At 44.8% G+C, this 576,716-nt stretch overlaps 2 protein-coding genes across 3 annotated transcripts; both read right to left on the bottom strand.

Moving 5' to 3' along the window:
* Positions 1-630: 630 nt before the first annotated feature.
* Positions 631-72,440, bottom strand: LOC115477556 (aldo-keto reductase family 1 member C1 homolog). Of its 2 annotated transcripts, XM_030214504.1 has the most exons (10): positions 72,406-72,440; positions 68,708-68,843; positions 63,905-64,072; positions 55,865-55,981; positions 52,503-52,580; positions 41,139-41,261; positions 37,363-37,475; positions 12,085-12,250; positions 3,473-3,555; positions 631-2,073 (listed from the first exon to the last, which is right to left on the bottom strand). In XM_030214504.1, exons 2-10 carry the CDS (start codon positions 68,792-68,794, stop codon positions 2,031-2,033), a joined length of 978 nt encoding a protein of 325 aa, XP_030070364.1. In that variant the 5' UTR covers positions 68,795-68,843; positions 72,406-72,440; the 3' UTR covers positions 631-2,030. The 2 variants fall into 2 exon arrangements, with proteins under 2 accessions (XP_030070364.1, XP_030070365.1); XM_030214505.1 differs by lacking the exons at positions 52,503-52,580; positions 72,406-72,440 and having other exon boundaries at positions 68,708-68,988.
* Positions 72,441-95,931: 23,491 nt separating this feature from the next.
* Positions 95,932-565,090, bottom strand: BTBD11 (BTB domain containing 11). Its single transcript, XM_030214435.1, has 17 exons — positions 564,080-565,090; positions 263,401-263,550; positions 214,199-214,403; positions 183,750-183,902; positions 177,668-177,833; positions 171,527-171,616; positions 166,999-167,100; positions 153,989-154,082; positions 153,750-153,885; positions 148,877-149,097; positions 129,613-129,791; positions 122,194-122,299; positions 109,564-109,666; positions 106,216-106,297; positions 102,151-102,219; positions 100,713-100,826; positions 95,932-98,240 (listed from the first exon to the last, which is right to left on the bottom strand). The coding sequence occupies exons 1-17, from the start codon at positions 564,933-564,935 to the stop codon at positions 98,031-98,033; spliced, it is 3,036 nt and encodes a 1,011-aa protein (XP_030070295.1). The 5' UTR covers positions 564,936-565,090; the 3' UTR covers positions 95,932-98,030.
* Between the last annotated feature and the right edge of the window lie 11,626 nt (positions 565,091-576,716).

Below are 576,716 nucleotides of genomic sequence, written 5' to 3'. Positions count from 1 at the left end.
TCCACCCAAGGCCCATACGCAAGTGATCTACATAAGCAAGAGGCTGGACTCATATTATAGTTATTGAAGCCAGAATTTATTTGTGAGAAATATTTCTTCTACTTCTAATACTAGTTATTTCTCTAGCACAATATATTTATTTATTACATTTGTACCCCGCGCTTTCCCTCACATGGCAGGCTCAATGCGGCTTACACAGTAACAATGAATATACAATTTGTAGTGAACGTAATAATCATGGGGTTAACGGATAAGTAATTTGAACATTGGAGAATTAGGGGTAGAATTAAATTGAACATAGGAGGAATTAGGTGTAGAAGGAAATGGGTGTTAGGAGGTAGGTGAAAGAAGATGGAGAGGAAAAGATTAGGGATAGCAATAAGGGTTATGGAAAACATGGTAAATATAAACAATCGTTGGTAAGAATCATGTGGGTGCGCTTTAGTTAGTTGAATTGTTAGGGTAGGCTTTCTTAAATAGATGAGTCTTCAAAGCTTTTCTGAAGGGCAAAAGGCCGTTGATTGTTCGGATTGGTCTTGGAAGAGTGTTCCAAAGCTGGCTACCCAGAAAGGAAAAATTGGATGCATAGAAGGATTTGTACTTGATGCCTTTGCAGTTGGGAAGGTGTAAATTAAGGTAAGTACGGGAAGATATCAAACTGTTTCTGGTTGGGAGGTCGATAAGGGTATTCATGTAGGTTGGGGCTTCTCCATGTAGTATCTTGTAAATCATAGTATGAACTTTGAAATTAATTCTTTCTCTGATGAGGAGCCAGTGAAGCTTCTCTCTGAGAGGTGTTGCACTATCAAATCTTACCTTGCCGAAAATAAGTCTGGCTGCCATGTTTTGGGTGGTTTGGAGCTTCTTCAATATTGGAGACTTACATCCTAAAAAGACACTGTTGCAGTAATCAGCATGTGTGAGTACAGTGGATTGTACTAGGTTCCTGAAGGTGTTCAAGGGAAGATAAGAATGTTACAGTTTAAAGTTCTAAAGGATAACGGACATTTAAATTTGATGATATGTATTATGGGAAAAATGGCAACACTAATAATATGATGCTTGTCTAACTTCAGTAAAGTACCAGAAGGAAGAAATATTTCTTAGAATGAAAAGCTTAAGGACAAGAGAATATTACATGAAGTTAAAAGGAAGGAGGGAGGGAGGGAAACTGGCTTAAAAAAATGTGAGGAAATGCTTTTTTACCAAGGGTCACAAGCATTTGGAACAGATTTCTGATAGGGATGGTAGGAGACAAAATAGTGGAGGGCTTCAAGCAAGCATGGAAGAAACACAAAGCAGCTGTACTGTAGGGGGAGCGGAAGAAGTGAGGATGAAAGCTGGGATAAAAAAAAAAAAGACAACAGTTCTACCAAGATCTATGACATTATAGAGAAGCACAAATTTGAAAACTGGATGGACCAAGTGGTCCTTATCTGTTGATGCCCATGTTTCCAGGCAGGTTTTGCTTTACAACAGGGATTCTCAATCCAGTCCTCTGGACACACCAAGTCAATCAGGTATTCAGGATACTCACAATGAATATGCATGAGATATATTTGCCTACAATGGAGGTAGTGAATGCAAATTTAACTCATGCATATTCATTAGGGATATCTTGGTGTGTCCCAGACTGGTTTGAGAACCGCTGTTTTAGAATGATTGAAGTCTCTTATTAACTTTCAATTAGGAAAGACTAAGACATTTCATTATGATAAGACATTTCATTATGATAAAGCCAGCTTTGTATGTTATACTACTAAATTAATTCACAGAGCATTGACTCTGATATTGTTGGCCTGTATTGCTCAATTGGTTACTTAGTTCTGATTATTCTTTAAGCTCTTTACATTTTAGCATCTGCATGACTATCAGTTATGCAGAAAGGAATCCTGAAACCACCCCCTGCTATAAGCTACAAATCTGGTGAAAGAATGGGTTTCACAAGCCAAGCAAAACAATTCTCCAAATGAACTCTACTAGTATTCAGGAGATATGCAGCCCTTGCAAAACATCATGGAGGTGTCTCCTTAATATTCTTCATGAAATGGATACTCAGGGTGCTCTGAAAATCTGCAAAGAAGACATTAGAAAGTATGTTTTAAGGTTTCTTAGAGCTACTACTACTACTACTACAAATCATTTCTATAGTGCTACCTGTGTTATTGAAGATCATGAGCAACAGTGAATCACTCTTTTGGATTTTTCTGGTGCTGTTTCATCCCATTCCTTATCAATCTTTATCAATAGGACCTTTTTACTAAGCTGCGTAAGCGTCTATGCATGCCCAATGCATGCCAAAATGGAGTTACCACCCGGCTACCGCATGGCTCTTGAGGTAATGTCATTTTTTGCATGCTTCTGGTATGCGCGTCTGAAAAATAATTTGTATTTTCGGACGTGCGTATTGGATGTGCACCAAGTGGCATTTGATGCGCGTAGGTCATTACCGCCCGGTTACCGCGGTGTTTGTGTCTGATGATCTTAAGGTGGCCAAAAAGTTAGAAAAGGTGACAGTCAAAGCCAGAAGGAAGCTTGGGTGCATAATGAGACAGATGACTAGCAGGAAAAAAGAAGAGGTGATAGTGCCCTTGTATAATTCTCTGGTGAGGCCCCATTTAGAGTACTGCGTGCAGTTCTGGAGACCGCGCCTACGGAAAGATATAAACAGGATGGAGTCGAGCCAGAAGACAACTGCAAAATTGGTAAGCGGTCTTTGTCATAAAACATATAAGGACAGGCTTATGAACCTCAACATGTATACGCTGGAAGAGAGACGGAAGAGAGGGGTTATGATAGAGACGATTAAATACGATTAAATACCTCATTTGCATTAATGTACAGGAGGTGAGCCTTTTTCAAATGAGTAGAGGGCATAGGATGACGTTAAAAGAAATAGGCTTAGGAGGAATCTAAGAAAATGCTCTTTCACAGAAAGGGTGGTGGATGCATGGAATGGCCTCCCAGTGGAGGTCATAGAGACAAGAACTGTGGCAGATTTTAAGAAAGTGTGAGACAGGCACGTAGGATCTCTTAGGAAAAGGAGGAATTAATGGTTACTGAGGATGGGCTGTTTGCTCCTTATCTGCCATCATCTATATATATAAAAGGCACTTTGAAGCCTCAAGCCGGAAACATGAGGCGCCCGAGATATCCGGTTTGGCCTGCAGGCTCCAGTCACTGTAGCTCCGCCCTCGCGTCAAAACGCGATGACGTTGAGGGCGGGGCGGCCCTCGCAACCACGTCACTGAGGGACGAAGGGACGAAGAGGAGAGGTGTGCAACTCGGAACGGAGGCACAGAGGGGGTGTCTGCAACTCGGGAGGGAGGGAGGGAGGACGGGGGGGGGGGGGGGGGGGATTACCCTGCTAGCGCCCGTTTCATTTTTGCCAGAAACGGGCATTTCTTACTAGTGTTTCTATATTTCTACCCACTCTATTTTGAAGAAGAATAACTAATATGCATCTACTCACTGTTTAACCTCCCAATAGTGAAGATTCTTGTTTAAGCCATCAATCAGTTTCATGTCTTCCTCTGTCAGCTGAAAATCAAACACCTGCCAAAAAAAAAAGGGTTTAGTCATAAGGTATTTCTCCAGGCATCTTAAATGAACATGACACCAGTTGAGCAGCAATTTAAACTGGAATATAATCACAATTTTCTATCCCCTGGTGATATAAAACTTCCAGCTGTCCTTCTTGAGCTTCATTTAAGTAGTCATAGAACTGTAAAATGAGTAGGGTAGGATTTTAGCTCTAAAAAGTAAGCCAAAGTCTATCTAATATGAGGAGGAAATCGCCTCAAGAAAAAGCCCCTCCCAGAAACTTTTACATGGGATAAAGGCTATACTTTATCATCATGGGCGTTTCAATCAAACTAACTCCTCTTATTTTATGAAAAGTTTTTTTTAAAACATTTTCTGAAAATAGTTTTTCTAAATATTCAAAAAAGCCACTGTGCCAAATATACTGTATATAACAGTTCAACTTAACTTGGGCGAACTGTAGGCTTTCTCCTTTCTGACCGTGGTTTAACTGTGGTCAACGGTCCCGTTTCACATTTCGCTGCTTCAGGACCACAGCCATATAATCACCCGGTTCTTTATTAACATTTCAATCCGTTCATTCATGCCAACGGTAGCTGTGGTCCTGAAGCAGCGAAATGTGAAACGGGACCGTTGACCACAGTTAAACCACGGTCAGAAAGGAGAAAGCCTACAGTTCGCCCAAGTTAAGTTGAACTGTTATATACAGTATATTTGGCACAGTGGCTTTTTTGAATATTTAGAAAAACTATTTTCAGAAAATGTTTTAAAAAAAAACTTTTCATAAAATAAGAGGAGTTAGTTTGATTGAAACGCCCATGATGATAAAGTATAGCCTTTATCCCATGTAAAAGTTTCTGGGAGGGGCTTTTTCTTGAGGCGATTTCCTCCTCATATTAGATAGACTTTGGCTTACTTTTTAGAGCTGAGTTCTGTACTTATAAGGTTTGTTAAGAAGATTTGGAACCAGTATCCCTGTGGTTATATTTTTAGGGTAGGATTTTAGACATCATGGATGGAAGTCATAGGGATGAATAGAGTTGACATAATCCATTTGATCTCAAATAGATAAGATATTCTAAAAATTAAAAAAAAGTCATTCTCGGAAGGTGCGAAGACCTTTTTGAACAGGTAGAAAGGCACGTGGCACAGGTAGCATTTCAGAAAATGCTACCCTGGAGGATCTGGATTTCAGCTTTCTACCTAAGAGCCTAAATTTTGCTTCCAGAACCTCTCTCCCACATTTTCCTATGTCATTAGTACCCACATGTACCAAGACAGCCGTCTCCTCCCCAGCACTATATAAAATCCTATCTAGGTGACGCGTGAGGTCCGCCACCTTCGCACCAGGCAGGCAAGTCACCAGGCGATCCTCACGTCCACCAGCCACCCAGCTATCTATATGCCTAATGATCGAATCACCCAGTACAACAGCTGTCCTAACCTTTCCCTCCCGGGCAACATTTGGAGATATATCCTCGGTGCGAAAGGATAATACATCCCCTGGTGGGCAGGTCCTGGCTACAGGAGTACTTCCTACTTCACCAGGGTGATGCTCTCCTTCTAGGAGACCTCCCTCCTCCAAGGTAGCACAGGGGCTACCTGACTGGAGGTGGGACTTCTCTACAACATCCCTGTAGGTCTCCTCTATGTACCTCTCTGTCTCCCTCAGCTCCATCAAGTCTGCTACTCTAGCCTCAAGAGAACGTACACGTTCTCTGAGAGCTAGGAGCTCTTTGCATCGGGCACACACATATGACACCTCACCAATTGGGAGATAATCATACATGTGACACTCAATGCAAAAGACTTTCCTATGAAGAGAGGCTGAGAAGGCTAGGGCTTTTCAGCTTGGAGAAGAGACGGCTGAGGGGAGATATGATAGAAGTGTATAAAATAATGAGTGGAATGGATCGAGTGGATGTGAAGCGACTGTTCACGCTATCCAAAAATACTAGGACTAGAGGGCATGAGTTGAAGCTACAGTGTGGTAAATTTAAAACGAATCGGAGAAAATTTTTCTTCACCCAACGTGTAATTAGACTCTGGAATTCGTTGCCGGAGAACGTGGTACGGGCGGTTAGCTTGACGGAGTTTAAAAAGGGGTTAGATAGATTCCTAAAGGACAAGTCCATAGACCGCTATTAAATGGACTTGGAAAAATTCCGCATTTTTAGGTATAACTTGTCTGGAATGTTTTTACGTTTGGGGAGCGTGCCAGGTGCCCTTGACTTGGATTGGCCACTGTCGGTGACAGGATGCTGGGCTAGATGGACCTTTGGTCTTTCCCAGTATGGCACTACTTATGTACTTATGTAATGATATCACCCTTTGTAAACTTACAGGTCAATATTCAACTACAGCAGGTCAGCGGGTTTATTTTTAAAATTCCAGCTGTGGTGTTAAAAACACACATTTAATCCGCTTTCCAGATAGTTGGCAAAGCTGAATATAAATGCTGACATTGGCAGCTATTCATAAAGCAGCAATCAGGATCCTTTATAAGATGTTGCCTGGGCTGAGAAGGAAAGAAGGTGCCGATATGTCTTTCTAAAATTGCTCCTGAAAAGCAGCAGAAATGTAGCTTGGGCGCAGGTGTAAACTTTTGCATGCATAATATACACTAATGTGCATATTTTATAGGCAGACTAGGCATCTGCTTAAGGCAGCACAATATTTTTTGGGGGGGAAGGGAAGGGGGCAGCACTGACATGACAGTAGCAGTGTCTATAAAATATTCATCAGAGCTGGCATGGGGCCATGAGCATCTGCTCACGTTTAAGGCCTGCCAGCTCCTGCAGCCTTCCTCAAAACAGGAAGTTAGGAGGGGGCAGAACCTGACAGGCCTTGAGCCTGCACAGATGTTCAAGGCCACAAGCCAGCTGCAATCAATCTTCTACAGACTGATTACCGCACTGGCACTGTCCTGGAGAGGGTAAGGAAAGGAGGGGAACACAAACCGGTGAAGGGGGAAGATGGGAAAAGAAAGAGATGCTGGACACCAAGGGAGAGTGGGGAAGATAGGGAAGAAAAAATATGCTGGAAACAACAGGGGGAGAGATGAAGGTAAGTAAGGAGAGGCCAAAGAAAAATAAGTTCATAGCCACTACAATACTTTGGATATTGAGAAATGTTTACTGAATACTAAAAATTAATTATTGTAGCAGGGGCGTAGCCAGATTTTGGGTGGGCCTAGGCAAGAATTGGGTAGGCACCAAGTGTTTAAAGCCCCATTTATAGACTTCAGGGGTTAGTCCCTTTCTGAAATGGGGACTAAATGTGTTGATCTTGCCACACCTTCATCCCAACAAGCCACACCCAGGCCACTCCCCTTTTTCTATTTGCATGCACTTGGGTCTAATACATGCATTTTTCAAGCTTTGTAAAGTAGGGACTTAGACATTTATGCAAGATAAAATATTTACGTGCTAGTTTGTGCATGTATTAACCTGAAATAGGGCTTGTAAAATGAGGGCCATAGTAAATATGTTCATAAATATATATATGAAAATAGTTGCATTCTCACATCCCTAATAAAAACTACTAAACTGACCCTAATTCTTTCTCTGTAAACTAACAAATTTTCTTCCATTAATAGGAGTTAATAGGCTTAGGAGAAATCTAAGGAAATACTCTTTTATGGAAAGGGTGGTGGATGCATGGAATGGTCTCCCGGTGGACATCGTGGAGATGAAGACTGTGTCCAAATTTAAGAAAGCGTGAGACAGTCATGTGGGATCCCTTAGGAAAAGGAGGAGTTAGTGGCTACTGAGTATGGGCAAACTGGATGGGCCATTTGGCCCTTATCTGCTGCCATCCTGTTTCTATGTTTCTAATATTACGGCTTACAATGACAAACAAGATAATGAATAGTCCAGTAATAATACAAAGATATATGGTACTATTTTAAAAACGAGGAAAAGACCTCAAAACACCCAAATGCTTACTATGATTTCAGCGTCTTTCACTGGGGTTGTGGCATTCATCACTGTTCTGAAAAACCTCATAACATTTTATTTTTTATGTTGATAATTACTTTATTGTTTATTAGTTCTTTGTTAAAATAAGTTTTTCTTCATTTTTACTCTTTTTGGAGTCTTGTTATCTTGAAAGACAAGTATATAGTTGCTATTGCATTGTCAAAAGAGAGTGATTTTTGTGCCAAAATCAAAAACATAAAAATGAAGAAAACATTATTTTAACAAAGGACTAATAAACAATAAAGTAAATAAAGCAATTATCAACATAAAAAATAAAAATGCTATGAGGTTTTTCAGACCATTGATGAATGCCACAACCCCAGTGAAAGACGCCGAAATCATAGTAAGCATTTGGGTGTTTTGAGGTCTTTTCCTCATTTTTAAAATAGTACCATATATCTTTCTATATTACTGGACTCTTCATTATCTTGTTTGTAGTTTGATTTTTAGAGTCTCAGTTTGTTTTCTTTGTTTTTTGTTACTGAGCTTACAGTGACAGAGAAGTAAATTTACAATCACAATTCTGTCGTGGGATGTCCCAACTCTAGCTGTAAATTATCTCAATGGCTGATTTATTTTTCAATTGCATGATACCTGAATGTGAATGTGAAGAATGTGAAGAATGAGGCCCTTTCATTAAATGGAGCTAATTCGGTTAGCACGCGAGAAATGACTTACTGCATAACATTTATAAAGAGTTTTATGATAATTCCCCTGTTTCCATGCACTACATATGTGTTAATTACTTTAAAAATGTTTTCTGAGGGGGCATGGGGCAGAGAGTGAATGCGCCTCAGTTAACTGGATAGCATGTTCTGATTAGCGACCACTAACCGATTAATACAGGGTTAACATGGGAGCACTTAGGGGCCATTTTACTAAGCTGTGGTAACATGGGCCTACCGCATGGTAAAAGGGCAGTACTGCGGGACTACTACTACTACTTAGCATTTCTAAAGCGCTACTAGACGTACGCAGCACTGAGGCATCCCATGGTAGTTTGGGCAGCTGTGCGTGCTACTCTGAGGTGTGTCTGTGGGCGGAGAGTAGGCATGCCTGCGCGCTACCCGATTACCGCAGGAATAGCAGAGGACCCCTTAACGCCTCCTAAATAGGTGGTGGTAAGGGCTCCCGGTGGTAATGACCACACGCTAATGGGGAAATTAGCACAAGGTCATTTTTTTAAAAAGTCACCCGTGGCCATTTTTCTGCAGTGCTAGGAAGTGGCCAGAGCACGCGGCAAAGCCAGGCACTAACTGCAGCACACATAGGCGCCAACTCCATGGGTGCTGTGGGTGCTCAAGCACCCCCAATAATTAGGTAGTGGCACTTGGGCATAAATTCCCCCCCGCCCGGTCCTGCTCCCTGCACTGTCCCGACTCCCTGCCCTGCACTGCTGTGCTGTCCATCCGCTCCTACCTCCTTCAATGTTCCGGACTTCCGTCAGTGACTCTCCATGTCAGTGCAGTAACCACACTGCCTTCGGCGGTCGGAAGCTTTCCCTCTGGCTCTGTTATAGTTTTCTGTCCCGCATAGGCGGGATGATCATGCTGCAACAGAGGAGCTTCCGGAGTCGCCGTCGCTGAAGGTAGTGTGTGCTTACTTCAGTCAGTGTTTGCAAGTTGCTTAGTTACCGCCCAATTGAGGCAGTGGTGGGCCGGTGGCTCCGCGCGTGGGCATAGAGTGCCTGTCCTCCTGTCCCTCCCGGCTCCCGCTCCAGTCCCTGCAAGCACCATTCAGCTCCCTGCCCTGCACAGCTGTCCTTCATTGTTCCGGGCCTGCCGGCAGTGTCTCAGACAGTGCAGTAAGCACACTGCCTTCGGCGGCCCGGAAGCTTTCCCTCTGTTACAGTTTCCTGTTCCACATAGGCGGTATGCTGCAACAGAGGGAGAGCTTCCGGAGCGCTGAAGGTGTGTGCTTACCAGCGCGTTGACACTGCTGGCGGCCCGGAACATTGAAGATGGACAGAGAGCGAGCCAGAGAAGTAAAGGGAAAGGTGCCAACCCAGACAACGTTAAAAAGCTGAAGTCAAGAAGCAAGGTAACTTTTACGTTTTCCTCCTCTGTGCTGCTGTCGGGTGGGGTCAAGGTGGTTTGTTTTCAGGCCAAAAAGCACTTGTTGACTGTTTATAACTTTATTTATTTTAACGTAAGCTTTTAAATTCCAAAGTCTTATTCTGTCTGTCTGCGACTGCCGCTAAATTTAGTCTTGGTCTCAAAAAATCTGGCAGCTACTACTGCAGTGTTCATAGGGGGGAGGGGGGATGAGGGGGATGGGGGAACGGGGGAGGGGGTAGGGGGAGGAGGGAATGCACCACCTGTAAAAAAAAAAGAAAAAAAAGAAATTTCAGCACCCCCAATCGTTTTGAAAATTTGGCTCCTATGGCAGCACAGGCCACCTTTTAGCGCGTCTTAGTAAATGGACCCCTTATTTAGGAGGCAGTAAGTGCTTCCGCATTAATTTTTGTAGGTCTCATGTGCTAATGAGAACATCAGTGCAGGATCTGCCTATATATAACGCCCTAAAAACTGCTGTGATAAATCTGGGCTTGGCACTCGGGAAATCCCTGCATTAGCATCTGCTAGGCCAAGATTTTACCACTGTTTTGTAAATGAGCCTCCAGTGTGTTGCTTCTTTTGTCAAATAAAATCCTCCCGAAACTATTTTGGGAAGAGAAAACAAAAACAAAAGAATTTGTTTCATAAAGCAGGTGCAGGGGAATAAATTCAGTTCATACCTTGAAATGTTATGGATGACAACTTAACCCACTATGGTGGTTTTCTATTGAGGAGAGCCATACCAGAACTAAATCATGTCTGCCCAGGGTATTTACCTTTTGTATCCAGGTTACTCAAACCACATAGACATTCCATGCCCGATATTCAGCCGGAGGTGGTCAGCGTTTTGCTGACCCCCACCAGCATTATGTCTGAAAATTCAATGCCGGACTATGGGGGGGGGGGGGGTCTTTTACTAAAGCTTAGCTTGAGTTATCTGCAGCAGGACCCATAAGAATAAAATGGGCCCAGCTTCAGATAACTCAAACTAAGCTTTAGTAAAAGACCCCCTCTGTCTGGGCTGTGGCATTGAGTTTCTGTGCATATGGAGGTGGTGAAAGCACAGCCGGTTAAGTGCCAATTTTCAGTCAGCACTTAGGGCCCTTTTTACCAAGCTGCGGCAAAAGGGGGCTGGCGCTGGCATCAGTGTGTGTTCTACACATGTGCCAAGGCCCCTTTTTACCACAGCTGATAAAAGGAAAGTTTTGCCTTCCTGCAAGAAATGTCCAGGCGGCAAGTAAAGCACCTGCTGCACAGCCATTTCGGGGAGGAGCCCTTACCACCACCCATTGAAGTGGTGGTAAGGGCTCCCATGTTAACCCGGCAGTAACCGGGCAGCTTGCAGCACTGTCCGATTACCACCGGGTACACTCCGGCGCTACAAAAATAAATACATTTTTGTAGTGCCGGAAATGATGGCGCGCAAGGGGTAGGAAGGCGGTATTTCCTGTATAGCGAGCAGTAAGCCCGTGTTGGGCTTACTTCCGCTTAGTAAAAGGAGGCCTTAACTGGCTGTGTTGAACCACACAAAGATAGAACTGCATTTTATTTGGTCCTATTTATATGGTTTTCTTAGCCAGATAATTGCTGAAAATTGGCACTTAACCGGTTAAGTGCCGACTCCGCCACCAGAACGTCCACAAAATACAGGTTCTGGGCATTTTCATCGGCATTATCCAGTTCAGAAGCCATTGACAATTCTCAGTTAGCCCCGGACAGGTGATATACATGGCCAGGAACCTCTCCTGGCTGTTTAAATCATTTTGAATATTTATTTATTTATTTGTTTCATTTGAATCCCACATTTTCCCACCTATTTGCAGGCTCAGTGTGGCTTACATGGTACCACAACGGCGTTCGCCAGTTGCGGTATGAACAAATACAGGTGTTATTGTGGTAAAAGAAGGTTCGTGTTTGGTAGATACATTGGGGAAGTTAGGGAAGAGGGTTAAGGTAGACTCTTGAAGTAGGAGGTGCACTGAACAGTTTCCCAATAAAGGCAAATACCGAGGGTACTTAAGCCATGCAGAAATGATGGTTTTGCCAGAGTCTGAGTCGAGTCCGTGGAAAAAAGGCAAAACAGAAAGGTTTCATTGATGTTTATCCATTAGTTAGCCTTTATAAACTACAAGAGATCACAAAAAGAGGAAGACAGGTGACAATATCTGGAAAAGCTAACAGAAGTTGGTAGAGTAGTCAGGAAAGCAATGGTGCAAATGGAAGAAAACAATATTTATTTATTATTATTTATTTATTGCACTTGTATCCCACATTTTCCCATCTATTTGCAGGCTCAATGTGGCTTACAAAGACCTGTTATGGCATCGCCATTCCAGGGTATAGAATACAGTTGGTGTTACACAGAAGTCAAGGAAAACAAGAGGATCTGGTCAAGCAGTTATAGAAAGATACATTCTGAATAAAGGTGGATAGGTGATGTGTTATAGTTAGTTGTAGTTATCAAGCCCCCTCCTATTTTATATTCTCATAATCTCTAGCTTTACCTGAAAGTTTTCTTCAATTCGTTTGGGGGTGAAACTCTTCGCTATGGCAACAATACCACGCTGGATGATGTAGCGAATGGACACTTGAGCAGGAGATTTATTGTACTTCTCCGCAATCTTTGTTACTACTGGGTCATGAAGCACAGGAGGAATGCTATCATTTCGCCTTTGTTGAAAAAGAAAAACATTATGAATATGTCTTGAAATGAGTAGGTTATGGAACAGTTCACCATTTTATTTTGGGATAGCCTCAGTGTTCTATTCTGGGTCCCATCCTTTTCAATATATTCCTGGTCTCTTTGGCACTCTTGAGTCAATCCTTGGGCATTATTTTTTCCCATTTATGCCTATGATATTCAGTTACTTTCTGTAATGGATCTGATTTCTCCCAAAATGATTGCTTATATCTCATCAATGCTAGATAGAACTGTGGACCGGCTTGCCAGAAATAGGGTATAGTTAAATCCATCTAAAACTATTGTATTTTTATAAATGAACAATTCAATGCTCCAGCAAATTAAACATGTTTACCCACTCTCTAAACTCAGGGGTCCTTTTACTAAGCTGCAGTAAAAAGTGGCCTGCAGTAGTGTAGGCGCAGGTTATGGATGCGCACAGAATTATTTTTCAGCGCGCCTGTAAAAAAGGCCTCTTCCCCCCCCCCCCCAAAAAAATGGACGTGCAGCAAAATGAAAATTACCGCGTGTCCATTTTGGGTTTCAGACCTTACCACCAGCCATAGACCTAGCAGTAAAGAATTTGTGCGGTAATGACCTACGCGCGTCAAATGCCACTTGGCATGCATCTGCTATGCACGCCAGAAAATAAAACATATTTTTCAGACATGCATAGCAGATGCAGGCCAAAAATGAAATTACTACAAGAACCACATTGTAGTCAGTTGGTAAGTCCATTTTGGCGCTTGGGCGTGTGTAAACGCTTATGCGGCTTAGTAGAAGGGGCCCTCAATCTCCTACAGGCTACATAAGTACATAAGTATTGCCATACTGGGAAAGACCAAAGGTCTATCAAGCCCAGCATCCTGTTTCCAACAGTGGCCAATCCAGGTCACAAATACCTGGCAAGATCCCAAAAAAGTACAAAACATTTTATACTGCTTATCCCAGAAATAGTGGATTTTCTCAAGTCCATTTTAAAAATGGTCTATGGACTTTTCCTTTAGGAAGCCCGCCAAACCTCTTTTAAACTCCGCTAAGTTAACCGCCTTTACCACATTCTCTGGCAACGAATGCCAGAGTTTAATTACACGTTGAGTGAAGAAAGATTTGCTCTGAATCGTTTTAAATTTACTACTTTGTAGCTTCATTGCATGCCCCCTAGTCCTAGTATTTTTGAAAAGCATAAACAGACGCTTCATGTCTACCCGTTCAACGCCACTCATTATTTTATAGACCTCTATCATATCTCCCCTCAGCCGCCTTTTCTCCAAGCTGAAGAACCCCAGCCACTTTAGCCTTTCCTCATAGGGAAGTCGTCCCATCCCCTTTATCATTTTTGTCACCCTTCTCTGCACCTTTTCTAATTCCACTATATCTTTTTTGAGATGCGGCGACCGGAATTGAACACAATATTCGAGGTGCGGTGGCACCATGGAGCGATACAAAGGCCTTATAACATCTTCATTTTTGTTTTCCATTCCTTTCCTAATAATGCCTAACATTCTATTTGCTTTCTTAGCTGCAGCAGCACACTGAGCAGAAGGTTTGAACATATCATCAACGACGACACCTAGATCCCTTTCTTGGTCCGTGACTCCTAACGTGGAACCTTGCATGACGTAGCTATAATTTGGGTTCCTCTTTCCCACATGCATCACTTTGCATTTGCTCACATTTCTCTTAAACAGTGCTGCATCAAATTTCTACATAAGGGGCCCCTTTTACAAACCGCGTACGCGTCTACCTATGCCCAACGCACACCAAAATGGACTTACCGCCTGACTACCGCGTGGCTCTTGCGGTAATTTCATTTTTGCCATGTGTCTGCTGCGCGCATCTGAAAAATATTTTTTATTTTCTGGCGCATGTAGCAGATACACGCCAAGTGGCATTTCTCGTGCATAGGTCAATACCACACAAATTCTTTATTGCTAGATCTATGGCTGGTGGTAAGGTCTGAGACCCAATATGGACACGCAACAATTTTGATTTGCTGCACGTCTATTTTCGGGGGGGGGGGGGGGGGGAAGAGGCCTTTTTTACAGGCACGCTGAAAAATTATTCTGCACGCACCCATAACCCATGCCTACACTACCGCAGGCCATTTTTTACCGTGGCTTAGTAAAAGGACCCCTAATTAAATGACCTTCAATATGCTTTGCTCACTAATTTTCACAGTAAACATCATCTCATAATTTCATCATCAGTCCATGTAAGTGCCTCTGTTCTTACGTGTCATTTAAACAACAAACCCCCCCCCCCCCCCCCCCCCACACACACACACACACTTTTAAGTTCCTCTTAGTATACTCAAATATGGATTAAAATTGTTCTTTCCCTCTCCCTCTGCACAGACATCGGTTTCCTTCACATTACCATATATATATTATTTTGTAACATGATATTGTATATTTTTTATATCACTAGTTTCTGTTAATTTGTATGCACACAAGGAATAATATGTTTACATATGCATGTTATTTTACTTCTAATGATTTTTTTAAGGTATGTTATCTCCATGATTTTCTGTTATATCTCTATGTGCTTCCCCTAAAGCATATTATTCATATACTAGTAAAACAGGCCCGTTTATGACACAAATGAAACGGGCGCTAGCAAGGTTTTTCTCGGAGTGTGTATGTTTGAGAGAGTGTATGTGAGAGTGACTGTGTGTGAGAGAGAGAGAGTGAATGTGCGAGTGTGTGTGTGTGTGTGTGACAGAGAGTGAGACCGCTGGGTGCGAGTGTGTCTCCTCTGTCCCCTGCCCCCCCTCCAGCCACCCAGCAATTAACCTCTCTCCCCTGCTCCCCCTCCAGCCACCCAGTGATTCTCCTCTGTCCTCTGCCCCCCCTGTAGTCACCCAGCGATTCTCCTCTCTCCCCTACTCCCCCTCCAACCACCCAACAATTCTCCTCTCTCCCCTGCCCTCTCCAGCCACGCAGCGAGTTTCCTCTGTCCCCTGCTCCCCCTCCAGCCACCCAGTGATTCTCCTTTTTCCCTTGCCCCCCCAGCCACCCAGCGATTCTCCTCTCTCCCCTGCCCCCTCCAGCCACCCAGCGATTCTCCTATCTCCCCTGCCCCCCCCCCCCTCCAGCCACCCAGCGATTCTCCTCTCTCCCCTGCCCCCTCCAGCCACCCAGCGATTCTCCTATCTCCCCTGCCCCCCCTCCAGCCATCTTGCGATTCTCCTCTGTCCCTTGCCCCCCTCCAGCCACCCACCGATGCTCTTCTCTCCCCTTCCCCCTCTAGCCACCCAGCGATTCTCATCTCTCCCCTGCCCCCCTCCAGCCACCCAGCGATTCTCCTATCTCCCCTGCCCCCCCTCCAGCCACCCTGTGATTCTCCTCTCTCTCCTGCCCCCCCTCCAGGAACCCATCAAGTCTCCTCGCTCCCCTGCCACCTCTCCAGCCACCCATCAAGTCTCCTCGTTCCCCTGTTTACCTCCGTCGAAGCGGCCGCATCTTTGAAAGCCCTGCCCATTTGCAGCCTTCCCTTCGACTTCGTTCCCTCAGAGTCCCGCCTTCTGACATCATTTCCTCTTTCCGTGAGAGCAGGACTCTGAAGGAACAAACTGGAAGAGAAGGCTATAGACGTTGAGGTTGTGCCTCGTGCTGCTATCCTGTGGTTGGTCAGTGCTGTTTCTGACGAACCCGGAAGTTTGTGACATCAGTACAGGAGATGGATACAGCAGGAGCACAAACCCTTCAAAGCTTCACTGCAACGGAGTCAGCTTCAGAACGTTGGAGGTGCTTTTTATTATATAGGATGCTTCCATTTTTAATTCTTTTATATAAATATTTAAATATATGATTGTTTTTATATGTTTTGTTGATAGACCCCTGAGGCAGGCGTTGTTACGCTGAAACATGGCCCGTGTAGGGTCTTTTTTGAAAAAAAGGATTCCATTTATCTCAATATTGAAGGCCCAGCTGTGCTTTGTTCTTTTATCATTTAAACAACAAACATACCCTCCCCCCTTTTACACATGGACCGTGTTGGCATTACCACACTGACAGCCGCTAGCAAGGCTTTGTAAAAGAAGGGGATAGTCTTTTAATCTTCTAATATTCATCTTCAAAAAAAGTCTTATAGTAAATAAACAACTTATCTTCAAAAGAATTTCCACTGCCAACGTGATCATATTTCGAAAATCTGCTTCAGGACGTGGGAAAATCCTTCTGTCAAATTGCAGGCTCCTTTGGGCAACTTCATAAATGAGCATGAGGTCACCTGAAGGAGCCTGCAATTTGGCAAAAGCAGATTTTGAAAACATGTTCATGTAGAATTTTAGTGCAGAGCTAGTTGAGAGAGAGGTGTTAGCTTACAGGAGATTGAGTTATTATAACATGATGTTACTTGTCTACACCTACCTACTATTCATGGAATTCAAGTTCCATTAAAGGACTCAGTAAAGGTTTTTGGAATCAATTTGGACAGAAGCCATACATCTGACTTGCATATTTCTAGCACAATGAAAAGATCATTTGTCACCCTGAGACAACTCAAGTCAGTCTCTTTTAGGGCTTACCACTCGCTAAACAGAGAAGCAGCTGCAAGGGTCAAAAATTTACATCAGGCGTGGATGCTGTTCAAAAACACCATCCTGGAAGCCCAGGCCAAATATATTCCGCTTATTAAAAAAGGAGGACGGAAGACCAAACGACAGCCGGCGTGGTTAAAAAGTGAGGTGAAGGAAGCTATTAGAGCTAAAAGAAAATCCTTCAGAAAATGGAAGAAGGAACAGACTGAAAATAATGAGAAACCGCATAAGGAATATCAAGTCAAATGCAAAGCGCTGATAAGGAAGGCTAAGAGGGACTTCGAAAAAAAGATTGCGTTGGAGGCAAAAACACATAGTAAAATTTTTTTTTAGGTATATTGAAAAGCAAGAAGCCGGCAAAATAATCGGTTGGACCGCTAGATGACCAAGGAGTAAAAGGGGCGATCAGGGAAGACAAAGCCGTAACAGAGAGATTAAATGAATTCTTTGCTTCGGTCTTCACCGAGGAAGATTTGGGTGGGATACCGGTGCTGGAAATGGTATTCGAAGCTGACGAGTCGGAGAAACTTAATGAATTCTCTGTAAACCTGGAGAATGTAATGGGGCAGTTCTACAAACTGAAGAGTAGCAAATCTCCTGGACTGGATGGTATTCATCCCAGAGTACTGATAGAACTGAAAAATGAGCTTGCGGAGCTATTGTTATTAATATGTAATTTATCCTTAAAATCGAGCATGGTACCGGAAGATTGAAGGGTGGCCAATGTAATGCCGATTTTTTTAAAAAGGTTCCAGAGGAGATCTGGGAAATTATAGACCAGTGAGTCTGACGTCGGTGCCGGGCAAAATGGTAGAGACTATTATAAAGAACAAAATTACAGAGCATATTCAAAAGCATGGATTAATGAGACAAAGCCAACATGATTTAGTGAAGGGAAATCTTGCCTCACCAATCTACTACATTTCTTTGAAGGGGTGAACAAACATGTGGATAAAGGTGAGCCGGTTGATATTGTATATGTGGATTTCCAGAAGGCGTTTGACAAAGTACCTCATGAAAGACTCCAGAGGAAATTGGAGAGTCATGGGATAGGAGGTAGTGTTCTATTGTGGATTAAAAACTGGTTAAAAGTTAGAAAACAGAGAGTAGGGTTAAATGGTCAGTATTCTCAATGGAGAAGGGTAGTTAGTGGGGTTCCCCAGGGGTCTGTGCTGGGACCACTGCTTTTTAACATATTTTTAATTGACCTAGACATGGGAGTAACTAGTGAGGTAATTAAATTTCCTGATGACACAAAGTTATTCAAAGTCATTAAATCGCGGGAGGATTGTGAAAAATTACAAGAGGACCTTACGAGACTGGGAGACTGGGCATCTAAATGGCAGATGACATTTAATGTGAGCAAGTGCAAAGTGATGCATGTGGGAAAGAGGAACCCGAATTATAGCTACGTCATGCAAGGTTCCACGTTAGGAGTCACGGACCAAGAAAGGGATCTAGGTGTCGTCGTTGATGATACGTTGAAACCTTCTGCTCAGTGTGCTGCTGCAGCTAAGAAAGCAAATAAAATGTTAGGTATTATTAGGAAAGGAATGGAAAACAAAAATGAGGATGTTATAATGCCTTTGTATTGCTCCATGGTGCGACCGCACCTCGAATATTGTGTTCAATTCTGGTTGCCACATCTCAAAAAAGACATAGTGGAATTAGAAAAGGTGCAGAGAAGGACGACAAAAATGTTAAAGGGGATGGGACGAATTCCCTATGAGGAAAGGCTAAAACGACTAGGGCTCTTCAGCTTGGAGAAAAGGTGGCTGAGGGGATATATGATAGAGGTCTATAAAATAATGAGTGGAGTTGAACGGGTAGATGTGAAGTGTCTGTTTACGCTTTCCAAAAATACTACGACTAGGGGGCATGCAATGAAGCTACAATGTAGTAAATTTAAAACGAATCAGAGAAAATTTTTCTTCACTCAATGTGTAATATAACTCTGGAATTCTTTGCCAGAGAATGTGGTAAAGGCGCTTAGCTTAGCGGAGTTTAAAAAGGGGTTGGAGGGCTTCCTAAAGGAAAAGTCTATAGACCATTATTAAATGGACTTGGGGAAAATCCACTATTTCTGGGATAAGCAGGATAAAATGTTTTGTACTTTTTGGGGATCTTGCCAGGTATTTGTGACCTGGATTGGGCACTGTTGGAAACAGGATGCTGGGCTGGATGGACCTTTGGTCTTTCCCAGTATGGCAATATTTATGTACTTATGTACCACAGCAGCCCAGCAATACTTCCCACCCCTAGCATGCCATCATATCCGGTGTTACAAAAAATATTTATTTTTGTAGTGCTGGAGTGTACCCAGTGGTAATCGGGCAGTGCATACCACTGGATTAGTGTGGGAGTCCTTACTTCCACCTCAATGGGTGCGTGGCAAGTGCTTTACTTGCCGCACGGCCATTTTCTGCAGAAAAGAAAGGCTTCCCTTTTACCCGCTGCAGCTTGGTAAAAGGGGCCCTTGGTTAAAAGAGTTCTACTTCTCATTCATTCCCTTGTCATTTCTTATCTGGATTATTCCAACTCCTTATTTTAGGGACTGAAACTCTCTAGATCAGGAGATTGAAGCTAATAGAGAATATTTCTGTGAAATTGCTCATACTTGCTAATAAATATAATAAAGTCACCCTTCTTTTGATAAAAGAACATTGGCTCCTGATCTCCTTCCAGTTATCATTTAAGCTCTTTGTATTGTTCGTCATATTTTCTGTTCAGGATTACTTACATAACTTCACAGTTCACTTCTGTGTTACATACTTGTGCAATCTCTTTGCTCGTCTCAGCATAATCCACTTATTATTCCATCTCACCTGCACACATGTTTTGATTGCACAAGATGTTCATGCTTTAGCATTATTAGCACCATCTCTTTGGCAAGGTTTATCCCCTGTCATACGCTTGAAACTTCATTTAAAACATTTTAAACAGCCTTGAAGGCCAATTACTTTGGTTGGGCATTCCCTACTGGTTAGTCCTACTTTCTCATCTGTTCTGAGACTCTGGGTTGAACTTTATGGCGTTCTGTGCATGATCCCTATATATGCCACTGTTCTGTCTTGGTTACTCACTACCCCACCTCTCCATTTCCCCTGCAGTAGAGGAATAGCCTAATTGTGTGCGGTGGGATGAGATCCTGGGGAGCTGGGTTTGATTCCCACCACAGCTCCTTATGACCCTGGGCAAGTCACTGAGGGGCTATTTTACAAAGACACATTGAGGCATATTTTCAAAGCACTTTGGGAGGCTAAGTTCCATAGGTTTCTATGGAACTTTGGGAGGCTAAGTGCTTTGAAAATGAGCCTGTTAGGCACCTACTCGCATCAAATTGGCTACTGTGTGCCCCGGGCGGAAACACGTTGTAGAAAATATTTTCTATTTTCTACCACATGGCGCTTACCCAGCAGTTGATGCGCACAAGACGCCTACCGTCCAGTTAGCGCACGAGACCTTACTACTCAGTCAATAGGTGGCGGTAAGGTCTCAGGCCGAAAATGGACGCACGCCGGTTTTAATTTTGCCGCACATCCATTTTCAGGCACATTTTTTAAAAAATGCCTTTTTTTTCCAGGCGCGCTGAAGAAATGGACCAGCGCTCATCCAAAACATGTGCCTACGCCGGCGCAGGCCGCTTTTGGGCGTGCCTTAGTGAAAGGGCTCCTTAACCCTCCATTGCCCCAGGTACAAATAATAGATTGTGAGCCCATTTCGGACAGAAAGTACCTGTACGCTCTCCTCCGGATTATATATATTGCGCTTAGCGTTCTGTGCCGAAATCCAAGTGTATTCTATAACACACATAACTTAATTGGCTTAAAAAGCCAATCATCACTTAACAAGCAATAATGAGCACTAATTGTCAATAATTAAAATTTACGTGCAGAACTCGCTAAGTCTATTCTGTAACGCAGAGCGCCTAAATTCTAAAGCATGCAGCCAAAAAAGGGGAATGGCTAGGGGTGGGGAAGTGGGCACTCTGTGGGTGTTCCAAAATTTATGCACACTGTTATTTTTTTTTTTTAACATTTGTACCCCACACTTTCCCACTCATGGCAGGCTCAATGTGGCTTACATGGGGCAATGGAGGGTTAAGTGACTTGCTCAGAGTCACAAGGAGCTGCCTGTGCTTGAAGTGGGAATTGAACTCAGTTCCTCAGGACCAAAGTCCACCACCCTAACCATTAGGCCACTCCTGTTAGAGAACATGGCCCTCTGCGCCTAAATCTATGAGCCGGTATTTATACCAAGTAAAATGTGGCATAAATGGACATGAGCAAATTTTATTGCATGGAGAGGCACTCTGCGTATTCTATATACCGTGTGGAAATTTAAACCCATTGTATAAAATTTAGGCGTACTTTTAAAGAATACTCCTGGGTGTATTTTTTTTACCGTGTAGATTTTCCAGGCTCTATATATAGAATCTGGCCCTCTATGTATATGTGTAGGCTCAAGCAGTACATCAAATGTGTAAAATAAATATTTAATGTTCTTCACCGGCCCTTTATTCCCTTGACCATGTATATTAAAATTAGGATTGTAACCTGGGTTGCCTTATATAGTGTTCTCTTGAAAATTCGATTCCCATAGAAGTATAACTTTTTGTAAACAGCTTAGATTTTAATCTAAGATTTGTGGTATATCAAATAAAAGAGAATGATATGAAAGTGATATGTACTAATCAGTAATTCTGTCATAAAAACTAGATACCTCAGTTTAAACCCCTTAAAAACCAACGTAAATATTATTAAAAGAACCCTTGAAAATGTCCAAGTGCTCTTCAGGGACGTCCTTCTTTTTTTTGATTATGGGTCAAGGATGTCCAAGTGTTAGGCACGCCCAAGTCTCGCATTCGCTACGCCTCCGACACACCCCCTTGAACTTTGGCCGTCCCTGCGACGGAGTGCAGTTGGGGACGTCCAAAACCGGCTTACGATTATACCGATTATATCTCATAGATACAAAAAAATAAATTCTCAAGGAGAAGCTTAAAGTGTATATGCATAAATGATGCACAGACGTTGCACTTCCTATTTTTGTAAACAGCAGAAGGGGGCAAAATAGCATGTGCGCTTCTGAAATAGCAAAGGTATATATGTTGTTGTCCTCCCTAAACAGGTCCCAGGAATGTCCATTTTAGATAGAACATAGAAATAGGAATTGATACGTCCAGGTTGGGGCATGTATAATTCCAGTAGAATTATAGAAATCAATCTGCCGACATAGAGACTTTTCTAAAATGCATGCAAGAGTGCATGGGTATGTGCCTGGACCGGCAGTGGCAGCAGCCACAAGATACACATTGAAATATTACCCATGGAAGTTGGTATTTCACAATTTACACATTTAAATTACATGTATATGCCTGCCATTTTGCAAACCTATATGTATACATGCTGCTAATTAATAAAAGAGGCTGCAATCCTTAATTATTTTTATTTTGGAACCAAAAATAAGCAACAGGGGATTAAGAGGAACAAATCTCTTAATCCTTCCTGTAAAGGGCTGGACCAAACAAGTATTTTTTTTTTAAGAAACCTACAAAGGAGCAGCTGAAAATCCTGCCATTGATATACTGGGACATATGTATGCATTCCCTTTCTGAAATGGAGCATACATGGCGGGTCCATTTTAGTACTGCCCAAGTCCCGCTCAACCACACCCCCTTGCAATCTACAGGTAGTGCATGTTCACATGTGTTAACACCAGCTTTCTGAATCAGGTTTTACAGATGTATGTGACATAGACATGGTTTGGTGACATTTCATCACTGAGACCCTTCATCACCGTGAACGTTTCTTCACATGACACTTCATCGGGTATTCAAGCTAAATGTATTCAAATTATCTGCGCAGAAGATGGCAATGGAGTGGGTATGCCAGCACACACTCATGCCTGTTCTTTTGCGCCTAAATATGAACCTCACTAAAATCTTACACATAAAATTTTCATGTTGCTGGTGGCCCATCTAATCCTAACTTCCCCCCCCCAAGTGGCCACAGTCCTAACTCTGCTTCCCTTTCAATGCCTATAAGTGAATTGGAAGCGGGGGGGCACTGCCTGGGCCATGACAATTTGAATGCATTTAGCTTGAATACATTTTTATTTTGTTACATTTGTACCCCACACTTTCCCACTCATGGCAGGCTCAATGTGGCTTACATATTGTATACAGGTACTTATTTGTACCTGGGGCAATGGAGGGTTAAGTGACTTGCCTAGAGTCACAAGGAGCTGCCTGTGCCTGAAGTGGGAATTGAACTCAGTTCCTCAGGACCAAAGTCCACCACCCTAACCACTAGGCCACTCCACATGATGAAGTGCCACATGATGAAATGTCCTTGGTGATGAAGTGACGCAGTGATGAACTGTCAGGTGATGAAATGTCTGTGATGAAGTGTCTGGTGATGAAATGTCCATACACCTATAGATATGTAAGTCACAAATAGCGCTTTGAAATAAGGACCTTAATATGGCTGGACTGTGAAGGTCTTTATCTGCTGGCATCTACTATGTTACTAACCTGCTTATTTTCGAAAGAGAAGGCCGGCCATCTTCTGACACAAATCGGGAGATAGCCGGCCTTCTCCTAAACCTGGCCAAATCGGTATAATCGAAAGCCAATTTTGGCCAGCTTCAACTGCTTTCCGTCGCAAGGCCGGCCAAAGTTCAAGGGGGCGTGTCAGCAGGGTACCGAAGGCAGGACGGGGCGTGGTTAAGAGATGGTCAGCTTCAGCCGATAATGGAAAAAAGAAGGCCAGTTCTGACGAGCACTTGGCCGGCTTTATTTGGTCCATTTATTTTTAGAACCAAGCCTCAAAAAAGTGGCCCAACTGACCACCGAAGGGAATCGGGGATCACCTCCCCTTACTCCCCCAGTGGCGCTATGCACCTGGGATCAATTTGTGAAGTCCACTAAAGTGCCCCCTAGGGTGCCCGGTTGGTGTCCTGGCATGTGAGAGGGGACCAGTGCACTATAAATGCTGGCTTCTCCCACGACTAAATGGCTTGGATTTGGCCGGGTTTGAGATGGCCGCCATTAGTTTCCATTATCGGCGAAAACCAATGGTGGTCATCTCTAACGCCAGCGATCTCTAAGTGCGGCCCAAATGTTGAGATTTGATCGGCCCCCAACAGTATTATCGAAATGAAAGATGGCTGGCCATCTTGTTTCAATAATACGGTCGGGTATGCCGTTTTACGTGGCCGGCCTTAGAGATGGCCGCCCTTATAGATGGCCAGCCCCGTTCGATTATGTCCCTCCACGGTGCTTATTTTTGAAGCATATGGATGTCTCAAAATGCCCAAGTGGATAACCAAGTGCTTGAAACATCCAAATCCCAATTTTGCAAAGGCGGAAAAGTGCTGCCCAACATTGTAGTACATCCAAATATCGAGAGGGCGTGTTGTGGGTGTGTTTTAGATTGGACTAGGGAGGGCCCAAATACAGGATGTTCAACAGTGATAACCAAATCAGAAGAAATTTCCAAGTCTAAAAAGAAGGACATTCTTAGTTAGACCTGTTTCAAAAACATCTAGGTTGTAAACGGAGCTCTGACTGAGTAGCTGGCCACTGGAGGGATTAAGGCATGACACCTCTCCCTCTCCCCGAAAGTGAAACTGGAAAGGAATATCAGGCTCTATGACAGCTTCAGATATTACAGGCATCCGTTCACAGGACAAATCCCTCCTCTCAGTACCCTTCTCCACCACCGCCAACTCCAGGCTCCGCTCATTCTGCCTCGCCTCACCCTATGCCTGGAACAACCTTCCTGAGCCCTTACGCCAAGCCCCCTCCCTGCCCATCTTCAAGTCTTTGCTTAAAGCCCTCCTCTTCAATGCTGCTTTCTTACCTTTCAGGAAATCCAGACTGCCCCAATTTGACTGCCCCTATCGGATTGACTGTTCACTTGTCCTTTAGATTGTAAGCTCTTTGAGCAGGGACTGTCCTTTTATGTTAAATTGTACAGCGCTGCCTAACCCTAGTAGCGCTTTAGAAATGTTAAGTAGTAGTAGTAGAATAGACTAGCATGAAGATCTTAGTAGTAGTCTGGTGGTTAGTACTGTGAACTATAAACCAAGGGACCCAGGTTCAAATCTAATTTTAACTCTTTTATATATTTTTTAAATTGTGTGCCGTCCAGGAACCGAAAAACACACACTGTACCTGAATACCTGAATGTACATCACTTCAATAGCTTTCAGGCTTGCGGGTGTCCTATATCTTGAGGAACAGTAAATATTTTTCTGTTCCTGGAGAGCTCACAATTACAATATAAGGGGTCCTTTTACAAAGGCACGCTGAAAAATGGCCTGCGATAGTGTAGATGCGTGTTTTGGGCATGCACAGAATCATTTTTCAGCAATCCCGGGAAAAAAATGCCTTTTTAAAATTTTTGCCGAAAATGGACGTGCGGCAAAATGAAAATTGCCGCTCGTCCATTTTGGGTCTGAGACCTTACCACCAGCCATTGACCTAGCGGTAAAGACTCATGTGGTAACCAGGCAGTAATGACCTACGCGCATCCAATGCCACGTCCGATACGTGCGTCCAAAAATACAAAATATTTTTCAGATGCACGTATCAGATGTGCCACAAAAATGAAATTACCGCAAGAGCCACATGGTAGCCGGCGGTAACTCCATTTTGGCGCACGTTGGGCACGCGTAGACGCTTACGCAGCTTTGTAAAAGGGCCCTTAAAGAGTTACGGTGGGATTGAAGCTTGGTCCAGAGAACTGAAAAACAGCCAAACACAATCCAAAGGGTTGTGTGGAATGAATGTAAAGAATGAGGAAAGTGGGAAATACCCTCAGAAACCAAGGCTTCTGCCAAGGTCTAATCAACAAGACACTATTATCTATAAAAGACTTTGTGCCCGTGATCAAGTTTCTTTCATGGGGTAAATATTCCCTACTCCACTCGTTCAAAAATGCCCATATAGGAGCATCATGCAAAATTGCCCATAATAGAGCACAAATATTTTATACAAAAAAGCCCATAATAGAGCACAAATATTAACGATAACTGAGTAACAAAAACGGTTGTAAGAGAAGTTTAGTCAGCTTGAGACCGATGCCCCTGTCAGTATGATCCAACTGAGTGGTTCCTGATGAAGCCCTGTTATGGTGAAACGAATCGGGTCCCGTTGAAAATCAACAGTTGTACTGTGGGGTTGTCAAGCCAGCATTGATTAAGCTAAGTTGATGCATGCCATGCTGTAGCTTGAGCAGTTTTTGTTACTCAGTTATCTTTAATACTTGTGCTCTATTATGGGCTTTTTTGTATAAACAATTTGTGCTCTATTATGGGCAATTTTGCATGATGCTCCTATATGGGCATTTTTGAATGAGTGGAGTAGGGAATATTTACCCCATGAAAGAAACTTGATCACGGGCACAAAGTCTTTTATAGGAAATTAGTAAAAAAGGCCCGTTTCTGCCTGTGATGAAACGGGCCCTAGCGGGCACGGGACTCCCTTCCCCTCCCCTTACGCTAGTATCCCTTGTGGTGTAGAGGTACCTGTTTGCTCGGGGCAGGAAAGAAAGAGCCCCCTCTTTCCTGGCCGTAGCGCTTCTGCTAGCTGCCCTGCTGCATCCTGAGCGAGTCCGGCTCTCGGCATTGCAAAATGGCCACCGAGAGTTGAAGTCTCGCGAGGCTACTTCAACTCTCGGCGGCCATTTTGAAACGCCAAGAGCCCGACTCACAGAGGATGCATCAGGGCAGCTAGCAGCAGTGCTCAGGGCAGGAAAGCGGGGGCTCTTTCTTTCCTGCCCCGAGCGAACAGGTACCTCTAGACCACCAGGGATAGTAGCGTAAGGGGAGGGGAGGTGACAGGGGGGAGGGAAGGTGATGGGAGGGAAGAGGGGGCAACCAGGGGGGCGGGGTGCTAGTGTTAAAGGGGTGGGGTGATAGCGCGAAAGGGGCGGGGTGATGGGCACGTCCTCGGCGGCTGCGATTCGTTGGAAGGGGAGGAATAGGGAAACACTCCACCCCGTTTTGTTCATTTGCGTGGTTGTGTACATGTTCCGCCCTCGATGTCATCACGTGTGGCGCGAGGGCGGGGCATGGAGACATGGTGAGTGTTCTGGCTTCACCACCATGAACTTATGAACCGGTGTCTGAGTGCCTGCAGTGACATCAGTGTCCTCAGAACGTTGAGGGTGTGTTTTATTATAGTTGTTCTGTTCCCTGACAGCCTTGCACTAGTTCATAACGTGATCCTAAAATGTGAGTAATGTCTTTACTGTTATTCTCATTTCTAAGAACTTTCGCTGCTGCAGTCTCTCATTGTAAAGATATATGAGCAAGGCACTGTGGTTAATGTAGTTCACAGGCAGTGCAGCCACACTTGCTTGGTTGTGCAAGAGTTGTTACCACTGGTTGTAAGGCTGCCTGGACCTCCCCTCTCTCTCTCTGCCAAACTTGGCTCCTCTGTCTCCCTGCTACCATTTCCTGTTCAGCCTTACTATCTCTGTCCTAAGAGGTCAGCCAGGTATGACCTTTCCTTCCTATCTCTAGGACCACCCCTTGCCACCCGATGGCAAGCTCTGTTCCCATTGGCCTCTATCTGCACCCCCCCCCCCCGAGCCTGTAAAATGCCCCATCACCTCTTTGTCCTTTCAGCCATGAGGTATGCTAACACCATCCAGCCAGGGGCATGGAGATGACCCCATCTCGCTCTAGACAGCTCTGTCTGGCTGAAAATCCCTGTAACGAACCTGGATTTTTTACCCTTCCAAATGAGATATCGCACATTGCAGTCACCCAGCTTTGGACTATTTCTGCCTGTTCAACTATCTTCCCCTCCCCCTGCAACACAACTACCTCTCTTCAGATCTCCACCTCCCACAGCCTCCAGATTAAGAAGTCTCTGTATCCTGAACATCTATCTGTGAGTAAATTATCTGTGATTTATTCAATAAAAGAGACTTTATAAAATAATAGAGACTTCAGGTGATTGCTGCGCCAGGGTTATGCTCCATGATATTGGGGCTTCTAGTTACCAAGCCCCGAGAGTCATGACAGTAAAAAATCCAGGGGTTATAACTGAATAGCTGTGAGGAAAGTTTGGAGCAGGACAACTGTGCCTTTAAGAGAACAGAAGGGTCAAGTGTGTGGAAAAGAAAAGGAAAATCAGTAACTGCGCACTGCCTATGTTAATTGAAATGCATTTAAGTGAACTTGCAGCTAAAGAAAGCAACATTGGACTGTTTAAAGTTTAAAAGCATTTATCAGAAGAACTTAGTTGTGAAAAAGCAGTGGATTTGCAGAGTTTTCAAAACCAAAGCTTTGAAAAGACTGTGCTAGCAATGGGTCACATTCCAGAGAGCCATTAAGTCAAAAGCACTGTCCTATTGTCCTCTCCTGCTCGAGAGCAGCCCCCCCCCCCCCCTTTTCTGGGTCATCAGTAAATGAAGCCAGCAGCTAAAAGGTCAGAGAGAGAAGAAAAATGTTTTGTGTTGACAAACCTGTGAACGTTTAACCTTCAAGCAAGACATCAGAGTGAGCCAAAGAATGTGCAGCTAGCTCTTTGTTTGAATATCACACCTCTGTGATCACTAAAGACACTTGGAAGGTCCCCCTTCCCTCTCCCTCCAGCCTCAGAAATCTGAGCTCTGAAGGTCTTTGGGCAAGGAGGGCGGGAAGCAATCTGTTGCTAGGTTACTGCTTGAAGCCACATCCCTGACTCAGAGCTACTCTCTCCAGTCCCCCCTCCCTCCTCCTTTGCCCAGTAACATAACAGTGAAACTTGATCCAGTTGATTTCAACAGCTTGAAAGACAAACTGCTTCGTGCTGGGTAATCCTTACATCCCCAGCCCCCCTGCACACAAGAGTTAACTTTTCACTTAATAAAGACAGATAAGCAAACCAGTACACGATGGCAGAATTCAATGTCTCACAAATTGTACCGGAGGAAGCGTCCTCCGCGCCAGACACACAAGAGGCCAACGCGGATGTGATAGACACCCTCTCCCTCCAGTCCCAACAAGGGTTCCAGGGCAAAAGAGCTCGCAAGTTAACCCAAAGGGCCCTGGAAGCATATCAAGCGAAACAGGAAAGCTATACCAGGAAACTGAACAGACTCTGGAAAGAAGTGGAAGAAAGTTTACATCGCACTGCAAAGGCAGGGGCGGACAACGACGCCTGTCTGACGTCGATGAAGACCAACTATGCACGTTATTGGCAAAAGGCAGAAGAGTATTGCCAGTTCTTAAAGGAGACAAACACGGAGCAGAGTCTCGTGGAAAAGGAACTCCAAGAGACCACAGATCATGGCCGTTATACAGAGGTAGCCAAAGCCGAAGAGATAACAACAAATGCAACTGTAGAACCACAAGACAGCATCTCCGTGCGCTCTCACTCTTCCAAACATTCGTCCAAAAGCTCAAGATCCTCCAGGTCACTTACAACAAATCGCTCCAACCATTCTGTAGCTCCAGAAGACAGCATCTCCGTGCATTCTCACTCTTCCATACATTCATCCAAAAGCTCAAGATCCTCCAGGTCACACGCAACAAATCACTCCAACCAGTCGAAAATCAGCGAGGTGACCTCCCAAGTGAAGGCCCTCATTCAACAAGAAACCACCCTGAAGTTAAAACGAGTTGCGCTAGAGGCTGAGGAAGCACACAGAGAGGCTGAGGAAGCACACAGAAAGGCTGAGGAAGCACACAGAAAGGCCGAGGATGCTCGTAAAAAATCTGAGCTAGACATCATGATAGAAGCACTCCGGCGAAATAGAGAATTGGTCGAACTGGAGGCGAGAGCTAACGCCCGCGAAGATGCTGTGGGACAGCATGATGAGGTCGAGCGACTCAACCACCTCGGGTTTGAAGACCCTGCTCTAAGAACCGAAACTTACGTGTCAACGCACTCCCCACTGCCTGTCAGGACAGCGGAACGGCTCGATGTCGATGAGCCCTCAAACACGGAAGTACAGCACACCAAGGGAATCAAGCCTCACCGTACCAGCTTACACACTCGTACAAGCTTCGATGCACCGCCGCTGGCTTATGCCCTGGGAGCAGCCGATGAAAGGGATGTCCCACCCCAGCCACGGGCTCCAGTGCCATATGGCAGCCAGAGGCAAGGAGAGTCTGGGTCACCGTCTCTCGGAAGAGCGCCAGCTACACGCACTTCGTACAAACAAGAAATGGCAGGGTGGCCATATTCTGCACCTATTCCCACTGAGACCGAGACCAGCCAGCCTGCAATGGTTATGACTGACCAGCCCGGAACCTCAACCAGAGATGAACTAGTGAGATATCTGGCACGCAAGGATCTGGGGGGCTCAGGGCTTACCCAGTTCGACGGCCGTCCTGAGCGGTACAGAGCATGGAAATCAGACTTCAAGGACGCTATCGTGGACATGAGACTCACACCCAAGCAAGAGATGAACATGATGTTACATTGGCTGGGAAAGGGAACAGCCGCACGTGTGGAGGAGTTGAAGCATTCATACTTGAATAACCCATCTGAGGGGTTAAAAGAGATGTGGGGAAGACTCGAGGAGTATTACGGCAGCTCAGAAGCCATAGAAAATTCATTGTTCAATAGGTTGGACAGATTCCCAGCGGTATCCGGCAGAGACAACCTCAAATTGCAAGAGTTGGGAAACCTCCTTCATGAGCTGGAAGCAGTCAAGGCCGAGAACAGCTTTCCAAACCTCAGCCAGCTAGACACACCTCGAGGCACCAAGAGTATCCTGGGGAAGTTACCATATGACATAAGGGAGAAGTGGTCAGTAGTTGGCACACGTTACAAGGAAGAGAATCAGGGGAAATATCCCCCTTTCAACATTTTCGCAAAGTTCATAAGAGACATAGCCAAAAGGAGAAACGATCCATGGTTCATGGTTGAGCCATGTGAATCAAGCCAATCCCTGGAAGGGAAAACAGCCAAACTAGGCCGAAGACCCATATCTGTGCACAAGACAGGAGTGTCGCCCGCAACGTCTACACCGGCTGACCCCTCTCTCACCACAGAGAACATAGAGGATCCCAAAGAACCATGCCCTATACATGGGATGCCCCACTCACTCAGAAAGTGCCGAGAGTTCTTAAGGAAACCGTGGGAGGAACGTAGAGAACTTCTCACAAGGTACAGACTTTGCTACAGGTGCTGGGCTTCTTCAGACCATATCGCCAAGGACTGCAGAGCACGTAGCAAGTATACAGAACGCGGCAGTGGCCAGCAAAACAACACTTCACGCCCGGGTGATGCCGAACCACATCCCAACCCCGAAGCAAATCACGGCGAGGAGACTGGAGAGGTAGGGCCACAGGCACTCCAAGCCACGCCGAAGTGCCTGGCCAAAGTGTATCCCGAGGGACGGCCGGAGAAGGCAGTCAAAATGTATGTTATCATAGATGAGCAAAGCAACCGATCTCTTGCAAGGTCAGAGTTTTACGACCTGTTTGGAATCCAGCAGAGCTACTCCTCATATAGCATTAAAACGTGCGCAGGAGTCACACAAGTGTTGGGGAGAGTAGCAAGCGGCTACACGATAGAAGCAATAGATGGAAGCACCAAGTCAAAACTACCTGCACTAATGGAATGTGACCAGATACCAGATGACAAGGATGAGATTCCTACACCAGAGGTCGCGTGGAGTCACCCTCATCTGAGACCTATAGCCAACCAACTCACACCCTTGGATCCAGACGCTGAGATCCTACTCTTGCTGGGTCGTGACGCACCAGAACTCCTGGACATCCATGAATCACGCAGAGGCCCACGGGGTGCTCCCTACGTGCACCGTCTTGATCTGGGATGGACAATAGTGGGCGGCGTCTGCCTCAACCGGACGATAAGACCGAACATCCGTGCGCTCTCCACCAGTGTCTTAGAAGGTGGACGCGCCATGCTATTTGAATCGTGCGCCAATCACCTGACTACCAAAGAGGTTCACGAACACAAAGAACATAATGTCGTCTCACTCCGTAAAACCAGCTCCGCAGCAGGTTTAGGAGAACATCTGGGGAGCTTGGTGTTCCAGACCATTAAAGACGATGACAGACTCGCACTCTCTATAGAAGATAAAGAGTTCCTGAACATTATGGACAAAGGCCTAGAGAAAGATGAGTCAAACGGCTGGGTAGCGCCCCTTCCATTCCGTAAGCCCAGGGCCCGACTCCCAAACAACAGGAGTTACGCCTTCTCCCGACTCGCCTCGCTACAAAGGACCTTGAAGAGGAAACCAGAGATGAGACAACAGTTCACAGCCTTCATGCAAAACATGTTCACCAACGGCCACGCGGAGCTCGCCCCACCGTTGAAAGATAACGAGGAATGCTGGTACCTACCTATCTTCGGGGTATACCACCCACAGAAGCCACGACAAATCCGAATTGTGTTCGACTCTAGCGCCCAGTTCCAAGGGACTTCACTGAACAGCGTGCTGCTCACTGGGCCCGACCTAACCAACAGCCTACTGGGAATCTTAATCCGCTTCAGAAAAGAACCCATTGCCGTGATGGCTGACATCCAGCAAATGTTTTACTGCTTCACCGTCCACGAAGACCACAGGAATTACTTAAGGTTCCTGTGGTTCCATGACGACGACATCAACGGAGACATGGTGGAATACAGAATGCGGGTACATGTTTTCGGAAACAGCCCGTCACCAGCAGTGGCAGCCTACGGGCTCAGACGGACAGCACGTGAAGGAGAGAAGGAACACGGCGTTGATGCAAGGCTGTTCGTGGAGAGAGACTTCTACATGTACGACGGGTTGAAGTCCTTACCCACTGAAACAGAAGCCATCGACCTGCTGAAAAGGACACAGATGATGGTAGCGGGAGCTAATCTGAGACTCCACAAAATCGCATCCAACAGCGCCAATGTGATGAGAGCGTTCTCTCCAGCAGACCACGCTACGAACTTGAAGGATCTGGACCTAGGAGTGGACACCCCTCCTCTACAGCGCAGCCTCGGCCTAAGCTGGGACCTAAAAACAGACACCTTTACCTTCCGAGTCTGCACGCAAGAGAAGCCGTACACCCGACGAGGCATCTTGTCTACGGTGACTAGCCTGTATGACCCACTAGGATTCGTAGCACCAGTCACCATCCAAGGGAGGTCACTGCTTCGCGAACTCTCCTCAAGCTCAACTGAATGGGATGCCCCATTGCCGCCAGGAAAAAGGCAAGAGTGGGACACATGGAGAAACTCCCTAAAGACACTTGAAGAACTCCACATCCCACGGACATATGTCCCAGTGTCTCTCACGAACGCCCGCCGCAAGGAGTTTTGCGTCTTCTCTGATGCCTCGGAGAAAGCCATAACTGCAGTGGCGTACCTGAAGACCATAGATGCTTGCGATGCCATCCGTGCGGGATTCATCTTCGGCAAATCAAAGCTAGCTTCGCAATGTGGGCAGACCGTGCCACGCTTAGAACTTTGCGGAGCAGTCCTAGCAGTAGAAATAGCCGAACTGGTTGTAAGCGAGATGGATACCCACATAGACTCAGTCAAGTTCTACACAGACAGCAAGGTCGTACTCGGCTACATATACAACCAGAACAGAAGATTCCATGTATATGTGAGTAACCGAGTGGAACGCATCCGAAAATCCACCAGACCTAACCAATGGCATTACGTGTCAACCGACCACAACCCAGCGGACCATGCCACAAGGGCTGTCCCAGCAACGCACCTGATGCGAACGACTTGGTTGACAGGGCCAAAATTCCTCACGCAACCAAAAAGCGCCACTACAACTACCACAAACTCCTTTGAACTGGTGAACCCAGAAGATGATGTCGAAGTCCGTCCGATAGTCAAGGTTCTCGCCACGAGTGTCTCACCCAAGGACACCCCGGGAACGCACCGCTTCAACCGATTCTCACGGTGGGTGACGCTGAGAAGAGCCATAGCCCACCTTATCCACATCACGCGTTCTTTCCAGCAGAGCCCCGATAGAAGAACAGGCAAGTGTCATCACTGGCATCTCTGTTCCAAGCCCTTGGCTGTTGAAGAATTTGTCCGGGCAGAGAAGGTAGTCTTACGTTGGGTACAACAAGAAGCATACGCTGCAGAGTACATGTGCATCAGCAAAGGGAAGACGATCCCAAAGGACAGCCCCCTCTGGAAACTAGATCCCTTCAAGGATGAGGATGGATTGCTAAGGGTAGGCGGCCGCCTCACCCACGCCAAGATAGACAAGAGCGAAAGGAACCCTTTGATCACCCCAGGCCGGCACCCGGTATCCACCCTGCTCGTGCGCCATTACCACGAGCAGGTCAAGCACCAAGGTCGACACTTCACCGAGGGAGCAATCAGGGCCGCAGGAGTGTGGATCGTCGGAGCGAAGCAGTGCATCACTGCAACCATCCACAGATGCGTCAAGTGCCGAAAACTGCGAGGCAAACACCAAGACCAAAGAATGGCAGACCTGCCATCCGAAAGGCTGAGCACTGACCCACCATTCACCTATGTGGGACTGGATATCTTTGGACCTTGGCCAGTTGTCTCGAGACGAACCAGAGGAGGAAGTGCAAGCAGCAAACGATGGGCCGTTTTGTTCACGTGTATGAGCATACGCGCTGTCCACATCGAAGTCATAGAGTCGATGGACACTTCAAGCTTCATAAATGCTCTCAGGAGGTTCCTCTCAATCCTCGGCCCAGCCAAGCAGATTCGCTCTGATTGTGGATCTAACTTCATAAGTGCTTGCAAAGAGCTGAATATACATTCAGAGAAGATCAACGCACCAGCTATCGAAAAGTACCTGAACGATCACCACTGCACGTGGATATTCAACCTCCCCCCCATGCTTCGCATATGGGAGGAGTTTGGGAGCGCATGATTGGGATTGCTCGTCGCATTCTCGACTCTATGCTATCTGAAGCAGGGGCTAATCGCCTCACCCATGAGGTGCTGACCACACTTCTGGCAGAAGTATCTGCTATCATCAATGCGAGACCTCTGATCCCAGTGTCCTCAGATCCACAGTCGCCCTTGATCTTGACCCCAGCCACACTTTTAACGCAAAAGACAGGTGTGCCACCAAACCCGCCTGGGGATTTCGATGAGAAAGACCTATGCAGACGGCAATGGAGACAAGTCCAGAGTTTGGCCAATACCTTCTGGAGCCGCTGGAGACGAGAGTACCTCCCGACCCTACAGACCCACAGCAAATGGCAGATCAGCAAGGGCAACATCCGCGAAGGCGATATTGTCTTACTCAAAGCAACCAGGCCCAACGCAATGAGTGGCCCTTGGCGGTGGTTACCAGAGCCATCCCTAGCGAGGATGGAAATGTCAGAAAGGTCGAGGTCAGAACTGGGAAACAAGGAATAGCGAAGAATTTCTGTAGACCCATCGCTGAAGTCGTGCTCCTCGTACCACATGAAGAGGCGCGAGCACTGTGATCTGCCACCTCCTGTGAAGACCAGAGACTTGAAGGCTCTCTCTCTCTCTCTCTTGTGTTGTTGTTGTCTGTCTCTCGTTTCAGACCCTGTGCCTACCCGGCTCATTGAAAGTCCTGGACCCCGTTCCTGCCAAGCTCGTTCAAGTATTCTGAAACCTGTTCCAGCCAAGCCAAGCTTGTCAGTCCAGTCCTGCCTGGGAGGTTTGCCTCTTGCTGCTGTCCGACGACAATAGGCCAAGGACTCACGCTGTTCCAGAGTTTGTGACTGTCCGTTCAAGCTTGGTGTCACGACAGCCGATGGACAACCTGAATGTTAATAATGGACCTCGCATGCGATTGATTTAATAAATTGTGATAATGATGATGATATCTACCGATATCAGGCGAGGAGTGTTCTGTTCCCTGACAGCCTTGCACTAGTTCATAACGTGATCCTAAAATGTGAGTAATGTCTTTACTGTTATTCTCATTTCTAAGAACTTTCGCTGCTGCAGTCTCTCATTGTAAAGATATATGAGCAAGGCACTGTGGTTAATGTAGTTCACAGGCAGTGCAGCCACACTTGCTTGGTTGTGCAAGAGTTGTTACCACTGGTTGTAAGGCTGCCTGGACCTCCCCTCTCTCTCTCTGCCAAACTTAGCTCCTCTGTCTCCCTGCTACCATTTCCTGTTCAGCCTTACTATCTCTGTCCTAAGAGGTCAGCCAGGTATGACCTTCCCTTCCTATCTCTAGGACCACCCCTTGCCACCCGATGGCAAGCTCTGTTCCCATTGGCCTCTATCTGCACCCCCCCCCCCCCAAGCCTGTAAAAAGCCCCATCACCTCTTTGTCCTTTCAGCCATGAGGTATGCTAACACCATCCAGCCAGGGGCATGGAGATGACCCCATCTCGCTCCAGACAGCTCTGTCCGGCTGAAAATCCCTGTAACGAACCTGGATTTTTTACCCTGTAAATATCTCCTTCCAAATGAGATATCGCACATTGCAGTCACCCAGCTTTGGACTATTTCTGCCTGTTCAACTATCTTCCCCTTCCCCTGCAACACAACTACCTCTCTTCAGATCTCCACCTCCCACAGCCTCCAGATTAAGAAGTCTCTGTATCCTGAACATCTATCTGTGAGTAAATTATCTGTGATTTATTCAATAAAAGAGACTTTATAAAATAATAGAGACTTCAGGTGATTGCTGCGCCAGGGTTATGCTCCATGATATTGGGGCTTCTAGTTACCAAGCCCCGAGAGTCATGACAATAGTATATAGTGTCTTGTTGATTAGACCTTGGCAGAAGCCTTGGTTTCTGAGGGTATTTCCCACTTTCCTCATTTCTTTACATTCATTCCACACAACCCTTTGGATTGTGTTTGGCTGTTTTTCAGTTCTCTGGAGTATTAGATTACCTGCTTAGGATTAACAGCCCATACTGTTTTTTTCATCATAAGATTTGAAGCTTGGTCCCTTAGTTTAAAGTCCACTGCACTAACCACTATGCTGCTGTGCTCTGCAGGGATGTCTGTGTGGCCATTCTTCTAAGAATGCTGCCAAACAGACTTCCTTGTCCCTGCTTTGTTGTTGTTCATATGTTGGACGTTCCAGTTTGTAAAATAAGTGTTCATGCTGGACGTCCTTAGCACACGGACGTCCATCTCATGTACCTCCAAACAGGAAATCCTGATGTATTTCTTGTTGGAAAATATATGCGAGATGGATGTCCGTTTTGGACGTTATGAGCTGGATTACTCTATTTTGACTTGGAAGTCCTCTCAAAAAAGTCTCTTCATATAACTATGCATGGCTAAATTGTGCACTTTCGAATCCGCACAGAATGAGTAGTGTGACCAGCAAGGCTCACCCAAAGACAACAGGAAGACTTATGTATGTATAAGAATAAAGTTTTTTCACAGTGACTCCATCTTCCTGTTTGTCTTTGGGAGAGCCTTGCTGGTCACACTACTCATTGTGTGCGGACTTTTAAACTTGGTAGACCACAGTCTTCTGCCTCTGCAGCTTTCCTTCGTCTCTTGCACTTTTGAATCCAACATGCTTTTTCTAGCTGGACAAAGGAGGGTAATTTTCAGCCAAGCCTATTTGCCCAGCTAAATGGTTTTGAAAATTGATCTTTATGTGACTCAAGATGAAAAATCTACCACATTCCATGCTCCTTCCTTACCATTCCATATCTACGTTTATTGATCCCAGCACACTGTAACCCACAAGAACGATATCATTCATCTTGCAGAACTCCAGTAGTTTCTTTTGCGTCAGAAATGGATGACACTCAACCTGCAGAATTCAAAGTTAGAGATTTTACGCCAGGAAACTGCATTGTATGCAAAACGTTCTTATGCCATAGTACTTTCCATAAAGTGGCTAACAGGCGAGTGTCACAGGGCTGTCAAATGTTGTAGATCTGTATTTTGACAGCTATGATGTTCACTAAAAGTAATTTGTTAGAAGTCCCCACGTTCAGAACAGCCATAGGTGAAAGAAAAACATTTAGGTTAATAGGCCTATTTAAATGGAATAAACGTCCCATAAAACTGAAGCAGATCCCAACCCAACTTTCCTTTTGTAAAGGTTTAAAAACACGCTTATATGTGACATGACATGAGGGAAACCAGTTGTTGATAAATTTGGAAGCTATCATTTGATGATTATTTGTATTTTGGTTTTGGTGATACTATCTTTATATTTTAATAAGAGTGTATTATGTTATGGTATGATTGAGATGGAATAAGTTGTGAAGTTTAATTTTGAGTCAGTCATCTTTTTTGTGTGTGTATTACTGGGGTGATTTTATATTTCGATCTTTAGATTGGGTGGCAGAGCTGGTGGTGGGAGGCGGGGCTGGTGGTTGGGAGGTGGGGATAGTTCTGGGCAGACTTATAAGGTCTGTGCCAGAGCCGATGGTGGGAGGCGGGGATAGTGCTGGGCAGACTTATACGGTCTGTGCCCTGAAGAGCACAGGTACAAATCAAAGTAGGGTACACACAAAAAGTAGCACATATGAGTTGTCTTGTTGGGCAGACTGGATGGACCGTGCAGGTCTTTTTCTGCCGTCATCTACTATGTTACTATATGTTACTATGAACTTATCTTAACCCAATGGAAGCACATCCATTTCACTTTCACAGTTTCATCAGTTGAGCTATAGAATGAAAACTAAAATTGAGAAGAATCAGTTTAAGCTGGTAAAGTCTGTAATTTGTATTACACCTTTAAGGCAAGATTTATGACAAGTAGTCACTGAGTGGATTGTGGCAGGCAGCACGCTGTTGAGTGGAACAGTGGTTTTGGGTGAACTAATTCCTGAGGAAGCTATGAAAGTGAAACAGATGTTCCTCCATTGGGTTATGACAGGTTCATTACTTTATTTCACTTATTGATTGGCGCAGACCAGCAATTGAAATAAGTCCTTGCTTTGTTAAATTCATATGCTTCAGCTTAAAGTGATTGCTTTGTTGAACTATATGCTTGAGCTTAAAACTGCATGGAACTTTTTGGACCAATGAATGACAAAAATTTGATAGCCCTAAATGAACCCAGATTGTAGTATTAGTTTGGACATCTAAGGTCCTTTTTTCCGTTTTTAAATATATATATTAAAATATTTTTTAAAAAATTAAAGTATTATAATACAAATTGTGAGTTTTTTTTTAATTGGCCACAGTATTTTTGCTTTAGTAGATGGAGTTTGGTTCAATATTATCTTACACGTTTCTTTGGTAGGATCAACATCTGTCACTAATGGGAAAGCAATACCCTTAAGTATACTTCACATATGGTTGTGTTTACTTGTGATTTGGATTACAGAAATCTCACTACAATATATTTGAGTGACTACAATACTGGATCGTATGACTCTTGATGGAGGCAAAAAAAAAAAAAAAGAAAGAAAAAAGAAAAGCAGGCCAGAAACAGTCCTGGTCTTTTTTCCCCCTCCTGTCTACTTTTCCCATCCCTTCAAGTCACCCTTTTTCATAATCTCCTTTGACAAATTTCCTCTCCTTCCTCATCAGCTTTTCAAATATTTTATTGTTTTGCACCTACCTAAAATCTTAATTTCTATCTCCCCCATTCCACCTCTATGCCTTTAACACTCTAACTTCTACTCCCCTCCTAGCCTCAGTCTTCCTTTTTCTAACTTTTACTCCCCTCCTAGCCTCAGTCTTCCTTTTTTTTTTTTTGCCACCTACCAGCTTTCCAACTCCCACTTTCACCTACATGCCTACTACCCTCTCAGTGACCCCTGCATCTATCTTTCATCAACTCCTTCCCAAGCTCCAGCCCTCCTCTACCCTCCATCTCTCATCACACAACCCCTTGTCAGCTCCCACTTCCTATGTCTCTTTTTCCCTCCCTTCTACTGACCTGGCTCTCCGTACTGCTTTATTCTGCCACCTGAGCCTCACCTCCCCCTGCTAAGTGGTTCATATCAGCATTTTAAACTACGGTGAAAGGAAAAGAAAAGTATGGTCAATGGAGGGAACGGCTCTGAAGTACCATTCATGCTCTTGAAGGTGAGACTGTGCAGGAAGATGGAAGGGCATCACTTGTGCTTCAATGGCCCTATCACTGCAGCTCCTGCAGCATGGAAATGGATGCAACAATCCTCAGGTACAGCCTGGAGGAGGATGGCATTTCTTCTTTTCATTATCCCAGCAGGCCTATCAGCAAGCATGGCAAAAAGTGCTAGTGCTGCCTCCCTCCCCAAAGTTTGATGTGTTAGGTGACTGCCTGGTTTGCTTAATGGTGACTCTGGCCCTGTGTACCCTAAGGTAGAAGACAAAGAAAAAAAAAAGGTAACCTATAACTTTTCCTGTTTTATATTCTACATTTTAATAAATGTCTTCCTGCCTTGACTACTTAAAGACTTTCAGCAAACTGTAATGGCTCAAAACGAAACTTGGACTGGATTGTTGGATTGTGAGTTTTTGGAAGTGAAAGCAAGTGGCAGACTGCGGGCTCCTTTTACTAAGCGGTGGTAAGCCCAATGCGGGCTTGCCGCTCACTATTTAAGAAGTACCACTGGGCTAATGCAGCAGCCCAGCGGTACTTCCCCCACTACCATGCCGTCATTTCCGGCGCTACGCGAATTTCTAGTGCTGGATACTACCTGGCAGTAATCGGGCAGTGCCGCACGCTTGCTGGTTACCGCCAGGTTAGTGCAGGAGCCCTTACCACCACCTCAATGGGTAGTGGTAAGGGCTCCCCCCCCCCCACCCTGAAATGGCTGCACGGCAAGTGCTTTACTCGCTGCCCAGCCATTTCCTGAAGACAAGCGAGACTGGCCCTTTTACCAGCTGCGGTAAAAGGGGACCTCGGCGCACATGTAAAACACGCATCGACACCAACACAGGCCCCCTTTTGCTGCAGCTTGGTAAAAGGAGGCCTGAGTAATCCTAGGAACCAACAGCCTCCCAGTCTTAGCTGGTCTTGTCCCAGAGCCTTGAATACCATAAGACATTCCCTGTTACAACTTTTGTTCTATCTGGCACCAAATCCAGTAAGTACTCTTATGAACTCAGGCTTCTAGTAACTGCAATGCACTGCCAAAAAAGATTGATTATTGTGCAGATAATATGTTATATAAAAGGGCGGTGAAAATGTGGCTATTTAAGCAGGCATGTAAAGAGACAGAGGGGAACGACTATAGATTTGGAGCTGTTAGTAGTCGAGTCCTGGCAGGAACACTATTGTTTGGAAGAGTCGATGGGTAGGGAGGTTATAGGGTGCAGGTTGTAATTATTTTATGGCTTGTTTTATGGAAGAGTAATATTTTATTATTATTATTGTGGATATCTGCTATTGTAAATCATTTCAGGTTTGATTGATTTATTTATTGCCTCACTCAATGTAAAATAAATACTGAACTGCATCTCGCCAGCAAGTCTGCTGAACTTCTTTCTGGTTCCTTTAAGCCTTACCTACAGGTGTGGATTTTACCTGATTGCAGACCGGTTTGTACTTGAGGCCTGGTTTGTTGAGGATCATTTCCAGTTGTCTACGATTGAAATTGGAAACGCCAATGGACTTCACCAAGCCTGCATCTTTACATGCCTCCAGAGCCTGTTAAAGAGATCATTTCACATATAGTTAATCAGAAAGAATATAATTCCCGCAAGGACAAGATAGCATTCTAAAGCTTTATGTCATCCACTGCTGCCCTGGCAGTGAAATCAACTACACTGACTTTCTTGTTTTATAGCCTGATCTGAACACTGAATGTCCAAAACTACAATCTGATTGGCTCAGGAGGTTGCATTGGGATGACGTTTACTTGTAGTACCCAGAGAGAAGCACTGTTATAAAATAACAGACCTTTAAAATGAAATTAATTAAGGAAATTAACAAATTGATGTCCTAAATATAGTCATCTTTATGCACTCAGGACTTTAATCACCTTTGTGAATAGCTAAGTTACTGGGGCATGTGTGTTTTTCTCTGCATATACAGTTTTTCACATATTCTCAGATAAACAAAATGTATAATTTTAAGGGGCCCTTTTCCTTAAGGACAGTAAGCCCTTAACACGCAAGTAGTGCCTGTAAAAAGGCTATAACAGAAATGCCTGTCTGCGTGCTCTAACCTGCATGTTACTGATGTTTTAAAAATATTTGGGGGAGGGGGTGTGTCATGGATGAAGCATGGGAGTGGAAGCATTAATCAGCTAGTACATTATACTGAACATGCAGTAACTGGCTGAAGCAAAGTTACACGGGACCCTTATTTTCGAAAGTGATGGGCGCCCATATTTCGACCCAAATCGGGAGATGGGCGCCCATCTCGCAAAGGCGCCTAAATTGGTATAATCGAAAGCCGATTTTGGGCGTCTTCAACTGCACTCCATCACGGGAACAAACAAAGTTGATGGGGGCGTGTCGGAGGCGTGGTGAAGGCGTGACTGGGGCGTGTTTATTGGCCGAGGAGAGATGGGCGCCTTTGGCCGATAATCGAAAAAAAAAGGGCGGCAGAAGTGAGAATTTTGGTCGCTTTTGCTGGACCCTTTTTTTTCACGACCCAAGTCACGACCTCCCCTGACTCCCCCAGTGGTCACTAACCCCCTCCCTTTAAAAACTTTTTTTGACAGCCTGTATGCGAGCCTCAAATGTCATACCCAGCTCCCTGACAGCATTATGCAGGTCCCTTGGAGCAGTTGTTAGTGGGCGCAGTGGACGTCAGGCAGGCGGACCCAGGCCCATCCCCCCCACCTGTTCCACTTGTGCTGGTTAATGTTGAGCCCTCCAAACCACCCCAAAACCCACTGTACCCACATGTAGGTGTCCCCCTTCACCCCTTAGGGTTATGGTAATGGTGTAGACTTGTGGGCAGTGGGTTTTGGGGGGATTTGGGGGGCTCAGCACACAAGGGAAGGGTGCTATGCACCTGGGAGCTATTTTAAATTTCTTTTTTAATTTGTAAAAGTGCCCCCTAGGGTGCCCAGTTGGTGTCCTGGCATGTGAGGGGGACCAGTGCACTATGAATCCTGGCCCCTCCCACAACCCAATGCCTTGGATTTGTTCGTTTTTGAGCTGGGCGCCTTCGGTTTCCATTATCGCTGAAAACCGATAGCGCCCAGCTCAAAAACGCCCAAAGCCTAGGCATTTGCCCCGCACAACCCGTATTATCGAAAAAAGATGTGCGCCCATCTTTTTTTGAAAATACGGTTTGTCCCGCCCCTTTGCATGGCCGCCCACAGAGATGGGCGCCCACGGAGAAGGGCACCCACTTTTGATTATGCCCCTCTTAGTGCCTCCTAAATAGGCTACATAGGAGAGGCCCCTGTCCGTTTAAATCACTCATGCGGGGCTATCCTGAGATATTCAGTGGCACTTAATTGGCTAGTGCACCAGCTGTAAGGACTTCCAAAATTTGAGCATGCGTCCCTTTTGTTGTGCCAGTTGCGCTGGCTTCCTGTGGTGCACAGAATTAAGTTCAAATTGCAGTTGTTATTTTTAGAACCAAGCAATAGTAGAGAATGCCACAAAATCAAAACCAGCCAAAGGGTAATGTTGAAATGTCCTCTATTCAAAGCACACAGACAAAAAAGAGCGGGAAAGAGAAGGCAGCTCAATAGACAATGGGATCAAAAAGGTGTGTGAAAGTACTTTAATATATAAACGGGGAAAACAGTTCTTTTAAAATACACTTCTTCTTGTAGCTGTTTCATAAAGACTCGACACGGCACCGTGTTTCGGCGTAGGAGTGCCTGCTTCAGGAGTTTTGCAAAAAAAAAGTTTGTCCAATCGAATGGGACAAAACGGCTGCATTAATTTCCAAATGGTCTTTTAAAAGACCATTGTTTGAGAATGATGTTCAATGAGCCCCTCACATTAACTTGCAGGAAAAGAAAGTACACTTCTGCAGTGTACAAAAATTGCAAGGGGTTCATTGAATATCATTTTCAAACAACGGTCTTTTTAAAGACCATTTGGAAATTAATGCAGCCGTTTTATCCCATTCGATTGGACAAACCTTTTTTGCAAGACTCCTGAAGCAGGCACTCCTACGCCGAAACACGGTGCTGTGTCTTTATGCAACAGCTACAAAAAGAAGTCTATTTTAAATGAACTGTTTTATATATTAAAAGTACTTTCACACATCTTTTTGATCCCATTGTCTGTTGAGCCTTCTTCTGTTTCCCGCTCTTTTTTGTCTGTGTGCTGTATTCCCCATGGGATTCCTGTGTTCAGCCCAGTGGCGTTCCTAGGGGGGCTGGCACCCAGGGCGGACCACTGATGCGCCCCGCCCCCCCCCCCCCCTCGATGCAGCGCGGACCCCCCCCCCCCCCCGGCGAAAGGACCCCCCCGCCGGGTGCACACCGCCGGGGGGGGGTGCCGCACGCACCTGTCCTCCATTGTTCCATGCTTCTTCTCTGCCCCGGAACAGGAAGTAACCTGTTCCGGGGCAGAGAAGAAGCATGGAACAACGGAGGACAGGCACGCGCGGCACCCCCCCCCCCCCGGTGGCGTGCACCCGGGGCGGACCGCCCCTCCCCTAGGAACGCCACTGGTTCAGCCACTACATGGTTCCTTTATTGAAAGCACATAGAAAACAAAAAGAGCGGAAGAAAACCAAAATAGACCAGATCCACACCACAAAAGAGAAAGAGCACCAAAACGTTTATTAGGACCCTACACGGTCCGTGTTTCAGCCAACCGGCCTTCTTCAGGGGTCTAAAATCAAACAAAATAACAGATCAAAATATATACAAACTTACGCATATATAAATACAAATAAAACCAAATATAGAAATAAAACCATACAACTCAAATATATTAATAACACAAAAAACATGGTTAAAAACAAAGACAGCTAAAAACGAATCACAGATATATTGAAAAGTAATCACAAATTATTTCGAAGGGTCCTTATAAACCTTTTGGTGCTCTTACTCTTTTGTGGTGTGGATCTGGTCTATTTTGGTCCTTTATTGAAAGCACCAGTGACCAGAGTCCTCTACTGTTGTTTGGCTCTTTTGTCTTCACTTAGATGCACCTATCTGTTAGTTTATTTAGGACTTCATCAAGATTCTTCTTTTTACCTATGTAATACACTGCAATGAATATGCTATCTGGGCACCTGTGTTCAGCAAATGCTTGTGCACTTGCTATTCCGAATTCTTTTGAAGGATCCCCAGAAGAAGTGACGCTGGAACAGGTGCCAGTCAAGATCTGATTATGAGATAAGTGTCACTATAATTGCAGTAAGGCTGCTGTTGTTAAATTGGCATGCTAAACATAAGGCGGAAAGAGATGTACATAAGTATTGCCATACTGGGAAAGACCAAAGGTCCATGAAGCCCAGCATCCTGTTTCCAACAGTGGCCAATCCAGGTTACAAATACCTGGCAAGATCCCAAAAAAGTACAAAACATTTTATACTGCTTACCCCAGAAATAGTGGATTTTCCCCAAGCCCATTTAATAATGGTCTATGGACGTTTCCTTTAGGAAGCCAGCCAAACTTTTTTTAAACTCCGCTAAGCTAACCGCCTTTACCACATTCTCTGGCAACGAATTCCAGAGTTTAATTACACGTTGAGTGAAGAAACATTTTCTCCGATTCATTTTAAATTTACTACATTGTAGCTTCATTGCATGCCCCCTAGTCCTAGTATTTTTGGAAAGCGTAAACAGACACTTCACATCTACCCATTCAACTCCACTCATTATTTTATAGACTCCACTCATTATTTTGGCAAATGAGTTCTCTGCACGATTGATTAATTTGCACCGATTTAAAAAGTTATGAATACACAAATAAAAAGTAGAATTTTTGAAAAATAAAGAAAAATTAAAATAAAAAAAAAGAATGCTGGTTAGGGGAGGAGGTTTTTGACCTATGATTGCAATCGTCACTGAAAGTGAATTACCGACAGCTGTCACTGACAGAGTCGGATTAAAATCTTTGTGACTTCTGAGGCCTTTTCCTCCGGAGATTAGTAATTTTAGTTGGATCATCGAGTTCACTTTTTAGGTATCATTGGAAGCATTATTGTAAACAGCATTAGCCATTTTTTTTAGGTATTCCAAATTTAAGACATCTGCGCCTGAGTATTACAAAGACTGATACTTTTTCCATAGCTGGCCCTATTGAGTGGAATAAACTGCCTCTAGCGCTGAATTCACAGCAGACTGTCACATCCTTTAAATAGATGCTAAAAAAAAGCTATTTGCTAAATCAAGCTTAGGAACTGCCATGAGTCACCCGTGACTTATTGATGTTACTGCGTGTTTTGTGCTTATTGAGTTACCTTGAATGTATTTTTAACTGTGTATGATGATTTGTTACCCACCTTGGACAAAGGCGGTCTATAAATAATAAATCAGAAACATAGTACTGCTGAAAATTTCCCTAATTGCCTATGCTGAAAGCGGATAATTTGTGGGCAGTCTGGGATTAGAGTCAGAACTTATGCAGTTAATATTTATTTATTTTTATTTGTTTATTTGCTTGTTTGTTACATTTGTACCCCACATTTTCCCACCTATTTGCAGGCTCAATGTGGCTTACATGGTACCGGAGAGGTGTTGATAGACTCCGGAGTAAAACAAATACAAATAATGGTTATGGTAGGAAGGTTCATGTGGTAGGAACCTCATAAAGGAATATGTGGTGGGACCACATAGAGGAAAACAAGAACAGATGAGATTGTTTGGTGATCAATATGAACTGTGGTGTTGTAGTGTCGCGGAGTTCAGGCATTTATGTTGGGTCGTGGGGGGGGGGGGGGTAAGCCTTTTAAAACAGGTGGGATTTTAGTTTTTTCCTGAATTGGAGGTGGTCGTAAGTGGTTTTCACGGGTTTTGGTAGTGCATTCCATAGTTGTGTGCTGATGTAGGAAAAACTGGATGCGTAAGTTGATTTGTATTTTAGTCCTTTGCAGCTTGGGTAGTTGAGGTTTAGGTATTGTCGTGCTGATGCGGATGTGTTTCTGGTTGGTAGGTCGATCAAGTTCGCCATGTATCTCGGTGCTTCGCCATAAATGATCTTGTGAACCATAGTGCAGATTTTGAAGGCGATGTGTTCTTTGATTTGGAGCCAATGTAGTTTTCCGCAAAGAGGTGTTGGGCTTTCAAATCGTGTTTTTCCGAAGATGAGTCTTGCCGCCGTGTTTTGAGTGATCTGAAGTTTACCAATATTCAAGAGTTAACCGCCTAAGTTAACCAGATAAATAGACTTAACTGCCCAAGTTAACCGGATAAATGGGACAGTACAAATCACAGTCCTATCTTTATCCTGTGTAGATCATGCAGTTAAATGCTGAGTATTACATTAACCGAATAAGACATAGCCAACCGCACAAATCTGGTTATTCATTGCCAGTGTCCGGACATGGCCCAGCCAAAAAAATTGCTGACCTCTACTGGCTGAACATTTGGCCCTCTATTAATATGTTTTTGCTCCCATGAATTGCGATGCCTCACCCTTAAAAAAAGACTAGGTGTAACCGTGTAAGGTGAAGGTATTAAATTATTCATATTGACAACATCCCAAAATCATAAGAAGTGCATAAGTACATAAGTATTGCCATACTGGGAAAAGACCAAAGGTCCATCGAGCCCAGCATCCTGTCCCCGACAGCGGCCAATCCAGGTCAAGGGCACCTGGCAAGCTACCCAAACGTACAAACATTTTATACAAGTTATTCCCGAAATTGTGGATTTTTCCCAAGTCCATTTAGTAGCGGTCTATGGACTTGTCCTTTAGGAAACCGTCCAACCCCTTTTTAAATTCTGCCAAGCTAACCGCCTTCACTACGTTCTCCGGCAACGAATTCCAGAGTTTAATTACGCGTTGGGTGAAGAAAAAGTTTCTCTTATTTGTTTTAAATTTACTACACTGTAGTTTCATTGCATGCCCCCTAGTCCTAGTATTTTTGGAAAGCGTGAACAGACGCTTCACATCCACCTGTTCCACTCCACTCATTATTTTATATACCTCTATCATGTCTCCGCTCAGCCACCTCTTCTCCTAGCTGAAAAGCACTAGCCTCCTTAATCTTTCTTCATAGGGAAGTCGTCCCATCCCCGCTATCATTTTCGGCGTCCTTCGCTGCACCTTTTCCAGTTCTACTATATCTTTCTTGAGATGCGGCGACCAGAATTGAACACAATACTCAAGGTGCGGTCACACCATAGAGCGATACAACAGCATTATAACATCCTCACACCTGCTATCCATACCTTTCCTAATAATACCCAACATTCTATTCGCTTTCCGAGCCTCAGCACACACTGAGCAGAAGGTTTCAGTGTATTATCAACGACGACACCCAGATCTCTTTCTTGGTCCATAACTCCTAGCGTGGAACCTTGCATGACGTAGCTATAATTTGGGTTCTTTTTTCCCACATGCATCACCTTGCACTTGTTCACATTAAACGTCATCTGCCATTTGGCCGCCCAGTCTCCCAGTCTCGTAAGGTTCTTCTGTAATTTTTCACAATCCTCTCGCGAGTTAATGACTTTGAATAACTTTGTGTCATCAGCAAATTTAATTACCTCGCTGGTTACTCCCATCTCTAAATCATTTATAAATATATTAAAAAGCAGCGGTCCTAGCACAGACCCCTGAGGAACCCCACTAACTACCCTTCTCCATTGTGAATACTGCCCATTTAACCCCACTCTCTGTTTCCTATCCTTCAACCAGTTTTTAATCCACAATAGGACGTTTCTTCCTATCCCATGACCCTCCAATTTCCTCTGTAGCTGTTCATGAGGTACCTTATCAAACGCCTTTTGAAAATCCAGATACACAATATCAACCAGCTCCCCTTTGTCCACATGTTTGTTTACTCCTTCAAAGAATTGAAGTAAATTGATCAGGCAAGATTTCCCCACACTAAAGCTGTGCTGACTTGCTCTTAGTAATCCATGTCCTTGGATGTGCTCTGTAATTTTTTTTATGATAATAGCCTCTACCATTTTCCCCGGCACCAACGTCAGACTCACCGGTCTATAATTTCCAGGATCTCCCCTGGAACCTTTTAAAAAAATTGTTACATTGGCCACCCTCCAATCTTCCGGTACCATGCTCGATTTTAAGAATAAATTGCATATCACTAATAGTAGCTCCTCAAGCTCATTTTTCAGTTCTATCAGTACTCTAGCTTAATATAGCGGAGCCCCACATATCTTCACTTTCATTTTACATCTCTGAATCTTCCCAGATAGCTACAGGAGAATAACATGGGCACTTCCCAACTGAAGGGGAATTCATGCAATTAAAGATTTTAGTGATAGTGAAGATTTTTTATACAGTTTGGTTCACAGTTCCTCTAGCAGTTGTAGTTGTGTGATTTCAGGCATCAACCCTATGGTATCATTTACTGACCAAATCCAGCATCATAGCAGAAGCCATTCAAGAAGGAATGCGGATGGATGCCATCCTACAGCTTTAGCTTTGGAAATATAAGCTATTTCTGTGCATCTGGTCTGAATGATCCGTACACTACCAACAACTTCTATGCTGTTTCTGAAAGCATCAAACGTATTCGTTTACCGTTCCTTTCATTATCCACACTATGCAGGTCATGACTATTCACTGAAACCCGGTAGAGCCCTTAGGGACTTTTTTCTTCTCAAGTCTTCACTTATTGCCCAATATATTTATTTATTTATTTATTTGGATTTTGCTCACACCTTTTTCAGTAGTAGCTCAAGGTGAGTTACATTCGGGTACACTGGGTATTTCCCTGTCCCTGGAGGGCTCACAATCTAAATAGGTTAGTTGTATCCAAGAGTTACCTTGAAATTATGGTTTGCATCCTGCAATCATAGTTTTTAAAAATAAAAAAAGAAAGAAAAAAAATCACCTGCTCAACGACATTAGTCATATTCTGTCTTACTCATCTTATGGAAATTTAATCAAATGAGATAAAGGTGAGATTCTGATATGATTCTCTTTATGCCGATGCGTTAATGAAGCCATTGGCAATATTTCTGTTGACTGTAGTTCCCTTTTGGCTTTCCGTTGTTCAATACATTTCACTCTCATTCATTTCAGGAACTCAACATTCACAGCACTATCCTGTCAGCACTTATATGCATATCAACTTTTCCCCCTCTACACAGAACTAGATAGCCCTGTCTCTCGCTTCATGTTTAATTCTCATGGGTAGTTCATCAGGAAATCCATCAACCATCTACTCCAGCTACCACCAACCCGTTATTTGTCCCCTGATATTACAACCAATGCTCCTACCAGCTGGCATCAGGTCACCTCTCTTCCTATAAATATTCCTACACCCTAATGTTCCCCAGGGATCTATCCTTGCTCCACTTCTAGTTAATATCGTCATCTCTCCTCCGATCTTACTTATCCAGTCATGCAGATGTAGTCCGTATTGCTATGTGGATGACATTCAAATTCTGTACTCTTACTCCACGGACTCTAGGTTCTCTCTCACCTTAAACTCTTATCTTGAAAAGATTGCTACTTGGTTACCAGATCACAGGTTTCCTCTTAATGTTTCCAAAACCAAAGCAATGCATTTTCCAGCCCTTACTGCACAATTTTGTTGCCCCCCATTCTTTAAGGTTACACTATAGCTTAATCTGAGAAACTGCATATATTGGGAGTCATTTTTTATCCCAAACTTTCATTTAAACATCGTATCAATAAAACGATTCTGTCATCTTTTTTTCGCTCTACAATGCATTTGTTCGGTTAAATCTTATCTTCCCATCTCCAGCATCCTTCTTCTTTCTTTAGTCATTGCCCATCTGGATTATTCTCTGGTTTTACCACTGTCCTCACTATAGCGCCTACAGCTGGTGCACTCTACAGCCGTCAAACTTCTATATAATGCTTGGCAATTCAATCATGTCACACCACTTGTAAAACTAGAACACTGGCTACCTGTCTCTTACCGGATCACTTACAAACTGCTTATGGTGGTATACAAAGGTCTTCTATAAGTCAGCCCCGGATTACATTTCCATGCTGATTATTCTACACTCCTCTCCCCAACCCTTGCATTCATCCCAGAAGTCCCTTCTTTATGTTCCCCCTCCCTCCATTATATATCTCAATAGTACACAAACCACAGCCTTCACATATGTGGGCCCAAAACTTTGGAATGCTCTGCCCCCCATATCAAATCCAAACCTTCATATCCTACTTTTAAGGAACTCATCAAATCCTGGCTTTTTAATCAAGCTTTTCCTCCTGGACCTTAGGACTATACTATTTAACTATCTACCTCCCTTTCCTCTCTCCTCCTTTCACCTCTGAGCTTTTATTGTCAACCGCCTAGCTGCCATTTGGCGATCTGCGGTATATCAAATGTAATAAAATAAATAAATGTTACATTGTCAACACAATATCATGCCTTCATGTGTATTATTGACAGTATGTGTTGCTCTTCTTGTTGCCTATTCGCTCAGATACGCTTTCTCACGGTGCACCGCCATGACTGTTTTTCTGAAAAAGGACCATAAACAATCCTAATAGACACATATATACTTACGCATATAATTTTATTTATTTATTTTTTGTTACATTTGTACCCCGCACTTTCCCACTCATGGCAGGCTCAATGCGGCTTACATGGGGCAATGGAGGGTTAAGTGACTTGCCCAGAGTCACAAGGAGCTGCCTGTGCCTGAAGTGGGAATTGAACTCAGTTCCTCAGGACCAAAGTCCACCACCCTAACCACTAGGCCACTCCTCCACTGTTGCTGCTATTTGAGATTCTAGCAACATTCCATGTAGAAGTCGGCCCTTGCAGATCACCAATGTGGCCGCGCAGGCTTCTGCATGGAATGTTGCTAGTGGAATAGCAACATTCCATGTAGAATCTCCAATAGTAGCAACATTCCATGTAGAATCTCCAATAGTATCTATTTTATTTTTGTTACATTTGTACCCCGCGCTTTCCCACTCATGGCAGGCTCAGAGTCACAAGGAGCTGCCTGTGCCTGAAGTGGGAATCGAACTCAGTTCCTCAGGACCAAAGTCCACCACCCTAACCACTAGGCCACTCCTCCATAATCATAATCATAACAATATCATACCAGCAACAGCCATACACTAGTTCGATTTCTTCACTCAATGCTCATGCATTCAGCATGCCGTCTGTACTCACTACTTGTATATTTTCCATCTAGCCTTCTTTATGTCTTTTTCATCCTGTGCGCAGGTTATCTATTTTCCACTTCCATATGTGCTTACCTGAATCCCACTAACATTACAGGTTCAAAACCCCAGCAATCTTTCAATACTTTACAGTACAGTGGGCAGCCTTAATAGACAGAGGGCCGCATGAACATCAGTACTATCCCTAGCAGGCCACACACAGAAAATTAACAAATGTAGCATATAATGCAGGGCTGATGAAATGTATTTACAGTCTAGCAGTAGTGTAGCCAGAAGTCCATTTCTGGGGGGACCCAGGAGTGGACTGGGGGGGGGGGGCATGCATTTCCTTCCCATCCCCCCCCCAACACCACCACTATCACCACATTAAAATTCATACTTTTGTTGGTGGCGAGGCCCAAGCCTCGTCAGTCAAAGAGGTTCAGTGCCTAAGCCCTCCCATGCCACCTGAGCAGAAGGGAAGTCAGCGGCGCGCTTCCAGCTGCTGATCCCAGCACTCCCCAGACATGGTCTTTGGCTGCCAGGGCTTGGAAATCCCCACCAGCTATTACAACAAGTTCCACAATTTTGATGGGGCCTAAGCCCAAAGTGGTGGGTACCAGCCCCCCCCCCCCCCCCCCCCCATCCCCTGGCCCTACCATGGCTCCTCCAACTTAAAAGGAGTTGATGCCCCAAGATCTTTCATTTAAACAGTGTAGCTTACCTCCCATATAGCACAAAGGTCTGTTTTTCCAAAGATCAATCTTCCATTTTCATCCTTTGGGAATACGTTTTCTCCAAACTTTCAAAAAATTAAAATTAAAAAAAAAATTACTACAACACTTTTCAGTTCTGAACATTTATGTTTCTTGTTGTTCTATATAAGAGAGCATGGGTGGAATGCCGTCAGCATGGCTGAAAAGCATTAGAAGAATGGCCTAATTTGTATCTTGGATAGTGTTTGCGTAATAATAATAATAATAATAATAATAAAACTTCATTTATAACCCGCATATCTAACATATCTACTATAAGACATTTAAGGTGTGTGGATATTTATCATTAATGATGTAATGCTATATGGTAAGTGCCAAGATTTAGTCACCAAGAATGCACATAAATAACCTGAATAGCAGCATTGATATACATATGTTCATATATATGAGCACAATAAAACGAAGAGTTGGAACAGAATCAGGCTCTTCAAAACAGATCAGGAGGAGTGGCCTAGTGGTTAGGGTGTTGGACTTTGGTCCTGAGGAACTGAGTTCAATTCCCACTTCAGGCACAGGCAGCTCCTTGTGACTCTGGGCAAGTCACTTAACCCTCCATTGCCCCTCTCTCCCTGAGCCCTGCCCTCCCAATCCATGCCCATCCATGCTCCTCTGTCACCTGCTCCCTCCATTCATCCCTATCCAGCAATTCCCCTCTCTCCCTGTGCCCTGCCCTCCCAATCCATGCCCATCCATGCTCCTCTGTCCCCTGCCCCCTCCATTCATCCCTTTCCAGCAATTCCCCTCTCTCCCTGAGCCCTGCCCTCCCAATCCATGCCCATCCATTCTCCTCTGTCCCCTGCCGCCTCCATTCATCCTTTTCCAGCAAGTCCCCTCTCTCCCTTCCATGACCCCCCTCGCATCCATGCTTCTCTCTCTCCCATATCCCAGCCTGGCTCGCCCTCTTCTCCCCCCCCCTTTCGCATCCATGCTCCCCCCCTTCGCATCCATGCTGTCGTTTCTCCCCTGCCCTCCCGCTCCCATTGTTCAACTTTACTGCCCATTCTCTTCTCTCTCCCCTATTTCTATTTTTTTTTCTTCTTCTTTTTAAATTTACCTCCGTGGCGGTTCCAGCAGCGCAGCGTCAGGGAAGGAGGTGGCGCTCCCGACGTCTCCAGCCTTTCCTTCGCTGTGTTCCGCCTTCTTCTGACGTCAAGGATGACGTCAGAAGAAGGCGGAACACAGCGAAGGGAAGGCTGGAGACGTCGGGAGCGCTGCCTCCTTCCCTGACGCTGCGCTGCCGGATTTGTTTGTTTTTGTTTCCGCCCTCGACGTCATGACGTTTGATGCGAGGGCGGGGCAGAGACGGCTGGGTGGCTTCACACCACGAACGCCACGAACCCTACAGCCAGGGAGTGACGTCAGATGGCTTCAGAACGTTGTCCTCATTAGAACGTTCACGGTGCGTTTTATTATATTAGATATGCCCATATTCATGTAAATGCCAATATTCTAGCTATGTGCTTTTCTATAAAATGGCATCTCAATGCAGTGGGCATTTGAAGGAGGGCGTACACAATGGTGGATTCTGAGTAGAGCATGGGCAGCATGCACAGTTACACGTATAACTCATAAAACACTATCATTTACGCACGTTCTTTAGCATTACTACTACTACTACTACTTAACATTTCTAAAGCGCTACTAGGGTTACGCAGCGCTGTACAATCAAACATATAAACGGCAAGTGACCAACTCACCTGCAAATGCGCAGTAGAGTCACTCAGAACGCTAAGAGTGTAGGTCCAAGCCCCGCCTCCAGCAGCAGTACAGCCCAATAGGGAGGAGGGCTTGGACATGGGTGTGGAAATCGGAGGAGGAGGGAGCAGGGAGGGAAGGAGGGGGCGGAACTGAGGGAAACACACTGGGGGGGGGAGGGCAGGGGAGAGAGCAGGGTTGGTGGACCTGGGGGGGGGGGCATAGGAAAACAAAAAACTAGCCCGTTGTTACGGGCTTAACGGCTAGTTTAACATAAAAGGACAGGCCCTGCTCAAAGAGCTTACAATCTAAAGGACAAGTGAGTAGACGATAGGCATGAGCATTCTCCCCATCTTTATGGCTGGTGTATGTGGTTACACCTAAATTATAAGCATCCTTTTGCACTGTTATGCTAATATCCCATAAAGGGACATAGGTGCCTACTCTTTTTTATAGAGTAGGCTGTAAATAGATGCCTCTAGGTACCTAAATATAGATTGTCCTCCACATGTATCACCATGATGTTCGGCAGTGGTTCCCAAACCTGGTCCTGGAAGCACCCCACCCAGTCAGGTTTTCAGGATACCTACAATGAATATTTATGAGAGAGATTTGCATGCACTGCCTCCACTGCATGCAAATCTATCTCATGAATATTCATTGTAGATATACTGAAACCTGACTGGCTGGGGTGCCTCTAGGACCAGGTTTGGGAACCACTGTTGTAAGGGTTTTCTGACACGTAGGATTATGATAAAAGAGTTTTTCTCAGACCTGTGACTGATTTTTAGGGTTTTTTTTACAATATCCTGCTGTTTCAACTTGTATCTGAGGCCTTTCACTCTTCTTAACATGGTAGGTGCTTGATGACAACATGACCTTATAATATAATAAACTTATTTTCCCATTGTTTATTCACAGTTCCATTGCCATGCTATATACTAGATTGTTACTTGGCATAAGAAAAAACAATAGAAAAAATATATAGGGACCCATTTACTAAAGCGCACTGAAAAATGGCCTGCGCTAGTGTAGGCGCATATATTGGATGTGCGCAGGTCCATTTTTCTGCGTGCCTGCAAAAAGGCCTTTTTTGGCTGAAAATGGATGTGCGGCAGAATAAAAATTGGCAAACGTCCATTTTGGGCCTGAGACCTTACCGCCACCCATTGACTTAGCTGTAAGGTCTCACGTGTTAATCGGACGGTAATCATCAGCATGCGTACCCTGCTGGTTACCGCCCAGTTAGCACCACACAGTAGAAAATAAAAAATATTTTCTGCTGCGCGTATCGGACGCTTGTAAAAATTAGAATTACCGCCCGGGGCATGAGGTAACCGGGTGGTAGTTCTAATTTGACGCACATGGTAAGCACATAGGTGCCCCGTAGGTGCCTATGTGCCTTTGTAAAAGAGACCCTCAGAGAATAGAGAAAAAAAAAACCCAAAACACTCCTATGAAACATATAAAAATAAACAGTTTTCCCGACCCTTAAAATTTTTGATTAGTGCCTACATTTTTCTAAACATTTTTCCACTCCTGCATACAATATGCTACCCAATTTGACTTATCTAATTTGCATATTAGAGAAATTATCATATTTTCTAATGTGTACCTTTAAGGAAACAGGCCAGTGAATGAGGTACAAATTGATGTAGTTCAGCTGAAGAGCTTTCAGAGTTCTTTTCAGAATTGATTGAACAAACTCAGGTTTGTGAAAAGTATTCCATAGCTGAAAAAAAAACAAAGAAACAAAACACAAAACCCAAAGAATGAAAGACATTTCAGATTGTATTCAACTCTGGAAGAATTCAAATTTCAATCCAAATTTCAAATGATGAAAAACTCTGGAGTGAAGGGCATACAAGGAAGTTAAGAGGAAATAGGAGGAATCTAAGAAAATACTCTTTCACCGAAAGGGAGGTGGATGAGTGGAATGGCCTCCCGGTGGAGGTCGTGGAAACAAGGACTATGTCAGAATTTAAGAAAGCATGGGACAGGCATGTGGGATCTCTTAGGAAGAGGAGAGGTTGGGGGTTGCAGAGGATGGGCAGACCGATGGGCCATTTGACTTTTATCTGCTGTCATGTTCTATGTTTCCAGGTAATCCCATAACATACTTGTTACAAAAAGGGGGGGATGCATTACATCACACAGGCATACACTCCAGTGAGATGAGTTAATTGTAACTTATTACAAACTATATTTAGGAAGATCGATGGCTTAGGTCTCACATCTTGTTTACTAGGGATGGGCATTCGTTTACAACAATATGGGAAATATCAACAGAAAAACAGAGTAGGGTTAGCTAAAAGAAACGGTGAGCTGGAGATGCTTATAGCCAAGGTGATGTTGCTAAGTCCAAGAGATCAACTAAGCATAACTTCCAATAAAATTAAAGGGGCTCTTTAACGAAGCTACATTAGGCATTAATGCAGCTTAAAATGGTGTGCCGCAGGACATGCTCAGGCATCCTGCAGTAACTGACAAATTAGCGTGCGCTAATAGCATGCTAAAAAAATATTTTTAATTTTTTGAGGGGGTGTTTCAGAGGGGGCAGAGAGTGGGTATTACTGCACTAATCATTAGCACACCAACATTATCATGCACTAAATGGTTAGTACAGAAATACTGCATAAGGCTACAAAATGGGTGCCAGTAAGCGCTCATGCTGTAAAATCTTTCAATGGCCGCGTACTAATGGCAACATTAGCAATATGAATATACACAAAGGGAATTTCAGCAAAAATATAATGTAGTCAAACAAAATCTCAATAGCTGAAAATATAAAAAATTGACAGAAATAAATCTTATATTTTAGAAATGTTAATAGTGTATCTCACTCCATTTCGTCAAAACAAATTTGCATAGTTTGACAGGTGGCCATGCCCACTTTGGATCCCAGCAGTCAATCAGAACTGTGGACATGCCCAAGCCCTCCCACTCCCTTATAAACCCCGCCTACTCCCCACCTAACCAACACCCCTTTGATGGTGTCATTGGATGTGATGTTACAGCTCCACCTCTTTTGCATAAACCCATCTTTTACCCCACCTAATTTGCATAACTCTGCCCCAAATCCCATTTTTTGCATAACCCCACCCCAAACCCTGCCTCTTTTAGTGGCACCATAGGAAATGATGTCATAGCTAAGCCCCTTTTTACAAGATGGCAGCCATCATAGACCGCACTACATCACTTTCTGTTTCTACTGCTAGTTGCCATCTTGGATGGGGTCACAAAACCCCCAATAGCCGTGGAAGAAAGTGCGCAGCTTTGACTTTTTTTTCTCATAGGAAAGAAAAAAATAGGCATTTGTTTTCTTTTTTCTTATTATTTTTCTTTCAAAATGATATCTTGTGCTTATTTTTTAAGCTTGATAGACTCAGATCCTTCTATTTTTAAGAACAACAGACTGATTGGTGAATGACAGCCATTTTAGGTTTTAAAACAAAAGGATCAACCCTTCCTCCTCCTTCTCTTTACTTTTAAAGGCACATGTAATCAAGAAGCTAAGCTGCTTTAAGATTAATATGTACAAGAAATCATAGGGGAACTGGCTGCATTTTGAGGGAATCCTTCACTGTAATTGAGAAGCAGTTCTATGAGGATCTATAATGGTAGTAGTTGTTGCTCTGTCTCCATTCGTAACATCCAGCTCGCTGAAGAGAGAGGCTATTGGATAATTTATTACATTTCTCAGGCCAGCCTCTCCATTTCACTAGACATTTTTTGCTCCGACCCCCCCCCCCCCTTTTATTTCTAAACCTTTTTCAATATGGTAGACCCGGTCAGTGTCAAGATTGATTTTTAATAGTTCTTCAGGGTAAAAAGAACCTTCCACGTCTTCTGCGTCATAACCCTATATCTTGTAAACAGGCTTATTGACAAAAGGGTACAGGCTGGTAAAATTATAATAGTTTATTGTCTCACTCTGTTTATCCTGATAGTGCAGACACATGATGTTCATTCTGCCTCCAAAAAGGGCATCTCGTGGAACCAAAGGTTTGAGTAACGTTGCTCTACTCTACTCAGAAAGGCCACACATTCTCTATCTGTTTTAACCAAATTGTCCAACTCATGTTCCCAAATACTGATGATCTTAAACCTTTTCTCTTTTTGGTAATCTGCCTTGCACTGTGTTTTGTAATTGAGAAACCCAAAGGTGCTACCTGTCAGCAAGTTCTGTTTTTTTTAGAATCATAGCAGGTCGTATAGCCTTGGTAAAAGCATCCATTAAATTCAAAGGCAGTGCATTCACTGTTAACGATGGTATAACCCTAGTGAAAGTAGTCACCCACCTGCGTTTCACCACCCCTTAGAGCATGTCTGATTTTTGCCAACCCTTAGAGCATGTCTGATTTGTATGTGCTCTTTGTCCTCAATGTACATAAGCCAACGGATACTAATAGTTGAATATCTTTTGGTTTGCCGATGATAATCGTCGGCCAACAGCAGAGCTATGGTTACATAAGCACCAAACGTCTCGGAGACTTATAAAGAGGTATTACCACCTCCTTTTCCCCACTATCCATTCCTCTCCCTGTACACCCAAGCATCCTTCTGTTTTTTTGTCAATACCTCCCCCCCTCCTATTTTGTCATGTTAAGATCATCAGATATAATCATCCCCAGGTCCCACTCTTTTGTGAACAAAAGTATTTCCCCCCCTATATTGTTTTTTGTAATGGAGGTCTTACAAAAGAGAACAAGGAATCAATTGACAAGTGAATGCAAAGTTCATGAGGGAAGATATATAGAAGACATTTGGGCTAATGATTATGAGTGTCACCCAAACTATTAGAAAAAGGACAATCATGAGCAGAAGTTTTTTCTACACTGCCCTTTATACAACCAATATTCTTCTTACCTTATGACCGACTTTTTAGGCCAGCTACATGAGCTCTGAACCTTTGTAAACAGTCACCAGACAATTCCACTAATCCGTCTTCTCACAAGCAAAATATCATTCTAACAGGAATTTTGAATTAAGTAAAATACTATTCAGCGACTTCAGAATGATGGTTCTTTAAGTAGGGTGTTCAGAATGTAAAGAATGAACAGATTTCTACAGACCACGATGGAGGAGCACTGGCATGTTATATAGCCATGAAGCTGAAGTTCTAGGCAACAGTCTGTACAGACAATGTAGACCCCTGGTGGTAGTTACTGTAACTGCACATAAACCATTCAATAAATGAATGAATGAAGGCACTCCTTGATGCAAAAAGAAAAAATTGAAAGATAAAGAAGCAGTCAGCTATCTTGTGGGTTTAAATAGTTGAATTACTTTCCTAGATTTAACATACGGATCCCTGAAACATTTTGGTGGGATGATGAACTCTGTGTACCAAGTGTATGTACATGAGCCTAAACATGGCCATACACGTGGAATCTAGTTTAATGTATTGGAAGGGTCTATACAATTGTTATGGTTTGCCGCCCCACCCCCTGGTATTTCTTTTATGTCTACCTCCATAACCCTTTCTGTCATTTTCATAATTTCCTCTCTATACAGGGACATGGGCCACCCTCCCCCCTCCCCCCAGTTTTGATTTTTTTTAAACAAAACAATGATACATCGGTTACTACTGCCTTTTATTATGTTTTTATTCAACGACCGTAACCTGCGCAGCCGTGATCTACACTTTTGATGCTTTGTCTCTGTTCAACATGCCCCAAAGTCTGAAACAGATACAAACATATTGAGAACTACACATTTATTTGTAAAAGGAATCATGTTATCATGTTTTCTTTCGAGTATAATACAAATGGTTATAAACATGCCCCAAAGTCTGAAAAAGGTACAAACATGTTGAGAACTACACACTTTTGTAAAAGGAATCAAGTTTTCTTTTCGCGTCAGCTGAGGGATTTCATGCATAAAAAAGTGATTCCTGATTGGAAGAGGGGTGATCAGACCTTGTTAAAAATTTTTCGATTAGGAGTAGGGGAGGGCCTCATCTCTCATCTGTACAAAGCCCTTCTCTATAATAATCCTCCTTTTCGGGTTTATGAGAAGCGGTGGGAGGTTATCTTGGGCCATATTTTGGAGCCATAGCAGTGGAACGTTTTATATGTGCATTTGTTAAAGATTTCTATCGCTTCTAATTATGTGGAACATGGATATAAAATGTTGCTTCAATGGTACTATACCCCTGCCCACCTTCAATACATCTTTCAATGTGGATCTGGACAGTGATGGCGAGGTTGTGATATTAAAGAGATGTTTGCTCATATTTGGTGGGATTGTGCTAAAGCACAGAAATTTGGGGTTATTGTAGCCCAGTTTCTTGAGGAACTACTGCATGTTTCCATTCCATTGCGTATTCATACCTTTTTGCTAAATGGCCAGCCCAGTTGTTTGGATGATGATTCCTACTGCTTGGTGGCATCAGTTGTCACAGCAGCACGGATTTATCTGGCGTTGACTTGGAAGCAGTTGAAACTCCTGTCTAAGGAGCACCTATTGGCTGAGTTGAACTTTCTCTAGTTGATGTCTATATTGACTGCCATCAAAAATGCTTTGCGTCATTTCCAGGCGATTTAGCGGTCTTACTGACTCTGGAGGGGGCTTCCATGATGGGAGGTTTCTTCTGTGCACGTTTGGATGGTACCTTTTCTGGTGTTGTCCCATATCTTGCTGTACAAATAGGACAATGATCAGGGATAATACACAAAAGGGGAAAGGGAAATGGTCTTGATATACTACCTTTTTGAGGTCTTTACAACTACATTCAAAGTGGTTTACATATATTCAGGTACTTATTTTGTACCAGGGGCAATGGAGGGTTAAGTGGTTAAGTGGTTAAGTGACTTGCCCAGAGTCACAAGGAGCTGCAGTGGGAATTGAACTCAGTTCTCCACAAAGACCATTGCACTAACCACTAGGCTACTCCTCCCAACCCACTCACCCCATCCAAACCTGATTAGTGCTTTTCATCGCCGGGTAGAGGGTAAGCCTATCTCTGGACAGCCTTTAGTTGTTCGATTCATGAGAGGTTTGCTTTTGTCAAAGCTCCTTTTCAAACCTCCACCAGTGTCATGGGATCTCAACGTCATTCTCACTCAGCTGATGAAAGCTCCTTTTGAGCCACTGAATACCTGCCATCTGAAGTACTTGACCTGGAAGGTCATTTTCTTGGTGGCTGTTGTTGGGAGGGTTGAGGGCTGTTGTACTGTAATACCTTGGGATTTTTTGTACAACTGTCCTTCTTGTTGGCAATCTGCCTGTGTGCAGTATTCCTTAGCTTAATACCAATAAAAGCTTTTTCATACAAAACAAAGAACGAAAAAAAGAAAAGAAAATCGTCACTCAGCACTATTCTATAAAGGATACTCCCAGCTTTGGGCATGAGGATCTTATGCCTGTTGAAACCAGGTGTAAATGCTGCCATGAAAGTTGGGTGTACATCCCTAATATTCTTAACACTGTGTCAAAATTTGTGGACCTGACCAGTCCTTGCCTCTCCCACTGTCTTTATAGAATTTGCACTTAGGGCAAACCTGCACAGTAAAAAAATACACCTAGGTTTATTATTTATAGTATGCCTACGTTTTATAGAACAGGCTTAAATTTCCGTGCGGTATATAGAATTACACCGAGCACCTCTCCATGCGACCAAATTTGGTTGGGTCCATTTAGGTAAATTCGAGCTGCTAGGAACACCAGTATGGTGTATGGAGTGCCTGTTTGCAGTGATTCTGTTCACTCTGTCATTGTGGGTCCAATTTAATGCACGGCAAGAAAACAGAAGAACAGTAACTCTTATAGACACACAGAAGAAACAATCACAACAAGGGTGACAAAGGAACGGGCAGCAGACAATGTCCAAAATAACACCTTTATTGAAACATCCAGAGACTCGACACAAGTCATGTTTCAGCTCACAAAGGCCTTCCTCAGGAGTCTTTAGTTGGATGTATGTTGATATAAATGCTACGTCTAAAATGATACTGGTGATATTCGATATCTTGCTGCTTTCTTCCAATAAACACTCCGTTGAACGTTTGGAGTCTCAGGAGTTCAAATTTGAAATTTAATGCATTCATGGGTCCTTTAATGGGACTCATGCTCCTGCCTTCCTTGGAAGTATGACAGGGATTTGTTATACAATTCTTGTATTAACCATTTGATTCTGAATCAAAGACAGGCATTTTTGAAAAAGTCGTCTAAGTCAGAATTGAGACATCCTGCTCATAATGTAAAAAAAAAAAGGTCTATCTCACAGACAATTTCAGAAAAAACATCCATATTTTCTGTTCAAACATGGCTTTGAGATGGACATTTTGTGCTAAAAATGTCCAAAATGAATAGCCATTTTTCAAAATGAAATGGCCATTTATGAATGGCAAAAAAACAGGAATAGGGAGGTTTGTCTGGCATCATTTTGAGAAAAATAGCCATACAGACATCTAAGCAGAGCAGAGGGGTAGCCTAGTGGTTAGTGCAGTGGATGTTAAACCAAGAGATCCTGGTTCAAATTCCACTTTAACTCTTTCATTGTGTAATTAGGAGCCCTCCAGCAACAGAAAAATACCTACTGAGCTACTGTACCAGAATGTACACCACATCAATAGCCTTCAGGCTTACAGGTGGCTTATATATTTAGGTGCAGGCATATTTCTGTTTCGGGGGGGGGGGGGGCTCACAATTTAAAAACAAATTGAGTTAAAGTAGGACTTGAACCAGGATCCCTAGGTTTAAAGTCTACTGCACAAATCACCAGGCTACATCTCACACTCATATCCTGCTTTGGTCAGAATGCCTGTAATACCTGAGGGTGTCATAGAGCCTGGTATTCCTTTCTTGTTTCACTTTTAGGGGAGAGGTGAATTACGGAGGGGCCATGCCTTAATAATCCCTGCAGTGGCCCGCTGGTCAATCTGAGCATCTTTTTTTTTTTACTCTGGACGTGATTGAAACAGGTCTAACTTAGGACATCCTAAATGTAAGACGTGGACATTTCTTCCTGTTCAATTATAGCTGTTGAAAATCCTGTTTTTGAGCCCTCCCTAGTGCTACCCAAAACACACCTCCTACCCACCCCCAACACGCCCAATTGCTATTTAGATGAATTGCAGCATTGAACATTATTTTCTGCCTTTCTATAATTGCTGTTTTGACGTTTTTGGCAGATAGATGTTTTTTGGGGGCATTTTGAGAAATCTATGGGCTTTGGAAATGAGCACTGAAGTCTTCACCATGATTTTCTCTTGTTATTTTATTCCATAACATGCACCTATAAAACTCATTGACGGGCTAAAAAAGATTAAAAAATCTTTCAAACACATGAAAAGCAAAGAGGGTGTGATTGTGAGAATTTAGACCCGAATGTAACACTGTATAGCAGCCTGGAATAGGTCAATCTGAATATGACGCAATCTTTGGATAAATATAATTGATTGAGCTTTGTTATATTAGCTTATAATTTTATATATTTTCTCTCTTGGGTCAATTACATTCATTTGTGGTCGATAGTTGGATTATTTGTTTCTTAGAACTATGATTTTGTAATTAAAGATGGAATTATTGCATGTATCGTGTAATATTCAAGATTGATTGAATATTGTATAATTAAAAATTTGAAAATAAAAAAAAATCTTTCAAACACATGGCTTTTTAAAAAAGTAAAGATTTCAGAGTCAAATCTTACCTTCCCAGTGTAGAATAGGTCCTCCCTCTTTACTGTCCCATCTGCAATCTTCTCTTGAATAGCTGGTCCAATACTTTCTTCATTACCATAAACATACGCCCCATCTATATGTCGATAGCCAACTTTGATAGCCACCTTTATAGCTTCCTTCAACTGTTCTTTTGAATTCTATGAGAACATCACATTGAAAAGAGACCAATTAAGCTTGCTGTTTTAAGGATGGACTTTTGATTGAGTGGCACAGGTTTCAGTGATATCTGGTTATTAGAATCTGATTTGTCTGAAGACGGGTTTTTATTGATTTGGATAGTGTTGGGCAAACAGGTCTTACAGACCTGACACAAAACAAGGAGGGGAATCCTCGCGTACAGCAAAAGCAATGGAAACAAAAAGCGAGGACGAGCTGAACAGGAAATCAGGAAGTCTTTATTAATGGCTAAATAATGACCCGATGCAGGCTTTCATGCCGAAACACGGCCGTGTTGGGTCGTTATTTAGACTTCCTGATGATTAGGATGCAAACAGCAGTTTTCTGTGCAGCTTAGGGGAAACATTGGCATCTCCAAAGACATAAATTTAATGGAATACCAAATTCTAGTCTTATCTTACAGATAACTGTGTACCAAAAAGGTAGGAAAAAGAGATAGGATACTAGTTGACAACTGGTGAAATTCAGAGGAGGATTATGGTCAGTCATCATGCTCTTTTTAACACTCGGCACCCATTGCCCTCACCTGTTCCCTCCTCTGATCCATCCAATTTTCTCCCTACCCATTTCTGTTCCTCCCTACAGGCCATCTGACTCCTTACGACACTGCACCTTTCACTCCTTGTAGTGCCACAGTGTATCCAAATACAGTAAAGGTGCTTCAAAGGGAACATGTTCACAGCACAAAATGCCTGTGCACGAGTGCATGCGTGTGCACCCCAGCATCCAACGAAACACCATATTCCTTTTAAGTGTATTATATTTAGAGATTGCATTCATATTTTTTTTCAAATTTACTAGACTGAACATAATGCTCAAGACTGCCGTGATCATACTGCCATGATCATATATCAATTGTCAGATCATATAAAAGGATAAAAAGATTAGAAAAGCAAATGTATACCTTTCCAGCGCTGACTGCTTTTTCTTTGACATCTGTAGATGTCTTTGGAAACTGTCATTAATTTAGAAGAAACAGTCTTCTGAGATAGAACTATATACTAGTGAATTAACATATGAACCAGTTCAGCATAACAACAGTTATGCATATAAGTTATGCATAAACAAAGTTGGGCATATAAATACCTTAAGATCTACGTATAGGAATATTTTATTTATACATTCACAGGAATAGATTCCTTATAGAACTTTTACCATCTAAAAGTGTGTATGATCGGGGATTCAGAAATCTTGTCCTATCCTTATCAGGTTCTAATCCTGCTTGTCTTAGGGGGGAATTCATCCAACATGGGGTACCATCAAGACATGTTATTTTACTGTTAACCCTATCTCAAGGTCTCTTAGTGGTCATGGGATCATAAGAGCAGGAGTGATGCCCACTTGCTCCTGCCCTTTGCAGGTCCAGCCACAAAATGTCTACTGCAACCCCTAGTGGCAGTCTCATGGTACTCCATCCTGCATCCTTATATGGAAAGATGCACCCTATTGCTAGGCCCACGAGACTAACACTTGTGGTCACTGGCACCATTTTGGATAATGGTGCCCATTTGGCAGCAGCAAAGAGGGATCACTGCTGCCATGGACCATTAAATCACCACTGCTGACTCCCTTGCAGGTCCTGGGGGGGTTAGGAGTGGGGGACACTGGGTGGTGAGGTTTTACTGGTGGCAGGATTTATTGAAGGGACTTAGGTTGTTGGATCAAAGGTTTTGGCAGTTGTATTAGGGGATTCGTGATCTGATTGAAGGGTTGGGAATGTGATCAGGGGAGTTGACTGTTGGATCAGCTGATTTTATGGATGAAGGATGTTGGGGAGAAGGGAAGGGGAGGACACTCCACCACAATTTGTTTGTTGCTGCACCTCTAAACTAGCTTAATACATATAAGATTGGAATAAGTACTGCACCATTGATGGAAGAACTTGAACAACTGAAAATAGTTAATGCTGCAGGGCTGGATCGGATATATCCCAGAATATTGAGGGAACTCAGAGAAATCCTGGCAAGACCTCTTAAGAATTTATTTAATAGATCCTTGGAAATAGGAGAGGTGCTGCAGGATTGGTGATGATTGGATGTGACCTTCTTCATAAAAACAGGGAGAGGGAAAAAGTGGGACCACTACAGGCCAGTAAGCCTCACTTCAGTGGCTGGAAAACTAATGGAGATGCTGCTGAAGGAAAGGATAGAATCGTAAGGAGATAAACGTGATAGGGGGCAAAAGACTCATAAGCACAGTACAGAAGAGAGACCTTGGGGTGATAGTGTCTCACAATGTGACTAAGTGGAAGTCATAGCCAGAAGGATACTAGGCTGCACAGAGAGAAGTATAAGCAGCAGAAGAAAGGAGATGCTAATTCCCCCTATACAAATCATTAGGCCCCATTTGGAGTATTTTATTCAGTTTTAGAGGACATAGCTCGCTAAGAACATAAAAAGACGATGCGGTTCAGATAAAAGGGAAAAAATGGTATGGGATTTGCACCAAAAGACATATGAGAAGAGATTTGATGACAAGATATTAAGATACAAAGAGGACGTGAATTAAGGTTACAAAAATTATGAAAGAATTAAAAAATACATGAGAGGAACACAAATGATCCTGGCCAAACCCAAAAAGTTCAACATCAAGCCAAAACTTTAAAACATAAGTCAATAAAGTGGGATTATCCAGAAACAATTGTGAAATCAGCATGCATTCGAGCTAAATATAACCACAGAGAATCCTTTTTACATACAATGATGTAAAAAAAAACAGGAGAATCCAATTTACAAACCTATGTATTGAAATACACACGTGGTATAGCACAAGCCACTCGCATTATCAAACGACTCTAGAGGATTATACAAGGTTACCATTTAAGAATAGCATACACAAGAGGGAAAAACATCAGAAAAATTCTGCAAAATCGATTTTCATCTTTACACCAAACAGAACCAAAAGGTCACAACAGATGTGGAACCTGTATTTTTTTTTCCTTTGATGTTAACTCGTGAGAGGAGTTTGTATACGCCACTCTACCAGTCAAAAGGATTTCACGTCTGCAATAGTGTTTTTGCTGTTTTTTTCCTCAATGTGGACACTGTCAACAGTTTGCCGATGTTCTATATACTTGTTTGCCAGTGGAATCCACAATATAGCCCCTGAGACAACCCTTTTTGGGCGAAACACAGCCTGTGTCGGCGATGCAAAGAGATTGTTATTTGCACGAATAAAAGTCTATCAGGCTTATTTTCGAAAGAGAAGGGCGCCCATCTTCCGACACAAATTGGGAGATGGGCGTCCTTCTCTCAGGGTCACCCAAATCGGCATAATCGAAAGCTGATTTTGGGCATCCTCAACTGCTTCCTGTCGTGGGGACGACCAAAGTTCACGGGGGCGTGTTGGCACCGTAATGAAGGCGGGACTGAGGAGTGATTAAGAGATGGGCATCCTCGGCCGATAATGGAAAAAAGAAGGGTGTCCCTGACAAGCACTTGGGCGACTTTACTTGGCCCATTTTTTCTTGCGACCAAGCCTCAAAAAGGTACCTGAACTAACCAGATGACCACCGAAGGGAATCGGGGATGACCTCCCCTTACTCCCCTGTGGTCACCAACCCCCTCCCACCCTAAAAAATAAACTTAAAAAAAATGTTGACAGCCTCTGCCAGCCTCAAATGTCATACTCCATTTTGGCATGCGTTGGGCGCATGTAGACATTTATGCAGCTTAGTAAAAGGGCCCCTATATTACTATGTGTGAAATGAACCTAAAATGTCTGAAAATTAGAGAAAAAATAATCAAACTATTCCCTGTGCACATCCCTAGTACAAAAGTACCTACAGAGTTTGCATCTACATGAGCTACTGAAAATAGCCCCCATATATGAAATGTAATAAATAAATAAATCTTTTTGACTGTCCAGGACAATCCCAATAACAAATACACTTGTCTTGGTACAATTCAGCCTAATTGTTAACAACTTCTTCATAGGTGGTAAAATAGAGACGTTCAAAGCAAAACCTTCACAGAGGATTGTCACCACTCTGGCAAAACATCAGTGCCATGATCAACCTACACAGAGATATTTCCAAGATACCAAAGATGGTTAAAAGGTCATCTTTATTAATAAACTCTGCATTAAGTCAGCAAAGACATGATCTCTTCCAGTGATTTTTGGCTCAACCGTTTCAGTAGAAACTGGCAGAGTTTGCTATTCTGCAAATAAATATTAAGAGTCTGCTTTTGGAATACAGTGAGTTGAAAAACATCAGTCTCATGTTGCATTTCTTTGTACATCGTAATATGTTTGAACATGTCAAACAGCATTCTTTTCACAGCAATAGAGTTTGCCTGTATTACTCTTTTTGTTAACACCTGGCTCTGCAATATCTGGTAAAAGGAAGCAGATCTATTTTTTAACATAACCATTTCTATACGTATGCGATTCATCTTTCCCTTGTTAAGACAACTTACACCATAGGTCTACCACCGTAGCACAAAACAGAGTCGATTAGCTATATCTCAGAGCCAAAATGAGAAATAATACTGTATCTACTTGTCTTATACATTGACAAACCAAAAACATTGTTCTTTTTATCATTGCTTTACAAAAGAATTAAATAATTCTCATACAATAGAGCATGTACTTACATCATCTGGAGAATATGTGCCTAAAGCAATAATTGGCATTTTATGCCCATCGTTCAAGGTAATGCAGGAATCTTTACTGAGAGCCATTCTTCATCTGTACAGGCATGCGGGTAGCTTCTTGTACTGCTACTGTTCGCTATAGTTGCAAAACGAAGACAGAGGAAAGAAGAGATACAAAGTATATGGATCTACGAATTCCTTCTCAGTAACAAATTAGTTGGCACCACATGGTTTGGCATAGGAACAACCACCAGTAAGTAAGGACATATCGTAACAAATCTCTACTGTGTGCCCTGCTCTCTCTTTACCTCTGGCTTTTTGGATTAAAGACGGATTAAAGGTTGGTTGCAAAGAAAGAAAGAAAAAAAAGCTGATCTGCATGCATTTGCAGGGACTCTGATCGTTTTTCTTCTACATTAAGGGGTCCTTTTACCAAGCTGAGGTGAAAAGGGGGTCCGCAGTGGCATCGGCACGCAGGTTTGCCAGGCGCTGAGGCCCCCTTTTACTGCAGCAGGTAAAAGGCTTTTTTTTCCCCCAAAAGGGAAGTAAATGGTTGGAAGGAGGTAGTAGGGAGGGGGGGGGAGGGAGGGGGGAGAGGGGGGGATAACAAAGAGGAAAAATCAAAAGTAAATATCAGTGTTAATTGGTAGAACTGGAACTTGTATTGTAATAAGTGATGCAAACTTATGATTTGTATAGTTCTATTTGAAGTTTGATGTCAATAAACAGGATATTAAAAAAAAATCAGCACGTTGGTGTGTGGCTATTTACTCCTGGAGCCCTTATCGCCTCCTATTTAAGAGGCAGTGAGGGCTTCCGTGCTAACCTGGCAACTGATTACCAGTGTTCATAGTTCCAGAAATGCCACGCAGCAGAAGCCAGAACTACCGCCGGCTTCCTAAGCGAGCCTGGCGGTAGGGCTGATTTGCCATTGCTGTGGTAGCCCTACTATGACCTGATCAAAAGGATCCCCTAAATGAGTTACATTAGAAACAATCCCCAAATTATGAAAAGTTAATTAGTAAAATTAAAGCAAGCTGGTCTTTTGCAATGTAAATGGTGGGTTTTTAGAGTACCTTGTATACGTATGGGCTGCATGGCAATTAATGCACCCTAATTCGTTAGCACGCTTCAAATCCATTAGTGATCCTTAGTAAAAGGACTTACTAGCAACATAACAGCAAATAAAGATCTGTATGGTCCATCCAGTCTGCCCAATAAAATAAACTCATAGCATGTGTTAGAGTAATACCAAGCGTATTACATTTCATAAGAAATAAGTTACAAAGCAGTTGCATTTATAAGAAAAGGTAAGTCATTAAGGGGCCCTTTTACTGTGCTGAAAAAAATGGCCTGCTCTAGTGTAGGTGCATGTTTTGGGTGCGTGCGGATTCATTTTTCAGCGCGCCTGCAAAAAATGCTTTTTTTATTCTTGCCAAAAATGGGCGTGTGGCAAAAATCAAAACTGGCGCGCATCCATTTTGGGTCTGAGACCTTACCGCCAGCCATTGACCTAGCGGTAAAGTCTGACGCGGTATCCAGGCGGCAATGACCTACGCACGCCAAATGCCACTTGGCGAGCGTCCGATACTCGCATCTGAAAATAAAAATTATTTTTTTGGATGCGCGTATCAGAACTGCACCAAAAATTAAATTACAGCAAGACTCACGTGGTAGCTGGGCGGTCACTCCATTTCGGCACACATTTTGCACACATAGATGCTTACGTGGCTTAGTAAAAGGGCCCCTGAATTAAGTTAAGTGCATTCTGAATTCTTCAAGTGGTGCCCATGTTTTTTTGAAGTGAGAGAGTTGATGGGATTTAAAGGCAGCAGCTTCTTCATACTTTTTGATGACACAAAGGTGGCTCCACCATTCATGAATGTTGAGTTGTGAACTGTTTTTCCAATGGAGAATGATAATATGGGTGGCCAGAGCCGCCGTGATATCGAAGAGTCTGTGACATTGATCTTTAATCAGGAGATTAGGAGTGGATGATCTGAGAATTATTAAGTCATACGAGAGGTAATGAGGAGGGCAGATGGAGAAGATGATGTTTAACTTTTTCCATATCTGAGACCAAAATTCACGAACAAATGTGCATTCAAATAACAACCACTTGGTGCAGAGCAAGACCAACATGAGGAGGAAAGAGACAATCTATATTCTTTCGATCTGTCCTTGCCAAATTCAGGACACAGACCATAGAAGTCTGCACTGCACTGGCCTTTTCCCCCAATTATAGGAGTTATCGCCTAAGCACCATTGTTTTATTTTGCTTCCATTTTCTTTCCATATAGGAATCCTTTGTGTTTATCCCACATATATTTTACTTTTGTTACTGTTTTCATCTCCACTACCTTCCGCAGGAGGGCATTCCAGGCATCCACATCCTCTCCGTGAAAAAGTACTTCTTGATATTACTCCTAAGTCGACCACATCCCCTGCAACCTCAATTCATGTCCTCTACTTCTACCACCTTCCCATCTCCGAAAAAGGTTTGCTAGCATGTTAATACCTCTCAAATATTTAAATGTCCATATCATATCACCACTATCCCTCCTTTCCTCTAGGGTATACATATTCAGTTCCTCAAGTCATAAGTACATAAGTATTGCCATACTGGGAAAGACCAAAGGTCCATCGAGCCCAGCATCCTGTTTCCAACAGTGGCCAATCCAGGTTACAAATACCCGGCAAGATCCCAAAAATGTACAAAACATTTTATACTGCTTATCCCAGAAATAGTGGATTTTCCCCAGACCTTTTTAAAACTCCGCTAAGCTAACCACCTTTACCACATTCTCTGGCAACGAATTCCAGAGTTTAATTACATGTTGAGTGAAGAAATAATTTCTCTGATTTGTTTTAAATTTACTACATTGTAGCTTCATCGCATGCCCCCTAGTCCTAGTATTTTTGGAAAGCGTGAACAGATGCTTCACATCTACCCGTTCATTATTTTATAAACCTCTATCATATCTCCCCTCAGCCACCTTTTCTCCAAGCTGAAGAGCCCTAGCCTCTTTAACTTTTCCTCATAGGGAAGTCCTCACATCCCCTTTATCATTTTCGTCACCCTTCACTTCACCTTTTCTAATTCCACTATGTCTTTTTTGAGATGTGGCGACCAGAATTGAACACAATATCCGAGGTGCGATCGCACCATGGAGCGATACAAAGGCATTATAACATCCTCATTTTTGTTTTCCATTCCTTTCCTAATAATATCTAACATTCTATTTGCTTTCTTAGCCGCAGCAGCACACTGAGCAGAAGGTTTCAATGTATCATCAACGATGACACCTAGATCCCTTTCTTGGTCCGTGACTCCTAATGTGGAACCTTGCATGACGTAGCTATAATTCAGGGTTCCACGTTAGGAGGTGTCGTCGTTGATGATACGTTGAAACCTTCTCATAGTCTTCTGGTCCAAACCCCGTATCATTTTTGTTGTTTTTCTTTGAACCACTTCAAGTCTTTTTACATCCTTAGCGCATTACAGCCTCCAAAACTGAACACAATACTCTAAGTGGGGCATCACCAACAACATCTACAGTGGCATCACCTCTTTTCTTGTGCTAATTATACCCCATTCTATGCAGCCTAGCAACTTCTGGCTATGGCCGCCACCTTGAGATCCTCAGACACTATCATCTCAAAGTCCCTCTCTTGAGTTGTGCTTATCGGTTTCTCACCTCCAATCTAGTATGTCTCCTTTGGATTTCTGCATCAAACTGGATTTGATTCCCACTGCAGCTCCTTATAACTCCTTGTAACTCTGGGCAAGTCACTTAACCCTCCATTGCCTCAGGTACAAATAAGTACATGCATTTATATATGTAAACTGTTTTGATTGTAACCATAGAAAGGCAGTACATCAAGTCCCAGTCCCTTTCCCTCAGGGAACAGTGCTGAGGTCAATTATATTTAATATATGTGTGAGTGGCATTGCCGAAGGGTTAGGAGGAAAAGTTTGCCATTTTGCGGATGACACAAAGATTACAAACAGAGTGGAAACCCTGGAGGGAGTAGAAAACATGAGATGAGATTTATAGGAGTATTTACCTGTGATTTCACGTTTGCTGGTCGGGGGGCCTATACAAGCCTGAACCATGCTTTTATAGCAATATGGATTCTACAGCCTATGTGCTGAATACATCAGAAACCAGTTTTTCCACAAAGGAAAATTACTCAGCCCTGTGCAAACGAGTTCAGAATAATTGTTTTTGTGTGTGATTATCTGATATAAAAGTACCTATGATATATATTAGGAGTTTATTCTTCTAATATATCCCGACATCTACAGAAATTAGAAGAATGGTCCAAGAGATCTCAAAAATTGGAAGAATGGTCTAATGACTGGCAGTTAAAATTTATTGCAAAGAAGTGCAAAGTGGTGCACTTGGGATGCAGAAATCTAGGTACATCCACCAGGTCAAACTACATCTGAATGTAGACGTGATTTATAGAATACCGCTAGGCGTGTAAATCGGATGCACCTTGATTTTAGCCACCACATATAGAATCTAGCCCATATACCTGCATGAGGTTTTGACAATCAGCACTGCAGCAGTTTAATACCTTCATATTAATAACCAAGTTATTTTTACCTTTAATGTGCTGCTAGGTTCAAAAGCACATCAGTAGGTGGACAAGGTGTAGTAGAGCCCTGAAGATGCAGTGTGATCAATAAGCAGCTTCCCCTCCTTCCCCTTGGACCTGCCCCCTTAAAGGCACAGGCCATCCTGCTGACACAAGGCAGCCCTAGGCAAATACCTCCATAGGAGCCAACTTTTCAAAATGATTGGGGGTGCTGAATTTTTTTTTTTACAGGTGGTGCATTCCCCCCTCCCCTCCCCCTCATCCCCTCCTTGTCCCCCCTCCCCTGTCCCCCGTCCCCCCTCCCTCGTCCCCCCTCCAAGTTCCAGGTCCCCCTCCCTCCCAGTTCCAGTCCCTCCTCCCTCTCTCCCAGTTCCAGGCCCCCCCCTCCCTCCGAGTTCCAGGGTCCCCTCTCCCTCCCTCCCTCCCAGTTCCAGGGTCCGTCCTCCCTCCCAGTTCCAGGGTCCTCCCCACCTCCCAGTTCCAGTGTCCCTCTCCCTTCCTCCCAGTTCCAGGGTCCTCCATCCCAGTTCCAGTTCCAGGGTCCCCCCTCCCTCCCAGTTCCAGGCCCCCTCCCTCCAAATTTTAAAAGTCCCTTGCGGAAACAGGAAATGAGGGCGGCACCAGAGCTGAGAGAGAAGGGAAAACAACTAAGCACCGAGCCGAGCCTGCATGCTTTTTACCGCTGCTGCCGCCCTAACCCCGACGAGGTAAAATAGATGACTTTTAAAATTCGGAGGGAGGGGGCCTGGAACTCGAAGGGAGGGAGGGAACAAACTTCCGGTGGGTGAAATATTGGGGGTGCTCGAGCACCCACAACACCCACAGAGTCGGCGCCTATGAATACCTCTTCTGTCTAATGAGAAATCTGTGGTAGCAGGCCACAACACTAATGTCTCCCCTCAGGAATAAAAAACAAAGCAGATTACAAGAAAAGATTTTTAATTAACAAGACAGTTTTATTAACAGGTGAAATACATTTTATTTCTATTGCTGCTTTTTAAAATATTTTCTATAATAAAAGAAGATGTGTAGGCCACCTTCAAAAGGCAACCCAAAGGATCATTGGAAGAAGGCTGTTTCATGGACCGCAGTCCAAGAAACAATCCTAGAAAGGCTTGTAACCCTCTTGCAAATAGGGATGGGCTGATGTTTGCAATCATATGGGAAATGTTGACATATCACAGAAAGTGCAAAAACAAGAAAAAAATAGGAGGTAGACCAAATATAAACCAAACAGTGGGTTTATTAAAAAATAAAAACAGACTCGACGCAGTTCTGCGTTTTGACGCCTACGGTGCCTGCTTCAGGAGTCAATAAAATATTCTCAGCCAGTGACCGTGACAATAAAAATTGCCTAAGACATCAAAAAGGTACAGCACAAGCAGCGAAATAATCCACAAAAATGCCACCACTTACATTAATTGGTGGTTTTGCGGATTAGTTTGCTGCTTATGCTGCACCTTTTTGATGACTTAGCCAATGTTTATTGTCAATATCACTGGCTAAGAATATTTGATTGACTCCTGAAGCAGGCACCGTAGGCGTCAAAACGCAGAACTGCATTGAGTCTGTTTTTATTTTTTTTAATAAACCACTGTTTGGTTTATATTTGGTCTACCCCCTATCTTTTTTCTTGTTTTACACTTTTTTGTGGTTTGTCGTTAGGGGGTTACTTCTGCTTGTTTTAAATGCTGACATATCCCATATTGTTGCATGTCATAAACAAAGGAAAAACAAGCAGAAAAACAAAACATTTTGGAGGGGTTTTATTTTCTTTTGCCAATAGTAGTGCACAGCAATTTTTGCAAAGAGTTTGCACTCTTTTCCAGATGGCACGTGTATGCCTGAACCATCATGCATGTGCAAACCATCAAGAAAAGAAGGTGTGCTTTTGACAAATAGTGGGGTCCTTTTGCCAAACAGCGGTATAAGGGGTCCTGCGGTGATATCGATGCATGGGTGTGCGGCGCACCGAGGCTCCCTTTTACTGCCACCAGTAAAAGGCTTTTTTTTTCTTTTAAGGAAGGAAATGGCCATGTGGTAAGTTACATAAGTATTGCCATACTGGGACAGACCAAAGGTCCATCAAGCCCAGCATCCTGTTTTCAACAGTGGCCAATCCAGGTTACAAATACCTGGCAAGATTCCAAAAGAGTACAAAACATTTTTGCTGCTTATCCCAGAAATAAGCAGTGGATTTTCCCCCAAGTCTATTTAAATAATGCTCTATGGACTTTTCCTTTAGGAAGCCCTCCAAACTTTTTTTAAACCCCGCTAAGCTAACCGCCTTTATCACATTCTCTGGCAACGAATTTCAGAGTTTAATTACACGTTGAGTGAAGAAAGCTTTTCTCCAATTCATTTTAAATTGACTACTTTGTAGCTTCATCGCATGCCCCCTAGTCCTAGTATTTTTGGAAAGCGTAAACAGATGCTTCATGTCTACCCATTCCACTCCACTCATTATTTTATAGACCTCTATCATATCTCCCCTCAGACGTCTTTTCTCCAAGCTAAAGAGCCCTAGCCGCTTCAGCCTTTCCTCATAGGAAAGTTGATCCATCCCCTTTATCATTTTCGTCACCCTTCTCTGAACCTTTTCTAATTCCACTATATCTTTTTGGAGATGTAGTGACCAGAATTGAACACAATATTCGAGGTGTGGTCGCACCATGGAGCAATACAAAGGCATTATATCATCCTTGCCGTGTAGCCATTTCCTGGGGGAGCCCTTACTATTTAGGAGGCAGTAGGGTCTCCAGCGGTAGCCTGACAGTAACTGGGCAGTGATTACCACTGGTCGTGCCCCCGGAGCTAGAAAATTTTAAAATATTTTCTAGCTTCAGAATTGTCATGTGGCAGGAGTCAGAACTACCGCTGGACTCCCCTGGGAGCCCCGCAGTAGGGCCGAATCGACGTGCACTAAGCCCACGCTACCTCTTCTGCCCTTTTGCAAAAGGGCCCCAGTGTGCCCTGTTTGCAAATAGTGTACACTGTTGACAACAAAGCACCTGTAATGAACAAATGGACAGAAAAACAAACAACAACCAAAACGAACATTTGGAGAAGCAACATGAAAAATGACAGAAAACAAAAGGGTTTTTTTTTAGCTGTCCATCCTTACTTGCAAACATGGCATTTTATAATCACAGTATGTGTGTGTGTGTGCTGGAAGGGTTGTGGTGTGGGGGTTGTCCATGCCTTTGGCTTTATAACAATAAAAGCTAGGCAAAAAGAAAACTTTTGTACGCCTAAGAAATAAATAAGAAAAAAAGAAAAGCTGTTTGAGGATGGCCCTGCTCCCTAAAAATAAAATAATCAGAAACCTTGGACAGGCTGTATTATGTGAGTATAAATAGCAACAAACAAAGGTAAATAGTTTCTGTTTCAGTACAATAGAAACTAAAAACAGAGAACATTCATACTGCGCATATTTTGCTGCTAGCAATAAAAACAATTTATTGCTAATAACTGATAAAAAGGTCAGATTTCAATACTGTTCATAATAATATACAATCTGCATGAAAAACATAGCTGATAAGGTTTTTTTTTTCTTTTTTGCAAGCTGCAATATATTTTTCTCCTAAACAGTAGACATCAGAATTCATGCAAAGTATTTTAAAACAAAAGCACAAAAAAAGAACAGCAATTTGTTTGCATGTTATCAAAATGCTTCAGTACAAGAAACAGTAGGCTACAGAGATATATACACTTTTGTACATAACTGCAAACAACATATTTGTTGTTACATTTGTACCCCGTGCTTTCCCACTCATGGCAGGCTCAATGTGGCTTACATATTATATACAGGTACTTATAGTTGTACCTAGGGCAATGGAGGGTGAAGAGACTTGCCCAGAGTCACAAGGAGCTGCCCGTGCGTGCAGTGGGAATCGAACCCAGTTCCCCAGGACCAAAGTCCACCACACTAACCACTAGGCCACTCCTCCACTAGCAACATTCCATGTAGAAGGCTGCGCAGGCTTCTGTTTCTGTGAGTCTGACGTCCTGCACGTATGTGCAGGACGTCAGACTCACAGAAACAGAAGCCTGCGCGGCTGCAAGGGCAGGCTTCTACATGGAATGTTGCTAGTGGAATAGCAACATTAACATTCCATGTAGAATCTCCAATAGTATCTATTTTATTTTTGTTACATTTATTTTATTTTTGTTACGTTTATTTTTGTTACATTTATTTTATTTTTGTTACATTTTTCCCACTCATGGCAGGCTGAATGCGGCTTACATGGGGCAATGGAGGGTTAAGTGACTTGCCCAGAGTCACAAGGAGCTGCCTGTGCCTGAAGTGGGAATCGAACTCAGTTCCTCAGGACCAAAGTCCACCACCCTAACCACTAGGCCACTCCTCTGCTTTGAGATTTACATATAATAATACATACACACAGAACAGTCTGTTCAGGGTGCACATTGGTTAATCTCTGGTGTGTTCTCCTGCAGCGTTCTGTCTGTATAGAAAGTTGAAAGAACCAGGGGTTCCTAGATGTTCCTTCTAATGCACTTTTTGGAAGGGGAAGTCTTTCACTCAACTTAACTGTTTATTTAGTAGGCGAAGAATATTTAAGTTACAATTCATTGAGGGGGGCCCTTTTACTAAGCTACGGTAAAAGGGGGCCTGCGCTAGCGTCAGCACGTGTTTTTGACGTGCACTGCGGCCCCTTTTTAACGCAGCAGGTAAAAGGATGTTCGTTTTTGGCAAAACGAAATGGCCGTGCGGTACATGTGAACCACTTACCACACGGCCATTTTGGTGGGAAGCTCTTACCGGCGGTAAGGGCTTCTGCGCTAACCTGGTGGTAACCAGGCAGTGCACGGCGCTGCACGATTACCGCTGGTTAAGTTCCAGTGCTACAAAAATCTGATAACGTCCTGTAGCACTGGAAATGGTGCATGCTGGGGGTGGGAACTACCGCTGGGATCCTGGTGGGCTTGACATGTTTTAGTAAAATGGCTCCTCGATGTTAATACACTGGTTGGAGCACAGACCTGAAAAGCATGGGCATATAAGGTTAAGTTTAACCTGTGGCATTTATTGACCTTTACTTCTGAGCAAACCACTTGGGAGGGGGGGAGCAGAGGCGTAGCTAGGTGGGGTGCCAGGGGGCGACTGCTCCCCCAAAAGGAATTCCGACGGCACCTATTTTTCAGGCAGTCCATTGTGCCTACGCAGTGCGCGTATGTGCCAATACAGTCCATTCTCTGCTCTACTTGGCACCACAACCTGGCTATGCTTCTTGGGGGGGGGGGGGGGAGGTGTAATTTTCGAACAGCCTACACAGATTAGATATCAAATATTTGCAAAAATTACACCAGTTTTCAAAGTGAACCTATGTGCGTAACTTTTGTTTTGGAAATTCTCCTAATAAATTTACCTGCACATAATTACAACTGCGAAAACATGATATTTTTCAGGATATTTTATGTGCATAAATGTGAACCCCACCCCCAGGAATGGCTCTGTTTGTTGGGACAATGTAAGCAGGAAAGGCAAATATGCACATCCCTTGACTTGCATGTCTGCCTGACAATTCTGTAAAAGGCATTTCTCCAAGTGAAGCCCAGTTTTACCTATAGAAATGCCTTTGAAACTTACCCTAACAATACTTTTTTTTTTCTCTCTTATCACTGTGGTTCTCAAGTCTGTTTCTCAAGGCTAGAGCTGTTGAGCATCTCTTCAGAATAGGCCAGTGAAAGAATTCAATGAACCTGGAAAATTGCTGAAGATCCCTAAAACTGGGTTTGGTAAATATTTGGAAGAAAACAGTGAGATTTAAAAAAAAATTGCTTCAGAGCTGTCATTTTGAAAGCAAATTCTCAAAAGTTGTTGACCATTAGTGAAAAGCCAGTAGAACTGGGGTAAATCAAAATTTCTGTTGAATATGAAACAGGCAGAAAATTTGGTTCAAGTTCAATTCCAAATCATTTGTCTATTCCTTCTCAAGGTCTGTTTTAAATCTACAATGAAATTTTAGGAGATGTCTTCGTATAGATATGGTCTAAGACATAAGGGGCCCTTTTACTAAAGTGTATGACCCCCATATTCCATAATGGCCACCGAAATTTGCGCCAAATTTTGGACTTGATCCTGAGAGGTGGGAGCAACATAATTACTTAACGAGCAAATTGACACCAATTCTTGGCATTAGTACATAAGTACATAAGTAATGCCACACTAGGAAAGACCAAAGGGTCCATCGAGCCCAGCATCCTGTCCACGACAGCAGCCAATCCAGGCCAAGGGCACCTGGCAAGCTTCCCAAACATACAAACATTCTATACATGTTATTCCTGGAATTGTGGATTTTTCCCAAGTCCATTTAGTAGTAGTTTATGGACTTGTCCTTTAGGAAACCATCTAACTCCTTTTTAAACTCTGCTAAGCTAACCGCCTTCACCACATTCTCCGGCAACGAATTCCAGAGTTTAATTATGCGTTGGGTGAAGAAATATTTTCTCCGATTTGTTTTAAATTTACTACACTGTAGTTTCATCGCATGCCCCCTAGTCCTAGTATTTTTGGAAAGCATGAACAGATGCTTCACATCCACCTGTTCCATTCCACTCATTATTTTATATGCCTCTATTATGTCTCCCCTCAGCCGTCTGTTCTCCAAACTGAAAAGCCCTAGCCTCCTTAGTTTTTCTTCATAGGGAAGTCGTCCCATCCCCGCTATCATTTTAGTCGCCCTTCGCTGCACCTTTTCCAATTCTACTATATCTTTCTTGAGATGCGGCGACCAGAATTGAACACAATACTCAAGGTGCGGTCGCATCATGGAGCGATACAACGGCATTATAACATCCTCACACCTGTTTTCCATACCTTTCCTAATAATACCCAGCATTCTATTCGCTTTCTTAGCCGCAGCAGCACACTGAGCAGAAGGTTTCAGTGTGTTATCGACGACGACACCCAGATCCCTTTCTTGGTCCGTAACTCCTAACGTGGAACCTTGCATGACGTAGCTATAATTTGGGTTCTTTTTTCCCACATGCATCACCTTGCACTTGCTCACATTAAACGTCATCTGCCATTTAGCCGCCCAGTCTCCCAGTCTCGTAAGGTCCTTCTGTAATTTTTCACAATCCTGTCGCGAGTTAACAACTTTGAATAACTTTGTGTCATCAGCAAATTTAATTACCTCGCTAGTTACTCCCATCTCTAAATCATTTATAAATATATTAAAAAGCAGCGGTCCTGTAATAGTAATAGTAGCCGTTATTGGGGGTTAGCCATTGTCTTGGGCATCCCAGACAGTTGAGGTTTCTTTTTGTTAATTTTTTGGATCTTCTGTATGTTTTGAGTTGGAGTCAATATTAGAGCAAATGTATTTAATTGTATTTAGTTTCTAGTTGTATTTCTTTAGTACCTTTGTTTGTGTGAGTTTGCCTTCTTGCTTTCTCTCATTGGGATCCAAACGGACCTAGTACAGGTCAGGGGCGTTTTCATAATTTAGTCACGATGTTACAGAATTACAGGGTTGCATGCTCAACCTGCATGCCAGGATACATACCAGGTTACACTTGGTGTGTCCGCATGCCCAAGGTTGGTCACCGGAATCGGCACTAACCACTATTCTATAAAGGGTGCTTGGTGCAGAGCACCATTTATAGAATGTGATTCCAGTGCAGATCTTTCTGGCGCCTAAGTTTCAGTCACAGAAAAACAAAAACAACAAAAAAAAAAAGCTAAAAAATCTTCCACAAAAAACTGCAAGCACAAGGCAAAAAAGAGGGGGAAGCCACCAAAAATAATGAATTCCAAAGAAATACAATTTTTAATATTCCAAATTGTATACTCGTCAATAGTACATACAAGCAAAACCCAACATGGGCCGTGTTTCGGCACAGTGGCCTTCGTCAGGGGTCCTATCTGGCGCCACTATGTACACAGCTGTGTCTATGAACACACACCTCTGTTATGAGAGATACAGTATGCTCAATCCTAAAGCACTCCAAACACAGTGGTTACATTACAACACAAACGGTGTCCAAGTTACAAATGTTGGCCTAAGTTTCGATGCCATTTAACGTGCAGTTTACCATGTGGTAACTGCTAGTGCACAACCGCATTAATGGGTTTTGTGGTATTTTAGCATTTACCGCATGGTAAACCATGCGTTAAGTGCTTCTTGTGTTAGGGCGCAGGGTTTGAGCAGAGAATGACATTCCAGCATTTCCAGGTAGCATGCAGCAAATAACGCACAGAAACTGGCAATTTTGCAGTTAGTGAGGGTCCACTTACTGTCACCTAAATAGGACGTGTTAAGTGCTCCCAGCATAACCGTGAGCAGATACCACATGCTACTTGGCATTTTAACATAGGCCTCCAGTAGTTGCCACATTAATTCTTCAGCTACACAGTGACATAGTCAGGAATGTTTTAACAGGGGGTGCATCTCCCTCCCCCACCCTGTCCCCCTGTACCTTAAAATCACCTCCTCTCCAGTCTTCATCCGGGCAATGGCAGCGGCACTCATAGGCTGCCTGTGGCCTACATAGGGACTTTCTCTCTGAACCAGTTCAGAGAGAAAGTCCCGGTGCAGGCCGCAAGCTACCTGAACAAAGACTGGAGCAGAGGTGGTTTTAAGGCAAGGGCGTATGCCACACATGCACCCACTGCAGCCACATGAGGTAATTTCCTGCGTTGAGTTGTGGTAATTGTAAAACCTAACCTGCTTCAGTAAAAGGGCCTCTAAATTTATTGGCACGTGTTAGTTAACCAGAAAAAGAAAAGAAAAAAAACAAAACAAAACACCTAGAGAACCACACTTGAGAACTGTTGGGTTATCCCATATGTATGCATTCACTAAACTATCCTTCCACTTTTTCTGATGGTGTAGCGTGTTGAGGTGTCATCTTCTGGATAACTACTATTACTTTGTGAGCTGGATCGTATGAAACAACTTACAGAAGATATTGCCTTTGAAAGCTAATGAAGAAATGTATTAAGTTTCTCCAATAAAAAAGGTATCAACTTCTTTTCTTTTCATTGTTTTGTTTTATTTCTATGTATTACCTTTAAAACTGGACTAACATGGCTACCTCACCACTATGCACAACCAAATTCCACTCCATTCCGAAAGCGTACTGTATCGTTCCAATATTAAATGAATTTTTAAGGGGTCTGGGTTTTTTTCTTTTTTTTTTGAAAAATCAGGTCTTGTAATTTATTCCAGTTGCCTGAAGTCTTTTGCATTCATAAACTGCAGTTGCACCTCCAGCATGAAATTGGGCACAGAACTCAGGATCCAGGTTCCCGTTGAAATGCAGAACTCCTACGGGGAATATCTACAGTTGTTAGCTTCACATGTACTATAATGAGGAAGGACATGATTCTTCAAAAAGGTTTTTTTTATGGAGACAGAAGAGGTAGGACAGACAACCTGGAATAACAGAGAAAATTCCGAGTGTGAGGGAAGGTTTGGTATGCTTCGCTTTCAGGACTGTTGGGAAAAGCAGTAAGAGGGATAGGGGGATGGGGAAGGGGGTGGGGTCCAGTGCTTAGGCAGTCTGGCAACTTCTGATCGATTTGTAAGTGATACAGACGTTCAAATATTTGAACGGTATTAATCTGCAAAACAAACCTTTTCCAGAGATGGGAAGCTGGTAGAACTAGAGGACATGAATTGAGGTTGAGGGGGGGGGGGCAGAATCAGGAGTAATGACAGGAAGTATTTTTTCACGGAAAGGGTGGTGGAAACATGGTTGAACAGTTGCAACGATCAGATACAGTTTACAATGAAATATTCAGCGACTTCCATTCACTTTTTAGATGTTGATCTCACTATTCAAAATGGAAAAGTTTCAACTAAAGTATATGAGAAATCTACTGACAGAAATATGTTCTTACATTATGACGGCTGTCATCCCACACAATTGAAGAACAGTCTACCCATTTCACAAATGTTAAGAATTCGCAGAATCTGTTCCGATGAGAACATGTACAAAAAACAAGCAAAAAATTTAACAGTTAAATTATTGGAGAGAGGTTATCCAAAACACACTTCAAAGAAGGCATATAAAAGAGGACGATATAACGGGGAACTTCTAATATCGTGTGAGTACAAAAGAAAAATCTAATGATATGTGTACCATGGTTATGAAATATAATTCTTTAAGTCCTGAAATAACCAAGACAATGAAGAGTAGGTGGGAGATTATGCAAAGTAATCCCACATTCCAGTAAATCAATTTGCGAATAGCGTTTGCAAGAGGAAACAATTTAAAGGAAGAGTTAAGTCCAGCAACTTTGACAACACCAGCTGGAATACATTCAAAAATTAAGGGGCATTATAGATGCGATATGTGTCAAATTTGTAAAATAACTATACAGACTAAAATCTTTAAGGATATAAAGAATGATCGTGTGTATATCCTCTAACTCATTATACTAATTGCAAAACTGAATATGTTGTATACGTCATCCAATGTCCTCGCGACAAATTGTATGTGGGGATGACAACTAGAGCTTTTAAGATCAGGATGCTCGAACATAAATCCAACATCAATGGAAAAAACTTACAGGAACCATTAGTAGAGCATTGAAAAGAAACATTCTTTTGAAGATCTCAAAAGTTGTATTGTAGACAAGATAGAAGGAAGACACCAGAGAGGAGGCAAAAGGAAATTGCGAAGAAAAGAAGCCAAATGGACGTTTAAATTGAACACGTTAGAACCTAAGGGCCTCAATAGTAAAATAGATTGGCATGTATTTTATTAAGCAGACACAATAGACTTGTCTCTTTAAGATCAGCTGACGAAATCAATCTATTTAAAGGGTAATGATGGCTTGTGACGTGCAAGCGCCATTTTGCTGGTACAGCGATAACTGAAAGTAAGTGCTCTAACTTTGGAGAAACAAAGCTATAGCTATAATGGGTTTTGTAATCACAATTTTGTACTCTTTTGTAGATCTCTAGAAGCCACATAACAGCGCTTGTTCCTGAGGAAGCCACGTGGGTGAAACGGCGGCCCCGTCAGACTTTAAGTTAAGTGCTGTTAATGTTATCGGGCGCTGACATATATAGCCTATGTTATAAAATAGAAGGCAATACTTAAGAGATATAAATAAAAACAAGGGGTTTTTCCCAATGATAGAAGTTGAACAAAGGCACGGAACTGTTGCCATTGCAAACCTTCGGTTCATTTAAATCTATCAGGTTTCTGAAGGTTTTCTCCTTGATAAAAAAAAACACAAAAAAACTAAGAACACAAACCACCTCGAGAGGTTTTGATAAGCTTCTTATTATTGAAAAGTGTGATACAGGCCATGAATGGAGGACCAGTTCAATATGTATACTTTGGAAGACAGGCGGGAGAGGAGAGATAGGATAGAGACATTTAAATACCTACACAGTATAAATGCACAGGAGGTGACTCTCTTTCAATTGAAAGGAAGCTCTGGAACGAGGGGGACATAGGATAAAGGTGAAAGGGGATAGACTCAGAAGTAACCTGAGGAAATACTTTTTCACAGAAAGGGTGGTGAATTCGTGGAACGACCTCCCAGTGGAAGTGATAGAGATGAAAACAGTATCTGAATTCAAGAGAGCTTGGGACAAGTACATAGGATGTCTAAGGGAGTGATAGGGAGAGTAGATGGCACAGATAGGCAGACTGGATAGACCACAAGGTCTTTTTCTGCCTACATTTTTCTCTAGTTCTATGATTTTGGTAATTGTATGGGGCTTGGCAGGCACTGAACCCCAAGGGGTCGTTCACAGCTAGTAGCATGGTGTGAACTATGATCTAAACGATGGATTACCAGGTAGATTGGCAATCATTGGGCCACCTCACTATTAATATGGTGGGTGGTCATTCCTGCTTATTTGATCATTTTTTTTGTCAATTGGCTTGGGCTAGTATTGTTTGTTCTTGAATAAAACTGCGACCAAATGTAAGCTATATCCTGTCCCCTACATTCTCTATTTGCAAAGAGTGGGGGGGGGGGGGGGGCAAGTAAGGGACACTTCAGGGGCTGGGGAATGGGGGATCTGTGCTGGAAGGATAGGTCAGAAACCAACAGGTCACCGGAAGGATGGGTGCCAGGTACATTGGTTATAAAGATGGCTATAGTACAGAGTCCACTAAGATATGTATAAATATAGAATGTGGAAATATAAAATCTTTAGATACTGTCACTTGTCTTAATTTCCACTGATCAATGAATTAATGGTATTCAAACACAACATCGTTCTATACGTAAGAAGGAAAAAAGGCCTCACAGAGCTCCTAGATGTAACTATCTGTCGGAGCTAAAACGGATCTATAATGATCCTCTGTTCATCATTGGCCAAAACCTTCAACAATGTTTGGTAATCTGGTCTCTTTCACACACTGTATCTCAATCTGTAGATTAATGAAGATTCCTCTCACTATAGTACTCTAAAGAGCTACTCAACACGGTGTTACTCTGAATATATATAGTTCAAAAGAACACTTATCTTTTGAAACTGCTTGCACAAGGGTATTCAATGATTCCAACTCGTTCCTTCTCTCCCCTCGCCCCAAGCCAACGGTGGCCAGCGTTTTGTCTTGCTGCACCAGGGTCTTGGTGGCGGGACTGCTTTGGAACGGGTATTCACACTCCGTGAATTGTGTATGTGCCTAGCAGAGTCTACAGGTTTCTCTGCTTTCCCCCAAGTATTTGAAGTGACATGTACATCGAAAACTAGGACACAGTGATCAATAAGAGTATTTTATGCTTTGTTTGCAAATGAATATTTTTTTACACAAGCGCTCATGTGCCCTTGGCTTTATATCCCTATTTTTAAGCCACGCAAATGTGATAAATTTGACTTTTTTTGGGGGGGGGGGGGGGGGATGAACTCTAACAGCTTGCTCCAATTAAAGTTAATCTTGAGATTCACAGATGTGAAGAGCACAGTCTGCTGGGAAATCCATACAGATGATGGATGTGCCAGGCTCGGGTTTGTGCACAGCTTCCCCTTAGTGTGTCTCATAATTATTGGTACAGCATCAGAACCTTATAATTTGCAACTTTTAACCGAGAATACAGTTCAAACACTGTTCTTATTGCTTTCATTTTCACATATTCACATTTAATTTCAATGCACACATGCTAGTACCTAACCTGAGTACATAAAATTAGCTTTTTCTATTAGGATTACAGTGCATGTCTGGTTCACATGTAAAAATATTTATAGCACCACACAGTAAACTACGTTAATTTAGTTATGTCTTAGCAATAAAAGAAATGCAGACAAATGACATGTTTGTACAACCTTTATGATTTAACTTCAGGTAGGATGTGGCCATTATCATAATTGATGAATGATAGTGTGAAAGGTAGTGCGGAGAGTCATGGAAATACTAGCATGCCTAAGGGGAAGTTTAAGAATAGCCTCTGCTATCCTGAGGTGGGTAAGGGATAAATTCTGTGCCAAGAGTTTGTAGGTTCTGCTGCACATTTATCAGATTCTAAGCAATTATATGGCACATTCGGTATAAATTTGTACATTTTGTATTAGTTATAATGTACATTTTACTATACAGGGAGAAGGTAATTTTCACCAGCTATTTTTACTTGAGTAAATTGGCTGTCTGGAAATAGTCCACCCCTTTACCTGGGTAGAAGTATTTTCCCACAGTGTAATTTTACAAGTGGGAAAAAAAAGAAAGCAGGCTTTGGGTGGGGTTAAGTTGGAAGAAGCCAAAATGCAAATAGTTTTGCTTTTCCACAACTCCAGGTGTTATTTTTCATGACACCATCAGCTGCATTTCCCTTTGAAAAATGGTCCAGGTGTGTGAGAAAGAAGTGCCCCTTGAAGTGCCCATGGTTTTGAAAATTGCTCTTTATTAAAATGAAGAGTTTGGTGGAAAGTGGCAGGGGCACAAGGTAGGAAAATTTGGGGAATGAGAGGAGGAAGAGAAAGAGGGAGTCTTATGTGTGGAACTGGGGAATAACAGAGAGGGAGGAATGAGGACAGTACATGGGTGGAGGATGTGAGATGGTGAGAGTACTACTACTACTTATCATTTCTAAAGCGCTACTAGACGTACGCAGCGCTGTACACTTGAACACGAAGAGGCAGTCCCTGCTCGACAGAGCTTACAATCTAATTAGGACAGACAAACAGGACGAACAAGAGATAAGGGAATATTAAAGTGAGGATGATAAAATAAGGGTTCTAACAAGTGAATAAGGGTTAAAAGCAGCATCAAAAAGGTGGGCTTTTAGCCTAGATTTGAAGACGGCCAGAGATGGAGCTTGACGTACCAGCTCAGGAAGTCTATTCCAGGCATATGGTGCAGCAAAATAAAAGGAACGGAGTCTGGAGTTAGCAGTGGAGGAGAAGGGTGCAGAGAGGGAAGGGGAGCAGGAATATCGACTATAAGGAGGGAGAAAAAGAGCGGACTAGAGAAGAACCAGATTTGAGGGAAGATGTCCCTCCCTTGGCTCTAGTCCAATTGTTCCTTGAATTCCTTCCCCTTTTCCCTAGTCTTCTCTTCCCAGCTCCTCCCCCCCCACCCCACTCCACACAGTAATCTAAACTATTTTTCTAGCAGGAGATATGTTTGCAAAAAAAGCTTCAATGTGAGTGTCAAGATCATTGCTGGACAAAGTAGACGGCATAATTAGCAGGGAGGAGAGGGAGGAGAGGGAGGGAGTCTTTCTCCAATGCTGTCCTGAGGGGTTCCCCTTTTGATACGGTCAGCCTATCTGCTTAGGCACATTCTGAATAAGTTGTATAACTCAGTGGCGTAGCCAAGGGTGGGCTTGGGTGTGCCCAGGCCCACCCATTTTGGGCTCAGGCCCACCCAGTAGCAGCATATCTATGATGTGGCTGGCAGGGATTCCCCAAGCCCCACCAGCCGAAAACTCCCAACAACTGTCCCTCCCGCATACCTTGTAAATACCAGATGCCTGCAGTGAGCAGCGACTGATACATACTGCTCGCACCAGCCCCACAGCCTTCCCGCTGATGTATTCCTGCCTATGCGGAAACAGGAAGTTACATCAGAGGGAAGGCTGTGAGGCCAACATGAGCAGTGTGTATTAGCTGCTGCTCACTGTCGGTGAAAATCTGCTATTTAAAAGTTATGCAGGGGAGGGGCTGATGTTTGAAAGACCATATGGCATGCAGGTGAGAGAGGGAGAGACCAAATCACTTGCGGAGTACTTCTGCCCACCCATCTTGGGTCCAGGGCCACCCAAAATTGGGTGTCTGGCTACGCCCTTGGTATAACTAAAATAAAATCTACTCCCTCACACATTTTCTCTTTTCCTTGACCCATCCCCCAGCAACTCTCTCCAGAACATTCGCCTCCAGCTCTAATTTGAGCTACTCCCTTATCCCTATTCCCATCCAGACTCCCCCAGACAGCTTTCACTATACTGTCTCCACTTCCAAACCCTTCAAGCTGGCTCTGCTCCTGATTTTTAAATCCTCCTCTATTTGCTTTACATGCTTATTGGCAGTGCCAGCTCTGGAACTGCTAATCTGTTTTCTTCTGGCACTCAGCTATTCGAGCTGCCCAGAGCCCAACCTCCCACACTTTTCTCAGTCTTACAAGAATAGTAAAATAGGTGGAAGGTAGAAAACAGAGCGACCAATATGGATGTGGTGCCAGTAGGAATCTTCCAAATCCTTGGAAAGAGGAACGGGAAGAGTCAGAGAGCCATACTTAGGGGTCCTTTTACAAAGGCGCGCTGAAAAATGGCCTGCGGTAGTGTAGGTGCAGGTTTTGGGTGCATGCAGAATCATTTTTCAGCGCACCTGTAAAAAAAAAGCCTTTGGGGTTTTTTTTTTGCTGAAAATGGACGTGTGGCAAAATCAAAATTGCCATGCATCCATTTTGGATCTGAGACCTTACCGCCAGCCACCGACCTAGCAGTAAAGAATTTGGGCGGAAGTGACCTACACGCGTCTGTTCAAAGCCTAATTTGGACCCCAGACCCCAACAGTAGGAAAGTAGGAAGAGGTCTAATGCACTAATAACATTCACCTTCTCCTCCTTCAGGCCTGATCAGCATAGCAGATCAAGGCATGAGGTAAAATTGTCAGAGGCAACCTAGATGCAGAGGGAGAAGGGCATCCGCAAGCAAACGGTTGGTGGAAAGAGCCTGCCCAACCTGGCTCCTAATTCCCAAGATTCCACATGCGACTGAGAATTCCACAGTGAGGGGCCATTTTTGTGGCTTCTAGCATGGCTGAAGAGTTATGAGAAAACAAGGGTTCTAGATATAAGCAGCAAAAAAAGAATTTACTAATGCCTGCATATAGATCATAGGCAAGGCTTCATCTGCATTATTTTGTTCAATTAGGATAGAACAGAGTAGAATAAATTCAGAAGAGAATCAACGTAATGGTGTAGAATTGGAACCACAGATTTCCTTTTCCGGAGACGGGAAGGTGGTAGAACTAGAGGACATGAATTGAGGTTGAAGGGGGGCAGACTCAGGAGTAATGTCAGGAAGTATTTTTTCACGGAGAAGGTGGTGGATATGTGGAATGTCCTCTCACAGGAGGTGGTGATGAAAATGGTAATGGAATTCAAACGTGCATGGGATAAACACAAAGGAATCCTGTTTAGAAGGAATGGATCTATGGAATCTTAGTTGAGATTGAGTGGCGACGCTGGTATTTGGAGAGTAAAACTGGTGCAGGGCGGACTTCTACGGTCTGTGCCCTGATCGTGACTGAATAGATATGAATGGGCTGGAGTGTAAATTTTAAGGGGCTTCGACGGTAGCTTCAGAACTTTTAGTACAGGGACAAATCAAACTTGTGTATACATATAAAGTATCACATACCATGTAAAATGAGTTTATCTTGTTGGGCAGACTGGATGGACCGTTCAGGTCTTTATCTGCTGTCATTTACTACGTTACTCATGTTACATCTTGGAAGAGAGAAGGAAGAGTGAGGATAAAACTCAAAACGAATAAATAACACACAAAGGGCAAGCCTGGTCTAGTATAAATAAAGTTCCAGCACACTTGCCTCTCTCTCCTCCCTCCCTTCGTGCAGGCATGCTAGGCATACCTTTGCTGGCAGCCAATAAATGGACTGCCACCACTCCCAACATCTTGCTCTGAGCAGCATGCTGGAACTTCTCTCACATGCTGGAGAAGTCCCAGCCTGCTGCTCAGAGCTGGAAACATGGAGTGGGGAGCAGCAGCAGTCTATTTACTTGGCTGGTAGAGCTCAGCATCCCCACCAGCAAAGTAAAAGAGAATTCAGCAGGAGGCCCAAGCCCACATTTTGGGAGCCAGTTGTTAAAGTAGCCATGGAGGGCCCTACTTTAACAACCGGCTCCCAAAATTCTTAAAAACTTAACAACCGGCTCTTGCGAGCCTGTGAGAGCCTGCTCCAGCACACCACTGGCTTTTAGCCTAGATTTGAAGATGGCCAGAGATGGAGCTTGACTTACCAGCTCAGAAAGTCTATTCCAGGCATGTGGTGCAGCTAGTCTTAAAAGCCTTCATATCCTAAATATTCTGTAGTGAAATCAAGGTAATATTCAAAAACTATTTCTGTGGATAAAACTTCCTCTTTGAATATTATCCACCCTTGTTGTTGGTAAAATTACATGCATTGCTCAAAGCTGTATGTAATTGTACCCACCAGGGCTTTTTTGAGGGGGTACTTGGGGGGTACTGAGAACCACCACCTTTTCTATTGTCTGCTAAAATTGACCCATGGTCCCCAAGTTTTAATGAAAGAGTTCAGGCTCTACTCACCAATTCTGCCTTGTCATAGATTCTGTGATTGTTTGCAGGGGACCTGGCTATTGTGGGATGGGTCCCTCAGTTATCACCCCACCCCTGAAGGGTGGCCTGACATTTGAGTACTGGCACCTTTTTCACTAGAAAAAATGCACTGTTACCCTCACTTGTTTGGAAGGCCTTCCTAGGCCAATTTAGTTTGGGAAGAGGAAAATGTGTGCAGCTTTTGTTTTGTTAAAACTACCTGCATTGTTTTAGCCTGGGAAAAGCAGGCACAAATTGCTCCTGATTCATGGTTCTAATCCTCATTTGGTCACTGATGGGCTAGAATAAATCAACTTCTTTTCAATGTCCTTCACTTTGTCCAGCAAGTTTCCAGACCCACTGTAGCCACCACACTAGTGAAACTTAAAGTTGGACCATTATAGCAGGGAAACCCTTTCCCATGAAAACAGCAAAACGTCAGGTCAAAGTTCAAAGGGAAGGGGGCACTGCTAAATTCATAAGTGCCCCTATTCATGGATTCTGAGTGGCACTATATAGACAGTGCTCCTTGAAATCCATCTAACAGCTGCAGCATTATATGGACATTGCAAAGGTAGGGCTAGGGTGTAGTGATGATGGAATTCCCACAATATGGATTTCATTTAGGCAAGAAATAAAGCTATCCTAAATTAAACTGCACAGACTAGATTCTGTAACTGGTACCCAAATTTGTGTGCTGAGAAAAACATGAGTGCTTAGCACTGTTCTATAAACGGCGCTCCAAGTTAGACGCCGTTTATAGAATATTGCATAGTGCTGGGATCCGCACTCAACCTCTCCTATGGACACGCCCCCTTTTCAGTTACACACTAAAAGATTTGCGTACCAAGATGTGCGTGCAGACCTAAATGTTTGGCAACTAACATCAATAATCGACTGTTAGCACCTAATTACTAGCACTAATTGGCTCGTTATGCAATTAAATTGCCTATGCAAATTGGGCGCACACAGACAACTTTGAGAACCATACCCCACTACCTCTCCACTCTCATCTTGCGGCACCTTATGCCTGGAATAAATTTCCTGAGCCTGTACATCTTGCTCCATCTCTACCTATTTTCAAATCTATGCTGAAAACCCACCTTTACACTGCTGCTTTTGGCTCCTAGCCACTACTCATTTGCCTCCCCTTGTTCCTTCTCACCCAGTACTTGCCCTTATTGTCTTGTCTGTCTGTATTACTTTAGATTGTAAGCTCTATTGAGCAGGGACTGTCTCTCTGTGTCAGGTGTTCAGTGCTGCGTGCTTCTGGTAGCGCTATACAAATGCTAATAATAATATAGAATCCAGGGGATAGTGGCTGAACATCACCGCTCTACATACAGCTGGCAGCACCAATTGCCAGGGCCACCAAGAGGGGGGGGGGCAGGGAGCGGAGGGGGCAAAATTCCTCAAGCTCGTCTTCCGAGGGGGACCCAGCACCAGGATCTGTTTCTTTCCTCCTTCTGTCGGGACCCGGGTGATTGCATTAACGTGATAACCTGGTCCAGCACACAGGAGCAAGAGAGAGAGACAGACCCTAGCACTGAGCCCCCCCCCCCCCCCCGCCCCACGGGGAAGAGCAGACGCACTAATGCAGGAAGGTAGAAGGTGGGGGTAGTGGCGGCCTGAGTGAGGTGTGGGCAGTGGTGGCAGCTACAAGTGGGGGCGGGGGGGGGGCAGCTGCAACCCGACTGGGGGAAGTAGCGGCGGCAGCTGCGATGGCCCTGCTCCAGGCCCGGCTCTGTCTCTCGGCAGCCCTGACGATTGCCTCACGCGTATATTCAGTAACCATGGTCTATTTTTATAGTGCTGCTGAATATACATTTTTTTAAAATGCCATGGACAGTTTTTTAAAAAATGTGTCAGCTGTTGGCCTGATATGTGTTTAAAATTCAGACAAATGTGTTAAGCTAATTAAGGACTCTTACAGTTAGGTGCAGTTTATAGAATAGTGCTTAGCGCTGTGAACCGTGACTACATTTAGGTGTGACCGTTTACACCGATGAAAACTTGGTGTAAATTCCCAAACATAAATTAGGCGCGGATCCCGAAACTTTTCGGAATGTCTATGCCCCTCCCATTGGCAAACACCCTTTTCAGATCTGCACAGTAGAATTTACGCGCACCTCCTTATAGAATACGCCTAAAAAAGATGCACACGTAAATTCTAATTATTGACAATTAGTGCCAATAATTGCTTGCTATTGCCCAATTATTGACGCTGATTGGCTCCTTAATCAATTATGTTGCTTGCGCAAAGTGGACACGCATCCAAATTTAACGTGCAACTCAAAGCGCCACATACAGAATCCAAGGGTAAGGGGGTAATTCTCTACAGGTTGCCTAAAGTTAGGTGTTGGGATGCTGCGTGCCAAGCGCAAATTCTGAATCAGTAATTACACGTGTAATTCCTGTTATAGAATACTAGCGCAAGTCCGCAGTTACGCGCCTAACGGCTGCCAGGCATTTAACTACTAGTATCCTATAACATGTGCACGTAAGTGCTGAGCATGCCTCTGATCCATCTATGCCCCTCCCTGGTCCACACCACTTCGCAGTTGCACGCTACGGATTTTGCACACTCAAATTCTAGAATCCCAAGGACAGCTATATGCATAACTGCTAATAAGTGCCAAGTAGCACCAATTAATACCAATTATAGACAATAATTGGTTGTTAATGCCTACAAATACCTAATTTATTTATTTATTTATTACATTTGTACCCCGCGCTTTCCCACACAAGGCAGGCTCAATGCGGCTTATGTAGTAACAATATAAAGAATTACAAAGTCATAATATACAGTTTGTAGTAAACGCAGAATAATGGGGTTAACGGATAAGTAAATTGAACATAGAAGGAATTGGTTGCAGAAGGAAATGAGCATTGGGAGGTAGGCGTAGGAAGATGGAAAGGAATGGATAAGGGGTAGCAAAAAAGGATAATGGGAAACATGGTCAATGACAAAAACAATTGTCAATCAGAATCATGTGGTAATATTTGGGTAGGTTGAATCGTTAGGGTAGGCTATCTTGAAAAGATGGGTCTTCAGTGCTTTCCTGAAGGGCAAAAGGCCGTTAATGGTACGGATAGGTCTTCGTAGAGCATTCCAAAGCTGGCTACCTGAAAAGGAAAAATTGGATGCATAGAGGGATTTGTACTTAATACCTTTGCAGTTGGGGAGGTGTAGATTAAGGTAAGTACGGGAAGACGTCAAACTATTCCTGGTTGGAAGGTCGATAAGGTGATTCATGTAGGTGGGGGCTTCTCTGTGTAATATCTTGTAGATCATTGTGTGGACTTTAAAGTTAATTTTTTCTCTGATGGGGAGCCAGTGAAGCTTCTCTCGAAGAGGTGTTGCACTGTCGAATCTTGACTTGCCGAAAAGTATTAAATTATTATTATTATTATTTAATTATTAAATTAAGTTACACACCTAACTGGCACCATTCTGTAACTTGCGCACACAATATTGGACACGTAGAAGCCCTTTCACAGAGTGGTGGTATTACCGCTCGTACTTTTGGGGCTACAGCCGGCCCAACGCGGCTGCCGATGGCAGTCCCGCCCCGAGCATGCGCCATTTTGGGGGGGGGGGGGGGAAGAAAACCCATAGAAATGGCTTGTGTGGCAGTAATCGCTGCCAGGTTAGTGCTGGATTCCTTATCGCAACCTCAGTGGGTGGCGGTAAGGGCTCACCATTCCATGGCCATGTGGTAAGAGTTCGTTTACCACATGGCCATGTGTGCGGGGGGCCTTTTTTACCCACGGCGGTAAAAAGGGCCCTGGCGTGCAGGAAAAACGACCCCCACCACCAGCGCAGGCCCCTTTTTCCCACAGCTTGGTAAAAGGGCCCCTAAGTGCAAAATTGTGCATACAAGTTTCCACAATTAGGGGGTAGCTGAATAAGGGTCTGATTTATTAAGGCTTTCATTATTTTACAACTCTGTACCTTATTATTATTAATAGCATTTGTATAGCGCTACCAGACGCAAGCAGCACTGAACACCTGATACAAAGAGACAGTCCCTGCTCAAAAGAGCTTACAATCTAAATAATACAGACAGACAAGACAGTTACGGGTGACGGAAGTAATGGGAGCTAAAAAGCAGTAGTGAAAAGGTGGGTTTTCAGCATAGATTTGAAAACAGGTAGAGATGGAGCTAGACGTATATAGGTCTAGGAAGTCTATTCCAGCCATAAGGTGCCGCGAGAGAAAAGGAGTGAAGCCTGGAGTTAGCAGTGGAGGAGAAGGGGGACGACAAGAGAGATTTGTCCAGTGAGCGGAGTTCACAGGGAGGAATGTAGGGAGAGATGAGAGTGGAGAGGTAATGGGGGGCTGCAGTGTGGATGCATTTAAAGGTCAGTACAAGAAGTTTAAACTGAATGCGGAAGCGGACAGGGAGCCAGTGAAGTGACTTGAGAAGTGGGCTAGTGTAGGTATAACGATTCTGGCGGAAAATAAGTCATGCCGCAGAATTTTGGACGGATTGGAGAGGAGAGAGATGGCTTAGCGGAAGACCAGTGAGAAGTAAATTGCAATAGTCCAAGCGAGAGGTGACAAGGGTGTGGATAAGGGTTCTGGCAACGTATTCAGAAAGGAAGGGGCGAATTTTGCTAATATTGTAGATAAAGAAACGACAGGTTTTGGCGATCTGTTGAATATGAGCAGAGAAGGAGAGAGAAGAATCAAAGATGACTCCAAGGTTACGAGCCGAGGAGACAGGGAGGATGTGAGAGCCATTAACAGAGATAAAGAAAGGGGAAAGAGGGGAGGTGGGTTTAGGGTGGGTTTAGTACCTATGAGAAAAAGCTTAGTAAAACATGTTTCAAGGTGTATAGCACACAATGTATTATATAAATCATACCGTAAACTGTCTGGGACAGGGCCCACATATGTGTACATATGACATCATAGATCATGCTACATTTTCTGTCATGATTTTTCAGTTATCCTTTCTAACTTTCCCTTGTGTTACCTGCATTATTTTCCTTGTAACACACCTTACAAAAACACTGAAATTTACTTCTTATTTTCAAACCTGAGAAAACACAACAAATCAAAAAATGGGCACCTCTGAGAGCTGCTGTTGCATTAGCACAGCCGTTGGGCCTCTCTTCTCTAGCATATTCCGCACTCACTGAAAGGTAAGTCACTGTTAGCTAAATGGCCCTGACAATGTTTTATGACATATCTGACTTGACCAATTTCATTGTTCAGTTACCATGCTGTGGTTCTGGAGCTCAAGCAGTAGACCTGTTAGACAGTGCTACAGGTGATCTGTTAACACACACACACACACGTAGACTTCAAAATGATCCAGAGAGAATTTTCAGATCAAAGCTATAAAACAGCTTTATATAATGTTGATAATGCAAAACATGAATGGCCTGAGCATTCCAAAAGCACTGGACAAACAGCACCTGACATTTATATTCTGACAGTGTTCCAGGGTTACATTGCACTTCAAATTAAAGCTTCTAATAACCTATGTTTGGGGTTTAGTTTCAAAAGTGACATGCTGGTAAGAAAAAAAAAAACAATAATATAAATATATACACCAGTATAATTTTGTCACAAAAAAATGTATACATTCTTCTAATGTCTTCTACTGCATCACGTCAAATAATGCATGCAAAGGTATGGTCCAACAGCTGTCAGGAATATTGTGGCACTTAACAAATTTCTCTTAATAGCAATGCACAAGAAAATGAACAGAGCTAACAATTAACCTTCAGGTTAGGAAACCTATGTTGTTTCTTATAACAGTGGTATATCATTCCATGTTGCATGTATTAAAAAAAAAAATCAAACGAAAACCTCATTACTATAGTAAATTATTGTATGGCTTATATTACCACGATGGTGTATGCTCCGGTAGCAGTTCTGTGATGTAATTAAAAACAAAGACATCAGTTTCTACAATAACAAACATTTCTTTGGAAACAATCTTATTTTTAGCTCAGTGAATTCCGATGATCTGGACAAGTAACACTGTGTATTCTTGGCAAAATGAAGCACAAACATTGGATTTGACGGGTACCATGCAAATACAGGTTTGCTTCTGTTAGCATCAAGTCTCTATTGAGCATACCAATTTTTTTTTTACTCTCTCCTCAGCTATCAGTAAATGTTAGTGGCATCCCTTTGGAGTAACCACAGCCATTAAGGCAGATTACACCAGTTTTATTAAAAAAAACCCGACAAGTGAGACTTTTTATTAAGATGCGCTAAGAGCTTTAACAAGCGCCAACCATTAATGTGTGCTAAATGATAAGACGCCTATAGGAATACAATGGGACATCATATCATTAAGCACATGCCAATCATTAGTGCATGCTAAATCCTTTAGTGCACCTTAGTAAAAGGACCCCATTGTGAGGTGTTACGTGTAACTAGTAAAAAAATAAATCAAACTGATAATACAGATCGTTGAACGCAGGTGTGGAGATATTAAGCTTGAGAAATTTCTAACCTACAAGGCCTCCCTGTTTAAATGAAAAATTTGAAAAAGTTCCCATCCATAAAAATTTGCCAGACATGTTCTCGTATTTGTTGTAAATGTGGTACCAGTTCCTTACCTCAGATCAAACCTGCTAAACAATTAATGAATCATACATTTTGTATACTACAGCTGGTGATGAGATAATACAGCTCTTGGAGGTGTCTGATAGACTTAAGTCATTAATTCAGTTTAACTGCATGGTGTTCTGCTGTTTGATATCGGAGGTCTTGTTCATTGGGTACGCTTTCTGTCTTTTATCAACATTAACTTGAGTAACGTCTTCAAAATAAGAACCAAAGAGTGATTCTTGGAGCAAATGTCTAATCATCACATCTTTTTTTTCCATGAATGAGAACTGGTATAGCCCTACTGCTAATCTCTCCAATTGACAATATGACACTTCCAACCTACAGCAGGAAAACAGTATCTTCATTCAAGAAGAGGAAATACTTGTGAATGCTCGGATTTTATTTTACACGATGGACCCTTTTGAGGAAGACAAATGAATTGATTGAACCCTTGCTGCCAACGTCCTCTGTAAGTCCTTCAAGACATCTTGACCTGTTGTCTCACCATTCTTGTCATACAGAAGTTGCTTAAAGGCTTCATTGTCAATGAGGAGCATCATGCTTTTTAGAAAGTAACCCTCACAATAGGAGGATAGCTCGTTGACTCCAAGAATCTGCAAAAGTGAAACAAAAATTAAAATTATACTTCTGTCTCCTGGGATGAGATACTGAATTAGTTTTAGTAACAGAAAGGGCATGTCTTGGAGATTCAGGGGTCCTTTTACTAAGCTGTGGGAAAAATTTCTGGCGCACACTCGAGGTGGAATTACAGCGGGCCAGCAGTAGTTTCGAGTTAGCTTGCGGTAACCCTGTGTTGGGCTTACCGACGCTTTGCAAAAGGGCTCCTCAGTGAGTAGAGAAAACAGGATCACAATGGCCTAGACACCGAGAATTATACCAGCTAACATGAAAAATGAGGCATTCCTCGTGAACTAAAATATTTGTTTACATTTTGCTCATACCTTTTTCAGTGGTAGTGCAAGATGAGTTACATTCAGGTGCACTGGGTATTTCCCTGTCCCTGGAGGGCTCAGAGTCTAAGGGGTCCTTTCACTAAGCAGCGTTATAGGTGCGTTAATTTTAATGTGCATTAACCATGAACAAGCATTAACTATGTATGTGCCTACAATACATAGTTAATGCACCTTAGTAAACAGGGCCCTAAGTCTGTACCTGAGGCAACAGAAGGTTAAGTGACTTGCCCAACATCACAAGGAGCAGCAGCAGGATTTGAACCGAACACCTCTAGAGGTCAAGACTGGTGCTCTAACCACTAGACCACGCCTCCATTCCTATTAAGTGCTATCTGTTATTTAGGCACAGCCCACTTTCAGTGTGTAAAACTAGGTTTTATATGTAGAAAATGTTTCTAAAGTGATTATCTATACTTGAAGCAAAAACAACATCTAATGCCTAAAGAACTTTCATACAATAGACTTTTACAATGTCTCTGGTTAGAGGAACATAAAATGAAACTCAACCTAGAAAAATAAAGGGGATAATGTTCGAGAAAGAAGCTCCAGCATTAACATTTCATATTCAGATGACAGGATGCTCCATAAATTGGGTCTCCTCCTTAAAAATCTTAAGAGTATTTCCGGATCAAGAACTCTCTTTTAAGTCGCATATCTCATACTTCACTAAAATGATTTTTTATAGAAATGACTCATGATTCGATGGGTAAAATTTCTTTTTACTTCTGAAGCACTGAGAATAATAATCATTCCCACAGTATTGAGCAATATTGACTATTGCAATTCTCTACTGAAAGGAATTCGCATCACTTACATTCATCGTCTTCAGTTTCTCCAAAATCGGCTATTAAATTAATTGCTGGGTGTCCCTACTTTGTCCCGGGTGAACTCTGTTCCTCCTGAGAAATATGGATCTATATAGAGTACAGACTAACCTGAGGATTCTATTGCTACTAACAGGAGATTTGGTGAATCCTTTAATCTTTAGAGTTTGAAAGAGGAGGGGGTGATATCCCACATGGGATTTTTCATATAGCCCTGATCAAGGAGATTTGCTTTTGGATATCCCTGAACAAATGATAATATTTTGGCTTGTTTCAAGCTACTTCAAGATATTGTATTTGGAAGCACTAACAGTTTGATCTTCATTGATTTGGGAACATTTTTGTGCACTGTGACGGTGCTGTTATAAACTGTGCTTAGGGCTTTATGAGATTATCTTTAGTGTATTAGATTCCCTCACTTCAACTCCTTACTTTGACAGTGGATTTCAAAAGTAATTGTTTATAATAGTATGAATAAAAGTTTTGCACATTCTATAAATGTATTACCAGTAACAAAATTTTTTTAGTTATAGTTTATGGTTCTGGCATTTATATTTTTATATACCCCTGTATTTTTAGTTCTATATTTATTCTTACCATTGTGACAGATTGTCCAAACAGCTGTATATCAAGCAAACTAAACTAAACCTCTGAGATGTTTTAGATTAGTTGGTAATGAAAATGTGTGTATATATTATAATGGCTTATTTACAAGTGGAGGAGAAGCCTAATGGTTTGAACAAAGAGCCCAGGTTCAAACCACACAGCAGCTCCGTATGGCTATCATCAGGTCATTTAACCCTCCATGTCTCAGAAGAAGGCAATGGCAAACCACTCCTGTATCGTGCCAAAAAACCCAAAACCGAGTCCCTCATTGTGTGGTCCCTGGAGTTAGTTCCACTTAAGGGCACATCTGAATCTGGATATATAGATATAGATATATTCAAAGCAAGCTATCTTGCTTGATATTAATAATTGTGTTGTATTGTTATTTGTCTTATGTTTTATATTTTTGTTGTATGTTCACTTGTTATGATTGTTACTTTGTAAATTGCTGTGAAAAAACAGTACTGTTGGTAAGAGCATTACATACATTTTAAATGAGGATAATGGCGATATTCAGCCCCCTACATAACACTAGTCACTCATGAAAAGGATTTCGAAAATTGCAGACTTTCTCAGTAATGATCGAGGACAGCAGAGGGCTCAAATGAACAGTTCAGCAGTAACACATATGTATTATGCTATCACAGATTTTTGATATGTTTAGTAATTATTATTCTTTTACCCTGGCATGATTGTAAATGTCAACACAGTTCTCTGTTGTAATACTTTTCGCACAGATAATCTCACAGTGACGTTGTAAAGCTTCAAGATGGAAAAACTTCGCAGCAGACAAAAGCTAAAAACAGAAAAATCACATGACTGTTAGTATGGTTATGCACCGGTACTTGTAATTTTAAATCTTCTTGGAAGGCAGATTCATACAGAAATTTTGAAGTGCCATACAGAGCTACTGGTACGTGGACAGAAAGCTTTAGAACGTATCTGGGTATGACATCTAATACACTGTGCAACTGTTTTATATTAGTTATGTATGATCTGGTCTTGTATAATATCTTCTAATATGAAACCATCCTCACACACACCTCATGGCTAGAAAATATCTACTCAATCTTGTCAATATTGTAAAAAGTCAAGGAGGAAAAAGCCTCAGCAAGCCAGAACTTAGTTTTCAACTTTTGAATATAGTCACAATTAGGCTTTGAGGCAATCATCGGCATAAAAACCTCTCGTGTATCAATTTATTATACTATATTTAAAGAGTTTTCAGTTTAAGATTACTTATGTCCATATGCAGTGGCGAAGCTACGCGGGGCCAGGGGGCCTGGGCCCCCGTAGATTTGGCCCTGGACCCCCTGCCGACGACCCTCTCCTGCCGTCGCCTGCCTTTGCTGGCCGGGGACCCCAACCCCCGCCAGCCAAGGTCCTCTTCTTCCCGCAAAAGGCTTCCTTCTGTTTCTGACGTCCTACGTCAGACTCACAGAACGAAGCCTTGCAGATCAGCTGAGGTGGCAGTAAAGGCTCCCGTGTTTACCCAGCGGTTAACTGGGCAGCGTGCGGCTCTGCCCGATTGCCGCCAGGTACACTCTGGCACTACAAAAATAAATACAATTTTGTAGTGCAGGAAATGACGGCGTGCTAGGGGTGGGAAGTAACGCCAGGCTGCTGCAGTAGCCCGGCGGTACTTCCTGTATAGCGATCAGTAAATCTGCATTGGGCTTACTGCCGCTTAACAAAAGGAGCCCTTTGGTATCTATCCAGCAAGATTTGGAATATGGTACCTTTGCAAATCAGATCTATGTCTAATTATTTTCAATTTCGTAAGGAATTAAATAACTTTTTTTTTTGAATAATTAGTGAATTTTAATTTTGATATATGTTTTTTTTCTTATAGTGAATTAGCTACTTTGGTATCTGCTTTATGTTATCCCCTTTGATTCTACTCTATTCTGGTGCTTATATCCTGCTTATAAGCAGGATAAAAGCACCAGAATAGAAATTCCCAAATTCCCAATCACAACGATCATAAACGTTATTTCAGTTTAATTCACTCCTTCTTCATCCCTGCCAAAAGAATGACGTAGGCATATCCCAAGTTCACTTACTGACTCATGCACTAGGCTTCTCCCCAGTCACCTTTTAAAAATTCTTGTACGTCTTACCTCCATTATTTCATAGTTTTTAATGAGCAGCGACTCTGCGCCTCCAGAATAAAGATACTGCATCACCAACTAGAACAAAGCAAAAAACCTTATTTGGTTGTTGCAGAACACATTTCTTGCTATTTCGTGCAACAGGCGAAACCCCATCAGATCCACTAAGGGAGCAAAAGGCAGACATAATAAGAAGATAAAAAGTCTTTATTTAAAATCCAAAGCCTTTGGAGGAGAGGGAGGCCTGGGAGGAGAGGGAGGGTAGGGGGCCTGGAACTTGGAGGAGAGGGACGGAGGGGGGCCTGGAACTCGGAGGGAGCGGGTCTGGAACTCAGAGGAAGGGAGGGAGGGGGGCTGGAACGGAGGGAGAGGGGAGGAGGAGAGGAGGGAGGGGGAAGGAGGAGGGGGGGAATGCACCACCTGTAAAAAAAAAAAAAAAAATTTCGGCACCCCCAATCATTTTGAAAAGTTGGCTCCTATGTATTCTATAACTATGCGTATAAATTTTGGATTGGCCAAGATATGCCCATTTCCCCTCCCCTAGGCACGCCCCTCTTTGCCTGCACATGTTAGAAGGCGCACTAAACTGCAGAATGTGTTTAGCGAGTTTTGCGTGTAAATTCTAATTATTGCCAATTAGTGTTCATTATTGCTTGTTAAGAGCTGTTATCAACGCTGATTAGCTTGTTAAGTCAATTAAGTTACGCGTCTTGTTATAGAATATGCTTGGATTTCAGGGCGGATCTCTAGGCACGCTATATAGAATCCAGGGTAAACGCACAGCAAAGAATGTGCAGAGATTTCAAAATGGAAATCCTTGTATGTTGCCCTCCCTTCCCCCAGTCATGTCCCTGTTAAAAAAAAAATGTGTGTGTTGTGAAACCACATGTGTATTTTTAACAACCTCACATTACCCATGCATGGTTTGAAAATACACATATAGACCAATTCTGTGTTTTCTGACTGTCACTGAATGAATAATTGGCTTTGAATATTGATGCAATTAAAAATAGCCCATTACTTCTGTAATTTCACAAGATGGCATAGGAAGGAAAAATAGCCTTGTCCTTGACAAACTGTCATTTATTTGTGCCATTTCCTTCCCCCTAACTAAATGCATCCATAGGAAAAAAAATCTATGCATACCTTTAGCTGCCCAGAAGAGGGAAGTTTAGGCCAGCCTAGGTAAATTGCTATTTAAACAAGTAAATGGCTTTGAAAATTATCCTCATCATTTGTTCCTTGCTTTTCACATATAAATTAGATAGTGTAGTAGTTTAAAATACTTGATATACCACCTTTCTTATATAGCCAAAGTGGTTTACAATAAAAAATACAAATACATGTTGAAAAAACGCCATCAACATAAGAACAGCCATACTGTGTCAGACCAATGGTCCATCCAGCTCAATATGCTGTTTCCAACAGTGGCCAATCCAGGTCACAAGTACCTGGCAGAAACCCAAATAGTAGCAACATTCCATACTACCAATCCTGGGGCAAACAGTGGCTTCTCTGTGTCTGTCTCAATAGCAGACTATGGACTTTTTCTCCAGGTACTTGTCCAAACCTTTTTTAAACCCAGATACACTAACCACTGATACTACATCCTCAGACAGAGTTCCAGAGCTTAACTATTCATTAAATGAAAAAATATTTCCTCTTACTTGTTTTTAAAGTATTTCCATATAACTTCCTTGAGTGTCCCCTAGTCTTTGTACTTTTGGAAAGAGTAAAAATTTGATTCACTTCTACTCATTCTACACCACTCAGAATTTTGTAGACCTCAATCATACCTCCCTTCATCCATCTCTTTTCCAAGTCGAAGAGCCTAACCACCTCAGCCTTTTCTTATAGGAGAGGCGTTCCATCCCGTTTATCATTTTGGTCGGTAGTAGGATAGACACATTCATTGTAGAACAATCACCTTCCACACTTCCAAAATCCACAGAGTAACATGCCAATACGTACAGCTACCTAAGTCCAACTTTTCTCAGTGCTACTTAAAAGCTTTTTTTTTTAAATTACGTTTTTAATCCCCTCCTAAATGATTTGGGGAAGACTTCTATCCTTAGCTCTATGGGGAGTCAATTCCATAACATAGGAGCCTTCCAAAAAAGAAAAAAAAAAAAAAAGCACACTCATTGGTCACAGTTAGATGTGCCTGTTTATTACTTGGTACTTTAAGAAGCTGACCAGAGCCTGATCTCAACTCCTTATATGGGGTATAAAATTGAATTATAGGTGTCAAATAAGAAGGGACGCCTTTATATAGTATCTTCTGCACTAACATCAAAACTTTATACTCTGCCCGGTAATCTACTGGTAACCATATTCTCCTACCCCCCCCCCACCCAATAGCCTTAGAGCTGAGATCTGTAAAATTCTCAACCGCCTTTTCAAACTATATGGGAAACCCAACTGAATAATATTTCCATCATCCAATCTGGAACTTACCAGAGAATGTAATAACATATGCATGGTATCTACATCAATATAAGATCTTGCCAACCTAAGCATTTGTAATACAGCAAAACCTCCCCTTATCACCCTTGAAATCTGCTTTTCAAATCTAAGTTCAGAATCCAATATGATTCCTGAATACCTAACATAGCAGCCCTTTAACAGTGCGGTGGTAAGACCAACGCGGGCTTGTTGCTCGCCCTTTTGGGACTACCACTGGTCTAACGCGGCCGCTGGCGGTAGTCCCGTCCTGAGCACGTGCCATTTCTGGGGGAAAAGAAAACCCATGGAAATGGCAGTAATCAGGCATAGCCGCACGCCACACGGTTACCGCCGGATTAGCACCAGAGCCCTTATAATCACCTCAGTGGGTGGCGGTAAGGGCTCCCTGCTGCATGGCCATGTGGTAAGAGTTCACTTACGCATGGCCATGTGCACTGGGGGCTTTTTTTTAACCCATTGCGGTAAAAAGGGCCCTGGCATGCGGGAAAAACGGTCCCCTGCCGCCAGCGCAGGGCCCTTTATCCCGTAGCTTGGTAAAAGGGCCCCTAAATTTCCCAGAATAATCTAGCCACTGTAGTCTCGACATGCACCCAGGTTTGCTCTCTTTGAAGCGTTTAGCACTGAGGTTCCGTCTCAAGTTTAAAATAAATTCTTTTGACTGAATATAAAAAATTAGCACAGGATCATTAAGTGTGTATTTGCTGAAATTCTGTAGCCTTAAATATATCCCATTTGAGGATGAAGCGATGGGATTTGATACACTGCCTTTCTGTAGTTATAATCAAAGCAATTTACATATTATATACAGGCACCTAGGGCAGTGGAGAGGTAAGGGGTCCTTTTACCAAGCTACGGTAAAAGGGGGCCTGCACTGGCGTCAGTTCGTGTTTTTGACGTGCACTGAGGCCCCCTTTTACCGCAGCGTAAAAGGCTGTTTTCATATTTAAAGAAATGGCCGTACGACAAGTGAAGGACTTGCCGCATGGCCACATTGGGGGGGGGGGGGGGGGGAGCACTTACCGCCACCCACTGAAGTGGCGGTAAGGGCTCCCGTGCTAACCCGGCGGTAACTGGGCAGCCCACGGCACTGCCTGATTACTGCCGGGTAAACATCGGCGATACAAGAATAAAAAATGTTTCTACCGCCGGAAATGGCATGCGCTAGGGGTGGGAACTACCTCCGAGCTGCTGCGGTAGCCCAGCAGTACTTCCAATTTAGTGAGCGGTAAGCCCACGGTTGGAACTGAACCCAGTTCCACTGGTTTTCAGGCCACTGCAATAACCATTCAGCTACTCCTCCACAGTAATGTCTCAGAGGTACCCACCATGATTTCCTTCAATAACTGGTACAACTGTAGCATTTGTATAATCGTTGGGTCTCTCTTTCCAGTGAATGCTGCCAACATGACACCTCCAGTACTGGTCGGTCCAAGCAACTGAAGACAGGCCCAGGAGAGGAAGGCTTAGACATATCTTTTCATTTTTCGTAATCCAAAATCTCAAACCGGTTCTTCACAACTTAAAGACTGCTGTCAATACCAGATATCATATCACTTGCTTTCACATTCCTGTTTTGTAGAATCCTAATGACATATGTGAGGACGTTACCTGAAAAATGTTATACTTCACGTGGTTGATCTCAACGCAAGTGTTCTCGCCAGAAGGTTTATTGGACAACAGGGCTTTAAATCTATATAAAAAGAAGTTGTAGGTGATATCTTGTTACTGGACTAACTTAACACATTTCTGATTAACTTTCACAATCCATGTAGAAAACGAGGGGGGGCTGGTCTCTAAGAGAGACGAAGGGATTACAGAGCTTAGTAGTTGGTATGGATAGGCAGACTTGATACGCTATATAGTGCTGTCATTTATTATGTTTCTATAACTAGAAATAAAACAAAACATATTTAAAAGTGGACTAACATGGCTACCATACCACTTTACTCAATTATGAGTCTATGAAACTATCATGCAGAAAAAGCTGAACTAAAAGGCCGAAGTTGTATAACTGCATGTGGGATGACCTCACATTAGTCTCACAAATGTAGGGGTCATTTTATCACAGGGTACCTAAAACATTGAAAAAGGTGCTTATTTTAAAAAAGGTTGAAGTCATCAAAAAAGACTTCTCAACACCAACAAAATGGGGAAGCACTTAAAATGGAAAGCTCCATCTTAAGTGATATCTCCAGAGATATTGTCATCGGCCTCTTTTTTTATACTTGACTTCTACGGAAACATGCTCTAATGCTCTGAGAAATCAGTCAATCAGTATAGAGATGCATTTTAAATAAAACGTCCAAACCGGAATTGAGATGTCCAGGTAGGGTTATGTCAAATTCCGTTAGTATTTTAGACCAAGATCTGCTGCATAGAACCTGTTCTAAAATTCACACAGGAATGAATGCTTAAGTCCCGGTTATGTGCAGGGTGGGGATCCATTTTTACAAGCGTCAACGTCTAAATTTTCAACAGGCTAATATGGCAACATAAGCGTGTATACGTCAGCTAATTCAGAAACATGCACGTCTATGTTTTCTGAATCCGTCACAGCATTCTGATATCCTTTGCCAGTTATCACTTTCAGGGGAGATACAAACACTGGGGGATTAAGGGGGATTAAATAAAAATTAACAACAATTAGTAGAAAATATGGAGGTTTTTTGACCAGTGATAATACCGGAGTCTAAATAAGCTGGCACTTAGAAACTTTGATCTGCTACCAAGCGTAGACTGTAGAGGTCTTTTCCTCCATTCAATATAAAAACAATTGATTAAGGATTAAATCTAATATCAACACTGTGAAAGTGATTACTACTTGGAATTTCAGCTTGGTATTTGGGGATTAAGGGGGTAACCACCCCTAATCCCTACAGTGGAGCACTGCACAAAACAAGAACTTTCTCAAACCTAGACGTCCTTAGGAGCAGGTGTAAACCTCAATGTTCATGTCCGTGGACATAAATGTGCATCCCCCTTCTGAAATGGGGAATACGCCTGCATCTGCATGCACTTCCTTAGACCCACCCAAAACACACATTGACCGTGCCCCTTTGCCATGTACACATATTTGTATTTTGGATATACATATCCCAGCTTTCTAAAATTGGGATTTAGACTTGTATGCAATATACATTTCTAAATGCCCATTTCTGTGTGTCCAGAATGAAAACTGGGTTTCTAAAATGGCCGTCTTAATATGGCTGAGGCACTGGAAAACCATAAACCCGTAAAGTCTGCTGTTTTTGATTTCTTCTGCTTCCTCTCTGCATGACCTTGATCAAATATATTTACCTCCCTGTGCTTTAGATTGCTGAAGTGGATAATATTCCTCATTTTACTTCCATCTGTTGTGTTACAAAAAAGCAATGAAAAGGATTGCTGAACCATTCATTGTGGGATCCCCTGCACATTTCTCAAATGTTATGCTTAGAGAATGTTTTGAGATCCCGCTCAGACTGAAGATGCAATATGGAGTCAATTAATTATAAATGATTGTTTCCACTTGCATTGCACAGATAAAGTTTGTTCTGAATGTTCCACAGTTAATAAAGCATGAACATCCAGCACAAAACCTAAACAGCTTTCTTAAAATTCAGATTAATCTTGACATTAAGTCCATAAAACATGCAGAAACCTACTTTGTGGAAACGTAATGAGCACTTTATAAGTGCCTGTTCCCAGAGCAGTAAAACACTTTATTGTAAAATCTGTTAAATGGAAACTCATTATCTTGTGGTCTGTGACTCAGGATCCATTACTCCCCCCCAAAATCTTCTATTAGATTTTTCAAATGTATCTTTTTTTTTTCCAGATAATGGAAGTCTTCTTGGGATACTTCCATTAACCAAACAAACAAACAAACAAACAAAAAAAATCATTTTTCTGAAATGGAATCCATTCTGATCTATTCATATAAACATAGGGTTACCATTTTGTGTCCTCTGAAAAAGAGGACACATGTCACGCCCCCTACCCCGCCCCGCCACGCCTCATGCCCCGCCCCTGCCCCGCCCCCTTCAGGTCCGCGTTCCGCCCCTATTCCCCGCCCCCCCGTCACATAGTCCCCCCCCCATCACATACCCCCCCTCACTTACTATCTAGCCCTGGTGGTCTAGTAGCGTCTTCTCTTCGGGGCAGGAAAGAGCCCAATCTTTCCTGCCCGGAGCGCTGCCTGCCCTTGCCTGCTGCATCCTCCTCAGTATGGCTGGGGATTCAAAATGGCCACCGAGAGCTGAAGCGGCCTCGCGAGAGTTCAACTCTCGGCGGCCATTTTGAATCCCCAGCCAGACCGAGAAGGATGATAGACAGGGGAGGCAGCGCTCCGGGCAGGAAAGAGGGGGCTCTTTCCTGCCCCGAAGACGTCACTAGACCACCAGGGAACATGGTAAGGAAGGGGAGGGGACGGGAGACCAGACCCACGGCGCCGATCGCCCGCCCACACGGACGCGCCTGCCCGCACCCGCGCCCACGTTTGTCCAGAAATCCGGACAAATGTGGGCGCAGGCAAAATCCGCCGGACGCCCCGGACATGCCCTCAAAAAGAGGACATGTCCGGGGAAATCCGGACGTATGGTAACCCTATATAAACAGTGATCTACTCAAGGCTTAATTTTGGGGGAACAATCTGGAATGCAGCTCTGCTGCTTCCTTTCAGACTCCAGACCTGCAGGGGTGTTTGCTCTAGCTCCTCCCTTCCAAACAGCCTGCGGAGAAGAGAGGGGGTGAGCCTGAAGCAGAACAGTCACCCGAATCCAGCCCCTTTTCTCCTGTTATCTCTGCCCTTGGTAAGCCCCACTCACACCCTCAACAGGCTCCACAGTTCCACTTCCTATTTGCCCGGCTCTACTGTAATAAAGCGTAGCTCTATTGAATTAAGTCTTTGTAAAGCAGCTACAAATGTACAAACTCTTATGAAGATGAAAACTGAAGTTTTTTAAATCAATCATTTACCTCGGGGATGCTGTAAATAACAGCACTTTGTGTGCATAAAACGGCCTTCCTTCTACCAGAAACGTTACATCTGACATCTCTTTATTGTTGACAAAATGGAGATCTGGAATTTAAAAAAAAAAAGGAAGGACAATATAAAGACAAGATCATTAAATTCTAGACACGCAGATGGCTGCCATATTTTGATTGTATTTTCTTGCACGTTTTCTTCCAGTGACTTTTCAGATTTGCTCCCCATGCAAACTGAGTAAAAGAGACAAAAATAATGCATATACAGAAAATGCGATAAGTATTAGATCCTTAACTGTACTGGGCGCAAAAAATGTGGGCACTAAGCACCAACCCCGATTTTATATAGTGCGCCTAGAGATCCATGCCAAAATCCAGGCAGATTTTATAACAACGAGCAAAACAATTTGCTTAACAAGCTAATTAGCGTTGATAACTGCGCAATAAGCAATAATGAGCACTGAATAATGCACTGCAATAATTAGAATTTATGCGCACAACTCGCTAAGCGTACTCTATAATGCACTGCGCTTAACTTCTAATGCGCACAGACAAAAAGGCGCATGGTTATGGGCAGGGAAATGGGCATTTCGTGGGAGATTTGAAATTTGCGCGCATAATTATAGAATACAGCCCAGTGTGCCTAAATTTAAGTGCCGGGATTTATGTCACGTTTTCGCTAGTGTAAATGGATGTCCACAGTTTTTGGCACTAGGATATCAAGAAAGTGTATTCTATATACCGCGTCTAAATCTAAGCGCCACTAATTGAATACACTTAGGTGAAAATGTTTTCTGCGTGGATTTTTTAGGCGCCTTATACAGATTTCCCCCCTAATTCTGTAACTGCAATTGCATGTGAAGTTACCATTATAGAACAGGATGTACATCAACTTGCGCACACCTAGATTTAGGCGCGAGCACTTACGCCATGTTAAAGCTGGTTTAAATGCCGACACCTAAAATTGGCAGCTGTGCTCGTAAGTGATAGTATTCTGTCACTTAATGCACACATATTTAAGTCACGCCCCTGACCCACGAACTGACACGCCCCCTCTGTATTTGCTCCCTACAACATTTGGGCACTATGTGTATAGAATAGCTCCTAAGTGTAGTTCCCAAGGTAACTACAAATTACTGCCAATTAACGCCACTTCAGGGCTATTATTGGTGCTTAATGCCAATTGGCACCCAATTTAACAATTAAGGGGTCCTTTTACGAAGCGGCGGTAAGCCCAAAGTGGGCTTATTGCTCACTAAACTTGAAGTACTGCCAGGCTACCGCAGCAGCACGGCGGTAGTTCTCTCCTCCAGTGTGTGCCATTTTCGGCGTGCAAAAATATTTCAATTTTTGTAGCGCCGGTGTGTACCCGGCGATAATCAGGCAGTGCCACACGCCGCCCGGTTACTGCCAGATTAGCATGGGAGCCCTAACCGCCACCTCAATGAGTGGCAGTAAGCGCTCCCCCACAAAATGGCCATAGGGTAAGTGGTTCACTTGCCGCACGACCATTTCTTTAAGGAAAGGGAAACACCAAAAGGGGGCCTCGGCACACGTCAAAAACACACAGACGCTAGCACAGGCCCACTTTTGCCGCAGCTTCGTACAAAGAGTCCTAAGTTAGGTGTGGAATTGGCACTATTTGATGTGTAATTCATTTTTATTAGTTTAGGAGATATGCAACACTGAAAACAATCAAACGTAATGCCAACAGCCATTAAGATTTGAGTAATAACATTACTTACAATCCAAACATCAAAAACTATCCCTCCTGAACCCCAAAACCAAGCCAACCCCACCCAAATGATAATTAATCGGTCTATGGACAAGTCTGAACATTGTGTTTGATGAGAAGTAAATGGAAAAAAAATAATTAAGCAACCTACTCCTAGCCTGTGGAGTGTTTGCAGAAAGGGCTCCCATATGTGACAAAAATTAAACGTTTTAGATAAGGGATCTAAAAAATCGTGCACTCAGAGCCTGTCCATTCTCATCTGGTAAATCATTTAGGAGCCAGGGGCGTAGCCAGACCTCGGCAGGAAGGGAGTCTAGAGCCCAAGGTGGAGGGGGTATATTTTAGCCTGCCTCCCCCCAGCCGCTGACCCCTCCCCCGTCGACTCTCCCCCGCCACTCTCGACCCCGGCCGCCGCAAGGTACCTTTGCTGGCGGGGGTCCCCAACCCTCGCCAGCTGAAGTCTTCTTCTGCGCCGGTCTCCGGCGCGTTCGCTGATCCGTGCTGTGAGTCCTGACGTTCTGCATGTTCCTTTAAGTGAAACTGAGCACAAGCTGAAGAAGACTAAGGCTGGCAGGGGGTTGGGGACCCCTGCCAGCAAAGGTACCTTGTGGTGGCGGTGGTGGTGGGGGGATCAAAAGTGGAGGGGGCCAGGACTAAATCTGTGGGGGCCTATGCCCTCGTGGCCCCTGGTAGGAGCGCCAGTGTTGGTGCAAAGGTACCTCAAATAACCAGGAAAATAAAATAGTTTTAAGGGCCATGAGAATCACCACCCGTAGACAATCTCTGCTTCCTTCACTTACTGGCCTGTCAAATTCGTACTCATCAAACAACAAAGTCAGCAGGCAGCTAACTTTCACAGACCGTATGGTTTGAAATCCATATAGTAGGTCACTCCAAAACCACTGCACCACCAGACACGACCAAAACATATGTCCCAACAGGAATTGCACACTTCAGGCATTGTCCAGCCTTAGCCGACGATATGGGAAAAAGCATAACCTTAACACAAATTTGTATAACAGTTCACGGTGCTGAACGCCTGGAAATGGAAAGAGTACATCCCTGGAGTATCGAGGGTTGTAACTGAACAGTTCTGCAGTCCAATCGTCCACATCAGCAGTGGTATCTTTCAAATACCGATGATGAAAAGTTACTATTTTATAACTTGTGTGTCCTAATTTGTATACCAGGACAATGAAATATTTGGTCTTGCTGAACAGGACAGGATTCCAGGGCTCTGTCCTTTCCTGGTTCTCTTCCTACCTCTCCCTCCGCACCTTTAGTGTTCACTCTGGTGGATCCTCTTCTACTTCTATTCCTCTGCCTGTCGGCGTACCTCAGGGTTCTGTTCTTGGTCCCCTCCTCTTTTCTATCTACACTTCTTCCCTTGGTTCATTAATCTCATCCCATGGCTTTTCCTACCATCTCTATGCTGACGACTCCCAAATCTACCTTTCTACCCCTGATATCTCACCTTGCATCCAAACCAAAGTTTCAGCGTGCTTGTCTGACATTGCTGCCTGGATGTCTCAACGCCACCTGAAATTAAATATGACCAAAACCGAGCTTCTCATTTTCCTCCCCAAACCCACCTCCCCGCTCCCCCCGTTTTCTATTTCTGTTGATGGCGCTCTCATTCTCCCTGTCTCCTCAGCTCGAAACCTTGGGGTCATCTTTGACTCTTCTCTCTCCTTCTCTGCACATATCCAGCAGACCGCCAAGACCTGTCGTTTCTTTCTTTACAACATCCGTAAAATCCGCCCCTTTCTTTCCGAGCACTCTACCAAAACCCTCATCCACACCCTTGTCACCTCTCGTTTAGACTACTGCAATCTGCTTCTTGCTGGCCTCCCACTTAGTCACCTCTCCCCTCTCCAGTCGGTTCAAAACTCTGCTGCCCGTCTCATCTTCCGCCAGGGTCGCTTTACTCATACTACCCCTCTCCTCAAGACCCTTCACTGGCTCCCTATCCGTTTTTGCATCCTGTTCAAACTTCTTCTACTAACCTATAAATGTACTCACTCTGCTGCTCCACACTCGTCCTTCCCTACACCCCTTCCCGTGCACTCCGCTCCATGGATAAATCCTTCATATCTGTTCCCTTCTCCACTACTGCCTCCAGACTTCGCGCCTTCTGTCTCGCTGCACCCTACGCCTGGAATAAACTTCCTGAGCCCCTACGTCTTGCCCCATCCTTGGCCACCTTTAAATCTAGACTGAAAGCCCACCTCTTTAACATTGCTTTAGACTCGTAACCACTTGTAACCACTCGCCTCCACCTACCCTCCTCTCTTCCTTCCCGTTCACATTAATTGATTTGATTTGCTTACTTCATTTATTTTTTGTCTATTAGATTGTAAGCTCTTTGAGCAGGGACTGTCTTTCTTCTATGTTTGTGCAGCACTGCGTATGCCTTGTAGCGCTATAGAAATGCTAAATAGTAGTAGTAGTAGTAGTAACAGGACAACAAAAATTGAATCATCATTTGGGTGCAGTTTTAAGAGTAGCTTTAAATTTTACGAATGATAACTCTAATCCCATGTCAATGGGAATATTATTCCACGATGTGCGGGAAACAACGGAAAAGGAAGATATGCTCGCAGAATAGAAACAAATTTGGAGAAAACAGGAAACAGTCAAAAGATTTTGCTGAGAGAAGCATAAGGCTCGGACAGGGGAATATGGAATAAGATGCCTAAATAAGAAAAGTGGTAGGCTTTAATGTAGAATCTGAAATGTTAAAATATGAACTTTAAAAGTAATCTGTTTGGTAAAGAGTGTTTGGTATAAAGAAAAGATGTCATACTATCACTTACAGAAGAACAGCCATACTGGGTCAGAGCAATGGTCCATCTAGCCCAGTATCCTGTTTCCAACAGTGGGCAATCCAGGTCACAAGTACCTGGCAGAAACCCAAATAGTACCAACATTTCATGCTACCAATCCCGGGGCAAGCAGTGGCTTCCCCCATGTCCATCTCAATAAAAGACTATGGACTTTTCCTCTAGGAACTTGTCCAAACCTTTCTTAAACCCAGATTTGCTAACCACTCTTACCACATCCTCTGGCAGCGAGTTCCAGAGCCTAACTATTCCTTGAGTGAAAAAATATTTCCTCCTATTTGTTTTAAAAGTATTTCCATGTAATTTTATCGAGTGTCTCCTGGTCTTTGTACTTTTTCAAAGAGTGAAAAATCAATTCAATTCTAACCGTTCTACACCACTCAGGATTTTACAGACCTCAATCATATCGAGTGGAGTTCCGAAGTTGACTGCCACCTAGGGCAGATCGCTGCTGGGCCTCCCGGAGTATCACCCCCCGCCACATCACCTCCCCCCTGTTATGATTGTGGTCATAACCCCTCTCAAACTTACCTTTTTCCTGGTGGTCAGCTTAGCTGGCTTGTGTTTCTTTTGTCTGTCCTTTCTGAGCTAGCTCTCTCTCTCTGTGCTGGCAGCTTCCAGCAGCATGACTCTAATTGTTTCACTTTACTACAGCTGTGTGTGTGGACTGAGTTAGCTCTACCTCTCTTTGGGTGTACTGGCTTCAAGTGCTTCACGGTGCTGCATTGGTGTGGGTTGGGCCTCTGTGGGTTTCAGTGTGCTCTCTGTGTTTCAGTGTGCTGCCTGGGTCTAGGGAGTGTGACATCATCAGGGAGGGCCTTGATAAGGAAGTGGTGTTCTTTCCTTCAAGGCCTTTGCAACATTGGTGTTTGTGTGTGCTTTAGAACGTCTGCTGAAGGTCCCGGTTAGTGCTTAGTGTTGAGGAGCACTTTCTGCTTTGTTAGCTTCCCCTTTGGTGCTTAGGAAGCACCTTGCTAGTTTTGTGTCTAGCTTGCTAGGGTGGTGCTTAGGAAGCACCTTGTTAGTTTTGTATCTAGCTTGCCAGAGTAGTGCTTAGGAAGCAACTTGCTAGTTTTGTGTCTAGCTTGCTAGGGTAGTGCTTAGGAAGCACATTGTTAGTTTTGTATCTAGCTTGCCAGAGTAGTGCTTAGGAAGCTTGTTAGTTGTGTTTAGCTTGTTAGTATAGTGCTTAGGAAGCACCTGTTCTGCGTAGGTGTGTAGCTTCCCTGCTTTTCCTTTGTGGCTTCCCTGCTTTCCCTTGTAGTGCGTGGTAGCACTTCTGCTGTGTGTTTAGTGTTTAGTAGCACTGCTGTTGGTTCACTGTTAGGATCCTCTTGTTAGTTTAGTATTTGGAGCACTTCTGTTGCAAGCTTGTTCAAGGATCCTGGTCCCTGTGTTATCCGGTAAGTCCTGCCGGCCACTCGAACCCAAGGGCTCAACCCTTGGGGGATAGTGGCCAAGCGCAGGTGAAGCTGTACGGACCAGTCCAGTGTGCTCCAGTCCAGTTTTGTTCCAGTCCGGTGTGGGTTCCAGTCTGGTGCGCACCAGTCCAGTGTGTTCCGGTCCGGTGTGTGTTCCAGCCCTGTGTCTTCCAGTCCGAGGGATTGCAGTCCAGTGTTCCAGCCCTGTGTCCTCCAGTCCGTGTGTTCCGGCTCGCAGGGCGGTGCCTGCAGTCCCTGCCGGTGCCGGTGTGCTTGCCCAGCGTTGGTTGGTGGGTTTTGCCTGCTGCTGTCACTCCTCGTCAGCAGCCCAAGGGCTCATGTTTGCTCCAGAGCCCGGCCCAGCGGGCTCTGAACCTGAGAACCTGACACCCCCCATAAATGCATCGCTCTGAACTCCTGGGGGTGCAGGGAGCAGTCGCATGGCTGTCGGCTCCACCGGTTCCCTGCCCTGGCACAGGAAGTAACGTCAGAGGGAGCAGTGAACCTCCCTGCCCCGGAACAGGAAGTAAGGTCAGAGGGAGCAGGGAACCAGTGGAGCTGACAGCCACGCGGCTGCTCTCTGCATCCCCATGCAGCATGCACGCGGGGTGGACCACCTCCATCGCCCCACCCTTGGTAGGCCATTGATCATACCCCCCCCCCCCCTCAGCCGTCTCTTTTCCAAGCTGAAGAGCCCTAACCTCTTTAGCCTTTCCTGATATGGGAGGAGTTCCATCCCCTTTATCACTAAAAAAACATCAATGAAAAAGCTGGTTTAGAACCTTTACAATGAATGCATCACAGAGCTGCCAAATTACCCAGTTCCAGAAGGGAGATTTTATAACCAGTCAATGTTTTTAACTTATACCCCAAACTAGCATGTTATTTGTGGTCCCTCATTCTACCTATTGGAATGGAGGAGTAACCTAATGGTTAAAGTAGTCGGTGGAAATTCCACTGATATTCTTTGTGACCTTGGGGAAATCACTTAACTCTCCACTGATTTCTGAAGCCAGGATGCTGCTTCTTATGCCAGCTGGAGGTTTTGTTTTTGGTGGGGGGGGGCAGGGGATTTAGCTCATGCCCTTTCAGTAATAATTCAAAGCGACTTATATTCAGGTACAATAGGTATGATGAAATTTGAAATCCTGCCATTCATACAACACCTCCAGGTGGTTTACATTAAGAACAAATGAACACAATATATGAATACACACACAGAGACAGAAAGACAGGTATACACACAGCTTGTAGCTAATCGCTGCTGGTTTTGTTTCTTCAGTCATTACCCATGAATTTCTCATGCTTTCTCCATTACTCCTCCTACACTGCAGGTAGAAGGCAAAGTTGCTGTTCACAACTTCATCATGTTTTTCGGTAACACTTCATTGGGTTTTAGCTATAACTTGGCCCCAGTGTGGTGCACAGTGCGGTCTCCTCTTGGGCAGTTTAACCTTTTTATTTCTCCTCCTCCTGTTCTCTAACCCACTTTCAGCTGTCTTAACAGACACATAACCCACCTGTCCTGCTCCTCATCCTAAAGATGCCCCTAACCCATCCACTCCTTACTGCCTGTGCACCAGTGGCATAACCAGAAACTGCTCCCCAACCCCAACCCCTCCACTCCACCCCCCCCTTCACCTGCCCCACCTCCACCCCCCATCAAATTTAAAAAATGAATATCAGGGTTGGCAGGTTACTTCCTGTTCCGGGGCAGAGGGAGCATGGAACGAGCGAAGCCGACAGGCGCGCGGCACCCCCCCCCCCCCCCCCCCACCCCCCTCAGCAGGTAAAAATGCACCCGGGGGGGGGGGTGTCGTTTCACCGGGGGGGAGGTGTCGTTTCGCCGGGGGGGGGGGGGGGGCGCATCGATGATCCGCCCCGGGTGTCAGCCGCCCTAGGAACACCACTGTGAAGACATCCTCAGCCCAAACCCCTGCAGGGTGCTGGCATCGGTAGCTGGGAGCATGGCCACTGACTGCCACAGTGTTTTGAAGGCCAAGGTGTTCAAGCTGAGGATGGCTACAGCTGACGGAGCTTGGGGATCCCCACCAGCTACATCAATATTGCACACCACTGTTTGGAGGGCCTGAGCTGAAAGCAGACAGGCCCATGCCTGCTCAGGTCATAAGTACATAAGTATTGCCATACTGGGACAGACTGAAAGTCCATCAAGCCCAGCATCTTGTTTCCAACAGTGTCCAATCCAGGTCACAAGTACCTCGCAAGATCCCAAAACAGTACAATATGTTTTATGCTGGATTTTCCCCAAGTCCATTTTAATAATGGTCTATGGACTTTTCCATTAGGAAACCATCCAAACCGTTTTAAAACCCTGTTAAGCTAACTGCTTTTACTACATTCTCTGGCAACAAATTCCAGAATTTAATTACATGTTGCGTGAAGAAATATTTTCTCCGATTCATTTTAAATGTACTACTTTGTAGCTTCATTGCGTGCCCCCGGTCCTAGTATTTTTGGAAAGAGTAAACAAGCGATTCATAACTACCTGTTCCACTCCACTCATTATTTTATAGACTACGCCCCTGTTATGGAGTCCTACTCATTTCATCAGCTGTGCACCATGAATTTACTCCTTCTGGGCTGATATTGAGCCGGCAGTGGGCAGCGCAGTTAAAGCCCACTGCTAATGCTGAATCTGGAAATTCAATGTCACGACGTATTTGGCGAGCGGCATTGAATTTCCGGTTTCATTTTTGATTCCTGGAACTTAACCAGCTAAGCTGATATTCAGAGCTGACTTATTAAGTTCCTAAGACAGGACCGCTATTTATGCCGTCCTATTTAACTGCTAACCCAGCACTGAATATCAGCGCTAATTGGCAATATTATGTAATATAGCTGGTTAGACGCTATCTGCTGGATTCATGTGCCTAGCATTCTGCACTGAAATCTAAGTGTATTCCATAACAACGCACGTAACTTAATTGACTTAACAAGCTAATCAGCTCTGATAACATCATCTAACAAGCAATAATGAGCACTAATTGACAAGAATTAGAATTTATGCGCAGAACTTGCTAAGTGTATTCTGTAATGAACTGTGATCAAATTCTAATGCATGCAGTTATAAAGGCGCGTGGTTATGGGCGTGGACATGGGTGTTCCGTGAGCATTCCAAAATTTATGTGCGTAGTTATAGAATATGGCCCAGTGCAAGTAAATCTATGCGAAGGGATTTACGCTATGTTTTCGTTGGTGTAAATGGAGGCACGTAGTTTTAGACGCTGGGATATCAACTAAGCGTATTCTATATACTGAGCCTAGATTGTAAGCTCTGTCGAGCAGGGACTGTCTCTTCACGTTCAAGTGTACAGCGCTGCGTACGTCTAGCAGTGCTATAGAAACGATAAGTAGTAGTAGTAGTAAATCGAGCTTATAGAATATACTTAGCTGAAAATGTTTACTGTGTGGATTTTTTAGGCGTCTCATATAGAATCTGGACCTATGCGCTAATTGCAAATATTCAGAGGAGATAACCGGTTAGCTGGTTAAACACTATTTAAGTGGTCAGCAGCCATTGCTTACTGGTTAAACAGCACTGAATATTGGGGGGGCAACTCTCTACCTAGTCCTCTATTCTTTCTCCTTCTTTCTCTACCTAGTTCCCTTAGTCTTGGCTCATAAGCAGACTCCCCCACTCTTGGACTCCAGCTCCCTGTAAGTGAAGAAAGCAGAAATCCATGTGTTGTAGGAAGCTGGCTCAGTTATTGACTTTGAGGGGCATAATCGAAAGGGGCGCCCAAGTTTTCCTGAGGATATCCTCGCAGGACGTCCTGGCGAAGGGGCGGGGAAACCCATATTATCGAAACAAGATGGGCGTCCATCTTTCGTTTCGATAATACGGTCGGGGATGCCCAAATCGCGAAATTTAGGTCGACCTTAGAGATGGTCGACCTTAGAGATGGTTGTCCCCGATTTTCGCCGATAATGGAAACCGAGGACGCCCAACTCAGAAACGACCACATCCAAGCCATGTGGTCATGGGAGGAGCCAGCATTTGTAGTGCACTGGTCCCCCTCACATGCCAAGACGCCAACCAGGCACCCTAGGGGGCACTGCAGTGGACTTCAGAAATTGCTCCCAGGTGCATAACTCCCTTACCTTGTGTGCTGAGCCCCCCCAACCCCCCCCTAAAAAAAACCCCACTCCCCACAACTGTACACCACTACTATAGCCCTAAGGGGTGAAGGGGGGCACCTACATGTGGATACAGTGGGTTTCTGGTGGGTTTTGAAGGGTTCACATTTACCACCACAAGTGTAATAGCTGGGGGGGGGGGGGGGTGGTTGGGTCCGCCTGCCTGAAGTGCACTGCTCCAGGGACCTGCATACTGCTGTCATGGAGCTGGGTATGATATTTGAGGCTGGCATAGAGGCTGGCAAAAAATATTTAAAAAGTTGTTTTTGGGGTGGGAGGGGGTTGGTGACCACTAAGGGAGTAAGGGGAGGTCATCCCCGATTCCCTCCGGTGGTCATCTGGTCAGTTCAGACAACGTTTTGAGGATTGATTGTAACAAAAAATGGACCAAGTAAAGTCGCCCTAGTGCTTGTCAGGGACACCCTTCTTTTTTCCATTATCGGTCAAGGATGCCCATGTGCTAGGCATGCCCAAGTCCCGCCTTCGCTACGCTTCCGATACGCCCCCGTGAACTTTGGTCATCCCTGCGACGGAAAGCAGATGAGGACGCCCAAAATTGGCTTTTGATTATGCTGATTTGGGCGACTCTGGGAGAAGGAACCATAAATAAATAAATAAATAAATAAATAAATCTCCCGATTTGTGTTGAAAGATGGGCGCCCTTCTCTTTCGAAAATAAGCCTGTTTGGCTACCCCATGTGCCTGCCAAAGCTTCTCCACTGCTACTGCTTTCATCACTTAGACTGAATGAAATCCAGTGCTCAGTGTATACTCTCCCTGTCTAAATCTGGTCCTGCCCCAACAAACCTTTAATCCAGCCCCACTTTATCTGAATAACTTCTGGCTATACACTGACTTATGTGGCCACAATGTATCAATTCAGAGGGGCAGGAATTTGAAAGCAAAGGACTTACCTGAGCAACTTTGGAAGGTACACAGGAAGGGTTATCATATTTGACCTAAGGAAAAAGAGGACACATACCCCACCCCCTTTCATACACCTGACCCGCCCCATCATAACTTGCCCTGCCCGTCACACCCCACCTCACCTCGACACACCCACCCTTCCCCAACACACCCCCACCCTGCTCCCTGTCACTTTCACCCCCTCAAAGAAAGCCAGAGTCCCTCTCTCTCCTCCCATGTATATATCCTCCCCAATTTTCAGGCTTCCCTTCACTCACATTAGTTCATTCATTCATTCACAACCTCTCCCCTCCCCTCCTGTACCTTATTGTTGTGGTCTAGTGGTCTCTCTGGGGCAGGAAAAAGGCGCCCTCTATCCTGCCCGGGAGGCTGTAGATCTGTCTTGCTCCTGGTGCCAATTCAAAGTGGCTGCCGCGAGTTCAAGCAGTGACCTTGCAAGACTTCTGCGGAAGTCTCGCGACGCCACCGCTTGAACACTTGGAAGCCATTTTGAAGCAGCACCTGGAGCAAGACAGTCTGCAGCCGCACTGGATAGGAAAGAGGGGGCTCTTTCCTGCCCTGAAAAGGTCACTAGACCACCAGGGCACTACAATATGGTAAAGGAGGGGATGGGAGGATAGGACACCCTGAGGCCTACCTGCCTGTTCATTTGCAAATCTGGACAAATGGGCAGGTTGGGAAAACCCGCCTAGATGCCCGGCCGTGTCTTCAAAAAGAAGACATGTCCGGGTAAAACCAGATGTATGATAACCCTATACACAAGCAAATCACAGCCATTTATGCAATGGCAATAGCAGGTGCATGCTGGAGTCCCTAAGCACACTATGTAAAGCATATAACTTATAATATTCTATAAGTTACATGGGCATGTTGGAGACAGGCTCATGACCCCCCATGCTCTGCTCATCTATGCCTCTTGCAGCTATATGTTATGGCACATATGCACTACCATACAGAACAGCACCTGAATCTGAGTGCAGACCCCAAATCCGCACACAAACTAATTAGATGATGAGCCATTGTGAAGGGGTTTATAGAACTCTGCCTCTCACCCTTAAGAAAAGTTCCTCTCTAACTAGTCTGGGCCACCTTAAGAGCACTGACCCCACCCTGGGAGGAAATGAGGTGCGAGGGGTGGAGTCAATACCTGGGAGTTTAAAAGACAGGGCCAGGCTGAGGTTAAGGAGGCCCAGAGAAGGAAGAACTGAAGCATATGTCTACATTTTTACACAATACGTTTAGCTGCAGTAACCTGGCTGAGGTACGCCAACTTTTGCTTCTTGTTAAGCCTTGCAAGCCTTGTCGAGGTCTGGGGCCAGACCTGAGTCTTAGAAGACCGGAGAATATACAAGCTGTGTTTGGGGTGAGGCAGTCTAGTATTCAAAACCAGGGCCAGAACATGCCCTATAATGCCAAAAACTGCTTGCTGCATGTACAAAGCATACTTAATCCACATATGGTTGCCCCTATGAGAAACAATTATAGCAAAATGGCAAGTTTCCCCTCAGTCGGTCTGTAACAATGATGTACATACCTAGACGAGAAGTCTGTTTCCGTTTGATCTCTGTCAGCTTTGGGATAGGATACGGCCCATAGCACTGAGCGAAAATAACAGACAGCTGTTGACTTATAACTTCATTCTACAACAAATATGAATACAGGTTTTTGGTTAGAATGTGAAAGATAAGGAAGCAGAGGAAATTTCTCATGGGTTGTACAGTTTGTTAGGCTGAAATTAAGTACGTTCATCCACAGGAGGTGGGCTCCTTCTCCACAAATGACTCTATATTTAGTTTAATGGTAGAGTGACAGTAAATTCTGTTCTAAACATAAACATGAAACATAAGTTTCTGTGCCTTGGTCTGTCTTTTGTGTCTAATTGTGCTATTATTTTCCTCCAACCCATGCAAATGGATATTATTTAGCGTTTAAGTCCATTTTATAAAGGCAATATAGATTCTTATGGGGCTCATTTTCAAAGCACTTAGACTTACAAATTTCATAGGCTAGTATGGAGCTCATTTTTGAAAGAGAAAAACATCAAAGTGGCATAAAACAGGATTTGGACATTATTCTCACAGAAACATCCAAATCGGTATTTTCAAAACCTGTTTTTCAGATCTTTTTCTATGCTGTTTTTCTCCAGTATGTCCAAATCTCAAGGTGGTGTGTCAGGGCATGTTAAGGGCGGGATTCAGGTGTTCCTAAGACTTGGACATTTTTCAGTCATAATGGAACAAAACAAAATCGTCCAGGACTAAAACTAAGACGTTGTGAGCTAGACCTGTTTTTAAAAATGAATAAGGCACAAAAAAGTGCCTTAAATAGATGGTTCTGTGTAGCTTTAGGTGGAAAAAATGTCTGACTTGAGAGAGATAAAAACTGGAGGTTCACACGGCCATTAATAGGGAATATACAAAAATTGTCCATTTTAAACTGGCAGTAAAAATGGCCTTAGCGCGTGAGAATGACCCATGTAAGGATGTGCTAAAGTCACTTTTTACCGCAGTTTGGTAAAAAGACTCCCATGAAACTTATTCCCCCCAATATTCAGCAACTGGGTCTCATAGGTTTTTTATGCTTAGATATTCAGTGCCGGGCTGAATCTGGATATTGGCACTGAATGTCCGAATGTATTAAGACAGGTAATCTTTTACTAAACTGTGTTAAGGGCTAATGAGAACTTAACTGAGATAAAAGCATTAACACTTTTTGTGGTTATTTGCCTGCCAGAATGCATAGTAACATAGTAAATGACGGCAGATGAAGACCTGTACGATCCATCTAGTCTGCCCAACAAGATAAACTCATTTTACATGTTATGTGATACATATGTATACCCGAATTTGATTTGTCCTTGCCATTATCAGGGCACAGACCGTAGAAGTCTGCCCAGTACTGTTCTTGGTTGGAAGGTCAAAAAAAGCAGATCAATCAAAGAAAATAGTTTATTGAATGGCAACCAAATAAACAAATGGGCTGATTTGTTTATTTGGTTGTCATTCAATAAACTATTTTCTTTGATTGATCTGCTTTTTTTGTCCTTCCATCTTGGAGTTTGCAGATCGTTTGCCTTGCTGTTTTCTCAGTACTGTTCTTGTACTAATTTCTGAAGCTAATGTCGAAGCCCCTTAAAATTTACACTCCAGCCCATCCCTATCTATTCAGTCACGATCAGGGCGTAGACTGTAGAAGTTTGCCCAGCTCCCATTTTGTTTCCCAATTACAGGCATCGCCACTCAATCTCCGCTAAGATTCCATTGAACCATTCCTTCTAAACAGTATTCCTTTGTGCTTATCCCACGCATGTTTGAACTCCATTACCGTTTTCATCTCCACCACCTCCCGAGGGAGGACATTCCACATCAGGGGCGTAGCTACGGGTGGGCCTGGGTGGGCCCAGGCCCACCCAGTTTAGCCTCAGGCCCGCCCACCCAGAAGCAGATCCTTACCCACTCCCACCCCTGCCGCCGCAGCGCTTCATTTAATGCTGTTGGCGCTGCTGTTGCAGTCTCCCACCCTCGTGGCGTTGATGTCAGCGCCATAGCGAAGTATAAGCGCCACCGCGGGGGTGGGAGACTGTGCAACAGCAGCGCCGACAGCATTAAATGAAGCGCTGCGGCAGGGGTGGGAGAGGGTGAGCAGGAAGTCAGTGGGGTACTGGCCCAGGAAGGGGAGGCTGGGAGGGGAGGGGCCTGAAGGGAACAGAAGGGTGCTGGACTTGCCAGGGGGGGAGGGTTGGAGGGAAGGGAGAGAGGTTTTGGATTTGCAGAGGGGAGGTTGGAGGGAAGGGGAGAGGTTTTGGATTTGCAGAGGGGAGGTTGGAAGGAAGGGGAGAGGTTTTGGATTTGCAGAGGGGAGGTTGGAAGGAAGGGGAGAGGTTTTGGATTTGCAGAGGGGAGGTTGGAGGGAAGGGGAGAGGTTTTGGATTTGCAGAGGGGAGGTAGGAGGGAGGGGGAGAGGTTTGGGATTTGCAGAGGGAAGGTTGGAAGGAAGGGGAGAGGTTGCAGGAGAAAGAGCCAGATGCATAAGGGGAAGGAAAGAGGAAGAGAAGCTGGTTGGGAGGTGGGATCAGAGAGGAGAGGGACACATTGGTGTGGAGGAGGGAGAAAGGGGACATAGGGAAGTATACAGATACAGAAGGGAGATGATGGGCATTAGGTGGGAGCATGGGGACAGGGACACAAATGTGAGATGCTGTATGGGGATGGCACATAGGGGTAATGCCTTACAAGGGGGGGAACGGGGCTATGGAATAGAGATAAAATGCTGGAGAGGAGGGTATATAGACACGGGGGGGGGGGGAGAGAGATACCAGACAAGAGGGAGAATAGGAACACAGAAGGGATATGCTGGGAATGGGGTGCATAGGTGCACAGAAGAATGATAATGGATGAGGGGATATGAACACAGGGGAGATACTGGACAAGGAAATATAGGAAAACAGAGATGGGAGATGGATGATGGACATGGAGAAAGAAGAAATGTCAAATAGGAGACCCTGGCAAGTGAGTTAAGAGAAGACAGAGGGAAGCAGAAACCAGAGAGTGGGACCAATATGATTTGAGAAAAAATGACCAGACAACAAAAAGGTATAAAAAATTATTTTATTTTCAATGTTGTGAATATAATATGTTGGATTTGGAATGTACATCTTGCCAAAGTTGCCTGTAGCCACTGAAGCCTGCACTGCAACCTTCATTGAAGTTATGGGGAGTGGGGTAGGAACAGAGCATGGGTGCATCAGGTTGCTGTTTTTTCTCTTTCAAAAAAGTTGGCAACTCTAGTGCCCACCCATCCAACCTGTTGGCCCACCCAAAAATTGCCTTCTGGCTACGCCACTGTTCCACATATCTACCACCCTCTCTGTGAAAAAATACTTCCTGACATTAGTCCTGAGTCTGCCCCCCTTCAACTTCAATTCATGTCCTCTAGTTCTACCGCCTTCCCGTCTCTGGAAAAGGTTCATTTGCAGATTAAGACCTTTCAAATATTTGAACGTCTGTATCATATCACCCCTGTTTCTCCTTTCCTCCAGAGTATACATGTTCAGGTCAGCAAGTCTCTCCTCATACGTCTTGTAACGCGAATCCCATACCATTCTTGTAGCTTTTCTTTGCACCGCTTCCAGTCTTTTTACATCTTTAGCAAGATATGGCCTCCAAAACTGAACACAATACTCCAAGTGGGGCCTCACCAATGACTTGTAGAGGGGCATCAACACCTCTTTTCTTCTGCTGGTTATGCCCCTCTCTATGCAGCCTAGCATCCTTATGGCCACGGCCCGCCTTGTCGCATTGCTTCTTCACCTTCAGATCCTCTGACACCAACACCCCAAGGTCTCTCTCCTGAGTCGAGCTTACTAATCTCTCCCCTCCAATCTGGTATCTCTCTTTTGGGTTTTTGCACCCCAAGTGCATCACTCTACATTTCTTGGCATTAAATTTTAACTGTACGTAAAAATGTACTCAGAGCAAACTCATATATCAGAAACAAGAAACTAATTATACTCTCATTGAATACTCATAGGAGTTCTAATAATGTGCTCAGTCCTTGCCTATTCCAGCCATTATATCCCCCAAGGGAATATGTGGCAGTGTCACAGATGGAACCATCATAGCACATTAATTGTTCAGCCTCCAAAACATTGTATGTACATACAGTATAACGTAATCCAGCTTAAGTTTTCCAGAAATACTACAAGCATATATGATTGATATTCAAATAAGACCACACTTACTTAATACATGTATGCGTACACACTATAAATGTTCACATGATTCCTTATAATAGTTATTACAAATGGAGATTTACGGAACTGTGCCTAGATCACTTGCTAACCATAGACAACTGCTAATAAGCGACTCCATGCACTAATTATGCATTATTTATTTATTTTATAATTATGAGTCAATATATGGCCAAAATCTATACAAAGTGGGATGAGATTAAAGTTGTGCCAGGGAGGGGCCCGAGTTATCTGCATAGCAGTAATATTCAGACAACATTCAGCTAACTTGAGCATATAAAGTTAAGACCATATATTCAGCAGTATGACCTGGTTAAATAGATGCATGAAGATGTACAGATAACTTCCATCTTTATGCGGTTGCCATCCTAATGAAAATTGACCCCACTGTGTTTTTCTACTTCAGAACTGAATAACTGCTAAATACTGAGGAAAACTGGAAGTATAGACTGTTTTTCTGCACCATTCACATTTTTTTTCTGCTCTGTTGCTGATTCATGCTTGCTTTTACTGTAAACCTCCTCTAATTTGGAGCCCACCCTTGACGTACGGTCTTTTTTTGAGTGGAAGTAATCCCTTGTCTCACTTGATCAGGGACTTGGAGTGGAGGAGTAGCCTATTTTATTTATTTAAAATATTTATAAATCGCTCTATCCAATCACCCTAGGCAGTGTACAACACAGAAATGTACATAATCATTAGCACCGAGACAGCACATATCAAAAAAACAAACAACATAGCAACTAACATTGTACAGTGAACAGCCCCCTACATCACAACTCCAAACACCTGAGTAAAAAAAGAGTGATTTCAGTACTTCCTGAACTGCACAATATTTTAAAAGTCTTTTTTAGGGTGGGAGGGGGTTGGTGACCACTGGGGGAGTAAGGGGAGGTGATCCCCAATTCCCTCCGGTGGTCATCTGGCCAGTTTGGGCACCTTTTTGAGGCTTGGTCGTAACAAAAAATGGACCAAGTAAAGTTGTCCAAGTGCTCGTCAGGGACGCCCTTCTTTTTTCCATTATCGGTCGAGGACGCCCACGTGTTAGGCACGCCCCAGACCTACCTTCGACATGCCCCCGTGAACTTTGGTCATCGCCGCGATGGAAAGCAGTTGAGGACGCCCAAAATCGGCTGTCGATTATGATGATTTGGGCGACACTGGGAGAAGGACGCCCATCTCCTGATTTGTGTCGAAAGATGGGCGCCCTTCTCTTTTGAAAATAAGCCTGAAAGTGGCTCTTAACCAGTTAGTGATGCTAAATATCCACTGTTGGGGAGATGGTGGATGAGATTTGATATACCGCCTTTCTGTGGTTACAATCAAAGCTGTTTACATATTACATTCAGGTACTTATTTTGTACCTGGGGCAATGTTATTGTGTATTGTGTTGACATAATATGCCATAATTTGTATTGTTTGAATATTTTTACTGCTATAATTGTCTATTGTTTATGCTTGACTTATTCTTGCTGTACACTGTCTTGAGTGAATTCCTTCAAAAAGGTGGTATATAAATCCTAATAATACTGCTAAGCTGAAACTAGAAGCATATACATGAATATTCAGTAGCTGCTATCAATGAGCTTTTTAAAATGCTGGCTATGGTGGTGAAAAAATATCTGAATATTCAGCACCACTATCTGGATACTGGTTGGCACTGAGGGCTCCTTTTTGCCAAGCTGCGGTAAAAGGGGGCCGGCGCATGTTTTACATGTGCATCGAGGTCCCCTTTTACCAGAGCTGGTAAAAGCGAAGGTCTCGCTTTCCTGCAGTAAATGGCCGGACGGCAAGTAAAGCACTTGCCGTGTGGCCATTTTGGGGTTAGGAGCCCTTACTGCCACCCCATTGAGGGCTCCAGCGCTAACTCGGCAGTAACTGGGCAGCGGCGGAAATGACAGCACGGTAGGGGTGGGAAGTACCACCGAGTGGCTGCGGTAGCCTGGCGGTACTTACCGCCCCTTAGTAAAAGGAGCCCTGAACATCTGGATAAGGTGATCAGTACCAGAACTTATCTTGACTGTGGCAATATGCGCTCTGCTGTCTGGATACCTTAGGGCAGTCTCCTATCTGCTCCAAGTCATACGGATAAGTTATCTTGGTCGCAAACTGCATATTACCTCTATCCGGATAGTTTCAGGACTGCCCTGGCCCCACCCCAGTACTATCTGCATAGTGCAGAGGAGGTCTGTAAGGATATTCAGAAGCTCTATCCAGATAGTGCCTCGGACTATCCTGGTTAGCAGCACTTATCTAAATAATAGGTGCTGTTATCCGGAAAAATATTTTTTGGTTATTGACCCGATATAGTACGGTGCATGCTAATTGAAATGGAACAGAAATAAAAAAACACAAAAGGAAACAAACAGGGAAAAAAACATGAGATTAAAATATTTTCCCTGCACCCTGTTCATTGAGATGGGCTATGCACACTAGATAAATCCAAGTTTTTATCAACAGCAGTGGCGTACCAAGGGGGGGGGGCGGTGGGGGCGGTCCGCCCCGGGTGCATGCCGCTGGGGGGTGCCGTGGTGCGTGCCTGCTGTGAGAGTTTGTTAACTTCTCTTGTTCGCTGCAGCTCCCTCTGCCCCGGAACAGGTTACTTCCTGTTCCGGGGCAGAGGGAGCTGCAGCGAACGAGCAAAGTTAGTAAACTTGCAGCAGGTGCACGCTGCGGCACCCCCCACCCCCCCCCCCCCCCCGGCGGCATGCACCCGGGGGGGGGGGCTTTCGCTGGGGGGGGGTCCGTGCTGCATCGGGGGGGGGGGGGTGCTGCACCCGGGGGGCGGGGCGCCGCCTCGGGTGTCCGCCCCCCTAGGAACGCCACTGATCAACAGTGAAACACGCTAAGGAACCTGTTTACTAAAGTTTAGCATGAGCTAGTGGAATTAGAGCTTGAAATATGCTAAGAAGCCCATCCTATACTTATGGGTTTCTCAGCATTTAGTACATGCTAATGGAGGGCTGATAAGAGAGTTATATGTACTGAATGCAGTGCTGAAAACAGCTACCCTGGCAAATTGGTCCAGTGGTTTGCAGTGGTTCTGATCCTCCCATGTGTCCTCTATATGTGTCAACTTTAACCCGGAAGACAGCCCTGGATGAAAAAAAAATCAGCATAACAAACCCATGTAAACATTTTTACTGATACAGCAAAGCTACGGAAGTTGGTGTCAAACTGAATAAGAAAGAGGGAGTACAGTACCTTACTTGCCCTCAATATTTCAAACATCAGGGGCAATCCTTGAGTAATGAGCTCCTCGGTATACTGTTCTTCTTGAATAGTTTTAAATTCTTTTAACAAGCATTGGATCAGAGGTCTTCTGTGTTGCTGAAAGGAAACTCGCAAGGATTCAAACCAAGTGTGCAGAGTCCATGGAACACCTAGAAAAACAGAAGAATCTTTATGTCTAATTTATGGTGAGTTTGATTCCTGAAGCCAACTCTGAATGAGGTAGACCTTACAGTGTATTAAAGAATGGAAATATGACATTGCTTTGGCTAAGAAAATGTATTGTTCCAAAAAGATTCTTGGGTACAAATGACTCATGAGCATTGTTTCTAATTATTCATTCCTTATTTTCTGATCCTTTTATAAAGATTGTGACCAATTTTCTCCAACTGCTCATGATTTTGCCAGCTATTTTGAAGACAAGATATCCTCTATTAGGTCTCATTTAGTTGCTTTTAATTCTTCGTTACAATCTGAAGCAATGGTTTCAGTTAGGACCTGCGATATTATGGCAGATTGTGTTTGGTTTAAATTTTCTTCAATAGCCCTTGACGTTCTGTCACAAAACGCCTAGCTACCCACCTGGGGCTACCCCACGGCCACTTAGAGGGTCTATCCCCAGCACAGCTCAGCTCCGCCTGCACTTGCTGCTTGTGCTCTACACTAGCACCCTCCTACCACCGAATGGGTCACAACCACCTCTGGACGAGACTCCCGCTCTCAAATTATCCCCAGAGATTTCTAAGTTACTGGAGGCCACACTTCCAGCGGTCCCACAATTCCCAGAAAGCACTCACAGACCCAACACACAAACCACCAGGATTCTATATCACTCCAGACAAGCAGAGGCAATAAACTAAAAGGAATGTTTATTGTCTGAAAAACTGAACAGTGAAACAGAAAAAGTGCAGTCAGCAGAATAATAACAGGTAATTGAAATATGGATCAGGACATAAACTGTTCATAGAGCCTCAGCGAAGAGGTCCTACTCTTTTCTTCCTGGCTAAGACTGGAGCAAAAGCAGAAGCGGAGCCAGGCTGACGACGCGGGGGGAGCGAGAGTGGACATCTGCTGGCGCACATTTTCAATGCAACACATTGAGAAAAAAATAGGCCAAGAGCTGCCAGAACTCCATTTGGGGGAGCGGCCGCTCCCCTGGCACCCCCCCCCTGGCTACACCACTGAGCAAAAGCCAGTATGTTCTAGAAGAAATTGAGCCCTTGGGACAATAAGAGTCCAGAACAACAAGTTCCAAAAATAGTCGGCCACATCACTGCAGGTCTTTTCTCGGTAACAGCTTTAAACATAAGCATGCACCACCTGCTGGCTAAACTAGAGAAATATACTTCAAGAAATAATACAAGTTACAGGCTTAAACCCACTGTTTTGTCACACATCTAGGTTAGTCACTAAGGGTCCTGTTCACTAAGCCACGCTGGAGGCACATTACCATTTTTAGCTTGTGCTAAGCATTAGCATACGCTAACTGTGTAAATGTCCATAATATTCCTATGGGCGTCTACATGGCTAGCGTGCGTTAATTTTTAGCATGCGCAAAAAATGCTAGCGCACCTTAGTAAACACGGCTCTAAATTTGGCAAGGGATATTGCGACCTAGATCCTTGTCCAGCAAGTATGCTGAAGTTTCTACCTTCGGTGGGTCTTTCTTGGTTACACTCTTTCTTCAATCTTATGTTTGCATAACGTAGCTTTTCTACAAAACTCTCTATTACCTCACTAGTTATTACCTCACTAGTTACTCCCATCTCTAGATCATTTATAAATATGTTAAATAGCAGTGGTCCCAGCACAGGCCCCCGGGGAACTCCACAATCTACCCTTCTCCATTGAGAATACTGACCATTAACCCTATCGCCTATTTTCTATCTTTTAACCAATTTTAAACCACAATAGGACACTACCTCCTATCACATGTCTCTCCAATTTCCTCTGGAGTCTTTCATGAGGTACTATGTCAAATGCTTTTTAAAAATCTGGATACACAATATCGGCCGGCTCACCTTTATCCACATCTTTGTTCACCTCTTCAAAGAAATGTAGTAGATTGGTGAGGCAAGATTTTCCTTCTCTAAATCCATGTTGGCTTTGTCTCATTAATCCATGCTTTTGAATATGCTCTGTAATTTTGTTCTTTATAATAGTCTCTACCATTTTGCCCGGCACTGACATCAGGCTTACCAGTCTATAATTTCCCGGATCACCTCTGGAACCTTTTTTTAAAAACGGTGTTACATTGGCCACCCTCCAATCTTCTAGTACCATGCTTGATTTTAAAGATATGCTTTCAACAATTTACAAAATTTTAAATAATCTGTAGCATATCTAATTGACTTTGGTAAGAAATTCCACCTCTTAGTAGCCTGGTACATGAAGCTAGCATCATGAATTGATTTATAACAAAGATTTTTACAGCATGGAAAATGGAGGAGAAATAGTCTGTCGACGTAGGATGAGCATTACGTAAAGGTAATTCTAACAAGTGTTGCATATAATCAGGTAGAAGGCCAAACAACATTTGATAAACAAGTACACACAATTTAAAGGTGACTCTTCCATTTACTGGAAGCCCCTGCATCTTCATTAAAAGAGGAGCTGACTTGGCAAACCGAGGAGCTTTACGTAGGAGACGGGCCGCAGTGTTCTGAGCTGTTTGAAGTTTTTTGATAAGGGAGACTTTTAAGTCTGCGTAAACTGCATTACAGTTATGAAATTTGGATAGCATTAAAGATTTTACTAAAGAGCGAAATAGTGAGTTTGAAAAGAAAGGCCTCCGTCTCTTCAATCTCCACAGAAAATTAAAGTCACTAGAAATCACCACAGAAACCCGAGGTTCAAACGATAGGGTTTGGTCGACAGTTATTCCCACGATTTTCAAGGTGGTAGAAAAAGGATAAGACACACTATCAACAGTGAAGTTTATGCTAGTCATTGGATTGACAGAACTGGTTAGGATTAGGAACTTGGTTTTATCTTTATTTAATTTCAGTTTAAAATAGGCTGCCCAAAATTCCATTAGATCCAAACCCAATTTAATTCTAGGCAAGATTTCATCTAAGTTGTCTAGAAATGGTATGCATAGCATGACATCATCAGCGTAAATAAAGATGTTAAAGCCACTTGATTCTAGTAATCCACCTGGAGAAGAGTCTTTGACGGTATCGTAGGCTTCAAGCAAGCCTACAATAAAGGCCTGACTTAAACTGCGAGTTCATCTGCACTACCTAGATCAGACTACGAAGACTAAAATCTGGAATATGTCCCCCGTATAATTCTTCTAGTACACTCCTCCTTATACATTCTAGTACTTCCCTCTTCCTCCCTCCCTTTCATTCTCCCATTATAAACAACACGATAACCCCATTACACACCCATCTCCCATTCCCTGCCTCTACCATCCTCCTTCCTTGCCCATCTCACCTATCCACATCTTATGATCACTTCTTTATTTACTATATTACATCTACATGCATTTTATATCACTTTGTTTATCTGTATTACTATTTAAATGACCCCCTCTCTACTTACTTTATCACAGCTGCATCCATTCTATGCTACTTTGTTTAACCTGTAGTACTATGTAAGCAGCATTGAACCTGCTAATGAGTGGTTAAGCGCGGGGTATAAGTGTTACAAATAATAATAACAATAATAAATATTTGAATTTTTAGAGCATCATCTTGGGATTTTCTTGTCTCCTTTGCTGTGTCTGTGTATCTGTTAGATTGCGAGGGCTTGTTCTTCTGTGTGTTTGTCCATATACATCTAGGTACGAATTTGTAGAATTCTATTTTTTATGCACCTGGGTCTGTCAAAAATAGGGATGGACATGGCCCAGCATTGAATTTCCAAGTTTAATGCTGGTGGCGGTGTGCAAAATGCTGCCCGCCGCCGATTGAATATCTGGCCCAAGGTGTTAAGATTTTCTTGTAGAAAAGACACTTATCACATGGCTTTGAGGCGCCTAAATGGAGGCATCCCATATAGAACTGACTCCTTATTTATTTATTTTTTTTTTTTTAGCATTTCTATAGCGCTACAAGGCATACGCAGCGCTGCACAAACATAGAAGAAAGACAGTCCCTGCTCAAAGAGCTTACAATCTAATAGACAAAAAATAAATAAAGTAAGCAAATCAAATCAATTAATGTGAACGGGAAGGAAGAGAGGAGGGTAGGTGGAGGCGAGTGGTTACAAGTGGTTACGAGTCAAAAGCAATGTTAAAGAGGTGGGCTTTCAGTCTAGATTTAAAGGTGGCCAAGGATGGGGCAAGACGTAGGGGCTCAGGAAGTTTATTCCAGGCGTAGGGTGCAGCGAGACAGAAGGCACGAAGTCTGGAGTTGGCAGTAGTGGAGAAGGGAACAGATAAGAAGGATTTACCCATGGAGTGGAGTGCACGGGAAGGGGTGTAGGGAAGGACGAGTGTGGAGAGATACTGGGGAGCAGCAGAGTGAATACATTTATAGGTTAGTAGAAGAAGTTTGAACAGGATGCGAAAACGGATAGGGAGCCAGTGAAGGGCCTTGAGGAGAGGGGTAGACTCCTTAGTGGCCGGGCCAGCTGAAAGAGGCCCAATGGCATCATTTTCAAAAAAACACGGTCTTCTACTAAAGCGCGCTCACATTTTTGGTGCGTGCTAAAATTGTGGATGCGCTAAACATTAGAGATACATTCCTATGGGCATCTCTAACAGTGCGCCCACAATTTTAGCGTGCGCTAAAAACGTGAGTGCACCCTAGTAAAAGACGCCCTTAACTGCCTGAATTTTAGCTGTTTCTATATTTAGATAATTTGGAGGCCTATGTTTGTTTGAAAATTCTATGAAATTGAGATTCCTAAATCATAGATACCTGGGTTTGGCCTCTACTTCATTTGACTTGATATGTGTTCCCGGTGGTGATATCCTCCACACAGTTTCTACCCCCACAGCCACCAAAATTTAGGTTCTTAAATGTAAGGATCTAGTAGAAATAAGTGTTTAAATTTATGTGCTTATTTTCAAAGGCACTGATTTAGGAGTATAACTTTTTAAAGCCAAACCTGTGGGTAAAACACTGCTTTGCCCTTAGACATGGATTGTTTTAAAATTGCCTACCCTTTGCACAGGTAAAGAAGTACATTCTGGAATGCATCTGTATTTCTAGGGGAGGGATTAGGGTGTAATAATGTTTATTCTTTTGTATTTTCAAAACGAGCTTAGTCTTTGTCAGAAAAAGCACCTGCAGAAAAAGCAGGTACAATTGTGAGCTGGCCCTTTTTCCCTTAGGCAACTTTCCAGTTGAATTCCACTAATGCAACCAGTGGTAGAACTTCCCTCTAGAACATTTGAAAACTGATCCTAGACTGACAACAAGATTAGACATTTCAATGTACATAACATCAGGGCCCGCCTCAGAGTACTGGATGCCCTAGGTGAACCTTCAGTCATGCGCTCCCTCCCCAGGGGCAGCTCAAGGCCATACCAACACCCTTTCCTTTCATCTCTGCCTTCCCCATGACCAGCATCTCCCCTTCCCTCCAACTCACCCCCCCCCCCCCCCCCGCCCATGGCCAACATCTCCCCTTTCCTTCAACTCCCTACCCATGATCAGCATCTCCCCTTCTTTCCACTTCCCTTCTCCCCATAACCAGCATCTCCCCTTCCCACCAGCTCCCTAACCCCTCTAAGACCAGCATCTCCCCTTCCCTCCACCCCCCCTTGGCCAGCATTTCCTCTTCCCCGCTTTACCTCCATGTTCCATGGGCAGCAACATCCCTTCCACACAACATCCCTTCCACCCCCCCTAAACATGTTGCCAGCATCTTCCCTTCCTTTCCTTCACTCTGCATCTGACATCACCCCCTCTCTAATGGGTCATTGCCATGCCCGCTATAGTCTCCTACATCAGCTCCAAGCTTTAAAGAAGACTGAGTGCTGCATAGACCCTCTAGGCACAGGCATATCCTGATGTTGTACCCTCACTATCTCCAACAGGAAGTCTGCTTCCGGGGTGGGGAGGAAGGAACAAGGCAGTACGAGCGTAGGCTTGTGCTTACAGGGTGCTGTGTTCAATCTTTTTTTGAACTTGGACTGGCATGGGAGGAGATTGGAGTGGGGGGGGGGGGGGGCGGGCAGTGCAGCAGTAGCAGCCCTGCAGGGAGAAAGCTCTAGTGCATGCCAGAACCATGCCACTGTCCCCACATTCTGCTGCCTAGTGATAGGGCCAGCCCTGGATAACACATTAGTATAAAGTCTTAAAAAGCTATTCTATAGCTGGGCGTATGCAGTTACACAAACCTTATTCGCATAGGTGCACAGAAAAGGGTCACTTACACACATATGTGCTCTATCCCCTGGATTCAGTAAACGGTGCCTAAATCTGAAAGCCTAAAATTGTGGGCAATCCTGAGATCCGCACATAAATAAGTTAAAGAGTCATTAGCAATCAATAACTGGCTGTTAACAATCAATTATTACATTAATTGGCTTTAATTTGGATTTGCGTGCAGATCTCGCTATCTAAAATTCTATACGGATCTGCGCCCAAATCTTCTCTCGCACAATCCAAAAGGAGGCATGGCAATGGAAGGGGCATAGGTGGGTCAGGGGTGTCCCATAGAAGTATGTGCAGTGTTCTAGAATTTAAGGGCAATGTGCCAGGATTTACACCAGGGTTCAGTTGATGTAAGTCTTTGCACCCAACGTTGGGCACTGGAATGTACGCTAAGAACTATTCTATAAAGAGTGCTCATCCCAGAGCGCCTTTTATAGACTTGCACGGAGCGCACATTTACTGAAGCCAGCCCTTGGTGCTGTTTTATAACAGCGCATGTAAGTGCGCCTTACTGCAAGGGGGTGTACATGTGAGCAATGCATGGAAGGGGCATGGGCGTGTCTCCAACATATACATGCAACTTACAGAACACTATAAATTATCCTCCAAATTCTATATATGGCGCGCAAATTTGGTCACGCACCCAATTTGCATGTGCAATTTAATTGATCAATGAGCGAATTAGCACTGATAATTGGGTGCTAACAATCAATTATTTGCATTAATTGGCAACAATTTGAATTTATGTGTGCATCTTTGTAGTCGGTATTCTATAAAGATGTGTGTGTAAATTTTTATGCGTGGATCTGAAAAGGGATATGACCATGGAAGGGGCATGGCAGGTCAGAGGCGTTCCTAGAATTTGCGCGCAGTGTGACAGAATACAGCAGATCTGTGTCTAACTTAGGTGCAAGGATTTACAGCAAGAGTCAATTCGTGTAAATCCTTGCACCCAAAACTGGGTGTGGATCCCGGAGCTAACCCCCAGATTCTATACAGCATGCCTAGGGATCTGCGCCGAAATCCAATTCTATAACAACGCACATAACTTAATTGGCTTAACAAGCCAATCAGCACTGATAACAGCTCTTAGCAAGCAATAATGAGAACCAATTAGCAATAATTACAATTTATGCGTGTAAGTTGCTAAGCATATTCTGTAACATAGTGTGCCTAACTTCTAACATGCACAGGCAAAAAAAGGTGTGGTTATGGGCAGGGAAACGTACGCGCATAGTTACAGAATATGGCACAGTGCGCCTAAATCAACATGCTAGGATTTATGCCATGTTTTCGTTGGCGCAAATGGATGTGCGTAGTTTTAGGTGCTGGAATATCAACTAAGTGTATTCTATATACTGCACCTAAATCTAGGTGCCGCTTATAGAATACGCTTAGTTGGCGTGGAGGGGCATAATCGAACGCGAACGCCCATCTCCATGGGCGTCTATGTCCGTGAACGGGTATGTGAAGGGGTGGGACAGACTGTAGTTTCGAAAAAAATGGGCGCCCATCTTTTTTTTCAATAATACGGTTTGTGCCCGGCAAATGCATTGGATTTGTGCAGATTTGAGCTGGGCGGTTTCGTTTTCCAGCGATAATGGAAACCGAAGGCGCCTAGCTCAAAAACGAACAAATTCAAGGCATTGGGTCGTGGGAGGGGCCAGGATTTGTAGTGCACTGGTCCCCCTCACATGCCAGGACACCAATCGGGCACTTGCCACGTGGCCATTTCAGGGGGGAGCCCTTACTGCCACCCATTGAGGTGGCGGTAAGGGCTCCCACGTTGATCTGGCAGTAACTGGGCAGCACTGCCCGATTACTGCTGGGTACACTCCGACGCTACAAAAATAAATTTTTGTAGTGCCAGAAATGACGGCGCGCTAGGGGTGGGAAGTACCGCAAGGTTGCTGCGGTAGCTCGGCGGTATTTCCTGTGTAGCGAGCGGTAAGCCCGCATTGCGCTCACCGCCACTTAGTAAAAGGAGCCCTAGAGGTGCCAAGTTAAAGAACTGCCCCCTTACGGCTTCTGGTTGGACTTGCCAGTGTTCAACAATTATATATTTGGTCCCAAAAAACAACAAGGCAGATGATCCGCAAACTCCAATGTGGAAACAAACAGAGCAGATCCGAAACAGATACGAACAAGTTTAGAGTTTCAACCCAGTGCAGTGTCCGACACAGGCTATGTTTTTTCCAGCATTACTGAGGAGTGTGTGAGCACATCGCCATCTTCTGGAGAACGCCTTTGACTTTGGAGTAGAAATTGTGCTGTTTTTTTAACTACTATAGTGCCATATTCATTTGGACAATAATTCCGTAAGGTGGAAAATAGCAAACAGAGCACTCAGTTTTTCAGCGGTGAAGATTACGATATAGCCCCTGACGCAGCCCTTTTGGGTGAAACACGGCCTGTGTCGGGCACTGCACTAGGTTGAAATTCTACCATAAAGATCTGCTCTGTTTGTTTCCAATTATATATTTGTGAATGACCACTGCTGTGCCCTATATGGCAGACATCAGTTGAGACAGATGAGTGCTGTGGGATTAGAAATATCTTGTAGTGACCTGTCTACTAAAAAATGCTTCAGCGACGTTCGGGGGGGCGGAGTTAAGATGGCGACCTGAGTCGGAGTGCAGGCGAGAGCGTTTGTGAGGACTGGAGCCTTCGTTTTGCAACTTAACTGTTTTACCTTATGAAACTTAATGACGCATTCTAAAAGAAAGGCCGTGGTGAAGGCCGCGCTGCCGCCGGCAAGAACCTCGTCGCCAATCCAACAGACGATTCTTCGCTATGCTTCCGACCCCCGGACTAGCACCGGAGCGTTGAGTCCCGCTGTTCAGGCTGCCGGAGGAGCGACAGCCTTGCTTGGGAATGAGATTTCACTCTCCGCCGGAATCCGTTATACCTCCCTGCCCTGCGTCTTCTCGAGATGAGATACAACGGCTAATAGCACCGGAAGTCGGTAACGGTTTAGCCTTGATCGGCAGCTCCTCATCTCAGAACACAGGCAATACAATCATGGAAGCGGACATGGAAGCTCCCAGGGAGGTAACTTTGCAGTCTATTTGGACTATTTTACAAAATTTAACGGCTACAGTCACAAAAGTATCACAGGAAACTACTATACTGGTAAACAAAGTAGACTCTCTAACCTTAGCCCTTGAAGATGTAAAGCAAGACATGTTGACTCGAGTAACACAATTTCAAGCTGAACATCAAACTTTAAAATCTACTACGGAGATGTTGATTAAAGACAAAATTATCACGGCTCGCAAAATAGAACAATTTGAAAACTTCAATAGGAGACTGAATTTAAGAATGTTAAATTTCCCATTGGCCAGAGGGATATCGGCTCTTGACCTTTCCAAAAAATACCTGGTTGAAATACTTAAATATCCACAAGCTGCAATCCCACCGGTCAATAAACTGTACTATCTTCCTGTTTCAAAAGTAACTGATAATAGAGTTTCTCAAGAAATTGATACTTTGAATATTTCAGAGCTTCTAGAAGATTCATTATCGGAGGTTAAGGATCGACGGACTTTGCTCATCTCTTTTGTCTTCGAACAGGATTTAAATTCTTTGATGAAAGTATACTTTAAAAATTCCTCAAAAACTTTCTGTGGACAAAAGATCTGGGTATTTCCAGATGTTGTAAAGACTACCCAAGAACGACGTAAAGCCTTTTTGGCTTTTAGAGAGGAGGTTAGGGCGATGGGAGCCTCATTTCTATTGGCATATCCCTGCAAATGTTGTGTGAAATACCAGGGTAACAAATATGTTTTCCTTGACCCAAGCCACTTGAAATCATTTATAGAAGCTAAGAAAATTATTAAATAGACTACATATTAAAGACGGAGTTTAAAATAGTCAGTTTAAGGTCAGGCCATTTGCTAAGTTTTGGTTTATGTTTTCTAATATACTCCTACTAAGTGTTCTTCGCCCCCCTGTAACGTATTGTGGTCTGAGAAGGCTTAAGAAAGCTTTTGTGCTTTTTCTTTGTAAAACTAATATGTAAATGTATTACTTGCCGTTTTTCAGTTTTATAAGTGTAACTTGTAAATGATAAAATTTAAATAAAAAAAAAAAATGCTTCAGCAGTACACTGAGATCAGAACAGGCAACAGTCACTGCAAATGAATTCAAGGGGAAGTCTTCCAAGGACAACCACTGCTATTTGCCAAATCCAGCTTGTTTGTACAAATTTTCCTGTAATTACACCACCAACAAAATAGCAGCTCTGCCCACAAGCTATTCAGTTTTATGCAGTGTTTTCCTTATCATCAGAGCACTTAAACTTGACAGCAATCTACTGTGCCAAGCTTCTCACCTTACACAAAGTCATCCACTAATTTAGTCTGGTCAAAAGATTAAGGGGCCCTTTTGTTAAAGGGCATTAAGCCCTGAAACATTCTTAACACGCAGGAAAATACTACAAAATGTTTTAAAACATTTTGCAGTGATTTTTCATTTCAAGTGTGCAAAGCACATGTAATTTAGCTTTCAAAAATATTTTTGTCAAAAGGGCGTGCCAAGGGAAAGGGAATAGGCATGGAAACATTATTTAGGTAACGCATTCTGATTAGCGCACTCTTCCTGAATAACACAGACTTAGTAACCAGCGCTGTTGTCAGCTCATGAGTTTCTTGCGTGCTACGGCCACTTTTAGCGTAGCGGTAAAATGGCTGCATTTCCATTATTTTTCTTTCATGCCCATGCACTCATTTCCCAATTAGCGTGCAGCCATTAGTGCGGGAGCCCTTATCAACATCTTTTTTGTAGATGCTAAGGACTCCTGCTCTAACCCCATGGTATTCGGGCAGCGCACGGCAATGTGCCCGTGCTACTCAAATAGCGCAGGGCACACCGACTCTCTGTCCATAATCACGCCTCCCGCGCTGAAAAATAAAAAATATTTTTCAGCATGGGATTAGTGCAAGCTGATGGGCACACTACTGCGGGATGCCTCAGTGTATCCTGCGGAGGGCTTTTTGCCACACAGCAGGCACGTGCTAGTGCCTACCACGGATTAGTAAAAGGGTCGCTTAATGTGGCAGCACTTAGCATCTCCTAAATTGGAGGTGGTAAATGCTCCTGTGCTAATTATTTGCAGTTGCTGCGCTAATGGCAACGTTAGGGGCCCTTTTACTAAGCTGCGTGCCCAAATGAGACTACTGCCAGGCCAGCGCGCCCTCCTAGCGGTAATTTCAGATTTGACACGCGCCCATAATGCGTGGATGAATTGTTTATTTATCTCCTCCTACGCATGCCGGTTTCAGGCAGTAATCGGCACAGTGCGCCGACCGGTCACCACGCGTGTTGATCATGAGCCTTTACCGCTAGATCAATGGGCAGCGTTAAGGGCTCAGGCCTGTTTTGGGCGCGTTCCGGTTTCATTTTTACCGCAGGCTCTTTTCCCGTCCCATTAAAAAAATCCACTTTTTGAAGATGCAGTAAAAACTGGCCCAGCGCATGCCCGATCCACGTGCCTCCACTACCGCAGGCCACGTTTTACCGCGCCTTAGTAAAAGGACCCCTCACTGCATTACTGATGTCGTCTGCCTCCGGTGACCTCTTCCACTCTTCAGGCTGCATACTGCTGCTTCTTCTGCACCTCACCTGCGCTTCCTGGGTACTCCCACAGTTCCCAATTATGGATTGCCATGCCGAGAGCTGTTTAAGCCACTCTGATCCATCTCAGCATCTGGTCCTCCACAGTCCATTTTAGACCGTCTTGCCCTTTCCCTTTTATTTCCTATCCTGTTCCTTTTACCCTATCTAATGTAATTGTAATTGATTCCTGTACATTGTAAGCCACTTTGAGTCTACTTAATGTGGAAAAAAGTGGGGTATAAATGTTCATAAATAAATAAATACATTACTGATGTGTTAAGTACGAGCTTAGGGTATAGAGAAGTCCCATGGTAAAATGAGCTAAACCCATTTTGTAACGCATTTTAGCAAAAGTGCCTTTAAGGTTGGCATGTGACTCATACTTTTCTATAAGGTGGGGATGCAGTCAATACATTTTCAGTTCATTTTTGATTTTATGGACTTTTTTTCTAATTTTTGGTTGTTTTAGTGCATTTTAGATACTTGCCCCCAAAATCTGTACATCGTGCTTTAATTTCCATGAGGAAACTGAAGCGTATTCTATAACAAAACATGTAGCTTAATTGCTTAACTAGCTAATCGGAGCTGTTAATTGGATGTTAACAAGCAATTAGCAGCACTAATTGGCATTAAGATTTACGCATACAGCTTGCTAAGCCTATTATGTAATGTGGTGCACCTAACTTCTAAGTTGCATAGTTGAAAAGTGGGCGTGGCCACGGGCAGGGCAGGGCATGGACATGTCTAAAATTTATGCGCATTATTGTAGAATACACCCGCGTTGCATCTAATTTAAGCATCGGGATTTATGTCAACTAAAAAATAGCCTAAATGGATGCAACCAAATTTGGTCACGTGGAGAGGCGATTGCCGTAATTCTATATACCAGGTGGAAATTTAAGCCGATTCTATAAAATCTAGGCGTACTTTAGAGAAAACGCCTAAGCGTGTTTTTTTACCACATGAATTTTGCAGGCACCATATATAGAATCTAGCCCTTGTTGTAATTTAAAAAAATTAATGCACAGTAGAACTTTATACAGCATTCAAATCAATTATATGCATATCAGTTCATAGGTTAATAGTGTTACATCAATTTTGTACACACCAGAATGGCAATTTTATAAACTGTCACTTAAATTTAGGTTGAAATAGTGGGCCTGCTTAATGCTTGTGATTGGCACCAATAACTGGCAGTTGCATGTGTTAAGTGCTGGGCGCTAATCAATAAAAACTGAGGCCGATATTCAAAGCAATTAAAGTGTAGTACCGAGAACTGATGTGAGAGGTCGCGGCAACTATTTTACAGAGGTGCCACAAGAGGCAGGAGCAAGAGGGCTGCCCCCAATGACCCCACTGGACCACCAAGGATATATCTTCATGGTTGAGGGGGGTGGGGGTCTTGTGGGGGGGGGGGGGTCTTCTTGATGCGAGCTGGGGGGAAGGGAAGGAGGCAAAGAGAGGACATTGGCTTGGATGGGTGAGAAAGGGTTCAGGGGCTTTAAAGAAAAAAAAAGGTTATGCGGGTCCTGGAATAAGTCAGCCAGGACCACATAACTCTAATGTGGCCCCAGCTGAATATCGGCTAGACCCACATAAGCTCCGGGTGGATTTGTCCTGATGTGCGAGGGAACATGCCTCACAGTTTTGTACACGGGACTCGTTTATACGCGCTCCCTACTCTAAATTATCTCTTTCACCAGGTCTTCAGCAGCAACAGCAATTCACATAGGCCGTCTGCCCAAGCTCAGAATCTGTTCTCTGCTCGCCCCGCCCTTGCAGAAGCAGGAAATTAGGTCAGAAGGGGGAAGGACACAGAAGAGAGCATCTCCAAGCTTGGTCAGACAGCCCATGTGAATCACTGCCGCTGCCTGAAACCTGGGCAGATTTAAGATAGGGACTGCTGGACCTGGGGCCAGAGGAGGGGGTTGAGGGAGAGAGTCAGTCTGTCCTTGCCGCGGTGTTAGTTAAACAAAATGGCACCCTCAGGCTCTGGACTGCAGACCGCGGTCCGCCATCTGAGTAGGCCTGATGATTAATTTATACACGCACTCAGTGCAATTTTTCTAGCAAAAAAGGTGCCGGTACTCAAATGCCAGGCCACCCTTCAGGGTTGGGCTGATCACTGAGGGACCCACCCCACAATAGCCAGGCCCCCTGCAACCAGTCACAGAATCTATGACAAAGCAGAATTGGTGTGTTGAGCCTGAGCTCTTTTATTAAAACTTGTGGTCCATGGGTCAATTTTAGCAGACACTGGAAAAGGTGCCGGTACTCAGTACCCCCGAGTACCCCCTCAAAAAAAGCACTGCACGCACTGATAGTAAGCAGTTCAAGGTCCTTGCCTCCTGAGTACCATGTACTATCGGTGCTCCTCTGTACTAAGCTGTGGTAAGCAGTAGAGTAGCATGTATTTACTTCAACTTAAAAGGGTTTTTCACGGGATGTGCTGAGGTGTCTCGTGGTAAATTCCTAATGTGTTCACGCAAACCACGCACTAAATTTTTAAAAAAATATTTCTAGGACGGGGCATGCTGGCGGGGAGGGGGGGACAAAGTGGGCGTTTCTGTGCTAATCAGCTAGTACATCTACATTGTCACGCACTGATTAGCGTGGGATTAGTGCGTGAGCCCTTACCTCCATCAAAATAGGTGGCGGTAGGAGCTTACACACTCATTTTTGTTAATGGGCGCTCACTAATGTCAATATTAGCACTTTTTTTTTAGAATGCCGCTACGAGGAAACAGGAGACTACCTTGACAGCGAAACATAGACCTATGTCGGTTGAACCGGGTCTCTAGTATGAACAGTATTAAGCTGAGAAAGCTAAGTACTCTACTGAAGATTTAATTAACTAAGAAAATAATTGGTGATTTATTATATAACTGAAATATTGAAAAATAGAAAAATATGAATTTGAAAAGACTAAAAAAGATTAATATGAGGATCAATGAGGATTGCGGTGGGCCCCTTGAAAACTGCATGACTCAGTTTAGCCAACAAGGAAGCACACTCGCTGATCTGATGATCCCATCTTAAGAAAACTGCCTAATTAGACCGTTATATATTAACTAGAATCTAATTAATGTGAAGCTGAGTAGAATGAAGTAGAATATTAGCACTTGGTCATGAATTCAGAAAATGGAAAATTGGCCATATTCCAGCAGTGTTAAAAATGGCTTTAGTGTGCGGGAAAGACCTGTGTAACACAGGGGCGTAGCCAGACAGCAGATTTTGGGTGGGCCTAGTCAAAACGTGGGTGGGCACCAAGTGTTCTACTCCCCCCCCCCCCCCCCCCCCCCCCCAATGCGATGAGGCCAGTATCAGCAGCTTAGGAAGCTTAGACTGCTGAAGTGGAAAGCAGTGTTTTCAGCACCATCAGGGGGGAGGTCTTCAGCTGGCAAAGCTTGGGATCCCCACTAGCTAGCACTAAATATGTGCTGCTGTTGGGTGGGCCTGAGCCCTAAGTGGATGGGCCCCGGCCCACCCAGGCCCACCTGTGGCTACGCCACTGGTGTAACAGTGTGCTAAAGCCACTTTCAACCGCAGCTTTGTAAAAGGACCCCTTAATGCACAACTGTCAGGGGGGAGAAAGAACATATCACCAAGTGATAAAATACTATTAGTTGCACAAATTGCTTGGAGCAGTTAGGCACGACCACTTACACCAGCCACTGACCTATCGTAAGTAGGCGCACTTAACCTTCTGGCGTGCATTATGCCTTTAAGCTAATATTCTATAACAGCTTAGGTGCGCCCTTAAGCCGTTATAAACTTGGCACTGCAGGGTGAATTCTATATATGGCGCTGCTCTTAAAGTTAAGCGCGGTTTATAGAATACCGCTTATGCCCAGGAATCACGTCTAACTTTAGGTGTGGCCATTTGCACTTACTGAAATGTGGCGCGAATATATGTGCCTACATTAGGCGCGTATCGCTCAAATTGTCTAGCAACTCATGTAAATGCTAGGAATGTCCCCATTCCGCCCATGATCCGCTAATTTCCATGCCTCCTTTTTTTAACTCATGTGTAAATCCCAATTAGTGCCAATAATTGCTTGTTTTAAAAGCTAATTATCGGTGGTAATTAGCTCATTTCTCAATTAAATTTGTGTGCACAATTTTTGGTGACATTTACAGAATTAGGGGGTAATTGTGCCCCTTTATCATGTCTACAATAAACATAGTAACATAGTAGATGACGGCAGAAAAAGACCTGTATGGTCCATCCAGTCTGCCCAACAAGATAAACTCATATGTGTATACCTTACCTTGATTTGTACCTGCCTTTTTCAGGGCACAGACCATACAAGTCTGCCCAGCAGTATTTCCCGCCTCCCAACCACCAGTCCCGCTTCCCATCACCGGCTCTGGCACGGACCGTATAAGTCTGCCCTCCACTATCCTCGCCTCCCAACTACCAACCTCTCTTCCCCCACCTGCTCCGCCACCCAATTTTGGCTAAGCTTCTGAGGATCCATTCCTGCTACACAGGATTCCTTTATGCACATCCCATGCATGTTTGAATTCCGTTACCGTTTTCATCTCCACCACCTCCCGCGGGAGGGCATTCCAAGCATCCACCACCCTCTCCGTGAAAAAAATACTTCCTGACATCTTTTTTGAGTCTGCCCCCCTTCAATCTCATTTCATGTCCTCTCGTTCTACCGCCTTCCCATCTCCGGAAAAGATTTTTTTGTGGATTAATACCTTTCAAGTATTTGAACGTCTGTATCATATCACCCCTGTTCCTCCTTTCCTCCAGGGTATACATGTTCAGGTCAGCAAGTCTCTGCTCATATGTCTTGGAACGCAAATCCCATACCATTCTTGTAGCTTTTCTTTGCACCGCTTCCATTTTTTTAACATCCTTCGCAAGGTACAGCCTCCAAAACTGAACACAATACTCCAGGTGGGGCCTCACCAACGACTTGTACAGGGGCATCAACACTTCCTTTCTTCTGCTGATCACACCTCTCTATACAGCCTAGCAACCTTCTCGCTACGGCCACCGCCTTGTCACACTGTTTCGTCGCCTTCAGATCCTCGGATACTATCACCCCAAGATCCCTCTCCCCCTCAGTACCTATCAGACTCTCCCCGCCTAACACATAAGTCTCTCGTGGGTTTCTACTCCCTAAATGCATCACTTTGCATTTCTTCGCATTGAATTTTAATTGCCAAACCTTAGACCATTCTTCTAGCTTCCTCAGATCCCTTTTCATGCTTTCCACTCCCTCCCGGGTGTCCACCATGTTGCAAATCTTAGTATCATCCGCAAATAGGCAAACTTTACCTTCTAACCCTTCGGCAATGTCACTCACAAATATATTGAACAGAATCGGCTCCAGCACCGATCCCTGAGGCACTCCACTACTCACCTTTCCCTCCTCCGAGCGAACTCCATTTACCATCACCCTCTGTCGTCTGTCCGTCAACCAGTTCCTAATCCAGTTCACCACTTCGGGACCTATCTTCAGCCCATCTAGTTTATTTAAGAGCCTCCTGTGGGGAACCGTGTCAAAAGCTTTGCTAAAATCTAAGTAGATTACGTGTATAGCACGTCGATGATTCAGTTCTCCAGTTACCCAATCAAAGAATTCAATGAGATTCATTTGGCACGATTTCCCTCTGGTAAAACCATGTTGTCTCAGATCTTGCAACTTATTGGCTTCTAGGAAATTCACTATCCTTTCCTTCAGTATGGCTTCCATTACTTTTCCAATAACCGAAGTGAGGCTTACTGGCCTGTAGTTTCCAGCTTCTTCCCTATCACCACTTTTGTGAAGAGGGACCACCTCCGCCGTTCTCCAGCACTAATTTACAGAATTTGTTGCTTAGATCTTTTAAGAATTGTTAACAAATGCACATCCCTCCCATAAGGAATTCCCAGCTGTAAATAAAAAGACTCATTTGTATTCCTAACTAGAGAATGACACAGGGACGGGGAATAGGGACAGATCTCACGGGGACGGGCCAGATCCCACGGGGATGGGGACAGAGCCCACAGGGACGGGAACAGGGGACTAACTTTGTCCCTGTGTCATTTTCTACTTTGAAGCCTGTTAATGAACTGGACTGTTATTTATATTTAAGTGATGCCTACAAAGATATTTTGATTTTTTGGAAAAACAAGCAAACGTACTGGCCATAACTAGTGGGAGATCCTGTACATCCTGCTTCTAGCACATCTTCTAAGAAGACAACTTCTATTCCGGGAAGGACTGTGGAAGACAGGAGAGCTAGATTGAATCCTGAGATTGTTGATGATTTCTTATTTATTCACAGATTAAAAACCATTACAGTATTCTATAGGGCATATTTTGACCCTCTAGGGCTAATAGAATGTGTTGTATTTTATACCCCTGGACATTTTAACAGTGTGAATTAGGATTCCTTGGTGTAGTAGAAATCACCTATTGTTGGGGTTGGAAGGGTAGAGGGTGGTGATGGGAAGGAGGGTTATTATAGCTGCTCATTGTTATTATTGTTCTCTATTTGTAATTTATACACAACAGTTGCACAGCATATTATTCCTTTTTATATTTTAATAAGAAGATTTAAATATAAAATCATAAGTGTTCAAGGCTTCGGCAGATGAGGACAGAGTCCACGGGGACGGGGCGGGGACGGGACGGGGATGAAGACAGGGCCTGTGGGGACGGGGCGGGGATGGAGACAGAACCTGCGGGGATGGGGTAGGGACGGAGACAAACTTTGTCCCCGTGTCATTCTCTATTCCTAACCCTTAGCTCACTGTCATATTTTGAAAAGTATATGGAAAATGTCTGAAGTGATTTTAACTAACTAAGGGGTCCTTTTACAAAGCGGCAGTAAGCCCAACGCGGGGCTTACTGCTCGCTCTTTCGGGACTGCCGCTGGCCCAACACGGCCGCTGGTGGTAGTCCCGCCCCGAGCGCGTGCCATTTCTGGGGGAAAATGAAAACCCCTGAAAATGGCTCGCGTGGTGGTAACCACGCAATGGGTGGCGGTAAGGATTCTCCGTCGCATGGCCATGCGGTATGAGTTCTCTTACCGCATGGCCATGTGTGCTGGGGCCTTTTTTACCCGCTGCTGTAAAAAAGGCCCTGGTGCGCGCAAAAAATGGGCCCCGCTGCCAGCACAGTGCCCTTTTTCCCGCAGCTTGATAAAAGAGTCCCACATTAAGTAAATACATTTAATAGAGCTGAGAATGAAACATTAACAAGCTGGCACATTTCTAGATTATGAATGTTTACAGTGGTTCTTGGACATTCTGCAAAAATTATTTTGTAAAATTAAGAACTGACCTAGGCTTCTGATGTCAATTGTTACATCCACATATCCATGTTCAGCGCTGTGGTACATGGCTTCCTTCAGAGCTTTCAGTTTGGCTTTGCTGTTACGGCTGGGACACAAGGCACCGGGAGCAGATTCTGGAAGGTCGGTTCCCTCAGCCAGTATCTCCTCCAGGGACAGGATGTCACTCTTCTCTTTCTCTGGCTGGGCTAGAAGCTTCCGGAACACATTCCTACCAATCACAACCAAGCAGAAGTGTAATGAGCAGGGAAAGGCGGAAGGTGGAGGAGCTTCCTCTCTCTTCTGGGACACTAACAACATTCTCTCTTGCCATATCATAAGGAACAAAATTAACTCATCAGTCATCAGTTATGAATGCCAAAAAAAAAACCACATTAAAGGCATTTTAAGATGTGTTTCAGTTGTCCTTTCTTATACTGTATTACTACCATGTTTCCCCGAAGATAAGACACTGTCTTATATTAAATTTTGCTCCCCAAGACCTGCTAGGTCTTATTTTCAGGGAAGGCCTTATTTTTCGGGGAAACATCGGGGTCACCCCCCACCCAAGATTGCCGGCTCCCCCCCTCGATCGGCGGCTCCCCCTGCCCTCAGTCGCTCCCGGAACTAACCTCTTAAACGCTTCCTTTCACCATTCATCTTCGCACTCGCCGCAAGCAGCAGGGCAGGCCACTCCTTCCTTCCGTGTCCCGCCCTCGCCTGACATAATGTAACGTCAGGCGAGGGCGGGACACAGAAGGAAGGAGTGGCCAGCCCTGCTGCTTGCGGCGAGTGCGAAGGTGAAAGGAAGCGGTTAAGAGGTTAGTTCCGGGAGCGACTGAGGGCAGGGGGAGCCGCCGATCAAGGGGGGAAGCCGGCGATCTCGGGTGGGGGGGTGACCCCGATGTTTCCCCGAAAAATAAGGTCTCCCCTGCTAGGTCTTATTTTCGGGGGAGGCCTTATATTTTCAAATTGCAGCAAGACCTCTACTAGGTCTTACTTTCGGAGGATGTCCTATTTTCGGGGAAACACGGTATGAGCATGTACATTTCAATCAATCTGAATTCACCACGTTACTATTTCAGAAAAACAAACTACAACAAAAACAAAAATTGCCAAATTTGTTTTATTTTGTAGGCATTAGTATTACGAGACTTCATTCGGAACCTCAAACCTGCCAAGACTCAAGCATTTAGTGGCAGACTCTCTTTATTGCAGGTCATCTCCCGCATTAACACATGACCAGCCTTGTGAAAAGAGTGGCAAAATCTCACACCTCTTATCACAAAACTGATCCCGAAGCAGCAGGAAATGACAATTTATTAAGGCATCTCCTGCTGCCTGAGGGGAGGCGGCTTGCTGGTGCTGCAGCCGAGGTTTCTCAGGGGGTGGAGCCAGGAAGAAGACTGGGCAAGTCTTGGGCATGACTGGGTAGGGCTGGAGAATGCCTGGGAGGAGTGGGGCACGGCTGAGGGATGCCTTAAATCTCCCTCTCAAAGACTGGGCCCCCTTTGGCAGCTCTGCAACTTTTGGGGATTTTTGCCCTCTCCATTCTTGCTAGCCTAGTCACTGCAGGAAAAATCCTTGGGCAAGAGCCACAGACCACAACACCCTTCAGAACTCCCCCTTCCACCACCACAAACACAGCTCTGTCCCCACTAAGCCATCTGAATAGGCAACACAGCCAAGCTATTAACATAATACACATTTCAGAAGGCAAAATACACAACACAAAATTTCCTCTTCCTTGAGTCTCAACCAATCCATCTAACCACCCCAACCCCCATCACTATGAATCTAAGAAATAAGTCAACATTTGCTTGTAAGAGTCCATCTTATTTTGGCGTAATGCTTTTAGTCTATACCAGTCACAGATGCAAGCCAGCTTCCAGTTGCAGAGACAGAGTCTCCCCCCCACCCCCATTCTGACAGCTGCAACAGCAACTTGTCTTTAGGCTCATCTAGGCCTGGAACTCTTCCATTCAACAGAGCTAGCATACGTCAAGAGAAGAAAAAAACGACTGCCTTCCCACCTAGTAGCCTGCTTTTTAACCAAGTCCACACTAACGTAGCGGTTTTAGTGAACGGATTTCCCAAGACCCTCACTTCTCACCCTGAATAACCATCCCATTGTAAGTATACAAAAGGGACTCCTTCAATCCCTCCAAGTCCCAATAAATTCTCCCCAAAGTACTGCTTTTAAACATTCCCATACGTGGAGAGAACCCCCCCCCCCCCCCCCATGATCATCATTTCTTAAGTACACTTTAATCACCTGGTCTATCTGCCCCACCACTGCTTGATCTGTAAGCAAGCTATCGTTAAGTTGCCCCCAACCTATCTGAGCCCACACTGGGGCATGATCTGACCTAGTAATGGAGTCAATCTCTACTTTTTCAATTGCCCCATTCCAACCTTTACTCACAAATCTATGCGCAAGTAGGAATTATGCACTGCAGAATAAAATGTGTATCCCTTCCCCCAGGGTTCTTAGTCCTCCAGATGTCTATCAGATTAAGGGTGTCAAAGAAAACACTCAATTTCTTCCTATCCTTTCTTGAGACCCCCTTGACCCCCCTTCCCTGTTATCCAGATTTGGGTCCATTGCTAAATTAAAATCACCCCCCCCCCCCCCACACCAATACTACTCCTTGTTGAACTTCTAGAAGCTTCCCCAGCAGGACATTAAAGAAATCCCTCTGGTGTACATTAGGAGCATATCAACTTAGTAACGTCATATAACCCCATTTACGGTACCCACCCAGATCACTTCACTTTTCGTGAAATTAGGCATATCACCGCACAGCAATCCATATTTTTCCATACAAGCCCCCACTCTTTGGAATGCATTACCAATAAACTTACGACTGTCATCTTCCCTGTAATGTTTTAAGACTGACCTGAAGACTTTCTTATTTGCAGATGCCTATAATTAATTTTACCTACCACACTCTCTGGGAGTGATGGTGCCCTGGAAGACACAATACCCCCCTCTCCTTGTGTTTCCCTTTTTGCTTTCCTGTTTATATTGTACTTCATCCCCTCCTTCCCCTTGCTTTGCAGACATCTCCCTTTTTCTTCTCTCTCCTTCCTCCCCCATTTACATTGTAAGCCTCCTTATCTTTATAGAATACTAATGTTAAGTCACCTTACAGGCATCAAAATTTACACTAGCAAAAGAGCTGGTCTAAATGTTGCACCTAGATTGCAAAAGAACACATGTAATTTCTAAGATTTTATAATGTGTAACTATGCGCTCACCCATGTGAATGCCCAACTTTTAAGTATACACCATTGTATCTCAGTGCGTACTTATAGAATACCCTATAGCTTGAAAATGGTCATTTACATGCACAGAGCTGCCAAGGAAGCCGACCTACTGAGCAGAAGATAAAGAGCCTGCTCCCAGCTCTGCCCCACCTACCCATTCCTCCGCCTATAACTCTGCCCGCTGGTCCGCCCCAGCACAGCTGATCCGCGGCCAGCGACCAGCGGGAAAAGGAGTAGTCTCCCCATCCATGCCTTCATAAAACGTGAAAATCCCTCCCCATGGGATCAGCGGCAGCATGAGATGGAGCTTTATGAAGGCGCTTCCTGCTGCTGCTGGGCAGGGAGGCCATTCAGCAGAAGATCCCGGCTTTTTGGTGTGAGATGATCTGCAAAAGCGGGAGTCTCCTGCTGAAAGCGGGAGACTTGGCAGGTCTGCACATATATGTGGACATATACACACCTAAATGGCTAGATTCCCAGCATTTATAAGCCTTCTTGTCAACTAAATCTAGGCACCCCCTTACAGAACTACCCTCTAGATGTCACCATTGTGCAATGACTGAGTTCCCTCCCCCCCCCCGCCCATACACACACTTTGCCCACAGGATTGTAAATTTAAATATAATCTCTACACATCCCCACCCCCACTCAGCTCAAGCAGCAGCAAAAATTGGATCTCTCACACAGCTGCACACAGTGCCCCACCCCTCCGTCTTCAATTTTACTTTCAAATTTCCGGTGATTTCTTTGTTGGTCACGCCGAAAACTCCCTTCTGAAATACTGAAATGCTTTCAGATTCATTCTGAAAACAAACACTCATAAAAACTTTCAACCAGAACTAAAAAAAAAGGCTATTTTCTGGAGGGAGTATGTGTAATTTGCCAACTGTTTCATATACATTTACAAACATAACAGTTAGAATCTGCAACACACTGGAGGGAATTCAGTAAACAGCACCAAAATTTAGGCAATCAAACAATTCAGCACTAAGTGCTATACTATAAGGGGCATGCCCCTTACATACAGTAGCATTTAGCGCGGATTCAGCGCCTAAATTTTGGGTGCCGGACTTATGCCTGCTGAAACCTGATGTCAGCGCCAGCGTCCAAGTTAGGTGTAGTTCAGCAGTATTCTGTAATTCTGCGTGCAACTTTTCAGAACACCCCGACACGTCCAAGGTCATGCCCCCTTTTGAGATATGCGCCATGTAAGTTAGGCGCTGTGCCTTATAGAATAACGCACAGCCAGATGGGTGTGCAAATTTTAATGAGTGCTAATTAACATCAATAATTGGTTATTAGCACCCAATTATTGATGGTTCAGAACTCATTATCCAATATATTTGTCTGTGCATCTCGGATTGGGCGCCAATTCGAGGGGGGATCTGCATTTAAGTGCGTATAGAAGTATAGCTGGTCAAACTTCAGGCTTCACAGAGATCCACTGAATTATAACAGCTGCATGTATATAATGTAAATCCAGAAAAAACAGGGATACAAGATCTACTTTCCGACAACACATCTCCCTGCATAACTCTCTTGTTCATGATCTAGTACTGCTCTACACGGTAACCCTTTGTGACACTGTTACACGCTTCCATTTCCCCATCCTACCTGTGCCCATGTGCAGCAGCCTGACTGAAAGAGTTCATATCACCTTGGGGAGCGGTAGAAATTCCATTTCTATACATCGTTCCAACCATTGGATCAGCTCCTCGCTCCAGCAACAAAGTTACGAGCTCAAAATGACCTGAATTGTAAATTGCAGAATATTTAAGATCTATTAATTCTTCATTTAAAATTCACATTCTCTTTAGTTTATGATGAATCAATATTTTATAAGTGACTCTTACCAGCAGCAGCTGCCAGTTGTAAGGGGGTTTCAGAATAGTTTTCCTCACCGTGATCTAAAGAACCTTCCACATTAGCACCAGCGTCCAGCAAAAGCTGTGACAAAAAGAAAATCACATTTATGAGATAACATACTTTTGTTTATAAACAGAGACAACAACATTTCAAAATTATTAACTTGGCTAACATTTATAGCGAATGATACATAACAACTAACGTCATAATTTTATAACTATGTGCCTGCATGTATGAGCATACATTTTCCCTGTGTGGGCTTCAGCACGTTTTCAAAAAGAAAAGTATACACCTATTTCTACTGGGCTATATTAGCCCGGGGAAATAATAACATAGAAAATGACGGCAGATAAAGACCTGTATAGTCCATCCAGACTGCTCAACAAGATAAACTCATTTTACATGGTATGCGATACTTTCTACGTATACCCAAGTTTGATTTGTCCTTGTCATTCTCAGGGCACAGACTATAGAAGTCTGCTCAGCACTGTTCTTGTACTATAAATTCTGAAGCTAATGTTGAAGCCCCTTAAAATTTACACTCCAGCCCATCCATATCTATTCAGTCATGATCAGGATGTAGACCATAGAAATCTGCCCAGTACCGGTTTTGCTTCCCAATTACCGGCATCACCACCCAATCTCCGCTAAGATTCCATGGATCCATTCCTTCTAAAAAGGATTTTGAAAGAATGGATGCGGTGCATTACATATAAATGTATGTGGTGACATTTATACTTTCTCTTTATTGTGCATAACATTTTCAGAGTTTCTTTATGCAAAGATAATACAACAAGTGAGAATAGGCCTCATTGAAGGGGTCACTAAAATTGTTAAATTGTTAAATTCTCTCTATCTCAGTTGATGGCACCCTCATCCTCCCGTTTCATCTGCCCGCAACCTCGGAGTCATCTTCGACTCCTCCCTCTCCTTCTCTGCGCATATCCAGCAGATAGCCAAGACCTGTCGCTTCTTTCTCTTTAACATCAGCAAAATTCGCCCTTTCCTCTCTGAGCACACCACCCGTACTCTCGTCCACGCTCTCATTACCTCTCGACTACTGCAACCTACTCCTTACTGGCCTCCCACTTAGCCATCTATCCCCCCTTCAATCTGTTCAGAACTCTGCTGCACGTCTTATATTCCGCCTGAACCGATATACTCATATCACCCCTCTTCTCAGGTCACTTCACTGGCTTCCAATCAGATACCGCATACAGTTCAAGCTTCTCCTTCTTACCTACAAATGCACTCAGTCTGCAGCCCCTCATTACCTCTCTACCCTCATTTCCCCTTACGTTCCCGCCCGTAACCTCCGCTCACAGGACAAATCCCTCCTCTCAGTACCCTTCTCCACCACCGCCAACTCCAGGCTCCGCTCATTCTGCCTCGCCTCACCCTATGCTTGGAATAAACTTCCTGAGCCCTTACGCCAAGCCCCCCTCCCTACCCATCTTCAAATCCTTGCTCAAAGCCCACCTCTTCAATGTTGCTTTCGGCACCTAACCTTTATACCTTTCAGGAAATCTAGTCTGCCCCTATTTGACTGACTGTACATTTGTCCTTTAGATTGTAAGCTCCTTTAAGCAGGGACTGTCCTTCTATGTTAAATTGTACAGCGCTGCGTAACCCTAGTAGCACTTTGAAATGTCAAGTAGTAGTAGTAGTAAGTTGCCAACAACACTAAAAAGAGCTGTGGTGTACCTCGAACTGAAAAAAAAAAAACTCCCCTGACCAGGACAAACCCGGAAATAACCAACCAGTCTCTAACATTTCTTTCCTGGCAAAACTTACAGAACAGACAGTCTGCATTCAACTCAAGTAAGTGGCTAGACCCATGTCAATCTGGCTTCAGTCCTGGGTACGCAATAGAGACAGTTTTTGTGTCCCTTCTTGACAATCTTGGCACAGTTCAAACAGAAGTGAGCCCTTGGGCCTCAGCTGGGAACTGACTATGGCAGGCAAATCACTCGGGCTAGGCACAGCACTAGACAAGGCTTGGCAGAAGACATGGTAGGCAGAACTTGAATGAAGACAAGGTGAACAGCTGGACTTGATTGAAAACAAGGCAGACAGGGCTAGGCAGGACATGACAGACAGGGCTGACAAGGCAAGACTAGAACTGAAACCAGACAAGGCAAGGCAGGAACTAGGAACAGACAAGACATGGCTGGACAAGACAGGCAGGACAAGGACTGGAACTCGGAGACTGGAACTCGGAAACAAGGCTGAACTGGAACATGGAGACAAATCAAGGCTGGAGATTGGAGTCAAGGCATAGCAGGAACTTGGAGTCAAAGCAAGGCAGGCACTGGAACAAGGCAGGACTCGATAGGAAAACACATGAGGAGACCAGGAAGATCTTGTTGCGAAAGCGAAGAAGGCAAGCCTTGGCCTTTCTTAAATAGACTCAGACCCATGATGTCAACTCCTAGTGCCCCCAGAGGATTTCCCACTGCTGGCCTTTTAAATCCTAGAACACGGCATGCGCGTGAGCCTAAGAGACAGTGGCGTGGCAGGCAGGACCGTGAGGACCTCAGAGCTGCCAGAGACCACCGTACCGGAGGCTCACCATGGCGGGGAGGGTCGCAAGCAGGTCGAAGATGTTCAAAATCCCAATCACCAAAAAACAAGGTGAGTCAGGGTGCAGTGGGGGGGGGGGGGGGGGGGCACAGCAGAGCGGTGACAGATCTGCACAGAAACCGTGACAGGAGATATGCTTCAATTCCAGTGCTATTGGATTTCTCAGCAGCCTTTGACACTGTGGATCATAATGTCATGCTTACAAGGCTGGCAGAAAAGGTATCAGTGGCACAGTATTTACATGGTTCAAATCCTATTTGTCAGACAGACAACAATCAGTTCTGTACAGCAACAGCACATCATTATCTTGAGCACTGAACTTTGGGGTGCTACTGAGATCCATACTGTCTCCCATTTTATTTAATATCTACCTCAAGCCTCTGGCTGAGCTACTTCAATCAATGGACACAAAATTCTATATTTATGTTGATGATGTGCAAATTAAACACAGAGACCACTAAGGTGGAAAAAGCCAAAATCTTACAGGAAAACACCACAGGAAAGGAGATTGTAAAATGGATGATGGCACTTCACAAACGAACCATGGAACAGCAAAGAGTACACAAAAACATAGAATCATGACAGCAGATAAGGGTCAAATGGCCCATCCAGTCTTCCCTTCCTCATTAACCACTAGCTCCTCTTTTCTTAAGGGATCCCACATGCCTGTTCCACGCTTTCTTAAATTCCGATAGAGTCCTTGTCTCCACGACCTCCACCGGGATGCCGTTCCACGTATCCACCACCCTTTATGTGAAATAGTATTGTCTCAGATTCCTCCTAAGCCTATTTCCTCTTAACTTTATTACTTTCAAAATCTGCACCCTGGTCCACAAGATTATCTATGGCGATGCCCCGAGTTATATGGCTGATCTCATAGACCTACCAACCAGAAACACAATTAGAACATCACGAACATACCTACATCTTCACTACCCTAGCTGCAAGGGACTCAAGTACAAATCAATTTACGGATCCAGCTTCTCCAATATAAGCACGCAACTATGGAACGCATTACCGAAAGCCATAAAGACAACGCAAGATCACCTCAATTTCTGGAAATCACTAAAGACCGATCTGTTCGAAAAGGCATACACTACTGATCCAACTTAAGTAACTGAACTCAGCAACACAACGAAGCCATAACCTGCAATGAACAATATATTACTCTTCTTCTCTTGATTCTCTAATGTTCTGTAACAACATCACTCTGTATTTGTTTCATCACCGGAGGTGGCTAACACCTCACGGTACTATGTAAGCCACATTGAGCCTGAAAAGAGGTGGGAAAATGTGAGGTAGAAATGCAACACATAAATAAATAAATAAATAAATTAACTTCATCCTATGCCCTCTCATTCCAGAGTTTTTCTTCATTTAAAAAAGTCTCACCTCCCGTACATTAATGCCACTGAGGTATTTAAACATCTCTATCATATCCCCTCTCTCCCACCTCTCTTCCAACGTGTACATGTTGAGTTCCATAAGCCTGTCCATATATGTTTTATGACAGAGACCATTTACCAATTTGGTAACCATCCTCTGGGCCGACTCCATCCTGTTTTCTATCTTTCAGTAGGTGTGGTCTCCAGAATTGCACACAGTACTCCACATGAGGCCTCACCAGAGACTTATACAAGGGCACTATCATCTCTTTTTTCCTGCTTCTAGACTGGTGCTAACACCTCACTCATGTTAATCTAAAGCAGCGGAGATGGCGTAAGTGCTCACACCTAAAGTTAGGCAAGTAAATGGCCACTTTTTGAAAAAGTTTAGGTGCTCTGTTATGAAATTTTTCCTCTTATGTATATGACAGGAAGGGTAACTTTAGAGTAGGCTGTCTAACCTATGAAGTAGGTATGCACAGAAGTTTCACTTCTTGAAGGAGAGGAGTGTGTTAGCCGTGTTAGTCCACTCTTAAGGTTATCAATAGAAATCAAACAAAATAAAACATGGAAAAGAAAATAAGATGATACCTTTTTTATTGGACATAACTTAATACATTTCTTGATTAGCTTTCGAAGGTTGCCCTTCTTCCTCAGATCGGAAATAAGCAAATGTGCTAGCTGACAGTGTATATAAGTGAAAACATTCAAGCATTACTATGACAGTCTGACAGGGTGGGAGGATGGGGGTGGGTTGGAGGTATGCATGGGGACATCAAAGCATATCATTGATATTCTAACAGGATGGGTGTGTATAGGTGAGGGGTGGGGTGATCAACAGAGACATACAGCTTTATGGTTTATAATGGGCTAGGAACCCCAGATCCTTGTTAAGTCTTTTCTGTTGGGTGTTAAAATATTCAATCATTCTGACTTCAAAGGTCTTACGTTCTTGTATGGTTTTAAAGTTACCTTTTAGTATTCTCACTGTGAAATCACTGGTAAATTACAGGGACGTGTGCACTTCTGTTCCTTTCACAGACTGAAAAGGAATAGAAGGGCACACGTCCCTGTAATTTATCCAGTTGCAAACTATGCCAAAATATTTCACAGGACCCCACAGTCATCCACAAAGGAAAGATATTCAACATAAAGGGATCTTTCACTTGCTCATCTTCCAATGTGGTATATATCATTCAGTGTAAAAAATGTAACGAAGGATGCTATATTGGAGAAACAGGCCAGATGCTTAAGACAAGATTCAATTTACATAGACATCACTTGAACAATACAGCCAGTAGGGCCCCCACCCCGGTGGGACAGCACTTCACAGAACCAGGACACTGTACCAGTGATTTCACAGTGAGAATACTGAAAGGTAACTTTAAAACCATACAAGAACGTAAGACCTTTGAAGTCAGAATGATTGAATATTTTAACACCCAACAGAAAGGACTTAACAAGGATCTGGGGTTCCTGGCCCATTATAAACCATAAAGCTGTATTTCTCTGTTGATCACCCCACCCCTCACCTATCCACACCCATCCTGTTAGAATATCAATGATATGCTTTGATGTCCCCATGCATACCTCCTATCCACCCCCATCCTCCCACCCTGTCAGACTGTCATAGTAATGCTTGAATGTTTTCACTTATATACACTGTCAGCTAGCACATTTGCTTATTTCCGATCTGACGAAGAAGGGCGACCTTCGAAAGCTAATCAAGAAATGTATTAAGTTATGTCCAATAAAAAAGGTATCATCTTATTTTCTTTTCCATGTTTTATTTTGTTTGATTTCTATAGATTCTACATGGAATGTTGCTATTCCACTAGCAACATTCCATGTAGAAGTCGGCCCTTGCGGATCACCAATGTGGCCGCGCAGGCTTCTACATGGAATGTTGCTATTCCACTAGCAACATTCCATGTAGAATCTCCAATAGTAGCAACATTCCATGTAGAATCTCCAATGGTATCTATTTTACTGTCATAGTAATGCTTGAATGTTTTCACTTATATACACTGTCAGCTAGCACATTTGCTTATTTCCGATCTGAGGAAGAAGGGCGACTTTCGAAAGCTAATCAAGAAATGTATTAAGTTATGTCCAATAAAAAAGGTATCATCTTATTTTCTTTCCATGTTTTATTTTGTTTGATTTCTATAGATTCTACATGGAATGTTGCTATTCCACTAGCAACATTCCACGTAGAAGTCGGCCCTTGCGGATCACCAATGTGGCCGCGCAGGCTTCTACATGGAATGTTGCTATTCCACTAGCAACATTCCATGTAGAATCTCCAATAGTAGCAACATTCCATGTAGAATCTCCAATGGTATCTATTTTACTGTCATAGTAATGCTTGAATGTTTTCACTTATATACACTGTCAGCTAGCACATTTGCTTATTTCCGATCTGAGGAAGAAGGGCGACTTTCGAAAGCTAATCAAGAAATGTATTAAGTTATGTCCAATAAAAAAGGTATCATCTTATTTTCTTTTCCATGTTTTATTTTGTTTGATTTCTATAGATTCTACATGGAATGTTGCTATTCCACTAGCAACATTCCACGTAGAAGTCGGGCCCTTGCGGATCACCAACGTGGCCGCGCAGGCTTCTGCTTCTGTGAGTCTGACGTCCTGCACGTACGTGCAGGACGTCAGACTCACAGAAACAGAAGCCTGCGCAGCCTTCTACATGGAATGTTGCTATTCCACTAGCAACATTCCATGTAGAATCTCCAATAGTAGCAACATTCCATGTAGAATCTCCAATGGTATCTATTTTACTGTCATAGTAATGCTTGAATGTTTTCACTTATATACACTGTCAGCTAGCACATTTGCTTATTTCCGATCTGAGGAAGAAGGGCGACTTTCGAAAGCTAATCAAGAAATGTATTAAGTTATGTCCAATAAAAAAGGTATCATCTTATTTTCTTTTCCATGTTTTATTTTGTTTGATTTCTATAGATTCTACATGGAATGTTGCTATTCCACTAGCAACATTCCACGTAGAAGTCGGCCCTTGCGGATCACCAATGTGGCCGCGCAGGCTTCTGCTTCTGTGAGTCTGACGTCCTGCACGTACGTGCAGGACGTCAGACTCACAGAAACAGAAGCCTGCGCAGCCTTCTACATGGAATGTTGCTATTCCACTAGCAACATTCCATGTAGAATCTCCATAGTAGCAACATTCCATGTAGAATCTCCAATGGTATCTATTTTACTGTCATAGTAATGCTTGAATGTTTTCACTTATATACACTGTCAGCTAGCACATTTGCTTATTTCCGATCTGACGAAGAAGGGTGACCTTCGAAAGCTAATCAAGAAATGTATTAAGTTATGTCCAATAAAAAAGGTATCATCTTATTTTTTTTTCCATGTTTTATTTTGTTGGATTTCTATTGATAACTTCTTGAAGGGAAAGTTTGCACAGCCTTTCCTTTTAAAAAAACATTACTCCGTGGAAAATGAAAGCATGCACTTATACCTGCTTTTTAGTACACACAAATTTCACACTTTATTTTACACTTGACCTGCTGTGGGGTATGAGTATAAACAACAGTCTTTTATTGATATGTATTAGAGACTCGACACGGCAGGAGTCTTAAAGGTAATTCAACTTATGCTTTTGGTAAAAGGAGTATAAATAAGCCATCTCAGACTAGCCATGTCGCTGAGCCAGTACCCACTGCTATTTTTGAGATGATATTCTACAACCGTCTTTATAAAGATCACCTTAATACATTCCCGTCTGGCATATTTATACACCTTTTACCAGAAGCATAAGTTAACTTACCTTTAAGATTCCTGAGGCAGGCACATATAGCCGAAACACAGTGCTGTGTCGAGTCTCTAATACATATCAATAAAGACTATTGTTTCTGCTCTTTGCTGTTCTGATTATTTAGATCTGTTTATTAAAAAGAATACATACCAGGGGCGTATCTGAACTTCAACAGTAGGGGGGGCCAGAGCCGAGGAGAGGGAGCACATTTTAGCCCCCCCCCCCCGGCGCCGTTGACCCCCCCCCCCCCCCCGCTGAAGACGACGACGCCACCACCCCCCGCCCGCCCACCCGCTTGACTACTTTAAACCCCCCCCCCCCCCCCCGCGGAAGACAGCTCCAACTACTTTGAACCCCCCCCTCCCACCGTCACTCCGCCGTCGCGCCTCCCCTCCCTTTGCTGGCGGGGGTTGGCCCGCCAGCCGAAGTGTCCGTCCTTCCTTCCTTTGGTCACTCCGCCGTCGCGCCTCACCTCCCTTTGCTGGCGAGAGACCTCAACCCCCGCCAGCCGAAGTCTCCGTCCTTCCTTCCTTCGGGTTTGGTGGTTTCTGATGTCCTGCATGCTGCACGTTGTACGTGCACGCGTGCAGGATGTCAAAAACCACCAACCCCAAACGAAGGAAGGACGGAGACTTCAGCTGGTGGGGGTTGGGGTCCCCCGCCAGCAAAGGGAGGTGAGGTGCGACAGCGGAGTGACAGCAGGAGGAGGGGGGGTTGAGAGTGTCATCGGTAGGGGGGTCCAGGGGCAAATCTGCAGGGGCCAGGCCCCTGTGGCCCCATAGCAGATACGCCCCTGATACATACCACTTCAGCACAACTTTATACAAAAAACCTACAGGCAGGAACGTCTTCTTACATAAACAAAAGAAGGAAGAACCAGCCTTTGCACACAAAAACAGAAGAACAAACAGCAAAGGTGACACAAGATACTAACCTGATACTACACTGGAAGTCAGCGCTACTAATCAGTTAACCATACATTGTGCTCGATTAGGCACGCTTCGCTGTGTTTTCTACCAGTGCATTCGTTTAAGACTCTATACGAATACATAAATCTAGTGCAACCATCGGTATTGACTCCTGAGGCAGGTCGTCTGTGGCTGAAACGTGACCGTTGTCAAGTCGACGATACCTATAATTAATATTATAATACACCATTGCACTACACCGTTCATTTGTTGCACTCTTGTGTCACCTTTGCTACATGCCTTCTTACATTACGCTAGCTTCCATAACCCCTCCTGAAAAAGAAATCTTCTGTATTGTACATTTTTAAGGCTTAAAAGGATATGTTCATAATATACAGACATTGAAAATTTAGCAGGTTACATGGCAGAAAGATTCTCAAGGAGAGGATATCCAGACAAATACATACAAGAGAGTTACCAAAAAGCTACGGCTAAACGTAGAAGTGAACTACAATCAAGTAAGGTTAAACCTGATGTGGTGTGTACTTTAAAATTTTCACACGTAGCAGGAAAGATTCAGTAGATTATCCAAAGACACTGGCATATCTTATTTATTTATTTAAAAATATATATGCCGCCTACAGCTAAGCAGGTTACAGTAAAATCATACATAATCAAAATCTAAACTAAATAAAACTCAGATTACAAAAGACAAAATAAACTCCTGAAATTAAATATGACCAAAACCGAGCTTCTCATTTTCCCCCCCAAACCCACCTCCCCGCTCCCCCCGTTTTCTATTTCTGTTGATGGCTCTCTCATTCTCCCTGTCTCCTCAGCTTGAAACCTTGGGGTTATCTTTGTCTCTTCTCTCTCCTTCTCTGCTCATATCCAGCAGATCGCCAAGACCTGTCGTTTCTTTCTTTACAACATCCGTTAAATCTGCCCCTTTCTTTCCGAGCACTCTACCAAAACCCTCATCCACACCCTTGTCACCTCTCATTTGGACTTCTGCAATCTGCTTCTTGCTGGCCTCCCACTTAGTCACCTCTCCCCTCTCCAGTCAGTTCAAAACTCTGCTGCCCGTCTAGTCTTCCGCCAGGGTCGCTTTACTCACAAGACCACTCTCCTCAAGTCGCTTCACTGGCTCCCTATCCGTTTTCACATCCTGTTCAAACTTCTTCTACCAACCTATAAATGTACTCACTCTGCTGCTCCCCAGTATCTCTCCACACTCGTCCTTCCCTACACCCCTTCCCGTGCACTCCGTTCCCTGGATAAATTCTTCTTATCTGTTCCCTTCTCTGCTACTGCCAACTCCAGACTTCGCTCCTTCTGTCTTGCTGCGCCCTATGCCTGGAATAGACTTCCTGAGCCCCTACGTCTTGCCCCATCCTTGACCATCTTTAAATCTAGATTGAAAGCCCACCTCTTTAACATTGCTTTTGACTTGTAACCACTTGTATCCACTCGCCTCCACCTACCCTCCTCTCCTCTTTCCTCTACACATTGATTGATTTGTTTGCTTTATTTTTTGTCTATTAGATTGTAAGATCTTTGAGCAGGGACTGTCTTTCTTCTATGTTTGTGCAGCGCTGAGTACGCTTTGTAGCGCTATAGAAATGCTAAATAGTAGTAGTAGTAGTAATGTACAGAAATTAACATATTAACCCCATGCATGCATATACAAATGTGCCATGAACAATTTACGACAAGAAGTCATATTGTTGCACAATCTTAAAGCCCCGGGTAGAGCATTTCAAATCTGCAGACCTGCAAGCGAAAAGACTAAATTCCAAATATGGGCATGTTTTACAAATCTCTAGTTACCAATCACATCGCATGATCTGACCTCAAAGCCCTTACAGGCCCATACACCACAATGGACTCTTAAGTACCAAGGAACAAAATCTGCATATAAAAACCTAAATACTCACCTCTTCAGAAGGGCATACCCTGCAGAACCGACATCAAATAATGTATCACAACAACTAAAATAAGAAACAGACAACACTCAATCCCTATCCACACAATCCCACTCTCAAAAACTGCACAGGACGATCCACACCAAATCTTATTAATTGTACTTCCGGAACTATGTAAGCCACATTGAGCCTACAAATAGGTGGGAAAATGTGGGATACAAATGTATCAAATAAATAAATATAATGCTTGATGACTCAAGCGCGTGATCTTATACAGGACTAAAAATAGAATAGGTAACCAATACAGAGAACGGAGTACAGGCGTAATATGTTCTAAAGAAGACACATCACTCAACAATCGAGCCGCAACATTCTGAATTAGGGTAGGGTAGGAATGGCACTTCCATTGAACACGAGGGAGATGGAATGATTCTTGTGTACGATATTTATTGAAGATACACTAAAATGCCTCGACAAAGCGGCCGTGTTTCATTTCATAAGCGCCTGCTTCAGGAGTCTGAAAGTGTATAGTAATTGACTGGATCTCTAGGCAGATAAGATTAGGCGCGTAGAGGATAAAATGGTGTTCCAAAGAAAGCTATATGTTGACCTGCAGGCAGCTCAGCAACAACTGTGTGCCTAATTTTACTTGCACAGAGTATGTAGCCTACTTTGATTGTAATCACAAATTCCATTTTCATTCCGTGGAAATGAAAATAACACAAAAATTTCCTGGGTGCCCATTTGCACCAATTGCTGTTGTAGAGTGGGGGGGGGGGGGGGGGGCTCCTTTTGGTGCAGACTCGGGGGAGGAGGAGAAGGAGGAAGTACTGGAATGAGGCAGATCCTGGCCACAATGGTGGTTCTAGCAGTTGCTGGAGGAGGTATGTCCTATCTCACCATTCTAAGATCTTGGACCAAATACAATGGCATCATCTTCTATTCTAATCAGCCCAATACATAAAAAAACCTGGATACCTGCGACATAACATAACCAAAGATCGAAATGGACATATCCAAACTCTTCCTTTCCCTCTCTAAGTTCCCCCCAATGTATTTACCATACACGAACCTTACTCTACCACTATATCACCTTGTATATCCTCATACCTGAACCGGCTAACGCCGTTTACGGTACTATGTAAGCCACATTGAGCCTGCAAAAAGGTGGGAAAATGTGGGATACAAATGAAACAAATGAAATGAAATATCTTGGTCGTAAAAGATCATGTCAGATGTATCTGAGATCTGAGGGAAAGAATGGGTCTGCTTCTCCATCTAAAATATTAACTTCAGGTAAGTGCTTTGTCCAAGGTGAATTATCACTTCATAAATTAAAATCAGAACAAAGCAATCAACACTCTCAGTTAAGATGTATTCCATTTTGGTGTGCTTAGAATGCCTGCTACAAAATCTAAATATATTCATGAGGGGTTATTGGTGTTTGGCCAGATGCACTCACTGAAAAGCAATATAAAAGCTGACATGTGAAGGGTAATTCTATAACAGGGGGCCCACTATACGCACTGGTTATGATAGTGGATGAGTAGCCTAATGGTTAGTACAGTGGCCTGGGAACCAGGTTCAATTTCCACTGCAGCTCTTTGTAACTCTGGGCAAGCCACTTAACTCTCCATACAAAATAAGTACCTGTATATACTAAGTAAACCACTTGGACAGAAAGGTGGTATATCAAATCCCATCTCCTTTCCCATTTTGTAAAGAAAAGTAGGTGCCTACTCTTTTATAGGGAATACGAGTGCAAATGGACAAAAACACATGTACATTAAGAAATGATCACTTACACCAGCCCTCTAATTGGCGTAAATGCATGTGCCTAGATCAGGGGTTCTCAACCCAGTCATAAGAGTAGCCATACTGGGTCAAACCAACGGTCCACGGCTACTCTTATGACTGGGTTGAGAACCCCTGATCTTGGTACATGCATTTATGCCAATTAGAGGGCTGGTGTAAGCGATCACTTCTTAATGTGCACGTGTTTTTGGCCATAGATCTGCATGCCCAGTCCTCGGAGGTAGGGCATGCAAATCTATCTCATGCATATTCATTGTGGGTATCCTGAAAACCTGACTGACTAGGTGTGTCCCAAGGACTAGGTTGAGAACCCCTGGCCTAGATGTTAGCATGCACGCATCTATAGGATTGAATTCTATAATTTACATGTCTACCTATAGGCTCCACCCAAATTCCAACCATGCACAAGCCCACCGGCAACGTACACACCATGAAATCACGGAGCATATTTTTCCACTAATCATTTATATGCAGAAGTGGCCGCCTACACATGTTAATGATTAGAATACTGCCCTTTATGTGCTTCCCTGCTCCCTAAACTAGGCAGCCCCATGTAAAATTGTTACAATATAGTGGAGGTACCTGAACTACAGGAATGTGTCCTTGTAATACAGCAAACGTCAATGCAGTCCAATGGCGAGTTTCTGGGTGGATGGATGGATGTCGATGAGCTGTTACAGGAACCTGAAAAGAACAATCAATTAAATGTAGTTCACTCTGTGTGCAATTATAGAGTTTCAAACAACTATTGGGTCAATATTCAAAGCGTTTCTGGCCAGAGTTCCTGGACCTATACGTCTAGCTTCATCTCTACCTGTTTTCAAATCTATGCTGAAAACCCACCTTTTCACTATTGCTTTTAGCTCCTAGCCACTACTCAATTGCCCTCCCCCTTGTCCCTTCCTTCCTTCTCACCTTTACTTCCCTCACTCGTAACTGTCTCGTCTGTCTGTATTATTTAGATTGTAAGCTCTTTTGAGCAGGGACTGCCTCTCTTTATGTCAGGTGTTCAGCGCTGCGTGCGTCTGGTAGCACTATACAAATGCTAATAATAATAATAATTTTCAGTGGCACTTAACTGGTTAGTGCCGAACTGAAAACCAGCTATTTGGGGGGGGGGGGGGGGCCTTCTGGGGGCGGAGTCGGCACTTGGCCAGTTAAAAGTCAATATGCAGCACTTAACTTGCCAAGGTAACCGCATAAATAAGACCATAGCTGGTTAAGCGCTGAATATTGCACTTAGGGTTTTTTTTTTTTTACTAAGCTACGGAAGCATTTTAAACTCATAGTAGAAATCAGCTGGCGGTAAACACCAAGACGCCCATAGGAATATAATGGTCATCTGACATGGCCCAGCACTGACTTTCTGCATTTAACGGTGGCGGAAACTGAATATCGCGGCTCTATGATTACTAAATTGTATCCTTATAGCTTGACAATTCAAGGACTTTGCACAATGGTCTGGCTTAAACTAGTAAGAAAATGGTTTTCTCAGTTCCCCACTGACAGTATTGTGCGTGCCCAGTCAGTAGGGATGAACCATTGTTTGCAATGACTTAGCTACGGCCACCGCCTTGTCACACTGTTTCGTCGCCTTCAGATCCTCAGATACTATCACCCCAAGATCCCTCTCCCCCTCAGTACATATCAGACTCTCACCGCCTAACACATACGTCTCCCCTGGATTTCTACTCCCTAAGCGCACCACTTTGCATTTCTTCGCATTGAATTTTAATTGCCAAACCTTAGACCATTCTTCTAGCTTCCGCAGATCCTTTTTCATGTTTTCCACTCCCTCCCGGGTGTCCACTCTATTACAAATCTGTTGCTGTATTATCAAATGTCATTTAAACTCGAAAATGAGTAGAAAAACCCCCCCAATTCATGTTTTTCATTTGCAGAAAATAGTACCCTCTTTGTTCTCCTTCCTAAACGGTGTGCAATCTTTTGCCAATAGTTTGCCACTGTACATGCATTAACCATCGCGCATGTGCATGCTCCTGGGAAAAGAGTGTGCACAGTTTCAGAAAGCATGTGCCCTTTTTCCAAACAGTGCCACTCTTCAAAAAAGTGCACACTCAATGACTTTGTTCCTGAGGCAAAAAAATGGCCAACAGCTGAAATGATTAATAAACACTGGAGGAGGGAACCTACGCCCCACTACCACACTGTGATGTACACAAAATAACAAACAGTGGATGTGTTGAATTTTTTCTAAATGTGGAAAATGTGGAAAGGTAGAGGACAAGACCTCAGAGGTTTTAGGGCAAAGCAATACACTGACTATACTTTTCAGGGAACCTGACTTTTTGCCACCCAAACAAACCATTTACAATCAGTGGCCCAAAACTTCCACCTTATTTACTGTGAACACACACTTCATGCAAAAATAAATAATTTCATTATTAAAAGCGAAGAAAACTTATCTTGTGCAAGTGATCCCTTGCACAACATACATTTTCATTGCTTTTAGTAATGAAATTCCTTATTTTTGCATGAAGTGTGATTTTAAAAAAGGTAGAGGTTTTGGGCCAATGATTGAACTTCTTTTGAGGGGGGCGGTGTCACGAAACGCCTGGCCACCCACCTAGGATTACCCCACAGCCACTTAGAGGGTCTATCCCCAGCACATCTCAGGCCTGCCTGCACCTGCCGCTTGGGCTCTACACTAGCACCCTCCTCCCACCAACTGGGTCACAACCGCCTCTGGGCAAGTCTTCCGCTCTGAAATTATCCCCAGTGATTTCTAGTTTACTGGAGCCACACTCCCAGTGGTCCCACAGTTCCCAGAAAGCACCCACAGACCCAACACACAAACCACCAGGATTCTTTATAAGTCCAGACAGGCAGAACGAACAAACAAATGTGTTTATTCTCACAATTTGGAACAGTGGACAAAAAAAATGTGCAAACAGTGACAAGTTATTGAAAAATGGATCAATTAGAAAACTAACTAAACATCTATACACTGTCTAAACAGTACCTGGGAAGTTCAGGATATAAAACTGTTTACAGAGCCTCAGCAAAGAGATCTGTCTCTCTTTCCTTCTGGGCTAGGACTGTTTGCAATGCATCTGCTGGGTAATTTCAAACTCCAGTCCAATCAGAGCCCAGAATAATCAAGTTTCAAATAAAAACTGGTTACATCACTACAGGCACTGTGCCAATTAAAGAAAGAGAAGTCAGTCCTCTGTAACAGATTTAAGAATAAACATGAACCATCTGCTGGCCAAACAAGAGAAATATACTTCAGACATATTTAAGACAGGAAAATATCCAATACATTTTACTGGACTCCTTTTACTAAGCTGCATAAGGTTCTACACATGCCCAATGCAAGCCAAAATGAACTTACCGCCCGACTACCGCAGGTCGCTTGCCGTAATTTCATTTTTGGCGCATGTCCGCAACGCGCGTCTGAAAAATATTTTTTATTTTCTGCCGCGTGTAGCGGAAGTGTGCCAAGTGGCATCTGATGTGCGTAGGGCGTTACCGCGCAGATTCCTTACCTCTAGGTCTATAGCTGGTGGTAAGGTCAGACACCCAAAATGGACATGCTGTAATTTTGATTTTGCCGCATGTCCATTTTCGGGGAAAATTTAAAAAAGGCATTTTTGGTACGTGCACTGAAAAATATTTCCGTGCCCCCAAAACCTGCGCTTACACTATTGCAAGCCACTTTTTACCGTGGCTTAGTAAAAGGACCCCACTGTTTCTTCACAGGTGGCAACCAGTCAAGTTCCCTAAAAATATAGGCAGTGTGTTACTTTCAGGGCCGCAGAGAGACTGGGCTAGGCCTGGGGCAAGGCCGCCCCCGGGGCCCCGCCCCTGCCGCCCTCATTGCCCTGCCCCCCCAAGGTCGCCGCCGCTCCCCCCACCCGAGATCTCCGCAGCCACTGCTCCACTCTCCACCCCCCCCCCGAGGTTACTAATGCAGCTCCAACCTCCACCCCCCCTCCCGAGGTCACCGCCGCCGCTCCCCCCTCCGTCCGCCACCGGGCCGGGCCCCCTGCATTGAAATCGCAGTCTCACCTCCGTGAAAGCAGCACTGCAGGCAGCAGAACACCTCCCTTCGGCCCTCCTTCCCTCCTTGTGTCCCGGAATAATGTTATTCCACAAACACACAAAACACAAAAGGTTTGGGGGTCAACTCAATAGTTTATTAATCAGACCTGACACGGTCCATGTTTCGGCAAGACTGACTGCGTCAGGGGTCTTACGAAAATGAACTGGTGATTTAATCATTGGCATTCCTCTTTGAATAACCTAGTAGATGACGGCAGAAAAGACCTGTACGGTCCATCTAGTCTGGCTAACAAGATAAACTCATATGAGCTACTTTATATGGAGTGGAGGAGTGGCCTAGTGGTTAGGGTGGTGGACTTTGGTCCTGGGGAACTGAGGAATTGAGTTTGATTCCCGGCACAGGCAGCTCCTTGTGACTCTGGGCAAGTCACTTAACCCTCCACTGCCTGCCGCATTGAGCCTGCAATGAGTGGGAAAAGCGCGGGGTACAAACATAACAAAAATAAATAAAAATAAATACCTGACCTTGATTTGTATCTACCATTTTCAGGGCACAGACCGTAGAAGACTGCCCAGTACTAGCCCCGCCTCCCAACCACCGGTGCTGCCACCCAATCTCTGCTAAGCTTCTGAGATTAGTGGGTTGCTGACACAAAGCACGGTGTTACACTTATTACCAAGACTGAGGGGGCCTTTTTACTAAGTGCCAACGCTATCCTCAGCGCAGTCTCACACTCACTGAGTGATTGCTAGATTTGAACTAGTTCATCTTCATAAGACCCCTGACAAAGGCAGTCTTGCCCAAACATGGACCATGTTGGGTCTGATTAATAAACTACTGAGTTGACACCCAAACCTTGAAGGCCCTTGGTACTTTTGTGTTTGGTCTTTTTGGTGTGCTTTGGACTCCCCTCTACTACTGTTTATTCCATAAACACACACAATTCCTTTCCATACCAATCCAAAACGTGCAGATTTTCCAAATACTTCCACAATATGGGACATGTGCATCTTGGTATTCTTGCGCATAGAAATATTGTAACGCAGACATATGATTGAGTGATATCATAGGTAAAAACTCTACCTCAACGTTCAGTTCTGCTCCAGCATCCAGCAGCATGTGTACCATTGCTTCATCACCTCGGACGCAGGCATACATCAGCGGGGTCATTCCCTGTACATTTGGTGAGAGGTTTAAAAAAAAATGGCATGAAGTGTTATTTGTAAATTGTGCCTTCCTATTTTATTTTACTTTTTTACTGTTAAAGAGAACAAACAACACTTAGAAGTCAATCTGGAAAAAGTTGGAGCTGTTATGTAGTAAAATCAGTTAGCTTAGCAGGGTTTAAAAAAGGTCTGGATGACTTCCTAAAGGAAAAGTCCATAGACCACTATTAAAATGGACTTGAGGAAAATCCACTGCTTATTTCTAGGATAAGCAGCATGAAATGTTTTGTACTTTTTGGGGATCTTGGCAGGATGCTGCCCTTGATGGACCTTTGGTCTGTCCCAGTATGGCAATACTTACGCACTTATGTACTTGGTTGATAGACTGAAAAAAAGAATTAAACCTTTTATCAGTGGTATTAATGGGATGCCAAGTGATAATGTTAGAAGTCTGGGTGTCCAACTGGAACCCTTTTGTCAATGATTTATGATCTAATTTATGAGCCTTCAGCTTAGATCAGTGCTAAGCTCTCATCTTTTTTCCCCACCCTAAATCTGTCCCTTTGACTACCCACTTTTTATACTCCTAAATTTAGAAGTTGAATGAAATTTTCTAATCGATATTCAGCTGGTGGTGGCGAGCATTTTTTTAAAACAATTAACCATCGCTAGTGCGGGTACTGGCATTGAATATCTGTGCCTGACTGGATAGGAGGCAGTCACTTGCACTTATGAGGGTCTCAGCTGATATTCAGCTGGATACCCTCATAAGACATTTATGCAGGTCCTGGCTAAATATATGCCGGGACCCACAGAAGGGCATCTGACCAGGTCGCCCCCACCCAATTCTGATCTCCCTCCATCACCCACTCCCCCTCAGAAGATCATTGGGTCGCCTCATTCCGATTCCCTCCTCTTGCCCTCCCGAAAAGCATAGCTCTCCTCAACTAGGATCCATCTATCCCTTACCTCCTGTAGCACGCTCCCAACCCCAGGCTACCTTTAAAATCCCTGGTGATCTAGGAGACAAAGGGCAGCAGTGATCCCCACTCACTCTCTGTCCTTCATGTCTCCTACATCAAAATGGTTGCCACAACCTCTAACAGCATTCTTGCAGTACTAGCAGTAGAACTCTTCAGGGGGGAGGGGAGGATACCACAGGACTTTGGGCCACTACCCATGCACTGGTTGATATTTAGTGCAGTGCCTGGATAGCTAACCTGACCATTTACCTCAGAGCTGGATTATCGCTGGTGCCCGGATAAATCCCGCCTTCACTCAGCCTCCAGCCCTGGATTGCCCTAGCACTACCCAGACAGTGCAGGGGCAGTGAGTGCCAATATTCAGCGGCACTACCCAGCTACGTGCTGCTGAATATCAATGGATAGTTGGGCCTAGACTTGCTACCAAAACAGTAGACCTTTCACTTAGGTCAAGAAATCATGGCCTGTTACAGTTTTCTGCCCTGAAAAATGTGAAGTATAAATCCATTCATGCAGTGCGTTTTGATTATAGATCAGTTCAACCCTGGAACTCACTTCCCCTTGAACTGAGATTGACTTCAGCCTAGGGTTACTATATTTGGTCCCCCCCAGACAAACGGGCAGGCTGGCAAAACCCGCCCGGTTGCCTGGCCATGTCCTCAAAAAGAGGAAATGGCTGGGTAAAACCGGACATATGGTAACCCTACTTACTACTACTACTACTACTTAACATTTCTAAAGCGCTACTAGGGTCTGATAGGGGCAGTCAAATTGGGGCAGTCTGGATTTCCTGAAAGAGTTAGGTGCCGAACGCAGCATTGAAGAGGTGGGCTTTAAGCAAAGACTTGAAGATGGGCAGGGAGGGGGCTTGGTGTAAGGGCTCGGGAAGGTTGTTCCAAGCATAGGGTGAGGCGAGGCAGAATGAGCGGAGCCTGGAGTTGGCGGTGTTGGAGAAGGGTAATGAGAGGAGGGATTTGTCCTGTGAACGGAGGTTTCGGGCGGGAACATAAGGGGAGATGAGGGTAGAGAGGTAGTGAGGGGCAGCAGACTGAGTGCATTTGTAGGTAAGAAGGAGAAGCTTGAACTGAATGCGGTATCTGATTGGAAGCCAGTGAAGTGACCTGAGGAGAGGGGTGATATGAGTATATTGGTTCTGGCAGAATATAAGACATGCAGCAGAGTTCTGAACAGATTGAAGGGGGGATAGGTGGCTAAGTGGGAGGCCGGTGAGGAGTACGTTGCAGTAGTCAAGGCGAGAGGTAATGAGATCGTGGACGAGAGTTCGGGTGGTGTGTTCAGAGAGGAAAGGGCGAATTTTGCTGATGTTAAAGAGGAAGAAGCAACAGGTCTTGGCTATCTGCTGGATATGCGCAGAGAAGGAGAGGGAGGAGTCAAAGATGACTCCGAGGTTGCGGGCAGATGAGACGGGGAGGATGAGGGTGTTATCAACTGAGATAGAAAGTGGAGGAAGAGGAGAAGTGGGTTTTGGTGGAAAGACGATGAGCTCGGTCTTGGACATGTTCAGTTTCAGGTGGCGGTTGGACATCCAGGCAGCAATGTCGAATAAGCAGGCCGATACCTTTGCCTGGGTCTCCGCTGTGATGTCTGGTGTGGAGAGATACAGCTGGGTGTCATCAGCATAGAGATGATACTGGAAACCATGAGATGAGATCAGGAAGCCCAGGGAAGAGGTGTAGATTGAGAAGAGAAGGGGTCCAAGGACAGATCCCTGGGGAACACCAACAGAGAGCGGGATGGGGTGGAGGAGGATCCATGAGAGTGAACTCTGAAGGTGCGGTGGGAGAGATAGGAGGAGAACCAGGAGAGGACAGAGCCCTGGAACCCAAATGAGGACAGTGTGGCAAGAAGTAAATCACGACTGACAGTGTCAAAAGCGGCGGATAGATCGAGGAGGATGAGGATGGAGTAGTGGCCTCTGGATTTGGCAAGGAACAGGTCATTACAGACTTTAGAGAGTGCTGTTTTTGTCGAGTGTAGAGGGCGAAAACCGGATTGAAGTGGATCGAGGATAGCATGAGAGGAGAGAAAATCAAGGCAGCGGCTGTGAACGGCGCGCTCAAGTATTTTGGAGAGGAAGGGTAGGAGGGAGATGGGGCGGTAGTTGGAGGGACAGGTAGGGTCAAAGTGATGGTTTTCAGCCTAACTGAAGTTTTGAAAGCTGCTAAAAACACATTTATTCTCCTCATAACTTGAGTTAATACTGGATATTTGTTTAGGACAATGTTATTTTTCAGGGTTAGCTGAGCTATAAGCTATGAGGTATTTTTTAAGTTTATCCTGAATGTACTGCTCCTATATTCATGGAGGCAGGGTGTGTTATTTCTATTCAATTGCATTGTTTGTGTAATGGATAGCGCTGTGTATTAGGACTGCTTTTTCTATAGTTTGCAGTTCCTGTGATGCCTCCTTGTGAGCTTTCCCTATTGGCTGTTAGCTCTGAGCTAGGGCCAGCCCTCCTTCCTAACATGCCTTTGACCAGCAGCTGATCTAGGGGCTGATCCCTCCTTAATCTACTGTAATTCCATCAAGATTTTTCACCATCATCCCGTCCTTTCCCCAAAGCATCTCCCCAAGTCTTTCCTCATCTCTAAATTCTCCCTCTTATTTTCCTTGAGTGATACAGCTTTTTCTCTCAGCTGGGCTGAGGTTCTGGCCATTAGAGAATGACACCGCCCCCGTGGGTTCTGTCTCCGTCCCCGCCCCTGCAGGTCCTGTCCCCATCCCCGTGGACTTTGTTCTCATCTGCAGAAGCCTCGAACACTTGTGATTTTATATTTAAATCTTTTTATTAAAGTATAAAAAGGGAACAATATGTTGTGTTTAAATTACAAATAGAAAAAATATATTGTCGTCTGCATCAACCAAACATAAATAACAGTGCAGTTGATTAACAGGCTTCAAAGTAGAAAGTGACATGGGGACAAAGTTCCCGCCCTGTTCCTGTGGGATCTGTCCCCATCTCCACCCCATCCCCACAGTTACTGTGGGTCCCCGTCCCCGTGTCATTCTCCTCTGGCCATCTTCTTGTCTCTGAGGTGGCTAAATACAGACACTAAGGGCAGAAAGGCCTCAATTCTTTTACAAGCAACTGAACTGTAAGCTGGATTTGCTTATGAACTGAGTCTACTGCTGCTGCTTCTGCGTGGGGATGGTTTATGCTGGCCGTTTAAGCTACACTATACTCTGCCTAGAACAGCAACACTGAATGTTCTTATTTCCTAGGGCTGGCCTAGTTTCTTTTTTATGTTTAATCTGCACTGATCCAGAATATGATTTGTAGCAGAATATACATGGTTTATTGTAATTGCATTGTAATTATTGCAATTAACTGGGCAGGAGCTTTTCATGTCTGGTTAAATTGCATTGAATATCAACCCCTGCAAGTATAAAGTTATGCACTCAGCCCTAGAAAATATTCAGAGGATAATTTATGAGCATATCTCTCAAAGGAGCATAAATCCATTGAATTTTATTCCCAACATGATTTCTTCAGGTTTCATTCTATGTCTCCTCTTTCACGTAGCCTTAGGGGCCGATGCACAAAGCTTACCATGCTTGCAACATCTGCTTTAGAGCAGTTGTAGCCGGTCTAAAGCAAATGGTATTTAGTGTCCAATGCACAAAGGGATTCTGGGTCCCTTTTAGTGTTCACCGTAGCAACTACCGGTAACCCCTATGCAAATGCACCTACCTTTAACATGCTCATTTTTCTGGCTGTCCTTGTGTGACGTGATCTCTCTACCTACCCTTTTCCAATGGGGTTTCTTTCTCTTCTCCTTGCTGGAGAGAGACTGGAAAAAAAGCCCTGTATGTAACAGTCGAAATGCTAACAAAAGTCCTTCTGACCAGTTAGTCTTTGGATGATGCCTTAGATTAAAAGCAATGCTCTGTATTGTGTAACTACCACCGGATGCAACCTTATGTAGGAAGGGTGAAAGAGTTTGGGGCAGCCCACATAGAATTATTATTAGCTGCTGAATGAAGCTGGAAACACAACTTGGAATCCTGTAGGCACCGGTGGCGTAGCTATGTGGGGCCAGGGGGGCCTGGGCCCCCGTAGATTTGGCCCTGGACCCCCCTGACGACTACCCTCTCAACCCTCCCCTGCCGTTGCTGTTGCCTGCCTTTGCTGGTGGGGGACCCCAACCCCCGCCAGCCGAGGTCCTCTTCTTCCTGCAAAAGGCTTCCTTCTGTTTCTGATGTCCTGCAAGGCTTCGTCCTGATCTGCAAGGCTTCGTTCTGTGAGTCTGACGTCCTGCAACGTGCAGGACGTCAGAAACAGAAGGAAGCCTTTTGCGGGAAGAGGAGATCTCGGCTGGCGGGGGTTGGGGTCCCCCGCCAGCAAAGGTAGGCGACAGCGGGTTGGCGGCGGGAGGGGGGTCGAGAGGGTCGTCGGCAGGGGAGGCAAAGCCTGTGGCGGCGTCGGCAATGGTGGAGGGTGGGTGTCGGCAATGGCGGGGGGGGGGGGGGGGGTCGGCAGTGCCAGGGGGGGCTAAAGTGTGCCCCCTCATCTTGGGCTCTGAACCCCCCCTCCTGCCGAAGTCTAGCTACGCCCCTGGTAGGCACAGGCAGAAAGTGAACCCCGGCTGGTAGGCACAGGCAGGATCTGAGCCCACCAGCAGCGCGTGCAGCAGCGATTCCTGGGCATACACAGAACATGGACTCTTACTGAGAGACTGTTCTGCACATGTGCTAGGTGCTTTCTCTCGCTGAAGTTCTGTGCATCTCATTTGCACGTGATTCCATTTGTGTACTGGTTGCGGTTTACGAATCGGTAAGTTCACCCGTGGCTGCCGTATTTAACGGCGACCTTTGTGCATCGACCCCCTCAGTCTCCATGAACAGTAACTCAACCATACAAAGGGTATTGCTCAATAGAAAGATGCATGACCTGTAACTCAGCATTAATGACATTAAAAAAGTGATTTAAGGTAGCAAAAAAGCAAAGGGAAGAAAAGTATTTAACAAACATACTGCAAGTCTTGTGACTCACAATGCTCTACTTGGCTTGTACAGTGACAAAATAAAAAGCCTCTTAGCTGTTACTCTCCCACCTGTTCACTCATACTGTTGATTCCATCTGGGCCCAGAACAGACACTGCCTGTTTCACCAGATCAGTTCTGCCGCAACTCAGCATTCGGAATCCCAGGTCCTGCTTAAACTTCGCCTCTGTGGCCACAGCATCCAGTTTCCGGGAAGCACAGAAACAGTCATCAGTTCTGTGGAAGTCAAAAAAGGTCACAAGGGGATACAAATGAAGACGATATACTGTATAGACAGGATATTCAGACACTGTAGAGGATAATGGGTGAAATTTAAGACACCTGGCGAAAAGATGACAGAGACCTCGTCTGTCAAATTTGGCAAAGAGTGATCCAGCCTTTTCAGTTACTGGAGTTTTGAAAAGATTCTTTTTTTTAATACCATCATTTTCATGATAGTATGCCAGTGTAGACTATGAGAGACTAGAAAAAGTAAGTAATGTGAACACAGAAATGCTATCATTTCTTAATAGAAAGTCTTAATCTCTTGGGACCAAGGCTTCAAAATATATTTCCTTTTTTTTTTTTTAATTGGTATAAATGACAGTGATAAACCAAAGGTAAAAGACGTAAAATAGTCTGAAGACCATGTCTATATGTGGGAAGATGTCTGTGGTGAGATGGAGAGGAATGTGGAAACCAAATGCAGTAGGTGTGGGGGGGAGGGGGGCAGGGGGTTACTTAAACTAGACATGGTAATGGAGGGAGGGCAGAAAGAATTAACCCCTCTCCCTTTTACAAAGCTGTGGAGTAATGCCAACACAGCCCATTCGAGAGAATTGGTGGTTGACAGACTACTGGAGCCTTGGTGGAGGATGACTTGAGAGATTGGTGGGGAGAAGGGGCATCATAACAGGGCAGAAGTTTAAGACAGTGAGACTGCTGAACTAAGAGCCATCTAGTTGGTGGCAGGGGCGTAGCCAAGGGCGGGCCTGGATTGGCCCACCCAATTTCGGGTCAGGCCCGCCCAGCAGCAAAGTTCCTGACAGCGATTCCAGTCGTAGGCTCCGCTCGCAGTCGCAGCGATTCCCACACGCTGCCTGCCAGTGCCGGCTGCCGCTCAATCTCCTTGCACTACTAAGCGCTAACCCGGAAGTCTCTCCTCTGCAGGAGAGACTTCCGGGTTAGCGCTTAGTAGCGCAAGGAGATTGTTGAGCGGCAGCCGGCAGGCAGCGTGTGGGAATCGCTGCGAGTGGAGCCTGCGAGTAGAATCGCCGTTAGGAACACTGCTGCTGGGCGGGCCTGCAAGAAGGGTGAGATGCTGCAGCTGCACGGGGGGGGGAGGGATGATGGGGGAAAGATGTCGCATGGGGGAGGGAAGACGGGGGACACAGCAGCTGCACAGGGGGAAGGGAAGATGGAAAGAAAGAAGCTGCACGGGGGGGAGGGAAAATGGAAAGATGAGGCTTGGTTGGTGGGTGAGGGAGATGCACGGGGGAAAAGGGAGAGATGCGGCAAAGGGGTAGAGGGGTGAGGAAGGGAGAAGTCTTGGCTGTGTATGAGGTGGAGGGGAGGGGCACATGCTGCATACAGAGGGGATAGGTGGGGAGGGGGAGAAATGGTAGGCATAGGGGTGGAGAGGAGGGAGAAATGGTGGGTATAGTGGTGGAGGGAGGGCGGAACAGAGAAAATTTTGTGCCCACCCACTTTGGGCCCAGGCCCACCCAAAACTGGCTGTCTGGCTACGCCACTGGTTGGTGGGGGAGGAAGGGGGAAGGTTGAGACACTAGAGAGGAACTGCTGGGGAGAGGGTGGAGGATGAGAGAGAGCATGCTGATGATAGGAAGATATAAGTTTCTCTCTCAGTGCTGCTCCTTCCAACCAGTCTCTCTCAAGAACTCCCACCCCCGCCGTCATCACCCCCGCCCCTTCTGTCATCACCCCCACCTCCGCCGTCATCAACCCCGCCCCTTCCGTCATCACCCCCGCCGTCATCAGCCCCACCCCATCCGTCATCACCCCGCCCCCGCCGTCATCAGCCCCGCCCCCACCGGCATCGCCCCGCCCAATACGTCACCTCACCCCGCTCAATACGTCACCAAACTCCGCCTCTGTCGCCATTAGCCCCACCCCCCGCCGGCCGAAAAACCGCCCAAAAGCCGCACAGAAAAAAAAAAACAAGCCCAAAAAACCGCAACCCGCCGCGGGCAAAAGTTTCCCGCGGCGGGTTGCGGAAAACCGCCCAATTGGGCGGGAAAACCGCCCATCTGGCAACCCTGCCAGTAATCTCTCTCATGTCCCATTCAGTCACTATAGCAACCCCCCTTTTTCTAGTATTACAACCCCCCAACCTATCCCCAGCCAGAGGTGTAGCCAGACTTGGTATTTTGGATGGGCCCAGAAGTAAATTGGATGGGCTCTTCCATGTGCCCCCCCCCCCCCCCCCCCCCCCCCAGCCACATACCACAAATGTCTTCCTGGAGATACTTTTTAAGAACATAAGAAAGTTTTTTTCCACCGATCCCACATCTTCTCCCTCTCCTCTGCGGCACCCCAGCATTTGCGCTCCTGTCTCTAAACTCTGTCCCTCCCAGACATCGGTATAGGCGTCCTTGGCGGCTACAGAGATTCATTCTCGCTGCTTGTGCCGGCCCCTCAGGCTTCCATCTGCCATCTCCCACCCTCGCTGACGTTATTGCCTGTTTCCTGTCTGGTGGAACGCAGCAGACAAAAGCCTGCGGGTCCAATGAAAGCAGCAAGTATGAATCACTGCAGGCCGAGGACACCTGTACCAACAATGGGGAGGGAAGGGGGTTCAGAGCCCGGAGTGCAGATGCTGGGATGCTGTGGAGGACAGGGGAGGAGCAGAGTGCTGCTGCAGCTGGGTGGGCCTGAGCCAAGATTGGGTGGGCCAATGCCCACCCAGGCCCACCCATAGCTACGCCACTGTCCCCAGCTCAGCAATCTCACGTTCTCAAATCGCTTCTCTTCCCCTTTAGTTTAGCCTCACTCATAGTCTCACACTAAAATTGACAATTCACACAACTGCTGCTTTTGCTCTTTGGCCAGCGAGTTTGCTATGCTGCCCCTGCAGTTTCACAGCCCTCTCCGATTTGGCATTGGCTTGTGTTCCAAGCCTCGTTTTGAATAGTGACTGCTGACTGTCCAAAATAAGGTTTGAAATGCGTGATCGGGGGGGGGGGGGGGGGGGGGAGCGAGGAAATGGCAGCCAGTGTGATTCTGAACAGTTTTCTTACAGCAGATCTGCTGAGATAGTCTCATGGAACCCAAGGGGTCCACAGACTACACATTTGGAACCTCTGTCCTAGAATGTTATAGAGAGATGAAATTTCAGATAAAGCTTTCTTCGGTTTATTGTGTGCAGAGCTGTAGTCCGGAGTGGAGGAGTGGCCTAGTGGTTAGGGTGGTGGACTTTGGTCCTGAGGAACTGAGTTCGATTCCCACTTCAGGCACAGGCAGCTCCTTGTGACTCTGGGCAAGTCACTTAACCCTCCATTGCCCCATGTAAGCCACATTGAGCCTGCCATGAGTGGGAAAGTGCGGGGTACAAATGTAACAAAAAAAAAAATATATAGCAATTTATGTGTACAGGGTGCAAGGGAAACAGGGGTGGCAAAACTGTGTCCCATCCATTCCCTCCCTTCTTGTCCATGAGGCAGTGGATGGGATGGGAACGCTGGGGGGGGGGGGGGGTACATGTCCCATAGGGCACAATTCTGGCCTGGGATACTCCTGACTTTTTCTACAATTATTTCACAGCTTCTGTGACCCAGTTTCTACTTTAATGACCTTACGATCTGGGGTGGGGGGGGGGGGGGTACGTGTCCCATAGGGCACAATTCTGGCCTGGGATACTCCTGACTTTTTCTACAATTATTTCACAGCTTCTGTGACCCAGTTTCTACTTTAATGACCTTACGATCAGAATACTAAGAGAAATTTTTAAAACAATTCAGGGATATAAGATGTTTGAAGATAAATGGTAAATTACTTTGACACCAACAAGAAAGGACTTAAAAAAGATATGGGTTTCCAATAATATTATAAAGCATAACATTCTACTGCTTTGTCACCATCGGATCACCCATCTACTTCTCCCTATTGCTCACCTGCCCCCCCAACCCCCACCTTCCCCTTCAGATTGTTATTGGCAGTGCATTTTGTCTAGCAAAAAAGGTGCCGGTACTCAAATGCCAGGCCACCCTTCAGGGGTGGAGTGATCATTGAGGGACCCGCCCCACAATAGCCAGGCCCCCTGCAACCAGTCACAGAATCTATGACAAGGCAGAATTTGTACGTAGAACCTGAGCTCTTTCATTAAAATACGAGAACCGTGGGTCAAGTTTAGCAGACAGTGGAAAAGGTGCCGGTACTCAGTACCCCCAAGTACCCCCTCAAAAAAAGCCCTGGCTATTGGAATGTTTTTAAGATTCACATATACATTCTGATACTATCATTTTTTTGCTCATGACCTGAAGAAGGTTGTTTTGGCCTCTGAATGAAAGCCAAAAAATGTATTAAGTTAATCAAATAATAACATATCACTTTATTGTCCATGTTTTGCTTTATTTCTATCTGCTAACCAACTTATGTAGAAAGACTGCACGTTGGTTCTGGCTTTGAACTTACTTTCCCACTTCACTGTGTTATCTTTAGTCCTGTCTCTTCTGTTTGCTATCAGCACAACAGATTCCAAAATGGATCAAAAGAGACTGAAAGTCAGGACTGGCCCAAACGCTTCCTCAAGAAATGTGTATTGTAGTTCACAAATGGAGTGACTGCAATCCTATATAATAATTCTCACCTCCAACAAGATGTGCTTGGGACCGTGCCTGCCGGAAGTGGTCTGCTAGGCAGGCACGCACTGACCTCAGTGACATCAGTGACAGACAGTTTGGCAAAGCAAAACAATCTGAATGCTGGCCATTAGGACACAGGGTAGATAGGAGAGTTTTAAAAGACTGAAGGAAACGAAAGTGTTAAACTGGAGAAGGGGGGGGGGGGGGGAGTTGTGAATGACTGAAAGACATGCAAATTTGGGACAGGAAAACAATCTCAATGCTGGCCATTAGCACACAGGGTACATAGGACAGTTTTAAAAGACTGAAGGAACCAAAAGTGTTCGGGGGGAGGGGGGGGGGGCAAGTTCTGAATGAATGAAAGAAATGAAAATTTACGAGCGGAACACAATCTGAATGCCGGGCATTTGTACACAGGGTAGATAGGACATGTCTTGGGGGAGGGGTGAGGAGAAAAGTGGTGGGGTATCCGGATACTGGGCGTTAGGGCCACGGGGGTACATAGACTTTTGAAAGCCTTAAGGAACCCAAAGTGTGGGAAGGAGGAGGAAAAGGAGGGGAGGGAATGGGGTGAGGGGCATTAGGAACAGGGGAGGGGGCCCTGTCACACACTCTCATTCTCACACACACACTGTCACACAGACAGTCTCACTCTGTCACACACCCGCACATTCACTCTGGCTCTCTCTCTCTCAAACATACACACTCCCAGGAAAACCTTGCTAGCGCCCGTTTGATTCCTTCCAGAAACGGACCTTTTTTTACTAGTTATATATATTATCTGTTGGGAGGTTCACTTAATTATGGAGGAAAAAGGTCTCAAAATACCAGTTTGCCCATATATATGCGTACATATCATAAGGCATATCTTAGGCTGAACTCATCATCGACCTAAAAAAAACCTCCTTCAATTTCATTCAAATGACTTTTCACAAAAAGAAATTTTCTTTGACTTAGCTTCTGTGTGCTGGATGGTCTCACGTCTATTTTCTTATCTCCCAACACATAATATATATAGTTGCAGTCACTCCATTTGCGTTACATACGAGTGATATCTTCAATTCGGGTTGTTTAATTTGAAGTAATTTATTGTAGTTCACAGACAGAAATAATTAAAATAATATTTGTGTCTGATATCAGCACAAGCTGTTGCTGTTTTTTTCTCCTTTGCTCATAGCTAGTCAGTGGCTGAATGTGAATAACTTGCACAGCTACAGCCATATGAGGATGCATTACGATACAATGCAATTGGCCGCTTCCATTATGATCGGCAATGATAGAAATAAGAGACCTTTCCAACACTGAAAGCATAAATGCTGAATCAAGTACATACTTCAGCTGTCGAGGTTCACAGTCAACGCCTGGAAGTAGCAACCTAGCTGTCTGCCGTACGTCATCGCTGTCCACCGTGAAACTGCGACGATACCTTGCATGAGCCACGGCAACCCTTATCCATTCCATGAGTGGAGGCAGCACGAGAAAGGGCCTGAAAATATCAAAAGGAAAAATAAAATCAGAAATCGCAGGAAGTGCTTTTGCAGTCTTCCCCAAGGCATTAACATTACACAGATACTCATTTGGCATCTAGAATAGATAGCTGCACGGGAGCGGGGATGGCGGGATTCCCATGGGGATCCCCTCCAGGTCTGCGCGGTTCCCGAGGGGATGGACCCGGGACTCCAGGAATCCCGCAGGGATGGACCCAGGTCTTGCGGGGTCCCTGCGGAAATGCTTGGCAATCTGAGTTTGCCTCTCTTCCTCCGAGATGCAGGGTGCCCTCCTGGCATATACCTCAAGCCACCCATGGATTTCTGTTTGGCCATTCTAGTAAGACTGCTGGGCTCCAGACATCCCAATGGCTTGCTTTTGTGCGTGTTCCCCTTGGACATTTTTTAATTTGAAAATGGCTCTTAAAGAAAGACACGCTGAGCAAAAAAAAAGTCTAAAATAGATTTTTGAACCAAAAAGAAAGACATTTTTCTGGTTCGAAAATGACCATGTTTGGCACTGAATGTTTGGATGTTTTTTGCAAAAACGCCAAAATCAGATTTGGATGTCATCAAAAATGCCCCTCTGAATATCCCACTGACTGTGCAAATCTCTGGTCCACTTTAGCAAGCTGCCTTTGCTCTTGAATGCAACCAGAATTGAAGTTGCATTTTTGATACTGAGAGGTTTCCTTCTGAGAAATAAAATATAATTTTTTCCTGATTTGTGTAGCGTAACATAACGAAGACATAAAAAGTTTTTTTCAGTTGAGACACAGAGTGGGTGTCCTTGGCATCAACTTTTTGCTATGATTTCCTTATAAATTTGGTTTCACCCATGAGAATAATCCCTATATATATTTTTGGCCCAGACAAGTTTTAGTTATTTTTTGATCCTAAGTCTCAGCCAGGAGAAATGGTCATTCGTGTAGCCTCAGTCTAGGGTGCTTGTGAAATTATAAATGTGACTCTCTGATATTAATGCACTTTAGTAAAAGGCCCCTTTTTTCCTTTATGTTTATTACTTATTGGGCCTATTTTCTATTGGAAGGTTACTTTTTTTGTTGTTAAACTTGAATTCAAAATAAAATTAAAAATAAAGAATATCTGACCCTATCTTTACATGGATAAGTTATTCATACAATGTTAGAACTACTATTGAAGTGATTCACTAATACAGATGAATTTACCTGTTTAGTGGTTAAATATCGCCACTGTGTGGTTAATTTAGGACTTACACCCAGAGCATCCTTTCTCCTTCCTCTAGATGTAGGAACATTTCAACAAACCAAACAGTATTCCCCTGATTCTATACAAGTTGCCACAAATTGCACACACAAATATAGGCACGCTCCCGATTTCAGTGAGCAATTTAACAGAATAATGAGCCAAATAGTGCCAATAATTGGCTTTTTAACAAACAATTATTGGCACTAATTAGATTTAATTGGGACTTGGGAGTGTAAATTTAGGCACAGAATCTGCACCTAAAATTAATGTACGGCCCGAAAAAAAGGGCACGGATATGAGAGGGTCATGAGCATTTCAGGGTGGATCGGGGATGTGGTTTTGAGTCACAGGTGTAATTATAGAATATCGATTCTCTGCGCATTAATTTAGGCATGGGTATTTGCACCATGTTTTCATTGGTGCAAATGGCAGCGCCTCAATTTACCCACAACCTCTCCACTTAAGAGTTATTCTATAAACTTCACCAAACTTTAGGAATTTGAGAACAAGTGATATTCCTTTGTTTTAGTATGATGCAAACCTGGGGACCCTGTTTACAAAGGCGTGCTAGCATTTTTAGTGCACGCTAACCGTTTAGATGCCCATAGGAATATTATGGGCATCTACACGGTTAGCCCTCCTTTGTAAACAAGGCCCTTGTTTTGTTATTTGCAGAATGTCCATGCTTGTGTTTGGAGTTTGGCCCCTGATGAAGCTATAGTGAAACGTAAGCTATGTTGCACTCTTCATCTCAGTTGTTTTCTAAGAGTAATCAGTCTCCTCTACCATCATGTCCAACATTTCTCTCTCCCTCTCTCTTGTGTTCTGGTCCAACATCTCTCTCCCCTTCCCATGCAGCATCTCTCCCTTCCTCCCCTCTACCATCACTTCTAACATTTCTCCCTTCCCTCCACCTCTATGCCCACCATTTCTCCCTCCTCTCCACCCCGATGTTCAAAATTTCTCCCCCTCTCACCACCTATCCCCTCTCTATACAGCATGTCTCCTTCCCCTCCACCTCAAATGCAGCCAAGACTTCTCCCTTCCTCACCCCTCCACCCCTTTGCTGCATCTCTCCCTTATTCCCCGTGCAGCATCTCCCCCACCCACCATGCCTCATCTTCCCTCCCCCCTGTGCAGCTTCTGTCCCCGTCTTCCCTCCCCGTGCAACATCTTTTCCCGATCATCTCTTCCCCCGTGCAGCAACTTTCACCCCATCTTCCCTCACCGTCTTTGCAGGCCTGCCCAGCAGCGATTCCGGTCGCAGGCTTGGCTCGCAGTGATTCCCACACGCTGCCTGCCGGCTGCCGCTCAACAATCTCCTTGCAGCTACTAAGCGCTGTGAGCCGAGCCTGCGACCGGAATCGCTGTATAGAAAGGAACCCCCCCACCTGACCCCAAGGGCCCGCCCATGGCTATGCCCCTGACATGGTCCTCCGGATTCTATAAATGGTGCCCAAAACTGCACGTGATCCTCAAATTCATGTGTAAATAAATTAATGAGCCATTAACAATCAATAATTGACTGTTAGCAATTACTAATGTTAATTGTCTCTAATTTGGATTTGTGTGCTGATCTAGCAGTGTGTGATTCTACAAAGATCTGTGCCCAAATCTTCTCACACGCAACCCACAAGGGGGTGTGGCTATGGGAGGGCCATGGGTGGATCAGGGGCGTTTCAAAGAATTACACTCAGTATTACAGAATTTGGAAGCTGCGTGCCCAAGTTGTGTGCCAGGATCTATACCAGGTTTCACTGATTTAAGCAGGGGCGTAGCCAGGGGTGGGAGGGGGGTCCAGAGCCCAATGTGAGGGGGCACATTTTACCCCCCCCCCCAGTGCCGCTGACCCCCCCACCATTGCCGACCCCCCTGCCGCCGCCGCCGCCGCCACCACCACCACCAACAACTTTGACCCCCCCCCCTGTCGACGACCCTCTCGACCCCCCATCCAGCCGCCAACCCTGCCCCGCCGCCATCACCTACCTTTGCTGGCGGGGAACCCCAAACCCCGCCAGCCGAGGTCCTCTTCTTCCGGCGCAAGGCTTTGTTCTGTTTCTGACGTCTTGCACATACAGCGTGCAGGACGTCAGACTCAGAAACAGAACGAAGCCTTGCACCGGAAGAAGAGGACCTCGGCTGGCGGGGGTTGGGGGTCTCCCGCCAGCAAAGATAGCCCACTGTGATGGCGGAGGCGGGGGAGGGTTGTCGGCGGGAGGGGGGTCGAGAGGGTTGTCGCAGGGGGTCCAGGGCCAAATCTACGAGGGCCCAGGCCCCCGTGGCCCCACGTAGCTACGTCACTGGATGTAAGTCCTTGTGTCCAAAGTTGGGCACTAGAAAATGTGCTAACCACAATTCTATGACAAACGCTCGGCCTGGAGAATAGTGCTGTGTGAATTTTTCCCAGTGTTTACTTTTCAGTGCCATTTACTGAATTCGGCCCAAAGAGTAAAGTTATAAGCATACAGAAAAAGGAAGCAAAGCATTTAAAATTACACACAACGTCACAGACCAAGAAAGGGATCTTGGTGTCGTCGTTGATGATACATTGAAACCTTCTGCTCAGTGTGCTGCTGTGGCTAGGAAAGCAAATAGAATGTTGGGTATTATTAGGAAAGGAATGGAATACAAAAATGAGGATGTTATAATGCCTTTGTATCGGTCCATGGTGCGACCGCGCCTCAAATGTTGTGTTCAATTCTGGTCGTGGCATCTCAAAAAAGATATAGTGGGATTAGAAAAGGTACAGAGAAGGGAAACGAAAATGATAAAGGGGATGGGACGACTTCCCTATGAGGAAAGGCTAAAGCGGCTAGGGCTCTTCAGCTTGGAGAAAAGGCGGCTGAGGGGAGATATGATAGAGGTCTATAAAATAATGAGTGGAGTGGAACAGGTAGATGTGAAGCGTCTGTTGACACTTTCCAAAAATACTAGGACTAAGGGGCATACAGTGAAGCTACAATGTACTACATTTTAAAAAAATCAGAGAAACTTTTTCTTCATTCAACGTGTAATTAAACTCTGGAATTCGATGCCAGAGAATGTGGTAAAGTCGGTTAGCTTAGCAGAGTTTTAAAAAGGTTTGGACGGCTTCCTAAAGAAAAAGTCCATAGACCAGTATTAAATGGACTTGGGGAAAATCCACTATTTCTGGGATAAGCAGTATAGAATGTTTTGTACTTTTTTGGGATCTTGCCAGGTATTTGTGACCTGGATTGGCCACTGTTGGAAACAGGATGCTGGGCTTGATGGACCTTTGGTCTTTCCCAGTATGGCAATACTTATGAACTTATGTTGTACTTTATAATCTGTTTATGTAATTTTTTATATGTATCATTCATTTAATTGTTATGTAAGCCCCGTGGTGAGGCATAATCGAACGGGGCTGACCATCTATATGGGTGGCCATCTCCAAGGCCGGCCCCGTAAAACGGCATACCTGACCGTATTATTGAAACAAGATGGCCGGCCATCTTAATACGGTCGGGGCCAGCCAAATCTCAACATTTGGGCCGGTCTTAGAGATCGCCGGCATTAGAGATCATCGCCATTGGTTTCCGACGATAATGGAAACTAATGGCAGCCATCTCAAACCCGGCCAAATCCAAGGCATTTGGTCGTGGGAGGAGCCAGCATTTATAGTGCAGTGGTCCCCCTCACATGCCAGGACACCAACCGGGCACCCTAGGGGGCACTGCAGTGGACTTCAAAAATTGCTCCCAGGTGCATAGCTCCCTCACCATGTGTGCTGAGCCCCCCAAAACCCCCAAAACCCACTACCCACAATTGTACAACACTACCATAGCCCTTATGGGTGAAGGGGGGCACCTACATGTGGGTACAAGCGGGTTTCGGGTGGGTTTTGGAGGGCTCCCATTTACCACCACAAGTGTAACAGGTGGGGGGGCCTGGGTCCGCCTGCCTGAAGTGCACTGCAGCACCCACTAAAACTGCTCCAGGGACCTGCATAATGCTATCATGGAGCTGGGTATGACATTTGAAGCTGGCACAAAAATATTTAAAAAAAAGTTTTTTTGGGTGGGAGGGGGTTGTGACCACTGGGGGAGTAAGGGGAGGTGATCCCCGATTCCCTCCGGTGGTCATCTGGTCAGTTGGGGCACTTTTTTGAAGCTTGGTCCTAAAAATAAATGGACCAAGTAAAGCCAGCCAAGTGCTCGTCAGAGCCGGCCTTCTTTTTCCATTATCGGCCGAAGCCGGCCATCTCTTAACCACGACCCCGTCCCGCCTTCGGTACCCTACCGACACGCCCCCTTGAACTTTGGCCGTCCCTGCGACGGAAAGCAGTTGAAGCTGGCCAAAATCGGCTTTCGATTATACCGATTTGGCCGGGTTTAGGAGATGGCCGGCCATCTCCCGATTTGTGTCGGAAGATGGCCAGCCTTCTCCTTCGAAAATAAGCAGGATAGTCACTCTCGGGCTAATGTGGGGTAACAATGTCATAAATAAATAATAAAATAAGCAGCCAGATGACAGGAAATAAAAGGCTGCAAGAAAACTATCCAGCATTATCGAGCATAATATCGTCATATTTTTTGAAGGATATATTAAAGAAATATAAAAGAAAATTCAGCACCAACATCTAAGGGCTTTTGTCCTTCAACTCAAAATATTTTTCTTTTTAGTCTATGTCTGCCTAGAGAGTAGAAAATTTTAATAGACCCCATAACAATATTTACCTTGTACCTCATCGATCTGTGTGAATGCATAAAGAGCATCATTTATCAAGTAATAAAACTGTAAGCTCTAAGTGTATCCGTATGTGTACTGTACAACATTTACTATTGTGTGTATCTAATGTCATTTCCCTTGGTACATATTAACAGTAATTGACAGCAGTTAAGAGATTCTTGGCTCGCTCCCTCCCTGTGCTCAGTAACCCCTAACTACTGAGTCACTGCAGTCCTGCTGTCTCCCTCACTTAAAATGTTTTCCCTATATAGACTATAACAGGGCTTTAATTTAATTTAAAACATTTATATTGCCCTCTTTTTCTCTTTTGAGAGTACAGAGCAGATTACAAATTTTAAAACAAAGGGGCTGATATTTGAAAGCTTTTATCTGGCACCTCCCTACCTAGATACAGGCCACTGAGGGATCCATGCTCAAAACCTAGGGGCAGATGATCAGAGGTAAATGTGGGAGCTAAACTAGAGGCCATTAACATCAGACTAGCCCGCATTTACCTGTGCTTTATGATCAGCTGCCCGTAGCACAGCACCAGAACGAAAGAGCACACAACAGATCAACGCAAGTAGCATGCTAATACATGCTAATGTAAACTGGTGCGCTCTTTCATTCCAGCACTCCCATGATTAATGGTAAGAGTGCGCTGAACATCAGTGCTCTAGTGAGGTAACTAAATTTGCTAATGACACAAAGTTATTCAAAGTCGTTAAATCGCAGGAGGATTGTGAAAAATTACAAGAGGACCATACGAGACTGGGAGACTGGGTGTCTAAATGGCAGATGACGTTTAATGTGAGCAAGTGCAAAGTGATGCATGTGGGAAAGAGGAACCCGAATTATAGCTACGTCATGCAAGGTTCCATGTTAGGAGTCACGGACCAAGAAAGGGATCTAGGTGTCGTCGTTGATGATACGTTGAAACCTTCTGCTTAGTGTGCTGCTGCAGCTAAGAAAGCAAATAGAATGTTAGATATTATTAGGAAAGGAATGGAAAACAAAAATGAGGATGTTATAATGCCTTTGTATCACTCCATGGTGCGACTGCACCTCGAATATTGTGTTCAATTCTGGTCGCCGTATCTCAAAAAAGATATAGAGGAATAAAAAAAGGTGCAGAGAAGGGCGATGAAAATGATAAAGGGGATGGGACGACTTCCCTATGAGGAAAGGCTAAAGCGACTAAGGCTCTTCAGCTTGGAGAAAAGGTGGCTGAGGGGAGATATGACAGAGGTCTATAAAATAATGAGTGGCGTTGAACGGGTAGATGTGAAGTGTCTGTTTACGCCTTCCAAAAATACTAGGACTAGGGGGCACGCAATGAAGCTACAATGTAGTAAATTTAAAACGAATCATAGAAAATATTTCTTTACTCAACGTGTAATTAAACTCTGGAATTTGTTGCCAGAGAATGTGGTAAAGGTGGTTAGCTCGGAGTTCAAGAAAGGTTTGGACGGCTTCCTAAAGGAAAAGTCCATAGACCATTATTAAATGGAGTTGGGGAAAATCTACTATTTCTGGGATAAGCAGTATAAAATGTTTTGTACTTTTTTGGAATCTTGCCAGGTATTTGTGACCTGGATTGGCCACTGTTGGAAACAGGATGCTGGGCTTGATGGACCTTTGGTCTTTCCCAGTATGGCAATACTTATGTACCGCTCAAACCCCTATGCCAGTTTGGAGCTGGCAGGGCAGGAAGAGAAGCAGGACAGCAGCCGGGTGGCAGGATGCAGCTCTCCGCTCGGGCTGTGTCAGTCGGGGGTCCAATGGACCCACCCCTCCACTCCCCAGTCCTTATGGCCCTGGCAACCGTGACCCCCCCAAGCCCCCACAGGACACCAACACAGGGGGTGGGGGGGGGTTCAGTGGACCTCCAGCACCCCTACCACCCCTCCCCATCGAAGAGAAGAAAGTAGGGTCCCGTGTTTGGAAAATAGAAAGCGAAGTCAAACAATGCAGAAACAAAGCTTAGCTGTATAAACGACTACTAAATAGACTTGGGAAAAATCCACAATTCCAAGAATAACATGTATAGAATGTTTGCCAGGTGCCCTTGGCCTGGATTGGCCGCTGTCGTGGACAGGATGCTGGGCTCGATGGGCCCTTGGTCTTTTCCTCTACTTGGCTCACTTTTATTACATAGAGCAGTGATTTAACCTATTGTGATGTCATAGTGGCTCATTCCACCAATAAGAGCCAACCTCATTAGTGATGTCACAATGGCTTGATTATATAGAATGTTTGTACGTTTGGGAAGCTCGCCAGGTGCCCTTGGCCTGGATTGGCCGCTGTCGTGGACAGGATGCTGGGCTCGATAGACCCTTGGTCTTTTCCCAGTGTGGCATTACTTATGTACTTATGTAAAGGCAGTAAAAGCAGGATCCTGGCTCACAACGGTGGTAAAAGTAGGGTACGGGGTTCAAAAAACGAAAAGAGAAGCCGTGTGACATCACCGGAGGTCTGTTGGATATGCTCGATAGTCGGATCAGTGGAATATTCAGACTGTACTGTTTCTGGATTTTTTTCCCCCCACAGCAGCCAGTGTTAAAAAAAAGTGCTGGCTACCCTAGGGGAAAGAATAAAATAAGATACAGTGAAAATACAAGTTTGTGGGTTTTGTTTTAAAGTTTTGGAGAAAGCACAAGTCATGGAATCAGACCAAAACACTCAAGTAACATCTACTAAAATCCCCTCCTTCAGCATAATTTACAAAACCACCAACATATTAATGCACAAAGTACCACACACCAAAAACATTCAACAAACAAGTTGTGGGTGGCAGTTCAACATAAAGAACTTGTTTGTTGATCTCTACATCCACATCACTTCCTAAAACTATTATGGGAATTAGTAGACTGGTCTCCTAGCCGACTCCAATAAATCTAGGCTTTAAGATATAGGAAATGAACCAGTGGTGTAGCCACACCAAGTATATTGGATGGGCCCAGAGCTAACTTAGATCCATGGCACGGCACTCCATACCCCCCCCCCCCCCCCCCCCGATATTGTGTTTTCAATCACTAGGGACAGGCAGGTTCCCTGGACTCCTGCAGAGCTTGCCTGTCCCTCACTATTGAAAATGTGATAGTGAAACAGCACCACCTACTGGCAGGACCATAGGTGGAGGACTCCCGCTCAGCATAGAGGGAACAGCGCTGCTCATCCTGTGGTACAACATTTTAAGGTGCGTTAGGTGCGGGTTAGTGCCTAATGCAGCTTAGTAAAAGGGCAAAGGATGCACCCTTCTGTTGTAGCAATATATTTTCAATACCCCTAAACAGAATTTACGAGGAAACATTAATAAAAATATCAACCTTTTTATAGTAATTCATCACAATGGAATATAGCAAAGTTAAAGTATTTTAATGCATGTGATTTGTGTGCAGAAAAGTATTTTGTACATATTTTTTGTGCACCAAGGAGTGGAGGAGTGGCCTAGTGGTTAGGGTGGTGGACTTTGGTCCTGAGGAACTGAGTTCGATTCCCACTTCAGGCACAGGCAGCTCCTTGTGACTCTGGGCAAGTCACTTAACCCTCCATTGCCCCATGTAAGCCGCATTCAGCCTGCCATGAGTGGGAAAGCGCAGGGTACAAATGTAACAAAAAATAATTACCATGAATCATAAAAAGTACATTTCACAGATTTTCTGGCAAAATCAACCTACATTTTCCTCTTCACAAATAGCAGGATGTTTCTCAAAATATTCTCTGTGTAGGTTAACAGAAAACATGGTTGTACTGTTTCAATTAGTTTTCTGCTCCAAATATGACCTGAAGTATAAGGGGGGGAAACATATCCTTCACTGTTGAAGCATTCCATTCAGCCCAATGTTCACTGCTACTACTAATCATTTCTACAGCACTACTAGACATATGCAGGTATTTTCTCTGACCCTAGAGGGCTCACAATCTAAGTTTTTGTACTTGGGGCAATGGAGGGTTAAGTGACTTGCCCAAGGTCACAAGGAGCTGCAGTGGGAATGGAACCCAGGTTGCTAGGATTAAAGCCCACTGCACTACCCATTAGACCACGTTAGCAATACAGTCTTGATGTTGCACTCATTAACCAATCACCAGATAAAGCATTACACCTACAGATTTCTATGTCCTGATATGTAGGTTAGATGTGGCATTTCTGGCCCCAAGCTGTGAGCCACGAGTGAGGTACTGAATGATGCAATTCTCAAAAATTAAGTCAAGTGGACCAGATACACCGCAGTGATTCCTCCAGTGTGCAGTGCTCTATGTGGAAATTGCTCAGTACATCTGGTCCACAGTTACCAGCACATAGAAGAAGCTTCATTAACTAAATGTGTGGAGGGGCCAGAAAAAGACTGGGAAAGCGTTGTGTAACCATAATAGCAACCATACATTTAGATTTATTGTTGAGGCATATTGTAATATGTTGATTGCAAATGGTACATCCAACCGCTGAAACCAAAAGCAAGAACATTTGCTGGATTATTTTTATTTCACAAAGAAAATTTAAGACATGTGATTAGAGGCAGTGGTACAGGACCTCTTTCAAAAAAATAAATTGAAGCCATGTGCTTACTTCAGCCTCTTTATGCTAGCAAACCTTTGGAGCCTTTTAAATTGCTCCTAGAGTGCCACAGAGTCTCAAAATCAGATGTACTTTACAACTCTGGATAAATTGTATTTGATCTTATGGCTCTGAATTCTATATATGGGACTAGATTCAATATGCGGCATCACCACCCCTCCCCCCCCTTAAACATTATTCTGTAAACCATGTCCAAAGTTTGGCCCAGTTTAAAGAATAGCACATAAGTGTTATGGTCACGTGTAAATTTAGACGTGACCATTTGCACCAAAGAAAGCATGGTGCAAATGCCCGAGTCTAAATGTATGCGTGGGATAGCATTATTCTATAATTACGTGCGTAACTCAAAACCACGCCCTTGTTCTGCCCGAAAATGCACATGACTGTTCCCTTTCCCACCCCCTTTTTTGGGCAGCAAGTGAATTTTAGGTGCTGATCCTGTGCCTAATTTACATGCATAATACCCAATTACATCTAATTAGTACCAATAATTGCTTGTTAAAACACCAATTATTGGCAATAATTGTCTCATCACTCATTAAATTGAGCACACAAATCAAAACTGAGCCTAAATTTGCACACACAATTTTTGGCTACTTTTATAAAATCAGGGGGACGGTGCGCAGGTTTGAGTACCCAAAACTGGGTACACACCAGAGATGCGAGTGCAACTTAATTGACTAGTGATCAATTAATCATCAATAATAAGATGCTAACTATCACTGGAGGCCACATTGGGCAGATGGTAGTTCCGGGTTGCTGCACGGCAAGCCCGTTGCTGCGTGGCAACCCTTTAGTAAAAGGGTCGCCAACTGTCATGAAAGATTCCCACACAGCTTAACCAAAAATGCACTTCATGTTTGACCTGTTTATTCACGCATTCCAATCTGGTCTCTCTAAAGCAGAGGTTTTCAACCCAGTCCTCGGGGAAAACCCAGCCAGTCGTTTTTTTCAAGATATCCCCATTGAATTGGCAGCTTCATTTTACTCTTTAGCACAGCTTCTGTTTGGGTTCATTTTACTGCACTGTACCTGTAGAAATTTTATGATGATGTTTTTAAAGTATATGTATGATTCCCTTGATCTTTTTAACTGGATTCTTTTATTTTTGCATTTGCCCTGATTTTCACGGAGAGATGATTGACACACATTAAGATTTTCATTACCTCATTTTACCTTCTTATGATCATAAAGATGTCATATTTTATGTTTTAGTAAGACTTAGATGTTCCAAGGTACAGTGGTGTTCCTAGCTTGGATTGCACCCGGGGCGGATTACCGATGCGCCCCCCCCCCACCCCCGCCTGCAAAATGACACCTTCCCCCACCCCCGGCGAAATGACACCCCCCTGGGTGCATGCCGCTGGGGGGGGTGCCGCGGCGCGCGCTTGTGGGCTCCGACTTCGCTAACTTCGCTTGTTCGCTGCAGCTCCCTCTGCCCCGGAACAGGAAGTAACCTGTTCTGGGGCAGAGGGAGCTGTAGTGAACGAGCGAAGTTAGCAAAGTCGGAGCCCACAGGCGCGCGCCACGGCACCCCTCAGCGGCATGCACCCGGAGCGGACCGCCCCCACCCCCCCCCCTTGGTACGCCACTGCTAAGGTATTTTATGATGTTTTAAGATGTTCCTTAAAGGTTTTAACGTTTCTTTAATGCTTTGAGATTTTTTTCATGCTTGGAATGCATTGATGATGTCATTGGAATGCACAGACATCACTGAAACATGTGGAGGGGCATAATCGAAAGGGACACCCAAATTTTGTTGAGGATGTCCTCGCAAAATGTCCCGATGGAGGGGCGGGGAAACCCATATTATTGAAACAAGATGAACGTCCATCTTTCGTTTCGATAATACGGTCGGGGACGCCCAAATCTTGAAATTTTGGTCGATCTTAGAGATGGTCGTCTCTAAACTTGGTTGTGTCTGATTTTTGGCGATAATGGAAACCAAGGACGCCCATCTCAGAAATGACCAAATGCAAGCCCTTTGGCTGTGGGAGGAGCCAGCATTTGTAGTACACTGGTCCCCTTGACATGCCAGGACACCAACCAGGCACCCTAGGGGGCACTGCAGTGGACTTCAGAAATTGCTCCCAGGTGCATAGATCCCTTACCTTGGGTGCTGAGCCCCCCAACCCCCCCAAAACCCACTCCCCACAACTGTACACCACTACCATAGCCCTTATGGGTGAAGGGGGGCACCTACATGTGGGTACAGTGGGTTTCTGGTGGGTTTTGGAGGACTTGCTGTTTCCTCCACAAACATAACAGGTACGGAGGGGGATGGGCCTCGGTTCGCCTGCCTGAATTGCACTGCACCCACTAAAACTGCTCCAGGTACCTGCTTACTGCTGTGATGGACTTGAGTATGACATCTGAGGCTGGCATAGAGGCTGGCAAAAAATATTTTTAAAGATGTTTTTCAGGGTGGGAGGGGGTTAGTGACCACTGGGGGAGTAAGGGGAGGTCATCCCCAATTCTCTCCGGTGGTCATCTGGTCATTTCAGGCACCTTTTTGTGCCTTGGTTGTAAGAAAAACAGGACCAGGTAAAGTCGTCCAAGTCCTCGTCAGGGACACCTTTTTTTTCCAGTATGGGTCAAGGACATCCATGTGTTAGGCACGCCCAAGTCTCACCTTCACTAGGCCTCCGATACGCCCCCTTGAACTTTGGCCGTCCCTGAAACGGAAAGCAGTTGGGGACATCCAAAATCGGCTTTCGATTATACCGATTTGGACGACCCTGGGAGAAGGACGCCCATCTTCCGATTGTGTCAAAAGATGGGTGTCCTTCTCTTTCGAAAATGAGCCTGACAGTATCATTTTCAATATGTTCCATCACATTTTTAACTTGTTTTGAGAACTTGAGAGATGTTTTTAGGTATATTTTTAGTAGTTATAGAATGGCAAACATCTCAAGATGTTTTTTTAAGCACTTTGGCTTTGTATTTTACAATAGTTATTTCTAGTCAGCATTGTCAATTTTGAGTCACCACAGACTTTTTTTTTCTTACTGAGGGGCCCCTTTACTAAGCCGCGTAAGCATCTATGTGCGCCTAACGCTCGCCAAAATGGAGTTACCGCCTGGTTACCGCATGGCTCTTGTGGTAATTTCATTTTTGGTGCACGTCTGGGCAGTGCCGTAGCGAGGGCGGCTGATGCCCGGGGCAGTTCGCCGCTTCGCACCCCCACCCCGGGTGCAGCACAGCGCACCCCCCCTCGGCACACTCACGTACGCACCCCCCCGGAGCGCACACCCCCCCCCCCCCCGAGCGCATTCTTACCAAAGGGACGGGCAGGAGGGCTGCTCTGCCCCGAGTGCACGTCACTGGGAGCTGCGTCAGCTCCGCTGGTTCCCTGCTCTCTCTGCCCCGGAACAGGAAGTAACCTGTTCCGGGACAGAAAGAGCAGTGAACCAGCAGAGCTGACACCCCCCCAGTGGCGTGCACCCGGGGTGGACCACCCCATCTCCCCCCCCCCCCTTCCTCCGCCACTGCATCTGGGTCTAGCCAAGAAGTGGGTGGGCACCAAGTGTTCTTCAGCCCCCCCCCCCCCCGAAAAAAATATCTCAGCTAGCGGGAAAACACTTCTTTCCACCTTGGCAGTCTGCAGCAGGCTTACGCTGAAAACTGAGCATGTGCAGGTGCCAGTATCATGGAGAGTAGTGTTTTCATTACCATCAGGGGGCAGTCTTCAGCTGGCGGAGCTTGGGATCCCCACCAGCTACTGCTAAACATGTGCTACTGATGGGTGGGCCTGAGCCCTAAATGAGTAGGCCCTGGCCCACCCAGGCCCACCTGTGGCTACGCCACTGGTCTTCAAGAAGGACAAAGACACAGAGACCTCAGGGCAATGGTTTCCAAACATGTCCTGGTGACACCACAGCCAGTCTGGTTATCAGGATATCCATAATGAATACGGCTGAGATACTTGGCATACAATGGAGGCTGTCCATGCAGATCTCATGCACATTCATTGTGAATAGTTTGAAACTCCAACTGGTTGTAGGGTCATCAGAACAAGTTTGGGAAACTCTGACTTTGGGCAAGAATGAAGAAGGCAACAGGTTAAGGAAGACCTGCACCAGCACATCGGGTAGATCAAATGGTTCTTTTCTGTCAACATCTTCAATGTTTTTCTATTTACAAAGAATTCTTTAATAGGGGTCATGCTGTATTATAATTCCTAAGCAGGTGTAATGCACACAAAAAAAATTCCTGTAGGACCATCATTGTGATAGATTTATATATATTAATTGCCTACATTCATTTGCTGAAGAATCAACTTCAGCTAATAGAAACTCATGCAAATCTGAGCTGAGATTTTACAGTCCCACTGCCAAGAATGAACCTGGAAAGATCAAAACATACTATAAAGTTTTAAATTTAGAGGGCGTGTATTTTTAAAATTCATATCTATGTAATTTGAATGTTCTAGGGTGGTGGACTTTGGTCCCGGGGAACTGAGAAAGTGAGTTCGATTCCCACTTCAGGCACAGGCAGCTCCTTGTGACTCGGGGCAAGTCACTTAACCCTCCATTGCCCCATGTACGCCGCATTGAGCCTGCCATGAGTGGGAAAGTGCAGGGTACAAATGTAACAAAAATAAAATAGATACTATTGGAGATTCTACATGGAATGTTGCTACTATTGGAGATTCTACATGGAATGTTGCTATTCCACTAGCAACATTCCATGCAGAAGGCTGCGCAAGCCACATTGGTGATCTGCAAGGGCCGACTTCTACATGGAATGTTGCTAGTGGAATAGCAACATTCCATGTAGAATCTCAAATAGTAGCAACATTCCATCTAGAATCTCCAATGGTAGCAACATTCCATGTAGAATCTCAAATAGTAGCAACAATGCCTCGAGGAGTGGCCTAGTGGTTAGGGTGGTGGACTTTGGTCCTAGGGAACTGAGGAACAACTGAGTTCAATTCCCACTTCAGGCACAGGCAGCTCCTTGTGACTCTGGGCAAGTCACTTAACCCTCCATTGCCCCGTGCAAGCCGCATTGAGCCTGCCATGAGTGGGAAAGTGCGGGGTACAAATGTAACAAAAAAAAAAATAAACTATTTCATTTATATTGTGCTGATATTGTATCTTATCTATGTTATATGAATGTCCTTCCATGATGCCTATTATGGTATCACTCATATTCTTCCGACATTTATCATACTGTATTTCAGTGCTGTTAAATATTTATATTTCTGATAAGGTATCACTATTAGATTGTAAGCTCTTTGAGCAGGGACTGTCTTTCTTCTATGTTTGTGCAGCGCTGCGTATGCCTTGTAGCGCTATAGAAATGCTAAATAGTAGTAGTAGTAGTAGTAGTAATGTTAGTCCTGTTACTTGGATTCAATTTGCCATCTCCAAGTTTACTTTATTAATTGTATCTATGTTTATATTTGGTCATTTTACTATTGCTATGCTGTTAACAAAAGTGTAAGTTTTATGTCAAGCTGTTCAGTGCCTTGAGTGAACCTATATATATAAAACTCACCCTCAATGTTCTATTGTCTGACGTCACTGAAGCCAAGGCTCGTAAGTTCGAAGCTCTGAAGCCATGAAAATCACAATCTCGGGGCCCCGCCCTCGCGTCAAACGTTATGACGTTGAGGGTGGAGCAATTCACTCACATCGACGGCGGCCACGGCGGCGCAATGGCGTCACTAACAACGAAGGTGCGTTGGGTGGGGGGACCAGAGGAAAGCCTTGCTAGCGCCCATTTCATTGGCTCCAGAAACGGGCCTTTTTTACTAGTGTTTTCATAAAGGGGGTTAATAAATCCCAATGAATGAATAAATACATAAATAACACTGACCCTGATACATGACTGATGGACTAGTTAGGGGTGATTTGTAACCCTTTAAATCACAATTCTGCAGACAGAAGCTTCAGTGCTCTTAAACCCAGACAAATGTTTTGGGTTTTTTTTTCTAATTTAGGGGCCCTTTTACTAAGCTGCGTAAGTGTCTACGCGCCCAACGCGTGCCAAAATAGAGTTACCACCCAGTTACTGTGTGGCTCTTGTGGTAATTTCATTTTTGGCGCACATCCGATACGTGCGGCTGAAAAATAATGTTTATTTTCAGACGCGAATATCGGATGCGTGCCAAGTGGCATTTGACGTGCGTAGATCATTACCTCCCACTTACCCTGTGAGACTTTATCGCTAGGTCAATGGCTGGCGGTAAGGTCGCAGACCCAAAATGGATGCGCGGCAATTTGATTTTGCCACACTTCCATTTTCGGCAAAAATAAAAAGGCCTTTTTTTATAGGCGCGCTGAAAAATGGATCGGAGCACGCCCAAAACACATGCCTACACTACCGCAAGCCATTTTCAGCGCACCTTAGTAAAAGGACCACTCAATCTCTTCAGTATGACATGCTGTCAGGTTAAAAACAGACCTCATATACTACAGAAAAATCTTCAGAATAGCTGGGCATGGTTTTCACTCTCTGTCACTTCCTCTCATGCTTCCCAGCATTTAAACTCATTTGGTTAGAGAGCTAAGCACATCTGTGTCTTTTCCAATGCTAACCACAGGCTTTTGGCAACAACACAAAGTGTTAGCTTGGTTCTTAACCACATTACCACACTGGCAAGCGGCTGCCCTTAGGAAAACAACAAAACAACACTACGAGGGCAACATATCAACTAGATTCCTGGTCACATCTGCATCTTTTTTTTTTAGTGCCTCGGGTTCCAAACATTAAAACAATGAGGCCTGTATGCAAATTCAAACGCACGGATCACAAAAGGGGGTGTGGCCATGGTGGTTCATGGGCGTTCCTGAAAATTATGTGCACTGTTACAGAATATGCCCAATCTGTACCTAAATAAGTTGTGGGACTTTACACCAGGTTTTAGCTGGCGTAACTGGCTGCGTCTAAATGTGAGTTGCAAGACGGCCGCTATCCTCTGGATTCTATATAGTGCGCTCAGATTTACGCGCCGAAATTGGCATAGATTCTATAACACTGCGCGTAACTTAATTGCTTAACAAGATAATGAGCGTTGATAGCAGCACTTAAGAAGCAATAATGAGCACTAATTGGCACTGATTAGAATTTAGGCACACAACTCGCTAAGCGTATTCTGTAACGATGTGCGCCTAAGTTTAGGCAAAGTTTATAGAATAGAATACTTCTATGTATGGTTTTCTCAGCGCAAATATTTTTAGGTGCCATGTAGAGAATCGGGCCCTGGATGCCTGAATTAGGCTTCTAAATCTAGTCAAATGAATGGCAGCCTTACATTTAAGAGCTTTACCAGTATTAGATTGTAAGCTCTTTTGAGCAGGGACTGTCTTTATGTGTATGGTGTACAGCGCTGCATATGCCTGGTAGCGCTATATAAGTGTTAAGTAGTAGTAGTAGTACTTATCAATCTTTTTCTGACCTCGCAGCCAAATAAATATATGTGACCCCCCGACCCCCCCCCCTCCGGAGGTGCAGAATAATGCTGCAGCTATGGAAAGCCCACCCAAGTTGTGACCGCAAATGTGGGTTTTGTGCCCCATTTGGGGCAATAATAAGGTTAACTTAAAATGTCTTCAAACACTTGAAAACACTGCAGTACGTGTAATCTGTCATGCAAACCATTATGATCATGTTTCCTCACTGTTACGTCTTCATTGGTTACCTATTGAGTTCTGAATTCTTACAATGACATACAAAAGCTTGCACACTTCTTAACTGGCTTCTCTGATTGCCCCCTATACACCTTCTCAAATCCTTCGTTCACTAACTGATAACAGGCTTGTTATACATCACCCTTCCAAGGAACGGTGGGAGTCCACTCGGTCATCAGCTTTTTTCTTCCTCACGCCTGTCCTTTGGAACTCACTTCCTCAATATTTAAGGATAGACGGTTCTTATACCTCTTTTCGAGCTTCCCTGAAAACTTATTTTTTCAACTTGGCCTTTGGAATTTAATGTCCTCTGGTTTGATTTCTGCTGGGGGTGGGGTAAATGCAACTGAAATTCTTTTAATAGATTACTTGTAAGATGTACTTTGGTTTGAATTGGATGTTTGTGATTTATTTGATTGATCTTCAGTGATTGTGCTTTCCTATCTCCAAGATGGCGTTCTTTTCAATTTTTAGTTGTTTTTATTATATTTTAATATATTATAAACCATTTCGATTTGAATCTAAAAGAGGTGGTATATGGGGGCATAATCGAACGGGGCCGGCAATCTATATGGGCGGCCACTCCAAGGCTGGCCCCAGAAAGGGGCATAACCGACCGTATTATTGAAACAAGATGGCCGGCCATCTTTCGTTTTGATAATACGGTCGGGGCCAATAATGGAAACTAATGGTGGCCATCTCAAACCCAGCCAAATCCAAGCCATTTGGTCGTGGGAGGAACCAGCTTTTATAGTGCAGTGGTCCCCCTCATATGCCAGGACACCAACCGGGCACCCTAGGAGGCACTGCAGTGGACTCCATAAATTGCTCCCAGGTGCATAGCTCCCTTACCATGTGTCCTGAGCCCCCCCAAACACCCCCAAACCCACTACCCACAACTGTACAACACTACCATAGCCCTTATGGGTGAAGGGGGGCACCTACATGTGGGTACAGTGGGTTTCGGGTGGGTTTTGGAGGGCTCACATTTATCACCACAAGTGTAAGGTGGGGGGGGGGGGGGGAATGGGCCAGGGTCCGCATGCCTGAAGTCCACTAAAAACTGCTCCAGGGACCTGCATAGTGCTGTGATGGAGCTGGGTATGACATTGAGGCTGGCATAGAAGCTGGCACAAAAATGTTTTAAAAATTTTTTTGGGGTGGGAGGTGGTTGGTGACCACTGGGGGAGTAAGGGGAGGTGATCTCCGATTCCCTCTGGTGGTCATCTGGTCAGTTGGGGCACTTTTTTGAGACTTGGTCCTAAAAATAAATGGACCAAATGAAGCCAGCCAAGTGCTCGTCACCATGCCCCCGTCCCGCCTTCTGTACCCTACCAAAACGCCCCCTTTAACTTTGGCCAGCCCTGCGACGGAAAGCAGTTGAAGCTCGCCAAAATCGGCTTGCGATTATACCGATTTGGCCAGGTTTAGGAGATGTGTCAGATGATGGCCGGCCTTCTCCTTCGAAAATAAGCAGGATAGTAAACAATAAACGATAATTTTCAAATGAAAATGTAGGGGTTGATATTCTAAGCAATTTAACTGGTCAGAAATAGCCCCTGTTGGTTTAATTCCTTGTTCAAGACTAACCGGTTATATTCAGCAGAACTTATCTGGTTAGCACAACTGTAAATGTCCAGTTATTGCCCAACTCACAACTGGCTATTTTAGGGGTGTTCTGGGGGGTGGAGTCAGCACTTGGCCGGTTAAGTACCGGTATGCAGCACGGCGGTAGTTCCCACCCCCAGTGCGCTGTCATATCTGGCGCTAGAAAAATATATTTATTTTTGTAGCACCCGTATGTACCTGGCAGTAATCGGGCAGTGCTGCGTGCCGCCTGGTTACCACCGGGTTAGCGCAGGAGCCCTTACCTCCACCTCAATGGGTGGTGGCAAGGGTTCTCCCTAAAATGGCTGAGTGGCAACTGCTTCACTTGCCACACGGCCATTTTTTTTTAAAGAAAGACCTACCTTTTACCCACTGCGGTAAAAGGGGGCCTCGGCGAGCATAAAAAACATGCACCGATGCCAGCGCAGGCCTCCTACTGCCACAGCTTGGTAAAGGGACCCTATCAGGGGCATTTTCAAAAGAGAAGGGCGTCCATCTTCCGACACAAATCGGGAGATGGGCGTCCTTCTCTCAGGGTCGCCCAAATTGGCATAATCGAAAGCCGATTTTGGGCATCCTCAACTGCTTTCCATCGCGGGGATGACCAAAATTCCCGGGGGTGTGTCGGTAGTGTACCAAAGGCGGGACAGGGGTGTGCTTAACAGATAGGCGTCCTCGGCCAGTAATGGAAAAAAGAAGGGCGTCCCTCACGAGCATTTGGCCGACTTTACTTGGTCCCTTTTTTTTCACGACCAAGTCTCGAAAAGGTGCCCGAACTGACCAGATGACCACCAGAGTGAATCGGGGGTGACATCCCCTTACTCCCCCAATGGTCACCAACCCCCTCCCACCCCCCAAAAAATTTAAAAAACATTTTTTCCAGCCTCTATGCCAGCCTCAAATGTCATACCCAGCTCCATGACAGCAGTATGTAGGTCCCTGGATCAGTTTTAGTGGGTACTGCAGTGCACTTCAGGCAGGCGGATCCAGGCCCACCCCCCCACCCCTACCTGTTACACTTGTGGTGGTAAATGTGAGCCCTCCAAAACCCACCCGAAACCTACTGTACCCACATGTAGGTGCCCCCCTTCATCCCTAAGGGCTATGGTAATGGTGTACAGTTGTGGGGAGTGGGTTTGGGGGGCTCAGCACCCAAGGTAAGGGAGCTATGCACCTGGGAGCAATTTGTGAAGTCCACTGCAGTGCCCCCTAGGATGCCCAGTTGGTGTCCTGGCATTTAAGGGGGACCAGTGCACTACGAATGCTGGCTCCTCTCATGACCAAATGCCTTGGATTTGGTCATTTTTGAGATGGGCGTCCTCGGTTTCCATTATGGCCGAAAACTGAGGTCGCCCATCTCTAAAGTTGGCCATCTCAACATTTAGGTCGACAATCTCGTATTATCGAAATGAAAGATGGACGCTCATCTTGTTTCAATAATATGGGATGCCACGCCCCTTCGCGGGGACGTCCTCAGAGATGGGCACCCTTAGAGATGGTCGTCCACGTTCGATTATCCCCCTCCACATGCACTAATATTCAATAATGGATTTTGGGTGCCCATATATCATTGTAGAATAGGCTTGCATGTCTTCGGTGTGACTAAATGTCCTTGGGGCACCAGATGTAGAATTGCCCCCTTAGACTTTTGTTGGCACAAAATTGCTTTCTATGCAAGGAATAAGTACAGGGGTCCAAGATACAAGGAGATCCTAAAAGAATTCTGGACTCAGTTTATGAATACATGTTCTCTGCCCTGTTAATACCCAGACATGATTGCACATTGAGCAAACCATCACCTTAGAACAGCGTTTTTCAACCAGCATGCCGCAGCACATTGGTGTGCTGTGGCTGCTCCTCAGGTGTGCCACGATGAGCTGCTACATGGGAATGGGGTTTCCGGAAATCCCCTGCAGGTCCGTGGAGATTCCATGGGAGTGTATGCGCCTCTGTGACCAACTACCTACCCAGAGTCCTCCACGACATTCAAATACCACCTCTTAATTATCAGCACAGGCGTTCTTGCTCTCTTCCTGGGCTGATGCAACAATTGGGAAGAATACATACTTTGTAAATGGGTATCTGCCACACTCTAATGTAGATCAGCAGCATAATTAAAAGAAATAACTACTTATGTACTTATGAAGGTTACAGGTATGGGGAGAAGGGGGGGTGAAGGCGATTACTTGCAGGGATGGGTGGGGATGGAACGGATCTTAGAGGGAATGGGCAGGTATGTGTTAAATTCCAGTGGTGTGCCTTGACAAGTTTTTGCGCGTGCCAGGAGATGAAAAAGGTTGAAGATCACTGCCTTAGAAACACATTGGGGTGGGCCTTGAAGACGTCATGATTTCAATCATAAAAACGAACAGGGATGCCTTCCAGTAATGCTAGGCCAGTGCTACTCAACCTGCGTCATTCAGCGAGATACATTAGCAGGGAGCCAGGCCACAAAGAGCCACACTAAATTGTTGCCTTCTTTTTTTAACCCTAAAGATTAAGTATAACCTCTATCTGATTCAGTGATTTCCTAAAGAAAATTATGTGGTGTGGAAAAGCCACGGTGATGTCCATAACAGTGACATGAGGTTCCAGAGCCACAGGCTGATTATCATTCTACTAAGCATTACTGAGGGAGATGATTCAGGAGGATAAGGGCTTGGAGCAACACAAGAGTTTACTGTGTCTTTAAAGAGCAGTTCTGTAATTTAAATGCCCATATTAATATACGAGTTGCACTTTAGAAGTTGGGGAACAAGGCCAGTGCCAGGCAGACGTCTACGGTCTATACCTTGAAAATGGCAAGGACAAATTGAGATCAAGTATACATATGTAGTATCACATCACACCCTATGCCAGTGGTTCCCCAAACCTGGTCCTGGAGGCACCCCAGCCAGTCAGGTTTTCAGGATATCCACAATGAATATTCATGAGTGGAGGCAGTGCATGCAAATCTCTCTCATGAATATTCATTGAGGGTATCCTGAAAACCTGACTAGCTGGACCAGGTTTGGGAACGACTGCCTTAGGCTATGAGTATATCTTGTTGGGCAGACTAGATGGACCGTACAGGTCATTATCTGCGGTTATCTATTACATGTAAATGTTTAAAGTAATTGAATACAGATGCATAATTGCACACATAGGCGCATCAGTGCAAACATTCAGCCTAAGTACTATTCTGCATATACTACATAGCATGTATTCTCTGGCTGTCTTCAAATCTAAGCTAAAAGCCCACCTTTTTGATGCTGCTTTTAACTCCTAACCCTTATTCACTTGTTCAGAACCCTTATTTTATCATCCTCACTTTAATATTCCCTTATTATGGTACCTGCATAACTTGCAGAATACAGTAAGTTATGTGCATAAGTGGGAGTTCTGTCTATGCTCATTCTCTCTTTACTACTACTACTTATCATTTCTATAGCGCTACTAGACGTACGCAGCGCTGTACACTAGAACATGAAGAGACAGTCCCTGCTCGACAGAGCTTACAATCTACTTAGGACAGACAAACAGGACAAACAAGAGATAAGGGAATATTAAAGTACTCACGCTTACGTCAACTCTATGGCTGGCATATACACAGGCAACTAAATGTTAGGCGCATTGATGCTGGGTTAAGCTAGTATTCAAGAATTGAGCCTAGGTGCCTGGGTTCCTTTACAGAATATGCTTCTACTGCGCCCCCTCCGAGCACCTAAATGGAGACATCCAGTTATAGATTTGCCCCTGTGGAGAGGCATTTTTGAAAGGATGTCCAAGTCAGAATTGGGACATTCTGCTCATAACATCCCTCCCCCCCCCCCCCCCAAAAAAAGAAATCCATCTCACAGCCATTTTCTTTTGTTTTTAAATGTTTTTATTATTTTTAAGACTTGCAAGATCTCACAGCCATTTTCAAACAGGAAATATGTTGGGGTTTCCTGTTCGAAAACACAAGAGAATGTCCAAAATGAACAGCCATTTTACAAACTGAAACATCCAAATTATGAACACCAACAATCCAGGGAGAAGGACGTCTGTCTGGCAGCATTTTTACAGAAATGGTCACACAGGGAAAAACCTATTGTACGCTACCTCAATAGCCTTCAAGCTTTATGGTGTTGGCACTACTTAGGCACAGTAGATACAGTGCGTTTTTTCTAGAAAACAAGGTGACGGTACTCAAATGCTAGGCCACCCTTCATGGGTGGGGTGATCACTGAGGGACCCACCCCACAATATGGCCCCCTGCAACCAGTCACAGAATCTATGACAAGGCAGAATTGGTGTGTAGAGCCTGATATCTTTAATTAAAATTTGGGGTCCATGGGTCAATTTTAGCAGGCCATGGAAAGAGCGCCGGTACTCAAAAAAAGCTCTGAGCAGATAAATGTCTGTTTCTGGAGGGCTAAAAAATAGAGCTGAAGTAGGAACTGAACCTGGACCTCTCTGGCACTAGCCAGCTAGTGCTGTGGTAATTACAGGCAATATTCAGCAGAACTACCAACTTAAGTGCTGCTGAATATTGGCAAACAGCCAGCTTACTGGGGTTTAACCCCTTTTGAACAGGGCCACCGAGAGGGGGGGGGGGGGGGCAAAATTTCCCAGGCCCATCACTGGCAAGTTTCTTCCTGCCAGCCTGCTTTCGGGTCTGTCTTCTCCCCTGTTCCTGCATGCTGCTCAGTACCCAGATAACTGCATTAGCGCAATATCTCGTCAATGCAATCATCCAGATCCCGACTCCCGGCATGGACAGGAGGAGAGGACAGACTGTGGGAGCAGGCAGGCAGAAAGAGGCCTGCCGGCGCCAGACCTGGGGCCCCCCCCCCCCTTGGAGGCAGAGACAGAAAGGTAAGGGGCGGGCAGCAGGAGGGAGCGGTGGTACGAGTGTGGGGGGGGGGGGGGGGTGGAGAACTGCGGTCCGATTCTGCCCTGGGCCCGGCCGTGTCTCTTGGCGGCCCTGCTTTTGAATATTGAGCCTTTTCCTTTTGGTGCATACTTCCAAAACCACTGTTCCCTCTAAGCTGAGCAGGGGTTCTCCACGTACAGTTCTGCCAGTAGGGGGTACTGTTTCACTCTTATTTTCAATAGTGAGTGACAGGCAAACTCTGCAGGACTCCAGGGAGCCTGCCTGTCCCTACAGACTGAAATCACAATACTGAAGCACCTCCCTCTACTAGCAGCAATGCAGATGGAAGATGCCTGCTCAGCTTAGAGGGAACAGTGAAAACCGTTACTCACTCTCTCGTCACTTTCCACTGCATCATCTTTTTCTACTATAGTCTGCTCAGAATCCAGATTACTTACAATCATTTGTTTCACGTTTCTGCATGAACTCCCTATCTGCTCCGGTTTGAGTTCAAACTGCTTCTTCTCACCTGCAAATGCATGCAATCTGCAGCTGCATGTGATCTCTCCCATCTTATCTCTCTATTTCCCTCCTTGTGACCCTCATTTTTCAAGCAAGCTGCTCCAATCTGCTCCTTTCTCTTCCACTGCTAATTCCAATCTCCTGCTCTCTGCCTGAATGGCCTTTTTTGCATTGCTCCGTTCCTGCTAAAGTTCTACTTCAAGTCCCATCACCTTCAGATTGTTTTGAGATCCAGAACCCCTGTCTCTTCCTGAACTTGGCCTTCTCACATTGGACATACTTCACTGTCATCGCCAACTGATTACTAGAAAATAATTCATCTTGCCTCTGTTCCTGAACTGGATTGTAAACTCTGCTGTGTATGTGTATTTGCATTATAAAAATGACACAAAATAGGAGTGGTAAATTAGTAGGGTCTTAAAAAATCAACCTTTATTGATTTTTTTAAGACCCTACTAATTTATTTGTAGCATTTGTATCCCACATTTTCCCATCAATTTGCAGGCCCACCAATTTACCACTAATTAGCTTAGTTCCAGGGACCACCGCACTAGCGTTCATACCACAGCCCCTGTCAAATTCCTTAAAACCTGCAAAGTCTGCTATATGCTGTATCACCGATTTGTAGTATACAAAACTTTTCCTGATCTTAGTTTTCCTGCACTGCAGTGCAATGTGAACTACATTAATTTATGGAGAATATTTGATTCCAGAATCCTATGACTATATCTAGAGCATGCAACTTTTCTCCGAGCAGCACAAAGCCACCAAGGAGTAAGAATGAGGAATTTCTAAACATCTGGAATTCATCTTGGGTATATAACCACTGGGTGTCACTGTTGATGTATATCAGGTCAGCCAAAGAACAGTTCAGAGCAAGATATATTTATCTAGAGAAAATAGGCCTAATCAAAACAGGATGAACTTCTGCACTGCCATATGACATGTAGACTTAAATTACTATATTGTAACTTTAAGTCCCTGTGAAACATACTAGTTATTTAACATCCACATGTAAAAATACAAAACAAGTTTTAACATCCCTATTACAGTAACATACTTTCATTCAAGAGATATAAATAACTTATGAGGAAAGGTTGAATGAGCTGGGTTTATTGAGCCTGGGAAACCGACGACTAAGGAGCAACTCCACGGCAGTTTTTCAAATCCACAGAAGGAGGCTATGTGCAAGACAGTATTCAGTCAGTCTCTATCACCAGAGAAAACGGATCAAAAACATAATGGGTTTTAATTACAGCTGGGAAAATTCAGAGTAAACACTGGGATGAACTTTCTAAGGGACAGTAGTGAGGCACTGGAACAAATTACTTAGGGATATGGTAACATAGTAACATAGTAGATGATGGCAGAAAAAGACCTGCATGGTCCATCTAGTCTGCCCAACAAGATAAAGGAAATATAATTTTAGTCACCAAAAGGTGGCTATCAGGAGGTATTAGCAATGTATCAGAGAAATATTTCTTCAAGAATTCAGTAGCTGATATATAGGATATTATAGGTAAATTTATCATTCTCAAGTTATTTTTCCTTAATTGGTTCTCCAGAAATTCCAATTTTTACAAGAAAGATAACTATTCTTCATTACCAAATTATCTGATTTTCATAGAGAAGCCATTTCCGTAATCAAAGTCTCTATTTTTATATCTTGGACTTCCACTTTGTTAGATACAGTAAGTATTAATATAAATTATTTAACTCACATAGTGAAAAATTTTAAACATCTGAAGAAGAGAGTTATTCACATTCTGCTGCAGTTCCTATAGTACGTCCATTATGACATTATTGGCTTCACCAAGTCCAATTTCTCCACAGAAACCGCTCCAGATATCTTCGGGGGGAAGAGCTCACTCTCCAATCCCCCAGTTGGTTTATTATCCGAGTCAATGCTGCGCCAGGACCTCCTCGGGTCACATGAAAATCCTAACCCACTTCGGGTGTTTCCATTATTGACCTCCATATCGAAGCATTACTATTTCTGGGTCTTGGAGGGGTCATGCCAACAGGGGGACTCAAAGTCACTCCCTCCATGAAGAATTTGAAATATGAAGATTGTAACGAGTCCCTTGGTTGTACTGCTGATATGAAGTCTGGTTGGGTTCTTTTCTTGTCTTTGGGGAGGCTGTTGAAAAGCAGGCCTCGGTAATAAGCCAACACTGGTCCCCCTCTGGGACTATGTGAAAATACCAGAGTTCTTACAGCCACTGAAGCTCCCAGCAGCTGGTTTCATCCACTCTGGAGACACCTTCATTCTCTCCTCTTTAGGAACTGTTGCCTCTGGGACAGTCTGAGACACCACCTGATCAGCCCACTCCATCTCGGTCTCTTCACTTCCTACTTTCTCTTTCTTATAAGCCCATGGGGGCCCCCTCCACTTCCCAGCTGCAGCCCGTGTCCATATTATATTGCCTAGTCAGCCAGGGAGCCTAGGCTAATTCGGGATCATGGGCTGTCTGTAGGGGTTGCCTCTGAAATCGCCAGGTATCTATCTGTCTGGGTCCCTTCCCTTTCTCTGACCATGCCAGGTTTTCCACCTCTTTCAAGATACTATGCTGGGACGGGGGTAATACAGGTTAGAACTTTCCCTGCTCTGCCTGTCACCCTTAGGTAGACCCCATGAGTCATTCCAAAGTACACAGCTTGAAGGTGATACTGGCTTTAATGGGGAGCCAATGTATTTTCATTAACAAAGGAGTGGCTCGCTTAAAACGAGGAACTTTGAAAATAAATCGAGCAGCTGTGTTTTATACAGTTTGCAATCTTTTCAAGATCTGCTCCCTACCGAATAAATGGCCGAATAAATGGCGTTGCAGTAATCCAGTTGGGAGAGAACTAGAGATTGAACTAGAAGTCTTAAAGTTCCAGATGTAAAGTAGGGTCTGCAGCGTTTTAACTTTTAGAGGGTTGTGAATGACTTGGAAATGACCCTGGAAAGATGGTTCAAACGTGAGCTGATGATCAATGAAAACACCTAGGGTTTTCAGAGAGGGTTCTAAAGGATAGGAAGTTTGAACTATGATGAATAAATTAAAGAGAGTGGAACCGAATGGTTTAGTAATGACCAGAAATTTGGTTTTGTCCCTACTGAGTTTTAATCTGAATTCAGATGCCCATGATTCCATGAGGTCGAGGCCTAGTTAAGATGCGGTAAGTGCAAAAGTTAGGATCTAAGTTAGGATCCTAAATTTGCCCTCTATTTTCAGTCAAACATTCCTCTGCAGTAACATATTAGCGGATCCTTCCTGGGAGTGGTCTCTTTAGATACTTTCAAGCCCACTTTTCTACGATCCTGTAATTCTCTATCAAACGTTTTCTGAACGAAATCTTGAATTTGATATACTGTAGGGATATGCTTTTGATTTTTTAAAAGACATTGAAACATCAGGATCATCTACTGTTTAATTTCAGGTTGTTTTAAAAACAAAAAACAACAGATATTTTGTGTTTTAGCATGCACTGGACAGTTTTAGTGCATTGTAAGATGAAGAAACAAAAAAAATGGCAAAAGACAGATATTGAAAAGAACGAAACAAAACTTATTGGATTGCATACCTTTACTTATTTATAAACCATATTGATCAATTATTAATCAGAAAAAGAGGTAAAACATTATCAAAAGATAAACAAATTTGAAAGGTCTTATTTGTCACATATAGGGGCTCATTTTCAAAACAGAAAAACGTCCAAAACGCGGCACAAAGCAGCAGATGGACTTTTTTTTTTTTGCCAAAACATCCACATCGCTATTTTCAAAACCCATTTTTAAGATGGTTTTCTATGCAGTTTGTATGCAGTATGTCCATATCACAAGAGGGTATGTTGGGGGCGGGATTTGAGCATTCCCAAAACTTGGATATTTTTCTGCCATAATGAAATGAAGCAAAAACGTCTGGGGCTAAAAGGTTTGATCTAGACCTGTTTCAATCACAACTAAGCCAGAAGAAAGTGCCATAAATGACCGAATGACCTCCCCCCTCTCTCCCCCATTAGTCACTGATCCCCTTCTACTCCTCCAAATATGTGAAAGAAACAGTACATACCAACCTGTATGACACCTTCAGATGTTATGGTCAGTCCTACTACAGCAGAAGGCAGGTCCTTGGAGTAGCCTAGTGGTCGGTGCAGTGCACGGTAGAGAAGGGGACCCAGGCCCACATCCCAATCTGTTATACTTGTGATGGAAAGTGTCAGCCCTCCAAAACCCACCAAAAAACTACTGTATAAACATACAGATGACACCTAAAGACATAAGGGCTATTGTAGTGGTGTACAGTAGGATTTTGGTGGATTTTTGAGGGCTCACCATACTTGATAAGAGGGTAATAGTGAGATGTGTACCCGAGACCTTTTTTGTGACGTCCACTGCAGGGTCCCCTAGGGTGCCCCACTACTCTGCTGAGATGTTTTTGTGACCAGTCTACTAAGAATGCTCCCCCCCCCCCCCCCCCCCCCCCCCCCCCCCCCCACATCCCAATGGCTTGTTTTTGTGCATTTTTTCCTTGGACTTTTTTTTTTAATGGTCCAAAAAGAGAGACGCACTGAACACGAAAACATCTAGCACATGGCCATTTTCGAAACAAGTAGTTGGACATTTTTCTGGTTTGAAAATGGTCGTGTTCGCTACTGGATTTTTGGATGTTTTCCCGCAGAATGTCCAAAATCAGAATTTGACATCATATCAAACATGCCCCTCATAATTTTCTATCATAATTTAAATTTTTATGTGCTGAAACTTTCCATCTTTTTAAGACAAGGTAAACATGTTTCTGTATACAATTCATTATAATTTCGGACAAAAAGCCTATCATGCTCTATCATGGCCTAAACAATAAACAGAGATTGCCACATCAGAACTATAGTTAAGCATTATGGTATCTAGGGTAAGAAAGTGTATTTGCACCCAATATCTTCACTCTGCTCCCTGCTCCACTCCCTCCCCACTTTGATCTTCAGTACTCATCTCCCTTCTCCCCCAGCTGGGTAGTAGGCCAAAAGCTGCACTCTTGCCTTTTCAACTGCTACTGGCCCAAACTTACGTTTCAATCAATTTCTATTCTACTTATGGCCTTGACTACAGTAACTGCTGAGTCATAATTGTGATCACAATAAGTGGATAAGTGGACTATGATTTCTGAAAGAACGCCACATTGTTGCAAACCTTCCAAAGAATCTCACCTTTCAGTCTGGAGGGTGACTTTTGAAGGTTCCACATTGGGATTCTCCCATTCCATCTGGGGACAGTGCATGAAGTAGCAGAGGGTATACAAGGCCTCTGGTTCCCAGTAGAACGGCCCTTGCTTGTGGTGCATGGGAGTGCCATTACCATGCTGTTTTGCATTGAGTGGCTGAAGATGATGCATTGCTCGAGACACTAGATCACCTGGAAAAAAGGAGAAGAAAGAAAAAGGTTGGACCATTACTAAACCTCTCACAAATGTACACGTAGAAATATCCTTTTGTTGTAGACATTAAGTTGACTCTTGCTTTATGGGGAAGGAGATCTGTAAGGAGTCACCTAGATTTATCTGGCAAGTATTAAGTAAGCACATAGTAACATATAGTAACATAGTAAATGACGGCAGATAAAGACCTGTACAGTCCATCCAGTCTGCCCAACAAGATACTTTATATGTATACCCGAGTTTGATTTGTCCCTGCCTTTCTCAGGGCACAGACCATAGAAGTCTGCCCAGCACTGTTCTTGTACTAAGTTCTGAAGCTAACGTCGAAGCCCCTTAAAATTTAAAATTTACACTCCAGCCCATCCCTATCTATTCAGTCATGATCAGGGCATAGACTGTAGAGGTCTGCCCAGTTCCTAACTGGGCACAAAAATTATACAGTGATCACTATAGGTTACACAACAATGTACTGGTTCAACCAAAAAGGAGGAGGAAAAAACCCTCATATTACTGCAGCCTGCACTTTTTCTTTTTAACTGGACCACCAAACTAGACAAGTCAGGGCTCACAGTGAAAAGGTTAATCATAGGTTAAAAATCCTCCCACAATAAGTGAACTGAAAAACAATCTTCATACAAAAATCATAACACTTAGCTTGAGAATACAGGAGGAAAACAAAACCACTTAACTTAAACAGGGCCGCCGAGACGGGGGGGGCAGGGGGGGCAAAATTCCCCGGGCCCGGGCCTCCAAGGGGACCCGGTGCTGGGGTCAGACCGCCGGCGCTGCAGTCCCCAGTCTCACCAGTCTGCCTCCTCGGCTCCGGGCCCCCTGCATTCAAAGTGGCAGTCGCAGATCGCCTCTCTTCTGGCATTCCCTCCCTGTGTCCCGCACTCGCGGAAACCGGAAGTTATATCAGATGAGGGCGGGACACAGGGAGGGAAGGCCAGAAGAGACGCGATCTGCAACTGCCGCTTTGAATGAAGGGGGCCCAGAGCCGTGGAGGCAGGCAAGTGAGACCGTGGACTGCAGCGGTGGGGGGAGCGACGGGGGGCGGCAGCGGCAGGGGGGCGGAGGCGGGACAGCGGGGGGGGGGGCGGAGGCGGGGCGGCCTTGCTCTGGGCCCGGCCTAGTCTCTCGGTGGCCCCGAACTTAAATAGTGGAAAAAGTTCCTACTTCAACGCTCCATGCTTAGGCAAAATCTGTGTGTGTCAGCAAGGTCCCGACGGACCCGTTTCGCTTCCTCTGGAGACCTCTGCTCAATCCAGATTTGCCGCCATGACTTCCGCACTGAGACGGCCTCAGAGTGAAAAACGGTTAAAAAGACCTGTGCAGGCTGCAGTAGTATGAAGATTTTTCCTCCCCTTTTTGGTTGAACCAGTACGTTGTTGTGCTACCTACAGTGATCACTGTATAATTTTTGTGTTTACCACGTGAGCACAGTGGATCGAATCTTTTGGTATATTACTTGCGTAAGTATTAAGTAAGAACTTGTATTCTAGTCATTTACGTGTGTATGTGAATACATATGCGCAAAACACCAGAAAAGTACAGGATGCCTGCATCCACTTTCAATCCTGTTGAAGACATTTCCCCTCAAGGATGTGTGGTTACTAGGATGGGAAAAAGATTTGCAGGGTAATTTGGATCAGTTTTCTACATTTACTAAAGAAGTGGTAGTTAAACTGCAAGACCATGAAAAAGGACTAATAGTATGGAATAATGGATTGGGAAAAAAAATGAGCTTCAGATGACTACATTGCAGTCATTAACTATCTCGGCAACTGAAGATAGCTTAACTCTTCATTTACAACTGGAAACTCTGGAAAATAATAGTAGAGCTTAAGAATTTACGACTTTTCCAGTTACACATTATCTTGCCCCTCTTGAACTACTTAAAATATATCTCAGAGAAGTATAACTGCTCTCATTACATATAGCTAATTTGTATTATATTACCATGAGGTTCAAAAGAAGTGAAGCAAGAAGGTGTGATAGATGTCATCAGTTCTCCAGATAGTTTAGATGTGTCTCATTTACCTGTATCCTCTCAGGATCTCAATGCAAAAAGAGCTACTTTGTTAGTTATATTTCACACAGAGGAACAGAAGTTGTTGACGTTAACTACATATTTTCCTAAGAAAAATCTTCCTTTTTGTTGTCAACCAATAATGATATGGCCAAAGCAACTCGGACGAGAAAAAGGACTTTCCTTCAGCTGAAGCCTAAAGCTCTCGATGTAGGTGTCTTTCTTTCTTAAGTTTCCTTGTAAATGTTTAGTCAGGAAACAAATCATTTTTTTTGGATCCTTTTCATTTAGAATTTTTTCTTTCTGACAAAGTTACAGTCTACTTGAACTGATATAATCTGAATAAGTTTTAGGTAGGTTAGTTGATAGGTTCTGATAATGTAAAATTTGTACTTACAGTTTTGTCTATACTTAATTACTATTTTTTTTGTTGTTTTTGATTGATTCCCCATGATGTGGACTAGATGCATTCTTAATCATGGACCACTTTGATTTCGTTATTCTTTGCATTTGCTTATGATTTGTGACATATTATTTGAAAACGTAGGAAAAAAATCACTCACAATGGTAACACACCACTTACGCTATCTAATGTCTGTCCACTGTCAACCCTCTCCATAAAGTCCCAGTGCTTTGAACCCTCCTTATTCAGTGACCTGTTTCTACAGCAGGTCTTTCAACTTTTGACCATACCCCAGTGGCGTACCAAGGGGGGGGGGGCGGTGGGGGTGGTCCGCCCCGGGTGCACGCCGCTGGGGGTTGCCGCGGCACGTGCCTGTCAGCTGAGTTTGCTAACTTCGCTGCAGCTCCCTCTGCCCCGGAACAGGTTACTTCCTGTTCCAGCCGGGGCAGAGGAAGCTGCAGCGAAGTTAGCAAACTCAGCTGAGAGGCGCGTGCCGCGGCACCCCCCCCCCCCAGTGGTGTGCACCCGGGGGGGGGGTGTCATTTCGCCAGGGGGGGAGGTGTCATTTCTCCGGGGGGGGGGGGGCATCGGCGATCCGCCCCGGGTGTCATGCAGGCTAGGATTGCCACTGCCATACCCAGTGAAGCAATCAGCTTTCAGGTGATGTAGGCCAGGCTAGTAGATAATCCCCTGGGTGTTGAAATTTGCATATGGATCAAAGATGCATGTGCAAGATAATTATCTAGCAATAAATTGATGTTAATCAATTACTGCAATTAATTGGCATTAATTAGATTTTGCATGCATATCTTCCTGCGTGCTATTTTATAACCCTGAGCACCAAAATCCCCTAGCGTGCAACTGAAAAGATGGCATGGCCAGCACTGTTCCCTGTAAGCTCAGTGGGAGTCCTCCACCTATAGTCCTGCCACTATTTTCAATAGTGAGGGACAGGCAAGCTCTGCAGGATTCCAGGGAACCTACTGGTCACTATGATTGAAAACACAATATTGAAGCAGCACCTCCCACTGGCAGCAACGCATTTGGAGGACTCCTGCTCAGCTTAGAGGGAACAGTGATGGTCAGGGGGGCATGGTAGGGGTGTTCCAACAATTATAGAATACTGCTATTTCCATGCCCAAATGCCAAGAGTTGAACACTATCATTTACATCAGGTTTCAGCTGACGTAAATACCAGTATCCAAATTTGGGTGCAGGAATGGGTTCTAACTGTTTTTCTATACAGAGCGTCAATTTAGAACATAAGAATAGCCATACTGGTCAGACCAATGGTCCATCTAGCCCAGTATCCTACTTCCAACAGTGGCCAATCCAGGTCACAACTACCTGACAGAAACCCAAATCGTGGCAACATACCATGTTACCAATCCCAAGGTAAGCAGTGGCTTCCCCATGTCTGTCTCAATAGCAGACTACAGACTTTTTCTCCAGGAACTTGTCCAAACCTTTTAAAAACCCAGATATGCTAATTGCTGTTAGTATATCCTCCAGCAAAGAGTTCCATAGCTTAACTATTCGTTGAGTGAAAAAATATTTCCTCTTATTTGTTATAAAAATATTTCAATTTAATTTCATTGAGTGTCCCCTGGTCTTTGTACTTTTTGAAAGAGTGAAAAATCGATTCACTTCTACTCGTTCTGTACCACTCAGGATTTTGTAGACCTCATAAGTACATAAGTACATAAGTAGTGCCATACTGGGAAAGACCAAAGGTCCATCTAGCCCAGCATCCTGTCACTGACAGTGGCCAATCCAGGTCAAGGGCACCTGGCACGCTCCCCAAACGTAAAAAATTATATCTCCCCTCAGCCGTCTCTTTTCCAAGCTGAAGAGCCCTAACCTCTCTAGCCTTTCCTCATATTGGAAGAATTCCATCCCCTTTATCATTTTGGTTGAGCCTTTTCTAATTCCACCATATCTTTTTTCAGATACGGTCACCAGAACTGAATGCAGTATTCAAGGAGGGGTTGCACCATAGAGCAATACAGAGGCATTATAGTATTTTCAGTCTTATCTACCATCTCTCTCCTAATAATTCCTAGCATCCTGTTTTCTTTTTTGGCCCCTGTCACTCTCTGTGTAGAAGATTTCAGAGTATTATCTACAACGACATCTAGATCTTTTTCTTGGATGCTGAAGTCTTGCGAGGCCACCATTGTAAGTCTTGGCAACCAGAGGGTCAGCACTGGCAGTGGGCAGGAAAGACTAGGGATCTTTCCTGCCCCGAAGACACCACTAGACCACCAGGGTGGCTTCAGTTCAGGTATGTGCCAGTACCCTACGGCTCGGGGGACTGGGGGAGTAGGGAGGAGGTCTGCAATAGGTAGGTGGGGTAGAGAGGATACTGTAAAACGTGCAGAGATTTTTTTTCTCCTGGTAAAGGGCCATTAAAGAGACATCATGTTATGAGAATCAGGTGCTCAACATTCAGAGTTTATATCTATTTATTTACTTATTTATGGCATTTTATCCCACATTAAACATGAAGTAGATTGAAACCTGGGAGCACTTACATTTTTTTTTCCTGTGCCTACAAAAAGAAAAAAAATGGCATGTGGGAACTTGCTCCTTTTGCTTTGTGGAATGCAGTGGTATACTATAAAAATGTACTTGCCTTTTTTTTATTACTACTATTTCACAGAGAAGGTATTGATTAATGAAGGAAAGGTTTCCTTCAGCAGAACTGTTCAGAGTCAGTCTAAATGTGCCAGCATTGTCCAGTTCAGCACACTATTAGCAGCCAAGTTCATGCAAAGTTAATTATGTGCAGTGGAAAAAAAAATCTGTTGGCTCAGGGTGTTTGCTATGTGAATATTCAATCACAGTTTCATTATCAAAATTTGTACTTCAGCATGACAACTTTCTCCTTTAGTTTCTTTGATCCAAGCTGTTTACTCAGGCAGGAATGAATTCTCAGACTGAAGGTCTGGACCTTAAAGATTTTTTGGATGGGTCTCAGGATGAGAAGCCTCAGGGGAGAAATTCCAGAGTGCAAGCTGAACAGCTGGGCAGTAGTTTGTGAAAGCTTTTAATCATGCACCATGATATAGATAGATAGATAGATAGATAGATAGATAGATAGATAGATAGATAGATAGATAGATAGATAGATAGATAGATAGATAGATAGATAGATAGATAGATAGATAGATAGATAGAGCATTTGATTTGGGTTATAAAGATTTGTTGTTTAATGGGGGTCTTATGGTTTAATGGGAGCTCTGACATGAGGGGGAAGAAGAGAGAGAGTAATGCATGCCCCCCAGTCCACCTCTGTGCCCCCCTCCCAAAAAAAAAAAAAACAAATTGCAGGGCTGCCTATACCTGGGGAGAGAGCCTGTTGTTAAAAATTTATCAGCACACCACTGAGTAGAAGTCTAAAAATCCAGACTGCGCGGGGATCGGGTTAGTCCAGATTTTGGGATTTTCAGGCAGACACAGACAATTTGGGTTTGAAATTAACTTCGAGTCAGAAGTGACACACAGGATCTTAACAATTTGGCTAAAAGAAAATGAGTGGCTCTCAATGATGGTGCAAAAGAAGGAGAATGGGGGTTACGGAAGTGATAAAGTAATATTTTCTTTTAGCAAGAAAAGTAAAAGTCACCGATTTAGTGGACTCAATATTGATCACAGAATCCACATCTTTTAAAATGATTTAACTCTTGTCTCCTTTTCACAGAATCAAAATGACCTTTTCAGTTGGTTCAGTTAAAAGATTGAATGACCTTTAAAATCTCTCTATATTTTTTTGATCTGGCATTTTCCTTCTGCACCTTTGAGCTTCCAATCTAATGTAGGACTACACCTCCTTCCTTCCTTCCCTTCCTGCATGGTCAGGCATCTTTTTCCCCACACCCGGCTCTGCCCGCTTGCTCTCACCTGTTCCTGAAGTCTTCATTTAAATTTTTCACCATTCCTCTCCTCTCTGACCCATCCCACCCCCTTCTGATGCAACTTCCTGTTGCCAGAAGGGCAGGGCAGGTGAATGCCAATGGCATCCTGTGAGTAAGGCTACTGCTGGTCCTACAGCATGAAGGCTTCAGAAACAGGTGAGAGGAAGGAGGCGGTAGGCTTCAGAAACAGGTGAGAGGAAGGAGGCGGTGAGGGCTCGGGAAGCAACCTGCGTGGTAATCAGGCAGTGAGTGGCACTGCCCAATTACCACCAGGCATGCATGCTTCTGGGCCAGCCAGCATGATTTAGCCAGAAAGGAGCTTCTTTTGCCCAGTTACATCACTTTGAATATCAACCCTGTATTTTCTTATATATGTGCACAGCGACTCCAAGGTCTTCTCCCAGGTGGTGACTCTTAATAAGGAAAAACGTCATTATATACCTATATTTTGAATTATTTTTCCTGTAGAGTGGAGAAGTAGCCTAATGGTTAGTGCAGTGCCCTCAGAACCAACGGAACTGGGTTCAACTCCTGCTGCAGCAGCTCCTTCAGACTCTGGGCAAGTTACATAACCCATTGCCACAGGAATGAAATAAATACCTGTATATAGCAGGGGTGGACTGATAGTGATCTGGGCTCCCTCCCCAGGCAGTAAGGGTCCTGACCCCTAACCACCATCAATAATGATTAAAATAAATGGAGGTTAGGGGAGAGTGCCCCCCCACTGCTGTGGGCCCTCAGGCGCTGTCCTAATGGTCACTCCATCCCTGATACACAGTATGTAAACCGCTTTGATTGTAACCACAGACAGACAGTATATCAAATCCCATCCCCTTTCCCTCCGTGGATCACTTTGCTTTCATCTGCCTTTTAGACATCCAGTTCCCTAAATGTTATTTTTTTTTAAATGTAGAATACTTTCATGAAAAACATCAACTGGTTGATACTGTCGCTCACTGGCACCCAAATCTCAAAAAGTGACTCAAGAATTGCCACCACAAGAAGTCTCAAGTCTGTTCCCACGGAGCCATAACCCACTATAAAGTGTCACATCTTACGAATGAAATGAGGTAGTTATGATGAAACGGGTCTCTCCCCTGCCCCCTCCCCACCACACACACAATTTCCTACAGGATATTGGCAGGGAAAAAAAGGGATCAACTAATCTTTGCATAATGTTGTTCCAGAAGACAAATTGTTTGATTGTAAATTAAACACTACGCTAAAAAAATTCTTAAATCGTGTATGATGTGCTAGGTTAATGGTTCTATATTACAAAAACACTTCTAAAACAAACTGCTCAACAAATGAAGCTTTGTAGATATTTGTTTGTTTAATCATTACCAAGTTGAGCCCTGTCTCGACTTAGTAATGGTTTTAGATAGATAGATAGATAGATAGATAGATAGATAGATAGATGAGTTTTTTGTTTTAGAAAAGTGTCTTAGTAATACAGATACTTGAAGAGATCCCCTCTATCCGCTCCAAGAAAGTGGGAATTGGGGTTCTTTCCTGTTGGGAAGAAGGAAAAATATACTTCACAGCCCTTTTGGTAAGAAATAGCAATATGCACTTTGTGAAAATAATTCATAGCAACACAGTCAGATGCTACCAAACAGAGTTCTGCATCTGAAACTCTGGCCACTGGAAGTAGAACAATTACATGTGGAGGGTCATTTTAGTCCAAAATATTTTTATTTATTTTTGTTACATTTGTACCCCGCGCTTTCCCACTCATGGCAGGCTCAATGCGGCTTACATGAGGCAATGGAGGGTTAAGTGACTTGCCCAGAGTCACAAGGAGCTGCCTGTGCCTGAAGTGGGAATCGAACTCAGTTCCTCAGGACCAAAGTCCACCACCCTAACCACTAGGCCACGCCTCCACTGTTGCTACTATTTGAGATTCTACATGGAATGTTGCTATTCCACTAGCAACATTCCATGTAGAAGTCGGCCCTTGCAGATCACCAATGTGGCCTCGCAGGCTTCTGCTTCTGTGAGTCTGACGTCCTGCACGTACGTGCAGGACGTCACACTCACAGAAACAGAAGCCTGCGCAGCCTTCTACATGGAATGTTGCTAGTGGAATAGCATGGAATGTTGCTAGTGGAATAGCAACATTCCATGTAGAATCTCCAATAGTAGCAACATTCCATATAGAATCTCCAATAGTATCTATTTTATTTTTGTTACATTTGTACCCCGCACTTTCCCACTCATGGCAGGCTCAATGCGGCTTACATGGGGAAATGGAGGGTTAAGTGACTTGCCCAGAGTCACAAGGAGCTGCCTGTACCTGAAGTGGGAATCAAACTCAGTTCCTCAGTTCCCCAGGACCAAAGTCCACCACCCTAACCACTAGGCCACTCCTCCATACTGTTTAAGGCATGAAAATGGGCAGTTAAGCCTAAAAGTACACATGTAGGCATGCTCAGAGAAACAGCATGGTGCGTGAGCAGAGTCATGATTTACACGTGTATTTTATAAAATATTTATTTTATTTATTTGCTACTTGTATCCCACATTATCTGAATTCTGTTAGTCAGTTCAATATGGCTTACATAAGTAATATGAGTATAATTTAATGAATAATACATATTAAAGAAATGCTGTAAGAATTAAGGGACATCGTTGGAAGGTAGTAGGGAGGAAAAGATCTTTGGTTATATCCGATATAAACATCTAATGAAGGAACTTATTGAAAAGAAAAGTCTTCAAGAATTTGTGGAAGGTCTTATTTTTCTTGGGATGAAATTCCACCATTTGGTACCTAAATGTCAGAAGTCTCTAGTTAGAATGGGTTTGTATTTGATATTTTTGTAGCTAGAGAAGTGTAGTATAAGATAATCCTTTGCAGTTGGAGTTGAGTTTCAAATTGGAAGATCTATCATGTCACACATATAATCTGGGGTCATCCCGTAAATGATTTTGTATATAAATGTACATGTTTTGAATATAATTCTGGCTTTGATAAGCAGCCAATGTGGCCCTTGCGGTAATTTCATTTTTGATGCGCGTCCGCTACACGCACCGAAAAATATTTTTATTTTCTGGCACGTGGGTGGTAACGCGAGTAGACCATTACTGCCTGGTTACTGTGTTGTCATGTCCCTTACCTCAACGCAAGCAGCGTCCTCGGGCTGTATGTAGTCCTCTCTGGGTTTATTCAGAGAGTGGTGGTTGCAGGCTCCTTAATTGTTTTGCTTCCATGCACCTGTTTCTGCGCTCTCTCTGCCTGGCTTCCAGGCTCCTTGATTACTTTGCTTCCACCCACCTGGATCTGCTCTTCCTCTGCCTGGCTTCCCTTGCTTCTCTCCTATTGGTCTTCCGGTTCCTCCTTCCCCTGCTCTTGTCCTATGGCTGTGCCCCTTCTCTCTGCTGATGTCAGACGCCAGCACTTTATCAGCTGAGCTCTCCCTGGACTTCATGCTTCAGCTTCTACTTTGGTAGGTATTTCTAACTCTGTAGTCTGATTCTTATCTACTGGTTCCTCGTTGCTGACTTTGCCTGTACCTGGGTTACCCTTCTGCCTGCCGCCTGCCTACTGACTTTCGCCTGTATCTGGATTACCCTTCTGCCTGCCGCCTGCCTGCTGACTTTCGCTTGTACCTGGATTACTGTCTTGCCTGCCGCCTGCCTACTGACTTACCTGTACCTGGATTACTCTCTTGCCAGCTGCCTGCCTACTGACTGCCGCTTGTACCTGGATTACTCTCTTGACCTGCTGCCTGCCTGGCCGATACATTCATCAACCTGATTCCAGCTCCGCCCCGTAAGTCCTGCAGGCCGCCCGAACCTAGGGGCTCAACCTCTGGGGAACAGCAGTCAGCGCAGGTGAATCCAGGGGTTGTCCAGCCACCAAGCAGAACCTGGTCTGAGTACCGGGCTCAGTAGCGCTGTACTTGGTACAAGAACTCATAAGTCTGACACGTTTGAGACCTTACAGCTAGGTCAATGGCTGGCGGTAAGGTCTCAGACCCAAAATGGATGTGTGACAATTTTCATTTTGCCGCACATCCAGTTTTGGCAAAAATTTAAAAAAGACATTTTTTACAGGTGGGTGGAAAATTATTATGTGCACGCCCAAAACATGCATCTACACTACCACAGGCCATTTTTCAGCATGCCTTTGTAAAAGGACCCCTTTATTAGTAGTTCCTTATTCTGTAGGTAGATGGCATTGTAGTAATCTAATTGTGATATGCACATATCTGTTTAATATATGTGCTATCATCTATGGCAACTCTTCAGCAATCTTAACATCTGCACCTTCAGTGTAGGTACAATTTCTGCAGGATACATACTGGTATTTTTGAAATACACATATCTGTCTCTGTGTCATTATAAAATAAGCATCTTCCTGCTTTATTAACCCTCTCATATACAGTCCATCCCACATATTGCTGACTCTCTTGCCTCCCCCCCAGCTCAGTAGCTAAACACATCTGTAACTGATATGGACGCTGGCTGTCTCAGTTAGGGACCACAAGTGAAATCCCTTCCTTCCACATTCTCTCTACTAGTTCTCTGGGTTACATTTAAGCCGGATAGGCGTTCCCCCCTCTTCTTCAAGGTAACTGCAACCTTCCTCTGCTTAGCAGACACTATGAACATATCATTTGACAGTCAGGGTATGCAGTGCCGTAGCGAGGGCGGCTGACACCCAGGGAGTGTCACCGCTGCGCACCCCCCCCCCCCGGTGCAGCATGGCACCACCCCCCTTTGGCGCGCACCCTCCCCCCCCGGAGCGCATTCTTACTTAAATTAGAAAGTGAAGGGCGGGCGAGAGAGCCGATCCGCCGCTGAGTGCACGTCGCTGGGAGCTGGTCGGCTCCGCTGGTTCCCTGCTCTCTCTGCCCCAGAACAGGAAGTAACCTGTTCCGGGGCAGAGGGAGCAGGGAACCAGCGGAGCCGACACCCCCCCCCCCCCCAGCGGCGTGCACCCGGGGCGGACTGCCCCACCGCCCCCCTTCCTACGCCACTGAGGGTATGGGATCTCTACTCCTTTTAGGAGATTACCAGCTTTGTGCTTCCTGTCAGAGCCATGGAGTGACTTACTTGTCGCTGATTTCTCCTCCCTCGGCATGTGGGAGGAAAAAAATTAACCTCCTTCTATAAGCAACAGATGGCCTCTTAACTACCTGTTGGCACATCCCATTTATTTTCTGACCATAGGGACTTAGGAATAAAGCAATTTTTTTCTTTGTACTAAGGACAGGCCTCCATAAATAATATTCAAGAGAGGCTACAGGCCTGCTCATTTGTCTAGACAAACACAGAGCTAAGGTTTTAATTTTAGTTTGTATGGTATACACTATTGTGCTCATGATGGCAGCTTTAACGTTACTGCGCTGCTCTACTGTACAAGAGAAACAGCAGTAACTACTGAAGTGCCAACTTTCATATTGTTTCCTTTATTCTTTTTCAACCATATGGTAGTGTGTTTGACAGACAGGCAAGGGACCCTCACAGACACAGGCAGGGTGTAGTGTAAGTCAAAAGAAGAGTTTTGTTATTGAACAAGCAAGCAAGCAAGCAAAATAGCACAGTCTGTTCCTGTCACAGACTCAGGCTCAAACCTGGGCAACAACACCGACGATCGTTTTCACATCTCTGAACAGTTCTATCTTGCCAAGCTTCTTCAGCACAGTTCAAATTACTCGCACATAAATCCAAACTGGGTTCCAGATGGGACGCCCAAGACCATGGTCCTCCCAAATTAGGGTTACCATCCAGCTTATAATTGAAAAAGAAAAACGCCTATATTGCGACCCAAATCGGGAGATAGACGTTTATCTCACAAAAACGAATAAAGTGGTATAATCGAAAGCCGAATTTGGACGTTTTCAACTGCACTCCGTCGCAGATGCGGACAAAGTTGATGGGGGCGTGTCGAAGGCGTGGTGAAGGCGGAACTGGGGCGTGGTTATCGGGCGATCAGAGATGGGCGCATTTCGCCGATAATGGAAGAAAAATATGCATTTTTAGCGAGGATTTAGGGCACTTTTCCTGGACCCTGTTTTTCCACGAATAAGGCCCCAAAAAGTGCCCTAAATGACCAGATGACCACTGGAGGGAATCGGGGATGACCTCCCCTGACTCCCCCAGTGGTCACAAACCCCCTCCCACCACAAAATATGCCGTTTCACAACTTTTTATTTTCACCCTCAAATGTCATACCCACCTCCCTGGCAGCAGTATGCAGGTCACTGGAGCAGTTATTAGGGGGTGCAGTGGACTTCAGGCAGGTGGACCCAGGCCCATCCCCCCCCCCACCTGTTACACTTGTGCTGGTAAATGGGAGCCCTCCAAACCGCCCCCCAAACCCACTGTACCCACATGTAGGTGCCCCCCTTCACCCCTTAGGGCTATAGTAATGGTGTAGACTTGTGGGTGGTGGGTTTTGAGGGTGATTTGGGGGGCTCAACACCCAAGGGAAGGGTGCTATGCACCTGGGAGCTCTTTTACCTTTTTTTTTGTTTTTGTAAAAGTGCCCCCTAGGGTGCCCGGTTGGTGTCCTGGCATGTGAGGGGGACCAGTGCACTACGACTCCTGGCCCCTCCCATGAACAAATGCATTGGATTTATTCGTTTTTGAGCTGGGCGCTTTCAGTTTCCATTATCACTGAAAAACAAAAACGCCCAGCTCACAAATTGTCGAATAAAACATGGACGTCTATTTTTTTCGAAAATACGGTTCGGTCCGCCCCTTCACGGACCTGTTCTTGGAGATAAACGCCCATGGAGATAGATGTTTTTGTTCAATTATGCCCCTCCATATGTCCAAATTTACCCGGATATGTCCTCTTTTGCCAATCTGCCTGCCCGTTTGTCTGAATTTCTGGACAAACGGACAGGCTGGTGGGCGGGCCGTATATAGGCTATTGGATGAATGGCGAAGTGAAAGGCATGAATGAGTGAGTTCCTTTGAAGTTAGGAAACGTTTGAAATGTATTGATGTCAATGATATATGTAGGATTAAAGAATTATTGATATAGTAAAAGGGAGTACCTTTATTGATGTGTGTATGAGTTGTACTCTAATTTAATTAAAGTTCCCCCTATCTGTACAGAATAACAAATAAGTAACCAAATGACCATAATTAGTTTGACCAGGCCATGCCCTTGTACATGTATTGTGCTTTCTGTTGAGAACAGAGTCCATGAGGATCCAAAGCCTAGAAAGACTCCAATACAGCATTTACAAAGAAAATTCCGATAAAAGGGTACATTTTCCTAACTTTTCCCAGATTTTATCAAGAATCAAAAATAGAAGTCATGGGAGATGAAGGCGAAGAAAGAAAGAGGTGATAGAGGGAGAGATGGTAGAAGACCAGAAAAGGCGGGATCTCTGAATGCCAACATAGAAAAACCTATTAATCTTCACTTAAGCCCAAGCTAGGCTGACTATGGAGGTTGAAGGGGGGTAGACTTAGGAGTAATGTCAGGAAGTATTTTTTCCATGCAGAAGGTGGTAGATACATGGAATGCCCTCCCGCAGGAGGTGGTGGAGATGAAAACGGTAATGGAATTCAAACATGTGTGGGATAAACAAAAAGGAATCCTGTTTAGAAGGAATGGATCTACTACTACTACTACTATTTAGCATTTCTATAGCGCTACAAGGCGTACACAGCGCTGCACAAACATAGAAGAAAGACAGTCCCTGCTCAAAGAGCTTACAATCTACGGAATCTTAGTGGAGATTGGGTGGCAACGCCAGTATTTGGAGAGTAAAACCGGTGCAGGGCGGACTTCTATGGTCTGTGCCCTGATCGTGACTGAATAGATATGAATGGGCTGGAGTGTAAATTTTAAGGGGCTTCGACGTTAGCTTCAGAGCTTTTAGTACAGGAACAGTGCTGGGCAGACTTTTACGGTCTGTGCCCTGAGAAAGGCAGTGACAAATCAAACTTAGGTATACATATAAAGTATTACATACCATGTAAAATGAATTTATCTTGTTGGGCAGACTGGATGGACCGTTCAAGTCTTTATCTGCTGTCATTTACTATGTTACTATGTAATCAGCATCAACCGTGAAGATAGCCTCGTAGCTGCAAAAATATTGACACTGGCTTTTTTCACTGCCAAATTTATCCATTGTATAAAGGACTTTCAGCAAAGCAGAGCTTATGCTTTCACTGTCAAATATATATGCTTGTCAGACAGAGATTTGATCCCAGGGCCACAATACATATAAGCTGGCATGTAAATGATGATATTTAATGGTAATATATATATAAAGGTAATTACACTTTATTTAAAATGAACATGCAGTCCCATTTAAGAACAATAAAAACTTCAATTAACAAAAACACAGAAAGAAAGGGAATATGAGTCATACTCGGAAATGGAAACATTAAGTGCAGTCAGTATGGGGAAGCAGGTAACCTTCAACAAAAAGTAGGTCTTCCATATGCAATTTAATCAGTGAGCCATAGCTGCAACAAAAGCCCGTCCTGGTTAGTCAGTCCTATCAATCAAAATTCTGCTTTCACTTATGTACACAGATAGCAATAAATAAGCATGAATTTCCATTGTGCATGAAGACTATTTTAAGATAAGTGGTAAAGATAATTAAATTTGATTAAAGTGAGTTATTTAAGGGATATTTAATACATTGGACAATTTAATTGGAGGCCGATGATATGTGTGAGGCACTAGGCTGTATCCTAGTATGAAATGAGTCGCCTCTGAGGCTTCTTGTCCACTGACATTGTTAGCTTATCCTGTGGATTGATGAATGATTTAAATGATTTATTCAGCATTGGGTTTATTTTAACGTATTGTTACCACATCCTCCAGCAACGTGTTGCAGAGCTTAACTATTTGTTGAGTGAAAAAATATTTCCTCCTATTTGTTTTAAAAATATTTCCATGTAATTTCATTGAGTGTCCCCTGGTCTATGTACTTTTTGAAAGAGTGAAAAATCGATTTTTTACCCATTCTACTCCACTCAATCATATCCCCCCTCAGCCATCTCTTTTCCAAGCTGAAGAGCCCTAACCTCTTTAGCCTTTCCTCATATGAGAGGCATTCCATCCCCTTTATCATTTTGGTCGCTTTTCTTTGAACATTATCTAATTCTGCTATATCTTTTTTGAGATACGGTGACCAGAATTGAACGTAATACTCAAGGTGAGGTTGCACCATGGAGCCATGAAAGAAGAGTGTGATCTGTGGGTGATTGTATCTCATGATCTTAAGAAGGTCAAACAGGAAGGAAAACTGATGGCAAAAGCTAGAAGAAGCATGGATGCATAGTGAGAGGAATGGCCAGCAAACAAAAGGAGGTGATGGCGTCTCTGTGTAACTCTTTGGTAAGATCTTTTCTGAAATGCTAAGTGGAACTCTGGAGACTACACCTTTGAAAGGATATAAACAGGATGGAGTCAGTTCAAAGGATGGCTACTAAAATAAGTCAGGTCTTCACCATAAAGTTTACAGGCATGCATTTAAAAGAACTAAACATACGTATACTTTGGAAGAATGTCCAACAGAAGACAGGGAATTCAAGCCAAATGAAAAAAGCACAGTGGGCCTCCAAGGATGGGTTGTCATCTACAATTTATTAAAGGACCCAACATGGGCTGTGTTTTGGTAAAGCGCAGAATTGCCAGATATCTGAAAATTCCCCAGACCAATTCATGGTCAAAAGTAGCCCAAAAATAGCCCGACACCCAAAACAGCTACCTGAGGAGCTCTCGGATCTGCCTGAGGAGCTGGGGGAGGGTTCCCCTCGGAGCTCACCAACATGTAAGGAGCAGGGTGGGGGACAACCAGAGCAGCCTTTCGGCGCTGCAAAAAAATGTCCCAAAAAACCCCACGACCATAGGAAACTGCCCACGGTGAGTTTAAAACAGTTGCCCAATTTCAAGCAAAAAAACATGGAGTTGGCAACTCTGGAAAAACACCTACAGCAGGGATCGATAATGTTAGTTTGATAATTGTGATCTGATCGTATGTTCCTTCACAGATCAGTAAGTATTACCAACACACACATAAAATAATGTAACTAATTCGTATAGCTACAAAATGCTGCCAAGACTCTCCAACAACAATCAGTTCATCTATCTTACTGAACAGTAAAAAAAAAAAAAAAAAAACCCCACCCTTGGAGGCCCATGCTACTTTTTTTCATTTTACTTTGGAAGAAAGAGAAGAGAGGGGAGAGGAGATATGATAGTGGAATGGAGGAGTAGCCTAGTAGTTAGTGCAGCGAATTTTGATCCTGGGGAACTGGATTTGATTCCCACTGTAGATCCCTGTTCTTTCTGGTTGATTAGATCTGCTAAGAATAGTTCTCATCCTTTTTTGATGAAGGTAATTAGTTCAGTTCGTGTTGGGAAGCTATTCTGAAGGAAAACCTTGATAAGGGAGGTATAAACTACTATAAATCAAAAAATCAATATTTAGATAGGACAAAATAATAGCAAGCGTTCATATATAATATCCTGCCATCACATCCAAAAAGAGAAGTAAAGTGGAGAAGGTCAGCACAATTTGGCATACAGGAGAACTCAATATCCAAAAGAAAAGCAGGAGAAAACCTCTACGTAACTCCAAAACCAATACCAAAGAAGTAGAGGATGACTCGCGATTTCCACACATGAATGGAAAACAGAAGATCTTTATTGAAACATCAAGTCAAGATCTGACAAGGGGCCATGTTTCAGTGGTCAGTTGGGAATTTTTTTTACAGGATATGTGGAGGGGCATAATCGAACAAAAACGTCTATCTCCATGGGCGTTTATCTCCGAGAACGGGTCCGTGAAGGGGCGGACCGAACCGTATTTTCGAAAAAAATAGACGTCCATGTTTTATTCGACAATTTGTGAGCTGGGCGTTTTTGTTTTTCAGCGATAATGGAAAATGAAAGCGCCCAGCTCAAAAACGAATAAATCCAAGGCATTTGTTCGTGGGAGGGGCCAGGAGTCGTAGTGCACTGGTCCCCCTCACATGCCAGGACACCAACCGGGCACCCTAGGGGACACTTTTACAAAAACAAAAAAAAAAGGTAAAAGAGCTCCCAGGTGCATAGCACCCTTCCCTTATGTGTTGAGCGCCCCAAATCCCCCTCAAAACCCACTGCCCACAAGTCTACACCATTACTATAGCCCTAAGGGGTGAAGGGGGGCACCTACATGTGGGTACAGTGGGTTTGGGGGGTTGGACGACTAATAAGCATTAAGCAGCACAATTGTAACAGGTAGGGGAGGGATGGGCCTGGGTCCACCTGCCTGAAGTCCACTGCACCCCCTAATAACTGCTCCAGTGACCTGCATACTGCTGCCAGGGAGGTGGGTATGACATTTGAGGGTGAAAATAAACAGTTGTGAAACGGCATATTTTGTGGTGGGATGGGGTTTGTGACCACTGGGGGAGTCAGGGGAGGTCATCCCCGATTCCCTCCAGTGATCATCTGGTCATTTAGGGCACTTTTTGGGGCCTTATTCGTGGAAAAACAGGGTCCAGGAAAAGTGCCCTAAATTCTCGCTAAAAACGCATATTTTTTTTCCATTATCGGCGAAATGCGCCCATCTCTGATCGGCAGATAACCACGCCCCAGTTCCACCTTCACCACACCTTCGACATGCCCCCATCAACTTTGTCCGCATCCGCGACGGAGTGCAGTTGAAAACGTCCAAATTCGGCTTTCAATTATACAGCTTTATTCACTTTTGTGAGATAAACGTCTATCTCCCGATTTGGGTCACAATATAAGCGTTTTTCTATTTCGATTATAAGCAGGATAGTAACATAGTAGATGACGGCAGAAAAAGACCTGCATGGTCCATCCAGTCTGCCCAAGACAAACTCATATGTGTATACCTTACCTTGAATTTGTACCTGTCCTTTTCAGGGCACAGACCGTATAAGTCTGCCCAGCAGTATTTCCCACCTCCCAACCACCAGTCCCGCCTCCCATCACCGGCTCTGGTACAGACCGTATAAGTCTGCCCTCCCCTATCCTAGCCTCCCAACCACCAACCCCTCTTCCCCCCACCTGCTCCGCCACCCAATTTCAGCTAAGCTTCTGAGGATCCATTCCTTCTGCACAGGATTCCTTTATGCATATCCCACGCATGTTTGAACTCCGTTACCGTTTTCATCTCCACCACCTCCCGCGGGAGGGCATTCCAAGCGTCCACCACCCTCTCTGTGAAAAAATACTTCCTGACATCTTTCCTGAGTCTGCCCCCCTTCAATCTCATTTCATGTCCTACCACCTTCCCATCTCCGGAAAAGGTTTGTTTGTGGATTAATACCTTTCAAATATTTGAACGTCTGTATCATATCACCCCTGTTCCTCCTTTCCTCCAGGGTGTACATGTTCAGGTCAGCAAGTCTCTCTTCATACGTCTTGGAACGCAAATCCCATACCATCCTCGTAGCTTTTCTTTGCACCGCTTCCATTTTTTAACGGATTGCTGTTACCGCAGATTTACCACGGTTTACCATGGTATATCCATTGTAACTGTAACTGTGTTACTCTCTATTGATACCTCCAATTTCTGAACCTGAGTTATAAAATCGGAGACTCCTTGTTTCGCTTAACTGCATCAGGAGGAGAGAAGAACTTTCCCATAAACACTGTGCATTGCCATATGAAGGGACCTACATTCAGTTTTCAGCCACACCCCATCCCTAGGCCAGGCGGGATTACTACACAGAAAGTATTCATAGCACCGTGAAGTAGGGGGTCATAGTTATGGCACAATGGTGACAACTAGTGGCCAGATTTAGGGGCCGTGATTACAGAGAAAGAAGGAGATCTGGTGCATGATCCCTTGTCAAGGCCTTCTTCAGCAGTAACCAGTCGAAAGTAAGTTGGGAGGGGATATAAAAGAGGGGCAAAATTCTCCAGGTGGTTGTGAACGAAGGTTTGTGGTGCTAGATCCCAACCTTGGTTTTGAGTGAGCACAAAGAAACAGCAAGGTCAATATATATTTGTGAATCGTAATACTGAATAACCAACATGTGGGATGAATCAGCAAAGGCTTAGCCAGCCCTCTTGCATATGCCACAGCCACAGGTCATAAAATAAACACAGATGCTATACAGAAAATAAACCTCAAGAGAAAACCAAAAATGTTTCAGTGAAAGGTGAGAAAAACTTCGTGAACACATATGGCAAGAGAGTCGCTCAATAATTTTGAACAGGCTTTCCCCATGCGTTAAAGTGGTAAGATTCTTAATAATGGTATGTAACCAACAGAAATGTCCATTGATGCACAAAAAAATTAGACCAGCCAAAGATGCCCTGAGGTAAATTACAACACTATAATTTACAAAAACACTTTTAAATCCCACCCAGATCCTACATATTTACCGGCAGGCACTGTCTACAGTATCACAGATCAGATAATTGGGGGGAAACTAGCCATGTCTCCAGTACCAGAAATTTTGGGGGGGGGGGGGGTTTTGGCATTGCTCATTCAATTCTTCTGTGATTTATTTATTTACTATTTATTACTTTCTTACACTTAAACACTGTACTGCAAGGCTCCAAGTAAATTACAATAATCAGTTCTACAAAAGCAGATATAGGCACTGAATCCCATAACTCTTCATTCCCCCCCACTCCCCATTGAGTATAATAAGCATCAACATATCTTTGCCTTTCAAAACCATAGAAGTGCCCCTCTCGATTCTTTTATCAAAGCAAAAAGTTCACTATCCTTCAATATTTCAGACTTAGACTCTCTCTTTCCTTTCTGCTACAGAGGACCTAATTGGCAACCCAATATTGAGGGATCCATGAAATCCCTGTAGAGTCCCTCAAACTATGGATATTTAGAGAAAATTGTTCACAGTTTTAAACCAATTTACCGTCCCACATGATCCCTGTAGTGATGCTTTAGTGATCTGGTTGAGGTAAGAATTAAACAAGACCTTGTCAATTTTGGTGAATTCAACAGGTCTTTCCCTCACGTTGGAACATTGCAGCCAAGATTTCACAAGGCTTCATTAGATTCAACAGATCTGAATAATCATAGACCTGCATCTCCCCTTCAATTTCTAGCTAAAATAGTGGAAACTAGTAGAAAAGGCCCGTTTCAGGCACAAATGAAACGGGCGCTAGCAAGGTTTTCCCTCGGAGTGTGTATGTTTGAGAGAGTGTGTGTGAGAGTGACTGTGTGAGTGAGAGAGAGTGAATTTGCGAGTGTGTGTGTCTGTGAGAGAGATAGTGTGTGTGTCTGTGAGAGAGAGTGTGTGTGCCTGGGGTCCCTCCCTCCCACCCAGTTCCAGTGTCCCCCCTTCCTCCGTGTTCCAGGGTCGTCGTCCCCTTCCTCCATGTTCCAGGGTCGTCGTCGTCCGTCTCCCTCCCTCTAAGTTCCAGGTCTTCCCCTCTTTTTTTAGTTTTTGTACAGGTGATGCATTCCCCCCTCCCCCGAAGTCCAGACCCCCATCCCTCCCCCGTTCCAAACCCCCCTCCGAATTCCAGACCCCCCTCCGAGTTCCAGACCCCCTCCCTCCCAGTTCCAGACCCCCTCCCTCTATCCGAATTCCAGACCCCCCCTCCGAGTTCCAGACCCCTCCCTCCCACTGTCTGAGTTCCAGACCCCACCTCCCTGCCTTCCTCCCTCCGATTAGCAGACCCCCCTCCCTCCGCTTTCCAGACCCCCCTCGGAGTTCCTGACCCCTGGACCCCCTGTTGTGACCCTCTCAAGTCCCCCTTCCCGCTGCCATCGCGTACCTTTGCTGGCGGGGGACCCCAACCCCCGCCAGCTGAAGTCCTGTTCTCGGCCGCGCAGCATGGAGTCATGGAGGAATGATAAAGTTGGAATCAGTTTGTGTTTGTGTGTCTGACGTTTGACGCATGCATACAAACAGATTCCAACTTGATCACGTCCAGTGACGTCAGGTGGGGCTTCGGAGCCCAAAGTTACGGACACAGACAGCCAGGTTCATAGTGAGTATTATTATATAAGAAGTGATAGAAGTATAACTGCTTGATTTTTTTAAATGACCATGCCACTGTAGGTCCCCATCAGACAATGTGGCATAACTGGTGTTATTCTAGACTGATTTAGGGAAGAAGTTATCTTACCACTAACTTGTGCTATTTTAGCACAGGTCCCTTTTTATGAAATGAAACCTAGTTACAAATAACCCAGATTAACAGGGTTAACAGTAAGTGCTCCACTCCCCCCCCCCCCCCCCCCCCCCCCGCATGGCCATGCGGTAAGAGTACTCATACCATATAGCCATTTTTTTAAGGGACTTTATACCCGCTGAGATAAAAAGGGCCCCAGAACGTGGTAAAAACGGCCAGCTCTGTCCTTACGTTCCAACTACTTGAGTTGCCGTCAAAGCCCACTCCAAATCTATCATGTCATTTCTGGGACGCAGACCGTAAAAGACTGCCCGGCACTGTCCTCATGTTCCAAATTACTGGAATCTCTGCTGAAGCCCTCTCCAGCCCACTCTACACAGGATTGGTATATGCGGGACCAGGAGCGTAGCCAGACCTCACCGGGAGGGGGGGCCAGAGCCCAAGGTGGGGGGCCACTGTTTAGCCGCCTCCCATTGGACCCCCCCCTGCCGACGACCCCCTTGAGCCCCCCTCCCGCCACCAACCCTCCCTCGCCGTCGCTGCCCGCCCCGCCGCCGCATCAGATACGTTGTTTGCTGGCGGGGGTCCCCGAACCCCGCCAGCCGAAGAGAGTCTTCTTCAGTGCTGGAGTAGTGCCTTCGTTCAACGAAGTTCCTGGTGTGATCAGCTATTTCTGACGCCTTATGTCCTGCACAGGGTTACATGCACGGTGCAGGACGTAAGGCGTCAGAAACAGCTGATCGCACCAGGAACTTCGTTGAACGAAGGCACTACTCTGGCGCTGAAGAAGACTCTCTTCGGCTGGCGGGGTTCGGGGACCCCCGCCAGCAAACAAGGTATCTGATGCGGCGGCAGGGGAGGGTTGGTGGTGGGAGGGGGGGTTCAAGGGGATCGTCAGAAGGGGGGCCAGGGCCAAATCTATGGGGGCCCAGGCCCCCTCAGGCCCCACATAGCTACGCCACTGTGCGGGACACAGACGTGCACGCCAACCCTGTTCTGGCTTTCATTTTTACAACCAGCGTTGTCATCTAAGTACCACTTTGCAAACACATATGCAACCCAACAGAAATAGAAATAGAACTCCTATTAATTGAAAAGAAAAGATCCAGTCATTCCAAGATGGACACACATTCATATCATCAAGCAAGCATATATAATCATAGTAGTAGCATTGATATTCTCACTCTCCATCCAGCAGCACCCCCAGACTCGTGAAATGCTAAATGAACGAGGTGAGTTTTCAATTTCGATCTAAATTGTTTGTAAGAATATATAAGTAAATTATTGCAGTTGCTTTGCCATATTGTATCTGGCTAACTGTCTGCCAGATGAAAAGTTGTATCTATCTTGGGAAAGCCTGGTCATAAAAGTCGAGCCTCTGTACATTTCCTAAGTGACAGGTAATTGGTTTCATGTCACAAGTTCTCTGGCAATGAATTACAGAGTTTTGCAGCACAATTACTAAATGCAGTCTGTCTTTTACAGGCCACATTGACTGTATCCCTGGGATGTGGTGTGAGGAAGAAATCCACGCAGTAACCGCAACCCAATCAATCTCTCTTGCTGTGAATACACAGATTAAAGAGTGAAATTTAAGTATACCAGCTGCAAATTTTATTCTCACCCATTCCACAAAGAGTCTCAGGTGGATCCTGTCAGAGTGGGGTTGAAACAAAAGCAATGGCAGTACGGAAGACGCCAGCACTTCCGCTGGCAGTGTCAATGAAAAAATATCATAATCTGCTGGACCATTAGTAAGAGGCAACCAAGGGCTTCCTCCCCCCCCCCCCCCCCCCCCCCCACTCCATGCTCTCCACTAACTACACACTGATTTGGTTTACACTGTAATGATCTCCCTGCTGAAAATATTTCTCTTGAGCTCAATATGCAAAATAAATACCATGTTAAATCTTCTCAAGCTCCTGGCTCTCACTTTTTTAAATTTCTCTCACTGTAATGTTTAAGTATTTATTATTTCATATTGTTTGTGTAGAAGGGATCCATGTTGTACATAAAGTTCATTTAGAACCACATCTTTAGATTATAAGCATAACATAAGAGCATAAGAATAGCCATACTGGGTCAGACCAATGGTCCATCTAGTCCAGTATCCTGCTTCCAACAGTGGCTAAAGCTAAGTCACAAGTATCTGCCAGAATCCCAAATAGTAGAAAGATCGCAAGTTAACCACCCCAGAGCAAACAGTGTTTTCCCCCATGCAGTGGCATTCCTAGGCTGCCTGACACCCGAGGCGGATCGCCTATGCGCCCCCCCCCCCCGGGTGCAGCGCAGCCCCCCCCCCCCGGCGTAATTACACCCCCCCCCCGGGTGCATTTTTACCTGCTGGGGGGGGGGGGGGGGGTTGCCGCTCGCCTGTTGGCCGAGTCCGCTCGTTCCCTCCCTGCTGCTCCCTCTGCCCCGGAAGTAACTTGTTCCGCGCAGAGGGAGCAGCAGGGAGGGAACGAGCGGACTCAGCCAACAGGCGCATGGCACCCCCCCCAGCAGCGTGCACCCGGGGCGGACCGCCCCCTCCCCCTGGTACGCCACTGCCCCCATAGCAAACTATGGACTTTTCTTCCAGGAACTTGTCCAAACCTTTTTTCAAACCCAGATACACTAACTGCTGTAACCACATCATCTGGTAACAAGTTCCAGAGCTTGAGTGAAAAAATAATGTCCTATTCATTTTAAAAGTATTTCCATGTAGTTTCATTGTGTCCCCTAGTTTTCACACCTTTTGAAAGAATAAAAAATTGATTCATTTTACCCGTTCTATACCATTCAGGTTTTTGTAGACCTCTATCATATTCGCCCTGGACTTATATCCCTGTATCGGACCTACATAAGATTATTTTTATATAGGTCCAATATAGGATATAATTCTAATATTGGCTGAAGAAGCCCATCAAAAACAATGGCCTGAGACTAGCTCCTCCAAACGTACCTCTGCATCTGTCAGCCTTCTGTAAAGTGTCTGTAGTAGCCAGCAGGCCCTGAAATATGCATCAGATTCAGAAACCATGTGGGTCCAGCACTGCATGTCATCCTTAGGGACATCTACTCTCCTGGCACAGCGGACTGTTAGGGAAGAGCTGTCATTTGTATTTACATAGGAAATGTCAATGGCATATCCCATGTTGCTGAATGTTGTTACCAAATGAAAATGAGCAGGAAAAACAAATCCCCCCCCCCCCCCCTGATATTCAGCCAGTGGCAGGCAGTGCACTTAGCTGCTACCGCCAGCGCTGACCATGGATATTCAATGCCATTTCCAGTAACTAGCACTGAATATCCATGGGAGGCAGCTCTAACTTTGCTGGCTATGTGAATATTCAGCACTTGCTGGTTAATTTAATAGTGGCCACAGCTTGAATATTCACAGATAGTCGGCTAAGTCGCATGTGAAACATAGCCAGTTATCGGCTAGCTACTAAGCGCTAATATTCAGTGGAGATAACCGGCTATCTTGTACTGACTGTTAGCAGTTAGCCGGCTAAACACTATTTCATCGGCCAGGAGCCATTCCTGGCCCGTTAAATAGCCTGAATATCAGGCCCACTTTGTTTTTTTTGTTTGTTTGTTTTCATTTGCTGATAACAATATGCACTTTGGTACTTTTTTCTGAATTTCTGTTTGAAAATTTAAAAATACCTAATGAAGAAATGCCTACTGTCTTAAAGACATATTATCTGCCTACTCAAAAGTGAGGAAGACCTGCTACTGAGGAAGAATTAACAATTGATTCACTTGAAATTCAAGAATCTGGGGTGACCAATATTAACTAGACTATAATTGCGACTTTGTTAACAAGTAAAGATAGAGATTTGTTCCTTTCATATTATTTCAGATCTAAGGGGTGAATTTTTAAAGGAAAGATGATCTGGCTTTTTCCAGATGTTACTCATGACACTCAGAAGAAACGTAGGCAAATTTTATTGCTGAGAGTGGGCATTTTGCAGTTAGGTGCCAGGCTCTTTCTAAAATATCTCTGTAAATGCATTATCCAATTTCAGCACCACCAAGCCCCACAACGGAAAATGGATCTCTGTGGGCTGCTGCCACCACCCCCAAGCATCAGTAGACCCTCCCCAGGCCTACCTTAACAAGCCCTAGTGGCCTCTTTGGGGGAAGGAAAGAACCCCACTCATTCTTGCCTGCTGCTCTACCCATTGCCGCCATTACTGCTGCTTTAAAATGGCTGCTGAGCTGTCCCACAGCAGCCTCGAAGAATGCCACAGGAAGTCCTGGCAGTCATATTGAGATCAGCACTGGCATAAGCAAGAGCAATTAGAGATTGTTCTTGCTTATGCTGGTGCCAATCTCAAAATGGCTGCCAGAACCTCCTACAGCAGCCTCGACAACCATTTCAAAGCAGCAGTGGGCAGGAAAGAATGAGGTCCATTATTGCCCCCTGAAAAGGCCACTAGACTACCAGGGCTTGTTAAGGTAGGCCTGGAGAGGGCCTACTGATGCTCGTAGGGAGGTGGGGAAGCGGCAGGGGCAGCAGGACCGCTGGGAGTGGCTCAAAGTAAGGGGGTGGAGAGTTTCAGTTTCAGTCAAAAATGTCAAAACCTGAACCCGGATTTCGCATTGGTTTTGATGCCAAATCTGAAACCAAAAACAAAAATTCTGTTGGCCTCTGATTTCTGGAAGCCTAAACACCTTACCTCATTTCTCGTTTCTAAAAGGCTATTAGGTTCTGTTCTTCTGAATGTCTGTTAGTTAACATTAGTGATAGTCAGGATTACGTTAATCTCTAGGTCACCACTCACTTGCCCTGTCCTTTATCCTCATCTCTTTATTCCATTACCCTTAATTGTTCTGTCTGTTTACCTGTCTTATTTAGATTGTAAGCTCTTTGAGCAGGGACTGTCTTTTTGTCTATGGTGTACAGCGCTGCCTATGCCTTGTAGCGCTATAGAAATGATAAATAGTAGTAGTAGGTACAGTTAGCAGGTATCATCCTTTCCTATTTCAGCTATACTAAAATGTTTATTCTTTATATTGGATCCCACCTTCTTCCTTTTCCAGCGCCTAACTTTAAGCGACCTTTTCAGAATTACTCCCATCTAGTACTTCATAAAATACACCTCTGTATAGATGCAAAAAGTTACTCCTGCCTTGGAGAAAGTGCAACTTCATGTGAGAGCTCATAAGCATGCTCTTTTCTAAAGACACATAAATGCAGGGCTTTTTTTGAGGGGGTACTTGGGGGTACTGAGTATCGGCACCTTTTCCATTGTCTGCTAAATTTGACCCATGGACCCCAGGTTTTAATGAAAGAGCTCAGGCTCTACACACCAATTCTGCCTTGTCATAGGTTCTGTGACTGGTTGCAGGGGGGCTGGCTATTGTGGGGTCGATCCCTCAGTGATTACCCCACCCCTGAAGGGTGGCCTAGCATTTGAGTACCGGCACCTTTTTTGCTAGAAAAAACGCACTGCATATATGTTTCCTGTCTAGGTGATCTGTTTTAAAATTACCTTGACGAGGGGTTCAGTGTTGTAGAAATGCAATCATTTTAGACAACAAAAGACTGGACTGCAAGGAGTATACAGGATGTATACAACGAAATCTCTACTTGCAATTAGAAAATAGATCTGGAAGAGCCTAGAAAGCAAGTTAACCATCAATCACAGGTGGAGGCACTATCTAACCACACACATACCAACAGTTACTTTGAACCCCACTTTTTGATTTACGTGGTTATCTAAGAACTTTATTCCCGATTTGGGCACACATAACCCAACATTTAGATGACCATATAGAAACATAGAAACATGATGGCAGATAAAGGCCACACGACCCATCCAGTCTGCCCATCCTCTGTAACCCCCAATTCTTCCTGTTCCTAAGCGATCCCACATGCTTATCCCATGCCTTTTTAAATTCTGGAACAGTCCTCGACTCCACCACCTCCACCGGGAGACCATTCCACGCCTCCACCACCCTTTCTGTGAAATAATACTTCCTTAGGTTACTCCTAAGCCTATTCCCTCTCAACTTTGTCGTATGCCCCCTCGTTCCAGAGCTCTCCTTCATTTGAAAAAGGCTCTCTTCCTGTACATAAATGCCCTTGAGATATTTAAACGTTTCTATCATGTCTCCTCCAGGGACATATCTGCGTGTGACGTCAGACTCCGAATCAACAGCGTACAGCATGGCCACGGACGGAGGATGACGACGAACAAGAACTTTGAAGACCTCGGCGGCTGGCGGGGAGCTGAAGAATTATTTTTAAAAGCAGGTGGAAGCGGACCTCAGCTGGCGGGGGTTGGGGTCCCCCGCCAGCAAAGGTAAACAATGTCAGCGGGGGAGGGTTGGCGGTGGGAGAGGAGGTGGAGAGAGTCGTTGGTGGCAGGGGGGGGCCTCTGGCAATGGCGGGGGGGGGGGGGGGGGGGGTCGGTGGGGCTGGGGGGGGGGCTAAAATGTGCCCCCTCCCTCTGGCCCTGGCCCCCCCCTACTGCCAGAGTCCAGATACGCCCCTGGTCTCCTCTCTCCCTCCTCTCTTCCAGCGTATACATGTTGAGGTTCATAAGCCTGTCCCTATAATTTTTGCATTCAAGACCACTTACTAATTTCGTAGCCGCCCTCTGGACCGACTCCATCCTGTTTATATCTTTCCATAGGTGCGGTCTCCAGAACTGCACGCAGTACTCCAAATCAGGCCTCACCAGTCTTATACAATGGCACTATCACCTCCTTTTTCCTGCTGGTCATGCCTCTCTTTATGCACCCTAGCATCCTTCTGGCTTTGACTGTCGCTTTTTCTACCTGTTTGGAAGCTTTAAGGGCACTAATTTATTTATCAGTCGCCTGTGCGGAACCTTGTCAAAGGCTTTGCTGAAATCCAAGTATACCACATCAAGCGCCCCTCCCACATCCAACTGTTTGGTCACCCAGTCAAAGAAGACAGTCAGATTCGTCTGACACGACCTGCCACTAGTGAAGACATGCTGCCTACACATACACATTTGAATCCTAATTTGAGAAAGCTGGGATCAGGGGTGGACTGGCAGTGTTCTGGGCCCTCGGACAATAAGGGTCATGGACCCCTAACCACCTATCAAAAGTAATTACGGGGTCCTTTTACTAAGGTGCGCTGAAAAATTACATTTGTGTTTGGGCATACGCAGATCCATTTTTCACACGTTGCCTGCAAAAATACCCTTTTAAAAATTTTTTGCTGAAAATGAATGTGTGGCAAAATCAAAATGGCGCACATCCATTTTAGGTCTGAGACCTTACCACCAGCCATTGACCTAGTGGTAAAGTCTCACACGCTAACCAGGTGGTAATGACCTACGCATGTCAAATGCCACTTGGCACACGTCCGATACGCACGTCCGAAAATAAAAATTATTTTTCGGCCACGTGTATCGGACATGCGCCAAAAATGAAATTACCGCAAGAGCCATGTGGTAGCCGGGCAGTAACTATTTTGGCGCGCGTAGACACTTATGCAGCTTAGTAAAAGGGCCCCTGTATTAGATGGAAGCTAGGGGAGAGTGGGCCTCTAATGCTGTGGGTCCTTGGGCACTGCCCTGTTGTTCCAAAGGTCAGTCTGCCCCTGGCTGGGGTATAAAAGTCCAAACCATAAATATGTGCATATTGCAAGGGGACATGGTTTGGGTATTTTGGGAGAGACGAGGGTGGGGCTAAAATATACAAGTGTATTCCCCATTTCAGAAGGGGAAGGCATATTTATGTCCTTCAAGATCATTGTTGGGACGTTAGGTTATTTACAGGTGCCCGTTTTTGGCGGAGGATTATGGAAGTCGCTCCCTTAATCCCTCAGAATTTTTTGTCTTCCCCCCCCCCCCCACCCCAAGTGATGCTGGCAAATGACATCAGGCTCTGTGAAAGTTTGAGGAAACATAAACGTGTATGTTTCTAAAAATGGCAAACATGCGTGTGTATGATCTGAAGTACCAGCATACACATGTATGTTGTTGTGTTGACCCTTTTGACGTTTTAGACATTGACAATGCAAGAGCATGCTACCCCGTGTAGCTCACACTTACATGTCTATTCTATCAACTTCTCAGGGCCTGAACTTCTCAATTCAGACTTCAACATTCTTTCTAAAATTTGCCTTCACCTTTTTAACATAAGAAGAGTCTAATTCATAACAGCCGCTTAGACAATGTCAGGAAATCTCACAATGCAACATACACTACAGATATTAATCTTAAAGCAGCCATCTATCTAAGGTAAAAATGATTTTCCACCATGATAGACACTGCACATTGGACAAGGTAAAAACACAGCTGGGGGACAAGAAAGATTGAAAGGCATGAAAGAAATATCAATATTTGTGCCATTTGAAAGGCAATGTGAGCTAGGAAGAATATAACATTACTCAAGCATCTTAAGGTAAATGATTTCGTTCAAATAAATGCCAATACTGCTATACAATTATTTTCAATTGGGTTCTTTAGAATGGAAAAGAAAAAAAACCAAAGCAATTCAGGTCAGCAAGTCACCAGATCCTGCACTTAAATTGCCACTGGAAAATGTGTCTAGTAACATAGTAACATGGAGCAGCATTTTAGAAAGGACACCCAACTGAGGATATGGACGTCCGAGTCAATACGTCATAAATGGACGTCCGTCTCACATGCATTTTACAACAGAACAGAGCATAAGGACAGAGCTGGACGGACTTCTATGGTCTATGTCCCAGAAACACCAAAGAAATACCATGATCGAGCATATAATATCATGTTCATTGTTGATTTAAATCTTGAATTGATAATGAATGTGACTGTTGGGCAGACTGGCTGGACCGTTCAGGTCTTTATCTGCCATCACTTATTATGTTACTATGTTAGGATACAGCCTATTCTAAAATACATGTGAGATGGATGTCCATGTGCTGGTGACATCCAACATGAACATCCATTTTACAAATTAAAAAGTCCAAATTATGAACCGGGGAAAACAAGGGACATGGACATCCATGTGGCAGCATAGGAATGTCCATCTTATAAAATGGCCACACAGACCTCCATGCAATGCGGAGGGATAGTCTAATGGTTAAAGTAGTGGGTTGAGAAGCAGGGAACCCAGGTTCAAATCCTACTTCAGCAGGTTGTGATTTTTATTTTTAAGTATGAGCCCTCCAGGAAAAGAAAACTGCCTAGTGTACCTTAATGCACACCACTTTAATAGCCTTGAAGTTTGCAGGTGTCATATATTCAAGTCGAATAAGTATTTTTCTGTCCCTGGAGGGCTCATAATCAAAAAAAAAAAGAAAGCTAAAGTGGAATTTGAACCTGGGTCACTTGGGGGCCCTTTTACTAAGCCGTGTAGGGGGCCCACGCGTGCCCAACTAGAGTTACCGCCCAGTTATCACGTGGCCTTTGTGGTAATTTCAATTTTAGCGCGTGTCCGCTACGCATGTCTGAAAAATACTTTTTAGTTTCTGGCGCATGGCATTTGACGCGCGTAGACCATTACCGCCCTGTTACCGCGTGAGACCTTACCGCTAGGCCAATGGCTTGGGGTAAGGTCTCAGACCCAAAATGGATGCACGGCAATTTTGATTTTGCCGCATGTCCATTTTCGGCAAAAAAAGGCATTTTGTTTGTAGGTGCGCTAAAAAATAATTCTGTGTGTGCCCAAAACACACGTCTACACTATTGCAGGCCATTTTTCAGCGCACCTTAGTAAAAGGACCCCTTGGTTCTCAGTCTACTACACTAACCATTAGGCTACTTCTCACATCTACATAGCACTCTCTTAAGAATGTCCATAGTACCTGAGCTGTCACAAAGACCAGTATAGTATCCCCTTGCCAGTTTCACATTCAGGAGAGAGGAAGAGGGACAGCAACCACTGGGGGATTAAGGAGATGTTGTGCCTTAATCTCTCCAGTGGACAGCTGCTCAATCAGAGCACCTTTTTATACCATGGATGTGTCAAGTACCAGGTCTAAAGAACATCCATCTTTTTAGACATGGATGTCCATTTCCCTTCTATGATCAGTGATGGACATCCATATTTTGGCCCCTTCCTAGTCCCACCCAAATACACCCAAACCATGCCCTCTTGTCATATGGATGAATTGCAAGTGTTAGAAGTCCATATTCTGGCTTTATATAATCGGGGTTTGGACGCCCAGTTTTCTAATGTCCAAAACAAGAAGAGAGCTTCTAAAATAACTACCATAGTAACATAATAAATGATAGCAGATAAAGACCTGAATGGTCCTTCCAGTCTGTCCAACAGTCATACGTATTATCAATTAATGATTAAACCAGCAGAGAATGTGGTATAAAATACTTGATCTTAATCTCTGCCATTTTTGGGACACAAACTGTAGAAGTTCACCTGGCACTGTCATTACATCCCAACTACTGGAGTTGCTGTTGACGCCCTCTCCAGCACACCAAAATCGGACTTGCCATACACAGGACACAAATCTTTATAAGTAAACAGGGCCACCTCTAGGTTAACTAGGCTCTGGTAGAAACTGGACCTGGTTCTCCCGCTCTTCTTGACCCATCCCCAGGACCCCACCAGGTGAAGACCTTCTTCTGGCTAGAACTCTTCCAACCTGGGTAGCTGGTGGCAGTGTCCCAGAGTGGTCTGCCCGCGACCCTGCTGGCCCCCTGTGCATGCTCAGTTTTTGTGCATCAGGGGCAGATAGAAAATTTCATGCTCACCTACGTTGGACTCATCCAAAAATGGCCCACACTTGCTGTGGCTGGTGGGGATCTCCAAGCCCCTCTATGTATAGACCCTCCCCTCAGCCAGAACTCTTCCAAGCAGGTAGTTGTTGACAGTGTCCAAAGTGGCTGCCCTGACTCCACTGGCCCCCTGTGCATTCTCCGTTTTCGTGCATGCGCAAGCAGACAGAAAATTTCAGGCCCACCAACTTTGGGTTCAGGTCCATCAAAAATTAGCTACAACACTGTTTCTATGGCATCTCCCACACACTGTTCCCTCCTTCAGTATATCAGTGACTCCATCAACCCCTTTCTCTCCCTCCCCTGCACAGTATCCCTTTCTTTGTATCTCTCCCACCCTAAGCACAGCACCGTTGTCCCTATTGACCCCCCTCTCTCGTTTATTCTGCACATATAGGGCTAGATTCTATATATAGCATCTGAGAAATCCACACAGAATACATTTCCGCCTAAGTGTATTGTATAAGCAGCGCCTCGATTTTAGGTGTAGTATATGAATACACTTAGTGGATACCCGAATGCCTAGAATTACATGCATCCAATTATACCAAGAGAAACGTGGCGTAAATAACGGTGTGTAGATTAAGCACAGAGGGCCATATTCTATAATAGTGTGCATCAATTTTGGAATGCTCACAAAATGCCCATAATCATGCCCTCTTTTGGCTCTGTGCACTAGAATTTAGGCACTGTGAGTCACAGAATACGCTTAGTGAGTTATGTGCGTAAATGATTGCCAATTAGTGCTTTTTATTGCTTAAGTGCTGTTATCAATGCTGATTGGCTTGTTAAGCCAATGAAGTTATGCGGGTTGTTATAGATTACGCTTGGATTTTGGCGTGGAACGCTAGGCGCAATATATAGAATCTGGGGGATAATGTGGAAGGCTTGAGAGAAGGGGGCACTGACTGGTGACTTGTGTGGCTGCACAGGTTGCACACCCCAAAAGTTAATCCTGTATGTAAACTCTTAATCCATTTGATGTACTTTAAAGATTGTCAGAATAATTCACAAAGGGAACTCTCCAGATCACTGCTGTAGTTATCCTAAAATTTCCCTTTTCCGCAGGTATCCAGGAACTTTCAGTAGCACTGTGTGGATAGTTCTGCTGAATATCTTTGTAGACTGCCTTGGCAGTGCTTTGATAGTGCAGGGGCAGTGCATGGGTTGTGCATATGTGGTCCTAGGTAGGGTTCCCATATGTCCTCTTTTAAGAGGACATATTCTCTTTTTGGACTTCTTCAGATATGCCCTCAAGGTTTTTTAATTTTTAGGAAAATATCCTCTTTTTTTTATGTGCTTATGACCAACACACCTACCCACATAATGAAAGAAACCATCTCTGGCCTATTAGTCAGTCTGGACACATGGGGGTGCTAAAGAGAGAGAAAGGCATTGCTGATCTCCTCTGTTTCCCTGCTGGTTGAATCCAGTGTTGCCAGGTGGGCGGTTTTACCGCCCAATTGGGCGGTTTTCCGCGCCCCGCCGCGGGAAATTTTTGCCTGCGGCGGGTTGCGGTTTTTTGGGCGGTTTTTTAGGCTTCCGGGCGGCTTTTTGGGCGGCTTTTTGATTTTTTTCGGCCGCGGGGGGCGGGTTAGTGACGTTTTTGGCGGGGTTAGTGACGTTTGGGCGGGGCCGATGACGTGGAGGCGGGGCCGATGACGTGGGGGGCGGGGCCGATGACGGGGAGGCGGGCCCGATGACGTAGGAGGCGGGGCTGATGACGGGGAGGCGGGGCCCGATGAAGTGGGAGGCGGGGCCGGTGACGGCGGGGGCGGGGCGGTGACGCGGGGGTGGGGGTGTCAGGGCGGGTTTGTGTTTGGGCGGGTTTTTGGGCTGGTTTCTGGCCCGGATTGGGCTGGAAAAAAAATTTCTACCTGGCAACCCTGGTTGAATCTGTCAAAGGAATTTGTTCATGCAGGACAACTTTAAGCATATGTAATGCACGATTTCACATGTATTCAGAAGTCAGCCAAAGTTGTTGAGGGATATCCACTCTTTTGGTAAGTATGCTTGGCCTCAGACTCAGTTCAAATCTGGAAGTTTTGAAAAGTAGATTATTGTCTACTGCAAGTCAGTCACTGTCTGATATATTTATTACATTTGTACCCCGCACTTTCCCACTCATGGCAGGCTCAATGCGGCAGGCAATGGAGGGTTAAGTGACTTGCCCAGAGTCACAAGGAGCTGCCTGTGCCAGGAATTGAACTCAGTTCCTCAGAACCAAAGTCCACCACCCTAACCACTAGGCCAGTCCTCCACTCCAATGTGTGTTCATAAACTAAAAGCCATTTACACATTTATTGCAATTAAATATTTCTTAACAATGATAGCAACCATTTTAAATATTTTTTGTCCTCTTTTTTTGTCTCTGCAAATATGGTAAGCCTAGTCCTGGGAATTATTTGGTAAAAGGAGTTAGCATAGTTGTCCTATTTCCTATTTCTTGGGATTCTGCCAGATACTTGTAACCTGGCTTGGCCACTGTTAGAAGCAGGATACTGAGCTAGATGGAGCTTAGATTGGACCCAGTACAGCAATTCTTATGTTCTTAACAGCAATATTAAGACCTCTAACAAGATAAAAATCCAGATAAAGGACCCTGTTTACTAAGTGCGTTAACATTTTTAACGCACCTACAATTAGCATGCACACTAATCATGTAGGCGCCTATAGGGATATTGTAGGTGCGTACACGGTTAATGTGCGTATATGGTTAACACATGTTAAAAACGCTAACGCGCCTATAACGCAGCTTTGTAAACAGGGCCCAAAGTTAATAGAGAAAAATTTCTATCCTAACTTTATCTAGTTAGTTATCCAAATAGCCATTTGAATATTGCCACAATTTGGATAACATGACTACTCCCAGATACTGAAGCTGAATATCTTGCTTTTATTTAACCACTGCAGCTGGAGTTTAAAAAACAAATCATCAACTGCAGTGGCCGAATATCAGGCCACGTCTGTTCCTGACACCAAGTAACCCTGCCCCAGCATGAGCTATTTTAAACAAGAGCATACAGAAATGTATAATACTGTAACTTACTGTCCCACAGGAAAACCCCCTTCAACCAAAATATGTCTATTGCTGCACAAAAACCTTCTGTTCTTCTAGCTCTAATTGATTTCCCTTTGAATACCTCCCTATGTACTTGATAACGTTTGCTCCATATGCCCAGCACTGAAGGTTAGCCTTTCACCACTGTACTAAAGTCGTACACCGGCAAATCCTGTCAGATGGGAGTTGTTGATGCAAAATGATGCCTGGTTGCTGCATTCTGATGAGCTGAACCTGGCTGGGAACTAGCAGGGCCTGAATTTTGAATGAATGGAGTTAGGTCTACAATGTATTTCTTTTGTAAATTTTCAACATTTTTGGCTGCTTTGGAAATGGCTGTATCAGGCCTGATAGAAAGACTTACACACTCAGAACTGATACCAGCCTCAAAAGTCATGCTTAAAAATTTGCCATGGTACTGTGCATTTTAGGCATAGACTATGCTGTCACAGGTTAAAACTGTCCTCTTCAATGTCGTCTTCTGGCACCTAACCATTATACCTCTATTCAGGAAATCTAGACTGCCCCAATTTGATTGACTGCACGTTTTGTCCTTTAGAGTGTAAGCTCCTTTGAGCAGGGACTGTCCTTCTTTGTTAAACTGTACAGCGCTGCATAACCCTAGTAGCGCTTTAGAAGTGTTAAGTAGTAGTAGTAGTAGTAAAACAAGCAAGGATTGGGAGCTGGAGCTCATTTACTCTGCATATAATTTCTATGCCTAAGTTTGTCCAGTAGAAAAGGAGAACATTGTCTCCTATCCCATGGCTTTTTAATTTTCTCAGGAATCTGTCATAACATAACATAATGCATAACATGACTTCGGATTTATAGTCCAACATACCTTTCAGTTCTTAGTAGAGTATAATCACATGAAGCTAGACATTACCGGGAAATACAAAACCATTGTTGTCAATTTTTGCTACCCTATACATATTTTTGAAAGAGTAACGTTTTAAGGTGCTGTCTAAACATTTGATAGGTCAACGAAATAGCTAAAAGAGAGGAGATCTTCTACCTAAATTTTGCTGCTTGATACACCAGAAGATTGTCAAACAGCTGTGAAGAGGCATTTTCAATATTACGTCTAAACTCAAGTGGCAAACATGACCATTTTCAAACCAGAAAAACATCTATCTTTTTGGTTCCAAAATGGCTATTTCCTAGACTTTTGGGGGCCGACATTCAGAATGCGGGAGGAAGCCTGGCTAACTCCCGTGGTCAGCGGTCTGCCCAGATATTCAATGCCAGGCCGTTTCCAGTGACCAGCATTGAATATCCGGTTTACTTTTGGTTGGTTTAAACTTCACCAACTAGCTTGATATTCAGATACAGCTGGTTAAGTTTAAACTGCCCAAACATACTCCAGCTATTTAAAGTGGCCCAATGTGGCCGCTTATAATAGCCGAATATGCGGTGAATATTCGTGCAATATAGCCGGTTATCTCCTAGTTGCTATTCCCCACTTAATATCGCTGGATAGCCGGTTAAGTGCCCTTTAACCGGCCAGGTGCTGTTCCTGGCTGGTTAAATGGTTTTCAATATCAGGAGGACTGTGCTCAGTGCATTTTACTTTTGTGACCATTTCATTAAAAAAAAAAAAAAAATGAGTAAATGCACAAAAACAAGTCATTGGGAGATCTGGGGGGGCTGCATTCTTAGTAGACTGGCATCACAGACATCCTAGCAGAGCAATGGGGCACCCTAGGGGGAGCTGTAGTGGACTTCACATAAAAGGTCCCAGGTACACATCTCACCGTTACCCCTTTATATTGAGCCCTCCAACCCCCCCCCCTCCCGAAACTTTCTGAACCAAACTGTACACCACTTCAATAGCTCTTATGTCTGCAGGTATCACTTATATGTGAGTACAGCACGCTTTTGGTGGGTTTTGGGGGAAATCACATTTTCCACTACACGTGTAACAGAGTGGATTATGGGCCTGGGTCCCCTTCTCTACAATGCACTGCACCAACCACTATGTTACTCCAGGGACCTACTTGCTGCTCTAACGGGATTGGGATGATAATCAAGAAGCAAGAATGTAATTTTCTTAGACATAACAGTGGGATCTAACAATGTCTACCCAAAATGTTTCGTGTCCATGGGTAGAGAGATCAAGAGGACAGTTAGATTTTTGATAGAGGACTATGGCATAAACAATGAACCTCTAATCTTATCATATGATCTAGTGATGAGCACAATTGATCTCTGAATCAATAGAATTCTAGGGATTCAAGAATTTTCATTTGGCATAGCTACTGATTCTGTGTGACCTTTTGCGAATCTTGTGCATTTGAAACTCATTTCTCAGTTAAGATGAGATGATATTGTAACAACAAAATGCACTGGTTTGCAGTATGAACACTAGCACTCAGTGGAGAACAAAAGTGGAATGGTAACGGTTCTCACTGTACCTCTTTGTTCACACTTTTAGCATCAGGCTAGAAAAAGAAAATCACTTCTTGACTCAAGCTAGGCCATGTCCACAATGGCCCAATTCATATTTTTTGGTCCGTTTGCTTACCTTCGTGCTCCTGGGAGACGCTCAGTGGTAATAAGAGTTATAATCTCCCCAAACCTGTCTAAGCAAAAGGGAAAACTTTCCCAGCAGAGCCAGATGTCTGGCATGCATGATAAACTCGCATGGAGTTACATGTGTGAGAGGGCTGTAGTTGTAGCTTTAGAGACCAGCATAATGCTGTTTGCTTACAGAACTGTTAGTGAGCCTGGGTGATGAGAGCTCACTCAGATTACCTAAGATTTGCTGTGACAGATTCATCATCAGTGACTTAGGTGGTATGGTGGTGATAGCAGTTACGTTCTCGATTACAGACTTAGGTGATCACAGCCCCCACCATAGCCATTGTGATTTTCTTGGGAGTACATTTCAGTGATTTGCCAGTGCCTTTTGTATCACATAACACACATCTTCCCTGGTGCTTTCCCATTCAGATACTAGACTGGCCTGACCCTGCTTAGCTGACAAGTTGTGACAAGGTAGTGCTGTTGAAAACTCAGGCCAGGTCTGGAAAATCTAAGGGGCATTAATGTGGGCTACCTTTAAGACATGTTATTTTAGCACTAACTCATGCTATTTTAGCACAGGTCCCATTTTATGATGAGACCTAGTAACTGGGTTAACAGTAAAATAACATGTCTTAACAGTAGCCCACATTGATAACTCCTCTCCCCCTTAATTAATGAAAAATGAAATGTCTTTAGAAATCAGAATCACTACTATATGTAATAAAAGTGACATTGTGACATCACTGATGAGGTTGGCTGTTAGGCATTGGTGGAATGAGGCATTATGACATCACAATATCAACTCTGATACCAGAGACTGAAACTCCTCACACTAAGGGGGGAAGTTATCAATGTGGGTTACTGTTAAGGTCGATTATTTTACCACTAAGTTGTGCTATTTTAATACAGGTCCAATTTTATGCAATGAGACCTAGGGGAAAATCATCAAGGTGTGGTAAAAGGCATTTACCACATCTTGATTTACCATGGGAGTTACCAACCTGCAGTATTTCAATACAGTATTTTCAATACTGGCCTTGCTACGCCGCTGCCTCCCCCCATATTCCCTGGTGTCTTGTGGGCAGACAGAAACGACTATCAGTCACTCCTGCCCTTGCCAGCATTGGAATTCAAAATGGCAGTTGTGACCCCTAGAGGTAGTCGTGTAGTACTCACTAGGGGGGGGGGGGGTAATGTTTCCATATAAGGCAAGTCAAAGTACAATATTTATATTGTAATGATTTGCTTTAAACACATTTGCATGTTTGGCATCTCATATACTCATGTAACAAAGATTGACTTATTTAATGCTGCATTAGGGTACTGCACTCAGTTTTAGAGAAAATAACATGGGTACATAATAATTGGAGTTAACAGTAAAATAACATGTCTTAATGGTAGTCCAAAACTGTAATTTCATGGTTCTGGGTATACATTCCAACGCATTCTTTTATGATGTATCCAATGATATAGGTCAAATAATGCCACAGATAGTACAAAGAACTTGCCCCGGGATTCTATATATGGCACCTTAATTTCCACATAGAAACTGAACCATATTCTATAACAATGTGCATAACTTAATTGAATAACTAGCTAATCAGTGCTCTTAATTGGATGTTAACAAGCAATTATCAGTACTAATTGGCATTAGATTTACATGCACAGTTCGCTAAGCGTATTCTGTAATGTGATGCGCCCAGTGGGTCTGGGTGGGCCAGGGCCCACCCACTTTGGACTCAGGCCCACCCAAAATTGTGACACTCTTGCTATGGCTGGTGAGTATTCCCAAACTTTACCAGCTCAGGATTTTCTGTCCTTGGGCAGCCAGCGCTCTTCCAAATGTCATCCAGCAGCACTTGCCTTGAGCTGACGCTGAGACCGGCCCTTCTGCACATGCTCAGTTTTCACACATGCAAAAGCACTGAGCATGCATGGCCTGCTGGCAGCAGCATCAGTTTGAGGCAAGTGCTGCCTGCTGCCATTTGGAAGAGTGCTGGCTGCTCGAGTAGTAGTAGGAAATCTTCAGCTGGCAGAGTTTAGGGATCCCACCTGCTCAAGTATTTAATATTTGGGGTTTATGGGCAGGGAGGGGTGGAGAGAAGAGCAAACTGGAGGGGCCGGGGGGGGGGGGGGGAATTCCATGCCCACCCAAAATTGGCTATCTGGCTACGCCCCTGGATACGCCTAAATTCTTAGCCACATAGTTGGAAAGAGGTGTGGCTATGGGCGGGGCATGGGCATTTCTAAAATCTATGTGTGTATATTATAGAATACACCACCCTGCATCTAATTTAGGTGTTGTGATTTACACCGAGTAAAACATGGTGTAAATGGTTGCAACTACATTCGGTCACGTGGAGAGGTGCTTGGTGTTATTCATGGAAATTTAAGCTTATTCTATAAATTTAGGTGCACTTTACAGAATATGCTTAGGCGTATTTTTTTTCCACGTGGAATTTTCAGGCGCCATATATTGAATCTAGCCCTTGATGTATTAAAGGTATGCAAACATTTTTTGGAGCCTATGCAAAAATAAATGCTGATGTACTCATTCATACATTTGCCCCCATTGGACATCTATAAAACTCCAAAAATATTTTTCAAACAAAATGTTCTCCCTTTTGTGGCAATTTTATGATTTTCTGCATTTGCAATGCAGGCTTTGCTGGATTTTCAATGTGACAGTACAAATTTACTTTCACTCCGACTCTACCCCAGGTGCATAAGGTTGAATTTTCAAAATTATGCACATAAGAGAAAGCTACTCCCCAGCTCCACCTTTCAGAATGCTTCTAGTAAAAGTGAATATATAGGTTCAATAGGTTCACCAACACTCACTGTAAACTAGATACCTGCCCCAACTACCTATTGAAATCCGCCCCTAACCGCTTCATAACAGATCTCACATCCCACCTAAACTACATGCTCCAGCAAGGACTATTCCCACAGGAAAAGGGCAATATCTTATCCCAATTCCAAAAGACACCGCGAAAAAAGCAAATGATATCACCAACTACCGACCAGTAGCATCCATCCCGCTGTCAGTCAAATTGATGGAAAGCATGGGAGCCAAACAACTTACAGAATACATAAACAAATTCTCAATATTGCACGAATCGCAATCAGGTTTTCGCCCTCTACACAGCACAGAAACAGTACTACTCACTCTAATAGCCAAATTCAAGCAGGAAATAGCAATAGGTAACAACATCCTCCTTCTCCATTTCGACATGTCAAGCGCATTCAACATGGTAAACCATAATATACTAATAAGATTACTCGACAAATTCGGAATCGGTGGCAACATACTTAACTGGATCAAGGGTTTCCTAACCACAAGAACATATCAAGTAAAATCAAGTTCAAACATATCATCAACGTGTAAAGCAGACTGCGGAGTACCACAAGGATCACTGCTATTGCCGATCCTCTTCAACTTAATGATGACACCACTGGCCAAGGCCTTATCCAACCAAGGTCTAAACCCTTTCATCTATGCAGACAATGTCACTATATTCATTCCTTACAGAGCCACCCTGACAGAAATCACTAACGAAATCAAGATCGGCCTGAACTCCATGGAATCCTGGGCTAACGCATTTCAACTAAAACTCAACAAAGACAAAACACATTGTCTCGTCCTCTCATCCCAACACAGAACACAAAACCCCACAATTATCAACACCCCAGATCACACCCTTCCAGTCTCAGACAGCCTCAAAATCCTCGGCGTTACATTGGACCGCAACCTAACCCTAGAGACCCAAGTAAAATCCACAACAAAAAAGGTGTTCTACTCTATGTGGAAACTCAAATGCGTGAAACAATTCTTCCCGAGGGAAACATTTCGCAACCTAATACAATCAATGGTACTAAGTTATCTAGACTACTGCAATGGAATTTACGCGGGATGCAAAGAACAAACCTTAAAGAAACTTCAGCAAAACATGGCAGCAAGACTAATCTTTGGAAAAACGCAATTTGAAAGCGCAAAACCCCTCTGTGAAAAACTACACTGGCCTCCAATCAAGGAACGCATTGCCTTCAAAATTTGTACTATGGTTCACAAAATTATCTACGGCGAAGCACCGGGATGCATGACAGACTTGATTGACCTACCAACCAGAAATACATCCGAATCAGCACGTACGTACCTAAATCTACTCTATCCAAGTTGCAAAGGCCTCAAATATAAATCAACCTATGCAGCCAGTTTCTCCTACATCAGCACACAACTGTGGAATGAACTGCCAAGGGCCTTGAAAACCACGAACAACCAACTACACTTCAGAAAATCACTAAAACCTCACCTGTTCAAAAAGGAATATCCCTCTGACCCAACATAAATGACTGATTCCTGCGACACAACATGACTAAAGATCGTAACTCCTCAGCTAAATGAACCTTTTATGTGGCTATACCACATGATCCTATTCTACCTCAACATAACTCTGTAATTGTTTTACCCCGGAGCCTGTTAACACCTCTCCGGCGCTATGTAAGTCACATTGAGCCTGCAAATAGGTGGGAAAATGTGGGATACAAATGCAACAAATAATAATAATAATAATTCTATAAATTGCACCTATGAAAATGCTTAAGCACTATTGTATAAGCCACGCCTAAACTTAGGTACAGTTTATAGAATAGCACTTAAGCACAGGGGTCGCATGTAAAATTAGGCACCTTCATTTTCACCAACGAAAGTGTGGTGCAAATGCCCCCGCCTAAATTTAGACATGAAACCACCTTATTCTATAATTGTATGCATAACTGGAATCCACGTCCATGCTCTGTCCCAAAATGCATATGACCTTCCCATTTCCGCACCCCCTTTTCCAGGATGCACGTAAAATGTAGGCGCAGATCACGTACCTAAATTTACACACATACATGCTTGTTATTGGCACTAATTGGCTCATTATTCAATTAAATTGGACTTGTGAACAATTGTGCACACTCAATTTTATGTTTAGCACGCAAAGTTATGTGTGCAAGTTATTGAACAGTTTCAGTTATGCATGTGGGACAGTGAGAGGGAAGGGAACGCTGGAGGCTTGCTGACGTCAGGATGTTACGAACCCAGACAACCATAGAATGTTGAGCTTTATTTGTAAAGGTATTTGCGTATAGGTCTACAGTGGAATTCTTTACCAGTTGTATACATGAACTGCTTCTATACATTCAAGGAGGATTTGCTCTAGGGGCTGATGTGTGGTGTCACAGTATTGCCGGATGTCATATTTTCCACTGCCTAACGGCACACCTGCAACATATAATTATAGGTATAAAGCAGAAACATACATCCTGTTCTGTCTTAGGGCTATAATCACAATTGTTCTGCTTCCATAGAAAACAACGGAGCCGAATAGCATTCTTCTTTTCTAGATAATCATTATTTTCCACGGTTTACTCCCATCTCTTTCACTCTGTAATCCAGTTCTCTATATTTCCCCTTTCCTACCTATGTTTTCTAGTGAAAAAAGATCTCTAATCTTTTCAACATCACCTCCTTTCATCAAAATGTGCCTGTGAATTACAATCTCACGGGCACCTTGGTACATGCATTTCACATTTTTTTTTCTCTACTGCAAACTGTGGTCACATCACACTGCAGGTACTCTTCGATAACAAGGAACTGAATCAATTATACAGTGACTGCTTTCACTGTCAAGGCACAGAAGACTCCTATTGTGACAGTTTGTTGCATAATCGTTTTTTCATAACCTCACCACTTCCCCTTAAAGTGGCGAGGGAGGAGTTTAGAAAAGCAGACCTGGGTTTTGAGGAGTCCTTATGAAGATACAATAGTGCATATGTCCTTTGCATTTTATTTTCACACATTATTATCATGCAATGCACAAAGAGAAACATTGCATGGGTGTGTGTTTACTTTCTCATTGCCAGAGGATGTGGTAACAGCAGTTAGCGTATCTGGGTTTAAAAAAAGGTTTGGACAAGTTCCTGGAGGAAAAGTCCATAGTCTACTGTTGAGACAGACATGGGGAAGCCACTGCTTGCCCTGAGATTGGTCGGCTGAAATGTTGCTACTATTTGGGTTTCTGCCAGGTACTTGTGATCTGAACTGGCAACTGTTGGAAACAGATTACTGGGCTAGATGGACCACTGGTCTGACCCAGTACGGCTATTCTTATGTTCTTATGTTCACTTCTTTGAATTTTCTACAGACAGCACTATACATCCATAGCAGGGTAAAATATGTTTTAACATGTTAACGTAACAGATGACAGTGGGAGGGAGAACACCTGGCCAATACAGGTTGCCTATTATCCCTGTCAACTCTGCCAAGGACCAGGGCCGCCGAGAGACTGGGCCGGGCCCGGGACAAGGTCGCCCCTGGGCCCCCTGCTCCGCCCCCTGGGCCCCGCCCCCACTGCCACCCCCCAGGTTGTCGTCGCCCCCCCTTGAGGGGAGCCCGGCGCCGCAGTCCCACCCGCCTCCGCCACCGGGCCGGGCCCCTTCCACCCAAACCCCCGCCAGCAGAAGTGCTGTCTTCTGACTCCGGCGTGCGCGGTCCACACAGACGCGCTCCTCTCAGCTGATTTTTGCTGTACTCTGCAGGGCTTCTGTGCGTCTGACGTCCTGCACGTCAGACACACAGAGGCACAGAAACCCTGCAGAGTACAGCGAAGATCAGCTGAGAGGAGCGCGTCTGTGTGGGCCGCGCACGCCGGAGTCAGAACAGAAGACAGCACTTCTGCTGGTGGAGGTTCGGGTGGAAGGGGCCCGGTGGCGGGTGGGACTGCGGCGCCGGGCCCCCTTGGAGGCCTGGGCCCCGGGAAGTTTGTCCCCCCTGTCCCCCCCTCTCGGTGGCCCTGCCGAGGACCTATCCCAGCTGTCAAACGCAGCAGCTCCATGGCCCCATGCAGGATATCATTCTTTGTCTTTCTTGAAATGGATGTTCTCTGCAATTTCCAGGCTTTCTTGTCTTTCCGTCATCCACCCCCCCTCCCCCACTGTCCTCTAAGAGCTCCCAACAGGGTTTAATGGATAGATACTGAAGATGGTTGCTGGTTCCTAACCGACCCTGCAGGTAGTACAAATGCAAGAAGAGAAGAAATCTTATGTAGGTTTGTGACAAGCTTACAATGTCAAAGTCACTTTTCACTGAAGCTTTTTTCTTTTTCCCGCACGTGTTTACTATAACTCAGGACCAAAGTTTTGGGCAGTCTGCCAGACTGTAGGGCACCAAATGATATTCCATTGCAATTAACGACTATTCTATGTATTTACTGACCACCAAGACCTCTTCGCTCAGCAGATAAACTGTTATTAGATGTTCCTTCTTTCTGATGTATTTGGTTAGAATAATATCATACAGCAATGTTATATGTGGAAGGAACAAAACTACGGAATTCTCTTCCATGTAAATTGTGTGGTATTAAGAGTTCTTTGCAATTTAGAAAACTTAAGGCTGTTCTGTTTACACAGACGTTTAAATGAATACTGGTAATAATGTAATTTTGTTTGTTTTTGTTTTTTTTAAGAGTATATTTTGTTCATATGTTTTACTGCAACAGAAAGTGAATTTGCAATGGAATGTCTTGGACCTCTACCCTGAGGGAGTAGTTGAAACTTGGCCGTGTTGGCAGAAGCTCCGCCGTTGATAAGCTAAGTAGCTGACATATTTTTCATATTATAATACAAGATTGTTTAACAATGTTTTTAAAAAATGGATCAATGAAGAATGGGCAGTATTGCACAAGAAGTTTTGTGAGATGCAGTACATTTGCCAAGGTATCTGAAGATCCATTTCAAATTCAGTGAAAAATGTGCTGATTGTGGTGACAAGTTAAAACAGTTAGTTTGCTGGGATGTTTTTTTGTTATTTATTCTTTTGTAGCACTGAATTTTTATGCCCATTTCTGGCTAGAGTAAAGATGGGGTGCAGGAGCAAACAGATCATCTCAGCTGGAGTGCAGCATTTCACCTGCGATGATCCAGAAGCCCTGGTGCCCCAAGAGGCTCCTGGTCTTTAAACCCCCACCTCCAAACCTTCCTGATGGTCCATGGCCTGCTGGTCTCTAACCAACCCCCCCTCCCCTCCAACCATAAAGATTTCCCTAAAGACCCATGGGTTCCCACCCCAGGGGCCCAAGTGGACCTCCCCGATAACCCTCCTGTAACCCCCCAAGTGCATCTTCAAAGCCAAGAAGAAGGAGCAATGCACACTTGCTCCTGCCTCCACAATACCATCTTGGAAAATGCCTGACTCTACAAAATGCTTCAGGATGCACCACGCAGGGTCAGTTGACCAAATAAGGAAATCATTGCCTTATCTGGCAGACACTGTTGCTGCATTGCTGCAGCTTTGTAAAGAAGAAATCTCTAGCCCAGCCCCCAAGTTCCCCCTTGATAGGCAAGTCACATTAGCCACTTTATTTCACCAATTGCACCTACCAGCGGTTTCCACGGTGGCTATGTGTGGGAGCAGGAGTAATCCAGCTGTAATTTCTGCATCTTTGGCTTTAGTGTCATATAAGAACATTGAAACATAAGAATAGCCAGGGCCGGTCTTAGGCAGGGGCGACAGGGGCTGTCGCACAGGGCCCCACACTCCTAGGGGTCCTGCATCTCTGGCACATCTGTCCTCCTGTCTCGGAACAACTCCCTGCTCTGTACCCTAATGCGCATCCACATTGCAGTGCAGAGCATCAGGCTGTGGCAACGATTTTCATATCCCATCAGCTGGCGAGCCCAGAGCCTCCTTGCTCTTGTGTCCCGCCCTCTTTTGATGTCTCTTCCTGCTTCTGTAAGGGCAGGATGCTGCAGCAAGGAGGCTCTGGGCTCGTCAGCTGACGGGATATAAAAGTCGCTGCTGCCGCTGTCTGCCACTCTCTACTGAAATGTGGTGGATGCACATCAAGGTACGGGGTGGGGTTCCAAGAGTTCTAAACCTCCTTTTAAACTCTGATAAATTATGGCTTATGGTGGTGGGCACAGACGGGGGGAGCACAGAGGGGTGGGTAGGGGTTCCCACTGAACTGGTCTGCACAGGGCCCCGCAATTGCTAAGACCGGCCCTGAGAACAGCCTTACTGGGTCAGACCAATGGTCCATCTAGCCCAGCATCCTGCTTCCAACAGTGGCCAATCTAGGTCACAAGTACCTGGAGAAACCCAATTAATAGCAACATTCCATGCTACCAATCCAGGGGCAAGCAGTGGATTCCCCCATGTCCATCTCAATAACAGATTATGGACTTTTCTTCCAGGAACTTGTCCAAACCTTTTTTAAACCCAGATACGCTAACCGCTGTTAGCATATCCTCCAGCAGCGAGTATCCACAGCTTAACTATTCTTTGAGAGAAAAAATATTTCCTCCTATTTGTTTTAAAAGTATTTCCATGTAATTTCATTGAGTGTCTCCTGGTCTTTGTACTTTTTGAAAGAATGAAAAATCAATTCACTTCTACTCATTCTACACCACTCAGGATTTTATGGATCTCAATCATATTCCCCCTCAGCCGTCTCTTTTCCAAGCTGAAGAGCCCTAACTTCTTTAGCCTTTCCACATAGGTGCCCACGTGTCTTTTAAAATAGTGTACAAACAGGCAACTAGTTGGACAGAATATTTCTGATATTATTGTAAGCTCCTTTTTACTTTTGTCCAGGTAACAGCTATTAAAATCCTGCTGACTGTTGCTGAGACTGACCCAGTGTTTATGTGAGTGAGGAACACCACTGGGCTGCTGCATGAAAGTCTTCAGCACACAAAGCTTTGGTGTGATTTTTTTTTTTTAAATCCCCTTAAGCAGAAAGACCCCAAGGCTATATACACCATGCACAACTCGTCCAGTGATATTTCAGAAAGTGCTTAGAAAAAGCCAATAGTGAAACAAAAATGAAACAGACTTCAAAAGTATGCAATAACAAAAGAAAACCTCATTTGTGGCTTGAGATGCAAAAAAAAAAGGCATGGCACAGAGGGACAAAAAACAAACCAGAGCTGAAAATGCCAAATCTCCCCTTCCTATGAAAAGAATCATGTTCATTTGGATTCCTCACTATGGCTTATTATGAGGGCACAATCCTTGTAAGTCAAATTACATTACTAGTGGCCGAAACAACTGTTCACTGAAGAATAAGGAAAGAAAATTGGCAATCCATCAGTGGCGTAGGAAGGGGGGGCGGTGGGGCGGTCCGCCCCGGGTGCACGGCCGCTGGGGGGGGTGTTGGCTCCGCTGGTTCCCTGCTCCCTCGGCAGAGAGAGCAGAGAACCAGCGGAGCCGACGCAGCTCCCATCGACGTGCACTCGGGGGCGGATCGGCCCTCTCGCTCGCCCCTCGCTTCCTAATACAAATAAGAATGCGCTCCGGGGGGGGAGGGTGCGCTCCGGAGGGGGGAGGGTGAGCGCCGTGCTCGCAGCGGCGACCCACCCCGGGTGTCAGCCGCCCTCGCTACGGCACTGAATCCAATATCCTTCTAATTCCGAGTAAAATGCTGGTCTTGGAATCAACAGTCTGTAAATGGATGAAGGATACTTAAAGCTGAGCTCTTCTTTTTGATAATATAGTTTGCTGTAAAAATGAGAGAGTCTATTTCTCAAGCGCAAAGGAATACAAAAATTGATTGTGAATTTTCTTCTGTCCTACTTAACTACTGAAGTCTATCTAATCTTATACAGGTAAGTACAGTGATCAGGCAGTTCTGGGACCTGGGCTCCATTTTCTGCAATTTCATTCCGCATTTAAGTTCACTTTCTAGTTCTGTGGCTTGTTGACCCAAATACTTAAAAGACAGACATCCAAGCCTTTGAATGCTTTAGAATGTGAAAAAAAAAGAAGAAAAAAACTGTATTAGAGTGGCCCAGATTACAGTACAGGGGAATATGTAGAGGGGCATTTTTGATATGATGTCTAAGTTCGACTTTGGACGTTTTGCAAAATACACTTAGTGAGTTGTGTGTGTAAATTCTAATTATTGCCAATTAGTGCTCATTATTGCTTGTTAAGTGCTGTTAACAATGCTGATTGGCTTGTTAAGCCAATTAAGTTACCTGCATTTTTATAGACTACACTTGGAGTTTGGCAGGCTATATAAAATCCGGAGGACAATTTTTTGGGGTGTGGCATTACATGGATGAAAATAAAGTCTGGTATGTTTCCTTCAACACACTACAAAAAATTGGTGCTTAGATAAATCAAAGAAAATCATTTTTCTAATGCATGTAATGAATTTTCATTACATATCTAGAATGGAATACGGTAAGACTGGAAAGTGTGAGCCTGACATGAAGATGCCCATTTTGTACTCACTGAGTTCAGCGATGCTTCCTACACGTGTTGCGAGCAATGACTGTTCAATGGTCCTTAATTCTGATTGGCTAAACATCTGCACTTCCCCTGGCTTATTGGACCGTGGCTGTTCTCTGTGAAGGTTCAGACTGTCAGGCAGGCAGAGGACCCCTGGAAGCAATAAAAGAAAAAACATGCAAACATTAGAATTTTAAGGCTTCTAGAAGCATCATGCTACTTCACGGTGGATTGGATGACCTTATGAATGTTTCTCGATACGCTAGTTAAAAATGTACAGAACGTAAGAGCTCCAGAATACTTGATACTTTTCAAACTGACTCAGGATAACCTGAAATATTACATAATATGCTTGATTGACCTCTTTGTTCTTTGCATGAATATTGTATGCACACCAGAACTGTTTTAAGTGCGCAAATCAATTGTAGCCCATTAATTCATAAATACATTCACGTACAAGCAATCTGAATGCACTGTAGATTTTTAGACACCTAAACAAACTGAATGCAAGTTCATGAATTTAAAACCTATCCTCTGTCTTGCATACCTAACTTGCATTAGGTAGAACCAGGGTTCTCAACCTAGGCCTTGAGACACAACCAGCCAGTTCAGTTTTCAGAATATCCACAATGATGGTGAGGGGAAATCTTGCCTCACCAATCTATTACATTTCCTTGAAGGGGTGAACAAACATGTAGATAAAGGTGAGCCGGTTGATATTGTGTATCTGGATTTTCAGAAGGCATTTGACAAAGTACCTTATGAAAGACTCCAGAGGAAATTGGAGAGTCATGGGATAGGAGGTAGTGTCCTATTGTGGATTAAAAACTGGTTAAAAGATAGAAAACAGAGAGTAGGGTTAAATAGTATTCTCAATGGAGAAGGGTAGGTAGTGGGGTTCCCTGGGGGTTTGTGCTGGGACTGCTGCTTTTTAAAACATAATTGACCTAGAGATGGGGGTAACCAGTGAGGTAATTAATTTTGCTGACGACACAAAGTTATACAAAGTAGTTAAATCGTGAGAGGATTGTGAAAAATTACAAGAGGACCTTACGAGACTGGGTGTCTAAATGGCAGATGACGTTTAATGTGAGCAAGTGCAAAGTGATGCATGTGGGAAAGAGGAACCTGAATTATAGCTACGTCATGCAAGGGATCTAGGTGTCGTCATTGATGATACGTTGAAACCTTCTGTTCAGTGTGCTGCTGCAGCAAAGAAAGCAAATAGAATGTTAGGTATTATTAGGGAAGGAATGGAAAACAAAAATGAGGACGTTATAATGCCTTTGTATTGCTCCATGGTACGACCGCACCTCGAATATTGTGTTCAGTTCTGATCGCCACATCTCAAAAAAGATATAGTGGAATTAGAAAAGGTGCAGAGAAGGGCGACAAAAATGATAAAGGGGATGGGACGACTTCCCTAGAAGGAAAGGCTAAAGCGGCTAGGGCTCTTCAACTTGGAGAAAAGATGGCTGAGGGCAGATATGATAGAGGTCTATAAAATAATGAGTGGAGTGGAACAGGTAGACGTGAAGCAAAAATACTAGAACCAGGGGGCATGCGATGAAGCTACAAAGTAGTAAATTTAAAATGAGTCTGAGAAATTTTTTCTTCACTCAATGTGTAATTAAACTCTGGAATTCGTTGCCAGAAAATGTGGTAAAGGCAGTTAACTTAGCAGAGTTTAAAAAAGGTTTGGACAGCTTAGTAAAGGAAAAGTCCATAGACCATTATTAAATTGGACTGGAATAAGCAGCATAAAATGTTTTGTACTTTTTGGGGGGATCTTTCCATGTATTTGTGACCTGGATTAGCCACTGTTGGAAACAGGATGCTGGACTTGATAGACCTTTTGTCCCAGTATGGCACTACTTATGTACTTATGAATATGCATGCATGAATTATGGAAGCCCTGTAATTAAGTCCATGATCAGCAGCATATTTGCTTTGGCCAGAGTCGTGAAAAGGATTTTGATTCTTGCCCAGTCTGTCGCATGATACCTTGGCAAAATCACTAACAGCTTCTGACTGGTAAATATCTTACCCTCTCACGGCAGCCGTGACCCAAAAAGTTGTCAGTGCTATCTTAGCATGAGTAAAGATGTGGCTTTGAGGAAACAGACAAACATCGGCCCACAAGAAGTATCTATTTGAAGTCAACATGGCATACATTCCAATTCACTGCTAATCCTTGGACATGTATGGAACTCTCAAACAGACTCACTGCTTTGCACGCTCAGATCTAGAAGCTTAGGTAGACGACTGGAATTTCAAATTTGACCAGAAACTAGTTACAATTAATCAAATCCAGACTTACAGTTAATCAAACCACTATGTCAGCCATTACCTAACAGCCCACCTCTTTAACATTGCTTTTGACTCGTAACCACTTGTAACCACTCGCCTCCACCTACCCTCCTCTCCTCCTTCCTGTACACATTAATTGATTTGATTTGCTTACTTTATTTTTTGTCTATTAGATTGTAAGCTCTTTGAGCAGGGACTGTCTTTCTTCTATGCTTGTGCAGCGCTGCGTACGCCTTGTAGCGCTACAGAAATGCTAAATAGTAGTAGTAGTAGTAATATCGAGTTATAAATAAACCGCACAGCCACACTTACAGTAAACACACACTCCATGATACTTGTATCAAATAATATGAAATAAATATCTCAAATTGGCATGCTCCATTAACAGAAGCTATACATAGTAACATAGTAAATGACAGCTGATAAAGACCTGTACGGTCCAGCCAGTCTGCCCAACAAGATAAACTCATTTTACAAGGTATGTGATAATTCATGTGTGTACCCGAGTTTGATTTGCCCTTGCCAGTGGCGTACCGAGGGTGGGGCGGTGGTCTGCCCCGGATGCACGCTGTAGGAGGGGTGCAGGGAGCAGTCATGTGGTTGTTGGCTCCGCTGGTTCCCTGCTCCTTCTGCTGTTACTTCCTGTTCCAGGGCCTTAAACTATGCACCTCCATTTACACCAACGAAAACGTGGCATAAATCCCCACATGTAGATTTACGTGCACTGGTCCATATTTGATAACTACGCACATAAATCTGGGAACACTCACAGAACGCCCTTTCCCTGCCCATAACCATGCCCCTTTTGAACTACGCACATTAGAATTTAGGCGCAGTTCATTACAGAATACACTTAGCGAGTTGTGTGCGTAAATTTTAATTATTGCCAATTAGTGCCCATTATAGCTTGTAAAGTGCTGTTATCAACACTGATTAGCTTGTTAAGCCAATTTAGTTACGCGCTTTGTTATAGAATACGCCTGAGTTCGGCGCGGATCTCTAGGCGTGCTATATAGAATCCGGCAGTGAGCGCCTAAATCCCAGAGCGTGCAGCCCAAGGGTGCCAGGATTTACACCGGGTTTCATCAGGCGTAAGTTTGGCGCTCAGAGTTGGGTGCGGGAATCGATGCTAAGCGTTCTTTTCCAGTGCCATTTATACAATCCCACCTATGTGCGGCTTTCACCCAGTTTTTACTCCAAACTTAAATCTGAGCCATCGTTTTTACATAGCACTGAAATGCACAGTTCTGTACTTGGCTGGGCTGAATACGCTTCCTACAATATGCAGAGGATATATGTGGTTAAAGAAAAGAATGGGACGTGTTTGCTTTGTAGTGTAAGTAAATAAATAAAGTTTGTCTTCTTGGGATGATTTTATAACCCGGCTTAAAAGGACAGAAGCCGCAAATGAACTCCGATACCCAGAACAGTGTTTTGCAAGGCTGAAATTCTCTGTCCCACTCCCATCTTCTTTTCCCTCTACTACACATCCCACCGCTTTTGGCACAGGATCAGACACAGAAAGCAGCTCTGTGCCGTTTCTCAGAAGATGCTAAGGGAAGACACCATATTGAGTTCAACTATTTTCAAAGTCAGCACTAACAGGAATAACGTATTTGAAAGCTAACGGAACATTTCAAAAGCAACAAGAAATCAGCTTTTAAAACTTAAAAGATACAAAAGACAGCGGTATTAAATTCGGCAACAAATAAGCCCATTTCTAGCATGTCACCAAAAAGGGGTTTTAATTTTTCATTTTTGCAGCTCCTACACTCATTTTTCCGTTTGCATGTGAGACATGTAAAAAATATTAAAGGGACAACACTTTCTGCCAGTAGCGTAGCCAGACCTCAGCTATCGGGTGGGCCAAGGCGTGAACCGGGTGGGCATGACCCACATTTCCTCTCTGCCTGCTACTCCCCCTCATCTGTGCCCGCCTTCACCCCCGCAGCATAAAAAATAAATACTTTGGTTTGCGGTGATTCCCGGGCCCCGTCAGCTGAAAAATCCGAAGCAGTCTCATCCTGACGGCTGTTAGCAGCTCATTTGCGGCCGCCGACACCAGCACTGCCCTACTCCAGGCTCCCACTCCACTTCAGGGGGTGCCAATTGAACTGAGAATGTGCTGGGGTGGCGGGGGGGGGGGGGGGGGGGAGTGGCAGTGTCGGCAGCTGAAAATGTTCTGCTGATTGCTCCGGGGATGAGACTGACAGGGGAGGAAACTCTAGAAAGGACTCATCAGCTGGCAGGGCCTGGGGGATCTCTGCCAGCTACATTATTTATTTCGATTTTGCTCACACCTTTTTCAGTAGTAGCTGAAGGTGAGTTACATTCTGGTACATTGGATATTTCTCTGTCCCAGGAGGGCTCACAATCTAGGTTTCTACATGACTTGCCCAAGATCACAAGGAGCAGCAGTGGGATTTGAACTGGCCACCTCTGGATTGCAAAACTGGTGCTCTAACCACTAGGCCACTCCTCCACTATAGCAACATTCCATGTAGAATCTGAAATAGCAGCAACATTCCATGTAGAATCTCAACTATTTATTTAGATTTTTCTCACACCTTTTTCAGTAGTAGCTCAAGGTGAGTTACATTCAGGTACAATGGATATTTCTCTGTCCCAGGAGGGCTCACAATCTAGGTTTGTACCTGAGGCAATGGAGAGTTAAGTGACTTGCCCAAGACCACAAGGAGCAGCAGTGGGATTTGAACAGGCCACCTCTGGATTGCAAGACCAGTGCTCTAACCACTAGGCCACTCCTCCACAAATTAATTGTGTGCGCTGCCATTGGGTGAGCCCAAAGCAAAGCTAGATGGGTCTGTGCCTACTCGGGCCCACCCATGGCTGCACCACTGCTTTCTGACTCCTATTTAGGAGGCTCAGAGCACTTCCACATTAACTCCATGTTGGCCAGTTAGCAAGCGCTAACGTGAACATGTTAGCTGGATAATGCCAGGGAGACTGGAGTGAGCAGAGAGACCAGGGCTGTGAACATGGATTGAGAAAGAAAAAATGTATAGTGTGTGTCTGTGTAAAATGCAGCTGTTAGAAGATGGAAATAGCACATTAGATACAGTTGACATAGGATTTTAAGATCTTTTTAAACTGAGAGAAGAGGACATTTCTCTGACCCCTGAGGAAGGCCTGCTGGCCGAAACACGGACCGTGTAGGGTCCTATTAAACTTTTCTGGCGCTCTAACTCCCTTGTTTTTTGGTCTGTTTTGGGTTGTCTTCCTCCTTTTTTTGTGTTTTGTTTTGTCTTCACGGGAGATTTGGACTTCTCTTTTTGTAAGCTGGATAACGCTTCCATGCCCATTCCCCACCCATGACGCACCCCATCCCCCTGGAAAAAAAATGTGACAACAAAAATAGCGCCCAATTAGCATACACCAACAGACAAATTACTGCAAAACACTTTAATTCAATATATAGCACTCAAAATTGTGTGTGCAACTTAATTGCTTAACAAGCCAATTAGTGATTATAATTGAGCGTTAACAATCAATCATTGGCCCTAATTGACAATAATTGGAATTTACACATGCATCTTCCGGGAGTTCATGTTTTCTTTTTACCTTTTTATTTTCATTTTTCCATTTTTTATATTTTTCCACCACTTTACTATGAATTTGATTTTCAATGTTTTCAATATGTTTTATTGTTTTACTTTATTTTATTCTTCATATATTTTTCTGCTTATTAATACCGGTTCTCCCTCACTATATGGTGTTTATTCCATATCTTTAAAGAACAATTTAACCATAGTGTTTATCACATGACATCAGTTTTGTTTTTTACGTTATGTTATTTATTTTTTTTACATATCAACACTGGTTCCCCCTCACCTTTACTTTCATACTTTAACATATATGTAACACATTTCCCACTTACCAAGTAATTTATATGTTGACCATATGATGTTTTCGGTTTTAAATTCATTTATATTCAATTATAATTTTATAAAATGTTTTTTAATTGTTGATTTTATTCAACGCTTTCTTATTTTTCTTCCATCACATTTGCTCTTGACTATACTACTAGCCTATGAGTATTACATTTTTTACATACTATGACTAGATTTATGTGTTCCAGGGTTCTTCCTTTTTGTGATTTGGCAATATGTTCCTTTCTTTTGTTTAGATATTATTACCTGTTATTTCTTCTTTATTTATTTATGTATCCATTCACTGTGATATTTATCAGAAGGTCAGTTCTGTTACTATTTATCATTATTTATGTAAATTTCTATTTTTATTACGTTTTCGTCCTCACGTTGATTTGTGTTTATTTTTACATGCTATCTAAGTTCAGTTGCTCATATTTTATCATTGTCTATTCCATTTTTATATTAGCATTGCTATTGTTATTATTATTATTATATTTATTATTTTTATGTTTTTTGTTTTTATATGAATTGAAGGATTTCTTGTTTTTAACCTTGCTATCTATGTAATTAATTTGTATATACTATCTGACCCCTGAGGCGGACGGCAGATCTGTCAAAGCACGATCCCGTGTTGGGTCATATACATATTTGGTGCTACAAAAAGTTACTTCAACCAACAACTGGCTGACGAGATTCATTGGTCCACCCCTACTCCTTGGCTTTGACTGTTGATATATGTGGGGGTTTCTTTTCCCTGACCTGTTGGTAACTGTTCTGATAGACTTGCTTATAGGTCACATCCCCAACTGTGGTCTTTTAAATTGGTTATAAAGGGATCGATATTCAAAGCAATTTAACTAGCCAGAAACATCTCCTGGCTAGTTAAATTGTTTGTTCATGGTTAACCGGTCATATTCAGCAGCAATTAGCTTGTTAGTGCTGCCGAAAATGTCCAGTTGGTGCCCGACTCAAAACCAGCTATTTTGGGGACATTCCAGGGATGAAGTCAGCATTTGGCTGGTAAGTGCCGATATTCAGCTCTTAACTGGCCATAGTAGCTACATAAATAGGATTGCAAAAAAAGTCAGTCCTATCTTTACGCAGTATTTATTATTTTTATTTATTTGTTACATTTGTATCCCACATTTTCCCACCTATTTGTAGGCTCAATGCGGCTTACATAGTACTGGAGATGCATTTGCAGACTCCAGTGTAAACAAATACAAAGTGATGTTGAAATAAGATAAAGTTCATGTGGTATAGCCACATAAGGGAATGGTACAACGGAAGAGTTGTGTTATGTTCATTACGTATTTTGGTTTTATTGTGTTGCAGAGATCAGGCATTTATGGTGGATTGTTAGGGTAAGCCTTTTTAAACAGATAGGTTTTTAGTGTTCTCCTGAAGTGTAGGTGGTCGTACGTAGTTTTCAAGGCTTTTGGTAATGCGTTCCACAATTGTGTGCTTATGTAGGGAAAAACTGGACGCGTAAGTTGATTTGTATTTGAGTTCTTTGCAACTTGGGTAATACAGGTTTAGGTACGTTCGTGTTGATTCGGATGTGTTTCTAGTTGGTAGGTCGATCAAGTCTGTCATGTATCCCGGGGCTTCACTGTAGATAATTTTGTGAACCAGAGTGCAGATTTTGAAAGCAATGCATTCTTTGATTGGGAGCCAGTGTAGTTTTTCGCGGAGGGGTTTTGCGCTATCAAATTGGGTTTTTCCAAAGATAAGCTTAGCTGCCGTGTTCTGAGCGGTCTGAAGTTTCTTTAAGGTTTGTTCTTTACCTCCCGCATAAATTCCATTGCAGTAGTCTACATGGCTTAGTACCATTGATTGTATGCCATAGCCGGTTAAATGTTGAATATCGCAGTTGTGCTAAATATGCTGCCTGCTACAGTTGAATTGTAAACCTAACACACCCTCTGTCCTCTGAAGAAGCAGCAGGGAAGGGATGAGCACTGTCTGCAGCAGAGATCACTTTCATTTCTGTATCCCGTGCATGGCTTAGCAGCTGGAGTGCCTTCATGCTCCGCTGACCCTCTTATCTGTAGACCAGCTGACTGCTAAGCCTGGTATGAATACCAAACCTTAGCCTGATAAATTACACTTGCCCAAGATATACATCTTTGTTTAGCCTACCTCGTACATTATTTTTAAAGCTCATTCATCAGTTTCTCTGCAGCTATGTGCCTGAGCATTTATTTCTACACACAAAGTTTCCAACTTTTAGGACAAATAAATCATTTATAAAATCAGGCCCATGAGCCATAAACTCCCTACAAGAAATGCAGGCTTGTCCCAGTCTTTCTTCTTACAAAGTGGTACACTACACTTTGAGTAAAGTTACCTGCAGTGTTTTGCACACTCCTCACAAAAGAATCTTTAGCTCAGGGTGTCTGTAAATCTGTGACTCAGATCAATGAAAGTTAAACAGTACCCCCTGTGCATTTTCCATTTATGTGTAAGAGTGTGCAAAAAGCTACTTTTACTTCACACACAGTGGTGAAAAGGGGCCACTTCACCTTCTTCTGCTGCTGCCTATGGTTTATTGCTAAGAGACCTGGGTACAAGTTGGACTTGTTTGCACAATTTTGAAATACTGCAGCTTTTGACCAAAGGCGAACATCCTGCCAGTGGCGTTCCGAGGGGCGCTGATGCGCCCTGCCCCCCGGGTGCAGCGCCCCCCGTGCAGCGCGACTCCCCACCACCCTGGCGAAAGCCCCCCCCCCCCCGGGTGCACGCCGCTGGGGGGGGTGCCACGCGCTGGTCAGCGTTGTTCGTTTCCATGCTCCCTCTGCCCCGGAACAGGTTACTTCCTGTTCCGGGGCAGAGGGAGCATGGAAACGAACGACGCTGACCGGTGCGCAGCACCCCCCCAGTGGCGTGCACCCAGGGCGGACCGCCCCCACCGCCCCCCCCTTGGTATGCCACTGCATCCTGCCACTGTTAGAAGAGAAAAATATCTTGGGGGGGGGCGAGGGGAGAGGGAAAAACAACTCCCTTTTCGTTTAAAAAGGCATACCCTACCAATCCAACATAAATGCCTGATCTCTGCAACACAACAAAACTAAAGTACGTAATGGACATAACACAACTCTTCCGTTGTACGATTCCCTAATGTGGCTGTACCACATGAACTTTATCTTACCACAACATCACTTTGTATGTGTTCATACCGGAGTCTGCAAACGCCTCTCTGGTACTATGTAAGCCACATTGAGCCTACAAATAGGTGGGGAAATGTGGGATACAAATGTAACAAATAAATAAATAAAATATTAAAAAAGACAACAACAGCAAGCAAAACCTGTGGAAAAAAAAAAAACATCATAGAGACTTGCTTTCCTGCACTAAAGTTTCACTTGAAGATGTTTTTTTTTTCCTTGTGGATTTTTAGCCCTTCTATAACCTTCAAGAAATGAAATCCTTCAGCAATAGGAGTTACCAGATCAATATTGTGCCCGCAAACAGATCTGCGTGTTTTGTTTTGTTATTTAAAATGAGGGAGAGACTAAAAAAGTAAAGAAATGCTTTATTAATATTTATTATGTTGGTGAAAAATGTGTGCCATATTTCTTTCATTGACAAGTGAAAAAGGAGGAGCGGAGCTCACGTTAAATGTGAGCAACAAAACAAAACAGTGAGGTAGATCCAAGGAGGATATCAAAAGGTCTTTATTGGAAAACAACTAAACGACGACCCGACACGGCCGTGTTTCGGCACAAAAGGCCTGCCTCAGGGGTCTAGGTGAATCTTTGATGTTATGACAGGAGTGCTAAACTGCAAGATTGTTGTCAAGGTTTCTGAATGTAAAATCCTTGTAATATCCCCAATATTTTGCACTCTCGCCATTTGGACGGCCACTGCTTTCAGAGCTTCTATCCTATTGAGGATATAACAAGGATTTTACATTCAGAACCTTCACAACAATCTCGCAGTTTAGCACTCCTGTCATAACATCAAAGATTCACCTAGACCCCTGAGGCAGGCCATTTGTGCCGAAACACGGCCTTGCCGGGTTGTTGTTTAGCTGTTTTCCTATATTTCTTTCTTTACCATTTTTCCTCACTCCCTTGGACAATCTTTATCTGGTCCTACATTCTTCCCACAATAAACATTTCATGAAACATTTTTATAAAATTCCATGACTGTTACAAAGTTTCTAGCAGAATGAATAGAATGTGTATGGAAATGCTGTCCTTAGGACCTCTCTTCTGCCACTTGGAATTTGGGGACCCTGAGGCCCTCGGCCTTCAGAATAGTGTCAGACAAAGCAGTTATCAAAAGTCATGCAGGGCACAGGCGTCGCTAAGGGGTGGCAAGTACCACCCCAAACAAATGGCTTGCCACCCCTTTGTCACCCTGGTTTTGGTAGGCATGATCAGCACTTTTTCACCCTCTTCCTCCTGACCCACGCAGTCCAGTATCACTCTTGTTCTTCCATCCTCCCCTTCGGTGGTCCTCCAACATTTCTGCGGGCTGACGGTAGCATCAATAAGGACAGCAAGCTGCCTCCGGCTGATCCTGGAAGCATTCTCTCTGCAGTGACCCACCTCCTCTGACACAACTTTCCGTGTCCATGTAGGTGGAACACAGCAGAGGAAATGCTTTTCATGACAGCCAGAGACAGTTTGCTCTCCTTACTGATGCTGCCAGTAGCCCACAGAAATGTTGGAGGACTGCCAAAGGGGTGGAGAGAATGACAAGAGTGATACCAGACTGTAAGGAGGGAGGAAAGAAGGAAGGGTAAAAGAGATGCCAGCCTGTATGCCAAGGAAGGGAGGGAGAGAGATGCCAGAAAGCAAGCAAGGGGGAGAGGGACAGATGGCAGACCAACGGGGTGGGGAGTGGCGGCAGCAGGGGCGGAGGGAACCCTTGTTTGCCCCAGGCCTGGCTTTGTCTCTCAGCGGCCCTGAAGTCGTGGTAATGTATTTCACAGATGAGGAATTAACAAACCAGAGCCATAATGTATTTACAGAATCAAAAAGAAAAGAAAAGGTTTGTACATCGTTAGTTACACTATGTACAACTCGTTCAGCCTTAGCAGAGCTGCCAAATGACCCAGTTCTGGTTTAAAATTTATATCCCGCAGCAATGTGGGATTTGTAGTTCCTGATTCTATCCACTGAGATCAGAGCTGCAGGTCCCATAGAGGGGCATAATCGAGAACGGGTCCGTGAAGGGGCGGACCGAATCGTATTTTCGAAAAAACATGGACGTTTATCTTTTTTTGAGCTGGGCGTTTTTGTTTTTCAGCGATAATGGAAACCGAAAACGCCCAGCTCAAAAACGAATAACTCCAAGACATTTATTCGTGGGAGGGGCCAGGATTCGTACTGCACCGGTCCACCTCACATGCCAGGACACCAACCGGGCACCCTAGGGGGCACTTTTACAAAAAAAAAAAAAAAAAGGTAAAACAGCTCCCAGGTGCATAGCACCCTTCCCTTGGGTGTTGAGCCCCCAAAATCCCCCTCAAAACCCACTGCCCACAAGTCTACACCATTACTATAGCCCTAAGGGGTGAAGGGGGGCACCTACACGTGGGTACAGTGGGTTTGGGGGGGCGGTTCGGAGGGCTCCCATTTACCAGCACAAGTGTAACAGGTGGGGGGGGGGGGATGAGCCTGGGTCCACCTGCCTGAAGTCCACTGCTCCAGTGACCTGCATACTGCTGCCAGGGAGGTGGGTATGACATTTGAGGGTGAAAATAAAAAGTTGTGAAACGGCATATTTTGTGGTGGGAGGGGGTTCGTGACCACTGGGGGAGTCAGGGGAGGTCATCCCCGATTCCCTCCAGTGGTCATCTGGTCATTTAGGGCACTTTTTGGGGCCTTATTCGTGGAAAAACAGGGTCCAGGAAAAGTGCCCTAAATTCTCGCTAAAAACGCATATTTTATTTCCATTATCGGCGAAAGGCGCCCATCTCTGATCGGCAGATAACCACGCCCCAGTTCCGCCTTCATCACGCCTTCGACACGCCCCCATCAACGTTGTCCGCATCGGAGTGCAGTTGAAAACGTCCAAATTCGGCTTTTGATTATACTGCTTTATTCGTTTTTGGGAAATAAACGTCTATCTCCCGATTTGGTTCACAATATAGGCATTTTTCTCTTTCGATTATAAGCAGGATAATGCACCAGGATGAGGTTGTCAGAAATCCAAGACTCTCCTACCTGCCACCTGCAACTGGGTAACTTGGAATCTCTGCTTTACTAACTGATCCAGAATGGATTCCTCCAATGTCCGTGACAGCCATGACTCCCCCTACTGCTTCTCTCTCTCCTTTCCCCATGTTTTACTCTGCTTTAGAACCATTTTCCTAAAATGCCACAGGTGTTACTAGACAGGAATTAAATGCTGCAGTCTCTGCTAAAATCTAGAGTGGAGTTTTTTATTCAGGGAAGGTGGGGCCTGATATTCAGACCGCAGGCGCTAGTCTGGCTAACTCCCACGGTCGGCACTGAGCCTAAATATTCAATGCCAGGCTGTTTTCGGTGACCGGCATTGAATAGCTGGTATATTTTTGGTTGGTTATTATTATTATTATTAACAGCATTTGTATAGCGCTACCAGACGCACGCAGCGCTGAACACCTGACACAGAGAGACAATCCCTGCTCAACAGAGCTTAAAATCTAAAAATACAGACAGACAAGACAATTAAGGGTGAGGGAAGTACTGGGTGAGAAGGAACAAGGGGAGGGCAATGTTTAAATACCTACATGGTATAAATGCACACAAGGCGAGTCTCTCAGTTGAAGGGAAGCTCTGGAATGAGGGGGCATAGGATGAGGGCAAGAGGGGACAGATTTGGAGACGACCTGAGGAAATGCTTCTTTGCAAAAAGGGTGGCTTCTTTGCAGAAAGGGTGGTGAATTTGTGGAATGGCCTCCCTGTGGAACTGGAGACGAGGACTGTATCTGAATTCAAGAGGTCTTGGGACAGTTACATGGGATCTCTGGGGAGAGTGAAGGGGAGAGTGGATGGCATAAATGGACAGACTGGATAAACCATATGGTCTTTATCTGCCTTTATTTTTCTCTGCTTCTAAAGTAGGGAAGAAAGAGGAAGTGATTGGGCGGGTGATAGTAGAAGTGGATTTTCATAACTGGTTGGGTTGGGAAAGTGAATTAGTGAAGCTGTTGGTTCTCGTTGTAGGCCTTGTTGAAGAAATGTGTCTTCAGAGATTTGCGAAAGTTATTTGTTTCGACAATTGATTTCAGGTCTGTGGGTAGAGCATTCCATATTTGCGTGCTCGTGTAGGAGAAGGTAGTGGCATGCATCAGCTTGTATTTTAGTCCTTTACAGCGGGGAAGTTCAGATTGAGAAATTTGCGGGATGTTCTTGTGGCGTTTCTGGGAGGTAGGTCCACTAGGTCCAGCATGTAGATCGGGGCGTCTGCATGGATAATTTTGTGTATAATCGTACATATCTTGAACGCAATGCGTTCTTTAAGTGGGAGCCAGTGCAGTTTCTCTCTTAGGGGTTTTGCACTTTCATATTTAGATTTTCCAAATATGAGTCTGGCAGCAGTATTCTGGGCTGTTTGGAGTTTTTTTGATAGTCTGTTCTTTGCAACCCGCCTATAGTGCGTTGCAGTAATCCAGATGGCTTATTACCATTGATTGTACCAGGGTGCGGAAGACGCATCTCGGGAAGAACGGTTTTATTCTTTTGAGTTTCCACATGGTGTGGAACATCTTTTTCGTCGTGTTCTTCACGTGGGTATCGAGAGTGAGGTTTCGATCAATAGTAACTCCAAGAATTTTCAAGTTTTGTGAGACTGGAAGAGAGCCGTATGGTGTGATTATGGTAGAGAAGTTTTTTTTGTGTTATGTTGGGAGGTGAGTACAAGACATTGTGTTTTTTCTGCGTTAAGTTTTAGTTGGAATGCATCTGCCCTTTACTACCTGGACAGGAATACAAACTAAATAGCTAGTCACACACAGGAGGACTAACATCAGCTGTATATACTGCACCAGGACTTATGCAATCTTACTTTAGCTGAGATCATTTTCATGCATCTTTGACTCCACCTGCAATTTTTTTTCTTGTTAGCCACCTTAATTTTTTTATCTGACATATTACTCTTCCAACTTAACCAGCCATGTCGATATTCAGCGCTAGCCGGTTAAGTTCAAACCAGCCAAGCATATGCCAGCTATTCAAGCTAGTCGGTTATATTGCACAATATAACCAGCTAGCCCAGGGCCATGCCAACACGGTAAGCGAGGTAAGCACGGCAGGAGAGCGCCGTCCTCTGGGGGGCGCCCCGCCGCGCCATGCTTACCTCGCCCTCTCCCATGTCCCAACTGCCCGCCCTCTTCTCCCCCCCCCCCCCCAAGATCCCTTTTAAATTTACCTCTGGCAGCGAACGAAGGTGCAGCGTCAGTGAAGGAGGCGGCGCTCCCGATGTCTCTACTAGTCTTCCCTTCGCTCAGTGTTCCGCCTTCTTCTGACGTCAAGGAAATGACGTCAGAAGAAGGCGGGACATTGAGCGAAGGGAAGACTAGAGACATCGGGAGCGCCGCCTCCTTCACTGACGCTGCGCCTTCGTTCGCTGCCGGAGGTAAATTTAAAAGGGATCTTGGGGGGAGGAGAAGAGGGCGGGCAGTTGGGACCTGGCCCAGGGAGCAGGAGGGCAGTGATCACCTTCACGGGGCGGGGGGGGGGGCACGCAACTGTTCATCTGCGGGGGGGGGGGGGGGGGCGCCAACTGATCATCTGCAGGGGGGCACCACAGACCCTTGGCATGGCCCTGGGCTAGCCGCTATCCACTGATGAGGGATATTCAGCGGAAGATAACCGGCTATCTCTCGCTGAATATCGGCGCATAGCCGGCTAAGTGGCCAGGTGCTGTTCTTGGATGGTTAAATGGTTTTGAATATTGGGGGGGGGGGGGGGAGATGGTCTTTTGTGGCCTGGGGCTGTTATACTTCTCCTGGATAATTTTGCTGCCTCTGCTGCAGGTGACTTCTTGCAAGTTTTTTTTCCCCAAAACAATGATTATGGAATCAAGAGGTAATTGATGGGAGAGACTAAAAAAGTAAAGGAATGATTTATTAATGTTTTGTATCCATTATTATGTGCCATATTTAGTAACAGAAGCATCCCATCAATTCTTGCCATAGAGGAGAACCCTCTGATAAATGAGATGCTAACGTTGCCTTTTTTTTTGTTTGCAAATAATTTTGCAATGCCAGAAAACTTTTTTTTTCATTTTTGTTTTATTAGCATTCGTCTTTTGAACCGCTTTTAAACTGCATAGAGGGGCATAATCGAACGGAAACGTCTATCTCCATGGGCGTTTATCTCCGAGAACGGGTCCATGAAGGGGCAGACCGAACTGTATTTTCGCAAAAAATAGACGTCCATGTTTTATTCGACAATTTGTGAGGTGGGCGTTTTTGTTTTTCAGCGATAACGGAAAATGAAAACGCCCAGCTCAAAAACGAATAACTCCAAGACATTTATTCGTGGGAGGGGCCAGGATTCGTAGTGCACTGGTCCCCCTCACATGCCAGGACACCAACCGGGCACCCTAGGGGGCACTTCTACAAAAACAAAAAAAAAGGTAAAAGAGCTCCCAGGTGCATAGCACCCTTCCCTTGTGTGTTGAGCCCCCCAAATCCCCCTCAAAACCCACTGCCCACAAGTCTACACCATTACTATAGCCCTAAGGGGTGAAGGGGGGCACCTACATGTGGGTACAGTGGGTTTGGGGGGGCGGTTTGGAGGGCTCCCATTTACCAGCACAAGTGTAACAGGTGGGGGGGATGGGCCTGGGTCCACCTGCCTGAAGTCCACTGCACCCCCTAATAACTGCTCCAGTGACCTGCATACTGCTGCTAGGGAGGTGGGTATGACATTTGAGGGTGAAAATAAAAAGTTGTGAAACGGCATATTTTGTGGTGGGAGGGGGTTTGTGACCACTGGGGGAGTCAGGGGAGGTCATCCCCGATTCCCTCCAGTGGTCATCTGGTCATTTAGGGCACTTTTTGGGGCCCTATTCGTGGAAAAACAGGGTCCAGGAAAAGTGCCCTAAATTCTCGCTACAAACGCATATTTTTTTTCCATTAGCGGCGAAAGGCGCCCATCTCTGATCGGCCGATAACCACGCCCCAGTTCCGGCTTCACCACACCTTCGACACGCCCCCATCAACTTTGTCCGCATCCGCGACGGAGTGCAGTTGAAAACGTCCAAATTCGGCTTTCGATTATACTGCTTTATTCGTTTTTGTGAGATAAACGTCTATCTCCCGATTTGGGTCACAATATAGGCGTTTTTCTATTTCGATTATAAGCAGGATAGTAAACTCCTTTTTTCAAATTTTTTAATTCATGAGAATTTCAAATACAAATCACAATAATATGATCCAAAGAAAAAGAAAAACACTCAGAACAAGAAAACAAAAGAGGTTCCAAGAACCGGCATAATAGCGACGTAACATTGAACACGAGAGGCAATCCTAATTGGTCAAACTTCCCTCCCTAACCCTCAAAAATTCCAGAAGTTGCTTAGGATCAACAAACAAGTATTTATTTGTTTTTTCCTTTAATTTTATATACCGCCAATGTAGGGGTGGGAAATAGGCGGGAATTCCCACTTATGCATATAACTTACAGAACACTGTAAATTATGCACATTCCTGTCATATTTCGAGGTCCGTACTTACACTAGATCTATATTCTGTAACATAACTTAAGTACTCAGGTTCCATTACATAATAGGATCCTACCACCGACCTCCGGGCACCTAAATGGAGGCACCCAATTATAGAATTGCCCCCTTATTATATATTTTGCATGGAGTCTTTCATAGTTACAGGTGTCCAAAACTGATTTATAGAACTGCTGGGGCACATAAAATTAACTCGGACTCTAAGGGAAACAAGAATGAGGTGGAGCTGGTGATGTAAAATTCCGTCCGACTAGCCTGCCAGAGAGGAACACTTCCTTATTCTTGCTGATGTATATACCTTTCACACAGACGGCAATTTAAAAAACAAAAACCCTAGGATAAATGCAAAAACTAGGTTTAACTGGTGTTAGTATATACATGGATCATCAGGGATTTTCTACTTGGGCCCAGCGTAGTAGAAAAGAGCAAAGCCTCGATGATGCAATCTTGGATGGGTGCACATGCACACACAAGACCCATAATCATGGCTTCAGTTTGTATATTATTTTAAGTAGCAAACGTGCAAGACCTTGCCAGATGTTACCCTTTTTGCAGTGATACTTTTTCAAGGCCAAATCCTGCTCCTGGGAAAAAAAGAGAAAGAAACCACATCCTCTCATCACCAAGAAATTAAACTCTTTTTTTTTTTTGCTTGTTTAAAAGTTTAAAAAGAAAATGCATACAAGCACCAATGTTCAAAGCTGGCAATATATGTGAGGCATTGAGCCTGTCTTCCCCACTGTATTTATTTATTGCATTTGTATCCCACATTTTCCCACCTATTTGCAGGCTCAATGTGGCTTACAATGCTCCGTTATGGCTTTCGTCATTCCAGAGTAGAAGGTAACAATTGGTGTTTCATAGAGATCATGGATGACATAATAGAATTAATTAAACAGATATAGGAAGAAACAGTTCAGCATTTAAAGTAAAGTGATGATGGGTTACATTTACAGTATAATTTGATGAATGTGGTACAACACTTTAGTTATGGAAGGATATCACTTTCATGTTGTGCTGATATTTTCACTTGGTTTTGCTAAGAAGACGTTTAGATATTTATGCCTGGCTCAATCCCATTTATGCTCCCAATCTGCCTAATTTCAGTTCAGTATGGCGAGGGTTACCGTGTGTCCCGTTTTACCTGGACATGTCCTCTTTTTGAGAACACTGTGGGACATCCGGGCGCATTTTTCCAGACTGCTCATTTGTCCGGGTTTGCAGATAAACGAGCAGGATGGAATCTCCCGCCTGAACATCCCACAGTGTCCTCAAATAGAAGACAAGTAAGTCTCCCCCTTCCTACCAGTGCTGCTTCAAAATGGCTGCTGAGACTTCAAGCGGCAGCCTCGTGAGACTTCCAGAAGTCTTGCGAGGTCACCACTTGAAGTGTTGGCAACCAGTTTGAAGCGGCGACAGCAGCGAGCGGGCAACGGCATTGCCGGGCAGGAAAGAGTGAGGTCCTTTCCTGCCCAAAAAAAGGCCACTAGACCACCAGAGCACGATGAGGTAGGGGAGGGGATGTGGAATGTAGGTAGAGGATAGGGAGGTGAGGGAGCTGTAAAAAAAAAAAAGGTGGGTGGAGGGAGGCTGGAAAAAGAGTTGAGGGAAGGGAAATATATAGAAGGGGATGCCTTTCTTTGAGGGGGATCAAGTCAAGGTGACTGTATGGCACTGGGGGTGGGAAGGGGGCATGGCAGAAGGTAAGGGCTGGAGAAGGGGCATGGTGGGTGAGAAGGGGAGGAGCTAGGGCAAATATAGTAACTCTAAGTATGGCTTTGTTTTTCGATGGCTACTCCAAACTCAAGACTTCACCAGGAAGCAGGTGAAAGCTTGGGTCTTCTCCTAATCCTTTAATACATGTGGTGACTGACTATGCACTCGCTCAGCACCTGGACTAGCTTGCTGCACATGAGGGGATGACTGACCATAACAGGCCAGTGCCCGAGGGCCTACAGCAGTAGAGAGCCTACTCTCTCCTAGCCTCCATTTCATTTAATCACTTAGTGAAAGCTACAAAGCTCCAAGGCACTTTCACTTTCTGTATCCATTTGGTGCTTTGTAGCTTTCACTACATGAGACGTGGGGTAAGGAATAATATATTGTAGAGGAATATATTCGAGTTATTCCCCAAGTTTTCCACGTCATCACTGTGACCCCTGACGCAGGTGCTAGTCACCGAAACACGGCCCGTGTCGGGTCTTTTTGTCAAGGCTCATTCATTAAAGAACTGTGTTCCATTTTTAAAGGCCCGTGGTGCTGTTTTTTTTGTTTGGTTTTTATTCTGTTTGCTTTCATTTGTTAATGAAATCCCATGTCATCGCATATAGCGTTGGCATTTCCTAATGACAGCCCATTCCTACTACTGATACCTTTTAATTATAACATAGAAAAGTCGTATGTATTGTTACACAAATGTAACCATGGTTATAGTTCTGTGACTGGTGGCATTCTTGTACCCAAACAAAAAATGGTTGGTATCAAACAGAAATGAAGAAACCACCAGTGATTACCTGGATTCTTTTCAGTAGTTTAGTATACACATTGAGCTTATGGGGTTACAATTAATCTGAAGACAGTCTCAGCAACCAGAATAGAAATATTAACACAAAAGTTTAAATGCAAGTAAGAACTTCCTGCATGTTCTTTATCTTGTTATTATTGCACTTGTGTACCGTGTCACTCTACAGCCTCAACGTGATTGGCAGCACGTAAAATACAAGTAAAATCCTCCGGATGGGAAACCATGCTGAAATCTTGCAAGCAGAAAGGAAAAGGAAATAGCCACATCCATCGCAGTACTTTTACAAGAGCTTGTACAAAGGACTGCGCACATCAAAGGTAAGCACAAACACAGCTCTTCCTTCCTTGTCCAACACAAACCAGATCTAGGTAAGGTGGAGAGACAGGACGTAGAGTAGCAGTTAATGACATTGCACCTTACCATTCTTGGCAAGGAGATACAAATAGTCCAGCAGCAGTAGTTTGACTGATACTTAAATTAAAGAAACCAGCCCAACTGGTTTCCCCAGCGCAGCCCCTTCTCTGGCCTTTTTTCTTTGATCCTGTAGGATGGGCACATTTAACTGGACACTGTCACTTGATCTCTGGTTCTTAGTGGGAACTGTAACACTGGCCGTGGCTCCTACTTGCCGCCAGCAGGGGGAGCATGTGCACATCAGGATGGGAAGTACAGTTTGTAGTAACCTAGTTTATCCTCCAAGGGACTATTTTTAAGAAAGGCAATTGTTACAATTCTTATCTCTCTATATAAAAGGCAACCCCAACGTTCTAATGAAGCCTCCACGGAAGTTGAGGCGCCCGAGATATCCGGTGTGCCCCTGAGTGTCTGCACCGCCCTCGCGTCAAAACGTGATGACGTCGAGGGCGGAGCAATGACACTCGAGGGCCAAAACGGAAACGGCACAGGCACGGAGGCGCAGCAACAAAAAAAAAACCCTCCCCACACAGAGCGAACCACGAACAACGTCCGACGGTCACACGGAGGCAGGCAAGCAGCTCGGAGGGACGGAGGGAGGGGGCCCCTACCATTATAGAACCTTGCTAGCGCCCATTTCATTGCGCTGAGAAACGGGCCTTTTTCCCTAGTTGTCACATAAATAGAGCTACCAGATGTACATAGTGCTGTAGAGAGACATACATAGGACCGAGTCCCTGCTGTTTGGAGGTTACATCCTAGTCAAGCCAGACAGATTAAAACACACAGACAAAAACAAGAGGTTCTGGGTAAAACAGTGAGGCCATAATTGGGATTAAGATATATGCACAGGCAAAATAAATTCAGATTTTTTTCTTTAAAAAAAAAATCCCAATTTTCAGATTTTTAATATACATTTTTTTCATCGTGCGCTATAGCCTTTTAACAAACACTAACTGACTGAAGGTTAGCATGTGATAAATCAATTTAGCATGCACTACGGATCCTTCTACAAAGCTGTGTTAAGCAGCTAACGCAGGGCTTTCAGCGCCGCAGACTGTAGCACAGGCCTGCGCTACTATCTACTTTGCTAGAAATGGAGCCTTTGCCTAAAGTCCTGCATTAGCTGCCTAATGAGGGAGCGAGCAGGATCTGGGTGCAGTGGCGTAGCAGGGGGGCTGCCACCTGGGGCGGGGCGGTTCGTCGTTGCACCCCCCGGGTGCAGCACGATGACATCCCCCCCCCTCAGCGCATCGACACCCCCCCCCACGACCAGCTCCCGCACCCTACCTTTAAAAAGAATGTCGGAATCCGAGGCGAGGCGCAGCCCCTCGCGCCTGCCCTGCACGTAAAAGAAATGTGGACCGTCGGGCCTTCTCTCGCTCTGTCTGTCCCGCCCTTGCGGAAATAGGAAGTTGCGTCAGCGGAGGGCGGGACAGATAGAGCGAGGGAAGGCTGACAGTCCATATTTCTTTTACGTGCAGGGCAGGCGCGAGGGGCTGCGCCTCGCCTCGGATTCCGACATTCTTTTTAAAGGTAGGGTGCGGGAGCTGGTTGGGGGTGTCAATGCGCCGAGGGGGGGGAAGCTGGCAGGGAGCACCCCCCCTGAGCTGACACCCGGGGCGGACCGCCCCTCCCCTTGCTACGCTACTGTCTGGGTGTGACATGGACAAGTGGCGGAGTAGCCGGCTGAGATAGCTAGCTGTCACGAATGCTGATACTGCAGCCATAAATTGCCACCACCTCAAAAGGAGGAATTGCTGCTGCACTACCAGCAATCTAGTAGAGCAGGGTGCTGTGAACGAAGGTGACACCGGTGCTTACCCCCACACAACCAATCCCCTCCCCCAGGGATGGACTGAGGGTGGTCTGGGCCCCCGGGCACTGAGGGTGGTCTGGGGGGGCCGGACACTGCCCAACACCCCCCCTAATGCCAAAGCTGATGACCCCTCTGCCCTGGTCCTACCTGAGGGGTCCTGGTAGTCTGGTGGCCTCTGCGGGGGAGGGAGGCATGATCTTTCCTGCCTGCTGGCACTGCCATGTTTTCCAAATGGTGGTCAAGACTTCCCACAGTAGTCTCGTGGGTCTCGACAGTCTCAGCCACCATTTTTAAAATACAGTGGTGCCGGATGGGGGGAATAGCAGAAGCCCAGCGGGCTGGGCAGAAAAGAACGTTCCCCCTGCTGAGGCCACTAGATCACCAGTGGCGCGCTGGGCATACGGGCAAAGCCTCTGGGCCCTCAAGCACTGCCCGGTTGCCTGAATGGTCAGTCTGCTCCTGCCCTCCCCACAGTCCCAAAACACAATAGAATACCCTCGATCCTCCTCCTGACATTCTAACAAATACAAGAATACCTTTGATCCCCTTTCCCATAGTGACAATACAGTACCCCTGATGCCCCTCCACACGGTCGCAATTGCCTCTGCTCCCACTCTTAAAAATCTCCTCAGATGAGTAGCTCTGCTTCCTGACTGCCAGATCCTCACCCACCCCCAACCCCCTAGGACCTTCTAGGAGTCTTCCTGGTGGTACAGTAGCACCTGGGTGGTAGCGGAGCCAAGATCCAAAATAGCCACCATGACCCTTAGTGGTCAACTCACATTACTAGCATGAGATGACCACTAGGGGTCACAGCAGCCATTTTGGATTCTAGTGCAGTATTTGCACTGGATGATGAGATGAGGAAAGCAGTAGCCCATGCTGTAACTGGAGTACTTGCCTCTCACCCAAACAGACCTGATGTACATATCATCAATTTGTCACTGACTTTCCATGGCCAGGAGCTGCTTAGTGACATCACACTGGAGTTAAACTCGGAACGCCGCTACTTACTCATTGGAAAGGGGCTCTGCTGCTGTTTGGGTACCACTGGACCACCAGGAAGACCCCCAGTAGGTCCTAAGAGTAGAAGGATTGGGCTTACTATAGCATATGTTGGCACAGTGGGTAAGGGGATCAAGTTCTTCTTCCGTTTGTTGGGACGTCGAGAGGAGGTATTCTACTGTATGTTGAAATGTCGGAAGGGGGATCAAGGGTATTCTTTCCGTATTGGAACTGTGGGGACTAGGATTGGGGTTCTTCTGTGTGTTGGGATGTCAGCATGGGGATCAGGGGAATTCTACTATGTGTTGAGATGTTGGAAGGGGGATTGGAGCTCTGCTGTAGGATGGGTCAGAGCAATGTGGAGCTTCACTGCTGCTGTGACACGATGTTTCTTTCCTGGGCTCATACCATGTTACAAGTGGTGCCTGATCGTGCGGACGCATGCAACATAGTGCCTCTGTGGTAGTTTACTGTCCTGCATACCTCCTGCATTTACCACACAGGCTTTGCGTTTACCACATGGTCATTTTTGTGGTACCTGTGCAGTAAGTGCAAAAGTTACCGCAGTTTAAATAGAAGGGCTCGTAAATTTTTAAAGGCTCACTAACACACACATATGCCTATTGGGATTACCTCCCTGCATCTCAGTTTACCCACATGAAATCAGGTAATTATAGCAGCGTTCTTTATTTTCCCCTTTAGGCAATGGCAATGCAGCTCATGAAGTGAAAACGGTAAACGGGCTTCCTTCCCTAAGGTGATTCTATTGAACTATAACAGTTTACATGATACAAGTAATTATATAAACCCAAATTATTTCTTTAATTGCTACTAAAGGTGCTATTTTGACTACAAAGTGTTTTGTCTTTTGATGTTAGGAAGCTGGAGATTCCCCAGGCCTCTTGAAGACCTAGCTAGTGACAGATGCTAGATTTTATTTTGAAAGAGGACATGTTACAGGACTTGAGGCTCTTTGGAATCTCCAAACCGCATCACATGATAACATTACTAGTTGCTTCAAACACTTCAGCGATTGAAAGGTCATCAAGGAAAACTCTATAAGACAGATGTACTTAACTACCCTTCCATACAATATATATTCCACAGAATCAATTATCTTCTTGCCTGGAGGAGTAGTAATGGTTAGTGCAGTGACCTGAAGAAGGAGGGGACATGGGTTTGATTCCCAATGCTGCTTATTGTGACTCTGGGCAAGTCACTTAACCCTCCATTGCCCCAGGTACAAAATAAGTACCTGTATATAATACGTTAAGCTGCTTTTATTATAACCACAGAAAGGCATTATATCAAACCCCTTTCTCTTCTGCTTTTGAAGGCTCAGTCCATACTGCATATTCATGCTAACTCTAAGAGGGTCTTTTACTAAAGTGCACTAGCATTTTTAGCGCGTGCTAAAAATAGGCATGTGCTAAACGCTAGAGATGCCCATAGGAATATATAGGCATCTGTAGCATTTAGTACACGCCTATTTCGCCTATTTTTAGCACATGATAAAAACGCTAGTGCACCTTAGTAAAAGACCTCCTAAATGAGTAAAGGTGCAAAATATTAATTTGTTCATTTTATTGTCACCATAAGTCATAATTTATCAGAGTTTAAAAGGAGCGTTTGGAACCCCACCTCACCCTGTACCTTGATGTGCATCCACCACGTTTCAGTAGAGAGCGTCAGACAGTGGTAGTGATGTTCATATCCCGTCAGCTGATGAGCCCAGAGCCTCCTTGCTGCTGCATCCCGCCCTTGCGGAAGCAGGAAGTGGCATCAAAAAGGGGAAGGACGCAGCAGCGAGGAAGCTCTGGACTCGGCAGCTGACGAGATATGAACATAGCTGCCGCTGCCTAGTGCTCTCTACTGAAATGTGGATGCACATTAAGGTACAGAGCAGGGAGGTGTTCCGAGACAGGAGGACAGATGTGCCAGAGATGCGGGGCTCCCAGGAGCGCGGGGCCCTGTGCGACCGCCCCTGTCGCCCCTGCCTAACTGTACAGCCTGTTAAAGGGGAACTGGCATGGATTGCGCATTGCAACTAGCTCATGGTATTTTACTGCACACTGCCACTATGCATTTAACGAAGGCGCACTTATCACCTCCCATTTTTACGATCTGCAACTGCACTTGCCACTCAGTATAAGAATTTTTCTGTACGGAAACATACTGGGAATGTCTGCCCAACCCCATCCCCAGATAACACACAGGCATTCCTCTTATTGCATATTAAGGGCCCTATTTACTAAGCCACTCTAGCATTTTTAGCATGTGATAAATGCTAGTTTCCCCGTCGGTCGTAAGCAGTGGCGTACCAAGGGGGGGACGGTGGGGGCGGTCCGCCCCGGGTGCACGCCGCTGGGGGGGTGCCGCGCGCCTGTCGGCTCTTCGTTTTCATGCTCCCTTTGCGGGGCAGAGGGAGCATGAAAACGAAGAGCCGGCAGGTGCGCGGCAACCCCCCCCCCCCCCCCCGGCGGCATGCACCCGGGGGGGGGGGTTCTGTCGCCGGGGGGGGCGTTGCGCTGTTCCTGGGGTGCGCTGCACCCGGGGGGCGGGACGCATGGGCGATCCGCCCCGGGTGTCAGCCCCCCCTAGGAACGCCACTGGTCGTAAGATAAGTTTAGTTAGCTTGAGACCGATATCCCTGACAGCATGATCCAACTGAGTGGTTCCTGATGAAGCCCTGTTATGGGTGAAACGAATCGGGCCCTGTTGAAAATCAGCAGTTGAAATGTGGGGTTGTCAAGCCAGCATTTATTAAGCTAAGTTGATGCATGCTATGCTGTAGCTTGACCAGTTTTTGTTACTCAGTTACTCTTAAAATTTGTGCTCTATTATGGGCAATTTTGTATGATGCTCCTATATGGGCAATTTTGAATGAGTGAAGCGGGGAATATTTACCCCATGAAAGAAACTAGATCACAGGCACAAAGTCTTTTATAGACAATAGTGTTTTGTTGACCAGACCTTGGCGGGAGCCTTGGTTTCTAAGGGTATTTCCCACTTTCCTCATTTCTTTACATTCATTCCACAGAACCCTCTGGATTGTGTTTGGCTGCTTTTCAGTTCTCTGGAGTATTAGAAACGCTAGAGTCACCCATATGTTCCTATGGGCAACTTAGCATTTTTTTTGTTGTTGTTACATTTGTACCCCGCGCTTTCCCACTCATGGCAGGCTCAATGCGGCTTACTTACTTGTACCTGGGGCAATGGAGGGTTAAGTGACTTGCCCAGAGTCACAAGGAGCTGCCTTTGCCTGAAGTGGGAATCGAACTCAGTTCCTCAGTTCCCCAGGACCAAAGTCCACCACCCTAACCACTAGGCCACTCCTCCACTGTTGCTACTATTTGAGATTCTACATGGAATGTTGCTATTCCACTAGCAACATTCCATGTAGAAGTCGGCCCTTGTAGATCGTGGCCGCGCAGGCTTCTGCTTCTGTGAGTCTGACGTCCTGCACGCGTCAGACTCACAGAAACAGAAGCCTGCGCAGCCTTCTACATGGAATGTTGCTAGTGGAATAGCAACATTCCATGTAGAATCTCCAATAGTATCTATTTTATTTTTGTTACATTTGTACCCCGCGCTTTCCCACTCATGGCAGGCTCAATGCGGCTTACATGGGGAAATGGAGGGTTAAGTGACTTGCCCAGAGTCACAATTTTGTGCGTGCTAATCATCAGCATGAGTTAAAAACGCAAATGTGCCCTTAGCACTGCTTAGTAAAACAGGGCCCTAATTTTTACATGGTACTTCTCTGCATGCTGCTACTGTCGCATTAAGCGCAGATGTCGCTGTGCATCTGCGCTATCTGCAACTGTGCTTATCACACAGTAAAGTACTTTTCTGTACAGCAACTGCATGGGAACATGCTGAGAGCGCCCCCAACAGGAAGTGCACAGGCTTTGCACTTACCACACATTCATTTTTACATTTTACATTCACAAGCAATTATTGGCACTAATTCGATTTAATTGGGACTAACGCATGTAATTTAGGCACGGGATACACGTGGTCCAAAAAAGAGGGAATGGAAATGGGAGGGTCATGGGTATTTCAGGCCAGATGGGGGGCATGGTCTTGAGTTACGCGCTTAATCGTACACTAATGGAGTTCTGCGTGCAAAATTAGACACGGGCATTCGCACCTCTTTTTCGTTGGTGCTAATGGCCATGCCTAAATTTACAGACAACCTCTCTGCTGAAGCATTCATTTTATAAACCATGCAGAATTTTAGACGCAGTGTATAGAATACCGCTTACGTGGGTTTTCTTCTGCACCGATTTTTTAAGGTGCCATATATAGAATCTAGCCCTTAACAGTACATACAAATCTTTGCTACACTATAGTAAAAGGGCCCCATAGTTAGAAATTAGGATGAACATTTGGTTCTATGTCATAGTAGCATAGATTAGGAAGTGACGGCAGATAAAGACCTGTACGGTCCATCCAGTTTGCTGAGGAGGAAGGAGGTGTTTTAGTGAGCTCTGCTGACTTCCAGTGGAAAGGGAGTGAGACCTAGCTCCCTCCCCAAAGATGAGGAGGGTCCCTGGGGAGAAGGCCTCAGGAAAGTCCCAGGCTATGGGGCCTCCTGGGGCCCGGGACCAGAAGGCCGAAAGGAGTGGCTCTCTCCCTGGTTTGACTACCGGGAGAAGGGAAAGGAGTCCAGTGGACCGAAGGGAGAAGCAGCCCAGTGGAGGCCACCAGAGCATTTCCCCCTCCATGGCCCAGCTTGCGGAAGGTAAGCGAGAAGACAGTGGAGGGGGGAGGAAGATAGTACAGGCCCCAGAAGGGCGCTTCCAAGGAAGGGAGAAGGAAGAGGCGATGGAAGTTTGCCAGAAGCCTTTGCTGGAGGCAGCTGAGAGTGAGAGTGAGGAGAATGGATCGTCAGATGAGGAGTTCCTTGAAGTGAGCTATGACCCTGATGATCCAGCAAGTAGTGTGGTAAATATTGTAAGACGAATTAAGCTGGTGGAAAAAGAAGTAGTGGAGCTAGGAAAACGTCTGAAAATGGCAAGAACTATGTGTAAATTTGCCCCAGCGGAGCACAGACAAATGTATGTTAAAGAGGAAGCCCGGATATCAAAGTTGTTGGGGAAAAAAGAACACTTGTTGAACTGTTTAAAAAAGGGCTCTGTGAATCCTTTGAGGGAGCTCTCTGTTAACCGAGAAAGGATGGCTTCAATACCTCAGTCTGGGGGTTCAGGAACACTACAGTTGCAGCAAGCTTCAGTGTCTTCAGCAGCATTAGACTCAAAAGAGTTGTCTGGGTTCAGAGGTGACCCCACTTTAAAATACATGAGACAGTTGGCAACACAGTCTAGAGCACTTACCCAGCAGCCAGAGGATAAGGAGGCAGCGGCAGGACATGGCTCTGAGGTGGGGGCTGGAGTAGAGATCCTACCTGTGGAGGGGAGGACAGAACTCAGTAACTTTTCAAAACTCCAGATAATGGAGGCAGCAGAGGGAGACGCAGGTAGCAGCCTGTTTTCTACAGAGGTGGTGGTCGAAGTCTCAGAGGGCTTACCTGCAGTTGTGCAAACAGCAGAGACAGTTGCCGTGAAGGAGGCCCTGTTGGAAAAGGGTCAGCAGAGGCAGACTCCGGTATTTTTGGCCGGGTCTGCAATGACTGAAGTGGAAACCGAAGCAGCATGGCATCTGGAGAAGCCCCGCCCACGAAGTCCGGGAGCAGGGGAGGTCTTCCCTGAGCATGGAGTAGCTGGCGGTTTACAGGAGAGGGGTCGGAGAGAGAGGAATAGGAGCGGGCAGCAGCTGGGAGCTCATTTGACCAGCTGTCCATTACAAGAGGTGAAATCGGGGGGTGCTAACAGCCAGCCTGTGGCGGAATCAGGAACAGACAAGCCATGCCCCCGGGAAGCGCCAGCCATTGGGAGAACGCAGGAGGGACTGCACCAGAAGCAAGGGGGAAGTAACCCGATTGTTGAGAGACTTTCGTTGACTACAGAAGTGGACATGGCAAGTCTAACAGATGTGCAGCGGGTGGTGGAGCAGACCTGCCAGCAGGACGGCTGGGAGCGAGGAGCCAAGGGGAGCGGCGGAGTTCCGGAGGCTTCGCCCCTGGTGCCGGAGGTTGGAGGGAGTTCGGGGGCAGAGCGAGCAGGGAGTCTGGTATCGCCAGCTGCAGACCTGACTGGGCAGGTGCCAGAGTATCGCCAGGAGACAGAGGAGAGGAGGCGATTAGCCCAGAGGCTGGAGCCTGCAGTGGCAGGGACGAGCAGGGACGTTCCAGGAAGTGGTGATGGGCAGGACAATCAGTTGGAGGCAGCCCAAGCCGCAGAACTGACTATGGACGTTGCTGGATGTTTGTCTGAGAGGGAAGGGGACGGGGGACAACGGGAGGGGGAGGGGGCGGTGGATATTGAGGAAGGGAGAGGGATGAGGGGAGGGGCAGAGGGACAGAAGGGGGGGGAGGCAGAGGGAAGGGCTGGAACAAGTGTGGAGGGGGGGCGGTGGGGGCTGGGGTCCCTTTGCGGCAGTAGTCCAGGGAGGGGGAAGGAGGGAGGGGGGGAGATCGGGTGGTTTTGAGGGCCCAGGGAGGGGTTGGGGGGGAGCGGGGACAGGGGGTGGACAGCTGCCTAAGCGGCGAAATGTGGTACAGCTGAAATGGATAGGGGAGGGGGCAATGCCCTCCAGGGATCGGGTCTTGAGGCTGGTGATGGGGATGGGGTTTATACCCGAGGACTTTTACGCGTGTATACACCCCATCAACATCCCAGAATATGACTTGAGCTTCATGACCCAGAGGGGGATGGAAATATTCTGGGAAAGGTACGAGGGGGTGAGGGAAAGGGGGAGTGGCGGGACCTCAGGGCCATTCCAGTCAGCAAGCCGGACCTGGTGCAGATCACCCTGCTCGTGAGAAATGAGTCTATCTCTGGGCAGATTTAGCCTACTGGCTACAGAGGTACGCGGAGCTGAGATCCCCACTTGCAAAGTTACCGGATCCAAGCAGGGTTTGGGCAGGAGGTTGGGGAGCCCTGGTCAAATTGAGACAGGAGAGCCATGTGGTCCAGCACATTCCTTCGGCTGCCTTTATCGGTCGTGACAGGATACTGTGCTTTTACAAGGGGCAGCCGCGGCAGTGCTTCAGATGTGGTTCGTTTAGGCACTTCAGCATGTCATGCCCAGTGGTAAAGTGTGGAAGATGCGGGGATCAGCATGCCACAGAGGACTGCACCGCGATCAGGTGCAACCTCTGCGGCGGGTTAGGCCATGCATATCGGAACTGCCCTAGGGCGGCCCATAACGAGTGGGATATGTGGGGGAAGGGACGTGGAGGGGGGGTAATGGAGGAGGGGATAGGGCAGGGGGTGATAGGCAGGGAGGGGCAAGGGGGGGAGAAGGAGGGGATGCAGGAGGGGGGGGGGCGGCAGGGGGCTGGGTCAGGAGTGGAGCAGGGGGGAGAGGGGGAGTGGGTACAAGTGCCACAGAGGAAAGGGAAGTTTCGGAGGGGGGGGAAAGTAGGGGTGGGCAGGGAGGGGTCGCTGCAGGGGAAGAGGGGGGGGAACAGATTTCAGGTGTTGGAGGAGGAGGAGGAGGATAGGGAGGTTGGGAGGGAGGAGGAAGAACAGGGGGAAGGAGAAGAGGTGGAGTTAATGGAGGAAGAGGGGGCGGCAGGGGGGATTGGGGAGGGCAAACGGAAATATGAGGAAGCACTGGAGGAGGGTACTGGTGGTAGGAAGAAGGGCGGGAAGGCTCTGGGGGGAGGGGGAGGGGTGAGGGAGGAGGAAGAGGAAGGGAGGGAGGGAGGGGAAAGGGGAGTAAGAGGAAAGCTGAGGGGGCCCGGGCAGGTGGTGAAGGCCCAAGTGCAGGCTTGGGGGACAGAGTGGAGCTAGAGGAGGATCTGGAGGACTTGGAGGACTTGGGGGAGGTGGAGGACTCGGAGGAGGAGGTAGGGGGCGGGGGGGGAAGAGGGGAGAGGGAGGGATCAGGGGGGGGGTCCGGATAGAGCAAAGAAGAAAGGAAGGAAGAAAGGGGGAGGGGGGGGGTAAGGTGCAGACAGGACGGCTGCGGGGGGGGGGAGGGGGATCTGGCAGGGGATGATGTAGACCGCATAGCAGAGGACCTGCTTCAGGGTAAGAAGGGGGTATCCCAGGAGATAAGGAAAGAAGTTGGGAGTGAGCAGACCCGTGACTCGCAATGAGGATGGCAGGCTTAGTGTTGACATTTGCCACGCTGAATGTGGCCAGCATCGCCTCTCCGAAGAAGCAGGGTTTAGCGTATGACTGGTTCGCGAGGGTCCAAGCAGATTGCTTCCTGCTCCAGGAGACTCGGCTGCGGTCCATTGAGGTGATCAGGCGGGCAAGGCGGGCCTGGAAGTGGGGTCCCTCGGTGTGGGGGTTGGCGGGGGAGAGGTATGGTGGGGTGGGGATCTTATTTAAGTCCCACCGGGTGAATATTCAGCGAGTGGTGGAGCTGGGGGTGGGGAGATGTCTTGTTGTGGATGCGATTTGGGAGGATAGAGCACTGAGGGTGGTGAATGTGTACGGGCCCCAAAGCAAGAAGGAAAGGGTGCTCCTCTTTGGGAAGATCAAGCCCTACCTATACACTTCGCGCCAAGTAGTCTGGGGGGGAGATTTTAACACCATATTGCGGAAAAAGGATAGTGGGGGACGATCGGTACAGGTGGGCTATGACGGGGTGAGGCTGGCAGGGATCATGCGGGAGGCGGAGCTGGTAGACGCGCATGTGGCCTTCTGTGAGGAACAGGAGGGGTTCACGTTCTTTCGAGGGCAGTGTAAAAGTAGAATCGATAGATTCCTGGTAAAGAAGGGGGTTTGTCTGGGGGGTCCACGAACCGTGGACGTGGACTTTTCAGACCACCACATGGTCCTCCTTCAGGTGGGGGGGGGCGGCAGCGCAGAGGCCAGGGAGGGGGTTATGGCGACTAAATTTAAAGTGGTTAGGTAGCGAGCAGGTGCGGGAGGAGTACCGCCGGTTTTTGGAAGATCAGGTGTCAGTGCAGGGGGCATTTCAGTCATTGGGGGAGTGGTGGGATACAGTGAAAAGACGAACGCGGGGATTCTTTCTCAGACAGGCGAGAAGGGAGGGGAGGGAAAGGACAAAGTTGGGCATGGCAATAAAGAAAAAGAGGGACACATTGATTTCACAAGGGGGGAGGGAGGAAGAAATACATGATCTCCAAGCACTCCTGGAGCAGGTACAGTACAACCGCTACACCTCCTTGGTGTATGAGCGGGACTTCGGGAAAATGTGTAGCCCGGACCCCTTCGCATGCTGCCGGGAGCGGAGGGCGCGCAGGGTGATGGAGGGGGTGCGGGATGCACAGGGGGTCCTGCAGGACACCAAGGAGGGGATTCTGGGGGCAGTGAGGGACCACTTTGCGGCGTTCCTTTCAGCCCAGCAGATTGATATGGAGCAGATGGAGTGTTATGTGGAAGGAACCCCGGGGATAGGTCACGGGGGACCCCAGCTTCAGGCCCTCTTGAACCCGTGGACAGAACAGGAGGTGGAGGAAGCCATCGGGGCGCTCCACAGGAAGACCTCGCCGGGGCCGGATGGGCTAACAACTGAGTTCTACCAGGCCTTTAAGGAGCAGCTGGTGCCGATCCTGGTGAGGGTATGGGGGGCAGCCCAGTTGGAGGGTTCCTTGCCTAGTTCCTTGACAGAGGCGGCTCTTATCCTACTAAGTAAGGGGAAGGACCCGGCGATGCTGGCCAACTGGCGGCCTATAGCACTGCTTAATACGGATCGAAAAATCTTTGCGCGAATGCTATTCCAGAGAATGAGGCAGGTGTCTGGGGATTTGCTAGCAGCCTCGCAAGCATGTGGGGTTAAAGGGAGAGGGGTCTTGGAAGCTGCAGCGTGGGTGCGGGAGGGGGTAGAACGCAGTAGAGTGGGAGGGCATGGTAGGCTGTTGGTAACACTCGACCAGGAAAAAGCGTTTGATAGAGTGCAGTGGGGTGTCCTATGGAGCATTCTGGAGCGCTATGGGTTTCCGAAGGGTTGGATAGAGCAATTACAGCTACTCTATCGGCATGCGGGGTGTTTTCCCCTGGTTAACGGGTGGAGAGGGCAGGGGTTTGAGGTAGGGGCAGGGGTCCGACAGGGGTGCCCACTCAGCCCGCTGTTGTATGCATACGCCATCGACCCTTTTATAAGACGGCTGGAGAAGGGGGGGGCGGAGGGGCTGGAAGGGGTGGAGGTGGGGGACAATAACCAGTTAAGGGTCGTGGCGTATGCAGATGACGTTACAGTGTGGGTAGCGGACCAGAGGGAGGGAGGTAGATTGCAGAACCTGATCCAGGAATACTCGCAGGCAACAGCGTCGCAGGTCAATTTTCAAAAGTCCAATAGCCTGTGGGTTGGGGATCAGGGGCTGCAATTTGAGTTGGGAGGTAGGTTTCCTACAGCTGGGGAACGTATACGGGTCTTGGGAATATACTTCGAGAAGGGGGATTATAGGCTCTACAACTGGGATAGGTGTCTCCAAGAAGTGAAGGGGAGGGTGGATAGATGGAAGGGGTGGAAAATGACCATGGGGGAGCGGGTACAGCTCATCAAGGCACACTTAGTTCCTTTGTTTCTGTTCGTCAGTTACATCTGCCTGCTGCTGGAGAGCCGGTACACGGCCTTGTATGGGGTGTTCTTCCGGCTGCTCTGGGGCAACAGGACGAATCCGGTAAAACGGAATGTTACCTATCTGCCTAGGAGGGAGGGGGGGGTGGGCATGATAAACCCAGTCCTGTTTTTCAGCGCTTTGTTCCTGCAGTTCAATCTGGGGAGGGCGGTAGGGCGGGAGCCACCGGGGTGGGCTAGGAGTGTCCTGCAGTGGTGGCCGAGATATTGGGACCTATGGCGGGAGGGGGGGAGGGTAGTGGCACTGCGAAGGGGGGCTCCGGGGGGGGTGAGTTATTGCAAGACCCTAGTGAAATTGGTGAGGGTGTGGGGGCTGACGGTGGGGGAGGTGAAGGCAGGACAACGGGGGGTCTGGATGGACAGAGTACGGGCGCAGGTGTTCTCAGCTCCTCTGGCGCTGAGGGACGCGCCGGCCCCACGGATGCAGCAGGGGTTACGGTTGATTGCTTCGAACCGCATCCCGGTGAAGTATAAAGACCTGGCGTGGCTGTCCTTTCACGGTAGACTGTACGTCCGAGGAAATTTGAAATATCGCAATGTGCGGGATAGAGGGTGCCCACGGGAGGAATGTGCTGGAACTGAAGAGACGATGGAGCATTTCCTGGTGAGGTGCCCATTTACAGTCCAGGTCTCTGACCGGGTTTCCTCGTTGCTGCAGATCCCCAGTTTCCGCAACTACAGCTATGCGGACTGGGTGTATGGCCCAGAGGGTGGAGAGGGACGCGGGGATCCGGTAACACGCTTTCTGATTTCGGTGATATTGCGGTACTGCCTCTGGATGGCGCGCTGCAGGGTGTCCCTGTACCAGGAGGTCCGGCCGGCGGAGGTAGTCAGCTGGGATGTGGTAAGGGCGGTGCAGGAAGCGGCGAAGTGGGAAAGGGTAGAAAAAGGGGTGGGGGTGGCTTCGAGGTGGTGGAGACACGTGAGGCTTAAGCCGCCATGAGGGGACATGCTTCCCAGGGGATTGTGTGCCAGTTGTCTGAAGGGGTTGTGGGGGGTCGGGGGGGGGGTTGATCCATTGTATTATTGAGGAGGGGGTGTACATAGATAGGCAGACCATGTCTAGCTAGGAGCCTGGGGTTTGATTTGCATGTCCGGTTTTTTTCTTTGGTCTTTCTAATAAACAGTTTCCACTGTACTATTGAGGAGGGGGAGGGGGTGTACATAGATAGGAGGACCGTGTATAGCTAGGGGCTTGTTTTTGATTTGTATGTTATTTGTTTTTAGTTTTTTCCAATAAAAAGAGTTTTCCAGTCTGCCCAACAGTCACAATCATTCTCAATTTACAGCGGATTTACATCGGATGCAAAGAACACACCCTTAAGAAACTCCAGACAGTGCAAAACACGGCGGCAAGATTACTATTTGGTGCATCTCGATTTGAAGCAGCAAAACCTCTAAGAGAGAAGCTCCACTGGCTCCCGATAAAAAAGCGCATCCAATTCAAAGTCTGTGCCCTGACCCACATGATCGTCTACGGGGTTGCTCCAGTTTATATGTTCAGCTTGATTGATCTCCCTCCCCGAAATTCCATAAAACCGTCTCGCACATATCTAAATCTCCACTATCCTAACTGCAGAAATCTCCGTTACAAACTGTTCTTCGCCTCCGCTTTTTGCTTTGTGAGCCCTCGCTATTGGAATGCTCTACCATCATCATTAAAAGAGACTTCCGACCATATTTTGTTCAAGAAACTCCTCAAGACTTATCTCTGTGATAAAACTTACTCCGTAGTTACTTAACTTCCTGTCGTCCCTTGCTGTTTCCCCTGTTGTTCCCCCCCCCCCCCCCCCCCCCAGTTGATCCTTATTCTCTGTCCCATCCTTGCATTGGTATGATGTAAATTCTCTGTTGTTAGCCACATAGAGCCTGCTATGTTGGGAATATGTGGGATATAAATGTTCTCAATAAATAAATAAATAAATTCTAGATCAAATCAACAATGCACGTGATATTATACACTTGATCATGGTCTTTCTTTGGTGTTTCTGGGACATAGACTATAGAAGTCCACCTAGCTCTGTCCTTATGTTTCAACTGCTGAAGTTGCCGTCAAAGCCTATCCGATGTCATAAGGAACAGACTAATTTTGCCCTGTTTTTACAAGATTCCATGCATAGACTTTCTCAATGGTTATCCTAAGAAACTCAGGGGTCTTTTTACTAAGCTGCGCTGAAAAATGGGCTGCGGTGCAGATCCATTTTTCAGCGCACCTGTAAAAAAAGGCCTTTTTAACATTTTTGCTGAAAACGGATGTGCAGCAAAATAAAAATTGGCGCACGTCCATTTGGGGTCTGAGACCTTACCACCAGCCATTGACTTAGCGGTAAAGTCTCTCGCGTTAACTGTGCAGTAATCATCTATGTAATCATCTAAGTCAGAGTTGCCACCCGATTTTCGCCGTGTGCCAGAAAATACAATATATTTTCTGGTGCGTGTAGCGGATACGCGTAGAAAATGAAATTACCACACGGGCCACATGGTAGCTGGACAGTAACTCTAAATTAACATCGTTGGGCACATGTAGGCACCTACATGGCTTAGTAAAAGGGCCCCTCAGAACTATAATACAGACTGAAATACAAAACAAACTTACACATCCGGCTTCTCCTACATAAGCGCAAAACTATGGAATGGCCTCCCAAAAGCTGTGAAAACAATCCACGACCACCTGAACTTCAGGAAATCACTAAAAACCAACCTCTTCAAAACGGCCTACCCCAACGACCCCACGTAAACCTCTTCATCCAGCAACACAGCATGACTATAATCGTACTGGACAACACGCAATCTTCATCCCTTCCGACCCTCCACTTATATCTCATACGATCACTATATAATGTATCATTATCAACCGACTGGGCAAACGCTTTTGATGGTACTATGTAAGCCACATTGAGCCTGCAAATAGGTGGGAAAATGTGGGGTAAAAAATGCAACAACTAATGTCTCTATATAAAAGGCAACCCCAACGTTCTGAAGCCTCCACGGAAGTTGAGGCGCCCGAGATATCCGGTGTGCCCTGGAGTGTCTGCACCGCCCTCGCGTCAAAACATCATGACGTCAAGGGCGGAGCTATAACACTCGAGGGCCGAAACGCGAGGCGAAAGCGAACCCCGAACAAGAAACGCAAGTAGCTCCGAGGGACGGAGGGAGGGGGCCCCTTGCTAGCGCCCGTTTCATTGCACTCAGAAACCGGCATTTTTTCCTAGTAATAAAATAAAACTGCTGACACCTACGGGCAAAGTCAAAACTGGGTTATCATGTTTCTTATGAAGATACTACAGATAAATACTGACATGCTTTAGAGCTTCTGCATAGTATTCCCTTTCATACCCCCCAAAACATTAATCTCTCAAAGACATATATAGGACCTGGTGTATGTAAAAGTCAATATTCTGTTTTAGTCACCTAAAAAGTTAGAAAAAAGTTCAGATTCCTATGGTGTCTCCTTGCTGAAAGAAATCTATTCATTCCTGCAGTCATAAGTTAATGTCATTCTTTAAGTTGCAAAGTGCAGGGTGTAGCTAAATGAAATGCATCGCTTTTGATTCACTGCTTGCTTGCAAGCTTTTGGTAGATAGGAGGAAATAAAGGGCCACAAATTCAGGTTAAATCTTCAAAGAGTAACTGTCATGTGCAGGAGTACATTGTGAGCAAGGCAGCGGGAACAGTATTCTATACAGAATGATTATATCATTGCAAGTTTTGAATTCTGATCCTCAAGTGGAACAGTAAAGCCTTCTATAGCTAACAGAGAATGATTGTCTCTCAAAGGATATTAAAAGAAAAAAAATGTGTATAATTTCAGATCATGAATTGTAGAATGAATTTTGACAGGTAGAAAGGCTGTTTGATGCTCTTGTAACTTTTTTTTTTTTTTAGGGAAGTGGAGAGGGGAATTCAACGGTTTCCTCTTGCTTCTTTAAGCTGCTAGCTCAGTCAGAACTAGTTCCATTCATAGGTTGTTCAAAACAACTCACATCTCCAACATGAATGGCTACTTGAAAAAGGAAAGCATTGCCACTCTGCCTTCCATAGCTATCAGATAAATGCACAAACAAAATATCAAGAAAAAAAAAAGAGAACACAGATGGAAGACACTTTGCAGGATGCAAGACATTAAGAATCTCTAAATGTCTACGCTGTTGCAGAACCCGGTACCCAAAGGAAAGAAGAAGATGAAGTTAATAACAATAATGCAAAAAAGTGAGCAAATCAAGCATTGTGTATTTCAAAGGCAGCTGATACTGTCTCTAAGCAGATTACATCATCAGATGCATTACAACAAAATTCTGGTCCCTATACAAACTTACTTAAATATCTGCTATGAAGTTTCTGTGAACAAAGATTTCCATGTCACTCCCAAGTCTATCCCCTTTCAGTCTCATACCATGATTGACCATTCCACTAAGAACTGGGTTATTTATATGCTCTAGTCTATACCCACCCCCAGCACCTCTAGTGTATTCAGGTTTGGTCCCTGCAGTTTTTTCTTATTGGTCTGAAGCTGCAAACTCTGCACACTAGCATCATCGATCATCCATCTTTTCTAACATAATACGTTCTCTCTGCCTGAGTTATCTAGTTGTTTAATTTACAAAGGATATAGTGCACGCTGCACCTGCGAAAGCACCAAGGAACAGACCAAATGTATTCCCAGCTGTTACAAGAATTTAGGATTATACATTAAGATAAAGCGAGGCTGGTAGATCTTACTACAAGAGTCTCTGCATACACATTTGCAGAGAGACCAGCAGGCTTATTTTTGAAAGAGAAGGACACTCATCTTTCGATACAAATCGCAAGATGGGCGTCCTTCTCACAGGGTCGCACAAATCGGCAAAACCGAAAGCCGATTTTGGGCGTACTCAACTGCTTTCCATTGCGGGGATGACCAAAGTTCACCGGGGCATGTTGGAGGCGTAGCGAAGGCGGGACTGGAGTGTGCTTAACACATAGGCGTCCTCTTCCGATAATGGAAAAAAGAAGGGCGTCCCTGACGAACACTTGGACGACTTTAATTGGTCCTTTTTATTTTACGACCAAGCCACAAAAATGTGCCCTAAATGACCAGATAACCACCGGAGGGAAACAGGGATGACCTCCCCTTACTCCTCTAGTGGTCACTAACCCCCTCCCCCCCTCCCTCCATGTGCCTTCATTCTCCCTCTCACCCTTATATTCCTCACAATATATATATGTATAAAATGATAAATTTACTATATGTTATAATGGGTTTTTTTTTTTTATTTTGAAGCTGGAGTCAGAGTTGGTACATTTTTACCAACTCTGACTCTGACTCCATCCAAAATTGCCTGTGACTTCCACTCTGACTCCAACTCCACAGCTCTGCTCTCAATGCTACATTACTGGAAGCTATATTGGACTTGTGTTCTATGATTTGGGGTTGTTTCTATTTTAAAATTGTCAACTAAATAAAATTCATAAAATTTGTATTATTGTGAAATAAGTGATACAAGTTTGAAGAGTGGTAGCTGTGTTATATTTACCTATCAAGCAGAGAATATATTTTTACCTGTGCAAAAATATGGGTCAGTGTTTTAAAGTGTATTCTTATTTGTTATTTTAGTTCTTATAATACTCCCTACAAGCCCAAAAGCTATCGAGGTGCTGTACTTTCAGGTACAGTAGGTATTTTGATGCTACTGCAAGAAATAACATGCACAAGCCAGTTTACACTCATTAACAGCACTGTTTACATGCAAAAATTAGCTTGTGCAAGTTTTAGCATGAATGCACAAAAGCACAGATGTGCATACCACTTTGCAGATGAATTAATACAAAGCATTGATTATGCCTTAGGTGAAATTATATCTTTCAACACCATTCATGTAGAGTGCATGTGTGTTTTTTTGACATCTGCCTAATTTACATGTCATTAACATTAGCCTTTAGTATGTGTGAGAAACAACAGGTTTAAATGCCCAAGTTGGCACATATCAGCCCCTTATATTTCTGTTGGTCTAATGTAAAAAAATATTTTTGTTGCTGCATCTTGCATTTCAGTGATTAGATCTGTTTTGGAGCCTTTTGTCACTTTTTACAGATTCTTTCCCGAGGCCTTTTCTCCCGGATTCTATATATCGCGCCTAGGATTCCGTGCTGAAATCTAAGCGTATTCTATAACGCACATAACTTCGTTGGCTTAACAAGCTAATCAGTGTTAATTACAGCACTTAACAAGCAATAATGAGCATTAATTGGCAATAATTACAATTTACGCACACAACTCCCTAAGCGTATTCTGTAACACACTGTGCCTAAATCTTAATGTGTGCAGGCAAAAAGGGGTGTGGTTATGGGCGGGAAATTAGCGTTTCATGGGCACTCCAAAATTTACGTGCATAGTTATAGAATATGGCCCAGTGCACCTAAATCTACATGCTGGGATTTATGCCATATTTTCGTTGGTATAAATGGATGTGCGTAGTTTTAGGCACTATGATATTGACTAAGGATATTCTATATACCGGGCCTAAATCTAGGCGCTGCTTATAGAATACACTTAGACAGAAATGTTTTTCACGCGGATTTTTTAAGTGCCATTATAGAGTCTGGCCCTTTGTGTCTCATATTCCATTATATATTAGAGATTCCATACATATCATCAACATTTTCAACTCTTTTAGACCTTGCTCCTTAGATGATCAGTTCCCTTTATCCGGTATGTTTTTTCTAGCGAAAAAGGTGCCAGTACTTAAATGCCAGTCCACCCTTTAGGGGTGGTATGATCACTGAGAGCCTCATCCCACAATAGCCAAGCCCACTGCAATCAGTCACAGAATCTATGACAAAGGCAGAATTGGTGCGTAGAGCCTGAGCTCTTTCATTAAAACTTGGGGACCATGGGTCAAATTTAGCAGACAATAGAAAATGTGCCGGAACTCAGTACCCCCAAGTACCCCCTCAAAAAAAGCCCTGCCTTTATCCCTTTATACCAATAGCCCTCAAAAAGAGGCCATTTTCTTCTTGACAGAGGTACTGAATAAAAGGCAGATTAATAGTTGAACCCTAGTGCTTACACAAAGAATTGCTTTTCCTGGGTTTTTAAACGTGAAATCATTGCATCCAGTCATGGATTTAATTAATATTTTATTTGTAGTTTTTATTTTGGTTGGATTAATAAACATCCCTTTGTTTCAACACCTTCATTTGGTGGCTCCCCTCACTCCTTTTTTCTTTCGTCTGCATTTTGCTTATCAAAGGTGGGCCTATCCTGTGCCTTACAGTCAATAGCAGCCAACTAAGCATTGCAAACATTTGTTTTTGAAAAGGAAGACAGGAAATCCTACATAAGCTACACAAATTGCAGGTCTTGCTTGGTCATTTTTGAGAGCAATAATATTGTTTTTTTCAACAACCGTACAGTACGTGACACAGATTTTGTACGGAATGGAGCTAACATGAGGGAATCTTTCAATTGGAATCAGCTTACTGAAAGATCTGACAAATCTGCCCTTGTCGTAGGGGAGAATCTCTGAGAGCTACGGTAATATGTGAGAGAAGAGAGTTAAGGCTGGTACAGCCCTATTAATCAGCTGAGGTAGCTGGGGTGAGAAATGTCAACGGATAAAATGATGGCAAAGGATATAAGAGATATGAGTCATTGACTTGATATGAAGTGTACACTGACAGCAGTAGTAGATACCAACAAATGAATCCTCTGCAGGACACAACAGCACACGATTTCCAGAGTACTGCTCAAAGGCATGTAGGCAGAGCTTGATTAACTCTTACACAACAAATGCCTTGGCACTCAACCAGGCTGCCCTATCAACTGCAGAGGGGTAGGACTATGTCACAAAAGATTTAATTTTAGGTAGTTAGAGATCCCTGAGAGCAAGCATTTAAGGAATCAGCAAAATCATTTTGACCAATTTGTCCAGAATTACAAAGGTTGTCTTTTTATTTTTTATAAGAATATTTGATAGCCTGCCCACCCCAAATTATCCCCCGATATTCAGTGCCGGTGGTTGGACATGGCCCAGGACTGAATATTGGAGGGGATAAATCTCCACGTGATTTTATAAAACCCTACTTCAACACAAAAAGTACTCTTCTACAGGGTGAGGCAAAAAAAAGTAACCACCTAGAGTTTTTTGCCATTTTCTCAGCAACCGCTTGAATTTCAATGAGAAATTTTATGTACTTATTCAGTCATCATTCTTTCGTATTACTATTAAACGACATTTAATTATCTTATGCTATGTTGATGTTAGTATGTTACTGACATTTTAGTGTTACAACCTAGCGATTTTTACATGTTACAAATGTTTGAGCTAAGACACAGTAAAATAAAATCATTCAAACCAGTTGCATAGCCTTGGGGGGCCTGGGCCCCCCTCACACTTTGGACTCGGGCTCATTCCAAACATGCAGCACCCCCTTAAATGGCTGGCGAGGATGCTGAAGCCCCACCAGCTAAAGAAACGCACTGGCAGAGCCGCTCCCCTCCTGCTTGTGCTTCCTCTATAATGCAGAAGTTTGCAGCAGGTCTCCTGCTAATAAAGTCAGGACTTCTCACACATGATCAGTTCACGCAAGGACTTAGCATGCTCAAGGAGCCCTGGAGTAGGTGGCTGGAGGCATACTGTTGACTTACGCATTACAGAAACAGCGCAAGGAGGTGGGGAGTAGCTCGGGCACTGGATTCTTTGGCTGCCGAGGCTTTGGCATCCCCACCAGAAAAGGTATCTTTAATGCAAGTGGGGAAGCGGGGAGAGAGGGGGAAAGTGCTGCCCCCCCCCCCAAATTGGAGGGCTGGCCATGCCTCTGATTCAAATGATACAATTAACAATGTGTCATAATTTCACAGAATGCTCAAAGTGTTCACCCCCCAGTTTTAACACAGGCTTTCAGTCGCTTTGGGAAGTTCTAAAGGACCTCATCAATCAGTCCCTGTGGCAGACTGTCCCAGATCATCTGTAGCGCTTCCTTGAGTGTGGCGATTGTTTGCGGCCTTGGATGGAGCTTGTGATAGCCTCCAACAATGCTCCCCAGCTAAAAGTCTATGTCACTGAATTGCCATTAACAGTAAGCTGGTACCCAGAGGTTTTTTTCCCAAAGAATGTTAGTTTTACAGTGCAAACATTTTTGAACGTGTGAAAATCACTGGGTGGTGACACTAAAAAGTCTGCAACTTCGCAGTGTTTAAAGATAATCTCATTCCACTCAGCACATAAACGTAGATAGAAACAACAAATAAAGCTGTAAAATTTCTCATTGAAATTCCAAGGGGTTGCTCAGAAAACAGCAAAAAAAAAAAAAAAAAACTAGGGAGTTACTTTTTTTTTGCCTCACCCTGTACACATTCAATTACCTCAAAGTTGGGCAGACTGGATGGACCATGCAGGTCTTTTTCTGCCATCATCTACTATGTTACTATGTAAAGTAGCTCCTCTCAAAGCATGAAACAAAACAAAAGCAAGACCACATGAGTCAGTCATGATCAAGCTTACAAAAGCCATTGCAGACCTGTACACAAAGTGGATCACATCACGACCTCAATGACAGGATGGGAATGGCTGGACTAATTAAGAACGAGCGCCTACGTTTTTAGCAGGATGCATATTTTATTTTAAAACATGGCAACAGCATGATTAAATGGTCATGCCAATTTAACTCTGGCCAACGCATCTCTGATCCTTCAGGATTTTTACTGTTTAATAAAGTGAGGTTGTTAAACAGGTGTAATTTTACCCAAAGGAGTTCCTAGGGTCAGGGCTGGGACACATATTTGAACATTTTAAAGGCAAATGCCTTATTTTACTCAGAAAGAAAATAAATAGTTTCAAAAGAAGGAGATATTTTTTCTTGAGGAAATTCTTACAAGTGAAAGTGCATATCTACTTTCACTTTAAAAACAGGGGTAAAATTGGTGAGTAAAAATTACCCCCAGATTTTGGAGATATGCAAACAGTTTGAAAATTGCCTTCATAATCACTTAAGTATTTGTGAAAGACCTGGATAACTGCTGGAATCAATATAATCACTGAATGATGAGGCAAAAACATGCATAAATATTTCCTCCGAATCACTATGCAAAACATTTTCAGAGATAAGCCAAGGAGTAGGGTAAATTGTCTCTTCCAAAAGACCGAGGGAGGCGATAGTTCAAAAAGGTAATCTTTATTGGAACAACTCAAAAGACTCGTCACAGCTGCTGTATATCGGCATCAAAACGCCTGCCTCAGGAGTCTCGTAGTGTTCGTTGTTCAGATATAGACAAAAGTTTCTGAGATCACATACAACTTTGAATAAATACAGTGGGACCAAAGTCTGTGAGAGAACATCAAAACGTCTTTCAGCTAAACGGGTTTTGACGCCGAAACACAGCAGCTGTGTCGAGTCTTTTGAGTTGTTCCAATAAAGATCACCTTTTTGAACTATCGTCTCCCTGGGTCTTTTAGAAGAGCCAATTTACCCTACTCCTTGGCTTATCTCTTGCTGGCGTACGTAGGGACTGATCGTTCCTCCACGTTGTGTGGTCAAAACATTTTCAGACATTTCTGTACATCACATGTACCAATATATTGGACCAAATATTCCCTTCTAAAGATGTGACCAATGTGGCCTTGGAAGCAGGGCCGGTCTTAGGGCGAGGCGATCGCATAGGGCCTCGCGCTAAAGGGGGCCCCGCGCGGTGCACCTCCGCCCCGCCTCCAACCACTCGAGTTCCAGTTCCCCTCCTGAATTTTAAAAGTTACCTCGTCGGGTTACAGGCAGTGCAGGACTGAAAAGCGTGTGAGCTGCTCGACGCTTCAGAGCCTTCCCTCTCTCAGCTCTGGTCCCGCCCTCGTGGAAACAGGAAATGAGGGCGGGACCAGAACTGAGAAAGAAAAAGGAAGTATCCTGAAGCGCCGAGCAGCTCGCACGCTTTTCACTCCTGCCGCTGCCTGTAACCCGACGAGGTAACTTTTAAAATTCAGAGGGAGGGGGACTGGAGCTCGGAGGGAGGCCGCGGAAGGAGGGGAGCCTTGGAGCTGGGAGGAAGGCAGGCCTTGGAGCTGGGAAGGAGGGAGGCCTTGAAGCTGGGAAGGAGGAAGGAGCCCTGGAGCTCAGAGGGGGGCCGGGCCCTGGAGCTGGGTGGGTGGGTGGGAGGGAGCTTGGAGGGAGGGAGGGAGGGGGCCCTGCAGCTCGGAGGGAGGGTCCGGGAGCTCGGAGGGGTGGCCAGCCCTGGAGCTAGGGTGGGGGCGGATCTAGGACGGGGCCCATCAAATTTGTCTGCACAGGGCCCTGCACTTGCTAAGACCAGCCCTGCTTGGAAGCTCATCACCTACAACAGCTTTGTATAATTCTAAAGATATGGGGGCCGAAATGTAGACCACGGGAGGCAGTCCAGCTAACTCCCACTGTCGGCGGAGAGCCCAGATATTTAATGCTAGGTTGTTTCCAGTGGCTAGTCATTGTAATGCCATATATGCTGGATGTAAACTCCAAACAGCTCAAAACACCACAGCCAGGTTCATATACAAAATATCTTGTTTTGAAAGTGCCTCCCCTTTATTAATCAAATTACACTGGCTTCCCATCAAAGAGAGAATCACCTTCAAATTATGTACCTTTATCTTTCAAATCCTAAATGGCACAGCTCCAGACTATATGGCACCATAATAAACTTACCTCAAAGAAACGCTAAATAAGAGGCAAGAAACAATCTCAGACCACACCTCCTAAACTGCAAAAAAAGTGATCTACAAAACTGTCCACTCTGCAGACTTCACTTACCTAGGAACCAAATAGTGGAACTCCTTACCACCCAAAATAAGAAATATACAGGAATAGACTAGATTCCGCAAAATCCTCAAATTGTTCCTATTCAAACAAACCCTCACAAAGAACAACCATATCTCAAACAACTAATTATTACTTGAATTGGTTATTACTCTATTTACCATTAACTTTCTCTTTGCTTCATGTACAATTTCTCTTTCATAAGAGATTTTCTAAATGTTAAACATCCATAGTTATCCCAGTATGTTTATGATACTGTACTGTAAAATTGGATTCTTACAACAAATTAGTTTCTTATGCATTATTCTTTGTTATGTATCCTATACTGTTTATTGTAAGCCATATTGAACTAAAACTCATTTGGGATAATGTGGGATATAAATGTCACAAATCCTATATAATAATTTGCACCTCCGTCTGGATGCCTGGGTTTGTGACACACTTCCCATTGGTCCACCCTGGCGATGACGTCAGAGGGCGGATCAATGAGAGGGAAGGGAACCCAGCACCAGCCAGCCTCCCTCCGAGTTGCAGACCCCCTCTCCTCCTCCCCATCTCCTCAAAGTTCCAGCCCCCTCCCCTCTGAGTTCCATGCCCCCCTACCTCCCTTCCTTCCAAGTTACAGGCCCCCTCCCCTTCGAGTTGGACGTCCCTCTCTCCCTCCCCTCCGAGTTCCACGCCCCCCTCTCCTCCGAGTTCCACAGCCCCGCACCTCCCTCTCTCTCTCTCTCTCCCCTCCGAGTGCAAGCATGGCCTGTCCTCCGGCAGCCCCTCACCTTCCTGCATGCTGGCTGTAATTTAAAAATTCTTACCTTGGGGTCCAGCGTCTGCAGTGAAGGCGAGCGGCGCTTCAGACTGCCTTCCCATGTTTCTCAGCTCTGCCTCTGGTCCCGCCCTCATTTCCTGTTTCCGGAAGGGCAGGACCAGAGGCAGAGCTGAGACACATGGGAAGGCTCTCTGAAGCGCCGCTTGCCTTCACTGCTGACGCCGGACCCCGAGGTAAGAATTTTTAGCCAGCACGCAGGAAGGTAAGGGGCTTCCGGAGGACAGGTCGTGCTTGCACTCGGAGGGGACAGAGAGAGAGGGAGGGAGGCACGGGGTTAGGAACTCGAGGAGAGGTGGGGCATGGAACTAGGAGGGAAGGGGAGGGAGGGGCATCATGGAACTCGAAGGGGAGGGAAGGGGGTCCTGGAACTCGAAGGGGAAGGGGCAGGGGGTCCTGGAACTCGAAGGGGAGGGGTGCCTAGAAATCGGAGGAGAGGGAGGGAGGGAGGTAGGGGGGCATGGAACTCGGAGAGGAAGGGGGCTGGAACTCGGAGGAGAAAGAGAGAGGGAGGGAGGGAGGAAGGGAGGTAGGGAAGGGGGCGTGGACTTTACTAGCGCCCGTTTCATTTCTTTCAGAAATGGGCCTCTTTTACTAGTAAATACTAATAATAAATATCTGTTTATTCAGTGCTGGCTAGTTGAGGGCATCTTTTACTAAGCACGCTCATGTTTTTGGCGCATGCTAAAATTGTGGGCGCACTAAATGTTAGAGACGCCCATAGGAATGCATTGGCGTCTCTAGCATTTAGCACGCCCACAATTTTAGCATGCGCCAAAAACATGAGCGCACCTTAGTAAAAGACCCTATAAATTTATAGCAGCCAAAGATAGGCCTGGCAATGCACTGAATATTGCAGATTGCCGGTTAAGTGCTATTTAAACTGGCCAGGAGCCATTTCTGGCCTGTTAAATAGCGCTGAATATCAGAGGATGTAGCTGAAACAATTCTATTCTATTTTTATTAGCACAGTTTTTATCGTACCAAGGCAGGACCATCTATCAAACGTGTCTAGAACTGAAATGGCAATAATGACGAACCTCAACGTTGTAAGTAGTGTGCAGTAAATATCATGGGAAAATCTCAAAGAAAAATCTATCAATGACTATGCAATTATTATTATTTTTTTAATATTATTTCTATGTTATCTATTTCTTTACGCAAGCTAGAAAGAATTCCAGGATGCTGCTTTAGGAATATTCTTTCATCCAAAGTGACTGAAAGTACTTGTCTATAGAGTGCAGCCCTCTCGGGTTATCAAGGCATCAGAACTAATAATAAGAAAATGTCTAGTGCTTGCTAGAAGATTATCTTTCAAATATTCACCTTTTCCAGCTACCAAGATTAGCTCAATCATGTGCTGAAGAAAAAAAAAAGGCTGGCATTTTTGCAAAAAAGATTTTTATGGATTTGCCATCACTGTTCTTCTGGTAAAGAAAGATATCAATAGTAAAAGACTTCCTGTCAGGTATTTAAAAGTTAATACAGTTTTTCTTACATAAGGCGAAGGGAAGTATGGATTTGATATACCACCTTTCTGCAGATACAGCCAAAGCAGTTTACCTACATTAGATGCAGGTACTTTTCCAGTCTCTGGTGGGCTCACAATAAGTTTGTACCTGGGGCAATGGAGGGTTAGGGGGCCCTTTTACTAAGCAGTGGAGGCGCCCATGCGCGCCCAATGCGCGTCGGTTTTGAGTTACCGCATGGCCCTTGCGGTAATTTCATTTTTGACATGCGTCCGCTAGGCGCGCCGGAAAGTATTTTTATTTTCTGGCGCACAGGCAGTAATCGGGCGGTAATCGTCATTCTAAGTGAATAGACCATTACCGGCCAGTTACTGCATGAGACCTTACTGCTAGGTCAATGGCTGGCGGTAAGGTCTCAGACCCAAAATGGCACGTGGCAATTTTCATTTTGCCGCATGTCCATTTCGGCAAAAATTTTTAAAAGGCATTTTTTTACAGGTGCGCTGAAAAATGATTCTGCACATGCCCAAACACGTGTCTACACTACCCAGGCCATTTTTCAGCGTGCCTTGGTAAAATGGCTACTAAGTGGCTTGCCCAGGATTAGAAGGAGATGCAGTGGGAATTGAACCCAGATCCACTGCACTAGCCATTAGGGCTACTCCTCCAGATAAATTCATTAATTAGAGCAGGGTTTCTCAGCCCAGGTCCTCAGGGCACACCCTGACATTCAAGTTTTCAGATATCCACGACAGAGGCGTACCTAGGTGGGCCATGGGGGCATGGGCCCCCGCAGATTTAACCCTGCCCCCCCTGCCGTTGACCCTCCCCCGCCACATTCGACCCTCCCCTCCTGCCGCTGCCAACCCTCTCCCACCGCCACCATCAGGTACCTTTGCTGGCGGGGTAGCCGAAGTCCTCTTCAGTGCCGGTCTCCGGCGCGTTGCTGATCTGGATTCTGTTTCTGTGAGTCCTGACGTCTTGCACGTAGGAACGTGCAGGACGTCAGGACTCACAAAAACAGAATCTAGATCAGCAAACGCGCCGGACTCGGAGACCGGCGCTGAAGGGAACTTCGGCTGGCGGGGGTTGGGGACCCCTGCCAGCAAAGGTACCTGGCGGTGGTGGGGGAGGGTTGGCGGCGGCAGGAGGGGGTTGAAAGGGACGGGGGAGGGGGCAGCGGAGCTGGGGGGGGGCAAAAGTGGCAGGGGGGCGGTGCCGGGGGGGGGGGGACTAAAATGTGCCCCCTCACCTCGGGCTCTGAATCCCCCTCCCGCCGAAGTCTGGCTACGCCCTTGATCCACGATGAATATGCATGACAGATTTTCATGCACTGCCTCCTTTGTATGCAAATCTATCTCATGCATATTCATTGCGGATTTCATGAAACCCCCAAATGGATGGGTGTGTCCCGAGGCCTGGGTTGAGAACCCCTGATTGTTCTTCTGTTTCATTTAGCCATTGTGTGCATATTCACCAACTCTCCAATATAAAGTCTCCAATAAGAGACTGGGTTGAAACCAGATTCAAAACCTTCTCAATGGTTCTCTGAAGACAGACATGCAAGGGGGGATTAAACTTGCTGAAATGGAGCGCTCATTGAAGCTGTGAAGCCAGATACAGCTGTGGAAGTTTTCTTTGCTGCTGGGCTTTCGGCTGGGAAACCCAGCGCCAGATATTACTGGGTGGTGCATGGGAACAGCCACCCAAGGATGAAATTTACAATAAGCTCCAGCATGCTTCTAAGAGTGATCAGTACACTGTACTACATAATTAGGACTTCAAATGATGTAATACAGTGTTATTTTTCAAATCACCCCTCCCCCACACACACAAAAAAAATTGCAAAGGATTACAATGCTACAACACCACTAAAACAATCCACTGGTGGGCCGATGATCAAAACCCAAAGCTATTCAAAATAGCACTCTCAAAATACCGCCGTTCCACCGCTGCACTAGCATGCGCGGACGTGATCAGAATTATATGCAGATATAAGCAGTGCTGTAGTAGCGCTAACCCCCTCTGAACAGCGTGATAAAATACGCTAAGGAGCCGGGGCACACGCGCACTAATCTGACACGCTAAGAAGCCAGGAACAACGTGCATGTGCATAGGTGGGGTGCGCCATCGTGTGCATCGTTGCGTAGGATAGCTCGTCGGTGTGTCGTAAAGTGCACCCTGCCATAAAGTGCAACAAAAGATGCTGTCTAAAATGCCGTAAAAACATAGCTTGCCTTGTAGTTCTATAGGTGGCCCTGGTCTTAGCGTTCTTTGCATTGGCTTTGTACCTCGTTTGACTGTGCTTGTAGCACTTTCCTTCAGGCTTTTTAGCGCATCACAGACAAGTTTGAGGTAAGTGAATAGACATGTGTATTTAAGTAAACCATCGTTTGTATGGGAGGCTTAAAAGCAATGCTTTTTTGCACTTGAAACTGCAAAAAAAAAAAAAAAAAAACTCGTCAGAGCACTCCTGGAAGAAGAAGCGGACAATAAACTGTCTTCCAGACTTGTCCTTCCGTCACTACTTACGGCTCACGTGGGAAGGAGAGAAAGGAGGTAATTTACATATATATAACTTTTTTTTAGCTCTGCTGGGACCTGTTTGACAGTAACGCCAGCCGGGACCTGGCGTTATTTTGCGGCGTTGTTTTCTGTCTAATGCTGGTTAACACTGCTGTTCATTGAGGTCTTTATCTGCTGTCTTTTACTATTCACTTATATATCACCCAGATCTCTCTCCCTCTTATGATCATAATTTCTCTTATGCCTCCCAACCCACCACCAACCTGAGTGCAGAAAAATGATGGTAGCATATGGCTGTGCAAACGTGGAAGGTTTGGACAAGAGGACTTCATCTTAAAATAGAATTTGCCCTATTAGAATGGACAAGAAGGACTAAAAAAAAAAAAGTTTGATTTAAAAATATGACCGAGGATGTCTTTGTTACACAGTCACAATCACATTACACACCCATCCCATCCCCCCAAAAGTGCATGGCTAACTTCAGCAATGTTCCCCTGCAGCATGACTATATACAGATGCCTAGTTTTATTAGGAAACTATATTGTAGCAGCTTCAAGCTTGATATGGCACCATTCTATTAAAAAAGACAGAAACAAAGGAGCAGAATGATCAACAGGCCACCTCCAAACAAAACCAAGGAGACAAAATATAAAGGAATGTTCTTTAATAGTAGAAAGGACTCAAAGACTCGACATGGCACCATGTTTCGGCGAACAACGCCTGCCTCAGGAGTCTGCATGTGGTAAAGGCCAGTAGGTGGAAATGAAGGTGAACCAAATCAAGCCTGTAAAAAGACTTAAAGACAAAATGCATTGGTAAGAAGCACAAACAAAGCTGAAAGGAGAATCGGGTTCACTAAGTGCCAAACAAGAATATCGCTGTGTCAGCATTCTATAAAGCACATGCTAACATTTATACACTGAATTCACACACATATAGGGGTGAATTCTATAAATACCGCCTAAAAAACTGCACTGAAAAAACCCAGCTTAAGCAATATTCTGTAAGCCGTGCCTAAAGTTCAGCGTGCTTTGTAAAATAATGCTTAAGTGGAGAGGTTGGGTGCCGCTATTTGCGCCAATGAAAACGTGGTGCAAAGGCCCATGCCTAATTTGCACGTGGAGCACCATTATTCCATAATTACACACAACTCAAAACCCACCCCCGATCCACCCCAAAATGCTCATGACCCTCCCATTTCTGCTCCCCCTTTTTCAGGGCATCGTAAATGTTATGTGTGGGAATTTACACACGTAAGTCCCAATGAAATCTAATTAGTGCCAATAATAGCTTGTTAAAAAGCCAATTATTGGCACTAATTGACTCATTATTCTATTAAATTGCGTGTGCAATTTTGGGCGACTTTTATAGAATTGGGGATAATGGCATATATGTGTATGTGTGCACATACATGCTTAAATGCCAAAATTCCACCTAAGCGCTATTCTAAAAATACAGTAAGCGTATTTTACAGGTAGATGTACACATACGTGGAGCCTAGACAGAGCAGCAACACCAAAGAACAAGAAAGTTTGAAACTCCATAATCCAGCAACAGCAACAAAGAGAGGGTGGAAGGAACAAACAAATCGAGTGGTGTGCAATCCAGAAACAGCCTTTATTTGAAATGACCCGACATGGTCACCGTGTTTCGGCCAGACAGCCTGCATCAGATGTTTATTCAAATGAAATGGGCTGGCTAAATGATGCAAACACAGTTTTACAGAGGGGATAAAATACTGGAATGCAACCACTTATCAAAAATAACAGCAGATTGATCCAGTGATTAATATAAATATTGGGGTCCATATTCAAAAGCAGTATCCAGGTGGCTGGAAATGACCTGGTGATGTAGATTTCCATATATATACACCTTTGAGGTGTCTCCTGGTAGATATTATATGAGTGACTGGAATAAACTGAGGGCATTTCCTTTATATTAATTTACAGGAGTACTGGTCAGAATTTTGCATTAGCTAAGTACCTGTCATTTTGTGGAAGTGATGTCAACATGCCCATGGCCATGCCCCCTTTTGAGTTATGCGTTAGTAGGCGTCAAGCCTTATAGAACAGCACACAGCCAGATTTGTGCATGCAAATTTTAATGTGTGCCAGTTAACTTTAATAATTGGTTGTTAGCACCCAATTATTGATTCTTAAGGGATCATTAATTAATTTGTGCATGCAAATCTGGGTGCCATATATATAGTATCCAGTGGAATGTGCTTCTGCGTTAACCAGGAGTAGATAACACGCATTAATCTGAATGATAATGCACAACCTGCAACAGAAAATAGTGTGAATGCCCCCAATAGGTACCACATTAAAAGATGCAGCTACTGCATGGTAAAATTCTGCGTTAAGCCATGGTTAACTAAATGTTTTCCCCCGGTTTAATAAAAGAGCCCCTTAGTCAATCAGTATATATTAAAATGTTCTGACATTTGTTAAATATCTTTTTTTTTGGGGGGGGGGGGGGGGGACATGAATCCCAAAAAAGTCAGCAAAATAACGGGGGAAGGCCAAAGTGAAAGTTTTTGCCCTGTGCAAATCCTTATTGCTTTCAAAACTATCCCCTCTCTGTCTCCTCTAGTCCCATAGTCCTCTCCATAGGCACCAACATTTCAAAATGATTAGGGGTGCCAAACACAATACAAATTACCCCTCCCTGGAAAAATGAAGGCACTTGCTCAATATTGGGGGTACTCAACCCCCAGTGCCACTCACAGAGCTGGCTGCTGTGGTCCCCTCTCTTCTTGCTTGAGCAACTTTCAAACCAAAACTCTCTTCCTTCTTCATCGGCCAGGCCCCTCCTTGTGATTCTCAGCTGGAATAATGCGCCGTTCAATCCCATGAGGCATTGGCCATCTGAGGCAGCCATTTGTAAAAAAGGCCACAACTGCCCTGCTGCACCCACTGGACAGACAAATACAAAGGGGAACTCTGAACAGAGGGCAAGATAACAGACAGCTACAGATGTCTCGGAGAAAGATGTTATAGTACATGATGCTTTCGAGACCAGAGTGTCCTTTCTTCAGATATGGTTATAGAGATGCAAGAAAGAATTTTTATATCTTGAGGAAGATGAAAAGCAGGAATTACCATAAAATCAATGTGACAGGACATGAGGAATGAAAGCCTTAGCTGCCAAGATGTCCATTGCTCAGGAATTTATGAGTTATGTGCTTGTGTTAAATAACATACCTCTATTATCTAAGGTATAAACAGTGGCAACATGGTGGCAGGGGGGTATTGGGTGGAATTGGGTAGAGCCTGGTATGCCAGTGGTAGTGGGGGGGGGGGGTGTCTGGTGGGGGGGGAGAGAGGATTTGGGTGTTGGGGGGGTTGAAAAAAGGCTGAAACACTGGATGGAGAGGAGAGAGGGACACGGGATGGAAGAATGGAGTGGGGAGGGGGAACAGATGGAAGGGAGAAAAGATGGTTACGGATGCTGGATGGAGGGGGGGGAGGGAGGACAGATGTTAAATGGAAAGAGAGATAGGAGGGACAGACACTGGATGGGGGGAGAGAAGGGACATATGCCAGATGGAAATGGGGAGAAGAGGGACAGACACTGGATGAAGGAGAGAGAGTGGATAGAAGCCAGATGGAGGGGGGAGAGAGGATGCAGATGTTGGATGGAACTGGGGAGAGAGGGGGCCTGAGTGGATGGAAGTGAGGAGAGAGAAGGGCCAGATGCTGGATGGAAGGGGGGAGAGAAGGGCCAAATGCTGGATGGAAGTGGGGAGAAAGGGGCCAGATGCTGGATGGAAGGGGGGAGAGAGGGGCCAAATGCTGGATGGAAGTGGGGAGAAAGGGGCCAGATGCTGGATGGAAAGGGAGGAAAGAGAGAGAGAGAGAGAGAGAGAGAGGGGGAGCAGATGCTGGATGGAAAGGGGGGAGAGATTTAAGAAGAGATCGAGAAAAGAAACAAGAGACTGGGACCAACACAATTAGAAAAAGTAAACGGCCAGACAACAGAGGTAGGAAAAAATGTATTTTATTTTTAGTTTAGGATAAAGTAGTGTGGTAGCTGTCTTAATACAGAAAATGGAAATAAGGTGATAATCTTTATTGGACTCATTTTAATACATTTTTGACTAATGTTTGGAGACCCAACCCTCCTTTCTCATGTCAGAACAAAATACCTTACTGTCCTGACCCAAGGAAAGAGGGCTTTGGCCTCTGAAAGCCAATTGGAAAATGTATTTAGTCCAATAAAATGGTATCATATTTTCCATTTTTTGTTTTATTTGTATTTGTTAACCTATAGTATAGTGATTAAAATGGATGAATTAATAATCGTATTAATCAAATCGTATTAATCAAAAAAGATTATTGTAATAGGGAGCAAAATCCAACAAGCACAAAAGAGGCCCCCAAAAGATACAAGAGTGGGAATTCTGAAAGGGATTGCTCTTATATTAAATTAACAATTTCATCAATGTATGAATAAAAAAAACATTTTTTTCAGACTGAGCCTTGCATCAAACATTTATTAAAGACAAAAGATTTTTGTGGTGGTACAAGCTACAGATGAGTCCAACATGAATACACATGCTACCACATTGGGAAAGTTCAAAGTAAATTATGGTTTATGAAAAATACAATCCTACTGTTGATTTTTATCTGCATATTTGTGCTAAATTAGTAATAACTTGAATCACAGGCGCTGACTCCGTGGGTGCTGTGGGTGCTCGAGCACCCCCAATATTTTCACCCGCCGGAAGTCGGAACCGGAAGTTCCCTTTGCCAGCCCGACTTGCCTGGTGTCGACCCTCTTTTCCCTCAACACTCCTCTGCTGGTCCGCCCTCGCCTTCCTGCGTGCCACCCAGAATTTTAAAAGTCATCTTACCTCGGGGTCCCAGCAGCAGCAGTGAAAGGCGAGCAGGCTCGGCGCTTCAGCCTTCCCTTCTCTCGTCTCAGCTCTGGTCCCGCCCTTGCGGAAACAGGAAATGAGGTCATACATAGTAACATAGTAGATGACGGCAGATAAAGACCTGCATGGTCCATCCAGTCTGCCCATGACAAACTCATATGTGTATACCTTATCTTGAATTCGTACCTGTCCTTTTCAGGGCACAGACCATATAAGTCTGCCCAGCAGTATTTCCCGCCTCCCAACCACCAGTCCCGCCTCCCATCACCGGCTCTGGTACAGACCGTATAAGTCTGCCCTCCCCTATCCTCGCCTCCCAACCACCACCCCCTCTTCCCCCAACTGCTCCGCCACCCAATTTCAGCTAAGCTTCTGAGGATCCATTCCCTCTGCACAGGATTCCTCTATGCATATCCCACGCATGTTTGAACTCCGTTACCGTTTTCATCTCCACCACCTCCCGCGGGAGGGCATTCCAAGCGTCCACCACCCTCTCCGTGAAAAAATACTTCCTGACATCTTTCCTGAGTCTGCCCCCCTTCAATCTCATTTCATGTCCTCTCGTTCTACCGCCTTCCCATCTCCGGAAAGGTGCGTTTGCGGATTAATACCTTTCAAATATTTGAACGTCTGTATCATATCACCCCTGTTCCTCCTTTCCTCCAGGGTGTACATGTTCAGGTCAGCAAGCCTTTCTTATACGTCTTGGAACGTAATTCCCATACCATCCTCGTAGCTTTTCTTTGCAACCGCTTCCATTTTTTTTACATCCTTCGCAAGATACGGCCTCCAAAACTGAACACAATACTCCAGGTGGGGCCTCACCAACGTCTTATACAGGGGCATTAAAACCTCCTTTCTTCTGCTGGTCACTCCTCTCTCTATACAGCCTAGCAATCTTCTAGCTACTGCCACCGCCTTGTCGCACTGTTTCGTCGCCTTCAGGTCCTCAGATACTATCACCCCAAGATCCCTCTCCCCGTCCGTGCCTATCAGACTCTCCCCGCCTAACACATACGTCTCCCTTGGATTTCTACTCCCCAAGTGCATCACTTTGCATTTCTTCGCATTGAATTTTAATTGCCAAACGTTAGACCATTCTTCTAGCTTCTTCAGATCTTTTTTCATGTTTTCCACACCCTCTGGGGTGTCCACTCTGTTGGAAATCTTGGTGTCATCCGCAAAAAGGCAAACCTTACCTTGTAACCCCTCGGCAATGTCACTCACAAATATATTGAACAGAATGGGCCCCAGCACCGATCCCTGAGGCACTCCACTACTCACCTTTCCCTCCTCCGAGCGAACTCCATTCACCACCACCCTCTGGCGTCTGTCCGTCAACCAGTTCCTAATCCAGTTCACCACTTCGGGTCCTATCTTCAGGCCGTCTAGTTTATTTAAGAGCCTCCTGTGGGGAACCGTGTCAAAAGCCTTGCTGAAATCTAAGTATATGACGTCCATAGCACGTCCTTGATTTAATTCTCCCGTCACCCAGTCAAAGAATTCAATGAGATTCGTTTGGCACGATTTCCCTTTGGTGAAACCATGTTGTCTCGGATCTTGCAACTTATTGGCTTCCAGGAAATTCACTATCCTTTCCTTCAGCATGGCTTCCATTACTTTTCCAATAACCGAAGTGAGGCTTACCGGCCTGTAGTTTCCAGCTTCTTCCCTATCCCCACTTTTGTGAAGAGGGACCACCTCCGCCGTTCTCCAATCCCTCGGAACCTCTCCCGTCTCCAAGGATTTATTAAACAAGTCTTTAAGAGGACCCGCCAGAACCTCTCTGAGCTCCCTCAGTATTCTGGGGTGGATCCCGTCCGGCCCCATGGCTTTGTCCACCTTCAGCTTTCCAAGTTGTTGATACACACTCTCTTCCGTGAACGGCGCTCTATCCACCTCATTCTCAGGTGTACTTTTGCCAGTCCCTCTCGGTCCTTCCCCAGGGTTTTCATCAGTGAAAACAGAACAAAAGTATCTATTTAGCAAATTGGATTTTTCTTCATCATTTTCTACATAGCGTTTTGTTGTTTCTTTTAGTATCACAATTCCCTTTATAGTCTTTCTCCTTTCACTAATATACCTGAAGAAGTTTTTGTCTCCCCTCCTTACATTTTTAGCCATTTGTTCTTCCGCTTGTGCCTTCGCCAGACGTACCTCTCTCTTGGCTTCTTTCAGTTTCATCCGGTATTCCTCCCCGTGTTCCTCCTCTTGAGATTTTCTATATTTCTGGAACGCTAACTCTTTAATCTTTATTTTCTCAGCCACTTGCTTTGAGAACCATATCGGTTTCCTTTTTCTCTTGCTTTTATTTACTCTCCTTACATAAAGGTCTGTGGCCCTGTTTATTACTTCTTTTAGCCTGGACCACTGTCCTTCCACTTCTCGTATGTCCTCCCAGCCCATCAGCTCCTTCCTCAGGTATTCTCCCATTTTGTTAAAGTCAGCTCGCTTGAAATCGAGGACTTTGAGTTTAGAGTGGCCGCCATCCACATGAGCCGTTACATCAAAACAAACCGCTTGATGGTCACTGTTTCCCAGGTGCGCAGCCACTCGGACATTTGACACACTATCCCCATTTGTGAGCACCAGATCCAACGTGGCTCCCTCCCTCGTGGGTTCGTTCACCATTTGTCTGAGCAGAGCACTTTGGAAAGCATCCACAATCTCTCTACTTCTTTCCGATTTTGCAGACGGAACCTTCCAATCTACATCCGGCAGATTAAAATCTCCCAACAACAGCACCTCTCTTTTCTTCCCCAACTTTTGAATATCAGCAATCAGATCTTTATCTAGTTCTTCCAATTGTGTCGGGGGTCTATAGACAACACCCACGTGGACCAATGTTCTATCCTCTCTTTTTAAGGTGATCCATATCGCTTCTTCCTTTCCCCAGTTCCCTGTCATTTCAGTCGCTGGGATATCATTTCTGACATACAGAGCTACTCCTCCACCTATACGTCCCTCTCTATCCTTCCTAAAAAGATTATAGCCTGGTATGTTTACATCCCATTCATGGGAACCATTGAGCCATGTCTCTGTGACTGCAACTATGTCCAAGTCAGCCTCCCAAATCAGGGCTTGAAGGTCAGGAATTTTCTTGCTTAGACTGCGAGCATTTGTGGTCATCGCTTTCCATGTGCATTTCCTAGTATGTGTTTTGGTTTTAGTGATTTGTGAGGGTGTTTTCTCATTGGGTACCTTCTCATATTTTTGTTCTCCCTTCCTTGCTTTTTCTTCTTTTTCCACTTCAGTTTTATTTTCAGGAACATCAGAGTGCTGTAGTGGAGCAAAAGAATTTTGTAGTGGCAACACTTGTGCGGGCGGATGCTTCTGTGTCACATGATGAAGTCTGCCCGAGCCTACTGTGAACCATCTGTTCTTATGTGGTTTTATTCTTTGAGGCAGTGGTGAGAAGTTATGATTCTGCACAGTCCTATAAGTTGCTTTAATTGCATCTAATTCTTGCATTACTTTACAGAGCTCTTGTTTTAAAGTAGATAGCTGAAGACAGATAGGACAAGCTTTAAGTCTCCAGATGATTGGCCTTGAAACTAAAGCATCACAATTATTGCAGAGAATAAAAGTCATCCTGATTGGTTGAAATGGGTATGAACAGGTGTTCTATGTTGGAGTAGTAGCCTGCAAGACTGCCTGTGTATGATTGGGTAAAGTTAATGAGGACTGGTTTGTCTATAAATGAGTGGCAAACCCTGGGGTGGGATTATAAGTCCCAAAGTGTCAGCTGAATGCTGCTGTTATCAAGGGAATGCTCTAGTTGAATGGGCCCAAATGGTCCAGTTTGAGCAAGAATTTTCACTTGATTTAACTTTTAAAAACTGATATTGCTAACTTTCCTTATCACTAAGTCTAAATATTCCCAATAATTATAGCAGTTCCTCTCTATCAGAGTTTGGCAGGAACAGGGAGAAAGCCAGAAAGAAAGAAAGAGAGAGAGAGAGAGAGACAGAGAGGTTTCACAGTGCTAAATTAAAATTAAGCAGCAATAAGCAGTAAAATTTTAAAGAGATTATCAGGTAGCTCACCTAGAGAACCAGCTAGTTGAGAAGTGTGGGGATTTATAGATCAGAATTAAACCTTTCCTTTGCAGGAGATTTTGGTTCAGATTCCAGCACCTGCAAGTTGGTCAGGACCAGAGCTGACAGAGAAGGAAAGGCTGATGCGCCAAGCCTGCTTGCCTTTCACTGCTGCCGCCGGACTCCGAGGTAAGATGATTTTTAAAATTCTGGGCGGCACGCAGGAAGGCGAAGGCAGACCAGCGGAGGACTCTTGTGGGAGAAGAGGTTGGGCTGGGGTTGAGACTGGCACTCGGAGGGAGGGGGGCCTGGAACTCGGAGAGGGGGAGGGGAGAGGGAGGAGAGGGAGGGGAAATGCACCACCTGTAAAAAAAAACATTCAGCACTCCCAATCATTTTGAAAAGTTGGCTCCTATGAATTGAATGTAAACAAGTCACAAAACGTATGTGAAGCTGGATCCACAATAAGCATCCTTTGAAAAAACCAATGCTTTTGGGTTTGCTCTACCAAAATTAAGTAAAATAGAAACAGCTATGTGAGTCTTTGCTTGCCAGAAAACAGTTTCAATGGTATAGTTGTTCTCCATTCACACTTATTTAATAATTAAGAAACATGCTGTTCCCTTTTGTGGTCTATTACATGTCTTATTTATCCTGTGCCAAATAGAATTGTTGAATTTATAGTAAGATCATAATAAAGCAGTGTTTATCAAAGTTTCCAAAAGAAAGTTGGAGATATTCCCATGAGAAGACAAATCAAGAAAGCCATTTCTTTTATAACAGCTGTTGTGGTTATTTTAGAATACATGGACACAGCTAAGGAACGCCATAACTTTTCATTATAGCTGCTTTTCCAACTGAAAAGAACAGCAAACACTAGAATTATTCAGTCATTGTACTTCTATCAAAGTGCACACAAGAGCAATGGTGAGAAGGGTATCTGCAGGAGGTGGAGTCCTCAATATACAATTGGAAAGGTTTTGCCAGAAATGTGGCATTTGTTTTTTTACATGAGGAGTGTGGTAGCCATGTTAGTCCACTCTTAAGGTTATCAATAGAAATCAAACAAAATAAAACATGGAAAAGAAAATATGATACCTTTTTTATTGGACATAACTTAATACATTTCTTGATTAGCTTTCGAAGGTTGCCCTTCTTCGTCAGATCGGAAATAAGCAAATGTGCTAGCTGACAGTGTATATAAGTGAAAACATTCAAGCATTACTATGACAGTCTGACAGGGTGGGAGGATGGGGGTGGGTCGGAGGTATGCATGGGGACATCAAAGCATATCAGTGATATTCTAACAGGATGGGTGTGGATAGGTGAGGGGTGGGGTGATCAACAGAGACATACAGCTTTATGGTTTATAATGGGCTAGGAACCCCAGGTCCTTGTTAAGTCCTTTCTGTTGGGCGTTAAAATATTCAATCATTCTGACTTCAAAAGTCTTACGTTCTTGTATGGTTTTAAAGTTACCTTTCAGGATTCTCACTGTGAAGTCACTGGTACAGTGTCCTGGTCCTGTAAAATGCTGACCAACATGTGTGGGAACCCTACTGGCACCAGTATTGTTCATGTGATGTCTATGTAAATTGAATCTTGTCTTAAGCATCTGGCCTGTTTCTCCAATATAGCATCCTTCGTTACATTTTTTACACTGAATGATATATACCACATTGGAAGATGAGCAAGTGAAAGATCCCTTTATGTTGAATATCTTTCCTTTGTGGGTAACTGTGGGGAAACTGTGGAGAAACACGAGGAAAATTCCACTCAGAAATGGTGCTATGTTTCAAAATGAGGTTCAACCATCTGATCAGAAAGGGATCTGCTGTTAGTGATCTGTAACATAGAAGATGACGGCAGACAAAGACCTGTATGATCCATCCATTCTGCCCAACAAGATAAACTCTTAGCATAAGCTATGATGTGATACTACATATATATACTTGATCTTGATTTGTTCTTGCCATTTTCAGGGCACAGAACGTAGAAGTCTGTCCTGCACTGGCCTTGTTCTCCAACTTCTGAAGTTGTCATCGAAGCCCCAATCCAGCCCGTCCACATCTGTCAGCCACGATCAGGGCACAGAGGGTCACGTTACAAACTTTTTCACATGTAAAACCCTGGCCTCATATAAAATTAGAATACATCTATAAATATGCAGTGTAAGCAGGTGTGTATTTGTAGAGAAGGAGTTTGGATGAAACATGGAGGGAATTGAGATTAACACTTGAATTTCATGTGCTAACGTTTTATACCTGCTCCCAAGCAGATACAAATGTCCATGACCTCAATGTAGGTGTGATTTCTGCAGAATTGTGTGCTACCATTTTATAAAGATCTATGTACCCTTATACAGTGGCGTTCCTGGGGGGGCTGACACCCGGGGCGGATCGCCGATGCGCCCCGCCCCCCGGGTGCAGTGCCCCCCCCGATGCAGCGCGGACCCCCCCCGCAAAGGACCCCCCCCCCCCCGCCGGGTGCACGCCGCTGGGGGGGTGCCGCGCGCGCCTGCCCTCCGTTGGGCCATGCTTCTTCTCTGCCCCGGAACAGGAAGTAACCTGTTCCGGGGCAGAGAAGAAGCATGGACCAACGGAGGACAGGTGCGCGCGGCACCCCCCCAGCGGCGTGCACCCGGGGCGGACCGCCCCCCCCTAGGAACGCCACGGCCTTTATAAAAGAGAGTCATAATTGGCACCCTGATATAAAATTACCCTCACAGGGTAATTCTCTACAGGTCGCCTAAAGTTAGGTGCTGGGATTATCCATGCTAAGCGTAAATTCTATATCGGCAATTATGCACATAATTGTCATTATAGAATACTAGTATAAATCTGCAGTTATACGCCTGACTTTAGGCGTGAGTACTTATGCCAGCTCAGTAGTGCATATTCTATAATCTGAGTGCAGAAGTGCTAGGCACACCCTGATCTGCTCATGCCCCTTCTAGGTCCATATCCCCTTGCAGTTGGGTGTTATGGATTCTGGGTTAGATTCTATATATGGCACCTGAAAAATCAGTGCGGAAAATAATACGCCTAGACATGTTCTATAAAGTACATCTAAATTTTATAGAATAGGCTTAAATTTCTGTGCAGTACATAGAATAAGCTGAGCACCTGCCCACGTGACCAAATTTGGTCTAATCCATTTAGGCCATGTTTTACTTGGCGTAAATCCCGACGCCTACATTAGACGCGGAGCTGGTGTATTCTAGAATAATGTGCATAGATTTTAGAAACGCCAATTCCATGCCCATAACCATGCCCCCTTTTCAACTATTTGGCTTGGAATTTTCGTGCACCACGTTACAGAAAACGCTTAGCTAGTTCTGTGCATAAATTATAATTAATGACAATTAGTGTTGATAATTGCTTGTTAACATCCAATTGACAGCACTGATTAGCTAGTTAATCAACTAAGTTACACGCATTGTTATAGAATACGCTTCAATTTCCACAGGGAAATTAAGGTGCGATATATAGAATTTGGGGGTTTGTGCACTCCGGGATAAGCGTTTTTATAGAATAGCACTAAGCACTGAATTCCACGCTCAACTTTGGGTGTGAGGATTTACACCAGTTGAAACCTGGTGTAAATCCTGACACGCAAGTTAGGCTAGGATTCCTGCTATTCTGTAACACTGTGTGCATCTGTTGTGAATGCTCAGACCTATCCCTCCCATGGCCACACCCTTTTTTGAGTTGCGTGTGATCCAATTTAGGTGCCCATTGTTACAGAATAACACACAGTCAGATCATCGCCTAAATCATAATTAATGCCAATTAAGTGCTTGTTAACACCAATAAATAAATCATTGGAACCCATTAACTAATTATTTTGGGCACCTATCTAGGATCCGCACCCAAATTTGGATGCCCTTTATAGAATCTGGGGGTAATAAAAAATAGTTAATTACCTGATAATTTTCTTTCTTTTAGTCCCAAAGGATCAGTCCAGAGCCCATTTGTCTGGATGTAATAGAAGGAAAAATTAGTTAATTGCCTAATAATTTTCTTTCCTTTAGTCTCAAAGGATAAGTCCAGACAAATGGGCTTTGGATTGATCATTGGGACGCAATGGAAGTGTCAATGTGCGCATACAGGTTTATAGAATTACTACTACTACTACTTATCATTTCTAAAGTGCTACTAGACGTACGCAGCGCTGTACATTTGAACATGAAGAGACAGTCCCTGCTCGACAGAGCATACAATCTAATTAGGACAGACAGACAGAACAAACAAGAGATAAGGGAATATTAAAGTGAGGATGATAAAATAAGGGTTCTGAACAAAGTGAATAAGGGTTAGGAGTTAAAAGCGGCATCAAAAAGGTGGGCTTTTAGCTTAGATTTGAAGATGGCCAGAGATGGAGCTTGACGTACCGGCTCAGGAAGTCTATTCCAGGCATATGCTGCAGCAAGATAAAAGGAATGGAGTCTGGAGTTAGCAGTGGAGGAGAAGGGTGCAGATAAGAGAGATTTACCCAGTGAACGGAGTTTCCGGGGAGGAATGTAGGGAGAGATGAGAGTGGAGAGGTACTGAGCAGCTGCAGAGTGAATGCACTTATAGGTCAATAAGAGGAGTTTGAACTGTATGCGGAAACGGATAGGAAGCCAGTGAAGTGACATGAGGAGAGGGCTAATATGAGCATAACGACACTGGCAGAATATTAGTCGTTCAGCAGAATTTTTAACAGATTGAAGAGGAGAGAGATGGCTAAGTGGGAGACCTGTGAGAAGCAAGGTGCAATAGTCTAAGCGAGAGGTGATAAGAGTGTGGATGAGGGTTCTGGTAGTGTGCTCAGAAAGGAAAGGGCAAATTTTGGTGATATTATAGAGAAAGAAACACAGGTTTTAGCAGTCTGCTGAATATGTGCAGAGAAGGAGAGGGAGGAGTCGAAAATGACCCCAAGGTTAGGAGCTGATGAGACAGAACGGATGAGAGTGTTATCCACAGAAATAGAGAATGGGGGAGGAGGAGAGGTTGGTTTAGGGGGAAAGATGAGAAGCTCAGTCTTGGTCATGTTTAGTTTCAGATGGCGCTGAGACATCCAGGCAGCAATGTCAGACAGGCAGGCTGAATTAGGGGAACATTGGTCAACTTTCCTTTCCACCTTTCACTAGTCTCCTGGCCAGGGGCGTATCTGCGTGGTGCCACAAGGGCCTGGGCCCCCGCAGATTTCGCTCTGGCCCCCCTCCCCGCCGTCAACCCTCCCCCGCTGCTTACTTTTGCTGGCGGGGGGCCCCAACCCCCGCCAGCCGAGGTCCGACCCGCAATCTCCATATTTCGTCTTCCTCCGTGGCCATGTGCTTCAAGGAAGTAACGCTGCAGTGCTGATTGGTTGAATCCAGTTCGGCGTCTGACGTCGCAGCGACGTCAGACGCCGAACTGGATTCAACCAATCAGCACTGCAGCGTTACTTCCTTGAAGCACATGGCCAATGAGGAAGACGAAATATGGAGATTGCGGGTCGGACCTCGGCTGGCGGGGGTTGGGGCCCCCCGCCAGCAAAAGTAAGCAGCGGGAGAGGGTTGACGGCGGGGAGGGGGTGGAGAGAGGCGGCGGCGGGGGGGGGGGGGGGGGAGGGAGGCAAAAATGTGCCCCCCCTCTCTGGCTCTGGCCCCCCCCCTACCGCCGGATTCCAGATACGCCCCTGCTCCTGGCCATCACTTTTCCTCATTGTCCTTACTCTAGTCTCATTTGTCATGTTTCTTTTCATTTATCCACATTCTCTTCTGTGGTATTTCTGATCTTTTCTCACTCCTCCTTGGTTGCTGGCATCCCTGCTTTATGGATGAAAGAAGTTTATCCTTGAAGAAGAATCAATTAATCCTTGGAAACTCCAATACACAGAGAAAACGTTTTAATCTATTGGGCCAGTGGAACTGCTTTTAATTTATTACTAGAGACCAATGGCAATATCCATTATGGAATCAAATCACTCTATGGTATTTGCAGCCTGTTAGCATTTGCCAACACATTTATCTTTTTATACTGTATAGGACAGTCAAGGGCATTTCTTAAAGAGTTTGAAGGCTAGCTGAGTAAAGTGGGAAAAGCCCTTTCAATCTGAAGCAGCCCCGGAGCCTAGCATGAGATTCTGGCAGTCCTAATCAACTGTCATGTAGGTTCTGCTGGTTCTGTAACATAGATCAGCTTTCAAAAACTGCCACATACCATGCATTGTGTTTATTTATACGTTGGAAACTTGATAGTTTCTGGAAAGTCTCCACCAGCCAAGCTCGGGGAGAGATTTATCTGCTAGTTCTCCAGCCTTTTTTGTTTTCTATATACCTTAAGCTATTTTTCATTTCATTTTATTTATTTTTTTTTGTTACTGACAGGACACAGAAAAGAGAGTTGCATTTTTGAATACATACCAAGGAACAACAGAAACCTTTGGGCAACAGAGGAGAGCTTCCCCTTCTAGCCTTTGACAAAGTAGGCAATGAGCATTAAATAAAAATGAGAGTCATAGATGCTAGGTACTTTAGGTCTGCTATGGCCCCTACCTTTCTAAAAACTGCTTTCTGTCACCACTGTAACATCTCTAGTACATTAGGGCTGCTTCTGAAAGATTAAAGAAAAACATTTTCTAAACCTGTATACATACCAGGCACCATTTTTCAACAATCCACCGCTAACTCCAGACTCCGTTCCTTTTATCTTGCTGCACCTTATGCCTGGATTAGACTTCCTGAGCCGGTACGTCAAGCTCCATCTCTGGCCGTCTTCAAATCTAAGCTAAAAGCCCACCTTTTTGATGCCGCTTTTAACTCCTAACCCTTATTCACTTTGTTCAGAACCCTTATTTTATCATCCTCACTTTAATATTCCCTTATCTCTTGTTTGTTCTGTCTGTCTGTCCTAATTAGATTGTAAGCTCTGTTGAGCAGGGACTGTCTCTTCATGTTCAAATGTACAGCGCTGCGTACGTCTAGTAGCGCTTTAGAAATGATAAGTAGTAGTAGTAAAAAAGGGAATAGCTGGTATCTTTTCCAATGATACGTTGACTAAATCTGAGTAGATGAAAAAAGGGCAAACTTCACTCTGATGTGAAGAAACAACATTTATAATTTTTTTTTTAATTTCTTACTTATTAATCTTGTCTTAAGTAAGGGGCCCTTTTACAGAGCGGACAGTAAGCTCAATGCAGGCTTATCGCTTGCTCTTCCAAGACTAGCGCTGGTCCAACGCAGCCACAGGCAGTAGTCTCTCCTCGAGTGTGCGTCATTTCCGGAAGAAAAAGAAAACCCCCGGAAATGGCTTGTGCAGGGGTAACCTTGTGGAAATCAGGCATCGCCGTGCGTTGCCCGGTTACCGCCAGGTTAGCGCGGGAGCCCTTATCGCTAATTCAGCGGGTGAGGGCAAGGGCTTCCCCCCACATTGCCATGCGGTAAGAGTTCTCTTATTGCATGGCCATGTATGTCTGGGGGCTTTTTTACCCGCTGCAGTAAAAAGGGTCCTAGCGCGGGAAAAAGGACCTCTAAAAAGGGGGGACATCAGCAATAACAAGTCAAATTGGTTCATTATCCAAATACAGACTAGGTAAATGTAACATCGGGACACGCCAGAGAGGTACAATTCCTTGATGAAATCAAGGACAGCTTTATGGAGCAGCTGGTGCAGGAGCCGACGAGAGAAGGAAATATTCTAGACTTGGTCCTTAGTGGAACGCATGATCTGGTGAGGGACGTTATGGTACTGGGGCCGCTTGATAACAGTGATCATAATATGATCAGTTTTAATATCAACCTTGAAGTAACTATACACAGGAAGTTAAAAAAGGAGACTATGATAAAATGAGAAGAACGGTGGAAAAAAAAAAACTTAGGGGGGCAACTGAGGGAGTAAAAACTGTACAACAGGCGTGGACGCTGTTCAAAAATACCATCCTGGAGGCCCACGCCATATATATTCCGCGAATTAGAAAAGAAAGACGGAACTCCAAAAGACAGCCGACCTGGTTGAAAAGTGAGGTGAAGGAAGCTATTAGGGCTAAAAGAAACGCCTTCAGAAAATGGAAGAAGGAACCATCTGAAAATAACAAGCAGCAGCATAAGGAGTGTCAAAGCAAATGCAAGGCGCAGATAAAGAAGGCCAAGAGGAATTACGAAAAAAAGATAGCATTAGAGGCAAAAAAACATAGTAAAAAATATTTTCGGTATATTAAAAGCAGGAAGCCGGCAAAAGAATCTGTTGGGCCGCTGGATGACCGAGGGGTAAAAGGGGCGATCAAGGAAGACAAAGACGTAGCAGAGAGACTGACTGAATTCTTTGCTTCGGTCTTCACCGAGGAAGATTTGGGTGGGATACCGGTGTCGGAAATGGTATTTCAAGCGGACGAGTTGGAGAAACTTACTGACTTCACGGTAAACCTGGAGGACGTAATGGGGCAGTTCAGCAAACTGAAGAATAGCAAATCTCCTGGACCGGATGGTATTCATCCTAGAGTACTGATAGAACTGAAAAATGAGCTTGCGGAGCTACTGCTAATGATATGCAATTTATCCTTAAAATTGAGTATGGTACCAGAAGATTGGAGGGTGGCCAATGTAACACCCATTTTTAAAAAAGGTTCCAGGGGAGATCCGGGAAATTATAGACCAGTGAGTCTGATGTCGGTGCCGGGGAAAATGGTAGCGGTTATTATTAAAAACAAAATTACACAGCACATCCGAGGACATGGATTACTGAGACCGAGTCAGCACGGCTTTTGTGTGGGGAAATCTTGCCTGACCAATTTACTTCAATTCTTTGAAGGAGTAAACAAACATGTGGACAAAGGGGAGCCGGTTGATATTGTGTATCTGGATTTTCAAAAGGCATTTGACAAGGTACCTCATGAAAGGCTACAGAGGAAATTGGAGGGTCATGGGATAGGAGGAAAAGTCCTATTGTGGATTAAAAACTGGTTGAAGGATAGGAAACAGAGAGTGGGGTTAAATGGGCAGTATTCACAATGGAGAAGGGTAGTTAGTGGGGTTCCTCAGGGGTCTGTGCTAGGACCGCTGCTTTTTCATATATTTATAAATGATTTAGAGATGGGAGTAACTGATGACACAAAGTTATTCAAAGTCGTTAACTCGCGACAGGATTGTGAAAAATTACAGAGGGACTTTACGAGACTGGGAGACTGGGCGGCTAGATGGCAGATGACGTTTAATGTGAGCAAGTGCAAGGTGATGCATGTGGGAAAAAAAGAACCCGAATTATAGCTACGTCATGCAAGGTTCCACGTTAGGAGTTACGGACCAAGAAAGAGATCTGGGTGTCGTCGTCGATAATACACTGAAATCTTCTGCTCAGTGTGCTGCTGCAGCTCGGAAAGCGAATAGAATGTTGGGTATTATTAGGAAAGGTATGGAAAACAGGTGTGAGGATGTTATAATGCCGTTATATTGCTCCATGGTGCGACCGCACCTTGAGTATTGTGTTCAATTCTGGTTGCCGCATCTCAAGAAAGATATAGTGGAACAGGAAAAGGTGCAGTGATAGCGGGGATGGGACAAATTCCCTATGATGAAAGACTAAGGAGGCTAGGGCTTTTCAGCTTGGAGAAGAGACGGCTGAGGGGAGACATGATAGAGGTATATAAAATAATGAGTGGAATGGAACAGGTAGATGTGAAGCGTCTGTTCACACTATCCAAAAATACTAGGACTAGGGGGCATGCGATGAAACAACAGTGTAGTAAATTTAAAACAAATCGGAGAAAATGTTTCTTCACCCAACGCATAATTAAACTCTGGAATTCGTTGCCAGAGAACATGGTGAAGGTGGTTAGCTTGGCAGAGTTTAAAAAGGGGTTGGACGGTTTCCTAAAGGACAAGTCCATAAACCGCTACTAAATGGACTTGGGAAAAATCCACAATTCCGGGAATAACATGTATAGCATGTTTGTACGTTTGGGAAGCTTGCCAGGTGCCCTTGGCCTGGATTGGATAGGATGCTGGTTTCGATGGACCCTTGGTCTTTTCCCAGTGTGGCATTACTTATGTACTTATAGAATCTCTTATAACGCTAAGGGGCCCTTTTAATAAACTGCAGTAAAAAGTGGCCTGCGCTCATTTGGACATATGAAATTAGTGCATGCTTCAAGTGAAATTAGAACACACTGCGAATAAAAAGGCCTTTTTAAAATGGGGCAGTAAATGGCCGCACGCTAATATTAAAAGTATCACGCTGCTATTTATTGCCTGAGCCCTTACCGCCACCTGTTTACTTGGAAGTAAGGGCTCACGCGCTACTCGTGCGGTAATCAGGCGGAGCACTGCAGTGTGTCTGCGATGCCGATTACCACCAGGAACGCCCAGAGCGGTAGAAAATAGAAGATTATTTTCTACTATGGGAAACAGCGAACACCAACTTCGGAACTACCGCTGGGCTCCCACGCTACCCTGGCAGTAGGGTTGATTGGGCGCACGCTACCCGCACGATAGCCCTACCGCAGCTTATTAAAAGGGCCCCTAAGTTATTTTCAGATCCCAACCTCACTGACCAAGTTCAATCATTTTTCCCATCCTGAAAAACTATAGTACACAACTATTTGCATGAGTAGGCCTTACCAAGTCAAGCAGTCTTTCAGCAGCTGTAATAACGGACAGTAATTACCTTCAAGGAGCCCTTAGCGTCTGGAGACGCCAGGCTCACAAGATAAGCGTACAGCTTATTTTTGTTCAATCTGGTTTTTAAAATAAGCTGACTTCAGTGACAAGCTAAAGTGCATAATGAGAAAGTTGATGATACGTTGAAACCCTTTGCTCAGTGTGTGGCGACGGCGGCTAAGAAAGCAAATAGAATGTTAGGTATTATTAGGAAAGGAATGGAAAACAAAAATGAGGATGTTATATCATTTCATGGTGCGACTGCACCTCAAATATTGTGTTCAATTCTGGTCGCCGCATCTCAAAAAAGATATAGTGGAATTAGAAAAGGTACAGAGAAGGGCGACGAAAATGATAAAGGGGATGGGATGACTTCCCTATGAGGAAAGGCTAAAGCGTTTAGGGCTCTTCAGCTTGGAGAAAAGACGGCTGAGGGGAGATATGATAGAGGCTTATAAAATAATGAGTGGAGTGGAATGGGTAGACGTGAATCATTTGTTTACTCTTTTCAAAAATACTAGGACTAGGGGGCATGCGATGGAGCTACAAAGTAGTAAATTTAATACGAATCGGAGAAAAGTTTTCTTCACTCAACGTGTAATTAAACTCTGGAATTCGTTACCACAAAATGTGGTAAAGGCGGTTAGCTTAGAGGGGTTTAAAAAAGGTCTGGACGGCTTCCTAAAGGAAAAGTCCATAGGCCATTATTAAATTGACTTGGGGAAAATCCACTGCTTATTTCTTGGATAAGCAGCATAAAATGTATTGAACTTTTTCGGGATCTTGCCAGGTATTTGCGACCTGGATTGGCCACCGTTAGAATGCTGGGAATGATGGATCTTTGGTCTGTCCCAGTGTGGCAATACTTACGTACTTATGTAAAGTAGATTTAAGGGCACTATTGCACACATATATTGACTACATATAGCACACTGTACACACAATATCACTAAGAGAGTGAGCTCCCAATGAATGAAGTGCTATACTTCACCCGACAGCCGTCTAACAAGACTACCACATCGGTGCTTTTTTCTCTGAGGGAGCTCCTCTCATTTTTATCTATAGTGATTATTGTATTAGTACGTTTTCCTGGTTCTTTGTTCTGTTATATCATATGTTTCACCAGTGAAATTAGGGATTTGTTATTTTTAAGTATTATTGTGTGGCCATTTTTTTAAATTACCAAGAGAGTACTTACCACCTCCTATTCAGGAGGCACTGCTGGATAGCATGGTGGTAATGTCAGCATAGCTGCTCTCTCTCTCTCTCTCTCACACTCTCACATTCTCTCTCTCTCTCACACTCACACTCTCTCTCTCTCTCTCTCACACACACACACACACACTCTCTCTCTCTCTCTCTCTCTCTCTCTCTCTCTCATAGGCAGATGATCAAAAGCCCCACCCTGTTCCAAACAGCACTCTAAAAATAGCACTGGAACAGCGCAGGGTTTTTCTAGACCTACAATCAGAGATAACTGCATCAAATTTCAGCACGCAATTCTCTCTGATCATGGGGTAGAAGTGCAGGAGGATTGTGCCTGAGCGCAATCCTCCCGCACTTGTTTGACAGGTCAGGGTTCCTGCGGGGGCTGCTGTATTGGGGGGAATGGGGGTCTGCTAGCATGCAAACCCTAACGCCAGCTCCGAGCTGGCAAAGGGTTTCCCGTGGCCAGCACGCCATCATTGGGGATGAATATGTTTAGCTCTGTTTTGCATGCATTTACGTGCTAGTTGCGTTCAGAGCCCGCGAGCGCGTTGTTTCATGTGCTCGGGGGCTCTGATGATGGGGCAGTAGCAAACGCAGGTGCCAGTATGACGCTAACAGCCTCTAACGCCTGCTTTTGCTTCTGATCATCGGCCCATCTGTGCACTCTCTGTGCTCCTGCTGTGCCTGCTACTGGTGGTCTAAGATTCAAGTCAAAGGGCTGCACTGTTAGTCTATTTGGAAATGCAGAAATAAAGGTCAACCAAGTAGCAGAGTGGAGGAGTAGCGTAGTGGCTAGAGCACCACTCTTGACATCCAGAAATGGCCAGCTCAAATCCCACTACTACCCCTTGTGCTCTTGGGCAAATCACTTCACCCTCTAGTGCTAGAGTTACCATATTTTGTCCCCCAAAAAGGAGGACACATGCCCTGCCCCCACCACACACCCGCCCCACCCCACCCCACCACACATCCCGCCCCGCCCCCTTTCACATCCTCACTCCGCCCCCTGTCACATTTTTCCCTCCCCCTGTCACGTACCCCATCACCCCCTCCCTATGTGCCCCCCTCCCCTTATCTTACTACTACCCTGGTGGTCTAGTGACCTCTTCGGGGCAGGAAAGAGCCCCCTCTTTCCTGCCCGGAGCGCTGCCCTGCATGCATCCTTCCTGTTCGTGATCTCAGCGCCGATTCAAAATGGCCACCAAGAGCTGAAGTCTCACGAGGTCACTTCAACTCTCGGTGGCCATTTTGAATCGGCGCCGAGGATCACCAACAGGAAGGATGTATGCAGGGCAACGCTCCAGGCAGGAAAGAGGGGGCTCTTTCCTGCCCCGAAGGCGGAAGAGGTCACTAGACCACCAGGGCACTAGTAAGTAAGGGGAGGGGAGGCTAGCAATCTGCCCGTTTGCCCGACAAATAGTGGAGTGGAGGAGTGGCCTAGTGGTTAGAGCACTGGTCTTGACATCCAGAGGTGGCAGGTTCAAAGTTGCCTCAGATACAAACTTAGATTGTGAGCCCTCTTGGGACAGAGAAATACCCAGTGTACCAAAATGTAACTCACCTTGAGCTGCTACTGAAAAGGTGTGAGCAAAATATAAATAAATATCTAGAGCCTTTAGCTATCCTTCTGGCTTCCACACAGTTAATTTACAAATCTGTAGAATCCTAAAAAAAAAAAAAAAAAATCCAAACGTTGATAATCTTCACCTCCTGAGTCCTGAGCAGCACACCTGACAGGGTCCCTCTAAACTTTCAGGGTCTGGGTATAGTTTATATAGGTTTACTATACCACCATTAGCTAACTTGCAGATCATAGCGGTGTACAATTTCTAAAAACCAGAAGAAAACAACAGAAAGGAACTACAATATACAGTAAATAGGACAGCTCTGAAGAAACTCACTCACACAATAAAGAGGTCAGTTCGGAGAGGAATAGGGAAGAGGGAGAGCAGGGGAAAATGTTGAGTAAAAGGTCAGGCCAAGAAGAGATAGGGTAGAAAAGTGTGACGAGAGAGAAGTATTGCAGGAACCAGGTGAAAAATGACTAATACCTCAAAGCAAATCAAATGCCTGGTGAAATAGCCATGTCTAGTTATCCTATGACCTAATTTGGCTCTGTCTGTGATCCTTTTCACCAAGCTGATTGGCAATACAGGTCCCAGTTACAACAGTGAAAAATAAAATACCATCCATGGTGCAATGGATTATATAATGGTTTACTATGGGGCAGATAGCGGGGAAAGGAGCAGAGAGGGTGTTTTGTGCTCCAGGAAGAGGAAGTTAAAAGAATGTTTCTTGTTTTTTAGTTCCTGAGAGGAGAGACAGAAAAACAATGGGCTCCTTTTACTAAGCCGTGTAAGCGTCTACGCGCGCCGGTGCGCCAAAATGGACTTACCACCCGACTACCGTGTGGCTCTTGCGGTAATTTCATTTTTGGCGTGGGGCCGTTACGTGCATCTGAAAAATATTTTTTAATTTTCAGACGCGCGTAGCGGATGTGCGCCAAGTGGCATCTGACGCGCGTAGGTCATTACTGCCCAAATTCTTGACCGCTAGGTCTATGACTGGCGGTAAGATCTCAGACCCAAAATGGACACGTGGCAATTTTGATTTTGCCGCACATTCATTTTTGGGAAAAAAGGTACTTTTTGCAGGTGCGCTGAAAAATAATTCTGCGTGCACCCAAAACCCGCGCCTACACTACCGCAGGCCACTTTTTACCACGGCTTAGTAAAAGGACCCCAATATTTCCTGATTGCGAGTTGAGGGTTAGAGAAGTAAAGAGTTAATTTCCTATTGTGTGAGACCTCCAAAAATAGAATAAAACTCCATGCCAACTGGGGGCTATTTCTGAATTTTGTTTTCCTTAGAAACATGGTGGTTAAAGTATTTTTTCCCTTCACATGCACCCAGGGCACTTTTGCTTTAAAATCAGATTTTGTTTGGCACCTTAGTAAGTTGTTTTTTTTCTTAGAATTTTGTTTTTTTGGCTTGGTGTGATCTCCTCCCCAATCCACTCTAGCATAACTCAGCATAACTCACACTGTTTGGTACATTCAGAGGATTTGGCCTTATAACCACAACATGCCAGTTTGAAAATGTTATGTTGAGCTTTTGGTCTATGGAAGGGCGGAGGGAATGTCATTCTGTGTTTCTATGCTATTATATGGCTGGGTGGCCACACCCATTAACTGGATACCAGAGTAATCCGGAGTCATTTTTTTTCCCCAGAAACAGTAAAATGGGAAATGATCAATCACTAAGGGTTTCATTTGGTTTCTCGCTTTTTCAAGTCTGACCTCACTCCGTTATCTTCTAAACTGTACCATGCTATTACCAATTTTATTTACATGTAAAACAATTTCCCTAGATCCATATACAAGGTACTGTAACGCAGCAGATGGAAAGCATTAAGATGAACATGGTGGAAAATCCTGGCCCTGCGTTCAAGCAGTGCGAACTTCCACTGTCCTAATCTGCAGAGCTCTTGGAATTCCTTTGTGAAACCAGAGCCTTGTTTCAGAAGGACTTCTCATCTGCATTGCTATTTTTAACTTCTCCCAACAGAATTGCTCTGTTTGAAAGGAGAAAGGGACAAGGGGGGGTTAGGAACAGATTTCTCTCAAATGGTCTGCATCCAAATCCAAATATTTCATCCCTTGAAAAAAGGGGAAAGGAAGCCCTGGAGAAGCAGTTGAGAATTAAATTCTGGGCCGAGTCAAAAACCATGAAAACCCACACCTTAACTTACTCCGATCGGATGAAAGATTCTTCCAGGTTATCCTTTCCTCTCTCAGTCCTGTACATTTCAGATAATTCAGCTCTGTATCCAGTATCGCACTGTTGCAATTTGTCTAATCTATGTTGTAAACTATTCATCTGGCATGCAAATTTAGAACAAAGCTTATTAATTATTGCATATCTGCTATTTAGAATTTCAATGCATAGCTGCAAATCTTTATCAATATATACGATAGATTCACCAATTCAGTGTATTATGGGATAAAACCAGCAAAACTTTAATCTAAACAGTAGTGTAATGCTCTAATTCAGGGGTGGGCAATCTTTCCAAACGGAGGACCACATGAATGTAAGCACTTTTTCTTGGCAGACCGCACAGAGAGAATTCAACCCTCCCCCCCAACCCAAGAATTCTCCACCCCCTTCAAAAATTCCCTGCCCCCTCAAATTTTCCACTCCCCCTGAAGAATCCCCCCCAAGAAGTCTTCCTCCCCCCCCCCCCCCCCCCGTGGTGTCCAGCATTCCCTACCTCTCAACCCTCCATGAAATATTTCTTTCATTACCTCCCTCTCTTGATGCAGCGATACTACATACGGCTGAACAGGCATCAAGGATGGCTGGTTGTCATAAGGCCTTGAGCATATGCTCATGCTCAAGGCCTGCCGGCTCTCACCCCCTGCAAACTTCCTGTTTTGGAGGGGGAGGAAGCTGGCGGGCCTTGAACACGCACAGATGCTCAAGGCTCTATGCCGGCGGCCCTGATCCCTGTTCTGCTAACTGTAGTATCTCCACAGTGAGGAAGGGAGAGGAAGAAAGAAAAAGCATCATAGCCACTTAAAATTCACCTCTAACTGAACAAAATCTGAGGGCCCAATGCTTAAAAATCACTCTTAAATACCAAGTGCCTTTATATCAGCGGTTGAATTTACTGATTTGAAACAGCGATCAATGCTCAAAGGAAATCGCATGCAAATGAAATGTGTGTAAATTCTGCAAGCGGCTCGGTAGGGAAAGCGCATAGCACATGCACAGAACAGTCTCTCGGTAAGCATCGATGATCTATGCATGCCCAGGAAAAAAAGTGCAACAACCACGTTGTAGGCATGTGTGCGGTGACGTCACATGGAATTTCCTTATTTTTTTGTTCCACGACAACTTATTAACGTTATTGCTAAATATGGGAGACACCCACATATAATACACGCACATGGCACATCACACACATGTGCAAATACTTCTAAAAAAAGTTTGACAACAACTTTTCAACACTACTGCTATGTGTAGGACACACACACATGACACATTTCACATATATGTGCAGATACTATTAAAAAATGCAAGCAGACTGCTCCACCAAGAAGTCACCCTTATGCAACGACAGCTCCAGACCTTCCGGAAAATTTTGAACGTTAAAAGGTAGGTGCTCCTTTCTGTGTACCGCACAGAATGTTCGTTTTAATACTAATGAGCTCATTGTAATATATTTACATAGGATTATCGGTAGCTGTTACATTGAACGGTAAAAGCAATGCAGAACCCCTTTGTGCATTACACACTCAACGTGTGCACTAGACTGGCTGCGACCAGTGTAAATCAAATGTTGCAAGCATGGTAAGTTTTGAGCATTGGGGCCTGAGTGATTATGGTAATGCTGTTCTAAATAAGGATGTGCAATTTCTTGCATCATTTATAGGAATTTTCATTTTGTTTTGGTTTTTTTTTCCATTTCAGGAGCAATTATTATTATTATTAGCATTTGTATAGCGCTACCAGATGCACCCAGCGCTGAACACCTGATACAGAGAGACAGTCCCTGCTCAAAAGAGCTTACAATCTAAATAATACAGACAGACAAGACAGTTACGGGTGAGGGAAGTAATGGGAGCTAAGGTGCCGCGAGAGAAAAGGAGCGAAGCCTGGAGTTAGCAGTGGAGGAGATATCATAACTAGAGCACACTCTTCATTATTTGCGAAGTCTGCCCACCGTTTGTGAATTGTGCACAATGTTTCCTGATAGCGTATGATTAGTGCACACATACACATGCTGCTGGAAAACGTGTGCAATCTTCTGAAGAATAATGCATATGTCACAAATAGTGGGTAATTCTAGAACAGTGTGTCCCAGGGACTGACTGACCATTCGGGCTACCGGGCAGTGCCTGAGGACCCAGAGGCTCTAGGGGACCCACAGGCTCTGCCCGGATGCCCGGCAAGCAGCTGGTGATCTAGTGGCCTCTGCGGCGGGGGGGGAGGGGGGGGACATGTTCGTTCCTGCCTGGCCCACTAGGCTGATGCTATCCCCCCCCCCCCAACCTGGTATCACTTTATTTAAAAAATGGCAGCCGAGACTCCCTGCGGAAGTCTCGCGAGACTGTCCAGACCCGCAAGACTGCCGCAGGAAGTCTTGGCTGCCATTTTGAAAACACAGGGGTGCCAGCAGGCAGGGGAATAGAGGCAGCGCAGTGGGTAGGAAATAACATGCCCTCCTCAGAGGCCACCAGACCACCAGGATCCCTCAGGTAGGACCAGGGCAGTGGGGCCGGTGGGGGATGTCAGGCAGCGGCTGGGCTGGGGGCCCAGGTCACCCTCAATGTCCGGGGACCCAGACAATCCTCAGCCCGCCCCTGGTGTGTCCACAATTAGGTACCTATTCTATAAAGGAAAGTAGGCCCTTACTTTCTCTTATAGAATACTAAGGGGCCCTTTTACTAAGCAGCAGTAAGACCAATGCGGACTTACCTCATGCCAATTTGCAACTATTGACGGCCCAACGTGGGCACTGGCAGTAGTTCTACCCTAGGGTGCACAATTTCCCACGCTAGGGGAAATCAGGCACTATTTGGTCAAATTTTGACAGAGTTATGCAGAAAGGGGAAAGGAGATGGGATTTGAAATACCACCTTTCTGCGGTTACAATCAAAACGGTTTACATATTATAAACAGATACTTATTTTGTATCTGGGACAATGGAGGGTTGTGACAAAGAGGGGCATAATCGAACTGGGCGCCCAAGTTTTCCTGAGGGCGTCCTTGCAGGGCGAACCCGTGAAGGGGCGGGGAAACCCGTATTATCGAAACAAGATGGGCGTCCACCTTTCATTTTGATAATACGGTCGGGGATGCCCAAACCTCCACATTTAGGTTGACCTTAGAGATGGTTGTCCCCGGTTTTCGGCGATAATGGAAACCGAGGATGCCCATCTCAGAAACGACCAAATCCAAGCCATTTGGTCGTGGGAGGAGCCAGCATTCATAGTGCACTGGTCCCCCTCACATGCCAGACACCAACCGGGGGGGGGCACTGCAGTGGACTTCAGAAATTGCTCCCAGGTGCATAGCTCCCTTACCTTGGGTACTGAGCCCCCCAAAACCCACTACTCACAACTGTACAACACTACCATAGCTCTAAGGGGTGAAGGGGGGCACCTAGATGTGGGTACAGTGGGTTTCTGGTGGGTTTTGAAGGGCTCACATTTACCACGACAAGTGTAATAGGTAGGGGGGGGATGGGCCTGGGTCCGCCTGAAGTGCACTGCAGTACCCACTAAAACTGCTCCAGGGACCTGCATACTGCTGTCAGGGAGCTGGGTATGACATTTGAGGCTGGCAAAAAATATTTTTAAAGTTTTTATTTAGGGTGGGAGAGGGTTAGTGACCACTGGGGGAGTCAGGGGAGGTGATCCCCGATTCCCTCCGGTGGTCATCTGGTCAGTTCGGGCACAAGAAAAAATGGACCAAGTAAAGTCGGCCAAGTGCTCGTCAGGGACGCCCTTCTTTTTTACAGCATCGGCCGAGGACACCCATGTGTTAAGCACGCCCCAGTCCCGCCTTCGCTATGCTTCCGACACGCCCCCGTGAACTTTGGAAAGCAGTAGAGGATGCCCAAAATCGGCTTTCGATTATGCCGATTTGGGCAACCCTGGGAGAAGGACGCCCATCTCCCGATTTGTGTTGAAAGATGGGCGCCCTTCTCTTTCAAAAATAAGCCTGAAAGAGTCACAAAGAGCTGCAGTGGGAATCAAACCCAGTTCTGTTGGTTCTCAAGCCACTGCACAAGCTACTCCTCCACTCCACAAGATTTGCATAGGTTTGTTTTCGTTTTTTGAAACACGGTATAGATCTTTGTATCCTCCACCATCTCCTGTTCCTGTTTCTGCACAGCCTTTGATGTAGGATTTTATTACTCTTTCATGAAAAAATAAATAATCTAATTTTGTCCCAGGAATACTTTTACGCCTTACAAAAATAGAAAATAAAATAGTGAACTGAGCCAGTGCACATGCCTTATGAAGGAATACAGAAATGTAACATCATTCAGAAGCTATGCTTCTTTTCAAGTCTGTAGAACATGGGGTCACTCTTGGCCCAGTCTGCACTGACCTGATGAAGGCAGCATAGTTCTTGTAAAACTAGTCACCAGTGCTTCTCAACCCAGGTTTCCAGGACATCTACAATGAATATGCATGAGATCAACCTGCATAACCTGCCTCCCACAGTATGCAAATTAATCTCATGTATATTCATTATAGATATCCTGAAAACTTTGCTGGCTTGGCGTAGCCAATAATTGGTACTTAACACCAATTAGCAGCTAATTATACTAACAGGAAGATGCACTAAAAACTCGTTAAAGCCCTTCCCTTACCGATTCCCTTAGCGAATCGATAAGGAACGGGCATGCATCAAGGAAATCGCATGCAAATGAGCTGCTCGCTCTTTAGCTCATTTGCATTTGATTTCCGTCGGCCAGCTGACAGAATCGCTGTCAGACAGGACAGAGGAATCGCTGAGCCTACCTCCCTCCCTTGCCCGAAATAGGTGCTGACTCCGTGGGTGCTGTGGGTGCTCGAGCACCCCCAATAGTTCACCCACCACCAGAGTTCCCTGCCAGAATTTTAAAAGTCCCCCCCTCCCTTCGAGTTAAAGGCCCCCCTTCCTTCCTCCCTCCCTCCCTCCCAGTTCCAGGCCCCCCTCCCTCCTTTCTTCCCTCCTCCGAGTACCAGGGCCCCCCACCGAAATTTAAAAGTCATACCTGGTCGGGGCTAAGACGGCGGTGGCAGCAGCGGCGGCAGTGAAAAGCGTGCAAGCTCGGCGAGCCTTCAGCCTTTCCTCTGTCTCTCAAGCTCTGGTTCCGCCCTCATTACCTGTTTCCGCAAGGGCGGGACCAAAGCTTGAGAGACAGACGGAACGTTGAAAGCGCGCCAAACCAACACGCTTTTCACTGCTGCCGCCGCTGTCTTAACCCCGACCAGGTATGACTTTTAAATTTCGGAGGGGGGCCCTGGTAATGGGAGGGAGGGAGGGGGGCCTTTAACTCAAAGGAAGGGAGAGAGGACTTTTAAAATTCTGGCAGGGAACTCCGGTGGTGGGTGAATTATTGGGAGTGCTGCAGCACCCACAGCACTCACATAGTTGGTGCGGACAAGGACGTTTTCTTTTTTTATGGAAGTCATAAAAAAAAGTCAGCAGCCCCAACGAGAAAAACCTATCAGGAGGTGCAGACCTCCCGTTAGGTTTTCCACGGTGATTTCCTTGGAAAACGGTAGTGCATCGCATCGGATTAGTATTTTAATACAAATTTGCTCATTTGCATACCGTTTTTGTTGGCTGCTACTGTGACAGGAAAATGCCCTTTTGTGCATATCCCCAGTTTACTACTTGCATTCTAAACTGGCTAGAACCAGTTTAAAACCCACGTTACTGGCTCGTTAGGTTTAGTACATCTGGCCCTAAGTGAGATGCACAACACACTAGTCCAGTGGTTCCCAAACTGGGCCTGGAGGCACCACAGCCAGTCATATTTTCAGGATATCCACAATGAATATTCATGAGAGAGACTTGCATACCAAGGAGGCAGTGCATGCAGATCTCTCTCATGAATATTCATTGTGGATATCCTGAAAACCTGACTGGCTGGGGTGCCTCCAGGACCAGGTGTGGGAACCACTGCATTATTCGATAAATTGCACGTACAACTTTGCACTCTAAAGCATAAAATTGTGCACACAAGTTTATAGAATCAGGGGTTAGTGCATGAAATAGTGCACGCTGTTAGTTTGTGAATGCAGAAGCTATTCCCGCACATCCATCGTAGTGCACACCAGTTTAATACATGTGGCAAATGATTATCCACTCAATGTGAGCATATTAATAGCCATACTGGTCCATCTAGCCCAGGTCACAACTGCAGTACCTGGCAGAAACCCAAATAGCGACAACATTCCATACAGAATCTCAAATAGTTGCAATATTCCCTGTAGAACCTTAAAGAATAGCAACAGTCCATGTAGAATCTCAAATTCTATATAAACATCCAGCTTAAATACTAAATAATAAGACTTTACACGACATAGACATAACTGGAATCTTATCACTTGACTGATTAACCTCTTTGCCATTAATAAATAAGCATTACCACTTCAAACTTTATGTCGAATACGGTCACTCCATAGCCGATGACCTAAAGTATGATACAACCCAAGTTCTTACTCAGGAACTTTCATGTATTACCATAATTTATTCTTCCTTACCATGTATATGCACATGATATTGTAAACGGGCCCGCTGCTCCAGTATGGGGGAGGAAGCTGCCTCCCATGAATAGCCAGAACTTCACAAAACTGCCACCAGGAAATACTTCAAAACATTCCTTTATTTTCCAGATTCATAAACAAAACTTCACTCCAGAGTAGAGACTTGCTTCTCAGGCAGGGCTGTTCTGCCTTGCTTAGTACATCAGCCAATTACACAAAGACGTTGCCCCCTTCCCGGAGGGGAATGCAATAGTCCTTTGGAAATCCCTGCTTTTTTTGGTCCCAGTCAGTAGCAAACAAATAGTACTTGTCCCACAAGCAGGATTTCCCCTCAAGACAGTGTTAATCACCAAGCAGCCTTTACTTTCAGGAGGTGCAATACTTTTGGGACTTCCTCAACCCAAGGTATTTCAGCTTGCACTGCTCCTCTCCTCCTGAACTAAACCCCTCTTCCCACCAGACAGCCCTCCTTCATAAACAAGCCTTCCAACTTCAGAGGTTCTCAAAATAATCAGGTTTCACCAAAAGAAAAACAGGCTTCTCTACTTAAGCAGGGTTTAAACCAAAATAAATTCCAAAACCATGTAGGTTTCCAAACCTTCAGGAGCGGCCTTCCTCAGCTCTCAAGCTCCCATTCCATTCTCCTTCCTTCCCCTGCTCAGGCTGATTAATTCCCTCTTCCATCCAATCCTCCTCCTGCTTCTCAGCCCACCCCTCCCTATTACAGGTGGGCAGCATGATATACTGATTGCGGGTCCAGGGGAACTGGCTCCTTCATTCACCCTCCCTCTTGTGGTCAGAGACGGTATATGGCCAGCTTGCCTATCCCCTGGGCTCACACTGCTAGGACTGGAAATGCATTCTGGGATATGTAGTTCATGGTTTTGCTGCTTCACTCTATACATCGGGGATGTAGCCTTGTCACAATATATATCTATACCATGATCTGTTCCACTTATGTTATGCTAAATGTATGTTACCATGTATGTATGCAACTTAACGCATTACCACTTGTAATTCTGTTACCCGGAAATGGCAACCGCCATTACGGCAAATGTAAGCCACATTGAGCCTGCAAATTGGTGGGAAAATGTGGGATACAAATGCTACAAATAAATAAATAGTAGCAACATTCCAAGCTACCAATCCCAAGGCAAGAAGCGGCTTCCCCCATGTCTGTCTCAATAACAGACTATAGACTTTTCCTTCAGGAACTTGTCCAAACCTTTTTTAAACCCAGATATGCTAACCACTGTTATCACATCTTCCAGCAACACAAATTTGTTTATTTATGCTGTACGATATATTACTTGTGCAATACATAAGCCACTTAGTTGACTTTAACCTAAATAGGTAAAAAATACATGTAAATAAATATGGGCTAGATTTATTAAAGTGTTTGATTGCATTTGCATGTACTAATGCTGTTAATAGAACTACTAGAAAGTAGGTTGCACTTCATAAAATGAGATTTGCAGTAAATAATCCTATATAATAATTCTCACCTCCAACGTTCTGACGTTGCCTGGGACCATGGCTCCCTCGGATGTGGTCTGCTACGTGCGGTAGATAACACTGACGTCACACATCCCTTCGAGTATGCTGCTTTCCCTTCTCTTCGCTCTGACTCTGGTCCCGCCCTTGAGCAAACAGGAAATGAGGGCGGGACCAAAGTCAGAGCGAAGAGAAGGAAAGGCAGTACACTCGCTGAGTCTGTTCGCTCTTCAGTGCTGCCGACGGGACCCCGGTAAGAGAGGGGGAGAGGGGGTTGGCGATTTTAGAGAGGGGGACTGGCACTCGGGGGGAGGACAGAGCGAAGGAGAATGACAGAGGGAGGGAGGGAGGGGGGCCTGCAACTCGGAGGGAGAACAGAGTGAAGGAGAGTGACGGAGGGAGGAAGCCATGGAAAACGGAGGGGAGGAAAGGGGGCTGTGGGACTTGGGGGAGACAGAGGGAGAGAGGGAGGGAGGGGGGGAGGAAAACCTTGCTAGCGCCTGTTTCCTTTCATACCGAAACGGGCCTTTTTTACTAGTATGCAATAAAGCACTATCACGACACTTGTAAATCTAGCTCTATGTTAGCTTGGCCTCACCACACCTCCAGCCCAGTCCTCTTTTTGTGTAGACGAAGTTACCTCAAGAAAATCATTTCAAAAGAATATTTTTATTTATGTAAAAGCTGATTTCACTCACACAAACTTATGGAATATCAACCTTTGAAGTTACAAAAGAAATGAGAACATTATACTGCACCTTTATTTTGCCAGGTAACACCCATAAAAGGAATAAAAACTAGGACTCCCCCCCCCCCCCCCCCCAAATGATTTGAAGAATGAGATAATGTTCTGCTAAATATTTCTCCCTAAATGTTTAGTCTGGAATTCCTCCTTCACTGACTCTGAATGTTCGTACCTTTCAGAAAGCAGCAGAGAACATCTGGACTCCATATGGTTTCAACATAGTGCATGAAAGATAGACTTCCATGCAGTTCTCTAAATCTAATTTTCCTCGAAATGCTGTCTTAATCTTTGTTCAAAATATCCTCAGAATCTGCCTTGCATAATTACACAGCCAATTAATCTCATTGAGCAATTTTGGCAGAATTACAGCTGTGAATGGCTAATTTAATATCGTATCATTTTTCTGGATGGTTTCTAAAAACATTTGTTTTGCTAGATGAATGGTATACCAAGGAAACACCATCCCCCAGATTCTATATAGGTTGCCCAAACTTGGACACCTGAATCTGCACACAGAGCTTGGATTCGCACGCAACTTAATGAGGAAATGAGCACCAACTAGCCAACTAGTGGAGGAGTAGCCTAGTGGTTAGTGCAGTGGACTTTGATCCTGGGGAACTGAGTTCAATTCCCACTGCAGCTCCTTGTGACCCTGGGCAAGTCACTTAACCCTCCATTGCCCCTGGTACAAAATAAGTACCTGAATATACTATGTAAACCACTTTGAACGTAGTTGCAAAAACCACAGAAAGGCTGTATATCAAGTCCCATTTCCCTTTCTCTTAACTGGAGCTAATTGGTACTTGACTGAAGTTGGGCATGGATCTCTCCTGCGTACTGTTCAATAACATGACACCTAAATTTTCCCATGCACAATCCAAAAGGGGAAGTAGCAATGGGTGGGCATTCCCAAAAGTTAGGTGCCAAGTTATAATAATGCCAATCTGTGCCTAACTTTGGGAGCCGGACTTATACCTGTTTCTATCAGGCGTAAGTCCAGCACCGAAAGTTAAACCCAACCCACGTGCTACGCCACTATGCTATAAAGGTCAGGTGTCCTCTACAGAATGGGGGATCAGCATGGATCCTTTCGGCACCCAACTTTCAACGCTAAATATAGAATCCCCCCATGCTCCTGTGACGGAGGAAGAGTTTTAGGTGACCTTCTACTAGGATTAGGATGATAATAAAATCACTAAGAAGGTCTTTTACAAAGCATCGGTAAGCCCAACGCGGGCTTACTGAATTTTAAATTGGGACTACCACCTGCCTAATGTGGCTGCTGGAGGTAGTTCCACCCCGAGCGTGCACCATTTTCGGGGGAAGAAGAAAACCCAAGGAAATGGCTTGTGGAGCAGTAACACAGTAGTAATCGGGCACCGCCACAATGAATGAGCCATTTGTCGCGATACGGGTGAACTCTGATTCCCTACTGCTGAAGGAAGGCTGCCACTACCACCATAAGCTTGGTAAATGTTCTTGGTGCCATGGCGAGACTGAAGGGCAAAGCCCTGAACTGGAAGTGAAGGTCTAGCACCACAAAATGTAGAAACGTCTGATGTGGCGTCCATATGGGTATATGCAAGAACGTCTCTTTGAGATCCAGGGCAGTAAGAAATTCTCCTGCTAGAACTGAAGCTATGACTGCTCTTAGTATTTTCATGCGAAAGCGGGATACTCGGAGGCAGCAGTTTAGACCTTTCAGATCTAAGAATGGATGAAAGGTGCCTTCCTTCTTTGGGACAATAAAGTAGACGGAGTATTTGCCTTGTCCCTGTTTGGCCTGGGGAACTGGAACAATGGCCCGGTGCACCAGCAAAGAATCTATGATGACCTGAACCTCAGCTGCCTTGGTTCCCTTTTGACAAGGAGTTTCATACTTTTTATTCAAATATGTCTCATGCTTATCAGACCTAAACATTTCTACGTGACAGATTGTGTTCCTTCATATGATCCACATGAGATCACATTTCCATTGTTTTTACTGTAGTCACACTTTGCATGTATCTGTATGGCAATTTATGTCACTATATAAATGGTGGTGCGGAAAGGAGTTTTATAAAGGCAGCATTGAAATAAAATCAGAAAAAAAAAACACTGAGCTTCTAGAGGCGCTAACACCTCACTCAGATTAACCTCAAGCAGCGGAGATGGCGTAAGTGCTCACACCTAAAGTTAGGCAAGTTAATAGTCACACATTTTTGAAAAATGTTAGGTGGTCTGTTATGAAATATTTCCTCTTATGTATATACGAATATACATACGTATCCACCCAGGGCCGGTCAAACCCGGTAAGCAGGGTAAGCACCGCAGGGAGACGCCTGGCCTTCAAGAGCGCCACATGCGCCTCCCTCCCGTGCCCCGCCCAGCTGTTCGACGGCGCTGTCGGTCCTCGGACTCATACCCCAGTGCCTTCCTGCTTCGGCGCTTCCCGTAACTCTGTCGCTGGCCACTGGCAAGCGCTTTACACCTCCACGGCGCTGTTCTTGTCTCCTTCCAGCCTGGCCAGCCAGCGGCTCTGCTCTGATGTCACGTGCGACAGCGACGAATCACGACGATGCCTCCTCCCCCTGCGGCACCCTGCGTGCGCGCCAGTGTGCCTTGCGGTTGCGGCCGGGCCTAAGTTGAAGACGTTGACTGAGTAGAGTAGCCTAAGCGGCTTGCTCCTCCGTCCCACTGAGGCTCCCAGCTGACTGCCTGGCCCTGACTGACACACTGCCCTAAGCTTCCGCGGCCCCTGCCCTGGCCTTTCCTGCACTGGCTTGAAGGTATGGGGGTTTACTGGGGGAAAGGTTTTTGGGTGGCTGCTGTGGTGATAGGGATGGAAAGAATGTTGGTGCAGGCATACACGTGCTTGCTTTTTCTGGGTAAACATTCTTGTGCTCCCTCTGCCTGCTGTTCTTCAACTTGTTCTTCACCTTTTAAGGCACTAGGCTGAAAAAGGGGGCAGGGAAGGAGAAGAGGGAGGGAGAAGAGAGAAAGAAGATACTAGACGGGGCGGGGGGGTGCCAACTGATAGTCTGCAGGGGGGCACCAGAGACCCTAGGACCGGCCCTATATCCACCTATTCATCAATATACATACAAATGCACCTATTCATCAGCTGATCCTGCGACAATGGCAACTGACTCGGACCACGCCTCCTCCAATTTTTTTTCCCTATGTTCACCCTGTCCCTATCCCTTGATTATCTCAATCTAGCCTAAAACTAGCACCTCTTCCTACCTCCTCTAATCCCTCTCCCTTATTATGTTACCTATCTACTCTTCCTTATCACTCTGCTAAACTTAGCCTGTTTTCTCTGACTATACTTTGTATTCCCATTACTATGTAAGCCGCATTGAACCTGCCATGAGTGGGAAAGTGCGGGGTACAAGTGTAACAAATCAATAAATATAATAGGAAGGGTAACTTTAGAGTAGGCTGCCTAATCTATGTAGCAGGGATGCACAGAGGTTGCTTCAATTCTTGGGAGAGACATGGGGGAGGTAGTGCTGCTGCAGCAGAATTCCTGGTTCTTATTTCTTTTATGGGAGCTGCCGTCACTGGACTGACAATGGCCATGTTACTGAATTGCCAGTAGTAGGGTTACCATATGTCCGGTTTTACCCGGACATGTCCTCTTTTCCGGACAAATGGGCAGGCTGGCGGGCGGGCCTAATGGTGTCCTATCCCCCTCTCCTTACCTTACTCTACTGCCCTGGTGGTCTAGTGACCTCTTCGGGGCAGGAAAGAGCCCCCTCTTTCCTGCCTGGAGTGCTGCCCTGCATTCTCTCTCTTCCCCTTGCAATGCTGACGGTCCGGCACTGATTCAAAATGGCCGCCGAGAGTTGACGCGGCCATTTTGAATCGGTGCTGGGACCGTCAGCAGTGCACTCAGCATATCAAGGGGAACAGAATGAAGAGCAGCGCTCCGGGCAGGAAAGAAGAGGGGGCTCTTTCCTGCCCCGAAGAGCTCACTGGACCACCAGGGCAGTAGAGTAAGGTAACGGGAGGGGAGGCTAGGACACCCTTAGGGGAGTGTGGTGGGGGGGTGAAAGGGGTGAGGTGATATGTGACAGGGGGCAGGGCAGGGGTGTGGCAGGGGACGGGGCATGTGTCCTCTTTTTGGGGAGACCAAATATGGTAACCCTAGCCAGTAGCATAGCTGCACTTACGGCCTCCTCTTGAGGTGGCAGAAGGTTAAGCTGCATTATCGGCAGTTCTGACAGCTAGAATGCGGTGCCGACCCATATGCTACCTTTCACAGCTGGTCACACCTCTTCCCACCTATGTCATACCCATCGCCTGAGAGACGAAGGGAATGGGAAACAGACCAGGCTGACCTGGAACAAACGAGGAGACTTTGAAAGATGGTAAAATGTTTATTGGTGAAGACTCGACACAGCACCATGTTTTTGTTATTAATACAGACTCCTGAAGCAGGCTCATTGCCGAAACACGGTGCGGTGTTGAGTCTTCAACAATAAACATTTTACCATCATTTGAAGTTTCCTCGTTTGTTCCTGGTCAGCCTGGTCTATTTCCCACTCCCTTCATCTCTCTGTCATTTTATCGGGGGATGTCAGTGTTCCTCTGCCTTGGCGGACCTTCACTATTACCCGTCGCCTGCCCAATCCTGTATTTGGCAGGTAACACGGCATTTTTACCACGTGCTGCTGTTTTTAATGCGAAATACCATAGCATAGGCCCACACTACTGTCTACTGAATGGTAAAAGCTGCGTTAGCTGCTGAATGCAACTTAGTAAAAGGGCCCCTTAAATTCCATCACTTTTAATTTTTTTTTAAAGACATAAGTAATCGCTCTTCGCTACACCTATCACTTACTACTTGGATGCAACAACATTAATAGCAGTCTTGGAGAAGACTTGGAAATCAATTCCACATTATCATACTGAAATTCCAAATGCCAACCAATTTAGAACTGTAAAAAATCCAGCCCTGTGAGGCTCAATATACAGCAGTGCCCTGGGCACTGACAATGGAAAGACTTTTAGTGCAGAAACACATGACAGTAACTACCAGTAATGCTCACTGAGCCAAAGGCTTTTTGTTTGCCTGAGAATAGGAGGGTAAAAAGTTCACACATACTTTCCTCTGTGCAAACTTTCCCAGATGTTCGAAGTAAAAATGCACACATATTTCCACTTTAAAAGTTCACTCAGCAAAACCTACACGCTTTCACCTGCTCTTTGGGAAATGCTATTATTCTGGGTAAAAATTACACTTTCACAACTGAATTTCCAAAGGTACAGCTAAATGCAAGCCCTGCCCTCAGGAACAGTTGGTAAAGTTATCCGGGCTGGCTCAAGGCATGGATGAGGTGAGGCACTGGCTCAGGACACCAAAAAGCTGCTTCACCTGCTCCCCTGCAGTAGCCAAAACCTCTATTCCTGGCATGGGCGTAGACTGGGGGGCGAGGGGGGGCATTGCCCCCACAAACGAAACGACTGACGTCACGATGACTTACAACTTTCTCACTCGAAGTCGCAGTAAAAGCACCAACAAACAGGCAGGCTCGACTCCGTCCTTCGCTTCCCTGCCCTCTCTGCGTCCCGCCTTCCTCTGATGTCATTTCCTTTTGGGCGGGCGGGACGCTGAGAGGGCAGGGAAGTGAAGGACGGAGTTGAGCCTGCCTGTTTGTTGGTGCTTTTACTGGCGCTAGCCAGTTCACCGCTGCAAGCCTGTCCCGAAGATGGTACGTGAGTGGAAGTGACTGAGCCTGAGGTCACTTAAGGATTAAGAAGAAGACGTCATTATTTGGTACCGTCTCATTTTTTTCCACTCCCCCGCGCAGCCGTTGCCATTCACTCAAAACACAGCAAGCAAACCTGTGAGTTGCTGCATCCACGTTGTCGTTCTTTATTGGTCCATCTTTACTAAGTCTACTACTTACAAGTGTTAGAGATCTGGCCATCTTGTAAGGCACTGTCTACCCAACAAAAACAGTGTTAGAGATCTGGCCATCTGAATTGATTTATTTTCTCCTGGAGAAAATAAATCAATTTAGAGGGCCAGATCTCTAACACTGTTTTGTTGGGTAGACAGTGCCTTACAAGATGGAGGGAGTGCTGGGTAAGGAGGAAAGAAGGAAGGGAGGGAGAAAGAGCTGGCTTGATATCTCATACATATTCATTACAAACTCAATCTAGGTCCAAACTCTATAATTGGTTGCACGTATTATACTACAAATTACTCTCTAGTAACCGTTTAACTTTTTTTAAAAAATTCTTTATTAATGAATCAATATAATCTTCCTAAAATTAAATCCATTCCCTTAACCCATAGTTACACCAAACCTATCCATACACACTCACATTCACCAACACATTTAAAATTGCACACAATTCTCCAAAATACTATTACAATACAACATTAAATAACATATATCAGAAGGCAGCCTTAATACAGGGGTGGTACACGTTGTGATTAACTCCTTCCACAGCCAATAAGGAAACGAAAGAGGACAGGAAAAGGCAGGACTGAGCACGGGCTGACACACTCATTTGCAACGTTATCACAGCAATAATTGTGGGCGATCGGCAGTATATCAAGTCATAAGTACATAAGTATTGCCATACTGGGAGAGACCAAAGGTCCATCAAGCCCACCATCCTGTTTCCAACTGTGGCCAATCCAGGTCACAAATACCTGGCAAGATCCCAAAAAAGTACAAAACATTCTATACTGCTTATCCCAGAAATAGTGGATTTTCCCCCCAAGTCCATTTAATAATGGTCTATGGACTTTTTCTTTAGGAAGCTGTCCAAAACTTTTTTAAATTCAGCTAAGCTAACCGCCATTACCACATTCTCTGGCAAAGAATTCCAGAGTTTAATTACATGTTGAGTGAAGAAAACTTTTCTCCAATTCGTTTTAAATTTACTACATTGTAGCTTCATCACATGCCCCCTAGTCATAGTATTTTTGGAAAGCGTAAACAGATGCTTCACATCTACCTGTTCCATTCCACTCATTATTTTACAGACCTCTATCATATCTCCCCTCAGCCGCCTTTTCTCCAAGCTGAAGATCCCCAGCCGCTTTAGCCTTTCCTCATAGGGAAGTCGTCCCATCCCCATTATCATTTTCGTCGCCCTTCTCTGCACCTTTTCTAATTCCACTATATTTTTTTTGAGATGTGGCGACCAGAATTGAACACAATATTTGAGGTGCAGTCGCACCATGGTGCAATACAAAGGCATTATAACATCCTCATTTTTGTTTTCCATTCCTTTCCTAATAATACCTAACATTCTATTTGCTTTCTTAGCCGCAGCAGCACACTGAGCAGAAGGTTTCAAACGTATCATCAACGACGACACCTAGATCCCTTTCTTGTTCTGTGACTCCTAACGTGGAACCTTGCATGACATAGCTATAATTCGGGTTCCTCTTTCCCACATGCATCACTTTGTACTTGCTCACATTAAACGTCATCTGCCATTTAGATGCCCCGTCTCCCAGTCTCATAAGGTCCTCTTGTAATTTTTCACAATCCTCCCGCGATTTAATGACTTTGAATAACTTTGTGTCATCAGCAAATTTAAATTACCCCACTAGTTACAAGCCCAAAAATAAGCTATCTGCAAGTTCAGAAGAAAACCCGCAACTTCAAAGAATAACAAGACAAATTCACAGGAAATAAGATAGGGTGGCAACACTGGGCTCTGGCAATCCCCTCCCTCTCAGTCCACCCTCCTCCAGTCTACCTTTAAATGCAGTTGTCCCCTCCCGAGCACTGGCAGCATTTCACCTAACACTACCCACACCAGCTCCCAGGTCTTCCCTCTGCTGAGCTCTTGCAGCAGGTTACGTCAAAGTGGGACAGGGTGGCAGAGGGAAGACGCCAAAGCTGGTGCGGGTAGTGTTAGGTGAAATGCTGCCACTGCTCGGGAAGTTAAACGGGGGGGGGGGGGGGGGGGGGAGGGTGGCCTGAGAGAGAGGGGGTGCATGCTAATAGAGGGTAGACACAGATGGGGGGGGGGTGCCAAATTGAAAGTTGGCTTAGGGTGCCACAGACCCTTGAGCCGGCCCTGAAATTTATGCACCTCAGACAGGCAATTTTGTTTCAGGCCAATTTCTGTGTATAAAGACTGCCTCACCAGTAGAAATGCCTTTCCTTTCTATGAAGATTTCGTTTCACTGTTCAAATAAGGAGTAGCCTAGTTAGGTTAGACCACTAGGCTGACAACCAGAGGAGCCTAGTTCAAATCCTTTTGTTGCTCCTTGTGATCTAGGACAAGTCACTTGGGGCCTTTTTTACTAAGCGTTTATAAGCACAACGTGAGCTTACTGCTCGCTAAACAGGAAGTACCGCTGGGCTACCTCAGCAGCCCGGAAGTACTTCCCACCCCTAGCATGCTGTCATATCCGGCGCTACAAAAATATATATTTTTTTGTAGCGCCAGAGTGTACCCAGTGGTAATCGGGTAGTGCCATGCACTGCCCTGTTACCGCCGGTTTAGCGCAGGAGCCCCTACCACCACCTCAATGGGTGGCGGTAAGTGCTCCCCACGAAATGGCCGCATGGCAAGTGCTTTACTTGCGGCACGGCCATTTCCTGCAGGAAAGAGAGACTTCCCTTTTACCCTCTGCAGTAAAAGGGGGCCTCGGCATGCGTGAAAAACATGCGTCAACGCCAGTGCAGGCCCCCTTTTGCCTCATGTACAAATGTGAAAGGCAGTTGTGTAACTAGATGTATGTAGTTATGTATGCTTTGTGTGTAAGTGTATAGAAAATCAGCACATATGTATGTGCAATTCTATAAAATAGCACAGTGGTTCCCAAACCTGTCCTGGGGGAACCCTAGCTAGTCAGGTTTTCAGGTATCCACAATGAATATTCATGACAGAGATTTGCATGCAGTGCAGGAGGTGCATGCAAATTTATCTCATGAATATTCATTGTGGATATCCTGAAAACCTGACTAGCTAGGGTGCCTCCAGGACCAGGTTTGGGAACCACTGACCTAACCTGAAGTGCCACGTTATAGATTGTAGTTAGAGAAAATACGTACCTTACCTGGATAAAACTGTCCTTGAGCTACTACTGAAAAAGTTAAATCCAAATAACTAAATACATATTGCAATTTAGAGCACACTACTGATTATTACAGTTTAAAGCAGTAATGCCTGCCATGTTAGTCCATTTGGAGGGGCATTTTCGATATGATGTCTAACTCTGACTTTGGAGGTTTTGCAAAAAACGTTCAAAATCTACATAGGAAAGAAGGTCATTCTCAAAAAAGAAAAACATCTATCTTTTATCGAAAATACTGTTTTGAACAAGGTTTTGTGATGTGGACATTTTGTTCTTTGGTCCATTTTGGGGAAAAAAAATCCAAGTGCAAAACACACAACATCAAGCCATTCGGATGTAGGAGGAGCCAGTATTTTTAGTAGACTGGTCCCCCTAGACATCCCAGGAAAGCAATAGGGCACCCTAGGGGGCACTGCAGTGGACTTCATAAAATGCTTTCAGGTACGCATCTCACCATTGCTCCCTTACCTTGTCTGCTGAGCCCCCCCAAAACTCACCCAAAACCCATTACCCCCAACTGTATACCACTATAGACCTTACGGGTGAAGGGGGCACCTATATGTGGGTGCAGTGGGTTTCTAGTGAGTTTTGGAGGGCTCACAGTTTCCTCCACAAGTGTAACAGGTAGTGGTAGGTAGGAGCCTGGGTCCACCTGTCTGCAGTGCACTGCACCCACCACTAGACTACTCCAGCGACCTACATGCTGTTCTAATGGACCTGAGTACAAACATATGAGGCTGGCATAGAGGCTGGCATGTAATGTTTTTCCATCACATTTTTTTGGGGTGGGAGGGGGTTAGTGACTACTGGGAGAATAAGGGGAGGTCATCCCTGATTCCCTTCAGTGATCATCTGGTCATTTAGGGCACCTTTTTGTGTCTTATTTGTTATAAAAACAAGCCTAGCTCAAAACATCTTAGTTTTAGTCCTGGATGGTTTTGTTTTGTTTTGTTCCATTATAGCTGAAAAACATCTAAGTCTTAGGAATGCCCAAGTCCCAGACTGAACATGCCCCTGACACGCTCCCTTGAGATTTCGACGCACTTCTGACGGACTTCATAGAAAAACATCTAAAAATAGGTTTCGAAAATACTGATTTGGACGTTTTCCAAATGTTGCTTTATGCCACTTTTTAGACATTTTTCTGTTTTGAAAATGAGCCCATTGGAAACTTAAAAATAAAGGTCAACAAGCAAGTTATAGACAATTACTTTTTATCAGGTCAATGTAATACCTTTATGCTTATTGCTTAAACTTTGAGAGAAAGGATCGCTGTTGAAAGCAAGTGACATGTATATTAAGTTAGTCCAATAAAAAGGTATCACCTCCAACTTCTCTACTGACCTATATTTCCGTATTGACAAGAAAAGACTGGGAAAAGAGCCAAAAAACTTCACTGCCTGTCACTTTTCTGATCATTCTGAAATCCAACCCCACCTTCCTCCTTTCCCCTTCACATTACCCTTGGAATGTTTTCTCTGATTTTCTGATAATGCGCTTTGTTCATTCCAATCTGACCTGAGGAAGGGGGTTGAGTAGGGGAGTTGCCCGGTGGTTAAAACAGCAGGCTGAGAACCAGAAAAGCCAGGATTCAAATCACACTCACACTACAGGCTTCCACTGCACAAGCCCTCCAGGGACAGGATATTGTGCACTGCAAATCACCTTCAACAACTACTAGAAAGCTAACCCTGATGCTCAAAACTCCGGCGCTGTTCGGAACAGCACCAGAGACATACCATCCAATCAGTGCATCTGAGCAGCTCCCTCATGCTCAATGCTAATGACATGCAAATTTAAGCACTGTCACAGCGTTGAGCAGGAGAGAGTTTTGGGGGAGCTAAGGGGAGGAAGGTACCTGGCACATGCGCTCTACAGTAGCGCGGGGGTGGGGGAGGGAGGGAGGAAGAAGAGGTACAGCTGCTCTCCACTACCTTCACCCCCAGGACGGGCCTGCAGCACCCTCCACACAACCGCAAGTAGAAAAAAAAACTCCTTCCATTTTGAGACAGCACAGTAAAGGTCAAATTCCTTATGCCTTCTAGAACAAAATGAGGCTTCACAAAAGCACTAACCCCATAGGCGTAGACTGGGGGGGGCGAGGGGGGGCAATGCCCCCCCAAACGATGACGAGGCGCCGCCGCGCCATTAGTTTAAAAAAAAAACACATGCAGGCACGCGCTCCTCTCCATCCGCTTGGCTTCCCTGCCCTCTCTGTCAGCGTCCCGCCTTCCTCTGACGTCAGAGGAAGGCGGGACGCAGACAGGGAAGCCAAGCGGACGGAGAGGAGCGTGTCCATCTACCCCTCTCTCTTCCTCCCTCCCTCCGGCGCAGGCAGCAGTCTTTTTCAGCGTTCCTGGCAGCGGTAGCGATGTACACGCTGCCTTCGGCTCTGCCCCAAAGCCTTCTCTTCAAGTTCCTGTTCCCACCTGGAACTTGAAGAGAAGGCTTCCGGGGCAGACTGAAGGCAGCGTGTACATCGCTACCGCTGCCAGGAACGCTGAAAAAGCTGAAGACTGTTGCCTGTGCCGGAGGGAGGGAGGAAGAGAGGGGTAAACGGAAGTCACCATCTTGGACCTCGCGGGGGGGGGGGGGCAGTAGAAGGAAGATGGATGGAACTGGGAGGGGTGGGGAGCAGAGGGAAGATGGATGGTACTGGGAGGGGTGGGGAGCAGAGGGAAGGAGCAAGAGATGGATGGGACTGGGAGGGGTGGGGAGCAGAGAGATGGACCAGGAGATGGATGGGATTGGGAGAGGTCAGGCACAGCAGAGGGAAGGAACAGAAGATGGATGGGACGGAGGGATGGTGAGCAGAGGGAAGGAACAGAAGATGGATGGGACTGGGAGGGGTGGGGAGCAGAGGGAAGAAGCAAGAGATGGTTGGGACTGGGAGGGGTGGGGAGCAGAGGGAAGGAGCAAGAGATGGATGGGACTGGGAGCAGAGGGAAGGACCAGGAGATGGATTGGACTGGGAGGGGTGGGGAGCAGAGGGAAGGACCAGGAGATGGATGGGATTGGGACAGGTCAGGCACAGCAGAGGGAAGGAGCAGAAGATGGATGGGACGGAGGGATGGTGAACAGAGGGAAGGAACAGAAGATGGATGGGACTGGGAGGGGTGGGGAGCAGAGGGAAGGAACAAGAGATGGTTGGGACTGGGAGGGGTGGGGAGCAGAGGGAAGGAGCAAGAGATGGATGGGACTGGGAGGGGTGGGGAGCAGAGGGATGGACCAGGAGATGGATGGGTTTGGAAGAGGTCAGGCACAGCAGAGGGAAGGAACAGAAGATGGATGGGACGGAGGGATGGTGAGCAGAGGGAAGGAACAGAAGATGGATGGGACTGGGGAGGGTGGGGAGCAGAGGGAAGCCTACTGGAAAGAAGACACTGCATAAAACAGAAGACACTGGGACCAAAGCGAATAGAAAAACTAAATGATCAGACAACAAAGGTAGATAAAAGTATTTTATTCATAATTTATTAATTGAAATGTGTCAGCTTTTTGAAATGTGCATCTGTGATATTTTGCCTGTAAATTTCAATTCCTTCCTCCACATTAGCATATTCATTTGCATATGTATATATGCAAATGATATGCTAATATGCTCCGCCCATTCTTTGCCCCCCCCCCAAATGAAACAGTCAAACTACGCCTATGACTAACCCTGCACAGTACTTTTGAAGAAGGCAAGCCTAAACTTCCTAGTAGCTATACAAAAGGCAAACCAGTCTCCCTATTCCTCCTAACAGCTTGGCACAGCCCTAACACCAGCTCCAAGCAGGCGTAGGGTTTGCCGCGGGAGGAGCACCCTTGTTTGGTGCACTGCCCACTGAGCATTGGGGAAGAATAGAGAATTAGCTCCTCAGCATGCATTTGCATACTTGATGCAGTATCCCTTGGCATATTCGCTATTCCCTGCAGTGGGGGCATTTAAGTATGGTGCGCCAGCAAACGTGGGCACTAACCTGACGCTAATGGCCTCTAGCACCCACACTTGCTTCTAAACATTGGGGCCTTAATGAGCTATATCCAAAAACAGGAGGGAGGGGAGGCTACTGGATCCTAAAAGCTAGTCTGCAAGCCAAAATTAATACACAGAAAATGCAACAGCCTCTGCATTAACCAGTAGCGTACCGAGGGCGGGGCAGTGGGGATGGTCCAAACCGGGTGCAGGCAGCAAGGGGGTGCATGGAGCAGATGCGTGGCTGTCGGCTCTGCCAGTCCCTTGCCCCCTCTGACATTACTTCCTCTTCTGGGGCAGGGGATTGGCAGAGCCAACAACTGCACAACTGCTCCATGCATTCCCATGCTAGGAGGAAGGGTGGTGGGGGTGATGTGCTTTGAGGGGGTGTGGTGCACCTCGTGAGGGTGACACGCCTTAGCGGGGTGATATGCCTCAGAGGGGTATGACACACCAGAAAGGGGGAGCAGCAGCAACCCACCCCGGGTGGCAGCCAAGCTATGCAGGTCACTGGTATTAACTGCTGGGACTTCCCCAAGAGCTTCCCATTCAGTTACCACCAAGAAAGTTTCTTAAATGCACTTATAGGGGCAAAACTAGGGCACCTGGTAGGAGCCTATTCTATAAGGGAATGCAAGCACATACTTTCCTTAATAGAACACTAGCCTGAGTATATATGTGCTTAATATTTAAAAGGCAGGCACTGACAGCAGCCATAGACCTGGAGTAATGCTAGCACCTTGTTGAGTGTTGCCCATGTGTATACTGATTTGCAAATATGTGCTATGTAAGTTAAGTGCATATTTACAGAATATGCACTTACAGAGGTGACCCAATCATTAGGCCACCTGAGGAGGGGGCCTCAGGCAGCACTCTTTCGGGAGTGGCATCTCCCCCTTTCATTCCTTCACCCTGTTCTCAGATTTTACCTTCTTTTTATGTTTTTTAAAAGCCAGCAGTGGCTCATGCCTTTTCCCTTTACTGCGGCTACCTGTAGAGAAGAGGGCCGGTGCCAACGGCAGGGTAGCTTATGGGAATCGCTGCTGCTTCTGGCTTTAAAAAAGAACATAAAAAGAAGGTAAAATTGGGGAACAGAGGAGATGCCAGGGAATGGATGGGACGGCATAGGTGGAACTTGAGCAGTTATGTGAATATACATATAAACAGTGCGTTTTTTCTAGCGAACAATGTGCAGGTACTCAAATGCCAGGTCACCCTTCAGGAGTGGGGTGATCACTGAGGGACCCACCCTAGAATAGCCAGGCCCCCTGCAACCAGTCACAGAATATATGCAAGGCAGAATTGGTGTGTAGAGCCTGAGCTCTTTCATTAAAACTTGGGGACCATGGGTCAATTTTAGCAGACGACGGAAAAGGTGCCGGTACTCAGTACCCCCTCAAAAAAAGCCCTGCATATAAATACCATTATTCTTAATTTACATGTAAATTTACAGAATTACACTAAGAATTTCCCTGTCCTGGGGAGGGTCACAATCTAACTTTGTACCTCAGGCAAGGAAATAGAGGGTTAAGTGACTTGCCCAAGGACATGGGGAGCAGTGGTGGGATTTGAACTGGGTACTCCTGGATGTCAAGCCTGGTGTGCTAGCCACTAAGCTACTCCTCTAACCCCTGACTATGCTGGTGTTAGTGCAGTGCAATTAGCTACACTTATTCAAGTGGCAAGATGCACCTCATTAAGGGGCCCTTTTACTAAGCCACAGTAGGACTACTGTGCGGGTAGCCACGTGCCAAATCGACCCTACTGCCTGGGTAGCACGGGTACCCAGTGGTGGTTCCGAACTTGGCATGCACCACATTGCTGCGCGCTGCCTGATTACTGCACGTGAGCCCTTACCACCTTCTAAATAGGTGGTGGTAAGGGCTCAGGTAGTAAATAGCCACGCATTAATTTTAATATTAGCGCACGGCCATTTACTGCCCCATTTTAAAAAAGGCCATTTTTCCCGACGAAGTAAAAAATGGCCCAGACCATGTAAAACCTCTTTAAAAAAAAAAAAAAAATATATATATATATACTGAAAAGGCAAGACTAGACTTGTTTTCTTCAGATGGAAAATTAAACTATACATTCATGAAGCAAGAGATCGCTGCATTTAAATTTCGTTTGGGCCTCAGTTCCACAGACTGCCAAAAGAATCAACTGTCTTAAATTATACCTGGAATGAAACCAAGAAAACCAAACCTCACTCACTTTATCATAGTAAAATCTAAACTAAACCGTGTTTCAATCTCAAGAGCATAAAAGAGACATCTCTTACTACACAGAGCAATGCCATCTGTGAATAAGGCATCTTCTGACTGTACAGCATTTATATGTCCTTATATTAAGCTATTAGATGCTAACGCATGCCTAACACAGCTTAAAATGGCAAACCACGGAATGTGCTCAGGCATCTTGCAGTATCTGCCAAATGTTAATGTGTTAAAGTTTGGGATTTTTTTCAAGTGGGCAGTTCAGGGGCGGAGAGTGGGTGTTCCCCAACTAAACAGAAATATAACTGGATCAGCACGAACATATCTAAACCTCCACTACCCAAGCTGCAAAGGACTCAAATACAAATCAACTCATGCATCCAGCTTTTCCTACATAAGCACACAATTGTGGAACGCATTACCAAAAGCCAAGAAAACAATGTACGACCACCTAAACTTCCGGAAATCTCTAAAAACATAACTGTTCAAAAAGGCATACCCTACCGACCCAACTTAAATGCCTGAACCCTGCAACACTACGAAACCAAAGCACGTAATGGACATAACGTAACTCTTCCTCTATACGATTCCCTAATATGTCTGTTCCACATGAACCTCATTCTACCACAACATCACCGTGTAACTGTTTATACTGGAATTGGTGAACGCCTTTACGGTACTCTGTAAGCCACATTGAGCCTGCAAATAGGTGGGAAAATGGGGGATACAAATGTAACAAATAAATAAATAAATAAACAGCACGTCTACATTAGCATGTTCAGGAATACTGCATGAGCACTTACTGCCTACAAAATGGGTGGCGGTAAGTGCTCATGCAGTAATTTTTTTAAATGGCCGAATATTAATGGCAACATTAGCGCATGGCCATAAATGCAAAAAACAGAAAATCAGCTATTTTAGTGCATGTGAAAGACCTGCGTAAGGGTACTCTAAAGCTACTTTTCACCGCAGCTTAGTAAAAGAATCCTTTAGTTTACTGAAATTAAAACTGCAATTTATTGTGATATTAAATCAACTTTTTTTACTAGGTAATTGGAGGCAGTATGAACGTTGCTCTCAGAATGGCAATATTAGTTTGCTTTGAATCCAATGTTATTTAGGTGATTATGTTAGCAGAGGTCACAAGGGGATCCAAGGTCACAATGTACTGCTGCGCCTTTTGATTTTGGGCAAGAATCTTAGGGGCCCTTTTACAAAGGCACATAAGGGCCTACATGCGTCCAGCATGCGCCAAATTAGCATTACCTCCCGGCTACCGCATGCCCCAGGCGGTAATTCTGAATTTGGCTCGCGCCAAAAACACGCAGTAGAAAATATTTTCTACTGCGAGGTGCTTACCTGGCGGTAAATGTTAGTGGACGCTCGCTGCATGCCTACCGCCCGGGTAGCGCATGAGACCTCGCCACAGTCAATGGGTGGCGGTAAGGCCTCAGGCCGAAAATCGACGAGCGCTGGTATATATTTTGCCGCATGTCCATTTTCCGGCTCCTTAAAAAAAAGGCCCTTTTTCCAGGACGCGGCAAAAACTGGCCCAGCGAGCGTCCAAAAGTCGCACTCGCACTGCCACAGGCCACTTTTTGCCACAGCTTTGTAAAAGGACCCCCAAACTTCCTATTACCTGAGGTACAATTTTTATTTATTTATTAATTAGAATTTAATAAATCACTCAAACTAAGTGGCAGACTTGAACGATGTACATAAAATGAAACAAAACAAAACACAACTATACTCCATCATTAGATAGGAAAGATGTACCTCATTCATACCATACAAACAAGGATCAAACATATAAACTAAACAGAGCAAGAGTGGGAAGGACAGAACTGGGAGGAGGGAAAGGGAGGGAAAAAGGGGAAGGAAAGAAAAAGGTAAAAAGTCAATGATAGCCCCATGATCAACAACCGCACTCAGAAGTTTGTGTTATAGGCTTGTTGGTATAACCAGGTTTTCAACACAATTTTACAATTTTTTAAAAGATGATACAGCTCTAACAGAGGGAGAGAATTCTAAAAAGAAAAGAAGACAGCATGGCGGCAAGTAAATTCAATTTGGGCAGATTTAGAGCCTGGAAGTACTAAGCGAAAATCATTGATGGAGCAAAGTAAACGTACTGGAGAATATGGAATGGTAAGAGATGTCAGATAGTCAGGAGTGGGTCCCAAAAAACAACAAGGCAAACGATCTGCAAAATCCAATATGGGAAAGAAAGGCAGCAGATCAATGTCACAACAAAAAGATTTTATTGAAGATACCGTGTATGAACAAATCGCCCAACACAGGCCGTGGTTCGCCCACCTAGGGCTGCGTCAGGGGCTAATTTGAAACCTTCGTAAAGGGGCAAATATGGTGCATAAAAGTCAAGAAAAAACCAGCTCAAACGGGAATCCCGTGGTCTCTAGCATACACAAATGGACACACCATTATTGAAGCTTCAATAATGGTGTGTCCATTTGTGTATGCTAGAGACCACAGGATTCCCGTTTTAGCTGTTTTTTTCTTGACTTTTATGCACCATATTTGCCCCTTTACGAAGGTTTCAAATTAGCCCCTGACGCAGCCCTAGGTGGGCGAAACATGGCCTGTGTCGGGCGATTTGTTCATACACGGTATCTTCAATAAAATCTTTTTGTTGTGACATTGATCTGCTGGCTTTCTTTCCCAGATAGTCAGAAGTTTGAATAAAATTCGCTGTTCAATAGGTAACCATTGACATTTTTGCAAAAAGGGGGTAATAAGCCTTCCAGGGACAGGAGACTTGGCTCAACCTACTGAGAAAGTTATGAGCTAAAATCAAAAATGGGTAGGGGCTTAGCCAGACTTCGGCGGGAGGGGGGTCAAGAGCTCGAGGTGAGGGGGCATATTTTAGCCCCCCCCCCCCCCGCTGCCACCACCACCAACTTTGACCTCCCCCTTCCCGACGACCCTCTCGACCCCCCTCCCGCCGCCAATCCTCCCCCGCTGTCGCCGTCGCCTGCCTTTCCTGGCGGGGACCTCAACCCCCGCCAGCCAAGGTCCTCTTCTTCCTTCATTCTGTTTCTGAGTTTTACGTCCCACACATTGGCGGCGGGAGGGGGGGTCGAGAGGGTCGTCGGCAAGGGGGTCCAGGGCCAAATGTACGGGGGCCCAGGCCCCCGTGGCCCCACATAGCTACGCCCCTGGTATATGTGCTATTTTCAGCCTTCTCTTCCAAAATCATCTCCCTTGGCAAATGTGTTAACCCAGCAAGTGTCAAACCCAGGGCCGCTGAGAGACAAAGCTGGACCCGAGGCAAACACCCCTCTGGGCCCCCCCTACAGGCCCGCTTGTCTCCTCTCCTACTCCGCTCTGCTGCACTGCACAGGTCCTTCTTCCTGCCACGTCCAAACAAGAAGTACTTCACACAGGAGGCGGGATGCGGCAGGAAGGACTTGTGGTTGGCAGAGCAGAGTTAACGCGATAGCGTGATAACTCTGCTCTGCGGCGCAAAAGAGCAGGAGAGCCATGCTAGCGTCAGGCGGATGCCGAGTCCTCCTTGGAGGCTGGGCCCTGGGGAATTTTGTCCCCCCCCCCCCCCCCCTTCTCAGCAGTCCTGGTCAAACCTTTTCTTCACTCATAAAGAATGTAATAAACACTGCATTGGTAAAGAAAAGACACGAGAATTTGATCTCCAAGGATAAGTATATCTCCCAAATCTTGGAAATATCTCTGAGTTGAGCAATAAGGTCCTATTTTTTTTAGTTTCACAGACACTACTATTCGTGAGCCACAAGGCAGGTTGGACACTGCTGAAAGATCCCAAAATAGCTAATAACATCAGTCACAAGTGCGAACCATGTAGGTGCCTTTTACAAAACTGCAACAATAAATGATCGTAGCACACCCTTATGTGGGTCTTTCTTGCCTGCTAAGGGCCCTTTTTGCTGTGGCCAATTTTCTATTTGCACTGATTAGCGCACTGATTAGGCATAGTTTATAGAATATGCTTATCGGCCTTTCTTGCGACTATAATTTAGGTGCACCTATTTAGGCCACCTAAAACCAGGCCTAAATACCTACGACTAACTTAGGCGCAGATCAAGTGTATTCTATAATGGTGCACATAGTTTTTTGAAATGCCCACGACCTGCCCATTCCACGCCCATGGCCATGCCCCCTTTTTGGCTGTGTGCATTAGAATGTATGTGCATCACGTTATAAAATACGCCTAAAATGTTGTGCGCATACATTCTAATTAAAGCCAAATAGTGTCACTAATTGGTTGTTAAGAACCAATTATTGGCGCTGAGTGGCATGTTAAAGTTGTATGCGCAATTTGGCCATGCGGCCAAATTATTGTGCACAACGTAAGGCACCATTTATAGAATTTGGAGGTTAGTGTACAAAGATGAAAAGGCTGCAGCAGAGAAAAGGGATCATTTGTTTAAACGTATCAAATACAGGCTCATACGGACAAATTTGCTACTAATCTTTTGTAGACATGGAAACTCATTATTTGGTCACATAGCCTTCAGCACAACTGGTTCTTGTTTGCATTGTATGTTCTTATAAATGTAAATGTAAATTCAATAAAGATTTTCTGGAACAAAAAGAAATTAACTATATTTATACATACATGGTATGTGCTTCTCACTGCAAGCTCTATTTATTTATTTATTTATTTATTTATTTATTTATTTGCTGAATTTGTATTCAGCACTAAAGTATAGATTAATTTGTCAATTAATTTGTCATAACAAGTTAACATTTGTTAACTTGATCTAATCTAATCTAACTTAACCTAATCTAATTTTTTTATACTATTGAATTCCCATAAGGGTCCAGAGCGGTTTACAACAAAGTAAGATCTAAACAATAATTTTACAGATTAAATTAAAAAATTACAGACAATAATAACAGGAATGACATCTGATCATTATATAATGAAGTCAGTCTAGTCTAGAAGACAGGAATCTGGCAAATAAAAAATTCTTAAGATTTTTGTGAAAAGACATATATAGCTAGTTAGATCTTATTTTGACTAGAAGAGATCACTAATGGTAAACTGCCTGATATGAATAAGATCTTTCATTATGATAAACTGGAGGAAAAGGAAGAGAGTTGCTATTTTTTAGTTTTAAAGTTAGCAAGACAGAAAAACGATAAAGTAAATCATACAACAGGAGAGAGGTTAAACTGTGTAATGAATTGAAAACTACACAGGAAGCCTTAAAAATAATCCTGGCATTTACCGGCAGCCTTTGGAGATCCAACAACAAAGGAATAACTACCAAATTTGTTGCCAAAAAGATCATTTTAGCCACTGTATTCTGCAGGATCTGCAACCGATTTAATTGTTTTGTTTTGTTTTTTTGGAAGACCAAGAAATAACGAATTACAGTAGTCTAATTGTGGCAGTATATAGGATTGAACCACAAGAGCAAAGTGTTTTGTATTGGCTAAAGCTCAAATGGTTCTCAGTTGTTTTAATTTGAAAAAACCCTTTTTCATCAAACTATTAAACTGTGGATCAAACAAGAGAGTTGAATCGAATAAGACACCTAGAACATGGGATACCCTGTCCACCGGAAATAACTGAGAAGAATCTAAAGAGATCTCATTTGGAGTTGTAAATAGAATATTAATTAAACCAAACAAAACAACTCTGGTTTTATCTGCATTAAGAATCAGCATGTGCTTAGTAGCCTGAACTTTAGTTATTAATATATAATGACACTGCAGAATAAGTTGAGGTTAGAGTGTCGGAGACTGAGAGCCAAGCCTTGTAATCTACCATGGCTTATAGTTAAACATGGAGTTAGTCTGCTTTTCTTGAAACTGATCACTCAACCCAATGGCTGCATAAGACAGACAACTTTGTCCATCATCACTATGCTGTCCAAATAGGATGAAGCACGAATGAGCCAGTCGTCGAGATACTTGTTAACTCTGATTCTCTGGTGTCGGAGGAAGGACACTACCACCACTATTTATTTTATTTATTTATTGACATTTTTATCCCACATTATCCCAAGATGTGCTCAAGTTCGATGTGGCTTACAAAACAATTGAACATTAGGTATTACAATGAAGCATGTATTAACAATTCATGAAATATAATCAACAAATATAAATTGATCTACTACTTTATTAGGCTTTGTTGGAATATGTTTGTAAACATAGAATGAACTATAATGTGAAATGATAAATGTATTCATTACATAGGTATAATTCCATTAAAGTTTTGTTCTTTTTACAACGGAAGATAAGTACAAGTTATGATGAGTATGGTCAAAAATACATTTGATAGTTGAGAGTTAATTCTATATAACCTCAGTAAATGGTCTTGGAGCCATGGCAAGACCAAACGGCAAAGCCCTGAGCTGGAAGTGATGGCCTAGAACCACAAAACATAGAAATATCTGATGTAGTGGCCATATGGGTATATGCAAGTATGTCTCTTTGAGATCGAGAGTGATGAAAAATTCTCTCACTTGAACTGAGGTTATGACTGCTCTTAGTATCTCCATCTGAAAGTGGGACACTTGAAGGCAGCAGTTTAGACCCATGCGATCTCAGACCGGATGAAAGGTGCCTTCCTTCTTTGGGACGATGAAGTAGACAGAGTATCTTCCTTGTCCCCATTCGGCCTGGGGAACTGGAACAGTGGCCTGGAGTGCCACCAAGGAATCTGAACCTTGAATGCCTTGGTTCCCTTTTAACAAGGAGACTGCAAGAAGAGAAAAGCGAACTCCAACGTATAACCGTCTCTAAGATTATCCAGAACCCACTGGTCTGATGTGATTTTGGCCCACTCTTCCTAAAACTCCTGAAGACATCCTCCCACCAGAGGAAGAGTGGACCTGCCTCGCATCACTGCGAAGTTTGGGAGGCATTGGGTGCATCTAGATGACTGAGAGGAGGACTTCTTGTCCGTAAAAAAGGAAGATTGGTGTGCCTGAAAGCAGGACTTCTGAACATATTGCTGATAACCAGGCCGGTGCCATCTGCTGTCTCAAAATCAAGATTGAGAGCCCCCTGAAGACAGACAACTAGAGGCTTTCAGCTTATCCTCCAGTAATCACTGTGTCCTAGTTTTCCAAGTTCTTTCTCCAAGTTACTGAGATCTTTTTCAAATAGCCACTTGCCCTGAAAGGACAGATTAACTGGACATGACGTTGATGAGGCATCCTTTGCCTAATGCCACAATCAGAGTTGCTGATGTGCCATGACAGCCAAAGCCATACTGCAGACCGTAACCCATCATGAATAGCATCCACCAGCTAGAATCACTGTATAAAGCTCTGTTGGGTAATTTTAAAATATAAGAATCTTTCATTTTAGTAATATTATTTTGACTGGTAATTGTAAACATTCTTTCGTTCTATAATTATGATGACTGTTTTTATATATTTTATAATTTTTATATTTTATTTATGTACATAAGTGATTCTCGTTTATTAGAAATATCAATGTTCTTATATTTTATTTTGAACTATACTCGTGTTTCTAAGACACTTTTGTTTAAAAGAGGCATTAGCATTTTAAGCTTGTTAATTTTATTTATAAGTTTTAGGTTATGTTCAATCCTGATGTTAATTATTTATATGATTGTGACTTTTGTATAGTTTCATTTAATTTTGAATGTATACACTTCCTGATATTTTAAGCTATTTATGTGTTTTAATTTAGACTACAAAGACTCCTGAGGCAGGCCATTTGGCCGAAACACGGCCGGGTCGAGTCTTTAGAGCCACACAATAAATTTGGACTTTTCAACATCGTCTTGAGACCATATTCTTGTGTCAACTTCGCTGTGTTGTTTGTGGAGTACTTCCAACATGAAGAAATGTCAAGACCGACAGCTCCAGACGTCCCATTACATTTTCCATAGTAAAGGTAGAGGTTGCTGCTGTGCATCGCTCGGAAAACGGCTGCAAGCACATTTGTATAGTAATTAGCTCATTATAATAGCTTTGCATACAACTTTTGTTAGCTGCTACTGTGACAGGAAAAGAGCTCAGAGAACCCTTTTGTGTATGTCTCGTTATACTCCTTGCTCGCTAAACTGGCTAGAACTGGTGTAAAAACCACATTGCTGGCTCGTTAGGTTTAATGCATCTGGGTCTAAGAACCAGAGGCTGAAAACTGTGTCCATCCAACTGCTGGAAAAAGAAAATCCTGAGGATCTGGACTGGATGCCAAGAGAGATATGTCTCAGGTCAGTTTTCGGTTTTCTATCGCCACCTGCTGGTTGACGGACACAACTATCCCACAGGTTCTGGAATAGTGGGAAGCTACATAATGGAAACATGGTTTAAATATAACTTCAAAAGATTGCTGCTCCTCCCCTGCAAAGCTTCTCATGTCCTTCATGTCCTTTTTCCAAAACACATAGGAGAGTATTGATATAGAAACACAGATATATCTCTTGAACTCCAAAAACATACCCCCCCCCCATTTCAAATTATAAATATTATTTTTTAATTCCTAGAAATCATTCATATTCAAGCCTGACATTTGCTCTGTTTACAAAATGAGAGATATCCTTAGCAAGCCTGATTCTCTCGGAGGAGGGTTGTGAATTTAAATTAAACAGATGCACTTTAAACCAGGTGTTCATTATAAACAGCATGAATTAAATGCTGCACAGAGAACATCAAAATCATTCCTTTATTATTCATGAAATACTCTAGGGATTTATAAAAGTTTATATTTTATTAAAAAAGGATGGAAATGCTAGATATCAGAAGCTACACTGCGTGCCACTGAGTTTTTAATTATTTATTTGGATTCTGCTCACATCTTTTTCATTGGTAGCTCAAGGTGAATCACATTCAGACACACTACGCATTTCCCTGTCCCTGGCGGACTCACAATCTGATTTCATACTTGAGGTAATGGAGAAGCAGTGGGATTTAAACTGGGCTCCCCTGGATGTGAAACCCAGTGCTCTAACTAGGCCACTCCTCCACTTACTAATTTTTTAGCTGGGGTTTTATATCATTATCCATTAGACTGCTGAAAATGTAATTAAACTGAGTAGAAGAACATGTGATCAAAACCCAAAATGAATGCAGCATCAATAGATGATATTCCTATAGAAGGTAATTTTGTAAAGCCATTTTTATGCATAAACTGATGATTTACATATTAAACTGGGTTCTCATAAAATTAGGTCATGCCTAAAAGTAAGTGCAGGGTTATTTTTTCAGCTATAGTGCAGCTTGCGATATTCACTGTAAGCAGCATTTTAGAATTTATATAGTTTTTTTTATTTTATATTTATTAGAATTTTAAATATAGAAATGACATACACTGCTTTGTATGCATCTGTATGTTTTGCATCTCATTATTATATACCTGATGATGACCTAAATAGCACTGTGTTGTGACACCGCAACCTGCTTTAAAGCTCTTTAACATGCATTAAGGGCAAATGAGATGAACTTTAGCCATAACATAGCTTGATTCTGAGCTAGAGAATGACACGGGGATGGGGACCCGCAGTAACCGCGGGGATGGAGATGAGGACAGAGCTTGCGGTGATGGGGCGGGAACAAATCCCACAGGGACGGAGCAGGGATGGGGACAGAGCCCACGGGGATGGGGATAAACTTTGTCCCTGTGTCATTTTCTACTTTGAAATCTGTTAATGAACGGGACTGTTATTTATGTTTGAGTGATGCAGACAACAATATTTTGATTTTTTTGGAAAAATAAGCAAACATGCTAACCATAACTAGCAAAATTTGCATGGGAGATCCTGTACATTCCTGCTACCAGCACATCTTCTATTGCAGGAAGGACTGTGGAAGACAGGAGAGCTAGACTGAATCCTGATATTGATGATGACTTCTTATTCATCCACAGATTAAAAAATCATAACAGTGCTTCATAGGGCATATTTCTCCCCTCTAGGGCATACAGAATGGGTTGTATTTTGTACCCCTGGACATTTTAATGGGTAGATTAGGATTCCTCGGGGTAGTAGAAATCAGATATTGTTGGGGGTTAGAAGGGTAGAGGATGGTGGTGAGGAGGATTATTATAGCTGCTCACTGTTATTATTTTCTATTTGTAATTTATATACAACAGTTGCACAGCATATTGCTCCTTTTTATACTTTAATAAAAAGATTTAAATATAAAATCATAATTGCTCGAGGCTTCTGAAGATGAAGACAGAGCCCATGGAGATGGGGCGGGGATTGGGCGGGGATGGGGACAGAACCTGTGGGGACGGGGCGGGAATGGAGACAGGGCCGGTGGGGAAGGGGCAGGGATGGAGGCAGAACCTGCGGGGACGGGGTGGGGACAGAACCCACGGGGACAAACTTTGTCCCCTTATCATTCTGTATTCTGAACCCCCCTGAGTCTCAGAATAGAAACTAAGAACTGGTATTCCTTCTACTTTCTGGTCCTTCCCTCCAAACCTCAATCTTTGATCCTTGGCCTCTTGCTTTCTCTACAGTCCTTCTTTCTCCTCCACCATTCTTCATGTCCTCAGACCTGTGATCTCCATCTCTGTGTCAGTCAACTCAAGCCTCCAGTACTGTCTTCAATGCTGGCCCAGCGTTTTTCAGAAAATATCCCTATGGGATGAGCTGTCCAGCAGTGCCCACCAGCCTGTGCAGTTCGTACAATGAACCTGGTCTTGTGGTGCATGAGTGGGATTCAAGAAGCCGATGGTAAGGCAGATGGGTAGATGAAACAATGTGCAGCTCTACTCCTGCCAAGTAATGAAACCAACTGCAAACTGGTGTAAGAGACTGGGGAATGAGGAAGAAAAGAACTGGGGGAAGAAGAGAGAGGGATTTGCCTCTTTTTAGCAGTAGCAGGCCCTATAATTTATCACAGGCAGACAACCCAAGTCTCCAGTGTAAAATATTGATTTTAGGGAGACCGGTGAGGTGGGAGAGGCCAGAAAGTCAGAAAGCAAAGATTACAGCATATAGACATGTTCCCTTTCGCACAGAAAAATTCTACCAAGCCTAACAAGACTAGAACAGTGACACGTCAGTTATCATACACAAATTTAAAAACTAACAAAATGTGCTTACAAAAAAAACCATATAATGATTATAATAGCATCTACAGTAAGCAATCATTTTTCTGTTTGTTTATTCTACACCGAATATACTGACTTTCTGTAGATACAGTCAAAGTGGTTTACATATTGTAAAGGGGTCTGCTTCCTCCGCTCCCCTGTTAGGCTCACAGGTTTCTAGCAAAGAACCAGACTACCATACGGACTTAGGACCAAAGTGCTTTATTCTCAATTCAGTTCCACTCTCAAAATTGAAATGCAGTTCACAAACAGGGTTCAGGCCGGGTTCCAAACTCCAGCCAACATTCAGTTCCTTAACAGTTCAGGCCCACTTCCTTTGTACTACCTCCTCTCTCGCTCAGAAGGGCTTAGTCAAAGTTCAGCCTGCTGTTCTATACATCCCAATAATTCAACCCTTTCACAAACCTTCTCTTCAAAGGAAACCAATACTTAATGACCCTGTCCTCTTCACAGCACCCAGGAGGACCCTGTACCCAACAGGGCTGGCAGCTTTCCTCCTACCTCACAACACCACACCCCTGTGGCCTCTCACACTGCCTTCATGTGCTGGACAGGGCTACATTTACATTCTCACACTCCATGGCAGCTTACTCTTCTCCCCCAGGGAAGCTCCAGTGGCAGGCCCTTTCCATCCTCCACCTACTCCATGGCAGCTTCTCTCTCAATCAGTTTCCTCTCCCTCCTAGTGGCTGGGAGCCACCCGGAAATCTCTCTTCCCTCTCACAGCTGGAGGGAATTATATACCTGCGATGCAGCTAAGGGACTGAGCTTCACCTCCCCTTCTCCCTCTAGTGGGGAAGGGAGTAACTGGCTCCCCTAGCACTGAGCCACTGCACCCCCTGCTGGGGTTGGAAATCCGTTCCACCCTTTTGGGGCTACCCTCCTCTCTCCTGCTTGCAAGGGCTTCTGGGAACCGTAGTTCAGGGATTAGCTGCTTCTCTGTGGGGCCCCAAGTGCTAGCTTTGTCATAATATACTATTTTTGCAGGAACATTTTGGTCTCTATTAAGCTCACAATCTAAGGTAATTTGTACCCAGGGCAATGGAGGGTTAGCAGGGCCAACCCAAGGCAAGATACTGCCTGAGACAGAGCTAACATGCCGCTCTCCCTGGGCCGAGATGCCGTGCCCCTCCCAGGCCGAGATGCTGCTCCCCCTTCGTGGTGTTTTACCTCATGGTGACGTTCCAAACCCAGCAGCGATTCCCATATGCTGCCCTGCCGCCGCCGGCACCCGCCTCTTCCCTTTACAAGAAGTTACATCAGAAAGAGGGCCGCAGTAAAGGGAAGAAGCAGGTTCCGGTGGCAGCAGGGCAGCGAATGGAAATCGCTGCTGAGTTTGAAATGTCACCGTGAGGAAAAATACTGTGAAGATGCCACCCCTCCGAGTGCCGCTCCTGACGACTGCTGCCTGAGGCCCCCTAATGGTCAGGCCACCCCTGAGGGTTAGGTAACTTGCCCAGGGTCACAAGGAGCTGCAGTGGGAATTGGACCCAGTTCCCCAGGTCCAAAACTCAATGCACTAACCATTAGGCCACTCCTCCATTTACACACCTGTTTAAGTTGGGTGTGAGCATTTACGCCAGCCATTGAACTCGTGTAAGTGCTCACTCTTAAAGTTAGGTGCATAAATACAGACTTATGCTAGTATTCTGTAACAGCAGCTGAACGCGCAATGGCCATTACAGAATTCTCACCTGGCACCTACATTTCACCGACCTTTTGAGAATTTTCAGTGGCACTAATCAGATAGAGCACTGATCAGTATATTGGCTGCCACTGGACAAATAAGTGCATTTGAATATCGAGCCCTTAGAATTCCCATTAAACATTTTTTAAGCATATCTAGTGAAGCAATAAGTAAAGTGGAGGAGTGGCCTAGTGGTTAGCGTGGTGGACTTTAGTCCTGGGGAACTGGGTTCAACTCCCACTGCAGGCACAGGCAGCTCCTTGTGACTCTGGGTAAGTCACTTAACCCTCCATTGCCCCAGGTACAAATAAGTACCTGTATATAATATGTAAGCCACACTGAACCTGCTATGAGTGGGAAAGCACGGGGTACAAATGTAACAAAAAAAAAAAGATCTAGGAAAATTCATAAACCATGTGATTTTCCTCCCAGTCTCATTTGAAGTTCTCAACTGTATTGTATAAAGTTAAGTTGCCATTTATGAGAGCACTTGCAGCGAGGCAATTTATTCTCATACCCCTGAAAACATACTGCATGATCTTCAAGCTGCACATCTTGACTTTCCAGTTTATTTGTACTATTGAAAAAATATATATATAACTCACACAGCCTGACAGAACTGATTTAGTGCAGGACACAGTTGCCTAGATTTCCTGTAAAGAAAGTGTTTGGTACATCGGATGGTGTAGCAAGACTAAGCTGCACTGATCTTGGCCCAGGACCACTTTAGATAAGTCCTACACTGTCACGGGTCCCTTAAATAGGGCCACAATATTTCTGGTCTACTTCTTTTTCAGGCACTCTTTGGATCCTGGCATCAGTGAAGGAACTGCTGAGAAGTCAGGGCGTACTTATGCTGACTTTTCTTATTCTCCTGCACTCTTTCCACACTCCTGAAACTTCCACCCCTCCTCCTGCTCGCTCTCCATTTCCTCCTCCACTCCTAAAAAACTTCCTTCCTCACACGCCATCTCTATAAATTCCCCATTCTCGTCACTGCTATCTCTCCTCCCCCCTCCTTTGGCAACAATGCTTTTCAGGGTGACACCCATAGCCAGTCATTCCTCTCCTAATGGAGCTTTGGGTGAAGGGAAGAAAGACGTAGAGCCCTCTCTTCCCTTAGGATATAAGGAAGGCAGAACAGGAGGCAGAGGATTGATGGTTACCTGACTCATCTGTGATAATGGAGTCAACTCTTTGGGGGATGAAAGGATTGAGAACTTGTCAGTCCTACCATAGCAATGACGTCAGCTCTCCAGGGAAGACGGCAGAAATGAAGGATCGATGCTCTAGCCACCACAGAATGGAGGCAGCTCTTTGGGGAAAGGGGGAGGAAGGGAAGGCACGCCAACCTTTCCTCCCATGACACAGGAGCACAGGCAGCTCTTTCAGATGGGAAGAAGAGGATTGGAGGCTGGTCCTCTGTCTTTGATGGAGCTGGATAGAGGTGAACTACAGTTCACCCCTGCTTTTCCCCTCAGGGTGAAGGAAGAGGAGCAGTGATAGATCATAAATCTTCTTCTTACCACTCATGATTGGTGGCACTTCATTCCACAGGCAAGAAGAGAAGGAAGATCTCCACCCTCTGCGGTTCTGATTGCTTCATGCAGCTTTAGTGACTGTCCAAAATCCTGTAAGTGAGGACAGAGGAGGCTCAGGCAGTTTGGAGTTATTTAGGGGGTTTGGGCAGCCTGCACTGTGAATTCACAACTTTTGGAGCAAAAACTGCAGTCTCCCTTTTTAATTATATGTTTGGACAATGACTAAACACACTATATAATGGCATCAGAGTTGGAATAACCACAAGTTGATCCAATATTACTGCACAGTAGCAACAGGGTCAGTTCTATTTATATCTCCTTTTCTGTTTCTAGTTCTTTGAAATGGCCAAGGGCAATGGTAAGTCAGTTATATCATTCCATGTGCAGTTTGCCTCTGCAAGAACTATATTTCCTGACCTTCAATATGGTGATGTGGACTCTCTTGAGAGGTCTAATGTGAAGACAACATTTCATTGGGTGTCGTTTCCTTTTTTCCCCATTCCAGCAAGTAATGTGAACACACTGTAACTCAGCATTGGGATGATGAAAGCTGTCAGTGCAAGAACTGTGATGGAGGAACTGTCAAATATCTGGGGACTAGTTGGAGTCCCACTATGAATCTTTGTGCAAACAGATACTCTCAATGAGATATCAGCAGGGCAGTTCAACACCTCACAAGGTCAGTCTGTGGACTTATAGGTAGAAAGCCCTCTATTTATATCTGGAAAAACAGAGCATGTTGGTACAACCACAGATCATTTGCTTGGGAGTATATATGATTGGGCATTTCTAAGCATGAAATATCTTTGTTGAGGTGTTTAGATGGGACTGACCTTAATCTAAAATAGTTGGAATTGATGAGCTCTGTTCTAGAACTATATGCTGTACTTACAATACAACATGCGCTAGCTGAATCATTAGACAGCAAGTTAAAAGGTCATGGCAACCATTTTGACAATAGAACTGGAATGGGCTGGGTTCACTCTGGCCCAGAAGACCACTGGACCACCAGAGCATGTGAAGGTAGGCCTAGAGGGGCTTACAGGGAGTAGGAGGTGCAGAGTGCCTCTGGGAGGGGGCACTTTTCTTGTTGGGGGGTCCAGGAGGGGTGTAACATTTGCAGAGGGGGCATAAAGGGGGTAGAAATCTTGCATGGGGCCAGGAAGGAGATTGGCTTGGGTTCGGGGGGGGGGGGGGGGGTGAATCCTTTAATATTTGACTGCAGTCCAAAAGCTATGCGGGTGCCAGTCAATATTCCATACCAGCACCCGCACAGCTAAGCACTCAAACATAGGATAGATTTTTGTGCTGATCTATCAGGGTGCTTAGCTACCTGTGCCACTGAATATTGGCAGTTGATCCACTTAGCTTCTCCTGCCTGCTTAAATCATTTTATTTATTTCTTTATTTATTTATTCTTAGTGCTTTCTATACCGCAAGTTGTCTATGAAAGTGACTGTCACACGGTTTACAACTCTAAAAACAATTGTGGTAAGGACTGGGAGACAGAAGGGAAAGGGAGACAAAATCAAGAGGTAGTGGTAAAGGCTTCTGTGAAAAGAAAAGTTTTTAATACAGACTTGAATTTGGGATACAATGTTCAGGGATTAATCTGAGGGGGGAGAGAGTTTCAGAGAGCAGGCCCTTGAAAACTAAATCTAGAGACAGTAAGACGAAATGAGGGAAGAGAAGGGATCATAGAAGATTGCTAGATTTGAAACGAAGCAAACGAGTGGGTGTGTAGGGGGTGATCAGAGAAAAGAGATATTGGGGGCAGAAGGGAGATGAGACTTAAAGACAAGGAAGAGTTATTTAAACAATCCTAGAAGGAACTGGCAGCCAGTGCTCAGTGTGCAGAAGAGGGGTCAAAGCCGTGGACAAAGCAGTATGCTGAGTGTAGAACCTTAACAGCAGTTGATTGAACAAGTTGGAGATGCTTTAAAGAGTAAAAAGAGGAAGACTAGCAAAGAGAGAGTTACAATAATCTAAATGAGAAGTAGTGTGGGAGGGGTCAAGGAAAGGACGAATGCATTGTAATGCAAAAAATGAAGAACAAACAACTGAGTCATTATGAGGCTTGAATGTAAGACGTGAATCAAAGATAAAGCCAAAAAGTTTAATAGTTTCATGGTATGGAAGCATATGGTCATCAAGAACTGGGGGAGGAGGCAAAGGAGATGGTGACAGGGAAAAATGAATGGCCTCACATTTTGAGGAGTTTATAAATAGATGATTTACTTTGCGCCAAGAGGAAACTTTAAACATAAGTTGAGAGTGTCCTGTAATATGGTAGGGTCAGTGGAGTGACAAAGAATTTGGATGTCATCCGTGTAATTAAACGGGACACAACCCTGTTCTTGAATAAGCGTGAAAAGATTAAAAAGAGTTGGAGCAAGAATGGAACCTTGCAGAACACCAGAAAGCAAAGGGTAGGTAGGTAAGCGAAAAATGTTGTGAAAGACCTGAAAGGTGTGACATGTGAGATAACTGGAGAACCATGCAAGATCTGTTCCCCAAATGACTAGGGAGTGAAAACAAGAAAGGAGAAGGGGTGAGAGACAATATCAAAAGTGGACGAAAGATCAAAAGAAACTACTACTGAGTAACGCTGGTCGAGGGAAGTGCAGATACAGTTGTTGAGATCTAAAAGAAGTGTCTCTGGGAACAGCGAAAGCCCGATTGACAGGGGTGCAGAGCATGGGTATTTTCTAAGAAAGAGTCCAGTTGGTAAAGGACAAGTTTTTCCTAATATTTTTGAGAAAAAAGGTAGATAAGAGATGGGGCATAAACTGACTGGGAGAGCAGGGTCAAGATTTGTTTTTTTTTAAAGGAGGGGGCAAATTAAGGCATATTTCCATGGGTCAGGAACCTGCCCAGAAGACAAACTGTCACAAAAAAGAGGGAGGAGAAGAGGGAAGATGAAAAGAGTAACTAGCCATGCAGGCAAGGGGTCAGCTGGAGAAAAAGAGAGGTTAAGGGATTTGACTACACGAGATACTGTTGTAGATGTTGGAAGGTTGAAGCTATGCCAATAGGCAGAAAGGGTAGCAGAAGAAGAGATGATAGGAGAGATGGAAGGCGGGGAAGGAGGGGAGGAAAGGGCAGAATGAAGTAAAGAAATCTTAGCAGTCCAGGTATCAGCTAGGGTGGTGAGCAGTAGAACTGAGGGATAATAACATGGAGAAACGGTATGAGCACGGGATAATTGTTGTAGAAAAGCAGCTTGTGGACAGTTGGCGGCAGTAGTGATCTGTTTGTTAAAGTATTCACACTTTGAGCAAAATTCACGGTGAAGTTTCCGAAAACCCCAGGTGACAGATGAGGGGTGCTTACACCAGAGATGTTCCTTCTGGCAACATCTAATTTTAAGAAAACGCAGCCTCAGGGAGAATATTGACCCCTAAATTACCAGCAAGTGGTTTATTATTACAAACTTTAGATGGCTAATGTTAGGTGGATCTGGCTGCCCAGAATTTGGAACAGCTAAATTTACTTTAATTTTCAGCCAAAACCTTAGGAACTTAGGTTTAATTGAAAATAAGCTTCACTTACCCAGCCAAAATTTTCTGACCCTTCACAAAGCCTGAGCCTCTTCCTGGGGCAAATCTGCTATAAATTCTGAATTATAGAAGGTGTAAGATAAACAAAGTGGAGGATGGAAATGAACCAGCTGTGAATAAATGCTGTGTTTCTTCTAAGAAACCATGGGCAATGTAGTCTGCATGGAGTGGCAGGTACTGCCTTGACAACCCTACTGGGCAGACTAGATGGAACATATTGGTATTTATCTGTCATCATTCCCTATATTACTACGGCGCTAATTTTCAAACGAGAAAAATGTCTCAAAAGTGGCACAAAAAGTCACATGGACAGTTTTCTCACAAAAAAAAAATCTAAATCATGATTTCCGAAAAGGCAGAATTGGAAGGTTTTTCACTGAGTTCGTCCAAATAGAAAGGAAGCATATTGGAGGCATGTTTTGGGCAGGACTTGGGCAGGCTTTAAATGGAACAGAAATAAAGGTCCAGGGCAGAAAAGAAGTGTGCTTTTATCTAGACCTGTTTCAGTCACATCTAACATCCAACGAAGAGAGCAGGAAAAGCACAAAAAGTAGGGATGGACCAAAAAACCCCAGAAGCCAACTGTAGTACAGTATTTATTGAACAAAGCACCTCACATAAAAGGACCCAACATGGGACCCTGTTTCAGCAGGAAACCGCCTGCTTCAGGGGTCACATAAACTGTGAAGCTTGATAGAATATAATCAAATGAGGTGCTGAGTAGATGGCAGTCAAATGTAATGACAAATCTTTACCTAGAAATGATGAGAAGACCTCCTAGTCACAATTCAGTCAGCACAGTACTGTGTATGTGACCCCTGAAGTAGGCGGTTTCCTCCTGAAGCATGGTCCCATGTCTAGTTCTTTTATGTGAGATGCTTTGTTCAATAAATACTGTACATCTACAATTGGCTTCTTCGGGTTTTTGGTCCATCCCTACTGTTTGTGCTTATCAGTCATGACTAAGCCAGAAAAGAGTGTGCTAACTGACCAGCTGACTACTGGAGGAATTAAGGCATGGCCTCCTCTTAATCCCCCAGTGGTCATAAGTAGCGCCACACTGGAATAAGACCAAGGGTCCATCGAGCCCAGCATCCTGTCCACGACAGCGGCCAATCCAGGCCAAGGGCACCTGGCAAGCTTCTCACTGATTTCCTCCCGCCCCCTAAAAATGTGACAGTGACAGTAGATATCAGGCTCTATGGCAGCTCCAGATATTATGGCCATACCTAAAAAAGCAGCATCCAGTGGATGGTACAGCCTAATGGTCAGTGCAGTGGACAGTAAAGAACGGGACCCAGGTTCAATTCCCACTATAAATCTCCAGTACAAATATGTGAGCTCTCCTAGAAATACCTCCTGTACCTAAATATATAAGTCACCTGCAAGCTTGAGGGCTACTGTAGTGGTAGACCTTTAGGTACAGTAGCTTTTCTCTGTTCCTGGAGGGCTCACCATACGATATGAAGGGATTTAGATGGGATTTGTGCCTGGGTCCCTTCATGTGAAGTCCACTGCACTGATCACTAGGCTGCCATTCTGCACTGTTGGGCTGTCTGGGAATGCTGCCAGACAGACCTCCTTATGGCTTGTTTTTATGTTTTTCCCTGGAACTTCTTTTCCCCCAAAAAATGGCACTTACAGATGGACTTATGCAGACTGAAAACGTCTAACTCCAAGCCATAATCGAACCAGAAATGTAGATGTTTTTCTGGTTCGATTATGGCTGTGTGCTAGACATTGAATTGAGATGTTTTCAGCAAAACGTCTCAATTCAGATTTAGACGTCATATCAAAAATGTCCCTCCACGATAGTATCTGAACTAAGGTAGTAATAAATAAATAAATACTCAGAGAATTAAAAATGAATTGTTGATATGTAACTTTCTATAATCTCTCACAAACAAATGTGGAAGGCCTTATAAATGTATGAAAGGCCTTCCAATGTATCACAAGCATGCAAATGCATCCCAAAATATGCATGTAAATCTAAGCTAGAAGCATCACAGCTGCCAACAGCTCTGAGGAGGTACTGAACGAAGCCTTTTTGTTTTGAATTATGCTAATTTTATGACAGTTTTGTTCCCATCATCACAGCATGGCTTTGTTGCTCCGAGCTGGAGCTTGTGCTTCTCAAGTCTACAAAATATTTCTTCGGCTTTAGTAAGCCTGCATGTTTGTGGGATTTATTCTGAGATCCAACCCATTAGCTGATTAAAAGCTATAGATCACAGAGCCTCGGACACGCTTGGACTATTCCGAATAAAAAGTGTCAAAAGCTTCCAGTGAAACCAATGTCTTTTGAAAATGCTATGGCTATGGTTAATAAAATTTCACATTCAATCTCTCTTCGCGTTTGCCATGCCAACCAATGCTGAATTTATGCCAGTCTTGGAGGCGGTCTGTTCGGAAATGAGTTATAGGTGTCTTTAGCTTTTTGAAATAAAAAAACTGCACGAAGGACACTGCTGAATGCCAAAAAAAAAAAAATTACTTTTACAAATGAAATGACAAAAACTAATGGGTTGATGTACAAAGCGATTTAACCAGCGAGAAACAACTCCTGGCTGGTTAAGTTGCTTGCGCGGAGCTAACCGGTCAAATTCAGTGGTACTCAAATGTTAGTGCCACTGAATATCACCACAGACAGTTAAAGTGAAATGTGGCTATTTTGTAAGCAGTCCAGGGGACAAAATTCAGCACTTAACATAGTGGAGCGCATGATCTGGTGCGGGAGGTAATGGTGCTGGGGCTGCTTGATAACAGTGATCATAATATGATCAGATTTGATATTAGTCTTGAAGTAAGTATACATAGGAAATCAAATACATTAGCGTTTAATTTTAAAAAAGGAGAATTTGAGAAAATGAGAAGAACGGTGAAAAAAAAACTTAGAGGAGCAGCTGCGAGGGTCAAAAATTTACATCAGGCATGGATGCTGTTCAAAAACACCATCCTGGAAGCCCAGGCCAAATATATTCCATGTATTAAAAAAGGAGGACGGAAGACCAAACGACAGCCAGTGTGGTTAAAAAGTGAGGTGAAGGAAGCCATTAGAGCTAAAAGAAAATCCTTCGGAAAATGGAAGAAGGAACTGACTGAAAATAATAAGAAACATTCGAAGCTGACGAGTCGGAGAAACTTAATGAATTCTCTGTAAACCTGGAGGATGTAATGGGGCAGTTCTACAAACTGAAGAGTAACAAATCTCCTGGACCAGCTGGTATTCATCCCAGAGTACTGATAGAACTGAAAATTGAACTTGCGGAATTATTGTTAGTAATATGTAATTTATCCTTAAAATCGAGCGTGGTACCAGAAGATTGGAGGGTGGCCAATGTAACGCCGATTATTCAAAAAGGTTCCAGAGGAGATCCAGGAAATTATAGACCAGTGAGTCTGACGTTGGTGCCGGGCAAAATGGTAGAGACTATTATAAAGAACAAAATTACAGAGCATATTCAAAAGCATGGATTAATGAGACAAAGTCAACATGGATTTAATGAAGGGAAATCTTGCCTCACCAATCTACTATATTACTTTGAAGGGGTGAACAAACATGTGGATAAAGGTGAGCCGGTTGACATTGTGTATCTGGATTTTCAGAAGGTGTTTGGCAAAGTACCTCATGAAAGACTCCAGAGGAAATTGGAGAGTCATGGGATAGGAGGTAGTGTTCTGTTGTGGATTAAAAACTGGTTACAAGATAGAAAACAGAGAGTAGGGTTAAATGGTCAGTATTCTCAATGGAGAAGGGTAGTTAGTGGGGTTCCCCAGGGGTCTGTGCTGGGGCCACTGCTTTTTAACATATTTATAAATGACGTAGAGATGGGAGTAACTAGTCAGGTAATTAAATTTGCTGATGAAACAAAGTTATTCAAAGTCGTTAAATCGTGGGAGGATTGTGAAAAATTACAAGAGGACCTTACGAGACTGGAAGACTGGGCATCTAAATGGCAGATGACGTTTAATGTGAGCAAGTGCAAAGTGATGCATGTGGGAAAGAGGAACCTGAATTATAGCTAAGTCATGCAAGGTTCCACATTAGGAGTCATGGACCAAGAAAGGGATCTAGGTGTCATCGTTGATGATACATTGAAACTTTCTGCTCAGTGTGCTGCTGCAGCTAAGAAGGCAAATAGAATGTTAGGTATTATTAGGAAAGGAATGGAAAACAAAAATGAGGATGTTATAATGCCTTTGTATCGCACCATGGTGTGACTACACCTCGAATATTATGTTCAATTCTGGTTGCCGCATCTCAAAAAAGATATAGTGGAATTAGAAAAGGTGCAGAGAAGGGCGACAAAAATGATAATGGGGATGGGACAACTTCCCTATGAGGAAAGGTTAAAGCGGATAGGGCTCTTCAGCTTGGTGAAAAAGTGGCTGAGAGGAGATATGATAGAGGTCTATAAAATAATGAGTGGAGTTGAACGGGTAGATATGAAGCGTCTGTTTACGCTTTCCAAAAATACTAGGACTAGGGGGCATGCGATGAAGCTACAATGTAGTAAATTTAAAACGAATCGGAGAAAATATTTCTTCACTCAATGTGTAATTAAACTCTGGAATTCATTGCCAGAGACTGTGGTAAAGGATGTTAGCTTAGTGGAGTTTAAAAAAAGGTTTGGACAGCTTCCTAAAGAAAAAATCCATAGACCATTATTTATTTTTGTTACATTTGTACCCTGTGCTTTCCCACTCATGGCAGGCTCAATGTGGCTTACATATTGTATACAGGTACTTATTTGTACCTGGGGCAATGGAGGGTTAAGTGACTTGCCCAGAGTCACAAGGAGCTGCCTGTGCCTGAAGTGGGAATTGAACTCAGTTCCTCAGAACCAAAGTCCACCACCCTAACCACTAGGCCACTCCTCCTCTAAATGAACTTTTGGAGAATCCACTATTTCTGGGATTAGCAGTATAGAATGTTTTGTACATTTTTGGGATCTTGCCGGGTATTTGTGACTTGGATTGGCCACTGTTGGAAACAGGATGCTGGGCTTGATGGACCTTTGGTCTTTCCCAGTATGGCAATACTTATGTACTTATGAACTGCCTAATGGGTATGTTTACTAAGGTGCGTTAGCGTTTCTAATGTGCCCTTAAAGTTAAGGCGCGTTAAACGCTAACACGCCTATACATTTCTATGGGCACATTAGCATTTAACACGCGTTAACCATAGCGCACCTTAGTAAACATAGACGTAAATGACCATATGAAACTGCATAAAATACAGTCCTATCTTTATATAGCGTCGCTTTAGTGGTTAAGTACTGAATATCGCACTTAACCCCATAAGAAATAGTCAAGCCACATAAACCCGGATATCCAGTGCCATTGCTTGGATGTGGGCCAGCATTGAATATCCAGGAATAACGCTGAGCAAGCCGAATATCCATCTCTATATAACCACATGTTTAATCCAATGCTAACATTCAGACTGACAGTACAGCCTGAGGACTAAAACTTCTGAAATCCACTAACGCAGTGTCAAATCTCACCTCTGCTGCTCAATCTGTGTTCTCAACCAAATCCCAAGGATGAAGGGTACGCTCAGACAGCAGACATTAAAATTCCTCAGGCCTAGATCTTGAATCCATTCATATGATTTATCATGTGCAATGCCAAGCACCCTGGCAGCCCTGTATAGGTATTATAATCCTTGCTTTCCTTTTATCTCTTAAACAAATGTACTGTGGCTATTTGTAATATGCATAAAAGCAACATCTGCAAAATATATCTGCTTAAACAACTGAAGCATATTAGATATTCAGGGGTGGAAACATTCTCTATGAACTTGGGAGCCAGCCAAAATATTTTACGAGCCAGGAGACAACTCTACCTCTCCCATCTTTTTCATATTTTACTTTCCTGGTCATTGCTTTACACTTCTTTTTTCCTTTTGTATTTTTAGGGTTACCATATGGCTCCAGAAAAAGGAGGACAGATTGAGCCAGTCTGGGTTTTACTTCTGTAACAGGAGAAAACACTTCCATTGCTTTCAATGGAAGCAAAACTCGGACGGGATCAATGTGTCCAGTGGTGTGCTGGAGCTGGCTCTCACAGGCTCGCGAGAGCCGTTTGTTAAGTTTTTAAGAATTTTGGGAGCCGGTTGTTAAAGTAGACCTCCCCATGGCTACTTTAACAACTGACTCCCAAAATGTGGGCTTGGGTCCCCTCCTGAATTCTCTTTTACTTTGCTGGCAGTGATGCTGGCCCCACCAGCCAAGTAAATAGACTGCTGCTGCTCCCTGCTCCTTGTTTCTGACTCTGAGCATCAGGCTGGGACTTTTCATGCAAGCGCAAGAAGGTTCCATCATGCTGCTCAGAGCCAGAAACAAGCAGCAGAGAATGGTGGCAGTCCATTTATTGGCTGGTGGGGCTCGGCAAAGGTATGCCTAGCGTGCCCGCACAAGGGAGGGGAGAGGCATGTATTCCCCCCTCCCCCCCAAAAAAAACATTTTTCAGGGCCGGCTATGCCAGGAGAGAGAGCCCGTTGTTAAAAATTTACCAGCACACCCATGAATGTTTCCTCCTTTTTTCTGAACCCTTCACAAAAAACCACCAAAGAAAAAGATGTGGGGACTATTGAGTAATATACATAAACATGTCCCAAACATCAATATGGAGCACAGGTCATATGGCTTTTTCTGAAGCCATATGGTAGCCCTATGTATTTTCATTTTTTTGTTTTATTTACATCAAGTTTTGCCTTTATTCTCCCTCCAGCCTTTCCCCTCCACTTGCTTCTTCTCTAAATCCTCTCTACTCATTCCCCTCCTCTGTTTCACCACTTTTTTTCCCTACAGACTAACAGCAGCAGCGGTCTTTTTTTCCTGGGCCTTGACCAGTGGCAGTACTGAGGATTCCACCCAAGCACAGGGGCCTGAAGACAGGCTGGGCCCACTGTAATGGCTCCTCCTGTGCCTAGGCCTAGCACAAAGGAAATAGGACTTCTTGGCTCCCCTTTGCAAGAACGACCTAGGTCCTCTTGTTCTGGCCCATTGCTGTCACAGTGAAGACAGCCTTTCTTCCAACCTGGCCCAGCGGCACTGGTGGTGTGCATTCTTCAAGCCTTGGAAATAGCTCCTCTCAAATCACTAGCAGGCACCAGACACATGTTTTAAGGTACTCCGGCAACCTGAGGAACCTGGTGTCAGGAATTTCCTACCCTGTAAACATTGGCCCTGATATTCAGCATTTAATCACCTGCACATCCACTTAATTTTCCACATATGTTCAGTAGCACTAGCAATGATCAATAAATGTATAAGCGGTCAACACCCCCCCCCCCCCCAGCAACTATTTAGCAGGCCTAAATCTGAATGTATAATTTACATTTTAGCGGCTGAATGCTGCCACTAAGGGGGTAATTCGATAACTGGGCACCACAAGTTAGGCATCTAGATATAGTTCACTGAGCACTAACCCCTGGATAATATATATGGCGCCCAAAATTGGGAGCTGATCGAAGATGTGCTAAGAAGTCAATTAGTACCAATAACCGTGTACTAGCTGGTACCAATTTGGATTTGGGCGCACATCTTGCTAAAACAATGTCTGCCCAAATCCCATAGCGTATAACCCAAAAGGGGGCATGGCCATGGGAGATGCATGAGCGAGTCAGGGGCATTCTTAAAATTTGCACTCAGTGTTATAGAATACTGGGGGATGTGTGCTCAAATTGGGCACTGAGATTTACACCTGGTTTTAGCAGGCCTAAGTCCTGGCGCCCAAATTTGGGAGCCAAAATTGGCAATCAATGTTATAAAGGCCTACCCCAACGACCCCACATAACCCTCTTCACCTACCAACACAGTATGACTATGATCGCACAGGACAACACGCAATCTTCATCCATTTCAACCCTCCACTTATACCTCATACGATCACTATACAACTTTGTATTTGTTATCCATCAACTGAGCAAACGCCTTTGACGGTACTATGTAAGCCACATTGAGCCTGCAAATAGGTGGGAAAATGTGGGGTACAAATGCAATAAATAAATAAATAATGGCCATTCATCTCTGAAAATTAGCCTTGAGCACCGATTTTTTGGCACAGAGTTTTGAGCACTATTTACTACATCAAGCCCTAATTCAATAACAGTATCTGGGCACCATGATTCTGTTATATAATACTATAACATTTAGGCACCAAGTTCTAGAACAGACTTGTCCAACCTACAGTCACAGGCCAGAATCCAGCCCGCCAAGTGCCTTTACCTGGCCCACAGAAGCTCTGCAATTCTTGTGGTGAAACACAGATGCTTACAGCAAGATTCCTGCTTCCCTGCTATGACTTGGCTATCTGCAAGCTCGAGATGTGCATGCCGGAAATTCGGGTTGGTCTCACGATTGAATTTCTCACGAGACTTGAAACCGCGAGATCACCTCGAACTTCCATCACTGCGCAGCTCAAGTTTGCAGATAGCTGAGTCACTCTGGAGAAGCAGGAATCCCGCTGTTTCTTCTGCAGCTGAAGCCACGTGAGAGAAAGAAACTGGATGAAGGCTAGGTGTGTTTATGAGAAAAAGAGACTGAGTGAAACCTGGCGGGGGTACATGAGAAAGAGACTGGGTGAAGGCTGGGGGGTACACGAGAGAGAAAGAGACTGGGTGAAGGCTGGGTGATATACAAGAGAAAAAGAGACCGGGTGAAGTCTAGGGGAAAACTGTAGATGCAATCTCTACCTTTGTCCCTTTCTGGTGCTGACCCCTTATTATAAAGCTGATATCTGGCAATTTACTGAGTTAAGCAGCCAGATTTAATCTATACAAAAGCTGAAAATACATATGTAAGTAAGTTATGCATCCACCATCTTCCGCCAAATGCAAAACTCACTTTGAATATCAGGTCTGTTGTATTTAAACACAACAAACACCTGAAAAATTAAGCACTGAATGACATTCTGTAAAAACAAAGGGGTCGATATCCAGCAGTGCTAGTTTGGGTAAGAGTGGATCCAACTTGGATATGTGCTGCTCACAGGGTCAGCCATTCATTTTCAGTGAGCGTATTTGGATAATTCCACTGAAACTCTTACATAAGAACATAAGCGCGCCATACTGGGACAGACCAAAGGTCCATCAAGCTCAGTATCCTGTTTCCAACTGTGGCCAATCCACGTCACAAGTACCTGACAAGATCCCAGAACAGTAAAACAGATTTTATGCTACTTATCCTAGAAATAAGTGGATTTTTCCAATTCCATAATGGTTTATGAACATTTCTTTTAGGAACTTATCCAAACCTTTTTTTAAACTCTGCTTAACTAACTGCTTTTACCACATTCTCTGGTAACAAATTCCAGAATTTAATTACATAGTATTTTCATTGCATGCTCCTTAGTCCTAGTATTTTTGTAAAGAGTAAACAAGCGATTCACATCTACCTGTTCCACTCAACTTAGTATTTTATAGACCTCTATCATATCTCCCCTCAGCCGTCTCTTCTCCAAACTGAAGAGCCCTAACCGCTTTAGCCTTTCCTTATAGGGAAGTCGTCCCATCCACTGTATCATTTTCATCGCCCTTCTCTCTACCTTTTCTAATTCCGTTATATCTTTTTTGAGATGTGGTGACTATGCCATACTTTGTATTGTTATTTAAATATTTTTACTGCTATAATAGTCTACTGCTCATGTTTGATTTATTCTTACTGTACACCGCCTTGAGTGGATTCCTAACATTCTACTTGCTTTCTTAGATGCCGCTGCACAATGAGCAGAGGATTTCAACGTATCATCCATGATTACACTTTTCCTGGGTGGCGACTCCTAATGTGGAACCTTGCATGACGTAGCTATAGTTTGGGTCCCTCTTTCCCACATGCATCACTTTGCACTTGCTCACATTAAATATCTGCCATTTGGATGCCGTCTCCCAGTCTCATAACGTCCTCTTGCAATTTTTCACAATCCTCATATGATTTAACAACTTTGTGTAATCATCACTAGAGATGGGAATAACTCACTAGTTAACCAGTTTTTAATCCACAATAGGACTTTACCTCTTATCCTATGACTTTCTAATTTCCTCAGGAGTCTTTCATTAGCAGGCAGATGATCAAAAGCCCCGCGCTGTTCCAAACAGCGCTCTAAACTAGCGCTGGAACAGCGCAGGGCTCTATTAGACCTAGGATCAGAGATAATGCATGCAAATTTAAGCAGCGCAATTATCTCTGATCATTGGGTAGAAGTGCAGGCGAATTGTGCCGAGCATGCACTCAGCACAATCCTCCCGCACTTGTTTGACAGGTCTGGGCTGTCGAAAGTGCAAACCTGTCAAACACAGGGGCTGGAGGTCCATGGGACCACCAGGCCCTGACTACCCCTGCCCCAAGCAACAGGGGCTGGAGATCCGGCGGACCTCCGGTCCCGCCAACGATCCTATCCCCCCAGGTTCAGGGAGGGCTGGAGATCCGGTGGGTCTCCAGCCCCCCCAAACCCCCTGAAAATGGTCCCTGGTGGTCCAGAGGCCGCCGGCCAAACCCCCTCCCTCCCTCCCAGTGAGCGACGGTGGGGCTGGAGGTCCGGCGGGCCTCCGGTCCCCCCGACGATCCCATCCCCTCAGGTTCAGGGAGGGCTGGAGATCCGGTGGGTCTCCAGCCCCACCAAACCCCCAGAAAATGGTCCCTGGTGGTCCAGTGGCTGCTTAAAAAGTGTCCGTTAAAAAGAAACCCCTCCCGGCCCCCCTACCTTAGTTGGAGGAGGGAGGTAGCCTGCCTCCCTCCTCTCCCTTGGGTTGCCGCCGCTGCAAAATGGCGGCGCCCAGCCCCTCCCAGTGCATATCTCCGTGAAAATATTGGGGAGGGGGGGTAAGGAAGGGCCTATCAAACTCAACTCTGGGCCCATCCAAAATACTGAGTCTGGCTACGCGTCTGGTATGAATATCCAGACTCTTGCCAATTAATGCTAATAACTGATTGCTAGCATCCAATTATCGGCACTAATTAGCTCATTAGCCTATTTAGTTGCGCACACATCTCAGGATAGCGTGTAATTTTGTGCATGTCATTTATAGAATCCAGAGGTTTCTGGATAGTGCTTGGGCAGTCCAGGGTGGAGCCAAAGTGGAATCATCTCCAAGACCGAGATAGCTACCTAGATAGGACAGCAAAATAATTTTTCCTAACTTGTTCGGAAAGTTATCCAGGTACCAGAGCTGAATATCGGCAGCATGTAGTATTTACATTTCTGTGCAAGCTTTAAAATAATCCCGTATTTGCCCTTGTGTATCAAGATCGTATAAGTTGAGTAGAAAAATACAATAGTACCAAAAAATAGGGATGATCAGAAGGGCCTCAAGATGGATGCCTGGTTCTAAAGAAGGAACTTGTTCATAAAGTTCAAATATAACATTTTATTATATATCCAAAGAAAATATATGACAAAAATGCTGTGTTGAACCAATCAAGTCAAGGCCTCCTGTTTTGTAAGAAAGGAAAATTTAACATCGAACAAATCATACTATACTTTCATTAAAACAATAGCATTGGTTACCTGTAGAACAAAGAATTAAATACAAAATAGCAGTATTGACTTTTAAAGCTCACTGCTTTGGCTACCCAGAATACTTATTAATCTTAAAATTCCCTATACTCCTACTTAAATTTTACACTCCCTGAATGACCACCGTCTCGTCCTTCCAGGACCAAGACTTGCACACTATGGGTTGACTAGACGTTGTGCTTTTTTCTTTCTGGCACCTTATATTTGGAATGGATAGGACCCGAAGTGGTGAACTGGATTAGGAACTGGTTGACAGACAGACGCCAGAGGGTGGTGGTGAATGGAGTTCGCTCGGAGGAAGGAACGGTGAGTAGTGGAGTGCCTCAGGGATCGGTGCTGGGGCCGATTCTGTTCAATATATTTGTGAGTGACATTGCCGAAGGGTTACAAGGTAAAGTTTGCCTTTTTGCGGATGACACCAAGATTTCCAACAGAGTGGACACCCCGGAGGGTGTGGAAAACATGAAAAAAGATCTGAAGAAGCTAGAAGAATGGTCTAACGTTTGGCAATTAAAATTCAATGCGAAGAAATGCAAAGTGATGCTCTTAGGGAGTAGAAATCCAAGGGAGACGTATGTGTTAGGCGGGGAGAGTCTGATAGGCACGGACGGGGAGAGGGATCTTGAGGTGATAGTATCTGAGGACCTGAAGGCGACGAAACAGTGCGACAAGGCGGTGGCAGTAGCTAGAAGATTGCTAGGCTGTATAGAGAGAGGAGTGACCAGCAGAAGAAAGGAGGTTTTAATGCCCCTGTATAAGACGTTGGTGAGGCCCCACCTGGAGTATTGTGTTCAGTTTTGGAGGCTGTATCTTGCGAAGGATGTTAAAAAAATGGAAGCGGTGCAAAGAAAAGCTACGAGGATGGTATGGGATTTACGTTCCAAGACGTATGAAGAGAGGCTTGCTGACCTGAACATGTACACCCTGGAGGAAAGGAGGAACAGGGGTGATATGATACAGACGTTCAAATATTTGAAAGGTATTAATCCGCAAACGAATCTTTTCCGGAGATGGGAAGGCGGTAGAACGAGAGGACATGAAATGAAATTGAAGGGGGGCAGACTCAGGAAAGATATCAGGAAGTATTTTTTCACGGAGAGGGTGGTGGACGCTTGGAATGCCCTCCCACGGGAGGTGGTGGAGATGAAAACGGTAACGGAGTTCAAACATGCGTGAGATATGCATAGAGGAATCCTGTGCAGAAGGAATGGATCATCAGAAGCTTAGCTGAAATTGGGTGGCGGAGCAGTTGGGGGGAAGAGGGGGTGGTGGTTGGGAGGCGAGTATAGGGGAGGGCAGACTTATACGGTCTGTACCAGAGCCGGTGATGGGAGGCGGGACTGGTGGTTGGGAGGCGGGAAATGCTGCTGGGCACACTTATATGGTCTGTGCTCTGAAAAGGACAGGTACAAATTCAAGGTAAGGTATACACATATGAGTTTGTCTTGGGCAGACTGGATGGACCATGCAGGTCTTTTTCTGCCGTCATCTACTATGTATGTTACTATATTACATGTTTGAAATATTCTTGAATTTAAAAATTTTAAATCAGAGTTGAAAACATGGCTGTTCCAACAAGCCTATGCAGGGGCAGACTGGGGGTGGTCTGGGCCCCCCGCCCAGCCGCTGCCTGCCGCCTCCCCCCCTGCCATTGTGGCCACTGTCCCCGCTTTTCCGGTCCTACCTGAGGGGTCCTGTTGGTCTGGTGGCCTCTGCAGGGGGCATGTTCTTTACTACCCGCTGCGCTGCCGCTATTCCCCCACCTGCCGGCACTACCATATTTTCAAAATGGTGGCCGAGACTTCCCGTGGTAGTCTAGCAGGACTCGATAGTTTTGCGAGACTTCTGCAGGGAGTCTCGGCCACCATTTTTAAAATACAGTGGTGCCTGGTGTGTGTATGTGGGGGGGGGGGGGGGGGAAATAGCAGCAGTATAGCAGGCCAGGCAGGAAAGAACATGTTCCCCCCCCCCCCCCCCCCACACTGCAGAGGCCACAATCACCAATGGCGCGCCTTGCAAGGTAGGACCAGGGAGGGCTGCAGTGTGTGGCAGGCATCTGGGCAGAGCCTCTGGGCCATCTGGCACTGCCCGGTTGCTCATATGGTCAGTCCGCTCCTGAGCCTATGGAAGTTCTGACTGATTGGGCCGACAGGCAGCTTGCTCTATTTTTTAATGTTCTTTTTCTTTTTGTTATCTTTTAGCACTCTTTCTTTTTACTTTTTTTTAATGTATCTGTTTATTTCCTTTTGAATAATGGAGGTCCTTTCCTTTTCCTGTACACCCCTTAATTCTGTTTGTCAGTTGGAACGGTTTAGCAAATTTTAATTAACTATAAATTATAAACAGTCCTTCCATGAGCCTTGTATATGAAATGAGTGGTGGGAACACAGAGACAATTCCCTGTGTGGGATTGGGAAGGAAAGTTTTCTTCATATTAGCCAAACCCTACCAAAGGTCACCTTTGTAATGTTTACATTTATTAGATCTAAATAACCATCCATCGCACAGTTTCTCCAGGAATATGTGCGGCCTTCAAATTCTCAACTATCCTGTCAATCAGTTTTGTATATATTGTATTAATGGAACTTAATGTCTTAGAGTCTGATTTTTTTCACATCAAATCCTTTTTTATCCCACTGATACCAGGATGAGTTATACATGGCTTCAAAATGCATCTCATGAAAACAAACCCTCCCTTCTCCCGTCTCCTGAAGTAATCATGTTCCTCGCTTGCTGTACGAACACATACTGCACAAGCTTTCTTTTATTATTCAGAGGGATATTTTTTTTGCTGATCATGACATATTTGCTCTGTGTCTCAGCAGAAAGCAAGTTCTAACCCAGACTCCACTGAGATAGTGGCCTAGTGGTTAGGGTGGTGGACTCTGGTCCTGGGGAACTGAGTTCGATTCCCACTTCAGGCACAGGCAGCTCCTTGTGACTCTGGGCAAGTCACTTAACCCTCCATTGCCCCAGGTACAAATAAGTACCTGTATATGTAAGCAGCATTGAGCCTGCCATGAGTGGGAAAGCGCGGGGTGCAAATATAACTAAAATAAAATAAATAAAAAATGTCAAGTTACTCATTTCCAGGCTGAAGACTTCGGGACTTCTGGATTTAAGACCACCCCACCCAGGTATATTATGGGACTTTCAGCACTGATTTCAATGGGCAGGATCAGGCACTACAAATCCCACACTGCTTTGAGGTGTAAGTTCAAAACCAGGACTGGGCAAAAAATCTCCAGCCTAGACCAGAGTAACCTTAAATCTCTGCTGCAATCCAATGGGGCAGGCGGGGCCTGAGGATACTGAGAAGGAGTAGGCTAATGCAGTGATTCTCAAACCTGTCCTGGGGGACCACCAGCCAGTTGGATTTTCAGGATATCCCTAATGAATACCTCCATTATATGCTAATCTCTCTCATGCATATTCATTGGATGGGACTAAGTGTCATGCAGTCATTTTGCTTTTGTTTCTTTTCTATCCTGTTAATGATGGATTTCTTTTCATACTAATTTTGGATTATTTACAGAATTGTACACCGCCTAGAATGTCTTAAGAATTGAGCAGTATATCAAATATTGATTAAACTTAGACTAGGGATATCCTGAAAGACCAACTGGCTAGTGGTCCCCCAGAATAGGTTTGAGAACCCCTTCTTCTAATACAGTGGTTTTCATCCCTGTCCTGGAGACAGGCTTAGCCAGTTGGGTCATTTCAGGATTACCACAATGAATATGCAGGAGACTGATCTGCATATATTGTAGACCCACTGTATGCAAATTTATCTCATGCATGTTCATTGTGGTAATCCTGAAAACCTGATCAGCAATGTGTGCCTCCATCACTATTGAGAAACACTCAGGTCAGCTGGTTGGAGAGCCACTAGGAAACCAGAGTTGAAATCCCACTGATACTCTTGTAACCTTGAGCAAGTCACTTCACCCTCCACTGCTTCTGATGCAAAGGTCTCTCTAAGGACAGGGAAATAAGAATCTAACTTACTGTGATCTGCCATTAAAATGCTGTGAACTAAATTAAAACGATAATCAGCAGAAAGTAAGGAAGTGTTTCCTTTCATAAACATTACACCAATTTTAAAAGGAGTCCAACTCCCACAAGGAATATGGAGATCTTTCCTGCTTTACCCACCATCACTATAAGAATCTTAAAATAGGAGTAACATATAGTAACATGGAGGGGAATAATCGAACGTCGCCGGCAAAATAGGTCGCCGGCGATCTATTTTGGCGGCGGCGCAACAGCCGGCCGGAACCGTATTTTCAAAAAAGATGGCCGGCCATCTTTTTTTTCGATAATACGGTGTGGGCCGGCGAAATGCCTTGGATTTCGCCGGGTTTGAGATCGCCACTCTTGTTTTTCCGCGATAATGGAAAAAACTGCTGGCGATCTCAAACCCGGCAAAATCCAAGGCATTTGGCCGTGGGAGGAGTCAGCATTTGTAGTGCAATGGTCCCCCTCACATGCCAGGACACCAACCGGGCACCCTAGGGGGCACTTCAAACATCTTTTATAAACAACCAAATTAGCTTCCAGGTGCATAGCACCCTTCCCTTGTGTGCTGAGTCCCCTAAATCCCCTCCAAAACCCACTGCTCACAAGTGTGCACCATTACCCTAGCCCTAAGGGCTGAAGGGGGGCACCTACATGTGGGTACAGTGGGTTTTGGGGGGTTTGGGAGGGCTCAACATTACCCACCACAAGTGGAACAGGTAGGGGGGGGTGGGCCTGGCTCTGCCTTTCTGCAGTCCACTGCAACCAACAACAACTGTTCCAGGGACCTGCATACTGCTGTCAGGGTGCTGGGTATGCCATTTGAGGCTGGCATACAGGCTGGCAAAAAAGGTTTGTATTTTAATAATTTTAGTGTGGGAGGGGGTTGGCGACCACTGGGGGAGTAAGGGGAGGTCATCCCCCATTCTCTCCGGTGGTCATCTGGTCAGTTGGGGCACCTTTTTGAGGCTTGGTCGTGAAAATAAAAGGACCAAGTAAACCCGGCGAAATACTGCTTATCGCCGGGATTTATTTTTCCATTATCCGCGAAAGCCGGCCATCTGGTAGCCACGCCCAAGCCTGCCCATGTCCCGCCTTCGCTTCGCCGCCAACACGCCCCTTTGAACTTTCGCCGGCGTGGCAAAAGGAAAGCGGCGAAGCTATCACAAATGTAGCTTTCGATTATACGCTTTTTGCTGCTTTTGCAAAATCGCCGGCCATATCCCGATTTGTGTCGGGAAATAGCCGGCGATTACTTTCGATTATAAGCTGGATAGTAACATAGTAGATGACGGCAGAAAAAGACCTGCATGGTCCATCCAGTCTGCCCAACAAGATAACTCATATGTGCCACATTTTGTGCATACCTTACCTTGATTTGTACCTGTCTTTTTCAGGGCACAGACCGTATAAGTCTGCCCAGCACTATCCCCACCCCACAACCACTAGCCCCGCCTCCCACCATCGGCTCTTTTTTTTTTTTTTAAACAAGCCTTTCAACTTAGATGAAAGATATTAGGATTTTAATCTTTCTTCTGGAAACCTGTTAACACACAATTCCTCGTGTGTCCTCCAAAACTCACTCAGTCCATTAGCAGCAATTTAGAAAAAAAAAATAGGCAGCAGCTTTTCAAATGAGTGAGTTTTGCATCGAGTATTCAATACTTCATTAAAATACCATGGACTGAGTGAGTTTCGCCACAGAAATAAGCTACAGTAAATAAATCTTGCTTGATGAACCAAATTAATTGCATAACTGAAAACTGACAAAAAATGGATTTTGAAAAGTGCTCTTCAATTATTAGTTTAGTTTAGTTGCGCTTACCATAAACTACCCAAGCTAACTTGCAGATCTGGGAGGTTTACAGGCTAAAAACAGAAAATTCAGAAAAGAACTACAAAATTTGATAGGATAGACAGTATCACTCAGCAGTGGCACAATAAAAAATGAAGGGTAAATAGAGAAGATAAGGAGAAGGCAAGGAGGACAGTGAATAGAGCGAGGACTGGGGAGAGGGGAGGGTTTAACAGAGAGATATGACAACCCAACTCTTCCAATCTTTAATTAACTAACTGAAAGCCTGTTCGAAAAGCCAGGTTTTCAGAGCTTTTTTAAAGTTCTTAAAGGAAAGTTCAGACCGTATAAGTAACAGGAGGGAGTTCCATTGGGCAGGGGCTGCACAAAAGAATGCACGATGGCAGGTGGATTCAAGTTGAGCTGCCTTAGGATGTGGAAGGACAAGACCATAGTTGTTTATCAAGCGAAGGCGCCATGCCGGGGGAATAGGGAATTGTTGTTGTACAACTCCTACTCCCTCCCCCACCCCCAACTGTTTTATTTTTTCTGTCTGTGTTGTGATCAACTGAAATGAAACAGAACTAGGAAGCTGACAGCAATCAGTTTGCAGGGTCTAGGCCATTGCTTCTCAACCTATTCCTCAAGGCACACCCAGCTAATTAGGATATCCACAATTAATATGCATGAGATAGATTTGCATACCAAAGAGGCAGTGCATGCAAATCTACCTCATGTATATTCAGTGTGGACACCTGAAAACCTGACTGGCTGGTCTAGACTAAGCTGTCTCTTTTGCGTTGTTAGTTGTGGTCCCAGTAGCTTGTCTAAAGTGAAGACAAGTAATTTTGTGCCTACATTTCCCAAGTCAAATCCCAGAGCAATGGAAACTGGATAATTAAAGAACTGACAAAGAGTTAGTACATAAGTACATAAGTAGTGCCATACTGGGAAAGACCAAAGGTCCATCTAGCCCAGCATCCTGTCACCGACAGTGGCCAATCCAGGTCAAGGGCACCTGGCACGCTCCCCAAACGTAAAAACATTCCAGACAAGTTATACCTAAAAATGCGGAATTTTTCCAAGTCCATTTAATAGCGGTCTATGGACTTGTCCTTTAGGAATCTATCTAACCCCTTTTTAAACTCCGTCAAGCTAACCGCCCGTACCACGTTCTCCGGCAACGAATTCCAGAGTCTAATTACACGTTGGGTGAAGAAAAATTTTCTCCGATTCGTTTTAAATTTACCACACTGTAGCTTCAACTCATGCCCTCTAGTCCTATTATTTTTGGATAGCGTGAACAGTCGCTTCACATCCACCCGATCCATTCCACTCATTATTTTATACACTTCTATCATATCTCCCCTCAGCCGTCTCTTCTCCAAGCTGAAAAGCCCTAGCCTTCTCAGCCTCTCTTCATAGGAAAGTCGTCCCATCCCCACTATCATTTTCGTCGCCCTTCGCTGTACCTTTTCCAATTCTACTATATCTTTTTTGAGATACGGAGACCAGTACTGAACACAATACTCCAGGTGCGGTCGCACCATGGAGCGATACAACGGCATTATAACATCCGCACACCTGGACTCCATACCCTTCCTAATAACACCCAACATTCTATTTGCTTTCCTAGCCGCAGCAGCACACTGAGCAGAAGGTTTCAGCGTATCATCGACGACGACACCCAGATCCCTTTCTTGATCCGTAACTCCTAACGCGGAACCTTGCATGACGTAGCTATAATTCGGGTTCCTCTTACCCACATGCATCACTTTGCACTTGTCAACATTGAACTTCATCTGCCACTTGCACGCCCATTCTCCCAGTCTCGCAAGGTCCTCCTGTAATCGTTCACATTCCTCCTGCGACTTGACGACCCTGAATAATTTTGTGTCATCGGCGAATTTAATTACCTCACTAGTTATTCCCATCTCTAGGTCATTTATAAATACATTAAAAAGCAACGGACCCAGCACAGACCCCTGCGGGACCCCACTAACTACCCTCCTCCACTGAGAATACTGGCCACGCAATCCTACTCTCTGCTTCCTATCTTTCAACCAGTTCTTAATCCATAATAATACCCTACCTCCGATTCCATGACTCTGCAATTTCTTCAGGAGTCTTTCGTGCGGCACTTTGTCAAACGCCTTCTGAAAATCCAGATATACAATATCAACCGGCTCCCCATTGTCCACATGTTTGCTTACCCCCTCAAAAAAATGCATTAGATTGGTGAGGCAAGACTTCCCTTCACTAAATCCGTGCTGATTTTGTCTCATCAGTCCATGTTTTTGTATATGCTCTGCAATTTTATTCTTAATAATAGCCTCCACCATCTTGCCCGGCACCGACGTCAGACTCACCGGTCTATAATTTCCCGGATCTCCTCTGGAACCCTTCTTAAAAATCGGAGTAACATTGGCTACCCTCCAGTCTTCCGGTACTACACTCGATTTTAGGGACAGATTGCATATTTCTAACAGTAGCTCCGCAAGTTCATTTTTTAGTTCTATTAATACTCTGGGATGAATACCATCAGGTCCCGGTGATTTACTACTCTTCAGCTTGCTGAACTGACCCATTACATCCTCCAAGGTTACAGAGAATTTGTTTAGTTTCTCCGACTCCCCCGCTTCAAATATTCTTTCCGGCACCGGTGTCCCCCCCAAATCCTCCTCGGTGAAGACCGAAGCAAAGAATTCATTTAATTTCTCCGCTACGGCTTTGTCCTCCTTGATCGCCCCTTTAACACCATTTTCGTCCAGCGGCCCAACCGACTCTTTGGCCGGTTTCCTGCTTTTAATGTATCTAAAAAAATTTTTACTATGTATTTTTGCTTCCAACGCTAATTTCTTCTCAAAGTCCTTTTTTGCGAGTCCTTCACCTTTATCTGAAATCCAGCTCAAGTCAGTAGTAGCCAAGTGCAATTACCATATGAAAGATGTTTGGCTGTCTATATGAAAGGATTTGGCAGTCTTCATCCTGCTCTCAATGGACAGATTTATGTCACTAATAAACAAACAGTATTATTTATCACAGTCTGGCTTTAACTGGTATCAATGCTGGCCTTTGCAGCGAGACAACCATATGGGTTCAATGCACAAAATTTACCATGCCAGCAATGTGCGATTCTGACTGGTTCTAGCCAGTTTAGCAAGCATAGTATTCAGCGAGAAATGCACAAAGGGGTTCTGTGTGCTTTTTACCGTTTGCAGTAGCAGCCAACAAGAATCGCAGGTATAATTATAAAAACAAGATGATTAGTATTTAAAGGTGCATTCCGAGCGATGCACAGCTGGTTCTGAACAATGCACAGAAAAGAGCACCTACCTTGTATGAGGAAATTTTAATGGGAGGTCAGGAGCTGTCATAGCACGATGGTGGCTTCTCAGCGGAGCAGTCTGCTGTAGTGTTTACATGTGTGTATGTCCCTCACATAATGGCAGTGTGAAGAAGTTGTCTTGGAACAAAAAAGCATGTTGTTGAGGCATGCCCACAGCACCTGTAGTTTAGAAAAAAAGCTACACATGGCTTTCATACACACAGATATAAACAATAAAACACCCCAGGTCATGAAAGTTGGTGTGGAACGCTGCAAAAAGAATTTTCATGGCCCGGGAGGTTTATTGCTTGTATGCATGTATGAAAGCCATGTGTAGTAACAGTGGAACACTGTGGAGGCACGTCCATAGCACACGCTGTTCTTGAGAGGCACATAGTTGCAATGCTTAGCGAGTGACTACGCATTCGCGGCTTAGCAGCTAGTTGTTCTACGCATGCGCTGGCTTTTCCTCTAGTGAGCTGCTCGCTGTAATTACAAGCAGCTCATTTGAAGGATTTCTTTTGAGCATCGCTCACTGTTGCAGACCCAGGAATCTAAAAGCAATGGGATTTTTACGGGGACTTTTGTGCATCAGGCCCTCAGTTACCACTTCAACCAGAGCCGGGATGAGGCACATTGACAAGGCAGCATTGCGAAACTTAACATAAGAACATATGAATAGCCATACTGGGTCAGACTGATGGTCCATCTAGCCCAGTATCCTGCTTCCAACAGTGGCCAATCCAGGTCACAAGTACCTGGCAGAGTCCCAAATAGTAGCAAGATTCCAGAATAATAAGATTCCAGAATCCCAAAGAGTAGCAAGATTCCAGCACCCCAACGAGTAAGAAGATTCCAGAACCCCAAAGAATAACAAGATTCTGGAATCTCAAAGAGTGGCAAGATTCCAGAACCCCAAAGAGTAACAAGGTTCCTGAATCCCAAAGAGTAGCAAGATTCCAGAATCCCAAAGAGTAGCAAGATTCCAGAACTCCAAACAGTTACAAGATTCCATGCTAGCAATTCCAGGGAAAGCAGTGGCTTCCCCATGTCTATCTCAATAGCAAACTATGGACTTTTCCTCCAGGAACTAGTCCAAACCTTTTTTAAACCCATACACTAACCACTGTAACCAAACTTGTGATTCCACTTCACCTTCCGGTAACAATTCTATAAATGGACACCTCCTTTAATGCATCCCATGCCACATGAGCACAATCTCCACAAAACAGCACAGAGAGGGTCCAAAGTACAAAACAAGTCCAAATATCAAAGAGAAACACCAGGAGCCTTCAAAATCGGGACATAACTTCTTTATTGATACACCTTGAACATCAATTTCTTCCTAAATGACGCAGGGAAAGGAGAGGGGCATCTATTTGACTCTGCACAGGGATGTGGCTCGATTCTTGAAGGGGGTGGCGCACTTGCCTGATCTGCACTGAATATCAAGGTTTTTTTAACCACTAACAAGTTAACCGGCTATGCCAATATTGAGCACTAGCTGGTTAACTTTTTAGTGATTATACATAGGACAGCTAGTTATGCGGCCCTATTTGAATGCTAAACTTATCTGCTTAGGTGTTCAATATCAGTGACTAACTGGATAAGTTGCGTGATATAGCCAGATATGCGCTAGGCGCTAACCGGCAATATTCAGCAGAGATACCCAGTTATCTCCCACTGAATATTAGCAGTCAGGGACCAATATACTACTTAACTGATCAGCGGCCATGTCTGGCCAGTTAAATAGCTTTGAATATCAGGGGAACTGTACCTTAGGTATGATTATTTGCCCAACAGAGAAAGAATTTCACCCAATTTTCTCATCAATCTCCTATTTTTTTCACTTTTTTCTTTGCACCAGCACATCAATACACTAAGACGACTCTTCATTAGTAAACTGCTAAACTTCAACGCTTTGAAATTATTCTTCAAGACACTTTTTCTTCATAAAAGATCAAGCCTTCTGCCATCTATGTCAAGATCTGCTTTTCAATTTCAACAGGCCAACCCACAACCGTTTCCATAACAAGCTGAAGCACTTGCTGGCATGTCTACAATTTAGTATTTACTTTCATAAGAAACAGAATTAGTGCTGGCTATCTACCAAGTAGGTGGGATTTCACATCTTTGATCCCAGCAGTAGATATTCCTCCTTACTGTAATTCTCTTCCAGCACTGGAGGCTTACTTGATACCTGAAGGCACAACGAACAAGTGTTTTTGCTTTCTATGTCTATCTCTATTAGGAATCCATGCAAACTCTATACTTGTATCTTTAGCACCTGGGTTATATTTCTAAAGGTGTCTTCCTTAAATAGGTGGCAGTTAGGAGTAGATGAGTTGACTGCATTAATAAGTGCATTTTGTTCAGGCCAAGACAGATTTTCAAGACTCACCTGGGCTCAGTTGTTTTTGATAAGTTGGGTTTTCCAGGGGCGTAGCCAGACAACAGATTTTGGGCGGGCCTAGGCAAGAAGTGGGTGGGCACCAAGTGTTCTCTCCCCCCCCACCCCACCCCCAAAAATATATCTCAGCTGGCAGGAAAATGCTTCTTTCCACCTTGACAGTCTGCAGCAGGCATGCGTTGAAAACTGAGCATGCACACGTGTCGGTATCATGGAGAGTAGCGTTTTCGTTACCAATGGGGGGGGGGAAGTCTTCAGCTGGCGGAGTTTGAGATCCCCACCAGCTGCCGCTAAACATGTGCTACTGTTGGGTGGGCCTGAGCTCTAAGTGGGTGGGCCCCGGCCCAACTGTGGCTACGCCACTGGTTTTCACCACTGATGTAAAATAAAGCTGACGGGCCTAAAGGACAATTCGGTAACAGGGCACTTACAACTAACCATCTTAGGGTTGCCAACTAGATCCAGACTGGCGTGACAGGGTTTATCCAGTCCTGCTCTTACCCCATTGCATGTAGGGACCTGTGGTTCTGATTCCGCCATTGGATTCCCTAGCCTACAAGTCCTTGCATGTACTGAAGTAAGCCAGGCCCCCGACATGTCCCCTTGTGATTTGATCACACTTCTAACAGACTTCAAAGAAAAACATCTAAAAATTGGTTTTAAAAATACCAATTTGGAAGTTTTCGTGAGAAAATCATCCAAATGCTGTTTTATGCCACTTTTTAGACTTTTTAGACGCTTTTCTGTTTTGAAAATGAGCCCCATAGTAACATAGTAGATGATGGCAGATAAAGACCTGTACAGTCCATCCAGTCTGCCTGAGAAGATAAACACATTACATAAGGTAGGTATTTATTTATTTATTTATTTATTTATTTATTTATTGCATTTGTATCCCACATTTTCCCACCTCTTTGCAGGCTCAATGTGGCTTACAATACATCATGAATGGTGGAAATACATAAGAAAATAGACAGTTAGTATTACAGAAGGATTTTGGGTAACATGATAATGATAAAACATGATAGTAGTATAATAAGCAACTATTATAAGACAGTTCTGAATATACGTGGGGGAGTTGTGTATATTCACAATGGTTGATCTTTGTGGTATGCCTTGTTAAAGAGATGGGTCTTCAGTAGTTTGCGGAAGTTTGTTAGTTCGTAAATCGTTTTTATGTTGCGCGGCAATGCATTCCATAACTGTGTGCTCAAGTAGGTAAAGTTTGATGCGTGCATTAGTTTGTATTTTAGACCTTTGCAGTTAGGGAAGTGTAGATTCATATGTAAACCGCTTTGAATGTAGTTGCAAAAACCTCAGAAAGGCGGTATATCAAGTCCCATTTCCCTTTCCCCTCCCTTTCATGCATCTCTGCACATCGGGCAACAAGCTTTCTCAATCTATCTCGATCAGCTGCAATGACTTTCATCTCCTCCCAGGTACTGCCTACATTGAGTATGATGTGATATTCCATATGTAAACCTGATCTTGATTTGTTCCAACCATTTTCATGGCAAAGACCGTAGAAGTTGACCGTTGAAGTTTGCCCGGCACTGTCCATGTTCTAAAACTTTTGAAGTTGTCATCGAAGCCCCCGAAAGCTCCACTCCAGCCCATCCAAATCTATCCAGCCACGATCAGGGCACAGACCATAGAAGTCCGCCCAGTACTGGCATTGCTTCCCAATTACTAGCTTTGCCACCTAGCCTCCGCTAAGCTTGTTTGGATCGATTCCTTCTAAACAGGATTCCTTTGTGTTGATCTCAAGCATTTTTGAATTCTGTTATGGTTTTCATCATCACCTACCATGGGAGGCCATTCCAGGTATCCATCGCCCTCTCCGTGAAAAAAAAACATCCTGACATTATTCCTGAGTCAGTCTTCCTTCAACCTCACATGCTAACCTTTTCTAAAAGCCACATGCTAATGGCAACGTTAGCGTGTGACCTTTAATACAAAAATTTGAAAATCGTCCATTTTACAGCTACACAAAAAATGGCCGTAGCATGTGGGAAAGACCCGCGTAAGGTGCCCTATGGCTACTTTTTAGCACTGCTTTGTAAAAGGGTTCCTATATAAGATGCAGCACACAGCTATGTACTTTAAACAGAGAATCCGATTCCTGACTCATATCAGTGCTGAGGGACAGGGAGTCAGGAATCGGAATGTGGACACTGCCAATGGTGCACCCAGGCACTCACGGGCCCAGAATGGACAGCCCCGTACACCTCATACAAATTCAAAGCAAAGTGTCAGTTGAATTGTGATACCAATAATGTAATCTATGCTATAGTATGTTGCAATTTAATATACATTGGCATTTGGCAGAAGTGGACCTCCAATCAAGTTGAGACTAAACGAGCAAAATCTAGGATTAATACAGAAAATTTACAAGCTCCTTGAGTTGCCCACTGGCAACTATACTCTCATGAATGGCAAGATATAAGATGGCGAATAATAGATGTGGTCAAGACCGGGTGGGAGGGTGGTCAAACTGACAAATTATTAAACTATCGTGAGCAATTCTGGATATATACACTTAACACAGTAAATCCCAAGGGATTAAATGCTGAACTTGAGTGGTCTACCCTCATTTAAATATTTGTAAATTCTTAGTCGGAGCTCCTGCTTCCTGATTGGTCCACGTCATTCTGAACAGGAGCTTTAAATTCTGAACAGGATGTCTAGCCGCCATCTTGGCGGACATACAATCCTAGATCAGACGGCACGCTAACATACTGTTTATAAGAGGTGAGATTTTAATAAGCGTACTTGCTCCTAGCGCAAATTGACAAAATCAGGTATAAATCCACTTGTTTTGGTCTAAACTAACTTTGTGTATATCTCTACTCAGGGAGGTATCCTTGATAAAGCCGCTTGACGGTAAAACATGATTTGTGTTGGATTAAAAACCCTCCGAAGCCGACACTACTCTTGCTGAATAAGCTAAGTACTATATTATTACATAAGCTTAAACGATAAAAGCAAAAAAACGCTATAAAGTATCCTGATTCATGCAAATTTAAGCAGACCAGTGACGAGCTGGGGTCATTTAAGCAATAATAGAACAAACTGGTTTGCTTAATCCCCCAAACTAAGGTCCCAAAAAATTAAATAAACAAAAAAAATAGATGTCTAAAGCAGGTAGATTTTCTCATATTATATGGTGTATCCTTTTGACTTATCTGCCTGAAAGAATATAGGTTTGTATCTTAGATAGACTCACTATTAAAAAAGGTTAGTACATGAGCCCTTACCGCCACCTATTTTGGACTCAAGCACAAATCAGTTTGCGCACAGCAATGTAGCTGCGCTGATTACTGCAGAAGCGCCCACTCTCTGCCCCAGACATGTCCCCTCCACAGAAAGAATTTTAAACACTTTCAGGGGCCCTTTTACTAAGCAGCGTAAGCGTCTACATGCGCCCAATGTACGCCAAAATGGAGTTACCACCCAGCTACCGTGTGGCTCTTGCGGTAATGTCATTTTTGGTGCGTGTCCAATACACGCATCCAAAAAATAATTCTATGGATGCGCATATCAGACACATGCCAAGTGGCATTTGACACGCGTAGGTCAATACCACCCGGTTACCGCGTGAGTCTTTACTGCTAGGTCAATGGCTGGCGGTAAGGTCTCAGACCCAAAATAGACGCATAGCAATTTTGATTTTGCTGCACGTCCATTTTTGGCAAAAATTTTAAAAAGGCCTTTTTTATAGGTGCACTGAAAAATGGCTCAGCATGCACCCAAAACCCACGCCTACACTACCGCAAGCCATTTTTCAGTGCACCTTAGTAAAAGGACCCCTGAGTGTGTGGTATGCATATGATAACTCGAAATTTACTGCAGGACGCCTGAGCACACTAGTGCTTACCGCAGCTTGGTAAAAGGACCCCATAGTGTTACAAAAACTATTATTTCCATAAGTTCTGCCCAGAATATAACTCATTAGTGCATATACAAAATACTGACTAGTTATCATAACCTGAATGGGGAGTTCCCCAAGGATCCCCCCTGTCACCAACCCTCTTTAACCTACTGATGATACCTCTAGCCAAGCTCCTGGACAATCAAAACCTTAATCCATACATATATGCAGATGACATCATGATCTACATCCCGTTCAAACACAATCTAAAAGAAATCACCAACGAGATTAACCAAAGCTTCCAAATCATGCACTCCTGGGCGGACGCATTTCAGCTAAAACTCAACACAGAAAAAACACAATGTCTTATACTTACCTCACAACACAACACAAGTAAATTCTCCACCATAACCACCCCAAACTTCTCCCTTCCCGACTCTAACACTCTGAAAATTCTCGGAGTTACCATTGATCGAAATCTTACACTTGAAAACCACATGAAGAATACAACTAAGAAAATGTTCCATGCCATGTGGAAACTCAAAAGAGTAAAACCATTTTTCCCAAGGGCCATTTTTCGAAACCTGGTACAGTCATTGGTACTAAGTCACCTGGACTACTGCAATGCACTTTACGCTGGCTGTAAAGAACAGATCATCAAAAAACTTCAAACTGCCCAAAACACCGCAACCAGACTTATATTTGGAAGAACAAAATATGAAAGCGCAAAACCCCTAAGAGAGAAATTACACTGGCTCCCACTTAAAGAATGGATCAGCTTCAAAATCTGCACGACTGTTCACAAAATCATTCACGGAGAAGCCCCGTCTTGCATGCTTGACCTCGTGGACCTCCCACCCAGAAATGCCAATAGATCTGCCCGCACTTTCCTTAATCTACATTACCCCAGCTGCAAAGGATTAAAATACAAATTAACACATGCATCAAGCTTTTCCTACACGACATGGAATGCTCTTCCAAACCACTTGAAAACAATTAACGAAATAACAAACTTTCGCAAACTGTTGAAAACTTATCTCTTCACCAAAGCCTACCACGAGAATCCATAACCAACTACAACACATTATTACCCCTCCCTACTATGATCGCCTCTTTCTGTAATTGCTTGATTAAACCTACTGTTAGCCTGTTATTATTGTTATCCTGTAACACCAACTGTATCTCTGTACCCTGAAATGGTGATGCCATGACAGGTTTTTGTAAGCCACATTGAGCCTGCAAACAGGTGGGAAAATGTGGGATACAAGTGCAATAAATAATAAATAATAATAATAACACTTGATTATCTCTCTTACTAGTTCTCTCTAATGAGGGATGCTTGTTAGAACAACTAGAATTGGCAGTAAATATGTAAAATGATGTAATTCAAGCACGCGTATTCTGTAAAAATCAGTCAAGAGGTAACAAGAAAAGGTCAAAATTTAAACTCTCACGTCTTTACACTTCTCTGAGGAAAACAAACTCTGCCCAAAACCAGTTTTTATCTGTAAGACAGGACTACACTGTAAGCCAGGCAATTTACATGAGACACATTTCCTATTTTACACAGTGCGTTTTTTCTAGCAAAAGAATGTGCCGGTATTCAAATGACAGGCCACCCTTCAGGGGTGGGGTGATCATTGAAGGACCCATCCCACAATAGCCAGGCCCTCTGCAACCAGTCACCGAATCTATGACAAGGCAGAATTTGGTATGTAGAGCCTGAGCTCTTTCATTAAAACTTGGGGACCATGAGCCAATTTTAGCAGAAAATGTGCCAATGCTGGGTACCCCCAAGTACCCCCTCAAAAAAAGCCCTGATTTTACATAACACATGACATAAGCACTCTGTCTGGCACATCCGCAGACCGTCAGTACATCTGCAGTATTCTTCATAGCAAATCACTGGAAAATGACTCCACTCCTTAACAGGGGGGCAGAGAAAATAAAATGAAAAAGGACAAGGAGGGAATGGAGGAGGAAAAACTACTACTACTACTACTTAACATTTCTACAGCCCTACTAGGGTTACGCAGCGCTGTACAAATTAACAAAGAAGGACAGTCCCTGCTCAAGGAGCTTACAATCTAAAGGACGAAATGTCAAGTTGGGGCAGTCTAGATTTTCTGAGTAGAGGTGTAGTGGTTAGGTGCCGAAGGCGACATTGAAGAGGTGGGCTTTGAGCAATGATTTGAAGATGGGCAGGGAGGGGGCCTGGCGTATGGGCTCAGGGAGTTTGTTCCAAGCATGGGGTGAGGTGAGGCAGAAAGGGCGGAGCCTGGAGTTGGCGGTGGTGAAGAAGGGTACTGAAAGGAGGGATTTGTCTTGAGAGCGGAGGTTACGGGTGGGAACCTAAGGGGAGATAAGGGTAGAGAGGTAAGGAGAGGCTGCAGATCGAGTGCATTTGTAGGTTAGTAGGAGAAGCTTGAACTGTATGCGGTATCTGATCGGAAGCCAGTGAAGTGACTTGAGGAGAGGGGTGATATGAGTATATTGGTCAAGGCGGAAGGGATCAGAGAGAGGAAGTGGAGGGGAAAAGGGGAAGGGATCAGAGGGAGGGGTGGAGGGAGAAAGGAGAGGGGATCAGAGGGCGAGTCATGGCCGTGTAAATATGCTTGTCTGCCATGCAGGGCCAGTGCTAGGGCCTCCCTGCAAACTATCAGTGGCTCCCCTTCTTGCACACTATCAGTCTCCCCCCAACCCGCCCCAGTCCTGCCCAGCATCTCCTTTCTCTCTTCTCCCTCTCTCCCTTCTCCCACCCCGCCCCCTTTTTCAGCATTAGCTCCATTTCCATTCACTCAGTCATCCCCTACATCAGCTCTGCCTCTAGTCAAATGGGTCTGGCCAAGCCACAAATTAACTATTTCTGGTTTCACCAAACCGGAAGTAACTAGTTTTGTGAGTCAGACGAGTACATGGTGCCGGCGCATCAGACCATTTGACTAGAGGCAGAGCGGAGGCAGTGAAAAAGAGCAGGGCAGCTGCGGAGGGCTAAAGACAGGCGCCCCTGAATGTTGGCGTCCTCCTACCCTGTATACCCTGCTTACCACTTTCCGCTGGCCCTGCAGACATGAATCCTAAAATGTTTAATTTCGGCTCTCAGCTGTCACAGTCCTAGATCCTACCTCACCATAAACTGTATTGTTAGAGCGTCCTGAAGGATCAAGAAAAATACTAAAAAACATGACAAGTGTAAAACATGTTTCCCTTATGCTGGAAGTGCAAACATCTCTCACTTAGTTATGTAATTATTTATCCAAAGATTTATTTTTTTCCACTACTGTAGTTCTCTGTCTATGCACATTTTGGCTCCTTTAAAGTGAAATCCATTTTAACAAATGCTAGTTTAAAAAGAAACACAGAAAAGATGAAAAAACTAGTTAAGCAAGAAAGTTTGAGAATATGCTGTTTGGAATTGCAGGGGTTCACTTGAATCGCACAGGGTAAGTGCTCAAATCTATACGGTTTCCAAGCTCCATAAATGACTTTGGCAGCGAAACCAGCTGTAAAATTGCTCAAGTTGTTGACAACAGAAAACTGAAGGGAATAAGTAAATACACAGCAGCCGCAAGAAAGGTCCAAAGGGAGTCCGATCACTTCTGTAACTAGGCCAATGACACGCTACAAATTGAATTTAACGTTGTGCAGTGTAAATGATCCCACATTTGGCTGGACTCAAAGCTGAAAGATGTGTAATTCTGCAAATACTCCTATCAAATGACATTTAATAAGAGGAGAGAGGCATTCACAAACACCAATAGGATGTAGAATGGAACAGTCAATCAAAAGTGTCAGCAATAAACGTGCAATAAACGGATTGCATTTAACCAATCCGTTGGGGTCCACTTAAGACTGGTTTTGATAGGCAAATCACACTCCAATGAAAGATGCATTGAACTGAAAACCAAGGACCTGTAGGGAACAGCCATGAAAATTTGATCCACAAAGCCAAAATTGATCAATGAGGAAACACGAAAATACTTATGTATTCAATGCACGATACAAACGACAAGGATTAGTGGTATCTTATTGACTAAATGGCCTTTTTACTAAAGTGCATTAAGCAGTTTAACATGCAAATTAGCCTGGATTGTTACTGCACAAGCAGGTTATCGCAACCACAGTGGCATGACGGCAGGTTAACTAGTGGGAATTGGTACTCACTATCGTGTGTTGTCACTTGTGCAGTTAGCACAGGTGCTCTTAAAGCCTCCTCAAAAGGAGGTATTAACCCTTGGATTCTATATATGGTGCCCTAATTTGCATGCCTAAATTTTGGCATGCGCCCAAGATGTGTATGCAAGTTAATTGATTGCCGTACTGGGACAGACCAAAGGTCTATCAAGCCCAGATAGGGGTGGAGGTTTTACTGATCTGCACCAGAGAGTCTCCGACAAATGTTGAAATTGAAGTTCTCCTGATGACGCTTTATGCAAAACATGCAGGCATGTTGAGAACGATAATTTGGGGCTAAGGAAGCACTATATAAACATAAGAAAAAAACGAAAAAAGAAATCAAGAGAATAAATCCAGAGCGGTTATCCAGAGCACACCCGTCATTTTGAGAAGATCATCACGGGCCAAGATAAGGTAAGTCAATTCATTAAGAACTATTGAATATTGGATGTAAAGGTAACAGGTTTTACCATGCACAGACAGGAAGGGAGGTAGGGACCTGTAGTGCAATGATGTACGGGCACTAGTGCGCTGGTAAAAGCTGCCATATAGCTTAAAGACAGGCACTGATCACTGAGCACTATCACATAACATATTAATATACAAAGCAACATTATTGAATTTTGAGTATGATAAACTGGTGGGTTTCTATACAATCAAGAGTAATAACATCCCAAGAGAAACCGAACAATTTTATGATCCCAGAAGATATTTGAATTAACTTTTAACTGCCAGACCCTCGACCATTCTTCCAAGGTTCGGAGATCCCTTCTCATTGTTTCTACTCCCTCCAGGGTATCCACTCTATTGGCTATTTTCATTCAAACACTGATCTAACAGCTGCAAAGAAGCAAAACAAAGTTTACAAATAGCCCAAATGTACTAAATATGAATAAATTGAATTCCTTTATTAAAGATCGAAGGGACCTTTTTGCTCTCAACGCGTCAAGTAACCACTTCACACAGTGGACGGGAAGAAGTTTTAATAAAAGGAACCAGGGTCGCAGAGAGACTGAGCCGGGCCCGGGTCAAGGCCGCCGCCGAACCCCCCCCCCCCCCCCAAGGCCGCTGCCGCTCCCCCAATCTCTATTCAGGCCGCCGGCGCCGCAGTCCCCAGTCTCCACCTGCCCACCCCCAGCCCCGTTGACAGCCCCCTTCCGTCCGCCATGGAGCCCATTGCATTCAAATCGGCAGCGCCTCACCTCCATGTGAAAGTAGACAATCGCCTCCCTTCAGGCCCTCCCCCCCTGTGTCCTGCCCTCTCGGAAACAGGAAGTTACATCAGACGAGGGCGGGACACAGGGAGGGAAGGCCCGAAGGGAGGCGATCTGCCGCTTTCACACGGAGGTGAGACACTGCCGATTTGAATGCAGGGGGCCCGGTGGCGGACGGAGGGGGGCTGTCGACGGAACTGAGGGTGGGCGGGTGAGACCGGGGACTGCGGTGCCGGCGGCCTGAGAGCAGGAGAAGGAGAGAGACCCCAGCGCCGGGCCCAAGGAATTTTGTCCTCCCTGCCCCTCCACCTCAGCGGCCCTGAAAGGAACTGTGTCCCATTTCTGAAGGCTCTTGGTGCTTTTTGCTGTATCTTGGACTTTGTTCTGTACTTTGGACCCTCTCTGTGTTGTGTTGTGTTGTGTTGTGTTAAGTTGAATTCTCAGGCAGAGCTGGCAAATGTAATAGAAAAAGGATTGAACACCATTCCCTCTTCTATCGTCAATAAACTGAGCTGGACCTTATTAATGCATAACCAGATATGAATGGCCAACAGACAATCAGACACTTTATGGGTCAGCAACTATAACTACCTCAGGCAGTATCTTTACTAGGCATGCAAAAGGGAAAATTACAAACTAAGGAAAAGCTCTTTAAATGTAGTGTTTCCTAGAAGAAACAGCACAAAACTGCTGAAGCAAAATAATAAGGCCATTTAGGAAGTAAGTAGAGCCCATTTTTGGAAATTAGAGCATTAGAAGCAATCAGCCTTGATGAGCTAAATGGTCCATTCCTCTGCTTTTTGTAAAGATTTAATTGTGAGGAAGTCAACATTCCCCTACACCAAAATTCCTCCGTTCCACTGTGATCAAATTTTAAATGTGAACAAATTCATGAGGTATTTGCCTCAGTACTACAGCTATTCCTAACGGCATGGTAATAAGTGTTGTGCTGCCCTTGCAGATGTAAAACCTCATCCTAAGGAAGTGATTTTTTAGCTGGCTTTCCAGGATGGGATGATGCAAGGGGAGGAGTTTTTTTTAAGTCACTAAGGTAAGGGAGATGCTTTGGGGGAGATTGTCTTTGCCTCCTGTTCTTCCCAAGCTGTCAAGAGAGAGAGAGCATAGGGCTGCTGAGGATGATGGGTGCTTGGATACTGGCCTAGTCCCTGGACAAAGTTAAGAGGTTGTGGTCTTTTGCCTCCTTTCACCTTATAAAAGTTGAGGGAGTTGCTGGTGCCCACTGGGGGAAAGGATGTGGAGTGTGTTCCTTGTTCCATTGCTGGGAATGTCTGGAAAGCAGCTCTCGGACTATAAAAGAGTAAGGTGGAAAAGAACAGGAATATTTCCTGACAGAAGAACCTACAGATCCTAAATTTGAAGTGAAGAAAAGTTTGAAGTGCAGAAAAGAGAAAAACATTTAAAAAGTGGAATAAAGTGGCCATTTGGACATTTTGCTTGCCAAAATGTTCAAATCGCTATTTTTGAAACCCATTTTCTAAACGTTTTTCTATGCTGTTTGACCGCAGTGAGTTCAAATCCCAAGGGGGCATATCAGGGGCATGTTAAGGGCAGGATTTGTTAGTTTCTAACACTTGGAGGTTTTTCTGCCATAACAGAACAAAATAAAAATGTCCAGGAGTAAAACTAAGACATTTTGAGCTATAATGACTAATCTACAAAAAAGTGCCCTAAATGACCATTTGACCACTGCAGGAATAAAGGAATGACCCTTCCTTACTCCCCCAGTGATCACTGACCCCCTCCCACCCCCAAAGATGTGAAACAAACAGTACATACCGACCTCTAAGACATCCTCAAATGTTATGACCAGTCCTATTAGAGCAGCAAACAAGTCCCTAGAATAGCCTAGTGGTTGGTGCTGTGGACTGTAGAGAAGAGGACCCAGGCCAATAATCCACTCTAACTGTTACACTTGTAGAGGAAAGCAGCTTGGCGTAGCTACGTGGGGTCAGGGAGGCCTAGGCTCCCATAGATTTGGCCCTGGACCCCCCTGCCGACGACCCTCTCGACCCCCCCTCCTGCCGTCGTCATTGCCTGCCTTTGCTGGACGTCAGAAACAGAACAAAGCCTTTTGCGGGAAGAAGAGGACCTCAGCTGTGATTGGCTCAGAGACTTCCAGGTCTCTCAGCTGAGTGAAGCACAGCCAAAAAAGATGTTTTTTATTATTGCGGAGGTGAATGATGCCAAAAACGGACGGCTTTTTTCGATGGCCGGCCTCAACTGCACTTTTGTTTTTATTATTGCGGTGGGGGGGCGGAATGACGTCGAAAACGGACGGCTTTTTTCGATGGCCGGCCTCAACTGCACTTTTGTTTTTATTATTGCAGTGGGGGGGAGGGGGTGAGCGGCGCAGCGTCTTCATGCGCACAGCAGCCAGCATAACGCTTTGCTGCTCTGCACATGCTCGACCGGCCGATTGGCCGACTGTTTTAGGATGGAATAGAGAATGCAAATGAGCTACAACGAGTAGCTCATTTGCATTCCCTTTCCTTGATGCATAGCCATTCCCTACCGATTCGCTATGGAATTCGGTACGGAACAGCTCTAACGACGACTTTAGTGCATCTGGCTCTGTGTGACTGAATTTAGTCGCGGGCAGTTACGCCATGTAAAACTTGGTGTAAATTCCAATGCCTAAATTAGGTGCAGACCAGGTGAATTCTACAAAAATGTGAAAAGGTTTGTGAAACGTCCATGACTCGTCTATTCCACACCCCTGGCCATGCCCCCTTTTCAACTATGCGACTTAGAATTTACACACATCATGTTACAGAATATGCTTAGTCCAACTGGGAAAAAAGGGGGGGGGGGGGTTCCTCACAACTTCCACAGGAAAAGCAAGCAAAAGCAACCGGGGTGAAAGTGATGCAAGTTCCAGAAGACCAAGGCCGACAAGAAGTAAGAGTATCCAAAAGTTTATTTGCCATAGTAAACTGACCCAAAAGACCCTACAAGGGCTGTGTTTCAGCACAAAGCCTTCCTCGGGGGGTCAAGATGGCTAATGGTGCTGTTTGGATCAAGATGGCATTGGTCCTTCCCACAGCAAGGTTATTAGGCCTGGTGAAAGATCTGCTACACAATGCGTATTGTGTTCCAGTACTTTAATAGTTATTACCATTTACATTCTCTGCGAAGCTGATCTATCTGAACCATCTTGACCCCTGAGGAAGGCTATGTGCCAGAACACAGCCCCTGTAGGGTCTTTTGGGTCAGTTTATTTTGGCAAATAAATGTTTGGATACTCTTACTGCTTGCTTGCCTTGGTCATCTGGAACTTTCATCACTTTCACCCCTGTTGCTTTTTGATTTTTTTTACAGAATATGCATAGACAGTTCACATAAATTCTAATCAATGCCAATTAGTGTCAATAATTGCTTGCTAATTGGCAATTATCAGCGCTGATTGGCTTGGTAACTAATTAAGTTGCACATGCAAATCTAGAATATGACCGGATTTACCTATGCAACTTAAGCTGCACTATATAGAATCCAGGGGTAAATGCTTTGACTTAACTGGGAGCAGGTAGCGTACATTATTTGAATATTAATACATGACCTGCAATACAAAATAGTGGGAATACCCCAAATGTTGGCAAGTTAAAATTTACAGCTACCCGCAGGCTAGAGTCCCATATCAGGCCATAGTAACTGCAAATTTTACTGCGGTTTAATGAAAGAGCCCTAAAAGAATATTTTCAATGCTGTACAAACATGAAATAATACAGGAATGTGGCAATACAACACTCCAGAATACACCACAGAAGAAATAACAGCATATCCAAAATCATAAATTCATACAAAGCCCACATTACAGGAGAGAGAAAGGAATGAGGATCCAAACAAAAACTTCACAACTTCAATATGCCTATAAAGAGACATTACCCCTCTCCCCCCATGAAATTTGAGCATTGGTCTGAAGGCATATCATCTACCACCCTCAAATACTTCCTTTTTTCACTAGGAAAGGATTCTAACAGCAAAGGGTAGAACATAAAAGCATAAGAACGTGCCATATTGGGCAGACCGATGGTCTATCTAGACCAGTATCCTGCTTCCAACAGTGGCCAATCCAGGTCACAAGTACCTGGCGGAATCCCAAAGAGTGGCAAGATTCCATGCCATGAATCCCAAGCAGAGAGTGCCTCGGAGGTCCTGGGCTCCCTCGCTTTCGGCATAAGCCCCCTCTGCTTTAATGGCTGAGTATGCACAGGAGTGCCAACGTCTCAGCTGAAGTGCATCATTGACTTGAAGGCTTCTCTGGCAGCATGTATGGAGATTTCGTGCAAGAGACCTCTTTGGCTGGTTGATACAGGGCAGTGTACAGATTGAAGCTGGCAAACAGCAGGCTGTTTCTGTGGCACAGACTGCTCTCATATGCAAATATCTAGACTGGGAAAACATTGAATTACTCTTGCTGGTTTATGTTAAACCCCTGACACAGCCCCTGAGAGGGTGAAACATGGCCATGTTGGGCAGTTAAAGGAAAGTCATATGTAGTTTTTACTCATCTGCCTGGAATACAGTTTGTTATTCTTCATTGCATTGGTCGTCTCTGCTTTTCTGCTGACAAGGATCTTGCAGACCGTCTGCCTGTGTGCTTTTCGGAAGGTATGTTTTAATGCAGTAGTGGTGGTGGATGCGGGAGAGAGAATACCTGGCCCCTTCACTCCTCAGTCCACCTTTCAGACCCCCCAAAAATGGACTTCTGGCTACGCCCCTGATCCCGGGGAAAAGTAGTAGCTTTTCCCATGTCTATCTTAATAGAAGATTATGGACTTTTCCTCCAGGAACTTGTCCAAAACTTTTTAAAACTCAGATAAACTGTTTCCACATCCTATGGCAATGAGTTCCAGAACTTAACTGAGTGAAAAAAATATTTTCTTCTATTTGTTTTAAAAGTATTGCCATTCAAATTCATGGACCGTCCCCTAGTCTTTGTACTTTTTGAAAGAGTATACAATCAGTGTCCACTTACCATTCTACTCCACTCAGATTTTTATAGACCTGTATCATATCTCCCCTCAGCCATTTCTTCTCCAAGATCTAATCGCTTAAACCTTTCTTCATATGAGAGGAGTTCCATCCCCTTAATCCAAAAATCATATCTAGCATCTAAACTGGTGGTCAAACATTTACAAGGGAATTTTATTTTTATTTGGATTTTAAGACTATATTTTATGTATACAGGTGGGCTCTATTAACTTATAATTGGCCTTATTAACACAATTTTTGGAAATGGAGTTAATTTGGGTTTGTTATGACAAAGGATGTAACGACTTAGCAATCAAGACATTTTGGCTTCTAATTCCTAATTAACTTCCTGAGTATAATTGCTCTTTCTTGTTAAAAGTGTAAAGTATGTCGTGTAGATCATTGAAACAAACGCCAACTTTAATGGAGTTTGAAATGTATTTCTTTAGAAAGCAGAATGTGAAAAATGTACAGGAATATGAAGGCATTTGTAAGGTATTGAGTGCAAGTTCTCGGCCTTTTGACTAAAATTCTCTTGTTGGTTTGCATATTTATACATTATACATACATTTATACATTCATATTCAGCCGTACAGTTTTACAAGAGCCATTTCCCAAGATTAGAACATGCTTTACCCCTTCGGGATAATTTTTAAAAGTCATTTCCTCGCGCATGTGACCACAGAAACACCTACATAGCCTGTTATAATATTCAAGCTGGCGTAAAAATACGTATTGACATGATGGCATTTACTTTGCCACCAGAGGTGTACTTGAGTGGAGTCTTAGTGGAGCCCGAGCGGAGTTCACTACTGCATATTTGATTATATAATAAGCTAATTCATTTTTACACTTGAATAATTGATTCTGCCACTTACACCAGTATTTTATAAAGACACATAGCCCACATACCCACCTAGGTGTTTTTTTATAAATTTATAAAATAGCATCATTAACGAGTATTGCCGCCAAGGCGCTTTACAGTTGAGTTCTTTGTTCTTATGTTTCAAGGAAGTCTCATAGCCATATTTCTCTTGGTTCATTACTCAGTGACAACACAAGAGATTTGTTTGACCCCTGATGCAGGCTTTGATGCTGAAACACAGCCGTGTTGGGTCGTTATTTAACTATTAATAAAGATTTCTGGATTTCCTCTTCAACTCGTCCTCACTTTTTGTGTCCATTTCTTTAGTGTAACACAGAGAGGAAGTAACCTGCAGTGATGTGGCCAGTTACTTTTAAAAAATTTTGTTCTGGGCTCTGATTGGCCCAGGAGCTCAAGTTTAGCCAGGATCTACTGGCTTTTTCCCCAGTCTCAGTTTGAAAGTAGTGAGAGAAAGACCTCTTTATTGAGACCCTGTGAGCAGTTATATTCTGTAACCTATGAGCAGCTATATTTCCTGTACTTCCCAGGCACTATCCAGGTAGTGATACAATTATAATTCATCCTTATTCAGTTACCTATTTGCCTGTTATTTTCCATTTGTTTTTATAGTTCACTGTTCAATATTTTTTATGTCAATAAACCTTTTAGTTTATTGACTCTCCTTATCTGGATTGACTAAGAATCCTGGTGGTTTGTGTGTTGGGTATGTGAGTGCTTTCTAGGAATTGTTGAACCACTGGGAGTGTGACCCCAGAAACCTAGAAATCACCGGGGATAACTTGAGAGCGGGAGACCCGGCCAGAGGCGGTTGGGACCTCAGTCGGTGGGAAGAGGGTGCTAGTATAGAGCACATGCCCAGGTGCAGGCGGACCTGAGCAGTGCTGGGGATAGACCCTCTAAGCGGCCGCAGGCTTGGCCCCAGGCGAGTGGCTAGGCGTTTCATGACAGGTTGTATCAAAGGTTTTCTTCAATTATCAGTCTGACATTTTGGACCAATCTAAGAGCTCTTTCCGGGTGGTAAAAATTTACAAAGTCTTGAAGATAACTAGGGCTTATTCCACAAATCCAGGCAATTTTATAATTAGCCATTTCTGAACATAAGCAACTGTTTTATGCATGTAAATAGCTATGAAAATGATCCCCTGAATATAATCATTTAACAATAAGGAATAAATGGTTCCCCAGAATTCTGCTCTTCTGCCATTCACACTTTCCAAGGACCATCGTGTACCACAAAAACCAGAAGAACATATGGTTAAGGTGACCAACAGGACTTCATGAAACTGAATACCACTGTTTTGTGCAAACCTGTTAATAGAATTGTAAACGGTTTCTAGAGAACAAAGAACATCATATATTGAATTGCCCTGTAACAGCTGGCTGTTAAATCCACATAAAATTAAGATTAATATAAACATGATCTTTCTGCACTGTAACAGTTAAGGTAATAAACTCTGAAACTGCAGATTTACTTCTCGTCATTCTAGGTCAGACTGCACACACACTGCTCTTCCCTCTATATTAGGAGACCTCAACTCAGTCCTCAGGACCCATTAAATCAGTCAGGTTTGCAGGAAACCCACAATGAACATGCATGAGATAGTCTGCATACAATGGAGGCAGTTCATGCAAATTTATCTCATGCATATTCATTGCGGATGTCTTGAAACCAGACTGGCTTGGTGCATCCCAAGGACTGGATTGAGAACCCTTGGTCTATATGGTTCATGGAATATTATTATTGCTTAATGTATATCAGTTCTACTTCCTTCCATAAAACCTATATGATGGAGATGTAGGACAGGAATCAGAGTTGCAACTGATCCCAACTGGGCTTCCAAGTCTCTTTTCTGGCCAAATGTAAGCAAATTTAAGATTCTCAATCCTCTATTGCCTCAGGTACAAACTTAAGGCTCTCTTTACTAAGGTGCACTAGCATTTTTAGTGTGCGCTAATGCTAGGGATACCCATAGGAACATATGGATGTCTCTAGCATTAGAACTCACTAATTCTTAGCACGTACTAAAAATGCTAGCGCGCCTACAGCGCAGCTTAGTAAACAGGCCCCTTAGATTGTAAATCCGCTAGGGACAAGGAAATATCTACTGTATCTGAATGTAACTCACCATGAACCACCACTGAAATGGTGTGAACTAAATATTAGCCAGTCAATATACAGCCCATGGTAGTGGACAGAATTAGCCCCCAATATGCAATTACAGGCCATGTCCAGGCATTGACATTGGATATCGGGGTCTGACCTGACTGAAGATAGCTGCTGGGACTTGATGCGTGTACCGGCCAATATTCAGCTGAGACTCACGTAACATACTTATAGTGATCCTGTCTGAATATTGGCCAGGATCCACATAAGCGGAGAACACACATGCACCCAATCAGGCTTAGAACCCTCTTCCTGCCCTCCGGATCAGTCTCAGAACTCCCCTTCTTTCCCCACCACAAGACCCAGCAGCCCCCCCAGGACTCCCAATCATCCTCGGTGGGTCCAGTGATCCATGAGGCAGGAGTGAACCTCACTCAATTCCTTTAAAAATTAGTCGCTGCGACCTCTAGTGGTAGTCTAGCAGTAGTGCTGCAATACCACTGCTATAGGTCACAGTGGCCATTATCATAAAGGAACCACACGGGGCAGAAGCAAGTGGGGTTCGTTTCTGTCCCATGGACCACTAGAGATGATAGACAGGCCAGGGGGACAGGTGCTAGTGCTTAAGGTGGGTGCGGGAGAGGGGTTCTAAGGCTGATAGGGGCAGAAGTGGGGGTCTGAGGTTGATCAGTGGTGTGAAGGGGCTTCTAAGGCTGATTAGTGGATGGAAGGGGGATCAGACCTAGTGGATTGGGGCAGGACAGAGGGCTATGAGCTTCAGGCCGCCACTGACACCTATGTAGATGCCGGTAGATATTTAGTGCCGGCACTCATATAGCTACTCAAGCAAATTTAGGACTGCTATTTATGTGGTCCTACATGTCCAGTTAGCTATGCAGGCACTGACACTGAATATTGCAGGCACCCACCTAACTTTAGGCTCCTCCTCAACTCCGCCCCCTCTCCTATTCTCTTTCAACATGGTCGGTTAGAGCCAATATTCAGAGACATTGCCCAGTTAAGTGCCACTGATTATCAGTGGATGGCCTTCTGAGCATGATTTAAATAGGCAGGAGCATCTGTTGCTCGCTTAAATTGCTTTGAATATTAACACCTAAATTCAAAAAAATAAAATAAAATAAACAAATAGCCTTCTAAACTTTCTTGCTAAATCAATCAGCACATTCTCTGACTCATGAAGCTACTAAGTAGTAAATTTAAAACAAACCAGATAAAACATTTCTTCATTCAACATATAATTGCACAGAGAATGTGGTAAAAGCAATTAGCTTAGCAGGATTTTAAAAAGGTTTGGATAATTTCCTAAAAGAAAAGTCCATATGCCGTTATTAATACTGTTCATGTTTATTAAACTTATTATACCTCAAATACTGACTGGCAGATCTAGGCAATTTACAACTCTAAATAAAAACATAAAACAAGAAAAGTATATCAATTTCAAATAGAAGAGTGGACAAGAGTCACTCAAGGGCATGCAACAGATAAATAAAAACAGATCTGTTCTCTGCAGTGGAAACTAGTCATCCATGTCAACCAACCCTCCAGGCAGGAACAAACGAAAAGTGAGCAGGCGCATTAGGAGAGAAATTCCATGGGCTGTGCAAAGGACAACTACCTGCATGCCTATGGAGAGGAAAATTATATTAAGATGGACTTGGGAAAATCCACTGCTTATTTCTAGGACAAGCAGCATAAAATCTGTTTTACTGTTCTGGGATCTTGCCAGGTACTTGTGAACTGGATTGGCCACTGCTGGAAACAGGATACCGGGCTTGATGGACCTTCGGTCTGTCCCAGTATGGCAAAGCTTAAGTTCTTATGTTCTGAAGCTTTAAAGAACTTGTAGAATCCCTCCCCCCTCCAAAAAAAAAAAAAAGATACTGGAATTCCCTTCCTAATAAGGGAGAAGGAATAGCTCTCCAAGACCCTTCAGTAAATTGCACTGTACGCTCCTTAAATTATTTTGTGCTTGCACAATCAAGATACAACACACACAGCATGAGGGAGCCAAAACTTTACTCAGTAACCCATGTCCCACATTCCTCAAAATATTAAAAAAAAACAACAACAAAAATCACTAGTATTACCACATAAATGAACCAGTCACTTTATTATAACACTGTGTCCTATATCTGTGAGATTTTATATAAACACTGAGGGTAAAAGTTATCAACATGAGCTGCCAGTAGGTTTGGAGTGGAGGAGTGGCCTAATGGTTAGTGCAGTGGGCTTTGATTCTGGGTTCAATTCCCACTGCATCAATGAGATGCAGACCTTGGGCCAGTCACTTAACCCTCCATTTCCCCAGGTATAAAAACTTAGATTATGAGCCCTCTAGGGACAGAGAAAGTAACTGCATATAATGTGTACATCTAGTAGTGCTATAGAAATGATTAGTAGTAAGCTATTTTACCACAAGCGGGGGGGGGGGGGGGGGGGGGGTTAGCAAAGAGTCTCATTTTATGCAATGAGACCCTTGGTAAAATAACCCAACTTGTGGTAAAATAACACCACTTAATAGTAGCCCATGTTGATAAATTCTCCCGAACCATTTTGTATCGCAACGGAATTCTATTACTACACCTGAAATCTACAACTTAATTGCATCCCTGGTGCAGCATGAGGGCGAAAAGTGGTCGTCGGGTTTTAATAAAGTGACTGGTTCAATTTTATGTGGTAATGCTAGTGATATTTTGCTCAAAAGTTATCTGTATTACTAGGCCTCTGTGTACTTTGGCCACTTTCTTCAAGGACCCTGGACACAGTTAGGAGCTAAGGAGCCATCATTCACCCCCCATAGGGGAGACTCACTTCAAGGCCACATTAGTTTGAGGGGTGCCTCCAAAAATCAAATTTTACTAAAGTAGTTGTATAGATACAAAACAAATGAGAGTCCCAGTGGTACAGTTCAACAGCAAAACCATTCCAAGCAGCAATCGAGTTTTCTCTGACTCCCTAATCCATCTTTAGAGACCTCCCTATCTATGGTTCCCCTTATTACTACCGGAGAACAGTCTCTGATTCTCACTTGTTCCAGTTGTAATAGAAAACTCATTCCCTTTATATTGAAGTAAATGAAATCCAGCAAATGACTGTACCAATTTCAACAAGTTCATTCCAAAACGTTATCGTTGATGCTAAGGGACATTGCTAATATTCATAATAATAATACAGTAGCGGTGAGTAACCAAGATAGATTTCACTGTGTCCTCATCATAAAATGAAAACCACATATTTTCCTAGAAAATGTTCAGATAAAGTTGTGGTTCATACCTTTTATTAACTGACCTGGGGGTTTACTTTATACTCTTCCTGGAGTGGGTGTGGTAACATGATCAAGGGTGTGGCTTGGAGCTGTCACAAACACAGTCATACTCATGGGGCTTGCAAACAAAAGGAAATATTTTATTGCTATAATTCAGCATGTGCACATCTGTTACTTCACAAGCTATAATCCAGCACTAGTAAAGTCTCTCTCTCTCTCTCTCTTACTCATAACAGAGTTCCAGTCAGTACTCTTCATAGGGCTGGCTCCTAGCCAGACCCAAGCACTTTGGCAACCAATGCTGTCTCAGGTCCCTTCTGGACACACACCTAATTCATATATGCACATTCTGCAAGGTCCTCCTCTACCTTGGCAGTCTTCTGTCCACATATTAGCAACTTCTGGAGGCTGACTTGACTACTTACAGTTTCCAGGCCCAGGGAAACTCTTATCTTCCTTCAGTACTGTAGCCTTCTCTCTCTCTCTCTCTCTCTCTCTCTCTCTGTATCGTTTGCTGGGAGGTCTTCTCTAGGGGCTGCTCCCTTGAGACTTTTTGACTTGGGTCTCTCTTGCTCCCTTGGAGAACTCTTGCCTCAGGGCCTGTACCTTTGAGACTTCTTGACTTGGGGCCTCCCTGATCTGTTCTACCTCAGGATATTAAAGCACTTCCATGCCTGAGCCCCGCCCTTCTGACTCAGCAGGTGTAACTCCACCTACCCTAAGGTGGCTCACTCCCTTCTCAATAAGGGATGATCCTATGGGAACCTGGCCATATACCACCTACTGCCTCACAGTGGGCTTCAACAAGTATTAAAAAAAAAAACATATGGGCATAATTCCACTGTTGAAAACTGCCTCAAGGAATTTGTGCATTTACAATTATACTTGTCTTTAGCATGCATAAATTGATTAATTAATGTGCATACTGTGAAATTTCTAAAAATTATGTTTATAAATATAAACCTCTTTCCAATCCCACCTGAATACCTCATAATTTAGCAAATGATTCACTGTCTGTATTAATGTGAATAAATCTTAGTAAACCAGGCCCTTAATTTAGCTATGGGATGCAAAGGAACTCTTAGCTCATCTGTACCCATCGCTAAATTTTCTAAGACATTTTTTCATTTGTTGCCACAATAGGGAACATTACACATTTCTGGTTTGGAAACCCATGAAACCTTTTCAAGAAAAAGTTGAGTTTCATGCGGCAGCAGCTGAGTTGTGTGTGAGAGCCCCCCCCCCCCAAGCCCCACCCCAGGAGCCTCAATTCCCTGGTGGCCTATGACCCACCCAGGTCTAAACCTGAACCTGGACCCAAACCATTAATGATGCCTCTGACCCCTTTTTTTCCATCCTCTCACCTGCCTATATCCCCACTCTCTGTATGTTGGTGGCAGTGCTTGATTCTATTCAGCTCAACACACTCGATGTTCTTGTTGCAGTCAATAGCGTAGCCAGACCTCAGTTATTGGGTGGGCCAGAGAGTGAACCGGGTGGGCATGACCCACATTTTCTCTATGCCTGCTACTCCCCCAGCCCGCCCAGCCCACCCCCGCAGCATGAAAAATAAATACCTTGGCTGGCAGGGATTCTTGGGCCCCGCCAGCTGAAGAATCCAACCTTGCGGCTGTTAGCAGCCCACTTGCAGCTGCCGACACCAGCACTGCTCCCACGCATGCTCAGTTCAACTTCAGACCGCCCAAAATACAGCAGCTAGGTCTATATTTGGAAAAACGCGTTATGACAAAGCCAAGCCACTTCGAAAAAAACTGCATTGGCTACCAATCAAAGAACGTATCACTTTCAAAATCTGCACGACTGTTCATAAAATTATTTACGGCGAGGCACCGGGATATATGACAGACCTCATCGACCTGCCAACCAGAAACACCACAAAATCTACACGATCATACCTAAACCTCCACTACCCAAGCAGCAAAGGACTCAAATACAAATCCTCAAGATCATTCTACAATGCAGCAAATATTTGCAGTAAATAAGCATAATAAACCCACATGGTACAACACAACCATTTTTTTTTCACAATCAGCATAATAACTCCATGCTTTTTCTTGTTTTTTTTTCCTAACATTGAAAGAGACTAGCAAATGGAATGACTGAGAAAGACACAGGGACTGAGAAAGACACGATTTATTTCTTCTGGAAATACCCAGTTAAGGCTGACATCCCTGGGAATTCCTGCTAAAATACATAATGAGGCCTGATTACTCACCGTTTCTCACAAGATCTCTCCCTTAATGAAAAATAATCAAAGGGAATTTTAGGAGTACATAGGAAAGGAAAATGGGTTGAAACAAACGCATAAAGAAGATAGGGGTTTTCTTACCCATTATCGGATGATGGACAAGCCTTTCCAACTGTCAAGTTTTACTATCTCATCACCACCGTCAACACCCCCCCCCCCTTTTCTTAGCTTTAATGGTATATGCAGGCAGCCTAAGATATAGATCAGTGTGTATCATTTAGTTCAAAAACGTTTTGTTGGTGACTTACATTTACACACATTGTTGATAGTACATTCAATATTCCCATTAAACAAATGCAACAGTAGGAATTAGAAACCACGTAAGATACAAATTGCGCCACCAACATTTTCAGAAAATATCTCCATTTCCCCCCCCCCCAAACCTCCCTCAGTACTCTGTACCCCGACCAGAAAAACGATGAGAAGAGAAGCCCAACAATTATTAGCAGTAATGAAATGCTAATGCAGAGCGTCTAAACCTCATACCTATCCCAGTCCCAGCTTACCCCTCCCTACCCTCCCACTTAGTCAAACAAACAACTGAAAGACACAACAACAAAAAAAAGAACATTCAAACCCTTGAAGGGGATATACAGTGTCACACACTATGATACATCGAAATTGGGGGGGGGGAAACCGCCTGGACTCTTATGGCCTTCCCACAGAAGAAACTATTACCAGAAAACAAAACCCTTTCCTCTAAATAAAAAAAAAAAATCCTCTTATACCCCTGAGAGACCTCCGAAGCCAAGAGCCTGATTCTTAAACATTCTACAGACAGTTCAAGATAAAGGAAAAGATATATGGTTCCCAAATGGACAAAACTCCTTTCTGCGTCTAGGGGACACGCCTATCATTCTATGTTCCCATAACATATGTTGATGTAGCAAATTTCGCCAGCCCCCAAAGGATGGAGGAGTGGATATGGTCCATACCTTGAGAATTGCCTTCCTGCCCAGGATTTGCCGCCTTGCGGAGAAATCTCCACTGACCTCCCCTCTGGAGCGGGAGCACCTCATATTTATGCAATAGAAAGCCAACTGCGGAAAGGGGCACCTTTGAATTTAATATTCGTCCCAGGTATCTAGCAAGTTGAGCCCAAAATGTTTTAGCCACCTCACAGCCCCAGAAGGCATGAAAAAAGGAACTGGGGGTTGGGATTTACACTTTAAGCAAAGGGGAGTATCAATGCCCGCCCATGTGAAACAACGGCGTCTGAGAGATATATGCACGATACAGTATTTTAAATTGGTATTCCCGTAGTTCAGCTGCTGTTGTTATCTGTGGGATATGGGCCGCTAAAGGATACCAAATCCAATGAATCCCAGTGTGTATCATTTAAACCCTGGATAACTGTGTTGTTTTTCCACCGACCTGATGAAGAGAGAATAACTCTCCAAAGTAAGTCAGATATATTAGTCAGTCCAATAGTAAGCTGTTATCTACAACTTGTTTGTTGACCCTTCTTTGTACTTTTGCTAACATCAAAAGAGATCAATGGATGGAATGATTGAAACAGATACAGGGAAGTTACAGAGTGATTTATTTCTTCTGGAACTACCCAGTTCACGCTGACATCACTGAGAACTATTTCTATAATGTTTAACGAGGGCCTGGGTAATCATTCACCGCTGCAACAGATTCAGTTTCAGTATCAAGGGTGAAATCATATCTTACAATGGCTGTGTGAAGCTGGTAAATTGCTTGTTGTTTTGATATTCTGCTATTCACTTGATGCGAGGCTCAAGGCAGATTACAATAAAAGCAGTTATGCAGTATTTTAACCGTTAATTACATGTATAAAGATAATCCACTATCTTTCCCATCCAATAATCAACTTAAAAATTGACATAATGCCTAATTCCCACAAAGACTCACGTGGAAACACATTTTATAAAGCAAAGCCTTTGCTATTTCTGAAACCTAAATTCACCTGAACTAGAATATCATTTTATTATTGTGATGAGTTTATTATTATTAGGGTCATGCCTTTTCAGTTGTAGCTCAAGTTGAGTTACATTCAGTTGCAGTAGGTATTTCGCAGTCTATGGAGGCCTCACAGTCTAAGTTTCTACTTGAAGCAACAGAGGGTTAAGTGACTTGCCAAAGACTATGATGCTGTTTCATTCCCGAGCCCCAGCAATCACAGTAGGGTTTGAAGTGTGCTTCCCTGGTTCTCACCCTACTGCTCTAACCATTAGGTTGTTCCTTTTAGGGTTGGTGTAAATGTCCCTGCCAGTGTTTGTCAAGTATATGCATAGGTAATAGTACTTTATAACAGTGGGGTAGTTATGAGTGGGTCTGGATGGGCTCAAGCCCTCCCTGTCTGGCCCACCAAAACAGTTCAGTGGTAGCCACCTCGCTGTCCTCTCTCCCGCCGCCAGATCTGGCATTCCCCCCTCCCCCCTCTCTCTCTCTCTCTACTTCAGCAACTTCACCCAGCGCAGCAGCAACGCACATCCGCTGCCTGCATCAGCCCTGCAGGCCTCCCTCTGCCATGCCCCACCCACACTAATATCACTTCCTGTTTCCTCTCTGGCGGGATGCAGCAGAGAGAAGCCTGCATGCTGCTGCGCCAGCAAAGATGCCGAGGTAGACGGTGGCGGGAGGAGTTGCCAGGCCACAAGCGAGGGGCAAGTGCCAGATTTGAGGGCAAATGAGAGAGAGAGAGAGAGAGAGAGAGAGAGATACAGGACAACTGGGGGGAGAGGAGGTTTGAAAGGCCCACCAAAAATGATAGGTCTGGCCAGTGGTGTGCTGGAGCCGGCTTGCACCGGCTCACAAGAGCCGGTTGTTAAATTTTTTACCATCTTGCGAGCTGGTTGTTCTTCAGGGCGAGCCGGCTCTCCTCCCTTCCTCCCCCAAGCTACAGGGTCCCAGGCTCCAAGTCCAGTGTACATACCTGAAGAAGGAAACCACCCTGATTGTCCAGTGGATTCTTCGGGGCAGGCAGGAAAAATCCCCAGTCTTGCCTGCCCGCTGACGGCGCTGACCCTCCCCCGCTGCCAGATCGCTCTTTAAAAATGGCCGCCGAGACTTCCAGCGGTGGCCTCGCGAGACTTCTGCTGGTCTTGGAGGCCGCCCTTGTAAGTCTCAGCGGCCATTTTGAAGAGCGATGCAGTAGCGCTGCGGGAGAGTCAGCGCCGGCAGTGGGCAGGAAAGACTGGGGATCTTCCCTGCCTGCCCCGAAGAATCCACTGGACAACCAGGTTGCCTTCTTCAGGTATGTACTGGACTCAGAGACTGGGACCCTGTAGCTCGCGCGGGGCGGGAGAGGAGGGGAAGAGCAGAGCCGGATTGCCCTGCACCACAGAATCTCAGTCTTCCTAGAGAGAGTAATGAATTGTCCCCCTCCCAGGCTCTCTCCCTGGCTATAGCCAGCTCTGCAATTTTGGGGGGGGGGGGGGGGGGAAACGCAGAGGTGGACCGGGGAGAGAGCCTGTTGTGGGGGGGGGGGCGCAGAGGTGGACTGGGAGAGAACTTGTTGTGGGGCAGGGGGCCCGCAAAGAGGTGGACCGGGGAGAGAGCCTGTTGTTAAAAATTTACCAGCACACCACTGGGTCTGGCTATACCACTGATTTATAATCTATGCCCATACTTGTCCACTTGCCCATGCTCCACCCAAACTCCAGACCATGCATGCGCACCAGCAAACTATAGACAGGAGCATCACAAGTTGCAAAAGCACCCTGCGTGACATGCCCCCAAGAACTCCTGTCACTCTTCCACCCTGCCCACTTGTATGATGTCAGCAAGGGAAGCCAATGGACAGGGCACAATTTTGGCACCCCGGCTCAGGCTGTATTTAAAATATGCACTATGACTTTTCTTATTTCATATGGGTCGGCTCCACAATACTTGTCAGATCTTATAAGTCTTGCCCAGAGAAACCGGGTTCCGTTGGACTCCTATTTCTATTATACTATCGAAGTCCTAAGTGTGTGAAGTATAGAACTATTTTCAATGGGGTTTTTTCATTTCAGTCTGCTAAATGGAATCTTAGTGGAGATTGGGTGGCAACACCAGTGCTGGGCAGAATTCTCCGGTCTGTGCACTGAAAGTGACAAGGACAAATCAAACCCAGATATACCTATAAAGTATCAGATACCATGTATAATGACTTTATCTTGTTGGTTTTTATCTGCCGTCATGTTACTATCGGCAGCATAATCGAAAGAGAAGGATGCCCATCTTCTGACACAAATCGGGAGATGGGCGTCCTTCTCTCAGGGTTGTCCAAATCGGCATAATCGAAAGCCGATTTTGGGCGTCCTCAACTGCTTTCCGTTGCGGGGATGACCAAAGTTCATGGGGGTGTGTCGGCAGTGTACCGAAGGCGGGATGGGGGCGTGTTTAAGAGATGGGCGTCCTCGGTCAATAATGGAAAAAAGAAGGGCGTCCTTGACGAGCATTTGGCCGACTTTACTTGGTCCAATTTGTTTCACAACCAAGCCTCGAAAATGTGCCAGAACTGACCAGATGACCACCGGAGGGTATCAGGGATCACCTCCCCTTAGTCCCCCAGTGGTCACCAACCCCCTCCCACCCTAAAAAAAAAATTAAAACCATTGTTTTCCAGCCTCTATGCCATCCTCAAATGTCATACCCAGCACCATCACAGCAGTATGCAGGTACCTGGAGCAGTTTTTAGTGGGTGCAGTGCACTTCAGGCAGGCGGACCCAGGCCCATCCCCTCCTACCTGTTACACTTGTAGTGGTAAATGTGAGCCCTCCAAAATCCACCCAAAACCCACTGTACCCACATGTAGGTGCCCGCCTCACCCCTTAGGGCTAAGGTAGTGGTGTACAGTTGTGGGTAGTGGGTTTTGGGGGGGGGGATTGGGGGGCTCAGCACCCAAGGTAAGGGAGCTATGCACCTGGGAGCAATTTCTGAAGTCCACTGCAGTGCCCCCTAGGGTGCCCGGTTGGTGTCCTAGCATGTGAGGGGGACCAGTGCACTACGAATGCTGGCTCCTTCCACGACCAAAGGGCTTGCATTTGGTCATTTTTGAGATGGGCGTCCTCGGTTTCCATTATCGGCGAAAACCGAGGTCGCCCATCTCTAAGGTCAACCTAAATGTTGAGATTTGGGCGTCCCCGACCGTATTATCGAAACGAAAGATGGACGCCCATCTTGTTTCGATAATACGGGATGCCCCACCCCTTCGCGGGGACGTCCTCAGAGATGGGCGCCTTAGAGATGGGTGTCCCCGTTCGAAAATGCCCCTCTATGTTACACGTATGCTACTATGTTACATCTATTTAGAATTGGCACTTTTTAAAGCAAACATGAACTGCAGTGTTTCAATTTTGATCCCATAGATTTTTGTGCCTGATAGGTAAGCTATTCACCCTTAAACTTTGCTCTAACAATTTTGCTATGATTTCTTAAGATTTATTTTACATATAAACATTGGAATCTGGGGTCAGCAGAAAAGCAAGCAGGGAAATGAGTAGATTGATATGGGCTCAGATGTGGCTCATTAAGACACTGGCACATATTATTTGGTGACCCACATGAAATGAGCCAACGGTCTCAGTCCAGTTTGGAAGAGCAAAGTGTCCATGTCACCTTCAAACACTGCCCCCATGGCTGGCACAAATCGGCACCCTTCTTTAACCATCATTCCTTTTGTCTTTGGACCAGTGGCATAGCTACAGGGAAGCTACAGGGGCCTGCCCCCCCCCCCTCAAATTGGTTCTGGGGCCCTTGGTTTGGCTGGTGGGGGTTGGGGCATTGCTTGCCCTGCTGTTGCCCTCACGTCGCATGCATGTTCATTTTAATGAAATTGAGCATACGTGAAATGTTGCGCACGCACAGTTTCACTAAAACAAGCATGCGGGGGATGTGAGGGGAAGATCAGGGTAAGCAATGCGGCAGAGACCAGCGCTGGACAAACACTTCAGCTGGCGGGGATCCCCAACCCCCACCAGCCAAACCAAGAGCCCCAGAGCCAATTTGGGTTGGGGACCCCTGCTAGTCAAGGTATATGAAGAGGCGGCAGCAGCGGGAGGGGGGTGTCGGCGATGGGGGCGGGCCAAAATGTGCCCCCCTACTTTGGGCTCTGGACCCCCTCCACGTCGAGGTCTGGCTATGCCACTGCTTTGGACTTTCTAGTGTATGTACAGAGCTGTGGTGCAGGGCCCCATACAAAGACCTAAACAAATTCATTAATGCATAATCACTTTCTTTTGCTTTTTAGAGGCCACTGTATAGATGTGTGAAATCAATTAACTCTATTTTTATGACTGAGCTACAAGCCACATGATGCACAGTGAGCTATAAAGAGAATGCATGTCATGTTAAATTCACAAATGTAATCTAATTTGAAGTTTTCACACAAGTACTGAAAGGTAGAGGCAGCTTCTTTTCCAGGAAAAAGGAAGTGCTTTGAAAGAGTGAAAATATAATGACATACACCACATTTATATTTTCTCACTCACTCTAGGATAGTAACATAGTGGGTGGTGGCATAAGGTTTTAATATTGCTAAGAAATGCAAATAGTAATTGACAAAACACTTTAAAATCTATACACACATAAGTCAATATTCAAAAAGAATTTCTATATTCAGAATAGCTACTCTTTTGGGTGCCCAAAATTGCGCATGATCCTGAGATCCATGTGCAAATAAATTAATGAGTCATTAACAATCAAATATTGACATTAATTGGCTCTAATTTGGATCTGCTCATGAATCTGGCTGCTCGTGACTCTATAAAGAACTACACCCAAATCTTCTTGTGTGCAACCCTAAAGGGGGTGTGACTATGGGAGGGGCATGAGCAGGTCAGGGGCGTTCCAAAGAATTACATGCAGTGAGCTACATGAAGAGGAGTCTTTTAAACAGTTTAACGTAAAGTTAAAAACTTAGGAGGTCTTTTACAAAGGCGTGCTAACGTTTTTAGCGCATGCTAAACGCTAGAGATGCCCGTAGCAATATATTTTTATTTTTAGCGCACACTAAAAACGTTAGCGTGCTTTTCTAAAAGGACCCCTCAAGTTTTTAGAAAGCTTTTGGATTTATTAATTAATTGTGGGGGCTCACTTGGGAACCTGCAGAGCTTAGGAGGATGTCTGTTAAGGATGTAAGTTGATGGCTGTGAGTATGGGTTCCTTCCCATCATGATTGGCGTTCTTTTCTGATTGTTTTAATTTTTAGATTGTACACCACTCTGTATATCAAGCATTTTAAACTACTAAACTATTACAGAATTTGGGAGCTGTGTGCCCAAGTTGCGGGCAGTATTTACACCAGGTTTCAGCTGGTGCAAGTCCTCACGTCCAAAGTGCAGGGGTGCAGGAGGTCCATCAAAGACACAGGGGTGCAGGAGGTCCATCAAACCTCCAGCCCCTAACACCCCCCCCCCCCGACATGAGGGCCTGGGGCACTGGAGATCCTTTGGATCTTAGCCCCCCCCAACCCCCCAACACCCAAAAAAGAAGCCCTGGTGGCCCAAATGGGCTGCCACCCCTACCCTCATCTCTGATGGTCTAGTGGATTCCTCCCCCTCCCGTACCTCTCCGATGGAGGAGGGAGTAGCACACTCCCTCCTCATCCAGCACCACCTTCAAAATGGCAGCGCCCTGCCCTGCCCAGTGCATCCTGGGATACATTAGGTGGGGCTTCTCCACCATATAAGGGAGTTGCTCCTGCCCACCCTTCAATGTTCACCACTTTGGTAGGTGCAGTGGGCTGGAGAAGGGGGCTCAGAGGGTCTTGGATCAGCTGTTTAGGGGATGGGGATTTTGAAACAGGGGATTAGGGTAGTAAGGGGATTATTTTAACTTAAACTAGCCCTTTAAATGTTGATAGCCCAGACTTGGGGCCTGCCGCCTTTGTGTTGTTGGCTGTTGCAGTCAGGAATGCAAAATTTTCACAACTGCAGCATCAAAAAATTTACCACAAGTCATTAAACTGTGGTATTAAGGTACCACAGATTAGTGATGGGGAGAGAAAATTCATTGCAGTAAAATGTCACATTTTACCACTGCTTAGTAACAACCCTTGTGAGCTAGAAACCCAAAAGGAATAGAGAGAATTTCCAGATCACAAAAAAAAAAAAAACTGTACTCAGCAAGTTGCCAATTTAAAAGTACATCCAAATCATGACTTCTGCTATTTATATAGGACCTGGTTAACTAAGTTCCAGAGAAAGCCCAATATCAGTTGAGCCAGTCTGAATAACGTTTTAATAGAAAAGCAACAAATGATGCAAGCCATATCTAAAACCATTTATGCAACTTGGAAATGATGCAAGATTGTGAACAGACAATATAATCATTGTATAACCCTAAACCTATAATTTTAACTATCTCTTGACAGTACAGCATCATTTAAAAAAAATTAAACAATTTAAAAATTAAGCAATCCATAAGAAACAAGTTTTAGCAAGTAATGCTTTCCCTGGGTGGTCTCCTGAATAACTTGCTATGGTGGCATGTCACTTTTGCAACTGGTGCATGAAACAGCACAGAGTCTGGGGTGGAATTTCTTCTGGTGCTGCTGTCAACACAGAGTATCTTGAAAGGTGCCTTGTTGTCTCCATGCCTCCAGACCTGAAAAAAGCACCTTTTAACTTTTAGTGGGAAGTCTGACAATCTGACTGCAAAGTTGCCCAGTCTGATTTTTCTGATTCTTTGGTGCTGATAAAGGAAGAGATTGAGTAGAATTTGCTGTATGAAAAAAGGAAGGGATGTTGGTCAGTCTAGGTCTTTGCTGTTCTATAACTCCCCAGATACCAGCGTTTCTTTTAAACGCTGGCCGCTGTAGGCAAAAACACTCCAGATATTCAGGGATAGTAACTGGATAACGGCTGCCACTGAATGTATATTTATTTATTATTTTTTTTTTTTACATTTGTACCCCACACTTTCCCACTCATGGCAGGCTCAATGTGGCTTACATATAATATACAGATACTTATTTGTACATGGGGCAATGGAGGGTTAAGTGACTTGCCCAGAGTCACAAGGAGCTGCCTGTGCCTGAAGTGGGAATCGAACTCAGTGTCCACCACCCTAACCACTAGGCCACTCCTCCACTGTTGCTACTATTTGAGATTCTACAAGGAATATTGCTATTCCACTAGCAACATTCCATGTAGAAGTCGGCCCTTGCAGATCACCAATGTGGCTGCGCAGGCTTCTGCGAGTCTGACGTCCTGCACGTACATGCAGGATATCAGACTCACAGAAACAGAAGTCTGCATGGAATGTTGCTAGTGGAATAGCAACATTCCATGTAGAATCTCCACTCCTCCACTCACATTTATACCCCACATTTTCCCCACTGCGTCAGGCTCAATGTGGCTTACATCACACCGCAAAGGCAAGCGCCAATCCAGTAAATTAAGCTAATACAAAATAAAACCTACATAAGAAATAATGGAGAGGATGGGTGAGGTGAGGAAGCTGACAGCATTAGTTGGATAGCAGCAATATTCAATCACTATCCAGACTGATTTCAGTCTTTTTTTTTTTTTTTAAGTTTAGAGGCCATAACCGAATTTTGGGTTCGGTTATGGAACCAAAACAGGCCCCAAATCCTTTTTCTGCCTGGTTTTGCCTGAAAGTTTATTTTAATTTTTGACCATGGTTTCAGTTTTGGCCAAAAATGACTATGAGGCTCATTTTCAAAGCATGCGGACATCTCAAAAGGGCAAAAAAAAAAAAAAAAAAAAGTCCATCTGCCAAAAATGTCCAAATTTCGATTTTGGAATGACAGAATTTGGACATCCTAAACTATAGTTCATCCAAAGAGCCAGGAGGCGTGTTTCAGGCAGGACTATAGAGGAACCAAAAGTAGGAGGTCCAACAGTGATAAGCAAATAGAAAAAAAATGCCCAAGTCTAAAAAGAAGGGCATTAGACCTGCTGCAATCATACCCAGGATATTAAAAGGAGCTCTTGATGAGCAGCTGACCACTGGAGGGATTAAGGCATGAACCCCCCCCCCCCCCTCCCATGAATCCTTCAGTGGTTTCTGTCCCTCTCCCTCTCCTCTGAAAGTAAAACTGGAAAGGAATACCAGGCTCTATGACAGTATCACGTATTATATGCCAGTAGCGTAGACAGGCCTGGAGGTGGACTGGGTGGGCACAGTCCTCGCATTTCCTCTCCACCTGCTACCACCCCCCCCCACCCCCGCCGCCGCATTTCCTCTCCATCCGCCCACCGCCGCCACATTTCCTCTCCACCTGCTACCGACCCCCCCCCACCACCACAACAGCCCCCTGCACATGGTCAGTTCTGGTCATTTTTACTGACCTGAAGCGCCGTTCTCCTCCAGCACCGGCGATTCCCATAGCCAGCCTTCTGCCAGCTCGCGTCATCGAGCCTCTTCTCAGCGCATCCCGCCTACTCTGCAACTTCCTGTTTTCCACAAAGGTGGGACGCAGGAAGTTGCAGAGTAGGTGGGACGTGCCTGAGAAGTAGGCCCCGACGACCGACGCTGGCAGAAGGCTGGCTATGGGAATCGCCAGTGTTGGAGGGAGAACGGCGCTTCAGGGCAGTAAAAGTGAGAAGACCATGCGGATGGGGAGAGCTGGCAGAAGAGGCTGGGCGGGCCTGGAGCAAAAGTGGCTGGGCCTGGGCCCATCAAGGCCCACCCATGGCTACGCCCCTGTTATATGCATTCTGAACAAAGCAGACAGCAGGTCTGAGCAGGGGCGAAGCCAGACTTCGATAGAAGGGGGGCCAGAGCCCCAAGGTGGGGGGGGCACATTTAAGCCCCTCTCCCCCGCTTCCGCCCGCCCCCGCCGCGAAAGTACCTTAGGACAGGGACTGGGGTGAACTAAATAAAGGATTTAAATGTTCAGGTGTCCACAAGGGAATCTTAGGGGCTCTTTTACCAAGCTGTGGTAAAATCTAGCCACTGTTTAATTGGTTGTGAGCAATCGTGTGACCTGCTCTTTAGAACACACTGATGTCATTTTGTTGTGTCTACAGTGGAGAGCAAACCAAGTGCTTCAGTGAAGATTTGTGAGCCTTACATTTATTGAAGATTCAATGTGGATTTCCCTAAAGCAGAGCTGATAGATCAAAATGTGATATCATACAGGGAATTTTTCAGAGATTTTTCCCATATGAGATCCTATTTTGCATGCAAGGAAGTTTTGGGATTTTTGTCAGTAAATTAGATGAACATGAAGTAGGACTGATTAGAGTTGAAAAACTGTCTGTTCTCTAACATACGCATTCTCTTAGATGATAGTCTACTAAAATTTAAGTATATTATAATATATAAAACAAATTTTGAAAAACTGTGAGAAGTATTTATGAGAGTATTTGAATTAGCTCTTTGACGTAATTCTCTCGTTCTGGATTTTGTTCATATCTCATTTTGAGAGTTTCCTGTCTTTTGTAAAATAGCCACAACAGGCCTGATTTCAAAGGGATTTAACCAAGCAGGAGAGACTCCTGCCTAGTTAAACCCCCATGAGTTGGCTGGCTGCTGATATAGAGGAGCACTTATCTGGGTAGTTACTAGAGAATATACTACTACTACTACCACTTATCATTTCTAAAGTGCTACTAGACGTACGCAGCGCTGTACACTTGAACATGAAGAGACATTCCCTGCTCGACAGAGCTTACAATCTAATTAGGCCAGACAAACAGGGCAAACAAGAGATAAGGGAATATTAAAGTGAGGATGATAAAATAAGGGTTCTGAACAAGTGAATAAGGGTTAGGAGTTAAAAGCAGCATCAAAAAGGTGGGCTTTTAGCTTAGATTTGAAGACGGCCAGAGATGGAGCTTGACGTACCGGCTCAGGAAGTCTATCATCGCTAACTGGCCATTCCCTAACTGGCTAGGTTAGGGGTGGGCTGGGCTGGGGGTGAGTTTGGGCAGAACAGTGATGTTTGGTCTACTACCCAGCTATGTAAGCACATAAATTTGGGACAGCAAAACGACTTTGAGGAGAATTCTATAAACGGCACTCAAAAATCGGCACTGGAAAAAAAACCAGCGCTCAGCCTGATTCTAACTTTGGGCACCAGCCTTATGCCTGTTGAAACCCAGTGTAAATGCTGGCACTCACTTTAGGCATGCTGAGGCAGTATTCCGTAAGAATGTGTGTAACTTTTTGGAATGCCCTGACCGCCCATACCCCTGTCGTGGCCATGCCCCCTTATGAGTTACACGCTATTAGAGTTAGACGCCATGCCTTATAGAATAGCGTGCAGCCAGATGCATGTACAAATTTTAATGGGTGCCAATTAATCTCAATAATTGGTTGTTAGCATTCAGTAATTAACATTAATTGGCTTATTACCCAATTAATTTGCCATGCATCTCAGGAGGACGCCCAAATTTAGGTGTGCAAATCTAGACACCATATATAGAATCCAAGGGTTTATGCACCAAGAGGCCCTTTTACTAAGCTGCGGTAAAAAGTGGCCAGCGGCAGTCTAAACGCATGAAATTGGCATGCGCTGGGCCATTTTCTAACACGGCTGAGAAAAAGGGCTTTTTTTTAGTGGGGCAGTAAATGGCCATGCACTAAAATTAAAAGCAGTGCACGGCTATTTATTTATTTGTAACACTTATACCCCGCACTTTCCCACTTGTTAGCAGGTTCAATGCGGCTTACATAGCACTACAGGTTAAACAAGTAGCAAAGAATGGATGCAGCTGTAATATAGTGAATAAAGAGGTGGTCGTTTACATAGTATTACAGGTTAAACAAAGTACAGTGAAACCTCAGTTTTCGTTGACTTCGGTTATTGTCGGTTTCGGTTTTCGTTGATATTTTCAGTAAAAAATTTGTCAGATTTCATTGGTTGCCTCAGGTTTCACTGCTAATTTTGTGGAAAAAAAAGGGCAACCCATGCGTTCTCCTGCTCATTGTGGCATTGTTTCTCGTTGTGTGAGCATCATCCCGCGCGTCTAACGCAACGCATGCAAGATAAAATTACATGTGCTCAAATCTCATTTCCCTGTTAAGTGTTTCCCTTGCTAATAAGTTAACCCTCTCCCTTTAGCTCCATCATGGGACTATATTTATTCTCTATAAAATGTGTTTTTGGTATGTATTTTGGAGTGTCTAGAACAAATTAATTGGATTTACATTGATTCTTATGGAAATAATTGCCTCGGTTTTTGTCTGTTTCGGTTTTCATTGTTTTTGGACGGATTATCAACGAAAACCAAGGTATCACAGTAAATAAAGAGGTGGTCGTTTAGATGTGGGTAGGTGAGATGGGCAAGGAAGGCGGGTGGTAGAGGTAGGGAATGGGAGGTAGGAATGAAATGGGATTGGCGTGTTGTTAATTATGGGAGAGTGAAAGGGAGGGAAGAAGAGGGATGAACTAGAATGTGTAGGGAGGGGAAGGAAGAGGGATGTACTAGAAGGATTAAGCAGGAGACATATTCCAGATTTTGTCTTCGAAGTCTGATCCAAGTAGTGCAAATGGACTCGCAGTTTAAGTCAGGTCCTTATTGTAGGCTTGCCTGAGCCCTTACCACCACCCATTGACCTAGTGGTAAGGGCTCAAGTGCTACTCATGCAGTAATCAGGTAGCGCCCGCCAATGTGACCGTGCTGCCGATTACCGCTGGGAACCCCCCCCCAGTAGAAAATAGAAAAATATTTTTTTCCCTGCAGGAAACAGCGTGCACCAACTTTGAAATTACAACTGGGCACCCCACTAGCCCGGCGGTAGCGTCGATTTGGCGCACGCTACCTGCGCGTTAGCCCACGTCTTAGAAAAGGGGCCCCCAAGTTAGCTGGACACCGGTTTGAATATCGGCCAGTGCTTGGTTAACTTCCCAGTCAGCACACATACCAGGGAGCCACGATTGCCCTGGCATTGACTATCTGGAGTTAGTTTGCAAGACGCGTACCAACACAGGCTGAATATTATCCCAAACTTCTGTACCATGTGCTTTAACAGCCCTGGAATCCTGTTGCAAAGTTACATTCATACTGGATATACATGGTAGTGCACACAGAAACATTTCTCAGTTTCCACAGATCTGAAACCCATGCTTACTACCACCCACTGTCAAGTCTTTGAACCTAGCTATCATATTGAACATTCAGAAACCTTCTGCTCACAGGTTCAGATCTGTGCTAATGCTACCATTTTTCTCTATAGCAAAGCAGAAAGCAAAATTGTTATGAATTCTATATTTACAAATAAGGACTCAATGGCTGGATTGATTTCTTCCTCATCAACTTCTTTCTTAGCATCTCAATGCGGTCTCTCGCATCTGGTCCCTTTGTTCCTTCCGCGCTGCTGTCTACAATTAATTATTTCCTGGAGATAATCTCTGCTGTCTGTTAATGGTTTCTTCTTTGATTAACGTCATTAAAGATCAGTCTCTACACCAAACCAGTTGAAATGTTTTTCGCATTGAGCATGTTAATTAATACACAAGGTTGACTAGTCAGTGAAATGAATCAGTAGGCTTCTTTTAAATAAATTTAGGGCATTTGATTTTTGGGGAGTTAAGGGCTATGATGTACCAGTGGCGTAGCCAGAAGTCAATTTTTGGGTGGGCCAACAGGTTGGATGGGTGGGCACTAGACAGTGGTGTGCTGGTAAATGTTTAACAACAGGCTCTCTCCCCGGTCCACCTCTGCACCCCCCCATCCACCTGTGCACCTCCCCTCAAAATTGCAGAGCTGGCTATAGCTGGGGAGAGAGCCTGGGGTGGGGGGCAATGCATTACTGTCTCCAGGAAAAAAAAATTAAATGATCCCAGGTTCCAATTTAATTCATGTTTAATGTGGGATAAAATGCCATCAATAAGTAAATAAATATAAACTTTTAATGTTGAGCACCTGATTCTCAAAGTGGACATATTCCAAATACTATAATGAAAATAAAATGATTTTTTTCTACCTTTGTTGTCTGGTGACTGTTTTTCTGATCATGCTGGCCCAGTATCCGATACTGCTGCTATCTGTCCTCTTAACTCCGTTTCCAGGGCTTCCTTTCCATTTATTTCTTTACTTTACTCCTTTCTTCTTCATTTCTTGCTCTATATCCATAAGTAAAAGCTGGGTCCTCTGCAGACTTGACTGTCTAGTGGATCCAGCTTCTGCCTATTTTCTTCATCCATGTGCAGTTTTTCTCCTCTCTTCCTTTTCCCTCATCTCATCTCCTTCCTCATTCTTCCATCCCCTCCATCCATGTCCAGCATTTCTTCTCTCTCCCTTCCCTCTCTTCCATCCATGTCCAGCAACCCTCCTCTCCCCTGTCCTTCCCTCCATCCATGTCCAGCAACCCTCCTCTCCCCTTCTTCCACCATATCCAGCAGCCCTCCTCTCCCCTTCTTCCACCATGTCCAGCAACCCTCCTCTCCCCTTCCCTCCATGTAGCAACCCTCCTCTCCCCTTCTTCCACCATGTCCAGCAACCCTCCTCTCCCCTTCCCGCCATCCAGCAACCCTCTTCTCCCCTTCTTCCACCATATCCAGCAACCCTCCTCTCCCCTTCTTCTACCATGTTCAGCAACCCTCCTCTCCCCTTCCCTCCATCCAGCAACCCTCCTCTCCCCTTCTTCCACCATGTCCAGCAACCCTCCTCTCCCCTTCCCTCCATCCAGCAACCCTCCTCTCCCCTTCTTCCACCATGTCCAGCAACCCTCCTCTCCCCTTCCCTCCATCCAGCAACCCTCCTCTCCCCTTCTTCCACCATGTGCAGCAACCCTCCTCTCCCGTCTGCCCTGTTTCCTTCCTGCCCCCCCCCCCCCACCTTTAAATATTATAGTTTTGCTGGAGTCGCGGGCAGCCGGCATTGAAGACATCGGCAGGCTTACGCCGGTTCCAGCAGCCTTCCCTCTTCCCTCGTTGCAAGTCGGATGATGGCTCCGCCCTCGTAGATACAGGAAATACGTCAGAAGAGAGTGGAGCCATCATCCGACTTGCAACGAGGGAAGAGGGAAGGCTGCTGGAACCGGCGTAAGCCTGCCGATGTCTTCAATGCCGGCTGCCCGCGACTCCAGCAAAACTGTAATATTTAAAGGTACGGCGGGCGGCGGCGGGGCAGTGGCGGGCTGGGGCACCTATGCTGCCGTGAGAGAGAGGGAGGCAGATGCGGGATCGGAGCTCAGCCTGCTCCCTCCGCTCCGCTGCCTCCACTGCTGGGTGGGCCTGAACCAAAACTGGGTGGGCCTGGGCCCACCCAGGCCCACCCGTGGCTACGCCCCTGTGATGTACTCTCAGCAGATGACAAATAGTCACTGCTGCCAGATGCGCCGACTTCCTGAGAGTTCCAGGTTAAATTCTGAAAAATCAATACTTTGCCCAAAACTGAAATTAGAGAGATTTAGATTTTTCACAATTGAGTGGGAGCCCATAGGCGTAGTTTGACTGTTTCATTTGGGGGGGGGGGGGCAAAGGATGGGGCGGAGCATATTAGCATATTCATTTGCATATATACATATGCAAATGAATATGCTAATATGGAGGAAGGAATTGAAATTTACAGACAAAATATCACAGATGCACATTTCAAAAAGCTGACATATTTCAGTTAATAAATTCTGAATAAAATACTTTTTTCTACCTTTGTCTGATCATTTAGTTTCTCTATTCGCAAATGATATGTATGCTTAATTTGCAGTTCCCTCTCTTTCAAGCATCCCCTCCTCTGCAGTTTGGCAGCTGGCCTCTCTCTCAACTGTCCTCCAATTGTCCAGCAGCTCATCCTTCTCCCTCTCACCTCCTGATTCTGCAGGCCTTCTCTCTCTCAAACCCCCCCCCCCAGCCTTGTGATTCAGCTCATTCAACCTCCCTAGTCCAACAGCTTCTCCCCTTTCACCCCCCCCCCCCACCCCACTGATCTGGCAGCTTCCCTCTCTCTGACCCCCTCCAATTTGACAGTTCTCTCTCTCAACCCCCCAGGTGCCTGTAATCCAGCAGCTCCCCCTATCTCAATCACTCCCAGCCTGTGTGATCCAGCAGTTCCCCCTCTCTTAACCCCTCCTGCCCCTGTGATTCAGTGGCTCCCTCTCTCAAACAACCCCCCCCCCATTCCAATAACTCTCCTCTCTCTCAAGCCTCCCCACTAGCACTTGCAATCCAGCAGCTCCCTCTCTCTCAAATACTCCATCCATCGACCAGCTTCCTTCTCTCTCACCCGCACCAATACGGCAGCTCTCCTCTCCACCCCCCAACCCATCTACTTTTAAATAAATGCTTCTCTTCTCTAGCAGCGGCGAATGGACAAGCATAAAAACAGCAAGCAAGCGCAGCCAGGCTCAAGTACTCCGTCCTTCACTTTCTGAATCCTGACCTCTCAGTGTCCCGCCCGTAGCCAATCCCCGTCTTCCGCGTCACTGAACCCTGCCCCCGCATCACTAACCCCGCCCCCGCATCACCTATCCCCACCCCCTGTGTCACTAACCCCGCCTCCCATGTCACTAACCCCGCCTCCCATGTCACTAACCCCGCCCCCTACATCATCCTTGACGTCAGCCCCGCCCCTGAAAGGCTTCTATTGGTCCAATTTGGACCAATAGAAGCCCCGGAAAAGCTTCTATTGGACCGAATTGGACCAATAGAAGCCCCGGAAAAAACCGCCGAACTCGCACAGCTGCGACGGGAAAACCGCCCAAAAAACCGCATCCCGCGGCCGGCAAAAATTTCCCGGTGCCGCTGGCGAAAACCCACCCAATTGGGCGGTAAAACCGCCTACCTGGCAACACTGTGGATCATGCCCGCTTGGCTCCACCCCTCCCATGTCATTTCCCCCTTAGGCGGGACTATGGATTTTAAGGAGGCTCTGACACTGTGACGGAATATCCTTAAGGAGAAGTGACAGCATTGAATTGACTGCTTCACACCCAGAAGAATCATATTTTGGGGACTATTCTTGCATCCATTTTCTTGCCGTTCCTACCTCAGACTGTCTCTTCACCCCTCACTGAAATTATTGTAAATCTTCCCAATCCATCCACAGAAGGAAATGTCGAGGTTCAACAGTGATAATGTATTCACCTATTTAAGCACTGGAGGTGAACTGCATGGGTTAGAAAGGGACTAATGTTTGGTAAGAATGATGATAATGGAAGGAAAGTGAAAGATATGTCCAGAAGAAAAGACCCAGCTGTCTATATGATCATGCACTCTCTGACAAGCTACAGAAAGACTGCTGGGTCCTCAGGGAAGAATGAATGTTCTTCCCTTTGAATTCATATTTGTGAAAACTTGAAGTGCATGAAAGCTTGAACAGAGAGGAAATCCCCTAGAACAGAGCTGAACATGGCCCAAGCCAGTGCAAATATTTTCTGTGTTAAATAACTGAATGAACAATGTAATTGACTATGGGGTACTTTTACTAAGCTATGAAAAAAGTGGCCTTAGCTCACCCTCATGCCAGTTTTTAATGTGCATTAAGGTCATTTTACCATGGTCGTAAAATGGGCAATTTTCTATTTTTTTGTATTAATAGCCATACAGTGATGTTACCAATAACGTGCGGCCATTTATAAAAATCACTGCCACCCATTTTGCAGGAAGTAAGGGCTCACGTGATATTCCTGCACTAGCCAGTTACAGACCTGCCAAGTCTCCTGCTTTCAGCGGGAGACTCCCGCTTTTGCAGGTCATCTCCCGCACTACTGCCGGGGAGCCGGGATCTCCCGCTGAGCCTACTTTTCCAGTGACGGCAGGAAATGCCTTCTTAAAATGTCATCTCCTGCTGCGGCTGGTCCCGTGGAAGCAGGAGATGATGTTTTATGAAGGCGTCTCCTGCTGCCGCTGGAAAGGGAACTACTTCTTGTGCCCCTGGATGCAAATCACCTTGTGCTGGGGTGCAGCTGTGGGCGGGTCTAGGCAGAGTTATGGGTGGGCTGGGCGAGGCTGTAGGCAGGTTGGGTGGAGTGGGCGGAGTTATGGGCAGGCCCTAAATCTCTCGTTCAGAAGGTTGATCCCTTGGCAGCTCTGCAGTTAGCGTGCACTCACAGGAACACCCATTCTCCACCCCTGACACGCCCCCTTACTAAAAATGATTTTTTAGTACATGGTTAGCACACGTATAATTGGCAGTTACTGCAGGATGCCTGAGTGCATCCCATGGTACACCATTTTAAGCTGCATTATTTATTTATTTATTTGCTGCATTTGTATCCCACATTTCCCCACCTATTTGCAGGCTCAATGTGGCTTACATTAGATGTGCATTAGTGCTTCATGCAGCGTAGAAAAAGGGCCCTAAACTAACAGTCAGCCAATTCATCTAGCTTGGAAAGTCTATCAAACCGAATCACAAGTGCATGTCAATGCATCATTAATTATACATTTTCTTCTATAAAATTACCCCTTCTTTGCTTTATGGTACTACTTTTCTAGCAACTTCTATAAACAATTGCAAGAGGATCTTACAAGATTGGAGGACTGGGCATCCAAACGGCAGATGACGTTTAATGTGAGAAAGTGCAAAGTGATATATGTGGGAAAGAGGAACCTAAACCTGTAGCTGCATGATGCAAGGTTCCACATTAGAAGTCCATTGCCCCAGATACAAAGACTTAGATTGTGAGCCCTCTAGGGACAGAGAAAGTACCTTCAAGATTTTAAATACAAGCAAGACAACTTTGCACTAATGTAAGAACATAATGTACCTGGCAGAAACCCAAATGAGTTAAAGGAATGGAGTCAGCGGGGGTTTACAATTTTATAAAATCTCAAATGGTTCTGATATGTATAAGAAGCACCATGCCGGGTCAGACCAATGGTCCAGCATCCTATTTATAAGATCAGCCAAAGGTGGGTTTCTTGGAAGTACCCAAGAGATTCCAGAGGGAAGATTTATCCTCTATGCTCACCTCCAAAAGGTGGTAAACCCAGTCTACCAGGCTAGTAACTGTTGATGGACGTGTCCTCCAGAACTTGTCCCAACATGTACAACACTGCTGGAGTTACACTTTCTAAACATGTGGATTTCTTACTTAATGACAGCTCACAGCATCCGCCCACAGAATAAAGGAGTGAAAGATTATGAATGTGGCTCTTCTTCTAAAACCCAGCCTCTAAAAAGAAAATAAAGGGAAAAAAAACAAACAAACAATATTCAACAAGTTTCTATTCATTCTACAACCTCTCCCAGAGAATGACATAGAAAAAAGATATGTGGGCTGCTTTTATGCTATGAAAGACTGAGGAAACGTTTTATTTTCATTTCTTCCTTGGTTCCAGCATATTTGATGAAAGCAACAGCAAGCATCTAAAGAGGAGTTGCTGTGTACAACGTTTTGACTGGTCCTTCTAGTGAACCTGATTTTTGATCATTAATTTGTGCTGCCTCTGGAGTTCAAAGCTTCACTCATGAAAATAGTGTACACAAAGTTTAACTGTACACACCTACTAATGGAATCTGGGCTAGAATTTTAAGAAGGAGCTATTAAAGAGACAGCATTCTGGTTGGTCCTCAGCAAAGTATGTGTGACCAATCAGAAAGCTGCTGACATCAACCTGTAGATGAATATGCAAGATAATACTGACTGGCAGTAGAATGTTATTGCTATCTCACTCTAAACTGCTTGGCATTATCAGTAGCAACATAATACAGGGTGAGGCAAAAAAAATAGTAACCCCCTAGAGTTTTTCTGCTGTTTTCTCAGCAACTGCTTGGAATTTCACAGTGAAATTTTATAGCTTTATTTGTTGTTGTTCCTACCTACATTTATGTGCTCAGTGGAATGAGATTATCTTTAAACACGGCAGAGCTACAGACTTTTTAGCATCACCACCCAGCAAATTTCACACATTCAAAAATGTTTGCACTGTAAAACTAAAGTCCGAAAAAGAAAGACAGGATCCCCGCGTGATGCAGCAGACGATAGAAAAAAGTGAGGTCACACAAACACAGTCTAAATGTTATATAAAATAAATACTGAGAACGTCAAGAGAAGTTCATGGCACTTTCTTGGACGTAGACACGACACGGCCGTGTTTCGGCACCTATGCCTTCATCAGGAGTCACAAGGTCCTCTGAAAGAGCAGCCATTTTTGACTTTGAACACTTTGGGCTAGATTCTATATATGGCACCTGAAAATTCCACATGGAAAAAAAAGATATGCCTAGGCGTATTCTGTAAATTTTATAGAATAGGCTTAAATTTTCACACGATATATAGAATAATGCTGAGCGCATCTCCACATGACCAAATGTAGTCGTGGCCGTTTGTGCCATGTTTTACTTGGCATAAATCCCGATGCCTAAATTAAAACACAGAGCGGGTGTATTCTATAACGCGCATAGATTTTAGAAATGCCCACACACTGCCCATGGCCATACCCCCTTTTCAACTATGTAACTTAAAATTTAAGTGCATCGCATTACAGAATATATTTAGCGAGTTGTGCGCATAAACATTAATTAATGCTTTGGTGCTGATAATTGCTTGTTAAATCCAATTACCTGTGCTGATTAGCTAGTTAACCAATTACGTGCATCATTATGGAATACGCTTCGATTTCTATGCAGAAATTAAGACACCATATATAGAATCCCCAGGTTTACGTCTAGCATAGCTGCGGTTATGTGACTTTCAACACCTTCAACTACATTTGGTCATGTGGAGATGTGCTCAGCATTATTCTATATATCGTGTGAAAATTTAAGCCTATTCTATAAAATTTACAGAATATGCCTAGGCATAAATTTTTTTCCACGTGGAATTTTCAGGCGCCATATATAGAATCAAGCCCAAAGTGTTCAAAGTCAAAAATGGCTGCTGTTTCAAAGGACCTTGTGACTCCTGATGCAGGCTCACTGCAGTAAAAAGGGCCCTGGTGTGTGGGAAAAACATCCCCCACCGCCAGTGCAGGGCCCTTTTTCCCGCAGCTTGGTAAAAGGACCCCTATATGCTTTGTGAGGTATGGCCTCCCACACTTGGGGACCATGTAGTATGAAATAATTTTCAAACTTTGAGGGTCAACCAAGCAAAACACAGAACAAGTCTCCACAAACGATGCAAAGCAAGCCATAGTGGAGAAGACAAGGCTGCAAATGGAAGATGCTTAACAGTCCTTGATTGCAATTTTGTGTAACTCGACACTAGAGAATGACACGGGGATGGGGACCCGCGGTAACCACGGGGATGGAACGGGGACAGAGCCTGTGAGGACAAGGACAAACTTTGTCCCCGTGTCAAATTCTACTTTGAAGCCTGTTAATGAACTGGACTGATATTTATGTTTGATTGATGCAGACGACAATATTTTTATTTTTTGGGAAAAAAAAAAGCAAACATGCTGGCCACAGCAAACAAAATTTGCATGGGGGAACCTGTACATCCTGCTACCAGCACATCTTCTAAGAAGACATCTTCTACTACAGGAGGGACTGTGGAAGACAGGAGAGATAGACTTAATCGTGAGATTGTTGATGACTTCTTATTCATCCACAGATTAAAAAATCATAACAGTACGTCATAGGGCATATTTCTCCCCTCTAGGGCATACAGAATGGATTGTATTTTGTACTCCTGGACATTTGAACAGGGTGGATTAGGATTCCTTGGGGTAGTAGAAGTCAGCTATTGTTGGGGTTGGTGGTAGTGGTGGGAGGGTTAATATAGCTGCTCGTTGTTGTTATTGTTTTCTGTTTGAAATTTATACACATCAGTTGCACAGAATATTGTTCCTTTTTATACTTTAATAAAAATTTAAATATAAAATCATAAGTGTTTGAGGCTTCTGCAGATGAGAACAGAGCCCACAGGGATGGGGCGGGGACAGAACTTGTGGATGGAGACGGGGCCTGTGGGGACGGGGTGGGGATGGAGACAGAACCGACGAAGACGGGGTGGGGACAAATTTTGTACACGTGTCATTCTCTACGCGACACGGGCCTTGTTTCGGCACGTTTAATCCATTATATGCATTGACATTTGGAATTCGTCCTTTGCACTTTCAGACTCCTGATGCAGGCACTTTAGCCAAAGTATGGACCGTGTCGAGTCATACAAAATTGCAATCAAAGACTGTTAAGCATCAGATCTAAGATGGCGCCTGAAGCAGACGTGCGCGGCGGTAGCTCCTGACTTCCAGCAGCTGTCCTAAAGCGTGGGATTTTCCTTTGAACCTGAAATGGGGAAAAGGAAGGGAAAAGCTGCCGTGCTTACCTCCTCGAGCCGGACAGAACTTTCAACCATGTGGCAGGCGACGCTGGATGCAATGGTGGTGCGAGCGCCGGGTTCTCAAGAGAGCGCTTCGGTGAAACTAGCAGAAGATCTTGAACATAATGGGGAGGGAGTGACGCTGAGCCCTCCGTCGTTTACAGCTCCTCTGAGACCCGGAGGTGAAATAGCGGCTATGGACGTACAGCAACCAGGAGCACCCAGAAGTGGTCAAGCCCTGGTAACTGAAGTAGGAGGACCCATAGCCACTTCTTCTCCTGTGGGAGCATCTGGTTTGGGAAGTCAGGGTTTGCAATCCCGGCCTTCACCAACCTTAACGCAGGATTATCCCTCCGGATCTCTCGGCGGACATTTAAAACCAGCTGCAGTTACCCTGGAAAGTCTCTGGGACGCAATTCAGGGCTTGACCTCTACTTTACAACAATTTACAGTCTCCACGAGTGGGGAAATGGCGGAGATCAAACAGTCTCAGGAACGGTTTTCTGGCAGGCTCGAGACTCATGACACTAAATTAGAGGTACTGCAAAATGAGATACAATCTTTTAAAAAATTTCTCATTGAGTGTTTCGAAGGATAAAATGATTCAGATACGGAAAATTTAATAATTGAAAATCAAATCAGAAGGAATAATTTGAGAATATTGAATTTTCCTAAGTCGCCTTTAATTCCTCCATTGGAGATGTTTAAGAAATATTTAACAGATGTACTACATATTTCCTCTGATAATTTTCCACCTATAACAAAGATACAATATATTTCTGGTGTTAGAGATGTAAAGGTTTCAATGCAGCCCGATATGAACTTGACTGATTTTCTTCAAAACTCACTTGAAATAATAACAGAAAGAACTACTACGTTGGTGACATTTGCTCTTGAGCTTGACCGCAGGGCCGTGCCAACACGGTAAGCATGGCAGGCCCGCCGCACCATGCTTACCTCGCCCTCTTCTCCCCAGATCCTTTTCCTTTTTTTTTTTTGTTTAAATTTACCTCTGTCCGGCGGCGTAGCGTCAGTGAGAAGGAGGCAGCGCTCCCCCGCCCCGACTTGTCTACTAGTCTTCCCTTCGCTGTGTTCCGCCTTCTTCTGACGTCAGAAAGGCGGGACACTTAGCGAAGGGAAGAAGACTAGTAGACAAGTCGGGGCGGGGGAGCGCCGCCTCCTTCTCACTGACGCTACGCTGCCGCCGGACAGAGGTAAATTTAAACAAAAAAAAAAGGAAAAGGATCTGGGGAGAAGAGGGCGGGCAGTGTAGCGATCGTTTTCAGGGGGAGCGGCGCAGTGCCAACGGGGGGGGGGGGGGTGGCAGCGTGGTGCCAACGGGGGGGGGGGCGCCGGAGACCCTAGGCACGGCCCTGCTTGACCGTAACAATATATTTAAACTGTATTTCCGTCATATTAACGATATTTTCCTCGGATCAAAGATTCAAATGTTTCCTGACCTGTCTAGGGATACACAGAAAAGGAAAAAAGGAATTTCTGTTGTTAAGATCTAGAATGCTTAATTTAGGTGGGATTTTTCTGCTTAAGTATCCATGTAGATGCGTTGTTTCATTTAATTCCTCAAATTACATTTTCTTTGACCCGGGAAAATTACTTGAATTTATATCTCGTAAAGAATAGAGATCAATCTCTTGAAGGTACTATGCATCGGCTGCGCTCATAGTGTATAACCCCTCTGCTTCTAAATAACTTAATTATTTTTTCTCTTTCAGAAATATTGAATATATTTTCCTAGCACTTGGATCATATTGTGGACTTATATTGAAATAGTTTTCTTTGTTGTAGAAATGTTTAAATATCTTGGAATTTCTGTATGTTTATGTTAATCCATGAATGTAAAGTGAAAAATGCATAAATAAAAATTTAAAAAAAAAAAAAAAAGGACGGTTAAGCATCTTCCATTTGCTGCATTGTCTTTGTCACTGTGTTCGTTTGCAAACTTTGGCAGTAGCATGTTTTACATCCAAGCGTTCGAATTTTAATATTTGATAAAGTTCATTCTTCCACTGAAAGAATGTAGGTGCAGCCACAGATCTCCAAGTATGTAAGATACATTTTTTAGTCAAAAGACAAACTTTCTGTATTAAACGCCTTTGTCCCCTTAGAAAAAGTTGACCTCTAACCTTATCAAACAACAATAATTCTGGTATAAGTGACAGGGATGAATGTAAGATAATGTTCAAATGAAAAAGCACTTCTGTCCAAAACGGAAGCATCGTAGAACACTCCCAAAACATGTGAACCACATTAGACAGCATCAAGAAACATTGTCCATCTGGTGAAAAACCTGCTGCCTGTGCTTGGCGTGGTGAGATATGTAATCTTGTCAAAATTTTGTACTGCTGTTCCTGTAAAACTGCAGAACGTGTTAAAGAAAGCAGCCATTTCATTAATACAACGCCTGTAAGAGCTGGTTTATTAGTAAAGTCATAAGTGAATAAGTATTGCCATATTGGGACAGACCAAAGGTCCATCGAGCTCAGCATCCTGTTTCCAACAGTGGTCAATCCAGGTCACAAGTACCTGGCAAGATCCCCAAAACAGTACATTTTATGCTGCTTATCCTAGAAATACTTGTCAAAAAATGACTGTGGCTTATATCACCTCCTTAGATCAACTAAACCAATATCAAAATATGAAAGGGAGGATATCACACTAAACACTTATGTAGCATAGATGAGGTGGTGTCTATGCTACATAAGTGTTTAGTATGATATCGTCCCTTTCATATTTTGATATCCTAGAAATAAGCAGTGGATTTTCCCCAAGTCCATTTTAATAATGGTCTGAGGACCTTTCCTTTAGAAAGCCATCCAAACCTTTTTTTAAACCTGGCTAAAGCTAACCACTTTTACTACATTGATTCGTTTTAAATGTACTACTTTGTAGCTTCATTGTGTGCCCCCTAGTCCTAGTATTTTTGGAAAGAGCAAACAAGTCATTCAGCCACTTTTGAGAACAAAAGCTTCGTGTCCCACTGAGCTGTTAAACTCTGCACTACTTTTTGATAAAAGGAAATATTCATTCTTATAGGTCTGTTAAGCAATAAAGTTTCCTGCACCATATTCCACGCATCCTCAGACAAAACTGATTGATCCTAAGAACGAATGTAATGTCGGAGATGCTGGTAATTATACCAACCCTTTGCAGAAAGCGACTATTCTTGTCAGAGATCAGTAAAGGATTTACAGACACCAACATCAGTGATAACATCTGTCAATCCATAGGAGCCACCACCTGTTGCTCAAGGGAAAGAGGAGTGTAATACACTGTTCCTTTCACCCATTCAGCTAGATGACGCATAATACAGGCTATATTATAACACCTTAAATCAGGTAAAGCTAGCCCCCCCCCACCCCCCTTCCCAATGGCAATACCAAGCTTGAACATTTTTAATGCACAAAAATCACTAGGTAATAATGCTAACATGTCAGTTACATCAACATAGCTTAAGATAATTAAATGTTGTTTAACAGTAATATGTCAGTAAGGCGACTAAATAAGTATGCAAAATTTCTTGCTGAAATTCAAAGCAGCTGCTGAGAAAATGGCAAAAATCTCTAGGGGGTTACTTTTTTTTCGCCTCAACCTGTACATACTGGCAGAACTGAGGTGCCAGCTGACTCCAGACTTGCCCTTAAGTTGATCCAGTCCCGGATTTAACACACTGCCAGGGCCGCCGAGAGACTGGGCCGGGCCCGAGACAGGGCCGCCCCCGGGTCCCCGGCCCTGCCCTCTGGGCCCCGCCCCCACTGCCACCACCCCAGGTTGCTGTCGCCCCCCCCCCCCCCCTGAGGGGAGCCCGGCGCCACAGTCCCATCCGCCTCCGCCACCGGGCCGGGCCCCTTGCACCCAAACCCCCGCCAGCAGAAGTGCTGTCTTCTGACTCCGGCATGCACAGCCCACACAGACGCGCTCCTCTCAGCTGATCTTCACTGCAGGGCTTCTGTGCGTCTGACGTCCTGCACGTGCAGGACGTCAGACGCACAGAAGCCCTGCAGAGTACAGCGAAGATCAGCTGAGAGGAGCGCGTCTGTGGGCCGCGCACGCCGGAGTCAGAAGACAGCACTTCTGCTGGCGGGGGTTCGGGTGGAAGGGGCCCAGTGGTGGTGGCAGGTGGGACTGTGGCGCCGGGCCCCCTTGGAGGCCCGGGCCCCTGGAATTTTGTCTCTTGGCAGCCCTGCACACTGCATGCAGGGATATGTGCTGTTGAATACAATAGGCAAGTGCTTTTCAACCCAGTCCTCGAGGCACACCCAGCCAGTCAGGTTTTCACGATGTCCACAATGAATGTGCATGAGATAGATTTGCACACCAAGGAGGCACTGCAGGAAACCAAAACTACATCCCTGCATGCAAAGGTGGTAAACCCAGGACTGGATCAACTTGTCAAGCAAATCTGGAGCCAGTTAGCAACCTGTGTAGACCGAATGTTTAAAAAATTCCAACTAACTCCAATATTTTGTGTATTAAATTTCCACAGTCTGAGCTGTAGCAGGCAGAGTGGTGTTGAGTGTTAAAAGTGCCTGGGGTAAAGACTTCACCCTTTTTGCCTCTTTGTGAGAAGTTGTCTCACATGGAGCCACATCTCGCACGGCCTTTGGGTGATTTATTTCCTAACTAGGTCAGCAGGGTGCAGTAACCTGTTCTGTGGCCTTTCTTTCTACCTTGTAAAAACTTTCAGAGCCAACACAACAGATAATACTCTGGTTTTCAAGCAGTCACATGCCAAGAACAAAGAACTGGGAAAAGACTAACTAGCAAGCAGATGATCAAAAGCCCCGCGCTGTTCCAAACGGCGCTCTAAAATAGCGCTGGAACAGGCTTTACCGTACCGATGATCAGAGGTAATTGCATGCAAATTTAAGCACGCAATTATCTCTGATCATGGAGTAGATGTGCCTGAGCATGCACTCAGCACAATCCTCCCGCATTTGTTTGACAGGTCTGGGCTGTCAAAAGCCCAAACCTGTCAAACACAGGGGTTGGAGGTCCATGGGACCACCAGGCCCCAACTACCCCTGCTCCAAGCAACAGGAGCTGGAGGTCCAGCGAACCTCCGGTCCCCCCGACGACCCCCCAGGTGGGCGACCAACCAACCCCCCCCCCCCCCCCAGCGAAAGGGGGGCTGCAGGTCCGCTGGACCTCTGGTCCCCCTGACAATCCAGCCCCCCTAGTGGGTGACCAACCAACCCACCCCCCCAGCAACAGGGGGGCTGGAGGTCCACTGGACCTCCGGTCCCCCCCCCCCCCCCCCGACGATCCCCCCCCCCCAAGGTTCAGGGAGGGCTGGAGATCCGGTAGGTCTCCAGTCCCCCCTAGTCCCCCAGCGAGGGGGTCCCTGGTGGTCCAGTCCCCCCTACCTTGTGTGTTGGAGGAGGGAGGGTAGCCTGCCTCCCTCCTCTTCCTGCCATGCCGCAAAATGGCGACGCCCAGCCCTGCCCAGTGTATCCTGGGATGCGCTGGGCGGGGCTATACACCATATAAGATTTAGAGCTGGCCCCCCTGCTTTCACCCCCCCCCGCTGCCGACCCTCCCCCGCCACATTCGACCGCCCCACCCCTCCCTCCGTCAGGTACCTTTGCTGGCGGGGGTCCCCCACCCCCCCCCCCCCCCCCAGCCAAAGTCCCCTTCAGCGCCGGTCTCCAGCTTTGCTGATCTGGATTCTGTTTCTGTGTTACAGAATCTAGACCTAAGAATGCAACAATCACAAAACACTAGCACACTCTCCACCCAAGACATGCCCCCTCCTATAAATATTTTATAAACATAGGTAACATGGGGGTTGGCATGCACAAATTACTGTGAAATGTTTTAACATGTTCTGCCGCAGCCTGTTAGTGTGTGCTAACTGCCCATTAAGGGCTAAACGCTCTTTAGTAAAAGGCCCCTTAAACAATTATAACCTGGCTTATAATGACATCAGCACAATAAAAGCAAGCTAGTTTTTATTTTATTTTATTTTTATTTGTTAACATTTGTATCCCAAATTTTCCCACCTATTTGCAGGCTCAATGTGGCTTACATAGTTTTGAATAGATGCGGGACAAAAGTGTCTGAAACTAAAACCATAATCCAGGGCAGCAACCATAGGCGTAGTTTGACTGTTTCATTTGGGGGGGCAAAGGATGGGGCGGAGCATATTAGCATATGCAAATGAATATGCTAATATGGAGGAAAGAATTGAAATTTACAGGCAAAATATCACAGATGCACATTTCAAAAAGCTGACATATTTCAATTAATATATTCTGAATAAAATACTTTTTTACCTTTGTTGATCATTTAGTTTTTCTATTCGCTTTGGTCCCAGTGTCTTCTGTTTTATGCAGTGTCTTCTTTCCAGTAGGCTTCCCTCTGCTCCCCACCCCTCCCAGTCCCATCCATCTCCTGCTCCTTCCCTCTGCTCACCTCATTTCCCAGTCCAATCCAATTCCTGGTCCTTCCCTCTGCTCCCCACCCACCCCTCCCAGTCCCATCCATCTCTTGCTCCTTCCCTCTGCTTCCCACCCCTCCCAGTCCCATCCATCTCCTGCTCCTTCCCACTGCTTCCCACCCTCCCAGTCCCATCCAATTCCTGGTCCTTCTCTCTGCTCCCCACCCACCCCTCCCAGTCCCATCCATCTCTTGCTCCTTCCCTCTGCTTCCCACCCCTCCCAGTCCCATCCATCTCCTGCTCCTTCCCACTGCTTCCCACCCTCCCAGTCCCATCCATCTCCTGCCCTCTGCTTCCCACCCTCCCAGTCCCATCCAATTCCTGGTCCTTCCCTCTGCTCCCCACCCACCCCTCCCAGTCCCATCCATCTCTTGCTCCTTCCCTCTGCTTCCCACCCCTCCCAGTCCCATCCATCTCCTGCTCCTTCCCACTGCTTCCCACCCTCCCAGTCCCATCCATCTCCTGCTCCTTCCCTCTGCTCACCACCCCTCCCAGTCCCATCCATCTCTTGCTCCTTCCCTCTGCTTCCCACCCCTCCCAGTCCCATCCATCTCCTGCTCCTTCCCTCTGACCTCCTTTCCCAGTCCAGTCCAATCCAATTCCTGGTCCTTCCCTCTGCTCCCCACCCACCCACCCCTCCCAGTCCCATCCATCTCTTACTCCTTCCCTCTGCTCTCCACCCTCCCAGTCCCATTCATCTTCCCTCTGCTGCTCCCCCCCCCCCGCGAGATCCAGGATCGTGACTCCGTTTACCCCCTCTCTTCCTCCCTCCCTCCGGTGCAAGCAGCAGTCTTCTTCAGCCTTTCTGTGTTCCTGGCAGCGGTAGCGACGTACACGCTGCCTTCGGTCTGCCCCGGAAGCCTTCTCTTCAAGTTCCTGTTCCCACCTATGCGGGAACAGGAACTTGAAGAGAAGGCTTCGGGGCAGAGCTGAAGGCAGCGTGTACGTCGCTACCGCTGCCAGGAACAAGAAAGACTTAGAGAAGATTGGTGCTGCCTGCGCCGAAGGGTAGGAAGAGAGGGGGTAGATAGACACGCTCGTCTCCGTCCGCTTCGCTGCTTCCCTGCCCTCTCTGTCTGCGTCCCGCCTTCCTCTGATGTCATTTCCTTTCGGGCGGGACGCAGACAGAGAGGGCAGGGAAGCAGCGAAGCGGACGGAGACGAGCGCGTGCCTGCTTGTTTTTTTTTTGTTTTCACTTCTAGCGCCAGTCCACGTCATCGTCGTTTGGGGGGGCATTGCCCCCCCTCGCCCCCCCAGTCTACGCCTATGGCCGCAACCCAGTCAGGTTTTCAGGATTTCCACAATGAATATGCATGAGATCTGCTTGCATACAATGGAAGTAGCACATGCAAATAGATGTAGGTCAAGGCTTTTTTTGAGGGGGTACTTGGGGGTACTGAGTACAGGCACCTTTTCCATTGTCTGCTTAAACTGACCTAAGGAACCCAAGTTTTAATGAAAGAGTTCAGGCTCTACACACCAATTCTGCCTTGCCATAGAGTCTGTGACTGGTTGCAGGGGGCCTGGGCATTGTGGGGTGGGTCCCTCAGTGATCACCCCACCCCTGAAGGGTGGACTAGCATTTGAGTACCGGCACCTTTTTTGCTAGAAAAAAAACCACACTGGATGTAATGCATATTCATTGAGGAAATCCTGAAAATCTGACAGGTTTGTGGCCTTCGAAGACTGACATTGAGCCCTGCCATAATCTATCAGGGATAGTTTGCAGATTTCGTGTTGTTACAAAATGAAGACGAGCAGAAAAGACATGACATTTTATGTTTTGTCACTCAACGATATAATGTGCCCTATGTGGAAAGAGTCAGGGCCCCCAAGAGACATAGGCGGGCCCAGGGCAGGACTACCGAACACCCCCCCCCCCCCCTCCAAATCAGGGCGCCCTTCACATTCAGGCCACCGCCCCTGCCCACCCCCTTACCTTCCTATGCCTGACTGCTCCTCCCTCGGTCTGTCGTTTCCTGCTCCTGTGTGCCGGGACCCAGATGATTGCATTAACGTGATCACCCGGTTATCACGTTAATACAATCATCCGGGTCCCGGTACACAGGAGAAGGAGAGACAGACATGGAAACAGGCAGGCAGGAAAAAGCTTGCCAGTGCCAGGCCCCCCTTTGAAGGCCGGGCCCTGAGGAATTTTGCCACCCCTGCCCCCCCCCCTCGGCGGCTCTGGAAAGAGTGCACACTCTTTCCTGATAGCGGAACCACCACACAAGTGCAAACCACTGTGCATGCACTCCCTAACAGGAAAAGAGTCTGCCCTCTTTCTGAAACAGTGCACTCTCTTTCCACATAGGGCCGAATTCTATAAATGGCACCAAAACCTGGGTAATGGAAAAGATCAGTGCAAAGCACGAGTCTGTAAAGGGCACACAATCTTTACACAATAGTGCTTAGCTCCAATTTCCATGCACATCTCTGGGCACCACTTATTCCATAACACTGCAGTGATTTTCTCGGAATGTCTCTGACCTGCCCATGCCCCTCCCGTGGTCATGCCTCCTTTTGGGTTGCATGCTATGCACTTTGAGCACCCAAGGTTATGGAATAGCATGCAGGCAGATGAGCGCACAAATCCAAATTATTGCCAAGTAAGTTCAATGATTGATGTTAACATCCATTGGCTAGTTAAGCAATTTATTTGCATGCGCATCTTCAATCCATGTCAAAATTTCTGCACCCACATTTGTGTGCCATCTATAGAATGCAGAGGCTAGTGTGCATTTTTTCCCAAAGAGTGGGTTTATCGGAACCTAACAAAAAACAACAAAATGGGCCAAGCTAAATAGAACAAAAATTCCTGAAAATTACACATGACCAGGGCCGCTGCGAGACACGGCCTTTCCCGGGGCAGAACTGGACCACCGCAAGCCGCTCCCCCCACACTCGCACTGCCCCCTTACCTTTCTGTTTTTGCCTCCAAGGGGGGGCCCGGGCCTGGCGCTAGCAAGCTACTTCCTGTGTGCCTGCTCCAATAATCTCCTCACCTGCTCATCTGAGTCCTGGGTGACAAGTACGAGCAGAGGAGGGCAGACGCAGAAAAAGGCAGCAAGAAGAAGCTTGACGGCGCAAGGCCCGGGGAATCTTGCCCCCGCCCCCTCTCGGCGGCCCTGCACAGGAAACAACACAAAACAAATATTTTCCGACTGCTCATGTCTAATAGACACACACCTTCCAATACAAGCACACATATAAACACCCACACCCCAAAGATGATTTTATTTCAGATTCATAGTAACATAGTAGATGACGGCAGAAAAAGACCTGAACGGTCCATCTAGTCTGCCCACGATAAACTCATATGTGTATACCTTACCTTGATTTGTACCTGTCTGTTTCAGGGCACAGACCGTATAAGTCTGTCCAGCAGTATTTCCCGCCTCCCAACCACCAGTCCCGCCTCCCATCACCGGCTCTGGCACAGACCCCGTATAAGTCTACCCTCCCCTATCCTAGCCTCTCAACCACCAACCCCTCTTACCCCCGCCACCCAATTTCAGCCAAGCTTCTGTGGATCCATTCCTTCTGCACAGGATTCCTTTATGCCTATCCCACGCATGTTTAAATTCCGTTACCGTTTTCATGTCCACCACCTCCCGCGGGATTCAGAACACAACGTATCACCCACAAAAGAGAAATCCAAGAAGAGGAAACCGTAATTTGCCAATAATACCAAGCTGTCCACATAAAGCTGATACATGTCTTCTGAAGTTGGAAAAACTTTATTCCAATCACTCTGAAACATGCAATGCCTGATGTGGCCACATTTCACCTTCCTTTCAAATTAAAAATTTTCCAAATCATAAACATCTCAAACACAATTATATAAATCAATATTAGAAGACGAATATTCTGCTTTTTGTGGACAGCTCACACCCATAAAAGAACCATCAATATGGGATAATAAGAGCAGACCAATTTTTTTTCCTTACAAGTTATGCTGGAAGTCCATGGATTCACAAGCAGCTTTTTCATGCTATAGAATGTGTGGCTCAGCTTTGAAAACCACTGCATAATATACCAGCAGCCAATCCCGCTGTTTCAGACATTAATGATCATGATTTAGACAACCACACAAGCAAAAGGAGAAGCCGTAAATATTTTGACAATAGCACAACCCTCGAGGAATTGATAATAAGAGGGTTGCAGTTTAACAGCGTTCGGTGGCAAAATGCAGAAGATAATTAGTGCGGCAGTGCACGGATCACAATGAAAACAGCAAAGCTCGACTGCCAACGCATTCAAAGGTTACGATTTAAGACAATGTACCTCACACAGTACAAATTCAATAGAATTTACCCCAAGGAGTGTTTGTGTGATGAAAACTCACACTGATAATATGACAGCAATATAGGAAAACATGTTTAAAAATAGCCCTAATGAAATAAGGATGCAAACTACAGATAGATACATCGTAAATCCTTTCACCTGCTGAGTACAAAAGGAACAATGTGTTAGCATGACTCTTTGGCAAACCTGCAGGTGATGTGTTTTTTTCTTCTGAATTCCAAAGCATGTTATGAAACCCTCTGGCACAGCCTTTGAGCAAAGACCAATGTGCTGACATCTGTAACCCCATTTTTGATATGGAATGCACCCCGTAGAAGTTAAGGGGGTGCACATTTGGAGGCTGTAAAAATTAAAATCACCTAATGGGACTACTAGCAAGAGCTGGGAGCCCTTAAACCTAAAGCCCAAACTAAGTCCATGAGCTAGTTGCATCCCTTGGAGAGAGATTTTACGGCACTTCTTGCTTTTCCTATTCCTAGATCAGATCCAGCCCCCAGAACAAGTGCTTTTGTTGTTGTTGTTGCTGTTGTTGCTGCTGCCTATGTGCTCTACCTAAGGAGGTTGGAGAAAGGACAGGAGACAGCATGACATCACAAAGCTGAAGTCGGTCCACCCAAGGAGGTTTTCATTCTCCCCACCGTCTTGGGAGCTGCCACCATCTTGGTACACCCAAAACAATATAACTGATAGGGCCACAAGCTCCATCTACTGGCTTTAGCCCAGATAATGGGTGAAGTACAGCTAGCATGATGACCTGCCGCACTCCCTCCTGCAGTTCAGGGTTTTCAACCAGCAGACTGTGAATAACTCAACCTCAATCTCAGTGATCTTTCCTTCTCTATCCTTCCCTGATGAGCTTTACCATTGCTCAAATCCTTCTCCTCCTTCATTCCACTAGGAATGTGGTAACAACCCCAGAAATAACATTTGCAAAAGCTCTGCGAATAAGATTTGAAGGCAATGGTGGCTCACTGACTTTCTCACAATGGCATGAAGTTGAACCCCCCCCCCCCCCCCCAATTCAATGCCAAATTATACTGCACGCCATGCCTCCCCTCCACTTTTGTCTCCTTCCATAAACAGCAGTCCTATCCCATTATCCCCCAGATTCTATATAGAACAGCTTAAGTTGCGTGTGCAAATCCAGTCATAATCTGGATTTGCACATGCAACTTTAATTAGTTAACACGCCAATCAGTGTTGATAATTGCCACTTAACGATTATTGACATTAGTTGGCATTAATTAGAATTTACACACAGAACTGTCTAAGAGTATTCTATAATGTGATGTGTGTAAATTCTAAGTCACGTGGAGGGGCATAATCGAATGGCACCCCAACCATATTATCGAAATAAGATAGCCGGCTATCATTCATTTTGATAATACAGTCGGAGCCGGCCAAATCTCAGCATTTGCGCCGGCTTTAGAGATGGCCGGCATCAGTTTCCGGTGATAATGATAACTAATGCCAGCAACCTCAAACCCGGCCAAATGCAAGCCCTTTGGTCGTGGGAGGAGCCAGCATTTGTAGTGCACTGGCCCCCCTGACATGCCAGGTCACCAACTGGGCACCCTAGGGTTCACTGCAGTGGACTTCAAAAATTGATCCCAGGTGCATAGCTCCCTTACCTTGGGTGCTGAGCCCCTCCAATTCCCCCCAAAACCCACTCTCCACCACTACCATAGCCCTAAGGGATGAAGGGGGGGCACCTATATGTGGGTACAGTGGGTTTGGGGGGGGGTTGGAGGGCTCCCATTTACCACCACAAATGTAACAGGTAGGGGGGGATGGGCCTGGGTCCACCTGCCTGAAGTGCACTGCACCCACAAAAAACTGCTCCAGGGACCTGCATACTGCTGTCAGGGAGCTGGGTATGACATTTCAGGCTGGCAAAAAAATAATTTTATTTTAAGTGGGAGGGGGTGACCACTGGGGGAGTAAGGGGAGATGATCCCTGATTCCCTCCGGTGGTCATCTGGTCAGTTGGGGCACCTTTTTGAAGCTTGGTCCTGAAATAAAAGGGACCAAGTGAAGCCGGCAAAATGCTCGTCAGAGCAGGCTTTGTTTTTTCCATTATCGGGCGAAGCCGGCCATCTCGTAACCACGCCCCCGTCCCGCCTTCCGTACCCTGCCGAAACGCCCACTTGAAGTTTGGCCGGCTCCGCGACGGAAAGCAGTTGGCGCCGGCCAAAATCGGCTTTCGATTATACCGATTTGGTTGGGTTCAGCAGATCGCCGGCCATCTCCCGATTTGTGTCGGAAGATGGCCGGCGATCTCCTTCAAAAATAAGCAGGATAGTTGAAAAGGGGGACATGGCCATGGGCGTGGAATGAGTGGGTCATGGGCGTTTCTAACATCTATTTGCATGGTTACAGAATACACTCGGTCTGCGCATAATTTAGGCATCGGCATTTACATTAAGTTGTTTTTGGCATAACTGCCCACGACTAAATTTAGTTGCATGGATGGGCACTTGACATTCTATAAACTGTGCAGAAATTTATGCGCCAATTATTTTGGCATAATATATTGAATCTAATCCTATATGACTGCATTACTCTCCTGGGATGCAAGAGTGACTCTTAATCTTTACTCCTCAGCTTGCCTCTGTTATTAAATCCTCAACAAATAAGCACTGTTTTTTTTAAACCTCAAGATGTCAAAACATTGGTATTTGCTTTAATCCTGAACTGTCTAGACTACTGCAATTCCCCTTATAATGGCCTTAGTTACTCCCCTATTAACTAATCATAGCTGCTACAAAATTCACATCACTCCCTTCCTATTGGATCTCTACTGGTTACCCACAGATTTCAGGATCTGCTGTAAGGTCTTACTCTTAATATATAAGGTTGACCATGCAGGTTGTCTTTCCAACCTATTAATCCCTTATCATTCCTCTTAATGCACTCTCAGCATTCAATTCTCTATCCCCCTCTCTCAAGTCATTGCCTAGAAACCACAGGGTACACCTCTTTCTCAGGGCCGCCAAGAGGCTAGGCCGGGCCTGGGGCAAGGTCACCCCGCCTCCGCCCCCCCTCCCCCGTCGCTCCTCCCGCCATTTACTGAAGGAGCCCAATAAAGTAAGCCCAGGTTGCAGGGGGCCTAGACATGGTATCAAAATTTTTTTTTGGGGGGGGGGGGGGGTTCTCTCCCTCTTTCTGTTCCTGCCGATGGACCTTTACTTTCCTTCCTTTTCATTGCTGTAGCTTCTTGTAAACTGCTTTGTTAGCTTAGCAGGGTTTAAAAAAGGTTTAGATAACTTCCTAAAAGAAAAGTCCATAAGCCATTATTAAGATGGACTTGGAGAAAATCCACTGCTTATTTCTAGGATAAGCAGCATACAATCTGTTTTACTGTTTTGGGATCTTGCCAGTACTTGTAACCTGGGTTGGCCACTGATGGAAACCGGATACTGGGCTTGATGGACCTTCGGTCTATCCCAGTATGGCAGCACTTATGTTCTTATGTAAGGGCCATAAGGCAGTATATTAAATAACCTAATAAACAAGAGTAAACTAAGCCTAGATCTGCTAACCCTGTCGAAAGTAAATGCACCCAACCCTCCACAGTCCTTATGAGCACAGGTCAACATTGGTTTGTACCTGATGTTGGCTTGGCACGGCCACTGCTGAGGAGGAGATGCTCCTTGCTCTTGGTGAAAGAGGGCTGGGGGGAGTGTTTGTCTCTTTTCTCCAGAGTTATTACTTTGGGAGTGTGTGTGAGTGGTTTTGGTCTGGGACTACAAGACCAGGTGAGTGTGAGTGTGTGTGTGTCTGTGTATGTATGTGTGTTCATGTGTTGGCGCTGCCTTCTCTCAGTAATATAATACAAGGAGTGTGTGTTCAGATGACCCTGCTCCAAGACTGTTTAAGGACTGTATAAGATGGGTGGAGTATAAGTGAAATTAATGAATGAAACAAAATGAAGGTTGCAGAACTGAGTGAAGAGGAGGAGAGGGGGGGAGAGAGAGAGAGAGAGAGAGAGAGAGAGAGAGAGAAATAACAGAATACAGAAGGGGTGGAAGGAAAGGAGATAGGGCAAGAGAGTTGAATGATAGAAGACTGGTAGCATGGAATGTTGCTATTAATTGGGTTTCTGACCTGGATGGGCCACTGTTGGAAGAAGGTTACTGAGCTAGATGAACCATTGTTCTGATGCAGTATGGCTATTTTTCTGTTCTTAAGGGGAGATGGCAGGGGCATAAAAGGAAGAAGAGCGTATACTGGGGTGATTTGAGAGGAAGAGAGTGTGCCCACATAACCCACCCTGCCACCCATGCACCTCACACTCCCTCAGGGGCCAGATGATGGGGAAAAGGGGGAAGTAAGGGGTAGGGTTATCTGCTTCACTCCTGGGCACCCTGCTTTATATCCCTCCTTCCTCAGCATTTGGAGTCACTGAAGAAGCCAGATACAATCTCCCTTCTCCCTGCATCCAGTTCTCTGGGGATTCCAGCCTCATCCAGCTCCATCCATGATTTAAAGTGCCCTATTTGGCCCCTGAATCACTCATTAAGTTTACTCCATTCCAGTAATAACCAACAGTACATATATTTGTTGCAAATCAGAGAAGTTTTACTGACAGAAGCAAAAATCTATAATAGCACAAGAGGAAAATACTGTGTAAAAAATAGGGCAGAGAAACAAATCTATAGATCCAGTTTCCTGTCTTCATTGATTATCCACTACTGAAAGCAGAAAGAGAAAACAGCTCACAGACACATACAAACTCGTTTTGTGAGCACTCACTGAACTGAGACAAGCCTTTTTTCTATTCCCTCTGAGGTTTTTCCCTTTTCAAACACAAGCCAGCTAGAATAAGAATCCTTAAATCCCTATTCAAATACAGAAGCTTCATTATCTTTTGGCAGGGGTTCTCAATCCAGTCCTCGGGGCACACCCAGTTAGTCAGGTTTTCAAGCTAGCCACAATGAATATGGCATGAGGTAAATTTGTATAAACTGCATCCGCTGTATGTAAATCTACCTCGTGCATATTCATTGTGGGCATCCTGAAACCTGACTGGCTGGGAGTATCCCCAAGACTAGGCTGAGAACCCCTGCTTTTTGGTGAACCTCTGATTTAGGGACCCTCCAGGACACTGCTCTCCTATGACTCACTCCAAAACACACACACCAGGAAATAGGTCAAAACTAGACCAGGGGTTTTCAACCCAGACCTTGGGGCGCACTCAGCCAGTCGGGATTTTCAAGATATCACCTTTGAAGTCAATGGGGATATCCTGAAAACTATGACTGCCTGGATGTGCCCCGAGGACTGGGTTGAAAACCTCTGAACTAGATCCCCTGGATCTGCCAGATCTCATAATTTCCACTTAACTAAGATCACAGATCAGCTAGGCTCCCCCCCCCTACTACTACTATTTAGCACTTCTATAGCGCTACAAGGCGTACGCTGCGCTGCACAAACATAGAAGAAAGACAGTCCCTTCTCAAAGAGCTTACAATCCCCCCCCCCCCCCGACTACACAGACTAACTCAGATCTGGCACATCTAGAGAATCCAGAGATCTTGTCCAGATCTACCTGACAGGGTCGTAGCCAGATAGCTAATTTTGGGTGAGCCTGAGTCCAAGGTGGGTGGGCATGGAATACACCCTCCCTGGCCCCCCTCCGGTTGGCTGCTCTCTCCACTCCTTCCTGCCCACAAACCCCAAATATTAAATACTTGAGCTGGTGGGGATTCCCAAACTCTGTCAGCTGAAGATTTCCTCCTCCTTCTCGAGGAGCCAGCACTCTTCCAAATGGCAGCCGGCACGCTAAAAGACACTACCGTGGGGCACCCTTAGACGTTCCGCAGTAGTTCTGGGATCAACGTGCGCTAATTCCGCGCTACAAAACATAAGTTATTTTTTAACAACGGGGTCGTGTTTGGGGGTGGAGGGTAGGCATGCCCGGCACTAATCCGTTAGCGCAGGCAAATTGCCAGGTGCTGCCGATTAGCCCTTACCGCCTACAAAATAGATGGGGGTAAGGCCATGGTAATGGTCACACACTAATTGGGAAATTAGCATGAGGCCATTAATGGAAAAAAAAATAGAAATCAAACAAAATAAAACATGGAAAATAAAATAAGAGGATACCTTTTTTATTGGACATAACTTAATACATTTCTTGATTAGCTTTTGAAGGTTGCCCTTCTTCCTCAGATCGGAAATAAGCAAATGTGCTAGCTGACAGTGTATATAAGTGAAAACATTCAAGCATTACTATGACAGTAAAATAGATACCATTGGAGATTCTACATGGAATGTTGCTACTATTGGAGATTCTACATGGAATGTTGCTAGTGGAATAGCAACATTCCATGTAGAAGGCTGCGCAGGCTTCTGTTTCTGTGAGTCTGACGTCCTGCACGTACGTGCAGGACGTCAGACTCACAGAAGCAGAAGCCTGCGCGGCCACATTGGTGATCCGCAAGGGCCGACTTCTACGTGGAATGTTGCTAGTGGAATAGCAACATTCCATGTAGAATCTATAGAAATCAAACAAAATAAAACATGGAAAAGAAAATAAGATGATACCTTTTTTATTGGACATAACTTAATACATTTCTTGATTAGCTTTCGAAAGTCGCCCTTCTTCCTCAGATCGGAAATAAGCAAATGTGCTAGCTGACAGTGTATATAAGTGAAAACATTCAAGCATTACTATGACAGTAAAATAGATACCATTGGAGATTCTACATGGAATGTTGCTACTATTGGAGATTCTACATGGAATGTTGCTAGTGGAATAGCAACATTCCATGTAGAAGGCTGCGCAGGCTTCTGTTTCTGTGAGTCTGACGTCCTGCACGTACGTGCAGGATGTCAGACTCACAGAAACAGAAGCCTGCGCGGCCACATTGGTGATCCGCAAGGGCCGACTTCTACGTGGAATGTTGCTAGTGGAATAGCAACATTCCATGTAGAATCTATAGAAATCAAACAAAATAAAACATGGAAAAGAAAATAAGATGATACCTTTTTTATTGGACATAACTTAATACATTTCTTGATTAGCTTTCGAAGGTTGCCCTTCCTCGTCAGATCGGAAAAAAAATGAAATTGCAGCCATTTCACAGCCACGCTAAAAGTGGCCTCAGTGTGCAGGAAACCCAAGTGCTAAAAAGAGCACAGGCCATTTTGTAGTGCAGCTTTTTAAAAGGGCCACTAAGTAAGCACATAAAGTTAGGAAAGCAAAGAGGCTGACTATCGGCTGGTGCCCAATTAATTTCTGGGTCAGCACACATGCTTGGAGATTCAGAGCTGCGCATGGCTGACATTAACTATCTAGGAGTTGTTCAGCCTGCAACTGTGAGTGGCTCTCAAGTCACCTATTGCCACAGGCTGAACATCAGCCCTTTTTCTTAGATATATATATATATATATATATATATATATCCCTCCCAGAGGCAGACTGACAGTGATCTAGGCCCCGGGCCACTGCTCACCCACCATTGCCACACTGTCACTGCCCCCCTCCCACACACTACAGCCCCCTATCTCCGTAGCTATGGTCCCCCTCTGGCAAACTACAGTCCCCCCAAGCCTTAGTGGGCCCTTGCCGGTCCTACCTTGAAGTGCCCTGGTGGTCTAGTGGCTTCTTTGGAGGCAGATTGTAAGCTCTTTGAGCAGGGACTGTCTTTTTGTCTATGGTGTACAGCGCTGCGTATGCCTTGTAGCGCTATAGAAATGATAAGTAGTAGTAGTAGTAGTAGTAAGAAAGAACCCCACTATTTCCTGTCCACTGCTGCTATTCTGCCTGATGCCACCATCTTTTCAAAATGGGTGCCAAGACTTCCTATGGTAGTCTCACGGGCCTTGACAGTCTCGAGAGATTGCTGCACGGAGTCTCAGCAGCCATTTTTAAAACACGGAGGTGCCGGGCAGAATAGCAGAGTGTTGCTCTTTCCTGCCCCCAACTAGACCATCAGGGCCCTTCAAGGTGGGTCCAGGGAGGGCCCACTGAGGCTCGGGGGGGCTGTAGGATGTGGCAGTGGTGGTGGCTGCAGGGTGGGGAGAAACTCTGGGCCCCTTAGGGCCTCTGGGCCTTCAGGAATTGCCCGAATGGTCAGTCCGAACCTGACCCCTCCACTTAGGAATGGGCAGTATCTCCCTCAACTTATTACACCACATAGAATCTTCCCATGCCTGGAAAGTTCCCCATTTAGACACCAGAAACAGATGGAGCCCTAAGGGTTTCCAGTTAATGGTAAGTAAAAGTATCCTCTATCTAATCTTACTTTTCAAGTGCCCTCTTGCTCATTCAAGATGAGTGCATCAATTAAACTTCTATGCATTCCTGAACAAGGTTATAAGAATAAAGGCAGCATTGAAAAGTTAAACTGCTTTTAAATCTTAAACCCTGCAAAACACACAGGCTGAGTGAAAAAAAAAAAACAACAAAAAACAATCATCTATATATATAAAGAATTTTTAGTTGGTTTGGCAAACTCTATAATCTGTGGAAGCTTAAACCACTCAAATTATTCACACAGTCATACATACCACAGGCTGTTCCTGTGTTAAATCTTACTGGAATGTCAGTGCCACCCTAAAACTGGAATACAGTAAACAATGTTGGCTTTAGGAGACATAGTTCAAGGCGGTCGTCCAGTTGTCATGTGAAGAGGGAAGCCACCAACATGAGGCCACCAACCACACCAATAGTGGCGCACCGAGGAAGGAAAAAGCAAGAAGCCACGGGAGAAAATCTGCCTCCACTGAGCCAAGCCATGTGCCAGGGGAAGGCACAGAAAAGTTATATGCACCTCACTAAGGGCCCCTTTTACTAAGCCAAGTAAGTGTCTATGCGCGCCCAACATGCGTCAAATTGAACTTACCGCCCGACTACCACGTGGCTCTTGCAGTAATTTCATTTTTGGCGCGTGGATGCGCGCCCAAGTGGCATTAGATGTACCGCTGGCTGGTGGTAAGGTCAGAGACCCAAAATGGACGCGCGGCAATTTTCATTTTGCTGCACGACCATTTTCCGGGGGGAAAAAAAAGAAGGCTTTTTTACAGGTGCGCTGAAAAATAATTCTACGCGTGCCCAAAAGCTGCGTCTACACTGCCGCAAGCCACTTTTTACCGCGGCTTAGTAAAAGGACCCCTGAAGCATTCCATTTACTGGGGTTCTGGCCAACGGCAACTTGGGGAAGGGGGAGGGGTGCCACTGACAATTCCTAAGCAAGGAACCATCTAAACAAAATGTTATAGAAGAAACAAGATCCAGGAAACAAAGATAAAAAAAAACAGCAAGCCTGCATTGTGATATTTTGAACAATGTAGGAAGTTCGGCTGGTGGGCTGCAAACCAGAAAATGCTATTCATGGAAAGAAGACAAATAAAACACCAGCTGTGGCTGTGAGACTGCTGCCACCTAAGGATATTTGTCCTACCTTTTCTTTGTTCTCACTGCAGGAGACAGCGCAAGCTCAGAGCAATGTTGGTATCCGCATTTGGCCAGTCTGTTCACTGAAGGTCAGCTGTTTCTCTGGATCGCCACTGGCCACAAAATAGTGGAGTTGAGCTCTTAAATGCAGTATATAATATAAGCCTCACTACAACAAAAATACAGATTTTCTCTCTGTCTACAATAGGATACACAGGTAAAATTGGATGCTGCATTTCTGTCCACCATAAGGAAGTAATGTTATATGTTTTTTGTGTGCATAAAACCTTGTTTTACACACATATGGCTTTTACTAAATCACTGCAGGTATTATATGCAAGGTGACAAGATGGGTACAGTGAGACTCAATGCTTATGCTGATCCCCCTAATCCATGCAACCTTCAAGAGATGCTTCTATCATCTGTGACAATTCTCTAGAATATCAAGGGTGGGGTGGTGGGGGCGGTCTGCCCTGGGTGCAAGTAACAAGGGGATGTGCGGAGCAGGCATGTGGCTGTCAGCTCTGCCGGTCCCCAGCACCCTCTGACATGAATTTCCTGTTCCGGGGCAGGGGATTGAAAGAGCCAACAGCTGCACGCCTGCTCCACACACCGCCTTGCTTAGAGGAGGGGGAGTGTTCCATCTTGGGGGTGGCATCTGAGGTAGGTATGCCGATGGGATTACTGTAATGCACTCTACAGTGTTGTGACTATAAACAGTTTATACTGGGTCCAACTAAATGTCACAGCATGACTGACAGGTGTGTGTCGTGACCACATCACACCATTTCTGCAAAAACTTCACTAGTTTTCGGTACCATTCAGGGCTAAATTTAAAACTCTCTCTTTGATCTTCAAGGAAATAGGTAACAGTATTTGAAGAACATCTCCCTCTTTGTACCTCCAAGGTCTCTAAGGTCCTCCCAAGGAGCATCCCTAACCACACACCCTTTCCAAAGGACATCACATGATGTGACATCCACAAACAAGCCTTCTGGGGAGTAGCCCCACGCTCTAGGACGCACTCCCAGAAAGGATTCCCTTAACAAAAGATTATCCCTACTGCAAACAGCAAGTGAAAACTTAGCTGTTCTCTCAAGCCTTTAATGGAAGAGGCAACTAACTATCTAGTCACACATACAAGGACTAACCTAGACAGCTCACAGTACAGAAAGAACGTTCTCCCTCTAGCCAAGATCATTCTCATACACTTTTTCTGACTGCATGTACAATTTTCCTCATTACTCACAGTCATTATGGGGCCAATACTCAGACCGCGGCAGCCAACTGATGACAGTTAGGTGCCCAAATCCAAGCATTCTGGGAACGCCCCTGACACCTATGTCCCTCTCATGGTCATGGCCCCTTTGTACGTGCACACAGTACAGAATAGAGTGTAGAGCAGATCCAAATGTAATTCCTATTAAGTGATGTTGACTCCAACAATCGATTGTTAACACCTAATCAGTTTATGTGTGGACTGGGATCTGGGTCCAAATCTGGACACCTAAATTTGAGTGACCTATACAGAATCCGGGCGTTTATGAACTAGCATTTACAAGTGCGTCTGAGCAGCTGTTAATGTTCACGTTTCAATATAGCCACAACTACTCCTGGTTTACTCTTAGGTTTAGAAAGACACATCGGCACCTATAGAGTAGATATTTAGCTGGTGGTGGTGGTCAATGTTTTTTTTGGCTGCCACCAGCTTTACTCCATGTACCAGCATTGAATATCTAGGCATATGCGACCAGTTAAAACTTATGTGGCTAAGTGCAATATTCAGCACTTAACCACATAAGGGACCTCTTTTATCCAGTCAAACCAGATGCAGTAATGCTGACAAAGCCCATTCACTTTGAATGGACTCCATCGGCATTCTCACATGGCTTGATAAGAGAGGCCCAAAGATAGGACTGTGTTTTATATAGTTACCTTATGCGGTTAAATGCCGAATGTCGGCACTTAACCGCATAAACACTGAACCCAAACTTGTTTGGAATAATGTGGGGTATAAATGATATAAATAAATAAATAAATAATAACTGCTGATTCCACCCCTGCACCACTCACACAACAGCTGAATTCGGCTTAACATAAGACCAATGGTCCATCTATCCCAGTATTCTACTTCCAACTGTGGCCAATCCAGGTCACTAGTACCTGGCAGAAACCCAAATAGTAGCAACATTTCATATAGAACCCCAAAGAATAGAAAGATTCTGGAATCCTAAAGAGTAACAAGATTCCACGCAGAATCTCAAAGAGTAGCAACATTCCATGCTACCAATCCCAGGGCAAACAGTAGCTTCCCCATGTCTGTCTCAATTGCAGACTATGGACCTTTCTTCCAAGAACTTGCCCAAACCTTTTTTAAACCCAGATATGCTAACCACTCTTACTACGTTCCCTAGCAAAGAGTTCCAGAGCTTAACTATTTGTTGAGTGAAAAAATATGTCCGATTTGTTTTAAAAGTATTTCCATGTAATTTAATTGAGTGGCCCCTGGTCTTTGTACTTTTTTGAAAGAATAAAAAATTGGTTCACGTTTACACATTCTACACCACTCAGGATTTTGTAGACCTCAGTCATATCCCCTCTCATCCATCTCTTTTCCAAGCTGAAGAGCCCTAACCTCTTAAGCCTTTTCTCATATGGGAACAGTTCTACCCCTATACCATTTTGGTTGTTCTTCTTTGAACCGTTCCTAATTCCAGGCATATTCAACAGCAATACCCAGTTAAGTGCCACCGAATATGCCCAGTTGGACCTGCACAGGTGATTTAAACAGCCAGGAGCTATTTCTTTGAATATCGACCTCCGCCCCCCCATGTGTATTTTTTTAAATAGGATACAAATAGGCAGTGGCGTACCAAGGGGGAGTGGGGGCGGTCCGCCCCAGGTGCACACCGCTGGGGGGGTGCCGCGCGCCGGTCAGCGTCGTTCGTTTCCATGCTCCCTCTGCCCCGGAACAGGAATGTTCCGGGGCAGAGGGAGCATGGAAACGAATGACGCTGACCGGCGAGCGGCACCCCCCCCCCAGCGGCGTGCACCCGGGGGGCGGGGCGCATCGGCGATCTGCCCCAGGTGTCAGCCCCTCTAGGAACGCCACTGCAAATAGGCATCTTCTTGTCCACAAACTAGACAACCCATTATACATTTACACTCCTTATACCTTTAAAATTTCTCTATTTGGTCTTCTCCTTTGAGGAGAAAATGCAAGAGGGAACAGATACAGGAGCTGATTCACACTCGTGTTACTGTAAAATGTTCTACATAACTGATAGGAATACACATTCATTAGCAAGTATTGAGTTCATTAGCACACCTTAAAACATTAGTGCATGCAAAAATCAATTTAATGCACATTAACCTACAAATTGATGCATGCTAAGTCAATTGGCATGTGTCAGAAAGTTCTTAACAAGTGAGCTAAAAATAATTCTATTAACAAAAAGATTTAAAATGAACCCAAAAGGTTCCAAGTTTAGGGGAAAAGTCTGCAAATGACCTAGAAACAAACCACATTTCTTATGCGCATCTCTAATAACTCATGCTTCTCGCTCTGCATCTTCTGTCCCCAATTCCCTACACACATAAACAATTCCGACCATTGCTTAACTTAAACCATTAGCCCATAGGCCCCCTGGACAAAGAACAACACTTAAATTAGACAGTAACTCATCAAATTATACATCAGATCCTCCCTCAGAAACTGATATTAGAATCACTGCTGTGGTCAACATCTTCTTTCTGTCTCCTGAATACTCCTCACAGGTATGGTCTAAATATCTCTCCGGAACTATGCAGAAAGAATGATACCAGTGTCGTTACAATTCATGCATTCTTGCCGTACATGATGAAATGATACCGCTTATGGTAGGATCCCACTCTATCACAAACAACCATTTTTAAAGCAAAATGTTCCCTCTGTTTGTTTTTTTAACAAGGAACAGCTGTGCTTGGGAACAGGCAAGCTTGCATTATTTTCTAATAATGCTTCGATCAAATGTGACCCTCTCTGGGAAAACAAGACTAAAGTCATTAGACATTAGTCACGTTTTCCCAGAGATGGTCATAGTACTTAGCACGCTGTATTTAACCATTCCGTAAACTAGAGTGAGACCAAAGGAAGCAGCTGACATGCACAAGCTAGTTTATGCAGGTTAATACTTTTAATATTTGCTAAGTGGTTTGCAAGAGTTTTAGCACAAAAATCTACACTTATACAGTAATGAGATGCAGAACATTAAATTAAATTTCACATTATTCACTAATTTCCCATCTTTTTTTTACTCAGTTTTCTTACTCCTTATCGACTTGTGCGTTTTTTATGCTCTACTGAACAACATCGCCTTATGATTCCCTCGCCTCTTCAAATTCATTTTCATTATGCATGATATACGTGCTTTAGTGCTGTTATGCCCGTGCTATGGAATTCATGTCCTTTGTACCTTCGCTCCGAGTTATCTTTTTTGAAATTTAAGGCCTCATTAAAAGCGTATTTTTTCGCACAAGCTTTTCCTTCTTCAACATCGTGATTTTATATTGATTTGCTGTGTCCCTTGGCCTTCCAGCAGCTATTTCCCCTTGATTCCCTTGTTTCATACCTTTTCTCACTTCCTCTACTCCTATTGTCTATGAGTTATTGTTACAGTAGCTTTAACTGCCCACCCCATACCCTTATAACAAATTTGATTGTAATTTTGTACTCCCGTACTTTTGCTCCCTCTCTCTCTCTAACTTATTACATAAGTACATAAGTAATGCCATACTGGGAAAAGACCAAGGGTCCATCGAGCCCAGCATCCTGTCCACGACAGCGGCCAATCCAGGCCAAGGGCACCTGGCAAGCTTCCCAAACGTACAAACATTCTATACATGTTATTCCTGGAATTTTGGATTTTTCCAAGTCCGTTTAGTAGCGGTTTATGGACTTGTCCTTTAGGAAACCGTCCAACCCCTTTTTAAACTCTGCTAAGCTAACCGCCTTCACCACTTTCTCCGGCAACGAATTCCAGAGTTTAATTACACATTGGGTGAAGAAACATTTTCTCCGATTTGTTTTAAATTTACTACACTGTAGTTTCATCGCATGCCCCCTAGTCCTAGTATTTTTGGAAAGCGTGAACAGACGCTTCACATCCACCTGTTCCACTCCACTCATTATTTTATATACCTCTATCATGTCTCCCCTCAGCCATCTCTTCTCCAAGCTGTATAGCCCTAGCCTCCTTAGTCTTTCTTCATAGGGAAGTCGTCCCATATCCGCTATCATTTTAGTCGCCCTTCGCTGCACCTTTTCCAATTCTACTATATCTTTCTTGAGATGCGGCGACCAGAATTGAACACAATACTCAAGGTGCGGTCGCACCATGGAGCGATACAACGGCATTATAACATCCTCACACCTGTTTTCCATACCTTTCCTAATAATACCCAACATTCTATTCGCTTTCTTAGCCGCAGCAGCACACTGAGCAGAAGGTTTCAGTGTATTATCGACGATGACACCCAGATCCCTTTCTTGGTCCGTAACTCCTAACGTGGAACCTTGCATGACGTAGCTATAATTCGGGTTCTTTTTTCCCACATGCATCACCTTGCACTTGCTCACATTAAACATCATCTGCCATTTAGCCGCCCAGTCTCCCAGTCTCGTAAGGTCCTCTTGTAATTTTTCACAATCCTGTCGCGATTTAACGACCTTGAATAACTTTGTGTCATCAGCAAATTTAATTACCTCGCTAGTTACTCCCATCTCTAAATCATTTATAAATATATTAAAAAGCAGCGGTCCCACTTAGATGTATTGACAATTTGTGGTATATTAAATAAAGGTGAAAGGTGAAACGTGTAATACTGTCTTCCTCTTACAACTGTAAAGGCCATTGGGCAGGACTCCTGGTATCTGCCAGCTTCTATTTCTCTAGACCCCAAAATGGGCACACACTTCCCTTCTTTCTATAGAATACACTTTAACAAGACAAACTTTCTCAAAATAGTAAGAAATCTGTAGAAAATTCCTAAACCACTCTCATGACAGTACCTTTGGGAAAGGCGGACAACAGCGGGGGAAAAAACCTTATCTTCCCAAAGACAAAACAGCTCATAGCCTTTCACATAACTCATTGTTGTGTGTTTGGGATGCACCAAGCTTCAGTCCTTCACACCACAGCCTGTACTTCTCAGTAGGTATGGTGGGATGCACACTCCAGATCCAATCAACCTCCCAAGGAACATAAAATTCACTCCTGCAACTCTCTTCTGGTCCCATGTCATCCAAGTTGCTCTTTGAGATCATCCACTTCTAACTGATTGAGTTATTCCATCCATGACTGGGGTGCAGCACATCACTTTTCGAGAAATAGCTTTTTGTTGTTGTATCCTCTCACTGTGGAACCAGTGGCGTAGCCAAGGGTGGGCTTGGGTGGGCTCAGGCCCACCCAGTAGCAGCACACCTATGATGTGGCTTGCAGGGATTCCCAAGTCCCACCAGTTGAAAACTCCCAACACCTGTCCCTCCTGCATACCTTGTAAATAGCAGATCTTCGCCTGCAGCGAGCAGCAGCTGATACATACTACTCACACCAGCCCCACAGCCTTCCCTCTGACGTATTCCTGCCTAAGCAGAAACAGGAAGTTGTGTCAGTGGAAGGCTGTGGGGCCAACATGAGTGTATTAGTTGCTGCTCACTGCCAGTGAAAATCTGCTATATAAAAGATATGCGGGAGAGGGGGGATGTTTTGAGAGACCATATAGCATGCAGGTGAGAGAAGGAGACCAAATCACCTGTGGGATGGGGCTGGATTCTTCTGCCCACCCATCTTGGGCCCAGGCCCAACCAAAATTGGGTGTCTGGCTACGCCCTGGTGTGGAACAATCTTCCTCCTGATTTCTAGGCCTAAATTCAACATGGCTCTGAAACTTGGTTTTTCAGACAGGCCTTTGATTCATTTGTTAACGGTTCATCTTTTCTTTTTACTCACTTCTTCTGGGGTTTTTTCTTCTTTTTTTTTCTCCCCTGTCCCTTAAGTGTCTCTATTTTTCTTTATTTTATGCTTGTTTAGATATTTATTGTTGTACTATACACTTCTTTCCTAACAGTCGTGTTGTTGTCTATTACTTGTTTTTTAGTTCGTTTTTATCAACTTCAGGTTTGTAAACTGCCTTGATGTCCTTTGGACGATAAAATGGAATAACAAATGCTCAAATAAATACATAAATTTCTTCAGGAATATGTCCTTTGGACGTCAGCTGCTTCAGTAGCTAGGCATACACAAAACTGAACTTTCTGCTCCAGATTCCTCTCTGCTAAGAGAAGCCAACCTAGGACATCTCCTCTCCTATCAAGGTCTACAACACCATACAGCGCCCCTGATGCTCAGGTAGCCCCTGCCCAGTACTATGGATTACAACATTTTAAAATGATTGAGGATGCCAAACACATGTTACCCTTCCTGGGCCACAATGAAGGAAGGTGCTCAGCACCACTGGCAGCCACATAGCTGGCTTCTATGTCCAGTACTGGCAATGGACTTAGTCCAACTTCCCCTTAGCCCCAAAGAATAGGGCTTTCTATAGTTCCCTCTAATTTAAACTAAGGAACACCCTTGCACTGCCTCCAGCACCATCCTTCATTACGCCACAATGCATAAGCCTGGAGGTGGCTCCAGAAGCTTCCAGCCTTGGTATGGATGTACAGATTTATTTATTAATTTGGATTTCGGTCACAGCTTTTTCAGTAGTAGCACAAGGGGAGTCACATTCAGTACACTAGATATTTCAGTGTTGGTCTCAAAATCTAATTGTGTACCCCAGGCAATGGAAGGTTAAATGATTTGCCCATTATCACAAAGAGCAGCAGTGGGATTTGAACCAGGCACCCCTAGATAACTTGCCCAATGCTTGGACCACTAGGCTACTCTTCCACCCTGTGCGAGTTGTTGATTAAGTGCAGTATAATGCTTTTGCATTCCCTCTTCACAAGCAGTTGATATAGATCTATATAGCCTTGCTGGTGCAACATGTGAAAATGAGAAAATAGGTGTGCAGAAATTCAGCAAGTGAATCACCATAAAACTCATCTTTCTTACCTTGTTCTGTAAAAATAATCATAATTAAGAACAAGGCACATTACAGAGCACAGGACTATTACTTGCTGTTCATCTTCCCTGTATGATTAAACGGACTGGTGAAAGCAGATCCTTTAACCTTTCAGCTCTTTTCTCCCATTGCTGATGACTTCAGCATCAACAGTCCCTCAGTGCAGTCCTCAAAGCATTCACGTTTGAAATATTCATGTAAACTCACACACTTTTTTGTTACTTAGATTAAATCAGTAACGGCTTCTGTTTCTAAATGACTCTTAAGGTAAGGATTTTCAATTCTGCGGCGGACTTGTTCATCTTTTCCCTCTTTTTTATTTTCCTTTGGTTGGGTTACTTACCCAGATGTCTGTCGTCAAAAGGAATGCGCAGAACGCACAACACTTCTCGGAGAGTTAATTTGCTACAATTCATTCATATGATGCTACAGAAAGCAAAGGGGAACTGAAATATGGAAAATGAGATTGATGCTGATACATAAGCTTTCATTTTGCCAAAACACTCCTTGGCAGGCTTTCAGCAATATGCATCTGGCTGTGTTTGCACTTTTCGGCCATTGAAATTCCAGTAAGGCGGAGAGGAGTTAGCAAGAGTAAAGCTTTTTCATGCTGCAATGATCTGTCAGAGGCCTGATTTTTTTTCAAGCCCCGCTGTAGCGGACGAGAGCAGGTATAAATTAGTCCACAAAATCCAGTGGGTTGAAGTTTCTTATTGCAAACAAAAGCAATGGAAAATGTATTATTAGAACACAGCAAGACTGCAACAGAACTGGATTACGGAAAATATTTTAATTTAAATAGAAAAGCATGGATGACTGAATATGATGTCTGTGCTTGATTAAAATAAACCAGTCATGAGATGGAGAAAGTTGTGTTTTTCTTGTTCATAAGAATGAGAAGCTAGTAGTCAAATATGTATACAAACAGTCAGCATTCAGCCGATGGACATTAACTATGTTGAGCTACTTAAACATTAGTAAAAGAATCCCAATATTCTTCTTCTGAATTAAGTGAGACTTTCCTCATGATATGAATGAATGAGCACAGAATTCCAACTGATTTCAGACTCCTCACATGCTGCTCTATAAATTAATACTTTCACCTCTGTGTTTTATTTTCTCAGCACTGTCCATGGGTGGGTGCCATTTCTAAAATCTCTACTGGCTAGACAGGAAGGGGCTCATTTATTATAGCAGTGCTTTCTCAGTTCTCTCCTGAAATCACACCCAGCCAGAGAAGTTTTCAGGATTGCCACAATGAATATTGTGAGCTTGGTCTCCCTTCCACATGGTGGCCAGAGCTAATCCAGCTTAGCTTGGCTGACTGTTTCCCCGGTATGGGCTCCAAACCACCTCCTCGCTACACTTCTTGTCCTGGTTTAACCGCTCACGACTGGGACACACAAAACTTCAGCAGTCTTATAGTTCTTGAAAACCACAGGTCTTTATTTTCTGAGCACCTTTTAATACAGTCTTAATCTTCAAGCAGTTTCCTCATCAACAATGCAAGAGTCAGTTCAGTTTTCCCCATTCAGTTTATTAACACAGTCCAATCTTAACTCAGAATATCACAAACAGCAAATCTTTGTCTTGCTCCCAATTGTAGCCTCCCCTCATCAGCACTACCTTCTACCCTTAGATAGTTTATGGGTTAGCTTCTTCCACCAGTGGCTTCCCCACTGGATTATTTTCTCCTCTCCAAGTATACACAGCTTGGGCCACACTCCCGCCACCAGAGCCTTTACCTTTCCTGAAGAAGTTTGAGCAAGCCTTCCAACCTCCATGCACTCCTCCTCTTTCTCTTCTCCTCCTGCCTCTATATCCCATTCCATCTCCTCCTCCACCCGGGGTTCCCCCAGCTGCTGCTCATTCCCTGGATCAGAGCTCATTTCCCAATCATCCACCCCTCCCTCCAGTTCCTGAGAGTCCTGCTGATGCCCCAGTGGTTTCTGGGACTGGTAGTTTCTCTCCCTAACTAGTGTTTTCACTGGGGCTTTGACCACTAGAGGGCGAACCTTTTGTCTAGAAGGGATTAGTGAAGAAGAATCATTACATTTGAAAGGAAAACCTCTTCCACGTCCCGGTCTCAGCATGACTGAAACTGGACTCCTTTCAGAGTCCTCACAATATATATGAAACAAATCTGCTTATGTTGGAGACACACAGCGAGTCCCAGCGCTCAGATGCAGTTGTATAGGGTGGGAGACAAAGTCTTTGCTTCCTCAATCTTCTTCCATCCGCCCTTGTATGCATACTGTAGCCTGATGCAGTCATGCCAGCCTAAAGATAGCCTATGGCCCAGATTTATCAGTGTGAACATCTCATAAATTTTATGGGTAAAACAGCAATACAAAAATGTAATAAATTATCCATCTCCCCTCCATTGGAGCCAACTCTGGGGGTGCTGTGGGTGATTGAGCACCCCCAATATTGAGAAAATTCCTTGTATGTGTCCAGGGAGGGGTCATTTCCATTGGGCTTAGCACCCCCAATAATTTTGTAAAGTTGGCTCCTATGCTCCCCTCTAATCTCTTGGGCAGCTCTGTAGGTGGATATTCACATGCCCATACTGCTCAGTCTAAACAAAAAATACCATACCAAAAATATGTTTGGGTCTGCATCTGTAATACAGCAAGAGAGAGGGAGCAAAGTACAAACAAAAGTCCAAACAGCAAAAGAAAAAGTACCAGGAGCCTTCAAAATAGGGACACAGATCCTTTAATCATGCGTATTTGTGGAACAATTCTCAGAAAGACCCGGCACGGGCCGTGTTTCGGCACTCAGCGCCTGCGTCAGGGGTCATGAAGAGTAGCAGGAAACGTGCGGCAATGTTGTTTAACTCAACGAGATTGTTGGAAGCAATATGCTGCAACGGTGTGTTTTCCCTCTTCGCACACAGTTAAGTAAAAAGACGCTCTAGTAGAAAGGCGCGCTCCTTCAATAATGGAGTCTGTGAACTAGTAGAAAGACTCTCTCCTTCCTCCATTATTGAAGGAGAGCGTCTTTCTACTAGCTCATGTGCATCAAAAAGATCTAATGCATTAAAAAATTAACAAAAGTGTGTGAAATGAACAAAAAATGTCCAAAAATTGGGGGGAGGGAGTCCAAAAATGATCTATAAATGAACCATAACATTTTTTGGTGCGCATCCTTACCCCACCCCCACCCCCGTTTACTAAGCCGCGCTAGTGGCTGCTGGTGCGCTAATGCCGACTTTGAATGGGCTGTGTCAGCATTGCTATGCGGCTTAGTAAATGGGGGGGGGGGGGTTAGTATTTTCCTTAGGATAAAGATGGTGAATAGATGGCACAGCTTCCCAGGCGATATTACGGAGGTAAAAAAAAGTAAAAGAATTCAATAAGTCACAACAGACTGAACAAAAGGCAAGGAGTGGCCTAGTGATTAGAGCACCGGTCTTGCACTCCAGAGGTAGCTGGTTCAAGTCTCACTGCTGCTCCTTGTGATCTTGGGCAAGTCACTTAACCCTCCATTGCCTCAGATACAAACTTAAGATTGTGAGCCCTCCTGGGACAGAGAAATATCCAGTGTACCTGAATGTAACTCACCTTGAGCTACTACTGAAAAAGGTGTGAGCAAAATCTAAATAAATAAACCCTGTTGATCCCCATAAATGAGGCAGACTAGTTGGGCCTTATAGTTATAGTAGACTATTCCAAATACTGCTCTACATTTCGGATTAGTATTACATTATTTCAGAGACCCAGTGGTAGCATTTAACTGTATTAACTTCAGCCTCTGATTAAGCAACATAACCCTTGTTGAGTGCTTCATTCCCAGTTCCATTCTCCTGCTTTCTCTCCCTTCACCCACAGCTTAATCCAGCTTCTGTTCTTTCTATTTTCTTGCTTTTGCTGCTGCTCCTCCATCTTCAGTCTCCCACAGCTCTCTATTCTCCTCTCTTATCACTTCTTTTAAATTGTCTCGCTTCCATTATCATTTTTCTTTCCCTTACTCAGAGTAGTACCAACATGCTCCCATCGTTTAGGACCTGCTTATTTATCTGGTTCTGATCTCCCTTTTACATCCGATTCATTTTGATTCTTGTTGCTGCTGATTCTTGCTTTGGTCAAAGGTACTAGAGAGTAAAAATGTAAAAATCCAGCACAGAAGGTATCTCAACGTTACTTACCCGCTTGAAAAGGTATGCAGGTGCTTAAACTAGGTTTGCCTTGGTGCAAATGCAATGTGCAGACAACTGGAAGATCAATGATGAAGCATTTACAGGAAAATTCATTCATTTTTCACCATGGAAACATTAAACATTCTCCTTTTTGTGCAAAACTGATCAGTTAAATTGCAGGCAGATTGAAACAGCAATGGAAAAGGACAGGACTCTGAGCATATACTATGAGACAGAGGGACATTAAGGATTTGCAAATATTATGATACCACATGGTACTGGCTTATATTTGTTCATTCATATGGAACAGACAGTCTCTTTTACTAAACTGTGCTAAAAAAAATGGGCTTAGAATGTCCTTTCCTGCACACTATGCCCGTTTTTAGTGTGGCCATCAAAAAGGGTTTTTTTCTATTTGTTGAATATATGGCCATATACGTGTTCTATATTCTAGCCTGAACAGAGACTTCAAGAATAGATTTGAATCAAACATTCTTCAAAGAAGAGAAAGCTCATTTCTGAGTTTGAAAGAAACCTAGAGCCTTTTTTACTACTACTACTACTACTACTTATCATTTCTACAGCGCTACTAGACGTACGCAGTGCTGTACACTTGAACATGAAGAGACAATCCCTGCTCGGCAAAGCTTACAATTTAATTAGGACAGACAAACAGGACAAATAAGAGATAAGGAAATATTAAAGTGAGGATGATAACATAAGGGTTCTGAACAAGTGAATAAGGGTTAGGAGTTAAAAGCAGCATCAAAAAGGTGGGCTTTTAGCTTAGATTTGAAGACGGCCAGAGATGGAGCTTGACGTACTGGCTCAGGAAGTCTATTCCAGGCATATGGTGCAGTAAGATAAAAGGAACGGAGTCTGGAGTTAGCGGTGGAGGAGAAGGGTGCAGATAAGAGAGATTTACCCAGTGAACGGAGTTCCCGGGAAGGAATGTAGGGAGAGATGAGAGTGGAGAGGTACTGAGGAGCCGCAGAGTGAATGCACTTATAAGTCAATAAGAGGAGTTTGAACTGTATGCGGAAAGCCGCTCTACCGATTCCCGGTGTGACAAATGAGAGGAAGCCCATTCAATTCCTATGGGCTTCCACTCATTTGCTGCGCGGGAATCGGTAGCGCAGCTTTTTTAAAAGAAGTCCCTAATTTTCTGTCAGCAGATGGAAATATCAACAGCTCACTTAAGCCCACAGAATTCAACCCCAGTATTGATTTGAAAATTAGACAAAGAATCCTAAAATCTATACGCCTAGGTATCGTTAGCCAGTGATAATCTCGAAAAAATGGGAGTCACACTTTGAAAATGCCCAATACCACTAATTAATCTTATGGCTGTATTTTGCATCAATTATAAACATTTTAACTGCTTAGTCGAAATATGAGAGTAAAGTGAACGGTGTCCTGCACAGGCCATTTTTGGTACATTAGGGCATGCATTAGCACCTAACACAGCTTAGTAAAAGGGTCCCTAAGAGAAATCCCCTTGCCTGTTTCTTGGCTCTGTTGCATCCTGCACAAACAGCTCAAGACAGATCACTGGACATTTATATTTTTACATTACAATGATTCTCTCTTTTTTTGGATTCATTAAGATATATAATACAAAAGTTAGATAGACGATCACACTTTTTGATTCAGTCCCATTTTATGTTTAAATTTGTTTATTGATTTGCACGGAAAATTCCATATCATATTCAGAAAAGGCTCTGAACAATTTTCATGTCTAACATAAACAGGTTATTTATAACTTCAACTATCTCTCAATTTTACTAACATCAACTTCTAATCTATCATGACCTAAAACCTTTTCCAAATGTCCTTATTGATATTCCTGTAATATTTCCCGTAGGCACCTTGTTTCCTATCTCCCCCCCTCCCCCCCTTCCCTCCCACGTCCACCCTCCCTTATGCTCTTATGTCCTTAGCCGATCAGTTTGTACTGGATTGTCCAAGCAGTTCTGCTACAAATTCAGGATCCGGCCTCTTCCCCCTAAGGGGATAGTTTGCCAGAAGGCAGTCCAAATCCGATGGAAGTCCTTTTCTGTAAATCTTCTTTCACTTTTATAGTCTGCCAATTTCTTTTCAAACTTCATGTAGTCTATCATCAAACCACGCCACTGCTGCAAGGTTGGAGTTTTATTTGTAATCCATTCAGTTTCAGTCCCATTTTAAATTAAATATTTCAAAGACAGCTTCAAAAATCAGAACGGATGCACTCTCCCATGATTCCTCTTTTTTTTTTATCCTTAAGCCTTCTAACTATCTTGTACAGTCACAAACTTCTGTAAATGTGATCGTTTTGGCCAAACATAGAAGGTTCCTACAGCAAGAAAACTGCTTTAAATTCTTCAGTAAAATATCTCACTCCCAGGTTTCCATTTTTCTCAGATGGCGCATGTCACAAAGGTAAAATGTAGGATGTCAGAGAGATAGCAAAGAGGCAGATTCCTTTTGATGAATCGTCCATTGGCTTGTAGGTAGATTTCTGAGTTCCTGGGCAAGATGATTGGTCCCTATAAATGAGAGAAACTCTGCCAACTAAGGGAGAGAATGGTGGAAACTCAATATCAGAGGTTAGTAACTTTCATGGTTAATGAATAATGCAGCTTGTGTCCAACGGACCATTCTTATCCCTTGGCTTCACCGGTTGATTTCTTGAGATTGCACGCAATCAATTCTTAAAGGTATGTCCATGTTCTAACATTTTATTAAAATATTTTAATAAGACATGGTTAAAATCAATCGGGAGTTGATAGACCCTACCGAAGGGTTAGGGTTTACTAGAACACCCACGTTGCTCTCTGCATCCGATGGGACTTTATCACTCACGGCCAGATTACGGAAGCTTTTCATTTCATATCACCATGGTAGATATTCAGATCTTAAAGCTATGCATTGCTTATATGTTTTTATGGAAGGATCACAGTGAGATACATCATCCAGCTTATTTTCGAAAGAGATCGCCAGCCATCTTCCGACACAAATCGGGAGATGGCCGGCGATCTCCTGAAGCCGGCCAAATCGGTATAATCGAAAGCTGATTTTGGCTGGCTTCAACTGCTTTCCGTCGCCGAGGTGGCCAAACTTCAAGGGGACGTATCGGTAGCATAGCGAAGACATGACAGGGGCGGAATGAGGGCGTGCTTTGAGATGGCCGGCTTCGCCCGATAATGGAAAAAAGAAGGGCGTCCCTGGCGAGAATTTGGTCCGCTTTATTTGGTCCCTTTTTTCAGGTCCAAGTCCCAAAAAAGTGCCTGAACTGACCAGATGACCACCGGAGGGAATCAGGGATCACCTCCCCTGACTCCCCCAGTGGTCACTAACCACCTCCCACCCTCAAAAATACAACTTTAAAAACTTTTTTTGCCAGCCTCTATGCCAGCCTCAAATGTCATACTCAGGTCCATCGCAGCAGTATACAGGTCCCTGGAGCAGTTTTAGTGGGTGCAGTGAACCTCAGGCAGACGGACCCAGGCCCATCCCCCCCTACCTGTTACACGTGTTGGTAAATGGGAGCCCTCCAAACCCCCCCAAAACCCACTGTACCCACATGTAGGTGCCCCCTTCACCCATAAGGGCTATGGTAATGGTGTAGAGTTGTGGGGAGTGGGTTTTGGGGGGGATTTGGGGGGCTCAGCACCCAAGGTAAGGGAGCTATGCACCTGGGAGCTATTTTTTTTTTTTTTTTAATTTTTAGAAGTGCCCCCTAGGGTGCCCGGTTGGTGTCCTGGCATGTGAGGGGGACCAGTGCACTACAAATGCTGGCCCCTCCCACGACCAAATGCCTTGGATTTGGCCGGGTTTGAGATGGCTGGCCTCAGTTTCCATTATGGGCAAAAACCAAGGCCGGCCATCTCAAACCTGGCCATCTCTGACATTTGGGCGGCCCCAACCGTATTATCGAAAAAAAAGATGGCCGGCCATCTTTTTTGAAAATACGGTTGGCCCTGCTCCTTCGCGGCGCCGTCCTCGAAGATGGCCGCCCTTAGAGATGGGCATCCCCATTCGAAAATGCCCCTCCATATCTGCGTTTTTAAACATAAAAATCCCGTCTGTGATATCGCTGCTATTCACCACATTATAGGGCCCTGTTTACTAAGCCACGTTATAGGTGTGTTAGCGTTTTTAACATGCGTTAACCATGTATGCAAAAACAATATCCCTATTGGTGCCTACACGGTTAGCGTGTGCGCTAATTGTAGGCACGTTAAAAATGCTAACGCGCCTTAGTAAACAGGGCCCTTAGGATGTTATATTGGTTTCGGCATCTTTCCGCATGATGTTTTTCCACATGATTTGAATTCACCAGCAGTATCCCGCTCACGACACTGTTTCATTTCACCATATCTTCTCACCATAGCTCATTTCTACCACACTTGTGCACTGACAAACAGTTTGTTTGGTCTTTAAGCTCACTGTCTTCAGCATTTTATGCATTCATTTCTTAAACATTTTATATACAGTATACAATGGAAATGTCAAGCTTTTGTTTTGTGTAGAATCAAATCGCCACATCTTGGTTTCCATCACTGTTTATAGAATTACAATGTTCATGTTGTGCAGCAGAACAGCTGGTTAATTACAACTGTGCTTATGACATTTGACTCCTTTTTAACACACTATGGTCCACTGCATCCATTAGTGTTTTACTCATTATGTTCCCATTATATTTCAGTACATATCTTTTACATCTCACTTTTTATGCACCTTGATTAGTATTTATATGAATAATTACCATTTTTACATGTAATTTACGCCAATTATTACAGAAATGTGTATATGTACTATAACCATCCTCATGCGATATGTTGTCTTCATGCTATTATTTCTTATGATTTATGCATGCATATACCACCTAGCTATTAATGTTTTTTGGCAAACAAAATAGCGGTTCATTGATTATGCTCCTTTTAGGTTCAAGTGTATATATTTTTAAGATTTCATTTATTTTTATTTTAATATGGGTTTACGTGCTCTTATTACTGTTTTTACATGTAATTTATAGACTCCAGAGGCAGGCGCCTAGAGCGCTGAAACACAGCTGCTGTGTCCATTGGAAATTTCAAGCATTTATTTTGTGTAGAATCAAATCTCCACGTCTTCATTTCTAGACTCCTGAGGCAGGTGCCTAGAGTGCCGAAACACAGCTGCTGTGTCTAGTCTTTTTGATGTACCTTCAATAAACACCATTCAATTGGACAGAGACATTGCCTTAGTGGTTTTTGGAAGTGCTTACTCTTCACCCTACTTCTTGGTTTGGTTTGCTGTACTGTGATCGTAGGGATTGGTGGCCCTCCACCTAGTGCGGTTGTTCTTCCAATCTCACATGGTGCATTATTTTCTTCCCCGGGAGAATTGAGATGCTAATGCATGACCTAGTGGTCCTAGGGGCCAACTTAGAGGGGTGACAGCTACAATAAGTGCCATGCAGTCCTCCTTCCCCCTGTAAATACTCCCCACCTCCGTGGAATAGCTCTTAAACCCCCAGAAGAGTGCCTCATCTCCATAAATGATCCCCCCCCCCCCCCAGATCCCCAAAACAATGATCCCCTCCAGATCCCCAAAACATTCCCCTCAAATTCCCTGGAGACTCCCCCTCCCAGAAATAGCACCCTAGCCTCTGATGAGATCCCCCCCCCCCCCAAGCAGTATCTTTGTGATAATACAACTAATGGTCAAGTTGCCAAATATAGACACAAAGGTTACATTTCAAAAATCCCGTTTAATTCCCTTAACACAGGTTAGAAGTTACCCCTCTAAATGGTGGATACTGTTTTACACTTAGAAGAGTACCAAAAAGAGCTTTTGTAAGCCAAAATGTGGCCTAGATTTCAGTTACTCGTGATAACTGGGGCAAGCCTTTAAAAATTACTTGTTTTATAAGTAGTCTGGGGTGAACATTCTTGCCTTATTGCAATAAATAACAACAGACGGCTCAGTAGCCACATCTATACCCAAAGACCTTAAATATTTACAGCCCCAATACTACATCTGATGACAACCAAAATCCTCTAGTAAGCTGTGCTAGTCTCCTTGTTGTACTTTGTTGTGCGCCCTGTCTGTTTGTATTGACTAGTCTGTAAGCTCCAACAAGCAGGGACTGTCCATAAGGAAGGAACTTTTAAAAATGACTTAGGGGCCCTTTTACTAAGCTGTGGTAAAGGGGGCCCTGCACTAGCGGCAGCGGCCATTTTTGCCAAACGCCGAGGCCCTTTTCACCGCAGTGGATAAAAAGCCCAAAAAAAGAAATGGCCATGCAGTAAGTTCACACTTGTTGCTCAAAACCTGGCACTTGAAAAAATTGGCGCTAAGCATTATTCTTTAAAGAGTGTTCTGGGATTACTGCCCTTTAGAGAATACTGCTTAGAGTTGATTCTTACGCCTAAAGTTGATCGACAGTATTTACGCCAGCTGAAACCTGGTGTAAATACCGGCACCCAACTCATGGCATTTTGACACGTAAATGGCTCTATTCTATACCACTACATGCAAATTTCTGGAATGCCCCTGACCCACTCATGCCTCTCCCAAGGCCACACCCCCTTCTGAGTTGAACGCTATGGAGTTTAAGCGTCTGCTGTTACAGAATAGCGCACAGGCAGATTAACGCAAATCCATATTAGTGCCAATTAGCTTCAATATTTCCTAAAGCCAATTCATGCATGGTTAATGGCTTGTTAACCAATTTAGTTGCACACGAATCTTGGAGAGGGCCGATGCTAGACATGATGGGCCCAGGGCAGACACTAGGGAGGAGGCCCCAAAGCTTGCTTGCAGATTGTCCCTCTTTCAACTTAAGGTAGGTTTAGAGCCCCCAGTGACATGGGGTCCCAGGGCAATTGCCCTGTTTGCCCTCCCCTAACGTCAGCCCTGATCTTGGATCCACACTGAAATTTTGGTGTCCTATATAGAATCTCGGGGTTTGCAATTTAGGTCACTATTTACAGAATAGAACATTGCACTCACCCACAAAACTTCCAATTATTGGCACCAATCACGGGCATCAGTACTATTATTCTATAATCTCAGTGCACTATTGCTACCAAACTTTATGCACCAGTTTTAGACCTGCTTTTCACATAAATGCATAAAAGGTAGCACCCAGTTTAAAGAACTGTCCAATCTTCTGACTGATTGATTGATTTCAACATATAAATCACTTCCTCACTCTGTGGAAAACAAAGGGAAGGTGCACAGAATTGCTAACACATTCTTCACAATCCTTAAATAGGGCAATCACAAATGTGGTCATCCATTGAAAAGCTGTCCCAAGTTCTGCTTAAGTGCAAATCAAAGTATTCTAATGCCAAAAAAAAAAAAACCCCAGCAACTTGCTTTCTTAAAAGCCACCCTTACAATTACTCCTCAAGCCTGAATAACTCATTTTAAGTTTCTGATTTCTCTAGTGAAGAACAATTTCTGGATCAAACTTCTCTTGCCGTCATAATTCCTTACTCTGGCCATACCTCGAATGCACAACTGCCTTTTCTTTTCTGTGTTCATCTATTTTGCGAAATGGATGCTGACCTACTTTAGGTCTGAAGAAGCACTGCTTTTATGTAACTGAATTCGGTGGATAATAGATTCATATGTGAGTGTCTGTTGCCATTATACTTTGCAGCAATAAGAAAAGCATTCTACATTCCACCCTTTTCTCCTTTTGAAGTTGAAAACTAATTCCAAATCAAGCTTATCCCTTGCATAAGAGATCAATCACAATCAAGTCTATGTAAGTGTTAATAAAGAATCTAAAATGTCTTTCATACAAGGTAGGAGGAAAAGATCTCAGTAACTCAACTATCAAGATCAAGAATTATTATCTATATCTTGAAATCCATATGCCGTATTTTCCAACACTTAGACTGTTGAGCAATATCTTCACAGGTCTAAAAAAACACCCTCCACTTCCATAAATTTCAATTTTGATTTACATTCTTCATCTGTTTTCATCAAACCTGACTAGCGACAGAGGTTTGCGGTCTGAGGGATTTACACCGAAAAGGACTTTATGGTGGACACATTGGCATAGCTCCCAACGAAGCCTTAGCGAAATGGAGGCGCTTTGTTGAATGGAACCAATGTGCCAGGTAAGTCACTATATTTTAGTCTATAAATTAAAATGACACGAAGGTGATATGTTCTTTAAAATACCCTAATGTGGCTGTTCCACATGAACTTTATCTTACCACAACATCACCTTGTATTTGTTCACACCGGAGTCTGCAAACGCCTCTCCGGTACTATGTAAGCCACACTGAGTCTACAAATAGGTGGGAAAATGTGGGATACAAATGTAACAAATAAATTAAATAAATAAATAAATAAATAAATAAAGCTTTAATTGATGAAAACAGATCAAGAATGTAAATCAGACTCGGAACTCAGAACCAGAAATTTGTGCTACCAGACCGGTACGTACATTCATCCTCAAAGCACCAAGCTTCATTCACGATGCCACTACTGGTGTTGTAGAAATCTGAGGGGTTAATATTCATCTAGCACCAGTCAGTGTTATGCTTGGATGTTCAATATCAGGATGTATCCAGGCACCAGCATTGAATATCTAGCTATGTGTGGTTGGCAATCCTTTATCTGGTTAAGTACGATATTCAGCATTTAGGGACCCTTTTACCAAGTTGCAGGAAAAAGGGCCCTGTGCTAGAAGTGGGGGTACTAGGGCCCTTTTTATCTCAGCAGGTAAAAAAGCCCCCAACACACATGGCCATGCGGTAAGAGAACTCTTACCGCATGGCCATGCGACAGGGAGCCCTTACCACCGACCACTGAGGTGGCAATAAGGGCTCCCGAGCTAACTCGGTAACCGGGCAGCGGGCGGTGATGCCCGATTACCACCAGGTTACTGCCGCGCAAGCTATTTCTGGGGGGTTTCTTTATCTATTAAAAATACAATGGTGCAGCAAATCTAGTGTCAAAATACGGCAAATCTATACAAAACAAACAATGGCACTAGAGGAAAATCCGCTACTGTGTAATTCTAAAAACTTCTTCTTTTTTATTATTTTATATCAATTCAATGAGAGCTAAATGCTGTGTTGTATAATTAGTATTTAACGACTTGAATCTAAAGTGTACATTCTACTGAAAAAGTGCCAATGAAAATAAAGCAATACTTAGCTTAAGCACTCATTGAATTGATATAAAATAATTAAAAAAGAAGACGTTTTTAGAATCCCTATGATAGAGACTAATCAACGGTATTACATACTCGTTGTCAACCTAAGACCTTGAGTCTGAGAGGTTTCTGAGGGATTCTTTTCTTCTCAAAATATTACACAGCAGCGGATTTTCCTCTAGTGCCATTGTTTGTTTTGTATAGGTTTTCTTTATCTCCCAGAAATAGCATGTTCTCGGGGCGGGACTATGACCGGTGACCACGTTGGGCCGACGGTAGTCCTGAAAGAGCGAGCGCTAAGCCTACATTGGGCTTACCGCCACTCTGTAAAAGGGCCCCATAATCACCTAAGAGAAACCAGATAAAGATAGGACTGGGTTTTATACAGTCCAATCTGTCCAGTGAACTTAGCCGGTTAAGTGTGAATATCGGAAGTTAATCACAAAAGTGCCAACTCTGTCCCCAGACCATCCATAAAATAGCCAGCTAGGACTTTAGCGGTTAGGGGGACAATTCTATAAATAGCGCTGTAAGTCAGGTGCCTAAAAGATCTATAGAGGGTGCCTGACCTTTACAGAACAGGTGTAAATCTGGCACCCAATGCTAGACAGGGATCGGCACTATTCCATAACTTGGTGCCTAACTTTTGGGAATGCCCGTGATCCGCCCACGCCCCTTCCCATGTTCCCATTTCAGTTTCACAAGGGAAAAGTTAGGCACCAAGTTATGGCATAGAGCGCAGAGGAGAGCCACAAACCACTTCAATTGAGTACCAATTAGCACCAATTAAGTGGCCCATCGGAGACAATTTCCTCATTAAGTTGTGCGCGCAAATCCATGCCTTCAACATTTCATGACCTGTACAGAATCCAGGGGTTAGTGCTGGTATTCAGCAGCACTAACTGGTAAAATGCCGATGGCTATCAGCGGATAGTCCTTCATAGACGAATTAACCAGCCAGGAGCCTCTCCTGTCCAGTTAAATCGCTTTGAAAATCAACCCCTAAATTATTATATGTGGATTGATATTGCCATTCGATTTACCTTGGCAATGTATTTGGTTTGAAGATTGTAAGCTCTTCTGAGCAGGGACCGTCCTTAGTTATTAATTTGTACAGCGCTGCGTAACCCTAGTAGCGCTCTAGAAATGTTAAGTAGTAGTAGTAGTACTAATCAAACTATAAAATCTCATGCAAGGGCTAACAATCATCCCTGAAAGGTACTCAAAGCGAACTTCCTTCTTCTGGGGCCACCAAAGGCTTGCATTTTGCAAGAGAGGAAATTCTTAAATGACTATTTTGCAACACATTCATAACCACTGAAGGGATTTTGTACTCTATTCTTAGTTCTGACCCTAGGTGCTCTACTGATTCACTTTGTCTTAACTTTGTGTTAGAAAGGTGGCAATCAGGAATGATTAATTCCCCAAAGTCTAAATTACAAGATCCTTAAATTGCAACACATTCCTTTATCTTCTGTTATGTATGTACATTAGGGATGAGTCACTTGAGGCAGAGAAACTCGAGACAAACTCAGTCTACAAAATGTTTCAACCTACCTCAAAAGACAGAGTTAATCAACCAGGTCAAGACTCATCCTGTCAGTCTCCATCTATAACAAACAACAGCCACAGACATTCTATAGACCAACAATATTTAAATTGAATTTCTGGCTATCTAGGATTGACTTTTGAAGAGATAACAGGCTGGCACTGCCATATATGATATCAGCAGGGTGGTATCTACCAGGGGCGTAGCCAGACAGCAGATTTTGGGTGGGCCTAGGCAAGAAGTGGGTGGGCACCAAATGTTCTCTCTCCCACCCCCACATCAAAAAGTATCTCAGCTGGTGGGAAAATGCTTCTCTTCAGTCTGCACCTTGGTAGTCTGCAGCAGGCATGTGCTGAAAACTGAGCATGCAAAGGTGCCAGTATTGTGGAGAGCAGCATTTTCATTACCATGTGCTACTGTTGGATGGGCATGAGCCCTAAGTGGGTGGGCCCCGGCCCACCCAGGCTCACCTGTGGCTACACCACTGGTATCTACAAGGCAGCAACAACTACTTCTGCATATTGCATGAAACTGGAATCCCAAATTTATGTCACTACCTTTAACCACAATTAACAATTGCACTTTGCAGGAGTCTGAGTTCCAGCAGCTCATGGAGAAAGCACATCAACAGTAAGCCTAATACCCTCTGAATAGCCTTCAGCAAAAAAGGTGTTGTTCTAAATCTTGGCGAAGAACACATTGCTAATTATTTAAAAAAGAAAATCCAAAGTTCCCATGCATTTGACACCGGCACATCACAAACCACACCCAAATGTTCTTCCACAAAGCAACAGAGTAGTGCAACCTCAGCTATCATACACCACCCAGCGCCTACATCCAAACTCTATGGAAACCATACACAACATTCTGCTTTGGAATGAGCAAAGCCTAAACTTTATTTCACTTTGGAAACTGTTTCCATGACTCTCGCCTATCAATTGGATTGGATATATTTATTTTATCTACCACCAAAGTGGTTCACAAATAAAAATGAGAGCCACATACATAAAAATAACAGCTACATTACAGATTTTATAAATCAACAGTACCCAGCAAATAGTATCTGTAACTAATCAGACAAAATATTGATGAAACATCCAAGGGGCCCTTTTGCTAAGCTGCGTAGGCACCTACGCGTGTCCTACGCGGGTCAATTTTGAACTACCGCCCGGCTACTGTGTGCCCCAGGCGGTAATTTAATTTTTTACGCACGTCCACTAAGCGCGCCCGAAATATTCCGGCACGCAGCGCTGACCAGGCGGTAATCGGCATTGTACGAGCATAGACCATTACTGCCCTGTTAATGCAAGAGACCTTGCCGCTAGGTCTATGGGTGGCAGTAAGGTCTCAGGCCCAAAATGGACGTGCGCCAATTTATAAGTCAAATACAACAATTTAAAACTAATACGTACTGTAACAGGCAGCTAATGCCATTGATGAAGCACAGGAATAATATAATCCTATCTCTTAGCCCCAGTTATCAAACATGCAGCCCTATTTTGCAACAGTTGCAAACGTTGGAGGCTAGATTTACTCAATCCAATCAACAGAGAATTGCGATAATCAAACCTGCTTAATGCATATATTAATTTTTTCAGATTATTTTCAATCAATACACGCTTCAATTATCGCAACATGCGAAGATGAAAGAAGCAAGATTTTACAATACGATGAATCTGCAGATTGAATTTCAAAGCACCGTCGCATCGAAAACCCGATGTTGTTATATCTTGCAGCAATAGAAGAGATTTACCACAGAAAGCGATGAAGGAGAGATTATTATGAGGAAGTGCCAGTCAGTAAGGGTTTCTCTCATCCTCCTTTAGAGCAGGGTTGCGATAAGAGTCTTTCCTGTTGTTTCATGAACATCCTGGGATGTGAGGCAACATAGCTTTATCAAGGTATTGTTTGACTGCAATGTGCAGTCAGAATGCAGTGTTGACTTGAATGTCATGCTGTGCAAGTGTATAAATAAAGGCATGTTTCTCTAAATTTCTGGGCAGGGAACTTGCTGTTTACCTGATACCAATCAGGGATGCATTTGGTAGGTGCAGATAATGCATATAGGTCTGTGGCATTCACATCCATAAAATTACCCCACATGTAATAGGAAAGAAACTGTTGAAGCAGATACCGTTGGAAAATCAAACAAAAACTTTATTAGCAGTTAAATTAAAATGGTGTCTGACATGGCTGTGGATTGTCCGGCATGGGCTGCTTCAGAGGCAAAACATACCGGACAAATAAATCATGAATAAATGTAAAATCACAAGTAAGCATAAGATAACTTGTTTAATCATATTAAAATCATATTCAGACAAATAAATAAAACCATGACATATATATATATATATATATATACAAGTAAATTCATCACCATAAATACACCAAACATTTCCCTCCCCATCTCAAACACTCTGAAAATTCTTGGAGTCACCATTGATCGAAATCTCACACTCGAAAACCACGTGAAGAATACAACGAAGAAGATGTTCCACTCCATGTGAAAACTCAAAAGAGTAAAACCTTTCTTCCCAAAAGCCATTTTTCACAACCTGGTACAGTCAATGGTACTAAGTCACCTGGACTATTGCAACGCACTCTACGCTGACTGTAAAGAACAGACCATCAAGAAACTTCAGACAGCCCAGAACACCGCAGCCAGACTCATATTTGGAAAAACAAAGTATGAAAGTGCAAAACCCCTAAGAAAGAAACTGCACTGGCTCCCACTAAAAGAACGTACTACCTTCAAGATCTGTACGATTGTTCATAAAATCATTTACGGAGATGCCCAACCTACATACTAGATCTTGTGGACCTACCTCCCAGAAATGCTAAAAGATCTGCCCGCACATTTCTTAATCTGCACTTCCCCAACTGTAAAGGATTAAAATACAGACTAACACATGCATCCAGCTTTTCCTACATGAGCACGCAGCTGTGGAATGCACTACCAATTAACCTGAAAACAACTAACGATATAACTCACTTTCGCAAATCTCTGAAAACTTACCTCTTCAACAAGGCCTATCACCAGAATCCATAGATAACTATAACACTTCACCACTCTTCTATTATTCTGAACGTCATCCTTCTACACTGTTTGCCTAACTCTTTCGTATCATCTTCTTTGTAACACCAATTGTATCTTTACCCTGGAATGGCGATGCCATAACAGATCTTTGTAAGCCACATTGAGCCTGCAAATAGGTGGGAAAATGTGGGATACAAGTGCAATAAATAAATATATAGAAGATACCATAAGTCAATCAAATGAGTCTTATATTTTAATACTTTTTCAAGGTTCTAAATTTATTATTTTATTTATTATGATTTATTTACCTCCTTTTTGAAGGAATTCACTCAAGGCGGTGTTCAGCAAGAATAAGTAAAACATAAAGGAGGAAAAGGACTTCAGATGCTTTTTTTTTGTTCCAAATTGTTGCTTATAGCAAACTAGCCGTTGAGCCCGTAAAAACGGGCTGGTATTGGGGTTTTCCTTCCCCCCCCCCCCCCCCACGAGGTCGCCACCGCTCCCCTCCCCCCCCCCCACCGCGAGGTCGCCGCCGCCACCCCTCCACCCGGCCCGGGCCCTCTCTTCGCTTCTGAACTTACACATCCATTTGCCGAACGCAGCAACGCACATCAGCTGAGCTGCCGTGGGCCCTTCCTTCTCTGCCTGTGGCCCTGCCCTCCTGTGACGTAACGTCAGCGAGGGCGGGACACAGGCAGAGAAGGTAGGGGCAGCTCAGCTGATGTGCGTTGCTGTGTTCGGCGAATGGATGTGTAAGTTCAGAAGGGAAGAGAGGGCCTGGACCGGGTGGAGGGGTGGCGGCGGCGACTCCAAGCGGGGTGGGGGGGAGCGGTAGCAACCTCAGCGGCGCAGTTTCCCTCTCTGTCCCAACCCCCCGTCATCACGTATTGACGCGGGGGCGGGACAGAGAGGGAAGTCTCTACTGCGCATTTGCGAGTGAGTCGGTCATGCGCCGTTTATATGTTTGATTATTGCAAACTTGATGCAACATCACTAGTCCAAAAAAAAACCCTCCTCCTTTTTTTATTTTATCTTTTTCTTTTCTAACAATGTAGGAGTCTTACTAAAACCTCTTCTCTTAGTCCAATTTCCCCCCTTTTAATGGTTCTAATTATTTAGGGGTTCTTTTACTAAGCAACAGTAAGCCCGCTGTAGGTTTACCACTTGCCAATCCAGAAGTCTGGCAGTAGTTCCCACCCCTAGCGCATGCCATTTCTGGAACTTAACTGGCGGTAATCGCTGCCCTTACCATCATCTCAATGGGTGGTGGTAAGGAGGGGCATAATCGAAATGTGCCGGCCATCTATATGGCCGGCGCCGCAAAAGGTGGTCCCCAACCATATTACTGAAAAAGATGGCCGGCCATCTTTCGTTTCGATAATACGGTTGGGGCCGGCCAAATGTCAGAGATGGCCAGGTTTGAGATGGCCAGCATCGGTTTTCGTCAATAATGGAAACCGAAGCTGGCCATCTCAAACCCCGCCAAATCCAAGCCTTGGTCATGGGAGGAGCCAGCATTTTTAGTGCACTGGTCCCCCTGACATGCCAGGACACCAACCGGGCACCCTAGGGGGCACTTCTAAAAATTAAAAAATAAAAATAGCTCCCAGGTGCATAGCTCCCTTACCTTGGGTGCTGAGGCCCCCAAATCCCCCCCCCAAAACCCACTCCCCACAACTCTACATCATTACCATAGCCCTTATGGTCCCGCCTCCCATACCCTTCCAAAATGCCCCCTTTAACTTTGGCCAGCTCTGCGACAGAAAGCAGTGGGAGCCGGCCAAAATCGGCTTTCCATTATACCGATTTCGCCGACTTCAGGAGATGGCCGGCCATCTCCCGATTTGTGTCAGAAGATGGCCGGCAATCTCCTTCGAAAATAAGCTGGAAGGACTCCCCACCAAAAAGGTTGTGCGGTAAGTGGTTCACTTACCGCACAGCTATTTCTTTTTCCCAAAAATGGCCTTTTACCCCACTGCGGTAAAAGGTGGCCTCAGCGCACGTCAAAAACACATGCTGAGTAATAAGGTGCAATACCACTCAACAGGGTGCATTATTATGCCCAGTGGCATAGCAAAAGGGGGCACTGAGGTCCTGGGCCCCCCACATTTGGATCAGGCCCCCTTCACAACTGAAGTACCCGCTGAATATCTGGAAAGCATGTCCAATCCTCAACAGCCAATCAGATCTGCTGACCGAACTGCTCCAGTGCTGCCTCAGTGACAAAGAAGTCAGCGGCCTCATTTTCAGCCACTGACATTGGCACTCCTCGTGCATGCTCAGTTCATGCACAAGGAGTACCGTCAGTGGCAGGAAATGGGGACTGCCAACTTCTTAGCTGCTGGGGCAGCCCTGGGTCAGTTCAGGCAGCAAATCTCATTGGCTGGCAGGGATTGGGCATCCCATCAGCAAAGGTAAGATTAGTAACGCAGTGGCGGGGTGGGGCGGGGGAGAGCATATAGGAAGTACATTGCCCTCTCCAGTCCACCCTGGGCCTCCCAAAATCGAATGCTGGTTACACTCCTGATTATACCATAGTGTACACTATTTGCTATAGGTCACACCATTGTCGACATGGAAAAATACAAATTGGGATGAATTAGACGCAGATATTCAGTGGCCAGCTATATCGGCAGTTCTCTGGATACCACCAATATTCAGCGCTGGCACCCAGATAACTAACCGGACATGGTTAGGCCTACTTTTATCTCGGCGCTGGCACTATCAGCAGTGCCTCAGCCTGGGCCACCTCGGCACTAACTGTATACTGCTTCAGCAGTCAGACATATGTGATATTCCTTGGCTCCTCTCCAGTTAAATGCCACAGAATATTATGTTCCAACCTGGCCAGTGCTATTTAACCTGGCAGGAGCTTGTCTTGACTGATTAAAAAGTGCTGAATATTACCCCCAAAATGTCAAGTTTTTAACTTGTTTAGGTTGTGACAGTTGTAGGTGTGCCTTGTCATGAGGGCACCCTAGGGAAGTGTATGGGACCATGTTTTATTGTCCAGGTTGAGGGCTATTAAAAGAAATGGTGTTTCCCCTTTAAGATGTGACAGGTACAGGATCTGTCATGGTGAGAAATGGTGGTTTCCTTTTCAGGAAAGGAAAGAGGAGGGAAACTAAAAGTTCTGGCCCCAGCTGAAAGAGAGCTAAAAGGAGTGTCCTAGAAGGATGGGGGCAGAGAAGTCTTAAAAGTCCATCAGGAAACACTGTCCATGTTTGGAAAGGCTGGCGTGAGGCCCTTATCCTAATTGCGAAGGGGAGGAGACAAGCTCACTGATAGGTGGGGAGTTAAGTGGAAGGGAGGGGTTTAGAGACTAAAAACCAATAAAGAGCTCCTTAGAAGGAAAGCAGGAAGAAGAATGGGGGAGAAGAAAGAAGGACCCACGGTCTGCAAAAGAAGGAGAACCTAACCCTGAAAGCCTAGGAATTGATTTAGGGAAATACCCGCATGGACAAGGAGAAGCAGTATTCATGGGTGGAAGAGGCCATTTGAGTGGTGGAAAGGAATTTACCCTGAGTAAAAGGCAAGGCCCTGTCCTTTGTACTGGAGGACTAGTGACCAGCCTGTTACCCCATAACCCAAGGGAGGCAGGATGAGGATCTGAAATTACCCTGAAGCCCTGAGGACCCGGGGCCTTGTGACAAGATAAAAAGTGACATTTCCTGTGTCATTTCAAACAAATGCATATTCCCAGTCTTTGCATTGCCTATTATTACCCTCCAGGCTTGATTCGGTCCAAGGCAGATCTTTCGAGGAGATCTGGATCCTCACCACCCACACTGTGCACATCTTTCAAAGCCTGGTGTGCAAAGTGTTCCTTAGGAAAGTGGTGAAAATATAGTGGAAAGGAGGAGCAGTTTCCATTTCCCTAGCTACAGTATCATGCAGAATGGAAATGGCATATGCTTTTTTTGTTTTGCTTTGTTTTTTTCTCAGTTGATATCATTACTGCCAGGCACAGCCTGCAGCCTGACTTAACTCAGATGGGGTGTAGGAGGAAATTAAGTAGTGTAAATAACAGCTTGCTGTTTTTGTATTTATACAAACATATCCAGGCAGGGTTGTTTTATTCAATACATTTTTAGAGAGGAAAAAATGAAAAAAAGTAAGAATGTCATGTCTGTATCGAAATGTCTTAAGATTGGGAGGTGCAGATATGTTTCAATGCCAGAGAAATACAGGGATCAATTTACAGCCGTGGTGGCAACCACATTAATTTAAATGCCAGTGCAGTATTTAAATGAATGCATCTATTCAGTGCACTATATCTTACGTCAATGGTACTGAATATACATGTAATGTGGTCACTACCGCTGCCACTATCCATTTAGAGGTGAATATTCAAAGCTATTTAAATGGCCAGGACAGCCCCTTCTCAGTGACCTCAATACAACCTTCTCGCACCCATCCCTCCAACAGCTACCTGAACTGTATCCCTGGTAATTTAGTGGAATAGATCAATCCTTCTCCATTCCCACCCCATCTGACTCTGGAGTTCTAAATGGAAAATATGGCCCACAGCGATGGTCTCACAGTTGCATCACTTCCATATACGAAGCGATACAAAATCCATGAGTAGAAAGTAACCATGGAGTTTGCAGCAATATGGCAGAATGAAAAATGTCCTCAGGATAATCTTCAAAAGCATTTCTGTGGGTAAAACCAAGGAGGTTTAACTGATAGGAGATGGAAGGAGCATGCTGGGCCCATTATCTGGCCTGAAGCCAGTAGGCGGAGTTTGCTGACACACAAAGTAATTTATTTTGAGTGCTTCCTTGGGGAGCAATTAAACCTCCTTGGGTTTAGGTGGCTTCAGTCTTGTCATGTGATGCCATCTCCTGTCAATCAAACCTCCTTGGGTAAAACAGTGCTTTTGCCATTTTGTAAACTTGCCTACCTTGCTTACAAGTAAAGTTACGCCTGTACAGGCTGTATGCATATTACTTCACTGGGACTGAGCAGAAGCATTTCCTGGAGTAAGGTTGGGGCAAGATAGACATTTACAGGTAACTCTTTTGAATATTTATCTGCATGCATGTATATCAACTCTGAAAATCTCAGAATGGTCAAAAGCTGGTATAAATGTAAAGTTCACAAACTCCCCAGGGTAATTTTTAAAGCAGAATCCCCGGGATTCTGTATACCACAACTTAAGTTGCGTGCGCAAATCCAGTCATATTCTGGATTTGTGTGCGTAGTTAATAGGCCAATCAGAACCGATAATTGCCAATTAACTAGCAATTATTGACACTAATTGGCATTAATTAGAATTTATACGCAGAACTGTCTAAGTGTATTCTATAATGTGATGCATGTAAATTCTAAGTCACGTAGTTGAAAAGGGGGTGTGGCCACAGGCGTGTCATGGGCGTTTCAACAATCTATGTGCATGGTTATAGAATACACCCGGTCCGTGCATAATTTAGGCATCAGCATTTATACTGTTTTACTTGGCTTAACTACCCATGGACGCTATCCCCCAGATTCTATACAGTGCGACCAAAGTTGTGTACAGAAATCAGGTTGTATTCTGGTTTGCATGCGCAACTTAATTATTGCAACAAGCCAATCAGCGTGATAATTGCCACTTCATAATTTATTGACACTAATTGGCATTAATTAGAATTTATGTGCACAATTTGCTAAGCGTATTCTGTAAGCCTAGGATAAATTTTAAGATACAGAACCAAAAAGGGGGCGTGGCCATAGACATGGAATAGGCAGGTCATGAGCATTTCTAAAAACTATGTGCTCCACGCCTAACTTAGTTGCTGGCATTTACACCAAATTTTGCTTGGCGTAAATACCTTTGACTAGATTTAGTCACGCAGATGGGTCCAAGGTGTATTCTATAAACCTCGCCTAACTTTAGATGTAGTTTATAGAATATGCCAATCACTGCCAATTTTTATGGCACCATATATAGAATCTAGTCCTATAAGGGCAATTCTATAACTGGGCACCCGCATGTCCATGCCACAGTGTGACGTTATAGGCCTCACTGCACCACTGCAAGAACCTGATACCAGACACTGTTAGTGGGATACGTTTTCCACTGCACCCTCTGAAGGTGAACCCCTTAATTCTACAGACAATGTTCCTAATAAAAGAGGGATTACAGGAGGGTTACGATGAGGGAACAGAAAGCAGGCGAGGGAAAGCAGGCAAGTTTATGGATCAAGTTGGGGAGCAAGGATGAGAAAGAAAGGACTGTTGATATGCTCCCTCCTACCAAATAAGTGAATGCCCCCTTCTGTGCTCATGTCGGCAACTGGCTTTTCGCTAAAATCCCTCAGCAATGCTCTTCTGTTCTTTATGCCAGCAGGGGGTTGTTGGCACATTTGCTTGCCCACCTGCCCTCTCCAGAGCTTCAACATATCATCTTCACCATTTCATAATCTCTATTAGCAATACTGGATGGGAGGCTCAAATTTGAGTCTTCTGTACCACAACTGGCGAGCATTAAATTCATCTTTAAAAAAAACTGGACATTTTTATATGAAGGAAAATGAGCTAGTGGTAGTTAAGGAGGTATTTTACTAAAGCTTAGCTCGAGTTATCTGCAGCAGGGCCCATAAGAAGATGAAAAGCAACTGCTGTAGTTTTATTTGCATTTCTGTAGCACTTCTCATCCAAGCAGGATCCCGGTTGCCAATCTAAACACTTGCAACAGAAACAAAATATACAGGGGCTCATTTACAAGAACCAATGACAGTAATGTAAGGTGTAAAATGTTCGAATGTTGAAACAGACCCAAGTTAGCTGCAAAATGTTGAAAACGAAGGGATTGATATTCAAAGTGATTTATTATTATTATTATTATCGGCATTTGTATAGCGCTACCAGACACACGCAGCGCTGAACACCTGACACAAAGAGACAGTCCCTGCTCAAAAGAGCTTACAATCTAAATAATACAGACAGACAAGACAGTTACGGGTGAGGGAAGTAATGGGAGCTAAAAAGCAGTAGTAAAAAGGTGGGTTTTCAGCATAGATTTGAAAACAGGTAGAGATGGAGCTAGACGTATAGGTCCAGGAAGTCTATTCCAGACATAAGGTGCTGTGAGAGAAAAGGAGCGAAGCCTGGAGTTAGCAGTAGAGGAGAAGGGGGATGACAAGAGAGATTTGTCCAGTGAGCGGAGTTCACGGGGAGGAATGTAGGGAGAGATGAGAGTGGAGAGGTAATGGGGGGCTGAAGAGTGGATGCATTTAAAGGTCAGTAAGAGAAGTTTGAACTGTATGTGGAAGCGGACAGGGAGCCAGTGAAGTGACTTGAGGAGTGGGCTAGTGTGGGTATAACGATTCTGGCGGAAAATAAGTCGTGCCGCAGAATTTTGGTCAGATTGGAGAGGAGAGAGATGGCTGAACGGAAGACCAGTGAGAAGTAAATTGCAATAGTCCAAGCGAGAGGTGACAAGGGTGTGGATAAGGGTTCTGGCAGCGTATTCAGAAAGGAAGGGGCGAATTTTGCTAATATTGTAGATAAAGAAACGACAGGTTTTGGCGATCTGTTGAATATGCGCAGAGAAGGAGAGAGAGGAATCAAAGATGACTCCAAGGTTACGAGCCGAGGAGACAGGGAGGATGTGAGAGCCATTAACAGAGATAGAGAAAGGGGGAAGAGGGGAGGTGGGTTTAGGGGGGGAAATGAGATTTAACTGGTCAGAAACAGCTCCTGGCCGGTTTAATTGCCTGCCCGGAGCTAACTGGTCATTTTCAATGGCACTTGACCGGTTAGCTGTCCTCCTCACTCTCATTCAGAAGCAAGGCTGTGTCCCCTTCTGTTACGCGGACGATGCTCAAATTATGTGCAGAATCAATACTCCTTTTACTTCCCTGGTTACCCTCAATAATTGTCTTTCCCACATTTCCTCTTGGCTTTTTCAGAGACAGACAAAATTCTAAGGGTCATTTTTGGCCAAAACCTCAAATTGATGCTATGATTCACTCTGCCTTTTCTGCCCTCCACTGGATCCTTGCTTTAGGTTCCTTTCTTGATTGCTCCCTCTTTCGTACCCTGCTTCTTTCTGTTGTCTTCTCCCACCTTGTCTACTGTAATTCCACTAAAAGTCTCCAGTTAAGTCAATCAACCACTGTCAGACTTCTGCATTTCTCTTCTCGTTTTGACCATGTAGCTCCCCTTCTTCGACTGGAACACTGGCTTCCAGTCACAGCCCGTGTCAAGTTCAATATGCTTTGCCTGGTCTTTAAATCATGCTCTCCTTCCGCCCCTACCTACCTCCGTCTGCACTGATCCCTTATACCCCAACACGGTCCCCCGTTCTCTTGCTGCCAATCTTCTGGTTGTACCCTCTCTCCCTTCTTTTCGTTTGACTGTCTCCTGGGAAACCTGTTTTAGCTTTCTAGGACCCTCCCTCAGGAACGCTCTTTCTTCACATATCCGGATAGAAACATCATACCCAAAATTCAAATTCTTACTAAAAACCCACATATTCTCTGAAGCTTTTGGCTAACCTGTTCTCTGTCTATCCCTCCCTTCTGTATCCTACTCTGAAGAATTTCAGTTTTTAGTATTATAAACAGCAAAGTAGCCACTGTGGACCCCGTGCGGTATATCAAGCCTCTGGAATAAAGAAATAAATAAATTAGACAAAGTTGGCTATTTTGAGGGTATTCCAGGGGCAAAGTCAGCATTGGCCAGCTGAATATTGACCTCAATGTTTTTACCTTACTAGTGTATGTGATTTGAAAGTCTGTAAATTGCCTAACTTTTGGATCAATAAAAATATTTTCATCACTATTTTAATAGCAACATGCAATGAAGAGGGTCAAAGTACACAGCACAACAGTCCAAAAAGAAGCACAAAGGGATCTCAAGAACAGAACAAGCACTCTTTATTGATGACCCTACACAGTCTGTGTTTCGGCATGAACTAACGCCTGCCTCAGGGGTCAAATGTTCTTGCTGGATATAAACGTGGATGATGAACAAGTGGCTTACCAATCAACACCACTTAATGTTTGTGTGGTTACTTGCATGACAGTGATGCATCACCGTAAAAGTCCACTTGAAGGACTGAAAATATTCCCGTTGCAATTTAGGACACCAAAAAATGCACCAGATATCTGCGTTTTCTGGTGTCCTGAATTGCTACAGGAATATTTTTGGTCATTCAAGTGGACTTTTATGGTGACGTATCACTGTCATGCAAGTAACCACACAAACATCAAGTGGTGTTGATTTGTAAGCCATCACCTATGTTTATATCCAGCTAAAACATTTGACCCCCGAGGCAGGCATTAGTATATGCTGAAACACGGCCTGTGTCGGGTCATCAATAAAGAGTGCTTGTTCCGTTCTTGAGAGCCCTTTGTACTTCTTTTTGGGCCATCACTATTTTAATACCAGTGGTTTTCAATATATATGAGATTAAACCAAGGATATCAACCTGCATCTCCTTAATTAGTGAATGGATGTATGCTAGTCATCTAAAACTAAATAAAGAGAAGACTAAATTTAAGTTAATTGGGTCGAAGTTAAAGGCAGATTGAGAGACCTCCTTTGTTGTGGATCATATAACCTACAAACTAGAATCCTCTCTGAAAATATTGGGGATTGCACTTCATTGCATTCCAACCATGGAGTCCCAGGTAAATCAGTTGGTAAAAAGCTGTTTTGGGATTCTGCGCAAATTGAGGATTCATAAAAAGTTTCAGCAAGAAAAGTTTAGACTAGTGGTTCAACCTTTACTTTTATGTAAACTTGACTACTGTTTACCTGGGATGTTTTGGGAAAAGATTGAAAATAATGCAAAATTGTGCTATTCATTTAATTTGTTTTCTTTACTCAGTTTACATTGGCTTTCTATAGAAGGCAGAATTTTGCACCAACTGTAATGCTTGATATTCAAGATTCTTCCGGGAACAGCACCATATTATATGTTTAATCTTATTAGTACATTGTGTTCTCGTAAAAAAAAATATCTAGCATGTAATTCTATAAGCTTTTTTTCATCCTTGTTTCCTTATCAGGCAGTTAGAGCCTGGAACCTACTACCTACCAAGATAAAATCTTTGACCAGTTACGACGCTTTTTAAAAAGCTATAAAAACTACTTTGTTACATAAACAAGTTTTATCTAAGAATTCTTACTCCTTTCTTTACTCTTACACTTATCAGTGATGATAATCCTAAACACTTTGTTAATTCCTAGAAATATTTTCTAGTTCTCTAATTGTAATCCGCTTCGAACATTGCAGAACTAACAGAATACAAGAGAGAGGAAAGTAAATGTTTAAAAAAAAATCCTCACTGCTTGAGAGAGCAAGATCCGAGTATTAACGACTGAACTCCGAAACTGCTATAACTGCTTTGTTTTTTCCTACAAATATAGCAACAACGCTTTCATTCATTAAGTTCAACTCATCTCAGATGGATCACTGCCTTTTTCTATAAAAGTCATGTTGCATCTCGACTGCAATTCTTGTTAATGTGATTGACTATAGCCGAATTTCTGAAAAAAAAAAAACATGACCCTGTTAAAAAACAAGCACATCAAAACTCATGGATTAGGATAAAAGAGAATGAAGCAATCCTAAAAGTACCACTTTCTGTACTTCTCAACCCATCACTCTGAGCCTCAGCAGACAATTTAGGAGCCTGTGTACTAAAGTACAGGAAACCTCTATATATTACATGAAAACATTAATGTGGATCACGTGCAAACCCTGAGGCCCTTTTACTAAGCCATGGTAGGCACTAGCGCATGCCTACCATGCGACAAAAAGCCACAGGATGCACTGAGGAGTCCTGCGATAGTGTGCCAATTAGTGCATGCTAAGCCTGCGCTACAAAACAGGGTTCTTTTGGGCGTGGGAGGCATGTCTATGGGCGGAGAGTAAGCCTACCCTGCACTAACTGAGTTGCGTAGTACATTGCCGCGCATTGCCTATTAGCGTGGGGTTAGCGCAGGATCCCTTAGCGTCTACAAAATAGGTGGTGGTAAGGGCTACCACAGTGTGTGGTCATTTTACCACTATGCTAAAAGTGGCCTTGGCACATGGGAAACCCGCGCACTAAACACAGCGCTGGCCACTTTTTAGCTCGGCACAGTAAAAGGGCGGTGGGGGCTAAAATGTGCCTCCTCACCTCGGGCTCTGGACTCCCCTCCCACCGAAGTCTGGCTACGCCCCTGGTTCAGTAATGGCTTAAGTGGCCTCACACACTAAAGGCAATGTGGATGCCAGAAGGGTTATCAACTTTAGATATTTAAAAATTAAGGGGTCTTTTTACTAAGCTGCGGAAAAAAGGGGGGTCTGTGCTAGCGACAGTATGTGTTTTTGATGTGTGCTGCAGCGGGTAAAAGGCTAGCCATTTCGGTGGGTAGCCCTTACCGTCACCCATTGAAATGGCTAACCCAGCAGTAACTGGACATTATGCGGCACTGCTGATTACCGCCGGTTAAGTTCCGGCGCTACAAAAATCCCCCAAATTACTCTAGCACCAGAAATGGCGCGCACTGGGGGTGAGAACTACCGCAGGGCTCCAACCCTTTCGTAAAAGGGCCCCTAAATAAATAACCATCCATGGCAGTAGGCAACTGTCTATATCTGCAGGGCAGGGTTATACACTCCAAATAAATCTGCAGATGGATAAATGCCCTTTTCTATAGCGGTAACATCTGGAAGCCTGGTTGGACTTTGGCTGACTTTTAGCAGCTGTGGAAGAACTCACAGAATAAGGAAAGGATAGGTACGGAAAATGCAGAGGGGGAGGCTTGGGGGAGAGGCACGCAGGAGAAGGGGCCATGCTGTTGCTAAGCTCGCTCGAGTTCATGAATATCATTTCCCACTCAGTCATCCTTGGCTGTAAAGTATCTGCAGCCACTTCAAGGCCTCAAAGTATGCTCTGCAAATTCCTCTGCAGAGTCAACTGTTAAACCCCGCCGGTTGGCATGAAGGCGAGGAAGAGCCTGTTATTTTGGACTTCCCAGTTGTCGAATATGCTCCAAAGTGGACAAAGCAGTCGACTCTGATTCAGGAGCTTCTGAAAGAAGATTAAAGGGATGCAAGTGTGTTTTTACCAGTTTGCTACAGAAAGAAAGCCCATATTGTTATACTACAGCATGTGTAGACTGGAACTTCATCGGGAAATGCTACTCTGGAAGCTGCTTCAGAAACGCAAACTTTCCAATTATACCATTTGCAGTGCTCAATTGCTGTGCAGTTCTTTATGCCCGTCTTCCTGTCCTGCCATGTTCAGTAGAGGTTTGGATGGACAAAGACAAGTTTGGTTTGTGCTCATTTCAAACCATTTTGGGGCATTTTTCCTGTGTGTGTTTCACCTATTTGTTCTTTGCACATGCATTGTATGTACACTAGAACGTTAAGGGTCGATATTCAGAGCAATTTAAACAGCCAAGAGAGTCTCCGGGCTGTTTAAATCACTTCTACGGGGCGCTATCCAGGGATATTCAGTGGCACTTAGGGGCTGATGATCAAATTCCCCATGCTGTTCCGAACAGCGCTGAAAAAATTAGCTCTGGCACAGCGTGGGGAATTAAAGCCCCGATGATCAAAACTAACAATATGCAAATTTATGTGCACTATTGGTTTTGATCATGGGGGTATTTCTGTAGGAGGACTGTGCCTGGGCATGTGCCAAACGCACAATCCTTCCACAAAAGTTGTTTGACAGGTCCGGGCTGTCAAAAAAAAAAAAAAGGCCAGCCCTGTCAAACAGGAGGTCCCCCCCCCCCCCCCCCCCCGCACACAAGGGACTGGAGGTCTGGAGTGGAGGAGTAGCCTAGTGGTTAGTGCAGTGGACCTTGATCATGGGGAAATGAGTTCGATTCCCACTGCAGCTCCTTGTGTCTCTGGGCAAGTCACTTAACCCTCTATTGCCCCGACACAAAACAAGTATCTGAATATATGTAAACCACTTTGGTGGCCCTGTACCCTTCTCCCTTCCTCCAACCCCTCCCCCAAAACAAGGGCACACAGGGGCTGGAGGTCCAGTGGACCTCTAGCCCCCTTAACCCCTCCGACACCAAACAATTGTCCCTTGTAGCCTTGTGCCCCCAACCCAACCCCCCCATACGTTTAGAAGGGAGGAGGTAGCAGCACTCCCTCCTCCTGGGGCACCACCTTCAAAATGGTGACACCCTGCCCTGCCCAGTGCATCCTGGGATGCATTGGGCGGGGTTTCAATACTATAGAGTTTTTCCCTTATATGGCATTGAAGCCCCGCCCAGTGCATCCCAGGATGCACCGGGCAGGGCAGGGTACCACCATCTTGAAGGCAGCACCCGAGGAAGAGGGAGTGCTACTCCCTTCTCCCTTCTAAAGGTATGGGGGGTTTGGGGGGGGCACTAGGCCACCAGGACGGGTGGGGGTGGGATTTGGGAGCAGGGTTGCCCACTGGGCCAGCGAGGACAGTTTTTTGGTATTGGGAGTTAGGGGGGGCTAGAGGTCCACTAGACCTCCAGCCCCTCCATGTCTGCGATAAGATGGAGATGGCCACTGCGCCACCAGTGAAACTTGTCTGGGGGTGTTAGAGGGGATGTAAGGTCCTCTGTGTCTCGGACAGGGGAAGTGGGGGCCTGCAAGCATGTAAATACAGGCTGGACAGGGCTCCCCATTCCTCCTCAATGCTCTGCAATCCCTAACACCAGCTCCGAGGTGGCACAGTGTTTGCCGCAACAGCAGCGCCCTTGTTTGGTGCACTGCCCACTGAGCACTGGGGAGGAGTAGTTAATGCCCTGTTTAGCATGCATTTGCATACTACTTGCAGTCAGGGCCGGCGCATACATTGTTTCATGCGCTCACCGGCTCTGATCATGGGGTGGGAGCAAACGCGGACGCTAGTACGGCGCTAATAGCCTCTAGCACCCACGTTTGCTTCTGATCATCGGCCAGTTAACTAAACAGCGCTGCAGAATAATCCCTCTAACTGCCAAAATTGTGGGCAATCCAGGGGCGGAGTTAGCACTTAAACGGTTAAGTGCTATTTCTTCAGAGTGATTCTAGATTAAGGTCTGACCATGAAACATCAAGTTCACAAAATAATTGGTCAAGTGTTTTCTAAACTTAGGTTGACAAGAAGATTGAGAGATTACCTTAACGCAGATAATTTTAGATAAGTGAATCAGAGTATTGTGATGCTGTGCTTTGATTACTGTAATGGCTTATTGATTCCTTAAGATTCATTAAAATTAATTAAAGCCTTTACAAGTTGCTCAAAATGCTGTAGCCAGGATTTTAATTGGGTGTTCACGATTCACGCATATTTCTCCAGTGCTGAAACAATTGCACTGGTTGCCCATTGAACAGAGGATTACATTTTAAGAATTCACTTTTGGTTTTTAAAGATTTAAATAACTGTGTATCTGTCATTATTGCCTCAAGTCTGCAAATTTATCAGTCACCAAGGGCTTTGAGAGCTGCCAATATGGAATTGCTGGAAGTATCTTCATTTTATATAGGCTAGAGGAACACTAATCCTCAATTTTCTATATAATTGGCCCTAAGTTATGGAATACCTTGCTGCTACAGTTAAGAAGGTTGCAGAATATGGAGCTGTTTAAACAAAGATTGAAAACAATGTTATTTAAGCATCTTTATGCCCTTCCCTTGTTCCTTTCTCACCCAGTACTTCCCTCACCCTTAATTGTCTTGTCTGTCTGTATTTTTAGATTGTAAGCTCTATTGAGCAGGGACTGTCTCTCTGTGTCAGGTGTTCAGCACTGCGTGTGTCTGGAAGCTCTATACAAATGCTAATAGCAATAATAAGCAGGCCTATGGTGAAGATTAAAACCGTGGTAGTACGGGCAACCAAGGAGATTTATTACGAGACTGGATATACTGATGTTACGTCTATGATGAAGTTTCATACGGGGCCCTGTGCAATGGCGGTGGCCATTTTTGCTGCGCGCTAGGGCCACTTTTACCTCAGCGGGTGAAAATGACCAAAAATGAAATGGCCATGTGGTAAATTTGCGCTTGCCGCACAGCCATTTCAGAGGGGAGCACTTACCGCCACTATACATAGTAGAGTCGGAGTTGGCGTCGGACAGTAGAAAAATATCAGAGCGGAGTGGGAGTCAAAAGTTTGGTGTACCGACTCCCACAGCCCTGCTTATGGAACATGTTTTCTTTTCTCACACGAGCACGCAGCTTTGGAACACACTGCCGCGCAACTTAAGAGCGATCCACGAACAAGCATCCTTCCGCAGATTACTGAAGACCCATCTATTTGAGACAATTTACGGAAAGAACCAAAACACATAGAGTCCACACTCACTGTTCATCAATGCATCATACATCCACTTATGATCTCTCATCCCCCATAATTCCACATTACTCATACATTTACTCACAGAAATATGTACACCATGTGCCTTTGTGTCTTAACACTGCCCTAAACTTCCCATTGTCTCCTCCCAATGTCTCAATGTTGATGTCCCATTGTGATATTCCTAATTGATAATTCGATTATCTCGCATAACTTGTACAATGTAACCCATAACCAAGTTGTAACAATGTATTTTCATTATTCATATCTTATTGTAATCCACACTGAGCCCGCAAAGAGGTGGGAAAATGTGGGATACAAATGCAAACAATAAATAAATAAATAAAATGTTACATAAATAGTGGCATACTGGGACAGACCAAAGGTCCATCAAGCCCAGCATCCTGTTTCCAACAGTGGCCAATCCAGGTCACAAATACCTGGTTAGATCCCAAAAAAGTACAAAACATTTTATGCTGCTTATCCCAGAAATAAGCAGTGGATTTTCTCCAAGTCTATTTTAATAATGGTCTATGAACTTTTCCTTTAGGAAGTTGTCCAAACCTTTTTAAACCCTGCTAAGCTAACCACCTTTCCCACATTCTCTGGCAACGAATTCTAGAGTTTAATTACACATTGAGCGAAGAAAAAGTTTCTACAATTCATTTTAAATTTACTATTTTGTAGCTTCATTGCATGCCCCCTAGTCCTAGTATTTTTGGAAAGAGTAAACAGATGTTTCACATCTACCCGATCCACTCCACTCATTATTATATAGACCTCTGTTAAGGTGGCTGTTACTCGGGAATTTACAAGGGACTGAATACAGTTCAGATCCATCTTATTATTACTCAGAAAAAGTCACCTCCAATAAGATTAAACATCTGAGAAAACATGTCCTCACTGTGGATAGAGTGACAAATTGCCCATGTGTGCGAATGTTAAGCAATCTAGGTAGAAATCGATGAATTGAAACCAAAGCTGAGGCTGGAAATCTCTCCACTATGATTTGAAGATGAAAACTTCTCAGTCTGCACACGCCACACATGTTTTCAGTACTGCACAAACCCCTTCACACCCCACTCCCCCCCAATCAAATTCCAAGCAAGCCTCTGTCTTCCTTTCTATGCTGAAACTGGAGTTCAATGCTAAGAATAATATCATCTAAATGACACCAAACACTTTTGGGACTCATTCCAGAATTGTGGTCTGGAGACTGAATGAATTTTCCCAGTCTTTCTGTCAGAATAGGCGATATAGTTGCCTGGTTTTATCGTAAATAAGTTTGTGGCTGTTTTACATATCCACTTATCTGCATTTTAATTCTGTTAAATACTTGGTTTTCAATAAGGTTATAAACATTTAGACTGCTGGTCTCCATGTAGTTTTAATACTAGTAATAGCATGAAGATGTTGATATCATAACTCTGCCTTTTTATATTATATATAACCAGGGCTGCCAAGAGACTGAGCCAGGCCCGGGACAAGGCCATCTCCGTGGCCCCCCCCCCCAAACGCTACCACTATCGCCTCCCTCTCCTGCTCTCAGGCCACTGGCGCCGCTGTCCCCAGTCTCCACTCGCCCACCCCTAGCCCCAGCCCCGTCGACAGCCAACCTCCGTCCGCCACCGGGCCCCCTGCATTCAAATCGTCAGCGCCTCACCTCTGTGTGAAAGCGGCAGATCGCCTCCCTTGGGGCCTCTCTCACTGTGCCCCGCCCTCACGGAAACAGGAAGTTACAGCAGACGCGGGCGGGACACAGTGAGGGAAGGCCCAAAGGGAGGTGATCTGCCGCTTTCACACGGAGGTGAGGCGCTGCCGATTTGAATGCAGGGGGCCCGGTGGCAGACGGAGGGGGTTATCGACGGAGCTGAGGGCAGGCAGGTGAGACCGGGGACTGCAGCGCCGGCGGCCTGGGAGCAGGAGAAGAGAGACACCGGCACTGGACCCCCCTTGGAGGCCTGGGCCTGGGGAATTTGTCCCGCTGCCTCCCCTCTCGGCAGCCCTGTATATAACTGCAGAAATACCTATACCTCTCTATGGGGTCCTTTTACCAAGGTGCACGGAAAAATGGCCTGCGCTAGTGTAGACATGTGTTTTGGACATGCACAGATCCATTTTCAGCGCACCTGTAAAAAAGGCCTTTTTCTGGGGCCGAAAATGAAAATTGGCACACGTCCATTTTAGGCCTGAGACCTTACCACCACCCATCCACTTAGCGGTAAGGTCTCACGTGTTAACCGGGCAGTAATTGTCAGTGTGCGTACAATGCCAAATACCGCATGGTTAGCGCTGTGCGCCAGAAAATAAAATATATTTTCCGGCTCGCATAGTGGACAAGTGTAAAAAATGAAATGACCACCCGGGCCACGTGTTATCTGGGCGGTAGTCCCGAATTGGTGTGCGTTGGGAGTGTGTAAGCAGCTTAGTAAAAGGGCCGTTGTATATCTACATATACAGCTATATATATCTACTAGTAAAAAAGGCCCGTTTCCGAAACCAATGAAACGGGCGCTAGCATGTGGCTTTTTTTGTGTGTGTGTGTATGTGTCACAGAGTTATTTTGTGTGTGTGTGTGTGTGTGTGTGTCTGTGAGTATGTGAGGGTGCGGTGTGTGTGCAGGTTGTTGATGTGTGTCTTTTTTTGTTTTGTTTTGTTTTTTCCAGCGGTGGTTCTGTGCTCTCCGTGCTGCACAGATAATGAGCCATTCTGCTGGGGAATGCTCCTCCCTTATTGTCACGTAGTTTCCTCTGATTGGTCCGTCTTACGTTGCCTAGTGTTGCCTGGGAACGGTGTTGTGATGGTCCTTTGTGTTTCAGAATGTTGAGGGTGTTTTTTCTGATTGGTCCGTCATGCGAGGGCAGGGCAGAGAGACATGGTCAGTGTTGTAGCTTCACCACCATGAATCCATGAACCCTTCAGGGAGTGACTGAGTGACTTCAGAACATTGTCTTCAGAACGTTGAGGGTGAGTTTTATTATATCAGATATGTGTGTGTGTGTGTGTGTGTGTGTGTGTGTGTATACATATATTTTTTTTTATTTCTGATAAAATGAATACAATCTGCTGATTAACAGATCAACTTGTAGGGATTCTAGGATGAATAACAGCTGTTCCTTTTTCTTTTCGTTTTTTTTTTTTACCATCTCTCTCCTTAGAAAATTTAAAGGATCAAATGAAGATTAAGACAAAGAGAAAAGTGAAGGCAGCTACAGAAATTAACTTGGCTCATCAAAACCAAAATCTCAACAAAGGAGGAGGTCATTTAAATAGTATTATAATTGCTTCAAGCGAAACAAAAGACTTTTAAACATTTTTTTTTAAACTGGGTGTGGTTACGTTCTGTGAAACATGCAGTTTTTGCAAAGTTTTTCTGCGTGAAATTTTGCAAATGGAAAAATGCTAATCAGCAGATTTGCATGATTTTTCAGCTCTTAAGTGACTGTGCATCAGTTTTGCAAAACCAAAATTACTGGCAGAAAAAGGGCAATCAGTCTGTAAATAATTTGCAACAGCAATAACATACACTATTTGCCTTTGTTGTTGTTGTTGTTTTGGTGTATATCACGTCTGCAAAGCCATGTGTACTTCAGTACATCACTCTCCCTGCAAAATTAAGTAAATCATTGTAGATACATTCTGTAAATATGATTGGTACCATTTTGGTTTTCCACTTCCCTACTAGATTATCTGATCAAACAATGCGTTGAGGCAAAAGGGGGCCTGCGTTGGCATAAGTACATAAGTAATGCCACACTGGGGAAAAAACCAAGGGTCCATCGAGCCCAGCATCCTGTCCACGACAGCGGCCAATCCAGGCCAAGGGCACCTGGCAAGCTTCCCAAACGTACAAACATTCTAAACATGTTAGTCCCAGAATTGTGGATTTTTCCCAAGTCCATTTAGTAGCGGTTTATGGACTTGTCCTTTAGGAAACCGTCTAACCCCTTTTTAAACTCTGCCAAGCTAACCGCCTTCACCACGTTCTCCGGCAACGAATTCCAGAGTTTAATTACGAATTGGGTCGATTTGTTTTACATTTACTACACTGTAGTTTCATCGCACGCCCCCTAGTCCTAGTATTTTTAGAAAGCGTGAACAGACGCTTCACATCCACCTGTTCCACTCCACTCATTATTTTATATACCTATATTATGTCTCCCCTCAGCCGTCTCTTCTCCAAGCTGAAAAGCCCTAGCCTCCTTAGTCTTTCTTTATAGGGAAGTCGTCTCAGCACATGTTTTTGACACGTAGCGAAAACCCCTTTTAATGAGGTAAAAGGCCTGGCCGTGCGACAAGTGAAGCACTTGCTGCGTGGCCATTTCGGGGGGGGGGAGAGGAAGCACTTACCATCACCCACTGAGGTGGCGGTAAGGGCACCTGCGCCAACCCGGTGGTAACCCGGTGGTACTTCCTTTTTAGCGAGCGGTAAGCCCGACGCCGCTTTGTAAAAAGATACCTGAAACAAACAGCAACACAAACTTGTCTTCTACAGACAGTTTCGAACAATATAAACTGCACGTTAAAAATACACAAAATTGAGAGGTAGCCAGTTCAGTGCACAGGATACAGATAGGGCTGTGAGAGTGAGGTGACCTATAATGCTGGACAATGGTTAGGAGATAGTGAGAAACTACTACTACTACTATTTAGCATTTCTATAGCGCTACAAGGCATACGCAGCGCTGCACAAACATAGAAGAAAGACAGTCCCTGCTCAAAGAGCTTACAATCTAATAGACAAAAAAATAAATAAAGTAAGCAAATCAAATCAATTAATGTGAACGGGAAGGAGGAAAGGAGGGTAGGTGGAGGCGAGTGGTTACGAGTCAAAAGCAATGTTAAAGAAGTGGGCTTTCAGTCTAGATTTAAAGGTGGCCAAGGATGGGGCAAGACATAGGGGCTCAGGAAGTTTATTCCAGGCGTAGGATGCAGCGAGACAGAAGGCGCAAAGTCTGGAGTTGGCAGTAGTGGAGAAGGGAACAGATAAGAAGGAATCTGAAAATTGCTTACATTTAGCATCAGAGTGAAACAGGCATAGCAAGGGGGCCAAATGAGAATGAATAGAACATAGTCCGAAGGCAGTAGTCAAAATAAATAACATGTAAGAGAAGGTAGAAAAACATCAGGAGAGCTGCAAATTGTATAAATTTTAGTGAAATCGACACTGAAGAGATGGGCGGAGGATAAAAATATTAATGCGGACAGAAAAGTCTAAGTCAATAGTGATTCCAAGACGTTTAGCAAAGTTGGAAGGGTGTGGAACCTTCAGAGACAGGCTGAGGGAAAACAAGGAACATAGCCAGCTACTGGAAAATTCAAGACTTCCGTTTTCGATGGGGTCAGCATTAAGAAGTATGAGCACATCTTGGATGAAACCTGGACAGAAACTGAAGATGGTTCAGAGTAAGAGTTACATGTCAACGGCAAAGAAGCAAAAAACATACCCAAGGGGGAAAAAAAATCAGAGACCTCCCAAACTTGAATACAAAATAAAGAAAAATGCTCTAGGATACACATCTGTGTAACATTATAAAGAGCGTTGATTGCTTTCTAACCAGTATACTAAGGAGGTCATTTCAGAAAAAGCCTATTTTACATCAGGGAAAGGAGTTTTCTAAAAGCTGCACGTCTGTTTATGTATGTATAACTACAGACACCAACAGTAATGCTTATGAAGAGGTTCACCCAAGGCAGGGTAAAGGAGGTATATGTACATGTGCACAGGCATTCCAGACGGTGGAGTTGGGGCAAAGCCATGTGTATGTTCCACCTCACTTACACCCTCTGCTATCTATTTCCAAGACACGTATTCTGCACGCTTGTCCAAATCTTAGTTCTAGCCTATGCAGATTACTGCAACAGAATTTACACTGGATGTAAGGAACAAACCTTGAAGAAATTACAAATGGCACAAAACACAGCAGCAAGGCTCATATACGGCAAAAACTGATTCAAGAGTGCGAGACCTCTGCTCCAAAACCCACATTAAGCTACCTATCAAAGCAACGCATATCTTCGGCCTCACGCCAGTATCCTTTGGCCTACAGAATAATCTTCAGCCTCACGCCAGAATATATGACCGGCCTAACAGACCTACTACCAATACGCAACGCCACCAAAAGTGCGAGATCCTATCTCACCCTACACTTCCTCAGATGTCAAGGCCTAAAGTACAAATCTACATACACGCCCAGCTTTGCCTACATCTGCACCAAACTCTGGAACTCAGTATCAAAAGTCCTAAAATTCATGAATAATTACCTAACATTTTGTAGATATGTGAAAGTCTACTTTTTCAGAAAATTCCTTCCTGAAGACTCCACTTAGTCAAGCAGACCACCGGCCAACACTACTTAATCACGATCGCGGTCCGAATAGAACTAGGCACATGTCACCTTAAACGGCTTCATAACCTGAAACCAGTATATCTTAAGTTCACTGTATGCCACATTGAACCTACCAATAGGTTGGAAAATGTGAGGTACAAATGCAGAAATAAATAAATAATATTAAGATGTTTTCATGGGTGCTGTGTTGACAGTGTAAGTAGCCGACTATGCCATACTATGTATTGTTATTTGAATACGTTAACTGCCATAATTGTCTGTTGCCTATATCCTTGCTGCAGACTGCTTAAGTGAATTTCTTCAAAAAGATAGTAAATAAATCCTAATGAATAAATAAATACATGTACATGTATGTTTTATAAAATACTGTATGTACTACTGTGGTATCAAATGGGGAAATCTTATGTGTAATTGTAACCTACTTTGTTAAAAGCAGGATATAAATTTTAAAATAAATAAATAAATGTTGGGTTTTCAATCTCTAGGGACAGGCAGATTGCCTGGAGTCTGCAGAACTCGCCTGTCCTCACTATTGAAAACGTGATAGTGAACAGCTCCCCCACTGGCAGGACTGTAGATGGAGGACTCCCGTTTGGCTTAGAGGGAACTGTGGCGGGTTAGTGCATACAAATAGGCAAAACAGCGCAAAATGCTTTAATGCATTTCTGTGGTAGCCTGTTAGCATGCGCTAACTGCACATTAGAAGCAGTATTCTATAACTGCGCATGCAAGTTTTTGGAACACCCCTGACACGCCCACGACCATGCCTTCTTTTGAGTTAGGAACTAGTACTGTTAAGACACCTGCTTTATAGTGCACAGATCAATAATTGCTTGCTAGCAGGGGTGTAGCTACTATGGGGCCACGGGGGCCTGGGCCCCCCCTACTGATGACCCTCTCAACCCCCCCTCCCGCCGCCAACCCACCATCAACCCGCCATCGCAGTCTGCTACCTTTGCTAGTGGGGGACGCCAACCCCCACCAGCCGAAGTCTTCCTTCATTTTGTTTCTGAGTCTGACGTCCTGCACGTACAACGTGCAGGACGTCAGACTCACAGAAACAGAACAAAGCCCTGCAGATCGCAAGGCTTCGTTCTGTGCAGGACGTCAGACTGAGAAACAGAACGAAGGAAGACGAGGACCTCGGCTGGCGGAAGTTGGGGTCCCCCGCCAGCAAAGGTAGGCGACGGCGGCCGGGCAGGGGGGTTGAGAGGGTCGTTGGCAGGAGGGGGTCAAAGTTGTTGATGGTGGCGCTGGCAGCAGCGGGGGGTGTCGGCAATGGCGGGGGGGTGTCAGCAATAGTGGCGGGGGGGTCGGCGGTGCCGGGGGGGAGGGCTAAAATGTGCCCCCTCACCTCGGGCTCTGGACCCCCCTCCCACCAAAGTCTAGCTACGCCCCTGCTTGCTAGCACCCAATTATTGGTAGTTAAGGGCTCATTATTCAGTTAGAGGTCCTTTTACCAAGCTGTGGTAAAAAGGGTCCTACACTAGCGGTGGCGTCCATTCTTGCCGCTCGCTACGGCCCTTTTTACCGCAGCGGGTAAAAAAAGACAAAATAGCCATGGCCATGTTTTATCGCATGGCCATGTGAGGGGGAGCACTTACCGCTACCCACTGAGGTATGCCCCCGGATTCTATATACGGCAATTAGATTTGTGCGCACGCAAATTAAGGGGCTGTTTTACAAAGCGGTGGTAAGCCCAACGTGGGAGCTTGCGGTAGTTTTGGTCCCAGTGTCCGCCATGTCATGAGCTGGGGAAAATAGGGCTGTAATTTTTAGCGTGACACTAACCCGGCAGTAATTGGGAACGTTAACCACACGCTAAAAAAAATTTAAAATTCTTGTTAGAGAGGACGTGAAAAGGGGGCGTGGTGGGGTGTGAAAGGGCGTGAAAGGGGCGGGGCATGTGTCCTCCTTTTGGGGGGACAAAATATGGTAACCCTACGCATCCCCCATTAGCAGGACTGTAGGTGGTGGACTCCCACTCAGCTTAGAGGGAACAGTGGCTGAGAATAGGTGTTCCTGTGCTAATAACTTAGCATGTCTGCATTACTGCGCACTAACTGGTTAGCACAGCATTATCGCATGGGCCCTTTCTGCGTACAAAATAGGTGTTGGTAAGCGCTGGTGTGGTAATTCTGTTCAATGGCCACGCATTAATGGCAACAAAACATAGAAAATCGTCCATTTTCCTGCAGTGGTAACAAGGGAAAAAGGACCCCTCTGTTGGGCTGCAGCATTTTGGAAGAAATTTAAGATACTAAAGTTCACTAATATGAAACAGATAATAGAAGCAAAGACCTTTTGCCCTCTTGGCAACAAAAATGACTATTAGATTATTCCATTTTTTTTCTACCAAGTTGCTGCTTCATTGTGCATCTTACCAGTAAGTCTAAAAACGGCCTCTACTGCCCTTTGCACTTCTCCATCAGGACATACAGTGCTTCTCTTTCTCCCTAATTCTGTGCTAATGTAAAAGCAGGGAGACCAAAGAAGGTCGCAATTTAACCTCTGATTCTATATAGATCGCTGAAAATTGTGCATGCAATTTTAGGTGTGATTCCAAACTGCGTGCATAAGTCAATAGACTTATGAGCCAATTAGTGCCATGAACTGGCTTTTTAACAAGCAATTATTAGCACTAATTAGATTTAATTGGGACTCCAGCACGTAAAGTTAGGCGTGGGATACGTGCCTAAAATTTACTTGTGGCTCAAAAAAGGGGTGTGGACACGGGAGAGCTAGGGGCATTTCAGGCAAGAGAGTAGGCTGGTTTTGAGATACGTGCGTAATTTGGGCGCCGCACGTAAATTTAGGCAAGAATATTTGCGCCGTGTTTTCATTGATGCACATGGTGGTGCCTAAACTTACACGTGGCCCTTCCGCCTAAACGCTAATTCTATAAACCTCGTGTAACTTTAGGTGCGGCTTATAGACTAGCGCTTGGGCAATTTTGGGGAGTGTCAATTTTTTAGGCACCATAGTAATCCAGCCCATATTGTGATATTACTTGTATAATGCTTGACGCTGTTCTAGGCCGAAACACAGCTGTGTTGAGTCCTGCTATATGTCACGAACCATCACTCTTTTATGTACAAGATTCTCGATGATTTTATATATTGTTATCCTTGATACTGCTGACCATCTCCGCCTTGTCTCTTTCCTCACTGTTTTGTTGGAACCGCTTTGCATGATATATTTACTAAATATATCAGGGGTACAGTTAAGTGTTACCAGATGGTTCCAAGGCTACAAGCTGAAGCCGAGCCAACTCTGATTTTTTAATTAGATTATCTCATTTCATGCTGGGATCAGTGTATTTATATTTTCACAGAAACTTGAAGTATAAATTCCAGACTTCAATGAGACATAAGTTGTAAAACAGACGAGAACTGGCTTAACCCTTCTCGGATGACAGGATGTCACCTTGTAACCCTTTAATAAGTTTAAAATGCAGATGCAAAAAGGTACAAAAAAAACGCAAAAGGAGCGTTTATGCCTCTAGGCAACAGCCAGCTTATGGATAATTTACAGCAACAAAATGACTTGGTACCTTGTTCCTTTTCCACCCCCCAGAGTTTCACAACTTTGAAATCATAGATCTAAGAGGCAAAGGGGACTAATTAATAAACTGCAATAAAATCTCACATTTTACCACAGCTTAATTTACCATGGGAGTCACTGATCTGCAGTAACTCGGTATCAGGTTTACTCAGGGCCCTGGTTTACTAAGCAATGCAGTAGGAGCACTAACTTTTTAGTGAACACTAACGATAGAGACACCCATTACATTCCTATGGGTGTGTCTAGTGTTAGCATGTGCTAAGTTTTAGCACATGCTAAAAGATTTGCACACCTACAGCACGGCTTAGTAAACAGGGTAATTTCAATTTTGGCGTGCGAAGACCATTACCACCTGGTTACCGCGTGAGACCTTACCGCTAGGTCAATGGCTTGCGGTAAGGTCTCAGACCCAAAATGGATGCGCGGCAATTTTCATTTTGCCGCGCGTCCCTTTTCAGCAAAAAAGGCATTTTTTTGTAGGTGCGCTAAAAAATAATTCTGTGCGCGCCCAAAACACGTATCTACACTACCGCAGGCCATTTTTCAGCGCACCTTAATAAAAGGACCTCTTAGATTGTGAGCCCTCCAGGGACAGGGAAATACCCAGTGTACCTGAATGTAACTCACCTTGAGCTACTACTGAGAAAGGTGTGAGCAAAATCCAAATAAATAAATGCTAACTTACGCTAGTATTCTATAACAGCAATTACGTGCTTAATTGCTATTATAGAATTAATTTTGGTGCCTATCTTTAGGTGACCTTGCTTGAATTGGCCCCTAAGGGGGCAGCTCTATAGACATGATTATGCGTGGTTACAGCAAACTCACTTCAAGCTCATATGTTTAACACAAGTCCATCAAATGATACCTTTCAAACCTTATACTTCTGGGCTGGTGATATTTGCAATTAAAGATAAACCTTTTTTTTTTAGAAGACCTCAGTTTGGCGGAGTCATAAGTAAATAAGTACACAAGTAATGCCATACTGGGAAAAGACCAAAGGTCCATCGAGCCCAGCATCCTGTCCCCGACAGCGGCCAATCCAGGTCAAGGGCACCTGGCAAGCTACCCAAACGTACAAACATTTTATACAAGTTATTCCCGAAATTGTGGATTTTTCCCAAGTTCATTTAGTAGCGGTCTATGGACTTGTCCTTTAAGAAACCGTCCAACCCCTTTTTAAACTCTGCCAAGCCAACCGCCTTCACCACGTTCCCTGGCAATGAATTCCAGAGTTTAACTATGCGTTGGGTGAAGAAGAAACATTTTCTCCGATTTGTTTTAAATTTACTACACTGTAGTTTCATCGCATGCCCCCTAGTCCTAGTATTTTTGGAAAGCGTGAACAGACGCTTCACATCCACCTGTTCCACTCCACTCATTAATTTATATACCTCTATCATGTCTCCCCTCAGCCGTCTCTTCTCCAAGCTGAAAAGCCCTAGCCTCCTTAGTCTTTCTTCATAGGGAAGTCGTCCCATCCCCGCTATCATTTTTGTCGCTCTTCGCTGCTCCTTTTCCAGTTCTACTATATTTTTCTTGAGATGCGGCGACCAGAATTGAACACAATACTCAAGGTGCGGTCGCACCATGGAGCGATACAATGGCATTATAACATCCTCACACGAGTTCTTTTTATAGCTACGTCATGCAAGGTTCCACGTTAGGAGTTACGGAGTCATGGTGCTCTCATCGATTTTGGCACCGCTCTCCAATCATCACTGGTCTTCAAATATTTTTTTTTCATTATATTTTTATATGTATATTTTTTGTATTTTTAAAGAGTTTCTTTTAACCTTCAAGTCTTCAATTGTGTGAAACTTTCAAACACAAACGCTTTATACAAGTTAGTACTTCAAAAAGCACTTAGCTTAGATAGATTTCTTATCAAGGAGATATCTTGTCTGACACAACATCATGTTTCACCTCTTGGCTGTTTCAAGGTTATGTCCCCAATGGGGACATAGCCTTGATGCAGCCAAGCGGCGAAACATGATGTCGTGTCGGACAAGATATCCCCTTGATAAGATACCTATCTAAGCTAAGTGCTTTTTGAAGTGTTTGTATTTGAAAGTTGAGGACTTGAATGTTAAAAGAAACTCTTTAAAAATACAAAAAATATACATATAAAAAATATAATGAAAAAAACATAGTTGAAGACCAGTGACAATTAGAGAGTGGCGCCAAGCCAAAATTGATGAGAGCACCATGACTCCGCCAAACTGAGGTCTTCTAAAAAAAAAGGTTTATCTTTAATTGCAAATATCACAAGCCCAGAAGTATAAGGTTTGAAAAGTATGCATGATTACTGGCATGTTTAGAATACTAGAGGGTGTGAACAAAATACTGTAGATTCAGGACATTTCTCATAATTGGATGGTCTTACAGACATTTTTCACACCTGAGGTAGTTGGCCTACTGGTCCGTGTGGTAAATGGGGACAGTCTGGTCAATCACAGGTAAAAACCTGAGAAATTCACTGGCTTTTAGCTTAGTCCACTTGTCTCTAGGTAAATGTTAGTGTCTTAATCCATTAGATCCAAAAAGCCACAAATCGGCAAAATTCGGGATTATCACACTTGTCTGGCTTACCATCCAAATTTAGGGCTTCTTTTACAAAGCCGCCCTAGCGATTCCCGTGTGGCAAATGAAAGGGAGCCCATAGGAACTGAATGGGCTTCCTCTCATTTGCCGCACCGAGAATCGGCAGTGCGGCTTTGCAAGCAAAGCCCTTAATTTAACTTCCCTTCTTATGTTCTTAATTCAATATTTTGCATGCTTTTGGATCATTCTATTTTGATGATTTGTTTGTATTTTATGGTATATTATTTTTATGATATATTTCTATTTATTGTATTATTTTTGGATCCTGCAAACCCCTTTGGGTTGGATTGTGCCCAAAGAAAGCAGCACAGAAATGTGAAGTGGAGGAGCATTTTCAATGACATTTAAATCTGATTTTGGACGTTTTGCTGGTTTTCCTAGCTCATGCAGGAGAAAGGGCTGTTCGGTGACAGTGGGTGAGACCAAGACAAACAAAGGAGGAATATAGCAAAAAAGGGGGGGTGGAAATCAACATGTACAATAGGGATGTGTACAGGGCAAACATATTTGGCTCATTTTTAGTTCATTTAGTTGCTTTCCTAATTTTCATATTTCTATTGGTTTATTTCACACATTCTTTTTAATAAAGAAAATATTTCTAACATGTTTTAGAGCATTTCAATGCCTACTAATCAAATTAACTTGCTTTGATTATAGATGAACACATGTTAAATCAATTTAAAATGCAATAAGGACCGATGACCAATTCCCTGTGCTGTTCTGAAACAGCACCGTAAAAACAGCATCGGAACAGCGTGGGAAATGATCAACGCCAATAACATGCAAATTTAGGCACATTATTAGCACTGATCATTGGGGGAAAGCGTGGGAGGATTGTGCCTGGGCATAGGCTCAGGCACAACCCTCCCACACTTGTTTGACAGGTCTGAGGTTTCAAAAAAAAGAGCCCGGACCTCTCAAACATTCCAAAAGGCTAGAGGTCTGGTGGACCCCCAGACCCTCTCCCCCCAAACGCAAGGCCCTGGTGGCCTAGTGCCCCCCCAAGCCCCGGACACCGACACAGGAGGCTTCCATACCATATAAGGGAGTTTCTCCCTTATATGGTATGAAAGCCCCACCCAGCGCATCCCAGAATGTACTGGGCGCAACCATTTTAGAAGCGGCACTGGAAGGAGGAGGGAGTGCTACTCCCCCTCCAACATATAAAGGTATGGGGGGAGAGGGTTTAAGGGTGCTAGACCACTGGTGGGGGTGCACTAGACCACCAGGTATGGGCTGGAGGACCTACATACCTCTCTTCTGTTGGGGTGGGGTATTAAGGGGCTGAAGGTTCACCAGACCTCCAGCCCCCCCCATCGATGTCTGAGGGGGCTTGGGGGCTCTAGGCCACCAGGGCCTTGCGTTTATGGTGGTACTGGGGTCCACTGGACCCCCCCCAGGACTGACGGTGGCAGCCCAGGCTGACAGTAACAGTCCAGGCTGCCTGACATGGATAGGAGGGAGGAACAGTGCCTTAACCCCAACGCCAGCTACAAGCTACAGGCTGGCGTAGGGTTAAGGTGCTATTCCACCCGTAAGATCAGAGCGCCATACTCTGATCATACGGGTGGAATATTGAAGAGCTACATTTACATATAATTACAGACCCCTCTGATCATGCTGTGTTGGTAAATGTGGGCGCTAGTGCCCTCTTGCGCCTGCATTTACCTTTGATCATTGGGGCACAATGTTTTTAAGGCATTCTAACTGAATGAATGCTACTGAATGCACATCCTTAATGTGCAAATCATGAAAGTTCCACTGACGGGGAGTGGGCTTCAAAAGCTTACTGACAGTGTCAACTGATCCATCACAGTGATTCATCCTTTGTATTTACTACAATCTAATTGATACACAGCATAATTCAGTTAAGAAAATCTAAACCCCCTCCTCCCATCCCCCACTCAAGGCAGAGGTATTTGATCTCCAAAAATATGCAGCTATTTCTAAAGTAACCATACACTCTATAATACCAGATAATTGCTCACATGGACAAGCAATAGTTATGAGAGTTATGTATTTAAAAAACCCACAAGTGTTCCTCACAAGACTGATGTTGTGTAAAACAATGGTGGTCATTTGCTCAGTCAAGGTACACAGAAGCCAACAGGGTGGTACATAACCAGACTCCTATCATTGAATAGGAGAAGGAAATCCAAGCCTTATACATTTCTCTAGTAAATGCAATGCTTGTGAAGGGGGCCAGTGTTTTGCTCCATGTAACAGCTGGTAATGTGGACAAGATTCATCCGAGATGCTCTTTAAATGAATGAAATGCCAAAGGCTTGACGTAAACATGGTCTCCAAAATGAATCACTCCCCTCTGGTCACTCAAGTAGGAACCAGTCCTCAGTTCTCAAAGAGGGAGCACTGTCACTGTACTCCGGGGGGGGGGGGGGTGACTGAAGGAAAGCGGAAGGAACAAATTGGACACATGAGGAATGGAAGCAAAAATGACTGGTTTCAATTTTTCGAGTCACAGGAAATGTGCAAATACAGTTAAAAAATAAATCACAAAAGTTTAAGAAAACAAATCAGATTAAATGTCAAAAGCATGGCTCGAATTGTCAGCCAAAATGAATTGGGAAGTAAAACCCATGAGAACACTTCATTGACCAGTTAGTATAATAGCATTAAAGTTTTTCTTAAAGTTGTCACCCAAAGGAATGACAGCCCATCCAGGCAAAGTAGGAGGCTACATATTTTAAAAACCTGGAAAAGCTATTGCTGAAGATGCAAACTGCCTCTAAAAAATTAAAAGCAATCTCCAGACTCAATGTACCCTTGTAAATTAAGGGAAAGGGGATGGACTTGATATACCGCCTTTCTGTTGTTACAATCAAAGCAGTTTACATATTATATACAGCAGGGGCATAGCCACACCTCAGCGGGAGGGGGGGGTCCAGAGCCCAAGGTGGGGGGGGGGCACAGTTTAGTCTGCTTCAACCAGCCACTGACCCCCCCACCACCACTTTCGATCCCCCCTGCCACCACCGACCTCCCCCCCCACCACCACTTTCAACCTCCCCTCCCGCCGCCGCCCCTCCCCTGTCGCCGCCGCCACCAGGTACCTTTGCTGGCGGGACGTCAGGAGTCAGGACTGACAGAAACAGATCAGCAAAGGCACCGGAGACTGGCGCTGAAGGCTTCAGCTAGCGGGGGTTGGGGACCCCCGCCAGCAAAGGTATCTGGCAGCGGTGGGGGAGGGGCGGTGGCGGTGGGAGGGGGGATCAAAAGTGGCAGGGGAGGGGCGGCGGCGGGAGGGGGGATCAAAAGTACATAAGTACATAAGTAGTGCCATACTGGGAAAGACCAAAGGTCCATCTAGCCCAGCATCCTGTCACCGACAGTGGCCAATCCAGGTCAAGGGCACCTGGCACGCTCCCCAAACGTAAAAACATTCCAGACAAGTTATACCTAAAAATGCGGAATTTTTCCAAGTCCATTTAATAGCGGTCTATGGACTTGTCCTTTAGGAATCTATCTAACCCCTTTTTAAACTCCGTCAAGCTAACCGCCCGTACCACGTTCTCCGGCAACGAATTCCAGAGTCTAATTACACGTTGGGTGAAGAAAAATTTTCTCCGATTCGTTTTAAATTTACCACACTGTAGCTTCAACTCATGCCCTCTAGTCCTAGTATTTTTGGATAGCGTGAACAGTCGCTTCACATCCACCCGATCCATTCCACTCATTATTTTATACACTTCTATCATATCTCCCCTCAGCCGTCTCTTCTCCAAGCTGAAAAGCCCTAGCCTTCTCAGCCTCTCTTCATAGGAAAGTCGTCCCATCCCCACTATCATTTTCGTCGCCCTTCGCTGTACCTTTTCCAATTCTACTATATCTTTTTTGAGATACGGAGACTAGTACTGAACACAATATTCCAGGTGCGGTCGCACCATGGAGCGATACAACGGCATTATAACATCCGCGCACCTGGACTCCATACCCTTCCTAATAACACCCAACATTCTATTCGCTTTCCTAGCCGCAGCAGCACACTGAGCAGAAGGTTTCAGCGTATCATCGACGACGACACCCAGATCCCTTTCTTGATCCGTAACTCCTAACGCGGAACCTTGCAAGACGTAGCTATAATTCGGGTTCCTCTTACCCACATGCATCACTTTGCACTTGTCAACATTGAACTTCATCTGCCACTTGCACGCCCATTCTCCCAGTCTCGCAAGGTCCTCCTGTAATCGTTCACATTCCTCCTGCGACTTGACGACCCTGAATAATTTTGTGTCATCGGCGAATTTAATTACCTCACTAGTTATTCCCATCTCTAGGTCATTTATAAATACATTAAAAAGCAACGGACCCAGCACAGACCCCTGCGGGACCCCACTAACTACCCTCCTCCACTGAGAATACTGGCCACGCAATCCTACTCTCTGCTTCCTATCTTTCAACCAGTTCTTAATCCATAATAATACCCTACCTCCGATTCCATGACTCTGCAAGTTGCAGATGTCACGGTTGTGCCCAGGTCCCTGGCTCGCAGTCACCTCAGTCGCCGGGGTTTAGACCTGGGGAATGCTACGAAGTGATGGTTTACCATTTCCCGTGTTCCAGAAGATATGCTGGTGCGGTCCGGATCTTCCAGCTCTCCAGATTGTTTTGGGAGTTTTTTGGAACCAAGCAGCACACATACCTGGTGAACTCCCTTGTGACATGCCTTTATTAACCACATGGTAAGGTTCCTAGTTGCCTTGCAACAGTGTTCTTCAGAGGCGTTCCTTTGGTGTGAAGTGTTGCAGTGCCTTTGTGCTTTTCGTGTTGGTGACTTTTACTCTGCTTGTTTTTTGGACTATTCTTCTGCCTGCCGCCTGCCCAGACCCAGATTGTTTATTGGACTATTCTTCTGTCTACAGCCTGCCCTGACCCGGCTTGCTTCTGGATTATTCGTTTGCGTGCTGTTTTTCCTGGAACCCAGCGTGTTTCTAGTGTTCCTGTTATTTGTCAGCCTGCTGCTGTGTCCTGCCTTGTCCTGCAAGTCCTACCGGCCGCCTGAAGCCCAGAGCTCAACTCTTGGTGAAAGGTGGCCAAGTGTAGGTGAAGCCAAGTGTAGGTGAAGCCTTACTCCAGTCCACTGTGTTCCAGTTCCGGTCTGCCTTATCTGGTGTTGGGGTGATTCTCCTGCCGCTGCTGCTCCTCGGCAGTGGCCCAAGGGCTCACAAACCCAGGTTCCTGCTGTGTATATGTGACAGCAGAGGAGGGTTGGCGGCCGACGTCAGACTCACAGAAACAGAACGAAGCCTTGCGCTGGAAGAAGAGGACTTCAGCTGGCAGGGGTAGGCGACGCGGCGGTGGGGGGGTCAAGAAGGTCAGCGGCGGCGGCAGCGGGGGGGTCAGCAATGGCAGGGGGGTCGGCAATGGCGGGGGGGGTCAGCAATGGTAAAGCAGTCCACATAAATTCCTAAAGGACAAGTCCATAGACCGCTATTAAATGGACTGGAAAAATTCCTCATTTTTAGGTACAACTTGTCTGGAATGTTTTTACGTTTGGGGAGCGTGCCAGGTGCCCTTGACCTGGATTGGCCACTGTCGGTGACAGGATGCTGGGCTAGATGGACCTTTGGTCTTTCCCAGTATGGCACTACTTATGTACTTATGTACCACATGGATCTCAAAAGTGGGTCTGGCCACGGGAGGAACATGGGTGGATCATGGGTGTTCCTAAAATTTACGTGCACTCTTACAGAATAACCTATTCCACGTCTAAAGTTAGGTGTGGGCATTTACACTTTTCACTGATGTAAATGGCTGCACCTAAATTTTAGTCACGTGGATGGCGCTATGCGTAGTCTATAAACCACACCTAACTTTAGGCACGGTTTATAGAATATGCGTAGGCGCGTTTCCATCCATGCTGATTTTTTTTTTACTCCACATATAGAATCTGGCCCTGTATGTGGAAGTTGGGGGCAGGGTTTAGAACGACACACTTTTGAATTTTCAAATATCTGAGTGTATATTTAGTCAGAAGGAATATCCACACAAAGTAAGAAATACAAATATGTATGGGTACTTTCTTTGGATAATTTTCAAAATGAAAATACAGGTATGTTTTCTACCACTAAGGGCAGTTAGATAATTACCCTCTGCATGGGACTAGACCATGATGACAAAGTTTTATTGAATGCCAACCAATTGATGTGGCATGCTTTTATAAGTGTCTAAACCACAGTTTAATTTATATTAAACATTTTTCTTTAGCCACTTAATCCCCTGAAGAGATGTAATTGTTTATAAGGAAGTTGCAGTAAATACACTACTGACAGCATTAGGATGCTTCTTATTCCCTGCATCTAATTACTTCATTATTAATGTGATTGCCCACTGTTATGAAACTATGTCTTGGATGCTTGTCTCTGTTGTACACTCAGATTCTTTAAGTATTTAGTGAAGGGATGGGACAGCTGAACCGGTGCAAGAATGGTGGGTAACCTAGGCAAATCTTCAGGTTTTTTTTACCCCCTCAATTAGCTTGTCAGCCTCAAACCTGCAACTCCCCACCCCAAGATTCTGATAAAATTAACAATTATGATCATTGCACAAACATCCTATCAAAATGCAGGTTACATTATGGCTGGTGGCACATTGAGTTGGTGTAGATGTCAGGAACTATTGATTTGCTTTGACTGCAACTGCCTCTTGCTTTCTCCAAGATGCTGTTGCCCTAGGTGACCGCTTAGTCTTGCTTAATTGTTAGTCTAGCCTTATAGGAGGGCGCTGAGTGGGTTAAACAGAATGGCTCCATGACAGAACACAAAAGGCTGTGGAAAGCACACGGCAACCACAATGTAAGGAAATTCAATAGGGTGCATATGGTCAGGGCCGCAGAGAGACTGAACCGGGCCTAGGGCAGGGCGTGCCGGGCCCAGGGCAGGGCCACCACCACCCCCCCCACCCCCCAAGATCGTGGCCACCTTCCCCCACAATCATTGCCGCTGCCTCCCCCCCCCCCCCCCCCCCCCCCCCCCGATTGCTGCTGAAATACCTTGTTGGCTGGCGGGGATCCCGAGGCCCTGCAAGCAGAAGACAACGACATCTTCCTTTAGTGATGTTCTTCTGCCTGCCCCTGCGGCTGCTTTTTCTCTCAGAGCATGCTCGGTTTCAAAACCGAGCTTGCGCCCTGAAAGGAAAAGCCGCCACTCAGCTGGGCAGAAGAGCAGCGCTGGAGTTGCTTCTCCGGGTCCTTCCTAGCCCCCAAGGGGGGCCCAAGCCTGGGGAATCTTGCCCCCCTGCCCTCCCTCTCGGCGGCCCTGTATATGGTATTTGAAACATGCCTTGAAACCATATTTGCTCTGACACTGCCATCTGTGGCTATGGTGTATGGATTTTTACATCACCCATAATACAAAGCAAAACATTTATTTATTTAATTTATTTGTTACATTTGTATCCCACATTTTCCCACCTATTTGGAGGCTCAATGTGGCTTACATAGTACCGTAAAGGCGTTCGCCAATTCCGGTATGAATAAATACAGTAATGTTGTGGTAGAATAAGGTTCATGTGTACAGACACATTAGGGAATCATAGAGAGGAAGAGAATCGTAGAGAGGAAGAGTTATTATCCTGCTTATAATCAAAATAGAAAAACGCCTATATTGTGACCCAAATCGTGAGATAGACGTTTATCTCACAAAAACGAATAAAGCGGTATAATCGAAAGCTGAATTTGGACGTTTTCAACTGCACTCCGTCGCGGATGCAGACAAAGTTGATGGGGGCGTGTCGAAGGTGTGGTGAAGGCGGAACTGGGGCGTGGTTATCGGGCGATCAGACATGGGCGCCTTTCGCCGATAATGGAAAAAAAATATGCGTTTTTAGCGAGAATTTAGGGCACTTTTCCTGGACCCTGTTTTTCCACGAATAAGGCCCCAAAAAGTGCCCTAAATGATCAGATGACCACTGGAGGGAATCGGGGATGACCTCCCCTTACTCCCCCAGTGGTCACAAACCCCCTCCCACCACAAAATATGCCGTTTCACAACTTTTTATTTTCACCCTCAAATGTCATACCCACCTCCCTGGCAGCAGTATGCAGGTCACTGGAGCAGTTGTTAGGGGGTGCAGTGGACTTCAGGCAGGTGAGCCCAGGCCCATCCCCCCCCCCCCACCTGTTACACTTGTGCTGGTAAATGGGAGCCCTCCAAACCGCCCCCCAAACCCACTGTACCCACATGTAGGTGCCCCCCTCACCCCTTAGGGCTATAGTAATGGTGTAGACTTGTGGGCAGTGGGTTTTGAGGGGGATTTGGGGGGCTCAACACCCAAGGGAAGGGTGCTATGCACCTGGGAGCTGTTTTACCTTTTTTTTTGTAAAAGTGCCCCCTAGGGTGTCCGGTTGGTGTCCTGGCATGTGAGGGAGACCAGTGCACTACGAATCCTGGCCCCTTCCACGAATAAATGTCTTGGAGTTATTTGTTTTTGAGCTGGGCGCTTTTGGTTTCCATTATTGCTGATCAGAAGTAAACTTCCTTCACAGACTGAAAAGGAACAGAAGGGCACACTTCCCTGTAATTTATCCAGTTGCAAACTATGCCAAAATATTTCACAGGACCCCAAAGTCATCCACAAAGGAAAGATATTCAACATAAAGGGATCTTTCACTTGCTCATCTTCCAATGTGGTATATATCATTCAGTGTAAAAAATGTAATGAAGGATGCTATATTGGAGAAACAGGCCAGATGCTTAAGACAAGATTCAATTTACATAGACATCATATAACAATACTGGTGCCAGCAGGGTTCCCACGCCTGTTGGGCAACATTTTACAGGACCAGGACACTGCACCAGTGACTTCACAGTGAGAATCCTCAAAGGTAACTTTAAAACCATACAAGAACGTAAGACCTTTGAAGTCAGAATGATTGAATATTTTAACACCCAACAGAAAGGACTTAACAAGGATCTGGGGTTCCTAGCCCATTATAAACCATAAAGCTGTATGTCTCTGTTGATCACCCTCCCCTCACCTATCCACACCCACCCTGTTAGAATATCAATGATATGCTTTGATGTCCCCATGCATACTTCCTACCCACCCCCATCCTCCCACCCTGTCAGACTGTCATAGTAATGCTTGAATGTTATCACATATACACTGTCAGCTAGCACATTTGCTTATTTCCGATCTGACGAAGAAGGGCAACCTTCGAAAGCTAATCAAGAAATGTATTAAGTTATGTCCAATAAAAAAGGTATCATCTTATTTTCTTTTCCATGTTTTATTTTGTTTGATTTCTATTGATAACCTTAAGAGTGGACTAACACGGCTACCACACTCCTCTTTCATTATTGCTGAAAAACAAAAACGCCCAGCTCAAAAAAAGATAAACGTCCATGTTTTTCGAAACTACGGTTCGGTCCGCCCCTTCATGGACCCGTTCTCGGAGATAAACGCCCATGGAGATAGACGTTTCCTTTCGATTATGCCCCTTCACATGTCCATTACGAGCTTTGGTTTTGTTGTGTTGCAGGGTACAGGCATTTAAGTTGGGTCGGTAGGGTATGCCTTTTTGACCAGGTTAGTTTTTAATGATTTCCGGAAGTTTAGGTGATCATAAGTTGTTTTCACGGCTTTTGGTAATGCGTTCCATAGTTGTGTGCTTATGTAGGAAAAGCTGGATGCATAGGTTGATTTGTATTTGAGTCCTTTGCAGCTTGGGTAGTGGAGATTTAGGTATGTTCATGTAAACAATTGTAAATAAATGTAAAGTAGAAATGAAACACAACTGAAATTTGTGTCTTTCAAGTTATAAAACTACCTTCAACAGGAACCAATGTCACAGGTGTCCAATCTAATCACAGTTCAAAACTAGAATAGCTCAAATTACCATGAGAGGAAGTTATAAAATATTTCCTACTGTCCTTTACCATCCTTCCATCATGTCTCTTACTGTTTTTGGCTTGGTTTGGGCACCATCCCCAAACTGTAACAGTGCACTCACACATTATCAAACAAACCCACTTCCTACACCTCCCCCCCCCCCCCCCCCCCCAATTTATCCCACTCACCCACCAGTACCAACTGCAAAAGTCAATTATAAAATGTCAATATCTATAGAAGGAACCCAAACCAGCTGTACCAAAGTCCCAATTTAAACAGCCTAGAAGGCAAGTACTGGAATACTGCAAGCTAAAAATCTTACTCCTTCTAACGAGGAAGCCGATTAGAGTTTAGCTAATTTCCTTGACTACTATAAAAATCTGCTTTATAGGAACACTAGTAAAAAAGGCCTGTGTGTGTGTGTGTGTGTGTGTGTGTGTCATATTGTCTTTATTGAAACTTGCAACAAGACAAACCAAGCATACAAACAAGCGCTAAAACAAGCAATAAAACCCGCTAACTAATACATAAATAAAACCTTACTGGCCAATACCCCCGCCCCTCAACAAACCCTCCCACTCAGGGAGGCTGAAACGAAAAACCCCTCCAATGCCTTGCCCACTGTAGTCCAGAACAATGCTCCTTCTCCCTCACTGCCAGCTGCTGGACAAAATGTACCACATCCCCTGCCACCTCCTGTACAGACAGCCACTTCCGATATAATGAAGCTTGGCAGCGTGCCTGCCACAGGAAGTAACAAAGGGCTGCAGCGATGATATACAGTGTCTCCCTACACCACCCCTTTCCTTTTGGAAACCCTCCATAGGCCCATTCTGCATAAGATAGCTGGTGGAAGAAAGGAATCCCTAATTGGCGGGCTACTGCCTGACAGACTTGTTGATTGAACGGGCACTTGAGGAGGAAGTGGTCCATTGTTTCATCCTCCGTCACGCACTCCCCCCTCGGGCACTTACGATCATTGCTGTTTCTATTTTTCATGTTAGCTCGAACATAAAGCCGGCTGTGGAAAGTCAGCCAGGCCATGTCCGCAATCTTCCGGGGGAGGCGTGATGAATTGAGGAAAGCCAGACCTTCCTCCTGTAGTGGACCTGGGCAGTCCCTCAAGGCTAGACGTGTTGAAAAGTGTGTCTGAATAATGCGGTGTTGTAGCTGCCTCCTGTCCTCCTTCTGGATTTCCTGTACTGTGATACCCCATCTCTTCACCAATCTCAACAGAGGTGAGATGTACTGTGGCAAGTATCCCGCCTTCCCTCGCAGGGGCATTGCCTGACCTCCCCTCACCCAATCCCTCAAGTACCGCTGAAGCCAGGAGGCCATGCAGTCTGCCCAAGCCGGCCTCCCTTCCCGCAAGACCCCTCCCAGATTTTGTTGGAAAAAGAAACAACTAAAATGTACCACAGGGTTGACCATTCCCAACCCCCCCTCCCTTTTGGGCAAATAGGTCACCTCCCTCCGGATAATATTCATCCTGTTCCCCCATAGCTGTTGGAAAAACAAGCTGTATACTCTGGCATGTAACGATATAGGCAGTAAACAGACCTTGGATATGAACAGGAGAAGGGGTATCAGATAGGTCTTAATGACATGCAGTTTTTCCACAAACCGCAACTTATATGATTTCCACTGGGCCACCCTTTCCTCGACTCTCCCCAGCCCCTTCTCCCAGTTGATCGTATCATAGTCCTGTCTGCCTACCCAGAGACCCAGGATCCGTACTTCATCCCTTGCTACTGGGTACTGACTGGGAAGTTTGAAAGCTGGTCTGCCCTGTCCTACCCAAATTGCGGAGCTCTTATCCTGGTTTATCTGGGCCCCCGCAGCCTGTGTGTATTCTGCCATCCAGGTCTGAACTCGCTCGGCTTCCTCCTTGCTACTGATTACTACTGTGACATCATCTGCGTAGGCGACACATCGCCATGTGTGTGAACCCAAAGAGATGCCCTCTAGTTGACCGCTAAACCCTCCACTCAACCTTCTGAGGAAAGGATCTAAGGAAAGGACGTACAGCAAGGGGCTGAGGGGACACCCCTGCCGTACCCCTGACCTCACTGCAAAGCTCTTGCCCACCCAACCATTTATTAGAGTGCTACTCCTTGCATTGCGATACAAAGTCTGGATCCACCCTATAAACTGGTCGGGTATCCCATAGCACCGAAGCACTAGCCATAGGTACTCCTGGGACACCCTGTCAAAAGCCTTAGACTGATCAAGGGTCAGCAAATACTTTCCCTTTGTCCCACCTTGACTCCTTTCCACTATTTCACGGATGGTACAAACTGCTTCCACTGCCCCTTTCCCCTTCACCGAGCAAAACTGTGCTGAGGACAAGAGACCACCCACTGCCCCAGCCAGGCGGTTGTAAATAATCCTGGCCATTATTTTCCTATCTACATTCAGAAGACTTATGGGTCTCCAGTTCTCGATAAGTTCCAGATTTCCCTTCTTTGCGAGGAGAACCAAAATAGAACACTGCTGTGAAGGGGCCAAACGCCCGTTCTGCAAACAATTATTAAAAATTGCAGCTAACACTGGAATCAGGACCACACGGAATTTTTTGTAGAACTCTGGGGTCAGCCCATCGGGACCCGGAGTTGTACGTGCTGATAGCGTATCAATAGCATCATCTACCTCTCCTGTGGTAATGGGCCTAAGCAGTTGTTCCATCTCCCCCTCCGAAACCTTTTCCAAGCCTGGGGCACTCTGCACGTATGATAGCATGAAGTTAGAAACCAAGCTCTCTTTCCCCCACAATTGGGTGTAAAACCGAATGACCCTGGCCTCGATTGAACGTTGGTTCGTCAATCGCTGCCCTGCTTCATCTCTCATAGCATAAATGACCTTGTGTCCTACTGCTACCTTGCAATTCTGGAAAGGATCCGGGGAATACCGATGCCCATATTCCCTTTCCAGAAGCAAAGCAGCGTATCGATCATATTGCAACAGCCTCAACTGGGCCTGCAAAGCTTCTATCTCTCCCTTCTCTAGATGGTTGGAGACCGCGTGGTCCAATTGCTTACGAAGACGACAGCACTGTGCCTGTAACCCCAGACTCTGCTTCCTGGCTAGGGACCGGAAAAGGGCCTTGACTCGCCCCTTTACCATGTCCCACCAGGCTCCCTTATCATCCATCACCTCCCATAGTGTTTCTTGGTCTGCTAAAAAACCCTCAAATATTTGTCTGTTTTCCTCTACTTCTAATAACTTTGCACTCAGTTTCCAAAATCCTGGGCCTTTCTGCGCCCCTTCGCATATTGTTAAGACTGTGGAAACTAAGGCATGATCTGAATATTCCGTCCATCTATTCGGCTGCCCCTGAAACTTAGCCAACCCGCCTACAAAGAGCCAGTCAATACGGCTCTCCGTGTCTCCCCTTCTAAAAGTGAACCCCTTCCCTCCCGCCACCTCCAGTCTTGCCTGTTTTACAATTGCTGCCAGCTGGAGGCTGTCATAACCCACCTGACGCCTGGACCCCTTTCTATCTGCTTGCTGTAAGACCATATTAAAGTCTCCTCCAAATACCACCAATTTGCTTGTATATAAATACGGTTTCACCCGGAGCAACAGCTGCTTGCGTTCCCAACTAATCTGGGGCCCATAAAAGTTAATGATTCGCACTGCTACCCCTCTAATGAAAACGTCTAAGACAACACACCTCCCTATCTCCACCTCTATTTCCCTCGTAATCTCCACTTCTCGGGTGGCAAAAAGAATAGCCACCCCTGCGCATCTTTCTTTGGCCAGAGACCAGAATGAGGGCCCCCCTTTCCAATCTCTCTTGGCCCGGTGCAGGAGCTGCAAAGAATCCAAATGAGTCTCCTGCAACAGGATGCAGTCTACCTTGCACTGGGTCAAATCGCTAAAGGCGACAAATCTAGTTCTCTCTGCCTTTATGCTGGCTACATTCAGAGTTGCAAAGATTAAGGACAAGGCAGCCATGGTTTATTTCTTAAATTTCTTACCCCTCCTCATCTCTTCACCGCAATCCCTCTTCACAGATATTCCTGCCCCCATCATTTCTTCAGGATCCTCTATAATTTCTTCTAATTCCAAATCCTCCCACTCTGAGTCATCTTCCCCGGCTTTCTTTCTACCCTTTTTTTTCTTGGTTTCCTCTGGACCAGCCCTTTCCCCTTTCATCCCTTCCTTACCCTCCTCTATTTCCTGCATGAGGCCCTTCGTTAAACTAGTAGGATGTGATGTTAGACTGGGGGGTAACACTGCTGGCTCCTCTCTGTTAAGTCTTTCAGATGATTCATTCCTTGCTCCCCTCCCCTCCCTCCTCTTCTCCTCCAAAACCTCCCTTTGGGGTGGATTCATCTCAAGATCACCCTCTCCTTCACCTGAAACCTGAAACACTGCATATCGATTACTCTGGCTCTTCTCCAGAATATCTGTTCTCCCCGCTCGGGCTAGCCCCCTCCCCTCCTTCCTCCCCCCCCCCCTCCCTCCATGTTCCCTACCAGGGTCCATGCTTCCCCTTCTTCTCCCCCCTTCTCCCCACCTCCTTCTTCCATCCTTTCACAAATACCCCTTCTTTGAATGTGATCCAAACCTGATGCCCTTTTCTCCCCCTTTCCCTTTCCCTTAGTGCCTGCCTCTGTATGAATAGTGGTATTTGATTTATCCATTAATCCCTTTAATGCTTCCCGCTTCTGTCCTTGTATCCTTGTAGTTTCTGCTTGTGCCCCTTCCTCCCCCCTCCTCTCTTCCTCTACCTGATTGTGCGATGCTTGTGGGCACTTGCTAAAAGGGTGCCCCAAGCCTCCACACAGGTTACAGCGTATGGTAGTGCAGTCGCTGGTGTCATGATCTGTACTACCACATCGCGAGCACTTTAACACTGTACATGACATGCTTAAGTGACGGAAAGATCCGCACCTGTAGCACTGTCTGGGTTGTCCTGCATAAAAGCATTGAATTCGATCCCTTCCAATGTATGCGGCTGAAGGTATATGTTGGGTGACATAGCCTGCCTGTTTTAATTTTACAAGGGCACTCCACCCCCCCCGCCCACACACGACTCTGGTCTGGTATTTTGCTTAATGGGGTCCTAATTTCGGCATACCGTCCCAACCAGTATGACAGGTCTGCAGCCATAAGAGATTCATTACGTACCAAAATGGTAATCTGGACTGCGTCCTGTCTACTGATGGGGACAGCCTTAAAATCCACCCATCTACCCTGATGCTGCACCTCTGTGTACTTTTCCCAAAACAGGTCCAAACCTCGCCCTGTTAAGAAACTAATATCATATTCAGGGATTCCCACAGGGTGTATGCATGCATACAAATCTTCAGGGATAAAGCCAAGGGAGAATACCATTCTTAAAACAACCTCTCTAGGTGGTGCTACCCCTGTGCCCACCCAACGCAGCTGGACAACATTTCGACGTTTTGGGGTAACACCGCTCCCGGGACCCCGCAACGGACCAGAAAATGGATTTCCCCTTGTCTCCATGTCTGACTCCTGCCTCCCCTCCTCCTTCCCTGTCTCTGCCCCTCCTCCCCGTACTACTGCTGCAAAGGATAAAGGGGCTGATACCAGTATGCTCCCCCCTTCCCCACTCCCTTCCTGCCTTCCTCCCCTCCCCCTCTCTTCCCCTCCCTCCTCTCCCATGTCCACTAACCCCACTATGTTCAGTTCACTTGTGCTGTTTCTGTCTCTTCCCCCTCTGCAATATTCTACTTCCAGTCCTTTGCCAGTTGCTGCTGTTCCCAACCAGCACTCGTTCCCTTGCTCTGCAACTGTCCCACTCAGACCAGGTCTGGGATCTGTCTCCTCTTGTAGCTGACACTCTCCTCCATGCACTTTCTCTGTTTCTGACACTGTCATACTCAGTCTGAGTCTTGGCTCCGCCTCCTGGTGCAGCTGACACTCTCCTTCATGTACTCTCTCTGTATCTGGCACTGTCTTACTCAGTCTGGGTCTTGGCTCTGCCTCCTGGTGCAGCTGACACTCTCCTCCATGCTCTGTCTTACTGGGTCTGGGACTTGGCTCCGCCCCCTGGTGCAACTGACACTCTCCTTCATGTACTCTCTCTGTATCTGGCAATGTCTTACTCAGTCTGGGTCTTGGCTCCACCTCCTGGTGCAGCTGACACTCTCCTCCATGCCCTGTCTCACTCGATCTGGGTCTTGGCTCCGCCTCCTGGTGCAGCTGACACTCTCCACAATTCTCTCTCTCCTTTCTGGGACTCCTGCTTTGATGGGCATGAGTTTCTGAGAAGCTCCCTTCTGCTCTTTCTTCTTGTTTCTGAGTGGCAGAATCTATTGGGAGCCCCTGCCTGTCACTGAGCTTCCCCCATGATGTCATCAGCACTTCTGATTGAGATTGGATGGCAGCTCTTGGACAGCCCTGCTCAGAGGTCTGCCCTATCAATTCTGTCCATGAGTGACTGTGGTGTTCCCACGATGTTCCCGCCCTCTGTCCACCATATTTGCTCTCAGCTTCTTCCATCTCTTGTAGTACTCCACTACTCCATTCCTGTACTTTCCCATCCTCTTTAGTCTCTGTCTCCATCTGCAAAACCCCTTGTTTTTGCTCTACTTTCCCTCCCGTTGTTCCTGGTAACTTCTGTACTTGCTCAGTGTGTAGTGATTCTTCTCCTACCTCAGCATTCAAACTGTTCTGATTCTCCTCAGCATTCAAACTGTTCTGATTCTCCAGGCTGTCTTTCTTCTCTGTCTCTCCCAGCAAACCTGAGCTCTTCTCTGTGGGTTCGGCTATGCCCTGCCAGCTCTCTAAGTATAAGGGACGTTTTTGAATTTTTTTCAGTTTCATAGCTCTTTTGTGTTCCAAACTTGCCAGGCTCTCTTGCTGCATGCAGTGCTGGAGCCCCTCCTTATCCACAGTACCTGCCACAACTGGACTAGGAGCCTCTGTTCTACAAGGCTGGTAAGTGGATGGAGCACCTAGCTCTTGGGAATCCTGTAGGAAATAAAATACTGGTGATAACTGGGAATTATTTGTGTCAGTCTTGTCTTTCCCTCCTTCTGGCTGCTGCTGTTTCTCTTCCCCTGCTGTCCCTTCCAGCATAGCCTCTGGGGTGTCTGGAACCACGGAGTCCTGTGTGTCTCTGGGTTCTGCTTCCTGCTGGATCTGGGACTGCGTCTGGGTCTGCTGCATGCGTTCCCTGTTCAGGAAAACCTCACGAAGGGGATTATCTCTGCAGTTCTTTAGTTTTTGCAGCTGCCTTTGTTTTGCTGTAAGCCGCTTCTGGAGTGCTTCAACTCCCTTAACATACTTGTCTCGTGGGCCAGTGGAAGCCAGGTTACACATAGTTTTTGCTAGCTTCAGCCGCTTCCTCAGTACCTCTATTTCACCTTCTACTCGATTCATTTTCTTCACTGATCTAATTACCTCTTCAGGAGTCATATGCTGGGCCTCTTTCTTCTGCCAGGCCCTAGGCCTGGATTCCTTCTCCTCCTCTTCTTCCTCACTAACGTCCTCTTCAGACTCTCCGCTATTCTCTTCCACCACCTCTCCTCTGATACTGGATGCAGAGAACCCTGCTCTGGAACCCGGGCCCTGCCTTCTTGCCCCCTGTTCTTCACCCAGCTTAGGAATGTTATGGCCAGGACTTACAGTCAGGGTGAGCTGGCTCCTCAGCAAGCGCTGCTGGGCTCTGGTCCTTCCTCCGTCCACAGGCCTGGGCTCTCCTGGTTCTCCTGGTTGCATGCTTGGGGCTTGGGTGGAGGAAGCCTCCCCTTCATAGTATTTCTCAGCTCCAAGTGTGCTAGGCCTTTCAGCCTGGGGCCCTCCTGCAGGGGGGCCCCCTCCCCTCTGCATTGTTCAGCAGCCACAGGGTACAGCAGCTCTCCTTTCAGCACCTCTTCACCACAGGTCTGTACTCTGTGTGTGTGTGTGTGTGTGTGTGTGTGTGTGTGAGGGTGCGGTGTGTGTGCAGGTTGTTGATGTGTGTCTTTTTTTGTTTTGTTTTATTTTTTGCTTGGGGGTTGGGGGATGTGCTGTGCTGTCCTTGGTCGCTGTTTGCTGCTGGCTGGGTCGCGGGTAATCCTTCCAGCTGGGCCGCAGCTTGTCCTGTTCGCCCACGTCCCAGATGGTGACGGGCACGTTGTTTTCCGGCTCCTCTGACTCCATGTCAAGCGATCCCAAATATAGTCTGTGCTATAGGCCCTCTGGCACTCTTCAGTACTGGCATTAGGCATTTAAAAATTTCTCCCCCCCCCCCCCCCCCCCCCCCCCGGGTCTATTTTTGCACATACCCACAGCAGGAATATTCTTCTCTCGTTCCAGCGGTGGTTCTGTGCTCTCCGTGCTGCCCAGATAATGAGCCATTCTGCTGGGGAATGCTCCTCCCTTGTCACGTAGTCTCCTCTGATTGGTCCGTCTTACGTTGCCTAGTGTTGCCTGGGAACGGTGTTGTGATGGTCCTTTGTGTTTCAGAATGTTGAGGGTGTTTTTTCTGATTGGTCCGTCATGCGAGGGCGGGGCAGAGAGACATGGTCAGTGTTGTGGCTTCACCACCATGAATCCATGAACCCTTCAGGGAGTGACTGAGTGACTTCAGAACGTTGTCTTCAGAACGTTGAGGGTGAGTTTTATTATAGTAGATAAGGATGAGAAGCAACTCTCCTCTGACTGCTCAGACTTCAAACCTGATTTCACTAAGAGTACTGTGCCTCATTTAAATGCAGCACTGCACCTCGTTTCTGCTCCTGTCATTGCTATTATTATTAATAGCCCTGCCTAGAGATCTTCTTTTTGTACAGTCAGGATTTCTGTTTTTAAAAGTATACACTATGAGGGAAATTATTGAGGTTAGGCACCGGGTGATCCACAATCAGCTAGTATTCTGTAAAGGGCACTCTGCATGGAATGACCTTTACGGAATGCTAGCATTAGCGAGCGTTTCGCGCCTAACTTTGTGCACAAGTACTTATATCTGTCAAGGTCATCGTATCACAAAAAAAAGATAAAGCCTGGAATTAGAAACGGTTCAAAGAAGAGCGACCAAAATGATGAAGGGGATGGATCTCCTCTCGTATGAGGAAAGGCTAAAGAGGTTAGGGCTCTTCAGCCTGGAAAAGAGACGGATGAGGAGACATACGATTGAGGTCTACAAAATCCTGAGTGGCGTAGTACGAGTAGAAGTCAAGCAATTTTTTACTCGTTCCAAAAGTACAAAGACTAGGGGATACTCGAGGAAGTTACATGGAAATATTTTTAAATCAAATAGGAGGAGATATTTTTTCACTCAACGCATAGTTAAGCTCTGGAACTCTTTGCCGGAGAATGTGGTAACAGCGGTTAGCGTATCTGGGTTTAAAAAAAGGTTTGGACAAATTCTTGGAGGAAAAGTCCATAGTCTGCTATTGAGACAGACATGGGAAGCAACTGCTTGCCCTGGGATTTGTAGTATGGAGTGTTGCCACAATTTGGGTTTCTAACAGGTAGTTGTGACCTGGCTTGGCCATTGTTTGGAAAACAGAATACTGGGCTAGGTGGACCATTGGTCTGACCCAATATGGCTACTCTTATGTTCTTACGTAAATGCTGTCACCCAGAAGTTAGGCACACAAATGCAGGCATTCTATAACACCATGCCTAATTTCTGGGAATGCCCCTAACCTGCTCACACCCTTCTACAGCCATGCCACCCTTTGCAGCTGAACGCCATGGGGCCCTTCGACATAGGGCTAACGCGTGAGTAGTACACACTAAATCGACACTGCCGACGGGGTAGCACAGGTGCTCTGAGTGTTTCCTGCAGTAGAAAACAATTTTCTATTTTCTACCGCAGGGCGCATTCCCAGTGGTAATCGGCAGCATGGCCACATTGCCGTGTGCTGACTGATTACAGCAGGAGTAGTGCATGAGCCCTTACTGCCAAGTAAATAGTTGGCAGTAAGGGAAAGGGAAATGGGACTTGATATACCGCCTTTCTGAGGTTTTTGCAACTACATTCAAAATGGTTTACATATATTCAGGTACTTATTTTATACCAGGGGCAATGGAAGGTTAAGTGACTTGCCCAGAGTCACAAGGAGCTGCAGTGGGAATTGAACTCAGTTCCCCAGGATCAAAGTCTGCTGCACTAACCCCTAGGCTACTCCTCCACTACCAACATTCCATGTACAATCTCAAATAGTAGCAACTACTAGGCTACTCTTCCACTCCTTGCTATTCTTTGGGGTTCTACATGGAATGTTGCTACTCTTTGAGATTGTGCATAGAATCTTGTTAATGGGACTTGATATTCCACCTTTCTGAGGTTTTTTGCAACTACATTCAAAGTGGTTTACATATATTCAGGTAATTATTTTGTACCAGGGGCAATGGAGGGTTAAGTGACTTGCCCAGAGTCACAAGGAGCTGCAGTGGGAATTGAACTCAGTTCTCCAGGATCAAAGTCCACTGCACTAACCACTAGGCTACTCCTCCACTCCAAGGGTGCAGGCAGTAAATAGCCATGTGCTACTTTTAATATTAGTGCAGGGCCATTTATTGCCTTATTAAGAAAAGGCCTTTTTACCCACTGCGGTAAAAAGTGGCCTGCGCTGGTTTGGATGCATGAAATTGCCTTTCGCTGGGCCACTTTTTACCGCAGCTTAGTAAAACGGCCCCTTTGATATTCAGCATTTTACTATTCTGGTGGAAGCTATCGTTTTAACTCATTTTGATTACTGCAACATTTTATATTCATCTCTTACTACTAAATGTTCAAAATTACAAATTTTGCAAAATACAGCAGACAAAAGTATATTGAGATTCAAAAGATCAGATAGTGCTTCTGCTGCTCTTATTTCTCTTCATTGGCTACCATTTCATGCCCGTGGTTTGTTTAAATTGGCTTTTATAATATTCAAAATGTTTCATGGCTTTCTTCCAGCTTATATTCTTAATTTTTCTTTTCATTTCCTACAGCTAACAGTATTAACAGAACCAGAGATATGACACGGGGACAGGGAACCGCAGTAACCGCGGGGATGGGGACGGGGACAGAGCTCGTAGGGACGGGGCGGGGACAGATCCCACGGGGACAGGTTGGGAACGGGGACAGATCCCACGGGGACGGGGCGGGGATGGGGACAGAGCTCGTGGGGACGGGGCGGGGACAGATCCCATGGGGACAGGGTAGAGATGGGGTCAGAGCCCACAGGGACGGGGACAAACTTTGTCCCCGTGTCATCTTCTACTTTGAAGCCTGTTAATGAACTGGACTGTTATTTATGTTTAAGTGATGCCTACAAAGATATTTTGATTTTTTGGAAAAACAAGCAAACATACTGGCCACAACTAGCAAAATTTCCATGGGGGATCCTGTACATTCCTGCTACCAGCACATCTTCTAAGAAGACACCTTCTATTGCAGGAAGGACTGTGGAAGACAGGAGAGCTAGACTGAATCCTGAGATTGTTGATGACTTCTTATTCATCCACAGATTTAAAAAATCATAACAGTGCTTCATAGGGCATATTTCTCCCCTGTAGGGCATACATAGTAACGCTAGTAACATAGTAGATGACGGTAGAAAAAGACCTGCACAGTCCATCCAGTCTGCCCAACAAGATAAACTCATATGTGCTACTTTTTGTGTATACACTACTTTGATTTGTACCTGTGCTCTTCAGGGCACAGACCGTATAAGTCTGCCCAGCACTATCCCCGCCTCCCAACCACCAGCCCCGCCTCCAACCACCGGCTCTGGCACAGACTGTATAAGTCTGCCCAGCACTATTTGTATTTTGTACCCCTGGACATTTTAACAGGGTGGATTAGGATTCCTTGGGGTTGTAAAAATCAGCTACTGCTGGAGTTGGAAGGGTAGAGGGTGGTGGTAGGAAGGAGGGTTATTATGGCTGCTCATTGTTATTATTATTTGTAATTTATATACAGCATATTGTTCCTTTTCATACTTTAATAAAAAGATTTAAATATAAAATCATAAGTGTTCAAGGCTTCTGCAGATAAGGACAGAGCCCACGGGGACGGGGCGGGGATGGGGACAAACTTAGTCCCCGTATCATTCTCTAACCAGAGATCCATTTTGCTTGTTCTTGCCTTCCTTTTCAGGAGTTAAGTATAAATGTTATCTTCAAGCTCCTCATTTCTGGTTATCCATCTGTTCTGCGTTCTCTGGGTTCTTATTATTCTTTCCGTAAAAATTTTAAAAACTTATCTGTTCAAGAAATTCTTTGGCTAATTTTGTGTTGTATTATTTCTCTTAGGGGCCCTTTTACAAAGCGGTGGTAAGTCCAATGCAGGCTTACCGCTCACTAAAAAAGAAGCACCGCTGGGCTACTGCAGCAGCCCGACAGTAGTTCCCTCCTCCAGCGCGCCATTTCAGAGCACATTGCTTAAAAGGAATGGTGAGAATGATTGGGTATATATGAGTGTCATGAGCGATTGTGAGCGGTTGGTGAACTAGTAGACAAGGAATACTGAGGTTTCTTTGAGATATAATGGAAGTTTGTACATATCCACATAATGCAACTGAATAAATTTTACTGTATATGTAAATTTGATTAAAGAGTTGAAATGTGAGTACTGTGAGTGTTAGTTAAAATATTTGTACTCTAGTAGATATTATTTATCCCGAAATGTTAATTATTGGCTGCAAAAATATGTCAATTTTTTTGCAGCACCGATGTGCACCTGGCGGTAATCGGGAAGTGCCCCGCGCTGCCATGCTTACCGCTGGGTTAGCGCGTGAGCCCTTACCGCCACCTTAATGGGTGGCGGTAAGTGCTCCCCTCTGAAATGGCCGTGCGGCAAGTGCTTCACTTGCCGCAAGGCCATATCTTTAAGAAAAGGGAAACCTGCCTTTTACCAGTTACTATAAAAGGGGGCCTCGGCACGCATCAAAAACACGCACCGGCACCAGCGCAGGCTCCCTTTTGCCGCAGCTTCGTTAAAGGACCCATTAATCATCACCTGTTTTGAACCACTTTTGTGGGAGTTAGCACGATACAAGAGCTATATTACATTACATTACATGATAGAATGTTAGAATGTATTATTAGGAAAGGAATGGAAAACAAAAATGAGGATGTTTATAATGCCAATGTATCGGTCCATGGTGCGATCGCACCTAGAGTATTGTGTTCAATTCTGGTCGCCGCACCTCAAAAAAGATACAGTGGAATTAGAAAAGGTGCAGAGAAGAGTGACGAAGATGATTAAGGGGATGGGACGAGTTTCCTATGAGGAAAGGCTAAAGCGGCTAGGGCTCTTCAGCTTGGAAACAAGGCGGCTGAGGGGTGATATGATAGAGGTCTATAAAATAATGAGTGGAGTGGAAAAGATAGATGTGGAGCGTCTGTTTACGCTATCCAAAAATACTAGGACAAGGGAGCATGCAATGAAGCTGGAATGCAGTAAGTTTAAAACAAATAAGAGGAAATTTTTCTTTACTCAGCGCGTAATTCAACTCTGGAATTCATTGCCGGAGAATGTGGTTAAAGCGGTTAGCTGAGCAGAGTTTAAGAAAGGTTTTGGACAGCTTCCTGAAGGAAAAGGCCATAGAATGTTATAAATGGACGTAGGGAAAAATCCACCATTCCTGGGACAAGCAGTACAAAATGCTTTGCTCCGTGGATCTTGTCGGGTGATTGTGACCTGGATGGGCCACTGTCGGAGACAGGGTGTTGGGCTAGATGGACATTTGGTCTGTCCCAGTGTGGCGATGCTTATGTCTTATGCTTATGTCTTATGATATGTAAGCACCCATGTTGGGCAGATCCACGCATTGAGGGGATTCTATATATGGTGCCTAAAAAAATCCGTGCAGAAAACATTTCTGCCTAAGCGTATTCTATAAGCGGCGCCTAGATTTAGGTGCGATATATAGGACACGCTTAGTTGATATCCCATGGCCTAAAACCAGGTGCGTCCATGTATACCAATGAAAATGTGGCGTAAATCCCGAATGCCCATTTCCCCATCCATAACCATGCCCCTTTTTGCCTACGCACATTAGAATTTAGGCGCAGTGTGTTACAGAATATGCTTAGCAAGTTATGAATGTAGATTCTAATTATTGCCAATTAGTGCTGATTATTGCTTGTTAAGTGGAGGAGTGGCCTAGTGGTTAGGGTGGTGGACTTTGGTCCTGAGGAACTGAGTTCGATTCCCGGCACAGGCAGCTCCTTGTGACTCTGGGCAAGTCACTTAACCCTCCATTGCCCACCGCATAGAGCCTGCCATGAGTGGGAAAAGCGCGGGGTACAAATGTTAAAAAAAAAAAAAAGTGCTGTTAACTGTGCTGATAGGCTTGTTAAGCCAATTAAGTTACGCACATTGTTGCAGAATACTCTTAGATTTCGGTGCGGAACGCTAAGCGAACTATATAGAATCGGGGGGGGGGGGGGATAACTCCTAGTTACTGCCATTTAAGTGCTTGTTAACGCTAATAATTGATTGTTATCAATTAATTAGCTAATTAGTTTGCACACGGATGTGCTATCCTTGCCCTATACAGAAGGGGCAAGTAGAAAACTCATAACACCGCAGATACATCGTACAAATAAAAGCCTCCATTACTATGAATAAATTAGAAAAATCATATTTTTTCACAAAAAGCAGTCAAGACGGTGCTCAGACCTGAAGAGGCCGGATCCAATAACCTCTTAGTCCTCTCCTTCTGCAACAACCCCCCCCCCCCCCCCCCATACTTTATTCTATCTGAATGAAAACAAAAGCAATCTTTCACTGATTTCAGAAATGTTTGATCAATAGCTTTGAACTTTCACGGGAAATGAGTTCCATTTTATGTGAAGCATGATGAATGTGTAGTAAGGTTGGCAAAACTATGGACCTTAATAACAATGTTGGTTTATGTAGGTGATTACTTTAGAAATTTATACACGTGTAAACAAAGCCATTTTCATATGTATATCGCATACATATGTAAATACTGATTTTAATAACTTGCTATTTATATGAGGTTATCCATACCATGCAGAGATTTTAAGAGGACGTGGCTTGGATGGGACTAAATCTACATATGTATTCCCAATTCCCTGTCCCCTCCCCATAGGAATACATGTCTATGGAGGGGGGACTCTCCACATCAAGCTTTACACCAGCTCAAAGGCATGCAAAGGTTTTAAAAAAGTACTCTTTTAAGCCATTCTCCTTAATCCTTCATTGTTTATTTCCACATCCAAAATAAAACCAATTAAAATTGCAGCCCCACAACTTAATTGATGGCACGTACACGTATAGGCAGGGCTGGCCCTGCCACTAGACAGACTAGGCCACTGCTTAGGGCAGCAGAGTTTGGGGGCGGCGGCCCAGCTCCGGCACATGTAAAAGCCTTCTTCTTGCTGAGCTTGCCACTGCTGCCCCACCTACCTCCTCCTATGCCAGCCCTGAGTTTATTTATTTATTTGTAACATTTGTATCCCACATTTTCCCATACATTAGCCAGCTCAATGTGGCTTACAAAATACCGTAATGGTGGACTCCAAGTACGGTGGGTTATAAACAAGTTTATGCAGAATTAGTGCTGTGTTTGTGTCCTCCCCTCTTCTGAGGCAGAGTTCTTATCAGAGGGGGACAAGACATGTCAGCACATTAGTGCGGGCCTATGCTTACAGGGCCCATGGAGTATTTGATCTTTTTGGGGCTCTGAAATTTCCAAATGGTCTTTTTCAAGTCCCTTTTTGCATTTCACTCTTTGACGTCTCCCACTATGCTTTTAACTTTAGTGGCGGCCATGTTCACCAACTGAAAAATGGTACACCTGCACACTCCTACTTTAGGTGCGCTTCCCTGTTATTCTATAACAATGCGTGTTAATTTTAGAAACCCCCCCCCCCATTATGCCCATGACCTTCCCATTTCCACACCCCCTTTTTCAGATCGCTTATAACTTTTAGGCGTGGATCCCATGCCTAAATTTACGTGCATAAATGCCAATTAGATCTAATTAGTGTCAATAATCGCTTGTTAAAAGCCAATTATTATCACTAATTAGCTTGTTATTCAATTAAATTGTGCATGCAAATTGAACATGCACAATTTTTGGCAACTTTTTATAGAATTCGAGGGGTATGTGCCTATGGGGAAAATGCTTAATTCACTCCAGCAGAAAGAAGATGCTGCTGGGCGTTTATGAAATGCAAATGTAGGTGGATGGAGAATGACGCATTGTAGAGATGAATGTTCCTTCAGGGAGTAGTGGAAGGAGACAGCAGAGGTGGGACTATATCGCGAAATTCACATACATCTTCTTCCTGGGAATTTCACATATTTTTTTCTGTCTTTTTTTCCTAAGGATACATATTTCCAAACTAAATTCTCATGCAACCATTTCTCAAATGTGACTTATATTCATGGAATGTTAAACAGATGTGCTTATTATAAATTAATGGCACAACAAGATCATGTCTGCCAGTGCAACAAATAATATTCCACTCTAGTTAGGCCAGTGAAAAGGGGCACCACTAACACCCGAAGCAAGAGATTTTCCTTCAGTCTAATAACTGGCAATAAATCACATCCCTTCCATGAGTTACCATCTTACATTGCCTGGTTCTGTCTGTTTTAATCAGTGAAAGAAGATTCACTTACATGCTGGGTTTAAAAAAGATATAGCAGGTGAACTCACCTGAAGGAAACTAGTAATTGTATTTGATGAGAGGCAAGAGCCAGGCAATGTATTCATTTCAGCAGAAGCAAGAGGATTTCAGTAGAACATTGGCTCTTGTCAGAGCCATAACTAGGGGTGGTGAAAAGGGGAGATGCCTAGGGCACAGACTTTGAAACGTGAAATGCAAATGTGGACACGCAGCAAATGAAAAGTCAGTAATAATGCTACTCAGGGCCGCTGAGAGACACAGCCGGGCCCGGATAATGCGTGCAGGCTGCCTGTGCCCCCCACCTGGGCCGTTGCCGTTCCACGCTGCCCCCCACACTCAGGCCACCACTCCTGCACCTTTCTGTCTGCTCTCTCGCTCTGTCCTCTCCTGCGCTGCTCCTGTCCACGCCATGAGTCAGGACCCAGATGTTGCATTAACGCGAGATCGCGTGGACATAGTTCTGACATTCTGACATTCCTAGTGATTTCCCTAAGGAAAAAGTTCTCAATATAGACGGTACTTAAGACACTCCGAGTCAGTCTGGTTTTCAGGATAGCTACAATGAATATGCATGAGATAAATATGTAGTTAATGGAAATCTATCTCGTGCATATTCATTGCAGATATTCTGAAATGCCGATTGACTAGAGGTAGCCCAAGAACTGGATTTACAACCACTACCTTTAAAAAAATAGATTACAGGTCTTTAAGGGCAATGAGATAAGAATGGGGCCAATTTGCAATAGGGATGGACAGCCGTAAAATCTTTGCTTCATGTATTTTCTCATGTCATTTCTGGAAATTTGTATTTTTTTTTCTGGACATTTATTCGTCATGGGACCTATAGCGTCAAGAGTATGCACTCTTTGCAAAGAGGGCATATTATCTTCAAAGACTGTGCACTCTTTCCCTGATAGTGTGGGAGCGTGCGCAATGGTTTGTACTACTGTTATGATTCACGCATGTGCACATTATTGTAGGTTTTGTCGCAGCTTGGGATAGAAGTTAGAAGTGCGTGGTGATTGTTAGAAGTGCGATACCGCCATGCTTTTAGGTTAAAAGAAAGGGGGGGTTGAAAAATAATTTAAATTATTTGCAGTCTTGTGTTACCGCAGGCTGTGAAGAGATGAGTTATGCATTGAATGTATGGACTAGTATGACACCATCTGGTCCTATTCAGTTATTTATGTTCATTTATTCTTAAAAGTTTTATTTATAATAATAAATCTGCGTCCAAGATTTGCCACTTACTAGATGTCAAGTCTGAATTATTGTGACTCATTTATGCTTTGTGATTTATGTTCTGAATGGGGAAGGTGCGAATGCCTAAGTTATAAAACACAACGAAAACATCCAGGGCAAAAATCTAAACGGTTTGGTCTAGACCTGTTTTTATCATGAATAAGGCACAAAAAGGTGCCTTAAATGACCAGACCCATACCTTCCCCTACTTGTTACACTTGTGGTGGAAACTATGATCCCTCCAAAACTCACCAGAAACTCCATTGTACTCACGTATAGGTGCTCCCTTTACCCTAAAGGGCTACTGTAGTGGTGTACAGTTGGGGGTAGTGGGTTTGGGGTGAGTTTTGGAGGGTTCAGCAGACAATATAAGGAAGCAACAGTGAGATGTGTACCTGGGAGCCTTTATATGAAGTCCACAGCAGTGCCCCCTAGGCAGGGGTGTGCTGGTAAATTTTTAACAACAGGCTCTTTCTCCGGACATAGCCAGCCCTGCAGTTGAAAGGGCCAGGGGTGGCCGGGGGGGGGGGGGGGGACAACACTTGCCTCTCTCTCCTCCCTCCCTTCGTGTGGGCACGCTAGGCATACCTTTGCTGGCAGCCACAACTCCCAACGTCTTGCTCTGAGCAGCATGCTGGAACTTCTCTCACATGCTCGAGAAGTCCCAGCCTGCTGCCCAGAGCTGGAAACAAGGAGCGGGGAGCAGCAGTAGTCTATTTACTTGGCTGGCAGGGCTCAGCATCCCCACCAGCAAAGTAAAAGAGAATTCAGCAGGGGGCCCAAGCCCACATTTTGGGAGCCAGTTGTTAAAATAGCCATGGAGGGCCTTACTTTAACAACCGGCTCCCAAAATTCTTAAAAACTTAACAACCGGCTCTTGCGAGCCTGTGAGAGCCTGCTCCAGCACACCACTGCCCCTAGGGTGCCCCTATGCTCTCCTGGGATGTCTGGGGAACCAGTCTGCTAAACATGCTAGACCCCTCCTACATCCCAATGGCTTGATTTTCTACATTTTTCACTTGTATGGGTTTTTTTTTTTTTTTTAAGATAAATGTACAAGGCAAAAAACCTTGTTACAAATGGTATTTTTAAAAAAAAGATGTTTTGCGGTTCCAAAAATGGCCATATTTCCTATTCGGATTTTGGATGTTTAGCGCAAAATGGCCAAAGTCCGACTTAGACGTCATATCAAAAATGCCCCTCCACTTGTTGTTATTTTCTGTTAGTTTTTTGTTTGCTAATGACATGCAACAACATGGGATATGTCATTGACATTTGCCCTGTAGGTTGCAAATGAAACCCCTGCTTGGCAATACAATTTGCAATGTTCGCCATTACCTACTACATTCCTGTAGTAATGCTCCCCTACAGATTTCACTCTTCAAAGCACTGTATTCATTTGTAAAAGAAATGTCAGGCTCAGAAGACAAGTCACACCCTTGAGAAGAGAAATGTACAATCTAACACTTAAAGATAAGAAATATTGGGTAAGAATGGGCCCAGTCAGAAAAGTTTAGATTCACTTTCAGTTTTTTCAATTTTTTTTCCCCAGCTTTGGAGTATTTTTTATTTATTTATGTCACATTTGTACCCCGCTCTTTCCCACTCATGGCAGGCTCAATGTGGCTTACATGGGGCAATGGAGGGTTAAGTGACTTGCCCAGAGTCACAAGGAGCTACCTGTGCCTGAAGTGGGAATCGAACTCAGTTCCTCAATTCTCCAGGACCAAAGTCCACCACCCTAACCACTAGGCCACTCCTCCACAAATTAGCTTTTATTTTAATAATCTACATATCAGAACTTTTTTTTTACATACACAAATCAATTCTACACATATGCCCCTTGCTGTTTACTAAGCTGCGCCAGCAGGTGCCATGCGCCAATGCCAACACAGTCCATTCACTTTCAAAAGGCTGTGTCGGCAATGCCACGCAGCAGCCGTTAGTGCAACTTAGTAAACAGGGGGGACAGATTCATAGGTGAATACAATTGATTTTGTGCACATTTTTTAAGTGCATATACAAAGGAAATTTGCATTAACAAATGTATACCCCTAATATTGGGTGTGTACAATAAATCCAGACGTCTACCTAACCGTAAACATTTTTTTTTTGGCCCAGACCATACGTAAGAATAAAATCATGATTATTTACGCATCAGGTCATATGCATGTAGCTTTGCAATGTCATTGAGGTCTTGCTTATCAACACTCTTCATGTTCTAAACCAGGCTTGGCCAAGTTCAGGTCCTCGAGGACTGTAGGCAGAGCAGGTTTTCAGGATATCTCTAATGATATGCATGAGAGAGATCTGCATACAATGGATAAAGTGGGTATGCAAATCTTTCTTATGATATTCATTAAGGATATCCTGAAATCCTGGCCTGTTTGCAGCCCTTGTGGACTGAACTTGGATAAGCCTGTCCTAAACAGTAAAAATATTAGACCAGTGGCCCCCATACCTGTCCAGGGGAAACCCTAGCCAGTCAGGTTTTCAGGATATCCACAATGAATATTCATGTCAGATCTACATACAATGGAAGCAGTGCATGTAAATCTAACTCATGAATATTCATTGTGGATATTCTGAAAACCTGACTGGCTGGGGTTCCCCCAGGACAGGCTTGGGAGCCACTGTATTAGACAGACAATGTCAAAGAAAAACAGTCTATCAAGGCATTTTAACATGGATTCATTCATTTGGTATCTGGAAATATTTGATCAACTTGGGAGCCCTCCACTAATATATGATAATCTATTTATAACAAAAAATGTATGCTAACTCTTTGATATACACTCTTACCCAAGTTATATGAAAGATGGACTTGGGGGCTGGGATCTGATAACTTAGAAAGGAGGTAGAGATACATGTCAAGTAATCTTGGGGATTCACAATATGTCATAAAAACCAACAACCTAGAACTTCAGCAATTAAGAAAAAACTATTCATTATTGAGCAGGCCACACACCCAGGGGATGGAACAGAGCAAAGATTGTTTGCTAGAAGATTAATCTGTGTCAGTGGAAAATCTTAAGGCATAAATTAGGTTTGCAGTCTTAAATAATTTAACTCTCCTCCAAGTACACAAAAACCAGGAGACTCAACAGGCACACAAACGACAGAACTGGGAGGCAGTTGCTAATACTGGTGCCAGTTTTTAACTGAATCCCCCAATTCAAAATCATTTACCAAGTATATCACTTAGACTGAATATATAAATAGAATTATTGGGAACACAAAACCATAATGTCAGATACGTACGATGCAGTGACAGACTCTGTATCTGCTTTACGTTCCAAATACATTGTCATTGGTAAGGCTACTTAAGTCCTTCCTATATGTAATCCCTTGTTGGGTTGAGGATTACTGAGAAGGGAAGTGGGGACATCTTAGTTACTTGATATGGGATGTGCTGTGTCTTGATCGTCTGGGACAGGTACTTTCTTTCCATTGATAGCTGGGGTGGGTGGGGGTGCAGTCAATTTTTGTTTACAATTTAATGCCGGATGCTGTGATTGCCTTGGATGTCGGTACTGACATGGCTTTAGCCACTGCGGAGGACTGCACCCGGCTTTCCGCTGTTTCAGTTCCAGCAGCTGAGTTCGTGGACAATTTGACAGGGGTGGAGGGCTGTTTGTGGATAGAGTGTTCAGTCAAGGCCCCATCGCCCATTAAGTTGCCTGCACTGCATTCTTGGTTGAATCTGCTCAGTTACTGTGGGATGGGTTTTCTTTGAGTTTTGCCATTCTTTTTTCAGGCCCTTCTTTGTTTCCTGATTGTCGAAATGCACCTTCTGTAAGTCAATTGAGTTCTGTGGTGTATAAGAAGCTGAGGAAGGAGTTGAGTTTGGGTCAGATTACTGGCCCATTTTTTACATTTTACTTCTGTTATCCAATCATAAAGCTATCCATATGGAACGAGTCCCCTGTTTGTAAGGTTTTTAAAAGGGTGGTTCCACTTCTGGGTCAGTCTTAGCGTTTCTCACATCTATATAAATAATTCTCACCTGGAACATTCTGAAGCTCACTCTGTGGGAGGGAAACACTGAAGCCCTGCAGTGTTGGTAGGCTAGGCTGTCAGCAACACTCACTCTCACTCATGCACCACTCACTGTCAGTCATAGACCCGCCCTCACCCACACCCCATCTGCACATAATTCGCAACCCCAACATTCTAAATGAAGCCACCACCGGAAGTTGAGGCGTCGAGATATCCCCTTTGCCCATGAGTGTTTGCCCCACCCTCGCATCCCTACGTGATGACGACGAGGGCGGAGCACTGACACTCGACGAAACGCCAACCTCCAACGTTCGATTGTGCCTGGTACTGCACGCAGAGGAACTTGAACACAAAATCATTGAAGAAGCAACGCTTTGAAGGCCAGCACAGGACTTCGGCTGATGGGGGTTGGGGTCCCCCATCAGCACAGGTACTGGACGGCGGCGGGGGACGGTTTTCACCACGAAGGGGGGTAACGGAGGGACGGCAGAGTCTGGAACAGTGAGGGAGGGTGGGGGATGGCCTTGCTAGCACCCGTTTCCTTCCCTTTTGAAACGGGCATTTTTTACTAGTATTGTTATAAAAGAAAGTGAGGTATGTCCTTATTTTTTAAAATCCTGCCGTAAGAATGTTTAGTGCTACTAAAATCTTAAAATCAAATGATTTTAAAGTTTGGGCATCTAAATTTTAATTTATTATTTATTGCTTTCAGTGACTAACACAGACGGAGATATCAGTTCACTGGGTACCTTGAAACAGAGGCATGCGAAACATGGGTCCAGGTTGGGACCCAAGAACAACTTTAAAGATAAGTCACTGGACACTTTGAAAATTTATGTTTACACAGAATGAGTTATTCACAAAATAATATGAAAAATGTATATACATTTCTAGGAAAATAGCATGCAATGATTAGAATTTAAGAATGAGAGAAGTAAAGACCTTATTGGTCGGTGTTAGTCCTTCAAGTGATATCAGCACATTAATGAAATATTCATCACTGTTTCGAGTTTAATGTTGCTGATGGTGGTATACCAAACTTAAACTAAACAAGAATCCCTTATTTCACTGGTAAATTTCCAAACTAGTACTCTGTAGAACCAGGAAAATTGTACTGCTACTAGTCAAACATTTTTCTTATATAAGTATAGCGAACAGTGCCCTCAGAGATTTCCACACCAACTTAGCGGTTCATCTTAACCACTGATGGGTGACATAGCACTTCATTCACTGGGTCACTCTCTCTTTCATACATAGTGCAAATTGTGCTATTCATGTGTTATCATGTGCTCAGACAAAAACTCAAGTCTTAACTTAAACAAACAATGGCCAGCTATACTTGAAAAATACAAAATACAAAAAAATGACTTATCTTATGAGCCCCGTGTCCTGACCAGATGCCCAGGGCGAGTTAGATGCTCTCACAGGAAATTCTTATAGAGGACTACTGTCCCCTGGAATCACCTGACACCACTGGTTTCAGTCAGCTTTCTTCAGGGACTTGGGTTTAAAGCTCCCTCATAAAACCACTGCCTGGCAGTGGTTTTATGAGAGAGACAGTGTTAACCCCAGTCCATGAAGAAAGCTGACTTCAGGGGAGAGCAGTCCTTTATAAAAATTTCCTGTAAGAGCACCTAATGAGTGGAGGAGTGGCCTAGTGGTTAGGGTGGTGACTTTGGTCCTGGGGAATTGAGGAAGTGAGTTCAATTTCCACTTCAGGCACAGGCAGCTCCTCTGGGCAAGTCACTTAACCCTCCATTGCCCCATATAAGCCACATTGAGCCTGCCATGAGTGGGAAAGCATGGGGTACAAATGTTAAAAAAAACCAAAAAAAAACAAGCTCTGAGCATCTGGTTGTTCAGGACGCAGGGCTCATAAGTCATTTTTTTTGTATTTTTCAAGTATAGCTGGCCATTGTTGGTTTAAGACTTGAGTTTTTGTCTGAGCATATTATAACATATGAATAGCACAATTTGCACTATGTATGAAAGAGAGAGTGACCCAGTGAATGAAGTGCTATGTCACCCATCAGTGGTTAAGATGAACCAGTAAGTGGGTGTGGAAATCTCTGAGGGCACTCTTTTCTATACTTATGTAAGAAAAGTAGCTGATAGTGGTATAGCTCTGTGTGATTTGGTGCAAGTTTTACGAAAATGTCAATGGCATATCCTATCTCATTGCATGTTGTTATCAAAGAAATAGAAAAAAAAACACAAAATTTTGTGCACACTTTTTGCAAAGAGGGTGCTCATTGCACATACTATTGTGCATTCGTGAGCCACTATGCCTGTGCGCATAGAGCACCCTGTTTAAGAACAGTACACTCTCAAGCATTTTGCTCCAGTGATGATAAAAACGAATAAAACAAACATTCCCAGAATCTACACAAAACAAAAATGTTCTGGCTGCCCATCCTTAATGGTTAGAGCAGTGAGCTGAGGACCAGGAAGGCCCAGTTCAAATCCCACTACAGCTTAATTCTTCATTGCCTCAGGTACAAAATTAAGGGCCCGTGTGCTTACTGCAGCAAAAAATGGCGCACTGCGGGGCACGCTGAGACTTCCAACGGTGATTTTGAGATGTGCATATGCTCCTCATGCGCTAAAAATTAAATTTACCTTTTCATGGTGGGTGTGTCTGGGGTGCAGAGTAGGCATATAAGGGTTACCATATTTTGTCCCCCAAAAGGGAGGACACATGCCCCGCTCCCACCACACACCCCACCCCGCTCCTGTCACACCCCGCACTGCCCCCTGTCACACCCGTCCCGCCCAATCACGCCCCACCCCACACCCTGCCACACCCTGCCATGCCCCCTGTCACATTTTCCCCTCCCCCCCGTCACCCCCCCTCCCCTTACCTTACTACTGCCCTGGTGGTCTAGTGACCCCTTCGGGGCAGGAAAGAGCCCCCTCTATCCTGCCCGGAGTGCTGCCCTACATGCATCCTTCCTGTTGGTGATCTTGGCGCCGATTCAAAATGGCCGCCAAGAGCTGAAGTCTCGTGAGGTCAATTCAACTCGTGGCGGCCATTTTGAATCGGCGCTGAGATCACCAACAGGAAGGATGCATGCAGGGCAGCGCTCCGGGCAGGAAAGAGGGGGCTCTTTCCTGGCCTAAAGGCGGAAGAGGTCACTAGATCTCCAGGGCAGTAGTAAGTAAGGGGAGGGGAGGCTAGGAATCTGCCCGTTTATCTGGATTTCTGGACAAACGGGCAGGCTGGCGGGCGGGCCATCCTATAGGACGGCCCGCCCGCCAGCCTGCCCGTTTGTCCAGAAATCCAGACAAGCGGGCAGATTGGCAAAACCCGCCCGGTTGCCCGGACATGACCTCAAAAAGAGGACATGTCCAGGTAAATCCGGACATATGGTAACCCTAGGCATATTCTACGCTAATCCATTAGAAGAGCAATATTGTTGCACTAACTGATTAGCATGTGATTAGCACATGAGCCCTTACTGTTTATATAATGGGTGGTGGCAAGGGCTCATGCGCTAATTTGTTTTAATAGCCAGGTGCTTATTTATTTATTTATTTATTTGTTTGTTTGTTGCATTTGTATCCCACATTTTCCCACCTCTTTGCAGGCTCAATGGCAAAATTAGCATATAGCCATTAATACAAAAAATAGGAAATGCGGCCATTTTTCCCCAGGCTTAAAAATGGTCTTAGCGAATGGGAAAGACCTGTGTAAGGGTGAATTATTGCCACTTTTTACTAGGCATGAGCAACAATTAAAATGTTTAATTGTGATTAATCATGCGACATTTCTTTTGCCCTTTCCTACTGGCTCTCCATCTCTCCTACTGAACACAATCATCTCTCTCTATTTCTCTCACCCTCTTTGTTTCTTTCTCTCATGCCCCCCCCCCCCCCCCCAGCCTTCACCCAGATTATCTCATGCCCCCTTCACCAGCCTTCACCCAGATTCTCTTATGTCCCCCCTCCTCGGCCTTCACCAAGATTCTCTCATGCCCCCTTGAAGTTTTTAAACGCAGACACGCACCTACCCACCCCCCATTTACCTCAATAGCTCAGGCTCTGGATTTTCCCTTCTTTCTCGCTGCCTCAAAGTCCTTTTTCTTCCCCTGCACGGCCAGGCTTTCCAGCTACATGAGCTGCGTCATGTAGGAAGTTGGGGAAGTCTCATGTAGCTATAGGTCCCAGCCATGCAGGGGAAGAAAAAGGACTTTGAGGCAGCGAGAAAGAAGAGAAAATCTGGAGCCTGAGCGGTTGAGGTAAATGTGGGACGCAGGCCACAGGACACGGGATGCAGGGCAGGTCCACGTTTTAAAAAATCAGCTGGCATTAAAACGCTATTAACACATTAAAATATTAACGTGTTAATTACCCACGCCTACTTTTCCCCCATAGATTGTAAGCCCTACAGAGACAGGTAAAATACCTGCTGTATCTGATTGTAACTCTTCTTGAGCTACAATTGAAAAAAGACATTAGACAAATCTGAATAAATAGCCATGGACAGTAAAGATGGGAAAAGATTTTGTCCTACAGTATATAAAACAGAAAAGAACTTTTGCTGCCAGCAATTTACTTACAGAATTTTGCTTCCGTACAAGACATGAAAATAACAACACTTCATCAAGAACAAATTATAAATATCACTTTTTATAATCTGATGAAACCAGGAGAGGTTTAGAAAGAATTTTTGCTTTGCCAGTTCTGGAAGCAATTTTTTTTTCCCAAACACAGAAAAATCGATAATGTCATGAAGCATGATGTAGTGTCTGGTGCATCAGAAAGAAAACTAAAAGCAAGTCTTTTCAGATAACATAATAATGCAGGAAAGGAAAAACAAAACGAGAAATTCTACTAAATCCCTTGAGACAGAGATACCATGGGAGGAAAAGCAAAAGAAAATGAAAAGCTCAGCGGAAGTCCATGGGGATAAGACGATGTCATGAAAGGAACGCTAATTCCATGGCGGCAATGTTGTGGTGTGAGAAAAGTAAAATGTGTGTGTAATAGTCCTCAGGCAGTACAGAGACAACCGTAAAGTGAGGCAGGACAAAAAAATACTACTGGTAAAGACAGAGGGCAGGAAACTCTCTTTAAAGAAGATTCAACCTCCTTAAATCAGTCCTCTCATCCTTATGTTCTCTTGGCAGAAGTATCAACAGCGAAAACTCCGATTAGCACTCAGTAGTAAATTGTATTTTCCATGTTATGTTCTATAAATAATCCAAATAAATTAGGATTTGAGATTTAATTAGTCACTTTTCCAAACCTGAACTCAATGTCAGTTACATTTCAGATACAGAAGGTATTTCTCTATAATATCTGTCGTTTCTTTCTCTTTAATATCACCAAAATTCGTTCTTTTCTTTCTGAGCACACTATCAGAACCCTTATTCACACTCTCATCACCTCTCACTTTGACTACTGCAACTTGCTTCTCACAGGTCTCCCACTTAGCCATCTCTCTCCTCTTCAATATGTTCAAAATTCTGCTGCATGACTAATATTCCGCCAGTGTCGTTATGCTCATATTAGCCCTCTCCTCAAGTCACTTCACTGGCTCCCTATCCGTTTCCACATACAGTTCAAACTCCTCTTACTGACTTACAAGTGCATTCACTCTGCAGCTCCTCAGTACCTCTCCACTCTCATCTCTCCCTACATTCCTCCCCGGGAACTCCGTTCACTGGGTAAATCTCTCTTATTTGCACCCTTCTCCTCCACTGCTAACTCCAGACTCCGTTCCTTTTATCTTGCTGCACCATATGCCTGGAATAGACTTCCTGAGCTAGTACATCAAGCTCCATCTCTGGCTGTCTTCAAATCTAGGCTAAAAGCCCACCTTTTTGATGCTCGTTTTAACTCCTAACCCTTACTCACTTGTTCAGTACCCATGTTTTATCATTCCCACCTTAGCAATTTCCTTATCCCTTATTTGTCCTGTTTATCTGTTCTAAATAGATTGTAAGCTCTGTCGAGAAGGGACTGTCTCTTCATGTCCAGAGTAAAACACTGCGTACGTCTAGTAGCACTATAGAAATGATAAGTAGTAGTAGTAGTTACCATCTTAAAGGCCTGTTTGCTAAATTGAGATAAGGTTTTGTAATTAAGGGTCCCTTTTACTTAGCAGCATTAGGCACTAAGGTATGTCTAACACAGCTCAAAATGGCGTATCACAGGACATGCTCAGGTGTACTGCAGTAAATGCGAAATGTGTGTGCGCTAACCACACTCTAAAAAATCAGTTTTTAAGGGGTATGTCAGGGGGTGGAGAGTGGGCATTCTTGCACTAAACAGCACATCTACATTAGCACACACTAACTGGTTAGTGCAGAAATAGCGTGTGAGCCCTTACCGTCTACAAAATGGGTGGCAGTAATTCTTTTTTAAAATGGGCATGTGCTAATGGCAACTTTAGTGCACGACCACTGATACAAAAAAAAAATAGAAAATCAGTCGTTTTAGGGCTGCAGTAAAAATGGCCTTGGCATGCTGGAAAGACCCACAACAATGCACTAAGGGCCAGATGCACTAAGGTCCTCGGAAGAGCCCTTCCCTTACCGATTCCATAGCGAATCGGCAGGGAACGGCCATGCATCAAGGAAATGGAATGCAAATGAGCTGCTCGTTGTAGCTCACTTGCATTCTCTATTCCCTCGGAAGCCAGTCGGCCAGTTGGCCGGTCGAGCATGCGCAGAGCAACCAAGCGTTATGCTGGCTGCTCTGCGCATGCCAAGGACGTCCTTTATGGACGTCCTTCACTAAACCCACTTCTTACCACAACTTAGTAAACGAACCCCTAAGTGCATTAACTGCAAAAGTGAACTGGCAGTAGCGGAAAAATCTCTTCAGTAAGCATCCTCCCAGCACATGGGGGAGGGGGAAGAAATCTGGACGACCACCAACCTGAGACAATGGTCACTACCATGAATTAATGGCACAGTCACTAATAAGGAATCCAAGTAATCACTGACACCTCTTGCTTTGCATTACCTGCTGCCTTAGCAATTAAAGTGGGTTAACTGCAAGGCCCACTTCTCACGTCCTAATAAATTTCACTGTTAATACATCACCTTAAATATGCACTAATTAATACAGTTAAAGCACCACTTAATTCAGCATCTTTACTATGTTTAGAGCGCCATGTTAACAGTTGGCATGTTAAATCTTAATGTGGCCCCTTCAAAGGGACACCACTTTGTAGTGGTGGAGGGGCTTCTGTGTTTCAATGACTCAGAGGGCTATGCTGAAGGGTTATCCATATCAGACAGGCCTCTGAGGAGAAACCAGACAAAGAGTGTCCCAAACTGGGAGAGTGGTAAGATGGTGACCTGAAGTTCGTATGCCCAGCGGCCCAGCTGCCCTCTGAAGTTTTATCTTCTTTATGTAAATTCCCTCTCTACAATTGCATTTTCCTTAACTGAGAGGAAGGGAACAACCGGCGGTTAGCCGCTGACGGCCAGCGTTTTGTCCCCTGAGCAGCAAGTGCGGGACCGCTGTGCGTCGAACTGCCCACAGATGAAAGGGTTGGCGAGTCCTTTGATTAGCGCCGGCGAAGGAGCATTGACGCTCTTGGACCTGGAAAAACAACTCCATCGCTCCCGAATTATTCAACCACCATGTCCAAAGGAGTGGAGGAGTGAACTAGAGGCATATGCTGAAACGGAGGACGTTTACAGCAGAACCCGAATCGGCAGAACCACTCCTAAACACCTCAAGAGAAATCACCTTGGAGTTTTTGGCTTCCGTGGAGGTTACATTGAATACCATCTGGAAGGCGCTTCGGGACCTGACGGCGGTAGTAAATAACTTTGTTTCAGATATAGTCTTATTGGAGAGTTACATGGACAATTTGACTGAACCCTTTGAGAGTGAAAAATTGATATAATAAATGAAGTTCTACACAAGCTAGAAGTGGTTATGATCCTGAAAATGATAGTGGACCAGAAACTTTGAATGATAAGGTGGATGTTATTGTGGATGATTAATGTCGAGATTATTGTTTTTCCCAGAGTTCCAGGTATGACTCCTAAAGTTTTCCTCAGAAATATTTCCTTAATTATTACTTCGAAAGGAGTGAAGCCTGTGAAAACTGGGATTGCTTTAATCAGTGGGATTTGAATTAGAGACTTAAGTATATGTATTGTTAAACAATTTCTGGTTTTTAAAAGAGAGAGAATGTAATCAGATGTGTTATTTCTAACTAAAATCTGGACAATAAGTATGATCTCAATGAAATGAATTGACTGTACACCGTATTTGGTCTTGAAGAAGCCAACCAGATGATCAATGTGGAATAATGAATTAGATGAGTAATATCTGGGAATAATCAGGTTAATACCATGTTTTCTTTTTTTCTGTTTACTGTTTAATTGATCTCCTTGTCTTATCTCACTCTCCCTATTTTTCTTCACTTTGTGGTCTAAGAAAGAGAAAGATTGTATATAATCCATATATCTAGGTGGGATTGTTTTCTTCTTATCTTGTATTAATGTACAGTCATCTCTGTATTACTGTTTGCAAGTGACCCTTGTAAAATGAAAAATTATAAATAAATGATTTAAAAAAATCTTAATGTGGTTCCCACCCTGTGTGACATGCCCCCCAGAACTCCCACCCTGCCCACTGCGCCATGGCCAAAAAAAGGGAACAATGGACCAGGCACAATTTTGGGGTCCCCACCTCCTTTGCACCCTGTGTTACCACACCAATCACAAAGCCTAAATTTTGAACCTGAAACAACGGAAGGTGAAACCAAAGATCACAGTGGGCAGAGGATTTGCACCTTGTTTTACCTGGTTCATAGCTCACAGCTCCAACCAGTAGGTTAGGTCTCCAATTCTCTTGTCCACCTCTCCAGCTATCAGAATTATTCACCTTAAACCTGTGCTTAATTGTTAAATGCAACAATAAAGCAGCATGGCTGTGCCTGGCAACCTATGATTCAGCCTTTTACAAAATCTTTTGGGGGCATGTCTGTTCATGTCTGTCTGTACACACACATGCATGCACACACACACATACACAGCAACTGAAATATGTATTTTCAGAAAACCTCTGGTTTAGAAAAAGAACGAGAAATTAAAACACTGTCCACAGCCACAAAAAGGTGTGATGAGTTGATGTACCCACCAGTTAATCTATGTGTTGTGTCAGGCCAAACCCTAAACTGGCACAGAAATTACGCACTGATGAAGGAAGTCAGGAGTTCCTAGGAATACATTTCATATTGAATCACACAGGCAAAAGCCAAACCACTGCATACGTTGAAAAAAGTGTGTGTTTCCCTTTCTATTTCAACATACCCTCTAGTGTAAAACAGAAGCATTTATTTCTACGATCCTGAAGAACTGAGCTAGGGACTTGGAACTCAAAACCAATCCCTCACTGCTGTGCATTCTGTAATGAGAGAAAAGCACCAGTAAACCTTCCTACAGGTACAAAAAGGTGCAAGAAAGCCTGAATTTTATACACAGAGACGCAAAGGTCATTTCCTGCACAATTGATATCAATTGCAGCCACCAGCCAAAGCATGAAATACTCAATATCACCATTGTTCCACATCCACCCAGGCATGGGTTCTTCCTGTTCCTGCAGCAGACCACACTTTTCTTTGCAGTGAATTTAGCTTTCCATGAAAATGAATGACTAAAACCTCCACTTATCCCCAGCAATAAATGGAAAATGCAGCCTCAATTCAGTCTCCTCAGGCTCTCTGATTCAAGGTCAAGTGGTGGGCACCAACATATGGAGGTCTTAAGCCTGTCAAAAATATGCAAGACATCTCCTAAAACACAATTAGCTGACCCAATGGAAACAGCTCTATCCAGCCAGGTTAGCCCCTTTTAAGCTGTCATCAGTCCTTGCATATTTTAGCTAAGCACTTGTCTAACCAGTTTCCTTTTAAATTTTTACATTGCACCAATAAAAATACAAGCAAGCTGCACACAGGACAATAAGAAACTTCTATGCAGTTTTTTAAAGAATGTATTAAGAGTGCTACTCACCACTTGCGTTCCTGCCACAGATGAGATGCTGGTAGGGTTGCAGCAGTCCCCACAGCTCCGGGTCGCTGCTGATCACCTGCTCCAGTGATTCTACAGTGAACCTGGGCGCCTCGGTCTCCTTATCAGAGCGGGGAATCGCCAGCAGCCTCCGCTGGACCTCCTTGAATATGGTCTCCAGACAGGCGGTCAGATAGATGGCCGAGTGTTCGTGGATCCTCAAGGCCACCTTGCTGTCCACCATCCACCGATAGAACTTGCCCACCGAGTAGGTGAGGCCACAGCGGGTGGACTTGCCTCTGCTGAAGCGGTCACCGGTGCTCATGTTGTAGAGGGACAGGGCGCTCAGGGCCGCCGCCGTGCAGCTGGAGGCCAGGCTCCAAGCCAGTGCGATCTCCATCGCGCTTTGGATTTCGTACTTGGTGCATTTGGCGAAGCGGAGGCTCAGCCGCTGAGCCTCTTTGGCGATCCTGATCAGGGCCCGACTGGCCAGGGAGGACAGCTTGGTGATGGCATCCTTGCTAGGAGCAGCCACCGTCGGCTCCTTCTTGAGCAGAGCTTCCACCTCCTCCAGAGTCCAAGGGACCTCCTCGAGGTCGGGCAGCCTGGAGCACTGTCCCGAGCAGTCCAGGACCTCGGAGTCTTCAGCCAGGACAGTGTTGACTGTATCAAAACTGTTGTGTCTACTGTGCATGGAGTCAGTTAAATGCCAACAGTTTGCTCCATGGGTGTAAACCAGATGAGAATCGGAACACAGGGATAAGTTGGACGATCTGACTGAATCTGCAGCTCCACCATAACCAGAATCCAGGGTCAAATCCTCCAGCGTCCTCACAACTGTCTTACCTCTCCTTGCCATAACTGCACTTCATGCTGCACCAGAGAAAATAAAGGGATGAAAAAAAGTACCACTTCACTACTTTAAGCCAGCTGTTTGTCCTGAGCAGGTCAAAAATATCCGGAGATCAAAAGCTAGTCTGCTAGCTCAGACCGAGTCAAAAACATAGAATTTCCTTAAAGAGAAAATTCCTGAAAAGGATACATAAGAAAACCAGAGTGAAACTGCTTTCTCCCAGCACCAAAAAACTGAGCTACCACCCTTCCAAGGCAGATTCCTGCAGTCTGTGCAATACAGCAAAGCAAGCAGTACAGCAGCCTACTGAAATGAGGCGGGACTAGGCAAATAGACAACACAGCAGCCAACGGAGTCTAGTTATGCTAAGTGTGGTCACTGCCCATTGGGCAGTAGGCAGTGTACTGCTGCACGCAGGTTTCCACAGTTCCAAGAGCTGTACTGACAGGCGCTGGGTCTGGGTGTGCGTTCCCTTTTCATTCTGCAGTGCTGTTCTAGTAGTGTTCGAAATGATCCAGGAAGGTCCAGACAGTCTTTCTTTTCGGGCTGTATGATTCAGATTCTCCGCTTTAAATAATCCTAATTCTCAAGGAAGGGATCTTTTGCTGGACCCTTGACTCTGGTCCTCATTCCCTGATTCTAAACAGCATGCAGTAAAATCCACGGCGCGTGGCTGCATGCAAGGTGCTCCTGCACCCAGGGAGAGGTTGAGGGGGGATCTTGATTTATCAGCTACTTGCTAGCATCTCCTCTCTGCTTTTCACCACTATTCTGAGACCGGACTTGCCCATTCAGCACCCATATTGTGCAGTACCAAAAAAACGCAGTTTCTGCGAGCATTTAAAGATGCACCAGGGGTATCTAATAAGAGTAGCTTCTTCAGTTCAGTAATGGCCCAGGTATCTTTCCTTTTTCTGGCTTATCGCCAAAGTCTGTCTAATTTCAGCTTTTCTGGAGGTTTGCAAAGATATTAGTTTAATCACTTGAAAATCAATTGATTTATAAATCACTACTACTGACTATTATTCTCTATTCCTCTTTAGTCAGGTTATTACGGATGCTTTCCCCCTCCCACTGTGCCGCTCCAAGGCTGCGCAGCGTTGTCAGCACTGGTATTCGAGGCCTCAGAAGCACGGGAGGGGATGAAAGGGAAGAAAACTTCCAGGGTGCATGGCGGTAGAAGGAAGGTGGCCCAAATGCAGAGTGGAGTAAGGGGCTGCCGAATTTTGAAGCTTCCTAGGGCCATCTATGTCACCCTTGGTGGTTTCCAGCAGGGGGGCTCAGCTGGGTGCGGCTGTGGCTGTTGCTCTTCCGGGGCTGTTTGTGTGCCCCCCCCCCCTGCGGTCGGCGTTGGTGAGAGAGCTTTGCTGGGCAAAGCTGGCTCTGTTCCTCGGGCCGCGCCTGCTACTACTACTACTACTTCTCATGTCTAAAGCACTACTAGACGTACGCAGGGCTGTACACTTGAACATGAAGAGACAGTCCCTGCTCGACAGAGCTTACAATCTAATTAGGACAAACAAACAGGACAAACAAGAGATTAAAGTGAGGATGATAAAATAAGGGTTCTGAACGAGTGAATAAGGGTTAGGAGTTAAAAGCAGTATCAAAAAGGTGGGCTTTTAGCTTAGATTTGAAGACGGCCAGAGATGGAGCTTGACGTACCGGCTCAGGAAGTTTATTCCAAGCATATGATGCAGCAAGATAAAAGGAACAGAATCTGGAGTTAGCGGTGGAGGAGAAGGGTGCAGATAAGAGAGATTTGCCCAGTGAACGGAGTTTCCGGGAAGGAATGTAGGGAGAGATGAGAGTGGAGAGGTACTGAAGAACTGCAGAGTGAATTCACTTGTAGGTCAATAAGAGGAGTTTGAACTGTATGCGGAAACGGATAGGAAGCCAGTGAAGTAACTTGAGGAGAGGGCTAATATGAGCATAACGACACTGGCGGAATATTAGTCGTGCAGCAGAATTTTGAACATATTGAAGAGGAGAGAGATGGCTTAGTGGGAGACCTGTGAGAAGCAAGTTGCAATAGTCTAAGCGAGAGGTGATAAGAGTGTGAATAAGGGTTCTGATAGTGTGCTCAGAAAGGAAAGGGCGAATTTTGGTGATATTATAGAGAAAGAAACGACAGGTTTTAGCAGTCTGCTGAATATGTGCAGAGAAGGAGAGGGAGGAGTCGAAGATGACCCCAAGGTTACGAGCTGTTGAGACAAATGTGAGGGGTGGGACTCCAGTACAGGGCATCCCTATTCAGGGCAGATGGTTTATAATCCAGGTCTGAGGGCTCTTGGGGGTGGGTTCCTTTGGGCACATGATACTCTGGCTGGGATACAGGCTGGTGTTCAGGATCCTGGCCTGGGGGAGACAGGGGTTTCAACAGCTGGGCAGGCTTGGCAGGTGGGACTGCGGACGAATGCTGGTGTTTCAATAAACCAACCTGCCCTTTCCCAGACTGCAAATACTATCATGCCTGCTCCCAGTGCGGCCAGGGTTACGCTGCACTTAAATGCCCCAAGAAGGGAGCACCCCTGCGGCCTCAGCTGGGAAATAAGCAGGTGCATGCTCGGGCACCTTCCCCTGTACAGATCGAGGCGATGACGCTGCTGAGCAGCTGGAACGGGGCTTTTAGGAGGGTTTCCTTATTCCCTTTCAGGATGAAATTAGGAATACGGTTAGGGGCAACGCATCATCCACTGGGCAGTTCAAGGAGGTACTGGGACAGATAGCGGGTCCTTAACCTTGTCCTCATTAGCGGTGATTCCAAAGAAGGAACCTGGTAAATTCCACCTCATCCATAATCTTTCTTATCCCCCAGGGGGTTTGGTGAATGATGGCATCCCACTGTGCACAGTTCAGCACACATCCTTCAACTGTGTGCTGTGCTTGGTGCTCCGAGCAGGACCGGGAGCTCTTACAACAAAGGTGGACATCGAATTGGCTTTTCAATTGCTGCCAATTCACCCAGCTCCTTTCCCTTTGCTGGGTTTTCAATTCAATGGTCACTTTTACTTTGATAAGTGCATGCCCAGTCCCATGTGCATACTTCGAGCAGTTCAGAACCTTCCTGCATTGGATGATGGCATTGAGGTCGCATTGGAACACTCTCATCCATTATCTGGATGACTTCCTTTTTGTTGGCCAGTCTGATTGCAGTGACTGTAGGGACCTCATGGTTACCTTCATGGGGGTGGCACAGTATTTCAGCATCTCATTGGCAGAGGATAAAACTGAAGGTCCGACCTCAATGCTGACCTTCCTGGGCATCAAGATAGACGCAGTTACCATGGTCACCAGGCTCCTTCAAGACAAAGTTGAGCACCTCTTGGAAGTCATTGCCACAACCCTGAGCGCCAGAAAGGTCACCCTTTGAGGCCTGCAGGCCTTGATTAGCAGTTTGAATTTTGAGTGTCAGTTGATCCCAGTGGGTAGGGCCTTTTCGTGAAGACTCACAGATTTTTCTGCGGCTGTACTTAGCCCTCATCATGTCTTCAGATTGCCAGAGGGAGTCCATGCAGACCTCTGCGTTTGGCAGTGCTTCATCTCAGAGTCTAATGCCACCTTCCCTATTCACGGTAAGGAGACCTCCAACGTGGACTTGGAGCTCTACACAGATGCGAGATGGGGTTTGGCATTTTTTTCCATGGCTCCTGGTGTGCGGCGGCCTGGCCAGAGGACTGAGTGCACTCAAGGCTGACCAGGAACATCACATTCCTAGAGCTTGTTCCCTTTTCTGGGAGCTCTGACCAGATAGGCTTTGTGACAGGAGAATGCTCTTCAGTGGCATAGTGGAGGTTTTCAATAGACAATCTGCCAGGTGCTTGTTTGTGAATGGGCTGGTGCGGAGGCTGATGTTGTGCTGCTTGAAACTTAAGCTTTTCATTCATGTGCAGCATGTGCCTGGGGCAATTAATGATATTGCCAATTCTTTATCCTGGTTCTTTATCCTGGTTCCGAGTGTTAGCTCCATCAGCAGCGGAGGCTAGGGAGCCTCTGCCTGCATATCTGTGGGACTTGGGCAGAGCAAGGTGTGGTCGTTGCTGAGGAGGTCACTGGCACCTGAGATGTGGGCACGCTACATGGATGGGTTTTCCAAGCTGAGTACCTTTCTGAGGGGCAAATGCTGTGCTGTGGGGCTTCCTCCACCTGATTATGTGGTGGCAAAATATATCATGCATGCTAAGGAACACAGTGTCTCCAGGGATGTGATGACCCGTCACCAAGCTGGTTTCATCTTCTTTAGCCGTGCCTTCGGCTGGGGAAGCCCTTCAATGGGTTTCTTCATGCGTAAGATGCTGCTGGTGGGATGGGGAAGACAATCTCCCCCTTGCCCAGAACAGCGGAGAACCATTACCTATGAGAGGCTGTTGGGCATCATGCAGGCTGTCAATTTAGTGACATTTAGAATATGAATCACTGCTTTTTAAGACTGCCTTCTCATTAGCCTGTTTTTGGGGTGCTAAGGGATGGTGAGCTGCTGATGGAAGGGGGGTTCTGGAGGTACTAGAGACTTATTATTCAAATGTTTCTTGCAGGGGTGATGCATTGTACCTACATATCTAAGTCTATGATGGATCAAGGGGGTCATGGGCACGTGCTGGTCCTGAGACACATTTGGGATGAGGATACCTTCCCGGTGCTTCACATTACTGTGTTCTTGGTGAGCCAGACCCACAGTTGGTTCCCCGTTGTTGATTCACGCAGACGGCATGGTGTTGACCTGCTACCAGATTGCAGCAGTGCTCTGTAAAGCACTGCATGCATCCTGGGAGGGCCGTGCTCACTACGGGATCCACTCCTTCCACATTGACATGGCGATGAGTGCTGCGGAAGCAGGTATGAAGGATGAGGCTATCAAATGATTGGGGATATGATCTTCTAGGGCCTACAAAGGATATGTGCACCCAGTGGATCCCTAGGCATATGCCCCGAGAGGTCTTTGGGACTGTTGCTCTGAGGAGGGGGGGTTAAGCTGGTAACTGGCTTCGGGGGGTGGGGGTGGATCTGCAATGGATAGCCTGATGATGGGCTTTAGAGGAAAGTGGGCAGAGCATTCGGGGCTGGGACTTTGGAACTGTCCTTGAGAACCTTCTGGTGGTGACTCTCTCTCCTTGGGTTTTCTTGTGCTTTGCTGCTGGGGTTCAGCATTCTGGGGTGGGGGGACCTTTCTTTTCTTTCCTGTGTTTATTGGGAGCAATCAGTCTGCTTCCTCTCTTCTAGATGCAGCTGGTCGAGTCTACCCAATGTGGATTATTGAGCATTCGTTGTCCACTGGGCAAGCCACCGGGCAATGTGGCACCTGAATGGCTTGCATCTAGGGATGGTGCATCTTGGAGTGAGGATCTTGTAGCTCGGCAAGTGAGGCATGAAGGGATGCCAGGTCTCGCCTCTCTTATACACATTGCTGTCTAAGTCACGTCACCCAGCATTGCTGATTCTGCACTTTGGGGGCAAGGAGGTAGACTCCTGGTCCGGAAAGAAGCTCATCTACATGGCTAAGAATGACTTGCATTTTGTCCTGCGTTGGTTTCTAGCCACACAGGTGGAGTGGTTGGACATCATACCCAGGCTGCAGTGTCTGCCTAGCAGGAAGTGGACCCGTGGCCTGAGTAAGATCAACCGACAGATGGGGCTGTGGTTGATTGCCAGGGGGAGTCTGCAACTCAGGCAGGAGTGGGTGGATACTTCTTGTGAGGGACTTTTTGGTAGAGACAGTGTTCACTTATCAGACATTGGGCTTGATTTGTTCCTTAACGATTTCCATAAATTCATCGACAGCTGTGTGAGAGCATATAAGGATACAGGCCACAGCTTGGTGATTGCCCTGGGGGGAGGGGTTAAGGGGTTTTTGGCTTCGTTTGCTGACCCCACCTCCATCCCTGTGGCAGACACCCAAGCTACAGGCGGCAGCTCATTGGGTGAGGAGCTCACTTGAGGCTCTAAGAGCCAGCAGGTTGGAGGGTCAGGTGACCTGGTACAGGTAGGAATGGAGGCCCATACCACTAACATTGCCTTAGCTGTCATCGTGGGGTGGTAAGGCAATGTTTTTGATATGTTATTATAGCTCGGGTAAAAGTTTGATTAAGATTGTTTATGGTTAAATTATTTCACTTAATAAACAAACTGTGGCCTATATATTTACTACCCATTCAGGTGTGTGAGTCTCTTGTATGGGAATGAGATACAAGGAAGTAGGATGGGGGGGATGGTTATGGGAGTGAGAAACAGTCCAATTAAGTTAAGGAAAAACAAAATGAGAAATTCTAATAAATCCCTTGAGACAAAGATACCATGGGAGGAAAAGAAAATGAAAAGCTCAGCGGAAGTTCATGGGTATAAGACTATATCAAAGGGAGGCTAATTCCATGGCGGCAATGTTGTGGTGTGAGAAAAGCAAAGTGTGTGTAATAGTCATCAGGCAGTACAGAGACAACCTCAAAGTGAGGAAAGACAAAAATATACTACTGGTAAAGACAGAGGAACTACTACTACTACTACTACTTATCAATTTTATAGCACTACTAGACGTATACAGGGAGACACCATCTTGGTCTCCCAGGGCCAACACACCTCACCTCCCGATCAAAGGGCAGGTTAGGAGCTTGCTCTGCCCACCCTTCCAATATCCAGTGTGGCACCTCAGATTGAGAGCCAGACTTCTTCCCCCAGCATCGGGGCTCAGGCACCGCCATGGAGCCACAGGGAGATGCCATCTTGGTCTCCCAGGGCTGACACACCTCACCTCCCAATCAAAGTGCAGGTGTGGGAGCTTGACCCTTCCAACATCCACCATGGTGCCTCAAATTGAGAGGCAGACTTCTTCCCTCCAGCATCGGGGCTCAATCGGAGCTTGGGCACCACTGTGAAGCCACAGGGAGACGTCATCTTGGTCTCCCGGGGCCAACACACCTCACCTCCTGATTGAAGGGCAGGCATGGGAGCTTGCTCCTCCCTCCCTTCTGATATCCAGCATGGTGCCTCAAATTAAGAGGTGTCTAGCGGCACCCTGCCACTCGGCGTGTCATCTAAGGTGCAAGTGCATGCCTTTGCGCAGAGTCTTTGGGCAGCGCTCTGGTCCAGCTCCGTCGTCCCCAGAGTACCACAGAGCACAGTAAGCAAAGGCCCCCAGCCCAATAGTACAATGCTATAGTTAAAGCTCGCTTTAATAATTACCCTAGGTCTCGAATCATCAAGTAGGTTCTCCATAAATCTCCCTAGCAGTACGAACATGGCCCAACCATCTCCATACACCACCAAACTCAGGCATCAAGTCAATTTCACCTACCGCTCCTCACAACCACACAGCTCACCAAACTGCACGCCATCCGAGTCCAGCCAGAATCTAATCACCTGAAGCACAGCACTGATGCCTTAACCCCCCCACTTCCAGAAGCAGATCCTATCACAACCTTGTAAAAATGAATCACGTTAACTCACACCCAACAGTCTCAGACTGCGATGTGATGGAATGCATCTATTTCAATGTAAGATTAGTCTGCAACAAGGCACCGATAACAGCAGACTTTATCTCAGATGCCTCTCCAGTCCTAATCTTCATAACTGAAACATGGATCCCTGCCCACAGTTCACCCCGCATTCTGACTATTTGACCACCAGGGTTCAAAGTTGTGAACTGCCCAAGACAAAACAAGAAAGGGGGAGGGCTTGCCCTCATATACAGGGAATTTCTAGACGTCCAATTCCTAGACTACTTTGGCGACGATAGCATAGAATTGTTGTCATGTAAACTTCAGTCGTGGTCCACAACTGACTCCCTGGGCCTAATGCTAATCTATAGACCATCCAAGTCTTGGAAAAAAGCACAAGAAACCCTATTCGAGAAGATCTCTTACCTAGCCACGTGTAACACCAAAATCTTAATTCTGGGTGACCTTAATCATCATCTGGAAGACCACTCAAATCCAAATGTAATACAATTTAAAGAATATCTAAAGTCCTTGAACCTGATCCTTCACTCAGAAACGGCCACACATGAGAAAGGCCACAAACTACACTTTGTGGCCTTCCCCAAAGATCCCGAAAAAATACCTCTAGACCACCTAAAATGGGAACCTCTCATGTGGTCAGACCACTATTTGCTTTAGTTCTACGTAAAAACCTTCACAACAAAAAAATAACCACACACAGCCCCCACCCAAGCTCCAAAGATGAAAGACTGAACCGAGCAAATTTTGGGACATGGTCCTACCTAAACTGCTAGCTGAAGACAATAACCACAACCTCCCCAAGGAACACACCCCCCTCAAACCCAAATCTTCAAACCAAATAACCAACCCAAGGTTCTGTAGCGCTCTGGAAATTAAAAAAAAAAAGATCATGCAGATGCTTAGAACATGCCTGGAAAAAGGCATGAGACAACTCAGTTTACGCTGACTAGAGAAAAGAAATAAATGAATACAAGCACCAAGTAGCACAGGCCAAACAGGAATATTATGGCCGAGAAGTTGCTAACTCTGACAACTCATCTAAAACCCTCTTCAAAGTCCTTAAGGCCCTAACCAAAATGGACTTCATACTAACGACCTCTAGTTCACTACAACTGAAGGTAAAGGATCTTGCACAGTTTTTCCAAGACAAGGTTAAGAAAATCAGACTAAGACCTCACTTGACCCTCACCGAATCGGCCTCCTCCAAATACCCTGAGACCCTCTCCGACGTTCCAACCGATAGAATCTGGAATATCTTTGAAAAGGCCACCTGTATGACAGCGAAAAGGCTTCTTCACAGGATCTCACAGAAATCATCTAGTCTGGACACCTGTCCCACTACCTGCTGTCAGATGTACTACAGGACATATTGATCTGGCTCACCAAATTTATTAATACCAACCTCCAACAAGGCTACTACCCAGCCTCATTAACAGACATCTCCATCACTCCACTGCTGAAATCCACAGCTATAGACCCAACTAAAGCTGAGAACTGTCGCCCAGTAGCTAGCATCCCCTGGGTGGCAAAACTGCTGGAACTCACTGTTCAAGATCAACTCCAAAAACACACTGAAACTTTAAACGTCCTACATAAGCCACACATTGGATTCAGGCCAAACCACAGTACAGAATCAATGCTCCTTGTACTCACTACCAAGATCAGGTATTAGCTGAGCCAAGGAACACCAGCGGTACTCCTTCAATTCGATATTTCGGCTGCCTTCAATACAGTGGACCACCCCACTCTAATGTCCAAGCTCTCTGACATAGGAATTACTGGAGTAGTGTTGAGCAGGTTTGAAAAATTCCTAAAAAAACAGATCCTACAGCATCAAGAAGCAATCAGAAAACTCACTGAGATGGAACCCAGGCTGTGGGGTGCCCCACTCTCCCCAGCTTTATTCAATATCTATCTCAGCGCACTAGGTAATTTACCCCTGGTGTCCAATATCATCCTACTGTCATACGTGGATGACATTTTCCTACTCTACCCAGCGAAGGAACTCTTGCACATCCTCCAAAATAAAATCAAACACTACATCACATACATTGACAACTGGGCCTCCAGCCACTTCCTGAGTTTGAACAAGCAAAAGTCGAGGTTAACCTGGTTCGGAGAAAACACGCCTAACTGCCCTATAGCTCTAGCCACTAGCAAAATCTTACAAATCGACAGAGTCACAAAAGTCCTAGGGATCACCCTGGACTCTGCCCTCACCTTCGAAAAATAGATAGTGACCCTGAGCAAAACGTTCTTCCTAAAGCTCAGATAACTATGGGCAATCAGATCCTCCCTATGGAAAGAGGAGTTCAGAGTTCTGGCGCAAAGGACTCTTTCCTCAACTAGATTACTGCAACTTCCTAGATACCCAAATTAACAAAAAACTGATAACCCACCTTCAACTTCTCCAGAACACAGCCACCAGACTGATTCTCGGGCTAGGTCTCTACAACAGAATTTCCCCTCGCTGAAGGACTTACACTGGCTACCAATTAGCCATCGAATCAGCTTCAAAACACTTTGCCTGATCTACAAGGCTCTCTTTGGATCAAACGCCGAAGGCCTGACAGATTTACTAGAAATCCCTTCCTCCTTGAGGAACCTCTGCTACCGCTGGACACTATCATTGGGCTAACCTTCCACTAGAAAAGCAAAACTAAACTCCATTCTTGAGAAATCATTCCCTTTTCATGGGGAAATCACAACCTTGAAATACACAATTCAGGAAACAGCTCAAGACCTACTTATTTGACAGCTAATCTTCACCAGACCAATTCCCTAGCTTACTGTACCCCACCGCACACTCCTGTCAACCTCCCCATAACCCCTACCCTGCACTCTCAGTGATTCCCTAATTATGTAATTTTCTAAACTCCTGTGAATCTTAATGGAACTACTATTGGTATATAAAAAGAAGATTAGATTAGATTAGATTAGGTCAAGAAAACTCTCTTAAAGCTGATTCAGTTTCCTTAAAACAGTCCTTTCACCCTTGTGATCTCTTGGCAGAGGTATCAACTGCAAACACCTTGATTAGCACTCAGTAGTGTATTGCATTTTCCATGTTATGTTCCATAAATAATACAAATAAATGACAAATAAATTAGAATTTCACATTTTTTTCCAAACCTGAACTCAATGTGAGTTACACGTCAGATACAGGAGGTATTTCCCTGTCCCAAAGGGCTTACCATCTTAAAGGCCTGTTTACTAAATTGTGTTAAGGTTATGTAATTAAGGGTCCCTTTTACTAAGCTGATTTAGGCACTAAGGTACGTGTAACGCAGCTTATCGCAGGACGTGCTCAGGTGTCCTGTAGTAAATGTCAAATGTGTGTGCGCCAACCACACTGTAAAAAAAACATTTTTGAAGGGGTATATCAGGGGGCAGAGAGTGGGCATTCCTGCACTAAACAGTGCATCTACATTAGCACACACTAACTGGTTAGTGCAGAAATACCGTGTGAGCCCTTACCATATACAAGCAAAATGGGTGGCAGTAATTTTTTTAAATGGGCATGCGCTAAGAGGGCAACTTTAGCGCACGACCAATGATACAAAAAAAAAAAAAAACAGAAAATCAGTCGATTTAGGGCTGCAGTAAAAATGGCCTTGGCATGCTGGAAAGACCCACAACAGTGAAATCCACTTCTTACCACAACTTAGTAAAAGAACCCCTAAGAGCAAACGTGAACCGACAGTAGCAGAAAAATCTCTCCAGTAAACATCCTCCCAGCACATGGGGGGAAGAAATCTGGACGACCACCAACTTAAGACAATAGTCACTACCATGAATTAATGGCACAGTCACTAATAAGGAATCCAGGTAATCACTGACACCTCTTGCTTTGCATTACCTGCTGCCTTAGCAATTAAAGTGAGTTAACTGCAAGGCACACTTCTCACCTCCTAATGAATTTCTGTGTTAATACATCAGGGGTGTAGCCAGACAACAGATTTTAGGTGGGCCTAGGCAAGAAGTGGGTGGGCACCAAGTGTTCTCCCCTTCACCCACCATCAAAAAAAAATCTCAGTTGGTGGGAAAACGCTTCTTTCCACCTTAGCAGTCTGCAGCAGGCACGTGCTGAAAACTGAGCATGCGCAGGTGCTGGTATCCTGGAGAATAGCGTTTTCATTACCATCAGGGGGAAGTCTTCTGCTAGCGGAGCTTGGGATCCCCACTTGCTACATGTGCTGCCGTTGGGTGGGCCTGAGCCCTAATTGGGTGGGCCCCCGCCCACCCAGGCCCACCTGTGGCTACGCCACTGTAATACATTACCTTAAATATGCACTAATGAATACAGTTAAAGCACCAGTTAATACAGAATCTTTACTAT

This window comes from Microcaecilia unicolor, chromosome 9 (genome assembly GCF_901765095.1).
Source record: "Microcaecilia unicolor chromosome 9, aMicUni1.1, whole genome shotgun sequence".
Lineage (NCBI taxonomy): Eukaryota > Metazoa > Chordata > Amphibia > Gymnophiona > Siphonopidae > Microcaecilia > Microcaecilia unicolor.
Note: the sequence above shows the minus strand (reverse complement) of the source record. Positions and strands in the feature narration are given on the sequence as shown.

Coding starts and splice junctions, on each gene's coding strand:
- LOC115477556 (XM_030214504.1), bottom strand. CDS start 68,794: ATGGCTCTCAGTAAAGATTCCTGCATTACCTTGAACGATGGGCATAAA. Junction 12,251..37,362: donor ATAAACGTAGATATGGAATG/GTAAGGAAGGAG, acceptor TTTTCAACAAAG/GCGAAATGATAGCATTCCTC. Junction 2,074..3,472: donor CACTATTGGGAGGTTAAACA/GTGAGTAGATGC, acceptor TCTTCTTTGCAG/ATTTTCAGAGCACCCTGAGT.
- BTBD11 (XM_030214435.1), bottom strand. CDS start 564,935: ATGGCAAGGAGAGGTAAGACAGTTGTGAGGACGCTGGAGGATTTGACC. Junction 167,101..171,526: donor GAGCAGAACTGAACGTTGAG/GTAGAGTTTTTA, acceptor TGTTCTTTTCAG/GTTCCTGTAACAGCTCATCG. Junction 153,886..153,988: donor ACAACTGGCAGCTGCTGCTG/GTAAGAGTCACT, acceptor TTTACAATTCAG/GTCATTTTGAGCTCGTAACT.